General features: G+C 37.0%; 8 protein-coding genes and 1 pseudogene across 13 annotated transcripts; 6 read left to right on the forward strand and 3 right to left on the reverse strand.

The window, feature by feature from the left end:
- Positions 1–3017: 3017 nt before the first annotated feature.
- Positions 3018–16322, reverse strand: ralba (v-ral simian leukemia viral oncogene homolog Ba (ras related)). 3 transcript variants are annotated; one of them, XM_079427017.1, is made up of 6 exons: positions 16172–16262; positions 7843–8069; positions 5990–6159; positions 5628–5836; positions 5317–5494; positions 3026–4698 (listed from the first exon to the last, which is right to left on the reverse strand). In XM_079427017.1, exons 3-6 carry the CDS (start codon positions 6101–6103, stop codon positions 4576–4578), a joined length of 624 nt encoding a protein of 207 aa, XP_079283143.1. In that variant the 5' UTR covers positions 6104–6159; positions 7843–8069; positions 16172–16262; the 3' UTR covers positions 3026–4575. The 3 variants fall into 3 exon arrangements, with proteins under 3 accessions (XP_079283141.1, XP_079283143.1, XP_079283142.1); XM_079427015.1 differs by lacking the exon at positions 7843–8069 and having other exon boundaries at positions 3018–4698; positions 16172–16322; XM_079427016.1 differs by lacking the exon at positions 7843–8069 and having other exon boundaries at positions 15902–16198.
- A 2308-nt stretch (positions 16323–18630) lies between these two features.
- On the forward strand, positions 18631–24232 carry LOC306876550 (uncharacterized protein). Of its 2 annotated transcripts, XM_079427832.1 has the most exons (9): positions 18811–18842; positions 18944–19041; positions 20391–20586; positions 20706–20788; positions 21078–21156; positions 21773–21819; positions 21895–22015; positions 22170–22350; positions 23317–24232. In XM_079427832.1, exons 2-9 carry the CDS (start codon positions 19009–19011, stop codon positions 23909–23911), a joined length of 1335 nt encoding a protein of 444 aa, XP_079283958.1. In that variant the 5' UTR covers positions 18811–18842; positions 18944–19008; the 3' UTR covers positions 23912–24232. The 2 variants fall into 2 exon arrangements, with proteins under 2 accessions (XP_079283959.1, XP_079283958.1); XM_079427833.1 differs by lacking the exon at positions 18944–19041 and having other exon boundaries at positions 18631–18842.
- Positions 24233–26554: 2322 nt separating this feature from the next.
- On the forward strand, positions 26555–33999 carry inhbb (inhibin subunit beta B). Of its 2 annotated transcripts, XM_079426989.1 has the most exons (3): positions 26555–26984; positions 27089–27412; positions 31708–33999. In XM_079426989.1, exons 2-3 carry the CDS (start codon positions 27175–27177, stop codon positions 32487–32489), a joined length of 1020 nt encoding a protein of 339 aa, XP_079283115.1. In that variant the 5' UTR covers positions 26555–26984; positions 27089–27174; the 3' UTR covers positions 32490–33999. The 2 variants fall into 2 exon arrangements, with proteins under 2 accessions (XP_079283115.1, XP_079283114.1); XM_079426988.1 differs by having other exon boundaries at positions 26555–27412.
- Positions 34000–106311: 72312 nt separating this feature from the next.
- LOC306876259 (zinc finger protein GLI2-like) lies at positions 106312–187028 on the forward strand. Its single transcript, XM_079427281.1, has 14 exons — positions 106312–106707; positions 119997–120118; positions 153870–153972; positions 159852–160054; positions 163028–163204; positions 172621–172822; positions 172930–173128; positions 174614–174724; positions 178070–178198; positions 180841–180990; positions 182001–182165; positions 182290–182571; positions 183341–183677; positions 183775–187028. Exons 2-14 carry the CDS (start codon positions 120004–120006, stop codon positions 185913–185915), a joined length of 4314 nt encoding a protein of 1437 aa, XP_079283407.1. The 5' UTR covers positions 106312–106707; positions 119997–120003; the 3' UTR covers positions 185916–187028.
- A 7625-nt stretch (positions 187029–194653) lies between these two features.
- On the forward strand, positions 194654–205665 carry slc15a2 (solute carrier family 15 member 2). The gene is made up of 23 exons (XM_079427371.1): positions 194654–195103; positions 195565–195611; positions 195994–196081; positions 196180–196321; positions 196521–196613; positions 196745–196844; positions 197258–197348; positions 197476–197553; positions 198064–198146; positions 198254–198337; positions 198433–198522; positions 198817–198861; positions 199259–199294; positions 199880–199968; positions 200296–200377; positions 200489–200614; positions 202045–202212; positions 202325–202371; positions 202551–202658; positions 202825–202921; positions 203484–203627; positions 203700–203804; positions 203887–205665. Exons 1-23 carry the CDS (start codon positions 195088–195090, stop codon positions 204091–204093), a joined length of 2166 nt encoding a protein of 721 aa, XP_079283497.1. The 5' UTR covers positions 194654–195087; the 3' UTR covers positions 204094–205665.
- A 15-nt stretch (positions 205666–205680) lies between these two features.
- LOC306876297 (HSPB1-associated protein 1 homolog) lies at positions 205681–214040 on the reverse strand (annotated as a pseudogene). Its single transcript, XR_013785848.1, has 7 exons — positions 213860–214040; positions 212923–213107; positions 211833–211969; positions 209920–210110; positions 208142–208225; positions 207924–208034; positions 205681–206207 (listed from the first exon to the last, which is right to left on the reverse strand). The product of XR_013785848.1 is annotated as an HSPB1-associated protein 1 homolog (transcript).
- Positions 214041–214552: 512 nt separating this feature from the next.
- LOC306876298 (solute carrier family 49 member 4-like) lies at positions 214553–253212 on the forward strand. Its single transcript, XM_079427372.1, has 9 exons — positions 214553–215018; positions 217553–217646; positions 223976–224238; positions 226879–227008; positions 232219–232327; positions 237896–237963; positions 242049–242176; positions 244256–244438; positions 251445–253212. The coding sequence occupies exons 1-9, from the start codon at positions 214724–214726 to the stop codon at positions 251558–251560; spliced, it is 1386 nt and encodes a 461-aa protein (XP_079283498.1). The 5' UTR covers positions 214553–214723; the 3' UTR covers positions 251561–253212.
- Positions 253213–264616: 11404 nt separating this feature from the next.
- On the reverse strand, positions 264617–398796 carry LOC306875752 (semaphorin-5B-like). The gene is made up of 23 exons (XM_079426471.1): positions 398677–398796; positions 377944–378015; positions 345610–345855; positions 327538–327637; positions 327130–327175; positions 310528–310590; positions 308467–308565; positions 308168–308381; positions 303411–303696; positions 296622–296757; positions 296140–296347; positions 295783–295990; positions 286063–286180; positions 285622–285803; positions 285076–285219; positions 283304–283451; positions 281628–281853; positions 280242–280454; positions 278182–278352; positions 275459–275593; positions 273673–273717; positions 272639–272844; positions 264617–267401 (listed from the first exon to the last, which is right to left on the reverse strand). Exons 3-23 carry the CDS (start codon positions 345794–345796, stop codon positions 267234–267236), a joined length of 3303 nt encoding a protein of 1100 aa, XP_079282597.1. The 5' UTR covers positions 345797–345855; positions 377944–378015; positions 398677–398796; the 3' UTR covers positions 264617–267233.
- A 2395-nt stretch (positions 398797–401191) lies between these two features.
- LOC306875754 (protein disulfide-isomerase A5-like) lies at positions 401192–452870 on the forward strand. The gene is made up of 17 exons (XM_079426473.1): positions 401192–401305; positions 410330–410456; positions 414035–414122; positions 417106–417189; positions 417315–417360; positions 418773–418865; positions 419535–419595; positions 420736–420803; positions 423459–423550; positions 425781–425852; positions 429970–430106; positions 432122–432192; positions 434229–434392; positions 438385–438515; positions 443351–443421; positions 448985–449119; positions 450882–452870. Exons 1-17 carry the CDS (start codon positions 401201–401203, stop codon positions 450960–450962), a joined length of 1626 nt encoding a protein of 541 aa, XP_079282599.1. The 5' UTR covers positions 401192–401200; the 3' UTR covers positions 450963–452870.
- The last annotated feature ends 2470 nt before the right edge of the window (positions 452871–455340 follow it).

The following is a 455340-nucleotide window of genomic DNA, read 5'->3' on the forward strand; positions in this document are numbered from 1 at the left end:
AATAAGAGTCTAATACAAACACTCAAGTGAGTGAATATTAAGAGCAGCGCTACAGATCCGCACAGCGATGGTGTGATCGTGTGTGATAGTATCAGGGAAAATGTCATGCGCCTTATTAGTGTCTACCTGCAGATAGATGAGAATCGGCAGCTGACCTCTTTGCTTTCCTGCAACTCAAATTTAGTCAGAAATCATTAGAGAAAAAGGCATGATCAATCACAGAAATATACTTTCAGAAGACAGAAGCAAGAGGAAAAAATCAGGATGCTTTAGTGCTGAATATGACGAGGAGGAGAAAAATATCCTCTCTCTTATTTTTAAAGGTTCATTGGCTTTGGGAGTCATCATAATGATATGAGTGCATAAACTCACAGAAACCTATACAAATGGCCAGAGGGAGACTTCTTGAGACATTTGGTTGAAATGGGAGGTCTTGGAAAACAAAATTCTTCTGCCTCTGAACTGTAACCACAAACACAAATGTTCCCCAAGATTGTCTTAAAATGAAAGCAATATCAGTGCAGTTTTCAGATCTTACTTTTGTTGTTATGGTTGCTTTAACAGAAAGCTCTTATAAAAATGAAGACCTCTCCTGTTGATTAAGGTAGTTTGATGACCTCAATCATGTACCACTGCAAGGTTTATGAATACTCAGTGCAAAGGACATCTGAAAGAAGCCTTTTTAACAAATCAATATGAAATATTTTCAAACTCACCCATTACGACTTCCATTATTATAACATTCTAACATATTTTGTAGTTCTGTATGGGTTTGTACTCAATAATTCCACAGCAGAAATAATAGGAAGCAGAGACCTTGTCTAAAGCATAATAAATGATCTTTCATCACACTGATAGAAAAATAGATAAGTAAATAAATACAACCAATCAAATTCTCCTTTACAATGCAAATTTTGCAGATGACAGTCCATAACCCTTTATTATTTTGCAACTTCTTATTCTGCCTCATGTAAAGGTTTTCGCTTTACTCTTTTAAATATAAAGAGAAAAAACAAATGAAAAACCACTTTTAAATACACTATATTGCCAAAAGTATTGGGTCACTCCCTTCTAATGAACATGTTTGACTACTTTAGTAATTGTGAGTACAAATCTTAATGTTTAAGCATATAATGATATTCTGGGGAATTGTGTGCTTCTAATTTTATAGCAACAGTTTGGACAGAACCCTTTTCTATTCTAACATGACAGTGCCTCTGTGTATAAAGCCCGGCTCACACTGTGCGATTTTGGCCACGATTTGTTCGTCTGAGACAAATTTTGAAAATCCTAAAAGATTCCTATAATCCTAGGCTAAAATCGGTTGTCTAGATCGCTGGTTTGACATGTTCACCGACAGCCGATTAATGGCCGTTGCGATCATTTTTTTCCTCCGATTAAATTCTGGCAGCGTCAGAAGATTTCAGACACTTTCCTCAAGTTTTTCCTGCAGTGTGACATCTCCTACGACGACCGTCAAACCAAGAACCAATAGGAGCACTGAACTTGATGACGCAATTAGCGCGACAACTTCAAACCATTCATTATTTGTAAAAACAATACATGTACAAGGTAAAGTTTACTTAAAGTTTATTTATTAAGGGGCAGGATGTTTAAACTCGAATAACAAAATTACCTCAAGTTCGCTCTGTAGAACTGGAAGTCCATAAAGTCCTCTTTTGCCCAGCCATGACTTGCTCCACACACGTCGTCTTTTTCGTTTTTTTTTTTTTTTTTTTTTTTTAACATCAAGGCATGTAATTAATAAAACTAACGCTACACGTTGCTGTTGTTTGCTTGCTACCATTATAGCGAGAGAACGCGGGTCACGTATTGATGACGTAAAACTCCGGACAAGTCTTCTTGAGTACGTCCGTTTTTATCGCGTCTTGACTGTCGTACAGTCTGACATTAAGACAACTGAGATCCTACAGTCTGACATGGGGATCATGTTCGTACAGTGTGACAAGCAACAATCGTAAAAGACTTTTAAAAATCGCACAGTGTGAGCCCGGCTTAAGGCACGGTTCAAAAAGACATGATTGATTGAGTCAGTGTGGAAGAACTTGACTGGTCTGCAGAAAGCCAAGTCCTGATCCCAGCTGAACACCTCTGGTGTGACTTTAAATGCAGACCTTGAGCCAAAAACTCATCACCAAACTATAAATATAAGATTGTTTGTTAATGGATAAAGTTAATACCATATATTGTGTCGCTGATGCCACTCTAATGGCTTTAGAGAAGATGTATAAACAAATTCAACACATGGAAAAGCATGGAAGGTTTCTTACTGCTAATGGCAAGAGGTTGATTTCAGTGCAAAATGCTTGGTCTCAAAACTTAATGTTTCTTAATTACAGAAGCAAACCCGAACATAGTGTATAATCATGCATAACCTTGCCTAATTGTAGTCACCATTAAAGTACTTATTGGCCAGTGTTACTAAATGGCATGTACTTGTAACAAATGGCATGCATTAGAAACCACTGATTCTGATCAATACATCCAGAAACAGCTCCATGTTGCAGCAAGCAGCACTGAATCTGTGTATGTGGAAACACCATGACTGCCATCCAGTGGTACACTGAGGTTTACCAGCACTACTGATTTAACAGACGGCTCTTTGTTCATATGCTGCTGTCAGTAGAACAGAATATTCAGGATGCAGCAGAAACAAAAAAATAAACAGTACTAACCTGATCATTACTTTGTGGTGAAATGTTAATATTCTCTCCCTCTCTGATTTTTTTATACATTTGCAAGGAAGACAGAAACTACCTACTGATGAATTTGAGACCCAACACTAATAGAAACAAGTAAATGAGCTAGTCTTAATTCATTAAAAACTTATCTAAATATAAATCTGTATGGTAATTAAAATAATAAATATTATTGTTAATAAGAATAATAAAGCAATGATAAAAAATAAAACTATATACTATAGTATATTTGGATATATACTATAAAACTAGACTAATAAATAATAATAAAACAAATAATTAAATTACAAGCGTTTTAAATTATTTTTTAAAAATACAAAAAAATTAAATTATAATTGTTGTTGATCATAACAAGCGATAAAATAAACAAAATACACCGTTTTATTAATAATGATAATACAATAATAACAATATGGATAACAGAAAATTACATATTTAAAAAAAGGTATTGTTCTTTATAAACAAAAATATATCATGCTTATTGTTAATAATTATATATTAAAACAACAATGATGAAAATGTTAAACAAAAAAAACTTGATGAAAACAACTATTATTAAAATTACATAATTTGTTTAATATACAACAATCTATACGTTGTTATTATTTATAACAATAATACCAATTGTTAACTATAAATAACTGTAAAACTGTAAAGTTATAATAGCAGTACCACAGTCTATTACCCTAAGAAAACACTATAGTTATTAACCTAATAAGGGTTTGGCAAATTCTTATGACCTTTCCTTTTCGCTTCATAAGGATCTTATGACAAACATTTGAAAGAAATTGCTAGCATTCTAGAAATTGATTTCCATGTTAGGTACCAATTGTTCAAATTCAATGAATCCTAGAAGTGAAAAACAAGTGATACAAAGGAAGAAAAAAAAAAGTTTATTTGGCAACATACTTTGAAGTTTTTCTTCTAATAGCCAGTGGGAAAACTACAATACAAATTGCAGTTTGGTTAGGTGATATTTGTATAAAAGAGCAGTTTTACCACAGCTCCGAGCTCAGAGTGCAAAACAAACACTAAAGAAAATGTGTTTTATTTGTTCAATCTGAAAATGCAGCGAAGCGCTTTTAGTCATGATGCTTGTTGGCACATTTTCACACAGAATACATTCTTCTCATAAGACAGTGGTGGAAATGTAACAAGTCCTACAAAAATATTTCAATAAAACACAAAAGCATAAAGGCAGATCAGCTCACAGAGGTTAGGAACTTGCAGTTAGGCATGAGGACTTCCTGAAAAGGTATTTATGAACCACCAAGTGGCACTATTAGTCCATGCTTCGGCACTCTGTCCTCAATAACACGTGTGCTTTTCAATGGCATCAATTCATAGAGTCTAAAAACCACAATACTATCAACATTACATCTTGATCTGCAAAAACATTTCTTGCTATCTATGCACTGATGGTGTCAACAGTTGTTGAAATAAAATGGTTAGATTTTAAAAAACCTAACACAAATACTCAAAAAGGCGTGCAATAAAAAAAAGAGATCACTTTGCCTACTGTAATAAAGACAATTTCTACTTAAAACTGTCAGTAATAAAGTTAGTGTTGGGCACATGTTGGCCAAGTACATTTCACAAAGTCCTAAAGTGCCACAGTCATCAACCAGTAGCCATACAGTGGTCATCTTCTGTTAAAAAGTATGCATACCATTCAGTCTTGGCCTAGTCTAGTTATCTGAAATGAACTAAGGGAATGAAAGATTGTGGTAAAGGCCTACCTTGACCAGTACAAAACCTTACTAATCAACTTTTGATTTTAATAAAGAAAAAGGGCTCTGATGGAGTTTCCCACAGAGTTGCAAGTAGATTTGGTGGGGAAAAGTCCAAGTGTAGTTCAAAGTAAACAGCATCGCTCTTTGAAGCTCTTCTTATTCTTCTTATTTTTTCCCTTTCCGTTTTTGTCCTTATTTTCTGACATCTTTTTAGCACGGACTTCCCTCATTAGATCAAAAAATACCTTTGGAGACACAAAGGGTTCATTATTGCGCAGTACGACACTGTTGTTAAAATTAATGAATAAAAACAAATGAACAGTGCAAAAAATAAAAATAATAATAATAATAAAATAAGCTAAATTAAAGAGAAACACTTTCTTTTTGTCGTTTCCCTTCCCAGTACAAATTTCCCTTAAAATAAATAAGTTGACAAATGAATACTAGCGGCAAAAAAATCATACTAGCAGTGACTTTGCAATTGAACAAAACAGGAAAGCGCAACTCCATTGTGATATAAAAACAAACAGGTAGAATAAAAATGAAAAATATGCACTTTTTTATTGTTTGCTGAACAGCCTCTCTATACCTGTAATTTTGTGGCACTAGAGTACCTACATATTGATCAAATACTTCCATCAGAAACTGCATTACACAGAAGATGTTCCAAAACTGGATTCTGCTACATTTAATAAGCTGTAGCCAAGGCATCTATAATTCCACAAAGACGAGATGCATTTTATAAATATAATTAAAAAACAACTTTATAAACCAGAAAAAAATGAACCTGAGACAGATAGACAGGCTCTATCAAGATTCCATCTAAAATCTATATTGAAAAAAAAAAAAGACACAAATATTACCTTGTCCACATTGGCCCTTGTCTTGGCAGAAGTCTCTACATACTGCACACCCCACTCTTCTGCTTTTCCTCTGGCCTCGTCCACTGAAACCTGCCTCCGATCCTCAAGGTCCGACTTGTTTCCAACCAAAAGCAGTGGAATCTTATCCTCCTCAGCTTTAACCCGCAGGATCTGCTCCCTGTAACACACATGGATACGTTTAATGTTGAGTGATCCAATTTTCCAACCATACTAGGTCACGACGGGAGATCCAATTTTCCGATTGTACTAGCGTATGCTTCAAGTAGCTAAAATGGTGCAATACCACTGACCTGAATTCTGCTGTGGCCGTGAAAGACTCGTGCTCGGTTATGGAGAACACCAACAGGAAACCCTCTCCGCTACGGAAATAGTTGTCTCGGATAGCCGCATAGTCTTCCTGCCCAGCTGTGTCCAAAATGTCAATCTGCACCTCTTCTCCATCCAACACCACTTTCTTCCTGTAACTGTCGGCCTTTGTGGGCTCATAATCTTCAACAAACTGAGGGACAGAAAATAGCAATAATCACTACTGTTAAATAAACCAAGGCAATGCATCTTGAAGACATTTTTTGACACTAGTGTCTACAAAAAAAAAAAAAAAAAAAAAAAAAAAAAAAAACTGTATCTGCCAGATTTTGGTCTGTTGACTTACCTCATCATACATAAACTGAAGGGTAAGAGCAGACTTTCCTACGCCTCCACTGCCCACCATGATAACCTTGTGCAGGGCGAGGGAGCTCTGACCCTTACTCTTATTGGCTGCCATATCTAATTGCCTTCCTCAGGTACACCACAAGACGCCCACAGACAATCTGGCACCACCTGTGGAGAAACAAAACCATTATGGAGAGGCTCAATCTTCAACAAATGTTCAGGTGTGCAGCTGAACATTCATTTGGATTCATGGTTCTTAAATCATACAATAAAATAAATTGCTGGATCATGCTGGATCCAAACATTTTACTTTAAGAATTAACAATTTATACATTTTAAAAACATTAATTTGTAATTGTAATCCATATGGCATGTTTCTTAATAAATTCACCCCAAGTCACCATAAATAGATGCTCAATGAGAACACAAAGAACCTGTTAGATAAAAATGGTTAATTGCTTAGCACTAAGAGGTACATCATGTCATGCAAGCGTATTTCAATTTGCATTATTTGCATCCTCTTCTGGGAAAACACTTATCTATGAAAGTAAAATCTTGTTGGTGAAAAGCCCTGTAATTATTGTTATAAGCAGAACTGGTCATTTCCCCATCTACAACATCTAAAGCAGAGTGCACCTTAAAAAAAAACACCATACCACAATCTGGTTTCACCTAATGTGGGTGAACAGTCCACTAAAATAGCATTTTATAAATATGCAAAACGTGTACTAATGACGCTTGCTAATTATGCTGAATTTGCATGTTTCAAATAAATATGATTGTACCATCTTCTTTGGAGAACCATAGCTGATTAATGAGGATAATACTTAATTAGGCTTAATTGAGTCTGAAATACAAACAGCTGGGCTAATTCTGCATCCTGCTATGATTCATAAGACCATCCATATGAGAATAAGGAGAAGACCACTGGAGAACGTTCATACTAACCTTCTTAAGCAGAGGAAAGGAGAACATGACCCTCTGCTTCCAGCTATTGTTCCTGGTGTTCCCTCAAAAAAATGCCTAAATAGGAAACTGGGGCACTGTGCAGGAAGGCGTAAGAATCTACTAACGAAGGCTTATTTAAAAGATGTCAATTTAAAATGCTTGGTGTCTCGTAACTATAAGTCATGTTGGGAGTAGACAGTATGTATATAATCAAGTAGCCTGATTGGTAAAACTTTTTTTTACCATGGTAAAAACCAGAGTATGATAATAGCATGATGATTATTTTTGAAAGAAATCACTCAAACTTATCACCGCTGCTGAACTTATTTGATCACAAATACTATTACAATTTAAAATAACTGTTTTGAATATATTTTAAAATGTAGTTTATGCCTCTGATACCAAAAGTGAATTTTCAGCAGGCACTACTTTAGTTTAAGTGTCACATCATCCTTCAGAAATCATTATAATATGCCGATTTAGTGTTCAAGTAACATTTCTTCTTATTATTAAATAGTAAAAACAGTTATGATGATTAATATTTTTGTGGAGACCATTTTTCCCCTGAGAGTTTAAAGGAGCAACATTTATTTGATATAGAAATCTTCTGTAACAGTGCAAGTCTGCCACTTTTGATCGACTGAATCAATGCATCCTTGCTAAAATGTTAATTTCTTTCTTCAAATAAATAACTAAATAAATTAAAATTTCTGACCCCAAACTTTTAAATATTAAAAAAAAAGGTTGTAGATGTGGTAAAAGATTTAACTGGTGAAATCCAAATGACAAGGCAGTGCAACACAGTGGCATACATGCACTGTGTCGTCGCCGTTACAGAAAATGCCAGTTAAACAGGGTTAAACAGGGGCTGGGCATGCTAAAATGATGGCAGATATGACCTACATATGCACACTTCTCAAGTACGACCGGATGGCGACCAGCTTCTGAAATATTAATGATGGCCCTCCTCCTTCCCCGGCTGGTGGAATTCATTAGTATTCCCTCAGTACTGTCCACATTCTGCTACACTCGTTCATCACCAAACCCCTGTGAGCAGGGCCTATGGAGCTGCCGTGCCACTAAAAGCAATGAGCGCTCTTCAGCAGTGTCACCGGTGAACCTCTCTACACCTGAGAGAGAAGCGCAGAGATCAGTGATGACTCTATTCCCATGCAGCACAGATTCTCTCATTTTTAGCTGTTTACATGGATGCCAGTTTAGAAGAGGGTCACTGATTTCATGTACAAGAGAGGGTGATGCCCTCTGCTTGAGTGGAGTGGCGAGCTGACCTATTCGGCCTCACCCTCTCTGATTGCAGGCCTGCTGGGGACAATCATGGCACACGTCAGGAGCTCAGGCATTGATAAAGAAGAGGCCACAGAAAAGCAGAGTAGGTGACAGTGCCAGCATTAGTTCATATGGCACACTTCATCCACTGATAAAGCTTTCAGAGAATAACCATAAGACAGAATGAACAAGCTCAATTATCACCATCGTCGGTCTTTAACTATTAAGATGATCTGGTATGAGTTGCACAAGAATAAAAACTGAAAATTAGTGTGTAATACCTACTGCACTAATAGTTCACATAGACATACATAAATACTAATGATTTTATCAGCATTTATTCCCTTTCTGTGTAGTTCCTTTTTTTTTTTTTAGATTGTACAATCTTCTCTAAAGGAAGTGATTCTTCCACTTAATTGTGTTTGCCACTTTGACAGCGGTTCCGTAACTCAGCTGTAACTCAACTGTATATCTTTGGTTAATTACCCAGGTAACACACTTACTGATAAATACACACAGCTTTGTTGCATTAAATATTAAACCTATATGGGCTTAACTTAGATTGAACTTTTTGCGCTTGCAAGTAAGCATTTACAAAACTGAGCCAGAACCTGGGGTTTATATAAATATTAGGGCTGTACAAATTCATGCCAAAATTAAATGTCTAAATGTTTATGAAAGAAGTCTCTTATGCTCACCGTGGCTGTATCTATTTGATCAAAAACACAGTAAAACAGGCAGTAAATATTGAGAAATCAAAATAATGGTTTCCATGTTATTACCACTGTAAAATATAATTGAATCTTGTTATAAAGATGAATTTTGAACAGCCATTACTCCAATCTTCATTGTCACATGAGCCTTTAGAAATATGTTTATTTGGTGCTCAAGTATAAATTTTAAAAACAGTTGTGCTGCTTAATAGTTTTGTGGAAACCGTGATAGATTTCTTTTCAGGTTTATTTATTTTATGAATAGAACATTCAAAACAACAGAATTTATTTGAAAGATTTTTGTAACAATGTAAAAGTTTAATTCAAAGCATCTTTGCTGAATGTAGGGCCCTGTAAAATCTGTTTTATTTTTTCCCAAATTCTGTTTTATTTTTTTCTAAATTCTGTTTTTTCCGTTTAATTTTCTGGATTCCATTTTTTCCCGTTTTAATTTTTCTGGACTCCTCTTTAAATGGTATCAATCAAAAAGCATGTCTAATTAATTCAAATCATGAAATTTATACAATTTAACATTAATTTATTAAAAGTGTAACAAAAAATGACAATGAGCCGTATGAGATGTTTTATTTTTTTCCTCACCTTATGTTTTGTTACCAAATTCTGTGTTTTAGCATGTCTAATTATTTGAATGCATACAAACTATTTTTATTTCTTATTACAGTAGCCTTATTAAATGTTAAATGTAATATTTACAGATACTAGTCCATATCTCGATTTGATTTAAGTGCAATGACCTACTTTTAATTAATTCATGCAAACTTTGACAAATTCCGTGACATTCCGCGTTTTCAGCATCGCAGAAATCATAGGGCCCTAGATTTGTTATTTATTTCAAATTTAAAAAAAATAAAAAAAAAGTATTGACCCCAAACTTTTTAAAAGGTAGCCTAGTGTACAATGTTTTAATTTTTTTATTCTTAAAAAAAAAAAAAAAAAAAAAAATCATCATGCTCAAGACTAACAAACTCATCTCAAACTTCAGTGTAAATTTTGTAGTACTAAAGCCAAACTGTCTTGCAGAAGAAATATTGGAAAAATAAGCTATAAATGAGTTTAGGATGAAGCCTTAAATCTGAAATGGATTCTACAAACAAACACACACAAATCCATATACATAGTTTGACATACTGTGCGAGACGAAAATCCTGACCTACAGGAAACCAGATGACTTTTCGCTAAGCTAGGCTTATTTGGAACTTCCTGCCAGATTAATGGGAAAAACAATGGAAAAAAACTAGGCCAAAGCCTGATATGGCTACAAAAATCCCCTCTCTCCCCTTCCAAATCATACTCTTACTTCCCTTCATACTTTCCCTGTACACTCTCATACCCTTGAGACCAGTGCCAGCTGGGAACAGACAGCAGAGATAAACTCTCATCTGCAACAGAGACTTAAGCCTAGAGTACTGCAAAAGGAATGTACAGCGGGGGAACAAATACAGTATAAATGAATAATATGAGCCAGTGCAGACAGGTTATAAGCCTCGATTCTGCAGGGATGCACTGACTAGCGAAGAATGGGTACACAATGTGTTTTATTTCTTCTATATACACATAAGAGAGGCAGAAAGTGCTCTCTTCAGATTCTTCTGGTGAGTGCGAGTAGACACATACCTCAAAATAAAACAAAAGGTATGATACATTGCAGGAAGTGCAATAGCAGTAAACTGCCATAAGAGGATTTAAAAAAAAGATAATACACTAGTAACAGAGCAATGACAAACCAGTCAGAAAAAACCTGACATAACTGTTTACGGATATGAGCCACTCCTCTGATATTTTCATGGAATTTTCATGGGAGTTAGGTTTAGGATAGAATTTAATGTAGATGGTACATTACTTTCAAATGTGATAAGAGCATTAACCTTTTAGCACAACTTACTGGTCATTAAATTTTAGACCTGCTGCGATAAATACAAAAACCAACAAAAAAGTGGCCAGATTCACATTCATTTTTTGTTGTGAAATGTGTAAAAAGCATTCGTTTTGAAGAAATTTTGCCACAGCTTTTTCCAATGATCCCAGGTTGGTATATGAACAGATATGGGTGGTGTGTTATAAAAAGTTTTAATTTCATAACACCATTGCGCCAAACATGCCTGCCCAGATATTACAGATGTGAAAAGACCTGCACACTAAGGATGAAAAACAAAAAAGTGACTCCTCAACGGCTAAGAACCATGTGTTGAAAGCTGTATTGACATTGCATTGACAGCTTCCACTCTTACCGTTCATAATTTTGGTTTCAGAATCAAACCTACATCTCCTGAATGAGAACCACATGTAAGCATATTTAGGGAAAAGCTTGAGCTCTTTTTTAATCAGTAATGGATAAAAGTAAGCCAGAGAAAATAATATTTTTACGAGTCTCAGCTTACCTGGACTTCAGGGTCTTCTTTGATTCTAAAAATAAAATGATAGAAAAGCAAGCCATATTTCTTGCCATGAAAGAGCTAAATAAAAGAGCATTTTAAGAACTACAGTGGCTCCAAAAGCTCATGTGGACAGTTATACTCTCCTTCAAGCATTCATCATGTCTAAAATAATGTTTCTTTTCGGAGGTACAGACATAAAGAAATTTCTCATACAAGATTGGTGATATGAAATGCCAGATTTGATCAGTTATGAATAAACTACATAAACGTGCTTAATCTGTACAAGAAAGCAAAGGATCTGTCATCTGAGGATCTTGTTTCTCCTTCAAACTCAAGGTGAGCATCTCTGCTGAATACTAACCATCTAGAGCTGGGACACAGAGGCTTCATTCAGATATATAAAGGCAGTGGTGATGAACAGGGACCATAGCCATGCTGTTATCCAAACCGGGCATGGAGAGAAGTTAAGCTCTTCCATTGGACAATCTCTTTACACACAGCTACTGAAGAGTATTTTGAATAAACAAGTGAAAGTAACCATGATATTCTCCATCTAAAAAGCAGCAAAAATTTTAACATTTTATATCTTATGTATATTTTCCCGCATATCAAATCATTTCCAACAAGCTGCTACTCTGCTCTGTGGGAAAGGTGGAATTGATTTCAACAGCACTGCAAAAACATTCTCCAGAGCAAGTGAAATAAATTCTCAAGTACCTCTTCATTTCATTTACAAGGAGGGAAAACAATCTCTGTGTTAGGCAGACATAAAGAATTTTTCATTCAAATAAATTACAGATAAAACCTTATGCAACCCACCTGCGAAAAGGAATTTTTAGAAAACGGTGACAATTGATAAATGAATGTTATACTAGGCATTGTTAATGAGCAAACGCTGAAAGACATTCAGTGGTAATTGAGAAAATACATTACTGGTCGACCTCTTATAAGCAATAATATAAAGTTTAAAGAAAGCAGCACAGTTTTTTACAAGAAACCACTGGCAAATACCTTCATATAGAGCTCATTTACAAAATATTCTACCCCATCACACATCCCATAAAAGATGGATTTAACCTCACTGTTTATCTCAAACCCTTTTAATCACATACCCAGAGACACAGACTCCACTGGGCTCTCAAGGGGTATCCAGGGCAAGAGAAACATCCCATGTGGGAGTGTTTAGGAGCACAAAGTCAAAACCAAGAAATAAATTACTGAACTTCTGGCTCCACATTCCCCACTGGTATGACTAGTTCATGACCCTCTATAATCCAGATTACATAAGAATAATGAATTATAAAGTGAATGATGACAGAAAAATTAAGAATATCAGAGCATTATGCCAGAATAAAAAGTGTTTCATTAAGGGAAAAAAAAGTGTTGCTGAATCTCCAGAAATGCACATTTTGCTGATCTGAATTTGCTATGTTGTTGGGTGGGGCATGTAGAACATGCGCAGCCTAATGACACTATATGAGATGGCCTGTAATAAAAAGCAGAACTTGCTTTTTATTCAAGGGTTGGGTTTTTTTTTCAGTTAGATCACAAGGCCTGGCAAAAGAGAAACCAATCTAAGGGAAACTGTTGCCATTCATAAACTTGGCTGGGTTGATATGCGCGTTTCTTCAAAAAAGTACCCTTATTCACCTAAGAGTGCAATGACTAGCACAGGTGAGATTTTTCAGGGGAAAATCACAGGTCTAAAACATTAAAGTGTGAGCTTTACACATGAATCATGCAGAAATTAATACTGCTACTGACAAATATACACTGAAGTTTGGAGTCAGTGTTTGTTTTTTTCATTTTTATTTATTACAAAATTTATTTTTAAAATAAATTCATTTATTTTTTTTTTATCCTGAAAAAGTATCCCTGTTTCCAAAAAATAATATATATTAATCAGCATTACCGTTTTCAAAACTCATTTCACGATATCACTGTATTTTTGATTAAAGGGATACTCCGCCACAAAATGAAAATTGTCATTAATCACTTACCCCCATGTCATTCCAAACCCGCAACACCCTTCGTTCGTGTTTAGAACACAATTTAAAAAAAAATTATAGATTTTTATTACAGAAAACAAACCCAAGATATTTTGGATGAAAATTGTGAGGCTTGTGACCGTCCCATTGACTGCATAGTAAAATGCACTGTCATGCAGGGCTGTCACTTCGTGCATGTGTACTGAATATTAGTAATAATAACAATGTGTACCATGCTGATTTGTACAGAGGCTCAATAAATTTGCACTTAAGCCTAAACAGACAACGAATATGAGAGAGAGAGAGAGAGAGATTCAGGCTGAGTCATGTATATTTGTGAAAACAGGTTGTCATGTTCAAGGAAAGCAAAATCTGTCTTAGCATCGACGCATTTGAGCCTTTAAAAGCGGCGTTCAAAGTTAAAATGATTTCAACAGTGTGTTTCATTACATCTCTCTTTGAATGAATCGGTGCTTTTGAACGTGTTGTTGAAAATAAAAGTATGAAAAGCATCGTCAGAATAGTCCATCTGCCATCAGCCTTGATTAGCATAAATTTTCAAAAACAAACAAAAAAAATCTTACCAACCACAAACTCTTGAACGGTATAGCATATTGTGAGGTATTTCACAACACACTGCCCTATAGACGTGCAAACAGGGTATTTCAATAACAATGAAAGAATGTATGGCACATACAATAAAAAAGACAGGCATAAAATGAATGGTTCAACATTTCTGCCCATATTTTCCCAGTAATTTGTTGAAACTCTACACCAACAGGGTCAGCATAGTTACATCTGGAGCATTTTATTACTAAGATATTGGGAATTTTTGCTCAGTTTTCTAGAATTAGGTTTAATCCTATTAAGTTTAAAACTTAATCCTATAATAAACTGAGTGGAGACACAAGACTTCACTGTTATAGCTGGATATTTTGTTGAAGAACACTGAAAAAGCATCTGACTACTGCATCAGATTACTGACAAAACAATGAATATTCAGCATGTATGCGTATTCTACAGCCATTCTCAAACTCTAATCTCCCAACCTTTCTTGCCTAACCTAACCCTAATCCTAGCTAACTTGAACCAATGTCAGTTCAAACGTCCAAGTCACTAAAGTGACTTGTGTGTCTGAAACAGAGTACAGCAAACAAATTAAATGGTACAAGCTTCAGACAGGTCATTAGCATGTTGAACCCAGAGGCCTGCTTGTTTCCGTGATACAGACAATTCAAGTGCAAGCCACCTAAAAGATAAACAAAAACCTGTTGCACAGTGAAATTGTTATTTCAATGTATTGCACTGCACAAGGATTTTCACATGATCCTTTGAAAATATGGTACTGCATATAATGTGCGCATTGTAGCTTTCCCGCTAAAAATCTAAGTACTATTAATCAAGGTATTAAAACGTAAAAAACCATTAAAAAAATACAATTCGAACAGTTACCATAAGGAGTTTATCAAATATGCATATTTTTGCAATAATATGTAAAAAAAAATGAGATAACTGTGCCTTTACTTCACAACCATTCTGAAGATGATAAGGGCACAGCCACTACTGGCAGTGAGGTTACACCCAAACACCCTAGAGACAAAGAGGGGAAAAAAGTGACCACTCAAGAGTATGAAATAAAAACAAACCAAAGTACTGACATAACAGATTCTGCTCGAGATGCAGGCCTGCTTTCAAGGTTAATATGCATGCTGGATACAAGGACATCTGAATCCATATTTCAAACTAATAAAGAGATAGAAAAGTACTTCTTTACAAACTCGGTCAAAAACAAGATGGATTACTAAATATAAACTGAAATGGGTTGCAAAAGTAAAGAGATTTCAAAGCTGGATTGTATTGCGTAAATATAATGGGAAACAGTTGAGATGTATGGTAAAAAAGAAGCATACACAGTGCCTTAAAGTGCTCCATTTTTACCCATAAGTAATTTAAAATTACATGTTATTAGGTGAATATAGGAAGTAAGGCTCAGAAGTTCCTGAAGGATGAGTATAAAAGTAAAATGAACAACTGTTCCCTCACAAATGGAAGAAAAGTGACACATATCAGGAATACAGTACACTTTGGTGTCCCAAAAAATATATAATATATTCTCCAAAACAAAAAACAATTGTCCCACATCCAACAGGAAGTAAAAACCCACAAATCAACATTTAACTAAGCAATCATGCTGCATACAGTTCTCTTTATTTTATACGAAATTTATCAATTCGGTCACAAAAATCAGGCACCTACTGAATCACAGCTTCATTTAGCATTATTTTCTTTAGAATAAATAAAGGTTTTCACACTTTTATTTTCATTATATGGGTATTTAGTGTTTAAATGGCACTTAGGCATGCCCCAATTCTCCTAACAGAAACTGAACAGAAAATAAGGTCACATAGGCTAATATTTAATTGACCCAGTGAGGTTAATGACCAATATTTCCTGAAGTATTAACACTTAAATTTCACCTTATTTGATGAAAAAGCTAAACAATTCAAGGGATGCTGCAAGTTAGTCTATTCATTAAAAGTGGCTAATATCTCTGATTCATATACGTAACGTTACATGCCATAAGCAGCACATCCACGTTGGAGCTCCACATCAACCAAGCACGCGCAACATCCGCAGAAACGCCCGTCTCTCGCGATCAGCCGTCCGCTGGGTCAAACTAACCCATACAGCGAAATAATTATAACGGTTGTAAGTAAAATACGCCCACAGGGACTTGTAATAACTGCCTGTCGACCAGTAACAAAAGCTCGAGCTGGAAGGGATCATTTTTAAAATGCATGAACAAACAAAAGAATGAATAAACAGGGCATATATAAAGACACGTTACCTCTCGGTGACTTCGTCCTCCACAGTCTCTTATGCTATCTTGTGGACCGCATTAATCGCCTGTTCCGACTCACTGTACACCCTGTAGTTTCTCTGAAGCTGTGGTTGCTGCCATATACCCCACCCTCAGAACATGCAAATGAACAGGATATGACCTGACCATCACCCGTAGAGCGGATATGATGTCATGAACAGATCATATGGTATGCTGCTGGAGATACCGGACATAAATATTTTATGATGTATTATGTTTATGATGACCCTAAAGAAAAAAATTCTGTATTCATAAGAGCAAATTCTTACCATACAATGTTTGCAATCGTCATGCATGATTTACATCAGCGTTAACATTTAAGACTAGGCTACAAAGTAACAGAAACAACAAAAACTCCCGGGGGGGGGGGGGGGGGGGGGGGGGGGGGGGGTGCGTAAACATTCTTACAATGTTCAAGAACAACAAGTGTGAAAACGAACTCCAGTTTGGCAGGGACACCTGTTTTTTCCTCAAATATTGTATTATATTTTATTATCTATGTTATTCTTAATGAATTCATACACACACACACATACATACATATGGAAATATTTAAGCCGTTATTGTTAAAGTTTCCAAAGACTTGAACGGTAAACTTGGCCTCTCTCTGTAAATGGTGGCCCCATTGTGGCCCCTGCTTCTAAAAAATCCTAGATCCGCCCCTGGCTATGAGGTTTGCTCATGGAGACTAACTGCTTGGAGTCTGTTAGTCAGGAAGTCGTGGATCCAGTTACAAAGTGTGGTATTAAGCCCACATATGGAACATTTTCTAGTGAGTGTCTGAAGTATAATGTTGTTGAATTAAGAACTGAAATCAGTGAACAGCATTATGACATAAGTGTCTATTATGCAAGAGCGAGAGGGCCAGGTAGATGAGAAAAAGAAAAGGCCTTTCCACACATGAAAAAAGAAATCCACATTGGAGTGGCTCTCTAGGCATCATGTATAAGCAAGAAAACATCTGCATTTTAGCCAAGGCCTCTTAGTTGTTGAGTAATTGTGTTGCTACATCACCATCTTCTTACTGAAATAAGTGAGTGAGTGAAGTGACATTCAGCCAAGTATGGTGATCCATACTCGGAATTCGTGCTCTGCATTTAACCCATCCAACGTGCACACACACAGCAGTGAACACACACACACCGTGAACATACACCCGGAGCAGTGGGCAGCCATTTTATGCTGCGGCGAAATACCATGTGAAACACACAATACTCATCTAGGTCCTCATGGTTTCAACATGTTTGTATTCCCTTTTCAGCATGTTCTCTCATTTCTGGAGTAACTGCTATACAAGGACTCTATATGTATTCTGCTTTGGTGTAGACATAACCTAAAACATATAGATCTAACATAAACATAGCCTAAAACATTGTTTCCTCTTGCAGGGCCAAAGCCGTGATAGAAGTTTAGTAGCACTTTCTTCACTCTGGTGGTTAAAGTAACTATTTTGAAAAATCCCTCAGGCTGAAAACAGACATAATGAAGTTCACTGACTGCAATGTCAGACATAATACTTTTAGTCAACACTTACAAAGTGAAGTGAATTAGGAATGTATCCTGTTTAAAAGTCATGCCATTGTACATTCAGAGTCTTATGAAGCACTGTATTAAATACCTCCAACATACAGTAAGTGCTGATAACATACCATCGTTTTCAGCAATTTTACAAGATAAAAGCTTCTGCTAAATGAATAAATTATATGCGAAATATAAATAATATAGGCCTATAATATCAACAGAGCTGGGTAGTACAATCAGATTCCAAGTACTTGTAATTAGATTAAATTACATTTTAAAATCAGACTACAGATAGCCTACTTTTTTACTGATTACTTAAATAAATATATTCACACAATAGCAAGTAATTATTCATAAACAATTAATTGAATCTAGCTAATTATTTTTTTATATTTAAAATTTTCCTTTCTAAAATGCCTACATGACATGCAGGTAAACAAAATGTTATTTTTTTTTTTTAGTAAATATTTTATTTTGATTAATGTTATTCTTATTTGAATTTGACATTTTTACGATTATGACACAAATGCCTTGCAAGTCCTTCACAAACCCAAGTTTGGGAAACCTTGAATTAGCCTAATGCAATGCTTTATTCACTTTATGTTGTTAATAACATAACAATACTATATATTATTATAGCTATATGAAATATATTATATATAATATTAATAACATAATAATAATATAATTTCTTTGCATTTTAATATCAATATCCTATTTAAATCAATGTGATAAATGAGTTAGATTAACATCTAAAAAGTAGTCTGATTATACCTAAAATGTGTTATGTAACAGATTACATTACTACGATTTTTAATCATGTACGTTAATTTGGAATCAGTAACGGACTGAAATTTGTAAGTAATCTACCCAGCTTTGAATGATTTAAACGTGCTTAGTGTTCCGTGCTGGCTAGTTTTGTTTTAAAAGTAGGAGTGCGTTTGTGTTGTGTTCAGTTACAGTCAGAGACCCTCTTGAGAGAGAAGCAAAGCCACAGAGGATCCTTCTTCGCCCCTCCTTCTCGTGTACTGGCATTGGCAGCTATATACTTCTCATAATCGCTTATCTTTTCAATGAAGATCGAGGGAGGGCAGACGTTCAACGACAGTTTTGAGCGGTAAGGAGTTTTAACGCTACATTTACTAACAACGCAATCTAACCGGTTACATTACAGTCAGCAAAAATAACTTCTGTTTGAGGACCTCTATCCACCGTTAGTTGCTTTCAAGATTTGAAGTAGTTCTTCCTCGCGGTCATGTGACACTTTCGGGACTTTCTTCAACATGAAAGTCACATATAAACTTCTTATGATGCAAGTAAGTAGCCTACTCATCGACCGCCGTAAAGAGGTTATGTAACAATGTTTCTTAGTTATATTAATAAAACCATTACAAATGCGAATAATATGTTCTCTGGGCGTTTACGTTAAAAATCATACTGTGGTGAGCGATATGAAACTAATATGTCACATTTTGGTTGTGTATTTGAGGTGTGACGTGTTGGAAGGGATTTATTTTCAAAATATTTTTTTTTTTTGTTAAAAAAAAATCGTGTAATGCTGAAAAAGAAAATAAGCTATTAAAACATAACCAACCACATTCCGATTTCAACATTAACACGCTGTATTACAGGTATACCACAAACTTTTTTGGTGTCTGTAAACAACAGGATATAACATTTGTGTCCCAGTCAGTTGGTAAACAACAAGAAATGAGTACACAATTTAATTCAACAAATGTATAATATCCTCCATAATGTCTAATACATACTGGTCTGACCCTTCTTGGCACTGAGTGTAGGACACACATCTGTCCTGTTTAACGATGACCTTCTTAAATGACCTGGTCTTTAATGGAGTGTACTGCTACTCGTCTACAGAATCCCACACAGGTGCTCAACAGTGTTAAGATTGGGTGAAATACATGTTTACTGAAAGATTTTCACCATTGGATAATGCAAAGTGAATTATAATTATTATGTTATTATTATTATGAAAAAATGCCCAGCAAGTCAGTAGGTAGCATCTTCTGTTTCAAGTTTTTGTATTACATCACACACACAGTGGTGTGAATTTCCAGTGTGGACGACAACCATACACGTCACTTCTGCAGGCTGCATCTTACGCTGTGAGATAAACAGTCAGTCTTTTTATAGCTTTTGCCAGACTCTAAAACACTGGATTGGTATTTCTTCTGCTCATTCTCTATAAAAAAAATCCATGGTTTTTTTATTTCTGTGTCGCTTTTGCTATATTCAATGGCGGCACATAATATCCGCATTCTGAGTGCTCAGATCGCCCGTCAAACAAGCTCCCTGCGTACAGTCAATTGGTGAATTTGTTTTTGTTTGTTTTGACTTTTGGGGATATAGACAAAATAGCAATATTCTGTCTAAATGTAGGATTTTCTGTAATAACTTGTTTATTGAACTGTATAAAAGCCATTTTAATTAAATGGTCCAAAATCTGCAGTGTTGTTTACTAGAAATACTTGCTTTCTAGTCAAATATTTGCACCGCTTTTATCTAATATATTACTTAACTCCATAATAAAAATTCCTTTCACTGCAATATTCTTGTTCTGCTGTTTCTGTACTATTCTAGGAAGTAATGTTAACATGACTTCATTAGCTGTCCCTGTGTATTTCACGCTTTCTTTTCTTCACAGAGATTAACCCATGAGACTCTCAAGAGCCCGAGCATGAACCAGGGGAGCGGAGCTTGTTTGTGGACCTCAGTGCCTCAGCACTGCCCCGCACCATGTGATCGTTACAAGCATGCGTCTTGTGCCCACAGAGGCCATGTTTACGTACTAGGTGGTAGAGAAAGATGCTTACTGAGAGATTTCTGGAAATATAATGTGGGTAAGTCATTGTCATTTATATGTGGCTGCCTGCTTCTTTGTACACTTGTTCTCATTATTGCATAATGTATGGTTCCTGTTGCACTGATGATAATTTATGGAAAATGTATATATTTTTAGTCTGTGACAAGTGGGTCGAGCTTCCCTGTGATTGTGAAGAAGCACCTGAAGAACTGGAGGAGCACGCAATGGTAGCATATCAGGTAATTGCAATAGACTCAAAATTTATTCATTCAGTGAATGAATGAAAAACTCACAATTGAGCATAAGGGGTTCACAAGTTATGAGAAACAATATGACATTGTAGACCGTCAATTTATCACATTTTCACCTTTATTAAAGGCAGTCCATGTGAATCATACACTGCATTCTGCATAAAAATTCCTAAAAGGGTCATATCAGGCAGTATACTTGATTATTTCCACATATTACTTTAGTAAAAAATATTTGCACTAACAAGAGTAAATGAATTTACCTTCTTTTTTTTCTTAGGGATTTCTGTATGTCTTTGGAGGAATGCAAGATTCATCATATACTAACTCAAAAATGCCTCTTTGGGTGTTTGACACAGGTATTTTTCATTCAGTGCATGATCAGTGGGGCTCCAAAATGTCTGAGTCAACTAGAACATTTGTGTTGTTGTATGTGTGTGTGTGTGTGTGTGTGTGTGTTTTTGTGACATATGAGGACACAAATTTGTATAATGACATGGGTATGACATAGGTATTACAAGGAAATGGTGACTTATGAGGACATTACCCCATGTCCCCATTTTTCAATAGGCTTATAAATCATACAGAATGAGTTTTGATAAAGTAAAAATGCACAAAGTTTCCTGTAAGGGGTAGGTTTAGGTGTAAGGTTGGTTTAGGGCGATAGAAAATACGGTTTGTACAGTATAAAACCATTACGCCTATAGGATGTCCCCACAATTCACAAAAACAAACGTGTGTATGTGTGAATGTCTGTGTTTTGTATGAACAAAGTACCGGTACTTTCATTTAATTGGAATTTAAGTTAAAAACTTGAGTGGGAAAAAATTAATACAGCTTTCTGAATTTTTGTAGTATTTCTTTTGTCTTGCTTTAATGACACTAGCACTTGTGCTGCATGAACGCAGATTGTGTTTTACCACACAGTAATATGCAACTTTGTCATTCACATCTTCAGTTTTATATTCTTTGCAGTAAATGAATGCTGGATTAACTGGAAAACAGAGAGTGAAACTTTACAGGTAAACATCTTTTTTTTTAATAAGAACTACAACTGAAACATGTGATCCTTTTATTATTGTAAACTGTTTTTGTAGGGAGTGACACCAGCAAACAGAAAAGGGCACAGTGCTGTCATTTTTGGGTCATCTATGTATGTCTACGGTGGATACATTGATATAAGAGGATCAACAAAGGAATTCTGGAAATTTGATTTTGGTGAGTGTTATCACATAGCATTGGATTTATGGTTTTTATAAAGCATCTTCTAAGACTAAACATTTATTTGAATAGTGTGACTGTTATCCACCTCAGGTATGATTTTCATATTGCTAAATGACCTTACCAAATAATGATATTTTCTACATGTTAGATTCCAGGGTGTGGTCGCTCCTAAGCAGTGTACAAGGTGGGCCTGGTCCCAGACATGGTCACTCAGCTATGACATACCAGGACTCTATGTACCTTTACGGTGGCCTGCAGGGCCTGAGGGAACAGAAGGACCTGTGGAGCTGGAGTCCTGCCAGCCAAACCTGGAGCTGCATCAATTTCCAGTGAGCTTCTTTATTAACATCTATCTATCCATCCCATAAACCCTGATAGCCATATAAGTAATCAATAGATTTGGCGCAACTTTGGAAAGTTTATAGCTACAAACCTTTGAAAGATATTCAGAGTTTTGTTTAACATAATTAGTAGGAAGCAAACTACATATTCCCAAGCAGAACAGAATATTCACACAGCTGTTAACTGTGCCAATCTATTGTTGTAGTATCATATATTTCTGATGAACTCATCTCTGTAGCATTACATCACTTGCTCACCAGTGGATCCTCTGCAGTGAATGGGTGCCGTCAGAATGAGAGTGCAAACTGTTGATAAAAACATCACAATAATCCACAAATAATCCACACCACTCCAGTCTATCTTTTAATGTTTTGTGAAGTGAAAAGTTGCATGTTTATAAGAAACAAATCTTTCAATGGCACTTCCTCCAGTGACAACGTCCACTCCCTGTTGTCCTCTCACATCAAAATCCACCAGTATATTTGTTTAGAACTGTTTTGGACTGTAAATGGTGCTTGATTTGTGCATATTTCTCTCCTGATTCAGATAAGATGACTTTTCTTTGGAGAAATATTGTGGATAGAGGACCCATAATTTTGTCAGAAGCAGCGGTTTGAAGTTAAAAGCATCTTAATGATGGATTTGTTTCTTACGAATACACAGTTTGTGGATTACATACAATATTTGTGTATTATTGCAATGTTTTTATCAGCTGAACGCTCATTCTGACAGCACCCATTCATTGGCGAGCAAGTGATGTAACGCTAAATTTCTCCAAACCTGTTCTGATTAACAAACAAACTCATCTGCATTATAGATGGGCTGAGAGTGGGAACATTTTCGGCAAATGTTATTTTTTGAGAGAATTATTCGTTTAATTTTTATACATTGCTTTTTTTCCCCCTTCAGACACGAACTTAACACTAACACTTCTATGATCTCTTACTCTGCAGTTCAGGTCCTTCCAGGCTGGTTGGTCACTCTGCTGTATTGTTTAAGGACAGCATGCTCATCTTTGGTGGTGGGGAAACCCAGAGCTCTCCTCAGAGCAGCTTGTGGAGGTTCAGCCTGACAACAAAAACTTGGAAGAAGCTAGCATTGTTGCCTGGATCCCCCTCTCTGTGCCGGATCCATCACTGCAGCATTGGCATAGGCCAGAGTTTCCAGCCAACATCACCAAACGGCATTTATTTAAGGAAAATACCCAACTCTCACAACATCAATAACAAGCTAAGACTATTTAAGAACAAGTGCCAACCATCCCGCCCCACTTTGCAAGAGCCCTGTATTGAGCTCCAGACTTTCCACATGGACAAAAAGAAGTATTTACCAGATTTAAGTATTGCAGTGAAAGACACTAAGCTGAAAGGAAGCTGTCTCACCTTTGAGAACCAGGAGGCTATTAGCGAGAAGCAGAAAAGTGGTGACCTGGCAGAGGAAACCGAGGATGCCATGTTTCTCCATATGCCTGACTTGCTGTTAGTCCTGGGTGGTAAACCTCTACAAGGACAGCATGTGATTTCAATGTGGCATATGACAATGGCATAAATCTGTTGTTTTTAGTGCATTCTACTTTCTCTGTGAGAAATTAATGGGCCTTAGCAACAATACCTATATCCTGTGGGAGAACAGTTGAATTCAGTCATGTACAAACTTTTTACAGAGTCTGTAATTATTACCTCGGAGAAATCACGATTACTCTGAAAACCACCAACTAGGGCTTTTCTCTTCCACAAAATATGTCATATTATTTTACTATGTATCAAAATGTTATATTAAAGAATCTCCACTAAATGTGAAATAATGGTCAAAATTTGAATTTTATTACATGCTAGGAATCAATCCAAACATTGTCACACTTTGTAATTTGCTTTGTGTGTGTTATTTTAGATCCATGTATATTGCTGTCAGAACACATTCATTTTCCTGCCTTCACATTGTTTCAGGATAACTGCACTCAAATGATTTAATAAGTAATGCATTACATGAGTAATGTGTAATCCATTTGCAACAATCAAAAATGTGTTGCAGCGCTAATGTTAAAACCAACACTAGTCTGTATTCATTTTTGGATTAAACAGTTTAAAAACAGATATTGCTAGAAAACTACATTTGTAGCATATTTGTATTAAATTTACAATACATTTAGTCATTTAGCAGACACTTTTATCCGAAATGGCTAACAAATAAGGACAAAAGAAGTTATCAAAACAAACAAGCCAACCTAATATGTAATTGCTGTGAGAAGTCTTGGTTAGTGTAACGCAGTAAACATAGCAAGAAAACAAGTAGATAGAATACAGAGTGCAAGGGTGAATTTTTTTTTTCAATGAATAAAAGGAATAAATAGATAAACATTGTACTAAATATAACTATAGCTAGAAAATGCTACAATAATATAACATACAACTAATTAAAAAAAGGAATTAACTGCGTGCAGTCACTAATTGTTTAACACTGACCTGTAGGGCTGGGTATTGTGACCAATTCTGCGATTCGATTCGATTCTTATTTTTATGGTTTCGATTCGATATCGATTAGCTATCAATATTTCATTTAAAATGTTAGTTTTGCAGACATGGGATCCATATTTTCATATAAATGCTGGTAACTGAAACTCTCCTACTTAAGTTTATTACTGAAATACACATCTACATTAATAATAGGGTGCACACAGTTGTTTTTTTTAGTGGAGCAATTCGAAAGATGGTGACACCTTCAGGACGAGAGGTGAATATTCATATCCTCTTACGTGAAACGCGCATTAAGAATCGATTCGGGGATTTCCCGAATCGATATCGTTGCGTTAAACTGAAGATCGATTAAAATCGGAGAATCGATATTTTTTACCCAGCCCTACTGACCTGTACTTACATTTCGACATGCATGTAGTGTTTATTACCACTGAAGGGCGACAGACTTCGCAAGCATAATCCAACCATCGCCTTGACACATTTGGGATAATCTACACATTATTTATTTATTTTTATATTGAAACAAAAGACAGAAAAACACAATTCACATCTGTAGGCTAAACAGATACATACCATCATCAGTATCCTTTATCCTCAATATTAATGGATAATATATGAATTAAAATGTGACATAAATCCAAGGGATTTTCTCATGGCAAGTGACATCCAAGTCGCAGAAGTGACAGAAGAACTGATCATGATACAAAGTGTCCTTTTAAACGCCACTGAACTGCATTCTGTAGCTAATCAACTGGAAAAAACACACATATATAGCTAAAAAGTGTTTATATATACTGATAATCTGTCTGAAGCCGCAGTTTGTTCTCTTTAGACTGCAAAGCTGGTATCTTGAGAAAAGTGGCACATACTCTCCTCAGAAGGTGCTTTCTTACCCAGTCTGTTTAATGCTGCAGAGAGGTGGCATGAATACACAAGAGCTACAACTGCAAAAATAATATTAAATTAATGTTTTAAATATTTTCATTTATGAATACAGAAACCAACCCCATTCAAATATGAAGTTGTATATTATAATTGAATAGTCTCAGATCATATTCATGATGATATCAATGAATATTCCAGATATTATAAAACCAAATTATTAAAGAATTTCCATGAGAAAGAAAGAATCCCAAAATGAAAATGCAAAGTAAAATGTGCCCCTCGAGATAGATGTGTTCATAGAAGATTCCCAGAAAATGTAGCGTGTATTTATTTTATTGAAGCGATAGAGGGCACCATCTCACTTCAGAAAAAGTTGGAAATGCAATCCTCCTATCCGCAGCAGAAAAACTCGACTGAAATAAACTGGCAAACAAAGCAACACTTGAGGGAATTTCTTAAAGCGCGTGCATTATTTAATTAATTATTACAGAAACTGATCTGTAAAGAGTGACTATATCATTCTCATGAAACCATAAAGGTTTTGCTTTGTTAGTTAAATAATAATAATAACTCGATGTGTAAAAACTAGTGCTGGCCATTTATATTATGTTTCAATATTTTCTAATGCTTCTTGACAGAAACAGATTTTTGTTGCGTTTATGAAAGCCCTGTAGTCTTGTATTATCACAATGAAAAGTTGATGTGAATGGCTCTTTTTGGACTGATGCGGCTCTGGGAGCGTCACCTGTTTTAGCGCATAATCTCTCGCTCGCAGTTGGTCGAGCGTCCCACGTGGTTTGAAGTATAAAAAAGTTTCAGCGCGAGGTGCTTTAGTGTCGTGATTACACGAGAGAAAAGACCAAAGGACAACATCCCTCCCGAGGCTGAAGAAATACGCAAGAACTAAGACTGAGAGAAGAGGAGCGCGAGCTATTGATATGCAGTGGAAAGACAAAGAGTGCAGTTTTGACTACACTGACCTTTAAAGGAATACAAGATTAGTAACCGGTTTCTTTTGATTCTTCAGGCAAGTCAATTTGTCAGTTCCCTTGGAGATGAGGAGACATTTTCCCGCTTTTAACTAGCGTCAATTAAGACTGACATTGTCTCGGCTAGCCCTCATTATAACTCGATGTGTTTACCTGCCGATAAAACACACTTTCTGTGAAAAGTGACCGCGAGCGTGATGATGAATGGACATCTGTCAAAGGAGGTTGTTGGAAGTACAACTCTGTCCTGTTTATAGGTCAAATTGTTTAACGGTAGGAATCCATGAACTGATTTGTTTGTTGTATGGACACGCTATTTAACAAAATGAGTATTCCCATCCTCTCTGTAACCTGTTTAATGGCTTGCATACTCTCAGTTCAGTGTAGTCTGGGAGCTGAGACTGTGTCTCAGGAGTCTCAGTGTGCCTCTTGTGGACTCGGGCATCCGGATGATTCGGGGCGAATGGACACAGACTTTCTGGAGGCGGTTAAAAGGCACATATTGAACCGACTGCAGATGAGAGAGAGACCAAATATCACTCATCCCATTCCCAAAGCTGCCATGGTAACGGCGCTGCGCAAACTTCACGCGGGTAAAGTTCGGGAGGACGGGAGGGTTGAAATTCCCAATTTGGATGGACATGCTGCCCACAACGAGGTGCAAGAAGAAACGTCGGAAATAATCAGTTTCGCCGAGTCAGGTGTGTACAAGATCAAGAGCATTCCAGAAGTGTTGACATTTTATTAAGTAAAAAAAGAGGTTTATTTAACCTGCGTAATGTCACTACAGTTTTAAGTGTATAAGTACAGATTATTTACATTTCTTGGCTTTAACTTAAATTTAGGGAGTATGTTTATTAATGGGGGGTGTATTTATCACAAAACATGTTTGGAATTTACAGAATGTACAAATATTGCAAGTCAAATATTTAATTTACAGGTCAAATACTTTGTAAACGATCACTACCTTGTGTGACTGTAGTAATCTGTGACATACAGTGGGTCTGTTCCAAAACCTATTAAGATGCTACTGCCTTCATAGGCAGCATCCGAACAGAGAGGGACTTCATAAATGACTGGTTTGAAAAGCTTTACATATTATCCAGTTCCACGTTTTGCACTATTTATGCATATCTTTAGATCTGATTAATATAAAGGCAAAGTTCTTGCTGCAGATGTGACAGTTAATTACAGTACAGAATATTACTGAATTGCTTTCAACAAGTGTTGCAGTTTTGCTACAGTGGGTCTTTGAGGATTAATGAGACATGCATCCTTGATCTGATATTTGTATTATGTAACGGGAGCAATTAGAACACATGACCCTCTCTTAACATATAATTAGATATGCTGACAGAAAATAATAAGCCATTTGTCAAATTGTGACCTTTGCTAGGTGGGTGTTGAGGCCATTAAAATCCCAGAACTTCCCCGGGAACGCCAAGAGAGCATCAAAAACATGGCAATCAAAGTATTACAGATAATTTGTTAATAAGAGGGCAAGAACATTATCACGACCTTTTAACAGACAATACAGCCATAAAATCTTTTGTTAAAACCAATAAAAATGATTGCCTTTCATTGAAGTATACATTTCTTTGAAGTGACTACAAGTTTCCCATGGCCACAAACAAACTGGAAATATGAGGTCTGAAAAAAGTAATAGAAATATAATGAATGTAAATGGTGTTTTTTTTTGTTTGTTTTTTACAATACTTATGCAGCAACCCCCGAACGCTGGAGTAAGTTATGAAAATACATTGGTCAAAAAAGGAAGCGATGAAGCTCTGGGTTTCATTTTATTAATCAGTTCATCAATTATAAATCTATGGTACAGTTAAATTTGCAGGAGAACGTATTGAAATAAACATGGATAACATTCTGCACGTTTTTAAGGATGTCATTAAGCAATCAATGTTAGTTTGAATGAGCAAAATGACATTAATAAAATAAATACATCTAGAATATGGATCTAGAATTTGGTCATGCAGAATAAGATATTAATATGTGCTATTAAGCAACTAGTTATCAGTGAATAGTGTTTCTTAATCCAGATTTTTATATAGACAGTCATAATCTATCAGAATTGTCAGGAAGGATATGCAAACATTTTCATTGCTTTTTTATAGAATTTTATAGAATTTGCCAATATCGCAGTTTGACACCCATTTAAGCTTGTAAAACTGGCTTTAATCTTCTAGTCTCGCACACTGTGCAGCACAATTAGCTTGGACATTATCCGAACTTCTTGCTCCACTAAGAATGATCTGAACGCACTCATGACGGAGCAACAAAAGGCAGCAATTATTGAGAGAGTACTGTGCGTTCTTGCTAAACCCAATATGTCAACATTGGGAACAAAAACAACAATAGAAAACAAAAGAAATCACTCAGAATAATGCATGAGATATTTGAGTCGTTGTGGGTAACAGAGTGGCTGGGGTGGGAGGATGGCCTTCTTATATCCTACTCTGAAAATGCATTTCAAATATCAAAGCTCGATCAGGCCTCTTTGCAGTGTCCCCTATTATTCACGACACCTTTGAACCAGTGAGCAGCAATGCATGATGAAACTGGCTCTCCGAACCCCCATCTGCCTCAAGCCCAGCTGGCGCTAACCCCTCAAGTAAGTAAAGGCTGCCAGCCAGGGCATAGCATTAGGACAACCCTAGATCCATTCTGCTCAGATGTACAAAAAGAGGAATTTGTGAGGTATGCAATGTGCAAATCACTGCAGCTGCAGGCAATTGGGTTGCCTCACGTGTTGCATGCTCTTCCCTGCTGTTATGCGGTATGACCGTAAGTCAGAAGGTGGCTCCTATCTCGCTCCATGCTTTAGGAGAGCAATGAGAAGAGGGCTGCCAAGGTACAGGAGAGGACAGCTGCCAATTTCAGGTCTCTATTGACACTGTCCTATGGGCCATTTCAGAAGTATTTGGTGTCCCGTAGCCACAGGAGCGGAGCGGTAGATGCTCGCTTCTCATTTGTCAGCATAACCATTCGGACTCGCTGAACTCTTCAGGACCAGTTCAGCACGGGGTATTAAGACTTCATTATTAGACATTATTCAGCGTGGCACAGTGTCCATAAGGTCAAAGAGCCAAATTGATCTCTTTAGAAAATCTTTGTTTTTGGACATTCGATCCAAGCAAGGAAATTAGAGCCTGTAGTGCTACCTGATTGGCAGACAGTCAAAATCTAATCAGGCAGCATGCCATGGTCTTGATCTTATTGATCTTCGACAAGCAGTTCACATTAAGCATTTAAAGCATGAGAGCAATCTACAGAACCAAAGCTAATGCCCGTTTTGTCAAAAGTGCATTTGCCCATGCTCTGTTTGACAGGATAACAAAATAAACATTTCAGCAAACTAAAAATACCTAGACTGTATGCATGGCTGAAATGAATATTTGTCAGGTTGCATACCTTTGCACAGAGGAGAAGTTAAAAGTTAAACAGCCACAGGATGCAGGAGAAGCAAGCAAGCTAAACAAACTCCAATTAGTCAGATATAAAATTGCATAAGATTTTAAAGTGTTCCACAAATAATTTATTATTATGCAAATATGTTGAAAGAATTCTGATGTCGGTAAGTGTTGATATTTATGGGGATAAAGTATGCCACAGCACTGACAACATCTCCTCTACCTGTTCGCACAGCCTTGGAATATGCGGAGTGGGCAAAGCCTTGTTTTACTAGATTCACTTTAAGCAGGAGCTGTTGAGACAGGTTCTGAAACACTTTAGCACATGGCCATACAAGTATATTTGTATCCAGGGGGCATATAAAGGCAGGTAACGAGGTAAAATGTTGGAGTAATCAGTTCAGGGAACGTGTTCCCTATCATCATAGGACATACTTGTTCACACCTGACACCTCTCCAGGGCTTGATTCTCTGTCATTGATGAACTTTGACTGTGTCTGCACTGTGGGATATAAAGGGCTGGTTTCCCAGCAAAACGAGTCTTGACAGCCATGTTTAAAAAAAAACAGCACTGCTTGTCACCAGCATATGTGTGTGAATGGTGGTCTCAACTAGGTATCTTGACTAGCATAACCAGATTTTTTTGTCAAACACCTTCACCACAAAAGTTATGTAGATGGACTCACTAGCTAACAATATTATACAGCTAGAATAACTATAACAACATTTAAAAAATTTACAGCATACTGTATGATGCAGATTTCACTGATTGATTTGTAGCTTTGAACATGCTTTCAAGTCTAGAGAGAGTGCACATGTGACTGCTACTGTATGTGAGGTCAGGCTGTCAACTGAAGAAGCCACCCTTTGTGCCAAGTTGTTGACATTAAACCAAACTAATCTGTTGGCAAACATGGTTTTACTATTTCAAACCTTGCCAATATTAAACAGCTCTGGCATTCCAGTCAGGATTACGGTGAATATGATTCATGTGCAACTTTCAGGATCACAAGTCAATTTCTCTTATTTTCTGGGTGGTCAAAAAATCTTCACAATCAAATTACAACAGCAAAAAAGCTCTGTATCTTGGACTTTCTAAATACAATTGTATTTAGAAAGTGGCCAGTGTGATGTAAATGTCTTATCATGCGTTTCATTTGAAGGGCACACGCTCAATGCTAGGCTGTGCCACAGCAGTCTCCTAATACCTCTTGCAATGCATTGTGTTGTCAGTCTTTCGGCTCCAGAAGCTCTGGGCTTTCACAGTACTCCCTGTGAACTCAATGAACCCCCTGGGGCAAGCCCCACGTACGACCCCCCCCCCCCCCCCCCCGTTCCACCCGGCCCAGCATTTTCAGCCCAAACCATGAGTCCAACTGGACTTGGGCCCAGAACTGTGGCATCTAGTCTATCTGGAAAAGTTAAGTGGTTTATGTCAATGAATGTGGCCAAGGAGGGGTAGCCGTCAGCAGAATCACAACCTGTTTGTGCTGAGAAAAGACATAAACAGGCTTATTTTGTAAGAAAGAGTCACTATTTGAGAATTAACAAACTTGTTTGGTCTCTTACAGACGATGTGACTCCGTCAAAGTCCAGCCTCTACTTCCTGATTTCCAATGAGGGGAATCAGAACCTCTACGTGTTGCAGGCAAACCTGTGGCTGTACTTCAAGCTGTTGCCAGGTACTCAGGAGAAAGGACTGCGGCGGAAGGTGACGGTGAGGGTGCACTCCTATGAGCCCGGTGGGCAGAACGTGCACTGGCCCATGATGGAAAAGCGTGTGGAGTTGAAACGCAGTGGCTGGCACACCTTCCCCGTGTCTGAGGCCGTGCGAGAAATGCTTGCAAAAGGGGGTCGCCGACAAGACCTCGACATTCACTGCGAGGGCTGCGAGGCCGCCAATGTTCTGCCCATCCTGGTGGACCCAAGCGATCCCTCACACCGTCCATTCCTAGTGGTCCACGCCCAGCAAGCAGACGGCAAGCACCGCATCCGAAAGCGAGGCCTGGAGTGCGACGGCACCAATGGCGGTTTGTGCTGCCGACAGCAGTTTTACATTGACTTCCGGCTCATTGGCTGGAACGACTGGATCATCGCGCCAGCAGGGTACTACGGGAACTACTGTGAAGGCAGCTGCCCAGCTTACATGGCAGGGGTTCCAGGCTCTGCCTCATCATTTCACACGGCAGTAGTTAACCAGTACCGCATGAGAGGCATGAGTCCTGGTTCGGTCAACTCCTGCTGCATACCCACCAAACTCAGCACCATGTCCATGCTCTATTTCGATGACGAGTACAACATCGTCAAGCGTGACGTGCCTAACATGATCGTGGAGGAGTGTGGCTGTGCCTGAGAAAAGTCCACATTAGGACATAATACAAAAGCAGTGACAGTCATATTTATGGTCTTTCTGAACCACATGCATATAGATTGTGTTAATATTTGTGCACTCATAAAGTACAATCACACACACGTTTGTGTGTGTGTGTGCATCAAGCAGTAGATCATCAGATGTATGACAGGTGGGTCCTTCTAATGAACAAAAAGGCTTTGGGATGATAAGGGAAAGGGAACACCAAATGGTTTAGCTCTAGTTTGCCATTTCTAGACTTAAAAAAAATGGCCCAATACTTTCCTCTCCAACAGCAAAAAGGAGACAAACTGGTGTCACCCTTTGGCATAAGTACTTAAGAGACTGTTGTACCAGCACTGACATATCTCCTACTTCAGAACACCAGCACTTCAACAGCTTGTTTAAGACAATATGACAAATCATTCCAGCTGATGTGGAGATTTCCAAATCAGTGTGTGTCATCTTCCCAGTCGTTCCCAGAGGCATTCCCACAGCAATGACTCCAGTTGTCTGCGGCATTGTTAAATCCGTTGTGAGGCTTCTACTCAAACTGTAAGCACCTCTGGACAAGAACATCTTGAAACTAAAACCACTTCTGCCGTTCTACTAATTTGTGCACGTCTTGACTGCAGCAGACTGCATAACTAGATATTGAGGTCTAACCTGTACAGCGCAAACTTCACCGCTTCCTTCATCTGCACACTTCAGTGGCTGACAAACGCTCACAGTGGTGTGCATTCCGCGGAGCTGCTTCTATTCTGTCCAGCTGGTTTACAGGGAGTACAGCACTTGCAAAAACTCGCGAAATGCACAATTTAAAGCACTTGCATATTGCAAAGCCTTCAAAAGGGTACATAGAGGTGGACCTACCCTTGCCCATAATCCTTTTAATATAAAGTGCCGCACGAACTATGCAATGTATAATAATCCTGAACTATGTCAAACAAACTGAATTCTTCTTTCTGCTTGTCTTTAACTTTTTATCAATACTTGAAATGTGATCTTTCGCTTCCTTTCCAAAGCGGATGATTGTTACGATGTTTGCACTGAAAAGTTGCGGGATTAGTTAAAAGACAAAAAAAAAAAAACTGCCATTGAAAATGTTATTTTTGTAGTAAAACTGAATTTTGTGAAAAAATGCATTGTACCTAATTAATTGTACCAAAGAGGCCAATATTTTAGCTATTATAATAAGGTGGCAAGGCCATTCCAATATTTGTAAAATAATTATTGATACTTCTCAAGAGGCCTAATAATCAGGGTACAACATTATGGATTCCATTTGTAGCTCTGTCTAATTTTTTTTATACTATGTACAGCAAACCGATGAAACAATCTCTTCCTGTCTTTAATTTTCCAGTCTTCTATTTAATAAGAGTTATTTCTTAGCTTGTTACAAAGTCATTTAGTTAAACAGATGTCATCTCTCTGTACAGATTATGTAAAATAAAAATATTCTTTCTTAAATATTTTGTAACTTTAAAATAAATTCTTACTTTGCATCCTTGTGAACAAGTTGCTTTTAAAAGTGTCAAAACTATAACAGAATGTTCACTGACAGTCCCACTCTTGCATACATTTAAAATCCCAATTTGCTGCTTATTAATAGTTATTAATGCAGTTCTTAAATTTAAGTATTGTGCAGGATTAGGTATGTAGAATATGGTCATGCAGAATATGTGCTTTATAAGTACTAATAAATAGCCAATATGCTAATAGCAGACATTCTAATAAGCAACTAGTTAAGAGTGAGAATCGGTCCCTATACTAAAGTGTTACCCAAGTTAGTCTGTATATGATTACAAGACAGAGGAAGCAGGCCTGTAACCGCGGCAGTTCTATGCAGTGTTCTGCAAAGCCTGCAAAAGTGCTTGGTTAAGACAATACCTGCAACCTCACACAGAGATATCGATAAGCAAACTGAGATAGCATCAGAATATATTTATATATACACCAGGTAACATGCACATAAATGTAATGACTGCACTCCATGGTTTCAATATTTGTCATTCTTAGTACATTCTTGGCTTGGAGGCAAGAGGGCTCTCACTGCACAACATGTAGGCACAGAGACTGATTACATCAGAGTGGGTCCCCTAGAAGCACTATCAACATGTACTGCCTTTTCTGAGCCCTAGAGGTATAGATGCAAAACAGTAAGATCCCTCAGGCAAACAGAGAGCCAGGCCAGCACACCTACCAACAGTCAGGGCGTTTCAGCCGAATCCTAGTACAACACTGCAAAACAAGTGCTTTTCAAAACATACCACATAACACAGATAATTACCTGAAGTGTTCCTGTCTTGCATCTGTCAAGAAAGGCAGATAAAGTGGTGTGAAAAATGACATGTTTGTAGATGTCTTCTTTAAATGACAGCACAAGAATGATATGAGTCAGAAGTGACACCCCCATGTGTAACAAAAATAAATATTCCGGTTTTAGTTTCGTAGTTATTGAGGTTGGTATGTGTATATGTATTTGTTTGTGTAGGTGGGTGTTTGGGTGTGAGAACGAGAGACAAGAGAAAGAAAGTGCAGCAGGTAGAGAGGTACAGGCAGAGCTGTCTCGTCATGTAGCGGAGTGTTAACGGTGCTGCCATGACTGCTGGAATGTTAATGACACCATACCTACGCTGCAGGCGAACTCGTGAAGCCACACACACAAGTTAAGAAAACACCTCAAAACATCTCACATGACAAAACGCATACAATACAATCTGTACACACCATCTGAGGTTAACAGGTGTCAAAAGACTTATGGTGACTACATCGAATGTAAAACAACTTATAGACACATACCTGGCATAATTCGTCATTAAAACGGCCATTATTATAGTCAAGAATTACTTATAATTTCATAAGCCCACATATGGTTCTACTTGGTTCACATGCACTTGAAATCTAGGCTTCTTAGCAAGTACAACAGAACACACATAGTTTCTATGCTAATATATAGCAAAAATGTATATTTAACACCATATTTCTTTAAAGAAATTAATACTTTTATTAAGCAATGGTGCATTAAAATGATCAAATTACAGTAAAGGCTTTTACATTGTAGCAAAAAATTACAGTTTCCACAATTGTTTTTCAGCATTAAAAATACAACCTGAATTCCAGAAATGTTGGGGTGTTTTAAAATTTTGAATAAAATGAAAACTAAAAGACTTTCAAATCACATGAGCCAATATTTTATTCACAATAGAACATAGATAACATAAATGTTTAAACAGAGAAATTTTACAATTTTATGCACAAAATTAGCTCATTTCAAATTTGATGCCTGCTACAGGTCTCAAAATAGTGATGGTGTAGCATCTCCTCTTCTTTTCAAAACAGTTTGAAGACGTCTGGGCATCAAGGTTATGAGTTTCTGGAGTTTTGGTGTTGGAATTTGGTTCCATTCTTGCCTGATATAGGTTTCCAGCTGCTGAAGATTTTGTGGTTGTCTTTGCCATATTTTTCGTTTAATGATGCACCAAATGTTCTCTATAGGTGAAAGATCTGGACCGCAGGCAGGCCAATTCAGCACCCTGACTCTTCTTCTATGAAGCCATGCTGTTGTAATAGCTGCAGTATGTGGTTTTGCATTGTCCTGCTGAAATACACATTGTCTGAAGGGGAGCATATGTTGCTCTAAAACCTTTATATACCATTCAGCAATCATAGTGCCTTCCAAAACATGCAAGCTGCCCATACCGTATGCACTTATGCACCTCCATACCAGCAGAGATGCTGGCTTTTGAACTGAATGCTGATAACACGCTGGAAGGTCTCCCTCCTCTTTAGCCCATAGCACACAGCATCTGTGATTTCCAACAAGAATATCAAATTTGGTCTCGTCTGACCATAGAACCCTTTTTTACACTTTGAAACAGTCCATTTTAAACAGAGCACGGGGTGGTTCTGGACCATGTTCACATATGGCTTCCTTTTTGCATGATAGAGATTTAGTTGGCATCTGCAGATGGCACGGCGGATTGTGTTTACCGACAGTGGTTTCTGGAAGTATTACTGGGCCCATTTAGTAATGTCAATGACAGAGTTATGCTGATGAGTGATGCAGTGTCATCACAGGGCCCAAAGACCATGGGCATCCAACAAAGGTCTTCGGCCTTGTTCGGCCTTCTACGCACAGAGATTTCTCCAGGATCTCTTAAACTTTTGATGATTTTATGCTCTGCAGATCATGAGATTTGCAAAGCCTTTGCAATTTGACATTGAGGAATGTTGTTTTTAAAGTATTCCACAATCTTTTTATGCACTCTTTCACAGATTGGAGAGCCTCTGCCTATCTTTACTTTTGAGCGATTCTGCCTCTTTAAGACATCCCTTTTATGTTACAGACCTGATGTCAATTAACTTAATTAGTTGCTAGATGTTCTCCCAGCTGAATCTTTTCAAAATCTCTTGCTTTTTCAGCCCTTTGTTGCCCCTGTGCCAACTTTTTTGAGACTTGTAGCAGGCATCAAATTTGAAATGAGCTCATTTAGTGGATAAAAGTGTAAAATTTCTCAGTTTAAACATTTATGTTATCTATGTTCTATTGTGAATAAAATATTGGCTCATGTGATTTGAAAGTCTTTTAGTTTTCATTTTATTCAAATTTAAAAAACATCCCAACATTTCCAGAATTCGGCTTGTAATAAGAAATGTTTCTTGAGCATGCAGTTTTAGAAGGATTTCTGATTCTGAAGGATCATGTGATACTGAAGACTGGAGTAATAGCTGCTGAAAATTCATCTTTGCTATCACAGGAATAAATTACATTTTAAAATATATTAAAACAGAAAACAAATTTCACAATATTGCTGCCTTTACGGTGTTTTTGATCAAATAAATGCAGTCTTAAGAGATTTATCAAAAATAATAAAAACTGTACCACCCTCAAACTTTAAAAGCTAGTGTATATTTTTAAAATACTTTTTATTATTCTGAAAATGTGAAAAATATGCCATTTATTATCACAGAAACTGCACTTACAGAGGAGCAGCATTCAGACTTTGAACGCATGTGAGACAAAAAGTATGCAGGCTTGAGAGAATCTAAACAAAACTAAAACTGATCGTTCTTCCCCCTTTTTACATCAGGTTTAAATGCTGGTTTAAATTTTGAGCCTAGAATTGACCTGCACAAGGCCTGTGAACTCTCAGAGGGGGATTACAGGCCCGGGTAAAAAGACTTGGGAACATGAAAGCATGCTTGAGTGGCCCAATGAGCAGAAAGTTCATTATTCTGGCAATCCTCCAACGTCTGCACACCTATGCTTTTACAGACTAAAAAAAAAAAAAACCTAAATAGATTTTGATTTGGCCTTTAAAGCTCAAACCTGAATCTAAAATGGATAATTAAACAAAAAGATTATTCCCAACAGTCACGGTCGAAGGAAACACATTTTACTCCACAGAGAAACAGCCTAAGATTTGTCACTCTCCACCTCCCTCCTCCCCTCCACATTGACCCCTTGACTCCTTGAGCACTAGCGTACATTCAAGCCCACAAAGCTCCCATTTGTGCCATGGTTCTACCTAGTACCGGCTGGGGGATCAGGGATCAACGAGGGTCACCTCTATAGGGAACCTAGGAGAGAGTCGCCACTGTGAAAGAGCTGATATTACAGTGTAAGGCATGAAAAGGGCACACAGTCAATCACCCCTTACCCTCTGTCTGGCAACCAAAACTCATTTCATATCCATCACAGCCAAACACGATGTTGACGTTGGCTTTGCTCTGGCCATTGGCTGAGCTAAACGAGGCTGCTTTGTGGCAGCATTCTGAAGGATGGGATTATTTTAACCTTTGGAGAACGGAAGAAAGACAGAAAGACAACTTGTACTTGGGGAGTAATTCCCCATGCATACGCCGCAGTTAAAAGTGGAGCCAAGAGCAAACAGCTGGCCTTTTGTTCAGCCAGGCAGAGTTTCTCCTCGCATTCATGTGACGTGGTGCATGCAAGGAATGAAACTGCTGACGGTGATAGTGACAATGATGAGCACAAGTGAAACTGCAGCACGGCTCTGCCTTCAAGTTCACAGACAAAGGCCTGCGACTCTCTGATCTCACAACACAAGGAAAATATGGGGAAAAATAAGGGCATATTTGGATCGCTGAGCACACTGTGTGTTTGTGAGAGGGGGAATTCCATTGGAGGGGATTTCAGGTGTGGTTGTACATTCATTGCAGGCCACTTAAAAGCCAGCCATCATGCCTGCGTGGCTCATCACGGCTGACTGATGGCTCATTATTTAGCAGGTGCCTCATTGTTTTCCATTGTTCGGCTTTGGGGGAATTTTATGATTCGACCAAAACAGTGATGCTGAGTGTGGGTGTCTCAAGATGCTGCCGTCTCCATCATGTATTGAAGAAAGAAGACCTTTGTGAGGAGAAACTGATGTCGGAAGAGACGTGTAAGAGAGAAGGGCAGTGGAAAGAGTAGCGGAATGTCGCTCTTGGGTGACACGCCTATTGGTTAAAAGGAAGCTAGAAACAAAGACACAAAGAGAGAAGGCAACCTGATCAGATGAAAAGATACACACACAGGCTTGACATGCTCTTCTATGCAAATGGATGTGGACCGAGTCGATATACAAGATACATACTGAGGGAATGTTCCATATGGAAGGGAATATTAGGCATTGTGTCATCAAAATGTGTCCCGAGACATATATAAGCCTGCATATTTGACAGGTCAACTATACGCACTTTCTTTCCCATGGATGAAGCCTCATTAATAAAGGCCTGAGCTGTGAATTATAAATGAAGCGTTGACTGACCTAAACTGAATGAATCCCTGAATCCTTGGCTGAACCTCTCACATAGGACAGGTTACAGTGCCTCCAAGATTATCCTTCAGTATGTTACATTGTACACTGAGACTGCATGAATTTCATTATTAATTTGTCAGGTCTGTGCGTCACTATAAATCTTAATTCTATAGATACTGTTAGCAACAAGGGAGATAATTAACCTTGGCTGCCATAATTACATATTCATTATAAGTAAAATGTAAGAAATATTTGAACAATTTGGCTATTTTTATTAAGAAAAACATGCAGTATCTTTTTATTTATTTTTTGCACTTCAAACAAAGCTAAAAACATGATTGTTTGTTCATATGCATATGAAAAAGAAGTCAAAGATAAGCATACAATGTGTGAAGATAATGTACATCTAAACATGGGCATGTCTGCAGCATCTATATCACAGACAAAAATAAATAAATATTAAAATTGATGTGTGTGTCACAAAATAACTGCAACAAAAATCAAAATACAGATAATAGTTTAAACAGAATGCAGAACACTCATATCTGAGACAAACATGACTTCAAATGCACTTTTTAAATGTCTCGACAAAACTTCACTCAGTTGATGTAAAGATTTTTTTAATATTTTAAATCAGTTTACTTCTTTATTTGAAGTGTGAGAAATTGCAACAGGTTTTCAGGCTGTTTATCATTGTAAAAAGTACAATTCATTAGATATTTAATTAGGGTAAACGTACCTATAAAGCACACTTAAATTTTTGAGCTCAGATTATAAAAATAAAAAATTATTTATTATCCTACTTGATGTCTTAACCAATTGATGTGTTTGTTACTATATACCTCCTGTAAGTTCAAGTCAGTCAGATCATTGCACGCTGAGATATGAGTCTCCATGTGTTCACGCTGTTTTGAAAGCTGTCTAAAAACGTTCACCAAAACAGAAGCCCTTTAAATGTGCATTTTTGTTTGATGATTACGCCTTTATTTTGGGTAAATTTCACTACTTACTATAAAATTAAGAGATTAATGTTTAGACTTTTGCATATTATAACCTGAAACTTGGATGTGGGAAATAATTACATTAGATCCAAAAGATAGTTTTAACAGCATAGCGCAGATACTACAGAACAGTGAGATGACTAGCTGTACAAGATTGTGTGCTACACTAACATATTACTTCACAGGCATTACTGGCTTGTACTTTTACATTCAAAATATTAAAAATTGACAGTTTATTGCTGGTCTGTGGTGTTACACTTCTGTAATTTTGAAAAATTTCATATTATTTTAAGATGAGCTTGAACTTCAAGTTCAAGTTCAAGTTGAGCTGTATTGTCATTACAGTGACATACAGTGGAACGAAATGTCGTGCCTTGCAGGACCACGGTGCTACATAAATACAGATATACAACAACGAAGTAAAAAAAACATTATAAATCTATACACAACAGATTTTAACTATAAGTATACTATATATAAATATTTACCCTATACAAACTAGAAAATAGAAGATAAAAAATACAAACTCAGTGTGACATCAATAAGAAAAAGTATAATTTCATAGATATTGTCAATAATAGTTTTTCATATTAAAATATGTATGAACTTAATACATGAACTAGATTATTTATTTAACAAAATCTTGTCATTTTAATAAATATTACATGAAATGTATTAAAAATTGCTGCTGCTCCAATTAAGCTGTGTGCTCTCTTTAAGCTCTTCCACATTAACCATCTATGTAAATACTTCATAAACAGACTTTAAATATTAACTGATGGTTATCACTTTAAGTTAATCTTTATAAAAATGTCTAATAACTTATTTTAACAGCTTTAAGATGACAAAATCGAGACATAACTATAGTTTATGCCCAAAGATGAAAGAGGCATGTCGTCCATCAGAAACCTGTCGTATCTGTCCAGGAAAAAAGCAACTAAAGGCTGGAATAAGTTACATGACTTTTAAAATGTGAACAAATTTTGAAAACAACAGGCATCATACACTTAACAACTTTGTAAATGGTCACAAAGGCAAACTGGCCATCAAACACTAAATGACTGAGGGTCACACACTAGCAGATTTGAAATTCCTTCCGATCACAACAAACTCACATAGAAATGTGCGCATTGTTTCTGTGTTCATCCCCATGAATTAAATGTTTTATTGGTGTGTTTTATTAAATTTTTGAATGTGTGTTATTTAGCTGAACGTGGACTAGTCTTGATGTTGCAGTGTTCTTAAATGACACTTCACTATGAATATATAACAGATCAAATTGAATGCCCTGTTGCTTGATTTGAGTGTTTTTTGATTGACTTTGTACCTTCAAATAAAACATTTTTCATTTTTTTTTAAAAATAAACAAGAATTTTTAATAAAACCTGATGTGAGCTTATTGGGAACAGGGGTGTGCTTAAAGGGTACACAAATGTACCCATTAAGCACAGCCAGACTTTTTGAATTTAATGATGTATCTTAATCAAAATTATTTTGTCATTTAAAATAAAATGAAATATTTTTATGTGAGAGATTAATATTTTATTTTAACATAACGTTTTGTACCGAAAACCAATATCTTGTGCACTAAAAAGTCTCAATGTAGATTTTGGTGAGCTTAATAGGTACGTTTACCCTACCTCATAGGACATAGGATGGTAACAGACCTACATTTTAAACCATGCTAATAGATGATGCATTGCAAAATGTATCGATGAAAAAAACACATCTGAAAATAGCGGAAAAGTACAAGTCTCAAGTGGCCAAACATAAATATGCTTTGCAGTAAGTGCGTCCAACAAACTCGCAGTTAAACGCAACATTCCTTGTATTTTGAGAGATTTGCTGTTTTAATAGGTTTGAAACATGTTTTCCACAGCACCGAACATTCTGTGACTATATCTGTAAATGTTTGAAATCCACATGTGTATTTACTTTTTGCGTCTGTTGTTCAGGCAACAACCGACAAATGAAAAACCAACAAACTTCACTGCATGAGCGTGAGGGTGAATACGAACAAACATCTTCGATACACAATAATTTTGACTGCAATATTGATTTAGCTAAGGCTTTTCCTTGGTTGCTGCTTTATATAATCAACAATAATCATTAGTTGCATCCCTACTAGCAAGGCATTAGCAAAGCCGTATCGTGACTGTTGACACGTAGGAAGCACGAGGAACATTTACTGCCAGTTGGAGATATGAACAATGTTAAAAGAATGTTTATTTTCTGCCATTTTCGGATTCAACACACAAAACGATAAAACCAAAAAGATGTTTATTGGACAGGAGCGAGCGACCCAAGGACAGTACGGCATCAAAGAACGGAGAGCTAGACCTCTGCGGGACTAGATATCTGTCAGACTTTGGGCTGTCCCTCGGGCAACATAAATCAAAGGCTACGGTTATCACCCGATTCAAATAAAATTCACAGAGTGCTGAGTCAAAGAGAGAATGAGAACCACACACAGCGTGCGGTTCCCTGATGCCTCTGATGATGATGCCTTGGCTCGAGATACCATCTTAAGTTTTTCCACTCTCAAAGGCTGCTCTATGTGAGATTGGAAGCTTGCCCGTAATCTACCACCAGGCAAGTCAACCCAACAAAAGCCTCTGTTTTAATATGGATCCCATTGTGTTATTTAATGTAAATACTTTGATTGATGACATTTTCAGGTGCATACTGAACATTCCAGAGGCCCGTGGCAGAACCACACCACAGGTAACTATTTAATGGGGGGAAAACAGAAACAGGAATGTTGTAAAGAGGGCATACGTGCAACAAAACAAGAGAACAGTTTCTGTTTAGGAAATGTTTACCTTTGAATGTTACATTCTTGTTCGTTGTGCGGCCTGTCCCGGTTTATTCATTAATAAGGTGAGGCATAATAACACAGTGATTCGGATTGTTTTCTTCTCACTCTACAGCAACCAAAGCTCAACAACTGCCAGAGCTCAAAACCACCTTACAAAGCACATGTCGATGCTCAATGCTGTTTTTTCCAATTCCACAATGATGACATGATCCATTTGCCCAAAAAAGGTGGCATTGGGCGTGGATTGCTCAAGTGCGCCTGACTGAGGTAATGACCATGGATTCCACACATCTTACCTAATGCACTTAAGCACTGAATAATCCCTCAGTTATCTCAGCCACTTCCTCATGTTGACCACAGTTATCAGCTGATGTGGGGGCCAGTGGTCAGGCGGCCGAGGACCAGGCCAGAGTCAAGATTAGATTGGGAAGTTGGACAGCTGTTTGCATCCTGAGAGCCAGTGAGAAAGATATGCAGTGTGTGCTAGGAGAGCAGCAGGCCTTTTCCTGTACTATCGGTGCTGACATATAGACACTCGCAGAAAGAGCAGACAACACCTCCAAATGCTAAGTTCATGCTGCTGTAATGTGTGTGAGTGTGAGAGGAGCCATACATGGTATCTATCTGATGCAATGTTATGTTAAGGGTGGAGTGAGCCTTTGGGATATTTGGATTGCAGGTAGGGTAACCACTTGAATGTCCTTTTAAAAATAGCAACTGTAATAACTCCGTACACTCATGCTTTTGCTTGTTAATTAGTGATGAACAACATGTAAGGTATTTTCTTGTACAGAGTACAGTGACAACATGTCCCAGGACTGAATCAGAACTAAATTAAGAATGTCTTTTAATTATAATTCAGTTCCGGAATTCCTAAATTTAAATCATGGTAGTACAATGAATCCATTATTTCATTCGAATTAAAAAATAATGGGAAAAAGCAATTAAAAGCAATTCAAATGCAAAGAAATTCATATTCAATTGCAATTTGAAACTAGAAATGCAAAACTGAAGACATTTTGAATGTTGGTTTAACAAAACAGTTTAAAATTTTAAAAAGCATTGCCGTTCTTATGGATGGATGGATGGATGGAAGGATAGACGGACAGATGGAGGGAGGAAGGGAGGGATGAACGGATGGAAAAAGAAAGAAAGAAAAAACCCAAACTCATGGATTGTAAAAGAGCCAGTTCTTCAAAGTGGAATTTTGCGCAACCTTGTGTATTATAATATGACATAGGCCTAAATAATGTTATTGACTGACTATAAAAATCCAGTCAGCCTAATACAGAGCAATTTACTAAACAAATATAAACCTCCAAAATCTATGCTTTAGCTTCTAGCCAAATCATCACATCATCAACAAAATCAATCAAAAAAAAAAAAAACGTAAAAGTTTGTATCCACTAATATAAAACATATAACTCTCTGTTTTGCTTTCTGAAGCCAGTCACTCAGACCGTGATAGGAAACCTCTGAGTGAGTGAGTCGGTCTCACAGAGAAGGGTGGAGGACTCGTCACAACAGATGTTCAGCTGTCCAGTTGTAAACATGAAGACTCTGGCAACAACAACGGAGATAAGGGAAGGAATGGAGCTTTCCGCAAAGTCCCATGACTCACCAACAGGATTTACTCATGCCTGCGCCAGCATACCATAGACAGTGCCTGTGAAGAACTCTAACCACTAACTGACCATAGCAACCAAGGCTTCCACATTGGATGTATGCCTTCATTACAGCTTACTTGGAAGATTATATCATGCTATCCCTGAATATGGAACATTATGGCTTCTTTTTACTTTCAGTAAACAAACAGGAAGATGTACAGAACAAATGCAGTCACTCTGCTCCAGGACGGAATGTCAGGTTTACAGCAGGGATAAATCACATTTATGACTAATGACATTTTAAAGGCAGAAACAGTAAGACACAAGTAAACAAATCACCATGTTTTTGAGACAAATCTTGCAGACATTTTTATGAAAATATGGACAAGCTCACAAGACTTAAAAACAAGATTCCAGACAAAAATAATGACGAAAGAGGCACTGGCTCATAAAATAAAACATTTAGGAGCAGTTTTTTTTTTTTTTTTTTGTGAGTAGAAAAAACTGACAAAATCGCTCAAGGGATGATACATTTAATAAAATTGTCACTCACCACTCTGTCATACACTAAAAAATTATGTTCTTATTTAAGTTGTAAATGAAACAAAGATTTCTGGAGTACTGTTTTCTACTTTCACACTTAATTCAATGTGTTACTTGCTGTATAATTTCCTTGAAATTATTTGTGGAATTTACTAGCAATTTCTGATATAAACTGTTTCTATACCCTTTTTTCAGTGCATGGACAACCTTTCAGTACATAGATCATTGTAAGTGTCACAAACCTGAAGAACAGTTCATTCTGAATTGGACATCATTAAAAAAAATGACTGGTGGATGAGGGAGTCAGTTGTAAACTCAATTACAGCTCTGATCAAATCACTGACTGAGTTTCTGATTCAAATTGCAAATAAATTTGCATGTTTAATGTTGTTTGTGAATCTTTCTACCATCTCATTAAAAGAACCGATTCTTAAGAATAATTTGTTCACAAATCAAAGAACACAATGTTCGTTTTTCATTTGCATGAAAAAAAAAACAAAAAACACTGGCATGGAATCTGAAATGATTTTGGATTAAATTTAAATAGTTAAATAACACTCCACTGTCTGGTTGATCATTTTAGAACATTGTCTTACCTAAAAGTCGTGCCATGGCTAAGATAATGTCTTTAACTCAAACTAATAACATTTTAACATCAAAAGAGTTCCATAATATTTCTGACTTGTTGACTTTTTGATTTTGATGACCATATAAGCACAACTTCACATTACATCTCCAGTCATCTTGGTACATAGTGCTCATCAAACTTCTAGCTTGTTTACTTATATGGTGAGGGCCTGTAAAGAAGAAAGTGAAGGCTGGAATTTGCTCCAGCACCTGAAGATTAGCTCAGCATTCCTGACAGGGGCTGATGCTGGAATGGTGCAGCCATCCTGCCCTGATCCGTAAAAAAAAAAAGAAAAAAAGAAAAAAGGCTCAGACAGGACCCTGTGCCTGCTGTTGCATGTTCACTTCAGGTATGGTGAAGGGCAGAGCGTACGGCACTTCTCGGGGTCAAGGCCCCTGTGTGCATTTGACTAATCTCTTGGTATGAGTGATTCCATCAGTCAAGAAGGCAGCCGTCCGGGCCCACTGCACTTTATATACACGTTTGTTTGATTTCTCCGAGGTCACATTCCTTTGAAATTCTTCAGTAAGTCCATTTCGTAGCTAAGAATGTTGGCTGTGAAAGGATGCCGTTTTCTGGCTCTAAACAATGGCATGAATGAAAAGATTAAACCAGCAGCTGTAGATCTTATTTTCAATGAATGGAGTAAATATTACCTACTGTGGTATGCCTTTACTGCACCACAAAGTAATCGATACTTCAAGAACTATTTGACAACTTTGTAAACCAAATCAACAGCTCTCAGATCCTCAATATAATTTCACCGATTTAGATTGTCCCGTTTTATAAAACATGCAGTTTGAGAAGTTATTTTTTTTTTATTCCAAAAAAAAGTTTCAAATCCAACAATACTGAGACAATCTACACAAGATGAAGGCATCACTTTTCATGTTATAGATAAGATAGATAGAGTGGGGCAATAAGTATTTGATACACTGACGATTTTTCGAGTTTTCCCACTTACAAAGAATGGAGAGCTCTATAATTTTCATCGTAGGTACACCTCAACTGTGAGAGACAGAATATTTTTTTTTTAAAATCCAGAAAATCACATTGTATGATTTTTAAATAATTAACTTCCATTTTATTGCATGAAATAAGTATTTGATCACCTACCAACCAGCAAGAATTCTGATTCTCACAGACCTGTTAGTTTGTCTTTAAGAAGCTCTCCTATCCTCCACTCATTACCTGTATTAATTGCACCTATTTGAACTCGTTACTTAAAAGACACCTGTTCACACACTCAATCAATCAGACTCTAACCTCTCCACTATGGGCCGCTAGACCAAAGAGCTGTCTAAGGACACTAGGGACAAAATTGTAGACCCGCACAAGGCTGGGATGGGCTACATGACAAAAGGCAAACAGCTTGGTGAGAAGGCAGCAACTGTTGGAGCAATAAATAGAAAATAGAAGAAATTCAAGATGACTGTCAATCTCCCTCGGACTGGGGCTCCATGCAAGATCTCGCCTCGTGGAGTATCAATGATACTGAGAAAGGTGAGGGATCAGCCTAGAACTACACGGGAGGTCAATGACCTGAAGAGAGCCGGGACCAGTCTCAACAGTTACCATTAGTAACACACTACACCTTCATGGATTAAAATCCTGCAGTGCGAGCAAGGTCCCCCTGCTCAAGCCAGCACATGTCCAGGCCCGTCTGAAGTTTGCCAAAGACCATCTGGATGATCCAGAGGAGGCATGGGAGAAGGTTATGTGGTCAGATGAGTCCAAAATATAACTTTTTGGTATAAACTCCACTCGCCGTGTTTGGAGGAAGAAGGATGAGTACAATCCCAAGAACACCATCCCAACCATGAAGCATGGGGGTGGAAACCTCATGCTTTGGGGGTGCTTTTCTGCAAAGGGGACTGGACGACTGCACCGTATTGAGGGGAGGATGGATGGGGCCATGTATCGCAAGATTTTGGGCAACAACCTCCTTCCCTCAGTAAGCGCATTGAAGATGGGCCGTGGCTGGGTCTTCCAGCATGACAATGACCCCAAACACACAGCAAGGAAAACTAAGGAGTGGCTCCGTAAGAAGCATTTCAAGGTCCTGGAGTGGCCTAGCCAGTCTCCAGACCTGAACCCAATAGAAAATCTATGGAGGGAGCTGAAACTCCGTGTTGCCCAGCGACAGCCCCAAACCCTGAAAGATCTGGAGAAGACCTGTATGGAGGAGTGGGCCAAAATCCCTGCTGCAATGTGTGCAAACCTGGTCAAGAACTACAGGAAACATCTGACCTCTGTAACTGTAAACAAAGGTTTCTGTACCAAATATTAAGTTCTATTTTTCTATTGTATCAAATACTTATTTCATGCAATAAACTGGAAATTAATTATTCAAAAATCATACAATGTGATTTTCTGTTTTTTTTTATATATATATATATTCTGTCTCACAGTTGAGGTGTACCTACGATGAAAATTACAGATCTCTCCATTCTTTGTAAGTGTGAAAACTTGAAAAATCGTCACTGTATCAAATACTTATTTGCCCCACTGTAGATAGATAGAGAGAGCCAGAGACAGACAAACAGACATTGAATGATTGATATAAACCAATAAAACTTTGTTTTTGAAAGTCTCTTATGGCCACCAAAGCTGCATTTATTTGATCGAAAATACAGTAGAAATATTACTATTGTAAAATATTATTCAAGTTCAGAATGACAGATTTCTATATTTATACATTTTAAAATGACATTTATTCCTGTGATGACAAAGCTGCATTTTCAGCAGCTATTACTCCAGTCTCCAGAAATCATTTTAATAATCTGATTTGGTGCTCAAGAATCATTTATTATAATTATCAATTCTGAAAACAGTTGCTTAATACAATATTTTTTCTTATTATCCATGTTGAAAACATTTGTGTAATATTTTTATGGAAACTGATATATTTTTTCAGGATTCTCTGATGAATAAGAACATTTATTTGAACTAATTATAATGTTTACTGTCACTTTTTATCAATTTAATGCATCCTTGCTGAATAAGCTATGACCTTTTAAACAGTATTAAACAGATCCATTTTAACTTTGTTAGTTGTCTATAATTTGGCTGCCTTCATCACTTTCAAGCTGAATCAGCGTCAGTGGCTGAATGTGTTGACACTTTCCAGGGTCAGGGTCTAGATATCTCAGACAAATAAACAAACACAGAGCAGACCCTCCACAGCTGATGTCAGACAGGGTACTTCCTCTGTAAATGTCTCTCCATTTCATCCCTCCTCACTAACTGTTGTTGTCTCCCAGCAGCAAACAATAACTCAGCCAAACCAAAAACACAATTAGAAGATAAGACACACACAGTATCAGATCTACATCAAAGTGTGACATGCATACTAAGACCATGAAAGAGTAATGAAACAATGCCATAACAACAATCAATGACATGATAGCAAGTCTTTGTCAGATTTGCCATGACATTATACCACAGGTATGCATACAAATTCTGCTAAAGCAAACCATACACAAAACTGCCTTCATTGGACTGTTGATAATATCTAACTCAGGGCAAACCTACAACACTCACACTTTACAGTTTTACAGCCAGAAATGAATCGGTTCTCCAAATAATTTTAAATATAAAACAACTTATATTTGCTTAACTAATATTTGCTGAAAAGAGATGTAAAAGCATTAGTAAACTTCTGTATCTCTATCTTTAGGTCAAGCACCAACTGACAATCAATATCTGTCAATACACAGTGCTCGGGATTCCCAGAAGCCTTCCATTACAATCCCTTACACTTCACTGACTCAAAAAACATAGCCATAATTGATAGGTTTTGCTTTTCTCGGTTAAGAGGTTGTCCCATCTGTGTCAAACAGTGCTTTTCTGTCAAATGAGTGAAAAGGGAGGGCAAGTTAGGACCAAACAAAGTGTAATTTAGGTACAACGCAAGATGGCGTGGGTAAAAAAATGCATGTACACAAACCTAAATGTGAGCTTGTGTAGAAAGAACAGTGCAACTTAAGAGAAAGCCTGTGAAGTTTGGTAAATTGAATGTGAGGGGGGAAAAGGGAGAAGTTGAATTGAACACCGGTCCTAAAAGGCCATCCTTCAGAGGCTGGAGCGTGCTGCGAGGGGAATACCAAGCTCTGTGAACAATGACTACAGGTCAGGGTCAGCTCAGCCAGGCTTTCAGAGTGGTCCACACTAGTGTAGAGGAGAACAGAGACCGCCAAGGCAGACTGAATAATAGCTCTGACCTGAAACGACAGTACTTCTAAGAGAAATGACATTCAGTCGTCTATTGCGTTCCAAAATCTATGTACTTTATTGATTGCACAAACAACATCGAGAATAAATATATAAGCAATTCTGCTTGTCTCTCATATTTTTCAAATTATATACTTGATATAGGCTACTAAACACAAAGTGTGCAGCCAGCAGAATTGAAAAAAAAGAATGACTGTTACCAAACAGGTTTTTCAAGCACTCCACCTAACTACCATCGACTCTACTACGATTATTCTGTGTCAGATAGCATGTGAATGAACTACCAAATATGCAGGGTAAAAAAAGACATGAGAGGACCAGGAAGTTTAACCAAAACATTAACACAAAAAACATGTGACATCTTTTCACAGGTACTGTTGCAAGTTGACTGGAATGCTGTAATCCATTGTGCTGTTTTATTTGTAATCGTTTTCTGTCATTTCCCTACTGCGTATCTATTTACTAGGAAATATACCATTACATATATTAATAGTTCAAATTAATCTCTATATGATGAGAAAACTCTTCTCACCTTTTATTGGTGTTTATAAATATAGTAAATAAATAGAAATATAAATTTATATCTCACTACATAAATACATGTAAGGTCTGTTTTTGGTTCTGTTTTTGGTTCTGTTTCATGTTCTTGTTTTCATGTCTTTTATTTTGAAGTTTAGTTATGGTTCCTGTTTGTTTCATGCTTCCCTTGCCCTCATGTCTCTTTACTATTGGTTCCCTTGTTCTATGTTTCATGTTCTGATTGGTTGTCCAGGTCATGTTTCTTGTTTCCCATTGGTTTGTTCTTGTCATGTGACCCGCTCTGTTTGCTATAAGTAGCAATGTCCTTGCCTTTCTTTCTTGTCGTGTATTGATGTTGTAAACCTGCTGTCGGTGAGTTTAGTCTGTTCATGCCATGCTAAGTCTGTCTCTGGTCAAGTCGTCTATTTGGATTTTGGATTTCACTTTGTAGATAACCTGCACTTCGGTTCTTCACTACACTCGCCTTCAGTGGACTCCTTACAATATAGTGAGATTGTAGCTAGTAATAGCACTTTATTTAAAACCATGTTAATATATGACATGATAATTTAATTGCATATTTTTATTTTATAATTTCTTTAATTTAAACGTCAGAAATATTTGTTGTCCAAAATAATGGTCTTATTTTTCATGGTTGTTTGTTTTATGAATTGTTTGCTGAAAAGACTATAGTAATATGCATGTAATGTCGTGACCGCTTCCCCCATATAGTGTGACAGTATGCCTCCTTTTGAATTGATCAGTTTACACCGCACACTGTCTGCAAGGGATGTTTGTAACAACTTAATAGAAATGTTCCTCCTTTCCCCCCAACCCTGTCCAGTCTCTGTTTTCCTCCTCTCTCACTGTAAACACATGCTTGAGCAACGCTCCCTTTAATTTGTTTAGCCCCAAACTCTTTGAACGGATGAGAGACCCTTGAGCCTAGCTTTATATTTACTCTTCCGCAAAAAGAACTTTGTATTTAGATGCAGGCCCCTTTATCGTCAATCTTTTTTTTTTTTTTTTTTAAGCTTGCGGTTTCTCCTCAAAGCCTCTGCAGAGATCCAAGAGTTGTAAAGCTTGTTCTTAATTACAGTAATTACTTTACAACATTAAAATCGTATGGTCTCTTAAGCAATAAGAAAAAAAAAATGTATTGTTAGAAGTACCTTTTGATCTTGACACTTTTAAAAACCAGAACCTCTCTAATGTTGACAAAAGAGTCACTATAAGGCCTTTCTCTGGTATGGCAGCAAACCAGAATGAGAGGACTTGAGTGCATCACTGTGGGTTTTTCGTGTTAGTTTCCCTTCCTGTTTGGATGGGGTTTAGATGATGGATGCCAAAATAATTAGGTGCTGAAGAAACAAACAGAATTGCATTTGATCCTTGTTTTATCTTATAAACCGGCAGTGTCTCACATTATATGGAAAACTTCACACACAGTGTGAAACCAAACCATGAGTAATGAAAAAATAAAGGCTCCAAAAGGGAGTTTTCACAGCAATGCCTTAGAATAACCCTTTCCCAACAAAACTTTCAGTAAGAAATTCTTAAAATAACCTTTTTTAATTTAAGAATATTTCACTGAGACTAACCTTTCAGATTTTAATAATCTGAAGGACACTTTTCCACTATGCAGAACGCTGTGCAATGGAAAAATTCCATGATGAAGACCTTTTATTGAAATTGAACCGTTTAATATGCCTAAATTCCACTTCTGCAACTTCGGTTAGATGGCATATGAGGTGGATTGTCTTAAAAATGATCAACTAAAGACATTGTATCAGAAATGTATAAATGCATAACAGCTATATGCATTAGTGATGAAAATTAGATTAAAGTTTGTAAATAATAAATCACCTCAACATCTAAGTAAAGGAAGCAAATAATAAAAGTACTATTTAACAAATTTTCTGATGGATCAGATCAACAAGAACATTTCAGAAACCGATACTTTCATACATGTTTTCTGGTTCTGTAAGGAAGTAATATAATTTTGGGAAAATATACAGACGGTTCGTTCAATCAATAGTAAAAATTACTTTTGAAATGACACCATGCATATATTAAGTAAATGTAACATGTTATCGGAGTTTGGCAAAAACAAAGGAATTGTATCGACCATCATTCCTTATTGTGCAAGAAAACGCAAACAAAAAAAATTATGGCACAAAATATGAACAAAACAAAGATACAGAGAATTTGGGATATCGTAAATCTGAGTTTCACAATTTCCTCTTTTATAGTCTAATGTGTATACACAAAAACTATACTTTAAATCCTAGAAATCACTTCACATACTGTATAGGACAATCAAGGATAAACTGGACCAATCAAATGAACCCAAAACATTATAGGAGGAATAGTCCACTCTTTTTCTACAACAATGCCAGTTGATTAATTTCCATTTCCAAGTACCCACCAGAGACCAATCTGTGTTTGGCCCAGCCAAGGAGATATCACTGGCTAAAAATAATTCATGCAGTATTCTGTCATGCTCTTTTCTCCCCTCAGGGTAATTTTTCAACAATCAGCTCTCCTGTGAATAACAGAACCTCCTTTGTGGTATGGCTCCTGGGAGGGCCCAATTTCTGCCAAGTCAAACAACGGCTCAGTGCTCAGGGCTGGTAAAACGGAGCGAGGGCCTCAAAAGACACTGGGGCTGCATAGCACACAGCAGGTACCTGGTTACACACAGCCCGACCGTGGTAATCAAGACATCAATCAATATAGCGCACAGATAAAACAAAGAACCATTACTTCAAATCAAAATGAATCAGTTATAGACTTACACAGCTATCATCATGTAATCATTTGCTCATACCTATGTTGAGCCAAACCTGTATGACTTGTATTTTTCATTGTTGAATATTAAGACGTTTATCAAAAGCTCCTCTTTTCAATACAATGAAAGCGGATGGGGACTAGAGACTGTCAAACAAAAATAAACAAGTCTATAAAACTTGAGCATAATGTTCAGTCTTAAAGGAACACTTCACTATTTTTGAAAATAGGCTCATTTCCAACTCTCAGTTGAGTTTTACCATTTTTGCAATATTTTTGGGTACCATGGGTGCAGCAGGCACAATGATATTACGCAGCGCCTTGAAGTAGTCCCCAGCTAGGTAACTAGTTATGATATAGCTGGGGAATATTTTCAGGCGCTGCGTAATATCATTGTGCCTGCTGCACCCATGGTACGGCAGCAAAGTTCCTTGATTATTACGCCGGAATGAGACTATGGTTCCTAGCCATATCGGCCTAGAAAATCGCAACTTTTCATTTTCTGTCAGTCTTGGTACACGATGTAACTACAGAAGAGTCAAGTTTTAAATAGGAAAAATATCGAAACTCTTTGGTCATTTTTGAGCGAGATGCTAACGGTCTAAACGGATTCAATTATCTATGCTAAGCTACACTAAAAGTGCTACCGCCAGACCCGGAGATTGGCTGAATGGATTAGAAAACGGTAAAACTCAACTGTTTAACTCTTGGGGAGTTGAAAATGAGCCCATTTTAAAAAAATAGTGGAGTGTTCCTTTAAGCTCCTTGAAATTTCGAGTCCGAAATTTCCATATGCATTTTTTTTTTTTTTCATATTCGTCATCCTTTCCTATCAAAATGCTTGCTACGGATGCGAAAACGCAAAAAATCGAACCTGTTCTGAATTTGTTTTTATTACGGATGAAAGCTTCATAGCCAGTGTTGTGTAGGTCGTATTTATTTTTTAACGTGCAAACATTTCAGACAATAATTTTGGATTCCGTGTCCGAGAACTTTTACTCTAATTTTAGTATTATTTGTATATTATTATAGTATTTATTCATATATTCAATTTAAAGTTTTTACACACATTTTAGTAGTTTGTTAGCTTTTTTTTTTTTTTTTTTTTTTATATATTTCTATTTAGCTTTAATTTTTATTGCAGTTTTAATTTTAGAACTTTTATTACTTAAAACGTATTTCAGTTAGTTGTTCAGTAAATTATTTTTTTTTTCATTTAGGTATTTGGATCAATTGTTATTTCAGCTTTATTTCAATTATTAAAAGATTTTTTGATAATTGAAGTCAACTGCTTTAAAAGTTTTTCAGTAAATACATGTCAGTCATCTTTAGTCACAACTGTGGTCACCATTCACTTTCATTGTATAGAGAGCGGCTTAGTCATTTTGCATGACAAATAACAAGTTTTACAATTTTGGATTATTTTTGTTTTTTAGAATTCAAAATAGATCAATAACCATTCTGTTGTCTGTATTTTCTGTACTTTTTTAACAGTGAGGCCTGTGCGAATTCACACACACAGCTCATTTTCATTGACACAGCAGGTAGCTGAGAAACTCAAGAACGAGCCTCTTTAAACCAACGATTCACTGTGTGCTTATTTCTGCATTCGCCTGTAAAGATCAACAGGGACTGTGTCAACACTTTCCACTGTTCTAATGTGGTGAGCTTTACAAGCTCATTTTATGCCATTTTGCACCATTTGCCTTAATAGCAAACCCTCAGCTGGAAACAACAGCAAATCCTTCAAATTAATCACCCTGGTGCTGCAGGGCGGCAGTCAAAGGCTTTTTATTAGAAAGTTTTTTTGTTAATGCATCTGGAACATGGCCTTCAGCAACAGGGCACATTCTTCCAAGTGCCCTCTGACACAGCCTTGACCATATCAGGGGTCACACATCCCTGGACATGCTTGTCCACACAGGTCAATGACAAGCACAAAGCGAGTGTCAATAAGTGAGCCTTATCAGCATTAGTCCTGAGAGTTCCTGACAGGGTTCATGATCCATGTTGTTTGGAGATCATTCTAATTCGTCTCTTTGAGAATCTATTAAAAAGATTGAACATAATCTTGGTCAACAAACCAATAACCTTGAATTGATGTGCTCCGTAAGTTAGGTCTTGATAAGATCACTACCAAAAGATTTGCTCTAAGCTAAAACGATATTTCTTGACGCATATCTCATGTGACAGCCGAGTGAAAGGATTTCCAAGAATTCTAGCATAATATCCCTGAGCTGAAATATTTCATGAAACCGCACATTCAGCTGTTATCAAATAATCTACATAAGCTCCCGCTCATTTTATGAACTCTGACCTGAGTGTCACAGTCTGTGCTTAGGTCAACACTAGACAGTAGATTTAGTAATATGACCTCTATGACCAAACAATGAATTCTGTGAGGGAACGTAAAGTTTGACAGGTCTAAAATGCCATGGGCAAATCAAATCTGCATGCTAAAATAATTACCAACTCTGTGACAAATGTCTACATAATATTGTTTAATTTTACTACTGAAATGTGTAGTTTGGTTTTTAATTCTTTTAATTATTTTTAGTAATTTTACAGAATACATATTTGGGAAAATGCAATGATATATTTAAAACATAAAAAAAACATTTCTTGCAAAAGGTGTATTTCCACAGACCGTCTATGCAATGAATTTCTTTTCAGAAATGCCATAAATGCAATCCAATAAATAGCTATATAACGATAACTATATCTTAACAAAACAAAAATGGTGGTATGATATTAAATTCATTCATTAATATTTATAAACTACTACTGACAAAACGTCTTTAATTACACATCATAGTCATCCTGCATGAACAACCACTCCACAAATTTGTTATTTGCGTGTGGGAGATTAACTAAAAAGAAAAAATCATAAGAACAAATTATCGCGACAAGATAAGTCAAATCTTTATTTATTCGGGTTTAAAGCCAGATTTTGCTCCAAAGTGAAATTTGTAGCAACCAGACCAAATTTTCCTTAACAAAATAAATATCTTATTAGAAAAATGTATTTCTTAGTTTCTGAATGTTCTATTGAGTGATATTGTTTCAAATCAAGAAACCAGTTTGTGTTCCCTCATCATTTTTCTATAAGATATTTATTTTGTTAGGAAAAATTAAGTTTGGTTTATACAACTTTAACTTTGAAGTAAAAACCTGGCTTTAAAATAAAAATACACACACATATTTCCCTCAATGGTGACGAATTTGCACCAAACTGGATACACTGCCTTGGGCATCTAAAACAAAATACATTGACTTCTTTTCCCCGTAATTTTAAAGTTTTAGAATCATTTTGCCAATCTTAACAAGTTGCAGTATTGCGATGTTTGATAGAGTATGGATCCACTGAATATCCATATATATCCAATAAAGCATGGGAAAATATCACCATCTATATTTTAAAAAGCCAAAACTGAACGGTCTTTCCTGAAAAAAAGACTTCTTTAGTCGTGGTTTTGTCAAGACACACTTCTTAATAGGACCTGAAAGCTCCCCACGAGGGCCTGTTTAGCTTCATGGTCTTTTATTCTGATGTAAGGAGCAGAAAACATAATAATGACAGGCTTATATATGATGCCCTTTTATTAGAGGACGACAATGTCATAAATAGTCTTAAAAGTCTGCTGCTGGAGCCTTGCATCCTGCTTTATGTAAGGCCTACTGTATCATGGTTAACCACATGTGATACAATAGCCAAACCACATGTGAGGGAGCATGTCAATAAAAGATGCATTAATCAAATGCTACAGCTCTGTGTTGTGTTTGCTGAGGTTTTCAGCATCTAAATGAGAGATGCAAGGAATATAGGTGAGGTTTGGTAGAAAGAGACATATGACACGGAGAACTTCTGTAAAACACTCCCATAAGTCATCTTTATGATCTTTCATAGCAAAGACGGTGAAGAAGTGTTTCATTAATGATTGAAGAGGAAATGACGCTGCATTTTAGGTTCCTAAAACAACCCACTTCTCTTACAATGAAGACTTGTGCGAAGAAGTTAGATACTTCTAAGGCACATGTGGTCTTGACCATGCAGACTTTTGACCATAAACTCTCCCTTGATCTTTCCATAATGATGTGGATCCTGGGGGTGCTAACAAACCCAGGTGTGATTATGAGGGACTGATTGAATAGATGCAGAAAATAGCCCTCATGGCCCACATACAACTGGCTTTGAGGTAGCCAACACCTGGTTCATCTGTCCTCTATGGATATGCTTGCTGTGACCCAGCTTTGAACTCTGCAACCTGCCCAACACCACTGATCTCCTAGTTGTTTATGAAAGTTGGTCTCTTCATTGTAAAGCCTGGCAGGCGAGCAAATGGAGATTTTCATCATAGGAACGATATGATGGGTCTTGAAAAGAACAAACGTTTTACACCTGGCATGATGGGAAGATGACACATTTATTTGCTAGAAGAAATGTTCCAACCTCTCCTTAAAAATGTCTTACCACAACTGTTTCTCATTAACAGTAATATGACTAAATTGAGATCAAATTCTACAGAATTTTGTACTGATTTTTTTTTTTAAATGTACGTCATCTTTCGACATAACCTATGCTCATTCTCACCCTCCCGGCTATCTGCAATGGTTTCATCTTCGCTTCCTCCCCCTAAACAGTTAGCATCTGCCCTTGTCTTCCAGGCCAGCCCGTACCACCCCTTCTGCTCCTTGGCTGTCTGATGTTCTCCACGAATATCGTTCTAAGCTCAGGGCTGCTGAAAGGGTGTGGCACAAATCAAAATATCCTGCTGACCTTAATGTGTATCAGTCACTCCTCTCTTCCTTTTCTGCTAATTTCTCCACTACTAAAAGGACATGCTATCATAACAAAATTAACAATTCGCCTAACTCTCGCATGCTCTTTAACCTGTTAACCTTCGCCCCCCATTTTGGGCCTCACAGGTGAAAATAACCTACCTAAATTAAAACGGTAACGTTCCTGACAAAGTGTGCTACACAAACAAATTAGGTATCTTTGGAAAGAAGACACTCTAGGCTTTACTATCCATCATCCAGAGTTGATGATTCTCAAAAAGATAAAAAGTTATAGACACTGACGTGCCTTGAAAAATATTTTTCCACACTGAATGTTTTTTTTTTTCATATACATGAAATAAGTCCTGGAGCAATCCAGAAAAGTAATGGATTGAAAGCCACGTGTCTCATGAGTTTATATTTCAAATTTGAAGAAGATACCATGAAAAATGTGATTCCTGCTATATTTTTTCTGAAACCATTTATAGTCCTCCCACCCCCCCACCCCCGTTTGAGGAAAAATAACCACCAAATGTATTGCAGAATTATACAAACTATTTTAGTCATTATACATATTCCTGCATAATTTTTAAATTATAAAATAATAGACAGAATTTTAGACACGTTTTTTTTTTTTTTTATTTGAGCACTAAAAAATACAAAAATAATTATTTGAGTAATAAAGGAAAATAGAGAAAAATTGCTTTGTATATAGTATGTATATTGAAGTGATATTGGCAGACATGGTCATATAGTCAGTAATCACACGCTGATGTGCGTCCATACAGATGATGATCAAACAGATGGGCCATATAATCAATAATAGCTGATCATTGAATCACAATGATAGCCGTCATAGAGTCGGTAATAAACACACTGATGTGCATCCATACAGATGATAATCATGCAGATACGGCCACATTCCCCACACAATACACACACACACACACACACACACGTATATAAAAAATGAAGACATTTTTTTATGGAAAAAGCAGATCGCTAAGTTACACCCCGCTCAGATGACAGCTGCGTCATTCTCTGACTCAGGAGAGAGCGCCAAATTCAAATAAACTAACTATATTCCGCTTTTCTGAGACTTTTTTTTTTCTCTCCGTGGACGATCTCATTCTGTTTGTAAAACTGTATGCTACAACACCGTGTTGTTTTTTTACAACCAAGACGCTGTTTTTGAGCGTAATTTATTCCATAACAGACGCGAACAATAACTCTCCCGAAGAAATGAAATGTAAACAAAGGAATAGTCATCCTTATTACAACATTATTGTTTCGCTGGACTAAAAGTGCTCTATGGGATGTTGTTCTGTGGACCCTTACCTCTCTAACTAAACTGGGATTTCAGCAGTGGACGCGTTTGTGGCTGGTTATTACAATGATAAAGGTACGTAACGTACTGCTTTTTTATTCTGCATGTTTTGATGTGTACTGCTTACACAAATGTAGCAAATACATTCCTTATAAGCTTTCCATCGAAAAACAGCGATCTGTCGTCGATGCTTGAGGCTTAGACCCTCAGAATGATATATAGTTTGTCAAGATTAACTTTGTCCCGTTTCATTTATTCTATTAGAAAACAAGGACACATGCAAACAGAGCGTTCAGTGCGCCGTCGCTCTGGCAAAGGTTAACAGGTTAAAACATTTTCCTCACTACTTTGTCCTCTTCCCTCCCCTCCTTCATCAACTCTAACAGCTGACGACTTTGCCACGTTCTTCATTAATAAAATTAAAACCATCAGCGCACACTTTTCCACACCGCAATCTGTCAAGCACATCTTACCAGCAAACATACACTTTCACATCCTTCTCTTCACTCTCTGAGGCAGAAGTCTCCAAACTCATCCTTTCTAATCATCGTACTACTTGTCCGCTTGATCCTATTCCATCGCATCTCCTTCAAGCCATTTCTCCTGCAGTTGTACCTGCACTCACATCATTAACACATCCCTTCACACTGGTGTTTTTCCCTCAGCATTTAGACGAGCTCATATAACCCCACTGCTTAAGAAACCTACCCTTAACCCATCTCTTTTAGGGAACTACAGGTATATACTACCGGTTTCCCTTGTTCCTTTCATTGCTAAAACACTTGAACGAACTGTGAAACAAGTCACTCCCTTTCTCACACAGAACAACCTCCTCGACAGCAACCAATCTGGTTTCAGAAGTGGACATTCAACCGAGACTACCTTGCTCTCAGTTGTTGAAGCCTTAAGACTTGCAAGAGCGGATTCCAAATCTTCAATACTTACTAGTGTTACTAGTGTAAGCTTACACTTTTCTTTTTCTCTGTGTGTAAACAAACACATTTAACTGCTTATCAAACAGAAGAAAAAAAAAACTAGATAGATGGATTCGTTATTTCAAATGTAGACACGCGGCTAGCACACACACTGCACACTTCTGCGCCGCATTATGGCTCTGACAAGGTTTTGTTTCGTCCTCCATGCCATAGGTGCAGATTTATGTTTCTGCCGGTCGGTGCTCAAATGTTCACACTGCATAACGTGCACTTGTAATATCTGAGAGAGAGGGAGAGCTTCCAGTTTTGTTCACATAAAACTGGATGCACCGGCGGCGCTCTCTCTCACTTATATAGTGAGGGAAATCCACCTGCGATCTGAGCTGTATTATATAATACAGCAGTAAAGTTAACACAGTGGCTAGAAATCGGTTTATCCTTCGGTTCCTCGTGCTTCCCCATCTTCATAGAGAACGCGGTTCATGGAACTTGCTCCAAGTCAGAGCACTTTTTGAAATAACCTGGAAGTGGCGCGGCTGTGATTTCCATGCATTTATAGACACTGTGAACAGGGAAATCTATTTACAGCACCTTATTGTATTAATTAAAATATCGATATTTGGCGCCAGATATCGATTCTTGTATCCCATGGAGAAGGATTGCGATATATCGCCATATCGATCTATTGTCCCACCCCTACTATCCGCTGCTTTTGACATTAACCACCAGATCCTCCTGTCAACCCTATTGGTAAAGGGCATCTCAGGAACCACACTCCACTGGTTTGAGTCTTGCCTCTCAGATAGGTCCTTCAAGGTATCTTGCAGAGGTGAGGTATCTAAGTTGCAACATCTAACTACTGGGGTGCCTCAGGGCTCAGTTCTTGGACCACTTCTCTTCTCTGTCTACATGGCACTAGGTTCTGTCATTCAGAAACATGACTTTTCATATCACTACTATTTTGATGACACTCAACTCTACGTCTCATTCCATCCTGATGATCCAACAATAGCTGCTCGCATCTCAGCTTGTCTAACAGACATTTCTTGCTGGATGAAGAATCCTCACCTTCAACTCAACCTTGCCAAGACAGAACTGCTTGTGGTTCCAGCAAACCCATCGTTTCATCAATTTCACCATCCAGTTAGGCACATCCAACCATAACTCCTTCAAAAACAGCCAGAAACCTTGGAGTTATGATTGATTGATCAGCTGACTTTCTCAGACCACATTGCTAAAACTGCCCGGTCCTGCAGATTTGCTTTTTATTCAGCATCAAGAAGATCAGGCCCTTTCTTTCGGAACATGCTTCACAACTCCTTGTTCAAGCTCTTGTTCTGTCCAAGCTGGACTATTGCAATGCTTTCTTGGAAAGGAAAGGAAAGGAAAGGAAAGGAAAGAAGATGTGGCCAAGGCAGCCAATGCTGCAGCACCCGGGGAGCAGTTGGGGGCTCAGTGTCTTGCTCAAGGGTCTCACCTCAGTCATGGTATTGATTCATTTACATTCACTCCCCCCACCTACAATCCCTGCCGGACTTGAGACTCAAACCCACAACCTTTGGGTTACAAGTCTAACTCCATCCAGAATGCAGCAGCAAGATTAATTTTTAATGATCCAAAAAGAATGCACTCTGTATATCAATTTGCACTGGCTACCAATAGCCACTCGCATAAAATTTAAGGCATTAATATTTGCCACCACTAGCTCTGCACCCCTTTACCTAAATTCATTACTTCAGACTTTTGTGCCCTCTAGAAGCTTACGTTCTGCAAGTGAACGTCCCTTTATTGTGCCATCCCAAAGAGGCACAAAATCACTTTCATGGACTTTAAAATTAAATGTTCCCTCCTGGTGGAATGACCTGCCCAACTCAATCTGAGCAGCTGAGTCCTTAGCCATCTTCAAGAATCGGCTAAAAACACATCTCTTGAATCTTTAACCTTAACTCTAGCTCTCTATATTCTAATTCTATTCTTTAAAAAAAAAAAACTAACACCTAGCTTTTCTAATAATTTTTTGTATTCTATCTATCGGTTTTCTTTTTATTCCTTATATAATTAAAAAAAAAACCTTGCTTCGTGTACTGTTAATCTAACTGAGACTTGTTCTAGCACTTGAATATCATTGCTCTTTTCTTGTTTTTGATTTCTTCCATTGTCCTCATTTGTAAGTCACTCTGGATAAAAGCGTCTGCTAAATGACTAAATGTAAATTTTGTGCAGTTTCTAAAATCTCTACAATGTCTCACAGTGTGCTCAGAGTATTAAAAGAATTTGAGAATTCAGGATTAACTCAAACATTTCTCATCAGATTCTTACCTAATTAACTTTAGTGTGAGATCCACATTCATGCAACTCAATACTCTAACATACTGCATTTTTTTATGTATCTAAAGGAGATAAATATAAGGAGAAACATCTCAAATGAAGTGAAAGCAAAATAATTGCATTACTTTTTTCGGGGCTCACAGGACAGAAAAAAAAATTACAATGAGATCCTTTTAATATCTAATTTAATATTTTTTCACCATGACGACAATTACAATTAATGGACACTGAATGGACCCGTTTCACCTTTTTCTCCTGCAGAGCTTCAAAGTTTCATGTCTCACCTAGACTTTCAGAAAAGATCTCAACAATGTCTCGCACTTCGCTCCAATTTGCCAATATACTAAAGTGAATCAAATTTCATGGATTTCAACATGAATTCACTCACATTTCCCAAGAAGTTCTTTCTAGGCAAAGCAAGGCAATACATTTTCCTCTGGGAAATATTATTTGCTTAAGCCTCCAAATAAATTGGTTTGTTTGATTGTCGCAACTGTAATGCAGCTTCAACCAATCAGAATTAAAAATTCAGCAATGCTAAGCGTGATTTCTCAACCGCTTTAAAAATTAACTGAACCTGATTTTCTTTTCACTTCTTAATATAATGAACTCTTTTCCTGTCTTGATGTGCACTGCTGCTGAGCATTATTTTTCTGTTGCTTTATATTTTTGTTGCTCTACACTGAATTTGAACAGCTGTTTTTTTGTTCAATAAATGGAACCTTATCCGCTTTCCCTCTCTTCACTAAGACAGCATTGATTTTGTCAAACAAAACCGCTATTGTCTCATATGAGCTGAATAGACAGAGAAGCATAAAGCACAAAAGTAAACTGTCTGTTCAAAAGAGATGAAACACCACAAACACTGACATCTGGATCCTCTCAGGGTTTAATCGTATAAGGTAAATGAGCATTTTCAGACTTTAGGATTAGCACTAAATTGAGGGTCTGGATACTTTGTTGTTGCCTATCATTATATTTTCCCATTCTTTTTTTTCCTGTTTTCAGCTGAGGTGTTTATCCAGTTTATTTAGTTTGTTTAGTTATAACTTTATTTAGTTTAGCTCTACTTATGATATCAATAAACAACAAGCCATTCTCTGATGCTAATCAAACACCATGAAACAGCCATTCATAAAATAACAAATTATTTTGACCTCTTTATAAACCTTGGATTCCTGTAGTTGTGCCTCTTGCAAACTGGAGAACAAGATACAATAATTTCAGAAAATTAGAAGACTTACTTAGGAATGCTAACAGTTCAGAGCCACTTTCATTCCATTACAACTCTATAGAGAGAATGTGGCACAATTTAAAAACACAGAGGATGGGAACTGGGGAATGTTTGAGAGGAGGGAAACGGGGAGGGATATCATGAAAAACACTTTGTATGACCTTGCTGCAGTATCATAACCACAGACACATGTGGATACAAAGTGAATATGAAGAAGTTATTTTATGTACTACAGGGCTAAAGGCCCCCTGGGGTAAAGGTCTTTTGATTTCATTTTTTCTCACAGCACTAAATGGCAAGAGAATCCACTATAGCACTTTACAACACCTGCTTAATCCATGAGCTCATCACATTGCATGTCTAAAAGTACTAACATTTATTTTCACACAAATTGGGCTGCTCCGCGTGTGTGTGTGTGTGTGTGATCTTACCGATGCCAGACATTTGTACAGTATTTTTTATATATATATATATATATATATATATATATATGTCTATAATACCATCTTACATTTTAGACCAAAAAAAATTTTTTTGCTGTTGTTTTTGTTACTCCATTAGGGCAGTTAAATGTAGAGAAATGTGACCAAGTAAACTTGTCAAGCTGGTACATTAAACAACTCTGTAAGCCAGAGAGTTACTTGTGTGTAAGAAGCTGAGGCTATCCAAGCAACTATTATAAAATTACAATCCATAACACAAACACAGTGAACTACAGTAAAAACAAACATGAGGACACACAGGAGCAAGAGAGCAAGGGCTCAACACAGTTACTCCTTTATAAAGAACGAAGAAAGAAACATGACTATAAATACCATCTGACAGAATAATGTGTATATGGCAATAACTGCTTAGTTTCATGCATGCTGTCCACCCCACGCTCAAGCACACAGCAAAACAAATAATAGCTTAGAATTGTGTTCCTCTGCGTGAGCGTTTGCAGCTCTGTTTAATCAGATAAAGCACAATGCCACAGGTTAACATGTTTCACAAGCTCAAAGACTCAATCACAGCCAAAGAATGCAGCCCTAATTAGTTCTATATGTTCATCCGCTTTAGTTTCCTGAATAAATTATTCAAATGAGATTAAAATAATAAATGAATGAAATGTTGCCATTATACTGTATTATAAGGTGTACATTTTCAGGTTGCATTAAAGTAGCAGTTGCATTGCTTTTCTTAGAAATCCCTCTCAAAACTGAACTCAAAGAGTAGAAGGCAGATTACTTATCTGAAAACAGTTCTGTATTAAGAAACCTAAGATGTAGTCCACAATGAATGGATCATAGCAGTTGCACAAATGCCACTCAATTTACCTAGGAGCTCAGAGAAATGGTGTTTTATCAAACTCAACATGCCTTTAACTGACCCTCTATTGAGTTAACCTAGTGAATATCACGACCTTGGGGAATACTTAAAAAAAAAAAAAAAAAAAAAAAAAATGGAAATTGTTCATTAAAACCTGATTGTTGCACAACCCGTACAATGAATCAGCACGGAGCAGTGTATTAACCCTGATCGGAGTCATTTAAGTCAGTAGTCAAATAGACGGACAGGAGAGAAGCAAGTTGTTCTTGTACATGGTCGGTCCCCTGTTGACTGTCATGAGTGGAGTCGGAGAACATAAGCCACTCTGAAGAGAACAAAGAACATGACTGAAAGGACAAGCCATCAGCCCCTCACTCTATTCAAGACACTCCCTCTCCTTTCTCTCTACTTCGCTCTCCCTGATCCCCGATCAGACCCTCTTCCTCGCCAACATCTCCTCGTTTCAATGCATATGATGCATATGAAGTTCCTGGGGTAAACAGGGCTGTTCCTTCCATAAAACATGAAAAACAGTCAAAAAACATTTGCTTGTGAAAAGTTAATTCAATGACGATAAATAAAATTTCAAAAAGAAAACCATACTAATTAAAGTTGAAGTAATTTCTGCACCACTAGAGTGCAGAAACACAAAAATACTGATTGTTTTCAAACAGGTTTCATGTTTATCTCATATCTTCTATTAGTCAGCCAAACCAATAGTCCTGTCCACATTTTCCTGATAAGAATAGAACAGAACATAACATACTAGAATAGAATAATTCACTTCTTAATATTTATATAATATATGTGTGAATTTCTTTTTATTTATTTTTTTGCTCCCATCAGCTGCATTTATTTGATCAAAAATGCAGTAAAAACAATAATATTTTGAAATATTATTGCTACTAAAACAACTTAAAGTCTTCAATAAAACTCTTTCTCTATTTTAATATTTTAAAATATGATTTATTCTTATTTTCAATGCCAAATCTTCAGCAGCTATTACTCCAATCTTCAGTGTCACATGCTATTTCAGAAATAGTTCTATGCTGATTTGGTACTCAATTTTATTTATATCAACAGGTGTGCTGCTTAATTACATTTTTGGAAACCGTGGCACTTCTTTTGGTCCGGATTCTTTGAACAGAAAGGTTAAAAGAACATTTATTTAAATTATAAATCTTTTGAGACAAAGTGTCTTTTACAGTCATTTTTGATCAATATAATTGATCCCTGCTAAAAAAAAAAAAAAAATATCAATTTTCTGAAGAAAAAAATTACACCAAACTTTTGGATGGTATATATGTTATTTTTTTATTTTTTTTTACATTTTATGTTTTGTGTGTGTATTATGTATATGTGTTTGTTTGTGTGTGTGTGTGTGTGTGTGTGTGTGTGTGTGTGTGTATATCAATGCATTGTGTGTGTACACATACATGCATACACCCATTTGATAGTTTTCATTAAGTAGGCTACCATGTCACGTCCTATGTGATGCTGAGCTATGTTCTCAGTGTTATTTTCTGGCATGTTTAAACAAGATGTGATATAGCTGTTTATGTCAGACCTAAAAATGACTTTGTGTTGTGTATTATCATAAGAGACTTGCCTCTTTGACAGCAGGCATGTTTGAACCCCAGATCATGTATTTCAAAGGGGATTACAGATATGTTGATAGCTATAGGGCAAGATCATGTAGTCTTGTATGCCTGGTAAACCACATTGAATGAACAATGAGCTAAGTATTTGTTGTGGCGTATGCCAGGGATAACAAGTGAAGTATTACACCTTTGATATGGAAAAATAGTTCAGCTTAAATTACAGTCAAGTTCTGAACATGAACATTACTTTTTTCTCTCTCTTTAGTTAATGACTTAAAAGTACTAAAAGATAAACCATAGAATTCAAATAAAATCCATTTGCCTAACAACTGCAGTTGTGACGCAAACCATTTTTGGTCAATAGAACAGGTTTAAGGGATTCCAAGCGTTGTCACAGAGGTGTCCTGACCTTATTCAGTGACCTAATACGATGAGCTCACACTCTGTGTGTTCACTTGTGAGTTCTGCATGACTGCTGCTGCCCCAAGAGATGTAGGGAGGGAGTTTGGGTTCCGCTAGTTACCCCATCGACACTGACCTCATTCACATTATCAGTGCGGTGTGAGAGAGGTGAGCCCTCCTGGTCTAATCCCTTGACCCCCAGTGCATTAAAGTGACCGTTAGTGGACATGCAAGGTCGGTCTGTCACCCCAACCCCCTCAAAACCTGGCTAGCAGTGGGGGTGGGACCATGTAAGTTGGTGTGGAGGGGTAATATAGCATGAGCGATGTGGGAGTCTGTGATAATGCTCGTTTCGGGAGGCGTGCGTTTTGAGCAACTCGCACGCCTCCGTATCGTTTTCTGACTCCCTGTGAAAGCGAGGACCTTTCTTGCTGATTCACTTCCAGTGCATTTAGGTGATTTTGCAAGAGTATTTCATGAAAGTCTGTTATCGCCAAGGTAATAAACTAATAAAAACAGTAACTGTGACTTTTTAATCTCGCAACTCAAACTAAACTGTGACATAAAATTACAATTGTGAGATGTTAAATTACAATTGCAAGATATAAACTTACAATTCTGAGAGAAAAAAAAATGCGATTATGAACTTGCAATTGCAAGAAAATGTTTATACTGTCTCTTGCAATTCTGAATTTTCATAGTCACTTTAAGTATTTTTTATTCAGTGACCGAAACAAAAAACAGAATTGCGAGATGTAAGCACAGAATCCAGAGAACAGAATCTGAATTGAGATATAAACTCGCATTTCTGAAAAAAGTCAGAATTTTGCAATTATACATAAACTCACAATTGCGAGGAAAAAAAGGTCATATCTTGCAATTCTGACTTTTATTCTCAGAAACGATAAAGTACAAATTGTGAGACAAACTCCGAACTGAACTGGGACTTTAAAAAATGTCAAAATTGGAAGAAAGTCGCAATTACCTTTTTTATTTCTTTTAATTCCGTGGCAGAAATGGGCTACCATAGTATTTAAAGGAGAATTCAATGCACATTTATAATTTTTGTACTCCATTTCTTAGTATTTAAAGCAATAGTTCACCTGAAAAATGAAACTTCTGTCGTCATTTATTCACGTTCATGTTGTTCCAAGGAGTTTCTTTCTTTTATGGAATACAAAAGAAGATATTTTGAAGAACCGTTTTTGTCTATTTAATGATGGTCCAAAACAACATTAGACCTCATTAACTTTCAACATAAGGGTGAGTAAATGATGACATAAGTTTCATCCTTTTTCTTTTTTGATCTTCTGAAGATTGTTAGACAGTTTATGTGGTGGTAAAGTGCTCCAATAAACTGTTTTCACAATGTGAAGCTCCTTTAGCGGTGTACTCATTGTTAACAATAGTAAACAGTTGGAAGCCCCTTTCAAAGGGGATTTTATCAGGTCAGGTGCATTTGGACCTTGATTACCCTTGACATATGTTTGACCATTCTGTTACTGCTGAAGAATCAAGACTTATTATGGGCCAAGGGGGGGAAAAAAAGAGGTCATCAAGGCCAAGACGCCCCTAACATCACAAGAAAACAATCCTCCGTTTTGTCCAATGACTGCTGAGTTTGCAGCTGCACGTGAGAATTCACCCAATGCCTGCAACGATGTCTGATATCAATGTCATAATTATGATTAGTGTGAATGTGATTATTTAAATTGATGGAGATGGTGCTATCAAAAGCCTGATTATAATGATGAAAAAAATGTCAAAGCCAAAATAAATAAAAATAGTTCTTAATTAATTGTTAATTAAATGTATAGATGTAGGGACAGCCCACCCAAAATTGAAAATTCTGTCACCACTTACTCAAAAAAAAAAAAAAATTCTGAGTAGAAAAGATGATATCTTGAAGAATGTTGGTTATCAAATTGTTTAGGTAACTACTAACCTCCACTATATATGCACAAAAACAATAAGACATTTCTCAGAATATCTTCTTTCAAGTTCCACAGAAGAAAAAAAGGCATTTGGAATGACATGCCGGTGGGTGAATCATGACAATATTTATTTTTGGGTATCATTGAAAACCACTTATTAATTTCAAGTGGTAACTTAAAAATGCTTGGCTCACAAGAATGTGATTCAAAGATCTGATCTTAAGTATATAGAGCAACAACTACAACGAACGGCTCGTTTGGACTACAGTGTTGTTTTCCGGTGTTTGTGATATCACAAAGCGGTCCATTAGAATATCATTAAAATAAATCCCGCCCACAGAAATTTGAATGGTTGGCAGGTGGAGAGAACGCTTGGTGGAGCACTGCACATTTCAAAATCAAAACCCGGTGCGGGTGTTTTTATATCACTGTATTTCTGAAGGAAACCTGTCTTTAGAAAATTTTGGAATGTCTGATAAAGCAGCGTTTGTGAGCAGAGCGCTGCTTTGTGTACAGCATTACCGGGGAAACCTCGACCTCTCCCGCTCCAACAGCGGCTCCCGCTAGCAGAGAATGAATTTGCATATATATGCCGCCACAAATGGTGTAATGCTGCATTCACGTGCTATCGAAATTATCGTAAATATGAGTTTCCTAGTCGAAAATTGGCCATATAAGGCCTCTAGACATCACATTAGATCTAAGGCCGTTCAGGTCCAATTTCCAACTATATTGTATTTACGATGATTCCGATAGCACGTGAATGCAGCATAACTCTGGGGGACTATGGTCTAAATAAATTCAACTGTATAAGTTTCACTGCAATTCATGTTATAATGTTAGAATTAAAGAACAATAAACATATTACCATTGCACTTATCTGTACATAGTAAATGCAGTTATTTTTAAGCTGTTGTTGACATCCTACCTAAAACATGATATAGCCAAAAAAAAAACAACGATAACGTTACCACTTTAATATGTCTTGTAATATCCGTGCATGCAAAGGTTCTGCACGATCCTCAATATTCTCAGGGTCTGCAATAGCAATATTGACGAACTTGCTGCTTTAGCAAGGGGCGGGGCAATACTGAAACGTTGTCTAAGCTGTTCGCCAATCACAACGCACTGGGACAGCTAACCAATCACAACACATTTTGTTTTTCGGAAGACGGACCTTCATCAAACCCAGAACTAATCGAGAAGTTTGTGCAAGGCTGGGAGAAAGGTATTGTAATAATGTAAATTATGTGAAAAATAATGCGATTTTCGAACCACCAAGCATATGTTCTAGTACACCCCCAAAACAAAATCAAGACTTTGTAAAAGAGCATAATAGGACCCCTTTAATACTTTTATTCAGCAAGGATCCATTACGCAGATCAAAAGTGACAGTTAACACATTTATAAGCTTACAAAAGCTTAAAATGTATGTTTTAATAAATTGTTCTTTTAAACCAAAAAAAATGTATCTGTTTCCACCAAAAGCACAACTATTCTCAACAATGAGAGTAAGAAATATATCTTGGATGCCATATTAGCATATTAAAATGATTTCTGAAGGATCATGTGACACTGAGTAATAGCTGCTAAAAAATCAGCTTTGCATTACAGGAATAAATTGCTTTTGCTCACACTTTATATTAGGCGGCCTTAACTACTATGTACTTACAGCAAAAAATAAGTTAAATGTACTTGTTCATACTGTATTGCAAAACACTATTGCTGCTATTGAGGTGGGATACGGGTAAGGTTAGGGTGAATGGGTAGGTTTAAGGGAGGGTTAAGGTGTAAGGGATGGGTCAACAGTGTAATTATAAATGTAATTACAGAAATTAATTACAAATGTAATTACATGCATTTTAAAAATATAAGTAAGGGATGGGTCAACCGTGTAATTATAAATGTAATTACAGAAATTAATTACAGATGTAATTACATGCATTTTAAAAATATAAGTACAATGTAAAAGCATGTATGTACGCAATAAGTGCATTGTACCAAATTATTACTTTAAATGTAAGTACATAGTAGTTAAGGCCACCTAATATAAAGTGGGACCTTGCATTTTAATATAAAATGTACTGAAATGGGAAAAAATTTTTACTGTATATTTTTATCAAATAAATGCAGCCTTGGTGAGCTTAAGAGACTTTCAACAAAAACACAATATACTGACTTCAATCTTGTCTTCATTTGGCAGCTTTCCTTGGCAAATATTTATACATGTGATTCATTGTCAACACATTTGATTAATTGATCAGCACATTATGTAATTAAACACAGCCCTACTTTAAACCCAAGTGTCTGACTCAGATAAAACAGCCAGTAATTACAGAGAAGTGTTCAAGAGAAGTTTAAATGAGGGGCGAGAGGCTCAGAAAGAGTAAACCATCTGTGAGGACCTTGACATCACTTACCCAGCTGGGCCAGGTGGACTTTTATGAAGGCTTAAGACCAAACCAATGCTACAGGTGTGCCACACATTATCTCAATACAACATGAAACACCATCATACATCTCTGTGCAGATTTCTGCATTTCATTAAAGGCAGTGTTGAACACACTCAAGACTTGCAAAATGCTGGATTCTCTTGTCAGAGAAAGAGGCATCACACTTGTGTCTTATCTAAATATTCAACTGACGCAGAGACATGACATGTATTCCCATGGACTAAATTATACATTGTATCTACAGACACAAAGCTGTGAATTGTTTTCAGCTTTGTATCCATTGGTTTTTACAGCTCTATAAAGCTGTGCAAGACTATGTATTACTTCTGAGAATGACAAGATAAATGCTCCTCAAGGTCTTGTCAAGACATGGAAACTATCTAGAAAATTAGCATAATGTTTCTTCACATTAATCACAAATCAGTGAGTCACTGCTTGACATGCTGGCAAGGGCATACATAATATAAAATACTGGTGTGACCTATTTACCAAATATTATAAGAGAACATAATTGCTCAAGAAAAAGGAAACGTATTTTTCCTTTAAATCAAAAATCAAATCCAATCAAAATATATAATATATAATTTTCAAATTACTTAAAAAGGAAAAACATCCAGTATGCTTTAATTCAAAGAATGGTTGGGAGAGTTGAAGGCTAGAATCACTGTAATTCAGACCATTTTTTCCCCCCAATCCATAGCTAAAATGCTGTTAACTATGTCCATTTAAGAGAACCTCTGAACTATATCCCAATTCATCAACTAAATAAATGTCAAATTATGTATGAAATGTACTATTCATTATGGCACACATGGGACAAAATAAAAAGTGCTTCAAATGAACATTACAGGCTTTTCTTGACATTTTCAGATATGTTTGGACATCACACATGCATTTGAAACTTTCTTAGCCCTCTCCTGATTGAGAATACAACAGCCTGCATTGTGCAAAGCAGTGGAAGGGAGGGATAATTCAAAGATTTCACAAGGAAACTATAACTCTACAAGGTCAACAAAGAAGATAATTATTTGCATGCACGCACACACACACACACACACACACAAAGCACAACAACGGAGCCATCCAAGGAAAGGAATTCCCTAAAGTAACTTTGATTTTTTTTTAAATATAACTTTCTTTCTACCCAACTCCCCTTCCCAAGTGCCAGAACAATTAACTGGACGTACATCAGACTTATTTCAAAATGCTTATAACAAATATCAAAAGAACATTTGTTACTTGGTACATTTTATCAAATTAAATGCAAAAGGAAATCTCTCACACTACAGACCCAGACATCACTATTAACAAACAATACTCATTACTGCTGTATAAAGACACCTCTTGTGTTTTCAGCAGGACATTTTCCTGACTTCTTTTTAAAAGCACAGGTATTTTCCAAAAATCATAAAGACTTCAGCAAACCACCCCAAATAATTTATATGCTCCCATTTCAGCACAAAGATCTGTTCAGCAAGTCGAGTAACAAAGAAATGATGTCATGAATGGCAGTAAATGAACCGCCATGTGACCTTCTCGGAAAGAGATGTTCTAACCAGTGCACATGAAGAGAGAGGACAGTGGGCACAGTGGGGCCTGCGATTCCCGCTGTAGTCACAAGACTAATCTGGCAGGCATGTGGCAGGCAAATAATGACCGCATGCCATCAGCTCACTCATTTCTACAACGGGGCCATCCGAGGACGCAAATCCGACGCGCTTAGCTTCTGCAATCTCTGACCTGAAAGCCTGAGGATGCAGTCCAATTACAGCCTTCCGATGACATTTGATGACAGTACTGAGCTTTCCAGTATGCGGCTCATAATACAGTAAAGACATATTGCTGGTGCTGGCGCCACTACTCCGTGCCAGATTGGCCACCTCTCAAAGGGCTCAAAATCCCATAGTTCTTTATTTACCACTTTCTTTTATCTCTTGATCTTCAAGCCGTCCCCGTATATCCTTTTCCTCTAGGTGCCTCAATTCAGCCCGATTAATCCCGTGTAATGTACAGTCTCTATTGACGTGATAAATGACAACTGAAAAATGGAGGTTCTGACCCCGACTCTTTCTCTTCCTTTGGAGATGGATCGGAGCAGGGCCTCCCAAGGTGGCAGTCTTTTTTATGTCTGGTTTCATGAAGGCGTATTCAATGATAACGGCCATCAAAATGACAGGAGCCTTTATGATAAGTGCGTCCCGCCCAGCGTTGAATAGATGGACAGTGATAGCGATGCTCATTGTTAGCACGCTGGCGGAGTAGTGTATCCTATAGAGTGGGTGGAGCCTGCGAGACACGACGCTGAATAGGCGTGTAGGGTGTCCATGCCCTTTGGTGCCCTTCCAGGTGTGGGAAACACAGGGCAGAAAGCACCTGCAGGGCCTACGCGCTAAATCTCATTGTATCGCGTGCCAATATGGTGGATGATGGTGTGAGAGATTCTGAGCCCGGAAGAGTCTTGTTTCATTCATCACATTGTCCGTGAATGGACCGAGATATTCCACCTAATACGCTGACAAAGACGCGAGTGCACATCATTCAAAACCTACCTGTTCGGCGAGACAATGAGCAGGCTCCTTAGATGCACGAGATAGCGTTTACACAAAGAGCCAAATGAGAATTAATCTCTGCCACATGCCCTGAACATTAAATTGCGCCATCAATCATTTTGTTGTTTTAGGGCGCAGAGTCGGCAGCGACATTTGCTTTTCTTCGCCATTCCTAACATTCCACGAGGAATCCTAAACAGGACCGTTTGAAATGGTATCAACACTACATGGCAGCATTCCTCAAGACTTGGTCAAGTTTTAACAAATAATACAGCTAAGGTTACATAAACATCATTAGATATCCTGTAATTAGCACTTACAAGGCTTGAGCTTAAATTTAAAGGGATAGTTCAAGCAAAAATCATTATTTACTCACCCTCAAATCAGTAGGACGTTTCTACAGAACAGAAAAGAAGATACTTCGATGAACTATTTTGGCTCACACCCCCCAAAAAATCATAATTTCACCCAATTTTACCCAAAAATAATTATTTACTCATCCTCAAATCAGTAGAACGTTTTATCTTCTGCAGAACACAAAAGAAGATATTTTAATGAATGTTTTTTTAACTATTTTGGCCCATACCCCCAAAAATCATAATTTCACCCAAAATTTACCCAACAATCATTAATCATTCACCCTCAAAGCAGTAGTACATTCTATCTTCTGCAGAACACAAAAGAAGATATTTTGTTAAATTACCCAATTTCACCTAGAAACAATCATTTATCCTCCCTCAAACCAGTAGAACTTTCTTGAATAACATTTTTGAAGAACTGTTTAATCTATTTTTTCCCCATACAGTCAAAGTCAAAGGGGTCCAAAGCAACTGAAACCCCAAATTTGTTTACATGTTGTCTTTTGCATTTCGGTTTGTTTGCATTGGAAAAAAATATGACAGAATTTTTATAGTTCACACAAAAATCACTTACTCATCTCCGAACCTGTATGACTTACTTTCTTCCGCAGAACAGAAAAAATATATATATTTTGAATGCTTTAACTATTTTTGCCCATACAGTGAAAGTCAAAAGGTTCCAAAACCACCCCTCTTATTCTTTTCATGTTTGTTTGCGTGATGTTGTGTAAATGACAGAATTTTCATTTTTGGGAGAACTATCCCTTTAAGAGTCGGTACGGGAGGATTTTCTCAAACCTAAAACAGTAAAGTTGGGAGATATAGTACATACAGTGGCATTTTGTTGAAGGGGATGAGGAATCTGATCTGTTGTACATCTGACAAAGGGTCTAAGCATAAGCTTTGGTTTTGTAAGCCCTGCACAAACCACAATGCATTTGTTGTTCTAGGCCATCCGCCATGCTGTACCCTTTCTCCTTGCCACCTCTGCCCGAATTTAACCTCAAAGCAACAGAAAAGCGTCCTGTGGGGTTATTTTCCTAAATGGGACAGAGGCAATAATTGACTATGGAAGGGCAAATCAGACTCTTTCACATTTTCTGAGCTGCAGTCATGCAAAACCTGCCCAGAGAATGAACGACCATCATTAAAGAAAAAAAATTTGACGTCAGACACAATACTGAGATTACACAATACTCAGGAAAGAAATACTAAAGAGACATCTTTAAGGATTAAAATGGTTAGTAGGATGTAGTACTGTATCATTCACAGCGACATGGAGTTTTAGGCATTTAGGATTAAAGAAAATAAGTATGTCATTGCCATGACTAAGTGCTTTCCCAGAAGCGCAGACTTCCGTTCAAAACATGCAGATTTGGTATATTTATAGCTCTATGCTGAATTTCTTTTACATAACTCTTCCTGACCTATTTATCCATGAGCAAGAAAAGACTGTCAAGTATGTTGGGGATTACTGAATATCCCAAATATTGTCCCTGCATCTTTATCTCTTTTTAGACTCGATTTATTGTCGAACATTGCAGAGTGGCTGAAATATGCTACTCTCTGTAATCTGTTAATTTGTTTGGATATAAATCCAATTTAAAATGTATCTTTTGGATGTCACGTCAGGATATGATGATTTTCGAAAAGCTCTTATAAACAAACTTCCACACTCTGTAGCAAATGATGGGGGATTTGCAAAACCATCTGTTGGACAAAAGCCCTTTAAAAGCACACTAATATGGATTTAAGATATTATTTTATCCACAGGTGGGAATCCGCAGGCCTAATCGAGTAAATGAGGGACTGATATATAACAATGTTTGATTATAACAAACAATCAAACAACAACTGAGACAACACGGAATATATTCTGGGTCAGAAAAACTCCCATTTCCAATAAATCGTTGTTTAATGACCCTCCTCTCAACCAGACATAAGCAATTTGATTCCAGGAACACTAAACTTTAGAGAACAGATTGAGGCATGTCTGTTGACTAGGGTGGGTGGTATGACCAAAATGATTAATTTCATATTCAGACAGAGGTAGATACCACTATATAATTATACCAGCAGGAATTTATAAATTAATTAAATGGCCATGTGATCATTTCTATTTTTTAATAATAATCTAGTGAATTAAGTACTTTTTTTTTTTGGAACTTGATGGACACAAACCAAAAGATCTTTCATAACAAAAGAAGTCTGGCATCAGTGAAAAAACAGCTTCTTCACATTATGCAACACTTGAAAACTAACATAACTAAACAGATTCTGATGACAAGAAACTAAATCTAGAATCATCCTTTGGCTCAATATAATAATTATTGAATGAAGATTGTTCAATCCCAACTAATACATAAAATATAAAATGGAAAAAAAAAACCTTCAAACTGCAAATCTCAAAAAAAAAAAAAAAGCATACAAAATGTAATGGATTAATTCAGCTTGGTTTCCTGATGGTGCTGCTCTTGATGCTTAACAGGAGGGGAGGGAAAAAAGGCTCTTATGAGATTAATTGCCAAAACATTAAGCAATTAAAATCTTATCTTCAAATGAATCATTTAAAGAAGTCCCAGAACTTATTCATGCTCAATAAAGGGGATTAAATCCCAATTAGCAGTCTTTGCCTCCATCAGATAGGAATCAATCTGCTGTGAAGGGTCTGAGAATGCGGAGCGGCCTTACAGAACCTAAGACTCCTGCGGTTTTCCTGATTAGCTGTGTCCTCGCTAAAGCTGACGGATATCCTGCTGCCTTTCAGTAAACCACAGATCTCTACATAACCAAACTTGACAGATGCTATTTTTCTTTTGAAACCCAGAATTTTCTAAACCCACTTTCCATATACACAGGAGTCAGTTGCTTACTTTCAATTTACTGCGAAATCCTTTCAAAAAAAGCTATTTTTTTACCCCCAATGAGGACCGTCTTAGGCTTTTCATTAGCAAAATGAGATGAGGAAACATTGCACTTAAACACTGAAATTCATACTAATATTATTGTTTTCACTTTCAAAACTTTTTTTGATTGGTTAAACATTTACAGATTTGCGGAAGTTTATAGAGTAATCAGACCAAATTCAATCAATTAATATGTGTCCAAAGGCCAGATTTTTCGTTAAATTAAAAACGTCTTAGGTTACGTATGTAACCCCAGTTGCTTGAAGGAACGAGACGCTGCGTCCAGAGATGCTTCGGGGAACGCCTTCAGCGTAACCGGCTCTGAATACTAATGAAATCTGGCGAGGTGACGTAATGACCAGCTGGTATAAAAGCACGTGCGGTGAAACCGGCGTCAGCTTCTAAAATGAAGCAAGCGCTGGCAGGGATGCTGGAAGTGTGGCCTCCACACTCCTCGTGGAATGAGCCTTGACTCCCATCGGCGAGGGGAGGTCAGAGGACTCATAGGCCATATGAATGGCATCGACAATCCACCGACTGAGGGTCTGCTTTGAAGCAGGAAGACCGCTCTTAGGGGGACCATAGTAAATCAGAAATTGGTCCGCCTTTCTCCGCATGGCAGCTCTGTGGACGTATGCGTCCAGTGCTCGCACTGGACACATACGGTTAAGCTTTTGCTGGTCAGGCTCCCGAAAGGGAGGAGGACTAAAGGCCTGCAGTACGACAGGCTGTGGCGTAACTGAAGGAACTTTGGGGACATACCCTACACGAGGGTATAAAAAGGCTTTGGCCATATCAGGCACAAAGTCAAAGTAGGTAGGGGCCACTGACAGGGCCTGCAGATCCCCAACTCTCTTCAGAGATGAGATCGCCAGAAGAAACACGGTCATCAGGGTGAGGTGGCGATTTGAGATCTCCTCAGTAGGCTCAAATGGAGGCCTACGGAGAGCATTCAACACCACAGCCAGGTCCCGAGGGGGGACCCGGGACCGTACTGGAGGCCTTAGCCTCAGTGCACCACGGAGGAAACGTGTAACTAGGGGGTGTCTGCCCACTGACTGTCCATCAAGAGAGGTGTGGTAGGCCGAAATCGCCGCCACATAAACCTTCAAGGTGGAGTGGGTTAACCCTGCGGTGAGTCGAGCCTGCAGGAAGTCCAGCACTGTACCAACCGGGCAGTTAACTGGGTCGAGCTGGTGCACCATGAAGTGAAGAGTCTCCACTTCAGGGCATACAGTCTCCTTGTTGAGGGAGCTCTGGATTGGAGGATGGTCTCAACAACCTCGGTTGAGCGACCAGAAGCTATGAGCCGTGCCCCCTCAGGGGCCACACCTACAGCCTCCACAACTCCGGGCGGGGGTGCACAAGGGTGCCTCCTGCCTGTGAGAGGAGATCCCTCCTGACTGGAATCTCCCATGGAGAGCCGTCGAGGAGGGAAATCAGTTCCGAGAACCATACTCGGCCCGGCCAGAACGGGGCTACTAGTAGCAGCCGGACTCCGTCCCGGCGCACTCTCACCAGAACTCGGTGAGACCGCAGACCTCCTTGGTGTTTGATATAAGAGACCACCGCTGTGTTGTCGGTGCGAACTAACACATGGTGACCTCTTAGGTCTGGGAGAAAGTGTTTCAGAGCCTGAAACACGGCCAGCATCTCCAGCTGGTTGATGTGCTAAGCGAGATGGTGACGTCTCCACAGACCGTGGGCAGGGTGGCCACTCATGACCGCTCCCCAACCGGTGAGGGATGCGTCCGTCGCTAGCGTTGCGCGGCGACACGGAGCTCCCAGCACCGGGCCCTGGGACAAGAACCAAGGTTGTCTCCACATGTCTAAGGCACGTAGGCACCGCCGCGTGACTTTGATCATGCGAAGCGGGTGTACATGAGACCCCTTGGTCTTGAGCCACCACTGTAGGGGTCTCATGTACAGCAGGCCAATAGGTATCACGATGGACGCAGCTGCCATCAGACCCAGAAGTCTCTGAAACTGCTTGACAGTGAGTGACTGACCTTCTTAGACTCTCCTGACCTCCGTGAGGATCGACTCGATCCGAGCAGGGGACATACGTGCCTGCATGGTGGTCGAATCCCACACCACACCAAGATAAGTGGTTCTCTGTAATGGAGAAAGAACACTCTTCTTGGAGTTCAGTCTTAACCCCAACACTTTCATGAGCGAGAACAACATCTCCATGTTGAGCCGCCCTCCGCTCTGATTGAGCGAGAATCAACCAATCGTCGATGTAATTGAGTATGCGGACGCCCCATAACCGCAGCGGAGCTAACGCGGCGTCCACACACTTCGTAAAAGTGCGGGGTGAGAGTGCTAGGCCGAAGGGAAGTACCCAATATTGGTAAGCTTTGCCCCCGAAAGCAAACCTCAGGAACTTCCTGTGAGAGGAAAGGATGGAGACGTGGAAGTATGCGTCTTTTAGATCGATCGCGACAAACCAGTCCTCGGACCTGATTTGAGACGCTACCTGCTTGAGAGTAAGCATCTTGAACTTCAGTCTGCTGACTGAGCGGTTCAACTGCCGCAGATCTAAAATGGGACGCAACCCTCCATCCTTCTTTGGAACTATGAAGTACCGGCTGTAGAACCCGGACTCTCTTTCATGAGGAGGAACCACCTCGATGGACTTCCTTAAGAGAGTATCTACCTCTTGTTCCATTACCAGAGCCTGCTCGGTGCCCACTAACGTGGAATTCACCCAGTTGAATTGCGGCGGACGAGAACCGAACTGGATTCTGTAGCCTCTCTCTACAGTGCGCAGGACCCATCGAGACATATTTGGCAGTAGTTTCCACGCTGCGAAATAGTCTACTAAGGGAAACAGTCTCTCGAGACTGGCCTCTGGTGTAATCAGAGCGGCTAGTAATGGCCAAACTAGCTGCTCCAGAGACCCCGAAAGGGGTGGCGAGCATCTCAGCTCCGCTACGGTCCCGGGCGGAAGAGACTGAGATGTGTGCTCGCTGGAGACCGCTGCGCCCTGGAACACCATATGTGGCAGGGTTAGCAGATCGATCTCCTGAGTGGTCAGTGACATCAGACTAATCTGAGCTACAACGAAATGACATCATAATAATGCTGATAATAATGAGATGTCAAAATTAATCACTGGCAAAATAACTTCTATTAAGAAATATTTTCAATTAATATGCATGCAAAAAATGGATTTCATTAAAATACATGGCTAAATTTAAATGGATGTTAAAGGCGAAAAATGCATTTTGGCTGCAAAAACGTACTTTACCCAAAGAGACTAACTGGACCATGCAAACCAGTGTAGACTAAACTACAAGCCAGGACGTGACATCTAGCAAAGTAATTCCAAACTACCAGATGCTATAATTTTTTTTTTTTTTTTTTTTTTTTTTGTCAAACAAGTTTTTGAAAATTAGTATTTTATGCTCACCATGGTTGCATTTATTTGATTAAAAACACCACAAATTCATAATATTGTGGATAATTACTAAAAAAAAATTTATTTTATATTGCAATATATTTTATTGTGTAATTTACTCCTGTGATGGCAAAGCATAATTTTGTATTACTTCAGAAAGTTGCTGATTTTGTGCTTAAACATTTCTTATTGTTATTTAGGTTTAAAACAGTTGTGGTGTTTAACATTTGTGCAAAAGAACAGCATTTATGTATTTTTAAGCTCTTTCGGAAAGAACAGTTCGCCCAAAATGAAAATGTGCTTACAGTTTACTCACCCTTAGGCCATCCAAGGTGTATATGGATTACTTGTGGATTATTGTGATGTTTTATCAGCTGTTGGGACTCTCCTTCTGACGGCACCCACTGCAGAGGACTTACTGGTGAGCAAGTGATCTGTTCCAATGAAGAAACAAACTACAGTACAGCTTGAATGGCATGAGGGTGAGTACATTTTCAGCAAATTTTCATTTTTGGGTGAACTATTCCTAAACTTATAAATGGCTGTGTATCATTTTGGTTATAAAGCCCACACTTAATGATTAATTGTAATATATATGATTTGCAAATAACAGCACAATTGTGACTGATTATAATCCACATTACAATTTTTTGATACAACAGAAGCCAACCTAAATAAAATGTATGTAACAATTTTCACAATTAGTCAAATTCACATACACATAAAAATGCAAGCTCAAGTAATACAATTTTAAATCAATGTAAAAAAATGTAAAGTAATGGGAGATGAACATAGAGAAGTCCACATAAACCTGGATATTTTAGGGATGGAAACACAGCCAAGTATCTGTAAGAAGCAGAGATGGTGAACACGTGTTCTGCAGGTGTTTTTCACACTGCTCAAGCGCTGGAGAGCCAGTGTCACAATCAGGTGTTCCTACAAAGTCCATAGATAGTAACATAGTTAGTCACCTTCCAAGGCAAGAACTGATACAGTTATAAATTATATAGCCAAAGGTATGTGGACACCTGGACACCACACTCACATGTGCTTGTCGAACATGTAATTTTCCAAACCATGGGCATTAATAGAGCAATTTGTGCACACGGCTATTGTCACGCTGGAGCAGAAAGAGCCCCTTCCTCAAACTGCTGCCATAAAGTTAGAAACACACAAATCTCTAGAATGTCACTGTATGGTGTAGCATTAAGTTAAAGGGGTTGAAACAAACCTGTTAATTAGAAGGGGGTTTTGACATACTCTTGGCCATGTAGCGCACTTCAAAGACATCTTAGGTGATCCATTTGTTTTTCAACTTGACAATGACTTGAAATAAACCCCAAAGGTGTAAAGGGATGCTCTGGTGAACAAGGAACACAAAGCATTCTCCAGATGTTTTGCAAATAACCAAACAGATTGCACTTGTGAGGCTGTTAACATGTTGGAGTTTTCATTTCATCCATTTTAAGAATTTTCTAAAATAGCACTTTCTGAGAGAAAATATCTATGTCCTAAATGTACTCTGTTCCCTAGTGTCTGGTCCAAGATCCAAAAACAGAGCACCAGCCACTGCAATGCAGGGGGAAAGGACAGGGCAAGCAAACACAAGCATGCTCTCACTTGGCTTTGACTCCGATTCCAATTGTGTGAGCTGTTTTTCGGTGGTAAATAGATAATGTTCACATTGTTTGGGAAAGGCCCATCAGTCTTTCTTGAGAAACTGACTGAATAATTGCAATGCAGTAACTGAAGACGGGACAGTATCATATACTGAATTAATAGTTCTTTTGTCAGGGGGATTTTCTGAACTATTGCTCAAGCCGTTAAGAAAATATCTTAGTGTTACAAAAGGTGTGTATGTACACTAACACTACCATTCAAAAGTTTGCAGTCAGAAGTTTTTATATAAAAGGAATTGCTACTTTTATTAAACAAGGAAGGATTAAAATGCTTACAGTTTTTTACATTGTTACAAAAAAGTCCCACTTTATATTAAGTGGCCTTAACTACTATGTACTTACATAAAAAAATAAGTACAATGTAGAAAAATAATGCTAAAGAAGTAATAATAAAAGTACACTGCCAACGCTCCTAGTAAAGACTTCTATCATTTTACAGGCCCAGCTACAATTTTTTTCTTTGCCCTGCAGCCAAACAAAACACAACTCTTAAAATATAATGATTATCCTCTTCAAAGTGGGAGGGATGAACTTAGAAATATCTAAAAGTGGTTATAATGGTTGCTACGCCCCTGCGTTCTCTACATCCCAAACACACATGATGACAGAGTATCTCACGTTACCAGAAGAGTGACACTTCTCTGTTTCAAGACATGCGCAAACATGTATGAAAGTCATGAACACATGCTCGCACTTACATGCGCACACACGTATGCCCGCATGCTTTGACATGCTCCAGATGTGTCAGCATTGAATTACATCACTGAGATGTGGTGGGTGACCTTTCAGCAGACTTTGCTGCTCGAGCTGCGCTGGTTTCATCAAAATTATATGAGGAGATTCATGAAACCGGATATGGACCAACTGGACCAAAATGTGGGCACTGAGCATTACTGTCAATGGCTCATTCACCCAGCACTACACAATGTTGGGTTTTTCCATTTGCTTTTTAACAATTAGCAAACAATGAGCCATCTGGGGTGGATTGTTCTTTGTTTAAGATTTATCTAAGACTCATGAGTCAAATCAAAGATTCTGTCATCCATTCACTCACCCTCATGTTATTTCCAAAACTTTTTCCTCCTTCAGTGGAACACTAAAGAGATTGTTTGCATGATGGTGGCACTGGCTATTAATCTGCACTTTTAGACAAAGTTGTCAACAAGCGTTTAAAGAGTTCAATCAAACGTTTTCATGTGTAAAAGCACATCAGAACAAACCCACTTGGCTTTTGTTCATGCTGTTTTTACTTACTGCCTATCACAAAGACAGCATATCCACCCAAGTCCTCTGAAGCAAAAAAATCAAAGGGAAAAGTTGTTATCTGAGGTTATCAGCTCTAAAAACAGCAATAGTGCTGCAGAACAAAACACGCTACATGTGTGCACACGCATAAACACACAGCAAAACAGACACATGAAGCAAATTTTACAAAAACAAAAAACTAATTGAAAGGAATGCTAGTGTAGATAAGGAAAGTCCTTTTATGCATTTGGTCAAGAATTTTTGTTGGGTGAATGCATATAATTTTAAGGGGCCATATCATTTGCACTTTCTTTACTGTTTCTAGAACTCCATTTCATTGGTCGGCCAAAGAGATAGTCCTGTCCCCAAATCATGTCATTGGACACAATGTATACAAGTCAATCTACAAATGGCTTACTTATAGTTATCAATATTAAGCTGGGAGGAAAAAGTAAGCACTGAAAAAAAAAAACACAGGCCACTTTTTAAGAAGCTTTATGTTTTAGGCCCCTGGATTCCATTTACTGCTGTACAGCAAACACATTACATGTTTAACTGAGCAATTAGTTTCTGAAGCAGCTTATCGCGCAATCTTATCTTAAGCGCAAACAGCACAAGTGTGGGATAGTCATAATGCCATCAGTTCTAATTTGCTAACTTTAAATAAAAGGCATTGGTATAAACAGCTCATCACTATTGCTTACATATGAAATCAGCGTTAGCCGGCTTCATATTTTTCTCATTCTTTTTATCCTGAGGCTATTGTTCCTGAACTCATTCATTTCTAAACTAAACCAACCACAAAACTGACAAAACACAGGCTCCCATGATAACATCTCAATAACATAGCTAATTATAAGAAGAAAAAAATTACTGTCAGTTTAAAATATTGTTGAATTAAATTACAAAAAATGAATAAATAAACAGTTATATAACAAAGGAAATATTAGGTAAATAACAGTACATTCACTGGATAATATAATAATTTTATACTACAATTTTGTGCTATTTTGATCATGTTTTTGAAAAGTCTCTTACGCTCAAAGGCTGTATATAACCAAACATATTGTGGAATATTATTAGATTTTAAAATAACTTTTTTATTACAATATATATTTAAATATGCAATTTATTCCTGTGATTGTGAAGCTATGTTTTCACAGACACTACTTTTTCACAGAATTTTAAATCTTCTATAATGTATCACCTCAATACAGTTGTAAAATAAATTTATACAGAGTCTATTCCTCAATGTCATTTTCATCCATTTAAAATTCATTATGACGCCTGTCGTGACCAAGGTCTATTCAATTTCAGTGTCTTAATTTAAGTGCTTTTCTAAGCACTGCTGATATGCAATTCACCTGGGATGTCTCATTGTTAAGCAAAATATAGACTGATTCACTAGTAAGATTTTTCTGATTATCGTCACATTTTATATTGCATAAATGCAAGTATCCCACTGGTGGGGTAAAGGAGAGGTCGGATGTCATTTTTTTTTTTTTTTTTTACAGGGTAGCATTTGGCACTCAACAGGACCTTTTTTTGGCATGTGAGAGGGGTGTCAGACATGAAATATTTAACAGCTCTTGGGCCATTTGTGCTAGGTGTTTGATTGTGTCATAGGTCCTGACTGTGGTGAACCGCCACTCTGAGCTCCTGCCAGTGTGGGTCAGTCAGGGCTCTCCCCACAACCTCAGCAGCCACACGACACTCACCACCCCGACCCTTTGGGAATAAGCATTAAGAGCGCAGAATGAGAAGATTATGTTGACTAATTACAAATGCAGGGTCTTCTGACCCCAAAATGCCTTGCTTTGAAAAATCACTAGCTTGAGCCCAGTGCGTTCTCAACAAATGACTTACTTAAAATTGTTTCTGCGCACTAAACTGGGACAGGAGAAAGTATTTTGCCATCATAAAAATGATAAACATCACCTTCAACCGGGGAACAGGTACGGCTCAGAGTTACTGTTAAATTAAAATGGTAAATTCCCCCAGCCAATGGCATATTAATCATATCTTAACTCCACGTATTGTTAAGGGTCCAACAAGATGAAACGTGCTTGTTCTGGAGTGTTTGTTCTGTTGTTCTGCTTAGTAACCTACACCCCACACATTCACCCTGATAGACACAAGCCACAGGCTTGAAATGTCTTCAGAGATAAATTACAAACTTCTTATGCTGACTTAACGAGCCATGATAAGGTTTGACTGATCTGATTGTGACTGATGTTGATTTGATCTTTCATGAGTACATAATGCCAAAAAAATGTAATTCCTTTCAAGCTAACATCATTAATATTGTAAATGATGTGTTAAAGCAACACGTTGACATTAAACTGAATGACATATTAGAAAAACCATGAAAGGACTGTATATTATTTATTTATTTATATAATGAATACCAAACCGTGACGTTAAATATAACCGCAGAATCACAAAATCTGACATGACAGTAAAATGACCCTCTCAGAAGATATACTGTATATCAGCTCATGTGTAAATCTCAGCCGTTGACTCCACATCTGCTGTGCACTGGTTCTAGTTATGTTCCAGTTAGAGTAAGAAAAGTTGTATAGAAAGTCTTTGGGGGAAAAGAGAAAATACGTTTATTGTCAATTGAGCTTGTTAAACAGCCAAGTATACTTCCCAGCATTCCAGCATAAAAAAGCAGGCAGCAGAGAAAGGAACATCGCAATTGTGGTGTCTACAAATGGTTGAGACGTATCCGAGGCTTTGAAGTTGTTTCCTGCTCTCAGGCAGTTCCCGTTCTTAAGGGCAATTTGGGTTTCAATCCAACAGGTCCAAGCTCTCACTCCCCCTTCTCTCCTTCCTCCTTCCAAATTTCTTATTTTTCCCTCCTCAATTTACTGTAAAGTTCTCCACAATCTCTCCAAACAAGAGCAAAACCACCATCCGTTGAACCAATTTGATAAATCGTAGATATTTATAGGAATTGGCTTTCAAAAATGTGCCTTTTGTAAGCCACCGGCAACCTCACAGTCCAGTTACAGGAAACAACATGAAAGCATTTTAAGATGCTTGACCCAATTGCAGAATGCAGAGCGTAAACCATCTGGTATATTCGACTATATTCTATAAACATCTGAAACCTGCGTCTAGCCACATGCTCATTAAGATGTCATAGCAAAGTGGCATGTTTACAAGGTAATTTTCTGTTTGTTTACATGTTTAATAAAACGTTGAAAGCTGATTTCGGGCTGAGAACAGCTGCGGAGCAAATTCTGACTTCTTGATCAGCAGAAAACAATTTTATGAATGCAGGTTATCAAAACAGTTATTAAAAATATCAGACGTGGGAATGTAAATCTGCGATACAGAGACAGAATGTGCCGGAATATGATGATGATTAAAGGAATTAATATAAAATGAGGTAGTAGGGACCATGATTACACGGTAAAGCGTTTGTGGTTGCCTTTCATGGTTTTCAAATCAAGCACGTTGAACGCTATAGTTCACAGGGTGTAACAAGAGAGGAAGAACAGAACAGCACATGCTGTTCCTACAGTCGTTATTACAATTACAATCTCACTGTTAAAACAACAAAGCACATTTAATGGGCGGATGAATAACCTTTCAATTAACCAACTAGTGGCTTGTGGCTAATGAACTTGTTGTAAAGCACTTATCGTGCAGTTTTCACTTTTTAAGTGCTGTTTGAGTTACAGTTATTAACTCGGTGATTTCATGTATCGATTCGGCTGGGATTGGAATGTCTGTGGATTTTATTAAAATAGGAGTGTCTGTTGACCTTGATGTGACCACGTGCTCTGGATGCATGTGTCACGAAACCCAATGAAACAACATGAATCTATTCTCACAAAAAGTATGTAATTAAGGTGAGTATCGGCTCCTACAGAGGCCGTTCTGGATTTTTCATTTCCATTTGATTCTCCTTTACCTTCTTAAAGGTAAAGTATTGTACTAGTATTATACAATAAATAAAAAAATAAAAAAATTGCATAATGAAGTTGAAGAATAAAGAAATATTTTGGCTTGTAAGATGTTTTTAAAAGAAGGCTCTTGTGCTCACTGCATTTATTTGATTAAAAATACAGTAAAACTATGTGAAACGTTATGTTATTAATTAAAAAAAACGTATATTTTAATATATTTTAAAATGTAATTAATTCCTGTGATGACAAAGCTGAATTTTCAAAGGAATTTTCAGTGTCACACGATGCTTCAGAAATCATTCTAATATTCTGATTTGGTGCTCAAGAAACTCTTATTAATTAATTTATTCATAATATTATTAATTAAATAATTTCTTATTAACTTTCTTAGTTGTGCTGCTTCTGCTAGAAACTGTGATGCATTTTTCCAAGACTCTTTGATCAATACAAAGTTCAAAAGAAAAGTAGCCTATTTATTTGAAATAAATATTTTTTGTAACAAAAAAACGGTCACTGTCCGTTTATATTTAATGTTTATATGTGTATATGTATATATGTATATGTATGAAGAGTTAATTTGCAAAAACTGATAAAAGCCACTTTCAAAAAAAATGAGCTGATTGCCGTGCATTATTTTCCATAGAGCGATGTGAACCCTAAACACGTTTTGTCAAAAAAGCCTGTACTGTCCACTCTCAAGGCATCGCGAGGTCACGTTTTACTGCAGAAGCCGATAAGCGCCCTTGTTGTTTTTGAACAGAAGCCGATAAGTCCATTTTAGCGAATCAGCGTGCTGTATTCAGGTCAGGTGACAAGGCTACTTTCACTTTGAAAAGACGTGCTAGCTGAGAGGAGTTTCGTCAAAACTGACTAAAAGTGATCGAGGATGGATAATTTCGACGAACTTGATGAACCTGTTATATCTTCTTCAGGGCAAAAAAGGAAAATAAAAGCTGAAACGTTTTCATGGATCCTTGAAAGCCCTGTGTATTGTGTTTAATCACGTCCATAATCTATGAACGTTTGTCAGGCATCTACATTGTCATCTGAGGAGATTACAAAGATGAAACAAGTGTTTATTTTAACTCTACAACATGAAATGTGGAGCTACCTGCTTTTGCAAAAAAAAAAAACGACTGTTGGAGTAATCTGCTTTTGCTATAAAACAAACGTTTAATATGTAAAAAAAAAAAAAAACATACTTTCAATGAACTTTAATTTTGTAAATTACCTGTATTTGTTTAAGTTATTATTACTTAATCAAAACAACCCAACTGCAGTTTGTTTGATACTACCTGGAATGCGCAATAAAAATACGTGATTTCTGAAAGAAAAAAAAAATTGGGTTATCGTGTTTTGCAAATGAACTCTTCATATATATATGAAGAGTTCATTTGCAAAAACCGATAACCCTAACACTAACCCTAACACTGTAATAATAGTGATACCAGTAAAATTAAAGCCACATACATCGAAATCAGGCCTGTGAAATAACATTATATCTGTATATAAATACAAATGGTCTAATGCAATCAATCATGGCTAAAATAAAATTAAATAACCCAAAATCAATGAACAATTGTACATGGACCAAAACAAAAAATGATGAATACAAGAACGCCATGTCCACATTTACATTCAGATTTACTCATTTAGCAGATGCTTTTAATTTCCAAATGAGGAACAACACAATTTGTCATGGGAGCCAAAAATATTTGCAATAAACTGCTGCTACATCAGACAGACTAACAAACTCAACTGCAAAAAGGATTGCTGTTGGCCAGTGATATGCTTATGTCCTATTATATGAAAAAAAAACAATACATTTACCTCTATATATGTTAATTAAATCATTAGCATAACATTTAAATAAAAATTTAATCGATTGACAGTCATAATAAAAATACTCTAAAGCTTCATGTGCCACCTTAAACGATGAAAGAAGCATCAATGAAAGCTTAATGGCAGCTGCTAAAACTGATAAGAGCAGAGAGAGAAAAGGAGGGAAGCGGAGAGACTGCAGCGGGTGAGCTGGAGCCGGGCTGGCGTACGAGGGCCCCAGCTGCCCGGGTGTCAGGGTTAGTGGGACTTGGAAGCAGAGAGATAATCAGCTTTATTAGTGCTGCTAAAACCAATTTAGGAGCAGACTCAGGGGATCAGACGGGCCAGCTGTCCACACCACCCCCACTCACTTCTCATTACTACCCCGTTTCAATTCATTCAAAACACAACCCAAAACAACAGGTATTTTAATTCAATTAACAAGCATCCGTTCGTATGTTATTACAAAAATATTGCAGCAGTTATATAATGAGTAAACAAATGCAAAAATATAAATTCACAGATTTAGCATTGCCTGCATGTAGATTGGTTTAAAGAACCTAGAATGTCAACACAACATATAAAAGCACCCAGAATGTCCACACAATATATAAACGTAACGCATATATAATCAATAATGAGTGTGATGACATCACAGCATTTCCTTGACTGGCGTCTGCCTTGTAATTACACTGTGGAAAGGAAATCGCGAGAGGAAGGGGGAGGGGGTGAACTAAGAATGAGGCCGCAGTCGTCTTAGAAAGAGAGGCTGAATTTCCGAGAGTCTCGTGACGACGTGGCCCAGACAGGCAACTTTAAAAAGTCTCACCTAAATCACTTTCCAGTCGGCGAGAGAGAGAGATAAGTCTACGCCATCTCACTCTCAGCCACAACAGTCCGACTGGGAATGAGAGCACTGTCTACCTGCAAGTGGAAGTGAGGTAATTACTTAGCTTGTGAACATAAGCTTGCAAAAATTAACTGCGGTTATATACATACAGGTAGCAAGTGGTGTAATTATTTTAGTAAATTAGAATTAAGGGAAAATTAGTGTTGCTGTGTGGTTTTGCCTTCAAAGGGAAAGCATTAACCTATTGGCCTAAAAACTCTCACATGGGGTCAGACAACAGTGAGGGATAGAAGAGTGATGCACAGACAGATTAGATAATGTGCACATAACCTGTCACAGCTCTCTAGATGCAGATCAACACTGACACATTCACCCCATCACTAAAGATAGGATAAGGTGAATGTGTCAGTGTGCCGATCCTCCTCCTTTAGTCCTGCCAATATACAGTGACCCCCAAAAAGCACTTAGTACACTTAGTTGGACAAAAAATTAGCTACTTGTCATATGATAAAAGAATAGATATACTGTTTAAATGAAGACAAAGAAAACAAAAAATTACTACTTTATTCAAAACTTTCTTCTCTTCTGTGTCAGTCTTCGCCACGCGCTCACGAGCTACTAGTGTGTAGTGGTACTTTCTTGAACGAGTGTCAAAGACTAACATGAAAGAGAAGAAATTGTTGAAATTGTTTTTTTGCACAAAATCTATTCTCGTAGCTTTATAAAATTAAGGTTGAACCACTGATGTCACGTGGATTATTTTAATGATGTCCTTACTACCTTTCTGGGCCTTGAACATTTCAGTTGCATTGCTGTCTATGGAGAGACAGAAATCTCTCAGATTTCATCAAAAATATCTTAATTTGTGTTCCAAAAATGAACAAAGGTCTTATGAGTTTGGAACGACATGACAGTGAGTAATTAATGATAGAATTTTCATTTTTGCGTGAACTATCCCTTTAAACTGAATGACATTTTTTAAAAATAAAGATAGCACAAGCAAGAAATTATGTAATAATGTATTAATAGTTTTTTTTCTAAACACACAAATATGGATATATATATATATATATATATATATATATATATATATAAATGTATGTGTGTGTACACAACACAAACAACAGTCCCAGTCCCAGGCAGAACAGGATCCCAGGTATTTTGTTCAAAATTAAGAAAAAAAAAATTGTATTTGGACATGTTCTGGTTGTCAAACTTGTGTGAACTTGAGGGAAGCTGGCTTCAAATATCTATACCCTAAAAAATAATTGCTATAAAAAGAAAATCTCAGAAAAGTGAAATCACTTCTGAGAAAAGTTCTAATTTGTTTGCATGCCATTTGGATATTTGTATCTAATACCAATTATTTCTAATGATTTTTTTTTTCCTTTAGGGAAAAACAAAAGATTCTGTAATATTTCTGAATTCTGATCAGAAAATGATAAAAATGATTATTATATTCTTACAATTTGACTTAAAAATTAGATTACAACAATTAGGAAACTGTCTGAGAACAATATACGCTTGTTTCATGAGGGGAACATCCTCATTGATTGAGTGTCTCTTATCTCCCAAGCCAAACAGGATAATAAATAATAAACAGGATGCAGGTATGGATGACGCAGCAGAACACGCTAAGCATGTCGTGTGGCACCTTTCCCTGGATCCAAAGCTCCACGTGGAAGCTAAAAACCTTGGCTTTATCAATACGTGTTTGGGTGACCTGATGTAGCACATCCTGACTTTTGACACTCTAAGCTCTTGTCTACCTGCATAGTGTGTCACCCAGCACGTATGTGTGTGTGTGTGTGTAAGCATACACAGAGGGAAAACACCGCTCCCGCAAGTCCCAAATCCAACTTAATCCGCTGTTTAACAGTTGTTTAAATAACGTCTATTAACATTATCTGGGCTGCTGAATGGGGGGCATTTACCTCTCGCAAAAACAGACAGAGGGGCCTCGAGGGGCGCCTAGAGCAGCATTTAATTTGAACAAGAAAGCAGTCACTCTCCAAGCTTGTTTATCCTATTTGATTCCGATCAGCTGAGGAGATCCGATCATACCTGTCTCCACTGTTTGTTCAAGAATGTGTCATCTTAAAAATTAATGCCACAATATAAATCTGTGTGCATGTTTGCAGACTGTTCGTCTGTAAGAGAGAAAGAGAGCTGAATGTGTCCTTCTGTTCCAATAGCTGCTTTCAGAGGTAATGTGGCAGCAGGTCTGACAGCAGTGGGTTAGAGGTGTGGCACATTAACTCATAAGAGGGCAAACATGGCTAAAAAAGGCTGGCTTTCTAACAGGGCTTCAGGGGATAGAGTGATTTACTATGTCTCTGCTGCATTATAAACGCCTCTCGGCTTTAATGAGCTCCTGACAAGCAGCGTGTTTGCACAGCGTTTTCTTTTATTTTGGGAGCATGACTTTCTGATTGCTGAACATTAGGCGAGTATTCATTCTCATGCCTGAACGCAACCCTTTCAACGCTACACACATTACGAGGAGCCTATTTACAGCTCAACCACGGTTGTATAAAACAATACTTTAGTCCTGATGACTGTATAGTAAACAGTAGCATTACACAGAAATGAAGCATAGTAGACGTAACAGTCTCTTACCGTATCATTTTAAGGTGAATCAAAAAGTGCAGCTTCATTTCCAACACCTCATCCATAGTGCAACATCCGTGATGATGAATTTCATTCCCTAACAACAGCTAGATACACATACATATATCTTATGAAACAGATCTGTTTCTCTGTGACTCTACCGCAATTTGATTCAAATAACATACTGGTTCGGGCTGGATATGTACCAAGAGCTGAGGACTTTTGGAGTCTGGGCCAAGAACAAATAGGGCAGATGGCATTTGGTACAATAACATGGATGTCATCCAGGTCTGCTCATAAGGTCAAATCCTTGGGTCTGGATCCTTCGGTCACCGTACAGAGACACTGTAAGGCCACAACACTTGATTATATCATTGTATTTGGATGTCATGGTAGAAAATCATTCAAGATTCTGCTTCCCTCACACCCCTGCAGAAAACATATAAAATGAAATTGCACAGTTTTAAGCAAGTTAATATTTACAACTGCTAAAAGCTCAGCCAAAATAGCATGCGCCTGAATATTTGTCTCACACCATCTCTGCTGCCAGAGGTCATCACCGCATAATCATGTTTCTCGACTTAACACAGCCTAAAGCTGGGTGTGACACCCGCGTAAGTGTGTCACCCACATGCTGAACCAAAACAAAGCAGACTGAGCTGTAGTTTACCAGAGGTAACCGGACACCTCCTTAAAGGAGAAGAGTTAGCTTCAAAGTATTTGCCAATAGGAAGAGCATGTAAGCCTGACAAACAGTAAATAAGGCCATCAGCATGTAACTGACTGATTACAGCTTAGAGACTGGTTTTTAGGTTGAGATGTAGAGAGACAACATATCAGATTGATGAACTGCAGTGCAAGCAAAAGAATGATTTTGTGCTAAATAGGACAGCACTCAAGAAAGGCGAATTGTATATGTAAATATATACACATACATACACAGAGTGTGTTAAATTATTAATTATATACTATAAACTATACAAATCTAAAGAAATGCTTGATCCGTTGGCACGGATAGCCATTGCTCTACAGATGTCCTGAGTTCGAATCCCAGCTTGAGGATCTTTACCGATCCTGCCCCCCTCTCTCTCTCCCACTTCTCGTCCTGTCAGCTCTGATCTGTCCTATCATAATAAAGCCAAAAAATAAATTGAAATAATTTACAAGTGTTGGTTTCATTTATTTAAAAAAAAAAATAACACTATTTTAAGAAAGAAAGAGAAAACTCTAAATGCACAATTAAGGGGAAAAGTATTTTAAAATGTTTTAAAATTTAAAAAATTGTTGGCTATAAAAGATAACACATATCTGGTTAACGAAATCTGAAAAAAGCCAACATAATACTGTGGGGCACAAGTAATCCATTCACAATTTCCTAAAGATTCCTAAAACCCACTTAAGGCAAACAGGCAGACTGAATGAAGCTGTTTTGTGCAGGATCAGTGCCCACTGCCAGTGTAGTCTGACATTCAGACTAATTGTCTTTTGAATTGTAAAACAAAAATTCTTGAAATTGTCTTTTACTGCAGGCATTCCTGTGTCAGACTTCCCAGAACTCTATATAAGCACCACCCCTCCTTTTCCAGTATCTCTTGCTACTCTTGGTAAATAAATACCATGCGGATGCTCAGGAAGCAGGAAGAGGCTTTGGAAGAAGAAAAAAAAAGTAGGTAAATGATTTAACAATGTGTATGCCTTAAATCTAATGATTGTTAAAGCAATGATAAACAATAGAAAGTGGTCATTCATATTTGCAAGGTTATAAAATAATCAAGAAGATCCTGAAAGTATTTGTACCGAGGATATTACTCCTTCCTCGTGGGTGGCTGATCTGATGGAGTAGATATGTTTAGTGTTTGTTGGCTAAGCACACATCCAGTGCACCTTTCTTTTTTAGAAGGGGAAGGAAAATTACTTCAAGACAAGCCAAGAACATGTTATCCTGAAGAAACTCAAGAATGTTCTAGTCACTTAGGCCTCCAAGCCCTTCTGTCAATAAACACAAGAGATGTAGACACAATAATACACCTTATTGACTCACTATTTGTATATGCAAGCAATTCTTAAGGGATCTAATGCACACTAATATGGAATGAATCTGTCTGAAGCAATCACAAAGCATCAAAAGCATGAAAAATGCAGTTGGTTACAGCTCACATAAGTCTTTATGATTATTAGCAACACAGAGAACTAGAAACATAATTGACAATATATTTAAAAAAAAAGAAATATATACTGAAATAATGAAAGCACAATCCACAGCAAAGGCAGCAGCTACGTGAATAAATTCCACAGCTTTTTCTCACTATCAGTAACAGGGCTAATAGATATCAGGTGATGAAGAGATACAACAATGTCAACACCACAATCAGAACCAACCACTGGAATAAGAAATCACTCCAAAACTCCACTTGACAAATAAAAGTTTACTACTTGCGTCAATAGTTTGAAATGTCCAAAGGCTATGGACCAGCGCTATAGAAAGTTACTCTGCAAATGAATGTTTCATTTACACATAGTGACTAATTATGCAACTGAACAATGGCATTTTATGGAAGACAATGTTGAGGTAGTTAGTACTTTTTTGTTAAATTTTTTCCATCGGCTGATGTGCTCTCATCCAGTATCGTAGATCTTTAAGTCAATATGGAATCAAAATCAATCCTATTTCCTATTATATCCTATTATATAGTTAGAATAGTTCACCCAAAAATTCAATAATTGCTGATAACATACTCACCTTGAGGCCATCCAAAACGGTTTCTTAATTAGAGCAGATTCGACCAAATTTAGCATTGCATTACTTGCTCACCAGTGGATCCTCTGCAGTGAATGGGTGCCGTCAGAATGAGAGTTCAAACAGCTGATTAAAAGCATTATAATAATCCACACAACTCCAGTCCATCAATTAATGTCTTTTGAAAGGAAAAGCTGCATGATTGAAATAAATTCATTATTAAGACTTCAAACCAAAAATATGAATCCTCTATCCATAATATTGCTTTATCCACGGAAAAGGCTGTCTCGTCTGAATCAGGAGAGAAATATGCACAGATCAAGCACTGTTCACAAGTGAAAACCATTCTAAAAAAATATGGTAGATGGCACCCATTCTAATAGCAGTTATTCACTAAATCTTCCCAAATCTGTTCTGATGAAGAAACAAAATGATCTACAGCTTTTCAGCAAATTTTCAATAAAAAACAAACACAGCAGGTCTCTGTTGGTTAATCTTGACCAGTAACCAAAAATCTTGGCCTCTGTTATATGTACAGTAATATTATGCACATACATTTTAATTGAATGTGCCACCCAACAGTTAAGCAAAAAAGGAAATTCAGGCTTGCTCTAAAATCCTGGGGATCCTGAAACAAAAACTGCAATAATAGGGATAACTCTGCCATGCCTATTTGACTTATTGTTCTATAGATGTAATCTGCTTGTGTGTTCAGATAGGAAAACATGGTGTTCACTGTGTTTTTATTTAATCCTTTTGACTGTCTGGAACATTTCCTTCCCAACAAATCTGACTTACTGTCCAACCAACCAAAGCCCATGTCTTTGAAAAATAAAATAGAATTAACAAAAAAAGAGAAAACACAAAACACTTAAGTGAACAAACAAGCATAAATAGGGAAACCAGCTTTCTCCCTGGATTAGTTTCTAGCCTCCACTTTTTTCCCCTAGTAGATCACAGGTCATTGTCTGGCTGATGTTACGTGACCTCAGTGGGGGTTTTTGTTTCCTGGATTAAGCCTGTGCTTCTGAAACGGGGGCGGATGGAGTAAGTGTCCTGTCCCAGTGATGTTAGTTTGTGTTGTCAAGGCTGCTGTGCTCATAGAGACAGTCTAGACTCTGGTAGCGTTTTAATGAGATTTGATGTGATTAAGGTAGTGCTCATAATACAGTCAGCAAATTGACCAACCATACAGTCAAAACAACTTTAATCGCTTTTTTAAACATACAGTTATACAAGTATGCAGACAAATACAATCTAGTTTGGTCAAGCTACACAATATGCACACTGCCATTTTAAAATGAAGGCATCATAACTTTCACCACATTTGAAAGTAAGGAGGTAATTCAAGGCTTCTGCCAGGCATTGCTACAGGCCCAGGTGGACGGCAATGGTTTGAGGTGTTAAGTGACATGCAGCAATGAGAGGAATGACTGCAGCTGGTGGGGGGCTTTAAGACAAGCAAGAGGCCCCAGGACATTCTCAGATGGACTGTCCAGTTTACAGCCCATGTTTATGACAGGTATGCTAAAATACCCAGAATTCTTGGCTCTACCCTCTAGTGGATTGTAGAAACAAGCCTACAGACTTCAGACAGTGTTCAGATTGTATCAGAGACTTATGAATATGATCATTATGAGTAGTATGTCATTTTCTTAAAAAGGTAAATTTAGATTCTAAACTGCATTAAAGTATAGTTTTAGGTTGTATTCACACTTGCTTTGCTTGATTGATCTCAATCAGAGTTTGAAATCCAACTATGCTGCTTCATTTTCACAATGTACTTTTTTAGGAAATTCACAACAGAGAGAATCTCTGAAATGTTCACTTACGCACTAGCTGATCTCTACAAAAAAGCTACGGAAAATGTGCAATGCAGGTTGAGTTCACCACAAAGCGTCCAGAGATCAAGTTGCTCAGTGATCTAGCCCTGTGAGCACTGTACCGTGCAGTGTAAGTTATTCAGATAGCAGAGGATCATGGCTTGTTGGTAGACTGAGTCTGAGCCACGAGCAACATTGTAAGCCTGAGACACTTTCTTCTGTCTGATCCAAGCAGCTAAGGATCCTGCATTCCTGATGCATTCCACAGGTAGTGCAGAACTTATGTTCATTGCTTATAAAAAGCAAATTCAGCACTTAACTACTGTCAGAGAATAAGGGTTATTTGGCAGTGTTTCTTAATGTACCGTAACTCATTGGTGTGAAAGCAGTAGGAAACCACAATATATTAATACCGTATCATTCCTAGCAATCTGTAGGGACAAATTCCCTCCACATTAACATAAATGCAAAAGAAGTGTGGTCTACTGGAGAAATGCCAGTTCAGTTAGAGAAGTCACACACCAAACTACTTTGAAGGCATGGCAGGAAAATGAATGTTGATTATGGAAAACACGTATGAGATGAGAAAAGATCTTAAAAGAGAATGAAGTAGGTGGAATGTTGTACACAGAGTTGCTGGACTGTGAGAAAATGCAGCTAAGCTACATCCCTGAGAATCTCAGTGAGTGGGCAGATCGGCATGAAAATACGAAGATAACGTCAAAAGCAAACAGTCAGAACCAAGATGTTATCAACTGGTTGTTTTCACATCATGCATCTTGACTCCAAAGAGATGCAAAAGCTTTGCGGAGTAAATAACCTTTTTTTATCCAGTAAGCATGCAACTCTTTTTTTTTTAGGTATTTCCTTCGTTGTCCATCAAATGCCCACAAAACCACAGAGTTAACTTGAGAAGTTCATTAAAATTTGTGGAAGTGCTCATTTAAAAAAGGAAAAAAATAGGAACGTTTTACATAAATTTTCCTCCTCCATTCTAAATTCCCAAATGCCCAAAATCAGTCTTGATTTCAAGAGCTCTGAAATTTCATCAAGCCTACCTGCCAAAAGAACAATCGCCCTTACCCTGCGGCACAAGTACATCAAAGAAGCCACAAAGCATGTGTGCAAAGGCAAGTAGTGAAGAGTTAATTCATTCCTCTAACAGTGAAGCAATGGAAGGGTTACAAAAGCACAACAGGGCAACCTAACAACCTCTGACCTCCTCTTCCTGCGGCGCTCCCAGGAGGAATCAAGTAACTCTGATGAAGCTTATATGATCCAAAGTGATCCACACACCATTGTAGCTTAACCTTAGCTTGGGGGACTTGGTTAAGTGATCTCAATTCGTCATATGCAAAACAAAGATCTTGAACGTCAGAGAAGCTTTTACTAAAACTGTACAAATATGCACTGAATATATTGACTTAACAACACAGCTCCTGTCTATCATTATCAGGCATATCCTTTTATGGATGGCATAATGCAGAAACAGGAACGTGTCGTCAAGGGTTTGCAGAGAAACCTCACCTAAGTGACCAGCCAGCAAGAGGGTTTCCTCTTATTTGCATACGCGCATGATGCATATCTCAAACCAAACTCATATCTAGATGTGGCCTCGCCCGAGGATCCTTACAACTCTCCCTGCTGTTTGGGGCTGAAAGGGAGAAGATAGTATTCAAAGCACCATGCCCAGAGAGTGACGCACGAAGCTTCAGCATTTATCAGCACATCAGACGCATTCCTGTCAGTTGACGTTTTGACAGTACCACCAACACTGAGAAGTGAACCATGAGCATCGCGATTCATCCAACTTTAGACAACGCAACACAGAAACAATGTAGAGTTACAGCTAGATATCAGATGCCAAGAAAAGGCATGATTGAAGACATAGAAAGAAGTATCTGCAGTAAATCTTCATTACGTCAAGCATTACAACTCAAGAATAGATGCATTGTGAGGGTCACCCTCTGGAAAACCCTGTATTTTTTTTTTTTTCTTTAGGGATACGTGCTAGGTACTATATATGAGATCACAAAATTAAAAACAATATGTTTTTATTAATATATAATTAGTCATTATATCAATAAATATTGTATTTCAGAAACTATCAGATTTATATCAATCACAATAGGGGATATTCATTCCAAGGACATTTTTTTGAATAATACATTTTAATATAGAATTTAAAAAATACATTTTATGTTTATGTCCATTAATAAAATAATCTAATAACATGAGAATAAAAATAATATTTATTTATTCATTCATTTTAGTTTATTTTGTCAAATACTACAGAATTTTAATATTGGCCATTATGTGAAAATGATCAACTTATCAGAACTGGCCATAATTATTAAAATCGTTATGCATATATGAATTTCATGTTCTCCAGATCTATTTTTTGTAGAGTGAAAAGTGTAAAAATGTTCTGGAAGCGTTTTGAGAAGCAGTACCCCTGGAGTCTATTACTAATAAGTGAAACTACTTAAAGAACTTGATTATAACCAGATTTTGGTGATAAAACAACAGGATATGTCCTTGAATAGATCATACCAAAGGCTATTTCTGTGGTATCTTTTAGGATACACAGCTGCTCAAACCACCTGTTAACAACCACAGTATCAGTGGAATGTCACAGGAAAAAGCAGTTTGTGCTAAAAAGTAAGGGCTTGGTCTTTCTCTCCTTCTTGTAAAAGGGAGTAGGATACACCAGCACAAGGGACATGGCACAATTTAACACACAAAAAGTGTGGAGTTCAAGGAGAAATGGGGGTCAGAGGTGAACTCCTCCCATGACAGAAGTTCTCACATACTAGAAGGTGGGGGTTGAGGGGGTCCGGGGCATGTAATCAGGGTGGAGGAGACCATGCTATAAGTTACACACCTGTCAGGCTTGAACATGGAGAGGTGAAAGAGGGTCACCATGCAATTTGTTTGCTCACTGGATTTTCTAAAAATACTGTGGCGAAGTTGCCGGGTGATTCTTCTCAGTGTCAGCTCTTAAACAAGGTCACACGCTACGTTCAATGTGTATGAATGCATGTACGAAGAAACATACACCCATAAATATCCAAGTGCCTTCTTGGAAATACATAAGATAATATGCGGTAAACTAATCGCAGTCTTGGCATAATAAACGCACACTCAATGGCAATTTTCACAGGATGCAGTCTTGCGATTTACTGGGTTTGAGATCTTTGACCACTGTGAAATATTTCACTTGTTTTTTAACATCTCAATTTGTACGCTTCTTGAATAAAGTTATATTCAATTTCACTGTTTCCATTGCAACATAACCTCTAAAATGACTATAAATTGATGTGAAAAAAGTGGGTTTTTTTCTGAATTAAGCGTTTGAATCTAGTCTGCTTCATATTCCAGTCCCATTCCTCCTCTCTCTGCCTCTACTTCCATATCCTCACTTTAATGTCCCATCAAATAATCACAAAAAAAACAATATAAAGAATAAGCACTGACACAGCTGCACTACCCAGAAGCATTATGATTCAAAACATTTTAACATTAAGAGATTATAGGCAATTTGAATTTTTTTTAGAAATGTAATATAGCAGAACAGCACCTCACCTAGTATACAGTAAGTATGCAAAAATGTGATTTTGTATTGCATTAAGTACATAGAAAAACACCCAGCTAGAAAGCAAGTAGTTAAGTTTAAAGAAATTACAACAAGTTAAATATGTGGTAAGCAGTACATGAACAAAACTGCAATCAAAAGTTCACTGCTGTCCTCTAGTGGCCAAATCAAAAGCTTTTCATTTTCAGCTTCCCAAAGTGTGGCACTCTCTTTATCCAGGTTCTCAAAGTAGTGATTTAACATCTCTATCATTAAACCAAAAAGCAGGCCAAACCGCACAGAACCACACATTACGGGAAACCGGAGGCATTTTTCCAGGTCACCGTCCCACTTCAAAGGCCTTTAATTTTTTTCTTTCTGGAAGCGTAAGTTTGTCATTAGCAGAGAGGATATTATGTTTCGGGTCGCGTGCTCTGGCACAGGCACTGCTAGCACGACATGGAGGAAAGAGTCGTTTATGAGTCACAGATGAGTGTCGCCTGCCTGGCACAAACATATTTAGCACTAGATAGCATCTAGGGTCAGACAACAGCCATGTACGGCCCCACACTCATTTTGGCCCAAGATCAAAATCAGTGCCCTGTCAGAGAAACAATGTATAGATATTGTGCTTAAAATCAACAAGTTATTAACTGTAATCAATTAAAGGGATAGTTCACGAAAATATTGTGCAACAAAATTAATTCTTGCAGCTTCATAAAATTGTTCTTGGTACTTTTCTTGGCCTTAATCGTGGTAGGACCCTTGCTGTCTATATGGAGGGTCAGAAAGCTCAAGGATTTCATCAAAAATATCTTAATTTGTGTTCTGAAGGCAAACAAAAGTCTTATGGGTTTGGAACGACATGAGGGTGGGTAATTAATGAAAGAATTTTCATTTTTGGGTGAACTATCCCTTTAATCTATGAATAATATGTTACTTTTTATTTTTTTTAATTTGCACTAATCACTAATCACAATATCATAACTGGATCTTACAGTGAAAGACTCTCTGGACACATAAGTCAGAATTCTCCGATCATTTAGTCTTGCTTAAACTTCATCCCTACAACCTCATTCATTCATTCGCATCCCAAATATCAAAATGGAAACAACAATCAATGCACAGAACCAAGCCTTGCCATTTAACGAAATGGAAAAACGTTCCTCCGTAAAAGCAACATAAAATGACAACAAAACAACATGAGACATCACTGACTTTCTTTGAACCATTAAGAAATTTTTCAAAATATCTTCTTTTGTGCACTACAGAAAAAATTAAAGGGATAGTTCACCCAAAAATGAAAATACTGTGTTCATTTACTCACATTGTTCCAAACATGCATGGATTTCTTTCTTCTGCTGAACAAAAAAGACGACATTTTAAAGAATGTGGGTAACCAAGCAGTTGCTGGTAGCCATTAACTTCCATAGTATGGAAGTCACAATACAGATAAAATGATCTGTCACTATTTCTGTTTCATGGCAACTTTAAGTATTTATAAAAATTCAAATTTAAATGTTATTTGCCACACACAACCATACATAGTACAATGTGCAGTGAAATTATTTTTCACCTCTCCACATATTAAATTAAGAATAACTTAAAAAATAAAATACAAGAAGTCAGAACAGGCTTTATAAAAATGAACAAATAAAAAGGGTAACACTTTATACAATAAGGTTCATTAGTTAACATTAGTTATGAAGTAAGCTAACTAGCTATGAACTTTAACATGAACTAAGAATGAAAAATACTTCTACAGCATTTATTAAACTTAGTTAATTTCAGCATTTACTAATGCATTATTAAAATCACAAGTTGTGTTTGTTAACATTAGTTAATGCACTGTGAACTAACAATGAACAACTCTTTTATTAACTAACATTAACAAAGATGAATAAATAGTGTAATAAATGTACTGATCGCTGTTTTTTCATGTTAGTTAATACATTAACTAATGTTAACAAATGACATCTTATTGTAAAGTGTATTGTAAAGTGTTACCATAAAAAGAAATAGAATTTGCAACTGCTAGATAATGTTTGTTGCCACTGTAGGTCGGAGATCACAATTAGTGTCAGCAAAATAAGCTTTGAAGGGATAGCTCACTCAAAAATGAAAACTTTCACCATTTACTCACCCTTATACTAGCTTTGTGTGTATAATAAAGTCAAAGTGGCTTTTATTGTCATTCAGCCATATAAAACTGTTACAGTACACAGTAAAACAAGACAAATTGCTCCATAGAAGTAACGTAAAAAAAGACATATTTATAAATTAAATAACAACAACAAAAAGGACTTTCATTGTAACCACTGAGACGTTTGTTAAAATATTTGTGTTTTTGTTTTGTGTTTGTAATGACATGAGAGTGAGAGAATGATGAGATAATTTTCACTTTTTGGTGAGCTATCCCTTTAAAAAGAACTATTGAACCACGTAGTTACATTCATTATGGCAGTGTTTGCCTAAAATAAATGACCAGGCCACAATCTAAACCATGGGCATGAGTCAGTGGAGGGCACCGTAACCCCCCCCCCCCCCCCCCCCCCCCCCCCCCACCTCAATTTTCCTGTTCTTTGAAGTGGCAAAACTGGTCAAAAAAATAAACCTTCCCATGACAAACCAGCCCAATCACCACCTCCTGAATGGCCTTTCCGTTAGTTTCATGGAAACTTTAGCATGAAAATGTTAGACTTGCTTTGTGATAACATCGATAGGGCTGTAAAATGATGGGTATTATTTTGGGGTTCAAAGAAAGTCTAGACATGATGGGCCTCCATCTCAATAATCCACCAGCATGACCAACCTCAACATGCCATTTATTTATTGACACTAAAAAGAAAACAATGCCAATTTCTAAAATAAATTTACATTGATACAAACAAGAGCACTCCTAAATTAAATGGTTAAAAATACTACTTAAAAGGCTAATTAGTTTGAAAAGAGGTTGTTATATGAATCAGAGTCTAAGTTTTTTTAAATATTTACATGATGCTCTTTGAAAAGACAAGGGGAAGTAAATAGTTCCTGGTTAGGCCCAACCTAAATGGAAAACATGAGTTCTGATCAGTGTTCTTGGTTTGACAATAATAGTTAGTTTTAACCAAGAGCTTTCAAATACAAACACTTATCAACAATCAAAATTCAGCTAAAACACGGAAATATTTTCAGTCATCCCAGTTCAAAAAACTGAATCTTCCGAAAACGAATTGACAACAACATGCTTTAAAATAAAAGAACACAATTAAAATAGCCAGAAACTAAGGCATTTACATATTTTAAGACTTGAGTTATGAATGTAAACCTGGAGGTAGTAGAAAAAAAAACACCTGGACTGAATTTGTACCACTAGATGGCGTTATCTCCATTGGTCTTTTGTTGCTTTTACCACAGACACATATAGATAGACTGTAGTTCTCTGAGAAAAGGTGAATGTACTCCTACAGATGTAAATCAATTGCAAGCATCCAGATGGAGTCTGTCTACCTTATATTTTATATTAACATTCATTCAAAACTTCAGAAATAAATGTACAACATGCACAGGCTTTGCCTTTTGCTATACAATAATACAATATTTGATGCATGCCTGAATGACAACAGTCATGTTTAGTAAGCAAAGTGTTTGGTTTGAGGCTATGTGAGTCAGTAAACTAATGTCAACAGACATTTTAAGAAGGCTATTAAAAATAAAGGTGCTTAAAAGGTTCTTCACAGCGATGCCATAGAAGAACTATTTTTGGTTCCACAAAAATCTTTTTAAAATCTGAAGATTTTTTTGTGAAACAGAAAGGTTCTTCAGATGTGGTTCTTCAAAGGTTCTTTGGTTCTTCTTCTATGGAATTGTGAAGCACCTTTATTTTTAAGAGGGTACGGATCCCCTTTAGAGATTACATTTTGCAAAAACCAGCCTGCATGCATTTCAGAAGGCATTTTGATAAGTCTTGATAAGTTTTACAAGGCCTGTCATGGAAAGTTTAGATATAATTCAAGAAACCTGTTTGATGTAAAAGGGTTCCTCTTTATGTTAGTTAAGGAATCAACTTTTAAAAATATATATTTTCAAAGCATAGCCTCCAACCAAATGTCTTATTCAATGTCTTTTATGTAATGTACTTCATGAAAACATAAAATTATTTGCCTACAATATGTATGTTGTAAGTGTAAAAATAATATTAAATTATTTTTATTCCTTTACTTTCTATACAATGTATTTTGAGTTATCTACTCAATAAGAGTTTAACCTATATAGCAAGAGCTTAAAAATGTGTTAGTTTTTTTTTACTATTTATTCATTTTAGTAATTTTACACATTTGTAAATATTGTGTAATCCTACTAGGAAAAACCCATAATAACAACTGAACCAATCCAACATACAAACCTTCTCAGACTCTCCACTAGGTGTCGTTGTATTGTGTTAATCGTTTGGCAAAATACATTATTACTGAAAAAAATCTTAAAGCAGACTAATGGGTTTTATAGTGGTTGGAAACCAGCTGACCTACCAGATAAACCACCTGAGGTCAACATGGCTTAGTTGGGAGACCATCTTGAACCATCTAAGACCAACAAACTAGCTTAGGTTGGTTTAACCAGTTTAATTTGTTTTTCAGCTGGAATCACTGGTAGTGTGATATGCATTTTGTGATCTGCTTATACATTAATATCAATAAATTGCAATAAACACAGACACTCAAACAGTTTGAATTTTTTTTTTTTTTTTTTTAATCTGTCAATTTACAGTTCATTACACTTTTACACTATTTTTAATAATAATGAAAACAAATGATTAGGAAATTTTGAGTGGAAAAGTGAATTAGGCAGGGGAAAAAATGTTGGGATAATATTTTAAGAGTGTAAATTATGAGTTAATAACACACTAGGCTATATTTATAGTTGCCCATTTAAAAAAAAAGAAGAAAAAGAAAAACAAAAAGAAAGAAAAAAAGAGAAAAGTGTTACTTAAACCTTAAACTGCTCAAAGAGTCACTCAGAACCAAATAAAATATTCTTATGCAAAGGTTTTGCAAATCTCCAGTGAAACTTGAAAGCAAACTCCTCTTAAGCTTCCACTACCTTTGGTTTGATGAAACCCGGCCCATCTGCTGAAGAGAGTGGCCCAAAACTCAAAGAACTGGGGGGAGAAGTGGAGATAGAGGAGGGCAGATCGGATTGAAAACAAATCACGCCAACAGATCTCCCACCGCACATCACATCTGACGATTCAACAAACTTGCTTGGGGTACATTTCTGCCTTGTTGACGGCTAAATTACTTTTTAATATCCGAGTAACTACAGTTTTGTGAAGTCGCGTGCATGATGGATCGTCAAAGTTTGCGAGATGCAACTGTAGCGCTTCGTCGTCCGCCAATGATGTAGTTTTTCCTTAAACAAAACAAAATAATTCGCTGATGGAGTTTCGTGACAGAATCCAAGGCACTTTTAGCATTACTGTTTTAACTACAATTACCTTGTTTTTCGGATGCACGCTGGACAACTGATCAACTGACGAACTTTACAGCATCAAAACAGGTAAATATGTATTTTGTGTTGATTTACTCTCAAGATAGCAAACACAGTGTGCGTGCAGCTTTCATGGGAACAGAGTTACATTTCGTTTTATCTCTCAATTGTTTTAAATGTCGCGACATCAACGCTGAATGTGTCATAAGCTGCAATATAGCCAAGCTGACGAGAAAAGGACTTACTTTTCATAACTAACGGGTCCAAACACGACAATAATGTGGTTTAGAAAGTGAATCAGATTGATTAAGTAGCCTAACCGACTGATTTATAAGCTTCTAACAGTAATTTGTCCGGAAATCAAACTTCACTTGTCGCGTTGTTTGTTTTTAAATCATGAGTTATTCATTCAGGATCATACTATGATTTTGATTCACTTCAAAAGAACCGGTTCAAAAGAGTCGTTTGCAGTCAGACTTCAGTAAGCTGTGTGTAAATATCCAAGTAAGTTCCCAAAGAAGATTTTTCCAATATATTATGTATGTCTATAATTTACCAAGCACGACATTTCTTTTTTGTTTGGTTTTTCTGTTGACACACAATCTCAAGTAGCCTAACTAGTTGCCACTAACTTTCTACAAAAAAAAAAATATTGCAAAGAATTGAAGTATTATCTAAATTTCACTTTGTGTATTTAAAGGATTGGTAAAAAAGTGCGGCAAGAGTGTGCCTTGTTTTCCTGAAAAACAGAAAAGTGTGTGCATGTGTTAAATTTAATGTGATGCCCAGTTGAGAGCATTAGCATAAGAATAAAAGGTCTTAGTGAATTTCCCATTGTGTAGAATGAGAAGCGCCAGCAGTCAGAGGCAAAGCGAGTGAAAGGATTCAAAAAGAGAAAAAAATGATGGTGCATTCAGATTATTCAGCCTGGTTTGGGCTACGGTCATCAGCTTCTGAAACATGGGTCGACCGTGTCACTTTCATCTTCCCTTCCTTGCAGCTCTGCACATTTTCACACATTTCCCTCTTGTCCTGCTGCCTAAATCAGGGCTGTTCAGCCTTGGAATTCCGCGGGAGATTTTAACAAATGCTCATAAAGGGGGTCCTTGAAAGACATTGCACATGCACCAGCCAAGGATGAGACAACAAATGTGATGACGTTGAAGGAAAAAGTTGTAGAAATACCTCTACTGTTAGGATGGAAATCATCAAGGACAATTCTTTAAAGATTTATTATTATTATTTTACATTTGCTTTTTTTATTGGATTTTGAATCATTTTCTTGAATACAAATGCAGTTATTTTATTGTACATCCTCAGCAAACTAAATTAATTAATTCTCAAGTGAAAAAGGGCTCAACTCAAACCATCAGGAAATCTCAAAGAGCTGAACTAGACCTAGACTTTATATCTTGGTCAACACTGTCTCTCAGACAAGGCCTTGAATCTCTTCATCGCTAAGCAAGTGTGCCTGAAGTACACTTGTGCCTCAAAGTGAATTGATGAGACTTTAATGGCCGGTAAAAGTGCTGTGAAAGACAGCTGTGTCTCAAGTTTGTGTGCCGTGTTTCTAGAGTTGTTCTGAATTGAAGATGAGGGCAGTGTGGTGAGAAAACAGAGATGAGAGAAGTGGTAGCTGCTTACATTCATTTGCCCTCTCAAAGGCTGTTCTTTCAAACCCATCTCCTTGGCTTTGGCCCATAGGACACGGGACAATCCCTGCATTTTAGTAGCTGGTGTCGAACACCCCTCCAGACATCCGCCTCATTCTCTCACAAGTGTCTGGGGTTAATTAGGATCACATCACATCCGGTTTATGAGTGTGGATTGGGTCCTTCACGTTTTTAAAAATGTTCTCCCTTGTTCTCTCATGCAACTATCAGGGCATTAAGTCTGTACTGTTTTTACCCATGAAACCACACACAATATTATATATTTATATCTTATATGACTTTACAAAGCCATTAAATAGCATATGGCAAATCAGCGATAGGCTAGAGTTTGATTGATTGACCTCATTAGTCATTGGCAACTTTTGCCAAGCTTAAAGGAAATAAGGCCCATTACAAAGAGTCCTAGTGCCTTAGAAGAAATAGTAAGTTTTCATTATGAGGGACTACTTGATCTTTTACATATGCTTGAGACTCACCATATGTGTTATTTTTAATAATGCATCAATGCATTTTATATGAATTGCAGATCCCAATGGATTTGGAAAAAATTGTTGGTGTAATGCATGCTCATGTGTGCGGGTAAAGAAAGTATATGAGCAAGAATGCCATTCACCTTCCTCTGAGGCCTGTTAAGATGTAAACCTTCTACTTTGTTCTCCTTCACATTTTTTTTTCGCTCTCATACGTGCACTCTTTCATTTCCTTTGTGCTGTGGGCTGGCGGGCCACCGTTTAAAGAACAGCTGGAAAATGAACAGTTGAAATGTATACTGTTTACATTAAGTTATATTTGACTTGCCATAGCTGTGACTCTGTACACAGTGAACGGCTAACGTTTCCCAAACCACACATCCACCTGTGATTCATGCAAACCTCCAGACACAGTATGCGGAGGACGGACCTAAATTTATTTTATTAGCTGACCATGCATAAACATCATGCTCAACCAAAATTGCTAGTCTGTATTTGAATTTTAGATGAGGTGTAGTGACAGCTGAGTACGTTGGGATATCCTTAGAACATGAAAAAAAGCTGTGGTACTGGGAATTATATGTAGATAACGGTCAGAATGAGTTCAGTGGTTTTCAAACTGCATAGGAGTTTCCCATGACTCAATATAGTACTTTTTCACTTTGGCTTGTTTAAGTTTTTCAGTGTTTTTTCTAATGTATGATCTGTATAAAATTTTATTACAGGAGCAATCAAAGTCCATGCACCACATTGATATTCTTGCACTAAAAAAAGTTCAAAGAAAACAAATATACGTTATACTTGTTATACAGATTGTGAACATTGTATAAGTTCAATTCTCAAAAGAGTGGCTCGAATGATTTGGCTCTTGTTAGTGAATCAAAAACATGTAGTGCAACTAGTGTAGCCCAATTCTCAAGCAAGTGACTCTGAATCAATTCTTCTTAGTAAATTGTGTCAACAGTGTGGATTGATTCCCAATCAAATGACTCGTTAGTGAATCAGAAACATAGGCTGCATCCAAAAGCTCTAAAATGCTGCCTTCGGAGGCAGCATTCCAAGGCAGGAAGGCATCAAGGCACGTCCAAATCCAAATTCTGCTTCACTTCCTGTCTCCGGAGGTACCTTCTCCTGATCGAATTTTGAAGGCAGCATACATGTATCCTTGGCTGCCTTTGATATCCCACAATCCTGTGTGTTCCATACCGTGACAGTTGAGCTAAGAAATAAAGATGGCGTCTGAAAGTTGCGTTTGGTGGTCAGTTTGTGTGTAAATGTATATTTCTAACTTTTTACACTTTTGATGTAATTTCTAGTGAGAAATCACTCTTATAGTAATTAAATATTCATTTAGTTATCACCAAAACTTGTTCTATTTTGTTGTAGAGCATTAAACCATTGCGCTGCCTCCGAAGCCTGTCTGAAATTAGTTTCATGAGGTACCTTCATGCAAAAACGTTGCCTACAAAGTCATTGCCTGACAAGGCAGCGAGGCATCACGTCAGCTGCCTAGGCTTTCGAACGCAGCCATATAGTGCAGTTAGTGTAGACTGATTCCCAGAAATGAATAACTCTGAGTCAATTCTTTTTAGTGAATCAAACACACACTGCTTACTAACCAGTGTAGTTGCTGATTGGTTATTCAAATGACTAAAGTGTCATTTAAGATACACATTGTGTATTTTGTTAGTTAAATGAAATGTTTTTGCTTTTTTGTATTTGTTTAGTGTTGTTATGAAATATTCAGGCCAGTTATTAAATTATATTTGTGTTGTCTCTAAAAATTCTGAGACAACTCATTTAAAGTGTGTTTTTCAAGTACTGAAATGATCTCACTATTTATCAGTGGAATTACATTTCTGTTTTCTTAATACTTCTTGAAGCTACTAAAAGAATCATTGATGAAGCTGTTAAAGAACCGGAGCTATTAATATGAATAAAAAACCCAGAACAGGAATCGATGAATTCTTTACAAATCCCATCACCGTCTTGATTTTTTTTTTTTTTTTTGATCAAAGGTAGGACTTATCCTGAAAAGTTTGTAGAAGTTTTACTTGATATCCTTCTCAACAAGGGAGGACAGAATAGAAACCTGTGTGTGTCAGGATAGGCCTTATGTGCAGCTTACTATCAAGTCAACAGCCAGCGCTAAATCAAAGTACCATGTGACACTGTGGCCTCTGAGGGTTAGCTTTGATGTGCTAGTTAATTAATTCCTGAAGGGCTGCTGACGGGCTATCCAGATCTCCATTATGGGAACCTCTTCACAGCGGCTGCCTGTATCGTTATTACAGTTATTGTATCATCTTCACAGTCGCAGTTTACCCTCTCACTGTCACGGGCTCAAACAATAGCACACTGTTCCAAGTGTTTGTTGTCAGAGCTAATCGGATGCAGAAACTGAGTCTGAATTGCACAGGGGCCACCGGCAGTTCGCCGAGGTAGTCTTCTGTTTCCGGAGTTATTGGAAACAGAGAAGTCGATGCAAGGGAGTTGTGATTTATCGGGCGGCCTCCCAGCTCCTGACCAGACTTGCCAGGAATGGAGTGGGCAGATAGATCAGTCTCATTGCGTTCCATAGGATGAGCAGGGAGATCCAAAGAGGAGCGCTGAATCCCTGCCAGGCCACAGACTCCTTTCCAACAGACTGGAAGACGAGCTGGATGTGTTGAGCAAGGAGAAGCCATGTGGTAATCTTTAGCAATCAGCCCGCTCTGTTCCCCCGACACACATGTCCACTCCCGCTCGTGGCCTCTCCCTGAACGCCGTGCTGGCCCTCGGCCAGGCTGCGCAGCGCTCACTGTGGAATTCTCTTACTACGCTGTGCTGGATAAGGATCATGTGTGTCCCTGTCATCATCTCGCAATTCCCGGTGTAGCTTAAATATATGACTCCCCACACTGGGATCTTTAGAACAGTGAGTGTCTCGAAGATTAGAAACATTCATGAAAAGAAATGGGGAAAAAGGACATTTCTGTCATTATTTTGTGCATAACAATGTTCAGTTTTGGTCTATTCTATATTCAAAACAATAGAGTGCTGAAGCAGTCAATCTGAAAAGCTGGAAACGAATGAGCATCAATTATGGGTTATTGGTTAAATGGCTAAAAGAAAGTCTGTGGTTAACATAAGCCCAAGATATTTTCACAGTGACATAAAATACATCAGTAATGCCACGCTCAAGATTTTTATTAAGCATTTTTGTGTCTTGAAAATGGCCATCGCTAACAAGTGGATAAATGGGACTACAGAGGTTGTCTAGGATATTGTTTGTGCTTGCGCTCTTTCAAACTATTCCAACTCAAACTTTCCAGCTTGTAGATTTTAAATAAGGATCATAAGATTTGTCAGAGGCTTAGTGGTGGTAACATTGAAATCATTCGACAGTGGTGTAATTTGTTCGTAGGATAGCTTTAGCTTTTTTTTTTACATCTGGTGATTTTTATTTATTTTTTATCTTTAGGCTTCAAAATTCATAAATGTTTTTTATTTGTGAAGATTACATTGATGATCAAAACATGGAAGAATCATAAACTTGTATTGGTCACAGAGCCTATTTTCTGCAGTAATCCAAAAGCCAACAGAAAAGTCCTATTAGCTTTTTGTGAAGGGAACCAGACTTACGGAATGTCCTACACAATTTCGTCATCCTTCAAGCACTCTATTGTATGGCTTCAGGAAACCTTTGTTTGGATCATCCTTTTTGTAGTTTTGGAGCTTGACAGGTCTTGGTCTCTGTAAACTATTGTTGTTATAAGCATAATAGCTTATGAGAAAAAAAGTTTGTAGAAACATGAGGGTGAGTAAATGATTCAGAATCTGTATTTTGCCTGATATTTCAAATTGATATTTATAATAGTGCTGACAATAAACTGAGGGTCTCTAATTGGCCAGCAGGTTATCACAGCCAACTCACAGATGGACGAAGTGTCAGGGTGTAAAGCAGCTGGTAAACTTAGGAATCCACACAAACACCATCACACGTTACAGATACCAGTGTGTCTCCACCCTCCGGACCCCTGCACAGCTGACAGACCACTCACTTGCAAAACAGACAACAAAAAAAGAGCTGTAAAATAGGCTCACACATGCCGACACCATGAAGAAATAATCAGAAAGACCAAGATAACAGAGAAGCCTCACACTTTGAGCTGAGGAGATGCGTGGACCTTAGGGTTCAGGGATGACTTTATTTAGAGGAATGATGGACTGATATTTTCAAGATAGGACTGTGCATGTAGCTCATAAACCAAACAGTGAAATTAATAAATTAGATAGTTCTAGCTCTAAATTCTGATCAGACGAGCTGTGCTAATTGCTGATAAATCTATATGATCACTGCAACCATAAACGGTCTACAGTTAGGCTAATATGACTTTTTTATTATGATTACTTGCTATTACTTAAGAATTGTTTGTTCAAATTATTTATTAAAATTATACAACAAATTTCATTCAAATAATATGAATAAATAAATAATAAATTGTACATTTCTGTATTTTATAATATTGCTTTTTCTGTAATTTTATCAAAGCAAAACACACTTAATGTTAGGCAGGCACCTCAGTGATCAAACTTGTTATATATATATATATATATATTATATATATATATATATATATATATATATATATACACTTTTGTAAAAAAATAATGTATAAATAATAATATATAAATAAATTTTAAAAAATAAAGTTAGAATAAAAAAAATTAAAGTAAAGAGGAATATAAAGTTAAGAATGATCACAGGAAATAATTAATAAAGGAAAAGTAATACAAAATTAAATGTAGGACTTAATTTAGGAATGTATTTGTTTTTATGAAGTCATTTCTTTACTCATTTTAATTTCTGCAGGTTTAGGCCTCCATAGTTAATGACTTGTTACAAACAGGCAAAAACAAAGAACTGTAACAATTGTTACAATACATTGGATGTTTAAAAACACGCATAATCACAAAAACAGCCATGTGCTCGTCATGCAGTTGGCATTCATAATGTTTCTTTAGCCTAAATGATATTTACCCATAATGATACAGAACACCCTCAAGCTGCCGAGCCAAACTGTACAATAAAATACGTCCCATTCAGTAAGTTAGCTGCTAATTACTTTGAAACTACATTACACCACAACTATAATTGCCTTCACAAGCGTGTAATTAACATTTGTGTCTGTTTCTTTCTGGGAGGACAGACGGAGGGATGACAGCTGGGCCTGTAGCGAGAGAGCACTAACTACCCATTTGGTTTAGTGACCCGAGCAAATGGTGTGCAGAGAGAGCAAATTCTTTCCTGAGATCTGTGATGTGACACGCAACAGCTGCACTACACTCTGTTAAAGTATCCTCTCAGTAAGCCTCACCTTATTTATAAACACTTGTAGTATAAACACAGCTCTCATAACGATTTAATTAGGTGCACAAACATATACAACTACATTCTCAGCACACTCAACAGAGCTTCGCTTTGACCCTCGCTGAGACCCTTTCTTAAACGATAGACTTGGTTGTAAAGTCAACATCTGTTTCAGATTTTTAGGAGGACAAAGAGATCAACCACAGGATATTGCATATATGCAGGGGTTGGGGGGTGGGTAAGGTCATCCTTTGGTCTTTCAGACGTTTTTCTTGCTGGTCAGCGGGGTATATCTGCATGCCAACTCATCAGGTCTGTCAGTGGTCAGAGGAGGATGTCGTAGTTCTGCAGATATGCTCTGAAACATTTGACCTCTGTGCTCATTCATATTCCTGGTTGTTATGAAGGTCAATAGTGAGAGATTCTGATTTGCGTCATTGAGTATTGCAGCATTGTTAAAACAAGCTCATTCATACATACTTGTGAACAGTAAACATCAAAGAAAATTGAAGAAGGTATATGTGAAAATGGTTTGTTTGGCATTCAAACAGTGGAGAGCAAGAATCAAGCACATTTGTGACCCTGGGCCACAAAACCAGTCTTGAGTCGCTATGGGTCAAAATTATCGATTTTTCTTTTATGCCAAAAATCATTAAGATATTAAGTAAAAATCATGTTCCATGAAGATGTTTTGTAAATTTCTTACTGTAAATATATCAAAACTTCAATTTTGATTAGTAATATGCTTTGCTAAGAACTTCATTTGGACAACTTTAAAGGTGATTTTCTCAGTATTTAGATTTTTATTTTGCACCCTCAGATTCCAGATTTTCAAATAGTTGTATCTCGACCAAATATTGTCCTATCCTAACAAACCATACATCAATGGAAAGCTTATTTATTCAACTTATTTTATTCAATTTTGAAAATAATTGACACTTAAGACTGGTTTTGTGGTCCAGGGTCACATTTAGTTTAGAAAATAGTGAATTTAGAGTCATGCTTCAATGATAAGGCTTCATTGTGTGTTTTTAGAATGGCATAAAATATTGTTTGTAAAAAGCATTCTAACTTTAAATGACCAAGATCTACACTAGGTAAAAAAAAAAAAAAAAAATTCAGATTTTTTTTTTAAAATGTTGCATTATGTGACTTTGCAATTAAAATAAGTGTTACTGTTATCATAATAATTGAGCAACTTTATCAGTTTTTACTGTAAGATATTACTGTCTATATCAGTCATAAAAGCACAGTTATTGTTCTAATATAAAATATATTTTCATACTACCATTCAAAAGTTTGTGGTCGGTCATATTTTAAAAAAAGACATAAAAAAATGTTTTTGGAACGTCTCCGAAACTGCATTCATTTGATTCAAAAATACAGTAAAAACAGTAATACTGTGAAATATTATTACAATTTAAAATAGCTGTTTTGTATTTTAAGATATTTTCAAAATGTTATTTATTCTTGTCAGGAAAAAGCAGAGCTGAATACTCAAGAAACATTTCTTATCAATGTTAAAAACAGTTGTGCTGCTTAAGAAGTTTGTGGAAACTGATGTATTTTCAGAGCATTATTTGAGATGGAAATCATTTGTAACATTATAAATGTCTGTTACTATCACTTTTGATCAATTTAATGCATCCTTGCTAAATAAAATGATTAATTTCTTTAAAGAAAAATACATTTAAAGATGACATGATAATGGAAAGGTGTTATAGTGTGTTAGTCATCACTTAAAAGTGATGTAATGAGTGATGTAATTATAGCTCAGTGGGAGTAATTAGCAAAGTGATCCCATTATAATATAAAGCAATTAGTAATTTATTATTGATAACCATTTTAAAGTCACGTGCCTGACCCTATTGACCTCATGACATTAGATGCACTTCATGTTTGTATTGTTATCCATGTTCCTGGATAACAAGATGACACTTTCCACATGCAAACAGACACTGAACACACAATTAAGATACAAGAAACGATCTTGTTTAATCACTTAGAAATGAGAAGAAAATTCAGACTTGCATTTATGACCGCACAGAGGTCATTTATGTCCTCAGCATGGTTTAATGCAAAAGATAAGGTTCCAAAGAAGACTAGAGAGATCTTCAAATAAGAGGAAGTTTGCATTCCATTGTGTTGTGTGAGGCAAGCCGTAACACAGTTGAAAAGGAATGAGCCTCTAAACCAAACATGCTCATGTCATTAGCATACAGAAAGTGTGTATTTGTTAATTTAGCTGTTTATTTATGTATCTATCCTGTGGTTTGTTTTCCAGCTTATGATGCTATCGGAGTGTGCTTCTAGAATTGCACTCATCACTTATTGATAGAAAATTTTCAGCTGTACAAGACGGTACATGGTGTTTCTTCAGCCTCCATTTGATTGTTCAGAAGGGCCACGGGGTTTTCGCTCTCATTATCTCTGGTTTTTGTCGACCTGTCCTTTTTTTTCACCCTCCCAGTCCTGTGGGGTGGATTGTCTTTTTTTCACATCTGTTGCTTCCTTTCAGACTGATTACAGGCACTGAAAGAAGCAGTCAAAGCTGCCTGTCATGTATTCAGAAAAGTTCATGGAGCTTCCTGGAAGAAAAACACTTTTGACACTTTGGGAGTCCACATAATTGCTGGTGTTAAGTAGTCGGTGTAATTGCATTCCTCAAAATGGAGGGAAAGTTGCGTGAAGATAAAGTGGATTGTGTCCAGCTTTATTGCTTGACTTCACCTGCCTTTGTCAAACAATTGGCTAGAAGGAAATCAAATTTACAACAAGTATAAAGTGAATCAAATGTCCTCCTTCGGCTCTTCCCTTACAGCATACTTTTGTGGAATTGTTCAGTTCTAATCATTATCTGTGACGGAGAATTTGTTAAGGTGGTCTGCACGGTCAATCCGTGAGCAGGAGTGTTCAAAGGGGGGATTTTGTCAACAGTCACGACTGAACTTTCTGGCCCAGCAGTAGGTGGAGTAATGCGGTAGGGGGCGGCTATGGAGGATTAGCCCACAAGCCTGAGTGGTCTCACACCCCTCTGTCATGCGGACCTGAGATTCTGATCCTTTTCACACGCTGCATTTGTCAAAGCAGCCACGCAGAAGAACAGAGAAGCTTTCTTGTCGTTTTTCACCCTCGCCGCCACCTGTCCACTCGGTTTCACACACCTGTACTGTCAGATCTTCTCCTCAAAGGGTCAGAGATTGGCTTAGACAGACCTTGACAAGAAAAGAGTAGTATGGGGGACTTATATATTGGCTATGCAAATCAATTGGTAGAATTTTGGCCATTTTGAGATGGTTAGCCTTAGCTTTAAAACCACCAACAGCACAGCCACTGAATAGTGCACAATTTTCAAAATTTAGTTAAAAGTTGAAGAGATTTTATTTATTTATTTATTTATTTTAAGTGAAATTGCATATATACCATTCAAAAGTTTTTCTTTTTGTTTTGTTTGCTTATTTTATTTTTAAATAAATTAATACTTTTATTCAGCAATGATTCATTAAAGTGATCAAAAGTGACAGTAAAGACATTTTATAATGTTTAAAAAAATTATATTTTGTTCTTTTGAACTTTCTATTTATCGAAGAATCCTGAAAAATTAGGATTTACAGAAAATGATTAAGCAGCACAGCTGTTTTTTAACGTTGATAATAGTAAGAAATGTTACATAAGAAATACATTTTAAAATAGAAAGCATTTTGTGAATTTGGGCAAATTGTAAAAATACTTCAGTTTTACTGTATTTTTAATAAATAATTTTAATAAATGCAGCCTTGGTGAGCATAAGAGACTTCTTTCAAAAACATAAACAAAAAATATTGTACCGACCCCAAATTTTTGAATGGCATTGATGGTTTGTTTGTTTACTTATATAATCAGTTGTATATTATATTGGATTCACACTCTAGATATTGGTAACAAGAAATTTTTTGATGCATGTTATTGACATAATTATCATCTTTGACAGGTATTTATGAGTCATTGTTTCTGTATGTCGATTCCAAGGCAGATTTGACTGCAGTAATAGGTGTTACTGGCAAATGAAGGTGACCAGTGCCAGTAATAGCATGTTTGTGTTTGACTAATGTCATCAAAAGTGATTCACTTCATTTAACATTCTCTTTTAACAATCGTGCTAATGATATGGAACAAGAAAAACCTTAAGTCCTAGAAGGTGGTTTCCATAAGAGGCATATAGAAATGTCCCAGTTGTTATAATTGGCCTGTGTACATTTGATGACAACACTGACTTCACAAGCAACATTAGGAGGCCTCATTATTAATGTATAAATGAATCCTTTGACATCTACACTGTTTAGTTACATCTCCAAAGGAAAGTATGAAGAGGTGTCAGTGAGACAGGATGGCAAATGTACCCTCTTGGCTAACAAGCACTGAGACAGATGCTGGCCAACTCCAACAGTCCACCTCTAATCGGCTTACCTTGGCAAAGGGATGTTTGACTGGCACAAGGAAAGGCTGATGAATGTGGCCACAGGTACTCTTACAGGATGCTGAACATTAGAAAATTACATTTTGGATTTGCCTATAGAATCAACATTCAAAGGTCAAAAGTAATGCATCATTTAGTTTTCATGCATAATTTTCCTTTTGCAGCACACTATTATGCTAGTTATTTTACCTAATCGCTGCTTGTGATATGAAAAATGCAGGTGTTTTTTGAGGGGGGGGGGTATAAAGTGTATGACAATGTGAGTTCTTATCTCAGTTGTTTTTATTTAAAATTTTATCTTAATTTCCCCATTTTGATTTTTAATTTGTTGGGGAATGGGCTTCCAAATAGCTTGTTGATTATGGCAAAAATGTGATAATTTTGGTCAATATTGAGATCAGGATTAAATATCACGATTACTCATTGACTTGGAAATAAACAATAACAAAAATAAAACTTTCCCTGACCATTGAACTAAAAAGTAAAATAAAAAATTGAGTAAAAGTAATAAAAAAATAACAATACATAAAATAATAAATACCTATATAAATTTGAATAAGATCAGCAGTAGTGTACTTCCACAAGCTACTAAAATCTATTAAACAGTTATAGAGGTGCTGATCAATGCAACACAGAATGCTGCACAATAATCTTTTATCTCGATTATTTTGTTTTCATAATCTTCGAAATGTAAGTCTAAATCATAAATGGAACCAAAATTTGATTAATCACCCAGCTCTTCAATCTATTCAACGTTTAGTTGTTTAACTATGTTGCATAATATGTTGCAATTGTTACCTATTTTTTTTTTTCAAACTAATTCTGAGTACATCATGCATTGCAAAGCGTACATACTTGTTCAAGTACAAACAACATGGGCAGCCACAATCGGAGACTGAATGGCCTCAGTTTGGACCTCTTTTCAATCCTAAACCGCTCGCTGTTTGCTCTGAACCAAGGATAATCTTGTAGGTTACACAAAGTTAAACAAGCGGCGTGCTGCCAAGTCATCTGCCTTCAGCACAGGCACTTGAGCGCCCCGACAGAGCTGCCATAGAGGAGGTTCTCCGCACGCTCTCTGCTTTGTCTCTTCTGGTAAAATGGCATTTCTACAACGGCTCCTCTAAGCTCTCAAAATAAACAGACAAGGGCAGAGGGAAGCGAAGGATTTTTCTTTAGAATTGTAGTTTGTATAATGGAAACATTTCTGTCACACCGTCCGATTGCCATTTTGGAAGATTTCATGCATTTTTAGGACTTTGGAGGGAAGTAATAATATTATCAATGTCCAGTTGTGACGCCTCTTTTTGTCTGCTACCTATTGCTGCATGTTTCATCTGTTTGTATGACTGGCACGATTAAAGCTCAAAGAACGATAAAAATCAGTTGTTGTTTTTGTCTTTCAGGCCCATCATGGAGACCACGAGTCCCACCACCACAGAAAAGAAGGAATGCAAGGGGTCAGGCCTGGATGGCAGTAGTTTCTCAGATCTTCCCAAAAAGCCCTCACCGACCACAGCATCCCGAGGTACGGTAATCTCAAATGAAAAATTGCCCACTACTTTAGTTAACAAAACAAGGCAATGCACCTTTAAATGACTTTCTTTCCTCCCCGGGTTTATTGCGTAAGGGCCATTTATAGTTTGGCTTACAAAGTTTTTGTGGCGCTTTTTTCTGTTTAAGTTGTCTGACCAGGTTTAGCTTGTTAGCACAACTCATTTAGCTCCTGGTGGTAGATGCCGGAACTACAGCATAGGGCTGCAAACTCCATTGACAGGAGTGTTTGAGAACCTGTTTAGAACGGTGTTATTTTAGTACTATTCAATGCTGCTACAATATAATTAATATTTTTAATTAGCTTTTATTTTGATATTTTCTGTTTTAATTTTAATCTTAGTTTTGCGCATTTATCATTATATATTTGTTCTGTTTAGGTTTAATATATTTTAGATTGCCTTTATTTTGTTTTAATTTTACTGCAACCTAAACTTGACAGCATTTAGTAAGTTTTATTTAATATTTATATTTGATATTTAGTTTAACAATAACTACACTGTTTTATAAACTGTTATTATTATTCAATTTGATATGCCTAGTAGTTTAAATTGTTGTAGATATTAAAAAGATTTAAAATTATAATTAAAAGTAATTTTGACATTTTGCAAAAATAAGTTTATTTTCTATTTTCAATTAAAAAAAGTCAATTTTCGATTAAAATTAAAGGGTTAGTTCACCCAAACATTTAAATTCTGTCATTAATTACTCACCATCATGTCACTCCAAACCTGTAAGATCTTTGTTCATCTTCAGAATGAAAGAAATATTAAGATATTTTTTATGAAATCCGAAAGCCTTCTGACCCTGCATAGACAGCGACACAACTGACACATTCAAGGCCCAGAAAGGTAGTTAGGACATTAAAATAGTCCATGTGACATCAGTGGTTCAGCCTTGATTTTCTGAAGCTACGAGAATACTATTTGTGCACAAAGAAAAAAACAACAACTTTCTGAAAAGTTCTCATATTCATAGGGTTGAACCACCGATGTCACATATCTTAATGATGTCCTTACTACCTTTCTGGGCCTTGAGCGTGGTAGATCTGTTGCTGTCAATGCAGGGTCAGAAAGCTCTTGGATTTCATCAAAAATATCTTAATTTGCGTTCCGAATATGAACGAAGGTCTTACAGGTTTGGAATGACATGAGGGTGAGTAATTAATGACAGAGTTTTCATTTTTGGGTCAACCAACCCTTTAACACCTGAGATTACGATGTATTATAAAAGACATGTTCATATATTGTCTGAGATACGTAAATGTATTGGACCGGTTTGCTCATGTATGTATCACTTGTTGACTCAATGATGCGAAGGAAAGAGCGAAGAGAATGGACGAGAGGCTGTACATGTTTAAAAGATGCCAGTGAATGTGTGATGAAAACCCTTCTCTAACTAGGTTGAAAGACCTTGTTCTTACCTCCAGAGTATAAATGTTATAAATTTCTTAAAGCTTCAGGGAGAGCAGTGGACTGCGCTGTCCATCTGACAAACATGAAGACGGTGAAAGACCTTTGAAATGCTAATGACCTGCTCATATTATGGCATCTTACTGTTTAATGAGGGGTTTGGTGGCCTGCCATAAGAAAGCAATGATCATAAATTGTTTAAGACAAAAGGAGAAATAGGGCATCGGTGTGCCCAGTCTTAGTAAGGGTGTTATATTTTGTCTCGGTGTATGATGTTGTGGAATATAATGAATGTTAAAGGAGTTAATTTGCATATTTAGAATCTTGAAAAATATAATGAAAGCAAATACTCAAGAAATAGTCATTTATTTAGTGTTTTGTTGTTTATTAGTTTTTGGCTAAGGCTTTTCAATGCAAACCTCAATGATAGTGAGGGACCTTGTTCTCACCACTGGAGACCAGAAGTTATGTATTACTAATCATGGCTGTCTGAGCTTGTTAGCATCATGGTTTTTGGCCGCCGGGGTCTGTGCTGAGATGGTAATGTAGTTTTTCATTGTATGACATACTTTAATAGTGTTGGGTGACATCAATAGAATTTGTTGGCATGCCAGAGAAATAAAGATAATGATTTTTTTGAGAGTCTTCGTCTTTTTCATAATACATTCTGGTTATTGTTGACACTGCAATTCTGTGTTGCGTCATACCCATATAACATGAAAAAATCAACAAATATGTGCATTAATTATGCATACATAATTGTATGTATGTATGTATTGTCTGATAACGCCTATCAGTTGGATAATTATTACCTCTATATAGTTGGGGTTTTTTCTCTTCTTTAGTGTTACAGTTCATATGATTTTTTTTATTAAGGATAAAACAAAGTATTAAATGATTCACCAAAAAAATTAATCATTTAGTCACCATCATGTTTATTCCTAATCTGTGACTTTCTTCCTTGAAACGCAAAAGGAAGAAAAATGAAAGAATATTTGTTGCAGTGAATGGTCACTGAAGCTTTCTTCGAAATATTATAATTTAGATCATCCATACAAATCAAAAATGAGTTTGCTCACTGGAAATTGTGACACGACCTAGCTCTTCTTAACTTATCGATGCCCAATTAACGTATCGATGCCCAATTAACGTATCGATGATCAAATGATTCTTATTAGTCTGATCTTTTCAATGAGTCATTGATCCAGTACAAAACTGGTCTGAGTGATTCAAATCAACTTCACCTTTTCTTGAGTTTCTCCAACTTACTTACTCATGTACATCCTGTACATCTATGAGCATTTAACAGGCCATTTTTAAGAGCATACATTTTATTTTGAATGCAGAAGGCATGAAATATAGTACACAATATTGTACGAACAATAGTTCATGCTTTTGAGTCCTGAAAGCTCCTGTTCCCATTTTATTGTAATTTCACTGAAAAAATGACCAGTACATTCCTTAAAAAGTCTGCTTTTGTGTTCAACAGAAGAAAGTCAGTCATACAGGCTTGAAACAACATAAGGAACGAAATGACGGAAACTAACCCCTAAACTCTGAAAAGCAATTAATCAATGCAATATATGAAGAAATTCTCAGTTCTTCTGTAAAACAGTTACCCACATGCTCTCAGTCCTGTCTCTGGAGATCTGCCTCTCTGCATGATTTATTTTCAAACCCTGCCTGTGATTGCCAATGAATTTGAAGACTTGGATTCTCTGATTCAAGTGTGTTTGACTAGAGTTTGAAGATCTGAACCCTGCAGGGTGATAGATCCCCAGGAGCAGGGCTCAACTTATTTAAAGCATTTCTGAGCTATTCGATACCTTTTGTTTCATCTCACTTTTATGTCTATTTACAGCTTTTGTTCAGACTTTTATGGTGCAGAATTTCTTTTATTGAGGTCAGTTTAGTGGTTACAGGGGATCTGCAGGATTTATTAGCTGCACGGTCCAACTTTTGTTCAGTACCTCAAAACAACGTGTGCTCGGTGTAGGTACATGATACAGAGCAGGAATGAGGAAAGGTGTCAGTGTTTCAAAGGAAAATCTGCAAAGAAATTCCTCCAACCACAACACATTCTTTCCCACCAGTTCAGGCCAAATTTTAAACCGGTGATCTCAAATTTAATTTGTCCTGACATGATCCCGACACAAGTCAGTTCGCTTGGCTGCATTTATTTGATCTCAATACAACAAAAACATTAATATCATGAAAAATTTAAATAATCGTTTTCTATTTTAATGTATTTAAACTTAATTTATTCCTGTGACGACAAAGCTGAATTGTCAGAAGCTGTTACTCCAGTCTTCAGTGTCACATGATCCTTCAGAAATAATTTTTAATATGCTGATTTGGTGCTCAAGTAATATATTTTTTATTAACTGTGTAATATTTTTGTGCAAACATTGATACATTTCTTTTCAAGATGTTATCCCGCCCCCTGCTCTGTGACATTACTAGTTCCTGGTTCGATATAAGCAGGCGGAGTTGATTTATCCAGCCCAGGATCACCTTTTTTACATTAGTGAAATCACACAGAGCGGTTCTAGATTGGTCTCCAGCACCATGTCAGAAGAAAAGAGGTATTTCTTTATCCCTCCTGAGTAGGTCTCCATAGAGACGGTGAAGAATGGGTAGGGAGGCTGGGTGGGAGGAGCAGAGAGCAGTACAGCGGGCAGCCCAGGGGAGAGAGGCAATGCACTGGGGGTCAAGTCACTGGCAGAGAAAAATGTGGCTTAAAAAGCTGCTCCATCCACAGCCCACTCTAAAGGGACAGCCACTAATCTTCCTGAGAAAGGGATTTATTCTTTTTTTTTTTTTCTCTCTCTCCGCATTGCCTTTCTGTTTCTCTAAATGAGGCCCTTCCGCTGCAGTGGGTTTTCTGGTCCAGAGCAAGGGGATCTCTGACAGGATAGCATGAGCAGGGCACATTTATATTGGTGTTGTAGGTTTTTTGTCTTACATTTACCGATTTGTAATGTCTTAGAAGTATAGTAAGTTTTGTGGCTGTCCTTTTTTTTTCTGTGGAACACACAATGTGATGTTTTTTTTCTGTAAAATTCTCCAAAATGATGAAAAAATAACTTTAAAATTATTGTAAAAAGTAGTTTATACATCTTAATCAATTGTTTTTAGCTTTACGACAACTTTGTATGATCAAATTCAAGTCATTACTTTGTTCATTCCTGAAGTGAACTTTGGCCTGTATGGTGATTAGATTCCCTTTTTTGGACTGCCGCCTTGAACTTGAGAACGAAGTTGTCCAGAGTTCCGGTGCATTTTGTCCAGTGTGCAGCCGCCTTTACTCAGTGATGTCTTTATATATGCTAAAACCATTGGTGTCACGACCATTGACAATGTCACTATGCTGCCATGAACTAAACTAGTGCAAACCCTACAAATTTAGTGTATGAATCAAATAGTTACTCTTTGTATTGGTTTTGAAACTACCTCAGTCAATACTGACCCCACCATTGCCCGACACCCGAGAAGTCATGCAGGCAGCTTACAGGAAGGCCTACTGACTGAGTAATTTTTTTTTCCCGTCAGATGTATGACCGCCCACTATCTGGAACAGACTGCAGTCTTTGCAGAAGATTGATATCATTTTAGAGTGGGAAATACTTTCATTTCAGCTTCCCAAAAGGTGCCCAAAACAGTGTAAAAACACCTAGCCTCTCCTACCTTGGCAAGAAAAAGGAGATCATTTTATTGCTGTCGGTGCATAGTTTGCTTCATATTTCTTTCCACTTTGTTCGCTTCCAGTCGTGCTCTTGTACTCGCTGCTCGTTCGGTCCGTGTGGAAACAAGCTCTTTCACCAGCGGTTAAGGGGATTTGTGCAAAGTTTCCTTCATGTGGCTTTTATAAACAGTTAAGTAAATGGCTTTCCAAGATCCCCTGCTCTCCTCATCTTAAATTTCACATGGGGGACTGACCAGCCCCAAAGGGGGATTTGAAGATTAGATATGGTAAGTGAAAGCAGGGGGATGTCTTGATTTTGTTTTTTCGGAGAGTCCACAGGCATTTGATTGTGGCATAAAGTCTACTTGAAAAACATGAGATTCCGATCAAGAAGTTGAAGAAGTAGCTCCGTTCCCTTCCACACTCATTAAAGAAAGTAAAAGTCAGAGAAGTTGTGCCCTACATACGGAACGAGACTGGAAAGAGGAAGTCCAGTGCACTTTTCCCTTTTTTGAGTTTGCTTGAATTCGGTCACATGGGTTTTAGTCTATTTACTTTTCAATAGTTTGATGTTAAAAATGTCTGGTGTATTTCGAACATTAGTGCGCTTGAAAATAAAGAATAATATATGTATACTGTTAACATCTGAGTTCTGAGGAATATTTAAAGTGCTCTGAAAGTACTATTTCTTTTAAAATGCGCTCTTATGCATCGCAAACTTCGCGCGAAAGAAGATTGACTATTACAAGGGCAAAGACAAACTCATTTTGACCCATTTCTCAGATGTTGTATCTGCCAGACATAACGCGTTGACAAAGATGCAGCCGCCACACAAAGATGCAATGCATAACTGACTAAGAAATGAAAGAATGAGCTTCTGATATTATTTTAATGCTGGAAGGCTCTACCCTTTCTTCAAAGCCCCTTGTTAAAAGTCAAAAAGAGGGAGCTTTAGGCAACGTCTACGCACATAAATCTTTCCATACTGGAGACATCTATACACACGGGATCCAAAGACAACATGTTACATTCCAGGCCGTTTACAAGCAGTGGGAGACGAGTAAGGAGCAATATATGGATGCTTTGGGGGATTAGCCCACTCCCCTGCTTGTTCCCTATTGGTCTCTGCCTCCTTTTTTTTTAACAGCGTGCCATTCCCAGCATGCATCGTTTAGTCCTAACTTCAATCTCTGAGATAATTTCGTCCTTTTTATGTTTCCTTGTGTGGATTCAAAGGCTGTGGAGACTTGCTCTCACACAGGTGTTTTGGTGGCCGCTTTACTGTGATGAAAAATCAGGGTGTGTGTATATATATATATATATATATATATATATATATATATATATATATATATATATATATATATATATATATATATATATATCTGGCTTGGGCTCAGGCAGCATCCGGTGAAATGTAGTGTCCAGTGAACAGACACATCTGGACTGTCGTTAATGAAAACGGGGTGTGAACCTCTACCCACACACAATCCTGAGCCAGACCCGCAGCCCAGTGAAGCATGACAAGAAGAGAATGTCTGAAGTCTTCCAGACATCTACGCAGGATAAACAAAGACAATATTCACTTCATAACACTCCTTCATCATTTACAGTACAAAAAGAATGCGCAAGTTGTTTTTTCAGTTGCTTAATGATACAAAAAGCCCTTTTTAAGGATTTGTAAGGATGCATTATTTTTATTTAGGTTTAGATGCAGCTCATAGTACAGACATTTAGAGATGTACAAAATATTCTGTATCATATTCGTTGATATTTGATATTTAATTGTGCATAGTTATTTTCTCTATTTTTACATTAAAATACCTCATTTAAAGTTATCGTTTAACAACAAATAATTTAATAACATTGTTAACTGTAATCTTTGTAAAAAATGAGTTTTCATAATTGTGTAATGTCTGAATGCATTTGAAGTATTTTAAATTAGTCGATTTTAGTTTATTTTTATTTTTTATATATATATATATATATATATATATATATATATATATATATAAAATAGCATATTTTAATATCATATTATATTTTAATGTTTATCAGTTAATGACCAATTTATTTAATTTTTTTTTTTTACATTGCAATATTACAATGTACATTTTTAGATCATACAGTTCCTAAAAAGAACATTGAATAGTGTTATTAAATTAGTGTTATTAAAGTGTTATATAGTGTTATTAAATTTTTCTATATTATATGTTATAATGTTGAAATAAATAAATGTACTTGTAGTATGTAAAATGTTATTAATATTGATTTTGGTTCATATCATTTATATGAAAAGAGTACAGAATTTCAATATCAGGTATTTATAATTTCCCATAACATAAAAAACAAAATTTCCCTACAGGAACAGTACTATAGTGAGTATGCTCTTTAAAAAAAGAAGAAAAAAAAATCCTCTAACACTAATGTTGTAACTTGTAATTGCTGCCAGATGAGACTTCTTTCCATCAGTTGACAGTGAAAAGCTTTAGCAACGTCTTCATCAAGCAGATCAAGAAGCATTCAACTATTTTTTTCAGAATGCGCAGCACTGTAGGAGGTCTGCACAGAAATGTATGTTAAATTTAATATCTAGAAGCATATTTATTATTACAGTTAAATGCACAGCTGCAGAGCCTCTGAAATACGCTGCTTTCCAAGAAAAATTTCCCACAGATTGGCGGTTGGTGTGTCAGCAGGTTGTCCTGCGTTGAAGACAGACGGAGGGGGGCCGACAGTAGTAGTCATTACTGGACACGCTCCAAGGACAGGGCCTAGACGCGCTATAGTAAACTGTGCGACCAGCAAAATAAGCAGCGGGGGTTGACTGTGTAAATGCAGTCGGTCAAGTGATAACAAACAGAGGAATCCTCCGACCGCTGGTGGACAGACAGTCGCACAGAAGCATGATGCAGCTCCTTTCACCGTTCATTGAAGTACTGAATATCAATGGACCGTAGCTCTGTCGTACTCTTACTTTGATAGTTTGACAAGCTGATTCATGCCAGTGCTGTATCAACACAATTCTATGCTGTCTTCTGTGTGCCTTTGATATGGATGACGGTTACCTACTGATGGAGCTGGGATAGTAATGTATGATGTTCATATAACTGGATCTTGGTTGATCTTTTCCATGCAATTACAAGAAATGGTGACTGGAGCTTTCAAGCTTTAAGATGCAAAGGAACATAAAATTATGAAAAAAGTGGTCCATAACACTCATATGTGACCCTGGACCACAAAACCAGTCTTAAGTCGCTGGGGTATATTTGTAGCAACAGCCAAAAATACATTATATAGGTCAAAATTATTGATTTTTCTTTTATGCCAAAAATGATTAGGACATTAAGTAAAGATCATGTTACATGAAGATATTTTGTAAATTTCTTACTGTAAATATATCAAAACTTCCTTTTTGATTAGTAATATGCATTGCTAAGAATTTCATTTTGGACAACTTTAAAGGTGATTTTTCTCAATATTTAGATTTTTTTGCACTCTCAGATTCCAGATTTTCAAATAGTTGTATCTTGGCCAAATATTGTCCTATCCTAACAAACCATACATCAATGGACAGCTTATTTATTCAGCTTTCATATTCATATTTTTCATATTTTAGAAAATTGACACTTAAGACTGGTTTTGTGGTCCAGGGTCACATATGGTAAATTCAGAGTTGTTCTGAAATCATAATTTAGCTTTTGTTTAGAAACCAGCTGAAATTGAAAGGGTTAGATCACCAAAAAATTTAAATGCTGTTGTTAATTCAGGTCGTTTCAAACCCGTAAGACCTTCGTTCATCTTTGGAACGTGAATTAAGATATGAAATCCAAGAGCTTTCTGACCCTCCATAAACAGCAACGCAATTTACACGTTCAGTTCACAGAAAGGTATAAGGACATAGGTAAAATAGTCCATGTGACATCAGTGGTTCAACCTTAATTTTATGAAGCTACGAGAATACATTTTGTGCACAAAGAAAACAAAAACAATGACTTTGTTCGTCCATGTCAATCTTCAGTGCACGTTCATGAGTTGTGTTGCTGTCTATGCAGGGTCAAAAATATCTTCAATTGTGTTCCAAAGATAAACAAAGGTCTTACGGGTTTGGAATGACGTGAGGTTGTGTAATTTTATGACAGAATTTTAATTTTATTCACTTTATTCTGTCATTTTCTTCCCCTCCCCCCACTGAAACCATTTGAATCATTGAGCCGGTGATTTGAACTTGAGAACCATATCAGTCTGATTCATGAATAAATCACTTATACTAATCTTGTTAACCAGACCAACTGATTCACTGAAAAGATATGACTCACAAAAACAATTGGTTCACAAACCAGACAGCTATTTCTCTCTTGAACTTTCAGCTCTCAGTGAATGTGTCAAGGAGAGCTAGGGTGGATGAGAAAAAATTATGTTCTGAGTCTGGTTATAGAAGACAGAGTATAGCGTTTTTACTACTTTTATAATATTTTTAATGTGCTTTTGTATCCTTTTTGAAGAATAGTTCATCATAACTGTATGGAAAAGAGTGACCAGGTCAGTCTTGAAAATATCTTAAGTCATATGAGAGTGAATAAATGATGACCGAACCATTCCTTTTAGACTAAAACGCCAAAGAAACCAAAGTCTTTCAAAGAGAAGACTGTTTAAAAGCTAACGGAAAAATCAGAAATGTCTGCTGTGCACTTTTCTTCGTTTGTAAGAAGAAATCTGAAGCCTTACGTGAGGCTTGCCATGTTAGCTAGCTGGCTCTTTGAATTTCCGTCTTGCAGATCTGTTTGATTCACAGAACAAGTGCCCATAAACCTGCTGGTCAAAATGTCAGGGAAAATAGTGTTAAGAAAATAATACATGGATGGCTATTTGCTCAGATTTACTGAATCATTGGTCCCTGTAGGAAGTCACAGGATGTACAGTATCATATATACGGCTCACTCCTCTCCTTCTGTGTGGCCTGTGGGCAGCGAGGAAAAGCTGCCAGAGACCAAAATCTTTTGGAATTTTGAAAGCTTGTACATGGGAAATGGAATCAAAATGTTTCCTTACTCATTTGCTTCTTATAAAAGCCAGCTCGCTCTGCTGGCAGCGGCGTACAGTCTCAATCATTCTTAAAACAATTTTCCCAAAATAAGTCTGGCTGATGTTAAGAGAAGAAGTGGGGGAAAAAAGTGGAAAATGGACGCTATTTCAAAATGAAATCCATGCCATCGGAATACTTATTCGGCTGGAACCACTGCCTACACACCCAAATGGTTGAGAAAGCAGGTTTTTGGTCATGCAGAGTCCAAGTTCAAGGTCCATCTTATTCTCGAGGTATCAATCGGTGTGAATTTAAACTCCGTTGTGGCTTAGGTAATTTCCCACAATGTAAACTATGCATTCCTGGTTTGTGCTTCAAAGAGAAAAAAGGTCATCCCAAGGCACCAGCAGATACGGACTTGTTCCTGGCCCCAGTGTTCCCTCTAACCCTCCTCCTCCTGGAGCCGAGTGGTTTAACGTGGATCCAGTAGGATAGTATCTTATCTTTGACTCAGACGGCATGATGGAATAAACAAGACCTGCACTTGACATGTCGTGGCATGGAGCCATGTAGGTATCAACACAAGTATCAGATATGGTCAGATATTGTACAGTGAATTATGGAATTTAAAGGTTTGTAGAAGAGAAAGTATCTTTACGAAGAGATCAAACTTGACAGTATTTAGACTGCCCTTTTTCAAATATTTTTTTTTCCTCATCAATTTATTAATGAATTAATTAATTTTTTCATTCAATTATTTAAATTTTTTTATTTTGTTAAATTGACTTTTTTTTTATTCATCAAAGAATCCTGAAAAAAACATATCAAGGTTTCCACAGAATATTAATGACTTCTAAAAATATATATTTAAACAGGAGGGATGGCTGCGGAAAATTCAGCTTTGCATCACAGGAATAAGTTACATTTTCAAATATATGAAAATAGAAAACATTTATATTAAACTGTAATAATATTTTCCAATATTACTATTTTTATTGTATTTTTGATCAAATAAATGGAGTCTTGATGAGCATATGAGACTTTAAAAACATTAAAATATCCACTTTTTTAACGTTAAATTTTTTAATAGTTTATTTTAGTTATTGCAATCCCACAGCGTATATTTTGTCAATTCTCATCACTTAAATAAATGTTTACTAATGTTTTTGTTGACTACATTTCTCCTATACTGTAGATGAGAGAACAAAGAATATTACTTTTTTCCCATTTTGTTCCCCCTTTATGTTTCTGTAATGTTCAGTTAATTCGTTATGTTATTCATTTGCTCTACGCTGGTGTTTGGGACATACCCAATTAGCAGTCTGCTCCAGGTAACGTTTTCTTCTGTCAAGCGAGTCTCGCCCTGCTGGCAGCGACATAGAGACGTCTGGAGCCAGAGGGAGCTGTGCCAGCTCTGCCAAGAGCAGGAGGCGAAAAAGGAACATAGTTTCTCCCACACAACCCACCACTTCACAGCATAAACATCATTGCCTTTACAATACCATTGTTTGCGCAGCCACAGAATAGCTTAATGGATTGAGAGCAGTGTTGACTGAGACCTTGTCACTGACAGACTGAATTGTAGTGTTGGGCCAGAGTGTAAATATGCTCTCTCTTATCTAATTTAAGCAGTCAGCGAATACCGCAGGCATACAGACCAGGCCTCCATTGTGTCATCGCACTTGATATAATCCAGAAGTGTTTTGATTTGCCTTCAAGGCTGATGATGGATTTCTATGGGAAATTATTTAACAAAGCAAAGCAAGTTCCTGAGACTTCATTTGAACTTCATACGCCAAAGGAATGTTATCATATCTGCATATATTTATTTGTTTATTTGTTTATTTATTGCTTGCTTGCTTGCTATCAGTTGATATGGGATATAAAATAAAACAAAATTACATTATGATGGTGTAATGGCTAAATAAATTTTTAGCATTTACAATTAAAGGTTGTAGTTTTGTTTCATCAATATTAAATATAGAATTTTAATAATGGGCATTCATATTTATTCAATATTTTATAGGATTTTTCTGACTATGAGCAATAATTTTTTTTTTTATATCTAACAACAGATACCTATACAAACTTTAAATTTGTATGGCCTGAAAGGGTTCAATTTAAAGCAGTATGCTTACTGTTATCAGAGGCTATATTTGGTAACGCATGGAAAATGAATCAGAATAAGACATGTCTGAAATATGTTATTGCAGGTGTGTTCATGCTAACTGTTGAAATGGAGCCTGGATATCCCCTCTAAATAGACCTTGTGTTCTCGTCTGTTTGTGTAGCCCAGTTCTGACACCTCAAGAGGCTTATAGCTGGCAGCTTGTCAAATTCTCTGAGATGCTGTAATTGGCTATAACTGTTAATGATAATGTGCTCAGACAGAAGAATATTCAGTATTCCATATTCATCTATCTATATCTGTCTATCTGTATATCTATCTCTCTCTGTCTATCTATCGATCATTCCATCTATCGTTCTATCTGTCGTCGTTGGCTAGCTATCTATCATTCTAGCTATCTATCTACCTTTTTACCTATTGTTCTAGCTATGGTTCTCTCTATCATTCTGTCTGTCTGCCTCTCTGTCTCTGTCTGTTGCTCTATTGTTCTATCGTTCGATCTATTTTTCTGTCATTATCGTTCTCTTTATTGTTCTGTCTATCATTCATTTGTTTTGTCCATCTATTGCTTCAACACTCCATCCATCGCATTCATCTGTCATTCATTCGTTCTGTCGGTTTTCATTTCATTTCGGTCGTTCTTTCTCTAAACTTCATACCCTGTACTGTGTACCCATGTCACATCAGCTCACTGTAACTGAGACTTTAACAGTCCAGAAACAAACACCGATGCAGGAGCACCATCTGATAGTCATTGAAGGATCAGCTCGTGGATGTGAATACATCTGTGGCACATGTGTATCTTCATCAAGGCGGCGGCAACTGTTAAACTTCAATGCCCTTTGAGATTACTTTGTGAGAGAGGAGAACAGCTTTTTAATCAAATTTCTCAGTAAAGCATGGTTCTGTTTTACGCCACCGTTTCTATCACGACAGAAGGTAGAAAGCCAGATGTTTATTTTGTGTGTGTGGATGTGCTACTCTAATTGCCGTCTCGGTTTACATTTGTAAACACATTCTTCAGTGGGACATGAAAAAAGATATTGTGAGGTATGTTTTTGTTCAAACCATGAAAATCAGTGGGATCCAAAACAATTGTACCTCATTGTATGTTCCACAAAAACAGTCATATAGGTTTGGAACGACATGGCGGTTAAATGATGATTTTTGGATGAACTATACTGTTAAAACACAAAAGAAATGAAGACAAGAGTTGACACACCCTCCTTAGCAAATTCTAAATGGAAAACATTTTGAGGCACTTTGATTACTGTCTAAATATCTTTGTAAGAGAAAACTTCTGGTAGTCATTTAGATTTTTGGCCTACTGACAGAAGCTGATGCAGAACAAAAGGTTCATCAAAGACATCACGAGCGATGAATGCAAAATTTGGGTTCCACGTTTTAAGATGCATTACAAAAATGAGGCTCATGTGCTGCCCTGCAGGAAAAATCCTCAGTCGGGAGCCAGTCTCCATATGAGTCATTTTATTCTGGTAAATCACCTGGTGTTGCGTTTTGTTACTTTAGCCTACTTTAGAACAAGCAGGCCGAACCGTTTCATTGTGACTTACTGGCTGAGAGCACAGCAAACTTTTCTATCCCTTATTCTGTCATCCTTTAATGGTGTAATTTTACCTGTCACTAATTATCAAATTAAGGTGTCTAAAGTGACACCCCTCTCTATTATGTGATAATGACCTGCCTCTTAGCTCAGACAGAGTGTATTGTATTGCTCTTCCAAGCTGTGACCAGTGGCTTTTAGTCTCCACTTGTTTTAAGTATTCACAACATATATCTTGAATCTTGCCTTCTCTTTCTTTGCCTTGAGCTAATTGCTGACAATTATCAATCCTAATTTTACTCCATCATTGCTTCTATGACCACAGGTAATGAGAACTAAGTAATTCAGACAGGTCAGTGCTCTTGAGTGGGTGCAGATTTTAACAGTTAAAAGAACCTTTAACACAAAGATGTTCTGATTGTTGTGATTGTCAGTTTTATCTGTAGGTGTACGGTTTGACCATGTAGAATGAAAAGACATAGATATACAGTTTAAAGCTCTCTTATCTTTATAGGCTTATATTTGACTGTGTACAGGTGAACTCATGCAGACCTGCAACAAATCATTATGAAATTTACCACAAAATGTACCACAAAAAAAAAAAAAAATATATATATATATATGTGTATATATATATGTGTGTATATATATGTGTATATATATATGTGTGTATATATATGTATATACAATTCATTCTCATTATAGTAATGCATACAGATACAGCATTTCACTTGTTTTTAAAATATGCAAAAATGAAAGACGGTACAAAACATATATTAGTGAAATTATATTAAAATAATTCATATAATATATATATTTATTTATTTTTCATACAAAAACATCTAATTAATAAAATAATAATAAACTATATTTTTTCATTATTAATCAGTATTTTTATGTGCTTGTCATTTTTATTATTGTCTTTTTTTTTTTTTTTTTTTTTTTTTTTATATTTCTATTAGGCTTCCATTTAAATTGATTTCAGTTTTAGTACTTAAACATTTGTTTCAATTAGTTGCAACTTGCAAAAGCAACATTTCTATTTTTTTTGTCTAATTGTTTAATTTAAGTTTTTCATCTATGTACAGTGGTGTGAAAAAGTGTTGGCCCCCTTCCTGATTTTTATTTTTTTGCATGTTTGTCACACTTTAATGTTTCAGATCATCAAACTAATTTAAATATCAATCAAGCACAACATGCAGTTTTTAAATGAAGGGAAAACAAAATCCAAACCCACATGGCCCTGTGTGAAAAAGTGTTTGCCCCACCTCTGAATGGCTGAAGAAAAACAAAATGAAGACTTTGGAGTGGCCTAGTCAAAGTCCTGACCTGAATCCTATTGAGATGCTGTGGCATGACCTTAAAAAGGTGGTTCATGCTCTCAAACCCTCCAATGTGGCTGAATTACAACAATTCTGCCCAGATGAGTGGGCCAAAATTCCTCCACAGCACTGTAACAGACTCATTGCAAGTTATCGCAAACGCTTGATTGCAGTTGTTGCTGCTAAGGGTGGCCCAACCAGTTATTAGGTTTAGGGGGCAAGCACTTTTTCACACAGGGCCATGTGGGTTTGGATTTTGTTTTCCCTTCATAATAAAAAACTTCATTCAAAAACTGCATGTTGTGTTTAATAAAAAAAAATAAAAAATCAGGAAGGGGGCCAATACTTTTTCACACCACTGTATATTTTATTATATTTTAGCTTTCTTTCAATTAACAATTTTTTTCTTTATAGTTTTACTGCTACTAGTACATATAAATGTTTTGTTTTAAATATGATGTAATTGGGTTTTGTTGTTTTTGTTGTATTTATGTGAATTCTTAGCATTGTGTTAATTGGGTAGACCTTGTGGTTAATTGATATGGTGTGATTATTCATCCACTTATTATATGGCTACAAAACAAATAAGTAAATAAATGGGGAGGAGATCTTGTTGGATCAATTATTGGTTTTTACAGTCAATGACTGCAGAATGCCACGATTGACCAATCAGAATAAAGTATTTCAGACATCCATGTAGTAGTTTTGTGGGGTGAAATATGCCCTGAACAAGTTAAGACTGTAACCACTACATTAGGAGAAGCACAAGTTGTCTTAATGCTACGCTCTAATGCTGTAAATTACAGCTTCAGTAGAGTTTTGGCATTTCCCCCTGCCCCCATCCTCCCGTCCCCTATTTAGCACTGCAGGCTCTATCTTCAAACAATTGGCTGTTTGCCCGCTTTGTCTCTGTCCTAGTTAGCACCGTGCCATTGAGCTGTGAGGTCAGTCACTGGCACTTTTAAACAGTAAAGTGTTGGAGGGCCGTCTCAGACCCCTCTGAAGTGTTTACCTAGACCCTTTTCTTGTGCTTTAGCCCTCCCTGCGGCCCGCACTAAGATAAATATTGCCCTGTGTAGAGAGCTCTCTCAGAAGCAGACAGAGGCAAGCTTCTGCTCGTCTGACAATATTTACAAGAGCTCTAAGAGGAGTTAAACGAGTGTGTGAACAAAACGTAGTAGACTCACAGTTGACTTTTGTCTCGACGTTAAACACGAGGATGTTTTGAACTTTTAGCTTTGATACAAGACACCACTAAAAATGTCTCGGGGGGTGTGCACAAAAATTAGGCCAAGTTTGCTTCGAAATACAGTGAACTGCCAATGCAGATACCATTTTAAGGCATAATAGGCACACTTCAGCTGAGAAAGCCATTCCAAGAGGTAGGCAATTTATAAATTATATTTATTGAATTTATTTTATTTTCTGCATTTGAGCATTTTGCAGTCAAATTTATTTATAATGCATAATGTTCATTATGTAAATTTTAATTCATTGTAAATTATAGAATTATATAAATAAATAAAAAAAAGTATTCATTTTATATCAAAAACATTTGATCAAAATAATATAATTGAACAGTGACAATTTTATAAAATATTTGCTTACACCAAAATCTATTGAAATCACTTGGGATTTGAGTGTCTTTATTGGTGTGCTTGCTATAGAGTTTCAATTCAGTCACTTATTAGGTTCCATTGGTTAGAATAGTTGCCTATGTAGGTAGTTCACTATGTTTTGGAACAGACCCTGTGATATAGTGATATAAATTAATTAATTGGAATTTTATCACATTTTTAGGTATGTAAAACATGTAAAATTATTGTTTTATTTAATTTTATCTATTGAGAATTGCTTTAAAGAAACAGTACCCCACGCAGTAGCAACTTGTAGCTTCAGTCAGTCCAGGCAAATATTATTAGTCATTCACAATGACGAGGCAGTCTCATTAATTAGTCTTGTTTGTGTTCTTCCATTTAGACTTGAATGAGATGAGACATATAGACTAACATTTCCCTACGTCTCCCTTCTCTGACCTCCCTACCAGTGTGGGTAGGAAAAAAGCTACATGTGTTACTCATGGGTTCTTGTTTATTTAGTTTTATGCTTTCATTGCCGCCAAGTAAACATTTCAGTTGCAGTCTGTTAGAAAGTCACTTTAGCAAACTGTGGTTTCAGAGGTATGGGGGAGGCTAGCAGATTGCTCTGTGTGCTGCATTCATGAAACCCTTACATTAGAGCTGCTCTCTAGTGCCTCTTTACCTGGGTTCACCTCAGTAACCACCAAAACATAGGATTAGTTTATTTACAGTGAGATTTTTGACTGAAAACGAACAGGATTTAAAGCTGACACGTTTAAACATTCATTAAAATTTTGTCTGAAACTGTATTCATTCTGTACATGGGTATTAATGTAAAGCTCATACCAACCACTTAAATTACACGTTCAGCATCCAAGACATCTTGATCAGGTTAGGAGAAGCCAACTGGAAAAATACGCTTGCAGGATAAGGCCCTGAGTAAACATTTAGAACACTAAAAGTAGTAAACAGGTGGGCCCCCAAATTGAGAACAATGGTGGGAAAAGCATGACTTGACTGAAAGGTTTCCCACAAGAAAGGGCACTCACTGGATAGCACAGGACTACCGCAATGATTTATGGGCACCAGGCAGCATGGCACAAAGAAACACATAAGTTCCTTAAGTCTTACTCATCACTGGAAAGAACCTAAAAACTACAGGTCTGCTCTCCTCTACTTCCCCCTTCAGCCCAGTTTTTACAGCAACAGGTCTCACCCTTAATAGAGCCAACATTTTGGTGCAGTACAGCTGGGCAGTATGATGTCTTAAGGCTGATTTATACTTCTGCATCGGACCTACGCCACAGCCTTTATGGTGTAGCCTATGCGTCAGTTTTCATTTGTACTTCTGCGTTGTTGTCTGCGTCGACATGCAAACTGCTAGTCTGCAGTGTCCACGGGCATGTTGCTTGTGTAACCAACAGTTCCACGGCAAAAGCAGAAGAAGCAGCTTGCTGGAGAAGCATTATATAAATATCAAATCATTATTTAAAACTACAAAAAGGAGACAACAACGGAACGGGAGAAGATTGCATTCTTTCAATCTGCACAGTATAAAGTTATGTAGTATAATAAATTATAAGACACTTTATTTTAAATAAGAAGGTGTAACATTAAAATATATTAAAGGGCACATAAACGCACACAAAACTCAAGTACATACGGGGAAGGAGGGTTTCTAGCAGACCAATCGCAGCGCTTGCGGTCCGTGTAGAATTGATGCGCTGTTAGAATTTTGGAGAGGTGCACATCAGGCTACGGCGTAGTACACAGAGCTATGGCGTAGGTTCGATGCAGAAGTATAAATTGGGCTATATATATGCTGATGGTAAAAATGTGTCAGACAGTGCAAATTGTGCTTAATGTTGGATATTTTTAAAAACCACACAGTATAACTGGGTTGTTTTATGGATTAAATGTAATGTTTATTTATTTAGTATCGAGTCTCGAAGCTTTTAAATTGTTAAATCAAGTATACCTAATGTGACTCTTTTGTATATATAAAAGATGACTGACTTATTATTTATGAATTATCTTTTTGGTGTACATTTATCAAGTTCCAAAAATAAGTAAGTAAATAAATAAATTAATTAATTAATTAAAAAAATTAAATGACATAAAATATGTTTATAAAAAGTTAAATAAAAAAAAACTTCAAGTAATTAGTATTTATTTGTTAAAATATTGAAAGTATTTCAATTCTTGAAAGTATTGAAAAAATTTAGAAAATCTAAGTTAATTTTAATTGTCTGTATGTACAGTATATATGTGTGTGTATATAATATATTTTTAAATATTATCATTATAATATTCTTAAAGATTGTTTAACAAGTGTATATATATATATATATATATATATATATATATATATATATATATATATATATATATATATATATATATATATAAATATACACAGTACACACACATATTATGTAAACAAAAACTTTTGTTTATTGTCAACTTTTTATGTTTATAATTATGTATATAAATACACACACATGCATGTATATATTTAAGAAAAAATTAATGTTTCTATATTAAATATTTTTTATATATAACATCAATTATACAAATATAAATATATACATGTAAATATTTTTAAAATATATCCTGTACGTGTGTGTATTTATATATACATCATAAATATACACAATACACACACATATATTACATAAACAAAAACTTTTATTTTGGATGTGATTAATCGCGATCGTTTGACAGGATTAATATCAGCAAATAATATATATGTATGCATGTATGTATGTATAATATTATTATTATTATTATTATTGCTGTTTTTTTTAAGCTTGTATGATAATATGGATATAGTCTTTTACCATGATATACAAACGTACTCATACCATGATATTAGATTTTGGTCTTGTGAATGGTTTAACCTTAATACCTTACTCTTATATCGTGATATGGTATATTATGATAATTTGCTCATTACCTCCATGACCCCTTATATTCAAGGACCATCCAGAATTAGGGGCTGTTATAACCCCTCCTTCTTTGAAAAACTTTGTGAATCATGGTACAGGAGGAATGCACCCCTTTTATCTGGGCGAAAGAAGCTCTCATCCTCCCATCCCCCTTTCTCTTCTCTAATGGGAGGCCCCCATTCCAGCCTGTTAGACATTTTCCTGCACCCTCCTCCCCCCAGTACTCTGTTGCTATCCCGTAAATTGAGCTTTCCCTTTGGAGGCACTAATTAAGAGCCTAATCCTCTCATCCGCAGCAAAGAGGAGGGCTGACGGGAAACGTTTCCTTGCAGTTCATTATCTATGTGTCCAATGGCGCTGATGCTGGCAGTGCCGCTCCTGGTCGTAAACGTTGTAAAAAAATTGCAGCCTTCCATAAATCATCTCACTTGCGCAGCGTGACGGCATGAGACGCTTATCGCGAGCCAAGACACTTCTGGTTAAAGTAAAGAACACTGCCAATTTCGGCGCTGGTGGTAATGACGGGCCTCTTTGAAGCATGTAGGGTCCAAACGGCTGAGTAAAAAGCAATGGACAGCACTGAAAGCCATGAGCCACGGGGATATGGCAGCAAGAGGGGAAGTTTCATCCACGGGAAGTGATGCATTCACAATGGAAAATAATTTTAATGAGGGGGTCTTATTGTCAATGGCATTGAGGCAAAGCAATTGTGACCTGAAACTGCACAAAAAGCATGTTAAATGCTGAGTAACAGGAATGAGTGTTTTGCTATGATTGCTTACTTCATTCTAGCCTGCCAGGAAGACCACTGCCTGGGTGTAAAAGAATAACAAAAAGACCGACATGGAGAATGGACCAAAGCTTCTTTGGTTTATGAAAAGGACAAAATTGCTTAGTGTTTGTGGCCTGAGGCGTACAAGCAGAAAATGGAGGGCCCCCTAGAGAGGGCAAAGGAGAGGTACCGCAACCAGCCTGTCTGACCCCCAACTGAGGCATCCGCAAGACCAATAACAGTGTGCCTTCACAGATGTTTTCAGTTTAAGGGTTTACAACAAATTCTTTCACATAATTCCCCCAGAGCATGTTGAAGTCAGAGCCGGGGTTTGGCTAGAAAGTCAGGGCTCTGTTTTGTGTAAATGGGCTATTACCTTAACTGGGTCTTATCACACATGGAAACCTCTCTTAGAGCTTAAAAATCTTGTTGAACTAAAAATGGTTTACTCGTTCCAAACCTGTATGACTTTCTTTTTTCTACACAGCACAAAAAGAAGATATATTTGCCTTTTGTTTATACAATGAAAGTCAATGGGATCCAAAACAACAATAGATCCCAATGACTGTCATTATATGGACAAAAAAATCAATAAAAATTGAGATTTTTTTTCAAAAATAAGTTTCACAGAAAGAAAGTCATATTCCTTATATTTTGGATATCTCTTTCTATCACTCCATAAATCATGAAATACAAAAAAAAGAGATAAAAGAAAAAGAAAATCACAATTTTTTTTAAAGAAATAAGGAAATTTAATTTTTTAGGATATTATATAATCAGGCAAATTATACATGAACAAACTTTCAGACTGAGAAAAAAAAACTTATTTTGAGAACAAAGCCTTTAAAAATATGTATTGTAATTGAAGTCTCCTGAAGCAAATTTGTTATTATTAAAAGAGTAATAAGTGTAATAAACACTTATATGTGTGTGTTTTTGATATTTTCTTTCCACTAGACTGGAAGAAGGCATGTTATAGAAGCAAAATCTCCAAATTGACCATATTATGGTCAACTCTGGTTTTTCATGGTAGTGTCTAAAATTTTAGTGGGTTTTGAAATGGGTCACGGTGGGTCTTGTTTAGAAACCAATGCTTCATGCAACACTGGGGAAAACATCTCAATTTTAAGTGTTGACTTTTTCTTCTCCACTGGGTTTTTTTCCCTAAACATCCCAGATAACAAGGTCTCACCTCGGTGTGAACCCAAGCAGGGATTCCCTCTTATGAATCACTGTGGCTCTTGAGCCCCTGCTTTGTCTTGAGGTGAGAATACTTCCTCCACAGCCATCGTTCCTGTTGTAAAAGACCTTTTGGTGGACCAGTAGTGCTGAAGCAGCACTGACCACTGTTAGCATACCCATTGTGTTAATGGACATCCTTTGTATCACCCGCAGTTTAGAGGCCAAAGGGCCTCCTGAAACACCACAGAGACCAACGTTCCCAAGAGAAGATGTTCAAATGAACTCCCTTTTCCGTTTTTAGATTTGTAGAGCTTAAGGGAGTGCATAACCATGAGCCTGTATTGGAAACCCTCAATCACACTAAGCTGATGTTTTCTGGTTTTCCATGGGTAAGGAACGATAGTGTGTACTCTAAGGAGCAGTAAATCACTAATTCCAGCAAGCACCAAAGGCACAAAGTAGCTCTTAAGAGGATGTCTAAATGCCATTTTGAAAACCACAAATATCAGTGCTGTGACCCAGCAACCTCTCATCCAATGAGATCTTGAGGCATGCTATATGGATGTCAGATCTTCAGTATGATTGTTTTAATCCACCCGTTTTAAATGACTAACTTTGGTTTTGAGGGCTTTGGCACTCTGCAACCTCATAATGTATACAGCCCTGCCTGACCAATAATAGACCAAAAGTATTTACTTCATCTTGACAAGACAAATGTGTGTTTTTTTTTCTCTTATGATGCAAATATCCTTTAAATAACATGAAATATTATTGTATATTATTCTTTTATTATCTGTGTCCTTTACTGTTGCACTGTGGAGCTTCTGTCACTAAAACCTCGTATGTGTAAACATACTTGGCCAATAAAGCTCATTCTGATTCTGATTCTAAATGTACACTCAATATTTTGCCATTGAATAGTAATATTGCACTTTGGAAAAAAATTAAGCAATTATGCGTTTAATTGAGAAAAAAACAGTAGACATTTATAATGTTACAAAAGATTTCTATTTAAAATAAATGCTGTTTTTTTTTGCTGTTTCAAACAATCCTGAAAAAATGTTTCATGGTTTTCTCCAAAATATTAAGCAGCACAACTGTTTTCAATAATGGAGTACTACTTGTGCACAATGCACATTTCGTAATATGAAGCATAAAATGTGTTTAATATCACTACTGACGAGGATTGTTTGATCTTTGAATAATATCGGTCTTTAAATGCAAGATATTTAAAGTGTACCTGAAGTATACTTGCAATAGATCCACTTTAGCACAATCAAATATACTTCAGTGTATTATCTTTAGTTGGACTTCAGCAATTGTTCCAATTTAGCAGACTTTAAGTACAACTGCAGGGTATTTTGCAGTGCATATATATGTAAATGTATTATGCTTAGCACAAAATGTATTTCAAATACATTTTAGTATATTTATTTTTCACTTGGGTTGTTTCATCAGTAATTTTGCTGACAAGACTAGCGACTCTCATGATAAATCAGGTTAGTGATTAGCTTCATGTGTAATTAGTCTTACTGAGATTTTTATCATTGTCTAACTGACACTGTTACTCCAAAAGCATGCTAATGTGTAGCAAAGCACACACTCAAACATACGGCTAGCTCTATACCTTGTACTGTGATGCATTGGGGTTATTTTCTGGTGCCCCCTGCCCTGATAGCTTTTGTCCCAGGACTGAGACACAGTGGAAGTATCGAGACAATTAAGGTAACTAGTCCAGTGCCTCAGAGAGGCTTAATAAATCACATTCAGCTCTCAGGGCTTATAAGGGCCAGCAGCTTGCTGGAAATTATGTGAGTGATTGGATGGATTTGGCCAGTTGTTTGACATGGCCTTAGACTGCCAGAGAGAAGCCAGCGAGACCCTGCTTTATAAACATTAACAGGAAAGGCACATAAGGTCTGCTGAGGATCTGGGGCTACTGTATTTATGACAGAGTTTTGTAAACAAAGGTCCTGCTATGAACTAAACCGTTATTTCTTTAATCACATTAGCATAACTCCCAAACATTAAAAATGTACCTTGTATCTTGCTAACAATTTTTTAATAGCTTTAAGTAAAAAAGATTATATAATGTCTGACAGATCATTCACTTGTACCATTTTAAGGTTTGGGATCGGTAAGATTTTTTTTAGATCTTTAAATCTTTTAAAAAGTTATAACTTTTATTCAAGGACATATTCAAGTGTTCAAAATTGACAGTAAAGGGATTTATTAAGGATCTTGTGACGCTGAAGACTGGCGTAATGGCTACTAATAATTTTCATAATATTTCACAATATTGCTGTTTTTACTGTATTTTTGATCAAATAAATGTTTATTAATATTATTAATTAATAAAAATGTTATCCATTAGTGAGGTAGGGGGTAGGTTAGGAAAGGTGGAACTTTGAATAAAAAGGTCGGACTTGAAAATAACGGAACAGGTTAGATTGTGCTAGCTGAAATTTCTGTAGAAGGTCGGTGAAACTAGCGAAAGTGTTATCAGTGTAAAAATCACTGCATTTAGCCAATCCAATGCTCTGCCTCTGTACGTAGGTGTAGACTATTTTACCAGCGGGGAATAGAGGGTTGTTACTGAGAGGGCTTAACAAGGAGAAGTCCTTACGTTTGTACGTTTGTCTAAATTGAGACCATATTTTAAGTGTTGAACTTACGATTGGGTTTGAGGTATACCTACTGATGAGGGGAGAATGGTAGTTTCATTGTTATTAAGGCGGGAAGTGATGTAGAAATACAAGTATCTGCTTCTGCCTTACACCAATCTGTCTCTGGGAAATTATACCAACAGTTGACTTTTTGAAGATTTGCTGCCCAGTAATATCCCATAAAATTAGGTAAAGCTAAACCTCCTTGAGATCGCTATCTTTCCAAAAGGTCTTTATTAATTCTTGGGTTCTTCCCTTTCCAGAAAAATGATGTCATAAGCTTATTTCATTTATGAAAAAAAAGGCTTTTGGGATAAAAACTGAGAGGGACTGGAATAAGTAGGACATTAATTTTAAGACAGTTTACTCTACCTGCTAAAGACAGGTATAGTGTGTCCCATCTTTGTAGATCAGTTTTAGTTTTATTTATAAGGGGTAAAAAGTTATTTTTATATAGGCCTGAAAAAGTTTGATTAATATGTACTCCTAAGTATTTAACGCCTGCTTGGGAGATATGAAATGGGAGGAATGAAGTTTTAATTTGTAGAGCCAGAGGGTTAATGGGAAAGCATACACTTTTAGAAAAATTTAATTTATATCATGAGAAACTGCCAAAGGCAGAAAGATTTTGCACTATTTTTTGGGACATTTTCAACTGAGTTTAAAATATATAACAACAGGTCGTCTGCATATAAAGAAACTTTATGTTCTATACCCATCCTATCAATGCCCTTTATGGACTGTAGAGATTTAAGCATTATAGAAAGTGGTTCTATCGCTAATGCGAAAAGAAGGGGACTTAAAGGGCATCCTTGTCTTGTGCCTTTTACTATTAGAAAAAATTGTGAGCGCACTTTGTTTGTTATAACAGAGACTTTGGGGTAGAATAAAGCAATTGAATCCAATTTACATATTTTGGGCCAAAACCAAACCTTTTCAATATTAAAAATAAATATCCCCACTCAACTCTATCAAATGCTTTTTCTGCATCCAGGGAAACCACAACCTCTGGGCTCTCCCTGGATGCAGGAGAGTACAGGACTCCAAGGAGCTTCCGTAGATTGGTATACGAGGAACGAACTTTGACAAAAACCCGTCTGATCCGGAGAAAAAATTTCTGGTATGAGAGAATCAATTCTGAAAGCTAAAATTTTGGCAAGTATTTTCGACATTTAACAATGAAATTGGTCTATAAGAACTACACATGGATGGGTCTTTTCCTGGTTTTAAAATAAGTGTTATAAATGCCTCTGTAAGGGTTTGTGGTAATTTGACATTTTCTAAAGAATTTTCAATAGGAGTGGAGCAATTTTGTGCGCAAAGGCTTTATAAAATTCTATGGGATATCCATCCGGACCAGGCTACTTTGCATTGCATTTATTGAGTCTATGACCCCTTGTAGATTAATAGGCTGTTCTAAATTTTCTTTTTGCTCAAAATTAATTTTCGGAATGTTTAAACCATCTAGAAACATTAACATATTTGAGGTATCTTTTCTTTAAACTCAGAAGAGTACAAATTAGAGTAATATTCTTTGAAGGTGTCATTCATTTCCTTGGGGTCCATTGTTAGTTGTTGTGATCCGTTTCGAATTTGTGGAATTAGTCTAGAAGCTGACTGACATTTTATCTGATGTGCTAGTAATCGGCTTGCTTTTTCCCCATGTTCATAAAAATTCCCTTTAGACCATAACAAGTACTGTTGAGTCCTTTCAATTGAAAGTTGATCATATTGCGCTTTAAGTTCCACTCTCTTTTTGAATAACTCTCCTGAAGGAGTTAATGAGACATGGCTATCTATTTTTGCTATGGAATCAATGAGTTGTTGTAATTTTGCATTCTTTAGTTTGTTGGTATATGATGAATAAGATATGATTTCACCTTTGATGACTACTTTAAATGTTTCCCATAAAGTCGATGGTGATACCTCTTCAATTATGTTTGTAGCCAAAAAAGTATCAATTGCTGTTGATATATATTTATGAAATTTTTTGTCTGCCAACAGAGTTGGATTTAATCTCCATGTAGGGCGTTGGTTACTGCAGAGAGCAAATCGTAAATGTAGAAGTAGTGGGGCATGATCCGATATTGTAATGAAGGAAGTAGTGTTTTATCAATATATTGAAATAATCTATTCTAGAGCAAGAAGAATGAACATAAGAGAAATAGGAAAATTCTCTTTTTTGTAGAAATAAAAATCTCCATGGATCCAAACATCCTGTTTGTGCCATAAAAGTTGAGAGAGCTAAAGACCATTTAGATTGTGGCATTGGTTTTGGATTTGAACGATCTAATTTTGGATTAACAACACAAATTAAAATCTCCGCCAAATATTAATTTGTATGTATTTAAATCTGGTAGATGTGAGAATTTTATGAATGAACTTAACATCGTCCCAATTTGGGGCATAAACACATACCAGGACAACAGGGATTTGAAACCGATATCCAGTCACAATAACAAAGCGTCCTTGGGGATCAGAAACACATTTAGATGCATTAAACTGGACTTTCTTAGGAATTCTTGCAAAAACGCTATATCCGTTTTCATTTTTTTTAAATGAGCAAAAATACGCGTTCTTTTATTTGGTCCATTCATGCCCTTAACATTCCAGGTAATAAAACGAATGGAAGACACTCCTTATTTTTTAAACATGTCACATATCAGTCAATACATTTATAAGAATAGATGAATAAAAGTAAGACCATATTTCCACAGGTTCAAGTGAGTGATACAAAACAAAACAAAAATATAAACGTCCCACCCTCTCTCCCATCCCTTCCAATCAAGCACAAGAAACACTGACCTCTTCCTATATTTTTCTCAAAATCGGAGACAAATGGCAGGTCCCCATACACGTACCCCCAGTAATCCCTCAAATTACTCAGAACCGTTTCTATCAACGGGGTATCCCAATCCACTATAACATATTCTACAGCCATAACTTTTTACAGTTTACTTTTTAGTCCTTGGTGTATCAATCCACAGTCATTAAATTTTCAGAATTTTTTATTTTTTTCTCCAAAACAAGTATTTCTCAGACAAGGAAGAACATTAATATTTGAAGCAAGGATTAAATAAAACGAATGCCTTAAAGATACCTATATCTTTAACAAGTCATCCTCGTAGATAACGGGTAATGTTCTCCACTTGAAGATAAATTTAGATTAGATATTCCGGTTGGCTTTAGGCATTGACCCATTGGTCGTAGAATTGTTTCGCCTCCTCAGGTGAATTGAATATGAAAGTTTGTTCTTCGAATGTCACTCAAGCGAGCTGGGTAAAGCAGCTGGAATTGTATTCCTTTTTGGTAAAGTGATTGTTTTATGCCATTGTACAAAGCGCGTTTCTTTGACAGGGCAGCGCTGAGATCCAGATATATTCTGACTGCGTTCCCCTTGTACTGGATCTCATGACTTCTTGACCGTCGGAGTAGCCTCTCTTTGTCTTGGAACCGGTGGAAGCAAACCACAAATGGACGTGATTTTCGGCCATCTGTCGGTTTTTGACCGGGGGATTGGTGAGCTCTCTCCAGTATTGGTGGTTCATCAAAGACTTCTGCTCCCGTCACCTCCTTCAGCATTTCGGAAACGAACTTAACGGGATCTTGATTATTTTCATTCCCTTCTGAAATATTAACAATCCTCAAGTTGGATCTGCGGGATCTGTTTTCCAGGTCTTCGATGCGGTCAAGCAAGGACAAGTTTTGGGTTTGCAGAGTTTTGATAACTTTTTATGCCGCTATCAGCTTTTCAAAGTTTTCCCCAACTCGGGATTCCATCGACACCAAACAGCCTTGAAAGTCATCCACCGTTTCGTAATGCATCTATCAAACTTTGCAAAGGACCAATAAATTCTTGAATCAAACCACAAATGTCTTCTCTGATACTATTTCTTTGTTTTGTTAGTTCAGAAACTAATTGGTCCATGGAGACAGGTTCAGTAGTCTCAGTCGCGAATTGTTTCTCTGCATTAGATGAGGTAGCCATGGCTGCTAATTTACCCGCTATGCTAGCGGTTGATCTCGTGGTCGGCGGAGCTGGAGAGTGAGCTTGCTTTTGTTTAGAGTTACTCATAGTTCTGCGATGTCTTAAGTAGCTATCACTGTGATTGTTGATCTTATATGTCTTATAAATTTTGAAACTTAAAGGATGGATCGGGAGCCCCCGTTCTCTAGCTGGTGGTGATGGCGCAGTGGATAAGACACATGCCTTTGGTGTGAGAGACCCGGGTTCGAATCCACTGTGAGACACCAATGTGTCCCTGAGCAAGACACTTAACCCCTAGTTGCTCCAGAGGCGTGCGACCTCTGACATATATAGCAATTGTAAGTCGCTTTGGATAAAAGCGTCAGCTAAATGAATAAATGTAAATGTAAATGTAGCTATTCACTCCTTCATTGCTATACCGGAAGTCACTATTTCATCTCTGTGTCTGATTTGAAGCAGGCAGAATGCTAGGCTAACGAGCCATAACTTACGAAAATAACCGTCATTTTTACCCATTCGGGCAAATACTGCGCTGCAAAGAGCAAGACAAGTTTTAACTTGCCTATAACTTGGCAAATTACCAATTGACCATGGAATAAGCGGGATAATCAATGGCTAGCCGTGCATTAAAGGATTTTAATGCACTTTGCGGAGGCAACCACCCTCCGCTTTGCGTCGGGCGGTTCTTTGCAGTGTTGCCAACTGCTTTCAATTAAAAGTAGCTAAAACTGGTAGCTAAATGTCACTAGATGACATCATAATGCCAAATTCACTGATCTATATAAAGATGAATAGAGATCAGTGGGCAAGATGAGAACTTAGATAAGGTTTGTTCAAGTAGTTTCTATATTTGTCCCTAAACTTTTGAAAAAAGTCTCAAAAGGGGTGGGGAAGTATAATCTAGCTACAAAATAGCTAAATTGGCAACACTGGTTCTTTGCCTCCATGTCGTGCATTAAAATCCTTTAATGCACGGCTAGCCATTGATTATCCCTTTCGTGTCAGACTGATAATAAATTCCTATTGATTTACACTGAAGCCATATCTAGAGACCAGAATAGCATAGAGACTTGGGGTTGGGCGCTTTTGGTTTAGGCTGGTAAACAGCCATAAAGCACTAAAAAAAATACTCAGTTGGACAAATTTCCTTTTTCCATTTAACAGAAACCATGTAGCTACTCTGAAATATTCTAAATTGGCACAGGATCTACAGTTAACAAGAGGTATACCTGTTATGATTGTGGTATGGATGCCATAACTTAATCTATTTGGCCTTTGCCAGAAATCCCCTATTAATAAGAAATGTATCATTTTACAAAGCCCCTGGGGTGTTAAAAGAAAAGTCATTCACTTAATACTTCCTTTTAATGCTGGAAGCAGTTTTCGTGCTCTCCCCTAAACCCCTAATCCTTCTGCCGCCACAACTAACGCCTTGGGAAAAAACCATCAACACAGACTAAATAGGGATGTTATACAGTGTAACATTTCCCAGGTGCAGGATGGATAGAGAAGACAAGCCTCTCTTTTCTTCCCCCCCCCCCAGAGCATTTAACTGTTGCGTACTGCTGCACACACTGATGTGTGACATTAAGTCAAGAAAGGCCTCACTAGGTTGTTCAAAAATGGGAACAAATTGCATGCTACCAGGATCGGCTGACTCCACTGGTGGCTCCTGCTCGGCCTGCGGCTTCCCAGGGTTCAAGGCAGCTTAGGGATCTGGTGTAGAGCGGTTTGCATGGTGCTGTGTAGTTAGGCACCATGCCAGGCCGTTCTGCTGGAATTTCCTGTCTGAATCGACTCCCTCCTGCTCGCTCCCCTCTTGTTCCTGGAGCGAGACAGAAAAGCCTTTTTAATTACACTGCTGCTGCCTGGCCTCTCAGGATATTATTATTGTTCTTCAGTGCTTCCTCTAAAGATGAGCTACTCTCAGTACAAAGCCGCCTGTCTCTCGGCTCCGTTCGGACATGAAAAGTGAATGTTTTTCCTCTACTTTGAGTACCCGTTGATAATGTCTACCACCTGCTATTGTCTTTAAAAGGACATCAAACCACAAGCTAATCCTGACCCGCAACAGAACGTGGATGCCTGGTTTTCACCAGGTCCTGACAGGATGTTTTGTACATTTTAGGAATTATAATGTGGCACTGAAACAATAATACTTTTCGTAACCAAAACATGGTGCTTACTACTTAAAAATAGATGGATTTGTGTTTTTATTGTATTGCAATGTTATTTGTTATTATTTATGAGGGGGAGGAGGGAATTTATATAATAAAATAAATTAAACAAGTTTTATTTAAGAGTTTAATAAATGATTTTTTTGTTTTTATTGCATTATGCACTTGTTTTTTTTACTCAAAGCTTTTATACACAATTTTTTTGTTTCAGAAATATAGTTATTTTATAGCTCAAAAGTTGTTAACACTTTAGTATAGGGACCAATTCCACTATGAACTAGTTGTTTATTAGCCTGTTATCATATTGGCTTTTTATTATGCATATTCTGCATGACCATATTATACATCCCTAATCCTACATAAATTAATACCTAAACTTAACAACTACCTTATTAACTATTAATAAGCAGCAATTAGGAGTTTATTGAGGCAAAAGTTATAGTTAATGGTTTGTTTATAGCGAGAATTGGACCTTAAAATAATGTGTGTCCCAAAAGTCTACATTTATGAATTTACTAGTAATTTTTAATGTAAAGATATTAACTGTAGAATGCATAAAGGGGCCCATTTTGACCCCACATGTTGTGATTTTTACATATATATATATATATATATATATATATATATATATATATATATATATATATATATATATATATATATATATATATATAATATTTATAAAATAAAATAATCTGGTTTACTTAAATCCATCTATTTAACATGTTTTTTGGTTTGTTATGGTTTGCTTCGCTTCGACTTGATTTGGTCTGTATTTTGTTTAAGATTTACCTGTGTATTAAAGTATTGAATTTGTTGTATTAGACAAGACATCGTGAATAGAAAACATTGAAGTCTGTCATTTTTTAAAGAATGAAACGTCTAAAGATTTTTTTAAGAGTTTCTATTAAAATTCTTAAACATTCTTAAATATAAAGATTTTCTGGAATACAGCTTTGGGATGAAAATGTATGCACAAGCCCCTTGACTTTTTGACCACTTGCTCAATACTGGTAGGAGCATACTATATCATGTTGTTCTTTATAGGAAACAGAGTGGGTCAAACCATATAATCACACCTGTGTAGTAGTGCGTACCCTCCTGAGTGCTGGACCTTGGCCCTCCTTTTGGCCCAAGAACAATGGAGCTGTCTGGGTGATGGAATAAGCCCCTCTCAGGCCATCCCTGCCTCTACATCCTCATGAGGCCTTGTCCACCCTCAAGTCAGAGTTACTGTATCCCAGATTATGTCTTTCAATTAATGTCTGCTCAGTTGTTGTGTTTGGAGAGGTTGCCATATGACGATTGGTCTTCTGCAGTATATTTTTATGATGTTTAATGTGAATCATTGCATTAGCTCAGTGAGAGAAAAATGAAAAACTGCTTTTAGTAACTTAATAAGCGTTTTAGCTCATATATGATTCTCCACACTTTACAGCACCAGTTCCCATCATTCTTAAACACACAGGAATCCCATGAGTTTCCAAAGGCTTACTCAAGCGCTGACATGCTGTGCACTTGGCCAAAGCATCAATGAATATGTTATGTATATGCATGCTTATCCTCCTACACGCAAACCCTCATTATTTTGGCCCCTACTCCTGGTTTGAGAAATGCCTCTCCATATCCAACTCGCCAAGGAAAGGGAGTCCACCTAATTGGCAAGGAAAAACGAACTACTACAGCCTGAAAGTATGCAGTCACTGAGCTGTTGAGATGGATTTTAAGCCATCGCACAACCAATCCCTCCCTGCATTTGCCGTTGTGAAATAGCCTGCTTACCTGTCAGTTGTAGTTTCCGCAGTGACAGTGATGAAAAGGTTGAAGAGTTGATCATTTCTCCAGGACAAATTCCACTGGAAATACCGACGTTTAAATTGAATGCAAGCTCACAAAGTACAATAACATGCACTGTTGAAATTTGCTTATTTTTGCAGCTCAGAAAAAAAAAAAAAAAAAAAAAACATATATATATATATATATATATATATATATATATATATATATATATATATATACTTTTTAAAAATTAAGTTCTTTATATATTTTATAAGAGTCATTTAGTTACTGTTTTTTTTTTTTTATCCTCATAAAACTTAATTTCCTTATTTGACAGACAACATTCCTTTATGCATACAAAAAACCTTTCTTATGATCCAAAAAACCATGACAAGTAGGCATGTTCAAACTTTTGACCATTAGTGCCCTCGTTCCCTGTTAAAATAAGCACAATTTACATAGAAACAAGTTTACCTGCTATTTGTAGGTGAATGAAGTGCAGGTTTTATGCTGAAAAAAACAACTTCCTAGTGAATTCAGCCCATATTGTTTGACATGTTCCTTAGTCTTGAATCAAAATAATGCATGCTTGAGAGCCAAGGTGATGATTGGAGTGAGAGTGGCAGCTCTGGAATGCTGACTCATACAGGTCTCCTCCTGATGGGTCCCTGAGAGGCCCCTGTGGCCCTTCCCCACACTCATCTACCCTCATCTCCTCACAGGTAGAGATAATGATCTGAGGACTTTACCCCCATAGTCTCTGTTCTCAGGTCAAGCCTGACTCACTGGTGCACGTGATGCCCAAGAATTTTAATATAGGCAAGGAATGGGCACAGACAAGCACGCACAGGAGATGGGATGAGTCCATCCAAAAATAGCCTTAGGAGCTCGTTAAGAGCAAATAATAATAATAAATTAAAGATGCAGACAGTATACGCTATTTAGTGCTTACTCAAAGATCTATAACCACCACCTTAAGTAAGTTCCACTCATTAATGAAAGCATGTTGGTTTTTTACAAGACCCCCTTAAAGCAATCAACCTTTTTATAACAGGAAGAGCATGTTTTGGCCCTCTTTTTTTAGCCCAGACATATAAAAACTCATCATGAGAAACTGTAATCTACTCATTGCACATGTAAAACCACTAATATTGAAGAACCGTTGGTAAGTTTTCAATTATCTTGGAGATAAGAGGGCCAGACTGTGGCTCAGTTATGAAATCTAGTATAAATCTAATTTGTTTTTGTGTCATACATTAGCCTGTTGCTAAGCTAACAACTCTGTACTCTAATATGCTTCAAAATTGTGAACAAGTACATTTTGAAGAAGAATTTGTTCCAAGACACTAATTTTATGTATTTCTTTTTGTTCCTTTTTCTCTTTCTGTGGTATTATTGTGTAAAATGAGTTAGCGTCTTTGCACAAAACAGCCATATATGCTGTATTATAGCCTCTGTTGACATGTTTGTCTTCTCTTCTCTCTTTGACTCCATAGCTCCTCACTTATTCTCAACCTTCCACACCCCGATACCGATCGACATGCGCCACCATGAGGGGAGGTACCATTATGAGCCACATCCTCTGCACCCCATGCATGGGTAAGTTTGTTAGCCACTTCAACATTCATTTACCTCTCTTTGCACTGATGGAATCATCGTTAATCAAGAAACAACCTGTTGAGTCATCTTCGATATGAAGCACACCGAGAGCATGCCATTGTCAGGTCTTGTCCAGTACATTTGTTTGTCTTCTGACAGAAAAATTTGTTCAGCTGTAGTTTTGCAGCACATGGAGAGCAAACATCCAAGTAGTGAGAAACAAATGCCAAAGATTCAGTCAGTTTCTTATCACAGACAAAATGAGTGTTTATTACAAAGCTGATGGCATGTTAGCATCTCATCCTTGTAGTATTTTGTAGTTTTGGACAACAACTGTAAGTCTGACATTTACTGAAACGGCTTTGGCAGGTTTTGTCTGTTAAACCTGGAAATAATAAGAAAGCCCTAGGATGTAAAAATAAAAAACTACACAAAGTGAAAGAGGCAAGCCAAATAATAAGAAATTCTGAAATTAAAGGTATGTTTTGTCAGTTATGTTGATTATGTTTGTAATAGGAAAAATATAAATATTATTTTAATATTAAATGTGAAATAAAAAATATGATCATTTTCATATATACAATGACTAACATCAGTGCAACTGTGCATTTGCATTTAAAATCACTGATTGGATAGCGATATACTGCGAGCCCAGCGACACTAGAACAATTTATCACAAGAGCCGAAACAGTCCGAAAAAGAGAATTCCTGCCGTCTCTCTATGTGTACTCTGGCTCCTTTGATTAATGTGACTTGGCCTTGACAGAGGCCCCCTAATTCATCAAGACCTTGATTTAGCTGTCCTTTTCACTGCCTGTGTCCAATTCACCTAATTACATGTATATTGCACAGCAAATTAAGCACAGTGTTATCTTTTGGAGGTGTATGGCAAGGGTCTGATTTAAGGATTGGACCCTATAGAATGATTCATGATGCATAAGTTTCATGTTACCACTTAGGATAGACATCTTTGCTACATGTAAAAGGGGTTGTAAGAGGTTTTCATTGGTAAATATTTGCAAAAATACCTCTGCATCGGTGGTAGTGTTTTTTCAGCGTTTCTTTCGGTGTGTTACATCACTATGACAGTAGGTAGCGACTCACTTTAGGAGTCATTCATTCAACCCTTTCGTTCAAACACACTGACTCATTCAGGACAAAGCAAGTGAATATCTTAAAAAGTAATTGAGTGATTCTCTTAACTAATTTGTTCAAACAAACCGATTGACTGAAGACAGAAACAAGTGACCGTCTTAAAGAGTGATTAATTGAATTATTTTCTTAACTGATACGATTATTGCAATGTGTTGCTTGGAGACGTAGGTGGAACACAAATACAGTGCTAGGATTTTTTTCTAAAATTACCTTCATAATTGATTGAATTGTCGTATAACAGTGGCAATTGTTTGACTTGTGAACTGCAGATTAAAATAGCGGTTTCTGTATATTCAAATATGCTCAAACACATTTGCCAAAGAAACTTCCTTAGCAATCAAACCTCTCTCCACAAGCATAAATAGGAAAGAGTTAACACATCTTGAAGATGAATGTCTAAATGTTTGTAGAGTATTTCAGCATGTAAACAGAGCAATTAGCATCTAGAATTTAGCTTTCCTTTCCCAGAACCTCAATGACAGCAGAGTGAATGAGAAAAACACATCCTCCCTTATTCACTCACTAGCATTTTTCTTTTTAGAAAACAGTTTCAGATTGCAGTGGTATCAAGAACCACCCAACATTTCTTTCAAACCAATGTACTAACAGACGTTGTCCAACTTAATTAGTGTTTCTGTTGTGAGGGGAATTTTTGCACATATCTTTTGGTTTATGTTATGGTAATTCAGATTTTACTCTCATGCTTGGTTCAAAGGTTTGCATATTTAAGTTAATACATGTTTGTAATGTTTGGACATTAGTGTACTGACTGGAGCCATGCTCTCCAGCAGTACTGACTGGAGAGCATGCCTCAAGTTCGGAAAAGTTTCCCACGACTCCCAGTGGCAGTTAACTGCAGTCTCTCTGGGATATGATGTGATTCATCTAAATCAAAACACCTGACCAGGAAACACTGTTAAAATGTGTTATACTGATATTCTCTCTGGAGTCAGTAGGGAATATGCGTATTCTGGATATTTCCACAGAAACTGCTTAATGAAAGCACATATTAAAAGAATTTCAAATGGAGTTATTGTGTTGTGTTACTATGGGCAGGTACCACCCATGGTACAACGATGGAAGACTGCTAAAATGACAGGTAGCTATTAAGAAGAAGCTTTCTAAATGCACCATGACATACCCTGTCTATGACTAAGGTCTCTTTAACCGTTCAAGTACCGTCTTGTCAGAGAGAGGGCGTAACAACAAGACCTCAGTTATCATTCTTGTCAGTAGGGGCCCTCTTTTTTCTTATCCCTTGACAGGTAAAGTTGTAAATAATGGCTTATTATTGAGGGTTCAAACACCCTGAGCAGTTTTCCTGATTTATTTATACGTTGACATGTTGTCTTGTCAATTGTGACTGTCTGGCAATCACTGAGAAATGTGGGAATTTACCCAAAACTGGGTTAATTATGTTTTTGTATATTTAGGAGTTGTCTCTTGCTGTTGTTGACATACTTTCCCATAGTAGTACAATTATGGTGGGAAATGCTTCAAAACCATTGTAAATATTACTGCATTATAAATGTATGTTTTGTTTTTAGTTAACAGTTTTTAATTGACATCTGTTGATCTTCAGATTGGGACACTGAAACCAGTGGTCACTATAATTACAACCGTGTTGACATTTTCTGTGGAGATGCCATCTGTTGTGATACTCTTATCAATGGTCAAGATGGCCGCAGATAACACATCTTTGCTGGCAGTTTGCAAAATCATAGCACTATTGCAGGCGAATATTAATTTTGAGCACTTGCTCCAGCACCCCCCCCCCCCCCCCTTCCACAAATGGGGGGGGAGGATTTGGTGGTTTGTGTATGGCGAGTCTGTTTTCTTTCAGTTCCTCAAGAACAGAGACGTCTTTATGGCTATCCTTTCAAGGAGGCTGATGGCAGAAAGTTGGCAACAGGACAAGCCTGGTAGTCTGCAGGCGTTTACTGGAAACTGAGCACGACTCAGGCTGCGTGCAGGTTGGCCTCCGAACAGAGATGGTATAAATGAGAGACTGAGATGAAGCCAGACTGTGCCAAGCATAATGCATCTGATACCCACCATTCAGATCATCACTGTAGGCTTTGCTCACATCTCATTAAAGGTACAAAAAACAGTTTATCCATTTTTGAAAAATGCATGTGTTAAAGCAATGGTTTCAAATTCTGTCATCATTTACTCAGCCTCATGTCATTTTAAACCTGTATTCTTTCTTCTGTGCAATTGCAAAAGGAGATGCTAAGCAGAAAGTGAATGTAATCAGGGCTGTAAAACTACAAACATGACAAAAAACACTAAGGCAATAACTTCTCTTCAGAGTCTCTTCAGAATTGCTTTGTGTGATAAACGGGCACAAATTTAAGTTACTTACTAAAAAAAACCCCGCAAAATAACCAATGACGTTATGCATCATCACCGTCAACCTAGTATATTTGAAAATTCTGTTCCTCACACAAAGCTATTGCACAGCTACAGTCATTCTAACTACTTTTATTATACTTAAATGGTGCTTTTAATCCATTTTTGCAGCTGGTCACCATTTACTTTCATTGCACGCCAAACAGCAAGATTCAACTTTCTGCTAAACATCTTGGTTTGGAAAAAACATGACGGTGAGTGGATGATGACAGAACTGTTACCTTAAGTATTTGGCACATGACTAAATACATTTTGATGGAGGCAATCTGTAATCCTCTTCATTCACATGTCAAACAAATCTAAATAACATACACTTTCTTAAAAGAAACATCCCCCTTTCATTGAGGCAAAAGCTTTTTTTCCTTTCCCGTTGAGTACTGTCTAATTTTCCTTGAAACAAAATGAATGTGTAGCTATAGTTGTAGCCTGCTTGGCATCAAATCCCCAGAAGAACCGACCATCCCCCCGCAATTTGCAGCCTGTGCAGAGAACACACCCTTGTGGAACGCAGGCTCTGATTCATACGCATGGTCATTTCCTCTCCCAGTGGAAAGTAAAGTAGTATGGGGACATAGACGGGTCTGCTTTATTTAACACTGTCTGACATATCCCTTCTGTTCAAGAGCACTCCATTTAGGGACTCAACTGCAACAAAAGAGCTCTCTGGGATGCTGGGTTATGATTTGTCAGTCACAGCATTAGCCAATCAGAATCAGTTTGACGTCATGGTCCAGATCACATTTTTTGGGTTTATTTTACAATAATTACTTTTTCTTTAAAGGACCTTTGTGTAACTCTAAGGTTATGGTGATAGCAATGCCATGGTCATGGGTTCGATTCTCATGGAATGAATAAATTGAACAATTTTACAGCTTGAATGCAATATAAGTTGCTTTGGCTAAAAGCATCTGCCAAATGCGTAAATGTAAAAGAACAACATCAGATTCTGATCTTGCTCTCGTCCAGGTGTTCAACCATTGTACACTAACATGAAGGTCATGGGTTCGATTCCCAAGGAGTTCATGAATTATAAGAATGGTATAGCTTGAATTGCATTGGATAAAAGCGACTGCCAAATGCGTACATGTACTACTAGGACATCAGATTCTGATCTTGCTCTCGTCCAGGTGTTCAACCACTATACATTAACATTTAGTTGAGGGAACCACACACAAACATCTCTTCAAACATCTCTCTGATTCAGAAGATCAGACTGTGTGCTCTACTTTCAGGAAATGTTAGACTTACAGCTGCCTCCTGGCTGGTGTTTTTTGGACTAGCGTACGGGCGGCGTAGGTACCTGCCAAGACGTGACACATTTATATCCTCACCACAACCTGTGGGCTATCTGTGAACTTCTGCCCCACTATCTTGTTTTACACATCAGTTTCTTCAAACACCGTCTGAAAAATGGAGGGGAAGTATTAAGCAGTCTCATCATAACACTTCAGGCTTGTGTGTCTTCAGAGGTGTCCATCCCACGCAGACATTACAACGACCATGTACTACAGCGTTCTCAGTCTCGACTTGTTCAAGACCTCAGGCGTAAAGGGAGGAGTAACTTGTCTACATTTGGGAGTCATGAAAAGAACATGATCACTTTCACAGTTCACATTGTCAACTGGACCTGACCTGAACCTAAAATTGTTTGCCAGCAACTTGTTCTGTCAAGAATATAGAACTTAGCAAATTTTCTTATTTTAATTTATCTATAAATTTGGTTCTCAGATATACTTTTGATTTGAGATTTAGACATTTTGTATGGAAAACAAGACAAAAATATTGAAGTGTCTTGATTTACCTTTGCAGTTTTTGATACATTTTATATATATTTTTACTTTAATATGCAACATATTTCTAAATGAAACTGGTTAAACTTGGGAAAAAAATAGAGGGTGAAATTTGATTTTATTAATCACAAATTGAAATAATTTTGGAAAGAAGGCGTTACATACAAGAAGGGAGCCAGACGACTGTAGGAGACATGGGATGAAAAATTAAGGGAGATTTGTGGCGCTGTCTAAAAAGGAAACTCAATGAATCATGCACCATAAAATCAGGACTATGCATTGAGGAAATAAAAAGTAATTTTTGATTTCCTGATCACTATAATAATAAGTTGTGAGCTTGTTTTAAGTGAAATAATTAAGGTCTGTCTTTGACACCGTGAAAAAGACATTAAGTATTTTTATGTAGCCTCAAGACATGGATTTACACAGGGTCCGTAATTACGCTACACTTAAGCACTTAAACTATGTGGCAGCTTGTCTTTTTGTAAGAAAGTAATTGAGGTCTTCTTTGTCTTTTGCCAGACCGCATGGATTAGCTGGCAGTCCAGTTATCTCTGATATCCCTCTTATCCGACTATCGCCTCATGCTGCAACTACCGGAGAATCACCCTTCAACCCACCTCACCCGTATGTCAACCAACATATGGAGCACTACCTGCGATCAGTCCACAGCAGCCCCACGCTCTCCATGATCTCTGCAGCACGTGGACTGAGCCCAGCTGACGGTGAGTCTCATATTGTTCCCCATGTACCGGGGTGCTATTGTCATTGACAAATACACTAACTTGCAATAATTGTGCTCTGTGCTGCTATTTTTAAAGATTCCGGAGTAAATAAATCACAATATCCACAAAAATATTAAGCAGCTTAGTCGTTTTAAACACTGATAAAAATAAATGTTTTTTGAGCACCAAATCAGACGATCAGAATGATTTCTGAAGGATCATGTGACAGTGAAGACTGGAGTAATGGTTGTTAGAAATACAGCTTTGTATAAAATGTAAATAATATTTTATAATATTAATGTTTTATTGTATTTTTAATCAAGTAAATGTAGCCTTGTTCCATATAACGTATTTCAAAAACATTTTAACGTCTTACCAAACCCAATCATTTGAACAGTTGTGTATGTTCAGCCAAAAATGTCAAAATTTCATTTACATTTCATGTCTTTTCACAAAAGCAAATGTTTCAAAAATGACTAAAAGCACCATAAGTAATCTAAGTGTGAGGAAAGACAGAAATGAAGCACTTTAACAATACTTTGATGTTTTGGGTTCTTGACAGCCCCTAGAAACCATTCGGTTTCATTTTATGGAGCGAACATCCTATGTAGTATCTTATTTCATGCTTGAAAAAAAAAAAGAAAGTCACAGGTTTAGAATGTCATGAGGGTGAGTGAATTATAACATCCGGGACAGCCAAGGTATTTCTACAATGGCTTACTAAAAACATGCTTTTTTGTGATGCTACCTCCATGCTGTTAGATGCCAGTAGAAATCCTAGAGCACTTTTGAATCACCCGTTATACCGGCTGAAAGTGGGTTTTATGTTTGTGGGGGTATGTCTGGGAAAAGGAATAAAACCATTGGTCAGTGAAGAAAGAAAGCTAATGGTTCCACTCCTCCACAAACTGAAAAACAACAGAAGCTCTCTACCATTGTTTATCTCCTTTAATGTGTCAACGATTTGGACATTAAGCATGCTAAAAAACATTACTGTAACCCGGTTCTTATTTATGTAGGCCTGAATATCTAAATAGATGATAGTCAGAAAGAAAACCGTTTGCTGAATATTATCTACCTTGCCAAAAGCCTGGTCCTTTCAGCCTTGTTACTATAACAAGTTGGGACGAGAGATAAGTCACCAAGCAAAAAGTGTTGGCAGTAGTGGCTCTGCTTTCACACTTAAATAAGCAATGTGGAATAGATTGTGTTGGTGATTAAATGGCGGTAGAGATAAAGGAAGGAGTTGAGCTAGTCTTTACAACTTAGTTATTAGTCTAGTTATTAGTCTTAGTCTTTGAGTTAGTCTTAATAACAACTAAAAAGCCTATTTCCCACCATTTCATATAAACCTTGTTCCCAGCAGCTGACCAACATCTTCAAAGGTCTCGCAATAAAAGGCGTACAAGTGATTAATTCAATGATTTGCATAAAATTCCTCATCAATCTGAGTCAAAGATTTTTTTCCTCCTGCATTATACAGTCAACTAATTTAATGACAGATCTTCAGTTGTGCAGAAGTCAATCATGTTCTCATGTTTAACAGAAGTTCCATAAAGAAAACTGATGAAGATCGCTGGAGATGTCCCCTGCCCCAGAGCAGTGTTCTGACTGCTGATCTGCCTTCATCAGTCCACCGCCTCAGGGCTTTTTCAGCTCTGGCCTCTGCCGCACCCCTCCTCACTTCGTTTCTGAGCCCCTCTAGGGACGCAGTTATACGATCCGGCGAGCGTGGAGAAAATAAACGGCCTTTTTCTGCCATGAATCCAGCACAAACACACGCCTGTTCTTTTTTAACCTCGCTAGGGCTTAATTGTTCCTGATAGAGCTGTTATGGTATGAATGGCCAAGCAGCAAGAATGAGGTGGACCCCCCCCCCCCCCCCCCCTCCTCCTCCTCAATCCTGAGTGTCCCATAACTTAAGCAGCATGGACGTGAACTGCTGTTATTTTTTTCGTTGTAGGCGAGTGTTACGGAAATGACATAGGAGGCACTAATGGTTGTCTGACCTAGGCTGAAAGAAAAATAAATATATCCTTTGCATGTATTGCTTTTGACACCTTTAGTCTGGGGTGCTTTACTAGGTGCGGGTGTTAACAAATTTACCCAAGTTTAGGCAAGGAGAGAACACCACTTTTTACTTGTAAACATACTTCAAGATATCTGCTATAAACTATAAATCTATATAATAGATTTTTTTTAAACAGACTTTTATTTTTTGTTCAGCAAGGTCAAAAAAGTTGATTAAATATTTGAATTGGTACTAAAGATATCTATTTTAAATAAATGCACTTATTTAAACTTTCTATTCATCAAAGAATCCGGGAAAAAATGATCATAGCACCAGATAAGCATTTTAGAATAATATCTGAGGGCTCATGGCTGCTGCAAATTCAACTTTGCCATCACAGGAATAATATACATAAACATTTGTATTATATATTCAAAAAGAATATAGTTATTTTAAATTGTAATATTTCATAATATTTTTCTATTCTATCTTTTACTGTATGTGTACAGACTTTGCTTATTATATTATGTAAATAATTTATAAAATAAATTAAAAGGGAGTCATATTAAAGTTCATATTTTAGTATTAATATTTAATATTTTCAATGTCGTGAAACAATTTTTAACATTACACAGCATTTATAATAATATTTCCTATTTGAAGGTGACACTTACGGTCAGTATTAGTTCAGCCTACTTACAAAATACTTCATTTAATAATTAATGGCTAATCATTAGCTATTTAAATACTTTTATTCATTTGAATTTTTAAGGTATTTACCATTTTTTTATGCTAAAAACAGAATCAGAAAATGTCTAGCAGCTGTATAAGATGTCTTAATACTGTTATGGCCATGTGACAAAACATTGTGCAGGGGACAGTGCGTCTAACTTCACCCTCCGCTACCCATATGTGTGTATGAATCCTGAAATACTAAACTCTTCTCTTCTCTGTCTGAGCAGTGACCCACGAACACCTGAAGGAGTGGAGCTTGTTTGGGCTACCCCCTCCCCCGCCAGGGGCCAACCCCTCAGAGTACTATCACCTCATCGCCAGTCACCGCAGCCCTTATGGAGACCTGCTCATGCCGACAGCGGCCGCAGCTGCTCATTTCCCTGACTACATGAGCCCAGTGGACAGTGAGTTACACACCCTGAGTACTGCACTGACCAGTATACTACATCCATACTGTCAAAGGTCAAATGTGAGATTTGTTGTTTTTGTGCTGAAATGCTTTCTCCTGATCCACATGGGAAGAGACAGCTATAAGTAAGCCACTAGTTCCCAGGGTCCCAAGCTGCAAATAAAATTGTTGCAAATGTTGATAAAATATAAATTTGCAACAATAATGTCAAATATAATCAATATTAGCCACTGAGGGGAGAACTTTGTGTCAGTTTGTTGCCGAGTCAGATTTTGTCTGGTGGGGAGGTATCCGTTGAAACTAATATAACTCTAAATTTATGCTAGGCTTATGCTACTATCTGTTATATAGCAACCCATGAGAAAGCAAGACGTACTTGCGACATTTCGGAATGCACTGACAAATCTGAATTAGCGCAGCCAGAATCGCTTACGTTCACATATTTTCGTTGAGAATCTCTCTGCATTTAAATCAGATGTAATACTGACTTCATATGGCAGCATGCAATTAAAGCTATGTTTTTTAATACTCTGAATGATATTCTTTCTAATATAAAAAAACAAACACTATTATGCTAATTCAATTTGCCAGCAAAAAAAGGCTTGTGAAAGTTTAATTCTATGAGTCAGTGGCTCCCATACGGCTCAGTTTTTGAATTTGGATCCCTGCTTCTCCAAGAATGTAAAAACTGTGGCTTTGTGGTGATTTCAAAACATTGCTCTGTTGGTTTGAGTGGGCCAACATGTCAACTTCTAGCTCATCCAGTGGTGTTCTGAGCAGGGCTACCTGTTTTCAAGCAGAAGCTGTATGGAAAACCTGTTTGGAAATAATCTGTATTCTGTTTAGTCTCACTGAAACTTCAGATTAATCTTAAAAAAAAAGAAAAAAAAAAGCAATAATTTAAGCAAAAGTATCTAACTCAAAAGGACCCAGAGTAGACACAGACAGTACCTGTGTTACTTTAGTATAATTGATATACAATTATAGTTTGTGTTAATATTTTCAAGATATTTTCAGTTTCCACATTAATTTTAGTTCATTTTAGTAATTTTTTTGTGTGTGAATTAATGATTTTAAATGTACTTTTAGTTAACGAAAATAACTTGGCAGTACAAATAGCTAACTAATTTGCTACGCTCTGCAAAAAATTGTGTTAAAAATCAATAGATACAAGCTTTTGACATCAAAGAACAAGCCTTTCGATCTTCACCTGTGTATAAAACATGACTCGCATGGAAAACGGCTATAAACATGAGCCATCTCAAGAATTTATGAGGCGTTTCTGTTAGGGCCTCTAATTCAGATTGGGCTGCAGGTGTGATGCATTATTATTATAAGTAACAATCGACTTCCCTCAAACCTCACCTTAAAAGGGAAATACAATGTTTAGAGAGAGACATTTTTTTTTTGCCGTGGCTGTAATGCTAGGTCTTTCATCTCTGCTTTTTGTTTTCAAAGATGTGTTATGGCAGCTATGTAATGTGATCCAATTAGTCATGTAATGGACGGGTGTATGCTCTTGATCTTGTAAGGTCCCGATTATGCCTGGCTTAATAATGTGGCTTTGTTAAAAGATGCCCAGAGGGTCGCTATTGCATGTCGTTGCGTAATCTATAGGGGTAAACCAGGGCGAGCAGGTTGCAGGTCTTGCGGTGCCAAGCAGATTTTCGGCTCTCATCCAGAGTTTCGAGGAGAAATACAGTGTTGTGAATGGGTAACACTGTGAGAGAGGATGAAGGGGAAGTCAGTGTAGGGTGTCTGCTCAGGAAACTTGCGATTGTAAATAATCAAACTGGCACGAACTCTTGCTTTGATCCAATCCAGCCACCCACAATAACTCTTAGTGCCACAAATCCACGCACCCTCTCACATCGCATGTCCCAATTACTTCCAATCACTTATCAAACACGAACCTCTGCGTTTTTATGACCGTAATGAGTCGGCCATGAGAGTTTCTGCATCTCTGACCACTAACGCTGGCTGCCGCAGAGTTGCCCACAGTTTGTGTAGTGAGGCTTGTTAGCTCAACAGCGCAGGGCTTTCTCCTTCCCGGCTCGAGTCTTTGGCCTTCTCCTCCGCCTAGCTTGATGTGGTCTCACTCTGGGCACTCAGGTGTTCACAGTTCTCCACACCAACCCACAGACACAGGGCTTTCATTGATGGCCGGTGTCAGCTCATGGTGTGGTGGCATAAAGCAAGCCCTTCAGTAGAGCGAATCCCTGATAAATATGCATTGCAGGGCTTCGCGTTTGTCTTGGAATGGTGTGGCAATAAAATTCGTATGCGTATTTAAAAATCAATTTATGTTCTAATAAATTCAGCAGACCCACCACAAGAGTCAGTGTTCAGCATGCACAAAGTGGCCCTCTTGTTTTTCCCTTCATGATTCCCATTTGCCCATTAGCTGACTTGGAGAGAGAAGGTTCGGGTTTTCCTGTAAATGGTGATCGTTGTTGTAAAAAAATTAGAAATGTGCACATGGAAAATCTCTCCGGCTTGTCATTAGAGCCAGCATGTGCAGTACTGTAAATTTATTTGGACATTCGGCAGTTTTACACTCACTACTGGGTCAAACCGAGACGTTAACTGGAGTCATTCGACATTGAATAGGTTGTTACAGACTTCAGTGTACGAAAAAATCAGCATTCTGACATTTCATATAGCTGTAAAGGTCACGATTACTACAAACTCCACTTCGCAAAAGCCACCTATAAGACCTCATTATTTATATTTATTTATTTATATATATATATATATATATATATATATATATATATATATATATATATATATATATATATATATATATATATGAAGAGTTTATTTGCAAAAAGCTAATCAAAAATCAAGTAAAAATCAAATCAAGTTTTTTATTATGTTATCATATTTTCATTGTTTTATTGTTAGTTAGCTGTATTTTTTAATTATTTTTATTTAATCAAAAGAACCCAAATGCAGTTTGATTGAGATTAATTGGAATGCACAATGAAAAAACATGATTTTTGAAAATAGTTAAAAACTGTAGTTATCTGTCTATACATATACATGTGTGTGTGTGTGTGTGTGTGTGTTTATGTGTGTATGTATATATATATGTGTGCATGTATGCATGCATGCATGCATGCATGCATACACACACACATATATGTATAGACAGATAACTACAGTTTTTAACTATTTTCAAAAATTGTGTGTGTGTATGTATGCAAACACACATGAATTGTAACTACAAGTGAAAATTAAAAATGTATCAAATCTCAGCATTTGTTACACTAAGTGTTTTATTAAGTTATTTTATTGTTTGTATTTTTATTTTGCAATTATTTTTATGATTGTTATTATATTCATTTATCGTTGAAATATAATAAAATAATTATAAAATCATATTTTAAACTTATTATAGATAGATAGATAGATTTGTATTTTTATTTATTATGTTTTAATAAACCATTACAGTGTGTGTATATATATATATATATATATATATATATATATATATATATATATATATATATATAATGAAGTGAATGCTGATATTTTTCACTCATGCAGTAGCTCACATGCACAGACTTTGGTGCTGATAGCAGTAATTAAAACAAATCTCTCATCATTAAATATGCTTAACACGTAACCCCACATCAGTCATCCATGACTATAAAAGTAAGAGTAAACTCTTAAGACGTAAGAATGATGGATCATCACCCCGTCTTGAATTTTAACCCCAAAAGCTTTGAATACATGTGGCTCACTCCTGCGGATCACTGCTCCTCCTGCCAGCGATGTGAACGCCAAGCGCATTTGCCCGAACAGGCCCCAAAATAACAAATAGCAGCAAACAATGAAAGGAGTCGGCGTCGTCTATGAGTGCACGTCTTGCTTAAACGCTCCATTGCTGTGCCAAGTGCATGTGCATGCCAATGCCGTGCACTTAACACGTTAATTATGATCTCCGCCTGACAGGGCGACACGCCGATTGAAAGCACAGTCGCCACTAAAAACAACACAGCCGCATTTCCCCATCACACCCAGACGGGATTTTACTCAATGGGCACGTTCCTTAGGCCCTCTTTGTGTACTTAAAGTGAATCTATTGCGCGTGCAATGTTATGAGAAGTCTCACTCAATGCTTCTCAATGGGTGTGATGGGAAATTCTGGCCTTACGCCCTCTGGATGGATGAACATGTGAATAAATAAATCACCACAGCCTCCGGCTCACAGCCAGACTCTGCCTGATACCCAAAACAGCAGGATAATAGGTTGAACAGACCTCTGTTTCAATGCAGCTCTGCTTCTGCTCTCTGTGTTGAAGTGAAGAGGTCTGCAGCTTCTAATTGAGTTGCTTACACAAGAATGCTTTAAGATTATGAATGGAAAGAGGAGGAAAACAAATGCTGAACTCATTTGTGTGGCATAGCCAGCGGGGAACTGTTTAAGGTCCCATGATAATAGCTGCTGCCAAAGCAAACATCTGCTGTCCGACTACAGGCAGGACTGTTTGGGAGCAGAGGTTTTTTTGGTGTAAAGGGAGGGAGTCTTGTCACCACTCAGCTCAGGCCAACATGCTCACACATACACAACAGACACTACACAGGCGCTGATGTTTCTCTCTCATTGTGAATGCCTGGTGCTTGAAGTGCACATATATCATTTATTTTATTTATTTATTTATAACATATATACTATTTAGTATATATATACAGTGCTGCTTGAAAGTTTGTGAACCCTTTAGAATGTTCTATATTTCTGCATAAATATGACCCAAAACATCATCAGATTTTTATATAAGTCCTGAAAGTAGACAAAGAGAACCCAATCAAACAAGTGAGAGAAAAATATTTTGAATGATCCAGTGTTACATATCTGTGCGTTGCACAAGTATGTGAATTTTTGCTTTCAGTGACTTTTCAGAAACCAATAAGCTCTATTTTGGTTTCATCCATCCATTAAACCTTTCTCCAATAGTCCTCTAGCTTGTCCACATGATGTTTAGCAAGCAATTTTCTTTTTGGAGAACAGTGGCATTCTTCTTGCAACTCTGCCATGCACACCATGGTTGGCTGCTCAGTGTTCTCCTGATGGTGGGCTCATGAACATTAATATTAATATTAATGTGAGAGAGGCCTTTAGTTGCTTAGAAGTTACCCTGGGAAATTTTGCAACCTCGCAGACTATTACACGTTCTGCTTTGGAGTGATCTTTGTTGGTCGACCACTTCTTGAGAAGGTAACAGTGGTCTTGAATTTCCTCCGTTTGTACACAATCTGTCTGACTGTGGATTTGTGGAGTCCAAACTCTTTAGAGATGCTTTTGTAAACTTTTCTAGCCTGATGTGCAACATCAACTCTTTTTCCGAGGTCCTCAGTAATCTATTTTGTTCGTGACATGATTCACTTCCACAAACATGATCAGACTTTGATAGATCCCTGTTCTTTGAATAAAACAGGTCACGTACTGACATTTGATAGTCATTGCATTGACTCTGCACAGATGGACTCTAATTTCACCTTTAAATTAACTGCTAGCCCAAGAGATTCACATACTTGTGGAAAGTCGTGGCCTAATGGTTAGAGAGCTGGACTTGTAATCCAAAGGTTACGGGTTCGAGTCTCCGGCTGGCAGGAATTGTAGGTGGGGGGAGTGAATGTCCAGCGCTCTCTCCACCCTCAATACCACGACTGAGGTGCCCTTGAGCAAGACACCGAACCCCCAACTGCTCCCCGGGCGCCGCAGCATAAAATGGCTGCCCACTGCTCCGGGTGTATGTTCACGGTGTGTGTGTGTGTGTGTGTGTGTGTGTGTGTGTGTGTTCACTGCTGTGTGTGTGCACGTTGGATGGGTTAAATGCAGAGCACGAATTCCGAGTATGGGTCACCATACTTGGCTGAATGTCACTTCACTTCACTGAATGTCACTTCACTTCACTTTACTTTTGCAAGGCACAGATATGTAACACTGGATCATTTTTCTCAATAAATAAATGACAAAGAAAATATTTTTTCTCTCACTTGTTTGATTGGGTTCTCTTTGTCTACTTTCAGGACTTATGTGAAAATCTGGTGATGTTTTAGGTCATATTTATGCAGAAATATAGAAAATTCTAAAGGGTTCACAAATTTTCAAGCAGCACTTTATATATATATGTGTGTGTGTGTTTTAAAGAAATTAATACTTTTCATTATTTTAATAAGCAGACTTTATAAAATATTTATTTTTGTACACACTACTATTCAAAAGTTGTAGAATCTTTTATTTAGATTCTATTTCAAATAAATGCATCAGAGAATCCTGAAAAAAAATGCTATATCATGTTTTCCCCAAAATATTAAGCAGCACAACTGTTTTCAACATTAATAATAATAGTAAATGTTTCTTGAGCACTAAATCAGCATATTAGAATGATTTCTGAAGGATCATGTGGCACTGATTCTACTGTAATGGCTGCTGAAAATTTAGGTTTGCCATTACAGCAATAAATGACATTTTAAAATGTATTTAAATAGAAAACAGTCGTTAAACTGTAATCATATTTCACAATATTACTAGTTCACTAAAGGGCATAAGAGAGGCTTCTTTCAAAAACATAAAAAAAATCTTACCAACCCCAAACTGTTGAACTGTAGTATATTGCATAATTGAAATATTTATTGCATAATATTTTTCCAATACTTTATTATTTGCACATATTGATTAAAGAAGAGAAGGAACATAAGAATAACACATTCCAAATACATTTTTCTGGCATCCCAATAAAAACATCAGAGCAGATGCCTAATATAATTGCCCCTTTTGTAAGCGCTTGTAATTATAAAGCCATATATCAGGCCAGATCCTCAATTAGAAGCACCTCCTCCTACCCACCATTTCCCATCCCACAGGGTTGACAGGACTGCCTGAGCCAGCCTCTGCCACCACCACCTCACAGCACTGCACATCTGGTTTAGAGCTCTCCCAGGAACCTGTGCACCCCTAAATTAGAGGCACTGCCTATAAAAACAGACCTTTGCAGAGTGTGTGGGACTCGGCAGCTGAGGGCAGGCCAGACACTGCTACCCCCTGCTGTTGTCTTCACTCTGTGGGCAGTGGCCTTCTAAGTGCTGCCACACGCCGTCCCATCAACGTGGCAGTCACTTAGCAAACTCTGCACGTTCTTTGATGAAATCTGTTAGGGTTTTAATTGAGGTTATTAGGTATAGCTCTATTGGGATGCATTCTGTGTGAGTGTGTGGAAAACCAAAATTTAAGTTACTTGTCTTCTGTCATCCTGTGGTTTGCTCTCTGACCCCAGGCACGCAAACTATTGCTGCTCCTCTCCAACCAAAGCCTACCTCCTATTCTTAAAAACACTAAATGAAACAATTTTTTATTATGTGGCTGGAACAAAAACAAAAAACAGAATTGGGAGATATAAACTCAAAATTGCAAGATTTAAACTTAGAATTTCAAAATAGAGTTTATATCTTACAGTTTTGACTTTTATCCTAAGAATTGCTAATTAATATTTTCCAATTATGAGTTGATATCTCACAGTTGTGACATTTTTGTCTCAGAATTATGAGAACTAAATAATTGTGAGATCTAAACCCAGAATTGTGAGGAAAAAGTCATATTTGTGAGATAAAATGTTGCTGTTGCTGTGGCAGAAACTGGCTTCAATACAAAGCTGATGTGTGTAATTTTTGGGTTGTTAAAATACTTTCTCCTCCCAGCTTAATATGCAGAGACATCTATAAGCAAGCTACAGTATTCAAAGGTTGGTTTTTTGAGGAAAATGTTAAAGATCCCATCACATACTTCTTGTTCATGCATCAATCATCAATGTTAGTTAATGGTGTTGCATTATGGTTGTTGTGTATTTTTCATGCTCATTTTAACAAATGTAGTTGGTGTTTTGAATATCCCACACATACAGGAAATTTGCATACTGTATAGTAAACTTGCTATAAACTTAGTATGTAGTATATATACTGTATACTACATGCTATTTTGAACATAGCCAGTCATTTTTTTATTTTATTTTTTTGATGTAGAGGTGCAGAAATTACACATTTAATGCTCTTAAAATGATTCCGACATGTGTTGTTTATTACATGTTGAGTTATTTTTAAATGAAGCACTGAATGTGCATACGTGCATTTGAATCAAATGTCAAAATCTCACTTTGTTTATATATATATTTAGCTTAACAACCTATAATAGTTGCTGTTTGCAGGGTACATCAAAACGATTGCTTAAAGAATGGCAGGGGAGTAATTAACTGGTTGGAGGTTGTAGATTTGTGAGAGTTTGACAGGCGTCTGTTTGAAATGTCAGTGGAGGATTTTTTGTGAGGTGCTTGTGTTTGTGTGTAGTTTAATGGACCCATTACATGTTTCCTGTTGTAGCACCTTTGCTGATGCCCCCCTGGAGGGCAAAAAGCCTCCTTGCTCGACTGCTGTTCTCTGTGCTCTTACACCAGGCCTAATGCACAGCACCTGTTTATTACAGCCCTGGGCACATGGAAACATGGCCTTTGAATATACACTCACTTGAAACTGAAATGCAGTTCTGTTCTACAGTTTATACATTTTTTGGAAGTTTAATATTTCCCTTTAAAAGGTTAGTCAAGATTTCTACCTCCAAAATGTCATAATGTGGTATTTTTGGGGAGGTAATTTTGTAAAAAAAAAAAAAAAAAAAACCTTTTTAACCCCTAAAATTACCAGGTGTGAATGTAGGTATGATTGTCATCAGAGGTCATTTTGACATTTTCTACCCATTTTCACCCTTAAAATTATCAGATGTGAATGTAGATATGGTTGTGATCATTTGTAACTTACTTTCAATAAATTTATATAAATGTCTGCATAGAACATTAAACTCTTCACTTTTATTTCAAGTGGTTGTGAATAAATTTTCTATATATTACTGATTTTCCGGTATTTAAAAAAAAAAAAAAAAAAAAAATACAGAACAAAAAAATTCTTGGGACTTTAATAAACTAATATATATATATATATATATATATATATATATATATATATATATATATATATATATATATATATATATATATATATATATATATATATATATATATATATATATATATACACACTATAATTACCAGAGGAAAGCCATACCTAAAGCATCTTACTCAAATTTCTAAGTAAAATATAGACTTTTCAGCATTCTACTCTTTATTTGCTTGCTTATTTGCCTTATTTTACTTTCAGATCAATGTTGTTAAACAGTATCTGTTTGGCATTCTGCTGAACAACCCATTGGGTGAGATTGGTATGATAAACTGATAAATTATTCATAGCGAGTTGTATGCAAGCCAGCATAATAGTGATGCTGGAGATTAAGAGAATTGAATGTCCCACACAGACTTTTTTAAGGTGAGAGGTAAAAAAAGTGTCTTTTCTCTGCAGTGTCCCGTTTCCCCAGTCCCAGACTGACGCCGAGGGTGAGCAGGAAGCGAGCGCTGTCCATCTCTCCAGTCTCGGATGCCAGCATCGACCTGCAGACCATGATCCGCACCTCGCCCAACTCTCTGGTGGCCTACATCAATAACTCCCGCTCCAGCTCGGCTGCCAGCAGCTCTTACGGCCACCTCTCCGTTGGGGCCATCAGGTACAGGAATCTCCCATATGTGTTGATTTTTCTTGTAAATGTTTTTGCAGGTTGCCCATTGTTTGAGCTAACACATAATGTGACTTTTTTCCTTCTTTACGTCTCAGTCCCTCCTTTACGTTCCCACATCCTATCACACCGGTTGCATACCACCAGCTGCTGTCCCAACAGAGAGGTCTAAATGCGTTTGGACACACTCCCCCTCTCCTACAGCCTTCTCCATCCCTCAGCACCAGACAGACACTGGTGGCAGCAGCTGCTCTGACCAACAACAACAGCGCCGATACAAACACAGAGTCCAGCCAGGTGATTTTACTGAGATTTATGGTTTCTATACATGCTATATACATTCTATACATCTAGACTCAAGGTTCCTAAGGTATTGAGAAACCTGGAAATTGTATAAAATAGTTTATTATTCAAGTTTAAAGTACAAGTTTGTTTGTTTGTTTTAAGGAAATTAATATTTTTTTATTTAGCAAGGATGTATTACATTGAGTAAAATTGGCAGTAATCATGCATATTGTTTCACAAGAAAATTAAGCAGCACAACTGTTTTCAATATTGAAAATAGTAATTGTTATTATTAATAATAATAAGTTTCTTGAGCACCAAATCAGCATATTAGAATGATTTCTGAAGGATCATGTGACCTTTAAAACTGGAGTAAAATTCAACTTTGCCATCACAGGAATAAATGACATTTTAAAATATATTAACATTGAAAACAGTTATTTCAAATTTTAATAATTTCACAATATTACTGTTTTGACTGTATTTTCGTTCAAATAAATGCAACCTTGGTGAACATAAGAAACACCTTTCAAAAATATTTAAAACACATACCATCCCCATTCATTTGAACAGTATTATATAATGTTTAAGGATGCGTAAATAAATAATTATTATTTCTGATACAGATAGACTGATTATTTTCATGTTATGGCCAATAACCAATAATTGCCAAAATTATAATTTTATATTAGTTTTTCAAAATAAATAAAAAATTAAATTCTGTATTCATGTTGAGATTTTCAAAAGATTGAATTGTTTTTTTGTTTGTTTTTTTAAGAATAGGTGTTAAATGGTGGCAAAGATGAATAGCTTGGCTATAGTGGTCCAACAGCACTAACCAGCAACCTACCCTTTTTAAACCTAAAAATTCATGCTAATCTGAACTGATCTTTTCATTCATCCCCATTTTTCCCCAACTCCGCTTTTATAGAAGTCTGTGTAATGCTCATCGACCAAGAGCTCCTGTCACTCCCATGTAAACAGAGTGGCCATCCAGAATATAAACTTCCTCTGACCTACTCTGTCGGTCCAGACACTCACCAAATCAGTTTTTATTCCAGCTTTATTGCTGATCTCCAAAACATATACACACACTATAGTTATGAGAAACACATTTCCCACAATTTTGAGCAAACCATGTCAGGGTTATTGAGTTATAGAAAACATGGGCCTCTGCCATACTGTAGTGGTTGGGAGGAAAGGCACCACTTTAACGCAGAGCCTGCGTGTTCAGAGAGATTGTCTGTTAAATTATGAATCCATCTGAGGATCAAAGTCTGTAGCTGCTCTCTGGGCGTAATAATTTCTTCCTTTTCATATTTCCATCTGACAGATGCTCATAGTGCAGTCTAAACTGTTTAGTCTCTGCGGCGAGTTGCTTTGTGAAATATGGCATCTGGAGCATAGTGCCTTTTGTAGGCGTGAAATCACCACTCATGCCAGCAGCCAAACCGTCGACATGATGGCTCTAATGTCTCTTCCCTTGTTCTCTTGCAGAATGCTGGTGGAGACCCAGCTGTCAGCAGCACGGTCAACCCTATGATCTTCAAGAGGTCAAAGGTGAAGACTGAAGCAGATGGACCCCACCCCATCTCACCTGGTTCTCAGGTTTGTGGAATCTTATTTACTGTCACTTTAGGTCACAATAAGGTTTTTCAGCTTCAAAATGGACTCAAGAGAACCATTAAAGTGTCATAGAAATGGTCTATATGATTTTTACTCTATACCTAGAAAAATCATAAAATTATATAAAGTCATACGATAGCTACAGTGCTGCTCATTAATACTGGCACCCTTGATAAACATGAGCAAAGACAGCTGTGAAAATAAATCTGCGTCATTTATCTTTTTGATCTTTCATTCAAAAAATGCACAAAATTCTAAACGTTCATTTAAGTAAAACAATTTAAAGTTCACATTAAAACTCACATTATGAAATAAATGTTTTTCTCCAATGCATGTTAGCTACCATTATTGGCACCCCTAGACATTCTTACGAGTAAAATATCTCTGAAGTATTTTCCTATTCATATTTACATTTTTTTAGTGCGTTTGGTAAATTTTTTTAGGGTGATTATGAACACGAAATTGTCCAGCCATGACTTCCTGATCCACAGAATTATAAATATGAGGAACACAAAGTCCAAATTCCCTTAATCATCCATCACAAGGAGTAAAACCAAAGAATATAGCTCTGATGGACAGAACAAGATTGTTGAGCTTCACAAAATAGAAAGTGGCTGTAAGAAAAGAGCTAAAACATTCAAAATCCCCATTTCCACCATCAGGGCAATAATTAAGAGGATCCAATCGACTAAAGATGTTACAAATCTGCCTGGAAGATGACATGTGTCTATATCGTCGTAATACACGCTGAGGATGAGACTGTGAGTGGCTAAAGACTCTCCAAGGATCAGGATTGCAGAAAATAGTTGAGTCTTGGGGTCAGAAAGCCTTAAAAATATATATCAAACAGATGTTGTTCAAATGGGGTTCGAGAAAAAAACTCCTGGCTCATCCAAAAACATACTCCAGCATATTCAGAATAGGACTGTCAGAAAGGACTGGAACTTCAAATGGCACTGGCCTCTATGGTCAGATGAAACTAAAAAATAACTTTTTGGCAGCAAACCCACCAGATGGGTTTGGTGCAAACAGGGATAAAAAGTACCCCATGTCCACGTTTAAATATACTACTGTTGTGGGCCTGTTTTTCTCCCGGAGCTCCTGGACATCTTGTTCAGATGCATGGCATCATGGATTCTATCAAATACCAACAGATAAAAATCTGAACCTGACTGCCTCTGTTAGAAATCTTATAATGGACCATGTTTGGATCTTCCAATGATCCAAAACAAAAAGCAAAATCAACACAAAAATGTGTCACTGAGTACAAAATGAAGCTTCTGCAATGGATGTCTCAGTTCCCTGACCTGAACCCTATAGAATTTGAGTGGGATGAACTGAAGAGAACAACATGGAGCTGGTATTCTGAAGGATCTGGAGAGATTCTGTATAAAGGAATTGTCTCTGATGTCTTATCAGGTGTTCTCCAAACTCATCGGGCATTATAGGAGAAAACTCAGAGCTGTTATTTAGGGAAAAGGACATTGCAATAATTGGGTGCCAATAACTCTGCCTAATGTGAACTACAGAAAAACATTTATTTCATAATGTGAGTTTCCCCCAGTATCCATTGTTTTTCTTCAATGAAAGGTTAGAATTTTGTAAAAAGAAAAATTTTATCAAAGATCAAAAGGATAAACAATACAGATTTATTTTCACAGCCACCTTTGCTCGTATTTACCAAGGGTGCCAATATTAGTGAGAAGCACTGTATGTGTTAGAACACACCTAAATTTAAGATGTTGTTCACTGAAAATGTCCATAGCGCATTCATCAGAAAAGTAGCAATGTCCCATGAAAAAAATTGAGTCTTTTTTTTTTTTTTTTTTCAATGAATCGTTGAGATTTCTGACCAGTGTTGTTATTGTTCAATATATTATCAAATTTGTTCATTGAAATAAAGCAAAAAAATTAATCAGATTTAAAAAATAAATAAAATATTTAAAAAAATACATTTAAATAAAAGTTAATTGGCAACTAACCAAGATAAATTAGTACTAAAATTACTCAAATTTAATAATAAAAAAGAAATTACTGCTAAATAGAAATATAAAAAAAAAAGCTAAGTCAAGATATTAATAAATGCTGAAATAGTATATAAATAATACTAAAATAACAGAAGTCAGAGTTATGAGGTGGGCATCTGTCATAACTTCATAAAGCCCCAGATGGCTATATATACAGATGTGGCCAATGAAAATGCCCGCTTAGAGGTAAAGGATCAAGTGTGACCACGATGTGGCTCACAGGACCACAGGGAAGACATGATCAGTAGGGGGCATTCATGTAACAAACTACTCAAGCGGCAGAGCACTTTAAACACGGGCGAGCTGTAGTCTACTGAAGTTTATTGCATGCACTGCAATCGATAGTATTATCATGTAATAGTATTTATCATGACAGTTTGATCACTGAAAACTCATCTCAAAAATATTTCTCTACAGTACCACGAGAGTGGCTTAGTTACTAAGTACAGGTTATCGTTAATGCGTAGCCTTTGACGTGAGCGACATACATACATATCTGTTAATCTCTTATTTTCAATTTTTAAGTCTCTTATGCCCAATTTTCGACTCATTTCCAGTTCTGTGACAGTGTGTTGATATGATACATGAGGTACAGAGTGTGCTTGGGGCAGATGTGAATTAATGAGCACACAGTAGTGGGACGGATATAAACATGCTGTAGTCAGCATGGACCTCTTTCAAAACCCTTCATATTTGAGGTTGATTTTCCACACTTGGAATGATAAAAACCAAACTCTGAATGGTTTCAAAGAAACTATTATCAGTTGTTGCTTTAGTGCTCTTAACAACACAGCGCTCGCTGGTAAACATACCCTTGACTTTGACTGGATATCACACAAATTAGCCTGTGGGAGGTGACATTAGATGTGGCCGTGAAGCATTCCGTTCTCTCACCACATTTGAGGGGTTTTGAACCGTTTAAATTTTAAGTTCATTAAAGCTCAAAAGCATTCTTAGCATTCCCAGACCTTAAGAGAAACGAGGGTAGCATTATTGTGCTGGAAATCGACCTGACCGCCAACAATAGTTCCCATATGATTCTCAATAACTCAAGACCAGGATCAACTCCCATAAGAAATAAAAAAAAAAAACACTAATGAGATCTCTTTTTTTAATAGCTACATTTTTCACTAAACCACAGTGAGATTAGTGTGTCTCTTCCAGAGTGTCAAACAACTATATCTCAGACTTGCCAAGATAACAAAGTCAGAGATCTCAATATGACTCTTACTATATTCTTGACTGATATGTATGACATAAAATGTGCAAAGAAACTTTACCAGTACTGTTTCCTTTACAGGATCACATGGAGTTGCGAGAGGAACTTGACAAAGATGAATGCAAGCAAGAGCCGGAGGCCGTGTATGAGACCAACTGCCACTGGGAAGGATGTTCCAAAGAGTACGACACCCAGGACCAGCTAGTTCATGTCAGTCACTACTTGTTTCTCCTTTCTTATAAAATGTCTCCTAACTTTAAGCAATGATCATTTCCATGACGCAAGGCTCTTTTTCAAAAACGTGTGAGCTGACATTGCTGTCTCCTCCCAATTTATATGGCATTTATAATTGATATGGAACCTCAGTGGTGTCTCTATATGCACAAAAGTTTGGTGTCAGTAAGATTTTTGTTTTTGAAAGTCTCTTATGCTCACCACGGCTGCATTTATTGGTTCAAAAATACAGTAAAAACAGTGACACTGTGAAGCAGTTTTACAATTTAAAATATCTGTTTTCAGATTTATTATATTTTAAAATGTAATTTATTCATGTTATGGTAAACTGAATTTTCCAAACTTAAGTGTCACATGATCCTTTATTGTCTTCACTGTCACTTTTGATCAGTTTAATGCATTCTTGCTTGATTCAAGTATTAATTGCTTTAAAACAATCGTACTTGCACCAAACGTTTGAATGATAGAACCAACAGAGCTTTGGATTAGCATGTTGCTAAACCAACAGTTTAAAATCTAAAAAGCATAAATATGCATACCACAAACAAATATTGTAGTAAAGTATTTTTATGAATTAGATTTAGATGTTTTAACAAAAAAAAATAGTATTGAATCAGGAATTAGTATTTTTACATTTGTAGCTTGTTTTTTTTTTAGCTTAGATTATTTTTATTCACTGAGTTTTTTTTTTTGGTACTTTTTACATTTTGGACTAAATAGTGCATCTATTTTAGAATAATCTTAGAAAGCATCTTAATTAATTATTTCCTTGGGAAAGAGGCTTTGTGTTGGGGGTGTGCATGTGACAGCCTTAAATGCTATCTAGCTAGGCAGCTCACTAGGTTTTGGAACAGCTATTGTCTTGAAATAGTCATTGTGACTAAATTGAAACAAACACCAATTGCAAACAGCTTCCCTGCCTTTTTAAAGCAGAAACAACTGTAAATAATTAGAAACACTGCACATGTTGGACAAGTTTCTCATCGTCAGCTTTAGCCAGACTTGTAACTGATCCTTTCCTGTCACTGACACGTGTAGGGTTAATGAGCATGTTGATACCCGCAGAGGTGCCGAACATGTTCACTTGAGCACATACTCTCATATGTATGGCTCCCATCTCTGTGCACCCTCTGACCTTTTACCTTCCCTGAGGCCATGCAGTAAATCCGTCGTCATGCCAGCAGCTCTGGAGTGGCCCTCTCCACCTCTGACACCTCAGCCGCTCTGCTGGGCGTTATTAACAATCTGCGAACCACAATGTGACGGATACACTTGGGCCCAGAGTCAGACTCACTGCCCTGACAGGAACACGCCGAGCCAGTCTGGCTCCTCATGAGACCTAGACCTGGAGCCCGGGAATCCTTTGGGGTTATGGATCAGTGGAATTGGGCTCCTGCCATTCTCCAATTCCAGAACAAGCCCAAACCAGTCTTAGCTGAGTCTAGCATGTGTTTTATGTTCTAAAACCCACACTAGACTAAAATTGAAAGCACAAACAAACATATGGTCTTAAGTAGTTGCAAGTGAATTGTTGTTGGGGATTACAAGATTGCTGTCCGTCATTAGTCAGATTTCTGAGAAACCTGATAAAATGGTTTTGGAAAGCAAGACCGAATGTAAGGTATAATTACAGCCAGAGAAGACAAGAAAGAAAAATCAGTAGTGGAAACAAAGGGATGTTTAGAGACCAGACCAACACTGAGGGCCCGGACTTCCTCCCTACACACCCTTCTTGGTCCTCAGGCTATAGTCTGTGCTCTCTGCTTGCAGTCTAAATTATATACCCCAAGAAAGAAAATAATGGCATGGTGTTTGATTTTATTTCATGAGTTCTTCCCTGAAGAACTTCATTCAGGGTTATTTTAGGTGCTTTAGAGGAGTACAAAGCAAGTACCTTTCAATATAGACAGAATACAGTTATTTATTATATTATTTTGTATAATTTTATATATATATACACACACACACACCATTCAAACATGTGTGCGCGTGTGTGTGTGTGTGTGTGTGTGTGTATGTGTGTGCATGTTTATGTGGTTTATGAGGACACAAAGTTGTATAATGACATGGGTATGACAGAGGTATTACAATATGAAGGTGGTTTATGAGGACACTGCCTATGTCACTGTAATTCAAAAGGCTTAAAAAAAACATACTAAATGGTGTTTTTTTTGAAAATCTAAAAATGCACAAAGTCTCCTGTGAGGGCTAAGTTTAGGTGTAGGGTTGGTGTAGGGCAATAGCACACACAGTTTGTTCAGTATAAAAACCACCAAATCAGCATATTAGATTGATTTCTAAAGGATCATGTGACACTGAAGACTGGAGTAATGCCTGCTGAAAATTCAGCTTTACAATTACAGAAATAAATTACATTTTAACATATACTAAACTAGAAAAGAGTCATTTTAACTTGCTGTTACATTTCACAATATTTGTTTTTACTGTATTATTGATCAAAAAATGCAGCCTTGGTGAGCATTTCACAAAAAAAAAACAAAGTACAAATATTACTAAAACCTTTTTATTACAAAAACTATATTAGACATTCATTGCATGATGGGTGAAAAATTAAGGAATTAGTTGTTTTTCATAATACCACTTTTCTCTACCTGTAGCATATCAATAATGACCACATCCATGGGGAGAAGAAGGAGTTTGTGTGTCGATGGGAGGAGTGCTCACGAGAACAGAAGCCTTTCAAGGCCCAGTACATGCTAGTGGTCCACATGCGCCGACACACTGGGGAGAAGCCCCATAAGTGCACAGTAAGTGATGCACCACTGCTCCTCAGGCCTTCGTTTCATTCTAAAATGCATGTATTACCTCACCCCTCCCTGTTTAAAACGTATACCTACTGTACCTTTAATTGCAAGAATAGACGCATCTATTTCTGTACCCACAAGTAGAGCAAGCAATTGCTGTACAGAAATAGGCTTATTGTTTCTTATTTCAAAAGAACACCTGATTTTAAACAGGACACATTTTCACATTTTTCATCTCGGCTACTTTTACTCTCCTTAGTAAATGATGAAGGCACACTGATCTGCTGTCTTGCGTTTTCAGCCTCGACGTAAATTTTAGTTGCTTGAGATCCTATTAAAAAGTGAACTTCTGAGCGTGCTGATTGACAGGATGAAGACATAATTAAAGTCTGAGGAGAGGAAGGCGCCATGGGTCTATATTAAATTTTAGTGAAGTTTCCACACACCTTCATATATGTGTATATATATATATATATACAAGACCTATAAGACACAAGAAAAGGCATCTATGCCTTTAAGCAGTTTTTTGCTTATCTAATGTGATCTCCTTTTACACCATTGGCTTATTATTAATGCAGAGGCTTAACTTTTATGAATAAGAAAGCAAAGGATTCCATAACACAGAAGATGAATCATAATAATTTATGATGGCATGGTCTGAACAAGCAAAATTTTCAAAGCTATCACAATTTAAAAGAAAAAAAAAAAGTATTTTCGTTGGAAAATGTTTTTTTTTTTTTTTTTTTTTTTCATTATGGTAATGAGGATTGTGTATAAAATATGCTTTATTGTCATTAAAATATTGCCAAATATTTGAATGGTCCCAAAAAAGTTTCCATTGTGTTTAAGGTAAAATAAAATTGTGTACTTTACCTTTAAATTATGGATCAAATATAACCCAGAAGGGTTCTTGACAGGTTTTATGAGATTCACTCATAAAGTTGTTTGATTATAGGTTCAGATTGATGATGGCTGATGTAATGGCTTGCTTTTCTCTCACTCTCTCTGTCAAGTTTGAAGGTTGCTCGAAGGCTTACTCTCGACTGGAAAACCTCAAAACTCACTTGAGGTCTCACACAGGGGAGAAACCTTATGTATGTGACCATGAGGGTTGTAACAAGGCGTTTTCCAATGCTTCAGACCGAGCCAAGCACCAGAACCGCACGCACTCGAATGAGGTTCGAGCTTCCAACATCCGTTTCATTATGTGCATTTTGTTTCCCATCTCAAGACTAAGACCATGAGATTTGATTCAAGTCAGATTTGATTGCACTCTGAAAGCTATCTGTTACTCCTTTGCAGAAACCATATGTGTGTAAGATCCCAGGTTGCACAAAACGCTATACAGACCCCAGTTCTCTCAGGAAACATGTGAAGACCGTTCATGGTCCAGACGCACATGTCACTAAGAAGCAGCGTGGTGATGCACCACCTAAACCTCACCCTCCTAAAGGGAATGGAGAAAATGAGGCACACACAAAGCATGCAAGGGGAAAAACAGACGGGTCAGGGGAGGCCAACAGCACCACCCGAGGAGTGGAGGATTGCCAGCATGTCAAATCTATCAAGACGGAAAAAACAGTGGTAAGAAAAGTCTGTTTTGTTCTTAATAAATTATTACATCGCTGATGAGATCTTCTTTCAATGTTTTTGACTAAAAGCAGTTTTACAGTGTACAATAACCACAAGTTCCCAGTTATTTTTTCATTGGGAGAGAAGCAGCACAAGAAAAACTTTTTTTTTTTGTTACTGTGGTGTGTCATTGAATTTATGTGGTCAAAAAAACAACATGGAAGACAAAAATGCCTGTTGATGCTGGTCCTGTTCAAGATGGTGTCTAATCTATTTTACAAAGGAGTAAATGACATAACTAGTTACTTTTGTTGCCTTATCGTTTTGCATGTAAAATAGGCACTATTTACACTAATCACTTCATGTAGAGATATAGCATTTTCATATCTTGCTGTTTACCATGTACTGTGTGAAATGCTTTTAATGCAGAAATCAAACTAATGTACTAACCATTGCTTCATCTAATATACTAACCATTTCCTTTCCTCTTAACTAACTTGCTTCTCTTTGAAAATAATGGACAGACTGTACTCAGGTGAGCACTGCAGCGATGTCTTTTTATGCATGGCAATATCGATACTTTTTCAAAACCCAACTTCAGTTATGTTCGGTATAGTTGTGCTGTCCAAATCTTTAATAAAAAAATCTATTCAGTTTACTGCAGACTATCAGTAGAACAATTCCAATTTAGAACAACTTATTTAATTCCACAAACTTTACTGAGATTCTGTGACAAAAATATCAGTGGAACCGATCTTTGCTCATTACTGTTTCATTGTAGATGTATCAGTCCAGCCCTGGTGGTCAGTCATCATGTAGCAGTGAGCCATCGCCACTTGGCAGTGCCACCAACAATGACAGTGGAGTAGAAATGGCTATGCACAGTGGAGGCAGTTTGGGGGACCTGAGTGCTTTAGATGATGCGCCTGTAGTAGATTCTACCGGTTCTCCGGGTACTTCTGGAGGAGTGGGTCTCCAGCTGCGTAAAAACAGGGGAGGACTACTACATCTTGAGAACATCAAGAAGGAAAAACTAAAAACTGTAAGAGACCCCTGCTCCTGGGCGAATGCATCACCTCAAGTCCGAAATACCAAGCTGCCTCCAATACCCTCTATTGGTAAGTACTGCAGCCAAAAAATGGGTTTATTTATTACTTTGTTCCCACTTTATGCTTTTTGAGAACGTAACATCATTCTCATAACTCTGTTCTTTAGACTCACTGCTGGAGACTCCAAATATGGGCAGTCAGATGCTTGGACCTCCAACCCAACGTTTAGGAGACTTGTCTTCGTATGAGATGACAATGCTAAATCAGCTGCAAGAGCGCAGAGACAGCTCCACTAGCACAATGAGCTCAGCATACACGCTAAGCCGTCGGTCCTCTGGTATTTCACCCTGCTACTCCAGTCGTCGCTCTAGCGAAGCTTCGCAATTTGGTATCCGCAACAACAACGTCAGCTCAGCAGACTCCTATGACCCCATCTCCACAGATCTGTCGCGGCGTTCCAGTGAAGCTAGCCAAAGTGGTGGCGCAGGTGGACTCACAAGTTTACTAAATCTCACACCGGCTCAACACTACCGTCTCAAAGCGAAATACGCTGCAGCCACAGGGGGTGCGCCACCAACACCTCTACCGAACATAGATCGCATGAGTCTTAGAACTAGAATGGCCCTGTACAATGACTCGCAGGAAAGTTCGGCATATATGCACCATTCCCAAGGTGTAGTCAACTCAAGACGCTGTAGTGACACTGGCTACGGCGCCCCTGGCATGATGCCTCACGAAGCTCCGGCCAATCTTCCACGACGAGCAAGCGATCCTGTTCGTCGTACAGCTATTGACCCACTCTCCTTGCCGAGGGTTCAGCGATTCAACAGCATCAGCAACATGACCCTGTCACGTCTGCCTGCAATAGATCGACGTGCTTTCAACTTGCAGAGCAACACCTGGTCTGATGGCAGCTTGCATCGCCATTCTTTCAGCCAGAGGCCACCTAGTATTTCAGAGAACGTTTTAATGGAGAATATGGCCACTGATGGAGGTGATCAGCATGAAGATGATATGGTGCTACCAGATGACATGGTACAGTACCTCAACTCCCAGAATGGTAGCTCAAATCAGGACCCAGGGATTTCTGTCAACGGTGGTCATGCTCTAGACTTCCATGGTAATATGATCTCCCAACAACAGTTCTACGGACAGCGGCGAATGGGCATGACAAGCAACAACGGAAGCCAGGTAGAGCCTGTTTGCTCAGGTCCAGAGCAATTGGCCGATCCGCAAGGCATAAACAAGAACAACATGCCAGTGCAATGGAACGAGGTCAGTTCTGGTTCTGTGGATACAACTGCAAGGCTTCCAAAGCAGCAGCAACTCCGAGGGAACTTGACAGTGGTTCAGCAGAAGCAGAACGTTGGCTCTTACCAAGGCTTTGGCACTAATCAGCAGATTGTACCAATGAGCCAGAATCTGGCTAGCCTGCAACAGGGTTATCTACAGAGGGCCACCCAAAGGATGAACTCTGTCCAGCAGTATCGACAATCTGTTTCCAATCCGTGTCAGAATCTCGGCGAGCAAGTAAACCCTCAACCGGGATATCGGCAGGACCTCAATTACAACTCCAGTCACCGCCTAACATGCAACGGCATGGGTCCACCCAATGGGAGAGCGGTGCAAAACCAGGAGATGCAGAATTACCGATCAAACGTTTTACATATGAATAACATCAACCAACAAAATTATGTCCCCCTTACTCAGTCAGCCGTTCAAAATGCAGGCAGAGGGCTGATACAGCCCAGACCTCCGTCCGAGCCCAAACCTTTAAATAGACAACACTCAGGTTCAGCAATGATTCAGCAAAATGGTTGCTCCCTGTCCAACGTCAACTCCTCAGAAGCTAGCCCAAAGAGACCAGGTGACTTTGGTCAACACACCAGTGGTAATGGCACTATGTACTATTCAGGAGAGATCCATATGTTGGACAGTAGTGTGGATTATGGTTCTCCCATGTCTCCATGCGCAAACCAAGCCCCTGTTGCTTCAGTGTCTACAATGGCATCTCCTGGGGTTAACCAAGTTACCAGCACAGTGGACTCCACTCAAACCCTCGCGCACACTCAAATAGACTTTGATGCCATTTTGAATGACGGAGACCATTCGAGCCTAATGTCTGGCACATTAAGTCCGGGCCTTCTGCAGAGTCTTTCACAGAATTCCTCACGGCTCACCACCCCGCGTAACTCTGTTACGCTAGCCTCGATACCAGCAGGTATTGGCAACATGGCCATTGGTGACATGAGCTCAATGTTAACAGCCCTTGCAGAGGAAAGCAAATTCTTAAACATGATGGCTTGAGAATTAATCAGGGGTTGCTTTTTAATGTAAAGACATTGAACAATTAAATGAAACCGAACACAATAAACTGTTTAAGAACACTAATTCATGCTCTAAGGGGAGAAAAAACATGTTTATGCATTTTTCACATGAGCAAAGGCACGGAAATACAATTTCTGATGAGTTAAACTTACAGAATTTCAGGTGAACAGTCAATTAGATTATCAGACATTTGCTAACACAACTGTTGTATGCAACTAGGCTGGCAAAGACCTCAACATGTTTCACAAGCCATATGTTCGATGTAAGTATGTTTGTTAATGCATATTAGTGTACATCAGGGTAATGGTTATTGGGCTTGTATAAGTCTGATTTTCCCTTTCTCAACAGTGCACTGAAATTCACTAAGTGCCTCACTTAAAAGAACATAAGTATGTTTTTAAACTCATATAATGCTATGTAATCTGGTATGTAGCTATACTAATAGATTTATGGATATTTTTATTGCATTTTGCTCTTTGTTTATAGTTATTCCATATCCTTCATGCTTTAAATTATGTGTAATGCATATTAACTGCACAAGCTTGTTCAGTGTGCACAGTGCTCAGATGTACCCCCTTGTCACTTCTGTGGGGTATTATAAAAAATTGGTGGAAAATGAATTTCTGCTCAATTCCTCAAAGATGGTCAATTTCATCTATATTGACGGATTCCCTTGAAGCACGCTCCAGGAGTTGCAGATCTCTGTAGTTGCATCTGATCCGGCTGTGTGATAGTGAAGGACAGCATTACGTCTCTGAGCTTCAGTCTGCGGAGGCCTGTCAACCCGTGCGTCCTTTGAGATGTCTTAAAAGGAATATGCAAGTACTCTGTGTGCTCTCAGCGGAGATCGCATCCCAATTAACAGGTTCATCACCCTCTTGAGCTTGCGATGAACCACAGGCGCATACTAAAATGACTTCTGCCTTTGATTTAGTACTGTTACAAGAAATTTCCACCAAGGACAGAGCGATTTTGAAGGTCTGAACTCTCTGAGTTCTTTTTGGGGTTTTTTTGTGATGTCATTTGCAAAACTCAACATATGTATAGCTTTTGTACATTTTCAATACAGCATCTTCATTTCTGTTTAAACACTGGGTTTGTTTTGTCTCTTTTTCATCTGCTAGATATTGTTACAGAAGCTCTGTAGTTGAATTTAAGAAATAAGAGTGGGAAAAGTGTGCATATTCATTAAAATGCAGTAGCAAAAAGTATTAAATAATATCAGCATGAGCTTATCATAATAGCTAGATTCTTGATAATCCATTTCAACAAGTCATGTGTATTATAAGAGGTCAGTACACTCAGTTAACTGCCTGAACAAAAGAAAATTCCATACTGTGCACTTCCCATAGTTAGTTTGACTGTAGTTGAATGGGAGCGAATCAAGGGACTGACTGATGCGTATAGGGAGCAAATGATTTGATTCCAGACTTACAAAAATTTTTGCTGTGGATTTATTTGATCCACATCCAAATTATTTCTCTTGCCTTGTAATTCTTTATTCTCTCAGAGAAATGGAGGAAAAATAGCCCCAGGGTAAATCTCAGAAGCGCAAAGAACAGGAGGATAGCATGAAAGTGGAGTTGACTAGCAACTGATAAGGCACCACTGACAATTCCAGAAATGTTGCTCGGAATTAGATCCTAAACCATTGGATTCTAGAATATAAGTTTGTCCAATAGTACCATGACATTTTCTGTCATATAATGCATCGGAAATCATTTGATTTGGTGTTAAAGAAACATTTTTTACTATTATCAATGTTGAAAACAGTTATGCTGCTTAATATTTTTATGGAAACTGATTTCTTTCAGGATCCTCTGATGCATAAAAAAACCAAAAGAACAGCATTAATTGAAACATAAATCTTTTAACAATGTATTAGTCTTTTAATAATAAGTATATTCATTTCTTACAACAAAAAAAAAGAGAAACAAAACTCCTCACCCCAAACTTTTAAATGGTAAATGTTTGTGCACTAAAATGTTCAATAGAAGGGTACACTCTTCCAAAAGAAGGGCAGTTACCAAATAAGGGTGAACTCTGGATATCTTTGGAAGTCCCAAGGACATTGTGCTACAGTCCCATCTTAGGAAGACATCAAACAGCTGAGAAAAGATCAGTTGTCCGGTCAAGGGGCTTAATTTTTAGGCCAAGCCCCAAAAATATTTAAGGGACGAATAAACGTTTGCTCTAGGAACATCCTAGCCTCTTGCTTTTACATTATATAGCACCTGTAACCAGCTTCTATGATTTCAAATTTTAAAACATGTATGTTCATACAGTATATGCATATATCTCTGCATCATCTTTTCCACCAAAGGCTTCCAGTATTTCAGGGTATTAAAAAAGTGTGCCTCAATTTCACCTCTGACCCTCAGAAGCAGATCATCACATTAAATTGCATCACTTTACTACAGCCTCTCCTCTGTTCTTTCTTTGAGTCGGTTAAGACTTTCCATCAAAGGATGCTTGCGAGGAACACAGGCTCTGCGATCAAAGAGATCTGACCGGGTCAGGGTTTGGGGCACAAATGCACCCTCCTCTCCTTACCCAGCAATGCTTTGGCTTAAAAGACATGCATGCATGAATGGTGACATTGTGGCTGTAGTGTGAGCTGAACAATGAGAGCCCTCACTTTGATCTGTGAATTTAAGCACAGAGCACTGCACCCGGCAAGTGAATCTGTGGTCCATTTTAGGCCTGCTAATAAAAAAAGTACTTTTTAATTCAGTATTCAACTTGTGTCAATGTCAGTAAAGCTCTTCTCTGAAATAAGATACATTTAAGATAGAAAGAAAAAGGCCTGAAATATGGATAAATCTCCAACATGCCACCACTGACTAAGAAAATTAGGTAAGTATAGGTAAGTATCACATTTGCAGCTTAAATTCAACCACAAAACGATCCCTTGACTCTGCAAACTCAACTAACTGGGAATTATGGTGGGTATTAACATGGTGGGTCTGCTGCTGAATTAAAAGGCAAAAAGACTATTTTCACAATTAGGAATGCTTAAATTACTTTACACTCCTAAAATAACAGTTCTTTATTGACATCTGTGGTTCAATGATTTTGTTAACATCCATGGAAACAATCAACTGCACAGTGCACAAAAATGTCTTCAAACCATTTTGTAACCATTATTTTTAAGACTACGCTACCAGAAGTCAGGCACAATGTAAGAAATTAGGCCTACATGAGAACTAGGTGTGATCACAATATTAAATATGTATAGATATTTAATATCTAATTCCAAAATGTTAGTGCAACATATTTTAGCTCATTTTATAAAATATTGCATTTAAAGAATTTCATTTGAAAAAAAATTAAATAGTGTTGCATTTAATAAATAAATAAAATGCAAAATTGAAGCAAATGCCTTAAAAAAGGTACATGCCTGAGTGGTCTCACAGGTATCATATATTCCCCCGAGACAACAAATGGAATAAAGCACAAAAGAACCCCTGTTTTCCAAAATACACAATAGTTCACTAACACTGCAATGGCCAGCACTGTTGTACTAGTGCAGAGATAAAGTCTAGTTGAAGATTTGATTCTTGTGTAAAAACTGCACTGGCTTTAGACTGTAAGTGCAGAGCACTGTGTAAACAGGATAGTTATTGTAGTTCTAGACTAAAATGTGAACATGCATTTATTTATCTCAATTGCAAGTAAAGCAGAAAAGGTCATTCAATGCATTATATAAAAAGTAAGAAATTAGTTACAATATTGTAATGCATTAATTTTAAAAGTAATTTCCCCCAACACTGGACATCTCTACCTCATCCAAGGGTCACATGTCGATGTTAATATTCATGTGATTGTTCTTGTCTATTATCAAACAAGATCATTTCAATTTCTGATCATCATATCGCGCTTTCAAAGTTCCAGATGGCTATTAACCTAGTCCATCTGATATCCATCATTACACAGCCAACTCTTTCCTCACGATTCACCCTGGACTTAATCCACAGCCTGACAAGGAAAAGTATGTTCATTAGTGTGCTGAGATTTTGGAAACCATTTACTTTTTCTTTTTTTTAAAGTGTGGTGTTTGAACAGGATCTCAGGGGGGCAAAAGATTCTCTTGTGTAGAGCCAGTAAAGAGGAAAAGATCTTTGAAAAACAAGGGAGGGGGTCAGAAGAAATTAGGCTTTTTATTTAAACTTGATCCAAAAGAAGTTTAAAAGTCTGAGGAATGCATAGATCACAAAAAGAAAAAGAAAATGCTTCTGTCAATAGTGCCATATATATTATAGTGTTAAAATCAAAAACAACAACTTTGACAAAGGTTTTTACTGGCTTAAAGCCACTGTTAAAGAAAGAAAGAAGACATTTTAAAAAAAAAAATGATTTATATAGTATTTGGCCACAGTTGTTATTGAGGAAATCCCCAGTTAGTAGTCTCAAATATCTTTCAGATCACAGTTGTCTTTAACAAAGCTCTTTGTAACATTTTACCGAGTCTGATCACTTTCCTTAAAACAATAAGCATTTCACATGATCATAGAAAGATAAAACCATCAGAAAATGGCTCTTTCAGACAGATTCTGATGTTTGTTGAATTTGGCAGTTTCTTCTTTTGTTAAATATAGTAATTTCGTGGACAAATAAACAGCATGGAAGGGGCCGCGGGCCAGTGTGGCCATTTCGAGGTCTTTAATGACCCAGGAGGTCATGGGCTGAGAAGATGTAATAACCGATCAGAGTGAGCATGGGGCAAGCAGCCAGAACAAGCCCAATAAATCTGCTCTGCTCTGAGAACTCATCTTTTGTTTCAATTTGAATTCAAACAAATCACAATACTCACATTGTGTACCACAGCAGTTCCAGCTATAAGGGTTTAATTCAAGAGCATGTTGGCAAAAAGGAAGAGAAGGCAGAGAGCACTCATTTATGTTTTATGACCAGATACTTATCCTCTCTCTCTTAACACTCACGTGGAGGAAGTAATCTTCTGTTGTGTGGTAGCTAAATGCCAGCATCTGCAAGAGTAAACATCCACAAGACAATAAATATTTATTTTAAATATTTTATACTTAAAATAATGCTTTTTTAAACATTCAAGCCACTCTAATTTTGCCCTGATCTTTAATTAATTTCTTATTTTCTGATTTAGGCCTATTCTGAGCAGAATAAAACATTTTAACAACATATAAACAAAATTGCTGTTCACTCATAGGCGGATATGTAATAGTGGTTAAGAAAGGAAAATTGTTGAAATACATTTATTAGTACTCCAGTATTGGCGATTTGTCAGATAACGCAGCCAAATACAAATCCCATAACGCCCTCTAGTGGACGAAATACCGATGACAACTAGACATTTATTTAAAGCGGTCATTTTCTTACATTAAAGGGACAGTTCACCCAAAAATGAAAATTCTGTCATCGTTTACTCACCCTCAAGTAGTTCCAAACCTGTATGAATGTCTTTGTTCTGCTGAACACAAAGGAAGATATTCTGAAGAATGTGGGAAACACAGCAGTTCTGGGCACCATTGACTTCCATAGTATTTTTTTTTTCTACTATGGAACTCAATGGTGTCCCAAAACAGCCTGCTTACAAACTTTCTTCAAAATATCTTCCTTTGTGTTCAGCAGAACAAAGACATTCATGCAGGGTTGGAACTACTTGAGGGTGAGTAAACAATGACATAATTTTCATTTTTGGGTGTACTATCCCTTTAAAATACTTTCTTCTCCTATCCTAGTGTTGCAGAACACAAGGTTTTCACGTTTTTCATTGAATTGCCATGCCTTTTCCAATCAATTTTTTACATTTCCATAACGTTAGATTCAGAAGTATTTTTACTTTACTCAAGTAAATTTAAAAAGTATCTCTTATCAGTGTTTTTCTTTGGAAAACTTTTACTTCACTACAAAGCATAATATCACACTTTTTACTGCACTACATTTTATAAATAAAAAGTTGTTGGTTTTTTTTTACCTTTAATACGTAATAAGAACATAAAAAATGTAGTACTTTCTTGTACTCAAGTAAATATTTGAATTACTTTTACTTGAGTAAAAGTAAGAAAGTACTAGATTTCTAAAGTAATTAAGTATTAAATGATGTTTAATATGAAACGTAATGCAGTAAAAAGTAAAATAGAGACACTTTAGTACTTCACTGTAAGTAAGAAAGACACTTTAGTACTTCACTGCTGTCCGCCTCTGATTATATTTACTTTAAAATTTCCATTTTAAAATGGAATGGACTCTCCAGGCATTCAAATCACAATTTTACAGTATAGGCTCACACAATTTTATATTCTTTTATATTTTCTTTCTTTCTTTCTTTCATTCTTATTTTATTTTTATTTTTTTCCACCTCCATCACGGGTTGAAACATCATATGTTCTTTGTTTTAGCCTGGTCATCCCAAACGCCTCCCCATGGAGATTGGGAGATGCTGCTCCATGACTGGTTTAAGGTACTAAGAGTAGAGTCTAGATTTGCAAAAAAATAAAAAATTTTATCCTATTAAAATAAACTGTTCTAAATGTAATATGTTTAGGTAGACAACACTGATTTACGTTTTTGTTTCAGGTCATGGAGTAAGACCTTATGGTCCCTGAGAAACATGGAGAAAAACAACTCTCTGTCATGGTCAGCTTTGCATTTGTTGGGCTGACATGAGTGGCCTTTCCTTCCTTACACTTAGACTTTAGCACCTTGCTAAGAAATTTGTAATTTGTAAGATATTTGTAAGACATTTTTAGGAAAATTTACCAAATTTGTTGGAAAATGTATAAGAAAATCTATAATTTATACATAAGAAATTATTTAGAAAATGTATAGGAATAGTTTCATGTTGTATAAGAAACTTTAAGAAATGTACAATTAATTTATTTATAATTTGCATAGGTAATTTATTAAGGTAGGTCATTTCTTTTTATATTGCATATTGTTTCCTTGTGGAGTTTTCCCCCTTTTTTTATGCAAACTGTTAAATCAGAATTCAGAATTCAAAACGGCTTGCCATATGAGTCAACATTTCTTCCATTCTCTATCAGGACATCTTTGACATACCACTGTCTCCATCTGCTGCCCAGTCTTCATACAGTAGCATTCAGATGGATGGATGTTTTAATGAATACAACAAACAACTGATACATAAATAACAATCAGAAAAGTTCAACACAAACAGAAAAATATTGCTCACACAAAGCTATCATAGAGCTTCACAAGACTTCACGAGTTACATGGACTACTTTTTGTACTTTGGTGATTTTTGGTTATTTTGGAGCTTGACAGCGCCAGTTCTTAATCAGTTTTAAATTATTCTTTGGAATAAGGGAGTTTTTATTCCTCTGTAAAAACTTTTGACTCTAATATGTCAATAAAATGAAATAAGAATTTTGAAACCAACTTCATCCAGTGTTTAGATTTTTGTTCTAGATATGTATGCAAATTAGCGTATATTTCATTAAATAATGCCTCATTTGCATATTTAAACCTAACATTTTAGAAAGCTTGTAATACAAAAAATGTATGCAATTATCAATGTAATCAATCAAAGGTAAGTAAGGTCGGTGATAACTATTAGTTATTTTTTTTACCCTATTCACCCGCAGTGTCTCGTTTTTGCTGTTCTGGAATATATTTTTTTTATGGATCGTTTATTTATTTATTAGTGGTGCTTGCTTGCTGAGGCAAACTCCCAACCATGATCAACAGACACAAACATATTTGTTTTAGAAATAGTTACAGTGTGTGTTTCCTACAGAGGGCACACGCGTACATCTTTGAATGTGGTCATTGCACAGTTTGAAATGGACTTTTGGCTTTAAAAGGCATCTATTACAAGCCATTTGCATCTTGCCTCTCTCTTTCGCTCTCTCTTTCTCTCAGACACATTAAATCTCTATAGAAAATAACCAGAGGACCTTTAAACTTTACAACCTTCTTCATAGCAACCTGCTTTTCAAATATCTTTACAGTTATCTTTATATGGCTTTGATTGCTTTTATGATACTAAAAAAATAAATAAAAATGCATTTATGCATTAAATACATAATATATTTATATATTACTCTTTTTTGAGGTCATTTTGGAATTTTGGCTTATAGGCTTACAGCCTAAACAGAAAAAATTATTGCAATTTTAAACCATTTTTTTCTGTTTAATTTTAAACATATGTGACCCTGGACCACAAAACCAGTTTTGAGTGTCAATTTTTCTAAATTGAGATTTATACATCATATTACAGATACAACTATTTAAAAAATCTGGAATCTGAGGGTGCAAAAAAATCCAAATATTGAGAAAATTGCCTTTAAAGTTGTCCAAACGAGGTTCTTAGCAATGCATATTACTAATCAAAAATGAAGTTTTGATATATTTGCGGTAAGAAATGTACACAATATCTTCATGGAACATGATCTCTAATATCCTAATGATTTTTTGGCATAAAAGTAAAATCTATAATTTTGACCCATACAATGTATTTTTGGCTATTGCTACAAATATACCAGTTTAATGCATCCTTGCTGAATAATAAATAAAAAAATGCAAAAAAATGTTACTCTATTTTTTTATATAGCCTACTTAATATTTATAATTTTCCCACTTATATTTACTCAAAATTACTTTAATATAACTCTCACTTACTAACTATGATTCGTTATTTATTTGGAGAACATTTATAACTAAAGAACAATTCAAAAAGTTCTTGTTCACTGTGTCTGACTGACCGCTAGTAGTCCTTTAGATGCTGAAATGGCTCCGCCTGTTACAGAAAGAAGTGGGAGCTGCACTGAAGAGGGCACAAGGGCACATGTACAGTACCACAGCCTAAAATAAAACTCGAGGAAAGACACTGTATTGTAACAATGCTTAGTTCGTTAAATTTGCAGCGTTCGTTTATAGGCCTATATTAAGGTTTAGGAGTGTGTAGCTCCCGCATTATAAACCACATAATCTGATGCATGTGTTGGGTCTCGTGTGGATCATCGACCCGCCCGGTTCGGAGTTAGGGATTCTTTGTCATAAAGTAGAACATTAACCCACGAAGGTTAAACAGCTTTAACAGCAGCGCGAGGCGGATGGGTTTTCACTCTCTGTGGAGGGACGGACTTGGACTCGTGCTCAGGAATCCACTAGACGTTTAGTGTCCAAATACACACTTGGATTCATTGAAGAAATGGGGGGAAAGAAGGGTAACGTGGACTGTTTTTAAATTCGAACGCTTTCAGATGCTTTTAATAAATGTCTTCGATGTGACAGTTTAAAAAATTGCTGCGAGAAGTCCTTGGTTTTTGTTATTTAGTTTATTTATTTATTTTTGCAAATTGGCGTGGTTGAACATTTTTGCAACTTTTAGAGTTAAAAGTAGTTGTACAGTTTAATATTTCCTTATAAACCAACTTTGCGACATGCATATATCACGTATTTGCGAAGGCCAATGCGAAAATAAGATGCACCTTCAAATAATCGATGACGGGAATGTTGAATGCAACAGTGGCGCCCGTGGGAAACACAATGTTGAGTTACTAGTACAGACTTGCAAGCAGTGGAAATGTGCGTGACTTATGTGGCTTTATCAAATGCATTCAAGTGCACTGCAGGATCTGGATCACACTTATACTACCTGATGTTTGCCTTATCTTTTCTGCTCTAGACAAAGATGTTGATGCAGAGGACCATGGAAAAGTACAGCGCTCATCGGTGAGAGTTATTTCACTTTTTTTTTTTTTTTTTTTTGTTACTGATTGGGAAATGTCATTTTAGTTAACAACTCAACAAAACTTGCCTCTCATAGTGGAAATACTGGTATCTGATGGTATCTGAGCAGGGTACAGTATTGTGAAATATTCCAAATGTTAGATGACATAAAACAAAGGAATTCAATATGGGGGAATTTTTGTCAAGTTCTGTCATTTTTGCCTTGATCCCTGGTTAATTTTTCACCCCTGCTATCATTTTATTCTGATAAATGAAATAAAAGATTTAATTTATGGTTCGGATATTGTTAACTATCTTTTATTTTATTTCAGTGTAAATGTGACAAGCCTGTTTGTTATCAAATGCTTCTTTGTTTTGCTCTCAGAAATTATGTGGCACTAACTACCCAGTTAGCATTGCCTTCATTGTGGTCAATGAGTTCTGTGAAAGATTCTCTTACTATGGAATGAAAGGTAATTCAATTGAAAAATGTTGCACATTTAAAGACAATTTGATATCTGATATCACTTTTCTAATGATGTATTAATTATTATGCATCTTATTTATAAAGCGGTGCTCACGCTTTACTTCATCCACTACCTACACTGGGACAAGAATCTGTCTACAGCTGTGTACCATGCTTTCTCAAGCCTGTGTTACTTCACTCCGCTTCTGGGGGCCGTGATAGCCGACTCATGGTTGGGGAAGTTCAAGTAAGTCAGACTGTGTTGAGAAACATCCTAACTTAGAGTCTTATCCTATCTGCTTCGTAATGCTTATTGTATTGTAATTGTATATAAGATTTCAAAAAGTTCTCTTTCTTAAGAATTAGGATAAGTTTCTGAAATACAGCCTGTAGTATTGCACTTAATACTCAATAGATGAATTATAGGATTTTTTCTCTGTTCACAGAACCATCATATATCTGTCTATAGTCTATGTGATTGGTCATGTGGTGAAGTCTGTCGGTGCCATTCCTGATGTGGGGGACAGCACTCTTCATGTGTAAGTTTCTTCTGATGCAGGGTGTAGCATGCTACTGTGAGGCCATACAGTAAATCTGTTTCAAGTGAAGTAAATATTTATTTTATGGAAGAGGAAGGAAGGACAAATACCATTTTGTTCTTTCCTTGTAGAGTTTTGTCAATGCTTGGTCTGGTCCTCATAGCTTTTGGGACAGGAGGGATCAAACCATGTGTTGCAGCATTTGGTGGTGACCAGTTTGATGAAGAGCATGTAAGTCAGAATTATTTCAGTTACTGTGGCCCCGTTTATGCCTATAATTCCATAAATTTTAACATTTGCTGATTTAATATAAAAAAAAAAAAAACATTTTAATAAACCACAGTAAAGTGTGAGTTTGAGCCAAAGTGTTGTACAGTAAAATTACAGGGGGGGAAATTACATAACCTAATATAAAATAACAAATAATACACTAGTTCACATTCAGAAATATTTAATGTTTTTTTATATTATAATTACAATATTTAAAAATCTAAAAGTGTGATTTTGTTTTTTAGGAGTATAAGTGTTTTAGGAATACTGTCATTTTGTTTTTTTATATCTAATTGACATGGGCTAAAAGATACACCTTTTGATTTGATTGTGTCTTTAATATATCTAACTTATTTTAACCCGTTTGTATTCAGACAGAAGAGAGGAGAAAATTCTTCTCCATCTTTTACATGTCAATCAATGCTGGAAGTGTCCTATCCACCATTGTCACACCAATACTAAGAGGTCAGTCTTAAGATAAGCTTCACTGATAAGGCTACAATTATTCTTTTAAAGAAGTATATGGCAGTCATAAAGATTATCATGCCAATTAGAGAAACCTTAGTTCATCATTACACTCAAAACTCCACAGGTGATGTGAAGTGCTTTGGAGGAGATTGCTACGCCCTGGCCTTTGGCGTTCCTGCAGTTTTAATGGTCATTGCCTTAGGTGAGGGTCCTCTCAATTTTTGAGTTTGGGGTGGAAGAATGGAAGGAATTTGGGAAAAATTGGTAATCCCAGTGTATTGTATTTGTGAAACGAACACTTCACAGTAGGCATGTATATTTAACTATGGGCCATTTATTCAGAACTCCCAGTATGTTATGATAGCACATTAGCAAACCCCATTCACTGTGCCATGAATCCTTTATAGAAAGAGAAGGGATTTGTCTGGAAACTGTATGGGCCATATACACATACAGTGGATATTTATATATAAAATTTATTTTAGTGTGGCTGAAGTGCCAAAGACATTTTGGGGCCTCTGTATGTTGGTTCTTGCTTTAGAAAATATAATTTTTGCCAATGCATTACGGCTTATATGCCTGTATGAACTAATATTGGATTATTACTGCACTCTAGAGAAAAGCATGCTATTTCTAGGTCACTGCTAGAGTCCCTTTATCTACCTCATTTAACTCATTAGGCATGTAATTAACTTTGCATCTATTGACATAGTGGTATTTATCGCTGGAAGTGGGCTATATAAGAAAGGTCCTCCGGAAGGAAATGTCCTGGTGCGTGTCTGCAAATGTATTGGGGTAAGTAAATGTTGTCAACAGCTCAACAGCTTTCTTTAATGTGTTGCTGAAGGATCTGTAGCATTAAAAAAAAGGCTAACGGTCATCTTTTACTTTGTTTTTACCAGTTTGCTATACGCAATCGATGGACGAATTCCAAAAAGAACCCAAAAAGGAGTCATTGGCTGGATTGGGCAGAAGAGAAGTACCCGGTATGTTTCAGTTGCTTTACAAGCCAAATCTAGTAAACTGAAATCATGTGTCGCTCCATCTATCGAATTATGTCACAATTTTGATGTTTTTACAGAAGCGGCTCATTCAGGAAATTAAAATGGTGTTCAGGGTGCTGGTTCTCTATATTCCATTGCCCATGTTTTGGGCTCTCTTTGACCAGCAGGTAAAAGGTTATATTCGGTTGATATCCTTTGTATTTTCTAGCGCTCAAATTGTATTCACAGTATTTCATTTAAAGGGACAGTACACAAATTAAAATTCTGTTATTTAAGGAATAAGGAAAGCCTTGTGTTCTTTGTGAATTCCTTGAATATTAAAAAAATGTCTGCTGGACATGATGTAAGAAACCAGTGGAAATTGCTCCTCTGATCACAGCACTTTATAAGGATCAGAGAATAATCAAATGAGAATTGTAATAATAAGTTAATTAAGAATAGCTCTCTTTGTTCTATGCCAGGGTTCACGTTGGACTCTGCAAGCCACTCGAATGAACATGGATTTTGTAAGTCCTTTCTTGTATGACCTCCAATATAAAGACATTGATACTTTATTGGAATCAGATTATCACTCCCCATTTCGTAATATTATTTTCTTATTCTAAGTAATTGAGCAATATGGCAAGTAAGATAACATGATGCCCTTGATGTGATCTGATGATATTTTCTTTGATAACAATATACAGGCTTTGACATCGTCACTATAGAATCCAAAGGTTATAAATGTCTAACATTTTATTGTAGTTCTTGTTGTAGAAATTCAAATGCACATTTTTATTTTTGCTTTTAGCCTATGCATATCAGTTTTGAAGAAGACCGTAATATAATTTACTCCTGAATGATAACAAAATGGTCACATTTCCTCTTCAAAATCAGAATAATGGGGTCCTAATTTTTTTACAGGGTGGAGGCTTCATATTAAAGCCTGATCAAATGCAGGTGAGACAAACAAACAGAAAGATCATCATATAGATGCATACATATTAGATTGCATGATTTGGATTTTTAATTATATTATTTTTGCTTAAAGACTGGCATAAAGAGTACATTTATTTTAATGAAATCAAACAATACATAACACTTTTTTTTCATCTTTTAATGTTTTTCATAAAACAAAGTTTAACTTTGATACTTTCATATTTTATACAATTTTCATATTTTAAAAAATCCCAGATTTTCAGTTTGGTCTCAGACTTTTGGACCCTACTGAACACTTAGCTTTGTATATACAAAATAAATCATTACATTTATTATTGATTATAGTAACTGAAATGTTAAACATGTTCATTTGACAAAAACGAAGCTCTAAATTCTTCTAAAGAGCTTTTATTGAAGCTCTAAATTCTAAACATTTACTGCTTCCTGCTCTGTTGTACCGTCGTATAAAAATTACCAGTCAGTTTATGACAGGTTGTAAAAACCTAAGCAACAAAATGTTATTGTTATCACCTTTATAATCAATGTCTTCTCTGCAGGTTATGGTAATAGTGTCATTTAGTGGGTGTGTGTTTCTGTGTTGTTAAGATGCTGAATGCTTTGCTGATTCTGGTGTTTATTCCGATCTTCGACATGGGCATATACCCGCTGATAGGGCTGTGTCGGATCAAACTCACGTGAGTGCTGTATAAATGCACAATCATATAAAAAAGACATATTTCAATACCTATCTATCTACCAATACCAGTCTACATATATACACACACTAAGTACCTTCTTAAAGGGATGTTTCTTGATTCAACATTTGTGAGATTGTACACACAATAATAAATAATAAAATAAATAAACAATTCACAAAATTTTGTTTACAGTGATGCATTTTTGATTGAAATCAAATGTTATAGTATAACCTACCATAAGATATAAACATTATTTGTGTTAACATGACACTTACTGACCTTGTCTGTGTTAAGTTCTATCCAATTTTTCTTGTTTATTTTCAGTCCATTAAGAAAAATGGCTGCAGGCATGATTCTTGCTGCACTTGCATTCTGTGCTGCAACTGTCGTAGAAATCAACGTCATTGTATGTACAATTTCAAATATTAGATCTAAAGAGCTTCTGTGGAACCTCTAAACACAGTCAATTAAAGCTTGTAAACACTAACTGAAAGTTACATTTCATCTCTCTGGCCAGAAAACTGTTGTGGAGCCACCTCCTGCCAAAGAAAGCCTTGTTCAGGTTTACAATCTTATGGACTCTGAGGTCACCGTGCAGTTTCCAGGACACACTGTCCTCTCAGATCCACTTAAATCACATGAGGTAACGTCACTACAGACAAACACTGATTGCATTTTATGATGTCTGTACTTAGCATGCTTATAATGTCTTTTCTGTGTATATTACCATAATACACTACTATTTAAAAAGTTTGGTTAAACCAGTACTTATAGTCATCAAGGATGCTTTAAATTTATTAAAAGTGACGGAAAAGTGTAAATGATTAATCGCGTCCAAAGTTTTTTTACACAATATGAGTGTGTTCTGTGTATATTTATTATGTAAATATAAATACAAAAACATCCATGTATATATTCAAGAAAAACTTTGTTTATTTATTAAATATATTTATATATAATATAATAATATAAATATGTAAATGTAAATATTTTCAAAATATATACTGAATGTTTGTGTATTTATATATGCATAATAAATAAACACAGTAGACATACAAATATTATGTAAACAAAAACTTTTATTTTGGATGCAATTAATCGCGATTAATCGTTTGACAGCACTAATTTTTACATTTTAAAACAAAAACAGTTCTGGACTTTCATAAAAATAAGTATCACTGTTTTATAAAGTATACACTTTATTCAGAAACTTTAAAAATCTTACAAACCTCAAACTTTTAAAGGTGCCATAGAATGAAAAACTGTCTTTACCTTGGCATAGTTAAATAATTACAGTTCTGTACATAGAAATGACATACAGTGAGCCTCAAACACCATAGTTTCCTCCTCCTTATGTAAATCAATCTTGATTAAAAAAGACCACTGAAAAACAGGCGAATCAGAACAGAACACCGACTGTTACGCAAGAGTCGGGATCACTACGCCCCCAATATTTGCATAAACCCACCTTCTAGGCCAGCCGCCAGCTGAACCATCAGAAGTTCTGCAGGTATTGTGAAGAAACAAGCGAGGACAACAGCGAAAATGGCAGACCATGGAATTAAATGTTATGTTCCAGGCTGTGCAGGGGATGTGAAGCGCAGGGATGGGTTGGTGTCTTTATTCAGAAATGCACGGAAAGCAAATAACGTGTTCTAGTAAAATAACGCGAGCTACTAAAGGGACATGGTTAGCTCCTTTGCTAGCTGTAGCCTGTTACAGTACATACAATTTCACTTACCACATAAACAGAGTAAGGAGAGATGAGGATGATGGTGAATGATTTACAGATCCTGAGCACCACTGACAAGCATCTGATCCTGTAAAATGTGTGGCAAGTGCTGCTGCTCCATAATATAAACATAGTTCATGCAATCGCCTTTCTTGAAAACTTATAGTATAATGCGATCCACAGATCGTTCAAAAGCGGTTTCAGTGCCTCGTATTTTAATAACAGCTCCCTGATGCCCGCGTTTTATATACAGTATACTTACCCAACGATATAACTGCGAGAGAATGTATTTACATATATAGAGAGAGAGAGCCATGATTGAAGACATTCTTGTCATGCAGGATCCTTCGGGATACACAAGTCTCCCACTTACTGGTGAATCCCAGCTCTTCACAGTTACTGTCACTCACAAAGGGGCCGAATACCAGTGCGGACTCACATTCACTGAACGGACTGCCTACAGTCTCTTCCTGCACACTGCACAACCTGGTGACACTGTATGCAAACTGGTGAGTGTCTGGTTGTGAAATTTATTTCAGATTTCATCAGCAAAGATTGTACCAGCATATACATTAAAATACTTTATTTGAATAATTTGTATCATTATTGAACTAAATACAGGAGAAAGATCACATCACCAAATCTGAAACCGGGGCTGCGTATCTAAGGTAAATTAATCCTAGCAGATCACTGTTTTATATTGTTTCAAGTTACTGTTTAACAGCTTTGTTAAACTTTAGTGTTTGCCACAATTATCCTACCTTCAAGCTAACCATTGACAAAACAACTGGCATTATCTGAAATCATTTTCAGTGCTCTGTTGTCTTAGAATATTTGACTTTTGCAGGTTTATCAACACTCACACAGAGAATATCAACATAACTGTTGGCACTGATGAATTGTATGCGGCTGCTAATCATGGGATTTCTCAAAATATTAGTGTACCTAGGGGAGAGTGAGTATTTTAAGTCTACATCTATTTTGTTATCCATATAGTTTCAAGTTACCCCACCAACCCCACCACCCCACGTTGCCCTGTACCTTACATGTGCAATGACAATAAAGTTGAATCTAATCTAATCTAATCTAAACTGACCACAGTTCATTTACTCTCTTTTCAGATACAATGGAGTTGTTTGCAAAACAAACTCTGACCAATATCACATCGACCTGGGACTTCTTGATTTTGGTGCCATCTATACCGTCATACTCTCAAAGGTGGGGGATAGAGTTCAGTTTCTAGTTAATGTTTTTCTGTAAGTTTTACTTTACTGCAAAGTTTAAGGTATAGGTTACTGTGTACTTTATAAGGGCTGAAGTCAGGAAGAATTTGACTGAAGTTTTTATAGGCTATTTTTGCTGATTTATGAGATTTTCACCTACAAAATATTTTCTTCATGTAACATTCAGTTTTGCAGCTTCAAGTTATTTAAATGTTTTTGTGCCACATGCATCACCAAATAGACAATAATGACTGTTTAAGCACCTTTCCTGAACGATACCCCCTCTGCTCACTTGTTTACAACCAGTTTTTATTTTAATGAAATTAATTTAGGACGATTTTTAAAAATAATTTAATGCTTTTATTCATAAAGGATGCATTAAATTGATCAAAAGTGACAGTAAATACTTTATACTAAATAAATAAATACATGTTGTTATTTTGATCTAATCTATTCATCTTGAAAAAATGTCACTGTTCTTCACCGTACCTGTGCTAATAATGTTTAAAAAATGCATTGCCTTTATGGATCAACATGCATATGGTTAATTTCCACAGGAAAGTAATGGTCTAACATTCAAAAAGATGGAGGATATCCAAGCCAACAATATTCACATCGCTTGGCAGGTTCCACAGTATGTCTTCATCACTGCGGGAGAAGTCATGTTCTCCATCACCGGTTTGGAGTTCTCCTACTCACAGGTAAGTCCATCAAATGTCTTGTACTTTAAGCTCGTGTCCATAAATTTCTCATTCTTATGCTTTTGTGTATAGGCACCGGCAAGCATGAAGTCTGTTCTCCAGGCTGGATGGCTTATGACTGTGGCATTTGGAAATGTCATTGTGCTGATTGTGGCAGAGGGGGCCGGGATGGAACAGGTAGGCAGCGGGCTTTCTTATAAACACCTTTATGGTTTTAATGAATAAATTCTGTACTGACAAACTGCTTTTGAATCTACAGTGGACAGAGTTCATCCTTTTTGCTGGCCTTTTGCTGGCTGTCAGCATTATCTTCTCCATCATGGCCTATTTCTATACTTATGTGGATCCAGACCAGCTGGACAAGATTTTCGGAGAGGACACAGACAATGAGAAAGTGGAAAGATCTGATAATAAGAAAAATGAGGATGTTTCCTTGACTGACATGGCGAAGCAAACCAAGATGTAGCAAAATGACTGAGCTTTGTTATGAACAATTCAAATCCATTAATTGCCAATAAGCTAATTAACTTCTTTCACATCAGACTGTTTTAGCTGTTAACACAGATTATTTTGTTCCAGAGCCTTTATGTGGCATTATGCTGATTTAAGCTGAATTAAGAGAAATTTACTACACTGAAAGAATTATTGTTATGCTATTACTTTACATGGTACCATACAAAAAGAAATCGGATTCTTTTTTTGGAGTTACACAATGCAATGCAGAATATGATGAACAATACCTTTCAAAAGTTTGAGATCTGTGATATTTTTGTTTTTGAAGTCTCTAATACTCAACTAAGGCTGTATTTATTTGATCAAAAATACAGGATAAACTGTGAAATATTACGATTTAAATAACTTTTTTCTATTTTAATATATAATTTATTATGCCTGCCATGGCCAAGCTGAAGATTTAGCAGCAATTACTCCAGTCTTCAGTGTCACATGATCCTTCAAAAATCATGCCAATATACTAGTTTGGTGCTCTAGAAACATTTCTTATTATCAATGCTGAAAGCAATTGCTCAATATTTCTGTGGAAACACATTTTTCGGGATTCTTTGGTAGATAGAAAGCTCAAAAGAACAGTGCTTATTAGAAACTTTTTTTTCTTTGTAAAATGTACAAGGAAAAGAACATTTAATCAGATTTTGCTGAATAAAAGTATGAATTTCTTTAAAAATCAAGTGTAGTTGTAAGTTGAAAAAGTCTTACTGATCCCAAAATGTTAGTGAATAAACTTCAATAATATCAGTGTCTAATGCCATTTGCACATTTCAGCTCACATTTGTATATAATGTTTGTCATTCTTGCACTTTTCCCATTAAATTAGTCTCTAAATAAGTTATTAACACAGGAACCCTTGTAATTCCATGTACTAATTTGAACAGGATTGGGAACTCTGTTGTTACGTGTATGTGCGAGTCATGTGATATAATTATAATATTATGCATACAATTACACTAGATAGGGTTTAAGCATGATGATCCACCAACTGCTATTTTACCCAGAAATATGGAATCAAAAAAATCAATAATTATGATGGAAAAACAAGATACATTTTGCCTTTAAAGTATTTGATGAATTAAGGAAATGCATTGTTTAAATTATAAACTAGTCAGACATTCCCCTCCAACAGGATTAGATTTCTACTTCCGATTTGGCTGAAAAATCATTTTCATTCGCCATGTACTTTTTACAGAAGTTGTGTGAGAAAAACAGAGATTGTTCAATTCAAATGGGATTACAATCACTAGCAAGTTAATTTTTATGAAACATAAATTTACCCAACCTCATTAGGGAATAACTGTCTGTCTGAATAGGGCCTTTGTTATAATGACCATTCAGGTGGTGCATACAAAATACATGCAAATGTAATACATGCAAAATGTGACCGTATCTAGTCTTTGTTTTACATAGATTATTTTGGGTATGGAAAACAAATGAGTATTAAACATTGTTGACTACTAATGTGTACAAAAGGAGTGATGGATTCAAAAAATAATTAGCATAGGATCTTTTATTTATAAAAATACTGTTCATCTAATACAAATTAAGAGTGAAGTTCTCTTTGTCGACACATGATTAGCCTTGTAACTAGAGTGATGACATCAGGGTGTACCAGGAACTGGAGCATGTCATTGGTGGATATGTGCAAACCAGCACCTCTTCCTGAGGTTCCTGGACTTTCTGCATCCTGATGTTCATGCTGATCTGATCTTTGATGAAGTTCATTGTCACATTGTTCATTGTCAAAGTTCATTAACACTCATCTTCATCCTGGGATGTTCTTTGGCACCGTGATGTCTCATTGTACCTGTACCAAGATGTGTCCTTTGGGCAGGTGCATTTGGGTTTGTGAGCCAAATGAACAGGAATGAGATGAGGTCCGAAGGGAACCACGAAGGAGAGAGACGCTGGAGTCTTTAACAGTCCGCTGGAGTCACGTTTACCCAGCTCTGCTCTGGGCTGGTCTGCAAGTGAGGCTGTGCCTTCAGTATCATCTCTCCTCTTGTCCATACAAGCCTTTACTGCTAGGTTCAAATACTGCATGTTTTCATCATGTGAAGAAACTCCATCCTAAGAAACAACAATCAAGATGATACACTGTACTGTACGGTTAAGCACTTTCACACAAACATTTCAATTCTGTTGGCATTCCAAACCCATTTCTACATGTTTCTCATACAAATAATCTCTCAGCATATGGCTTCAGAAGACCTGAAATGCACAAATCATATCACCGTTTGCAGAGATACTTCAAAATGTCTCCTTTTTGTCATGTAACAGCACATGGATTTAAAATGACATGGTGGTAAGCAAATATGACATCTTCATCCATTGCATAAATATTCCCATATGCTATTCATGTAAAAAACTAATTATAGATAACAAGCACATTATTTATTAGGAAACATGGCACTGAGTCACTCTGCACAACATATGAAGAGTTTATTTGCAAAATCAGATAACTTTTTTTTTATATTTTCAAAAATCATGTTTTTTATTATGTTATGTTTTTATTGAGTTAGTTAGCTGTATTTTTTAGTTATTTTTTTAACCTAGTCAAATAACCCAACTGCAGTTTGATTGCGATTAATTGGAATGCACAATGAAAAAAACATGATTTTTGAAAATTGTTAATTTATTTGTTACAATTGTTGCAGTTTTCGCAAATGAACTTCATATATTGTCCTAAAATTGTATTATTCTTCAGTATTAAATGCATGTATATACTAGTCTAAAGATAATATAATTTATCTGTCATCACTTGCAGTACTATACACTCCCCTGAGTACCAACATGAAAACCAGAGATCTGAGAGAAGCGGGAAAATCAATCAGAGTCATTGCACACACAGTGGTTTTCATGTTGGTTACACCCCTTAACTATAAATGCAGTTTGAACAGGCAAAACCCAAATCTGAAACTGATCGTAGACATTCAGTGCTAATTATTAATTGAATAATCATTGTGATAGGACACACCTGGGCAACAAAATACACCTGTCAGTCACATGTTCCAATACTTTTGCTCACATGAAAAATGGGTGGGTTCAAACAAAAGGTGATATCTTCTAAGTTGTGTGCCAGATCCAGATATAAATACCTGGAAATAAAAGCCGGCATGTAAATCTCGTCTGATATTCATCTTTTGATGTTAAACCCAAATGTTTTCAGTCTACAGCAAAAATAAAGGAATTGGCCTCACTGTCCCAATACTTTTGGAGGGGAGTGTGTATTCACTTTTTGTGAGTTCAGACCTGGAATATGTATACTTTTTAAAAATGGATTTGTCTATGCATAAACTACAAAAACCTTAAAAGTAAAACTCCCTAAATGAAATGGTTGCCAGTTCACCAGTACACTACCATTCGAAATTTGGGGTCTGTAAGATTTTTTTTATTATTTTGAAAGTCTCTTATGCTCACCAAGACTGCATTTATTCATTTATTTAAATAAAAAAAAAAAGAGTAATATTGTGAAATATTGTTACAATTTAAATATATTTTATTATTAGTTTAAAATGTTATAAAGTTATTCTGTAGAAGTTAGTTTAAAGTTATTCTGTAATAGCAAAGCTGATTCTCAGCAGACATTACTCTAGTCTTCAGTGTCACATGATCCTTCAGAAATCATTCTAATATGCTGATATGCTGCTCAAGAAACATTTCCTAGTGCTTACAATGTTTGTGGATACTGATATTTTCAGGATTCTTTCAGGAATAAAAAATGAACAGCATTTATTTAAAATAAAAATCTTTTGTATCAGTGTCTGCATGTGCTGGAGTGAATACCTCAGTAGGATTGAGCCAGTGGTCGTTGTTGTCTAAGCTGGGGGCCCTTTTCAGGGCACACACAATAGTCTTAGTGAGAGCTTCTCCTACTCTGGCCTCATCATCCATGTCCTGCGGCACGACGAGAAATACAGACTGGTGATTTCAGCATCTCATTTTGATGAAAAAGCAATGATATTTTATAAGAAATAATCCAGCAGAGACATAAAGTGTCTTACCATCTCAATCCAGGAGTTCACACTGACAGTCACCGGATCCACTGACTCCACATAGTGCCGCCAATGTCTGGGGACAAACAGAACCTGATGAAAGACAACAGCAGTCAGTCAAAACTCTGAAGATATTAACAGCACGTCAAACAATGACCTGTTGTGCGTACTTATATGAAATTAATGTACAGTAGGGGTGCACTGTAGTGACCGCTGTTGAAAATTAATTTTTGGTTTATCTGTGAAAAGTTAAATGATTAACTTGAATTTCAGATGCTCTTAGTACTTTGTTCCTCTTTTGTTTTGACAGCAGCACTCCAGCTGCATGAACTACAAAATCTATAAAACCCGATGATCGCATTCTGCAGAATGATCCAAAAATGTGCATATTGTAATAGTATGTACCACCAGGTGGCAGCTGTGCTCTGTATAACGTCACATCATTTGGGTCATAAAAAAAAAATCAATATCCTAGCAATATTTATGAAACTAGATGGGGTCAATCGATTTTCACATACAGTGGTTTTTAATCCAAGTAAAGTCTCTATAATAACAACAAAGGAGTAAACAAACGTAGCCAAATGTCAGAAAAATATCCATGGATGGAGACAATGCAGACAAAATTGCTCATGGAACAGATTGACATGGAAACATAATTTAAAGTGGGCACTCACTTAATGTATTACTTTATTCAAAGAATAAAATTAGAGCGGGTTTATTATTTAGAAAGTATTTATTAATAATCTGAGTTTTGATTTTTTTTTGCTTTGTTTTGTTTTTAAATCATTGTTAACATTTATTTAGCTTTAAATTATTTTTATTTCAGTTTTAGTCATTTTATTTTAGAATTCATTTTACTTTATTTCAGCTTTATGTCAATTAACAAAAACTATTTTATGTCATTTTAATTTTAGCTAAAAATAACAAAACTGGTTTCCTAAGACTGTAAAACGAGAGTCATATACACAACCGTCTTTCAGAATATTAGAAATCGGTAAATATGCTTGAGGCACTGAATGTAAATCACATCCTGAATGATTCAAAACACACGCATCAGAGGGTTATAACCATTTCCTTTTACCGCTAACATTCCAGAACTCAAGGTACATTGTAAATACAAAAGTTCTTCTGGTGATTTTTTCCCCTGTATTTGCAGTGAGAGGCAGTGAAGCAGTATTAGCTCTCTCAGAGAATGGAAGTTTGTGTCTCTCTTCTTCATTAGTATGCTGTGAAAAGTGTGAGTGCTCCTGGAGAGTACACTCGCTGTGTTGGACTGCCGCTAATTGCCTTGCCACCATCTCGCCTCTCAAAGAGCTTGATCAGAGAGGTTTCACACACGCTGCTGGAATCTGAAGGAGGGGGTTGTGCTACAAAATACACACAGCTTTATTCTGCTGCTGTCTGATTCATCTACGAGCCGCTAAAATTCACACGATTGTTGTGATACAGGATCCAAACACACTCAGGGAATGCTATATTGAATGTTTTGGAAGCGTACCATCATTGACTTCACTCTACAATAATTTATGGACAAATCTTGACTGATTTTGCATTTGTTATGATTCAAACAAGCCCTTCTTTATTTGCAAACAACTTGTGACTACACATTTGAAATGAGCTTTGTGGATAATTGTGATTTTAATGAAATAATTTAAGTTTGAGATATTTTGTTTTGTGTTTTTATCATTTTTAAGATATCATTCTAGGATGCACTGGATACACCGAATTAGTAGGTATGTCCGAAACTCTTGACAGGAAGTGTTTTAGAAAATGTCATATTGGCCTACCTGACCAGGCTGCAGAGTGACGGTGTGGACTCGAGCTCTTCTGAACGCTGGGAACTTGTTCCGGTCTGGCTGGATGACACCGACCTGGCTGGATGACACCGACCTGGCTGAACACGCTGGACTCCTCGTAAGGTATACATGTTGGGTAGAGGCAGTGTGTGTCATCGGGAGGAAAGAGATGCCATCGTTTTCTGGAGAAAGAATGACTATTGAAATACCATTGGATTTTGTGGCCAAATAAATATATCAGTCACAAATATGTGATTATGTTATAGGAACGTTTATCAGCGCCAAAGTTTTTGGATGGCTTGTAAAAAGCGTGAAATGGATTTATATTTTTCCCTGTCTGCTGCGCTAGCCAAACAACTGCCAGAACGTCAGTTTCTAGACGAATTAGCTTTAATTGAATTAGTAAAGAAAAATGTTGTGTGAAACATTTATAGCATGCAGGTTATGTATTTACTTAAGGTGCCAACCAAGCAACTGCCACTGATATGAATGGGAATGCTTATAGATTTCTCAAAGTATCATGGACCTCCTCACAGGAGATATTATACAATAACATTTCTGTGGCAGGCTATCTTGACACGAGAAATCCCAATAAGCAATTACAGAGACAAGACATGCTCCAGAGAGAGATAAGATGGAGGAGAGGGTTCTTCATTGTCAGGTTATGCTTCCCTCAATGGAGCAAATAACATATCTCAATAGCTGTTCACATCACCGCACTTTCCGTTTCTCGTTCGCTCTTTTGAATGCAGAGGAAAAATAGCTTTCTTTCAACAGCTCAGGATTGGATCAGGAACCCTAACATAAGACGAGATAGAGCTCTTGTCAATATTTGAAGGAATCACATGGTGTGGCTGTAAACCATGTTCATAGAATAAGCCAAATTGGCAGTTTTGCCTGGGGCTTATCTTGTTCAGGAGTCTATTGACTGTCGGTCATCAAAAACTAGTTTCATCTAGTCAAGAGTTCATACTGGTGCACAGAAATACAATAAAGTAGCAGTGTTATGGGTTCTTGTTTATTAAACGGTGACATTCACCTCCTAAAATTGATTTTCAGGGGCATTTATGAGGGCATATTGTTTCTAACATATGTCAAATACTTCAATTGAATCTACTACCTACTACATGACAGATTTCACTGAATCAGGCGTCTTGAGAAATCAACTGTCTCTGTGACAGGTCTAGGAACTCTAACATTCTCTAGCTGTCTTTTACACAACATGGATTGGTGAGATGTCTTCACTAAAATAAACTAAAACCATTAAAAACTGCTTTTGTTACTTAAAAAAGCTGCAATAAAAATATAACGTTATGTAAATAAATTTAAATGTTTTACGTGAAAATGGTACCTTTTTAAGTTAAAGTTATAAAATTGCTAAAACTAAAGGAAATAAAAATAAATGAAAGCTAAATAGAAATATAAAAAATGAATAAAATGACAAAGGCACATAATAAAAAGACTAAAGCTTTAACTAAAAATAAATGAAAACTAAAAACATAAAATAAAAACCAGTTGAAAGTATGGATAAATGCAATAACAAAATATAAATTTGACAAGAAAACCTTTAAAATCTTGCCTGTAAAAGTCATTTAAATAAATGACTAAGTAATCAAATTATTAAAACTAAAATGAAATAAAAAAGAAAGCTAAATAAAAATATCAAAAAACCTAAACTAAAATTAAACTGAAAACTCCATATCTAAAAATAAAAGCTAATTCAAAATATGAATAAATACAATAAAAATACATAAATGTTACTAAAGTAACACCGAAATGGAATAATGTTAGCAAACTGAATAATTGGAAATGGAATAACTGCTAATACCTCTGGCCTGTTTGTCCCTTTTGGTGGAGTTTTTGCCCCAAAACTTGTGTAAACCTTGTCTAAACCTGGTTCATACCTGCCTTGGATCTGGAAGACAAGATTGCAACCATAAGAGTCAAGGTGACAAGGAGTGTTAGCACCCTGTGTCCCAATCCAAAGTGTGCTGTCTCGTCCATCTCGGCCGGAAAAGCCAAAGTCCGACCACACCACATCCTGCAGTTATAATGTTTGTGGTTACAAATAACAGAAAATAATTTGATCGCCTACTGATGTCAATTCTTTTCAATACAACAAACAAGAACCACTCAGAGATGCTGCCCTTGAAGGTAGATAATGAAACCATTACCATGTCCAGGGGACTGTAAATGAGATGGTATGTAATCAAGCCATCAGCAATGTTCAAACTACCCTATTCATCATTTAAGAGAGGCCCTTGTCTGCTCTCGATGCCCTGGCTGGCAGGGAGAATATTGGCACCTCATAAGCATTTATTATGATTTACAAAAACTGAAAGCTAGACATTAGGTTATTGTTCCCTTGGTTGGGAAAAACAAAACAAAATAAATTTGCACAAAATATCACTAAATGTCCACAGAATGACAATGATGTGCCATAGGATATGTTTTACTGAAATAATAAAACAGCAAGAATTGATTAATTGCTCTTCATATCTGTTATTTCTGGTGCTGTGATAAATTTTCATGAGATGTTGTAACAACTGTAGGCTAATAAACAGTTTCAGAGTGCTCATAAAATAAAGGTAAGCATCCTCGGGAGACAAGGCAATAAATACTAATGAATATTCGACTGTGTTTATTGATCAAAGCTGATGTCATTGACGTGCCCCGTGTGCTGTAGAGCGCCACTTCATGAAAAATTGGTCGCCCTCAAGCATAACTGGCATGCGGAAAAAGGCAAATGGGTTAATGTGGTGCTTGATGAGGTCTGAGAGTATGATTGATGGTGGGAGAAAATAAAAAGAGTAGTGTCTTATCCATTTATTTTAGCAGTCATAAATACTCTAGAATGTGCAATGGCAAAATATAGAATTTAATAAAATACAGGAATATATATTAAAATACAACATACTGCTTAATAATAATAATAAATATTTGAAAAATAGAAATATTTCTTTAAAGTAATGGATGGGAATTGGCACGGTTTACCTGAAACATAGCAGGTTTATCCTGAAAAAGCTGGGCAAGGTACTTGTAATCTGCATAAGCCCAGAATTCTTTGCAGTGATAGTCAGAAAATGGCCCAACAAGTGATTCATCTTCATTGGCAGTCCAGGACAGAAACTCTTTAATGGTTGCTTCAATGTAGAAACACTCCGTTTCAAAAAGAGGTGCTGGTGCAAACAAAGCAAAAAGTAATTAATGAATAGATTATTTCAAGAGGGTTTATTCAAAATGGACACACTGGAAAAATCCTTGGATAATTTTAAATGATTTTCGGCAAATTAACTTTATTTTGTAACAGGCTACTTAAATATTGAAATGGCTTATTTTTCATTTTTACTAAATCACCATCTCAGTAGGCTTGATTTGAAGTCATAAAAACGAGTTTTTAATTATTACAGAAAATTGTTGTTTAAAATTTAGAAGCACAGTTTTGTCACAGTTCTGATACTGCTTGACATCTCATGTTCACATTTCACTTCAGTAAAATTTCTAACAGTTGCGATGGACTGTTAGATGTCTCCAGTGGTTTTCCATAGCTATTTGCCAGAAGTGCCAAGCCTCCACTGGTAGCAAAGGTTTCTGCAAGGCTTCACACTTGTGGCAATTATTTGTGTCAGACTGCTCCATTTGCTGCAAATGTATCACAAATTAACTTCAAAATAAAGTTAAATTACACATTGCGATAGAGGACATCTAATAACAGAAATAATTGTGTTTTCTGTTGACACTGTAGGGGAAAAGTTACTCAAACCATTCTAAGAAAATCTTCCACCATTCAGTACACCACCTTGAGAAAGTATTCACACCCATAACTACCTGTCAATTCAATTTAAAAATGAATGTCCTGGGCAAATGGAGTTCTTCTACTCTGATGATCTTGTTAATACCCAAGAGAGGCTGTGTGATGTTTGTGGCTTACCCAAATCCTCAGTCCTTTTCCCAATACGGAATCGAAGCCTCTTTGTAAGGCAAGTTGACAGATGCTCCACAGTCCAGTGTAATGCTGGCCAGTCTGTAGTCATGTTCAGGAACACAGCAGGTTTCTGTAGAAACTGGACAATTCTCCTCGCCTCTTCTGGGGTGAAGGGTTTTGAAGCCATTCTACATGAAAATAATGAGATAAGGATGATTAAGATGAGTGGATTTTGTCTTGTACAACACAAATCCTATCTTTCAGATAAACTGTAGGAGCTTCACTTTAAAGTACTCAGATAAACACACCACAATCCCTCAAGTGAATCACAAAGTCAAAACCATATCTAGGTCAAATCAGCTAATAAGTGACAACTATCAATAGAACTGGAAACTTCATATTAAAATGTTAAAACACATAGTCTGTGCATGTGCAGCCTCTACATAAACATAATATTACTGCAAATATTTACATTTTTGAATCTACACACATGCAAGCACACCTAAAATCCATTTTCCAGCTAGTAAACAAAACTCACGTGAGACTTGCCGCTGTTTTTTCTCTCTCAACACACGGGAAACGAAACAACGGCCATGTTGGCTCAACAAAAGAGCTGAAGTCTCCTTTAAGTTAAGACATAGTTGATCCAACATGGAGAACAAAGACTTTGGGTTTCACACGTTACGTCAATTCCGTCTCGACGTAACGCATGCGCATTAAAGTTTGGAGCATAGCTGAGCGTGTCATCGGTTGTTTTTGTTTCGATGGACAGCTGACAATTGAACGACTGCCCTAGTTTTTAATGCGGCATGTTATAGACGTTGCCGGATAGCATAAAGGCATTTTAAAACGCGATCCCACATCTGTTCAATGGGTGCCGTGGAAAGCACCGAAGGGGAAAGGGAGCCTTTACTGGTTCCATCCCAGCCGGCGATAAACACACAGCCCGGATTGAGCAGGGTGTACGGGAGAAGATGGGTTGTTCTCACCATGTTTTCATTGTTGGGTTTTATGCAAGGACTTGTGTGGAACACCTGGGGCCCGATCCAGATCTCCGCCAAACACGTGTTCGAGTTCTCCTCGACAGATATCGCTGTGCTGGTTATGTGGGGTCCAGTGGGTTACCTGCCCTGGATGTTGTTTATCTGGTTGATGGATAAGAAAGGTGAGTTGTTTGGTTTTAGTTTTATCATGGCAACCACAAACAAATGATAATCGATACATCTGCCAATATTCAGACAGATTTGTTGATTGTGTGTGATATCACTAACTTAGTTACACATAACTCATTTCAATGTGTAATGTGTGTACAAATTCATTTTATTAACAAAATTTAGCTCTGTATCATTAGGCGATCATGTCTCTTTTATACATGTTGTTCACTACAACAGAGGGCTTTCAAACTATTTTAAAGACACATCTATCATTTGTATTTACCATGGACCCTTAAGCATAATTCTATACAACAGTCCTATTTAAATAACATTGTGTTTTTTATAAAAACAGGTTATATTTCTGACAAAAGTGAGTAGTTTGTTTTTAAAGTTCGAGTTTCTGCTCCTATGCATACATCCAGAAATATTCTCATGGAGTAAAGATTTTCATTATGGATTCTGGACATAAACTCTTGTTTTGTCACAAATCATGTTTAATTCTTTTTGATGGTTGAAAAAAATTAACCATTCCCATTTGATTTCCTAGTCCTAATATCTTCCTGATAGTCGTGCATAATTTGCTGGTATCTTGGGGATAGATCTACATCAACAACTAATCTCATCAGTTAATCAAAGCTTACAAGATATACCTTTTTGAATATCTACTTGGATTACATTCATGTGGCCAGATGTGTGACTCTCTCAAAGTACATCATTTTGGAAAAAAATTGGGAATAATTATGTTTGATACAATGCTTTATGTTGGTTAGATGAACCACAATCTGCACAGAAGGACTCCTTATGTCAGGTGAAATAAAAGGGTAGCTCATCACATGCCAGGCCACAAAACCAGTTCCCTAACATCATATGACACATGTCTTGATGTAAGCCTGGCGTCAGAGGATGCCATACTTGTCTTAACAATTTAATGAGCCTTGGAGACCTTGAATATAATGTAAAATGGAAATTAATTGTAATTTTATCTTCCCCTGGCTGGAGAGAAAGAACTTTCAATTTGTGCAATATGCTGTCACTTAGCTGATTTCAATACTTTGTATATGTTATATTATTTACTTTTCCTATTTCATAAAGTTGACATGACAATTTGGCTGCACTGTTTGCCAGTACTGATATAAGAGAAATGTTTAACCTAAATTTCTATTATTTGTATTTAAATTGTGGATTCTGTACCAATGCTTAAGGTGGTCTGGAACCATTTAAAGGACCACAAAGTATCTGTGTAATAAATACATTGCTGGAGCTCACCCAAAATTATACGTTCTAGTGATGCACAAATATTTAACTGAAACTGAACATTTTCATCAACCAAAAACCAAAAATAAAGTTGGGTAATTGAACTTGGTATGATGTGTCGTGTTCACACTGTAGTGAAGTAAAGCCATCTGTCGTTATTCAGCAAAACAAATTTTACACATTGCTACTCTATCGTCCTTACTGTGGGGGTTAGTCCTTGCTGATGACATGCTGTTTTAACTTACCATGCTGTGTGCACAGACACAGCCGAAACGCTTCACTAGAGAAGCACTAACTGTTCGGTCAATGTTTTTGGCTATTAATGACTTTGATTTCAGTCTTTTCCTAACTCGGCGCTATCGTATGTCTTCAGATTATATATAGATGACGTTTTTAGTGTTTATTACATGGTCAATATGAATTGTTCTAGTATGGTAAAATAACAGCATTTCAGTTTGGGAGGACATGAGGGTGAGAGAGAATAGTGATTAAGTGAACTGTCCCTAGATTAGAGTATCTTGTGAGGAATCTGTTTTGAGCCTCGAAAATGACATTTTCACTCACATGGTTTGTATTTGGACGGAATGCTTTTGTTTTTCATTTTCCCCACTACTTTTCACATTATCTTGCCTGAAAATAAGGCATTTTCAGCTATCTCTTAGACTTGAAAATGTCAAATAAATGTCTTCAGTTTCCACATTTTTACTGCTTTTTATATTCGCTTATACAGCTAGTCGACACTCCAGTTCTGTTTATCACATTAGTGCACTTTATTTGATAGCTTTGCTAAGAAAGGCCATGCTCTTTTGTAAATGTTTAAGCAAAATGCTTCCAACAATGTTTTTTGCTCTTTATCTTGAATGAGAGCATTTCACCTTCCCTTTTGTTCTCAACACGAAAGCGATTGCCACAGGCTGTGAAAGCCACGTCTGCCAAAAACCACAGGCCAGAGTTTCTATATTAAACTCAAAAATGTTTTTAAAGTTCGAGTTTCTGCTCCTATGCATACATCCAGAAATATTCTCATGGAGTAAAGATTTTCATTATGGCTTCTGGACATAAACTGTTGTTTTGTCACAAATCATGTTTAATTCTTTTTGATAGTTGAAAAAAATTAACCATTCCCATTTGATTTCCTAGTCCTAATATCTTCCTGATAGTCGTGCATAATTTGCTGGTATCTTGGGAATAGATCTACATCAACAACTAATCTCATCAGTTAATCAAAGCTTACAAGATATTACATCTCTCTGATATATCTTCTTTCCTTCCTCTCTGTCTTGTGCCAAAGGTTTGCGAGCTTCTCTGCTGCTTTCAGCATTCTTCATGGTGCTGGGCGCAGCGTTACGAAGTGTTCCCCTCAAAGACCTATACTACAGACGCTGGTAAGACTCTGTTGCACAATGTCATGCATCATTTATTCAACAAAAACTCCACTTAGCCAAACTAGCTTTCATTAAATTCTGGTTCTTTTTCACTTGCATAATTATGCAATTCCTCAATTTCCCAATGTGATAATTGATGAGAAGATCAGAGATTGCTCTCCAAATGTCTCATGTTGCCCAACATTGTAAGTGCACTCATTACATGCTGCCTCACTTTGTATGAAATGTTGCTGTGGAGCGAAAGTGTATAGGCATATTAAAAATATTAAATAACTTGATCTTCCGGTGAAACTCCAGACATCTTTCTAGTAACATATGCAGGATTTCTCTTGTCGTTTCTGCTTCCAACCAATCAACAACCGATGGATAGAACCTAGGATATAAGTCACAAAACAGAAAAATAACTTCTGTTGCTTTGTGACGTTAATGGTATTTCCAAACAAATTCTGCTCTAGTACTTTATGCTGTGCAGACAGTGTTGTCATCAGTCTTTTCCTGATACATATTCTTTAGGTTGGTGGCACATTTATTTAGTCATTTGAATATTTTATACAGTTTGAGGTCTAAACTTGCACATCCAGAGAAATATTGTTGATGGCAAATATTTTATTGTTTGGCTTTCGTAGCTCTATTTGTGATTAGATGTAGTTTTTGGCTGCTATCTAGAGAGCAGGTTGGACAGTATATCATAATACAATTTTATGATAAATGACATCGAACACTTATTTTCTGAATATTTATGCTGACTTAAAATTCACTGCAACATATGATAAGAAAAAGTGTGTTATGCTTTGGCAAAGTTACATGGTACTGCTGCAAGTTAAACGTGACTTTTTAATTTACTTAAATACACTTTAACAGGATGACTGCGTTCTGTTTGCTTTAGATTAGGATTCTCTTACCTGTAAAATTGAATGTTCCTGTCCTCTTCTGTGCTTTGTGTCCTCTCTCCATTTTCTCTCGCTCCTTCCTATCTCTTTAAGGTTTCTCATTCACACATGGTTAACATCAGCACATAAAGAAATAAAATAACTAAAGCAGATTTCTCATTGCAGTTGTGAGAAAAGGAAACAAACCTTTTCTATTACTTTTTTTGACAAAGAGCTAACTACGCCACCGATGAACATTTAAACAAGGTTATCTAAATGACATTAGAAGCATGTAGCTTTGTTGAAGTCAGTTGACAATATAAAACTAAAATAGAGCATCAGTGAGCATAAATCATATTTTATTTTTAAGGCAGGAAGAAAATTGTTGGTTCATTGAATTTAGAGAACGTGTGTCTGGTCGTGAACTGCTGAGAGTACCATATAATTCATGCAGATTGGCATACTTATCTGTATCATTATGATGTTATTTCCATCTGTATTAAAACATTGTATAAGCGTGTGTAAGGGCCAATTCTACACAAGTACATGACCACCTTTAACACAATTTTATAGTTTTTTTTCTCTCAGCATTGAGATGTAAAACATTAATATAAACATTTAATTTTACTCTGTTTTAGGGATTTTATTTATTATTATTTATTTATTTAAATAAGGCTACATAGCTTCACAGTTTCACAGCTCCCACGATCGTAGAACTCAGTGACACATTGGCCTTCTCAGTTATATAATCTAAAATTGTGCATTTGCTTGATATATAACAGGAAAAGCTTTTTAGGACTGTTGAGAGACAGCAGAGGTTATGTTTGTTTTATATATTTATATATTACACTACAAGCACATTTAAACACAAAGATACATTGCAAGCAGCTATTGCCTGCAGTGACTGTTAATGTAATGGCTGATTTCAACACGGGGGCACTTAATGTGTCGAGTCTATTGATTCATATAAAGTGATTCAACTCTGTACAGCTATGTACCCCAGTACAGCTTATGATGTATTGTTTAAGTACATTTACACCAGCAGCAGACATTGTTCAACAGACTGTGTTCTCTCTATCTATAGATCTCTCAGCTTTATTGAAATTAGCAGGGGCTAGAAAGTACATTAGTACATTACTGGTGGTTTGCTTAGGACTTATTCACAGACCCCATGACTCACACTGGTTCAGTTTAACACTGCCTATGTCATGAGATGCATGTGTTGCAACTATAAATCTCAGGTTTATGGAGAGCTACTGAAATCCTTAAGCTTAGATCACAGAGGAAGTAGGAGACATGCCCGTCTTGCATCATGATCTGCTGACTTGAGCTGTGAGTTGAGCTACCACTAGGTGTCAGCACTTGCATTAATAAAGTGTAAAAAGCTGTTCATTGAAAAGGTAATGACCATCTTACATATCAAGTGATCCAGCATGTGACTGGTGGTAATTGTTGATATGCCACACAAGAAAGAGTCCTTCTGATCTGAATATGCCGTTTTGTTTAAGAGTTCACAGTGTAAGGCTAAATTGGACAACATCAGACGTCAGTTAGCTCAGTTTAGATGGCTTTGATGTAATCATTATATGAATGGTGGTTGTATGAAAAAGAGCAGTGTACTGTGGGGAAAACAACAGCATATGTGTTCGGAACAATGTAAAGAATGGTAAATACAGACATAATTTCAATTTCTGGGTGAACTGTTTCTGTAATCACCCCTATTATTTTTTTTTTTCCTTTAGATTTTCAGTTACTTTTATTATTGAGAAGCTTGGGTTTGGTGGCAGAATGACTGAGATTCAATCATGGTAGAATGCAGCAGCAATAAAAAATATTTTTTTTTACAATGCCTTTTGATTACAAATCCCAATGTTTAGTCTCAAATCAACAGCGATTGTGGTCGCAGCAGATTGTGCCGTTGTGCGTTTGTCAATTTTTGAATGTTTTGTTGGCGATGAGGAGTCACTTGGTTGGTCTTGCAAGCCAAACTGAACAGAAGTTTCAGGCATTCTTTTCCATCTGTAGCTTAACATAAGGATACAAATATATAATGTCTTCATTGGCTGTGATTTTAAGGCTGGCACTGTGTTTTCGATTCTTCCAGGTCTGTTTTATTCTGGCTTTGATGTTTAGTTTGAATATTTTGCGGTACCATTATTGTTTTGGTCAGTATGAAGCAGTCCATTTATAACATACTCGGGTTATAAAATTTGCATTCAAATTCTGTTAGCCCAACAGTTTCATTAGAAAGCAGAGAATCCTCCCTGACATTGTTCGTGCCGGATCAGAATCATCTAAGGCTAAATTACCACTCCTCCACTGCCCTTACATTTCTCCATGCGTGAGACTCATTTCTCCCTTTTCATCTCTTACTTTGATTCAAATTCAAGATTTAGTGGATTGTCACCTGAAGAAAGATCATATGACAGTGATTCTCAACATATTTTCCTTCAGGACATCAAGTAGTGATCTAATATAATACTAACATAAATGGTAAATAATAGCATAAGTAAAACATTTTGGGTGAACTGTTTCTGCAAGCAGCCCTGTTCGTGGATTTCTTAGATTTCTCTTACTTTTATTTACGCAAATCTTTACTTAGAAGCTTGGTGTCAGAATGACTGAAGCAGCAATAAAATGCATGTTTTGGAAAGCCGTTTGGTTACAAGTGCCAATGGTTGTTCTCAAATCAACATCAATCATGGTCACAGCAGATTGTACCATTGTGCCTTTGTCACAATTGAGTTTTTTTGTTTTCTTGATTGTTGTCTTGTGGTGAGGAGTGTTACTATGTGCCTTGCAAGCCAAACTAAACAGAAGTCCGGCAGTCTTTTGACTGAAAACTATTACTTCAACATGGGTTGAGTAGGAAAGCTGACAATTTTGGTTCCTAGTAGTAAATTTATCAGATTTTTTTTTTTTTTTTTTTTTTTTTTTATGATTATTTTCATGCTCATTGAAGCCAGTAATTCACAGCAGAAAAGAATGTTTGGTACAAACAATGTTTTACTTGATATAGTTTTGGTCATTTTGTTTTGCTGGCATCTGAATAATTTGAGTTGCTTCTACCAAGTGACAGATTTGTTTGTACCAAAATAATGTAGTGTTTGATTGGATACATCAAAAATCAAAAATGTGGAATTATTTCTCCTCTACTAGCTGAAGCTTAGTTATGTTGCTGTCCTAACTATGCATGATTATATGATTAGTTGCAATATATGGTAACACTTTAGTATAGGGAGCAGTTCTCAGTATTAACTAGTTGCTTATTAACATGCCTCTTATTAACATATTGGCTGTTTATTGGTACTTATAAAGAAAATATTCTGCATGACCATATTCTACATCCCTAATACCTACACTTTAGAACTACTTTACTAACTATTAATAAGCAGCAAATTAGGAGTTTATTGAGGCAAAATCATAGTTAATGGTTTGATAATAGCGAGAATTAGACCTTAAAATAAAGTGTGACCTATTATATTATTTACACTTAGCGTTAATTTTAGTTTAGACCTACCAGTTAACGGTCACTGACAAAGAAAGTCCAACATTTGCAAGTTTTTACACAAACTTAATATTATAAAACAGATCATTTATGTCCTGGATGGTGATTGGTCTATACAGTGTTACAGCCGTATACAAAAATACATAATGTAGTTAATAGTTATAATGCGAAACGCTCAGTTGCATGATTTATTATTTTGCAGCACCCATAAAGGCCAAATATTAACCTTCGTTTGCATGTCAAGGTCTGAATCATCTAGTGGAAAGACGGCACTTCGTGAATTTGCCTAATAAAACATTTGTGCATAATTTTTATGTAGTAGCTGTTTGAAATAATCTATGACTCTCTCAAGGCTGTGCTTTATTTTCCATATAGCCATGGCTGAAAGGGTTAAAGGCACTCTGCTGAGCATTGTGCGTAACACTGACCTGTATTTTATTATAATCACACTATAGTACAGCCTCTTACACTTTATTGCTCAATTAAAATGGCCTAACAGAATCAATTCAGACTGGAATTCATTGGCCTTGATATAGTAGGCAATATCTGTAGTCAATCTTTGTACCAGAATTGCCAATTTTGCATTGTTTCCAACCATAATTGACAAACGTGAAGTCATAATGATCCGCTCAAGGTGTAGGATTTAGAATCATCTACGATCCAATTATGAGCTACGTGAGGGGTATCACAATGATTGCAATCAATGCAAATGCAGGCTGCTGCTTCTTATTTAGAGAAAAAATCTCACAGTGCATTCTAGCTCATTTCATTAGAAGCAAAATCACCCAGGCTTTAGCATGAATATAGTGTCACAGGGGCTGATGTCCAGTCATGAAACATGCAGTAGGAATGCATAAGCACCTTTCAGATGTCAACATGCTGGAACGAAAGCGAAAGGAATAGTAGAGAGAGAGAGCTTTCACACTGTATTAGATTAGGAATTGAGGAGAGCATTGCATGATCGATGACTGAACCAAAGTCTTTTGCAGACTGTAAGTTTCAAGAACCTATAAAGGGCTGTTTGAATGTTGTGTATGGTGTGCACTGACCAAACCAAATGCACTTATGAGCTAGTTTTAAATCCAGGGCAAGTATACTATCAATCCTCCGCTTAGTACATCTTCAAAGGTTTTTTTGCTGTCCCTCAGACGCTCTGTGACAAGCCGCAGTAAAGAACTTCACAACTTCATGAACACAGGAATAGACCTTAAAACATTTTGTTCAGTTTGTGACAATTGCTAGGAAGAAACTAGAAAAAGCTTGACACAAAAAGCCTCTTGATCTTTATGACCGTGATTACCATGAAGCAAAAAAGACAATTTCGGTCTGATTCGGTGTGCGTCTGGACTGTAGAAAATGGAAAAGTGTTTCCGTCACTCTCTATCTTCACCAATGCTGAAGATCTATTCTGGGGACAAGCACTGCAGCGTTTATTCAGGCAGTTAGGCTATCACAAGTCTCCCTGCTGGGACTCAGTCATCCTGTCTCACAGATAAAGCTCTTTTGTTTCCCCTGCTATCAAACGTCACCTCTGATAGATATGCAGGAGAGCATCAATTGGTGTTTAGAAACCAACAAAAAGGTAATTGCGTTTAGACCAGTTTTAGACCAATGTTTTAATGTGAATAGTTAATTATTGGATGTTTGTCTTGCCTGACTTGTCTGCGTGTATATAAGACTAAAAATATCATAGATACTTGAGCAGCCTTATGTGACCACCCAAAACACCTTAGCAACTGCATAGCAACATGATGAAAAGATTCACATCACTTTATCAGCTATATAACAATGCCCTGCAAAGCCAGCAACATTGTGCAACATAGTATTGTGATGGTGGTTTTTACAGGAAAAAGCTCACTCGTATTTTATTTACTTTAAAATGTTAAATATACTTTAAATATATATATTTGTCTTTTCATTATAGTTTTTTCCCCTTTTTTTCAAATCTGCAGGATGATTCATGGAGGTCAACTTCTGAATGGTTTAGCTGGTCCTACCATTATGAGTGCCGGTCCTCTGCTCTCTACTACTTGGTTTGCTCCTGATCAGAGAGCTACAGCCACCGCTATTGCATCACTTATCGGCTACCTGGGGTCAGCCTGTGCCTTTCTGATTGGTCCATTGGTTGTCCCTGCACCCAATGGCACTGTGGGAAGCACCGTTTACTGGAACCAAAACCACATAGGAGACAGGATACAGTTTGTTCTTTATGCAGGTACGGTATTGTCTGCTGACAATCCAGCAACAGCATTCATTCTGAATCAATATTAAATTATTTTAAGCATTTGCCATACAGAAAAGCAATCACAAGAAAGCCATCCATGGTGGCTCTCCAAATACCACAATCAAACGTCTTAACATGGTTTGCGTTTACCTCACTATAAAGATTGCCTCACATTGTTCTGCTTAACTGATTCAGAAAATTAAAACATTTTGAGAGAGAGAGAAATCTTGCCAATAATAGATTGATATTCTGCCCCTGTTTAAGTTGAAAGATGTTGCCGTTACTTTCGTACACAGGAAAGACATCGATTTGCTAGTAGTTTAGAGGTCATTGCGACACTTACTGCAATATTGGGCATCAAGATGCCGCCACATGCACTGGATTTTTACACGCTCCTTGAAGACAAGAAACTTGAACAGATGCAGTGATCTGTCCAGTCTAATAAAACCTTAGAGAGGGGCCAAGTCTTTAGAGAAGGCTGGTGTAACAGTAGGCACCTATATACTGTGTGACAGTAAAATCTGTCAACTGGCAGATATGTTGCTGTACCGTTTGCTGAACCAGATTTTAAACCTTATTGAAGTAGTTCCCATCTATGTTCCTACTGATGCCACTGCACTGAGACCTATTTTTTTTATTTCCAAAAATAAGCATGCCACATGATTAATTAATATAAAAATCTATTTAAATGAATTTCCAGCAATTACACAACCATTCTAAGGTTTAGGGTTGGTAAGATTTTAATTGATTTTTGTTTTTTAAATATCTTACTGTATTCTTGCTAAGACTGGATTTCTTTGCTAAAACACAGTAAAAACAGCAATATTCTAAAATATTATTACATATTTATATATTAAAGGGTTAGTTCACGCAAAAATGAATTCTGTCATTAATTACTCACCCTCATGTCGTTCCAAACCTGTAAGACCTTCGTTCATCATCTGAACATAAATTAAGATATTTTTGATGAAATCTGAGAGCTCTCTGACTTTCCATAGACAGCAAGGATATTACCATGATCAACGCACAGAAACGTAGCAAGGACATCGGTAAAATAGTCCATGTGACATCAGGGGTTCAACCGCAATTTTACAAACCTACGAGAATACGTTTTGTGTGCAAAGAAAACAATAATAACATAATTTATTCAACAATTATTCTCCCTGAGTCACTGTCTTCTGCCATTTTGGAGAGTACCCCAGAATGTAATCAACGTAATCGGCGTTGTTTACGTTCAGCATGCGCGCGCTGTCTACTGAATGGAAACAACGCTGATTTTGTTCAGCGTAAGAGTGGGCATGCTGAACAGAAACAATGCACAAAAAGCATTCTCGTAGCTTTATAAAATTGCGGTTGAACCCCTGATGTCACATTGACTATTTTACAGATATACTTGTTACATTTCTGTGCGTTGATCATGATAATATCCTTGTTGTCTATGGAGAGTCAGAGAGCTCTTGCGTTCCGAAGGTTTGGAATGACATGAGGGTGAGTAATTAATGACAGAATTCATTTTTGGGTGAACTATCCCTTTAAATATATTAAAATGTAATTTATTCCTGTGATGTCAGTTTTCAGCAGAAATCACTTCAGTCACATGATCCTTCAGAAATTAATTTAATATGCTGATCAAGAAACATTTCTGCTCAAGAAACATTTCTTATTATTATCAATATAGATTATTAAAACTATTGTGCTGCTCAGTGTTTTTGTTGAAACAGTGATAGAATTTTTCAGGATTCTTTAGTGAATATAAAGTTCAAAAGAACAGCATTTATTTGAAATAGAAATCTTTTGTAACATTATAAATGACTCAATGTCACTTTTGATCGAATTAATGTATCCTTGCTAAATTTTTCATTAAATCTTACTGACCCCAAACCTTTGTGCAGTAATGTATATCTTGAGATGTACTATTATTGCGATGGTAAAATTATTCATTTGTGATATAGGATTTTTATCATATCGCCCACCTGTACCCAAGCCTGCTTTATAAGTCTGTATGACAGAAAAGGCAGATTTATAGAAACGATACTGTAAAAGTTAACTAGCTGAATAAAAATGGGATCTGTCCAAGGAAACTACACTTATTTTATCATGTGGACAGCGCCCAGGAGGGACGCAAAATTTAGGAACTCAACCTGAAGACTGTGTTGGCAGTGTCAGTGCATCTGGTTTTGAGATACTGTGTGCCAACAGGTATTTTTTGTGCTTGGCTACAGCAATGCTCCATTATGAATTTTGTAGCACCGTCACAAATTCCAGCACTGGATGAGCACGTTTGAAAGCAGGAGCTTTTTGTGGGTTAGGGTTAATGAGCTGATCAGTTGTTTCATTGTGCATTTCCTCCCTCTACAGGATTGTAATAAATCTGCTAGATTCATGGTTAACGCTAGATTAATGTGAGCCATCTAATGACCGTTAATGATATTGGTTTGGATACCACTCTCTCTCGCTCTCTCTCATTAATTTGAATTTAGTATCTGAAAATTGCAGTGAAATGGCAGGCACGTTAAGCTCTTTTTCTAATTAACAGAGATAGATTAAGTCTGAATCCGTAAAATCTTTGTGAAATTTGATGTTGACACCAAGGCTGCATGATAAATGTTGTGCATTTTTGTTAACTTGCAGAGGTTGGGATAATTGCAGCACTTTTCGTGGCTGTGCTGTTCTACTTCCCCTCCAGGCCGCCCATCCCTCCCAGCGTGGCAGCAGCTAGCCAACGTCTCAGCTACAGAAGCAGCATCTGCAGACTGCTGAGGTATAACCACAGTCCTCCCTTACCAGACTGCTCTAACTGTTTTGAACAGAGAATGAAAGAACGGAGGTCAGGAAGTAGGAATAGTTCAATTGAAAAAAGTTAAGTTCTGTATTTCTGTATAAGGGAAACTCCATCCAAAAAGAATATTCTCTAATCATTTACTGACCTTTATGTTATCCCAAATGTATCTGACTTTCTTATCATCTGTAGCAGACAGATTTTTAGTAAAATAATCAGTCTTATAAAATGTGAGTGGATGGGTCTCTCAAAGTTGACCCTTCAAAAACTATATAAAACTAACACAAAAGTAATCCATATAACCCCAATTGATGAATCAATGTCTTCTGAAGTGAAACGATACAAGCCATTACTTCCAGCCAACTGTCAGCACACAATGCACATCTGTACATTGTGAAAAAAGCTTTAGTAAGGGTTCAAATGTGCTATTTTTTTTTTATTTTGGGACCAGTAAGATTTTTAAAATGTTTTTGAAAGAAGTCTCTTTTGCTGAATTTTCAGCAGCCATTACTCTAGTCTTTAGAGTCACGTGATCCTTCAAATTATCATTCCAACATGCTGATTTGGTGCTCAATAAACATTTCTTGTTATTATCAATGTTGTAGAAATGTGATGCTGAATAATAGAATGAAAAAAAAAAAATCAAATTAATCCCAGATTTTTGGAATGGTAGTGTATATTGCATAAATCATATTGAATATTTTACATTTTCTTTTTGGTGCTTGAATCACTTACTGTTGAATAGGGTTGTGCAATTAATTGAATGCGATTTATCATGTGCATCTCTTCAGTAAAGCCGCTTTCGTAAATCGTCATCACCTGCTTTCAGATGTAGCGGCATTTACTACACAGTGCCGTAGTTCACTGACAAGCTAGGCAATATTGTGTTCATAATCACAGACGAATCTCTTTCAATTATGAACGTGATATTGCCTAGCTTGTCAGTGAACTACGACACTGTGTAGTAAATGCCGCTCCATCTGAAAGCAGGTGATGGCGATTTACTACATAAAGCGGCTTTCGTGAAGTGACATACTGCCAAGCATGGTGACCCATACTCGGAATTCGTGCTCTGCATTTAATCCATCCAACGTGCACACACACAGCAGTGAACACACACACACACACACACACCGTGAACACGCACCCGGAGCAGTGGGCAGCCATTTATGCTGCAGCGCCCGGGGAGCAGTTGGGGTTTTTTCAAGGTGCCTTGCTCAAGGGCACCTCAGTCGTGGTATTGAGGGTGGAGAGAGCGCTGGACATTCACTCCCCCCACCTACAATCCCTGCCGGCCCAAGACTCGAACTCGGATTACGAGTCCGACTCTCTAACCATTAGGCCACGACTTCCCCTTACTGACTAGATGCGCATGATAATCTAATTATATTAATTGCACAGCTCTAAATATCTGCTTTTGTGTTCTTCTGAGGACAAATTATCCATCTGATAATTCAAATTGATTCGGAACGGCATTGGAATGAATAGATGATAACAAAAATCTCCTGTCCCTGTAAAATCCTTGTGCAAGGATTTCAAACCTTGAAAAAACCGGAGCACAATACTTATTCTAGTTAAAAATAAATATATAATGTGAATATCTGTGTTCTTCATTGGCATTCACAAGAGATTTTGCATTGGGTACATGTGCACATGGATGCAACAATGGACATCTGTTATTTCAGGCCTTTTGTAACTTCCACATTCTGTCTCCCTGATCCCAGCATGGTCTCTGAAGTTATATCATTGCTTTTACAAAAGAGAATCTTAATGAACAGGGTCTTGTCATTCCGCCACTCACCATATGCTGCGGCTGTCATTTAATACACATCAAAGACAAGATCCTCTCCCTGCAGATTAATTACCAAGCCTTATGATGGCACATGCTGACCATCCTTAATAAATAGAACATCTTGATCTATACATATAGTAGCCCACTAATAGTAAGTCCACGAATGCCAGTGTTACCACAGCGGCACATTTTTACAGCTAGTCGGAACTCTCTTGATGTAGTCGCACCCGCAACGCTTGGGGTAGTTGTGATATTCACAGATCAGAGGAAGCCAGCCCTGCTTTGAATGCGTTCTCACATCAACACTAGAGGAGTTGGCTGAAATCTGTGAACTGGAAAAAGACTGTTGCGCTTCCACTGTTGTAGAGAGTCTGCAGTTCGACCCCCTCTGAGGAACGCCAGAACTTTCCCACTCACAGAAGAGCTGAAAGCAAAAAGAAGAACAAACATGAATGGACGAAGTCACCCCATTGAGACTGTAATGCTGTCTGGAGTCCCACAGATAGGCAGAGTTCCAGTAGCCGTCTCACATTTATATCTGAATGGAGGAGTGGATTGGTAGAGCTTTGTAAAACAGCTAGTCTACAGGGACAGTTAATTGGATACGGACTGGGGTCGTGCGATCATGATTACGTTTCACCACCAGTCTCTGAACTCTTTGTCTGCAACAAACAAGCCAGGCTCAAAAAAAAACTTTCACTAAGTTTCACCAAGTTAGGTGAGGCAAGGACCTGACTTGGTGAAACTTGGTGAAAGTTTTTTTTTTTTTGAGCCTGGCTTGTTTGTTGCAGAGAGCATCATTATTTCATTGTTCCTTTATGGGAACTATTATACAGCATTTGATAACTGCACTAACAGTGATGACAGAATAGTATTAGTATTGATGGACTCTGTTTTAAAAATGGCCATGGCTTGCAAAATCTTCAGATTAGATCCCAACAGGGCCTCCCAAGGACAAATGGCACTTAGCTGATGATCCTTCTGGCTTGATGGCTGCCCCAAATTTGTCAAAAAAAGGAAAAAAGGCTTTCTCATATCCCATAATCTAAATAAGCTCTTGGTGGGAAAAAAGTGCATAGATATCAATCTCCCCCAGCTGTGAGGTTAATGAAACGGGTACAGTTGGGTGAAAGGGTCCTCCGTCAACACCTTTTTTTGTGATTACCTTCTTCAAGGCCACTGTAAAATTCATTGAAACCATGCTTGGCTCTCACACTTTCCTGTTAATAGACTGGATGTTCCTTCACACCCAGTGCTTCATATCTGGAGGTAATTATGGGTAGTGTGACATGAAATGTCGAATTTAGTAACTATGGATGCATTAATTTGATATCCGATTCATTTGTGAACTTATAATTAGCATCTTTGCCTGGCCACCTGGTCACATTATTATAACAGCTTTTCTCTGAGAAAAATTGCCTTTTCGAAGCAGCTTGTGTTCTTAGAATCTCACTGAAGCAATTCCTGATTTTGAAATTAAATCACAAACAAGGTCCAGAATCGCAATTTAAATTTGCAATTTTGAAAGGAAGTACAATTTAAACCAAATTGAACTGCACAAAATCTACTTTCTACTTTCTGCAGTTCCAAACCAAGTTCCAGTTCAGCCTCCTGTTGGGTGTTGCAAATTCAATTCAAATTTCATTCATTTAAAAGGAAACAATTCCTTAAATCTATATTTTGTGGAAACCTGGAAAAGTCTAATCTGTGCAGTTGCTGCTTCATGCCTTTACGGGAACCATGTGCAGCGTTTGATTACTGCGGCAAAAGTGATGATAGAATAGTATTAGTATCGATGGACTTGGTGCTAAAAATTGCAGTATCTTGCACAATCTTCATCTTGGGGCATTAGATTCCATCACAGCCGGCAAAGGACAAATGGCACTTAGCTGATAATACTTCTGGCTTGATGGCTCAAAACAATCTGGGGCTGGAGGAGGGTGGTACAATCAAACAACTTCTTCCTTTCAATCGAATCAAGTGTGAGAGACTCAAATAACAAGAACCAAACTGCAACAAGTAAATTCCATACAGCACACGTTTCAAAAGATAAACAAAGCATCTTTGGAGAGCCCTCGTGATTGGTTTCAGATGTTTTGTTGTTTTATGTGGGGAACGTTTCCTCTTGGGTAAGTTGGGGAGACACTGTTTGGGACACTTGAGGGAAAATAGGTAGAGAAGTGAGTGAGAAGGGTGGGTGATTTTAATTGGGTTGGGATTGATTGGAGGCCTGCCAGAAGCCACACATAAAGACTGATTTCACGAAGGGATTCTCGACCTGTTTCAGTCTTGACTACAGCAATCCTGCGACTGGATAGATGCTCATAAAAATGCTAATACATGAAGACAAAACATCCCTCATAGCAAGGGATTTTTGTATCAGGGCAGGATTACCACAGAATTGACAGTACACTAAACCGTGCACTGTGCTTGTACTAATGATATCTACATAGTAACTTTGTTGTTGCTTCGCTTCAAGAAGGATGTGTTGGCAAATAATGCTTGTTAGAGAGTCTCGTAGATAATGTTATTATAGAGTAAACGTATTTTGGCTGTGCCCTACAGATATATGATTTATTAAAAACATGCAGATACTGATATTATGCATAGCTTTGCCCAGTCGGTCAGTTAGATTTAATTAGATGTTCAAAACAATTCCTGCTTGGCTAAACTCTTGATATCAAGGTCTATATTAACTGAAGAAAGCTGTCTGTTAGCTTTGCATATTCTCAAAGGCAATTTTTCATTTGCTGCAGGACCTCAATAATTAAAAAAATAACCCCTAATCATTATTTTCATCATAGCTTTATTTTATTTTTTTTGTCAATATTTTATCATGTCATATTCATTAATTTAGTCAGTTTGACTTTTACTAAAATGGCAAATGGATTAGAATGTAAATTTCTACATCTCTGGTGCATTTGAGTCATTTTGTTGTAATATTAAAGTTGTAATATTACATTGACCCTTTGCTTGATAATGTGCAGTGTCCTATTAAGAATCATATTTTGTTGAGGAAGCTAAATCCATGTAAGACAAAGCTCTGCTTCTGGGCATGTTTTTAATCTAGCATTATGCTTCCCTGATATCTGCGTCTGCTATTAGTTTTATGTATTTTTTTGTATTCAGGAGACTTTTATCTGTCTGTCACTGGGCTGCTAGGTAGGATAAATGTTTGGTGACAGGCTGTAAAGTATAGGAAAGAAACTCTACAATCTTTGACTCTTTGTGAGATGCGCAAGCTTTGATGTTCAGCTTCATGACAGCTCTGAAAGATCTGTTACTCTTTCAGAAATGGACGTCATACAGTCAAAATGCAGCCTAGTGCCTTAAAGTGCTTTCATACTGTTCTATTGTGAAAAGTTTTCATCAGTCCTCATCTTTGCTTTTGCTTTTTCAGCAACATGCGTTTCCTGATGATAGCACTCGCCTACTCCGTGCCCACAGGGGTTGTTGCCGGCTGGGCCGGAGTGTTGGACATGATTTTAACACCTGCTAAAGTCAGCCAGGTAAGATATGTTCCATGCTGGGCCCATTTAGATGATACATTATAGGTAATTATAAGGTTTTCAGGAAAATAATTATGTCTAGTTTATGCTTCGATGGTTAAATGCTTAATAAAACAATTGGATGTTATGAATTAATCCAAATATTGAAAGATCTGATTACTTTCTCCTGTGTGTTTCAGTATGCTTTGTGTCTGAAGTAAGTTGCATTTATCAGATGTACAAATCATTTTCACCTTCTATGAGTTTAATTATGATTAAAATGAAATGTAATTTCCCTGGATTAAATGGTTATCGACTCATAATTAACCCTGGGAGTACAAACACACACACTGAAGTTTTGACTGGAAACTCTGACCGAAAAACTGTTTGCCTTTCTATACTTTCTCATTAAAAAGCTGACAGGCCTGAATGGGTGGACTTCAAAACAAGCTGTTATAAACATCTAATTATAGTTTTGAAAATCCAGAGCTATCCATATGAAGATAGCCCCCTCCACTCTTTCCCTCTCCAGACAGAGCTCATCAGAATCTAATCAAACATACATGCTCAAGACGCTTTTATTTGCATACTCACAAAAGTACTCCATCTTTGATGGGCCAACCTCAGCTTAATGAGATGAGCTCTCCACCTCAGAGTTTCTGATTCTCTCCAGCCTCCTCACATTTGCATCTGAAATGTGAGAGTTATGGGCCAAAGCAATCATGTAACATTCTAGGCCCAGCTGAATTATGGGCTTGCGGAGACAAAGATGATGTCTTGTAGTTTCTTTTTCAGGTAAACTAGGTGGTCTTTGAACTGGCATTGGAAAGAAAACCATGCAAGTTGAAGATAGAAGGCCTTTTTCCTTTTTCCCCAATATGTATCTGCTGCCAAAGCCATTGTGAGACTAATTTGAATTTTCCGTCTTCTCATTCAAGTCTTGAGTTCTTTTTTTAACAACAATTGAAAGCGTACGCCGCAAGCATTTCCTTCTCCAGTTTTAATATTTCACTATTGTTGAGAAGGTCTTTTTTTTAAGTCATTTAAATTTGGTTGAAGAGAAATAAGTGTTATCAGACAAACTGAAATTATATATAGATTTCTTGGAGCCCATTGTGTAAAAATTTTTTTTTTTTTTAAGTTGCTCACAAGACAGCAGTGTATTGATATTCCTCAGACATTCTGGTTAGGGATTTGTTTCAAACCTCAAACTCAGTATTAAACTTCAACAATTAATTCAGCCTGGACCACTTCGGAAACCTGGCATTGAAAAACTAATTTTAGAATTACTGCAGAAACTTTGTTACACATGTTAACTTGTGTATTCAGTATAACATTCATTCTATCTAACGCTCATTGTTTTTTCTTAATACCTAATCCATTGATTACTGGGACTTTTTTGTAAAGTGTTAGAAATTTACTTTAGTCTGAATGATTTCTCTGTTGTCTTTGATGGAAAGCAATGCAAAGCATCCAGTTGTCGTATGAAATGTAATTTGCAAATGAGCTTAGAAGCCTTTGAAAATTTATATTCTGAGGCTTTTATTTAAGTTGTGTTTTGATCAGTGTCGGAAGTCAACAACAAATACGTTTCCACATTCACACATAGTAATTTGCAAATGGAACGGTAGAACCCTGAGGCAGTAAGCATGTAGAGTTGTACAACAATAATTAGCATCATTTAAGTGCATGGTCCTCCGCTACATTAATCAGCCTTGTCGAAATGCTTCATTAATGGTGAATGGCCATTTAAGCCTGCGCACAATGGCTGTGCACTGATTAGACAGACACCTTTTGCCCTTGGAAAGTCATCATCAAACAGAATATGCATTGCTGGGTTTGAGAAACATTAAAAATGACTGTCTTATCAGAGCTGCCTCAAACTGTTCAAAACTAGGGCTTGGTTTTGTGGTGTGAGTGTGCAGGACTCTTTGGCTTTGATTAAAACTATAGGTGTAGCAGTGTGTTTTTCTGATTTAAAACCCATTTCAGTGAGTGATGCCATGTTTTTTGCCCCTGAGGTTTCCAGTATAAACGTTAGTGAGCAAGGAGGTCTAGAATACCTGGAAAAAGCATTCAGAGAAGAATGTGATTTGTGTGATATTAGTTTATACTGACACCAGATAATGTATGATGTCTTTGTTTGTTTGGGACGGATTTAGCGTTGGTGCCTAGTTGGGCCTTGCCAGCCCTACATTCTCTATTGAATCTATTCATAATTTAGTTCAGTGTTATCAGATTTGCTGTTATTATTAGTCTACTGGATCTCAAGTGATGACCAAAGCATTTCCTAAACTGTATAGACCGCATATAACGTAATTTTAATAGTGGCATCCACCGTATCATTCTCCTCCTTGTCCTGAGTCCTAACAATTCCAGTGCACTAGGCTGCATAACAGAAAAATTAGAATTTGAAATAATGGTTTGAACACACATGAGTTTTGCCAAAGGAAATAGCATAGTGTATGATCTCTCTTTCATTTCCTGGGGGAAATAGCAATGTTACAGCAGTAGACATAAATCACAGAATGGAAATAGCAATTAATACATCCAGGGGCACCGGAACCAGGGGGCCAAACATCTCTGCCACCCCCCACTCCCCCAAACTTTTAGCACGCATCTCCATCGACTGATATTAAATTATGTAGTCTACCTCAGTTGGCTCGCATTAAAAGCACATGATATATTGCATTCTGATTATGTGCTATGATTTACTGTATGTTTTAGCACTTGATGTTTATTTCAAATAGATAAAGATGTCTTACCCCTGCAGTTTGACATTTCATCAGCACATGCATCCTCAGACCGTATAAATTCTTAGAGCAGTGGTGCCTTACTGCCGGTTACTGAGAATGTGAAGTGAAGTGACATTCAGCCAGGTATGGTGACCCATACTCGGAATTCGTGCTCTGCATTTAACCCATCCAACGTGCACACACACAGCAGTGAACACACACACACCGTGAACACACACCTGGAGCAGTGGGCAGCCATTTTATGCTGCAGCGCCCGGGGAGCAGTTGGGGGTTCGGTGCCTTGCTCAAGGGCACCTCAGTCGTGGTATTGAGGGTGGAGAGAGCGCTGGACATTCACTCCCCCACCTACAATTCCTGCAGGCCGGGGACTCGAACCCGCAACCTTTGGATTACAAGTCCGACTCTCTAACCATTAGGCCACGACTTCCCCATGTGCTTGTTCAGAAAGAAACATTGGCAGTGTTAAGTAGATGGTGAAATCTGAAAATGTGCAGTACTGAATCTCCACACATAAGTAAAATAAGCATTACTTTCAAGTTTGTGTATTCTAGTAGAATGAAGCTGTCAAATAAATGTCACATGTTCTATTGTGCACAAATTGAGCAGCACACAAATCACACTTTACAAGACATAGTGTGTTATTGACCACTTTAAAGTGATGAAAATGATTTTTTGATCATGCCTTGATGTTAAATATTTAATTTCATCTCAGAGGTAAGCTCTACCACACATCCCAAAACAACATGGAATTTGTATATTAGCATGAACCATGAATATTTATGAGGTACTGTGACACTCTGGCCTAGGAAGATTATCTAACAATGAGTAAATTAATATTCATGAGCTCAAGGTTCTCTAAATAGTGACATTACAATCCACCCAAAAACATAATGAGATTCAGTTCAGGGTACAGTTGTACATCCTGATAGCCGCAGGTTGGAAGGACCTTAAGGAAATGTTCTGTCGTGGGATCAGTGTTTTGCTGAAGGTGCCTTCCTGTGCAGTGGGTGAGAGATGTTCCAGGTGCTGGAGAGCTTAGCCATCTCTCTCCATCTCTCCATCCCCGTCCCAAGGGAATGGAGGCCGATGCCCAGACAGAGCCAGCTTTTCTAATCACTCTGTTAGCCTCGCTAGCTATCAAATCAGCCAAATCAAAGACTGATGCTGTTACTTTTTCCAACCAGAATTATTATTCTACTTATGTGGTGTGTTATAGAGCAGTTTATTCAATTTCTCTAATCTGAGTGGGCAAGAGGCATGTGTGTTTGCTTTTCCAATGTGTTTTGGAACGTTTTTTGCTGGCTGAGAAGACAAAAAAAAAAAAAAAGGGTTACAAAGCTATTATCTCACTCCGTTAAGTTGTTTTACTAAATACTTTTAGCATTGCATCTATCTGTCTGTCTGTAAAATCAGTAAGTCAGTATAAGACTAATTTATTTTTCAGCAAGGATGCATTAAATTGATCAAAAGTGACAGTATAAAATAGTTTATAATGTTACAAAAGATTTATATTTTGAATAAATGCTGTTCTGTTTGAACTTTCTATTCTATCAAAGAATTCAGAAAAAAAGTATCACAGTTTCTGTAAAAATATATAGCTTTACAACTGTTTTCAACACTGATAAGATGATAGATGAAGAAATGTTTCTTGCTCACAAAGTCAGCAAATTAGAATGATTTCTAAACGATCATGTGATGCTGAAGACTGAGAATTATGCTGCGTTCATGCGATATTGTAATTACTGTAATTCCGAGATGACGACAAGTGATGTTCAACCCGGTGCTGTTCACATCCTCGGACTGGGGATTATCCGTTTCTGTAGTGACAATCAACAAAATGAACCCACGTGAAAGAATGTTGAGAACAACAACAAAATAATAACAGTGTGAACGATATGCTTTTTATTATAGTACATTATAGTATCTATAAATATGAATCTATTTTCCTTTTTTTTTTTTTAAAGAGTAGTAATATAGCTTTGAAAGCATTGGCATTTTTCGCTGGTTTCGCGTGAGGTGCAGCGTTCATGTGGTAAAAGCAGGGTACAAGCCGTAGCTTTCAGAAAGCTTCCAGTTCACAAGCTCTACGAGGACGTGAACACTTTTTACAAGTTGATATCTCGTAATTACGATATAGCGTGAACACACCTTTAAACGGGAATAAATTACTTCTTAAAAATATATGAAAAATAATTGGCGCCGTTGACCTTGTGGGCAGTGCGCCAGTATGCACTGTAGTGCTGTTGTGCTTCGGGTGTCCCGAGTTCGAGGCCTGGCTCGTGGACCTTTCACGATCTCACCAACTTGGCTGTTTTTCTAATAGACTGTATTGCCTTTAAAACATTCTGACTTTAATCTTTTAATCTCAACTATTTTAAACTGCTAAATATTTCAAACTGAAAAGCGTCAAACTTTTAAAACTTTTGAAGACTTAAAAATTATGTCCTGGCTTTCTCAAGCCAACTTCAAAGTAAAAAAAAATGACCCAAAACTTTTGAACAGTAGTGTGTGTGTCAAAATAACAGATAACTAAGTTTAAACATTTAATTTAGTCCTCATAGAGATACTTTTGGTCTTCCTGCTTTTATCAATACTGTGGTTGACCTCAGCCATGCCTGATATAGACCATCTGTTTTATGAAGTCTGCTGTTGAACCAGACTGTTCATCAAAGACATGTTCGTGGACAGCATGATGTCTGGCAGTTTATTCTTCTCTCTGATTGACACTGCAGATGCCCCTGGCTCACTATCCATCTAGCTGCTCCACAAGTGATGTCCAGCATTACAAGCAGTGAATAATCTCAGCTGATCACATCTTTCTCTGCTCTCACAGGTGGACGCGGGCTGGATCGGGTTCTGGTCCATAGTTGGAGGCTGTGTGGTTGGTGTGGCCATGGCGAGGTGAGTAATGGCCCCATGCATGAGAAACGATGGTGGTGTTGTCATACATTAGCATTTGTTATCATTTACTTTACATGTATTGTCAGGTGAAGTGAAAACCAAAAGCAGCAGACGCTAAAACATTAGTCACACATCAGCATGCCTTCCTTCTCAAAGAAATCAGGGCTCAGTTTTATTGGCTTAATTTAGTAAGGTCGAATCGTGAGGGGATTTTTTTGCAGTGCTGCTTTTAAGGGGCTGAATTAAGAAGAAAAAAAAAAATTTTTAGGGAGCATTTTAGCATGCTGACAGCGTGTTGTGGCTGTTGGGACTGTCAGCATGCTAAATCTCTCTCTAGATTCATCCTCTTTAAAGCACCGCAGTTACAGCCATCAAAGCATCGCTTTTGAAACAAATTGACAAAACAGTTCTAAACAATTATCATTCAACTCTATTTTAATTATTGATCTGCATTCATGCTGGCATCTATAGTTATTGCATTGTCTCAGTGGGTTCTATAGGTGTTAAAAATAGTATTAAACTTTTTTTTAAAAGCATCTCAAGATCACTGTGTTCTGTTCTGCGTTCTGTTTTACAACACAAGCAGAAATTCTGCGTGAATGCACATTACGGTTCCAAACGCCATCAAAGAATTAACAGCAACAAAAGCAGACTGGTGTCACCTTACGTTACCTGCATCTGGGCCAAAAAGATCCACTTTAACAAACTGAAAAGACTACAACCAACAACCAATGAGCACGTACATTCTGCGCATACGTGAGAAGAATTAACTCTCCATTACTCCAGAATCATCCCAGATGAGATGCAGATAATGTGTGTGCCCTCTGTGTGCCCTCTTGACTTTTTGCCGATCAAATGTTTGCTTGCTTTCGTCACTTCTGTTTTTCCAATTGTGCACTCGTTCACTAAGCTGAACAGCCAGTCAGAGTGGTCACTCTAGCGATGCGCTACGGGCATCCCAAGTTCGAATCCCAGCTCGAGGACATTTCCTGATCCCGCCCCCTTCTCTCTCCCACTTCACGTCCTGTCTCCTCAACATTGTCCTATATTAATAAGGTCCAAAAAAAAAAATCCATAAGAAAAGTGTCTGATCGGTGTCTGGAAGACACAACCCCAATCAAGTGCAATGATGCAAGGCTAACTAAAGACTAACTAGCCATTCAGGCAGCACACTGGCTACTCAATTTCAAAAATACGTAGTTTTGCAAATGCCTGAACTGTCGCCTTACTGTTATAAATATTAAAATTAGTCTCCCACACTTTTTTAGAAGGTAATCATTATATTTTTTTGGTTTTGTTTGACAGTCGTGCAAAGGAAAAAATGTAGACAGCTGGTAAAGTTATTACTTTTTTGAGACCAGCACTGGATCACTATAGGAGTGGGCTGAATGGCAGGTGGTCATCCTACAGTGGCTACCAAATTCCACTTTACAGTAAATCAATTAGGGCAAACGTCACATAAAATAATGCATATTTATGGTATAACCCACGCCAGGCACAGTTTGTGTGCTGAGCCACTGACAGAAAGAAAAACTTCCTGAGGAGAGAAGATACAAACTACAGAAGAAAATATGCATTTTTATACTTGTCACAACAGTGTTTTAGGCCTAATTATTAAAGTTTCATGACAAATATGCTAGAATGCTGACAGTACTAGAAACTTTCTAAGGTGTTTTTTTTTTTTTTTTTTTAAATGGTCTCATATGAGTGTATCCGTGGCAACTAGGCATATAAACCAGTGTCAAACTTGTGTCATACTTTTCAGGTCGTTCCTACGCTCCTGCTGGAAAGACATTTATTTAGTCTCTGTTAGGCTTCTTTTTTTTTTTTTCCAGGCTGTTTTGGATCCTCCCAGATCCCAAAGCTAATTTATTCTCTTCCTGCTAATTTATTAAAATCAGCTTTTGTTATGAACAGTGGGTGAAAATGCTAATGAAATGGTCACGTCGCACAGACTGATTAAGACACTGGCGTAGAGAAGAGAGAAAGAGCAAACTGTTGTCTGCAAAAAACGAGATTTGTCTGTCCCTGATGACTAAATGTTTACAGAAGGGTCCCAATCAGCACATCCAGCCAGGTTCTGCATTTTGAAAACCTTTTGATTAGGCAAACTCTGCATTCAATCAATTGTCACATTGCTGCATTGGATTTTGGGTTGGTACTAGAAATGCCGTTAAGATAGGGAGGGACAAAGAGGGTTAAAACATCAATGAAAACCTGTGATCTGCCTTCCTTGTGTGTGTTATTCAAATGAGTTGTGAGCTACAAGCCGAATGGGGATTCATAAAGCTGATAAAAGAATGCACACCCCGCCGGTTGCTTTGGCACTTTTACGCATTTGCTTTTTTCTCACTTCGGCTGTTCATTTGGGACAGGTTGCAGAGAGAAGCAACAGATGCCCCACTAAGTCTCCACGGCAGCCTTGTCCTATTATCGGTCGTTTGGCGAGTGATCTCTCGTTAATGGGCCCCTGTGAGTTGCGGGGTCCAGCGCCCTCCCTGTGCCACGAATCTTGCAGCAAATGCGTTAACATGAGTTATTATACGCCACCAGCTCTCTGCCGCAGAGCTCAGCCCTTTGGGTCAAGTCCATGCTTTAGAAAAATGGATGCATTAAAATTGAGCTGCAGGGGTGATAGCTGCATATTCTAATTGATGCGAGTCCGGAGGCGGATATAATAGCCGCAAGTCCTCGTCAAATTCATCCTCGTTCACCATTACGGTAGAGTTAGACAAGACGGGTGAATCATAAGGGGCTGTCTCCGCAGGTCAATTAACGGTTTGTGGTGTGAGGTATGCTGAGCAGTTGGGCAAACACTGGGATGCCTGACAAACCACCAGGCTTTAATTGTCAGACAGCAGTTGGGAGGTAGGGGTGACATTGCTTTTTTTTTTTTGCATTGTGGGGTCAAGAACGTGTGATCGACAGCAGATTAAAGTTAATGCTTGAAATTTAAAGGGATAGTTCACCCAAAAATGAAAATGCTGTTCATTATTTATGTTATCCCAACATTTGACATGTGTGTGTATATATATATATATATATATATATATATATATATATATATATATATATATATATATATATATAATAATAATAATACACATGCATGTATATATGTTTGTATATGAAAAATGTTATGTTTGTATATTAAATATATAAAATAAATATATGCATGTAAATAGTTTCAAAATATATACTGAATTTGTGTGTATTTACATACACATTACACCCACATATATTACATAAACAAAAACTTTTATTTTGGATGTGATTAATCATTTGACAGCACTAAAAAATGTAAAATAAATATTTTTAAATGATAAAAGTCAAAATTAACAAATGAATAAGAATATCAAGAAATATACCTGTTTACCTGCATGCCATGTGACCATGTGAATAGCATCATGTATTCAATAAAAAGTAACAAGTAATATAATCTAATTACAGTTACATGTAATCAGTTACTACCCAGCATTGTTCATAACCTGATAACTTTCTCCATTAGTGCACACCAAATATAGAAACTCACGAACATGGGGGTTTGATGACAGAACTTTCATTTTGAGGTGAATAATTACTTTATAATGCATTAAAAGCCCATAAGCCATCATTAATGATGAGTCTTGCCACCTCGACACAACAGCTAACTCCTCCATAAAGTGTTTTTACGATGGCTTTCATATCTGTTGTGAAGAAAGGTGATGAAGAACATGCCCTAGAGATATTGCTAAGTATCTCCATCATGTTAGAGGTGCTAAAATGTGTCTGATGAGTGCAAATGTTGTGGAAAACTTTGTCAGAAATGATAAAGTTAGTGTGGATCAAATATACAAGACTATGTGAGGATTTGCTTTGAGTCATCTCCAGTAGGCAAGTCTTTGAGGGACAAGATTTTCCGCATGCATCTCTGACGTGGGTGCCAAAAATAACATCTGTGAAAAAGTTTCACCTGTGCCTGCCTGTAATTTGCTTCCTCTGTACATTTTTTTGTCTTTTTCTGTCACCTTTGAGCGATGACTCGAGATTCAAGTTTCTCTCTCATCCTCCTCCTCCTCTCTTTTGTTTTCTGTTTTTACCCTCAGGTTTGCTGACTATATTCGAGGAATGCTGAAGCTAATTTTGGTGCTGATGTTTGCCGGAGCATCCTTGGCGGCCACCTGGTTCACTCTCACCTGCCTGACCAGGCTTACTCACCTGCCCTCCACTAAAGGTATACTGTGCCGAAAAGGGCAGTATGTTCTGCCTTGTGCACATCCACAAAACCGTCGCCCCGCAGGGAGTTTGGTAGGCGAATGCTGGCATAGGCAAGCTGCAATTGTATCGGTGAGAGGGAGCCAGAGGAACTCATTAAGTCCAGATCAGTGAAGGGAAAAGGGAGTGGGGCTCTAGAGAAGCCGGCCTGAAACAAACATATGCCCTATAGATCAGCCAGCTCAAATATTACCATCAATTATCATTTTATGGTTGGCACCTGCCCTTTTTTTTTTATCTGCTGTCTCCCAGAATTCCTGGCAGACAGAGCTCATAGACTCATGGGCCATCACTCCATCTGGCAAGATTTTATCGCACACACGTGTCCCATTGCCATTCGTGGCTTTCCATGCCTCTCGCAATTCATCTTTCATGCTAATGAACACAAGCCTATGTTGTGGCAACATCAATTCATCAGAATCTATTCTAGCTGGAATCGTTACGCAAGGAATAATTGACTATGGACCTTTGCCTACCATGTCCATGTAATTTAACAGTGCCGTTGTCATTTCCTTCACTTATACTATAGTTACCACATGGATACCAGTGCTTCCTTGCATCAGTGTATCAAATTAACTCCCGTCACGAGCCAAATGTGGGTATTTTTTTCGTAGTGATGAGGTAATTTTGCTTCTCTTCCGGTCACTGCGACCTGTAAGATTTTTCTGAATGACTTTCAACAAGACATGCCATTGCTTAGAAGCAACAATGCATGCTTGAATAAACCCATTTGATTGTAAATGTAACCACAGCGCAAGTGTTCCTAAAACGCACGTAAAGAGTAATGTTTTATTGCTTCATTTCAGTAGGTTGCAGAGCAGTTTGAAAAAGATTTGTCTTGTATCTGAATGTTGTAAATATTATTCAAATAATAATATTCATTATATAACATAATATGGTGCCTTTGTTAGTTAGTTCTTTCACTTCTACCATGATTGCCACATGTGTAAAACATTTTTCTGGATTTGTTTAGAACTAAATTACATTTTAAAAGTTGGGCATCATTATGAATTTTTTATGTTTTTGAAAGCATTTGATGCTGTTGTTCACCATGGTTGCATTAAATTGGTAAAAAATTACTCAAATTTTTAAATAAGGGAACTAATACATAATAGTATTTTTGATCAAATAAATGCAGCCTTAGTTAACATAAGAGACATCTTTCAAAAATATTAAAGTTACCGAACCTAGTGTGCATTAAAGCAATTTATAATGTTTCAAATGACTATTTTAAAATAATTGCAGTATTCAAGGTGTCGTTTTAATACAACATTTCCCATAGGTCCCATAGGTTCCCATAAGTCTTGTTCACATAGGAACCCAACATCTCAAGTGTTGAGTAATTCATCTATAATACTGTTTGTTTTTTTATCATTTACTTTACAGTCTTCTTTTAGCCCATTTTTTGAAACTACTGTTTGCCCTATACTTTCAATGACACAGCTGAGGGATCTGTTTCTCAAACTGGAGACTCTGATGTGCTTGTCCTCTTGTTGTGCATTGGGCTGTCCATTTATCTCTCTGCCCTGGTTAGAACCAGTATGCGATGTTCTTTTAAAACTGAACTGCACATTCACACATGGAGCAGATTCTCATTTAAAATGACAATAGACTCAAGCGTTTCTAAAGTAGAGTGTTTCTTTTTGGCAATTTTTTAAATAAAATTGAATTTTGGAAATTAATTTGTATTTAATACTGAAAAAAAAACATTGTCTTTCCAACATTTGCAAAAATAACAAAATGGAATTTCCACACTTCATTAAACTCCGAGCTGTGCTAAGATAAAAAGAAAGGTTTTTGTAGTACAAACTTAGCACATAATAATCATTACTTAAGAATGAGGTGTAACAGTGTTTTCTTAGTCGATTAGAGTAATATCCGCTGAAATGGGGTTTGCCAGCACAGGAAAATTGAGTTAGAAAGCTTTTCCCCCTCAAATACTCATTTGCAAGGTTGGCTTTCTTTTCTGTGTAAAGAAGGGGGTATTCTAGAAATGTATTTGAGATACAGCCCTCTCTTTCTCTCTCTGCTCCTTTAGCCACTCTCTACACCTCCTGCATCCTGGTGGGTATCTTCATCAACAGCAGTGTGCCCATCTTCTTGGAGCTGTTCATTGAGACGGTTTACCCTGTTCCTGAAGGCATCACCTGCGGAGTGGTCACCTTTCTCAGCAACCTCTTCACTGGACTTTTGCTGTTTTGCCTCACCTTTTACTTTACAGGTACCTTGATATTTTAACTCTTGACAGGCATGGCAGGATTTACAGCAAAGAAAACGTAGCTTTCCCTCAGCCCAAGCAAACGGAACAGATATGGACTTACGCTTAGTAAATGTCATTGTCCTTCTCCTGAATGATGATTAACTTTCAGTGTAGGGATGTTGGCATGAAAAAATGTGCAGGGAGATTGACTCGTCTGCCCTATCTTGCAGTGTAAATGGTAGCTTCAAGCTGAATATTCATGACTTACTTCTGACAGGTGTCATTGGATTGACAGGTAGTCTGTGATGGTTTTAATTCTGCTGTTGGTGGACAACACTGTATGTTTTCCTTTCAAAAACAGCATATCACAAGGCATTGTTTTGATGTGCCTACATAACACATACATAATATATATACATATACATATACATATACATATACATATACATACACATACACATACACACACACAAATAACACGCATGATTTTAATAATTATTAAGTATTAATAATGTTGCGAATGGGTGAAATCTCCCAAAACCTGTCCAGGAAAAGTCACATTTAACCTCAAAAGAAAAACAAAAAGAAAAAAAATTCTTAAAGAAAATGTAATCTATTTAGGTTGTGATTTTTATTTTCAGGCTAATTAAGCACATTTATCCCACAGTTCTTCATAATAGGCCTGGTATTGGTATTTAACGATTCTCATTACTGTAACACAATAGTTGTACTGTAAAAATAGTGTTTTTCAAATTAAAATCAATTTAAAATTCATTTGTAAATTAAAGGTAGTAAAGCAAATGCTACTAAGATAAAAAAAAATTATAATAGCAGACTTTATTTACATTATGCTTTATAGACGTTTATTAAACCTGAGCCAAATATAGGAATCGGAATGCAATGCAAATTCTTTTTTTTTTTTTTTTTACTTAACTTTTAGCAACCACTTACTAACTTACTACTACGGTACTTACCAACACTAAGAACATCGTAGAAACAACCTAGAGCATCTCTAAAACTTCATAGCTATGCCTGGCAAACCACCCACGACACTTGTGGGTGCAGGCAAGCACCATTCACATTTTCTTCAGAAATTAGCATATGTTATAAATTATGGAGCTGTCAACCTCTGTTCACACTGACCGCTGTCAAGTCCAGATCCCCGCTGTGATACACTCATATCCCCATTCTGTCATTGGCCTTGACTGACTGGCTGACGGGTGTCCTGTTTTATGAGGTGGCAGGTTGCTGGATGGCTCCCAGGCTGCGAAAACTCCTCAGTCTTCCTGCTGATCCCTGGAGAAGATTAAATTGAGATGAGTGAGCTTAACTGGCTCATCCTTTCAAATCTGATTGGGTTATCGGTCCCAAATGAAGCCATGAGATTCGTTCTGCCTTTTGTGTGGCTGTCAGAGCAGCAGTGGCCTGCCAACACCATGCCACAGCTGAAAATAACGTCGAAACATTGAGGTCTCTATATATAGAAGGTTATTGCGTTGGCATTGCTATTGAGTTTTGAACACTTTGTTTCTGTTTAGGCCAACCGGTGAGTAGGCGCTGAAGAGATGATAGATGGATTTCTGTTTGTTTCATCAGAACCATCCTGCAACCTCTCGCTGTTTCCACTGGCAGAAAGCCCTTCTTGACATCATAAGCTCTCTGTTAACTAAACTGCATAAAATCCACCTCTTAAAGGTGTAGTTCCACTTAAAATTCGACACCTAGGGAAACAAATAACACTTTGCACAGCCATTGATGTTATTTTTTTTTATCCTATTCTGCTGTTTTTTAAATTGACATTTTCCATGTTCATTGGCCAGTTCTTGGAGGGAACGACCTAACTGTGAGTTTCTATCTAGTGGACCCAAAAGTTAGTGCAGTCAATTCTAGGCAAAGGCACAGATGACATAAAACTGAACTATATTTTTTTCTCAAGGGCACTTACAATTTAGGGAAAGCTCTGACTCATCGTTCTAATCATGAAGACAAAAACATATTTCCTATTAAGTTACATTTACATTTGAGAGTTTGGGTCAGTAAGATTTATTTTTAAAATAAATTAATGCTTCTATTCCACAAAGATGCACTAAAGTGACAATATAGTAATTTATAATTTTACAAAAAAACTATAATTGCTGTTCTTTTGAACTTTGTTCATCAAAGAATCCTGAAAATAAATGACTCATGGTTTCCACAAAACATATTAAGCAGCACAAGGGTTTTCATCATTGATTGAAATGTTTCTTGAGCAGCATATCAGTATGCTTTCTGAAGGACTGGAGTAATAGGTGCTGAAAATTCAGCTTTCAGCCATCACAGGAATAAATTACATGTATAAAAAAATATAGATATATAGAGATAGATAGATATAGATAGATAGATAGATAGATATAGATGATTTTAAATTGTAGTAATATTTTATAATATCACTGTTTTGCTGTATTTTTGATCAAATAAATGCAGCCTCAGTGAGCATAAGAGACTTCGAGATCATTTTAAAATCTTACTGACCATGAACTTTTGAGTGTTTCATATTGCATTGCAGTGTCCTTCTATCTCTTTGTTAAAGACCTTCGAATCCTTATTGAGACAGAGTTCTGTTGTTTACCCTCTTGTAATTACCCTGTTTCTTTCCATTCGGTTGCTAATATAAATCTGAACTACGGTGTAGATTAGGTTTTCAGTGTGCATTGAATATCGCCTGTTTCCTCCTATATTGAGCCTGCCTCAGAGATGTTCTTTTATTTTCCAGATGCTCTTTTTTTCAGGCTCCCAAGGTTGAATTGATGTGCTTTCAGGAATCGCTCCTGCCTGTGACCAATGATACATTCACAAATGTCTTGCACTTTCTTTGTATTCACTTTAAAGTGAAGTGAAAGGGATGTGCTTCACTGAGTTACCGTTGCTGTCCTTCCCAGCTGGCCATTTAACTAAACTGCATAAAATCCACCTCTTAAAGGTGTAGTTCCACTTAAAATTCGACACCTAGGGAAACAAATAACACTTTGCACAGCCATTGATGTTATTTTTTTTTTATCCTATTCTGCTGTTTTTTAAATTGACATTTTCCATGTTCATTGGCCAGTTCTTGGAGGGAACGACCTAACTGTGAGTTTCTATCTAGTGGACCCAAAAGTTAGCGCAGTCAATTCTAGGCAAAGGCACAGATGACATAAAACTGAACTATATTTTTTTCTCAAGGGCACTTACAATTTAGGGAAAGCTCTGACTCATCGTTCTAATCATGAAGACAAAAACATATTTCCTATTAAGTTACATTTACATTTGAGATGTTACTCAGAGATGTTCTTTTATTTTCCAGATGCTCTTTTTTTCAGGCTCCCAAGGTTGAATTGATGTGCTTTCAGGAATCGCTCCTGCCTGTGACCAATGATACATTCACAAATGTCTTGCACTTTCTTTGTATTCACTTTAAAGTGAAGTGAAAGGGATGTGCTTCACTGAGTTACCGTTGGTTCATTCGCCCTTAATCTGAAAGCATGTGAATAGCTGGTAAAGATTGAACATTCAGCCTTTTTGATTATGTGGCTTAGTAAAAGCCATGTCACCTAGTGTCTGAGGGTGGCCCTTATGTCAAATGCCAATAATAAAATTAAGGGTCCAGTAACCTTTTGCAGAGACCCAGAGTGTGCACTTCCTGCTTTAAACTCTTTTTGCAGCATTCGATTTAGCAAATGTTCAATTGCCTGTGAAGGTAAACCTTCAGTAAAATCAAGTTTCCTAGCTTTTCACACCATGCTTAACCCTGTGTTAAAGCTGACGTGTGTCATTTGTTCAATGAAGTACTTTATAATAGGAATGAAATATATGGTTTATTATTGGATATTGATGTAAAAAATATTAATTGTACATTGCCCATTTCCTCTATTTTAGATTTAGACTAGTGATGTCAAATGATTAATTGCATCCAAAATTATTTTTTTTTGTGTACAAATGTATGGGTGTGTAAATGCACACATACAGTATATATTTTGAAAATATTTACATGTATATATTTATATTCATATAATTTATATTGTATATAAATATATTTAATGTATAAACATGTTTCTTAAATGTATACATGCATGTGTGTGTATTTGTATATACATAATAAATATGCACAGTACACACACATATTATGCAAACAAAATCTTTTATTTTGGATGTGATTAATTGCGATTTAATTGTTTGACCGCACTAATTTAGACATTGTTGTCATCAAATGCTCACGTAAGGCTATTCTTTAAATAATTTTAAAACATTTTTAATTGTAATATTTACATTTTTCAGCTTTGCATTTTAATATTTTGATGCATAAATTTGCATGTAAAAGTTAAATAATAATTTGAGATGTTATTGTTTTTTAGTCAAAATAGCTTTTTTATTATTATCAGCCATTTATTTCTTATCACCCATAACATGAAAATAATTGACTATTGTATCAACCAGAATTTTTATATACTATATCAAATGTACCTTTTAAAAAAAATAAACGTAATAAAAATGTTAAATTATAATTCAGAATATATTTTAATAAATTACTGACCCCCCCCATTTTTTTTTTTTTTTTTTTCTTGTCATGCCAAACCAGGTAAACAAATCAAATTCAGAGGTGCAAAATATAGGTGTGATTTAATCTCATAAGGAGAAAACGGAGCCTACAAACTGTCAGTCAGCCTCTCTCGATGCTGCTTGGGGCCAGAGTGAGACATTAAACCGAGCTGAAATATACCATCAGTCTGCCAGCTGAATGGGTACCGATTAAGAATAATTACAGCAATAAGAGGACCATCTCCGACGCCTTAGCTCGCCTGACAGGAAGTGAGGAGCCCTGTGGGTGACTGCGACGACATCGGGCTGCTTGGTCACGACGTGTGAGAGTGACTGTTGGAGGTTTCATCGCATCCCTTCTCCCTTGTCCTCACTTTTGTCCCAGCGCTCCTCGTGTAAGAGATTGTGGGTGTCTCGGTGAGTCGCCTGTTAACGCTGTCATTCCGCTGTGGCCTTTTCAGAGCATTACAGCCCTCGAGACGATGCCAGAAAAGAGACAGGCTAAATTGCACCCTTAATAACAACATCTCTGCATTCTGCCGTCAGGTATTAAGAGGAAGAAAACACGACATAACAGTTTGACTGCTGCGTAAACTGACAGACAGGATATAATTGCTGTGCTCCCATTATTGCGAGAGAAGATGGGAGAAATCGAATCCTTTAACCCAGCTTCTTTTGTATTCTCCATAGCAGCGCTGTGGATGGGTGCTGTGTCTGGAGTTCTGTCTTCCATTAGCGCTGGAAAGGTGACTGTTGACGACTCACAGATTTTTGGGGGTCTTCTGATTGGATTACCTGAGCCGAGCCGCTCTCTTCATTAACATTCGGCGCAGATGCTACCTCTCTCTTTTAAATTGATGAGGCTGGGGCAGGCATGCGGCACAGACATAATAGCCAGATAAACACAAATCCATTAACCTGCCTCTATACCAGGCGCTGCTGAAGGGATAGTAAGGCCTGATTAATGAGGGGGCTTTTGGAAAGAATCCCCGCTTCCCGTTTCTTCAAGTCGACACGGCCTCCGCCGTACCTGCGTGTGTTGACTCTGCTGCATGGCTAAATCATATCATTTAGCCCAAATGGGCTCAGCAGCTGACCCAGCATGCATTTCACCTTCTGCCATCGATTGCAGCTCTCACTTCAGGGGCATTTGATCAACCTGTTATCTGGATATGGGACGCCTCGAAATTGAAATCCACTTCTCTATTAAATTAAGTTGCGCTCTTTCCTTTGTCCTCGAGGGTCTGTGTGTTTGACCTGTTTTATGATCTATTCAACCCGGCACTCTATCGGAGCCACAGCAGCTGGTGTGAGGCTTTCATCCATTGAATCGCTGCTGTATATGTCAACTCTGAATGTGCTTGCACAGCTCTCGCATGCTGTTTTTAGTGTCACCTTTTAAAGGGAATCTTAGTATTCATGTGCAGAGTGTGTGAAATTATTCTATTGCTGGTTTAACCTTCAGCCTTAATGTAAAACCTCTCGTATCTTTAACTGCACAATGAAAGGAATACAGCGGCTGTGGGAAACCGTGTGTCCTAAAGTACTTCAGACAGTTATATTGTTTCTCTGGTCTGTTTGCCTTTGGTTATTGGAGCATGAACATGCATATGGTCAGAAGTGCCAACTGCATTTAGTCAATGTGAATTGCTGTTTGTAGCCACCTTTAGTTCTGTAATGTAGGGAAATGAAAAAATACATGTGAGCCGTTATTTCTATTATTGTATAAAAGACTTAATTTTTTTCCTATCATGAATTGATTGGATTGTGAAAAATGTATTTTACATGGCAAAATTAACTGCTAAAACAGAACAATAGAAAAAATTAGATTTATTCATTAATTTATTAATTTTGTTTTTCCAATCTTGCTATTTAAAAAAATAGAAATTGTATTTGTATTAAGCTGCAAAACGTCTGTTTTACTTTGAATCCTGCATGTTCTGTGTGTCTTTGTGTAAATGAATGGTGCAGACACGCGGTTCCGTTTACTACATGCATACTGAAGTGTGCATTTTCAGCCTCTGCCGCCATAATGTAGGGGTACATGAACACAAGAACATGATCTTCAGAGCTGCTCTGAGAGTCACTTCATGCACAGTTTACCATTTCATTTGAGAAAACTTTCGTCTTATCATATGCAAACAGAAAGGTCTTCACTACAACCCATTAAAATAAAAGTTTGGTTTAACTTGAAGAAACGGTGACACAAATGCCTATGATGTTATGGTGTAAGTTTTTTAATGGATGCTGAGATGTGATACCCCCCCACTAATTTAAGCTTTATATATTTTTTTTTGTATAGTTTAACAAAAAAAAGCAAGAACCCTTAGTCCATACATTTGTTTTCTGTATGCTTGGAGTTATAAGAATATGATAAACACATTTCTGTTCTATCATGCATTAAGGTACATAGCATCTGGTGCTCCAAAAGCTGTTATCGCTAACCTCAGTCAACCTCGCTCTTGTTTTTCAGAGCTGTCCTGGTTAAACTGGTGTCTGACAGGCTCGTGCATCTTCAGTCTCCTGCTCCTCCTCTTCTTCAGGGAATCGTACGACCGTCTGTATTTGGACGTCTTTGTCTCTGTCTGAGCACACCACGTGAACTTTTTTTCAGCTGAAGACCGACGGCTTGTCTTTTTATGGGCACTATATTCCAGCAGAGTGCAGATAAAGGGCACACAGCATGTTGCTCACTTTTATGGATCTGTGTTTTTTTCAAAAATGTTGTAATTGTGAAATATATGACCAGCATTGGTGGCAGTGCATTGTGTTAGCATCATAACTAACAGCGGGAACTGAGACCTGACTAAGGAGGAAAGAAGTTTAGACATTGACCTTTCTACTTGACATTTTGCCTCCTGGATTTTTTTTTTTTTATAAACATGATTAATGGAAATTATTTGTTTACATACTGGCACAATATAAGAGACTTTTATTGCATAGAGAGTCACAAGCAGATCTACTTACGGATTTGGCAGTGCCCCATGATGATAACTCCTCTAGTGCTCTCACCACATCTAATAGGAGTGTAATGGATAATTATAGACAAGCTCAATTAGCCGCCTGGCGAGAGCTACGGCCGTCTGTGGACCGGGGACCTCTTAGAGTCTCTGTAGTGTCACTTGTGAATAGCCTGTGGGATCCAAGCTTTAATTGACCTGTGATAGGACTGTCAATAAGTGGCATACGCTGTGGTCTTCTTGTTTTCCTTATCAACCCATATTATGCAAAAGATAATTCCCTCCGCTGTGTGGTTTTGCTAATCACCTTGCAGCCATTAGTCAAATTCTGGGTCATGTTACCTCAAGGCGTCTGAGGTCATAATTTATGTGATGAGGGATCTATAGTATTCATGTTTAGGTAGCCGTTTGTGTTTGTCCCTTTCTCATGCGACGGCTTGGTTTATAGCTGTAGCATGCGCACAGTGGGTGTCTGTTGCACAAGTCTTTTAGAATTTTATGCAATTGATCATGCATTTAACTGTAATTTATTAACTCATTTTAGGGATTAATACACTAATATTGACAGTAAGGGATTGTTAATGGTTTTTATGTCTGAGTACTGTTGCAGAAGAGCATTTAAACATGGCATTATGGAGTGCTGGAACAGTACAACACTATTCACCAGCAATAACAGCATGTTTGTTAGCCTTTCGTGATTTGTGGCATAACCTAATGCAAAAACGAGTGCAATACTCCATGTCGAGTTTAAAATAACATGATTCTCTCCTACATTTTTGAGCAATACCATCAAAATGGAGCCCATTTGAATCTGGTTTGCCGCTTTCACTTTGCTGTGAAAGGTGAAATCTGGCGGCTTGATACTTAAACGAATCTCTGTCTGCTGTTGGATTTAGTGTTGACTTCAGTGGAACTGATTGACGGGGAAGGAAAAGCATTTTATGGACACGCCGAATCCCACGTTTCCACAGATTTCTTTGGACACACTCACACGATTCTGTTTTTCTCTGGGAAAAGCCTGCATGTGAATCACTTTTCGTGTCTTTGTACAGAACGGTTCTCTATTTTACCTGTCATTAAAGTTGCCTTAATTAACAGTGACCTTTGTTCTGTCCTCCTCTTCACTGTGATGTGCGTGCCGTGCTGCAGTCGGTGCTTGTGCTCTGTTTTGTCACTGTAATGTTAATTGTAAGTGGCAATGGAGAGGCGTACGTGCCCCTGTCCATGTGCAGATACATGTCAAAGATTTTTAGCACCTTATTAAATTTTTTTTAAAAAGGAATCGTGTTTTATTTTCGTCTCTGTCATTAAACTGTTAATCCAGCTTGAAGTGCGTAATGAGAAACCAAGAAAATAGCACGTAGTTCTGACTCTGAAATATGCCATGTACAAAGCCATCTTAAAATATTACATTGATTGAAATGTTGATATAGTGTGAAACGGCCTTTAGAGAACATGTGCCTGACCTTCGAGGAAACAACGTTTCGTTTCCAGTAAAGCTGGTATCATGGGTGTCTATAAGATGAGCTCATGTTTTGGAGTTTGCACACACACCATGATGCCCCACACCCTTCAAAGCATGAGATCATAGATGACGTCAGGATTGAAACTGGGCGTCCACGGCCAGTATGTGTACTCAGGAGTTAACATATTGTGTGGTACACCAGCCAAAAAACCTGTGGTTTACATGCAAGCCTATACATTAATGTTCTCATAGATTTCCTCTTTTCTCTTTGAATTTTGCCTATGTTTTTGTTGTCAGTTAATTTAATTGTGTGCTGTTCATGTCACTTTTAGTATGAGAAGTTATTCATGTTTACATTGAATAGTTCCATATGAGTTCTTTTTAGGCTTAACAGTAATATTTTAAATATATTAAAAAACCAATAATGACAATGTAATAATATAGAGAGATGTTCAATATTTTATTTGTATTGTGCATATATAAAAATATTTTTTTCATTTAATTCTTGGTATATTTTCCATTCAAACTGTTGTGAATAATGTAATATAAGTGTAATTATTTACATTTATTGAATACCAGACTTAGTGAAGTTTGTGTATATATTCTTTATTCTGCTATTCATCTCCGTATCTGTCACTGTATTGTTAGGTTTTATTAAAACTAACATTAATTTTCAGTTTTGTGAATGTTAAATAGAATAACTTTGCATTCATCCTTTTGCATTAAAATCAATCTAATGATTTTAAAGTGGACTAGCAATCCACGACACAGAAACCGTAACACATTTTCAAGGTTTTTTTTTTTTAATTCCCTTTACTTTTTAAAAAAGTCTTACTTTTTCACTTTCTCCCCTTTCAAAGAATGAAGTATTGAAGTTTAAGTTCTTTTTTTTTCACTGTACTGCTGTCAGAGCATTGAAAGAACATTGATCCCTTTCTTCATCCCACCATAGCTGAATAACAAAAAGGAGCATTTAAACTTGTCGCGTCAACTTTTCAGCACATAAAAAAGCCTCAGATTCAAGTGTTGCATTTCAGTTTTGACAACAGCAGCAACAGGCATCCTGGGGGAAGATCGTCTTAAACAGGTGTTTTCATTCAGTGGCAAGCAATTTCATAAAATCCATTTGGCTTTGTTCCTCATCCATGGGCATTGTTCTGCCATGGTTCCTGTTCTTGAGCACATGACGCACGCTCTGTAGTAAACAGAGCTCACTGTCAATCTAGGTGACACTTTTATAGCCATTGATTTGTTTTCTGTTGCAGCTTTCAGTCCTCACATGCTCTGCATGCCCTTTCATGTTTCCGGCAAGATGTTTCCCAGCGGACTTCTTCTGCGACAGATGAACAGATAAAAAACTGCAAAAATACAAATACATCGAAAAAAAATATATATAGCATGGTTTCACCAGTTACAGTTGTGTGCTTTTAAATTTACACACCCCTCGCAGAAACACAAGATTCTTATATTTAGTATATATAAGATTCATGTTCATGCTGAGTAAATTTACTTATCAAATAAATATCTTGGCCTTTTTTTATGTGCCCATTTTTACAGTGCTCTTAACCAAAAATGTAATCATCTTATGCTAGTTTACACATGCCTATTTTTGATAAGCTGTAGAGCTTTCTCTGTGCATTGCAGTTTCTTTAATGATACATGATTGCAATAAGCACCAGATGGCTGGCAGGGATGTGCGCAACATGGTCACAGAGGCATTAGCAGGAATCTCGCTCCAGCCCTGACTGTGATAGCCCGCTGAATAAGAAGGTAAGCATGGAACCCACACTTTAAGCAAATCATTAGCAAAGTCCAATAAAACATAATGGAGCTTGATGATAATCAGGGAGCATGTTTGGATGAGGACTCTGCTTGGCTGAATCTCATCAAGGTAAGTCAATTTCGTTCCAAGAACAGACGGAAGATGGAATGAGCAGACGACATGTTTGGATTCAGTTGTGCGGCTCTAATGTGCGGCGATGTGGCTAAACCAAAGCAGCATGTCTCAAGACTTCAAGCAATTAAGAGATCCAGGCAAGCGGAAACACAGCAGTCAGGAGAGTGATGGACACTTAGATCAGGCACTCATCTCATTTTAATCCCACAACACCTCTGCTCCCACAGCCATGCTCTGCTAATGAAGGAAGCTGGCTACAATGGCATAAACCAAACAAAATATGTACTAGGGGTTGGACAAAATAATGTGAACACCAATATTTCTTTATTAAGGTATTTCACCACCATGTGGATTTAATACAGCTTCCTACCTTCTTAGAATAGATACATACAGCTTGTGAAAAGTCTCCAGTATTAGATTAGATTACTATTAGAACATCTGCCATTTGCTTCAGAGATATCGAAGGAGGGTTTCTCACTCTTCTTTCCAAAACCAGCCACAGATAATATCCCAGATAGCACACGTACGTCTGCAAGATGTCTATAAAAGATCGCTTGATCTGGAAAGCATCTGCTGTGTACAAACATCTGACAGACGTCTGTAAGATGTCAGTTTTACATACATTCTAAATCTTAAACATCTTAAAGACGTCTAATAAACATATTTGACATCTGAGAGGAAACGTCCTATGTATTGCAGATACAGCAAACAATCTTAAAAATACATCAAATAGACGTCTCCGTGATGTACGTGTGCTATCAGAGATTCAAGTCAGATTTGTCTGGCCATGGCAGATGTTGAAGTTCATCTTTATGCTCCAACTCGATGGACTTGAACTTGAAAAATGGTGCGTAGTGGCGGTGAAAAGTGGTGACATATTTCCACGTTTGAAACAAGACACCTTCTGATGTTCATTCATGTTTATTTTGTGGTATTTCGAGGCACAACACTAAAGACCCACAAAACGGTATTTACTTTTTGAATTTCATTCGAAATTCAGCTGAGACTTTGTTTCATACCAGAAGTAACCTGCTCTGTCTTGTCTGTCAGAGCCTTGTCAGTTTCCTCTTTGCTTCATGATGTATAATTCACTGCATGAGAACATGATGTGTGGTGTGAGAGCGGCATGGGTTGTCAGACGAAGCAACAGTAATGAAGGGGGCGGGTCTTTCCATACGATGCTGGGGTAACGCTTATTCGCTATAACTTTTCCCTTAATAAATTCCTAATTTGCTGCTTATTCATCGTAGGGGTGCCCCCGAATAGTCCACGATTCAATGCTTCTATAGGAGGAGCCTGATTCGACTCCCAGTCTCACAGTCGAATATTCGCGGAGTGTTATGATCATGCCTTTTTGGATAAATGGGGGTGCTCAAATGTTTGATTTCACATAAAACTACCAGTTTTCTCCCAATAAGTTAATAGGCTAATATACAGCCTATTAAAATAATGCTGTAAATAGCTAAAGTAGTTGTTAAGTTTAGGTATTGGGTTAGGATTAGGGATGTAGAATAAGGTCTTGTAGAAAAAGGCATTAATGTGCTTAATTAGTACTAATAAATGGCTAATATTCTAGTAATATGCATGATAATAAGCAACTAGTTAAGAGACCCTAAAATAAAGTGTTACCGATGTTGGTTTTGTAAAGTTCCATTTGTTTGGTTTTTGAGGAATCAGGGTGAATATTGAGGTTTGTTGTCACTTCCCTGTGGTTGTTCCCACTATTCTTCTTCTCTGATGAAGTCTTGCCATGCTTTGTGTACACAGTCATAATCATAAAGACTGTTGTTCTTATAACACCAAACAATTGGGCTGTTAAGATTACAGACGCTTCTGCTAAATGGGCTGATTTGTCTTTTTTGGACGTCTGACAAGTCACCCATTTCACAGACCACTTGTACTAAACACTGCTGAATACAATTTATACTGCACTAATATACACACCAGCAAATATAGACAATGAAAACATAAATAAAAGTTAAATCGCAGCAGTTTTTTCACTGTAGCCTACACAAATGATATTAGCCCCATGTCCGCATTATTTTGTTCAACCCCTGTATATTATGTTCCAATTCAACTGGTAGCACAAAGAGGTTCAATACCCATTAAGCACATGCTGATGGAATATATAAACTAATCTTCTGTGTCTGTATATGTCAAGGGTGACTAATGGACATCTGGATTATTCTTTCGTTCCCTCAAACGTGAGAGAGCAGCTAGCAGAAAGCCAACTTGTGCTGTTAACATGGGCTCGATGGAGAAAGACAGGTCAGGAGTTATGACTTTGATCTGTTCGATCATAAGAGTGCTGAATGGAAATGGCCAGTGTCAGAGGTCAGTAGCTCACTTAACCTGTCCTTGCAGCAAGTTGGGGCAGAATTGCATAAGTGGTGCTGCCACAACAGCTGCTGCAGGTGCTCACCTGTCAGGTTGAAGCACCTCTGAGCTGCTAATTAATAGTTAATCATGTAGCTCATTATTCAAAATGACTTACTGTACATGAATCGCAACCCTGCAAGCTTTCAGTTACCAGGCCAGATCACCACACCGCTTTAACAGAAAGTGAGAAAGAATGGGTGGTTTTAGTCTCATGGATGTAATAAAGAAATTAAAAACGGTTTATTTTTTATTATACATAATGTTTTATATTGTTACTTTAAATCATTGTTTAAATGACATGGCTAGAGATTTATGTGCAACACCTACAGAAATGACTAAATTATAGCACAACATCTTGTATGTGATCACTTTTTCTGAAGGTACTTGGACAAAGACATTGCTTCATTTAGTGAATATACTTTAAAAAGTGACTGGCAGTGTTATCTCTTTAAAACTTTTCCTCTTTGTTTTAAAGTTTCTGAGTTGCTTGTTCTTAGTTTTCTGAGTCTTACAAAAGGTTCTGAGCAATTTCTGTTTCACGGGGCAAAAAGAAAGGCTTGCAGTATGTTTTCTGATGGTAAGTTGTAGCGCTATAAAAATTCAGTTCTGTCACTTGTTCCTCATTTGCACTGCAGTGTTAGTATGTGTAAAAATAACTTTCTCAAACAATTTTATTAACAAACCACTCAATTAAGTTTTGCTTTAAAATGACATTGTTAGACTTTCCTGTGTAGACATGAAAGAACTTTCTGTGGAAAACTTTTTTCTTGCAAAATTAGTGCCAGAGATATATTCCAGTCAAGGACAATGTTGTCCTTTGTTTGGTTCGGCGCATGTTTTAGCTTTTATGAAATCAGGCAGTAGATTGAATAAAACAGTTAAGTTTTGTTAAATAAATGCCCCCAATAACCTGAGGAACGGTCAAATGAATTTTTTTTTTTAAATCTCTGTCTGATTTTTGTTCTATTCATTTTCTCTGTGCAGAATATATATTAGAAGCTCCATTTACCTCCAAACCGTATTGGCTTAGTGAGGTAATTTAACATCATTTGGCCTGCTCCTGCTTTCATTGATGTGAATACTATGGAGGCAAAAGGACCCTTTATCACTGACCAATTATGTCCACCCACCCATTCTTTAATGTCACATCCAAAAAAATGGTAAACACTGCTCGGTCATAAATGACTTTGAGAGAAGTCAGTAGGAGCAGAAAGCTGTGAGCACTGGATGTGTTCCTTGTGTTTGACTTTGGAAGAGAGTTCAGCACATTTTCTACATTATGCATGACTCATCTTTGTTCGCTATTTCGCTACTGTTAATTCCAGTGCCCAGAGTAATAAAGCACAAAGAAAATGAATGAAGAAAATTCTATGCAAATACGTAATACACTTGCACAAAACGTCACTGTTTTCACAAATTCACGTTTTTTTTTTAGTATACAGAGACAATCTCAAAAACTTTGTAACACATTTTCAAAAATGAGCATTTTCAGGTCCCCAAAAAATAAACGCCCAGAACAGCTTTTCTGTTTTTAGTTGAAAATGTTGTCGTATAAATGCCTCCTACAGATGTGTGAAAGCTTCACACAAATTCCTAGAGCACAACAGTGGGGTTTCAGAAATAAAAACACTAAAATCTGTTGTGAGCTCCGAGGTTGTTAATCAATTGTGTATTTTCTTGAAACCAACATTTACATTTAATTTTTTTTTAATAAATATAATTAAAAAATCATATTTTTAAAACAAAAAGGTAAAATCTAAACTAAAATAAGGTCCATTTTTTTTAAGCAAAATAATTTTTCTTTTATTCTATTGATGTCAGTGTGAAATATGACAGGTTTTGTGAAATCATTCTAGTGTAGGTTCCTTGTATACGGAAGAGATCCGATCAATGACATCTGGTTGCAGATGATTTCAAAGCATCTGTTATTTCACAGCGCAGAGCGACTCTTTTCCTCGGAGAATAAAGGCGATATTCTGTGCGTAAAGGAGCTGTTTATGGTTCTGAGACCCTCTCAAACTGTCTGGTTTGTTAAGCATGCAAACAGTCTCTCTCAGTCTCCCTGTGGAGCCCAAACACCAAAACAATTTCAGCTTTGTTCACAAACATCATGAAAGAATGATGTTTATCTGATGTGCCCCACTGTGTTGCTCTTAGAGATCATTGGTTATATAGTGACAATAACGGCAGGGCATAGATGCATTGAGTCCAGATGCAAACCAATTTCTGGATTAAGTCGCCTAATCTGATTACTGATTTCACCTGACTAATTAACTCAGACTTTTTCTAGTCCAATAAATGCATAATGAAATAGACCCAATGAATCTGTTGAACTGCATAAATAATTAGATACCCTTCTTCTTGAATGTTTCCAATTTCTACTTTAAATTGAATTTCGATCATTTTTGTGGGCCACGAAGTCAAGGTGGTATAACCACCCTGAAACTGAAACACAGTATTTCAATAAACACTGAAACTCTTGAGAAAAAGAAAAAAAAAGATCTGGTAACATTTTACAGTAAGCTTACATTTGTTAACATTAGTTAACTCCACTGTGGACTAACAATAAAATACTTCTAAAGCATTTATTATTTTTAATGTTAATTTTCTGATCTAATTTCTGACCTGAACAAACATGAACAAGCAAATAAATATGAATTAAATTGAACTAACAATAAAACTTATTTTTACATTCTTTGACAGATATTAATACTGAAACAAATGTATTGCTCATTGTTAATGCATTAACTCTTAGGATATAATATTTATATACAATTTTATATTTTTGTATTTTTGGATATTTTTGTTTTTTTAATGCCCAGAAAAAGAATGCCCAGTAGACCATCACAACAATACTGTTTACTTGACATTTACTTGTTTTAAAATGTTTGACTATTTTTCTTCTTCCCAAGTAACTTATTAAGCAAGCATGACTCCAAAGCTTATTATCTTTTTCGTCACCGTTCAGACTCCATGTGAGACTAGGAGAAGATTACTCTTCATACCTGGTGTGTTAAGGAAGTTGCAGTCTAGTCCTGGTGAAGACGCATAACTCTGCAGTCCTAACCTCTGTGCTGACAGCAGCACAAATTGATTCCACAAGGTTTGCAGAACCAGCCACAAAAGCATCTGTCTTGCTCCTCGCCACCGCTCTTCCCTGATGGGCCGCAGATTCGGCCCCTACCTTCAGCATACGGTGCTCTCCTGGCATGACGCCAGCTGGCCACTCAGGGGAGGACAGCGGTGGTCATCTGTCAGTGCCAGTCTGTCAGCAGATAGCGGGTGATGGATGGAGCCTTGTGCTCATCAATAAAACCCACTTTGAAATGATTGCAGTGCTGTGCAGATACCAGGCCCTCCCGCTGGAGCGCAGCGGGGCCTGGCCTTCACCCTCCGTCTCTAAGCATTGCCCTGTTGGACTCAGAGGGGTAGATTGAGATAAGTTTGGCTTTTATGCTGAGGAACAGTAGGTTTATGTATTGTTTACGACGGGAAGATGACATCATTCACTCTGAGCTTGGAAAAACATCTCATAGTTCACCCAAAAATGTACAGCCATCATTTACTCACCCTAATGTCATTCCAAACACAAATTCAAAACTTTTTAATGGATAGTTCTTAGAAAAGGACTTGAATTGGTCATTCGACCAAATGGGGAATGGAGCTTTCAAACTTCAAAAAGGATGCAAAAGCATCATGAAAATGCTTCATGCTATATCTGGAGCCGCATAATAGCTCTGTATTGACCAAAAGTCAACTGAAAATCTTTGACATTCCTGGGCACAAACAAAAAAAAATCAATGTTTAATTAGTGAATAAAACAGTATTTTGAGTCAGATCTTTTCAATGACAAGTTTGATCCAGTTCTCAAAACTTAAAAATTATTGATTGCATTCAACTCAAGGACTTTGACACTGGAGGTGAATATTTTCACTGAATTACAGTTTAAAGTTTATTCTTTCTTGCAAAAAGACTAGGAATATAGCACATGAGTTGAATGGACTACGTTTAAGACACTTTTCTTATGAATTTGTGCAATATTTGAAACTTGAAAGCTTCGGTTCCCATTCATTGCAACTGCATGGGCAAGAGCGGCCTGTAGTGTAATTAAAATACTTTTTCTCCTTTTGTGTTCCAGAGAAGAAAGTAAGACAGACAGATTTGAAACGACATGAGGGTGATAATGACAGAATTTTGGTTTTTGAGTAAACTATTCCTTTGACTGAATGGAGCAACAGCAATACCCTTAAAAATGTGTCCAGACATTTGACTAGTACTGCATATAAACAAAAGACAGAGACTGTTTCCAGCTAATTTATTAACATGTGATCAATATCAAAAGCAGCAGGCTGGCCATGAGCAGCTTAAGTACTACATTGCATTTCATCAATGAACACAATGTTCATATAGTCACATGTAGTTTGGCACTGCAGGACAACCAGCTGTCCTTCCTGTCTCCCTGTAGCACTCACTGTCTTAGCTGTCTTAAATTACAAAAGATGGCTTTCCTAAAGACAAAAGTAGAAAAACTATTATTTAACTATTATTTAAATTAATGCACAATATTTAAAAATAATACTATTATTGTTTAATACATCAGTACATGTTGGAATTAACATTAGACAAGCATAAGTGATGAAAAATATTTTCCGTTATCTTTTGTTAACTAATGCAGTTAACTGTTACACTATACAACATTCAGGTTAACAGTATACATTTTTATAATGTGTTACTCACTGCATTTATCTGCTGAAAAGACAGCTAGACAACTAATGAGAACTCATTTAATTATAGCCCACATAACGCTTGCAATAAAACGGAGATAAAAGCTTGGCCTTTTTCACGAAACAAAAATCAAAATGATAGGCGCATATGTAAACAATGACGAAAACACAATGCTACATCATACTTGAAGAGTTAACGTAACTAAAGGGGGGGGGGGAGTGGTGTGTGGCCAAGTATGGGGAAATTTGCGGAATTTGTGCTCTGCATTTAACCGATCCAAGTGTACACACACAGTAGTGAACATACACCCGGAGCAGTGGGCAGCGCCCGGGGAGCAGTTGGGGGTTTGATGGTCTCCCCTCAGTTGTGGTATTGAGGGTGGAGAGAGTGTTGGTTATTCACTCCCCTCACCTACAATCCCTGCCAGACCTGAGACTCGAGCCCACAACTTTTGGGTTACAAGTCCAACTCTCTATCCATTAGGCCACAACCATACATACATACAACCATACAATCATACAACCATACATACATACAACCATACATACATACAACCATACAACCATGCATACATACAACCATACAACCATACAATCATACAACCATACATACATACATACATACAACCATACATACATACAACCATACAACCATGCATACATACAACCATACAACCATACATACAACCATACGTACAACCATACATACAACCATACATACAACCATACATACATACAACCATACATACAACCATACAACCATACATACAACCATACATACAACCATACATACAACCATACATACATACAACCATACGTACAACCATACAACCATACGTACAACCATACAACCATACGTACAACCATACAACCATACATACAACCATACATACAACCAACCATACAACCATACATACAACCATACAACCATACATACAACCATACATACAACCATACAACCATACATACATACAACCAACCATACAACCATACATACAACCATACAACCATACATACAACCATACATACAACCATACATACATACAACCATACATACAACCATACAACCATACATACAACCATACATACAACCATACATACAACCATACATACATACAACCATACGTACAACCATACAACCATACGTACAACCATACAACCATACGTACAACCATACAACCATACATACAACCAACCATACAACCATACATACAACCATACAACCATACATACAACCATACATACAACCATACAACCATACATACATACAACCAACCATACAACCATACATACAACCATACAACCATACATACAACCATACAACCATACATACAACCATACAACCATACATACAACCATACAACCATACGTACAACCATACAACCATACGTACAACCATACAACCATACATACAACCATACGTACAACCATACAACCATACATACAACCATACATACATACATAGAATCAAATGGAAAAAACCACAAACTTGTCCTTACTACACCTTAGTGGCTATTCTGCTTCTAGCTTCACTGCTGCAATCCAGGCGCGTTTCTCGGAAATCTAAACCCTTTAATTCCCCATTATTTATAAATTAATGTTAGTTCCAGCCTAGAGGGAGCACCCAACCACTGAGCAACAAGGATCTCATTTTAATTTTGACATTTTAAACAGCAGGATTAAATAAATTAATCGCAATCGCACTGTGCATCAAGTGCCTGTGCTCAAACACTAACCAGAAACGTCCTAGGAACAAATACGTCACTTCCTTATACTGCCGAACATCCGTTGAAATGGTCTATAGACTCTCTTTAAAACTCTAGACTGTCTTTAAAAATGAGAGAGACTTGCAGTGAATAAACTCCCCACGCTCACTGGGTAAATTTTGTATAGCGATGCCAACTTCAATATTTATGCCATCAGGTCTTGAGTGAAAAGGGCAAACAGTGTATCATGTCAAAGACCAACATCCATTTTTCTCTCTGAGGAGGGATTGTGTGAAGGGAAACGGTGAGTGCGTGTTGTCAGCATTTAGGTCCAATTTCCCTCAGCCTGCCAAACAAATCCCTCCACATAGAAATGAGAGTGTATGATAGCCAACCTGACATTGGATTGAAAAACATGACAATTTGAAAACGCTTACCTTTCACTCTGCGGGAGACAGCGGGGTGACCTAGATTGATGTAGTGTGAGTAGTTGGGAAAGGACGAAACAGCTCATGTTAGACCACGTTGGCATCAAGGTTTATTATCTTTTACAATGTACAATATACAAAAATATAGAGTACCAAAAATTCACAGTGTCTAAAAGGCAGTGATTACAGTCTACATCGCATATCTAACCACCAGGTCAGTTGCATAGAAGGGCACCAAGCCTTGCAGGGATGGAGCGCCTCATTGCGTCGTCCGGCTTTATGCGTGTTCAATAGCAGAGATACTCCTTTCAAAAAAGAGCAGCCGCACTTGACCAACATATATTGTCTGGGCAGGCACACAGGAGCAAATGTGGGGATTTCAGTTTGACCTTTAACTTTGAATATGAGCTTAGAGCTTTTGCCTATTCTTGTATTTCTTTTCATCCGTACCATGGAGTTTAAAAACCTTTGAAAAACATTTAAAATCTGGTATTTACTTCAGGTAAAATTGGAAATTTAACATTTTAGAAAAAAAAATTGATTAAACTTTTCACTCAAAATATGTTGATAATATAATCTGCAATTTAAAAAAAAATATTAATAAAATTTTCTGGACTTTTTTACAGTGAAAAGGGCTTTGTATGTGAGCATATCTTTAATATAATTTACAATAAAAATGTAATTAATAAAAATGCAAAATAGGAACATTTTCAGTAATGCTCTCAGATTTTTGGACTGCAGATTTTTTTGCAAGCATCTTGAAGATGCAAAAAAAAATAATCCCCATTAAACAATTTGAACAGGATCCAACAGCATCAAAATAATTAAAGACTGTATTTGAGTATGATATTGAAGCAACTTAATTCATGTTAATTTTGTGCAAATCTATTCATATGAATTATGAACAGATGAATAAAAATACAAACACTCTCTAATAATTTTGTAGGGACTTTGTAATAATCTTCGTAGTTATTGATCAGGGTCGGTCCACAAGATGGTCTCTCTCTAGCAATCAATCTCTGAACACTGACAGGCTCCATCCCCACACAATCCCTACGGTTGGTATATTTACACAGCTGCTGCACATATTATTTTACAACTATAAGGCGTTTAAAAACAGTGTTAGCTTTACAATATACATGTACATTATACTAACCTTTGCGTGGCATTACCTTTTTTTTCGCGGTGGGGCATCACTTATTTACAACCCATGTACTCATGCTTAGCTGAAAGCATGGTTGGCTTAGCATTCATTAAACGAGCATGATAAAATAGCTTAGTTTAGTTTTCAATGCCCTTTAGAAACCAAGCAATACCATAAATACTATATCCCGATGAGAATTTCCGTTCCTGAATCGCTTTTATCGATAACTGTTGAGTTGCATCTGGAATGTGGGCGTGATGCTGCTGGGAAGCATGTCAACACATGGGCAAAATAAAATCTGAGTTGAGCACATAGTGCTGCACAAAGATTCATTTTTTAGATATTGTTCGATGTGACAAAGACAGTGATCCATTGATCATTTCTGTGTTAGTTGACATTCATGAATATATGATGCTCATATAACGGTGTACGCTTCACTCGTATCTCTGATGAATGTGATGATGGTTAGCAATATACCATCTGGAAACAATAATAAAAAATAATATATGAAATGTTCAGTACAGCTCCATCGATGTTTGAACTCATTTCTTAAATAAACTCTATTGTCCATCTATCCTACAACTGCTGAATAATTCCCTCTTTACAATAACCATATAAAACAAGTGCCAAGCTATCAGTATTTCCTAAATTTTTTCATAATAAAATATAGTCCGTCTCAGTTTGAACCCAGTCATATTTAATATGACCACCGGGACTTACAGTAAGGGAGTAGAACATGTTTGCTTCAGATCTAAGCATATTCCATGTTGGTGCAACATTCCTTAATTCCCATGCATTCGCAAGTAAGAATGACGTTTCGACTTTTCAGGGAAATAATGACGCATTCTTCTGGCCTTTTAACGTGCTAAAAATCTATATTTCGGTTCTGATAAGAGTCCGTTCTGAATAGCATCCTATTTTAAGCTGTTCTTTTTTCTGCAGCTTGGCTGCTAACTCATATCTGAAGAGTTCACCCAGGAGATGCATTGATCCTGCAACCCATCCTCTTTTGTCAGAGATTTGCCCCTCAAAGGTCGGAAGTCAGAGGGACGTCCTTACAGTTGCATCCAAAGGTAACACAATTCCGCCATTCTAACCAAACCTAATAATGTCACCATTGATTGCTCTCTTTTGTTTGGTGTCCGTCTATTCTTCTTCTGTAGTTTCAAAAAGAACTGCCACAGTGCAGCAGATTGCATTTCCCGTAATGGATATTGTTGGAGTGGTACGGGATGCCAGCGCAATTTTGTCTTCCCAACTTGAGCTTCAGCAAAACCTCTTTCCAGTAACGGAAGTTCTGCAGCGATCAATCAAGACATCAGTTTATCAAAGTCAGTGTAGCTACACAATCTTTAAAAAGTGCTGTTTGAATCACTGGACATTTCCCCCGTCGGACACCGTAAGGCATGACTTAGGTGACGCGGTCCTCAGGGAAGAGATTTTAGGGGAAAAATCGGCTGGAATGTTGGAATAAGCACCTCATCAGGTGCAGAGTGTGTGGGTGGGGAAAGTGGAGGTTTTTAGGAGATGGCGATAAAGCGATGGATGGGACACGTGTCTCAGCTGTGGTTATAGGTTCTGCAAGGAGACGGCGAGGAGTCTGGTCGGTAGTCATATTTGCCCAGCGCTGTGGGGTAGTATGTGGTGGTGTACACGTTCGTCTGCTGAAGCGGTGATGGGAAGTAGTTGGTCCTCTCATCTGGCAGCAAATTGTTCTTATTCAGAGTCTGTGGAGAAAAACAAATAAAGGAGTGTTAGATGAGCTGAGAGAGGCAAACAACTTTCCATCAGCCTCTGAGATGAAACACCACTGATCTCACAGTCTGCAAACCTCTTGTGCCCTTGAGAACTAAAAAGAACAGAATATGTGAATGCTAAAAGCACACAGCAAGATCTCACACCTTCAGGAAACACTTCAGCTTAACACATGTAAACTCTTATCCAGCTAGTTCTTTGAAGGTACAGGATGTAATATCTGCACCACTAGCATGTTTGAGCAGTTCTGCACCACTAGCATGTTTGAGAAAATACTGGGTGTAATAATTGCACCACTAGCATGTTTGAGCAAATATTGTCTCGACTCTCGACCAATGGCATGAGTTTGTAGATCGCAGTCTTATAATGAAGGAGAGACCAGAGCCACATCTAAGGACCAGAATAAGATAGAACTTCGAATGAGGTCTTTTGACTTGAACAATATAGCGACTGCAAAACCACTCAGAATACTCTAGCAACCACACAACAACATGCTTAAAACAACTGAAGAATAACATAATGTGCTAAAAATCACTCAGATTACTGTAGAAACTACACAGCAACATGTAAAAAAACCCCACCCAGAACACTTTAGCAACCACATAGCAAGATGCCAAAAATTAGTGACTAAAAAGCACACTAACCGCATACTGTAACTCTGCAAAAGCCAAATAGTGACATGTTAAAACCACTTAGAACTTTCCAGCAACTGCAAAATGGTAAAAACCATGCAAATCATCCAAGCATGGCAACATGCTAAAGAACACAACAATGACAGCAACCACACAGAAAGATTTTAACCATTTAGCGCACCTTAGCCACCACAGAGCAACATGCTAAAACCACTGAAGAACATCCTATCACTCAGAACACTCCAGAAACTGTATGGCAAAATGTTAAAACAACATACAACTCCCCAGCAACTGGATGGCAACATGTTAAAAAAAAACACCCAGAGCACCTTAGCAACTTCACGGCAGTGTGTTACAAACAACCCAGAACATAGCAGCAGCTGCATAGCAATGCTAAAAACAATGCAGAACACCCCGGCCATCACAAAGCAACATGCTAATTGCTAAACCAAAATTGCTAAAATATATATATAAAAAACCATGGTTATTATTATTGTGGTTAAACCACAAATTAACCATGGTTTTGCTACACTAACCATAGTTTAACTATGGTACCTATAGCAAAATTGTGGTTACAGATAGTAATCAATCAGCCAAAAAAAAAAACAGGGTTACTACACTTTTAGTATAATAAGCTGCATTAAGCTAACTGAGCTTATGATGCCAGCCTATGATGTTAAAAATCCACACCAATAAATAAAACCAATAAATCATGAACAGTCTCTCCAAACGAGCTGTTTCAGATTCTCCCTCTGTTCATGTCATTGAGGGGAAAAAGTCACGCCCATTTGTGACGCTCTTTGCCCTATTAGCATAAACACAGCCCTGAGTGAGAAGCTGCAGTCCGCCATTACTTGAGATATACAATGTCAACACCAAAGAGGCATTACAAGCATTGTGTTTTGGTATGCACTAATGAACACAGGAGTCGCCATAAACTCCCCCTATCTGAGCCGAGGACATGGTGGTTAAATTTAATTTTCGAATATATCCCGGAAAAAATCTTTAAAGTCCCCTAAATGTTTAGGAATCAATACCAACGTTTCGTGCGCGAATGTCAGCTCCAGACAAAGTAAGTATCACGCGTTTGTTTCTAAATTGCCTTTCTGAAGGCTAAGGCTAATTGCTAAAGCTATCATTGTCTCTGTCTGTTTTCACTGATGTTGCCTTCAAGTGCTATCAGAATGATCGTGAATAGGAATGTGATAGTTAAAAGTTGCATATGAAAGCAATGTGAGTCGATCGCTTGAAGTTGTTGAGCTCAAAATCAGAAGTGGGACTTATAAAGTTTGTAATAGCATGAGACCAGCTATGTTGTTATTTTTATCCCACCGTTCTCCCCGTCTGTGTGATTCATAAATGTGAAAATTTATTATGCACAGTATAATCAGATGACTGACTTTGAAACAGAGTATGTTTTCTGTAAAGATAATAGGCTTGTACTAATAGTGGAATGTTTATTTGCAAAGGCTAGCACTGCTAATGCCAGAGCTTGAGCTCTTGAAGCTCCGCCCTCTTCTCTAGGAGCAACAGCTCATTTGCATTTAAAGCAACATACTCAAAAACAGCACGTTTTGACTCATACCCTAAAAGTGGCAATTTTAACAAGCTATAAAAATTTATCTGTGGGGTATTTTGAGCTAAAACTTAACATATACGCTCTGGGGACATCTGAGGCTTATTATACATCTTGTAAAAAGGGGCATAATAGATCCCCGTTAAAAAAAACATTCTGACCACCCTAGCGACCTTATAGCAACACGTTAAAAACATGCAGAACACCCTAGCAAAATGCTAATATTTTCTCTGAACACTCTAGTAAATGCATATCAACTTGTTAAAACCACTTAGAACTCCACAGCAACATTTTAAACACCTTTCAGAGCACCCTAGCAACCGCACAGGAACCCTATCGCAACAATATGACGAGCTCGAGAAATCAGGATATTTTTTGCGATTCTGTTTGGTGGTACTAGTGGAGCAGAAATGACACACCGCACCTTTAAATATGTAAGGCACTTTTGAATGGAGTCCACAGCCGATAAGCTGGATAATTTAAAAATGGTGAACGGGGGGGTCATGGATGAAAGTAATGTGTGTGTATGAAATGTAGAGCTCTCAGGAAATATCTTTTGTCTAGCTCTAAAAAAGCTGCAGCTCAGTTACTGGGGAAGTGAAGCTATGAAACATACAAGATTGATTTGAGTGACTCACCGTAGCCGAGAACTGCTGTGCAACAATTATAGTTTTCAATACCTGGCAAACAATAGCTGTACAAAGAGGCTGAGATCTCCATTTTCAGTATGAACAAGACAGATGAAATTGAAAAGAGTCAATGAGTGACAAGCGAAGGGAATGTTTGCTGCTATTATGATACCAAATTATGTCTTCCTGGCTGTGGTATCTTTAGCAGGCTTTCGACAAACCCTTCCCTGTGCGAAATCTGTATATTCATCCTGATTTACGTCGTGGCTCTCAACGGATGCTTATTCAAACACCCATCAATCAGAGATCCTCCGTGTCACACGGTTAATATCACACAGCCATCTGCGCACCGACATGCCCTGGGAATGCGTGGACAGAGGCCTGAGCGACGGCCTTTTGCAATGGCCGCTTCTTTCTCAATCCACTCGTATTGGCCAAGTCTCATAATGAGTTTCGAGTGAGTAGTGGTCACGCAGAAGATCGATGGAAAAAGTGGCAAAAGGCTCGAGCAGGTGTCACAGCAAGGACACGAGGTGGAGGGAGAGCAAGCCGAGCCAAACTAATTGGATGAGCTCGACGATCAGTCACAACCAGCTGTGGGAGTCCACTGAGCGGCTGCTGCTTAAACAGCCTAATGGAGCCCATTAATAAAGACGGAGTGTGTGCCAGGAACCGCGTGCAGCCAGAAGAGGCGGCTAAACAAGCGGCCGTGGGGAGAGTGAAACCAGCGGTAATCTCCAAACTATCAGTTATCTAGTGATGCTCATTTCGGACAAAACAAACGAGGACTTCGGTTCTACGATAGAGTTCGGTTACTTGGCTGCTCGCAACTTTTCCTGATAGCTCATCTGTGGGGAAATGTAAAAGTAAAATATGCATAGAGTAAATAAAAGGCATTTGTGGACGCATTCCCATGAAAACGGTAAACTCTGTGTCTCTGTGGTGCTATGGAAACATTGATCTGTTTGATGGAGCATCCTGATGAGCCTAACATCTGCGAGAGAAATTTGAACATGGTAAAATGTGTAAAAAGGAAATGTTAAACACACTTTTAAGCAGCTGAGAAGATTCTGAAAGTTGCCAAAATACATAAATACAAACAGGATCTGCAATCTGCCAAAGTCCGCTGAGCTTTATGTGGAATTCTAAGGCCACAGATTCCAAGTTGGCATATATTAGAAACTTATCTTCAGGCTCACACAGAATCTCTGCAGAATTACAATGACCAAGAGCTCTAAAAATCCTTGCCTTTTGAGTGTTCATTAAAATATATATATTTTTAAATTTGAGTATACATTCAACTACAGTATCAATGAGAGTGCAGTATTATTGTAGCACATTTTACCATGTTTTTTTCAGGATTCTTTGATGAATAAAAAGTTTAAGAGAACAGCATTTATTTGAAAAATAAATCTTTTGTGACATTATAATGGCTGCAAAGTGCATTTGGGAAGTAGTGCAAGAAGTAGTCTTTATCCCTCCATCTTAATTTTAGCAACTACATTGCAAACTACTATAATTCATTGTATATCTGAATTTTGCACACTATGAAGTAGGGATACACCAAAATTTCGGCCACTGAAAATTATCCACCGAAAATGACATTTTCGGTTTTTGTCCGAAAGAGAAAAACGACTGAAAATATATGGTGCGCTGCACCGCCCAGCAGTGTTTAACGGTTTTGCAGGTTTTGTGTGACGCTCCACTCAATATTCTGCTCTACGAATGTGTGTTCCATTGAGTTGCTCATGGCCCATGCAAACGCTCCACTAAAAAGTGTGGTTATTTTATTGGCTTGTATTTTTTTTTATTCAGTATCATTAAAATTATTAGTTAAGAGTTTAATTAAAAAGTCTTAAAAATTATTTTACATTATTTAATAAAAATAATGAATAATTCTTAAAAAGCATTTTCAGTTTCAGTTTTCGTTAAAGTGCATCCAGAAATGTTGGTTTCCATTTCGGCCCAGAATTTTAATTTCTGTGCATCCCTAAATAAATGTGTGCATGATTTTAGCAAACAGCCACTTAGAACTTCTATATGACTTTGCACCTCATCACAATTTCTGAAATGAAAACATCAACTAAATAAACCAAAAAATCCCCCCTTATCATGCACAACATTTCACACAATGTAGACATACAAATTTTGAACTTCTTCCATTTAGACTCATTCAAGAGAGTCTTTGTTTTTTTTAATAACTTCAAGTCAACAGAATCAGAGGTCATTACTTGAGAAGAGCCAAGAACTATGCATACAACTGACATGAAAGTGCAGCAGCATGATCAACAACAACATGCTAAACCCATTTTACAACCCTTTTTAAAGCATTATGAGAATTATATTCTTCTGACTATGGTGTCAACACTGACCTTGAACTCCATGGGTGTGTATTTCTCATTCTTTGGTGTGGTGTTGCCCTTGTAGTTGAGGTGGTTGGGAGTGGTGGGATGGATGACGGCAGACTCCTGCGAGGGCTTGTGGAAACGCTGACAGTACACATACACCAGGAAGGACAGCAGACCGGCACCCAGGAAGCACGACACACCTGTAGCTATCAGGTGAAGTATAGTGAACCCTGGGAAAACAAGAGAAAGCAATATTGAGGTAACCATTTGTCTGCAAATAACTGTAATATGTTGGCATTTTCATCCAGACCTTTGACTAAATATGCTTTTTCAAATAATGAGACAATATAGTCATCCTTGTCAGTAGATTTGGAGCGATATGGCACCATTGCATCCCTCATCATTAACGCTACATGTCCGTAGCCATCAACCAGCGGTAGGCAGGTGCTTCAAAGCGTCTGGCTGAATGATGCAGTACCGAGGGCAAGTGCTGTGATTAGCCAGTCGATGTGACGGACCGGGCATCCTGCCGGTCTGACCCATAATGAGTGCGAAATGTGAATGAGGAGAGCGAACGCCATACCCCGCCATGAACTGCTCTAATTGGACAACGATCACTCAGGAGAGCACCACTGCTGGAGCATGATGGGTAATATGTGCTGCCACCTGGAGAAACACCAAATTGGCACTGCAGTGCCAACTCTGAGGGCAGCCATTGCCAGATGTGGCCTGGATCCGCAACCTAAAAAGCACCGCTGTGCCCCCTCATGTATTTTTCATCTGGTGCATGCACTGGAAAGGCAGCACCTCTGCATGGGAGAGCCACAAGAGCCGTGGAACACGACATGGAAAACTGAAAATCAGCAGTGTGAATTATGAAGTTCACTCACTTAAACCTGCCTAGCGATTCCATTTCTGCCTGAGTTCAGGATGAAAAGGAGCTGACATGAAACATGACACACAAGCAGCACATTGGTACATGTCACGAGACCGTGCATGCATAAGCACATACTAACATGCGGTGAACACCATACAAACATATCTGTCAAAGCACTTACCCCCACACTGCTGGTCCTTCTCATAGCTAGATGCCGGGAGAATGGCTGTGTAGATAAAGAGATGTATAGTTAGTGGTTGTTCACACAGGATGAGCTCTTGCAAGGGTCTTGAGCTCTTTCTGAACATCTTGAACTGATGCCAAACATCTTTCAAATTGACAAGGCATCTTAAAAACACAATGATTGTGGCATCGGAACAGTCCCAGACATCCATCTTGAGCAGTAGCTGTCAAGTAGTTTTGCTTCAGAATCGAAATTCGTGTAGCTCAACCAGTAGAGCATATCGGCAGCAATGCCAGTGTCATAGGTTTGCCTTCCTGGGACCGCATGAATGTATACCCAGAATTCAATGCAAGTCTCTTTGGATAAAATAGTCAAAACTGTTGAAATGTCAGATGCTTGTAAATGTAAATTTCACTTTAGACATGAAGTGCTGACTAAAAATAATACCAGATTTTTAAAAATATAATATAAAAGCAAAGAAAAATGGTCAAATATTTAAAACTGTCAATATTCCATGAAATGCATAGACCCAACAATATGCAAAATTATTCATATCTTTATAAAATGGATGTGCAGCCTTGATGTCAACATCAAAAGACATGAAACATCCTTTTAAAAGCTAATAAGCTTATTTTCCTATTGTAACTATGCATGGTTAGTCACATTTTATTTTTTTAATGCATTTTGTGCACTTTTTTGGTCTGTTCTGTTGCTCAATTTTGGGTTGTGACCAACACTTTTGGGCTGTGACCAACAATCTAACCATAAACCAACAATTTAAGAATGAAGCAGGCTCGTGCAAGAAAAAGTCCTGTGAGCAGGACACGCTCTCTTGTTTTGCCTCCCTTTGCTGATTTACAGCCAAAACGTCAATCATTCCCCATCTTATCCCACTTCACTTTCTCCTTTCAAAAGCATCCTTCCTGGAAGTGGGGCGATTCAAAGAGCTATAGATCTGAGTGGTGAGGAAGTCTCCTGTTTTATACCTGAGGGATAAGCAGGTCTGCAGTGATGAAGTACAGGAAATCACATCAAAGCCTGTCAGTCGGTTCGCATAAAAGTGATGAAATTATTATGCTTCCATTTCACATTACGTTACTCAAATATTGCATGTATTTGAGAATGAATAACCAATGTCAGAAAAAAACAGTTGCAAGCTATTTTGCTGAATAAAACTTTAAATGCTCATTTAGAGTAATTATTAAATTTTGGTTGAAGTAATGAGGTGCACTTCGATGGAAACAGTATTTTTCACTGCTGCGATAGAGTCTGAGGTTCTCTATTACCACCCAGAGTCATGCTTTTCAAGCTGTATCTGAAATCTCCACAAAGAGCAGAGATGGGTATCGGGGGGGATGTTTTGATTGAGATGCACAATTCTCCTTGATCTCCTCACCGTCTAAGACACCTCAGGATTTGGAACCCGTTTCCCAAAATTGGAGAGAAATTGGATGTAAGGCTGCCTTGTGGCATAACATTAATATTAATTAGAGTGCCTGATTCACTTGGTATTCCGCTCTGATAACTCGTGTTCTCGCAGGCTGGGTGTGTTCAGTTCTTCACTTTGAGCACTTCCACTCCACCAGCCAGAGTAATGAATAAGCGCAAGTAAACATAATACATCTAATCTATTAAAAACAACAGCGAGTTTGACAGGGTTTAAAAGTGTATGTTTATTTAATAAGAGTAACACTGCAATTGGGAAAAGCTTTGCTTCATAATGGGATAGTCAGACGCCGTGTGAATATATATGTGTGTGTGTGTTTATATAGCTCTCTCTCACCTGGGATCTCATTGCAGTCTCGTTGCTGGGAGCTGTTTCCCACACATGTTGTGGATTGAGCCCCGCACACTCGACTGCGCAGCTGCAGGCCCGAGTCATCGCACTCAGACCACACCGACCAAGCCATCCACCCACCTGCACAAAGACACAGGCATAAACACAGGATTTAAAGATACAGTTCACCTAAAAATGAGCAATCTGTCATCAGTTACTCACCCTCATGTAATTCCAAAACCTGTGTGACTTTCCTCTGTCAAGCACCAAAATTGTATGTATATATATTATGTATATATATATATATATATATATATATATATAGTATGCATAAATGTTTAATAAAGTGGTCCAAATGACTTGCACTATATTCTAAGTCAAGATTTCCCAAACGGGGATAAAAAAATAAAATTTAATGCAAAATTAAAATAGATAAATAGGGCTGCACAATTAATCAAAATTAAATAGCAATTACGATATAGCTTTGAGCAATTATCAAATCAAAGGCTATAATTTAAATAATTATATTATATGATATAATAATATAATTAGTAAATGCTGTTTCTCACGCACTCAATCATTGCATGTGAACCAGGTTAAATGTGCATGTGGGAACGCAGTGTGTGCTAGGTTCTCTTCATGTACATTTGTATAATTTACTAAATGTTTATGAGAGAAATGTACAGCATTTCAGGAGTATTCCACCAAATTAAGGATTTTAAATGTTACGTTTGCACATTTTGTGACCATTAACCGTCATCAGAGAACCATGAATATGCAAATTTATTGTTAAATTATTGAAATATTAACTTAAATCTATTAAATTAAGTCCCCATTTATAGTAATTGCAAAGAAAAGATAAATCAGTAAATTATTTAAAATTGCACCTTTTGTTGGTGCAAAGAAGAATGAAAATCATAGGTTTGGAAGAACATTTTTTGGGTGAACTCTTCCTTTAAATGGAGCGTCCCAATTTTGGCCATCCTCACAGTTCAGAGGCAATCTAACCAAAGCGCTGCCAACTCAGCGGCCCACCAACGCACATGAAACAAACACCGCCAGAGTCACACGAGGAGGCAAAAATAATCACAGTCTGAGGCAACACTTTCACAGCAAGTGTACCAAGAACTTTACTTAGACGAAACTTTGATTTAAAATGTATTTGTTTGCTGGGAAAATCCAATCTGTAAATAGACACATTCCTTTCATGTTTTAGCTTTTCAGATGCTTGTCTAGACCATGCGCAGTCTTATAACTCTCCCAGAGCCTAACAAATTTGTCATTCATGAAGGGGGCCAACAGGGGCCAAATGTTTGAATCAAGGATCCAAAAGACTTTAAGATCAGTAGCAACTAGTCCCAGTGAATATCGTAGCATTTCAGAAAATGCAGATCCACAGTTAACAATGATAAAAGGCAGCCCCGATAACTGCTACATCAATCTTCATTATTTTCCTTAAGCAAACAATACGTCATGAAGAATTTTCAAAGCAGATTCCTAACTGTAATGGAACCTCATGGGTGACCAATATCTGATTGATAATTAAACACATGATCTTTCATTAAAAGCATGGATTTGAGGTGTTAATTAGAGAGTCAAAGGCAATACAAAGATAGTATAGCATTTTTTTAAAGCTAAAGGACTTTACATAATTCAATCTTCATAAATATTTCAGTTTTGTCTTAAAGGGACAGCTGGACATTTTGAAAAAAAGGGGGCATTTTTAAAGTGATGGCAGCAGAATGTGACAACAGAGCTTTGCACTGCCACAGTCTGCTTGCACACAGCACACTTCTATATGCATGCAGGTCACATATGGCACCATCTGTAGCCTGGAGGACCCCAGAAGTGTTACTGGTGATTGAAAGGTCTGAAATCATTCCTTCAATGCAATGATAATCAGTTGGTCATAAACTATACAATTAAAAAGACCAGCATATGTTGTGCTGTGGATGCTGGTGTGCTCACACATTTTCTTAAAGGGATAGTTCACCTGAAAAATTGAAATTCAGTCATCATTCATGAACCCTCTATCACTGACTTTCTGCAGATCACAAAATAAAATATTTCACTGTATGGAGACAAATGCTGAGACAAAATATTTTCTTCTTTTTCCATACAGTTATACAGGTTTAGCATGATGTGAGGGAGTAAATGATGCCAGAATTGTCATTTGTTGAGTGAATTATCCATTTAAATAGCTCAACCAGCACAATTTCCTCAGTTGACCATCCTCATCAGTTAAGATTTGCTGGTGAATACAATTCCAATGTTGATCAACCATGCTAATCGAAGCTGAAAAAAGTTGTAATTACCTTTTAATTAAACAACAACAAAAAAAAACTTAACAGGAAATTAACAAAATTAAACAGGAAAACGAAATGAAAAAGAATTTGATATATTTTAGATATAAGATATAAACTCTCAACTCAAGTCAGAATTGTGAGACAATTGTGAAAAAAAATTGTAAGTTAAAAAAATACAAAACAAAACAAACTTACCTTTTATATTTTTATTCCATGGTGGAAATAAGCCTCCATAGAAACTGTATGTTTTTAAAAGGTGATAATAATGGGTGTTGATGGACAGATGACACATTGAAAACCAAATGTATCTTGTGCTTACAGACAGAGGTAGAGCTCAATTTGGAGAGCCTTGATTTTTTTGTAGCACATTTCACTTAAAGCTTTTTTATCTCATTTGTGGTTCTGGAATAGAACTGATCTTACCATCACAGGTGTGCGTGTTGCAAAGAGCCTCCTCTGTGTGCAAACCGATGCAGATATCCCCTCCATTGGCAGGGGCAGGGCTGGTGCATGTGCGCGTTCGTTGATAGTGCCCACCTCCACAGGGCACCGAACACTGCGACCATGATGACCAGCAAGACCAGGCACCATTAACTGCACAGACCAAACACATACAAAACAAATACAACATACAAAGACAAACACAAAACAATCAGGCAAGGAGGGGGACACAAACATCCAAGCATCAGATAAGGACGCAAATGCAGCGCAAACAAGAAAGACGGAGCAGAGGATGCAAACACAATGTACCGAACACAAACATAAAAAAGCATCAATCAAACAGGCAAACACAAAACAATCCAAAAAAATGGACATGGTTGGAAATTCCCACAAGGCGGACAAGGCAAGCAGACATCTGTTATGGGATGTGATGGTGATCCAGACATTCAAAGTTCAGAGCAGAATGTCGCTCTTGGAGGTTCAAACAACTTTATTTGACCCACAAAGGTCCTCACCAAACACTTGAGACTTGTTACAATGAACACCAGCTGTTCACCTCCATATCATTGTTTATCCTGTTGGAAAATCCAGATTAAGGTGGTGACTGATATCTAGCTGGTCCAAGCTGTTCACCATAAACCAGACTGACCACCTAAAGCTGGTATAACCAACTTGTTTGTAGATTATATACTAGCTAGAAACCAGCTATCATGTTCCAAATCACAGCTACCACTATAAACTAGATTTTCCAGCACTGACCAGGATAGAAGCTCTACTGTTATGCAGTTTCTTCTCACTTTAACAGACCCTGCCACCATCCTCTTGACGCCTCATCAAACTGATGGAGGAGAAGGTTAGGGGTAGCTCCTTCTCTCTGCACTAGAAAGCATTGTTTAACTTCAGTGGATTAGCATGCGTGTACTGGGGCACGACTGAAGTGTGAAGGCAGACCGATTGCAATCACAGTAAGTCCAGCAATCTCGCACACTGAGGGAGAAGCTGGGCTTGGGTTGGAGTGCATGTCTGAGGTCAAAACAATGATTAAAATGGTTGGTTGATGTCAGTAATGTGTTAAAATCCATGTGCCCTACCCCCTTCCCTTCCGCTTTGTTATTTCAATCCCATTTTCCCTTTCTGCCTGAGTGGAAAACAGCATAGCAAATACTTTGGGCGCCGTGCATTTGTCACACTCAGAGAGAGTTTAGAGTGGACAATGCATTGGCAAGTAGCTGTCAATACGTCTAAAGAAACACACAAAACCATCTGTTCGGAACTTCCAGGGTGATTGGTCAGATAATTTGCACTGTGAAGGACCACAGGTGAAGTATTAGCACTTTCGAAACATGGCTCTGTTTGTGTGAGCCAAAGAGGACTGTTAAACCTGGAGAAAAATTTATTTTAACACCTTTAAACTGTCTATCAGCATGCCCAAATTGTCTGTTAGCAGCCTTGAAATGTCTGTTAGCACCATTTAACATTTCATTAGCATTTCTAAACTGTTAGCACTGTATGTTACCAAACTGTTTTTTATCATTCTTAATTAAACTGTCCATTAGCATCCCCAAACATGCTAGCAATCGCATACTATAGCAATATGCTAAAAACATCTTAGCAACCAAAGAGCAACTCCCTCTGTTCTACTTATTATTTACTTATTTTTACAATTCAGTTTGATGACATTTTGTTGCACACTTCACCTTTAAAGTTCTGGTGCTAACTGGTGCTAACTTTGTCTGATTTTTAAATCAGAAAATATTATTAAATATTATCCTTGAGTTCATGTCTATTTGGAATTATGGTGAAACCTCTTAATTTGACCACAGCAGGTCCCTACGGGGCTTCTGGTTTCCATTAGCTAATGAAATCAGTAATACACTTCACACACTCTAATGGAAGCTGAGGCTTTTCCAGCACAATGAGCAACTACCTTGATTATGAGCATATGTGGGAGTCTATTTATATGTGCATTTGTGTGCACATATGCAAATGTAAATTTGGAGTGTGCTTGTGTTTACATGCATGTTTCTGTGCATGTGTATTACCTGGACAGGGCTGAGGATTGCAGTCCTGAAATTCTACTGGAGATCCCCGGCAGGCAGTGGGAATACTTTTGCCCTCTGCGCTGGTGCAGGTGCGTTTGCGAGTGCGGTAGCCTTTGGCACACTCCTGAGTGCAAGCTGACCACATCTCCCACGATGACCAGCCAGAGCCTGTCAGTCGTACACCAGGCGTCTTGAGAAGCTCCTCAACGAGAGCTGTAAAACATTCATAGCAAGTTTGCCAGTTTTTGTCAGTATTTTTCTATCCCGTTGAATGTTTTCCCAGCCTACTGACACTGTTATGATGATAGAGAATCCACCTGACTAATATAGTTATGTAAATTATTAGTTGTCTTTGCAGTTATTGTTCTTGGTGTGAACAGTCATTTAATTGTTTTACTTAAAGAGCACTGCAGGGATGATTTATTTTTGTAGGTCAAAACCAGGAGAAAAGCATTTTAGCATTCAAGAAATGCTAAATGGTGTATCTTGTAGGTCAAGATACTGTATTAACCTCTTGTTAATATTATTAAATATGATATTTAAAGTTTTACTTGTCTTGAAACAGATGTTTGCTAACAAGTGGCTAAATGGGACTACAGAAGTTGTTGGGAACATTAAATGTCTTCACGGTGAACTAGAAAGTACTTGATTTACTAGTCCGCTTTTACAGACTCATATTTATAACTGCATAGTTTATAATGAACTATTCTAACTCAAATGTTTAGGGAAAATGCTTTGAAAATAAATACTGAAAGAGCAAGTTTTTGGAAGCTTAATGGGCTTATAGTTTGTTTATAGCTTATGTTTAGCTCTTTATTTCTGGCTATTGCATTTAGGCTTCAGAATTGTTGTATTAATTTGTGAAGATTATCATGATGAACAAAATATTAAAGAATCATAAACTTTTGTTTGCTCACAAAGCTTATTTTCCGCAAGAATTCAAAAATCCAATGGAAAAATCCTATTGGGTTTTTGTCGAGAGAACCAGGGTGACTTCCAGGTTGGCCTAATAAATATGTCATCACTGCAGCACTCTCTGAGTGTGTGGTTTTTTTTTTTAAGGAGTGGCCTTTTACTGTTTAATTAAAGGTTACTAAAAAAACTACCAATGTCATGCTGTGTTTTACAGCATCTCTGACAAAAGAACATTCTGGTCACAGCAACCTGCACAAGGTGAATTCTGACACTCCCTTGCCTCTAATGCATTCCATGTGCACCTCAAGTGGTTGACCTCCCCCGAGTTCAGACAGCAAGATACGGTTAATCAATGTGGCGCTCGACATGTGCAAAGTGGGCAAGAGCTGAACTGTGACCCTGAACTGTCATCGAGCCAGCGGTATCGGTGTGGTGTGGGTGTACATTACAAAAAAGGATCTATACACTCACAGTCTGTTTCGCAGGTTACCGTCCCGTCATTGGGGCAGAAGCGTGTCTCCACCTTACGCTTGCCCAGTTGAAGCTCATGAGGGTCAGCCAGTTGAGCCCGGCAGATGTAGCGTACTCTTTGCTCCTGCCGTGCTCCTCCCTGGGTTATGTTCACTGCGACCCAAGGGGTCCATGGGGTGTTTCGGCGCACCTCCGGACAGGACTCCAGATTACATGCCTGGTACTCCTGCAATGGGGAAGATTGACAAAAAATGACATCATCCAGTTGCTCATTCCTCATACACAGGCGACATTACTTCACCTCTTAAGATGCACGTGAAGCTCATTCTTGTGCCATCACTGTGAACAGTTAATAAAATTTAATGGCTCCTTGCTAGAAACCCAAGGGGGTGTTACAGTTCTTTACAAGGAACGTTAATTTGAGTCCTAATTAAGTTGATTAAATTAAATTAATTGCAGCTCTTAACAGAGTTGGAGAGCAAAGAAAACTGTCCGATTTAAAATGCAAGAGCAAAAGAGCATTTTAGCAAACTGAATGCTATTTTGATTTGTCTTGATTTTTTGTGTTGTATAGAAAGATGCATTTCAGCATATAACCACACAAAATACCACAAAATGTTTTGTTGTGATGTGATGTTATTTGTTGACAACATAAAATAAACCCTAAAATCATTTAGTGTATTTTTGTCCTGTGTAACATTATTTTTGTCCTGTGTAAATTCATGTCAGTTTTTATATGGCTTCCCTAGTGAAAAATAAACATGCCAAAATGTATTAGAAATATATTTATTTAAAGCTAAGTATACTACAAATACATTTACATATTTATGTACTTAATAAAAATTCCCTGCAACTGTAGGGTTTAGCGTACTAAACTGGTATACTTAAAGTCTGCTAAATTGGAACAAGTAATTTTGTACTTTTGTTAAGATATACTGAAATATATTTGACTGTGCTTAAGTGGAAATATTGCAAGTATGCTTCAGGTACACTTTAAATATCTTGCATTTAAAGACCGATATTATTCAAAGATCATACAATCCTCATCAATAGTGACATTAAAGCACATTTTAGGCTTAATATTAAGAAATATGCATCGTGCACAAGTAGTACTACATATAAAGTTTAATTATAATTTTTATATCAGTAAGTCTCGAGCGATATGTAAGTAAATATGTTAATAACTGAACTATACTTAGTTTGAAACTAATATTTAAAATACATTACTTTTTTACATTATATCACAATTTAAAAAAAAAAATAGAAACAGTATATCAAAGCAGAAACTGTGGCAAGTATTCATACATTTATCCAATGAATATTTCTCTGAGTAGGTTTATTTTAAGTCTATCTCTTCAAATGCATGTTTTATTTCTTTTTCATTTTGAAGGTGATGAATGTAAATAACTACAAGGCCATTGGCAGGCCGTGTGGACGATCAGCTTAATGTAAGTGACAGTCTCAGAACTGCATAAATCTTCAACATGAAACAGTGTGCGGCGTATATTAGATTTGACTAGTCCACTCAGTCTCTCCTGAATCACAAATGAGCTCCACTTTTACAGTACATCACACATATCTTTCTGGGAGGAGAGCTGCTTGGTTATCACAGTCGAGCAGGAGGCGTCAAGGCTAAAGCGTGTGTGTAAGTGTGTGTGCACTTCAGGTGTACGTACCAGCGCACATCCTGGACAGCTATTTCCATTCTCACAGTTCCTGGAGCGAGAGTGCACCCCTCCTCCACACTCTGAGCTGCACTTGGACCAGGGCGACCATGATGACCAGAGGATGGGCTGAGGACATGACACCTTCTCATTGCAGAATCTGGTGAGCATAAAAAATGTGTTTTACTCGTTTTTATCATGGGTTTAAGTCAGGCCTGCTCCGAGTTGATAAAACTCAAGAGAAATATTTAAAGGGGTCATATTATAAGAAAAATTGCCACAGGTTTGACAACATTGCATTTGGTTATGAGATACTTGTAAACCTGGCATTTGATGTTACTGAAGTCCAACCTACACTACAGGCATCACATTTGACAGCTTCAGTAGAGGGGAAGATTATCGGATTATAATGCTTTTAAATTAAACTTGCACTTAAAATGCACTTAGTATCATTAATTTTTTTTAAACATTTTGGATTAATATTTATTTTTATATTTTCTGTTTTCATTTTAATTTTACTTGTTTTTTGTTGTGTTTTTCTAATTTTAATTTTTTTTACACACACACACACACACACACACACACACACACACACACACACTCACAGTTTGTATTTTTATTTCAGTTTTTGTTTTACTTATATTACTGCAACAAGTTAAACTAATTTAAAATGACAAATATTGCCTTGTCAACTAGCTAAAATAAAAACGTTTGGTAACAATTTACTTAAAGCCTTTATACAGTATATAATGCATTATAAAAGTAGCCTTAATGCATTAATTATGCCTTGTAATGCACTTTATAATGTATTGTACAATATCATTAATAATTGTAACCACAGTTAATACATTATAAAACTTATCAATTTATTGTTACACTATGCATTTTAAATTTGGTTATAAATTTCGGTTACGTTTACGACAAGATATAATGTATTTCAACACATATTATGAATAATTATAATGCATTATACCCTTTAATAACCTTTTATAATGCACTGTACATAAAGGATGTAAGTGAAGTGTTACCAAAGTTTTTTATATTTTATTTCAGGTAACGTTCATTTTATTTATTAAGTAACAAAAACGTTGTTTATTTTATTATTACGGTTTTCGTTTTAGATTTCCGTTTTAGTTGTAGTTAACTATATAACGCAGACACAGCAAACACAAAAAAAATTATTGCAAAAATGTAAATAAATGAATCTATAAATAATAAATTCTAAATTCTTCTTGCATAAATCAATCTATTCATCATACAGAATTGTCATATGGCTTCAGAAAACTTGAAATATATTCATATGGACTACTTTTATTGTGTTTTCGTCCTTGGTCGGCCCGTGGTCACTATGAACTTTTAGTGAAAAAGTAATAGCATATAGTTTGGAGCAACTGAGAAAATTATGTCAGACGTTTCATTTTGGAGTGTACTATTCCTCTAAGGCACAAGAGCAAATAAAAGCAGATTTAATTACAAGGATCACTGAGTAAAAATGGTAATATAAAACTAAATAATGACTATTTTTGGTGTAAAGACTCTGAAAAACATTACAAGTGGACCCAAGGGGGTCCATTTAATAAATCATGTATGATAAGACCCCTTTTCAAAGAAACCGACTAAGGAAGATTAATCTTTCTCGTAGGAAAGTGAATCAAATCTAATTTGAGGCTCCTTAATTACATTATCTAATCTTTATTAAATAAATAATGAATATCTAAATATAATTATGATATGGTCTTGATTTTTACATTTAGATGTGCAAGAAATAAAAACTCTCTTCTTACCTCTGTTCCCTGCTTTGCCCCACACACACTCGGCCGCCATGCCTGGGCGAAGGATTGTTACATGATCGCTGGCGGACTTCAAACCCAATCTCACAGCTTGTGCTACACTGGCCCCAGGATGACCAGGGTGTCCAACCTCCATTCCTGCAGAAAAAGCAAAGAAAGAAAAAAAAGTGAGCATCAGTGAACCTTGGCAAGAAGTGATGGCTACAAGCCCATTTTCTCATTTGGGATATAGAAATACTTTTTTTCCAGCAGCACTGCTGCATTTGATAAGGATAATGTGACGTGATGGAAGAGAAAGAGGACAGGTTCTGTAAGGAATTTTGATCGGGAAACATTCTCAATTTGCTAAAGTGCTTGGTTCCTGCAGCGCATCTCGTGTGATGAGAGAACTGCCACTTCTGCTAAAAACACAATTCAGTTTCAGCACCTTAGATGCAGGATGGCAGCAAACGAAAAAAAAAAAAACAGACTGTAGAAACGCTATAACTGAATTTTAATTATTGGCTGAACTATTGCTTCAAGGAAAATCTTTTTACTTGCCTTGAGCAGTTGGACACCTCAATGGTGGGACCCTCGCAGTTTTTACCTCCGCAGCGAGGGAGTGGACTATCGCAAGCCCGTGATCGGCAAAGACACGTGCTGGTGCCTTCACCGTCATTGTGGCTACAGGGTTGCCATGGAGCCCAGGGCCCGTATGCGCCATCTGTGGTTTGGTTCCTCAGCTGGAATAAATGAGAAAAAAAACGTGTGAATTTGAAGGTTGGGTGCGTGCAGAATCTCAGTCCTAAAAAATAATGACCACAAAGCAGCTGCCTCAAGTGATGTTATCAATCATGCGGCATAGCACCTTTCACGCAACACAGATTTCAAAGCTGCAGAGGGAGACTGTCTGAGCGCTATGGAGACGGTGGACATGTGTCGAAGCATCAGTCATGCATGAGGCAGTGTGTGAGGTGGACTCTTTAAATGGCTGGTCCTTACCGGACAGGCAGTGATGTTCTGGAACCACTGGCTCATGTTAGAGCTGTCCTCTATGGTGGTGCAACGGCGCTGCTTTCGGTCCCAACCACAGTAAGGGTCTCTAGCATCCAAACACATCCTAAAATAGAAATTTTAAAAAAAGAGTCCAGAAAAAAGAGAAACGGAGAGAGAAAAGAAATACGCATGGGCTTAGTGCATGAAGAGTATTGGTACATTATAGTCGAAATTAAATTTGAACTGACCTCATTTATTTATAAATGCATGTTCCTAGTCTTATTATGTAATTAATTCCAAAGACATAAAATTCTTTTTTGCCATCTTTAATCATACTGTAAAAATCTTTTTTTTTTATTTTTATTCTTTTATTCTGAAAAGATGTATTTAATCAAAAGTAACAGTAAAGACGTGTAATGTTAAAAAGATTTCTATTTCAAATGAATGCTGTTTTTAAATGTCTATTTATCAAAGAATCTTGATGAAACTGCATCATAGTTTTCGAAAAAAAAAAAAATTAAGCAGCACAACTGTTTTCAAAATTGGTAATAAAAAGAAATATTTCTTGAGCACCAAATCAGCGTATTCTGAATTATGTGAAACCGAAGGCCGGAATAATGAAAATTAATATTTACCACGACAATAATAAATTACATTTTAAAATCAATTAAAATAGAAAACACACACGTCATATAAATTAATCAGCATGTCATCTAAATCTAAATTATATAAATTATAAATGATAGTATTTATTTATTATATTATTATTATTTAATTAACTATTATATATAATTAAATATATGAATATATACATATGAATCAAAACTTTTCTGCTGACATCACTCGGTCCATGAAGGCTATTGGATAATGTCAAATAGCTATGCATTGTTTTCAATGCATAGCTATTTAACACCCACTTTTCACGATCCAATAAATTCTCAGAAAATAACTGGATAAAGTCAAGTTGAACATCCTGCTGCATTCATAAAGAGGTAGTGAAAGAAAAATGGGTTGCAAACGGCAATTCACATTGACTTTTAAACTGAAGAAACATCCAACATCTGCTTCCCTTGCCCAACATCGTAGATTAAAAAGCTTGCACATTAACTGACAGCAGCCCTAGGCGCTACAGTTCCCTGATACAAATCTAAACCACGCCTGGGAGAATTTCCCATCCTTTCTACAAAACCCTTGCTACGCAACACCTCGAAATTGATTAAATATTTGTAAGCTTCTAAAAAAAAAGAGGCCTAATGAGGTGTAATTAAATCTAAACCCACTAATGAAGTTAAGCCATGAGTGCTGATTCAAGGGCTCAGGAATTTGGGGCGGTGTGTTAGTAAAGAACCAGCAGCCTCACAACCTTCCCTTTAGCTTGAACGGCTTGTTTTTGGCACAAGTGTATCAGTTTGTTTGCGCTGGCCCTCTGGCGTTCCAGCCTCAAGGTTGAGGAAACACACAGAGTGCTGATACAGTGCAGAGTGCCAAGACTGAATCCTGCCGAGAAGGGAGCTCGAACTGGGTTGAGTGCTAAACCACTCCAACGCTTCAACTCTGTCAGGAACATCAAGGCAAAAGGAAAATATCATCCTTCAACAATTTAATTTACATAGATTCTGGACGACCCTCTTTTTAAATGCCAAAAAGTGAATGTTTTGTCATCATGTGTGCAGTGTTGTTTAAAATCTATACGATTTCACTTTTTCAGTGGAACTAGGGTTGTCATAATACCAAAAAATCCATTAAGCAGATACCAGGGAAATTTCATTACCAGTGATTTAAAAAATAAATCACTGGTAATTATTTACGCTTTATTTAAAAAGTGAAATCAGAGTACTAGTATAGGAACTCAAGAGCAATGGTAGGTTACTCTTTGTGTAACTTTGCTTATTTTACGAGTAAATCAATTAATCATTATTCATCTGATTCGTTCAAATTCTGAAAATCTGATTCAGAAAGGAACAAAACAAGTGACTGTCTTTATGAAGGAATCATTGAATTATTACAGCAACCAGTGGTTCAAAACACTGAATCAAATAAATAAAATACATTTTTATTTATAGTAAATATATTGTTACAACCTGTAGCTCCAAACATACCCCTGGTCCCGGAGAGCTCCCGGTTTCAAATCCCGGACGAGCCCCCATTTGTTAAAAACTGTGGCTCCAAAAGGCCCAAACAATGGAACGGACATATGCAGACATCAAAAGTAACTCAATAATTATTAATACAATAGAAAACGAAACAAACGAGTGTTAATGTAACCATCAGTAAAGTCAGTGATGTAGAGTATATCCATGTAGAGACATATCCATGATATGTAATGGACTGTAGCCCAGATTGAGTGGGGTTGTGTAACGCACACTGGATCGTCACAATATGTATATATTACCCAATTACACTCTTAAATATTTAAATATTATATTTATTAAAAAAATAATAATTGTTATATTGACTATATACTATATAATTACAATATATTATACAAGTACATAATCTTTCCTATCATGACAGCAATTTAAGGTTGAATTACCACGTTCATGTTTGTTGAGTTCACAATTGTTTACTAAAGTAAACAAGCATTTGCAATTAATTATCTATAGGAGCTGAGTGGCAGGCTCATGTGCGGGATTGTGGGATTGACAGTCCTAAGACTTTTTCAGAAATGGGTGCATGTAGTGTGAATTCTGCATCCTGTCAATATGAGTATACAAATATGCACCAATTCCATCAGACTTGAGGTGCATGAAACAGGCCTGATTATCATCTCCTTGTTAGTTTCTGAATATAACAGCAGCTATAATGAAACAGGAATAAACAACAGCAAATTAGCTGAAGCATCCATAGAGTTATACAGTTAGTGCACAATTGAACACATAAAATTAAAAGGATGTGAGGATGGAGAGAATAACGATATCTTCCTCGCGCACATCTAAGGGCTAATTACCCCCCATTACAGAGGGCAGAAACACAAGCCCTCAGGGTGCTGACCTGCGAGAACTACCCATTTAAACAAAAACTTTTGCCGTGATTTCATTAATTACATTGGAAAGATCCACTCCTGCGAACCAAAGTGAAAGCCAGCCGTCCATGTAATCTCTTAAGACTATGAAAATGTGCCGGCGTGGAAGGAATGCTGATTTGACATTCCGGTTGGCATACAGCAGTAGCCTGTTTTACTGATGAGCACAGGAGACATGAACACGGCCCTGGGGCACTGCCAGGACTCGGCTGCTCTCAGGATTGTGCCAGCTGACCTAGTGAGGAAAAAACCTCAATTAATGGCCTCCTGAAGGTGATTTTATCCCTCCCGAGTTCTGCAACTTACACTCCGTAAAGAGAGATTTTCACAGGCTGACCATCGTCTCCAAAGGAAAAGAACAAGCGCAGCAGAAAAACTGCCGTCTAGCCTTGCAACCATTCTCACTTTTTTTTTTTAAATAGACTGCTGGAAAAAAATAAGTTAGTCCACTTGAGGGGCAATTCAAAGAATTGCACCTTAATTCAAGGTTCCTTGCGCATGGAAGAAGTCCTAGAACAAATGAACACGAACCGACAAGAATCACACTGCTGTATAATTTAACACGGTTTCCTTGCAGCACACCGCTTCAGCAGCAAAGCCAGAAGACATTGCTTGTAAAATTTTAAATAGTGCAAAAAATAAAGTTACACATAAAACAATGTGGCAAGACAGTGGACAGAAGACTATCAATCTTTCTTTCTCCTTGTTGGTTTAACAGACGTTTTAAAGTCATTGGGAGGGCTATAAAAAATACTGTCTATTTTATAGGTCTTTAAAAAAGATGAACAAAATCAAATAGTTATTGCTATTGTTTTAATAGCAATTCATGACCTTTTTGTTGTAAACAAGGGCTGAGGTTTTATTTTTTATGGATGCACTATGCTAAGAATCAATAAAACCAGCTTCATGTTTTCTAGCTAACCAAGTTTTGTCACACACATTTTTGTATATAAAAAACTATGTTTATCAATTAAATTATCTTTATGTTAGATACAGTACTATTAATGTATTCCAGTGAAATAGTAAAGAAAAATTCTCTCAAATTAGAAAAAAAAAAAGATTTTCTCCATATGACCCCCCATTGATATTTAGTTTTTTTAGGAAACCGCCAGAGCCAAATATGTCCCATAAATTTCAGCTTGAGAGATTTTCACACACACCAATCACTGACAGCTTAGCGCAGACAGAGATAAGATGGTCAGATGCTTTAATGGCTTCATCTCAGGAGAAGAAGAAAAGATGCTATTTGTCAGAAGTTCAGGACAGCAGGGTTTGAGACATTGCCTGTCTTAATCAAGAATGGGAGAAAGCGCATGAGAAAAATGGCTTCAATTTTGAGACTCTGCCAGTGGAAAGTCAGTTAAAAGCCAGTGGTAATAAATGCTCTCACCTTCTGATTACTTTCTTTCCCTGCCTTTCCTCTCTCTGCAGCTCCTCCAGTTGCTCAAGTGCTGGGCAGCGTGCTCAAACAAGCTGTGAGCTCTCAAACCCGGTGTTTTTTAGCACCCTGTTGACAAGCTGGCGGCAACAGGAGCTGTAAATTGTTTGGGTCAGACGGGGCCTCTGAAATGAGAATTTCTTACAGGCTGGCTATAAGGCTTAGCCACAGGTAAAGGACAAAGTGCCTTCAGGAAATATATTTATCACCACATGACCATGGAATTTGATGATGTTACCATAGCAAAGCACAGTAAATATGTGCTGTTCAAATTACAGTAATTATGAGTTTTTGACTGAAAAAAAAAACAAAAAAACATTTAAAGTCGCACTTACAAGTTGAAAACTGCATGAAAACTTCTTCAACGATTAAATGTACTAAGTTACATCTATATATATATTTCTCTTTTTTACAACCTGCTGCAGTTTCTTAGTTCTTATTTTAAAAAGCATATAAAGGTGAATTAAAGTAGTGATTAAATATTTTGCTGTCATCAACACAACCACATATGGAACCTTTTTGGCCTTATGAGGGTTGCCGTGGAAACAAATAATTTGAGGATGTGCTCAGAGTAGAATCTCAGGTTGTCAGCTCGTAATTGCACTAATTTTAAAACAACATGAATGCAGCATTATTGCAGAGACAATTATGCTGGTGCAACCTAAGGTTAAGCACACAATAGTCGTAGATCACGATTCCATCCCTGCGAAGATCAAACCAACAATTTTCCTTAAATCGTGAGAGCTAAGACTTTCATTAGATTAGTTTCACAATGCTTCTTTGACTTGTGAGTCATTAAATATTCCTGTTTATTATTATGTCTTGTTATATTGGTCTATATACACTGCCATTCAAAAGTTTGGGGTCGGTAAGTTTTTAAAAATGAAACATTTTTGAAAGTCTTATGTTTACCAAGGTTGCATTACTTTGATAGAAATACAGTAAAACATTAATATTGTGAAATATTATTATTACTACTTAAAATAACTGTTTTATATTTGTATATAGTCTTTAAAAAATGTATTCCTATTCCTAAATGTATTTCATGTGTCCTTGCTTAAAAAGTTCATTAATAACATTTTTACTTGTGTTCATATATTTAAAAAATGCCTTCATTATTTTTAACTAGATTTTTACTGTTTTAGTTTTTACATTAAACAATTTAAATGTACTTGACTGTAACAGTTCTGATGATAAAAAAAAATATCCTTTTAAGTAGCTTCATAGCATATGCAAAAATAATAAAAAATACATAAAATATTGTCACAAGGTTTAGAAATATAAAAATAAACATTCAGGTCCAGCTCTACACCCCACCATCCATTAAGCAAGAGAGGTCTAAAAAACTGCAACATGTAGTGACTGCTACAGCAAAAATCCCCCATAAATGGACGCCATCATCCAAAATTACATCCTAAATAGTGACCAAGCATCTCTGTAGACATGGGAACATGGGTTTTGCCACATCAGAAGAAGCAGGAAAGTAAAGCTGTAACAACATATTTGCGGTTTTCTAAGCAAAGCGTGTGGTTTGGGTTGTTTGCTGTATGCTCTGTTTGCTATAGATGTTTGAAACCTCAAACCCACATTCCTAACAGCGCTCCAAGCCTTCATCATCTTACATCATCACATCATCATAACTGTCAGCACTAACTGCGCTGCTGTCTCTAATTAGGCTGTTGAATGTAAAATACTTCATCAATAACAGACCTAAGTCAGGGTAGGCGCCATAATTAATTTGATGAAAATGAAGCTGTTAGGAGTAGTCATGATCCCAGGTCAATTTGTATTTTCACAACCTATTTTTGTTCATTGGAAAACATTTGGAAGACTGTATGTTGTTGGCTGAATCAGGGACTAGTGAACCCAAAGACAGCCTAATTATTCAGTACTTCCCCAAGACCAATTAGTCAAGCAGTCGTTTTTGAAAATATACCATTTACTGTAAGGTCCATTGCCACATATGTGTAAATGCTTAATATCAGAAGTAATTTTATCTCAGCCACACCAACAATACTCTGTGTTTTGCTGTCACTGGTAGTCTCGCTAAGAACCCAGCCCATCAGCTTCCACATTTGTTTTGTCCTTGATTAGGAATCGCCGTCTTTAAGATTATCGATCTGGCCTAGCCGGTTGGTCCCTTTAGATCCCGTCAAACACTCAGCTGGCTGATCAGAGTAAATTAGTTTTGCAAATCAGAGGCGAGAGGCTAAGGTCCATGAGCATGAGTAGAAAAGAGAGTTTCGAGGGATCAAACTTAATTATCGCACTGCTTTCAAGCCAGAGCCACCAACAATGTAGATTAAGTCATTAATAAACACTTCTCCAAAGGCAAGACCGGCGAGACTTCGGGAGCGTTCTCTTTGTCTCTTTTCATCTGTAAAGGAAAATAGCGGCACAAGGGCAGCAACTATGAACAGAAGCAGAATGATTTTAAAGTAATTATACGCCGAGCCATTACATTTTGAAAGCCTGCTATTATTTTTGGTCTGTTTTGTTTGCATTGATTTGATTTGTTTCCTTGCAACAAGGGAAACACAGAATTTGTCTCTCACATCACTGATGCAATCTTACATGCCTTATTTGCATCTGACCTACAGAAACTTTCTTTAGATTGCTTTGGTCCAAAAACGATTTGCTAAACAACAATGTGTCTGGTGCTACAATATGGGGTGTCAATATAAAACCTTGAAAAAAAGGGCAATTTTTTTTGTCAGATTTAACAAAAAAGTAATCAGATTTTCATTAAGCGTATAAGGTATTATTAGACATAAATTGTTGCACTACTTGACATATCAGAGAGTCATTGTGACATGTTTCTGCGACAGCTCTAGGCTCTGAAAAAACAAAAAAGAATCATCTCTTTCCTCTGAGGAACACAAAAGGAGAAATTACGAAGACTGGTGGTTACTTATTCCAAAAAAAAAGACACTAACCAGGTTAGCCTGGTTCATTTTACTTGTGTGGTCATTTTGTGTTCCATGATAAAAAAAAATAATGGCTGAAATAAAGGTTTATTATTTCATGTACCACTAAGACATAAAATGTTGGTATAGTACTATATAAAAAAAGAGTTTTTTGATAATTCTGGTAACATTGAGCTGTTATATGCTAAAATATTATTTATTTGTAATTGTGGTAAAAATATGGTCAAATTTAGGGATAAATATGGTACAACTGGGATCTATGCAAAAAGAGTTTCAAATTTTTAAATATAGCAAAATTGGGCTGTTATATGCTAATATATTTAATAAAATTTTAAATAAATATATAAAAAATGGGCTATTCTATGCTAAATGTGTTGGGTTATTTTTGAAATATGCTTGAAATATGTTTTACAAATCTGCTAAATGTCTTAGCTATATCTAAATCCAGCGGATTTATATCATTGATAGATGATATCGCCCAGCCCAAAAAATTGCTCTGTATTAAAGCACTGGAAAAATAGTAGTATGACTTTGTAAAGATACTTTGAAGCAATGTGTTTTGTGGAAAGTGCTATACAAATAAATATGCCTTGACTTGACATTCAACACTCCATAATATAATCGATACAGTCTCTAGAAGCAGCTATCCACCTTATCCTCCATAACATGATTATTCGTTTCAGTCAAAGCTCAAGGAGAGGAAGCTGACTGGTGCAGCAGGAAATGAATAAAAACCTCATATGCTGCCATGTCACACCTCTATGACGTTTCATATGCGAGTAATGTCAAAGCTGCGCTGCTGTATTGTGTTCAAAGGTGAATGTGCTCAGGATGTGGCAGAAATCAAAGGGAAATTACGGATTAAGGATTAAGGACTCTCTTCTCTGGCCTGCCCTTGGAACCCAGTGTGATTGTTCCTCCCTGCTAGGTTTTAAATAGAGCCAGCAAAGTTCGCTTCCGCTCCATCTCTCACATCTCACCTACACCTTGCTTAGTATTCAACACTCTCAGCCTTCACCACATAGCCTTGTGTGTGTTTCCGTGCATGGTAGAGAGTGTGCACAGATATTGAGAAGTGAAATCAAAGTGCTGACTAATCACCAGCTCGCAGTCAAATATGTTTGCCCTCACAGAAAACCCTTCACTCGAGACAGCACCCTTCCTCTTTCTTTTGAACCCTCCTAGCTTTCTTTATCTCTTCCTCATTCATCCAAACCCACACTCGATCTTTCACCTTCATGCACGGGGCGCAGGGAGAGCGGACAGAGCGCTCTATGTGCTCCTCTGGCAAATTGAGCCTGACTGTTGTCCCCACCCTGCATTTGGAGTGGGAAGTTGATGGAAAGCGTTGATAGAATACACGCGGGCTGTCAAACGGCGCTCCTCATACTGCTTCAGTCACCCGTGAGGAGGAATTTCTTTTCCATTGACAGATCAAGGGTATAATTCCACAGAGGTGAGTAACAAGAGCTCTTATCAATGTGAAAGGAGCCATTCATGTACATCAACCTGGGTCTGCTGTCACCCAACACCTACAGTCTAATGAGAAAGCATGTATTGTCCCCAAAATCTAAAAGGCCCAAAATGCATGCATCAAGTTGTCTAAATACTAGGAATGGGTCATACTGGTTGACTTGTGAAGTTGACTGGTTTATATTGGTACACGCACGCACACTCAGACATTTCCATGTTCATATTAATGCAATATTCATATATTGAAAATATTAATATAATTAAATATGTAGTGATGTTAATAATTATCTATATATATATATATATATATATATATATATATATATATATATATATATATATATATATATATATATATATATATATTTATTTTATTTTATTCTCCAAAAAGTAAAGTAAATCAGAAGTGTAAATAAAATACATTTAAATTAAATACAAATTTTTTAAAGATTGAAGTGCTTTGCTAAATACTTGCATGGTACTTAAATACTTAATACCTGCATGGTAAAATTCATCCATTTAAATGCATTCAGACCAATGTATTTTGGTGATGTGTTTCACCATGAGAGTTGTGTCTTTAAGACAGCATGTCAGGTTATAGTCAAAACCTTCAAAAACCCCTGCATTCTGTTCCATTCTGTCGCTGTTTAGCTGTTTTTGAACCCAAGAACAACCTTATGTCAGCATCCCCTAAAAACACATCTAAGCAGGTCATCGGTGAACCTAAAACCAGAACAATTATGTAAATCATCAATCAACATTACAAGGGGACCTCAGAGAACAGTACAAAATAATAAAAAAGGCAGTTCATGACCCCTTTAAAGCTGTTTGCTGCACAAAACACACAGATGAAAAATGGCACTCACAATTCTGTTTTGTAGCTGGAGCACCTCGCCAGAGGGATCTTCAGCACTTTGGCATTCAGGCCCACAAAAAGAGTCCTGTCGCCATGGAGAATCTGAAGGCTCAGGATTGGCTCCCGCAGACCAGGAGGGAAGAGTTGCATCTCCTCCAAGTAGCAACCTTGCAGGCTCTTATTAGTGGTTGCCAGGGCCTTAAGAATAGTTCCATACTCTGATAAGTCAGAACAGAAGGCAAAGCATAATTACACAAGGCTGCATACCTAATTCTAACTAATACTATTTATATAAGGATTTGGTGGTAAACTTTTAGCAGACGTGACTGCAAAACAGAAGTGACTAAATTTTATTTTGATTAGTTACCTGTGCCTATGTACATAACGTGGTGCAAAGTATCTTGCCCCTGTACAATGTCAACAACCAACTTAGAGAACCGCACATCATCCTGCCAAACCAGCGGATCCACAGAAACAGGCTGAACCACGTCATTCATGAGGTAGAGCCGCTGAGCGTCCTGCAGACTGCGTTCAGTCAGTCCTTCATTAGGCCCTTCTTCCTCTATGGTCCCACACTGGTAAGTGTCATTAGGGTTAGACTCATTAGTTAGTGTAGAGGTCAAGCAGGACAATGCAAATATAAACTCACAAAAAACTTTCAAACTTCTCACCATGTCATTTTATAGGAAAGTAGACAATAACTGAATTACCATGCATGCAGGTACACCCAGCAGGTATTGAGCAATTACTCTCACAGTGCCAGGCTGATAGAATTTATTTATTGGCTTTTTGTTTCAGACACACACACAGAGAACAAAATGTAAAAGACATTCAGGGGGAATGATGCACCTGGAAGTTAGGGATGGGGTTCGTGGTGGGCAGCCACGTGGAGCGCGGGTTCTCCTGGGAGCGGAAGGGCCCGTTGAAAGCCTGCGTGATTGCGCTGAGGTTGTATGCGCAAACTGCAGAGGCAGCAATGCTGTTCCTGGATCACAAGACAGAAAGATGATTACAATTTAGTACTATGAAAACATGCAATATGTTATTATATATAATATAAATACTGGTGATCTAGTTTCAGGTAAATATACAGTATGTGTGTGTGTGTGTGTGTGTGTGTGTGTGCATGGTCTTTTATATACTTAATATAAATGGTATATAATACAATATTAAAGATATTCACAATGTTTAGTCATTGGTTCTTTAATATTGTGTTAAAGGTTATAATATTGGCTATAATATTTAATATTGGGATAAATGTCATTTACCTTAAACCCCATTACAGTGAGAATATTACACTTTTATGTAATATATAGTAGAATACACTATATATTAATTCATAATTATATACGATTTAAAATTGTATAATATAATATATTTTTTAAAATATTATTTTAAACTTTAATAAAATAAAATGTTTATAGAAATTATAAATACCAGTTTTTATATATCTTATAAATAGTTTTTGTTCTATAACCTAACAATTATTTTGTCAAAAAGCAAAAATAAAACAAAAAATCAGTTCTGAATAATGATTAACAACAACAAAAAAGTATCAGTACCATCATAAAAAGAATTGTTGATCTCTAAAATAATATGATAGCATGTATTTTTCCACACACAGCATACAGTTGTTAGACCTTTACACTTCATGGCCTCAAGGCTGCACAGACAGTTACACAAATCTATAATCTCGAGACAAACATAAAAGTTAATAATCGGTTCAGCCAGGCAGATCTTGTCAGCTTCTTCTGGCATGAAACATTCTCAAATGCATCGTGACTTAATTAACTCTATCGATTTGAGTGACAGGTGGCCCAGAGACCCAAGTAAGCTGTCAGGAGCAGGGATGAGCTCCACAGTGAATGGATTTGGTGGTTATTCTTGTTACCAGATTCACACAGAATTTTGTACAGATGACAGTACAGTTTCAGAAGCTGTTGAAGTGACAAAGAAAGGACAGAGTTTTGTCTTGTTACCCTGAGAAATGTCTCCTGAGCTTTCAGTATGTCCAGAATTTAGAGGGATGCCAGAGCTATTATAGTCACAGCAGGTGACTATGAAGGTTACAGAATATTATATAGATATTTAGATGTCACAGGTTACACTCATGTAAAAAAAACCAAAAAAACAAATTGCATGGGATCATTAGAGGTCAACTAAGAGGATCACTAAAAAGGGGAAGTTATTCTTGTTACCAGATTCATTGTTGTGTGCTGTTGAAACTGCACATAAATGAACAGCAATAATAGTGTTGGTAACACCGAAGCCACAGACAGATGGGCCCACGGGCAGAGCTCCAGGAGGGGGACTCGGCCTGCCAGACGCTGCTATCTGGCTCGAGCTCTTGCTATGTGGCCTGGTGAGGCATGGACTTGAAGAAGATTCAAGCCTTGTTCTGTAGCTTGACCCTGGGGACTATATATGAGGGGTTTGACATGGAAAGTTTGCATGGTAAAACGAGAGGCTCTTGGCAGTGCAGCTCAAAAAGCTGGTGTGCAGATGAAACATGGGCCATAAACCGGTCAGCCCTAGAATATGAGGACCGAGCCGGCTCTGACAGGACAGCCAGTTATCTCAAGCTATTTCTCCTCTTTCAATCTAGCATTCAAAAGCAAGACTCTGAAACTTTATGAGAAACTACAAGAGTTTGTTTTTTTGAGATTTTACCTCTATAGAGATAGGAAAGTGATAGTGAGCTGCTTCCCCGCTAACTGCCTATAGGCAGCTGCCTTCTTCACGCAGCAGCAGAATACAGTTGCCAGTCTTGTTTTTTTTTTTTTTACTTCTAAATACATTTACATTTATGCATAGTTTGATTATATATAAAAGTGACACCACATTCTAAAACCAGAATAACTCAGGACTCAAACCCGCTAGTTGTCTGCCACATCATATAGTCCAGTCTTCCAAAGATTCAGTTGCTTACTCTCTTATTCAGTCACTGTAAGGCCAGTTCACACCAAGGTCGATAACTATAAGAATAACAATAACGCTTTAATAATCACTCTAATTCCTTGAGAATAGAGACAACTACACCTGCTATTTCAATTCAAATTACAATTCAGCTTCTTGTGGGATGTGACCAATATAATTCAAATTCATTCTAAAATTCATAATTGTAAGTGAGCCAAATCTACTTCAATTCAGAATTTTGCAAACACTTGTGACTAGTCATAGTCACATTATGAGATAAAAGTTTTTCTCCAATACACGGTGGCCACATTTATTAGCAACCCTGAAAAATTCTTATGAATAAAATATCTGTGAAGCATATTCCCATTCATATTCCCATATTTTAGCACACCAAGGTGACTATGAACATAAATTTGTCCAGCCATGACTTATGAATTTCTTTTCTTAGGAGTATAAATAGGAGGGAACACAAAAGTAAAATATCCTTAATCATCCATAACAATAAGAATATAGTTCTGATGTGCAGCAAAATGTGGTTGTATTAGCTAAAGCATTGAAATTTCCCATTTCCACCATCAGGGCAAGAATTAAGATGTTCCAATCAAATCAAATCTGCCTGGAAGAGGATGTGTGCCTATATCATCCAACACAAGTGGAGGAGGACAGTTTTAGTAGCTAAAGAGTCCACAAATATCACACCTGGAATAGTGCAGAAATTAGTTGAGTCTGGGTTAGAAAATATAATATAAAATTAAATTTAAAAAAATTAAATAATTTCAAGAAAAATAAATCCCCTACTCATATTCAGTTGCCAGCACTACTGGAACTTCAAACTGGACCAGGTTGAGTTCTATGGTCAGACAAAAAAAAAAGAAGAAAAAAAGAGCTTTTTGCCACACATGAGATGAGTTTTAAGGGGATACACAGGGCTAAAAAAAGTACCCCATGCCCACGGTTAAATACTGTATGCTGCTGGATCTTTAATATTGTGAGCCTGTTTTTCTGACGGAGGTCCTGGACATCTTGTTCAGATACATGGCATTGTGGATTTTATCAAATACTAACAGATAAATAAAAATCAAAACCTGACTGCCTCTGCTGGAAATCTTGTAATGTGCAGCAGCTGGATCTTCCATCAGGACAATGATCCAAAAAAAGCATAAAAATAAACACAGATTTGGATAACTGAGCACAAACTTATGGTTCTCCCATGGTCATCTCAGTCTCCTGAACTGAACCCTATAGAAAATAAGTGGTGTGAACTGAAGAGGTGAGTGTACCAACATGGACCTGGGATGGACCTCTTCCTCTGTATGGAAGAGTTAGATTTTTGTGATTTATTTTGAATGAAAAGATTTATTTCCCAAACTTCTTTGCTCATATTTACCAAGGGGGCTAATAATTCTGACCTCAACTGTACGTTGTCTATGTGCGAACATGGTCTATAAATACTATTCAAAATCTCACTAAAATCAGGAGCTAAAAATTCACTTGAGTATGACAGCGAGAACAGCGTTTGCATGTTTGAGCAAGGTTTATAGTATACATACATAAAAATGCATAAATGCACTGTCTGGTCAAATGATGCATACCTCAGCTAAGTCACGGTGGAGTTTATTGAATTTATGCTTGTGCAGATGTGACTTTCAGACAGATGATGGTGCAGTCTTAAAGGCTGTTGAAGTGTGTAAAAAGTAAAGTACAGAGTTTGGTCTATAACCCTTTGGAAAGTCACCTACTCTAGCAAATCCCATGACACGCTCAGTATAACATGCAACATATGGGAATGAAGTCTTCTCACTGTGAGAGCAGATGACTTCGGAGTTTTCCAAGCGACACATACAGTAGATCACATGCTTATTTAGATGAAGTCATGTTGAGTTATGATGACAGAATAGACAATATGTCAAAAAGCACAGGGTCATTTGAGGTCATCCGAGAGGTCCATAAAGTTGATTTAGACATAAAGTAGGACAGCACTCAAGGGGAAAAAGGGGAGAAAAAAGAAAACGCATTACTTCAGTGTTTCAACTTCAGTGAATACCTGCATCGCAGCAAAAAAAAACAAAGAGCCAACTCAGCAACCTTCCACAGCCAGGACTGAGGCAAGATTATTAATAAATATTTTTACAGCATAACAATATCTGCCCTTGTAGAAAAACGTGCACTCAAGCATTTGTTTAAAAAGAGTACTAATTATCAAAATCATATCATAGATCATCTGCGTGTACGTAATTTATTATTTTTAAACAATACATAGTAACTATAATGCCAATATTGCAAATTTAGTCAACATCTGTAAACTTCAGCATATTCTATAGCACTTTTATATTTAAATGCAATATTTATATTAAATATTATTATTAAATATTTATATTATGTTAAATATTTAAATGTAAGTATATTATAAAATGTTTTTATTTAAAGTATGCTGTTTGGTGTACCGATTTTACAATGCTGTAGTATGACACGACTGATGAAAAACAACAAAGAGCAGAATCCCTTAATACCATCACCTCCATACATCTACATGAAAGAAATATGCATGGAATAAACTCGAAGCGAAGATTCCTGCGATGGGTACAAAAAAACTCATTTCAAGGTGGATTTTGTCATGCTGCATCACAGCGAGTGAAGAGATGCACTTGGCTGTTATTCTGTATTTGTTGTAATTCAGGCATGAAAGTGTGTGTATTCATGATACACGTATTCATTCACACCCGCAGATCTATTTTCCAGAGGGGTTGTCTGTCATCATATTAACTGCCAAGAGGTCTGTTCCACCCAGTTAACCTGCAGGTGATTGACAGAAATGAGGATGATAGCTGTTCCTTCAAAGAGATAATTAAAAAGGTAGAAAATTATAAAAAAGAAACCACTTCAAAATAATTTGAAATGAGTTTCCATAAACATTTCCTTCATCATACCAAAATGTATGAATACGGGGAAAATGTCCCATTATATTGTAAAATAAAGCTATAAAGGGGGTCTGTAAAGATCAAAAAGACAGCTGAGTGACAAGTGAAACATGAAATTAGCAAACGATTTGACCACCATATGCAGTGACTGACCAATCGGAATCAAGAGAGACATGTAGTTTTATAAAAGCAATAAAAGAAAGAAAAACAGTAATTTTAGCTATTGCAGAAAACCAATTTACAAAAATGAGGTAAAATCACTGCAAAGTGCAACCTCTCATGACTTATTGCTTTTTTTAAATGCAGAAACAGCAATTTAATGAAACATTCCAATGTTCAAGTTAAATTTATGAATAATAATAATCATAAAACAGCCAAGGAGCCCATGCCAACCACGGAAAAGCTTATATATCCACATATCCAACACAGAAAGGAAAAGAAAAGGTCTGTATGTAATATTTTTTAAAAATGCATCCATTAACTTAGGTTGCTTTACACAATACATCTAATATGGCTGTTACTGACTGTAAGCTCAGTATGAGGACATATACTGCTTTGACACCTTCAGCTCAATGAAAATACACACTCACACTGCCAACACCACGGGACAAACTACTACCAACACTTTCCGGCATTTTTTGGCTGCTCTCTTGCATTCTCTCACTCCTCTCCTCCCATGCCCGCCCTCCCTGTTTTGCAGCCCCAAACCCCAGGGAGCATTGCTTAAGGTGTTCAATTTACCACAGACAGATGGAGACTCTGTTGTTCTGATTGCATTACCATATTCCGTTCCTACTGGGGCAGTGAGTGAAAGGGGACAGGAAAAGAGACAAAAAAAGAAAGAGATAAAATGAGTGAAAACGAGAGAGAGATAGGGAGAAATATAGGGAAGGAAAGCAAGAGAAGGAGAGTATATAACGCCATACTACTTGCTATTTGAAATGTTGTTTGTAGTATGCATACTGTCAAGTAGTGATAAAAAGTGATAGATAAAAAATGCTGGTCCACCACTAGCAGACATAATGCATATTTTCTGGAATATCTCAACAAAAATGTTGCTTTCCATTTATTTAATCAAATGTAATGCATAAGTGATTCATCCTATAGGACACAATCTCCAAGAGATGTTGCACTACCAAGTTGGCTAGAAGTGATTTTGTTGCATACTGCGTGACGAATCAACTGCTACATTAAATAATATGCAGTAAACAGCATGCAGTATATATAGCAAGAACACAGCAAGATATGAATATAATGTGAAACAAGCACTTGGTGATGGTCAGGAAGAGTAGAGATTTCATTAAAAAGATTGATTAAGAAAAGTCTGTGACAGCTACCAAAGGAATAACATAATTCCTAATGTTATTAGATTCGTATTCTTAGCAAATACTTTGTTAGCAAAGTGACTTGCAATTAAGGGCAAAAATATACTTGTTAATCTAGTGCTAATTTATTTTCTTGTTCTAAGTTGTTACAGAGGTGGATGTGATGCAGCATATTCATGTACTACTCTCTAAGGCCTTCTCACATTTCTTGAACACACTGAAACAGACTTAACCTGTTAACTTAAGGTGCAATTCAAATTGATGCATGGGTTTCCTACACATTCGCTTACCAAGTGTGTATATATGGACATAATGTATCCATCAGGATATAAGTTTTACCATTTTTACACCAGTATGAGCAGTGCTTGATTTGTAAATATGAAGGGAACTCAAAGGGTATAGCTTCTGTATAGGTCCCAGAACGTGCATAGAACATGTGTATATATATTGCAGACATTGTGTTTGATGACTTGACTTACACGTTGGTGGTGAAGATGCCATAGATGAGATCCTGTTCAGGCAGGTAGAAGGTGCTCTGTAGCTCATTGTAGTAGAACGGGATTTCTCCCGACCGTGAGCAGTTGAGTCGGGCCTTTGTGAAGGTGGTCCATGTGTCTTCCAGCAAGAAGCGGCCTCCTATGTCGTTCTTGCACACCCGCGCCACCCGCGAGTACACTGTCTTACCGCAGTCATGTTCCACTGCGTTTTCCCTCAAGAAGAAGAAGGTGAAAAGACCCACGTCATAAGCCGAGATGAAGTGAGGCTCTGAAGGAGAATGAAAAAAAGCGTGGCTAAACACCTTACAGACACAACAAGCATTTCAAATGGGTACATCTATAGCAGGACTCTCAGTAATGCAGCATAAAGTGGTTTAAACGCCAAAACAACGACTTTACTTCCATAGCAAACTGGCCTGAATCCCTGTTCCACTCTTTCTTAATATCTGTTTATGCCTGCCTAGAACTGGAGCAGGAAACTGTGTGCATGTGACATGCAAAAATTATTCTGAATACAAAAAGCTGTCCCGTTGGTCCAGATGGCACTGGTCTGGATTGCATTACTCAGAGTTAATATCGCACACTCTGAATAATGTCTTAACCCCAAGACCTGTTTATTCCCCAGCCTATCCAGTAATGCATACCACAGATATTCACCTGTAAATAGGCATGACTATAATCACTGCTGGGGCCATCACAGCAGTTTACGAGAATGAGATTACTGTTACGCTGTGAAGCCCAGGAGAGGCATCAATAGCCTTAACTGCTTTTGATTCAATTTTAAACACAATAAATACCAAATCTCAGTGGACACAGTCTCAGAAACAGCCCAGATAAGTCTTTGCATACTGCAAACGATTTGCAAATGATACTGCTCTATCTGCAAAAACTGACTGCAACAGAATTACATGGTCAAAACTGGACTGGAACTTTGTGCACTGTACCAATGTGTTGGTCCAAAAATCACAATAAGACAACATCAGCATAGCCCATATGAATTTGTGCTATATTCAGCGCTTTCATGTGAAACCAGAGAAAAGCTTTTGAGTGAGAAACAGGCAGAACATTTGTTCTTCACTGACAAAAAACACTAAATTATACTTTATTTCAGGCTCATATCATGCTTTTTGGTGGGCAATGGAAATAATCTGGCATTTTAATTTGTATCATGGCATATATCAAATACAATGGTATTAATGCTTGATCCAATGACTGTAACATGGTGAGTAAATGAAGAAAATTAATTTGGGTTACTAATAAAAGTACCATGGCATTACCATGTTTTTTTACCGTATCATGGTAAAGACAGGGTTTAGACATGTACTAAGGCAGCATCATGGTTTTTGGACGCATATTTAAAGTACATTGAAGCACCATGTAAATACAGTGGTATATGAATGTGTACCAATTTACACTACTGTGTACGTTTGGGGTCAACAAAAGTTTAAATCAGTTTTTATTTGATTTGATTTTAATATAAAGGAATTAATATTAAAGTCACAGCAAAGACTTATTCATTATTTCAAATAAATGCTGTTTCTTTGAATTTTCTATTCATCAAAGCATCCTGAAAAAATATCACAGTTTCCACATAATATTAAGCAACACAACTGTTTTCAACATTGATAGTAAGAATAAATATTTCTTGAGCACCAAATCAGCATGAATGAATAATTCTGTCTTACTATATAATAAATGCAGCCTTAGACAGTATAACATTACATTTTTACTGACCCTATACTTTTTAACAGTACTGTATATGATACCATGGTATTAACATTTGATTCCATCCCTGTATTTTAAATGTGAATAAATGATTACTGATGATTAATTTTTCTTAATAAAAAGTACCAAGAAGTACTATGGCACTATTTTATTTTGGATATGTAATCATGCTGGCACATCTTTTTGGACCATTTACAGTAGTCTTATGCTTATTTGGTTGGCATTTTAAGTATCTGGTACCAGGAAAATACACTAGTAAATGAATATTTATCATAGAATACAGTACAGAAGTTATATGCCAATGCTTCACTGTACCATGGTACATTTAGTAAGCAGTGAGTGAACCTTAAAAAAAGAATACATTCTCTATCCAGATGCATTAACTGAGGATTGTTGTGAACAAACAATTCTGCTTTCAGTTTCAATTAGACATCATAACTACACTTCCACACAGATCAAGGTGAAAAAAGTGATCAGAGAGGCACAGTGAATATCAATACTGATCCTTTAAACACTAGAACAATCACTTCCCAGTGGCTGCATGAATTCATCAGGTTTTTTGCTAAGCTGAAATGGGCAGGGTGTGAGTGTACTGATTTTGTGTTGAACGTAAATGCTGCCTCATTTCCACACCACCACTCCATCAGGGTGTGTGTTTATCTGCAAGCCGCAGTCAGGGAAAAACACTAAGCTGGGAAGTGAATTATGAGTCCCAATAAGCACCAAAGGAGAGAGGCATGTGCTAATAGCCACGCTGCAGGCGATGATGATATTTCTCATTGAATCAGAGCTGTGCGAAAACAATATCACATCTCACTTCGGGTACGACCCCACATGGGCTCAGTGTTAAAAAAAACATTCAGTCAGCACCTGGCACAACCAATATAATAACAGTCCGGTTGGATTCGATTGTAGACCCTTGAGGTTCATGCCGTTCTTCACTGACCGCCAGTTGAGAAATAAGTTTTTAATTCACACTTCATCTCTATCGAGTCCACATCCCGATACCACACATGATTGGAAAGGTTATCGATTTTACTTTGGCTAAACTGGAAAAAGCTATTTTTAAAGAGATTCAGTTGTGCAACTATTAGCAAACCACTCAACAACGTTGATACTCATTAGCCAAATAGCTACTTTAGCTACAAGAGCTTTTTTACTTTCATGTTTTACTTTGGCTAAACTGAAAAAGGCATATTTGAAGAGAAATGTTATTCAGTTGTGCAACTATTAGCAAACAACTTAATAATGTTGCTATCCATTAGCCAAATAGCTACTTTAGTTACAAATAGTGCTTATTCGCAGTGGATAAGTCATTTTTCTTGTTCTCTTTCACTCTGAATTGTCATATTATGGAAGTAAAATAGCAATAGAGACTAACTTTATGCTTTCTTGTGCTGATTTTATTCAAATATGGTCAATATATGTGTTACCGCAGGTAAATGCGTAAGCTTCAATAATCTTGCTTCCCTCTTTTTGTCTTTCTCTCTCCTCAAGTGTGAACCTACAGTGGAACTACAGGCCGACTGAGTGACATGAAGCGTTGCAGCTGCAATTTCACCCTCTCTCGGTCATGAGGAATAATTACACTGCTGGATGCATGAACGTTCATCTCCTCCGCCCAATCCTAACTCTCCAACCCTTGTCTATGTCCTTCTCCTTTCACCTCAACTACCCTCTAACATCTCCTCGGTGGAGCCTCACTGTATGACTTACAGCTCTGGCATCAGAACTTTCTGCTTATTCCATTTTGACTGACGTTGGATGAATTTTCTATGGGAAAAGGAACAGTGTCAGCAGCTGCGAGATTATTGACACCTTTTGACTTTGTGCAGGAAGTGTGCTGAGTTTCGTTTGTCTCTATCTTTGACTGGTTGCTCCCTTGACAGGCCAGGGCTGCTCTAAAAAACTGCCTTCGACACAAAAGGTACAATTGTGAGAGTGCAGCTTTGCTTTTCTCACTTTTTTCTAGGTATCATATAGGAACTTGTACTATATGTACTTACAGCACCTCAGAGCAAACACTTTAAGGTAGGTTACTAATTTGAAAAAAACAATATAGATCTCAAAATATTAACAAAATATATCAGTGATACTAAAAGAACACTGACATGGACAGCACCTGCAGAATAAAATTGTGTTGTATCTTTAATATACTATTATAGTTTTTATTAATATTTTGAATTACTTTTTATTTATAGAATTTCAGTTTTCATCTTAATTTCAGTTAACATTTTAGTACTTTTGCTGTGTTTTTTGTCATTTTATAGTTTTTATAGGTGTATACAGTTCTTATTAATTTAATTGTTTTGTTTGTTTGTTTGTTTTGGTAAAGTTAAACTAAAAGAAACTGAGAAATGATGCCTTGGCAAGTGGCTAAATTTTAAGCTTATTTTTTCATATTTTTTTATTTCAGGTAATGTTTATTTTATTTCAAGTAATATTTTTTATGGTTTAATTTTATAATTTTAGTTTTAGTTGATAATAACCCTGCTCAGATCTTTCTCATAAAGTCTGTGCAAAAGACACAAATGAGACAATACAGTAAGAGTATACAGAAAGTATAAAATACACAGATAGCAGAGCTGAGATCATCTAATGAGAAATGTTTGATGAGACATGTTTGAAATCCAATAGAAATTTTTTGATCAGAGACTGTGACATTTTTTAGATCTATACTGAAACGAGGAGATTATTGTGGGGGTTTTTATAAAAAAAAAAAAATTGTGAAGCATGAGACTTAAGTCAAATAAAAGCTTGATTTCCATTTAATTGTGTTATCTAGGGGAAACAACTTTTCTGTCCTATGGAGATTGCTATTAGCATAAACAAAATTAAATAAAGACTCATCAACAATTTTCTTTTGAAGAACAACATTCAGAAAGTTGGCTGCATATTAGCAGGACAAAAAAAGGAAGGGCATCAAGAGAAATTTTCAAATCAAATCAAGAGAAGTTTTCAGACGATCCCTGGAATATGAGACTATCAGACATGAGATGATGAGATTAATCTACCATTAAGCCATTTGGAGTTGTACTGGGCAGTCCGCAGAGGCGGCATTCCTCCTAGGCTGCGGTAGATGACAGGGTCCCGGCCGGAGAAATCGATGACCGTGGCAGCGTACAGCTCTCCGCTTTCGGTCACAACAGCCGTCGAATTATGACGGGGGTCATAGGGGCAGCGGGCCACTCCGTTCACCCTCTCCAACACTCTGCTCATGTTCCCTGCCTGAGAGGAGGATACGGTATGGATTACACACACAGTTTGATAAAAGCTCCAGTTTAGGCAGCTCATTTAACTGATAGATGCTTACCTCTCTGGTGATGCAAAGGGGCTGGAAGGCATTGGTACCGCAGGTGATCACCTCTGTCTTGTTGACAAGCAACACCCGGATGTAGTTTTGACACTCCACCTGCAGGAGCAGATCCACTTGACAGTATGACAATAGCAGTGGCATGTTCAAAATACTATGGTACTGCAAACTATTTAAAATATGTAATTAAAAATGTATGCAAATAGCAGTATGCTACATTGCTGTGACAGAAATACACTGCGATCCATGTTTAATTCATGTTTAATTTTGTGAATATGTCTTCTGTGAAATGAACTTTTTATTGCCCCATCAAATAATAAGGTGAGAAAGATTTCAAGAAAAATTAAATTTCAGCAGACATTGCTTCATGCATCATAGTGAAAATAGAAAATATATATATATACATTCAAAAGCTTGGAGTTGGAAAAAAATCTCTTATGCTCACCCAGGCTGCATTTTGTTAACCAAAAATTACAATAGGATTATGAAATATCAAGAAAATACAGTAATACAAAATATTATTGTAGTTTAGCAGTTTTATATTTTATTTATAAATATACATTTACAAAGCTGAATTTTCAGCCTACAGAAATCATTGCAATTTGCTTATTTGGTGCTCTAGAAACATTTCATACTATCAATGTTGAAAACTATAAATTTATTTTTGTAGAGACCATGAAACCATTTTAATTATTATTTGATGAAGAGAAAGTTCATAATAACAGCATTTATTTAAAATACAGTTTTTGTAATAATGTAAGTGTCTTTACTGTCACCTTTTATCAATTTAATGCATAGAAAGAAAATAGAAATTTTTACTTTCTTTAAAAATATATTACTGACCCCAAACATTTGAACAGTATTGTGAATTTGGTCCCACTTTATATTAGGTGGCCTTAACTACTACGTACTTACATTTAAATTAATAATTTGATACAATGTACTTATTGTGCACATACATGTATTTACATTGTACTTATATTTTTAAAAATACCTATATGTAGTTACATCTGTAATTAATTTCTGTAATTACATTTATAATTACACTGTTGACCCACCCCTTACACCTTAACCCACCCTTAAACCTACCCATACCTCCAAACCTGTGCCTAACCTTACCCATATCCCACCTCAATAGCAGCAAAAGTGTTTTGCAATACAATAAGTACATTGTACTTACATCAAAAAGTAAGTACATAGTAGTTAAGGCCACCTAATATAAAGTGTGACCGTGAATTTAATAAAAAAATTCAGTTCACCCAGAGGGAATTGTTGTACGATTCTTGCCCAATCCTTTTGGGACTGTTTCAAAATTATTACACAAATTATTAACATTAATTCTGAACATATACACAGTTTCCTGTGAGAGCACTTACGCTTCACCAAAGAGTGAGATTACCTCAGCTTTCATTTGTACTACTACAAGCCAAAAATAATCCCGTCTAACACTGGATCAGCGAGTCACAGCATCAATTTTTTGTGCAGCTGACTGTAAAAGTGACAGCATTTCAAACAGGAAGGGTTGTGATAAGCACCCTAATGCTACTGAGGCATAAAGCCATGTGTCTTAAATGAACAGCTAAGGGAAAAAAACTGTGATTTGTACTGTCTATTCAAGACTGCCACCATGTTCATCATTTACTGAGAAAGTGAGCAGCAGATCAGTCGAAGCAGAAGATGTGCATCATTCTGGGAAATAAGGAAATAATGCTTTTGTTAATGACAAAAATTATAATAATAAGATACATAGGGGAAAAAAGTCAAACTAAGTTTTAATGTTGGTTAAAAGAACCTGGCTTTAGATCCATTTTAAAAAGCTAAGCTTTTTTCTGGCAATGCTTTAATCTGCTAGTGGATATTTCATTTTGCCTTTCACATTCAGTGAATGATACGCTCAAGAAAGAAAATACTGACCTCTGGGCTTTAAAACATTGAATAAGTAAGCTCAACATATTGCCCTCCCACAAACCTCAACAATACCCGACCCCTCTGGCCAATGAGCTGTCAGCGTTTTAAAAGAAATGTGCCTATTCAAAAGAGAACCTGGGGGTTTAAAGTTACCTCCGTCTTCCCTTTGCTTTGACAGGACCTCCTGGTGTCTTCGTCTGGGCCCCATTCCGTTGCCTAGGAAACCAAAATAAACCCTGAAAAAGTGACTTGCCTTGATTCTCAGTTGCCCGGCAGCTGTTTGCAATAAAGCAGGAGCCAGGTTACATCAGATGCATCAAAAGACATTAACCTTATTGTGATGTTTATTGTGTAAACAGCATGATAAGTGGGCCAGCGGCTTAAAAGGGTGAGGTAACTAGACAGTTGGAAGACCAGATGCAATTTGCATGTAAATACCATCCCCTAGTCTCATTCAAGCACAGAGACCTCGTCGTCTTCTCTCTTTTTTTTTCCACCAGCGCAAGCTACTCCATTTTCCTCTGCCCAATTATGCCCTTTTAGAGCTGCGTGTCCAGCCAACAATAATAGAGGCAGCACTTAAAAACTGCAGTCCTGCTGTCTTAAGTTGGGCATGTGCACAATCACATGCACACTTTCACAAATTATTCAGATAGAAGCACAAAGATACCACCTTTGTCTCTCAGCTTGAGGTCCCATTGGTTTCAGATCTTGACTGAAGCTCTAAATATAGTCCATTTGTTTATATGGCCCACTAAGGTTCAAAGGAAATATTAGGAACATAAGAAACAGTTCAATGTGGAAAAGCAGATAAAGCTGATGGTAATTGGTTTAGTGTATTAATAGCGCAATTTCCTCTTTCGTGACCTGTCATGCTGTGGCTCAAGTGAGCTCTGACTGATGGGACTGAATCATAATTATTGTGAACATTTGAACCTAGAGGAATTTTAGATGGCAAAGCAAGCAGGAAGAGAAATAGACAACGTCATTGCATTGAGATCTTCTCGGTTCATTTTTCCCACATGCCAATTAAATACAGCAAATATAGCCCACAATGTTGTATTTGGATTTGATTAAGTTGAGCATGTTCATGCAGATTGGATAAGTGAGACCAAGAATGACGGCAAAGTCAAGACAGAATTAAGAGCGAAATCAAAAACCGATTAACTATTAAGCCCAAAGTGAAATAGCATTCGTCTCAATGAATGAAAGGACATTTTGATAGGTGATACAATGCACCTTTCAGATTATATCTTATTGGCTGGTGAGTTGATGTAACTGGACAAAGAAAAATACATCGATCAACAAGGCGAAAATTCAAAAAGACTTTGTCCTACACCACAGTTCTCAAATGTCATTTGTATTTCTAAATAGGATAAACACAAGAGCATTTTGTCATCATTGACATTGATATGTCTTGACACAACATGTGAATAAGATTTGAGAACTATTGCAGAGGCCAATATTTTTTCATCATATTAGGAGCTCACCAGCAATCACTTGGTGAAAAAGAATCAAAAGTTTTCATAAGGGCTTAAAACTACATAAGGATCAGTAAATAATGGTAAAACGTCCATTTGTAGGTGAACTGACAATTTAATACTGAGAAACTGCCAGGATTTTTAATGGTTGCATGTATAGATTTAGCTACTTCCTTCTTGCCAGTCAAAGCAGTTAACAGCACCAAAGTTGTCAGGTACAACAAGATCTGGTGCTCTTTTGTTTGTGTTTGCATTCATGTGTGTTTCAGGACTGAGACATGTTTATGATGGATGCCTAAGCGGTGAGTCATCGTTCAGGTCATTAACATCTTGCCTGTGAGCCCCTGTTTTCTGGAAGAATCCGTCAGCTTAACCCTGACCTTAGCCACGGCAGTCCCTCTCTTCACACCACACTGGAATAATGCCAGCCCTCCAATGCTATTCCCAAAGAGCATTCTGAAGAGGCAGGCTGTGAAAAGCACACTGTATGCCATGTTTGGCGAAGGCTTGAATGTGAAGTTGGAAACCCTGCCACCGATGGGGGGCCAGAATCAACCAGGGTGGGGTGCATGGTGATGGGAGAGCTTTTCACTGGTGGGAGGTGTGAACCTTTGAATGATAAATCACTTTTGACAAGCGTTATGCCAAAGAGGATGAGGTAATATATAGATTAAAAGCATGCAGAGGCAATGACGTAACTGTTTGTTCATTAAGCCCGGGTTTTTCAACCTTCTTTGTCTTATACCCCCATAACCCCATAAGTACGGTTCAAGTACCCTGTCATAAACACCAGCAAGAAATGTGGTCTTACAATGGATTTCATTTAGCTTTAGAAAATAAAATAAAATAAGTTTGGTTATTATTTATGGTTATTATTTGGTTATTAAATATGGTTATTATTATTGGTTATACTACCACAAGCACTACTACTACTACTACAACTAATAATAATTTGAATATTTTTCTAAAAAATGTATTATACTGGATTTAATTTAGCATGATTAGTATCATAAAATAAAATAAAATGAAGGTTAATAATAATAATAATAATTATTATTAATTTTATTACTATTACTACACTTTAATCTTTTTGCATTATCAATAAAATAAAATAATAAAATAAACTAATATAAAATAATAAAACAAAACAAAACATAATAACAAAACAAAACAACAAAATATTGTTTGTTGAATAGAAAAACAAAAAAAAACATTTTTGCAAATAATTTAAAACATCTTGGCTGTCGCTGTAATATTAATTTATTTACATTAATTTATTATTAAAATAAAATAATATAATGTTGTTATTATTAAATAAATAAAATAATGGTTATTAATAATAATAATAATTATTATTATTATTATTACTTTTATTCTTATTAGAATTATTTCAAAAACAAATAATAAATAAAATAATTAAAAATAGCTACAATGATTCACTTTCAAATAAAAACTGTCAATGCTGATTGTGAAAAATAGACTCACAGTAGCTTCCTCTTAAACTGGAGCGGTTTGAGAAAAAAATAGAGACATATGCTAAGAAAGATAAACGACAGTTTCACATCCCTACAATGCTTGAATAACAAACGATGCACCATAAAGTAGTCCAAAATGCCTTTTTTTTCACTGGGAATAGCTGTAAAACTCCCTAAAGGGTATAAAAGACGTTGAAATCACAGATGAGCATCCGTTTCGCCTACAAAGCTGTCAAAGGGAAAATCACAGTGAGGCATGTGTGCTGAGACTGTGCAGTCTAATGTGGCTCTGCAATTGGATCTCGCTGGTCTAATGAGGCCACCGCACCGTGTATGTGCACTAGCTCAGAAATCACACTCGGCACCACTATTTGTGGCATAATTACTCAAACTTCATCTGTTCTAATAACGGTGGCGGCACCAAGCACCCTGCCCCTGGCATCCTCATGAAATAGTATCATGAATTTTTCATGGAGGGATAAAATAGTTGGGATTTATTTATACATAAATTAGTGAGGCACAGAAACAACGCTGAGCTAGAAAATGCATTCCATTCACATAAAGTATTGAGAAAATGCTAATACGAGCACAAGATAGGGCAGGATGGTGGAGAATTACATAGTTTGCAAGCTGTGTGCTTCCGTTGATAAGGCTATTGTCTCGCTTGCACATTACAAGTGTTATAACTGAAAAGCATATCATGGGACACTGCACCTGTCCTCAGGCCACCTCCAAGCACTTGTTACTCGTCATTAAGAAGACACCATTTTAAATCAGTCTTCCCACAACATGTTGACAAATTAATTTTTTTTAAAGAAAAATTGTCCTAAAATATATCTTTATCCTAAAAGGTCATAAAACTGCATGCATAATATAACCTTTTTTGTTAATGAATTATATAATATGAATAATTTAATCATACAATGTTGACATGCACATATTAAAGCAAAGAAAAAAAATACAGGTTTGGCTCAAACTAAACTTTCCTGGCTAAAGTACAGGCCTCTGGACACTGATAGCACTTTTTAAAATTTAATGTAAACTTTGTATATGAATTTTCCTGTAGATAGTGTTTTACACATAATCCTTGCCTTCTGTTTTCCAACAGTCTCATGTAGGAAGCTAAAGCATCAGCAAAATAAAGAAAAGAAAAGAAAAGAAAAGAAAAGAAAAGAAAAGAAAAGAAAAGAAAAGAAAAGAAAAGAAAAGAAAAGAAAAGAAACAAAAAAACACCAAAGCCAGTGAGTTGCTTTGTCAAAAGTGTCACGGTTTGGTTTCTGTTTAGTTCCTGTTTGTCCTTATTTGGTCGGTTTCCTGTCATTAGTTAATCATCGTTTATTCCATTCACCTGTCTTGTATTAATAATTTTGTTTCCTCATTAGTTTGTGTTCTTTATAAGCCTTGAGTTCAGTAGTCGTCTTCGTCGTGTCTTAAAGTTATGTTTATGCCTTATTCTGTTATTGAATACGTTTGCACCATTAAAGTACCTGATTACTCTGAATCCCTCGTCTTCCTGCCTTCCTTGAAGGAGCGTCTCGTAACAAAAAGTACTTTTACACATGATTTCTTAGGATATACACACTGTGCAAAAATTTCATTTTAAACATTTTAAACTGCAAAAACGTCTTAATCATTATTGTTTTTAATTACATATAGAATCTGTATGAGATGTTTCATTTTTGGATTTTTTTTTTATTTTTTATCTTAAATTAAGATAAATTTACTTGTGATACTTGATATAATGACAAGTTGTTGTTTTTTTATCCGCCTCGCAAACAATTGTTTTAAATAAATATTCTCTTCTTACACCATTTTACTTCTCTTGTAAATTTATTTTTAAAAAAGTTTAGATATTTTACCAGAAAACAAGTCAAAAATACCACTGACTAATACTTGAAGTGAAGGGCTTGAGTTTGCATGAGCACTCCCTTCCCTCCAAAACTTGACTGGTTTGGGATGAAAACGTAATTTGCATACTCATTAAGGAGGTCCCTGATTAAAGTGTGATGGCTCCGCCCCCATCTAGCCAGCTGGAGCAGCGAGGCTATCCGTCTCATTGGTGGATCTTCAAGGTCCGTGTGCTTCTATAAGAAAGCCGAGGCACCGCCCTGTTTTGTCCTTTCACAGAGTGTCCTATTCAAGCAGCCCCATCCCCATTTACCGCTGCCCTCAAAGATGTGACATGACTCTCAATACCCTCGCCTCATTGTCTAAGAACGCTGAACCTTACACAAGAGGGCGCAGATATGCTCTCTAGCATCTCTTCCTTCCCCCATGGCATTGCCTGAGCTGTCTCTCTCTCACTTCACATTCCAGCACCATATTCACCATCAGAAAAATAGAAGCAGTGTAGCATCGGCGTGAACACCCCGCTCTGTAGGCCTGAATAAGGGTCCTGCCTGGTTTTGTCTAGAGACGTGTGTGTGCCCAGGACATGCAAATAGTGAGCCCTTTGAAGGTTCACAGCTGTGCCATCTGAACGCATTTACTTGGGGCTGGAAAAACAGGATGAGAAATGAAGCAACAGGTCAGTGTCTAATGCACAGCTCTAACAATGCGGTTGCACTACAACAACAGGATAAAAGCATCATCGCACACATAGTAAAGGCGTATGTGTGGACTTGAGTGATGGCTTTAATTTAAGAATGCCATTTAGATTGAACCCAACTGCCTCAGCAAGTTACAAAACTCCCAAGCAAAAGGGCAATGATGTGAGAGACTGAGGCACCACGATGCCCCAGTACGTTTGAGCAGCTTTTTAAGCATAAATCACAATAAATTTGGTTCAGTTTATTCTTAAAAGAAGAAATATCTTTTGATTCCATAAGGGAAAGTAAAAAATATTAATTATGCATACAGTACTCTAAAAAAAGTCATCATATCCAAATTTTTAAACATTAAAATGTTTCATTTTACTGGAAAGCAAAACAAACAAAAAAATCTTAAGATGTTTAAATACTTGCCATCTGTTGTCCAATAATAGTCATATATTTGAAGCTACAGCATTTTCTTCTATCTGCTAAACATAAAAAGAGGGATGAGTATAATAAAAATAAAAATTAATAAAATTAAAGCAAAGCCTGAGAATTGCTTTCATTGTTTCATTTTACCCCATGCCAAATGTACTTGTGACACAAACTTGCATAGGATATAGAATCGGTTTCATTTAAAAAAAAGTTCTTTATTCATTGTGTTTTATCTTTAAAATGTAAAAAATAACATACATTTACTTTAGAAATGTACTTGAATAAGATATTAAGACTTATTTTCAGTAAATAGTTTTCTTCCCCAACTGTCATATATTCTTAATAAATATAAAAAAATATTCCCAGAGAATAACAAAGTCTTACAATATATATTTTTAAAAGTTATATCTTATTATCTGTAAATTTATTTTTAAGAAGTTTAGACATTTTACCAAGTCAAAAATACTGATTTTTATTTATTTAAAAAAAAAATCTGATTACGGTATTATTTAATTTAATTTAATTTAAAAAAATTTATTATTATTATTTTTAATTATTTTATTTATTTTTGTAGTATTGGACATTTGACAAAAATATCTTTAAAATGTAACAATGGCGTTAATAACAATGTAATTTTCTACTTCTACTTTTTATCCAAAGGCAAACTGACAAATGACAAATTAAAAAATCTTTTATGATTAAACATTTTTGCAAGTAATTTTGTTAACAAGACAAGCAGTGGGTACAAATGCCTGCTGCAAGTCAGGTGAAATATTTTTTTCTTTAAAAGGGCATTTCCCATTGGGTTTCATTGTCTCCTTCCATTGTCTTTATGTCACAAATTAGCCCACCAGTGGCAAAGACTGCATCAATAATTCAATCTGGGCAAATTGCAGAGGGAAATTTATCATGAGTGGGTAGGATGAAATCAGTCCAGATTCATCAAACTCTGAGGTCAGAGAGTTGAAATTTGCACCTTGGGCGACGACTGAGTGATCATATCAAAAAGACGACGCTTAGCATTGCTTTTCCTCATTTTGATCTGCAGTCTGGAGCATCCTTTTCCTAAGGCCTCAGCCGTCCCACGAGAGCCAGAATATGAAAAATGTAGCACGCCGCATAGCTGCCGCTGTGATCCTGAGAGCCTCTGTCAGATGATTAGAATAAATGAGAGCAGCAGCCACCATTGTGCTCATGCATTTCCATCTGTTGAGCCGGATGCTGTTTCATAATCACCGCAGAGTATTTGTGAACACTGAACATATTTCTCTAACCAAAACAACACCAGAGAAGAATCTAAACAGCTCTTGTTCCCAGCTGCTATTTGCTCACATTGGGTACTTCCTGTTTTATTGGTTACAGCTGAAGGGGGCAGTCACCTCTTGACCACAGGGGTCGCCGTCCAAAGCAGCTGTAACAATGTCTACTGAATGCATTCGGCACACAGTGCTCTCACGCCATTGTCTGTTGACAGAGAGCAGAGACCTCTGTCTTGTCAATGCAGAGACTGACGTCTCGGATGTTTGAATTTTGGAAAAAGACTGACCAGTGTACCTTTCAGAGCAAATGTGTGGGAATTCTGTGAGTAGAGTGAAGTATTATTGACCTCTTTTTCAGGCTATTGTACAAACACAGAGAGGATGGGAAAGATGGGGAGAATTTATGATCAGCCATATTTTCATATGTCTTGTCCAATAGACATTTCCGTTTTGATCATTGTATAGACAAATACAGTGATGTCGGTTGGCTTCATCATTTGGAGAAAAGCATCTGATTGGGTTCTTCATTGTGCTTTGTGCTCTGAAATGGATCAGGACCTTCAAAAGATTCCTTATTCTTTACACAGCCTTTACAGGTCTTGACAGCCACATGAAAACATTGTGAAATGGCAATAGAAAAAAATCAGGCATGACTATTTTGAGGAAATTCTTAAGGTGGCACACTGTAGAGCCGCACAATGAAAGGTTAATCTTAAATGCTCTTATCTTGGCCATGCCAAATACTCTAAAATTACACCAGAAGGAAAGCTGTGACAGCCGTACTAATCTCTCAGTTTATGTTTACCTGTATTGCTTTTCATTTATTTATTCTACGCTGAGCACTGATTTATTACCCCAAATCCCATTTTCAGAGGCCATATCCAATTGCATGCAGAGTACATGAACTTGCACCTCAGAACTATTAACCGAATCAGACTGAGCAGTTCTTATCCTTTTAGTGTACTTTATGTACTTGTATGACATAAAAACAAAAATCAACAAAGACAGAAGGGGGAGTTGTGACAGAGATTCCACTGAGAGATGGAGGTACGATGCCGTTATGAGGATGTGGTCGCACGCAAGCAAGAAGAGAGATGATGCAGACTTGAGATAGACTGAGAAAGATTCCACAAACTAACTTATTTATTCATGCATGACCCATCTGTTTACATTCCAGTCTTGTCACTGTGTAAACTGTGGGCTTTATCTCATTCCTGACTCCTTAGTAAAGAGAATGCTCCTCTCCCATAGCTCTTCATCCTCATTCATAACATCACATCACTCTTCAGTGATCCTGAGGTCAAGCGTCTGGTCTGGTTCCATCTCGAGAGGTTCTGAGCCTCTGATGTGTCAGATCTAAGCTTCTCTACATTCTGAGACAATTCGGTATACCAGTCAAGATGTTTGGATACACCGATTAGTTGTTTATTTTTACTATTTCCCACATGTTAAAGGTACAGTAAAAGCATCAAGACTATAAAATTACACAAATGCATGTATAGGAATTATGCATTGCTAAATATTATACATAAATTAAAACTTATTATGTTTTAGTTGGCTAAAGTAGCTTTACATACTCTAGCCGTTCCCTCAACCAACTTTATAAGGGTGCATCCTGGTGCATGTGTGCTAAACGCATGAAAAATAAATAAATAAATCAAACTGTGCCTTTCTACAAAAAATACAATGTACATAAATCCAATTTATATTTGTCTACAAAACATATCAAGAATGTAAGCATAGGCCTTTAGACCAAAGATCATTATAAACTCATTCAAGTGTGTACAAACTTCTGTCTAGTAGCGTAAATCCTAGGAAAATCATGCTCTAATATATCTGTCGAACTACATCTACATCTTTGCGAATGGAGAAATTATTCCACCTCATTTTGCAAAAAGCATTTAGATGATGACTGAACTTTTGTTTTTCGGAACAGCATGGTGCACGAACATCTATTTTCACATTAGATACAGCCATAATGTAAATTAATAGCCATGAGCACATAAATAGAATAATGCAGGCTCTGAGAATGAACTGTCATTATCTTATTTCTCCTGAGCAATTGCATTAGTCAGATACGACAGATTCAATAATGTCTATGGAGGCTGTGACTGGCTATATTCTGTTGCCTCAATTGTGAGAGAGGAAGTTCATCCCACATTGTAAACTGATCTAAGCAAATCTGGTCCATTTGCACAAATGCGTACCAAAGGGATGGGATCAAGAGAACAGAGTAGGAAAGAGAAGCTGACAGAAGCTGTGTTCTGAGTTAGAACCTACTAACAGCATGAAAGAGTCTCAGGGAGGCTCGGAAGGAGCACAGTATGTGGGTGGGTCTCAATCTCAGTACCTTGAGCTCCCCCATTGTGCCAACGAAGTGATGCCAACATCATCAGATGTTCCTGATCCCATGAGACGGCTGGTCCCCCGTGAGGCGGAAGCAGTGGAATCCTGCTGCCTCATGTATCCGTTTAGATCTTGGGAAACAGCAGCAGCAACACTGTGGTGTGCTCAGACAGCACGCACTGATCTCACCGAAAAAACACTGTCTCTGAATGCTTTGACAATGGTGGTAGTTACAAAAAAAGGGTGCAGATAAATGATCTTCACTTATAAATAAATTCTGTGCCTGGGTTGATTCATTAAGCAGTTGTTGAAAATGAAATTGCTGGTGTGCAAAGCGTCTAGTTACAATACCAGTCAAATGGTTTCCGAATTAAAATTTCGGAACTGCAATGGAAGTATGAGAGTTAAAGAAATATTAAAATATTAAAAAACTATTTAACTATATGGTCCAAAAAGTTTTTTAATCTATATCAATAAACGTAACTAAAACATATAAATAAATTTAAGAATTTTAAATAATAATAACCATAATACATACAACACACAATAATATAATAATATTTATGTTTTATTTATATATTTGGTAACACTTTATTTTAAGGTGTCCTTTACACATATTACATGTACTTACTATTATAACAGGGGTGTCCAAACTACGGCCCGCGGGCCATCTGCGGCCCGCTATCACTCCTGTGGCGGCCCGCGAGGGATTTAAAAAAAAATGATAAGAATCTGCATGGGTGGGCAAACTACGGGCGTTTTCATCCAGTCCGTGATGCAGTTGTTCCAATATGCAGTATCAGTAAAATCCAATAGATGGCGCTGTAGCCTGTATTGCAGTATATAACGCCTGATTTACACCATCCCGCCGCTCCAGTCGATCCGCTTCAGAAGCGGCTCTCCGCGCGGCTTCACTAAAGACAGGCGCCGCGTCTATTTTTGACGGACGCCGCGTTCAAGCCGCACAGCGAATACAAAATAAAAAGTCAAAATTGCTATATACACTACAAAACTGGCACAATCGTAAATAAGTTACATGTTTTAAAAATGTGAAAGTGTTCATTTGTTTTGAAAAATGCCTTGTATTGGAACTGTTTTAAAAATGATTAAAAGACTATCCAGTATCAGAACAAATGCCAGATTTATCCTCCTGCTCACGGGTGCTGTCATTTGGGGAAAACATGGAAATAATTTGTCGTTTTATCTTGCAAAGATATGATTTCTTCTTCTGTTTCCCACACACATTTTTATGAAAATGGATATAGTACAGTTTTTTCTGGATTACAAATCGCGTTTTTTATCTGAAACGTGCTGTAATTTCCAAGGTGACTTATATAAAGCAATCAAGGTCAAGCGCAAAGCGCGCACATCAGGGTTGGTGATGAATGAGAAAAGGCAAGTGAGTTTAAATTGTGCATATTCCAGCAACCACGCCGCCGTTTCGCTTTAAATATTTAAGGCTGGGCGTTTATAATATATGTTTATGGTGAATGCCACTATAATTTGTTTGTTTTTTACTTATGTTTTCGTTCTTTTTTCTATTCTGAACACTGCTAAATTTACAGGACTTTTTGTGGAGTGTAGGGAATATAAAAACTTGTTTCTAATGTTTGTAAACGTTTCGTTTATTTTACATTATTTCTGAATGAAATGATAAAATGTGTCTTATACATAGACTTGTACACCAATGCAACTTATCTGTGTGTCATAAAGTGCTCATAAAAATAGGTAGAGATGGTACAAGAATATAATTGCCAAGTATACATAGTACAGTAGTAAGTGAGTGTCAATTTAGAATAAAAAAATAAATAAAAAATCAAAGCTTCATTTGTCATAAACATATTATGCAGCCCCTCAATTAATGTGGAAAATTTGATGTGGCCCTCGAGTCAAAAAGTTTGCCCACCCCTGTATTATAATAACAATTAATTGTGCATAATTGCATGTCAGTAACCCCAAGCCAAACCCTCATTCTAACCCTAACCATATAGTAAGTACATGTAGTTAATTAATATTACTCAGTACTTAAGTGTATAAATCACACTGTAACAAAATAAAATAAAGTGTAACCATATATTTTATATGTACATACACACTACAGACCAAATATTTGTTATTAGTTTGTCAAGGTTTTTTTTTTATATATATATATATTTGCTCTTATGCTGTCACACTTCTCAGGAAGCACGGAACAAGGAGACGAGGAATTCACAAACGAGTCTTTAATAATCCAACTGGGAGCATGGGAGGCACAGGAAACACTAGGTATGACGTTCAAGATCTGACAAACACTAACCGAAAGGACTGGGGCTTATAAACATTGGGGAAAACGATGAGACACGCCTGGAGCAAATTAACACAATCAGACATGGGGAGAAACTGGGTCACAGTGAACACATGAGCAAAAACACAACAAAACAGTCCAGGATCCTGACATATCCCCCCCCCTCCCGGAAGGTGCATCCTCGTACCGTTGAAACATCCAAAGGGGAGGGGCGAGTGGGAACTAGGGAGGCGGCTCAGGAGAAGGACGGACACCTGTGAGGGGGCCAGCAGACAGAGACCAAGGAGGCGACGAAGGAGCCAGGGAAGAGACAGGAGGGACCCGGAGCAGGAGGCGCACAGCTGGACCCAGGCCACAGCCGTGAAGGTGGCCCACGGTGGAGCCGACGGAGGGAGGAGCCATGGAGGAGAGATGGCCGCCGACTCCAGGGGGCCGGCCAACGGTGGCGGAGCAGGTGGTGGAGGAGCCCGAGGCGGAGACAGAGAGCCAACGCGCCAGGGGGATGGCGAGGATCCAGGGGGCCAGGGTGGAGCCGAGGGCTCTGGCGACCGAGACGGAGACCCAGAGATCCGCGGCGGAGCCGGAGCGACTGAGGACCCAGGTGGAGCTGAAGGGAGGAAGGAGCCCAACGGAGCCGGTGGGACGGAGCGACGAGGCGCAGCCAGAGGAGAGGAATCCTGAGGCGATGGCGGGTCCACGCCCGACCAAGGCGGAGCCGGAGGGACGAGGGAGCCCGGTGGAGCTGGTGAATCGAGGGGTGACGGTGGAGGCGAAGGAGCTAGGAACCGAGGTGGAGCCACTGGGTCTACGGGCCGAGGCAGAGTCCGGGCCTCGGAGGCTGGAGGCGGAGGTGAGGGATACTCCAGCCCCTCGCACCGTACAGATTGGGGGCTGAGGGCGAGCGGGGGGGCTGCCAGACGACAGCGGTGGTGGAGGCAGGAGCGAGTGGGAGGGTGGGCATTTTCGAGGAGGGGGCACAGGAGAGCATTTTCGAGGAGCGGCCACTGGAGAACACTTTCGAAGAGCGGGCACTGGGGGGCACATTCGAGGAGCAGGCACTGGAGGATCGGACGCCCCCTCTCTGTCCAGCAGTCCCAGATCTATCCTCAGCTCACCCTCAGCCGCGGTGCAGGGGGCGGAGCTCCACTCCGCACTCACACCGTCCACGGCTTGCTCCCTTGTGATGGGCACTGTCGCCGGCTCTCGCACCTGGTCTGACAGGTTGGGCTCAACTTCCGGGGCGATCATCCGCTCAGTCGCTCGGCTTCGCGCTGGCTTGCAGATCGTGGCGGGAAATGGCTCTCCGTCATCGGTGGGCTCGGGCTGGTGCTCCGCACCGTGGGGAGATGGTGGGCTGGGCTCTGGGTCTGGAGTGGATCTGGCGAGATCATCCTCAGGGGAGACTGTGAGGGGCGATTAGTTTCTCACCAGAGTCCACTCCACGAAGGCGGTGAAATCCTCTCGAGGACCATCTTCGGACGACAGCGCTCTGCACGCGGTGTTTAGGCTTCCATTATAGAATGAGCAGAGCGCATCGTCCTGGTAGCTGGTGGTGTTAGCTAACATCAGGAACAGTCGCGTATGGTCCTCTAGAGATCGGTCCCCCTGCTCCAGGAGGAGGAGGAGGAATTCGGGCCAGACAAAGGGATCCATGGGGCACCATGGAAATAAAAACACTGAGGGAAAAAACGGAAGACAAAACGGAGGGTAGACGCAGGGGTAACTGTTTTTGGTCGGATCTTCTGTCACACTTCTCAGGAAGCACGGAACAAGGAGACGAGGAATTCACAAACAAGTCTTTAATAATCCAACTGGGAGCATGGGAGGCACAGGAAAACACTAGGTATGACGTTCAAGATCCGACAAACACTAACTGAAAGGACTGGGGCTTATAAACAGGGTAATTGGGGAAGACGATGAGACACACCTAGCTGGAGCAAATGAACACAATCAGACTGGGGAGAAACTGGGTCACAGTGAACACATGAGCAAAAACACAACAAAACAGTCCAGGATCCTGACATATGCTCACCAAGGCTGCATTTATTTGATCAAAATTCTGTAAATATACAGTAATATTGTGAAATATTATTACAATACCAGCTTCAACATTAATAATAATAAATGTTTCTTAAGCACCAAATTAGGATATTACAATGATTTCTAAAGGATTGTGTGACACTGTGTAATGCTGAAAATTTAGCTATCAATATTAAATAAATATAAATAATAATATAAAAAATATATTTTAAAATCTCTCAAAGAGTTGTAATAAATTGTAATAATTGTAATAACATTTCAGAATAGTGTTTTTACTGTATTTTTGATCAAATAAATGCATAAATAAATCCCTGGTGAGCATAAGATATTTCAGAAACTTAAAAAAATTATTACACATTTTTGACCGGTAGTATATATGTGCATACTGTATGTATGGTGTTTTGTAACATATGTATATGTGTATACATGCAGTATGTATATATGTTTTATATGCATGCATTTATATATGTACATGACATACATAATTCCAACAACAAGCATTTAAAAATCACTTAAGAAACTAAACCTTAGTCAAGTGTGTCCAATTTTTGACTGGTAGCGTACGTTATACGAGGCCATGGCAAATTTCCCTTATTCATAGTTTCACGGAAATGAGGACAGCAGGTGCGTACCCATGGGTCAGCGCAGTGAATAATTCAAAGGGTAAGAATCAGCTTTTTTCACCCTATCCCAGTCTGGGTAAAGTTGAAAAGGCTCGTCTGAGCTGTTGCTCTCCCCTGCCAACAGCTGCATGTTTGGCACCAAGACATACATTTCTGAGATGAGCTGGCTTTCTGTCAGCCCCATTACACTCCTGGCAGAAAGATGCAGGATAGCTCTAATGGTGTGGGGAGAAGGACAAAAGGAGACTGAGAGAGGTGGCACGCAAAGTGTGGAAGTGTGGACAAAAGTACAGCGAGCAGGATGAAAAGATGAAGAATGTGTGAATATGATAGGAAAGAATGAATAAGAGGATACTATACAGACATCAATGTGCTCAGTAACAATGGCTTATTCTAAGAATAAAATGAAAGCATATAATAGAATCGCTAGCTACAAGGTGATATATAGGTGTTGAAACTCTTAACAAAAATGTCCATGGTTGCACCTGCCAAAATACTAGTTGGTTACAGCAGTTTTTGTTACTAAATTATAATTATACAAAATTTCAATGAAGTATATAAAAGCTCAAGAGAAATCTATAATGGAATCAATTATTTTCTCATTAGATAATAACAATAAAAATTAAATCAACACTAAAAATCTCTTTAATATTTCTATTATATCACTGTTCAAAAGTTTCAGGTTGGAAAGATTTTTTATGTTTTTGAAAGACATCTCTTAAGCTCATAAAGTTTGCATACATAGTAAAAAATCTAAAGTTGAGAAAACTCAAAAGTTTAAGGCAACCAGATTCAGCAGATTGTTGCGTTTTCTCAACTTGTTATTTTCAGTTTATGCAACAAAAGGTTGAGAAAACCCAAAAATCTCCAACAAAGACTGGTTCTGCTGAAGCTGGTTGCCTTCAATTTTTAAGTTTTCTCAACTTGTTATTTTTTTACAGTGTATATTTGATCAGAAATACATCACAAACAGTACTATTATTACAATTTTAACCAACTGTTTTCTATTTGAATTTATTTTCAAATGTAGTTTATTCCTGTGAAGGCAGAGGTGAATTTTCAGCAGCCATTACTCTAGTTTTTTGCAAGATTCTTTGATTAATCGACAGTTCGAAAGACCAGCACAATGTAAAAATATTTTCTGTCATTTTTGATCAATTTCCTTGCTGAATAAAAGTATTCCTTTTTTCAAAAATATCTTATTGACCCTAAACTTTTGAAGGATAGTGTAAACTCAAAAGTTTTTTTTTGTATTTTCCATTTAATGGCTTTACTGTAGCAACACTAAATGTGTTAATTATGGTGCTTTGTGAATTGGCTACAATTCAGGAAGCCATACTTAGTGTTGTCAGGTCAATTCTGTCACCAATGTCTCATTCTTCATCCTTTAACATCTGCCCATTTTAATTTTCTCCCTCTGTGTGCAGTTTAGGCAAAGATGCTCTCAAAAGCTGGCAAAATGCTGCTCATCGATTTGGACCCTGCCTCCACTTGTGATGCTCCAGTTAGTCGAAATGAAGAAAGATCGGCCTTGTTTATTCACAGTTTGGAATTGCCCAGGAGAGATACAAAGGCGAAGGTGAGATGGAGGAAAATGAAATTGCACCTAATCCTCTCCACTGGGACAGCGGAGAAAACTGCTGCAAATTTAGTAACGTCATTGAAACAAAACACTAGACGCAGACATGGGAATATGTGAATGGAGTGGCTTATTTAGCTCCTATTTGTTGTGCATTCAGATGTGTGCTGGGTATCTAAGGTGAGAGAGAATGAAACTGACCGATACTCAGATTTTATTCAGTCTTCAACCAAAAGCTGCTTCATGCATGAAACATTATGAGTGGTCTGAGAGTGAGAGCATTCAAAAAATGTCTGGTACATCTACCAGACACGGCACAGAGATTACTGGGGGAATAAAAGAGATATATGCAACCGCAGCAACAGGTGAGAAAGCCACCACAGTCTCATTTCACTGCTTTATTTAGACCTCAGACAGTCCTGGCTGACCTTCTGAGAGGTTTTAGCTACGAGCCAGACTAGAAACTTGGTACTTTTGCTAAGGACGCCCCTCGCTCTCTATGTCTGCAATGCTGCTTCCTTTGAAGTCTGTCCAGGCAGTTTTGGGTACTGACCCATTCATTTCAATATCAATAATCAAAAGCCAGCCCTCTCTAACACCCAAAGGCCTGACAGACAGCCCTAGACAAGGCCACATCAAACAGGAATCCTCATCTAGTAGATAATGCTGAACATTAATAAGCACTGTAGGTCTGTCTCTCACCTGAATTAACGAAATGTTGTTTAGATTCAGTCTGAAGAGGTAGTTTCTGCAGATAAAATAAGAGAGAGATTGAAAAATGTTACATTTATATGATTTATCTACTGGAGATGCAATAAAAATGTACCCTTAATATGCCAAGGGAAATGAAAAATAAAGTGGGGTCCAAAAGTCTGAGACCTCTTGTGAAAATGCTTCTGTTTTACACTTTTATCGCTGAATAAAATGACTTTAAATAAATTTGAAATATATTTTTATATAATATTAATTATACACATTATATACAATGTACATTAAAAATTATAAATTATAATATAAACATTTAATATAGAAATATATAAACTGTGTATTTGTATTGATCTTATTCATGCATCAATCCAAACTTTGGTCAGATATTATATAAGTTTTTACCTTGCTCCCACTATAAGTTCATTCCTGGTGAGGTCAAGGGTCAGTTGAGAGTAGTCCCTTACACCAGGAAGGGAGAAACTGGAGATCAAAGGACTTAGAGCTGAAAGACCAAAAAAAAGTGGATTTATTAGTGATACAGAAGCGAAGTGGCTGCATCTGACAAACCTTGAAAGTTCAAAGCGTATAACATTAAAATCCATTAAAGAACTCCTGGTTTAGGGTAACATATGGATTAAGCTTTACAAAAACGAGTTCCGCAATAGAGGTCACTAATCCAAGAAAATTAATGTAGTTTCTTCCCATGAGTCCCCAAGAACATGTGAGGAGGCGCAGAGAGCTATGCTCAGAGGTAACTGGGCCTCTTCAAGGATACTGATCCTAATTCAACATGACACTTAGTCAAAACTCTGCTTACCCAAGGAATCTCAGAACATAAAAGCACTGTTTGATACAAAGTTTCGCACATCAAAACAATTTGCTCTGGAACACACTTACAGCACAGACTGGCCCTATTGAAGTGGGAATTACATGAGATAGAAAGGGCATTATGTAAATACAAAAACCACTTGATCTATTGTTGACCGTAATGTGGCTTAGTAAATGGGATTTCCCTGTAAAAGGAACCAATAAAAAGATTTGTTATCCTTCCATGCAAAATAGGATCTCTCAGCAGCATTCTGGACATGTCTAGCTAAAACACAGAAATCCTTGCCTAATATTGCATAATGTAGTTTTCAAATGTTGTTTGCGGTACAAGATCCTATTAAATGCACAAATGTACAATATACTCAAGATTCACTTTCCTAAGAAGCGAAAAAGCCTTTATGATAAATGGATAGTTTAGAGTTACAAAAACAACTCAAATTCCAATGTAGGCCTACTTTACAAAATTAATCTTAAAAAAATAAAATAAATAAATCATAGTTTTGTCAAGAACTAACAAAAATTTATATACGCTGATTGCAAATATAAGTCACTTTGAATTAAAAAAAAAGTACAAATTTAATTGTATCGCAGGCTACATCTGTATAATTGCATTTCAGGTTGCTAGAAAGATTTTTACAAGATTTTGTATAATAAAATAATTGTGTATTTAATATTATTTGTATTATTAATCTAAAAAAAATTATATATCATATTACATACTGTAATTTCTCTTTTAGGCACAATATAAAAAAAAATAATAATAATTTGATCACAGCAAAATGCTATGTGAATACAGTCGCAAAAACAGCTGCAGCTTTCTCGCACCACAGGTCAAAGCAGCGGTGAAACTGGTCTCTATTAACAAGACATCCACAAATACCACTTCATACAGTCCGAATCGGTCCTGGCAGATGGAGTCATCCAGATGCTGGGGTCATCCAAAACAATCTGTCATTCACACGGGAACACGAATTGAATAAATGTGGGGATCTATCTGCATAGAATTTACAGGAAAAAAAGCTTCTGCAATACCGCCGAATTAATATATTAACAAACTGAATGATTGGGACCATATGGCTGCATTATTCAGGCGTTATTTATGGAAAAATAATGACAGGGACACAAACACAATCTGTACTAGAAGCCTACCTCTTCCACAAGCATCCATCTCACCCGTGTTAAAATGTGGTTATGGCCTTTGATGACTCTGATAAAATGTGTTCAGAAAGAATCATAGAAAATCTTATTGGATATCATACATCAAGAACAGCTGTCTTACAGACAGTGATTAATGACTGAGAAGGATAAGAGAGAGTCTTTTTCTTTAAATATATATATATATATATATATATATATATATATATATATAAAAATTGTAGCACAAGCTTGAAGCTTATGGAGTTTATTGATCCATTACTGTAGGTCAAAAGTGAGACCGCTCACAGTCTATAATATAATGCAGAGGTTTCCAACCTCTTATGTCAGCAAACCACTATGACCCATTTACTTGGAAAAACTAAATAAAAAGGATGATAACATTTTTCTTTGATGTAAAAAAGTTTAAAAATAAATATGGTCTCACTTCATTGAATTGTTTGGCTAGTATATATATATATATATATATATATATATATATATAAATAAATATAACTGATGCAAACTACTCTAGTTAGCATAAATACTGTTCCTCGAATAAGACAGGTGCTGGTCACCAGAATACAGTATGTTGTACTTTGGATCCACAGAACCAGGCTTCTTAATTAGCTTAACCAGATAAACCTCAGTCAATCAGTTTCATCAGAAAAGCCAAATTATTTGACCAGAATTTTGGCAGTTAGACCAGTACTAAACCAGCAATGATCTGTATAGCATTGCTTTGACCACAATTAAAATCTATGCTTGTTTACTGTATGCGTGCCTTTTAGTCTGGTCCCAAATGCTTCATGCACTGACAAAATCGCTTAGATGGTGCAGGTTGAGGGACTGTGATGATAACCTCAGAGTTACCCAAACCACACCGGAGTTAAATGTCAGACACAGCATGAAAAAGCTGATCTTTGCAGAAACAAACAGACTCAGCTGTTCAGCTGTAAGTCCTGCAGGGCTCAGATCCTTCACCTACTAAACTCTCATAACAAACCACTCCAATTCCCCTTTATAGTCATTTTAAAATAACCAACAAAATGTGTTTGCATCAGTGCAGTAAGCGTTGAGTTTATCTGAATGTTTGTTTACAGGAGTTGATCATAAACTGCCCTTTCTAACGGACTTCTAAGCCTCGATGACATAAACGGTGGTTTTATATGCACGGACAGCTCCCACACATCATTAAGCCTGCCTGGCGTCCAGCAATCCATATGCAATAAAAAAGGATAAATATGAGGGCCGGACCAGAAAAGGGTTGATGGACGATTATTGCATTTTCCTCACCAAACATGCAGCGGAAGTGATTAATGCGCTAGCCAGCAGATCCGAGGGACAAGAACAGATTCAACAGTCTGCATCCAAGATGCTCCCGAGGACATAAATCATAATCATTGTTTTTTTGTTCTCAAAAATTTACAGCTGTGGTTTTGGGTATGCTGCTGCAGGTATTGATTGCAAGACTGCCATTGTTAAGCTACAAATCACACAAAGTAACCAGGCCCGGATTGAACCTGCAGACTTTCTTTGCCTATACCAGGGGAAAATGTGGTAAATGGATTTAAATGTGGATTTAAGCAGGGCTGAGGGTATTACACTCTTACTGGCAGCTGAAAGCATAATCAAATTTGCCAAAATATTTAATTAATGAACACGCAAGGGAGGATGTGTAGATTTGAGAATAATGTAGTACAGATTTAACAGAAATCTGCCAAATTTTCTACAGTCTGAGAGTTCACAGTTCACATGCACAATCTTACACCAATTATGATTAATAATCTGACAATGTGTAAGGTCATAGAAACACATTATACAGTGTTGTTTTGATCGGGTGAAGGTCAGAATTTGTTTAAGGATTGTGCACCTGGATTTCTGCCCAGTTATTATTAAAAACCATTAAAAACTCCTTTAGAAGCATTCTGACAGTTTTTCAATGCATGAATGTTTGTTTACATTTTAATATGAGAAAAAAAAATGTCATGTCAACATATTTTCTTTAATTATCAGGTTTTGAAAATAAGCAGATTTGAATAGTCATCACTGTTGTGCATGTAAACATAGTCAATGTAAGATTTACTGTAAATGAGTACCACCAATTTTCATATTACTAGCATATTGGCTGTTTATTAGTACTTATAAACTACATATTAATGCCTTATTCTGACCATATTCTACATCCCTTAATCCTATGAAGCCTACCTTGCTACTTTTACTACCTTTTACTACCTTGCTAAATCTTTATAAACAGCAAATTAGTTTACAAAAGTCATAGTTAAAAGTCAGAATTGGTCCCCAAACTAAAGTGACCAAATGTTTTATTTATTTATTTATTTTAAATCTGACTTCAAGATGTCATAAAATGTAAAAACACCTCCAAGTAAAAAGTTCAGTAATCATTAGTGGCATGCATCTAAAAAATGCAGATGATTAAAATTATTCAAACAAGGATCACAAAACTACAACATTATGCAAATGAAAAGCTATTAACCCTAATCCACAAACAGCAAGATTATGGGTTTTAACATTGCCCTAATGTTTCTTTTTAATCATTAAGTAAAAAAATAAATAAAGCATAATTTCCCTCTATGTTTATTGAATTCATTGCTTTAAGTTTATCACTAAATACAGACATAATTAAACAATAATAATCCTAAATGCGGTTAGGGAGTAGATTAGGGAATATTTTATGCAGTGTGAGGCAGAAAAATGTATCAATGAGAAATAGTTTTAAAAGGAATCAAGGTGAAACTAATCCAATTGCACAAGAGCAACAGTCCTCTCTGGGATCAATATGAGAGAGTGAATACGGATCACCATTGACCGCTGTAGGCCCAGCAGCCTCATGCCTCTGTAGCGTTACTTTTGATAATAAATAAAGCATATTGGTTCCCAAAGCACATCATGTAAGCACTAGCCCTGTTCTGCGAGAGACACAGTCATCTCGTCTGTATTTTGCATCTCTCCGCTCCAAAGACTGGCCCATCTCTCATCTGAGCTCAGAGAATCTTATCAGAAGATGCAGGCCGGAGCTTATCTGAGCACAGTCCGAATTTGCTTTTGTTTTGTCTTCTGGTCTCCTTCCCCACGCCTGCCGTGTGATTTCCCTGCTGTTGCATCCCCTGTTGTCACTGCATGACTGGAGAGAGCCACAGAAATCTAAATCCTCTTACGCAGACTGCACTCTGATTATAGAAATAGGAAGACAATGAGCGCCCCAAGAAATGCCACGGCACAACAGAGGAGAGGACAGGCGGGGTAAGGGCACTCTGGGGATCAGGCCGTAAATCGAGGGCCGGTTCAAGTCAGGCAAAGATCTGAAAGAGCACCTTTCACAAAGCCAATGAGAGAAACCTGTGTTGGCAATTTCAAACGGTCATTGAAGCGTAACACGTCAGCATTTACAATAGACAGGAAAGGCCAAGCAGAAGCATAAGGGCTGCTGCTATCATTTCAAACCACTTACCAAGTTCCATTCCATTCACAGTTAGCAAACGTAAACCTTGCACTCCAAGGTTGCGAACACCTCCAACAACCTCTACTTTCTATGTCTGTGGTGACAGAGGGTCCAACAACATGACAGAACATTCAGGCATCAGTGCCTCTGAAATCACGGACCAATTAGGTGGAGGGAGACACACCGGTAACGGCCTGAAGTTAAAGAACAACACTGTTTTTCTATTTTTTCTTCTCAAGGTCTCCTTAAATGGGACCGGTGGTTAAACAACAGCACTATTACCCACTAGAGATTGGTTTCTGAACATGTTCTACAGACGAGACAAACAATCTCAAGACAATTACAATGGCTGGGTGAGTGGAAGGTAGACAATGGCTCTGTGGCACCACTCCTCTCGGGACAGATTACTGTAATTCCAGCCTAACAGGTTAGGACTTTGCATTAGGTTCTCAGCATTGGACATGCAGGGACACACCATACCTGACATTAGCTCTTAAATTGTGCTGTTTTCAGTGTCGACGTGGCCTATAAAAGTCCAAGATCCAAATCTGGTAACTATAGATGCTGGTTTTATACAACAATAGGTGGAATTTACTAAGGGGCCATTCACACAGAACAAGTTTTTGCTTTAAAAACATGAGATGCAGGGCAGTGAGTATTTTGTTTTGTTTTTTAAAGTTGAACCTAAAAGCCATGTTTTAAGGACAGCGTGTTATTCAAGAGATGCTGCAAAAGTACGCAAGTGCAACAGACATCTGCATATAGAGCAACAATATATCAGCAGCATGTTTGTGTTAATGGCCCCTGAAAAAAATTATGTCCCAACACCCGTGAGGACCTCAGATGATGCCAACTTTGAATAAATATCCAAAACTGCCAAATTTTCCTTATACTCTATTGTAATCATTATGATCACAACACGATTGCCTGAATTGTGTTCATTGTTTCTGCTTGAATACACTTGATTAGCTAACTGCATAATTTATATGATTTCTGCTATATGGACATTACTTTGATATCACCAACAAATTACTTTTAATTTGTAATGCAGAAACAATGAATGATGAATGTGATGCTTGCATTTAGTTTTACAATATAAGATTATTGTATTTAATTTTTCATGTTTATTTTATACATCATTTATAAATAATAGTAAATACAAATAGAGCTGATAATAATGCTAATTCATTTTAAAATTCACAACGCAGTAAAATTTCTACACATTTTGCAGCTCGTTTCACTGGACTGAATACAGAACAGGTTTTTGCTGAAACGCTGAATGTGTGAATTCGCCTCAATGTTTGTTGAATGCATCTCCAAAAACCTAGTAATTCTCAGCATACATGTGTTTGCAGTGAAACGTTGATATGCTTGTAGATAGACTAGGCATGCAGGTGTGATTGTGCAAGCTTAGCTAGGAAAAAAAATAAAAACAGAATAAATACCTACACCCCCACAAAAAAAATCCATCCAAATTACATTCCCAGATATATAAACTTATCTGAGACTCCTTGTAGTACCAGCATGCTATTGCTGTTGCTGGTTCCTAGATATGCTGGCAATGATTTTAGAGGGGATTTTCACATATAACATGCAATATCACAAAAAAAAAGGATTTTCTCTGAAGGAAATAAGTATAAGGTTGCTCTCAATATGGTATTATATAACGTCAGAGCAACAGCTTTGGGTTTCTTAAACCGGTAGCCATATCATGAAATCAAGAGTCTGCCAAATTTTCCTTATACTCTATTGTAATCATTATGATCACAACACGATTGCCTGAATTGTGTTCATTGTTTCTGCTTGAATACACTTGATTAGCTAACTGCATAATTTATATGATTTCTGCTATATGGACATTACTTTGATATCACCAACAAATTACTTTTAATTTGTAATGCAGAAACAATGAATGATGAATGTGATGCTTGCATTTAGTTTTACAATATAAGATTATTGTATTTAATTTTTCATGTTTATTTTATACATCATTTATAAATAATAGTAAATACAAATAGAGCTGATAATAATGCTAATTCATTTTAAAATTCACAACGCAGTAAAATTTCTACACATTTTGCAGCTCGTTTCACTGGACTGAATACAGAACAGGTTTTTGCTGAAACGCTGAATGTGTGAATTCGCCTCAATGTTTGTTGAATGCATCTCCAAAAACCTAGTAATTCTCAGCATACATGTGTTTGCAGTGAAACGTTGATATGCTTGTAGATAGACTAGGCATGCAGGTGTGATTGTGCAAGCTTAGCTAGGAAAAAAAATAAAAACAGAATAAATACCTACACCCCCACAAAAAAAATCCATCCAAATTACATTCCCAGATATATAAACTTATCTGAGACTCCTTGTAGTACCAGCATGCTATTGCTGTTGCTGGTTCCTAGATATGCTGGCAATGATTTTAGAGGGGATTTTCACATATAACATGCAATATCACAAAAAAAAAGGATTTTCTCTGAAGGAAATAAGTATAAGGTTGCTCTCAATATGGTATTATATAACGTCAGAGCAACAGCTTTGGGTTTCTTAAACCGGTAGCCATATCATGAAATCAAGAGTCTTTGATCGCTTGAAATAAAAGGGTTCGATGTAAACACGCTCAGAGTTTTAAAACTTTTCTAAGCCAAACAGACCACCTATTGAAAGGAAGCTGCAAAAACTTTTCTTTCCGTACTTCCTCAAATTTCTGAAGTCACATTGACACTTGACTGCCCGCATTTGCACATCAATGATGCCTAATCGGCGGTCGGCAACTTGGACCGGCCAGTCGTGGTGAAGTAATATGGAGGAGGTAGAAAAGAAACTGTTATTATTCCAGTTGGCATATAACAAAAAAGGTATGGAGGTGTCTGATTATTTCAGTCTGACCTAAACTGTCTGTGAGTCACATTTCAGTGAGAATTGTTTTATGAACCTGCCACAATCTAATCCAGCCTTTGCAAAGAGGTTGCTATTGAGGGTCAGGGCAGCAACAACTATATTGGACCAAACAGCAAACCTTGAACAGAATTTAAAGCTACAGCAGCAATGATCATGCCAACACCTGTGAGGACCTCAGATGATGCCAACTTTAAATAAATATACTGTACAAAACTGCCAAATTTTCCTTATATTGTAATCATTATGATAACAACATGATTGCCTTCATTGTGTTCATTGTTTCTGCTTGAATACACGTCATTAGCTAACTGCATTATTTATATTATCGTAGAAATGCATATTTCTGCTATATGGACATTACTTGATATCACCAAAAAATTACTCTTAATTTGTAATGCAGAAACATGCATCTCCTGTAAAGCTGCTTTGAATGTGATGCCTGCATTAAAAATGTGTAATATTCTCCTGTAAAGCTGCTTTGAAACAACATGTATCAGGAAAAGCGTTATACAAATAAAACAGCAAAAACAACCTATTGGTCAGAGGGTAGAAATATTCACGTAAAAAATTTTTTTTAATTTTTTTTTAGATATGCAGCACAACATTCTCCTAGTTTCTATATTATGTGCAATTTTAAAACAAATAATGCATTTAAGTATTTGTCAAATTTTCCTATTATAATATCAAAATAATAATAATAATAATAACAAATGAAACGCTGGGGCATATTTTTAGCAATAGCCAAAAATACATTGTATGGGTCAAAATTATTGATTTTTATTTTTTTTGCCAAAAATCATTAGGATATTAAGTAAAGATCATGTTCCATTAAGATATTTTGTAAATTTCCTACCGTAAATATATCAAAACTCAATTTGTGATTAGTAATATGCATCGCTAAGAACTTCATTTGAACAACTTTAAAGGTGATTTTCTCAATATTTTGATTTTTATGCACCCTCAGATTCCAGATTTTCAAATAGTTGTATCTCAGGCCAAATATTGTCTGATCCTAACAAACCATACATCAATGGAAAGCTTATTTATTCACGGTTCAGATGATATATAAATCTAAATTTCGAAAAAATTGACTCTTATGACTGGTTTTGTGGTCCAGGGTCACACATATTTATTTACTTACACCACACTGGATAAGACATGAAGACTATCTTGAATTGGTGTATTAATTTGAAGTATATTTTGTTACTGCACTGCCAGATTGTTTCCACTTGTTAGGGCCCAAGCCAGTAAGGCGCAGGGCCCTATTGTTTTTCTAAGGATTATTATTAGGGCCCAAGCCAGTAAGGCGCAGGGCCCTATTGTTCTTCTAAGGATTATTATTTTTTTTTTTATTATTTTTTATTTCGACTATCCGGGTACTTTTGGGGGCCTTAACGTGCCCGAAAACTCTTGAAAATTGGCACGCACGTTGGAACCTGCGGCCATTAGGACGCCGCTGAGGCTGGGACCCGGGCGGGGCACAGGGGCTCTACGGCGCCCCCTGGAAAATTGTCAGAAAGCTTGATGTATAGCTCACACATACTTGCACGTATTCATATGAAACTCGGTACACATATAGAACTCATTGAGCCGAACAACTTCCGTGCAGCATTTCATAGGCTCCGCCCAACAGGAAGTCGGCTATTCAGGGCTGTTTAAAAAGCGCATGTTCTGGAATTTGATATACTCCTCTGAGGATTTCCATACGATTGCCACCAAACTCGGTGAACATGATCTCAAGACATTGGGGATGCTAAATTGCGAAGATATTTTTGATATGTCGAACGGTTTGCCCGTGGCGAGGCGATGAAGTTATGGCGAAAAATGAGACCCAGGAAATGCCTAATAACGTCCACATACATTGTATGATGTAGATCAAACTCCAGTGATTTGTTCGTTGTATGATGCCGATCGGATAGATGTGACTATTATGACTGAAAGTTATAGCGCCACCAACTGGCTGCAGGAAGTGTGTCGTTTTCAAAATGCTTTGAATTCAGCATCTTATTTTTACTCGATTTGCTTCAAACTTCACCAGAATAATGTCAAAACACGGCCGATGTAAAACTGTGAAGGGAATATTGATATCTAAAATTATGTTGCCATGGCAACGTGTCAAAGTTGAAAATTCGTTTCTGGTGATTTTGAGGCAGATAACATGTTTAGAATGTCATGAAACTCAACACACATATCAGTATTAATGATAGTTAGACACTGGAAAAAGCTCATAAACGGGCGTGGAAGAGGCACTCTATAGCGCCACCTTTTGTCAAAAATGAGGGGGTTAGTTTTAGCTACAGACCCCAAACTCGGTACATAAATTGTTCTAATTAATCCGGACAACTTTATAATTTACAGTCATTAGCTACGACCAACAGGAAGTCGGCTATATTTATTTTAATGTGGGTTTTTTTTAAAAACGGGCTGTAAACAAATTAATACTCCTCCAAGCAGAAACACGGAAATCACACCAAACATTTTTTATCATGATGCCAAAATACTGAAGATGCTAAATTGCGGACGGATTTAGGATATCTTGAACGATGATTTAATGGCAATTTATTAAAGTTACAGTAAAAAAGATAATTTTTTTTTTTTTTTTATCTTTTAAGAGCAGCTTCCAAACACTTCATAAAAAATTACATACACAGAACAATACAGTCTGAGGATATGTGATTAATTTCATGAATTTACAATACACTATGCAGAGGAGAAAATTAAAAAACTATCAGAGCTGCTTTTGAGTTAGAGCTCCCTGCCAGCCTGCCTCTGAGTGAGAGGTCCTGTCAGCCTGCAGCTGAGTGAGGGGTGGGGGTGGGGTGTGAGTGACTGTGTGAGTGACTGTGTGGATTGAGGCAGTGGGTGAGAGAGAGAAAGAGAGAGAGGGTCTGTTTTTTAAAATCTTTAAAAAATGCTTATAAATCATTAAAGATTTTGATAACACTTTATAATAAGGTCTCAATTCTTAACATTAGGAAATGCATTAATTAACGTGAACTAACAATGAAAAATATATTTTTACAGCATGTTAATTCTTCCATGATAGTATGAACTAACAAAGAACAATTTTTTTAAAGCATTTATTAATCTTTTTAATGTTAGAAAAATAGTCATGTTCAAAAGATAAACTTTAAAATTTAATAATATATAAACACATTTTGGATTAATATTGATCAACATTAAATGGTATATAATTATTAATGATTATATATATATATAATGATAGCTACAGACACCAAACTCGGTACATAAATTGTTCTTATTAATCCGGACAACTTTCTAATTTACAGTCATTAGCTACGACCAACAGGAAATCGGCTATTTTTTTTTAATGCGTTTTTTTTTTTTTTAAACGGGCTGTAAACAAATTCATACTCCTTCAAGCAGAAACCAAAAATTCACACCAAACATTTTTTCACATGCTTCCAAGATACTGAAGATGCTTCATTGCGGACCGATTTAGGATATCTTGAACGGTGATTTAATGGCAATTTATTAAAGTTACAGTAAAAAAGAACACTTTTTTTTTTTTTATCTTTAAAGAGCAGCTTCCAAACACTTCATAAAAAATTACATACACAGAACAAGACCGTCTGAGGATATGTGATTAATTTCATGAATTTACAATACACTATGGAGAGCAGAAAATTAAAACTATCAGAGATCTCCTGTCACTGCGCTCCTAATGTGTGCGGTGGGTGACTGACTGTGTGAGTTCAGTGAGTGTGGAGGGGGAGAGAGAGAGAGAGAGAGAGAAAGAGAGAGAGAGAGAGAGAGAGGGTCTGTTTAAACTTCTCAATAAAATCCTTAAAAAATGCTTATAAAGCATTAAAGGTTTTGATAACACTTTATAATTAAGTCTCATTTGTTAACAGTAGGGAATGCATTAATTAACATGAACTAACAATGAAAGATATATTTTTTACAGCATGTTAATTCTTCATTGATAGTATGAACTTACAATGAACTAACAATGAACAAAATATTTTTAATATTAGAAAAATAGTCATGTTCAAAAGATAAAACTTTAAAATGTAATAATATATTAACACATTTTGGAATTGATTTTGATCAACATTAAATGGTATATATTTATTAATGATGTTAACTAACAACAGTTAAATAATGTTGTTTTTTAACATTGGTGAATGCACAAATAACATTAAATATTAACAATATATTTTTTACTTTATTCATTTGTGTTAGAAAAAATTATTCATGTTAGTTAATGGAAAAATAAATCATTAAAACCTTTGGTAACTATAATAATTTCTCATTTGTTAGCATTAGTAAATGCATTAACTAACATCAACTACCAATGAAAAATATATTTTCACAGAATTTAAAGTTTTATATGTTGTTCTGTGTGTGTGTGTTTCACAGAGTTGATGGTTTGGATTAACCCTTTAATTGCCGTATCCCTTAAAACCAAACTGCCAGAGGGTTACTGTGATGCTTGTGCTCGCTGGGCACCGTTTTATCGATGCCACCGGGGTGGCGTATGCTGACGGCTTGGGCCCGTCATCGCTGCTCGCAGCTATATTTTTTATTATTTTTTTTATTTTTTATTTCGACTATCCGGGTACTTTTGGGGGCCTTAACGTGCCCGAAAACTCTTGAAAATTGGCACGCACATTGGAACCTGCGGCCATTAGGACGCCGCTGAGGCTGGGACCCGGTCGTGGCACAGGGGCTCTACGGCGCCCCCTGGAAAATTGTCAGAAAGCTTGATGTATAGCTCACACATACTTGCACGTATTCATATGAAACTCGGTACACATATAGAACTCATTGAGCCGAACAACTTCCGCGCAGCATGTCATAGGCTCCGCCCAACAGGAAGTCGGCTATTCAGGGCTGTTTGAAAAGCGCATGCTCTGGAATTTGATATACTCCTCTGAGGATTTCCATACAATTGCCACCAAACTCGGTGAACATGATCTCAAGACATTGGGGACGCTAAATTGCGAAGATATTTTTGATATGTCGAACGGTTTGCCCGTGGCGAGGCGATGAAGTTATGGCGAAAAATGAGACCCAGGAAATGCCTAATAACGTCCACATACATTGTATGATGTAGATCAAACTTCAGTGATTTGTTCGTTGCATGATGCCGATCGGATAGATGTGACTATAATGACTGAAAGTTATAGCGCCACCAACTGGCTGCAGGAAGTGTGTCGTTTTCAAAATGCTTTGAATTCAGCATCTTATTTTTACTCGATTTGCTTCAAACTTCACCAGAATAATGTCAAAACACGGCCGATGTAAAACTGTGAAGGGAATATTGATATCTAAAATTATGTTGCCATGGCAACGTGTCAAAGTTGAAAATTCGTTTCTGGTGATTTTGAGGCAGATAACATGTTTAGAATGTCATGAAACTCAACACACATATCAGTATTAATGATAGTTAGACACTGGAAAAAGCTCATAAACGGGCGTGGAAGAGGCACTCTATAGCGCCACCTTTTGTCAAAAATGGGGGGGTTAGTTTTAGCTACAGACACCAAACTCGGTACATAAATTGGTCTTATTAATCCGGACAACTTTCTAATTAACCGTCATTAGCTACGACCAACAGGAAGTCGGCTATATTTATTTTAATGTGGGTTTTTTTTAAAAACAGGCTGTAAACAAATTCATACTCCTCCAAACAGAAACACGGAAATCACACCAAACATTTTTTCTCATGATGCCAAAATACTGAAGATGCTAAATTGCGGACGGATTTAGGATATCTTGAAAGATGATTTAATGGCAATTTATTAAAGTTACAGTAAAAAAGAGAATTATTATTATTATTTTTTTTCTTTTAAGAGCAGCTTCCAAACACTTCATAAAAAATTACATACACAGAACAATACAGTCTGAGGATATGTGATTAATTTCATGAATTTACAATACACTATGCAGAGGAGAAAATTAAAAAACTATCAGAGCTGCTTCTGAGTGAGAGCTCCCTGTCACTGCTTCTGAGTGAGGGGTGGGGGTGAGTGACTGTGTGAGTGACTGTGTGGATTGAGGCAGTGGGTGAGAGTGAGAAAGAGAGAGAGGGGGTCTGTTTTTTAAAATCTTAAAAAAATGCTTATAAATCATTAAAGATTTTGATAACACTTTATAATAAGGTCTCATTTCTTAACATTAGGAAATGCATTAATTAACGTGAACTAACAATGACAAATATATTTTTACAGCATGTTAATTCTTCCATGATAGTATGAACTAACAAAGAACAATTTTTTTTAAAGCATTTATTAATCTTTTTAATGTTAGAAAAATAGTCATGTTCAAAAGATAAACTTTAAAATTTAATAATATATTAACACATTTTGGAATTAATATTTATCAACATTAAATGGTATATAATTATTAATGTTTTTATATATATAATGATAGCTACAGACACCAAACTCGGTACATAAATTTTCTTATTAATCCGGACAAATTTCTAATTTACAGTCATTAGCTACGACCAACAGGAAGTCGGCTATATTTATTTTAATGTGGGTTTTTTTTAAAAACGTGCTGTAAACAAATTCATACTCCTCCAAACAGAAACACAGAAATCACACCAAACATTTTTTCTCATGATGCCAAAATACTGAAGATGCTAAATTGCGGACGGATTTAGGATATCTTGAACGGTGTTTTAATGGCAATTTATTAAAGTTACAGAAAAAAGAGAAAACGTTTTTTTTTTATCTTTTAAGAGCAGCTTCCAAACACTTCATAAAAAATTACATACACAGAACAAGACAGTCTGAGGATATGTGATTAATTTCATGAATTTACAATACACTATGCAGAGGAGAAAATTTAAAAACTATCAGAGTTCTCCTGTCACTGTGCTTCTAATGTGTGCGGTGGGTGACTGGGTGGGTGACTGACTGTGTGAGTTCAGTGAGTGTGGAGGGGGAGAGAGAGAGAGAGAGAGAGAAAGAGAGAGAGAGAGAGAGTCTGTTTAAACTTCTCAATAAAATCCTTAAAAAATGCTTATAAAGCATTAAAGGTTTTGATAACACTTTATAATTAAGTCTCATTTGTTAACAGTAGGGAATGCATTAATTAACATGAACTGACAATGAAAAATATATTTTTTACAGCATGTTAATTCTTCATTGATAGTATGAACTTACAATGAACTAACAATGAACAAAATATTTTTAATATTAGAAAAATAGTCATGTTCAAAAGATAAAACTTTAAATTTTAATAATATATTAACACATTTTGGAATTAATATTGATCAACATTAAATGGTATATATTTATTAATGATGTAAATTAACAACAGTTAAATAATGTTGTTTTTTAACATTGGTTAATTCACAAATAACATTAAATATTAACAATATATTTTTTACTTTATTAATTTGTGTTAGAAAAAAAATTATTCATGTTAGTTAATGGAAAAATAAATCATTAAAAAATTAAAACCTTTGGTAACTATAATAATTTCTCATTTGTTAGCATTAGTAAATGCATTAACTAACATCAACTACCAATGAAAAATATATTTTCACAGAATTTAAAGTTTTATATGTTGTTCTGTGTGTGTGTGTGTTTCACAGAGTTGATGGTTTGGATTAACCCTTTAATTGCCGTATCCCTTAAAACCAAACTGCCAGAGGGTTACTGTAATGCGTGTGCTCGCTGGGCACCGTTTTATCGATGCCACCGGGGTGGCATATGCTGACGGCTTGGGCCCGTCATCGCTGCTTGCAGCTATATTTTAATTTATTCTTATTATAAAATAAGTAAAAAAAAGATACATTGTCTGAAAATAAGTCTTAATGTAATGTTGCATGAGTAAATCCATCTTTTTACATCGTTTAACTTCATTTTTAATGGAAAACAAGTCAAAAAACTAATTAAAAACTCATTAGGAAGTAATTCCTTGAAGTGTAAAGACTAATTCTTAAGGTTGTAAGTCCCATTCAGGAAGAACCCTGGTGGTCATGCTCTACCATGCTAAATCATCTTAGTAGTATGGTTTAGAATAGTTCAAAGGCATGTGTGAATCTACAGACCTTGTCAGAGATCAGAGATAGAGGCCCCCAATACGCCTCAGGTGACTCCACTGAGCAGCCGCCAGAAGGCGTCAATTAAAAAACGTTCTTCCATGAAAGAACCTAATCTCAAGTTCGGCCAACACTTCCATTGTAGCAGGGATTCCATACCACTGCTTCAACATAAAAGAAGGCATTAAGGTGTGCTGTGGGACTTCCATACCATTGAGAACACATAAAGAGTGATTTTGAGGTGTGCTATTGCTTACAGTGCAAAGCTAATTGTTCAGGAGCTCTTATCGTGAATGCTACGCCACAGTGCCTTTGCTTCAATGAGCTAAAATGATGAAAGGGAATAGAATACCATAACAACAGAAACAAAAAAATGAGAAAAACAAAGACAGTACTTTGGTTATCTGGCTTTACGATTTACTGCTTGTTTGCAAATTGTAGTGTTTTCTAACTCAGTGAACAAGGCCGTTTGTAATTGCAGTCTATTTCAAGACTATGAAAAGAAAAAATGGCAAAGCATAAAATGATGGCAAAGCATAAAATGACAAATCAAAATGCAACCTGAGTTTTTTTCGGAAGCAATAAACGGAGCTGGCCGCAGGCAATGTCTATATGAGCCATGGCTGCCCTAACGTCCAAGTAGGTTTCATATATTATATAGAGCCCCCCCAGATATCAATTCTTTTTGTTTCCCATGAAGCATTATTCTGCCATTTTTGTAATGTCCCTCAAAAAACATGCTGCTCGTACTCCATGGGTTAGCAATCGTCGACAGATCATATTCACTACAAACACACTCTGTTGTCTAAATAAATATGTTCTTGGTATAGAAAACACCTTTGTTCCAAGGGTATGGAGAAGATTTTCTAAACGATATCAAGGTATGGCTGCACATTCTGTTTTCTTTGTGTGCTAGGACACAGGAGGATAGGAATCTTGACGAAATGAAAGACGTTTATCTCTAGCTATCTTCAGCATGCTCTATCACTGTCTGAAATGTGTGGATAACCCAATGAATAAGATAAACTAAACAAAAAATGTAGATCTACATTCTGAGCCTATGTAATACACAGGAACAGTGGAAAAACAACCAGACTCACTAGGCTGGGCGCTACATTCCCAAACACTTTGAATTCCAGCAGTGGTCTTTTGTGTATAAAATTGTGTATAACGGTGGAGAACATGCCTGGCCACATATTTCAACAAAAGACTAAGAATTGCTGTTTTTATCCGCAATTAAAGCTGACTACATTCTGTGCCCTTAAAGCATGCTTTGTCAGTTTTTGTGTTTCGCTTTTAGCCAACAAAAATATTGCCAATGTTTAGTCATTTACTATTTTCTGTAGTACGATTACAGCAGCTTTTTTCAAAATAGTACAGCTCCATCAAGCATTTTTCCAGTTATTGGACATTCTTTCATATATAGAGTTGGTTAAATAAGATTCATGACACTGATTTGATTCATTTCAGTGGATTAGTGAATCAATTTAAAACTTAGTAAACATGTTTGTGAACTGATTCTTTTTAGTAAATGACTGACTGGTCAAATAATTCATAAAATGATTTGAGTCCATGCAGTATTCTTTTTTTCCATCCAAATATTTAGTTAAATGCTGTATTATGTGCAATTACATAAAGGTTTTGTATTTTTTACTTTTATAACATTGCAGTTTTCTACATTTTGGTAGTAGCTTGTAGTCTAGCAAACTGCACTTTGACTGAAGTGTATCTTAGCATTACCAATTGTAAACAGGTTTCTAAAACATTCAGCATGATTGGTCGGAAAATCAAATATTCCAGCAACAAAATCACACCATTGGTTGAGCCAGTGTTGCTACATTTTTCTGGTTGGGATGGTCAAACCAATTAGTGTTTTAATATTGCCACTGAGATTTTTTTTTTATGTTTTTTACACTTACAGCTCTCTCTGAATATTAAAGTGGGATAGGAAAAAATATTCTAAGATTGACACCTTCAACAACTTCAAAATTACACTATCTTTTATTTGGCATGCTAGAATTTCAAAGTAGCTCCTCCAACGCATGAACTGTCTGCAAGAGATTCCAAGAGAGAAGAGAAACATTGATGTAATATCCCAGGAGTGAGAGCGAGAGACATCAGTGCTCACCTTGAATAGAGATGACGGGGTGCTCTAGGCGGGTACACTCCGGCCTTGTGTGGGGTGCTGGGGTTGTGGAGGGTTCTGTGGGGAGAGGGGGCCTCTGGGATAGTATAGCAGGAAATGGAAGAGTGATGACACAGAGGATAAGGCCGGGCACAGCCAGGGAAGCCACGGCCCGTGGCAACACTGTCATGGTGACGGAGGCCGACCTCTCCTTTCCTCTAGCTGCCAAGGTGGGCCTTTAGAATGCACCTGTTGAGAGGGGAGAAAAAGATTCATGGTAAACATACTTATCGTAGTTTATTTTTTGCTGTTTCTTTAAGGTTTCCATTTTTTGCAGTTCACATGCATCTTTACTGTCATAGGAGTTGAACAGTTTGGCAATATTGTACTTTATGGTTATGTCAAAGTTTTGTTGACTTTAGAGCAAAGGTGATTAGTCCTTACGACAACAGTTTAAATGTATATGAACATAAAGTGGCAATGAAAAATAAAAACAAATTTTCTATTTGTTTTGAATTACTGATATCTTCAAAAAAGTAGGGAGGTTGATTAAAGAAATAATGCTGATAAATTACTGTAGGCATTTCTGTAGCGCAAACAAAAGATCATGGGTTCAGTTTGTGTCTGCCAAATACATAAATTACAATGTAAATATATTACAAGCATTTCAATGTAATAATGGAAAATGAGGCACAAAGAACATGCCTTAATTCATAACACTGAATTAATACAAAATAAAATGTATTTTTAAACAATATTTACGCGAAACAGAAAAAACTGATTACAGAAAATAGAAAAAAATAAATCACAAATTTTCTGAAAATGGTAAAATATTAGCAATTAATTTTTTTTGCCTGGCTGATTACAAATGTGCACATTCTTACAAGCAAAAAAACTAATTTTCCCCAGCAAAATTACACCACAAAAAGCTACTAATATTCCAGTTGCTAACTAATAATATGAGTAATTTAGAAGTTGTGCTGTTCCTGGCTGTGTATTTGCACCTGCGGCATTGCAAAATCCTTCTCCAGAATCCGAACATTTTGTAAAGAGTGGCTGAAGTGTGTTTTTAACAAGGTCCCTGATCTTTTCAGTCCAGCCTGAACAGTTTGTGCAGAACAGTTCAGCCATGAATGTTTTGTGATTGGGTCGCAATGCAATGCAGGCATTGCAAAGAGATAGAATGATTGAGGCAACTACATTGGACCCCACAGGAAACCTCAACAAAAACATGTAACACTTCAAAAGCAGCAAGCCAGAACTTTCAGCTTCTGGATAACAACAATTACATTAATATAATATAGAGGTAAAAAATATATATATATCCAAAATTCACATGCAATAATGGTGATGGCTGGTGCAGGGGAACTGGGGTAGGAAGCAGAAGTGGTGGGTGGTGTTGTTAAAAGTTTCTGGCAGTAAGTGGTGGCCCAGCTTGATCAGCATAAAACCCCTTAAGCGCCCAGGCACTTCCGTCTCCTTCATATGCGGAGGAGTTTTAATATCATGGATGATCTTATTAGAGGTGAGGCATGACATCTCCATCTCTATTCAGAGCAGCTCCAGTGCAGTCATATTACAACACACAGCAGTTACCTCAATCACTGCACTCAGCTGCCCGTCAGTCTCCTCACACACCGCGTCATATGCTAACTTCTCTAATCATAATGTGTCACACTTCTGTGACCAAGCCTATGGACCTAGGAGACCAAGGTTTAATTGAACACCCACATTGCCCTAAGCTGGAACCTAGTATCCTTAAGGAACCCGTTAGCAAAAATAAGCCCAATTTTCCTTATGGTAACAAATTCAGAAGGAAAGGTGAATTTAAACTATATCTATATCACACCTAATGCAATGTAATATAATATAATATAATATAATATAATATAATATAAGCCTATTGTCAGTTTTGGGTGCTCCTGTTAAGGGTCGCCACAGTAAACCTTCTGCATACTGTATACACACAGAACACAAAACAAAACAAAAAACAAATAAGCGAACATAGTGTATATAACATGTTTTATACAAAACAAAACAAAACAAATAAAAATAAAATAAAGTAAAAATTGCATTATACCGTACCAATTTATAGTTCATATTTTAGATTTACATATATTTACTAAGTTATCCTTAACCTCACAGCAACTATTGAATGGCTGAAAGATGCTTTGCAAAACCATCATCTTGTTGTTACAGCATCTACCAGCAGGGGCTAACTGGACTAACCAGCAAAACTTTGACCTACTAAAACTTTGTGGTAAACTAGTTAAGAAGCCATTTCAGGGACATGCACACCAGTATTGCATGCTGTGGACAAATGCGGTTAAAAGTTGTGCACCACCAACATTAATGCTATTTCACTTTAGACCTGATATATGGAGTTTATAGCCAGAGAGAAAATGGCAGCACATCACCATCTTTCATGCAGGGCCATCTTATGGCACATAATATTATTTGAGTGTTTAAAAAACAAGAGTGAATTCATGCAATCCACTGAGATGCACCAGGGGCTAATTTACAGTTTCACCATTGGATGAGGCAATCAATAATAAATTATTAGCTTGGTTATGTTGCAAATTACCATGATGCCTTCTCAATTATCCCTCTCTCAACAGCGGGTAACTAATCAGGCAAATTAACGTGGCAACTGGCTTGCTATACAGTCAACCATCTGCATGAGACAGGACTATTCACAACACATTACATCTCTAGACTGAAAAAGATTGCAACAGAGTGAACTAAATTCTTGTTGACTTGTCAAGTTGGTTAAAACCTTAGCAGAGCATGTGCAAGTGCAAAGGCAACTATCTAGAATGCAAACGCTACAGAAAACAGACACATCCGTTTTTGCATCCTGTAGCACTTGGGTCAGGACTGCTCATTAAGGGTTATGTAATAAAGTATGGCTGGGTGGGTGTATTGGCGCATGTGTAAAAGAAGAGTTTTAGCCTAGTTAGTATGCAGGAGAAATGAGAAACAGGACAGAACCTCTGATGGGAAAATGACTACTTGACCTTATGTTAATATTTCAAATGTGTATGCTCAGAAAGAGATAATGGGGTAATAACATAATCATCATTGCTGAATTCTCCTTAATGTTTTTAAAATAAAATAGCTTAAGATCAGTGGTCGAGCAATGTGGGCAGATGTTGATATCTATGGAGCAGATGAATTATAAATAATTTAATCAGGACTAAGATAATATTCCTTAATTTGAATAAAATATACTGAATTAATATTTCAAACCATTCACCAACTTTTATTTTACCATTTATTAGCATTTTTACACAATATTTAGTCAAAATTCACAAAATCACACTTAATTCAATTCATTCTCAAAAACAGTGCAGTGATGGCTATTTGTGTTATTCAGTGAAGTAATAAGGAAGAAGAATGGATACTATCATTTCTAAACGCCAGGAGGAGGAAATCTAATAAAATACACATTTCCAATGATGCCACTATCATGAACTAGAAAAAGTGCATCCTTTCATTTCGACAGAATCAAGAACATGTTCATCTCAGATTATGCTAGGGCAACACCAATTTATGAAGAAACATCTATTCAGGGAGGTCATGTACACACTTCTAGCTTGGGATCTGAAATTTGTGGCTGGGGATATGTGCCTTACTCAGCTGGTTGCTGAAGTGCTGTTGTGATGGGAAAGAGGTCAGTCTGAACCAGCTGCATTAAGCCCAAGAGACAAGGAAAAAAACAAGAATTAAGAAATAAAAAGCAAATCCACACACGCAAGCAAGCACATGTGAAGTTCAAAAGCAGTTGTTAACAACTTGCATCCCAACAGTGAGTCAACAGCTGTGAGCTAATTAAACCCAATGCCAAATAGCGAAGGCGTTAAGGATCTACACAGACGTGCCCGAGCACAAGCACCACCTACACTAACAAATTAAGGCTCAAAACAGCTGGTGGCACTTCTAAACTGGCCTTAGAGAGTGCGCCGAGCTGGCAGTACTTCTGAATGCGGTGTACTCATCAAAGTGGTAGAAGAAAGATCAAGCCAAAGAAAGCACTCAAGACTCCTTCCCTCTGGGATACTTGCAAAATGGCCCATTGCACTTTATGGCTGTCTAGCTATTTTAGCGTGTGGGAAAATGATACTTCGCTAGATTTCGCAGGAGTAGTGGACCGTGTGCACTTGGCTTAAGGAACTTCCCTGGATTAGACTAATGAATGCAGTGCTTCTGTCAATAGCACCCAGATCAGCCAGGATAACATGTGCCCAGCAGGCTACCCTGCATATTTCCATGGAAACAGACCTGACTAATGAACATGTCGTTAATGCTGTCGGACAATTGCGAAAGACGGCGTAGGTTTGTTCGCCACCTTACAGGCAAGACAGGCCCCTCGTGAGACAAGAGAGCAGGTATAGCCAAAGAGCAAACACAATCTCTCCTAATGAGCACCGCTTCTTCATTTAACACCTCATCAAATGACAGTGATGTCAGACGGGGCCATCAAGATCTGTCAGCGAGAGGGAATCGCACTAAGCCTGGTGCCTGGATGGAGGCAGATTGTAAGACGTCAACAGCCGTTTCTCATGTGCCTCCTGCGCTGCCCATCTGACAGTAAGATGAACAACAGAACATAATCAGTTCTGAGCACACGCAGAGTAGTAACGCTGAGCTGTTGCTCCAGACAAAACCCATGAAAAACCATCATCAATTATTAAATCATTAATTTAAATATTATAAATGTATTACCATTAAAAAGTTTGGGGTCAGTAAGATTTTTTTTAAAAAGAAACATCCTTGCTGAATACTTTTATTCAGCAAGGATGCATGAAGTTGATCAAAAGTGATAGGAAAGTCATTTATTTAGTTTAAAAAAAACTATATTTAAAATAAATCCCATTTTGAATTTGTTATTCTTTAAAGAATCCTGAAAAACAAATTTGTATAAATTTTCAAAAAATATTAATCAGCGTAACCATTTTCAACACTGACCATATAAAAAAAAATTTTTTCAGCACAAAATCAGCTTATCAGAATGATTTCTGAAGGATCATGTGACACTGAAGACTGGAGTACTGAATGGCTGGAGTAAATATAATAATATTTTGCAATATTACCTTTTTTTGCCATATTACTGTTATTTTACTGTATTTTTTAACAAATAACTGCAGCTAGGCTTCTTTTGAAAACATTTTTTAAATCCCACTGATCCCAAACAATAATGTATGTATGTGTGTATGTATGTACATTAAATGTAATTACAGTTTTTCTCGATTGCTTAAACACATTTCTTGCAAATTATGCCTCTAAACATGAATCATAACTCCTAACGCAATTCCCCAAACTTCCTATATTTAAGTCAAAATGAAGCTCTCCACTCAAAACAACTCAATATTGCTGAAAAACCAAACTTTGCTCTCAGACATGACACACAGTCAAAACCACACACACTACAACACAGTTTTACACACTGATGAGATAAATAAAAAAAATACTACAAAAACCAGTAACAAGTGTCGTACTCCCCAAATGTTTTGTTCCTCAATTTAATGCATTTTAGTGTACAATACAATACAGCAAACAACAACAAAAATAATTATTCTGCCCCAGTATCCCGTCTTTGGTCTGGGACAGGCCAAAAAACCTCTTCATCATCACAGGCTATGTGGGCCCTGGCCAGGCAGTGGGGGTAAAATCCTCTTGCATGCCTGATGTCCTTGTGTCATTGTCCAGAAACAAGGCAAAATGCTTAGTCATGTTGTCAATATAACACTGCACTCTGTTAGTATTACCTGATGTAAATATGACAACAGTTTGGATGACAGAGGTTGGAGGTTGAACAAGTAGTTTTGATAATTTCATTTCTGATCTGAGAAATGCACCAAAGTCACTGAGAAAAACTGTGAGCTGACTTTGGCCCTTTCATCTCCATTGAAGATTCTGATTGGTGTGTGATAAATTTTGACTCCTAGTGTTTCCACTTGGGTAATTGTGTGCTAATTGAGCTCAACTTGAGTGAACAATATTGAATGCTAGTGCTTTCTAAATGACCACATGGTGTAAGCACTGAGAAATTAAGGGATTTGTGTGTAAAGTTTTGCAGTAACAGTTCACCAAATCTGACTCATGTGTTAAAGCAGGGGAATAGTGTTTATAGTTTAGGGAAATGGGTGTGCTTTTTGAAAAATGGCATTATGGTTTTGAAATTTTAGTTTTTATATTCATTAAAAAATATTAAACGTGATAAATATAAATAAATAAAAAACTTTTGCTAATTAAGGAAAGATTTCTGGGCTGATAGTATGTGCAAGGGCTAGAGTTTAAATTCCCATTTGTTCTGAAATAATAATAAAAATGGATATTTCTCTGTATTTCTTTTTCATTGAGGGGACTGCAGATTGAAATATTAATGCTACTTGCATCACACAAAGCACGGTTTGTGGATTACTTGTTTTTATTGCGGATTTCGATGTAAAAAAAACTATTGAATTAAATATAATGGCTGTTGCTGGTATTGTGCTTCCTAAGAATCATTCCCTATCATTCATGATGCAACAGGTCTCTAAGCAGAGCAATAAAAAGGACATAGGCTAGTGCATTCCAGCATTCCCTTCCATTGGTCCCAAATAAAAAAAGAATAGGTTTATGAATTACTTTATTTCCACTCTTCTTCATCAGCACAGAGCTCCTATTACACCATCTTTTGGCCTGTGAGCGGGTTATAAACTTGGTAAGCAGGGTCATAGTCTGCCAGAAATGTATCCAATAAGTACATATCGATCCCTCCAAAAGTCAAACTTAAAAGGAGAGTCTTCCACATTATAAGGGCTGTTGGGCTGCCAGCTGTGTTGATCTCTCTGGCTGTAAGTTATACAGCTTTGGCAGCAGTAAACCCTCAACCACCCCTGTGCTAAGACCTCTCCTCACAGCACGAGGCCTCCCATAGCCTAATCACACAACTTTCTGCAATTCCTAACTCGAAAAAAAAAAAAACATGTCCTACTGCCTATATTTCGTTGATCCAGAAAAATAAATAGTTTAAAAATGCAATGCATGTCATGTCATTTGATTGTTTTCGTCTTTTGTTTAGAAATTAAAAGCTAAAATAGATAGTTTTGACTCTATATTTTGATGGGATAGGCCACATTCAAGCCGTTGTAAAATATATACACACATACTGAATGTACTGTATATTAATCACATTAACATGTATGCATTTATTAATTGTATTGTTTCAATGTAACACTGCATTACAATTATATAAATTCATTATATACTAGTTATTTAATTAAATTAATCAGATTATTCTAATTCTATACTGATGCAGCAAGTAACAATGCTGTTTAGCAACCGCAAACAACTAAACAGTCCCAGTCTTGCTAGGTACTTCATGTAAATATTTACAACAGATGGCGAAAAAAAAAAAAATCTAAAATGTTAACAGTAATTTAGGTGACGCCATGTCTCACGTCTCCAGTAATTTCTGTTAGTCCAGACAAAGTTGATTACCTCTTATAATATTCTCTAGGTTTAGCATCTTGTGTGCACTCATAAGTCCTCATAAATACTAAATGTATGAGAAATCAGTCATTTAGGTGGCACATTATGCCGAGGTTGCCTTGTCATTAGCTCCAACACCGCAGGAATGCTGATGAGGGGCAGTAGAGCACACAAAGCTATTTAGGCACCCACCAGCTCAGATCCTGGGAGGTCTCATTTGCAGCGGAGGGTTAAGAAACACCTGTTTCTCAATTAGAATAAATATACAAAAGGAGATCTGCAAAGTAAATGGCACACCGTCAGTTTATTGTCTCTAAATTAAATGGGTTTCTGGGAAGACAAATACAATTGTAAGGGTTTCACACTTGTCATTTTCTCTTTACATCATTTTTAAGGTCCAATTGAAGGAAAATGGAAAACAAATGAAAAAACATTCTCAGTTTAAATGCTTAATATGTTTGTGGAAGTGTTCAATAAAATCTCTTTTGGGGATTCAGTGGAGTCAAATCATGTGTAAAGCCATCTCTAAAACCCTGTTTCCACCTGGTATGCATTTGGATGATTGGATCACAGGTAGACAAGGGAGATACATTTCCGTTTACACTTGGTTTTTAATCCGTTTCTTTCGTACACTTTCATGATGTCTTTGAGGGCAGGGTTTATAGTGTATTTATGGGCGTTTTCTGATCTTTCTATCTAATACTGCAAAATAAGCTCACACAATTTACATGAGAATGCAAAAGGAGACCATGGAAAATGATACGGAGAGCAGCAGCTTTCATTTGTACTCTGATAGCCACAAAACTATGCAGATCGCTGTGGGTTGTGTTACAATTAGGACTGGTAAGAAAACACTGCGTTTTTTGTGACGTTTCACCTTCAAACATTATGATTTCAGATGGCAAAGTTTAAATCCCATCTGGGTAGTTTGCTTCAACTACACATCCCGTAAAGTTTAAGAATTAGGTTAGTAGGCAGTGAATTTTGTGGCTGTTTGAATGCATTTTCGTCTGGAAGTGGTCGAGACAAGCTCAAAATGTATTTTACACCTGTATTTCCCGTTGTCCACCTGTGATCGATAAAAGCACATCTTAATACTAGATGTAAACCAGTGGTCTTGAGCGGTATTTTGTAATGAGGAGGCAAAGTCCTCACAGTTTTTCTTTTTTTTTTTTTAATCAAATGTAAATTCATGTCCTAGTCACATTTTCTTAGTTAAATAAACATTACTTGCATCAGAATTTTACATTTATTCCAAAATACTAACTCAAGGCAGTACAAATTTACAGAATAAATTTTATTTGTGAACTTCTGTTCAGCTTTTCTTTTTAATAGTTAACTTTGAACTATTTTTGAATTTTTTAGATCATCAGTCATCAAAGCTTGGTAAATATTGATCACAGATAGTTTTCCTTTAATTACACCAAGCTAAAAAACTCCCTACAGGCTATGTTTTCAGGTCATTTCTAGTCTTTTTTTGACACACCAAAGTGGTTATTTCTAAGTGTGTGAGTTGTTTACTTTTTTAATTATACTTACTATACATACTTATTTTTCATTTTTTAACGATTTAATCATCTGATTTGCGAACACAGAATATGCAGGAACACAAGAGGTGGGATTTATGGCATGAACCAATCATAACCAGTCATATCCAATCATATTTTGATGGAGGCATTGCGTCCTCTCACGTGAAAGGAAGGAAATGCCCCTGATGTAAACAGGGCCTAAAAAGGCTAACCATCAGCTCAGCTTCAAAAGTTGCAGCTCAGTTCACCCCATACCCCAGATCTAGGCTCAGGTCAGTCAGGGTTACATTAAGCATGTCTAATTCTTCAAAGCCTAAGTCACACCAAATCTCTTTAATGTCTGCTCCAGTGTGCCCTACCAGAGCCATTAGAAGGACAAAGGGGGCCCTGAAGGCAGGGGAATGGAGGTCTGCACGGTTAATGGAGGAATGACTGAATTCAGAGCGAAATGGAAAAGAGCTTCATAAAGGACCCTTTTGGTACGAGGGTGAGGGGCGGGTCACGGCAATCACAGAGCGAAGTCACTAGTCTCACGCATGAGCATGCCTGGTAATTCGCCGGGAGGCCGTCCTCCTTGCTAGCCTTACGAGCGGCACAGAAAGGACAATCAGACTCGGTCGATAGGCCGATACTTCAGGCATGTCCTGGAATGTATCTGATAACGTATCAAAGCTCCATTCATGGAAAAGGACACATCAGAAAGAGTTTTCATGGCTTCGGGGCAGGTTGGCATCTGTAACGATGCAATTTCACACTTATCTGGGATTCTCGCACAAAGAGCCGAGCTACTGTCGAGAGCGTAGGTAGGTGTTTGGAGAGCGTATCAGCTTTTTTGACCGAATCTCTGAGCTTCTACATGTGTAGGAGTAGTACTTCAGAAACAACGCACTAAAGCTTGTTGGCTGCGTGTCAATGTACGCACGACAAAATTAGGTTGCAACAATGGCAGAATACGGAGTTCGCAACTTTACGTGAGAGCTCCATCTAAGTTCTAACAAGGGTCTTGACCATTCAGCTGAGTGGTTCTTTTTCGCTGTTCTGGCTCCAGATACGAAGTCACATACACACACACACGCATATACACAATACACATCATTTGTCATAGCTGTGAGACAGTTTCATTTGGTGAGGGCCAATTGGGCTAGTGGTGTCTGGCAGAGTGAGAGTGTAATCTGCACAAGCTGAGGAGAGCAGCGAAGCGACGCTGGTCGTGATCAGCTCAGCCATTTCGCCCCTGAAGTGCCTCTTCAAAAGAGCCTGAAAAGAGCAAAACCTCAACAGTCCTCAGAGCACCAAAAACTCCATTAAAAGCACAGCTTGATTGCAAGTGCCAGCATTTAATTTCAAACTCCAGCACTGACAGAATGCAAAAATGTGTTTATCAAGTTATTGTATCTGTTTGTGACAGACCAGATTAAGGAAAGACACACTAGACTTTGATTCGCCAGGTTTTGTTAGTTTGCTGCTTGATGGAAGGGTCATGGTGAGATGTTGGTTAAGAAAAGAAGTACCTTACATTAAGTTCAGCAATTACGGCGTACCGATAGCCTCTCAAGGGTGTAATCAAGCCTGTTCATAGGAGGTCTTCTGCATTTGACGTGCATTAGGTTACGAATGTTATTTAGCACAGTCTGTGGTGACAATCTCTTTAGCTTTCAGATGGAACGCAAGCCAGAAGATCACAGAACCCAATCTAACAGGGTGGAGATACTCACCAAAACACAACAGAAATAAAAATAAGCAAAATGCCTTTGCTAGTGCACATCACTAGTAAAGGTTGGTTAGGAAAAAATTCAAAGTAGGAACATGAGGGTTAGTCAAATATAAGTCAAATATTTAGAATAAAAAAAAAATGCATAACTGACCGTGTGCACAAATAAAATAACATAATAACATAACATAAACCAGGTGTAGAACCTTTGCATACCCCCTCATACAATCAATCCTGGTTTCTTTCACTCTGGCTACCCACGCTGGAGACCCGTGTGGGTGGTCAAACCTAATCCGAGAAGGCGGCAAAAGGGCCATCCTCCAATCTGAATTTGTGTCAGCCTATATCATGTCCTCACAGTCTAGCCAAGTCCAGCCATATCCAGTAACGCACCTTTCTCCAATTGCCCACCAGCCTGTAATACTGTATGTGTCTATCACAGATAGCCTGGGGTTACACATCATCTCAACACTCTGTGCTCACTGACACGATCAGATTGCATACAGAGCTCACGTCAACTCTTTGTAGTTCAAGGTATGTTATGTTAGATGGTGATTCATTGGTTCAGTATTCAATAGGCTGAAAGAGGTCTGGAACTGAACCAATGATTTCAAAGCATGAGCAATTTGATAGGTGAGATGTCAAGTCACCTCCTCTCTGTTGTATACTGTACATGTACTACAATGCAATTTTTATTTTTTAAATAACATTTTTTGTCTTGTTCTTCAGTAACAACATCCATTGGTTTATTCTTCAACATAAATCCACTAACTTTAGATTGAAACACTAGAACCAAGAATTTATTTGATCAAAAACACACAAAAAAAAATAATATTGTGCAGTAATTTTACAATTTAAAATATTTTTTCCTTTTTTAATATATTTTGAAAATTAATATATTTTGCGATGGAAAAGCTGAATTTTCAGAAGCCATTGCTCCAGTCTTCAGTTCCACATGGTCCTTCAGAAATTATTCCAATATGCTGATTTGGTGCTGAATAAATATACTATCAATGTTTGAAAAAAATTTTGCAGAACAGCAGTAAAAATATTTTACAATATTACTAAATTTTTACTGTATATTTAATGAGACCTAGTGAGGCAAGGCAAGTTTATTTATATAGCACATTTCATACACAAAGGTAATTCAACATAATTTACATAAAAAGGGATTAAAATAATAATAATAATAATATATGCATAAGAAATAACAATAGAGAATAAAAATGATTCAAATGTATAAGTAAGAGGTTACATAAATGATTTTGACTCTGAAACAAGTCTTACTAATACATTCGGTTTTACATACGAGAGTTATAACGGTGTTTAATTAATTAAAAAGGAAAACCTGACAAAAACAATTTTGTCTGGTAAAATGGACTGTGATGTTGTCTCAATGTCTTGCTGGCACTATTAAGCTATTAACCGTGTTTGTGAGATAGGGAGTAGATAATATTTATTTTTTGGCCTTTTGGACTGTCTTTTGGACAGATGACAATATTTTGGGAAATGGGATCAGGAAACAGCATGAGCCAGCTCATGCGCTAACCACCCGGCTACAGCTCCGACAGCTAGGACTCCTAAATCGATAATAAAAGAAATAAAATAATGAGGGAAAAAATGACAGAATTATTGATGCAAGGAAACATAGTTCCTTCTTACACGCACACAGACATTAACTCGCTGGGTGGGATGAGGGGGCGGCCTTTCCGTTCCACCACAAAAATTAGCCGTAAAATTGTGTGACTGTATTCCACTGAGTGTGCTGGAAGTCTTTAAAAAAATCATTTACATAATGCATTAAACCCCTGCAGGAATCCAAAAGGATATTGCTGTAATTTCCACCTATTTTTAAAGGAACAGTTAACTCAAAAATGTATTCAAAATTCGTTTAAAAGTCATTTACTCACACTAATGACTTATTTTCTTCAATAGGTGAATTTTTGAAGCATATTCTGAGCAATATAATAAATGTGATTTAAGTGAATGACAAAAAGAACTCTAAAAGTATTATAAAAGTAATCTGTAATAATCATGCATTTATATTTCAATGTAGTCTACAGTCATACAATTTGCAAGAGGAACAACCTGAAATTTATCATTTGTACAAAACTAGTTTTATGGTGTTTTCCATTCTTTTTGAAGCATGAAAGTTTATTGTAATTTATTGTAATTCTACATTCTTTCAAAATCTCTCCTTTTGCGTATAGACGAAAGTCAGTCAGGTTATGTATGACATAAGTGAGAAAATGATGACAGAATTTACATTATTTGGGTGAACGGTCCCTTTAAGAGCATGAAGTGAGCTGCAGTACTGGATGCTGGAAAGGTGTTATAAATCACAAGATGATAATAGTGCAGTAGTGATGACCTCTAGAGTCAGAGTTCAGGGGGCAGAGAAACATCTGCAGCATTTTCCAGGGACAATGAAATGATAGACAGGGATCTGCGTAAGCATAAAAGCCAGGGCTGGGACTTCTGATGTGCTTGCACAAAAGTGCCATCCTTCGCTCCACACCGGTGTATCTATTAATAAAGTGCAACCCCTTAGCAAAATGACTTGGGTCAAGAGGTCAGAAACTGATGGCTGCGGTACAGAGAGTAGGATGAAACTATTTCACAGCTTAGTGGACAAAACGGAGCTAAAAAATAAAAGAGACAAAAGCTTTTAGTGGTCTGTTATAAACCCTGATTAAAGAAGAATGTTTATTATATGCTGCTGCTCTGTTGAAAGTGCCATACATTTCACACAATCTCTCTGACCCTTTCATTCTTTTGATTGTTGTAACTTGTTTAAAGTTCATTTAAAGTAGCAAAACCCATTACTACATGAGCCTGTTAGTGTAAAGTGGCACTCTGCAGGAATCAAACCCATTTCTACAGCATCAGTGTTGACAATTTACTCGACTGAACTGCTATCACAATAACAACACATTTAACTCGTCAGAAACTAAACAAACCCTGACAGCGACCCTGGACAATTTAATTGATAATTAAATTGACTGCAAGTGACTAGAGAGATCTAGCCAACAGGGCATTGATACAATGTCAAATAGAGTACAGTCACACACCAGGACACAACAGACCTCACAAGTATACAACAACATACTGTACACAACAGCAATGCTCAAAATCATAGCTCGGTTGTGGTAAAATGGGAAATATGCACTACTAAATATCTTAACACCATTAAACTCAGTTGAAACATAACTCCATTTATAATCAAAATATTTATGGAATATTTAGGAGTACATTGTGAACCACCTAGTCTCACTACCTACTATGACAGTCAGGATTCAACACACACACACACAAAAAAATTGACAAATATAAATTAGAATGCCAATTCTAATAGAGTACTGTATTAGTTTACATATGCAAATATACTAATCATGTTATTTCACGATTATTAATGGATCGTAATTCAATGGAAAGGCCAAAGAACCACAAGCCACAAGATATAATGACCTGCTGTTTGCAACATTGGAGGTTTCTTATTGATTACATTAAGGTCACATTAATCAACTCCACTCTCAAATTATGATGATAAAGGTCATACTATTCGACTATTTACTTACAACCTATTATAAGCCTTGCCTTAAAGGAACAGTTCACCCAAAAATGTAAATTCTGTCATCATTTACTCATATTTTGAAGAAAGTTGATAATCAAACAGTCATGGTTCCCATTGACTTTCACTGGGATTGTTGCTCATACAATTGAAGTCAATGGAAACCGAAACTGTTGATTTACCAACATTCTTCAAAATATTTTATTGTGTGTTCCACAAATGAAAGAAATGCATACAAGTTTGGAAATACACGAGGGCGAATAAATGATTAAAAATTGTATTTCTGGGTGGACTACAGTAGTCTACATTTGAAGTGGCTCAAAACCTTTCATCAAGTTGTCCTAAAACCAAAATGCATTCTTGTCTTACAACTTTTTTGATCCACTTCAAATGTTGACTACTGTATACCTTTACAAAAGAAACAACCAAATTAATAACAGTTAGCTACAAACTCTAGTCTCTAGGGTTAAATTTACATCCCAATCCCAGAAAAACTGATGCAACCATGCTCTTTTGCCCCCACCAAGATCATTAACTAGGTTAACCGGCAAGACATGCTTAGTCAAGCTTCACCAAAAATGCTGGTCACATTAAAGTTTAGCACCAAACTGGCTTAAACCAGCCTGGATCTTCATTTAAATGCAAGCAGACTCATTCTGTCTAAATGGCTATTTAAAAAAATAATCATGTATTCCTTGTTGAATGCAATTGCTTCCTTGTTTCCATCAATGTTCTGCTTCAAGTAACACGCACACGTGTCTCATAACTTATCTGATTGTTTATAGCTAATTATCTGAGGGTGCTGAAGGTGAGAAGCAATAACGGATTTAGCGCCACCCTGACAGTCCAGGTTCTGTGTGTTATTAATAAGACACCGCCGCAGTCCTGATCCCATCAGCTGAAGGTGGACCAGGGCATTCGCGTCCGCAGGGGAATTAGAACCCCTTCTGTCAGCCTGGGGTCACCAGAACGTGAAGGGCCAGACTGGATTCAATCAGGAACCCTGCCTAAATCACTCCAACACAAACAAACACACACACGCACATAAAACATCTTTCACTATCAATAAATCGGTAGCAGAAAACAAACAATACTAAGAAATATCTTGTAATGTGGACCCTACGCCACCACAGTGCTCTTATAATCAATCCTCCCAAGAATCTGGAAGTTGTACCATTGATGTTTTTGGGATAAATAGCTTGAGGCACCAATAAATAAATCCTCCATGCAGTTCATCTCCAGAGAGAGTAACCTATGGGCTAATAGATGTGACAAAGCAATATGAAGTGATGCTTCAGTCTGGAGCTAATGGATGTGTCTTAGTCTGGCGTTTCAATCTTGGAGTGAGGTTTTATCACAGGTGGAGACTGACAATCACAACAATACAGGTACTTGTACATCATGTGCACGCTTCTGAGACATTAGATGGCAGTACTTGAGACTGTATGTGTGTGAATGGGCGTCTTGCCTTTGGCTCTAGTGTCTGGATGGACTTTTATTGCCGGAAGGTTTGCTGAGAGTTGTCACTTTGAATGAAAATCCTGAAGAAATATACTGCCACATTCATCTTTATTCTAGAAAATTTTAGCATTTGATTGATTTTAGCATGTAGTTTTAGTGATCCAGTCACAAGTGGTCACTCATCACTTGTTTGACTAAATAAATTTTTTAATTTTTAGACCAATAAAAAATAAAAAGTTTTATGCTTTCCCATCAATGCATGGCTTACAGTGGATATTCCAAGTATTAAGACCCACTGATGCCTGTGCAATGTCTTTGTACTGTTATTTAAAACCAAGGGACAAGTACACATTTTGTGCAGTTTTCTCAACATTCCACATACATTATATTGCTGTTTACCTGGAATATACCTTTAAAGCTGTACCTAGAAGGCAAGGCTTAAAACCTTTGTTTTGGAACAATGGTTTCACGTTACGTGACTTTGGTGTTGTCTGAGATGCATCAGGACACAATAGTGTTTACACAACAAATACAATGTACCATATGTACGTAAGCCCCAAGAGACCATGTGTTATTTTCTTGTTTTGTTGTGACCATGACTTAACACGCTATCAAGATTTAACTGTTGTTTTCTTAAGCTACTCAATTGTCAACATATCAACATATCTAGATCTTCTTCTTGAGATCTAGACTTCACTTTCTTGACATAACAAATGTTATGAATTAAATTAAAATTAAAAATTACAGGACACCTACAGTGAATCTGTCTTTTTTAACTAAACGCACCCCATTGTCCAACACAATTTTAAATATATTTCCTCCATCATTTCTGCTATAATTATGACAAAGCTGCTTGTTTTTAATCTTTTTTTTATGTTAAACAAACAGAAACAATAGTTATTGAGGGAAAAAAAAAAAAAAGAAATATTGATTTTATGCATTTTTAGCATTAATTTGTTAACAATTATATTAATATTATTACTAACAATTAATTGAGTAATTTTAAGCTATCCTGTAGTCCCATTGAAAGTTTGCTGGGGTCCCCTTGTCAAGAACCACTAATCCACATGCTTATAGAATATAAAAAATAAAAAAAAGTTTACGAGAGAAATTGTGAGCAGAATACAAATTACATTATTTTAATATGTTAATATCATGAGAAAACTCATGAGACAAAAAAAAAAGATAATGCATCGCCTTTTAGGGCTTTTGTATATACCTGATCGTTGAATCTTATTTACATTGGTTAAATAGTCTGGTCGATGCTAATATCAGGTATAAATGAGACCTTACTGAAAGACACAGATTAAAAATGACAAAGTGAACACCCTTTTTAAAGCAGAATGATCATTAAGTGCAGTCAAACTAAATTTCAAAACTGCAAACGACTTCAAACTGATTTTAGATCAGCTTGAATTATTCTTTAGTATATGAAAACACGATGGAACTGAGAAGAACCAGTTAATTCAATTATAAATGGTCACTTACCGTAGAGAGCTAGAGGAGGAAATGGATCACCGGTGCAGATGAAAAATTGCGGGGAAGTAAATGGAGCAAGGTTACTCAGATTTTTATAATCACACATACACGCTTTGCAGTTCTGTGATAAACCGCTATGAAAGCCTGGGTGGATCTTCACTGCTTCTAGACAGGAAGTTTTTAGTATGACGAGGTTGCTCAGAATAAAAACAATGACTCTCTAGGAGAGGTTCAAATATCTAGATTAGATCCATTGCAAACAAAACAGCAAGAAATTGAGTTCAGGATCTCACTGCGGGAAAAGAATGATCGAAACATGGCTCAGTAATTAGCTGACGGGGAGCTAATGGGCAAAGCTACGAATAGTCACACAAGACTCGTTCCTGTCTCTATCACAGCTGCTTGTTGATACTTCTAATACCCTTACTACTGAGACATCACAGTTGGAAAAAAAATCTCCTTAAAGTCCAAGTGAAACACTAACAGAAGACAGATTCTAATATTTTTCAAAGCAATGAATCAAAAGTGAAAACCTCACTGACAGCAGCATGCTATGTGAATTTTTTCAGTGTTCACAAGGAATCGAACCCACAAACATATTGTTAGCACCATACTCTACAAACTAATCTAAAATATCTTGATTTTGACATTACGATAAAGCATGGACGCTTGTCTTTGCGAGGTTCTTTGTCAGGCTACATTGATCAGGAATGAGCATGCAGAGGCTCCAAACCTCAGCCTCTCAAGCCTGCTTATTTCATTTAGTCTAAGAGCTTTCATTAGTCATCACCATCCGCTTTAATAACATTTCCCTCCAGATGGTAGAAGAGAAGGCGGTGCCACCAAAGTGAGCCTTTCATTTGTTGGTGAATGGTAAAAGTGAAAATCTATTGTGGAAATCACTTGCAAGTTCTGAATTAAATGAAGACAAAGTGATGTTAATAAAACGGGTTTTAGTACAGTCTGCCACAAAAGGAAGGCCTACAACATCTCACCATATGCCATAAATCAGTAGTTCACAGTGGATCATGACCTAAAAATGAGCCATCTGGGGAAATAAATGCTACAAAAAAAAAACAAAAAAAAAATTAAACTAATTGTACACGTGCAGTAAGCAAGGCAAATCAAATAGACTTATCATTTACATGATTTAAAAAATATACTACAGCTCAAAGGTTAGAGGTCAGTATTTTTTTTTTTTATTAAATACACTTATTGAGCAAGGATGCGTTAAATTGATCAAAAGTGTCTATAAATTCATTTATATTGATATCTGTTCATGCAATTTTCCATTCATCAAAGAATCCTTTTTCCACAACTGTTTTCAGCACTGATAATAATAAGAAATGTTACTTGAGCACCAAATCAGCATATTAGAATGATGTCATTTAAATATATATATTTTAATTTGCTATAATATTTAACTATATTAATTTGCATAAAAAAAATTTAATTTTAAAAAATATTTTGTACAATAATTTTTAAATTTAAAAAAAAGGCACAAAAAACTAGTTCGGCTGAGCCACCACTTGATGCCCAACGTAAAATCTGGGTCCTGAAGCGAAAGCACTGTCCAATACATTACTTTGAAAGAGTTATATATTCATCATTTTGCATCAGCTGGGAGCATGAGAAATGCTGGAGGGGATTATAATGTTTCCTGCCGAGTGGAAACATTTAATCTGTCTTTCCCAAAAGTCTGCAAACCACTTACTCATTCTAAACATCAAAGTAAGAAGATGTGCAGAGTACTGAAAATATGATGAAAGACAAACACTGTCCAAATAATTAATCAAGATCTGCAAACATGCTGACCAGTCCTACTGAAAAGATGATTTATGCTGGCTAGATGCTATTCTAGCAGGTGGACCATGCTTTTCAATAGCTGGTTGAGCAAAAAAAGTCTTGCTAGTTCAATTAACTGACCCAAAAGTGCTACCAACTGCATCAATATAGCACAGTATTAAACTATTGTGTTTTTATCACAAGCCATTTTCCAATGGCTTGTGATATAAAACTGCTCATACTGTGATTTAAGATTCATTTCACACACAGTGTTCTTGCCTCTGTAATATGCATTAAAAATCAGGCCCTTGGGGCTAAAAGGATCACTTTTATGGCCCATGAACTTTCCAAAGGTGATCAGCTAATTACTCTGGCTTTTTGAAAGCATAGTGGATTTCAGAAAGATAGATAAACTTAGTGAGCAGGCTTCTCCATCAGTAGCTATGGCTGCCGTGCCTCCTTTTCTGACCCTCCTCTATGCTCCCATCATTTCTAAGAAGCCGCTGTCTGAGAGCGCAAGGCTCTTTGAGAACCTCCACCTTCTAAGAATGTTCTGGCTCCTTTCATTTCTTCCTTCAGAAGCCCACAGTCTTTTTTTGGTCTTTCGCTCTCTGGCTTTCTTCTTGTCCCCTCCTGGTCCCTGCTGAGGAACAGTGAATTGATCTGCAGCTCTAAGCTAAGTATACATCCACAAGCACAAACGCACACACACACACACACACACACACTCTTCCTGTGGTTTGCCAGTGATTGTATTCACACGCACACAGAGCAATCTTCAAAATGAAAACTGTAACAGGATTACTCAGAGACACCGCATTGTGTGACAGACATTGGACAAACTAAAAAATATTGCATTTCCTGATATTTCTCGTTTTCGGAGCAATGCTGCCAATCTTATTGGTAAAATAACAACGCGGGATGTCAAAAGAACTCTGAAATAAGTACAATACTCAGAAGATGGAAGAGTTTGTTTCAGTTCATTTTGATGTAATGAAAATGATGGCAACAGACTTACCAACATGACCTATGAAAACTACATTCCCAAATTTCTGTCAGCCTCTGTTTATTATTGTTATTTCTTTTAAGCCATAGTTCACCCTTAAAAAATCTGTCATGAATTACTCACCCATGTCGTACTAATCCCATACGCTATTATTTTGTTCTGTGCTCAACAAAGGAATATTAAAGAACCATAAATGTGGTTCGTACTCGTGTGCTACATTCCAAAGATCTAGCTTTCCATGAGGAAAAGACTGGCAGGTCATGATTTACTGATAATGTTTCTCCATTTCACATATTCAAACTGTCATGTTTGGTTGTGGCAGATGTGAGAACCAATGGCGTTCGGCATCACTGAGTATTTTTTGATTGATTTTCATATAATGACTTAAATTACTTGGTCTATTCCTCACAAAAAGCTATTGCGTGACTTCATAAGACCCTAAATATAGAGTACAATAGACTATATTTTTGGCGTTTCTTTTAAGAGAATAACAGACATGGTTATTATGAATGTCACTGTGTCAGTGTGTAATGATTCTTTAAAAAAATATTTTTTTGTTACCCAGAAAGAAATTTAATAGCATACAGGTTTTATAAAATCATGAGGGAATATGTAATAATAATGACGTGGTGAAGTATGCTTTTTTATATTGAAGTATTACTTATAGCCTACTTAAGAGTCAATGAGTGAACGGAGCATATGTTTAACAGTGCACTGTGAAAATCCCAACTGGTTGAAAAAACATTTAACCAAGCATAAAAACATTTTTACTTCATCTTTTCAATGGAACTTTTGTTCTTGTTTCCCCTGCACTTACAGGCATAGTTCTTCATAGACAGTTTGAGGTCCACCACTAACCACTGACACCTGAAAAGCTCCACTCAATGTCGAAATCTCAGTGAAGAGGGGCTAAAACACTTTAGGTGAACAACAGCTCTCCCAGGCAGGGTAATATTTTACGTGGCTGTTCAATCAAAACAGTCAGACGGATATATTGTCAGAGGATTTATATAGTCTGGACAGGTCTCTTCTGCTCAGCCAAATGAAAGAATGCAAAAGAAAGAGACAGGCGGCATGAAAACATATGGGTGGAATAATTAATAGTGAGGTTGTTGTTTTTTTTTAATAGCGAGCAAGTAATTTGTGGAGAACCACCCAGCTATGTGGTTAATTCATCCGTGAAGAACATTTGGAATCTTTATCTGTGTTTAGCAGCTGTCATTTACAAACTCTACATATACGTCTGACAACCCAACCGACTGCTGTAGTCCATCAAAGGCATAAGTGTCATTATGGTATGGTCCTTGGGGGGTTTTATGTAATTTTGCTGGAAAAATGACAAATTAGTGAAGTTGTCAGTTTGTTAGGAGCATCTTAATTATCTGTCATTTCACTCAGCAATGCCAAAAGAAATATGAACAGCACTTTGAGAATCAATTATTCTTTGGAGGCTGCATATCATGCAAGGCTTGTCATTTATGGCATATTTTACAGTGAGAACAAAGGAGAATTAATTTTACAAGGAATAAGATCTGTCTTAATGGCGGCTGCTACCATAACTTGGATGGAAAGTACATCACAATAATTTACAAGAGTTCAGTTTAATTAGGAGGAAAAATGAATCCTCTGAATTCCCTTTTAATTGGTATACAACTTCACAACATGATTTCTTGTTACCAAAGTCCCGAAGCATGACTGGGCTTTGTACCAGGAAATGAAAAGCAGCTGATAATCATAACAGACTCTAAATAGAATAACAGAACTCATATTGGATAAGCTTGTTAGAATTATCATTAAATCTTTCCCTTTGTAAGATAAAAATACAAGCAGCAGTAGACTTCATTTCAGGTTTGTTTTTAAATCTGAACTCTGATTTTTATTATTACTTTGAATTCTGATTCTTAGTCACTGAATCGGAAGATCTCATTCTCTGCACTTGTCATATTAAGTTTTGTCACATTTTTAATTTGAAATGAACGACTCATTGGTGCATGTTTATTCAAAAAAAAAAAAAAAAAATCAAATCTCAAGATGTAGTAACTTGTCCCTTTCTGGAAAATTGTTGAATAGTAATAATGTTAGCCAATAGTTAGGCATTGTTTTAGCAAACCTGGTCTGGCATAATTCTCATACAATATGGTAAGTGATGCCCACTGTTCATAAACCATACTGCTAATTCTAGTGAATTAAATCAATTCCATCCCTTTACGATATGCGTATACACACCCACACACACACACACACACACATACACAAAGTGTGTTTACAGTATGTAAAGATAAAATCAGTATATACTTGAAAATCTAATTCAACACATGTTCACTTTGTCAAACAACATTTTTGCTAAGTCACATTCATACATAGAAGCACGGATACAGGATTTGAACAAATGACTGCAGGATTTATCTAAACTAAGATATACATTATAGATGAACAAGGAGTGAAGTGGAAAATAGAAAAACTAAATGCAGGGTTGTTCTTGTTTACAATGTTCTGACCTACTCTTCCAGACATGCTTTTTTATGAGCATTATCATGTAGACTGCTTTTTACGTTTATCTTCAATTGGTGTTTTTTTTTTTTTTTTTTTTTTAAAGAGTTGCTTTGTTTTGGCTGTATCTTGTTTTTCATTGCAATCGAATTGCGAGAAAGTTTCAACACACAATTCAACTACTTCAACACACAAGACCCCTGAAAGAAACTCAGTTTGGTTTGTCAAACAACATTCTACCTAGCTGGATAACTGATTTAACAAACGTCACTCAAATCAGTCTTTAAATCCTGGTAGTTCACAACTAACCCTCATGACCTTGGACTGGACTTTGGGAGTTGAACAGTCTGTGAAGATGGTCTCAATTAGGATTTATAGACATTCATGAAAAGCTAAAGAGCCACTGTGACATTTGAATAAAGATCTGGTAAATGAGGACTATGATCTTGTCCATTTTTAAAATAAACTAAGGTTAAAGACATCTTTTCTGTCTGTTGTCTTCACTGGAGTTAAAGCCTAGTATAGCTTTTTAACTGGCTAAAAACCAACCCAATCTTTTAACCTCCAACCCACACAGAAATTAGAACTGCTAAAATAAAAATGAGTTGGAAATGATGTGGTTACAAGACGCGGTGGATGACATTTCATTTGTACCATTTTATAGAATAATTAGTCCTTATTCTAAACCTTTATTATAAATAAACCTTTATTCTTATTTATTCCAAACCTCTAATCATTAAACATTTGCACTTAACTTATTTGTTGTACAGGTGTGAAAAATAACCCAATTAGTGTAGAGGTGTGGTATTATTTTTCTAAGTGATCAGATTCATATTTTCCTGGTAGACAATAAAACAGGGGAAAAAATCCCACAAACTTGAAATGAGCCACATTTACAAGCAAAATGTCATAGAGATTTGCAGGTGGGCTAATGTGCCTTGAACCAGTAATCAACCACCTAGAAACAACTCAGAACACCCTAGAAACTGCATAGCAACACAGTAATAATAATTTTAAAAACCATATAGCAATGCCCAGGCAATCAACCGCAAGCATCACAAGCAAGTCACACAACCATGCACTAGTATTCACATTTTTATAAAATGTAAAAATTAAAAAAATTTAAAAAATTTCATTTTAGAAAACTGACTGCCTTGAACCATTAAAGTTTATAAAAGTATTTCTTAATATTACATAGGAAAACCATTTAAATATTTAAACCATTAAAATTAGAAACTTTATCAACTATATCACTGCTTTGGCATATGCAGTTATTGCTTTTCAATAAAACAGCGTGCAGCATGTATTAGTCTTAGTGTCTCATACCTTTTTTCTGTTAAGTGCAATGAACTTGCTATAATATTCAAGTGAAATTTAACTTGTTTCATTGTTTCAAATGAACAATTTCACTGTTAAGTTTTACAATGCATACAATTCTTTGGTCGAAGTTAGTTTTTAATTTTAGTGAAATGGAGAAGGAAACATCTTTATGACTGCAAAGCAAATTAAAGCTCTTCAGTTTCCAAAAAAAAAGTATTTTGGCACTTGAATGCAGTCAGATGCATTGCATTCATTGTTTCAGAGTATAAAAGATCTGCTTGTGTATGCCGCACTTCAAGAACAAACGGAAGAAATGCCCTCAGATCGCATCGTCTCAGTGAATCTTTTAAGACTTCCCTCCTATTTGTGCTCAACTCACTTCACAGAGATAGACATGTCCTATCTGTTTGCAGTGTGTGAGGCTGACTACTTCAAAAAGCTCCTAATAAAAATAGATTTGGGGAAGACAATCTGTATTAGAAGCCTTCGCTTCGACTAATGGGGCTTTGCGACAGCCGGTGGGATTATTCATTATCATTCCAATTTCTGAAAGCAATGCCTCAATGAGCCCCTATCATACCAAGTGTGAGCTCTACAGGTGAACAAGGTAAAAATATTCCATTTCCCCCCGCTGCGGTGAATATGGGGCTGTGACTGAATGCATGTAGAGGCAGTGTTAATCAGAGCCATTGTGCTTCAGGTGTACTAGAGAGAGAGACACAAATCATGAAGTGGACTATAAATGAGGAGCATAATTCACTTATTTAAATTCCAATCCTTTTCTCTTATCTGACATTAAAAGGGATCTTTAGTGGCATTTTCATTAGTATACTAAAATAACAGGATACAGCCCATTGTCTCCTGCTGCTTCCTTCTTTTTTCATCTTGATCAAAGAGAGTGAACGCAAGCCGCTGGACGCCTTCCAAAAGAAGGATCACAGTGTAGAGGAGAGGCCAGGTCTATAATTGGGTAAAGGACCGACTGGTTGCTCTAATCCACCTCCTGAATCATTAAGGAGAAAAACACAATGGTGCGAGTAATTGATGGCTAGTTTCGGTCTGTTTTTCCCACATTTTCCAAGAACTGTGCATGGGGTTTCCTGAGAGTAGCATAGCACACAATTAATAGCACACGCTATTAATCCTGCCGAAAAGACCAACATAGATGTAGAAACATACAATGAGTTTTGATTGCTTGTGTTCAGACTTCTTAGGTCAACCAAGACTATGCTGCTTTACAAGCCATCACATTAGTGAAATTTGGGCGAAAAGTCTATTGTCAATTGTCAAAAGTGTAGCAATGTATGAAGCACAGTTCACACAGAAGTCACTTTTAAACCAAGAAGATTTATGTTAGTCAACATGGCGTATTCACATGATCTGCTTAAAATGAAAATCGTGTAATTCCCTATTTAAATGCCTGTTTTGATCCGTAAAAATTTGCAGAACAAAGGTAAATGTGACCACACATTAGTACACTACAATAAAACAATATTATACTACTAGAACTACTACAATACTAGAAATGAATAAAAAATACTTAAATACTTAAATCTCTAATGAAAAAAATAAAACACAGCAATAGATAACACTCCAGGCAAATAGATAAAAAAGTCCTTAACATGAATTGTTTGACTGGGGCCTGTGCATGGTGCTGACCATTTCAAAAGTGTTTTATTTAAATCAACTTTCCTCAAAATGGGAGTCATACAACGCTGGCCAACAATTTTAACAATGGAATGTCAAGTTAACAGTTTTTGAACTCCAAAAAAAAAACACCCCACTGCCTCGGACTGAAAGTCACCATGTGTAGTGTAGATGACAATAGCTGTGTGACAAATTATACCATAAGTCACCGCTGAAAAGATCGAAGACACCAAGGGTAGCAATACTTCACAAAACAATAACATCAAAATGTGTTCAGTACTGTAACTCCAAACTGCTGTTGAGCAGATAATATGTTGAAAAGTTAAAATAAATTGTGTATGTTCTGTAAAACTCAAAAGAAAATATTTTCCAGTAGGATTTTACTTATTTAAAAAAGATCCCACTGACTTTCATTGCATGGATAAAAAAATACATTCAATATTTTTAATAAAATAGCTGTACAACAACTTGTCACAGGTTATTACCCTTAAAGGAATAACTCTATACTTTATGTACCTCTAAAAGGTGCATATTAGTACCTTGGAGTAGTAATATGTACCTTAAAGGTAGCCCACATTAACCTTTTGGGGTACAAAAGGTACAAAGATGTCCCTTTAAAGGTTCTGTCCCAGTGACAAGCTGTTTTTGAACATTTTTTCTGAGAGCACAGGTTTGGAACAACATGAGGGTGAGTAAATAATGACAATTTTCATTTTGGGGTGAACTATCCATTTAAGGTTGAGTAAATGTTAATATTTTTATATGTCCTGTATGGTTGAGATTTTTTTTCTTTTAAAGCAAAACGTCCTAATCCTTACCCTTAGAGCCATAAATTCTATTCAAAAGCGATTTAAAATCAACAGATCAACTGTACAATGTTCACATACTATGTAAGACGCCAAATTAATTATTTGCTGTTGTTTATAATTGCATACTAGTAAGCCTATTCACACTATACTGATAATTAATGCAACTAATCCAGGAGGAACATATTCAAATTAATTAGAGTAAAATCTCTTGACAATTTTTCTTTTGTCCTATTAATTTCCTCCTCACACTTGAGTAATTTCACACAAGTCATTTAGAGGGGGGCGCATTATGTCACACACTATGTCCACCTCTATACCACCTAGACTAAAAACATGTGGCAAGCGCAAGAGATTCTTCAGCATTAAAACAACTGCAAAAGTCTTTTAGAAAAATGTGATTTGTTAATATGATCATTTTCGAAGCCTGAATTCTTTCCCTCACAGTGTAGATCTCTCCTGAGTTTAACTTCTGAATCATGACCCAGAAAGTCAGCCACCCCCGCCCCTTCAACCCTCCACCACAGCAGCAAATCATTCCAGGAAGCTTCCACTGGAGGCCTTTCTCAATCCCTTCCCTCAGCACCACACATCCACATACATCATAGAAAACATTTCGCAACGTTTGAGTGATTTCTCCACTGGACATGGTAAAAACACGTGCGCAAACATGCTCATAAATATCACTGTCTTCAAAGTCACATTTAAGAACAACTACTCTTGCTATTCTCTGGATTAATATGCTTATCAGACACAATCATGCGCTCTACTGAATAAGAGCAGAATAATTTTATCTTTCTTATAACAGTCAACCTCAAACAAAGAAAGCAATCAACTTAATGAAGACAGATGCATAGTCTCGCACAGCCAAACTTTTGAGCATCGCCATAGAAATGGGTCCAGTTTGCAGCATATTCTGGACAACAGGCATGAAATTTGACTCATCACAGTTGTTTCACATGCTGATTAGGAACAGATCTTAAATAGATTATATAATTAAAACCAATTTAAAAAGATGATGATGGATTGAAAAAAATTACAGATTTTTATTTTTTCAGAATTTTCTCACCTTCATGTTTTCCCAAACCTGTATGAATTTCAGATTTCCAAAGTATTTAAATTTTTCCATAATATGGAGGTCAACGGCTACCAGCAACTGTTTGGTCAAAATATATTCTTTTGTGAAGAAATTCATACAGGTTTGGAACAAATTCAGGGTGAGTAAATGATGATATTTTTAGGTTAACTTTACTTTGTAATCTGAAAAAAAAACACACATTCAAAAGTTTGGGGTCTGTAACTGATGGATTATTTATTTATGATCACCAAGGTTGCATTTCTTTAAACAAAAAACACCTATTAATCTAATCTTCTGTGTTACATGATCCTTTAGAAATGATTCTATTATACTGATTTGGTGCTCTAGTAATAACGTCCGCTTATCAATGTTGAAAAAGTTGTGCTGCTTAATATTTATATAATATATTTTTTAGGAGTCTTTGAATAGGAAGTTCAAAAGACCAGCATTTTATTTTATTTGAAATATAAATCTTTTGTAACGTTATACATGTCTTTGTCCTTAACTATTAAATATAATGTGTCCTTTCTAAATAAAAAAGAATTAAATTACAATTTACAAAAAAAGTCTGGTGCCACTAACATGGAAAACATTATCATATCATGTGAAAAGTCCTCAGAAACGCACACTATATCAGCCCACTACCTTATAAACACAAGCTGGACCGGTATCTGATTTCTAGCTCTTGCCAAATTTGTGGGCAATATGCATCAGACGGTCAGCAAATGGACTTTGGTCAGTCCGTGGGCACGCCGTCTGAGGTTGAGACTGGAGACAGAGTAAATCAGATGAAAGGCATAAGGGGGAGAGAGACAGTGGGAGAAGGGCAGAGAAAGGTGAGCGCAATGAGAAAGGAACAAAAATTGGGGAGTAGATTTATGTTTCCACGGCTGCTCGAGTCCCAAGGAGCATTAGCTGAACTCATGAGCTGTAGACAGCGAATCTTTTGTTATGGGGAAATAAACACACAATGTTAGCCACCGTTTTACAGCCACTGATCCAAGGCGGATGATAAAAGATCCAGTGGGCCCAGACCACACGGCTTAATGACCCTGAGAGCAACACATAATTTATAGGCACTCGGTCCCCATCATCACTCCCTGCTACTAATTTATGTCGAGAAAGGGAGCTGGACTCAATATAAGAGAAAACAATTTTAGAGAATGACTAAAAACTGCTTTTATAACAATAGGATTCCTTATACTCTCAGACTATGCGTCCTAATATCCAATAACAAGCTTGTCTTCATCATTGTTTAGTTTGGTTGATTTATGAGACTCCGTCAAGAAGGAAAATTCCATGTAACTGTGAACGCTTGCATCCTGTCATACAAAGAAATTAGTTTGAGCACTGAATTAAGATGTATGTGATTACGCCATGCGAATGAGAGCCATTAAAAACAATGAGTTTGATTAATTGCCATAGTCCTAAAATCTTCAACAAATCAATGTGTGGTAAGAATCCACTGGGAGGCACCTAATTCTTCCCATTGTAATTGGGTCCAGCTACAATATTACACCCCTAACTTCCAAAATCCACAAAGCCGGAACCCAAAACAAGCAACGCCACCTCTTTTCTCCCACAGAGACCAAAAACATCACAAGCATGGCTATTTCTGTTAAGATATTCCAACTCTACACAGATGTTCTGCTTCTTTGCCTGGAGTGTTGTCAAATTGAACTTAATTGGTTTGCATTTGAGGAAACGGTTGTTCTGCAAGCAATACTTTAGTGAATTTTGTCATGGCTGCCTTGTGGCCGAGCTCTCTACCGTACGGCCCCTTCTGCCTGGTGTGAATGGTTCCTCTGTGTGACCAGCCAAGGATCTGCCAGGGGGACCCTCTCTTTGTTAGGTGAATGGGCACAGCTAGACCATCTTAAGGCACACTAATGTACCATGGCTGGACCACAAAGAGCGCGTAGTAATTTGCCAAGCATAATGGCACGTCTTTAATTCGGCCGAGGGGGAAACAGACCCTTAAAAGCGAGCTTACAGATGAGGAGTCCCATTCTAGTTCCTACTCTATTCATATCGTAAAAGGGCTTGTTTTCTTCCGGCTCATTATCATCCTGAACCGAATGTCAGCAAACAACGATGGGTCGAAATTACAACAACGCGGCGGCTCCTGGCCTCACTAAACAGACCCAGAACACCATAAACATAAACATAAACAAGGCACAATGATTCAGTCCAGCAGCTAAAATGATGTCATTTAGCAGGATTAGGTCACTGGTTGATTATACTTTTGGGAGAGGTGCAATGTAAAGTAAAACTACACATACAGTACAGTAGGGAGGAAGTGCAATATTTACAAAGTGCTTGGGGACAGAGAGGGTTGGAACCCCGACTGGCCCATCAGAGAACTTGGTGAGTGGGAAAATAGCCTTAGTACTCGACATCCAGCTTGCGGCCACGGTACCATGCGCTAATGTTGACAGTGGATGCATCGCAATGGCTCGTAGACACGCAGTCGTTCAAGCTTTTCAGTTTGACCCAGAATCTGATCCGGATGGAGAAGCACCGGATGAAGAAGTTGCAACTCAGCGGCTACAGCAGGACGTCTCCGAATGGTTAGTTTAAAATATTGTGTCTGGATACGGTCAGTGTTTCCCACACACAGACTTTACCTGGGCGGGCCTCAACAATATCCACCGCCCGCTGCCATCAGCTCCTGCGTCTCACACACACGAGCGCGACTTTAGAACAATATTTAGTAACTTTCAGACCTTTTAGGCGGCTTTTTTCCCATAACGGGTACATACTAACAAACCTAGTGACTTAAAAATAAAAAATAAAAAAACCTTATCATTGAGTTGGAAGATGTCTCCAGTACTGTCCCGCGAGTGCGAGGTCTGAGTCTCCCGACACAGTGTCGCCTCTCTCGGCGTCTGTTCTGAGCAGCGAGCGGCAGAGAAGCAACGCTTTCAGTTTGCCTTAAAAGCAGCAGTTTCATCAATATATCATTTACAAAACAGCGTTTCCAAGTACTTGTCGCTTACTGACTGTTTGGACTTTTAAATATGAACATAATTTGTCTGTTAATATGCGCAGTTTATTACTCAGACGCAAAACAGTGCTTCGCTCGTTTGCAAGCCATGATGTCTCTCTCGAAAAAAAAAATTGCGCTCGCCTCGCACGGTTGTAGCTAATTTTCTCATGGGCGGGCAAAGCAGAGAAAGGGGAGGTAACCTTTCCCTGTATGACGACATAAAGGGAAGATTCCAGATCGGGCCATCTGAGCTTTCATTTTCTCAAAGGCGAAGCAGGATACCCAGGGCTCGGTTTACATATATCGCCATTTTTAGCCACTGGGGGACCATAGTCAGGCTAGGGGAACTCATATTAATGTTAAAAAACCTCATAAAGTGACATTTTCATGCCATGGGACCTTTAAATAAATAGGATATGAGAAACTGTGAGGGGGCTACTTAATTCTCAATATCTCAATGCCAAAAAAATAAAAGAAAAAAGTTTAGTCTCCTTGAAGTCATGTAAAAAAAATTATGATGTATATAAATAGTAAAATATTTATGCAACACTGAACAAATTACAAACATTATAATAAATGCTATGGAATATTATTAATTTTATAAATGGAAATATAAATCTGACACTACCATTCAAAAGAAAGTAAGTTTTTTCATTGTTTTTTAAAGACGTCTCATGTTCACCAAGGCTGCATTTATTTGATCAATAATACAGTAAAAACAGTAATATTGTGCAATATTACAATTTAAAATAACTGTTTTCTATTTTAATATATTCTAAAATGCAATTTATTCCTGTGGCAAAGCAGTACTTTTCATTTTTCTTTGATAAAAAGAAAGTTCAACAGCATTTGTTTGAAATAAAAATACTTGTTAATATGTATGTTGATGCTTGCTAAATAACAGTATGAATTTCTTTAAAAGATCTCTTATCTCTTACTGGTTGGACACGTATCTTTTCTCGCCGTCTTGGAAATACATGCTTTTTTTCACGAGATTTACCCTGTTGTCACAATTATCTTGGCAAAGTCAAGTAGTCAAGAAACTACGTCCTTGCTAATGACTGCGACTGTAGACATATATTTTCAGAAATCAATTTCAGTGAGGCTTCTTCGTAGAACTTGTTACTTACACACAGTCATAGAAAACATAATTTCAGAAGAAGTCTGAAACATGAAAAAGACCCTGGTGATTTGTCAAACACATCAACATACAAGCTTTAATTAGCTTACAAACAGCCAATTAAATATGTCAGCCTCTCTTACGGTTTTCTTTTGAGGACGGGAAAAAGAGCCTCAGGCTGTGCCGCTCCACAAATGGTTGAAATGAAAGTTTCAGCCCTTTCTCTTTGCCAGAACGCTCCTTTTCAGAACACTCAATTTCTGACATAGAATAAAGGGATTTGACTTGAAAGGCTCCCTGACTTTGTCCGCGGTCACAGAGACAGAAATAGAGAGCGAGGAGCGCCGGGGTGACAAAAACAAAAGACAAAAAGAGTAAGAAAGAGAATAGGAGGAAAACCTCACGCAGATTCTCCAGGAAGACTGGAGATCTCCATTATGACTTGAGTTCTTGTTAAGGAAAGCTGTACTCAAGTATGAAGCAGATGGTAGAAGTAGAACTTTGACTAGAGTCTTCCTCAAATTCACAAAAAAACCCATCAAATGCATACTAAATAAAAAATATCTCACATCCCTTGTCCACCAAAATGGTGCCATGTTGTGTGTGTGTGCCAGAGCCTTTTTAGAAATTATAAATCACTAAAAAGTCATTATTAAACAACTAAAGAAGTGATTTATGTTAATACAACAGTTAAATGATATTTAATTAGTCATTATACGTAAAGTTTAGTCAAATCAATTATGTCTTGTTCTATGTTGCGTCTGACTGGACACTAGCTTAGAAAAGGGCACCTGCACCCTGCTGATGGAAAAGGGGCAAAAGTGAAGTATTGTGTGAAGAGTGTTTACAACAAGGAGAAACCTACTTACAGAGGCATCACGAGCATGTCATCTTTGAGGATGCAGGACTATTGTTGAAACAGGTAGCAATCCTTCTGTAGCCTTTGGAGAGAGAATCAGAGGAAGAACGTAAGTGTTTTATTTAGCGAAGCAAGAGAAGGAAAGTACGTGTTACACTACACTCATAAACAAACCACTAACCCTCTCAGTGGAATAGAAAACTCAAGCCCTGGGGCTCTGGTTAAAAGGAGATGCGAGTATGGCATGTAAGAAGGAGCACCAGCCACAGCTAGTGTACTGGGTTCCCAACCTTTTTTGTATGCTGCACCCCTATGACCTACATTATTTACTTGAAGTACCCCCTGAGATTTTAAGTAATGCATTAGCAAGCATCGCTAATGACTGTTCCCAAAGAGGATTTTCATACTTTCGTAGTGCCCTTTTTTTGCGGTTGCCAACCGTCCAATGTTCACTACCGTTCAAAAGTTAGGGGTTGGGAAGATTTTTTTATGTTTTTGAAAGAAGTCTGTTTTGCTCACCAAGGCTGCATTTATTTGATCAAAAGTATAATAAAAACAGAATTGTATTACTATTTTTAAATATTTTCAAATCTAATTTATTCCTGTGATGACAACTTAGAATTTTCAAAATACAAAAATCTTCTAATATGCTAATTTGGTGCTCAAGAAACATTCTTATTATTAGCTACGTTGACAGTTGTGCTGCTTGATATTTTTACGAATTCTTTAATGAATAGATGGTTATTTGAAACAGCAAATACATTTTAATGTTACAAAATATTTCTGACACTTTTGATCAATTTAAAGCACCCTTGCTACATAAAAGAAATAGACTTCTTTCTATACTATAAAATAAAAACATACTGACCCAAAATGTTTGAATGGACAATCTCATATTTAAAGTTGAAATGCTGCTATTTGAATACTCTCATACGTGAACTCACATAATAAAATATGGATGAAAATATGGAGTGCAAGAGACCAGATACACACATCAAGTGCATTGTCATTCAAACTTAATGGTGCATAAAATTTATGTCGAGAGTCAGAACACTTAATGCAAAATGCTTTGAAATGCAAGCAAGAATCAAAGCAAAATGCTTTGAAATGTAGACACAACTAATAATAATGATTACTGGCACATTCATTACATACTATACAATTGACTTTGTGATTGCAGATTATATGAATTAATTCTCTAAAAGGTTCACAATAAATAACATCTTTTTCTTTTTCTTGAGCTCTACTTGTTCTTATCAAACTTTGCAATTAAAAGTGCACTACAGCATCCCACAGCTTGGACAACAACCATCTCTATACTGATAAGAGCAAAGCCCAGTTGTTCAGGACTTAATTAAGATTAGGAAGAGCAAAGAGAGCGGCTGCCCCACTTCATAAGCCTCCGCCGACCAGGCACAGGGGCTTTGTGCTTTCTTCGATCTAGTAAAGGTTAGTTCAGCATTGTATAGGAGCAAAGCAGAGAGCCGGAGTGAGATACTGGGCTAGAGTAATTAAGGAGTAAATAATGAAGACTTTCAACGAACCCCTGCTCCTATGATCTGATTGACCGGCGTGCCAAGGCCGTGTTCGATAAATCAATTAAACTGAAACCGAGAAGTTTTAGCCATAGGCCAATCAACCTCAACATCCCCAGATTCCACAGGTGGTTTATCTTCTTAGGAAATTCTTTTTTTATATGACTCACAATTACACAGTTTTTTCCTGTCTGGACTTTTAAAATGAAATATCTCTTTCCATTAAATTTTTAATGTCTTTATTAAAAAACATGCAGGCTTGCAGCTGGCAGTGCTGGATTATGGATCAAGTGGCCAATGAGGCCAATGCCCTGCCACGGCCTTCAAAGCCTCGGGACATGCTGTCCGAGATTGGAAAGGGAAGCTGAACCAGACTGAATATAGTGCAAACTGAACACTAGACCTCCAGAGCTATAAATAAAGTACAATCTGGCCAAATCCGGTCAATTCTTCCATAAGATATCTTGAAAAATGTCTTGTGTTTTTTTAAATAACTTATTTTATGTTCTGTAGGAGAAAGTAAATCATACAAGGTTTGGATGGAACAAGGGTGAGTAAATGACCATTTAAATTTTGGGGAGAAATTTCATTTTAAAAAGAATATGAAAACTAACAGGACACCAGCAGGATTTTATAGTCCAATTTAAGACCTGCACAAAAAATTAATACTGCATATCCATAAAGCGGAAATTTATGTCTATGCTTTACTACTTCCAGATGCTCACTTAAAAAGATGAGAGCTAAAATATGCATTCTACAAAATATGATGATGTTTACTTTACAGTGTTTATAATTCATCAACAGTAAATCATAAGCATTCGCTTGGGATAAATGCATGATATTTATTGAATGCGAACTGCTTTGAAACTGCAAACCTGTAGAATGTGCAGCAACGCAACATTTGACTTTGAATGTGCAGCGCAGATATTAGTTTAATCACAGCTTTTTGATGTTTAATAATCACATCCGGGTGTATCGTGATTTCAGTTTTCCCATCATTAAACAGACTTTTTAAAATGATAATTAAGATGAAGTAATTATACCATTTCAAATATTTAAAACTTTTGATGGTGTGTTTACACTTGGCAGGTTTGGTTTGATTAAAATGAACTCTAGTGTGATTGCTCTGATAGTGTAGTTCATTTTAATAAGTGTGAATGCTGCCATCCAAACGGATGGTAAACAAACCAACGAGATGTCACGTGATGTGACCCTAAAATGGACAAAATGCTCAAGTGTACTTGGTTCTTCTTATCCTAAGAGCCAATGTGTCACGAATCCTGGCCATGCTCTTCCGTTAACTCGCCACCAGATGTCACTCATTCACCACATTGACTCTCACACTACACAGCACACTGGACTACAGTTCCCACAATGCATTGCACAGATCACAGCTGTCACCATTCACTCATCACACACACCTGATGCTCATTTCACAATCACGCACTCACTATTTAACCTGGGACTTCCTCTTGCTCTGGGCCGAGTATTGTTGCATTTATCACTCACCTAGCGATAGCACTTTACAGAGCCATTTTCTTAGCCTTAGTCTTGCCTTGTTTTCCTGCCGTGTCTGACCCTGCCCGTGTTTCCTGGATTTACCCCTTTGCCTTGCCGTTTGGACTGTGTTCGCTCCCCGTTTGGATTATTGCTGTTGAATCTGGATTATCTCTCTGCCTTGCCCCTTTGGATACTGTTCGCTGATCGTCGACCCACGCTTGCTCCACGGATTGCTTTGTCTTGCCCTTGCCATACCTGTTTGACCCTGCCTGTCTCACCATGTTTTATAATAAAGCTTTGCACATGGATCCGCATGTCTCACGTCTCGTCAGCCCCGTAACACAATGGAGGAATACCTGGTGCTGTTTTGACTCCTTTTGACATTTTCTAAGCTCTTCGAGAGAAACTACCATAAACATACACATACAATGAGTACATTCATCCCAGCACACAGCATTGATTTGGATGTTCGGTATGTTCACAAAGTATACAATACAAAAGCTGCCTAATCAGGTTATGACTGTATTCTTATGCATCTTAAAAATCACACTGTGAATGCTAAGCAAACCAAATAAAATGTCCGGACCAGATAAAACCAAGAGAATCAAACTATAAGCGAAACACACCAGAAATGTGATCAAACGTAATTTCAGACTTTGTAAAGACCAACGGGGACACTGAATTACATGAGAATGTTAGTCTGGAATAAAATACATTGCATTATGTGCATTTCTTTAAAGAATTTCCTTGAAACACCACTAAAGAGTTATTCCACAAACCACTAGAAATCCCTCAGGACATATGAGTAATCGTGGTTAATGATATGCGATAAGATTTGTTCAATGGTCTCTTTGGGTAATATCAAGTTTAAGGTTACAATTCATAGCTTTACCATTTAATGCTGTTTCACAGCTGGGAATAAGCCCAGGAAAAATGATTCATTAAAGGATGACTAAATGAGGCTTATGCTAATCACCATGTTGAATGCAACAAACTGCGTGCTGTGGCAGGAATATGATGTGCCGGCTCACTCTCGGCTCACAACTAAGCACGTTGTTGCTCGGGTGGGGGATGGCAGTGCACTGTGGGCGTACTCTCCAAACAGCCAGGTGTTCACTGTGGGATAAACATTTGCTAACAGGCTCCAACAAGATCCCCAGGGCCCGAGATTAAGGGAGTCTAGCGAGCTACGGATTCAGAATGCTGCTGCAGGTGGGAAAGAAGGCTATGGTTTGATCTCGGAGTTTTAATTTAGCTGTGACTGTGGCAAAATGATTGTGTCGCTTCAGCACTACTTTATGAAAAGTTGCTTCTTGCATGTCTTGTGCAACCTACTGCTGGAGGAATACATGAAAAAAGGAGAAACACAAGAGGTTGCTGTTTTTCTGGATTTGCCTGAAAACACTAAATAGCAGAGCTAACCTAAGCCAACAGTTCCCAAATGCTATATGCCTGGTATTATTTACGAATTCATTCAGCCATGGTTTTGTTGGTTAGCATGGTCCAGTTTGATCCTGCTGGTAGATGTTGGAATTACTGATTCCAGATTTTCAAATAGTTGTATCTCAGCCAAATATTATCCAATCCTAACAAACCGTACATCAATGGAAATCTGATTTATTCAGCTTTCAGATGATGTAGAAATCTCAATTTCGAAAAATTGACACTTATGACTGGTTTTGTGGTCCAGGGTCACATATAGGTGCTGGCAGGCAGTGACATACCAATGACAGATATACTAGTCATTTAAAAACATGAATATGAACAATCAAAGCAAAAAGACTGAATTTGAAGGAGAAAAAAAACCCAGAACTGAGCATTTAGACCTATAATCTGAACATAGGCATTGTCTATATCAATTGCATTTAGTCAGCAGGAGATTGGGTATGGAAGACCCACACAAAAGGCAACCAATGAAAGGCTGAGAGATGTGGTCTAAGGCGAGAGGACCTCCTGGGTCGGTGGCTCGGTGTGACTGCGATCGGAGGGACCGCAGCTGCAGTAATTACGCCTCCCACAGTGGATCTAATAATGCTCACCCTAAATCAATACAACAAGCCTGGAGTGGCACTATAAATACTGTAGCATCCACCAACTTGTCAACAGTTTGTGCTTGACATTATATAAGCTTATTACTGTCAACAACATAGATGTTATGTACTGTGTTGTATTAAATTGACTACATTCGGTATAGAATATGATGACTGATTTCTTTAATTAATGCACCATGCAGGCTGCGACATGAGGAAAACCCTTTCCTCAACTGCTATCTTAAGTCTCTCCTCAAAATTACAATTTAATGTTTTTTATTCAAAGTAAACTTCTTAACCCATTATTCTTAATGCATTATGTCTCACACAATATCGTTAAAAGTTTACGGTCAGTAAGATTTTTTTTTTATTATGTTTTTGAAAGAAGCTTCTTATGGTCAACAAGGCTGCATTTATCAAAAAATAAAACAAATATTATTACAAGTTAAAATTGAAATTTCCAATTTTAATATAAATTTTAAATTTATAATTTATTCCTGTGATGATTTTCAGCTCCCATTTCTTCAGTCGTCAGTGTCACATGATCCTTCAGAAATAATTGTAATCATTCTAAAATGCTGATGTTCCTTCTTTTTATCAACTTTGAAAATGGTTGTTGCTTTGTTTAAAGAAATCATGATACGTTTTTTAGATACTTTGATGAATAGAATGTTTAAAAAACAGCATTTATTAAATGTGGATTTTTTTGTAACACTATAAATTTCTTTACTGTTGCTTTTAATAATACATCCTTGTTGAATAAAAGTACTAATTTGTTTAAAAACAAAATACACAAAAATATTCAAATTTTGTTAATTACGTCTATGGAAAAAAGTTACTTTTGGATTAAAATAAATTCTGATGATAAAGTCTATAGATATTTCCTATACCTACAGTAGGTTCTGTGCTCACAGTGACTGTTTGACCAATACCTGAATGAATTTTTTCCACATCTGCTTATGATTATTAAGTATATTTCAAATAAATCTGCCACCCAATCAATGAGTGGCACCCAAATTATAGTTGGTCACTTTACATGTTGGTCAGATACCGTTTCTGGCCCTATTAAGCTGTGACGTGAAACAGATACAAGTAGTCATAGGTATGGCTACACAAAATCACACTCAACTTCTTGCATATTTCTGAAAAACCTTCCTTTCAGGCTTTCCAACTTGTGCTACTATTTGCTTTGCAATTAATATTGGTTTTCATGTGGGTAAATAGCAAGGCACGAACAGAACAACAGAGTCAATAACATCCTAAGGAAATGGTAATATATCACATCTGCACTGACAGCAAAATTATATACCCATATGTTTGAATTACACAAGGCATTCCTCAGTAGATAAATGCATGGACTCAAATTGAGCATGTCTTGGGAGGAAATTGAAGTAACAATGAACGGGCAATAAAATTCTGCACTGAATTGTGAACAGGAATATGACAGACAGAAGCATGCAAAAGCAGGATTTCGCATAAAGGTGCACTGGAATTGCTTGAGCTTTGCAGAGCACCTAAATGACTAAATAAAAGTCTCAATTGTAGTCTCCAGCGCCCGTCTGTGACGCTACATCAAACATCAGCGACATCAAAAGCTGAGATCACAGCAGAGCTTCTACAGCACTCAATGCCTGGTGCCATCAAAAGTTCACCTCTCTCAGTTTATGCCAAATAACTTGCTTCATCTCATTGTTGGAGTTCTAAGCTAATGAACACACTGGAACTTTTCTATAATGAAACTGAATTAAAGTCAATGGATGAAGTGCCAATCCTCTGAGTAATTACTGCCAGTCAGATGAATCACAAAGCCACAGAATGTGCTCCCTCTCCTGATGGTCAACAGGGTGATTAATGATTCAGAGTAAACCTCTCGCTTTAATTAGATCATTACCGAAAACAAATAACCCCTGGATGGGCGACCTAACTGTCTTTTTTTAAAGCATCGGGGGCACACACTTCGTTTACTAACTTAATACAAACATGTTAACCCATCTATCATTTCTCAATATGACTGTATGATCTCTTCAATTTCAAGTTTTCTTTTCTCTTTGGAGTGTTACACGCTGTTTGTGCATAGATAAGATCCCTGAAGTTGCAAAGACTAAAGTCTCAAAACCAGTTAAGAGTGGACCACGCCCACATAAAATGGCTCATTTAAACACGCACCCACATGTCTACGTCACGGTGTGGGAAGATTTGCAAAACACCGCCCAAATGTATACGAATTAATTCTGAACTATTATTCTCGCTGTAGTATTGTTGCTGCCGCCGGTGCCATGTCCTGGAGACGCTGTGTTTCGTTGTGAAAGCGAAACTACTTTGTTTGGGCTTCCAAAAGAGGACACAACTAGAAATCAGCGGTTAAGTTGTATTTACAACACTGTTCAAGAACAGTTCAACCCAAATATTAGAGTGTGTGCAGCGCATTTTACGCAGGATTATTTCCTGAACCTGGAAGAGCAGCCTACAATGCTGGCTTGTACAAAGCCTGTTTCTATAAAGTGGGACAATTCCAACTTTGCAAGGACAGTCTGGCGCTTCTGACTCACAGCCTGTAAGTATGTTTTCTTATTTAAAGAATTTGCCACTCACGATTGAAGCGCGAGTTTTGAGCTGTGTAGAGAAGCGCTTGTTGTTTCTCTGATCACAAATGCAGACATGATAATGTTTACACGGCGCGATGCAACACGACACGTAAAAAGACAGTATAAGTCATTATAATCAAAATTATGTCCCCACTGGATGCAATAAATGCCTCATTTATAATGGGTTTTATTGTTTTTGTGTTGGTGGCATGACAATATAGTAAGGGGGCATAACATTTCAGTCTCCTGTTTGGGGTAGTCAGCCAATCACAACGCACTGGATAGCTGGCCAATCAGAGCACGCCTTGCTTCTTAGAATGATAAGCTTTGTAAAAGTCAGCGTGTTTCAGAAAGGCGGGGCATAGAGGAGTAACAATAATGTACAGTATGTGGAAAATAATGTGTTTTTGAACCTTAAACCACATAAACACATTGCATTACACCAAATACACAAAATAATGTTCTTTTTAGCAACATCATTTGACCCCTTTAAATTAATTTGAGGAACATCTTGCAGCCCTAACAGACTGGTTACCCACTGAAGCCAAGCAGGATGGGAGATCTCCTGGGTAAACTAAAGTTGCTGGAAGAGGTGTTAGTGAGGCCAGCAGGGAGTGCTTTTCTTGTGAACTGTGTGGGAGCAAACAAGGCCAAATTTCCCCATGGCCCCCCATCCATCACAGCCTCTTAATAACCCTAGCTATAAATTGGCTGCATCACATTCATCTCCACCAAAAACTGGTGTGTGATGAGCATTGTGGTGCACTATGGCTGGGGACACGTCATCTAGATGGATTCTGCACACTGCTAGGGTTGATTTTCTGAAAGCTTGAAAAAATTCTAATCAGCTGAAGCAAAAATATTTATATAATGCATTCAGATACAGAGAAGTAAATGAATTCATGGAGCACAAAGTATAGTTATTCATCTGATCATGTGATCTCAACATTCTTTCATAAACATTACAAAATCTTACCAGGCTCAAACTTTTGAATTGTGGTGTGTATATGATATAATTAAACTGTATCTCTGTCATGTTGTTGAGACAGTCTCTCCCTAACAACTATATTACAATGACTTCTGGCTGCTTTCTACACCCAACATGATTGTTTTCCGTTTCTGTCCTATCACAGTGGGCTGGACGGAGCAGTATAGTGCACTCTGAATGTCACTGTGGCAGGAAACTGCAGTAGCAGAGGGAGGGACTGATCAGCAGCATCTCTATCAATGTCATAATTAAGACTTCAGAGGGCAGATGTAAAGAGGAAAGATAACTGACGTAGGATCAAACGTACACTCGCTCACAGATAAATGTCTGTGAGGTCTAGCATTCATTAGCGGCGGAGATCCAAAATAGATAAGCAACACATTTGGAGATAGTGACTGGAGGGCTGGAGGATTTGCTTTTGAACATAAGCAGTGCGAGACGAGCCACACATTCAGTTGGCACTTTTTCTTCTCCAGTTCAAATGGCAAATAACAACACCAAAGCAGCACCTGCCAGCTTCATAACATCATCATGACTAACAAAAAAAGTCCAGCATAAGATGTTACTGCATTCTGTACACATTATTTCTATGTATTTAGTATCAGAAGGATATCTACGGTTATTGGGACACGTGCTTTTCCAGTGTCTCATGGCATGAGCACCACATACTGTATGTAAGAGTTAAGTTAAAAATAGTCAAACTTTTCAGAAGTAACGCAACAAACTGAAACTGAAAACTTTACACTAGCATTCAAAACAGTAAGTTTCCACAGAAATATTAAGCATCATAACTGTTTTCAACATTGATAATAAGAAGAAATGTTTCTTGAGCACCAAATCAGCATATTAGAATGATTCTGAAAGGCCATGTGACACTGAAGAAATTCAGCTTTGCCATCACAAGAAAAATTACATATGACAACACATCGAAATAGAAAACAGTTATTTTAAATGGTAATTTTTCACATTATTACTGTTTTAGTGTATTTTTGATTTTAAAAATGCAGTGTTGGTGAGCAAAAGTGATGTTTTTCAAAAAAACAATTCATTCTGGTCTACACTTGTCTTCTCAGTAGGGAACTGCTGTCGCTTAAAAGGCAAAATAAAGAATTGATGTTGTGGCTGAAACATTTCTGACAACTGATCTGATATTCCACAGGGATTTATTTAACTGTCAACACTCCTAACATCAAATCTGGGACTGTTAACAAACATTTCCAGTATAATAAAAATAATGTTTCCATAAAGCACTCCAAATGTTTTAATTCAAGTCATTTACAGCCACATTTCTGGTTATTAAATCCATCTCTCAAAGCCTGATCCAGCCTATTAATTAAATTAAAGGTGCTCTTCAGAGATAGTTAATGATTTCTCACCAATTCAAAAACCCACATCTACTTTTCTCATGGTGACGATGTAAATCTATCTCAAAGAGACATGTGACTTAAAAAAAAAATCTGACATTGGCACTGAATTCACTTCTATTGACAGTGACACCACCTTCCAAGAAAGAGAGGAGAAGAAAAAAAAGACTAAACGCAGCATAACGGCAGCACAAATTGGCCGTCTACGCTTAACAAGCTTCTATTTTATGTCTTGTTTATTCCACTCACAGCACAGTGGCAGCAGTTCTGTCATTTTACAAACCCTAATAAATAGAAGCACGCTTTTGTAAAGTCAAAGCCCGGGCTGCCGCTACATTGTAAACTGCTGAGGGCTGCCGGGCTCAGCGCCAACTAAGAAGCAAAAAGACATGTTTACTGTTAACAGTTGGAGGGAGATGGGTATTTGGTGGGGGGGACATGTGAAGTTGGCTCATGTTGGCTCAGCATTGGATCTAAACCTCCAAGTATCAGATCTGCGTGCCTACGGGATGAGCAGACCACCCTAGGCCAGATGAAATGGAACTGGTACCATAGGGGGTAGAGAGTCTGATGAGGTGGCCCTTAAGCTTCTTTCCCACGAAGGTGTGAGAAATGGAAGACTTCAATTACATTGGTTCCATACATGTTTCCAACCGGTGGGTCGAGACCTGAAAAAGGGATTGCAGGTCTTTTCTGATTGAAGCATGGACAGCTGGGGAAATATAGGTATATGATAAAAATAATAGAATGCAACTAGCCATGTAATAATGCATAATTCAAGGTCTAGTTCACCCAAAAGTGAAAAAGATCTCAGCCTCATGTTGACTCTCTTCCGTGAAACACTAAAGAACAGTTTGTTTTGTTTTTTGTTTTTACAGTTTAAATCAGTGGGGTGAAATGTTTGGTACCCAACATTCTTCAAAATATCTTCTTTCAAGTTATACAGAAGAAAAAAGTGACTAAATTTTTGGGTGAAAAAAGTCAATTTTGTACAGTATTGGATTTGACGTCTGAAGAAGTTGAGACACACTAGTATAGAAGACCCTCTGCAAACTTCTATCATTCTCAGTTTATGAATCTAAAGCCATATATATTTATCCATAATATCAGGCTGAAGAAAGCTGGGGGACTGATTATGTAAGCAGCTCGATGTAGTTTTATTGGTGATCTGAATGCCATTCACATTCACTCACATTGATCAATGGGGTCAATATAGTCGTACCAGACAGACGAGGTACGTCTGAACTCGAAAAGTAAATAAATACAGATGGTGAAACGAATGAAAACCTTTTCATATGTGTTTGCTGCATTTCTTTTAAATCATAAAGAAAACTGAATACCACGATGGTTCCGAAGGTCCTACAATGCATTATTTACACTCACCACATTGATTTTTTTTTTTTTTAAATTGGTTGCATTGGTTGTACTCTAGGGACATATTGCCTGGATTCACTGATCGATTGAACTGGTTATCCACTGCTCTTCCAGAGGGTCTTCTATCCACCTCCATGTGTGCAGATCCGTATCCCCCTCAAACCCTTTAAAACTTTAAAAACTCCCCTCTTGGGAAGCTTTCAATGGGGCTCTTGTCCAAGGCCTAGCACTCTACTGTCAGAAGAGGAGGTCTGAAAGAAGACATATTTGCTTTAAAACATCAAACATTTTGCCTGCCTGATTTACACAAGTCTGTTAGTATGGCACTTTCTTCCTAGGATGTGTTCCTGTGCTTGCCACCTTTCCTTAAGGCAAGAAGCAAGTCAGGGTGTCAAGGCTAGTAGCACTTTAGGTTGCAATTTAGTGAGCAACAGAGAATTAACAGTAAAGGAAGAAAAAATATCTTGCTTCTCTTACATGACTGCAATGACAAGGTTGGTATTCACTAGCCTTTCATCCAGCCATCCCTGATTGTTTTGACACTGGTTATGTTCAGACTATCCATACTCTATACTGCATACTAGGAATGTTCCTGAAACTAAATACATTATGTGGAAAGTTATAAATTATGACTTCCAAATATTAGAAAATATAATGTTTAGACTGATTTTAAAACAAACAATGATAAAGTAGTATTCTTTATATATATATATATATATATATATATATATATATATATTTATGAACTATTTTCAACCGTTAACAGAACACTTTATACAATTAAGGTTATCTATCTATCAATCTATCTTCACTGCACACCCCAATACCTACTTTATAAATATAGCATATCAAAAATTATGCAGCACACAACATGACTAAAGCAAAATGTGGACTGATTGACATACATGCTAGCAGGACAAGCTGTACCAAGAAAACTGAAGGAATTTTCATATAGGTCACATGAGAATAAGCCAAATGTCTGAGGACCACTGTGAGCTGCTCTTGACTAATGGCAAAACAAGGACAAAGTCATCCATCTATGTTTATAGATTTTGAACTGAAATCCCCATTACAGGTTATCTCGAGCGAATTAAGAAAAGCCATTTAGCAGAAAACCATCCCAGCCCAAGGATAATATTCAGATCCTGACATTACTCATTACTCTACAAGGACACAAACTTGGAAGTTGGAATTGGGGACAGGGTCACCTAGTTGTGCGCCCACAATTGCGCCCAATCTCCAGCAGATCTGGTTGAGCATTAACCATTCCTCGCCATACAATGCATGTGAAATATAATTAATTATACCACAGTTACTACACTGTTGTCACGTAACCTCACCACATTGCATATTTAACTAGCGAGCGATGCCCAACTATCTTGGTAATAAAAATATATATTTCACAATCTTTATAGTATGGTCATGAGATAAGAGGAATGAGATACATTTTGAATTAGATCTTTTCGATGAATCACGTTAACAAAACCTCTGAACAATTCAGTTCACAAAACAAGTCATTTATAATCCAGTTTGAATCATTATGTTTGGATTGGAGCTTTTCAATGAATCAATTGATTCAGTTCACAAAACAAGCATAAATCATGCCTAAACCTCACTAATATGCTTAATAAAGTCACTGCCTTAAATGATTTGATCACTTAAGTAAATTGTTACTTAGAGAGTATACAAACAATGAGTGGTATTTTGTTACAGATGATAAAAATCCATGTTCATAAAATGATGTGGCAACATTTACTCCGCTAAGGGTTCTCCCTTTTTGCTATTTCCAAAATAGCAGCAAAAGCCGAGCCTTCAGATTCCCTATAGCGTTAACTCACCAGTATTACTCATAAATCTGCATAAACAAACTTGACTATTTATTGATGATGAGTGCAGGATGGGATTAGCATTACTCGTGGAGACAGGGCGGTCTCTGGATGTTCTGTGTTGATCTAGACTGGACATTAATCACTGTCGAACAAGGTTCTGTCTGTCGATGTGTTTGAGATGGACCTTTGTGCCCCAACTGAGAGCTACTTCTTATCACTATAGAAACAGCAACCAGCCACACCACATATAGGTTCGACTAGACTAGAAAAGAAGTTCTTGGTGCTAAATGCATGATAGACTATAGAATGGACAATGTTGGAGGCCAATGTTACAACCAAAATATAACTGTAGTCTTGTAGGTATGAACTTAATATAAGCCTATTTCTGTTAGAAGTCTACATCTGTGGTATGTTTAAACACTTCCTGACTCAAGATAAGGCCAAATATGACTCACTTTTCCCACGTCTATAGAAACCTAGTCTCAAAACCCCCCTCAAGGGGGCAATTTATAGACCTTTATAGGGTGTAAGACATATTGGATCAATGTCTGGAAGAAAGGCAAGGCCCCAAGAGGAAGATCACTTCAGGTCAGAGAGATAAGAGGCTTGATGCACGGCATGAATCTTGAAAGCACCTGATAAGTGACTCTGGTGGCTTTTTCCATTCTGAGGCCTTTTGTTCATCCGTCTTGCTGTATTCAAAAGAGACTGCAAGCAAAGGGCAATTAATATCTCATTTTACAGCCAGAGTTTACATGGTCTGTCATTCTGGATCTGAAAGGCATTCCTTTCAAATCTACATTTTAGAAATGTGCCGGGCTTTTGTGCCTTTTTCGAATTACCTATCAAAATTCAATATCAGAGTTCATACACCTCTGAAAATGACTGGCACCCAGAGGATGAAAGAAAGAATTGTCAAACTAAATAATAACCCGTTCTTTTATTCAGCCAAGCTGAATGAAATTGAGTTCTCTGTTTCTTTTAGAGGTTGTGATAAAAATCAGGTGTGCAAACACTGAATTAAAGATTCTCAGTGGACTGTCAGTGACAATGAGAGGGCAGAGAGGAGAAATTCTGTATCTGTACAGTGGTGGCTCTATATTTGCATTCATAATTTAAGCAATTTAAATGCATCTTGCTCTGGAAAGCACTGAAATTATAATTTACCATATGATTTAACTTTAAAACACCCCAATTTATATAATCAAACCATTTAGCAATGTTTTCTGTAATATTCCTAGACTCAATGTTTGAACCAAACGACCAGATCCACTAAATTAATTGGACCTCAAATGCTTAGAATGTTCTCCTAGAATCTCTCATATTTATTATCCCTGATTTTAAACAGTGATGTAGCATTTTGTCACACTACTTGGAAAAAACACCTTGTTACTGGAAAAGCTTCACTATTTCATGAATCTGTTTGAAATTTATTTAAGCTAGTAACAATAGTATTTTATTTACACTAATGTTGGACCATCCTCCATATGGAAGCAAATTTTTGCTTGAGAGTGAAAAAAACTTCAAAATCATGACTTTATAACTCACAATGTGATTTTATGTCTTATTTTAAACTTTATCTCACAGTTACCAGCTTTATTTTTCACTCAGAGTTGGAAATAGGCTTCAATATCTATGGGGTAACACACATCATTTGACTGCAAATTGCTCATTCACCTTTCTCCAACAGAAATAAACGAGTGGTATTATAACTAGACATTTTACCTTGTGAAAAAGACATAGGACAGAGCATGAAGATTTTAGGGGAGATAGCAAAGTGCCTCAAACCTGGGGTATTAAATCACTAGAATAGGGACAATGTTCCCACCGTGCTCCACAAAAGCACTAACACCCATCTCCCATAGTTGTGCAGGGTCACCCATTGCACTGAATGGGCCCCCTTTCTCCAGCTTTTGGGGGCTTCACCAACAACACCATCAATGGGAATAGTGTTCCTCCCCCACAATGGGCAAATCAACTGTGGGAGCATTTTGGTCTCTACCCTTTTCCCCGTCTCTTCATTGAAGCCTCCTTCGACCGAACAATGGCAAAGAAAAGATGCATGCCTTCACGTCCGCTTACATACAACTGTATCCCTCCCTTGACAGCAGGGCGGAGAAAACTAGCTTTACAAATATTAAAATGACAATCCACCGTTCATTATGACAAACGACAAACAAATAACCTGAGTTCTCAAACTGGAAGCGTTTGCATCGAAACAGATTTTCTGTTTATTAAAGACATTTCGCCACTCGTCTCTCTGGCTTCGAGAGCTGACAGGAACTCTTGAGAGAAAACTTCAGCCTGCTAAGGGACACGATTTCTCAATTGCGAAAAAGGTGGGATTAAGGAAGTATAGCGTTCATTTAATTAGAACCCACAAGAGTGAGCAATGTGTCTTGCTTGATTTGTGTAGAAACATCTCCATGACAACATAGGATGTAATTGTCGGTTGCAAGGCTTAATTGTTTGTTGTATTTCAGCTGCCGTCTGTCTGAAAGACATTCAGCAAAAAAAAACAACAAACACATTGACAAGATAAGATTCCAGACAAATTGAGCGCCTTCAATCACATCAAGTATTAATTAGGACTGCAGACAGCGAGCAGCTCAGCCGTATCACAGATCGCATTTCACAGACTGAGTAGCGCCCAGCCATCTATCCACACCAGGTTTCTGACGTTCAGAAGGACTGCGCTACGGACAGTTGCACATTTGAAAACAATATGAAGTCACGTATTATCAAAAATTAACAGACCAAGACGATAATCCATCAGCACGATTAGTTTTTTCCAGTTGAGCTCCAGTTGAACTGTTTGGGGAATACATTTAATTCAACACACCTCACCATCCCTACCCCTCGACAAACAAAAGATAGCAGGGCGTTCCTACAATATTCTTGAGAAGCAACCAAAGGCCACCAAACTCCTTCTGTTCCACCCCTTGATAGCAAGAATAATAATGAAGCAATTCATGAAAAGCAACAATTCACATCAATCATGGGATCAAAATAGAGAACAACACAAAAACCTTTATTCCCTTTCAGAGACGGCCTGGGAACGCCATAAGCTAAGTTTCCTCTTTCAGAACCAACAGCACCACAGGTTTAGGATGTGTCGCATTTCCACCTGACAAGCCACTGGGCCTAAACTATGATAATTCTTTGAATAGTCAAGTTAATTATGGCTCTGGCTTTCCCTTTCATTCTCTCTCTCTCTCTCTCTCTATATATATATTTCATAGTTTTTACTTGCGAAAAACTTTTTTTTCGGCAAAGTGGTGCAAGACATTTTTATATAATGGCAGACAGGAAACCCTATATCTTATATGAGTGTGTCACTTAATTACAGTCATTTTAAACAGCAAAAAAGAATAGTCAGATTCTTTAATTAGCCAACAGAGTGTCTTTGAGGTGCTTTCTGCCTAGCAAACATTTTGCACATATGTGGGAAGCAGAGATCTGAGAGCATAGCATTCAAAGCAAATAGTTTGACGCCCTATTGACACCCTAAGCAAATAGTTTAACGCCCTATTGATCTTTATAAGCACTTACTAGTTCATCATGTGAGAATGCATCATAGTACCTTTGTAGTCCAGGGTTTCGAAAACAGTCTGGAAAATAATATTATTAATAATAATCACAGTGATTTTGCTCAAAATCAAGAGAACGTCAACTTTTACACGGTTTATATTTATCATGTACATCAACACTCTCTACATTATGAAAACTAGTAAAACCTTAAGCGTCTTTTAAAAGCTAAAACAGAGACATGGCAGAAACAGGCTGCATTTGCAAACGTATCAGAGATTATTAAGCTTATTATGCGGCTAACATCATTTAGAGACTTTTAGAACCGCTTGTTAAAAACCTTCCTTTAAATATGGTTAAAAAAAAAACTCTAAAGTGCTTTGAAACGGAGCACTGTGCATACAAAAAGTTAGTTCCAGCTACTAGACTGACTTTACTAAACATGCCATTTCTCTCTCAAAAGCTAAAAAAAGTGATAATAAAGATGGTTTTGAAGAACCTGAATGGTGTCGACTAATGAATGGCTCCTTAACTGCTTTTACTTAGAAACTCAGGCACAGCGCGCACTCACACTTCAGCTGGAACATATTAGCAGACCAGCTCTTATGGAAGATATCATTAGGATAATTCAGAAAGATGAATTCTGGGTGCCTTGAGGAGATCTAATATTCAAAATGAAGAAGTACTATAATAGAGAAAATGCTTCTTCAGACCTTAATGAATGTTTAAAACTGTATTATGAGCATGAAGAATCTGCTGACAGCTTTTCAGAGGGAACTTTATAAATTTATGACTTCACACCTCTATGGTTCTGTCATCATTCACTCTCATTACGTTCAGAATCTGAGTGACTTTAATACTTCTGCAGAACACAAAAGATATCATAAAAATGTTGGTAACAGTTTCGTGACCATTGACTTTCATTGCATGGTAAAACACACAAAGACATCTTCGTGTATGCTCCACAGTAAAAAGAATGTCTTACAACTTTGGAAGGAAATGAGGGTGAGCAAAAAAATGAAACTTGTTTCAATTTTCAAGTTGTGACCCCAAAACAAAACAAAAGTACACTTGACAATGACGCTCTATTCCATGCAGTCATATCTACTGCCAGTCAGATCAAGTTCTTTCCCATTAAACTTTTATCCATACTGTCCCCTCTCAAATGATTGCTGCACATCAGAAATAATTCACATGGCACATCTTACGTATGCATCGCTAAAACTTTGATAAGGCTACTAAGTCATTGCTTCCCAAGTGCTAAAATTATTTATGTAGATATCAAATGCAAATGATCAGATTTCCTAACATTTTCAGGCCTCGTTTCTATGGATGTCACTCACTAACCGACGTCCAGATGAGGCTACTACTTAATCACTTACAAACTGACAAGAGATCTCATAAGATCTGAATACATGAAAACCTACTTTACATATAAAAAGACAAGGCCTCATGCACTATGAAAACATATGAATCGACTGACACATGTGGTAGTGGTGGGAGGGTGAAGCTATATGAATATTAATACTCATACACAAAAGCCTTCAGTGGACCGGTAAACAAACAGCCTCTTCGGTTAAGAGAGACGTTCAGAAGCTGCCTCAGGCACACGTAGACAAACACAATAGCGCCAGACTTCCTTCATCATATGAGTAATGACAATCTACTGTGGAGTGTCAGACCTCTGAGAGTGAGTCATACTATAAGGACCCCCTTGAGGTTTTCTCTTGAAATTGACATAGTCTGAACCTATAGAAATCCTGATCAAGCACCCAAGCAGCAAGCATCACTAATAAACAATTAAGATGCATTTTCCAAGAGACATCCATATAAACATTGCTGTGAGGGGTGTTTGGGTAAGAATAAGTGGACAGACGGTGCTTGACTAGAGTGAGTAAGCTTGGGTAAATATATCTCCAAATCCCCCTGAGGATAGTCAAGCTAAACATACTAAACCAGACCTCATTTATTTTCACTTTAAATTAAAAAAATGAAGATTTTAAATGAAAGATATTGGGGTCTCAAGGCTTAACAATGGGGAAATATCATAGGAATTTGTTCCCTCTCTACCACTATCAAGGATGAAATTGGGTCTATGAAAAAAAAAACCGCACTCATTCCCACAAGAAAGTTTTTTTTTGAGAATACTATACCTGGATCCATAATGATTTTCCAAACTAATGTGCTGATCAGTCTTACATTAAACCTTGATGTTGTCCTGGGAGAGCATGTGAGCTTGCACATCTTGATATATAAAAGCTCTTTGATTTTAGTTTAAAAGAACATCAAATGCAGCTATAATTTATCCCTACTTACAACAATGTGAAATCTAAAGCACTGGAACAGATTTGTACCGCTCAATCGTTTGCTTTTCATTAAATTAAAGCGTTTTCAACAAGGTTGTTGTTATTACGCTGGGATGAACCAAAAGACCTTGATTAGTTGCTTCAGGTATGTTTGATTGGAGTTAAAGCGCCGCAGGAAGGTAGTTTCCAAGATTTAGCGCCCCTGATTTAAATAGCTTCAAGCCAACAGGTGATTTTCCTTCTCTAGCATCGCGTTTGTGTGCAATCAGCCATCTCTTATGAGAATGTGCTTTGGCTGCAAGACTCGACACTGTCCCCTGCCGTTTTAGATCAGCTCTGCAATCTATGTTCTGTGCACCTGCTCTCCAGCTCGCGAAGATAACTTGAACATCATATGCAAAACCAAATGCAATCATTTCAGTTCAAACGACAGTGAAATGAAAAGTGGAGTTATCGAGAGAAAAATTAAATTTGAGCCATTTAGCCTAACAAAGCCTAAGAACAGATGTGAGCTCACTATAAAATGCGCGAGGCTGAAAATGGAGAAGTTAAAACTATGTGTCTTGCAGATATGACCCCACAATAATAAGTTCAGCGCCCACCTACATGTCTCAATAAACTGTCATTAGATGTGACAGGCTACTGTTTATGTAGCCTACATATTCACATTGCTGACCATAGTATAGGTTATTGGTCTTACCTCTTTTTATTGTAGTTTTCCGGCATTGGCGCCTTTGTTTGTGTTGTAATGCGAGCTTAAGTTATAGAAAGGGCTATATAAAAGAGCATTTATTGTTGCTGTTTTTACCGTATGTGCCTATGAAACAATATAAGCTGTATTAAAATGTCTTCTTTACCTTTCTGAATAACATCACCATTGCCCATCATTCACATAGCTACTGAATGATATATATGACAGGTGACTGACAGTAGCTATCATTCACAAACATAGCGACTCAAGATTGTTATTAAATAAATAATAAGCACATGCATGAATAAATACCGGTTACGCTTTTCAAATAACATAAAATAGCCTACGAATAGCTTTTCTGTTTATAAAGTTGCAGTGATTTAGCCCTGCTGTAAGTGTAGCTAAATATTTCCCTCCATCTCTTCTGAGAATTGTATTCGCAAATCCTGTGCGAAGTATGTTATTCTCGGTTAAAAGTAAAAAATATATATATATATATATATATATATATATGTCCTTCAAATGCCAAACGATGATAAAGGCGAGTGAAATACAGCGCGTTTCAATTCCAAAGCAAAATTCCTCGGATCCTGAACAGAACGTGAGCAGCGAGTAAATTCCGTGCACTGTACTGAATACTGTTTATATACAGTTTCCTTTCTTTAATAAAACTGTGAGAAGACAGTTTAAAAGACATGACATTCCCAATAAGCGTTTTGTTTTCACCATTAAGAGAGAAAATGTGCCACCAGGTTTTATTAGAAAACCACGAAGTCTTTAATAATTATAAAAAGCAACTAAATTACTAAAATTGCTACTGGTTCATGCGAACCCACTGGGAAATATTTATAAAAAAATCTTAGAGACTCGCTAAAATGCTGATCAAATGAACTCTGGACTGCAGAACTTCAGAAAGTACTTCACAGTATCATCCTACTCCAAGAAAATTAGAGGCGGGTTCTATAAATAACTGCGTTTAAAGGTGAGGTAGTGATATCTGAGAGTGTTTTTACCTTCTGATATTCTTCCTCTGGAGTAAACGTAAAAAGCAATCTCCGCTTTGCGTAGGTCTCCTGTGCAGTATCCCTTTGTCTGTGAATGACTTCCACCGATCGACCTGCAGCTGCTTTACTGCGCTGTGCTGGAAAGAGGAGGCTACTACAGAAGGGCAGCTGCAATTCAAACAAATGGGGGTGCAAACTCTGTTACGAAGCGCCACCTCACATGCATGACACAGTGGTTGCATTAGCCCTTAAAGCTCTCCTTTTACAATCTATATGCATTTTTGCAATAGAAACGTTTCTGTTAACCTGTTTCAAATGATCAATAAGACATTGTTTTTGGGATTCATCAACACCCCTGTATCATGCCCGGATAGTCTGTCCCTAGAATCAGTGAGGTACCATGGCAATTAATTAACTGTTTGGATCTCACAATGTTGCCAAAAGTGGCAATGTGTCATATAATCATGTTTTGGTGTGGTGCAATCAATAAACACACACAATGTACAATTGTACAATGGTGTACCATGATACTCAAGATGTGCCATTGTACCATGTTATATGGGAATGGCATGATACTAGCCTATATGTGTCATGGTACTGAACAATTACTATATTCACACTGTATTTTCATGGTATAGGCTTTTACAAAGCATTTCAAAGATGTTCAGAAACACAAGGGTTTACAATGATACTAAATACATGGTATTATCTTGGGGATTCTTTATTTGCCTCTAGAAATTGGACATACTTTAGTTAGAAGCACCGTCAGAATTTATGTCACTGAAAATGACAGAAAACCCCCAAATGTTTAAAATATGGGCCAAATAATTGATCAAATTGATATATTTGACATAAATAGTGTGTTTTATATGGTTAGGAAAAATACACCCACATTTAGGTAAAAAGTATGACTGAAAATCATTTCTAGATGGCAAATATAATCCCTTAAACTTGTATAAATTAAAAATTTAAATACATTTTAATTTTAAACAAACTAAAGGGCATTCCAGACAGTTTAGAAACAGATTTAGATCGAGATAAAGAGTTACAGTATATATATAAGTAAATAAGTAATATCTAATTATTAATGTGACTGCTCAATTATTTCCTCTAAATATGTCTATAGAAGGTGAATAGCATTTTTGACCTATAGCCAGCATAGGCTATATATTTAAGATTTATAGATTTAGCTTAATAAAATTAATAATAAAAAATAGGCCTATATATACATTCATAAATATTTCAGCTGTCCAACAATATTAACTTAAAATGTATGTGTTGTAAATAAATAGAAACTTAAAACTTTTGGCTTGACCCTTGAAAGTTGTTCTTCTTTTTGAAAACTGTGACAGTGCATACTGTGAAGTTGCAATATGCATTAAGCAGCTGGAGGAAGTGACTCAGTGCGATCAAGACAGTTGTGTGGGACCGCTGTCACATCCAGGTGGTGGCACTACAGTGTGTCTGACGCATAAGCACAAACATTGCAAATATGATATAATAATTGTTACTGTAGGCCTATTAATAAGTGCCTTCCTTAAGTAATGAGGCATGAAAACACAAGAAAATACTTATTAATATGGTCTACATAATGAAATAGCAACACTGAGGGACTAACTGTTTGAAAAATAAAGTTGTCAAATATAAATAAAACTGATACTTTTGACTGTCAGTTCTAATTAGGCTGATGATAAATAGCTTTACTTGGCAACCACTGACTGCAGTTATAAAAGATATTACTTGGCAAAAGAGTGGTTTATTCTGATTGATATTGAGCTGTTCATCAATTTGTAGGCCAAAACAGAAGTTTTTTGTTTGGTTTTTTTGCCAGTGGTTGAAGAATATTTATGCTTGTGTCCCAAGTTTTTCCTACACCATTTAACATTAAGAACATTTATAAAATCTTCTATGGGTTCAACAAGGTCACACGGGTTATAGTGAGCTTTATAGGCTAGTGTATATATATATATACATATATATATATATATATATATATATATATATATATATATATATTATAATTGTATAATTTTATGAAATTTTTATATAATTTTAAATAATTGTGCTTTTATTTTCTTTCACAAGTATATGGCAGCTAAATAAATGATCAGATCTTTCTTCTTCTTCTTCTTCTTCTTCTTTTATGGTCTGGCCATTTGCTTGCAAAGCCAGAAATGTTTTATATTTACAATAAACACACATCAAAATACAATAACTTTCAGTTTGACTGTGGTTCATTCCGTTCAATGAACTGAATTTTGAAACCATCCTAACTCAATTCATTCATTCACTGAACACCTCACATTAATCCAAAAGAGGCTAATTGCTTTCAGTTTTGAAGCCTGTGTTCAACAACATTTGATAGAATGAAATTTCGCCGTTTCTGCATGGCTGATAAATAATTTACATGAGCTAAAGCCATTCACATTTTAACAAATCACAAGTACCCGTTTACAGCTCCCTCAATAAACTACAATTCCGAAGAAACTACATTTCCTAAGAAGCACTGCGTTCTCCTGGGATTTGGAGGAAAATGGATTGCGCTTGCGTAGCCAGACGTGGCAGCGGCATCATGGCTTCTTGGAACCGATACGGGAGACGTTGGAGACTGGCTGAAATGTTCTTATTCTTGTCATTGGTGAGTCTTTATTAGGAATCTAATGGACCGATATAATCAATTACGTTCAATGCGCATATCGGACACGTTTTCTGTCTCACGTAAGACGAAAGCGAAAGGAAAAGGGAATGATCTTCTGTCCCTCTTGCAGCAGTAGCTCAAAGTTGACAGCAGAAGAGAGAGACAATCAGATCAGTCCGTTTCATTCATTAGTTCTCGTGTCTTGTTTTTGGTGTTTATACACATCCAGCTTTGTGCTTTACATGCATGAACATCTTATGCTCACCATGCAACTATCTAATGCCAAAACAGATCCACTAATGTTGGTGATATGTATCTGCTATGAAATGTGCATTTCACTTATGCGTATTGCTTTGATATGAATATATCATGTTAGAGGTGTTCTTGAATTATTTTAAAGGTCTTATTTAGGTCAGTGATGTAATGAGATTTTCTCATTAATTTTGTCCGGATCTATGTTGTTCAGAAAAACGTGAAAATGCATTCAGTTCTTGCACACCATGCACCTGTTCTGTGATGAACGAGTAGTCAATTTCTTAATTAAAAGTCATTTTGATATTTTTGAAGAGCTTAAAGTTTGAAACTGCTAAAGTTTAGGTGATGTGTGACTTTCTGAAAATCGTTTACAATATATATAAGTATTCGTCAAGAAAAAATATTCAGCATTTTTTTTTCAAAAACAATAAGTAGTGAAGTTATTTTGTTATAAAATATTATTATTATTGTACTATTAATATTTGAAAGTTTTGTCCATCTGATTAACAATGTAGTGTAACCAACATGCAGGAAATGCATGCATTTTGTTCTCTGTGACAAGAAAATCATAAAACATAAAATACCTTTTAGGCCCTCCATGACTGTGAGAATTCGTTTTTAATTTTAGAAACAAAAAATCAGATGTTTGACCGTTTTATTTACATCCAATGAAGAAAATGTACACTTGTGTATTTTTTTTATTTGGTAACATATATGAGTGTTTTTCAAATTATGCCAACATGAATACAAACTTGTGTTTTAAATTGCATTTTTACAAAATATGACCCATTATCTTGACCCTACTGTTTGACAGGCTCCCACATTGATGCACAATCAAAAACATATGAAGGCATTTGGAACCAACCGTTATTCCTACTTCTCTATTATGATTATATTTTATCTTTTTGTTACAGTTAGTTAGGGTGTGGTCTATATTTACAGTAGCAACATAATTTAACCTTGATCAGGGGTGTTTTTCTTTTCTGTCTTCCTTGTTCTCCTCTTGATGAACATGACAGAAATTACCTTGTAATGTTTGGAGCTAATTAAGCCACATCAACCCTGTTCCACAACTGATTTGTGAATCAATGTGGGCCATGTCCTCAACACCGAAGCCTAATAGCCACTCTGCCACGTCAGTCAACTCTCATTACACAGGAGCCTTCCTGTCTCACATCCTGTTTTGCGCCTGCCACCGCAAACAAAGGTACTCTCCTGAACTGTTGGGACTTTGTGGTGGTTGGGTTGGGTAAGAGAAACCGCTCTCTGCTATCTGTCCTTCCCTCCAGTCCTCCCGCTTGTCAGAACAATTTATAAAATCTCTTAATCTTGATTACAGGCACCCCACAGCCCGCTCTCTTCCCCATCCCACACTGCTTGGTCCAGCAAGAATGCATGCTGTGGTCCATGCTGTGTATGGAGATGGCTAGCTGTACAGTAAACTATTTCGGCTCAGTGTGTGAGAACGTTTGACTCATAGATCGACTGTTTCAGTTGTGGAGTCATTTCCTTCAGTTTGTGAATTACCTACGTCAGCTATGCAGAGCTGAAGCCCCCGTGTTGTTTGGCTCAGCAGGAAGACGGCACGTGTTTGAGGAACGACACGGTTTATGCTGAATCAGTGAGACCCTAAAAGTGAAAATGAGATTTTATTTATTAAGCAGATTTGCGACGCTGGTTGCACAGTGCATGCTTGATGACAGCTTCCACTGCTGATTAAGCAAGATGTTTTTGCATTGATGTATGACGGATCATTTTTTGTTTAAGTGTTTCCCATGCTGTGCAAAACATGTCAGCAAGGTCCACTGCTGAAACGCTGGTGTCCTTGAGCGAAGATTAATAGCAGGAGCGCTTGTATCCATAAACTACAGTCAAGTACAACATACTGGACATAATTAGATCGCTGAGGAATTTATACTAGAGCTTTGAAAACATTTTGTGCAGTTTTCTTAATTTTCTTTGGAAAGGAAGAATTGAAAATGGACAGTAATGGTCTTTGGTTGTTGAAGGGATAGTTTGACCCAAAATTAGATTTTTGTCATTGCTAAATTTCTAGGTTTTGTTAGGTAGAATGTCTGAACGTCTTTCTTTCCTGCAAGTAAAGTAGATAGTGATTTGTAAGTTTTCAGAAAATTGTCAACCTTTGCTCATCTCCAAGTTCTTCCAAACCTGTATGAATTTATTTCTTCTGCTGAACACAAAAGAAGATATTTTCAAGAATGTGGGTAACCAAACATTTGATGGTCCCTATTGACTTTCATAGTATCCCCCCCCCCCCCCCCCATACTATTGAAGTCATTGGGGACCTTTGACAACGTGAGGATGAGTAAATGATGGATTTTTTTATTTTTTTTCTGCCGTGAACTATCCATTTAAGCTAAAGTACATAAAGTAGTCAATTTAATTTGGATGCTTTTTTCTGGTATTCTGAAGCTATGTGTTGGTCATGAGATTTGAGAGTAAATAGACTATCTGTAAATAAGATACATTTTGGTCTGTTCATCACAAAAAGCTGTTGAAAGCCTTCAGAAGGCAAAAGGATTATTTTATTGTTGGTTTGCAGTTGTTGTTTTTTTAGAGAGATAGAGAGAGAAAAATAAATACTTTCAAATGCAAAGGACACTGTAAATTGATCAGAAGTGACAGTAAAAACTTTACAAAAGACAGTACAAGAGATACAGTACAAGATACATAACAAAAAATTTACAAATCAAATTCCAGAAGTGTTGGGACGTTTTTTTAAATTTGAATAAAATGAAAACTAAAATACTTTCAAATCACATGAGCCAATATTTTATTCACAATAGAACAAAGAGAACATAAATGTTTAAAGTGAGAAATATTACACTTTTATCCACAAAATTAGCTCATTTCAAATTTGATGCCTGCTGTAGGTCTCCAAAAAGTTGGCACAGGGGAAACAAAGGTCTGAAAAAGCAAGAAATTTTGAAAAGATTAAGCTGGACGAACATCTAGCAACTAATTAAGTTATTTGACATAAGGTCTGTAACATGATTAGCTATAAAAAGGATGTCTTAGAGAGGCAGTCTCTCAGAAGTAGGCTTTCCAATCTGTGAAAGTGTGCATAAAAAGGTTGTGGAATACGTAAAAAAAAACGTTCCTCAACATCAAATTGCAAAGGCTTTGCAAATCTTATCATCTACGGTGCATAACATCATCAAAACATTCAGAGAAACTGGATAAATCTCTGTGCGTAAGGGACAAAGCCGAAGACCTTTGTTGGATGCCCGTGGTCTTCGGGCCCTCAGACGACACTGCATCACTCATTGGCATGATTCTGTCATTGACATTACTAAATGGGCCCAGGAATACTTCCAGAAACCACTGTCGGTAAACACAATACGCCGTGCCATCTGCAAATGTTTCACATTTTCCCACAAAATCAGTACATATAATATGTGTGTGTGTGTGTGTGTGGGGGGGGGGGGGGGGTGTCTTGATACGAATGCAAACATGGGAGATAAGATGTTTTTATTGAGTTTAATGTACTACTATATACTTTTAACCTGCTATTAGCCTTGTCAGTTTTTATTACTTTATTATTTAGCACTTTGGAGTTTGGGATTTTTATTTGAAAAAAAAAATCACATTCTTCTGTAAATTTTCTGAATACTTTTTGGGTTAAGAGATTAATTTTGAAAGAAACTGAAAATCATGTTTCTATTTTCAGATTTTCATTCTTCTGCATGCTGCTGAAATATGTGTCATATGTGTCTGTTGAAGAATTGTTTATTCCCAAGTTAATGATTTGCAGACCATCCCTGTTGAGTTGAAGAGTCCATAAGGAGCTCCTTCAAATGCAGCAACAAAGAGATTCAGCTAGGAATATGCAAAAAGATGTTCCTCCATCACCCCATTCCTTCCCTGCATGTTCTCTTCACTCCCCTGAGGCGTAGCTGCTTATCAGATGAAATAGTGGTACACAGCATGTGTTTTTTTTCCAACCTGTTCTGTTCAATTCGCATTGATCGACGGGGCGCGATCAGGCCTGTCTCTCAAAGCTGTTCAGCGGATGATAATAACAATCACCGTCTTGTGAAAGGACGGGTGTTGTTAGGATAATGCCCACTTCGAACACCATTGCTAAGGGAAGGCCAAATGAAAGTCTTTGTAACAGGTACAGGACATGATGATTGCCAGACAGTAATGGGCCTGCTCTATTGGTCAACTGTCAGGTTTGGACAGAGCGTTTGAAGAATAGGTGGTGCACCAAATAGGGATGGAAACCTAATGGGACTAGACGTAGAACACTGACTCTTTTGTCTATGAATGGAGTTGAATGCTGCAGTTGTCTGTGTGCCGAAACTGTACATTTTAGTTTTAAAGATGGGTAATTTGAGAAACCATCAGATTTTTACAATGTGCAGACTTTTTCTGTACTATTCACAGTGCCCTTTTTGCAATACAAATACTGTCTCGATATGTTTTAAAAGGGTCATTATAATATTGTTATACTTAATATTGTTATCCATGAGTTCTAACTATAATGTTAGTCAAGGTTTATTACAGCAAGTAATAATTTTGTTTTTTAATTAACTTTACCCTCTCTCTGACCCTTAGAATTCAACAGGCCATTTTTGCTGCACTTTTGTGCATTTATTTATGTGAAGAGCACTTGCTGTCAGGTTTAATATAGTTTGCACTGCTCCATTTTTCAATAACAGGCTCTTTGCTAAGCAGAAATTAAACTGTGACATGTTCACAAACCAATTTGTGTGGAAATGTGCCAATCAGAGACTAATTCAGGGATTCTTTTTTAAGGAAATGCAGAGCTGTAGGTGCTACACCCAGCCAGAAACGACACTGATTTATAAGTTTACTGGTTTGTATTTTTGTGTTCAGAAATATATACTGCTTTCTTCTAATTGCCTTTTTATTTTTTAATGTGCAAAAATTTCGTACTCTGTGTGCAATGACCTTTACTGTATTCTACCTGACATCAGGAGGTGCAATAATTCAGAACGAGACAATTTTGAGCTTAGCTTATTGAAGAATTTCATCTTTTATGATATAACCCATTCAAAGTTAATGCTGGACTTGAGTAACTTGATGAAAGAAAGATGGTTCTTTCAAATACTTCAGTAAGTTGCTCTGACATTTCTTCATAATGCATCGCCATGTCTGCTCCCCCTGTCAGCATGGCTGATGTCAGAGGAGGTGTGATTTCTCAGGTCCCTCAGCTTTGCAGTACTTTAATTAGCCCTGACTGTCATCTTCACACACTCACTGGCTCCCAAGGTGCTGGGGCCGCTGGGATGTCACCCAGCGGCACAGGTTATCTGTTCCGCTGGACCCCATTTGCTCATACAGAGTTGATTAAATGTGAGAAGGAAGAGAACGTTGTCTCTGGTCCTTCACTCTTTATTTTTAATAAAATAAACTTTTTAGTTTTCAGTGGCAGTGGAATTGAGAAATGTATGTCCATAAATATTTAATCATATACCTATAATAATCACCATGAAACTGTATTTTGTTATTCATTATATAAAATGTTTCTAAATTAATACATTTTATTTATTTATAATAACTTGCTTATTCAATAATATCTATTAATATAAATATTTTTGTGTGACAATGGAATTATTATTATTATTATTTTTGCAATCTTTGTCTCCTATGAAATGCCCTCTCTCACAAAAGCATGAGGACACGATGCTTTCTTTTTGATGGCTTAATTCAAGTAATATTTCATACATGCTGCCACAATAAGTTCTGGAGAAATTGAAGTTGGTCAAAACACACAATTTGCGGTTTCATTTACGAGTGTCTTACTTATTCAGAACTCAGTTTTATTTATTTATATGCCAAAGCCTATTTTACTGTCATTTGGTATTTAAGTATTTCATTTCTGCACCACTAGTGGTTCTTCAATTGGAATTGTGAGAAAAATGCTTTCAAAATCGAGTTTCAAGCGTCTGCCATTGTTTAAACAAACAGGTAGTCCCAGGCCAAACTCAAACCATTGATTGAGCTAATGTTGTTACGTCTGGAACAATCAGGCTGCTCAAACATATTACAATTCCATTTGGTGCCACTAGTGGTGCAGAAAATTACCTTCTTTACCTTTAATTTTGAACCCTGCCTGCATGAGGTTTCCAGCTAAGGTCTGGGATATGATAATGCTAGACTAACAGAGACATTTTGTTTATTTAACATTTGTCCAGATGTAATGGTGTTGCTCAACAGAGTGTGCAGTGATAAATTCAGTCAGGCCACTGGCCCTTGTCTCTCTGTAGAGAATGTGCGGTGTGATTTTTAATGAAGGAGAGTATGCTTGCCTTGGTTTGTCATGTAGAAAAATGAAGGTTGTCAGTGGCTAAGGCACCTGTGTTTCTCACCAGCCCTTCCTTGTGACACTCCAATGATGATGCCGATCAATCTTCACAGACTTGTGCACTCACACACAACAGATGTACAGCTACGCTCTGGTTTTTGTATTGTGTTATATAAGGTTTTTGCCACTTTTTAGGGAGAGGAGGGAGATTGTCATGGCCTAATGGATAGAGAGTTGTACTTATAACCCGAAGGTCATGGGTTCGAGTCTCATGTCCGGCATGGATTGTAGGTGGGGGGAGTGAATAACCAACACTCTCTCCACCCTCTATACCACGACTGAGGTGAGACCCTTGAGCAAGGCATCAAACCCCCAACTGCTCCCGGGCGCTGCATCATTGGCTGCCCACTGCTCCAGGTGTATGTTCACTACTGTGTGTACACTTGGATGGGTTAAATACAGAGCACAAATTCCGAGTATGGGTCACCATACTTGGCCACACACCACTTCCCCCTTTACGCTGTTAGTAAACGGTTGTTTCTGTTTTCCAGTCATTATTTGGTTCTTAAAATGAAATTGCCTAGTTTTAATTGATGCACCTTTAAGAAATGCCACCTTTCCATATTGAATGAGCACTGTGCTAAAACAGTGCTGCAGGTTGACATATTTCCAAATAGTGTAGTTCAAAACCTCGGAAATGAGTTAGCACATCCGGATTGATCGTCCTGAAGTTCAGTATAAGGTTTTTTTGGGGTTTTGTTTTTTTTGGTAACATGGCTGGTTTGTGGTTAAAACAAGCTCATTGTATTTTCACATTTTATTCTGTGACATAATATCAGTAATACCCCAGTTTGTCTTAAAAAAAGGCTGTCAGAGACATTCAGTGTCATCATGGCAAACGGTTTAACTCGCTAGTCTGCTTTTCCAGCCTCACTGTGTTTATAATCGCACTCTTACTAACTTAAACTTTTAAGTTTGTGTATATTTGTGTAGTTCATTTTTAGCCTGCATTTAGCTTTTCAATTCTGCCAATTGTATTTAGGTTTCAAAGTTGTGTTCATTCCATTTGTCATGATGAATAAAATGTGTAAGAATCATAAGTTTTTTTTTATAGCAGAGCTTATTTTCTGCAATAATCCAAAAACCTATTGGTTTTTTGCTGGGGGAAACTGGGTGATGCTAACTTCTGGGTTGGCCTACAAAAATACACCCACCATCGTGCAGCAGTCTATGCACCACACATACTGTTAAAATCAGACTGAAATGATCAGTGGATGTGTTAAAAATTGAAATTCACTTGCTCATTTCTAATGCCAAGAAACTTTTGGAAGAAATGCAGAGGAGCAGTTGATAAATGCAGATTTCTGGTCAGCTTAGTCTCTTTTTGGCATGAGGAGGAAGTTTTGAGTTCTGAAAGTTATCGTGTTTTCAATGTACATCAAGCTCTTATCTCAAAAGGTCAAGGTTTCCTCATGATAATACCACTTTAGTTCATCACCATTAGTGCGATTATGGGCTTGATTAGGTCACATGTGGGAAAATTGTATTTACAATCATAAGGAGTGGTTCTACAAAAAAAAAAAAAACTTGTGTATTGCTATCTTTAAAAGTTTCTCTTCAATATCTGGTATGTTGAAATGGAAACTCTATAGACATTCTCAAAGACTTTCGATCAGCTATTAAACAACATCCCTACAGACCAAATGAGTTTTCTTTCAACATGTCATTTTGTAATAACATTTGATCTATCTTGTCCACTAGCGGTTGAGCATTAATTTCTGCTCATTGTGGTAGTGTCTTTTCACTTCAGGGATGTGGCATAGGGAGATGATAAGGATGTTTGATAGGCTGGGTCACTGTCTCAGTTTGTGACATGGTCTGTCTGATCTTGTCATTTTCCTCTTCTTTAGATGACAGCACCTTTATCTGTTGTCGCTTTATCGGCTCAGCTCCATCCGAACTCGGAATCGCATGCCTCTGCTGGGAAGACTGATGGAGAGTGTGGCAGAGAGAGCATGCTCTCCCACCACAGGGCAACACATTAGTCTCACATCAGAGCACAATATCAGAAGCTATTTCAGGGCACTTTTGTGAGAAACTATATTTTATTTAATATTTTTATAATTTATTTAGTTTTATTTTATTTTTTAAGGTCTTGTTTTAGAATTTTTGTAGTGCGGTTCCTATTGTGTGGCCAACACTGAATTCGCTAAACTCTTTTCCAGTTGTTTGCAATCGGTAAAGAGTGATATATGGATATATTGATGTGATGTAACTGCTTTATGGTATACTGGCTCTTGTTTGTAATGGCTGTTGTCGTTTCTCCTCTGCCATCATGGTTTGACATCTTGTTGTCATTTTGCACAAATGCCGCAATTATATCAGCGTGCAGTTGGAGATGATGTTTTGAATCGCCCGTGGTGTTTGGCCTTGACAGTGAAAAATGATGATCTCTGTTTGTCTCACCTCCTCAGGTTGCAGTGTCATCCGCTCTGCAGGCAGCAAAGGTGTCTCCGCTCATAGAGAAAGTTAATGATCACAAGGATTTCAAGAAACTTCTGAGGACCAGAACTAATGTGCTTGTCTTGTATACCAAGTCAGGTCAGTCACCACTGTTGTTTTTCAAATGCATTAAAAATGTTACAGCTTTAGCAGCCAAAAAAGGCCAAGATGTCTTAGTATGCAACTGCCAATAAATGTGTTTTAGTGATCCCTAAGGTCAAAAGGTTTTTACATTACGTACAAAAATCTGTGCTATTTAACTGAATGTTTTATTACTCGGGTTGCTACAGGGAGCAATAGTAAAGATGGTCCACTGCCCTGTAATTTAAAAAAAATGACCTGTAATTTTTCTTGAAAGCATTTTGTGAAGTAGAAGAAAAAAGAAAACAAAAAAAAAACATAAGCAATATTATAGAAAATACGCTAGCAAAAAAAAAAACAACACTACCTTTCAAAAGCTTTTTCTGAAGGAAAAACTTGAAATTTATGTAATTTTATATAAATACACTACAATAAATACATGCATTTTAAAAGTTTGGGATCAGTTTTTTAGGTAATTAATACTTTTTTGAATAAATTCATACATTTTGAACAAATTAATACACACACACATACACATATATATATATATATATATAACAGACAGTATAGATATTTATAATATTACAAAAGAATATGTTGTAAAAATGTGAAAAACCTTTGTCTTTAATAAAACTGTCTATTCATCAAAGAGCCCTGGAAAAAATTGTATCATGGCTTCCACAAGTATACTAAGCAGCATTGATAATAATAATGAGAAATGTTTCTTGAGTGTCAAATCGGCATATTAGAATGGTTTCTGAAGGAGCATGTGACACTGAAGACCAGAGTAATGGCTGCTGAAATTCAGCTTTGATTTCACAAGAATAAATGTAATTTCATATTAAAATATTAAATATATTAAAAACATTTCGCAACATTTTTGTTTTTGTTTTACTGTATTTAAATAAATGCAGCACAAGAGACATCTATAAAAATCAAATAAATAAATGAATAAAAATATATTTAAAAAATCGTATTGACCCCAAACTGTTTAACGGTAGTGTGCATTGCTAAAAATAAAACGGGGCCAGAGATAATGTTGACTGGACAAGTAATCATAATTACTGATCCAACTGGGACAGCAAGAATTTCTTACTGTTGAGCCCTGTGTTAGTTATAAACATGCTGACTTTAACTTGCTCAGCAAGATTTTCTTCAGTCTGTCGTTCCACCATGACGGTATTTAACTTGAAAGAATAGAAGCAGATACTTTATGGTTATGCAGTGTGTACATTCATTGTGATTTGCACCCTGACACATTTCGGAAGGCGTTGCTAGAAGTGTATGTGTTACACGCCCTAAGGGAAAATTAATTGAGAAGGTATGATTCTGCTATATGCTATCAGACCTGTCATGCCACAATAGGTAGGTCAGCTTTGCTTTCATTGCCAAAAGCATGTTGGCGCCTTCGGATACTTGACCTTTTGTACAGAACACTTGGAGTATTCTGTACTTACTACAATCATTAGATGTGAAAATATAAATCTTATTACCATATACAGAGTAGATAAAGAACTTCAATACTCTAAACTCCTAAACACCCTAATGCATCGCTCTCTCCCAGCTATTGTGGAAAAAAACTACCCCCTAATACTGCATATTCGTTTGTATCACTCCTGGGTGTTATTAGCAGAACCAGCAGGAAATGCGCCATATATGGGTACCGTATGGATGAACGGTCCATAAACAATCTCCCACCCACAAAGCACGGGAAAGAGCCTCTCAAGGTCTTGCTGTGCAAGATTTATTTGTTTCATAATTCACGACTCATTTCGAGCACATGAGGTCATTGGATAAGACTGTATCGAACAGTGCGTTTGATTGATGGCTGACTTGTGCTGCTCATCCTGTGAAGCATTTCCATTAAATGCATCCTGCTAACTGTGATAGTCCTTTTAGATTGCAGGAATGCATTCAAGATCAGGTGGTGCATAGGCACTTCTCACACAAAACAGTACTGGTTTCAACTTCGTTCTTTCGATTTCGAACTGAAAAACAAAATCGATGTCCTTTTGACCTTGACTGATGTGATTAATGGGAAGAAAAGCAGATTGTGGGTTCATTGGTGTAGTAGATGATCCCAGACTGTCACAAATGTGTAAATCTGGGGTGTAGTGAAACTGTCACTGTGTTTTCACACGTAGTGCTTTCACACTGTGTGCTGTTGTTTTATACCGAGGTGTGTTGGAAAATGCTTTCGTCATCAACACGAGTACTACTGGTAGAATAATATCCACTTCACCTTTTTGGATTTTATTCATTTATATTTGATCAATACTTTTAGCTCTACTACCTATGTTTTTATCACCCAGTAAACATTGTGAACATTGCGCTTGGTCTGACGACTGCTGCAATCCCTCACCACTGATTTTAAGAAAATTATGGATGTGCAATTGACCTGTCGGTAAGCCCCTTCCCTCGAACGCAGACTAGCCAATGGCAGTCGAGTATCAGTTGCACGGGGAGCGGAACTCAGACATCTTTAGGTTTCAGAGCCATAGAGAAACATTGGAAGATGCGAAGCTCGCATCGGTTTTATGGGGTTTATGCTTCAAAAATGAAAAAAAACACTATGTGCCTGGGGTACTTGTAACACTGATTCCAGGTATCCTGAGAGGATGGGCAATATAATTTATTTTATTTCCTGAATCCAAACAAAACTGTAAAATGTCCCTAAGTATTCAACCCCAATACAAATGGAGACAAAAACGTAAATTTTCTGGTTGTCATACACTCATTAAGTTACCATTTTCATATGCTCAAGCAGAACGTTAGTGTTATCTTGTGCTTTAGCAAGGTATCTCTGGCTAAAACTAGCTAACGTTAAAGTTAGTGAGTCCATTCAAATGTACAAACCTAAATAGCGGACTGTTCTCGCGTCTTGTACAGTGTAGGTCAAAAACACATAAACGAAGGACTACATTTCAGTGCCTCTCAAACTTATGTACTCATGTTTTGCCTGAAATGTTGAACTGCTTATGGAATATAGTGTTGAATTTCTTTTGAATGATTCATATTTTTTTTTGTAAAAACATGCCAATTGTAGACTTTTTTTCCATTTTTGTATGTATTCATATGTTTCCCTGCGAAGATATTTTAGCTCAGAATATCTGTTTACATGCAGTTAAATAATCCGTTATTAATCTGACTAATAGCACAGTCAGAATGAAGGCTTTCATGTAAACACCAGTCAAAACAGATTTTCTCTCACTCTTAGACACAGATATTTTGAACTAGTAATAGCTCGCTTAGTATCTTATGAGAATGCAGATCAGAAGTACTAGCTAAACAAAAAAAATATCCTTGTAAAATTATTAAAAATCATATTTTAATGGTATGTAAAATGTTCCAATATTTTCTGTAATTTCATGTGTTATAGAATGCAATGATGGGAAATTAAGCATTTTAATTGAGGCTATTTATAGCATGAGCTCTGCAGGTAACGTGCAGGCTCCATGCGGGCTACCAGGTGCTGTGAGCACAGTGTTAGAGACTACTGGCATACAATAGATACAAGCTTGTGATATTTAAAGGTGTTGCCTTTTCTACAACATGTCTCCTCTACAGTTGTCTAAATGTGTCTTTTGTGTCCTCAGCTTCGTCTGGAGATGCTCATCTAAAGCTGCTGTCTGATGTGGCTCAGGCTGTGAAAGGTCAGGGTACCATCGCCTGGGTAAATTGTGGGTGAGTACCAATCGATTTAACTCTTATAGTTTACTTTTTTGCCATTAAAGTTGAGGCAGTTGATGTCCTGATCAACTTTTTGGTGTTGGTTCATTTCTAATACTGTCTTTAAAAGGTGTGATGCAATAAATGCAGTAATAGGGTTATAGATGGTGTTTTTGGACTTGGGATGAAGTTTCTGGTCAAATAGTATGTTTATGTAGAACCTTGAACTCTATTTCAAAAAGAAAGTGGGGTTTAACCCAGGGTTAAGTGCAGTGTGAAAAACCCTTTTGATTCTTCGTAATATGATCTCCTAAGCTTCAATTATGGCTCATGTACACAGGTTGTATCTGCATCAGTGTCTGTGGTGATTACCTTGGATTATCTTGTTCCATTACATCCTTCTTCAGCTCATGCACGTCACAGCTCAGCATCTTCTGTCTGCCTCTGCTTTGAGAAAAAGATAGCACAAAAGTTGTTTTGATGTTTGTAATAATTAGCAATCAAAGCTAAGCTCTGAATCATTTCATAATGGCTAGGTGGTAATTGGTAGGATGTTGCAGGCGATGAAAACTGTATCTTGTTAGCACCTAAAGACAAAAAAGCCTAGCCAATCCTTAAAGCACCTTCTTGAGACTGGCTTGGGTACATTGGGTCCCCTATGTGAAAAACTTATATAAAGCTGGGTTTAAAAAAAGTAACTCCACACAGGCAGCAGTGTGGTATAGCAAAGCAGACATACGCCCACATGTTTTTACAGATGACAGGGACCTGAGAGATGGCCAACTGCAGTCCACTGGGGAATACCGTTAAGGAAGTAGGTCATGGACAGAGTAAGATCGGTATGAAGAAAATGGGAATGAAATAATTCTGGAATCTGAACAATTCATCTGGATTTTTAATGAAAGCTTGTTCAAATAAAACAGCTACTTTTTTCAACCTTTACTTGGTTTCAACTTCCCAATTTGTCCACTCGACTTGTTTGAAGCCAGCAATCTCACACACTAACAACTTTCAGCAATTTGACCCTTGGATATTCCTTTCAAACCCCCCACAAGCAAAACTTATTGATTTGACCCATGACTCTCATGCTTTAGAACAGCTTATGGTGCTTGAAAAGGACGACCAATTATTTTGGCGTCCCGAACAGGGTCATAGGGCTGGGGAGGGTATGAAGGTATGCATGTGTGCTCATTGCCATCTGTGATCCTGAGTCAGCTCGTTCGACACACAGCATGTCTAATTGAGTTTCCCACCTGACAGACTGAGCTCTGATCTCCACCGCACCTCTCTCAGTCCTCCCACAAAGGTGGTATGTGGGAAATGCATAACTCTAATGATGGCGTCTCATCTACCTTTAAGGAATGGAGCCGGTTGGGGGCGGATGCTGTCAGAAGCATAATTGAATTCCGTCTCTTTGAATTTCCATTAGCATGGGGCTTTAGATCGCTGCTGAGTCCTCTCTGCTCCTATTTGTCCTTATGGAATACATTTCCATGCTCATTATCGCTCAAGGGAAAGGGAGTCTTTACAAAAGAGAGATCTGGATCTCTTTGGGAGGGTGTGGGCGTATATGCGGTGACAGTGGGACCAGGTAATTGTGGGTCTTCTCTGTTCTCAGGATCTGTTGAGGTGCAAGTGTGAAGATAGAGTGCTTTGTTGCTGTTTTTATTTTATTTCATTGGCTGTATGACAAAGATGAATTTGTCTGGAACTGGAGCATTCATTTTTGTGCAATGAATTCAGAAAGCACTGATTTTTGACTCCCTCTGTGGCACTTTCTCATAAATAGGATGCAAAACAGGGCCAGAAATCCCCTAAAAACTAAGGTTTTATTTGTTTTTTCAGCAGTTGGCCAGTGAAAGTATTTTTTTAACCTTCAAAAAAATGTGTATTTGTAGTTATTTTTATTTCCCATAAATTTCTTACAATAACAAGAGTACCAGGGTTTAATAGTAGTTACCGCCCCAGTGACAGCTTTTGCATCTTTATTTCTGAGAGTGTATGATGTTTAGTTATAGCTACTTTTCACACTACATAAACTATTATTTAACATAAAATAACATAGCAAATAAAACAATAAAACGCATGGAATAAATGCTTTAAAAGAGACTTGGGATTCAAAGTGTAGCGCATTGTGGAATGTGCCCTATCTGCACAATGCCTATCACAAGTACCACATACTTGTACAAAATCCATTTAATGTGCAGGATGTTTTGAAGCATGCTATTCTGCTGCAAGGAATTGCTAAAGCGGAGCGGGACGGAAAAAAACACTTAACTCTTCTTATCTAGAGACCTGTGGCGCTGAATTAAAGCAAGCAGAGTTTATTTATAATACACTGTAGAAGCTGAATGTCTTGTCCTTTTCTTGTCCCAAAAAGAGAAGAATGACAGGGTTTGCCGAAACTTAGAAGTGGCCCTTACATTAGCTTATTGCTGTGGTCATCGTTGCTTCCCATGAGTGGTCTTGTATCGCTTTCTACAGAAATTTATTTAATGTCTTGAGACATTAATTGTATTACTTCACTTTTTGGCTGCATCAATTTGCATGACAAATGTCCTTTGAGGACTTGTGTTATAATAGAATAATGTGATTATAATATTTGTTGAGCATAACAATGACTTAATGTTTGCTTTCGCCTCTGAGTTTGCACAAAAAGTATGAAGTTAACTGATTGTGCTCGCAGACACTTGAACGAACAAGGCTACTTTAAACTTTTGCTTTCCTTGCATTTTTACCAGGGTTGTGCACCATTCATAGGTCTTTCAGAGTTTGCTAACAAAGTTAAATATTGTAAGAAATCACAGAAATGTATGTATTGTAACTCTTATTATTGTAACTGCTAATAGTTTTTAATACATATCATAATATAATCAATTATTACAACTGGAACTTTGTCTGATTTTATAAATAACATTTTTATATGCATTATTTACTGAATGTGATTCTGTTAAGGGATTGAATATTCATATGTTTTTCTGTTTGTTCCCCTCCACAGGGATTCAGAAGGACGCAAACTCTGTAAAAAAGTCAAGGTAGACCCCAGCTCGAAAACCAATGGAGTCGAGGTCTTGCATTACAAGTAAGAATAGTCTTCATTTTCTGAAATTCATGTGCTATAACAGTGGTAGTTGGAGGTCTTATAATTTATTATTACTGAGAAGCATGAGCACAGCAATTCATCTTTAAGTTTTGTGTTACTTTTAGGGATGGGACCTTCCACACAGAATATAACAGACCAGCCACATTTAAGGTAATTTCTCAGAAAATTGCATTTTGATGAAGTAATCTCTCCCACAAATCACAGCATTTGTTAAGCTTCTTTCAGAACCCTGTTCATCAATATTTCTTTGTTAGACATATGGATTGACAATCTGCATTTTCACTAAATAGCGTCAGTGCCTTTTCGGATGCGTACTCTGTCATCTGTTAGTGGATGATTCACTCTTTGTTGTTATTTACTCGCTCGATTTCCACAGTTTTCCCATTGCTGCTATTTCACAGTACTCAGCCTCAAGCACTAGAGCCAGAAGCCATTGGTTCATAAGTAGACGAATCAAACTTGTCCCCCGTTGGTTTCTCTCACCTATCTCATTCCCCACATGCCTTTCGGCTCAATTATGACCGAATGTGACGAGGCATTGATGAATGACTCTAGAATGAGGAGAGCTGTAATGTGAATATGTTAAAAATGAATGAGCTGAGCTATGCTGGATGATGAGACAGTGATGGGACATGTTCGCTGGCACCACTGGTGTAGAAAGAATGGAGAGCTCTTATTAAATGCACCTGCTGTTAAGTACCACATATTGCTCTTCATTTTCCCTTGGTACAGCAGTAAAGCCATACTTTGAGCGCTTCATGTCAAGGGAATGCTTGTATCCTAATGTCTTGCATGCATAGATTAGGAGATAAATTAGAGTAATTGCACAAGAGGACCGGTTTTAATTGGTGATCAATCTCTGCACTTTTTTATATTCAAGTTAGATCACACTTTTGGATACAAGTTTGGATACAGAACTGACTGTATTGCAGAAATATTTGCATTGTTATTTTTTTATTATTTTAGTAGCATGTTTACTTGCACTACTGTTAGAAGGTTTGTGGTCAGTAAGATTTTTTTATTTTAAAGAAAGTAATACTTTTATTCAGGATTATTTAAACTGATCAAAAGTTACAGTAAAAACTATTATAAATCGTATTCAAATAAATGCTGTTCTTTTGAATGACTTTCCATTCATCAAAGAATGCTGAAAAATGTATCACAGTTTCCACAAAAATATTAATCAGCAAAACTGTTTTTAACATTGATTATAATAATATAATCTTGAGCACCAAATCAGCATATTAGAATAATTTCTAAAGGATCATGTGACACTAAAGACTGTAGCATATTTTTTGATAATCTTTAACAATATATATGTCTTGCTGTATTTACTGTACTGTATAAGTATAAGAGACTTCATTAAAATTTAAAAAGAAAATTACAGACCCCAACCTTTTGCATGGTAGTGTATGCAAATGTTAGATCCTTACCTCTGATCTCACAATGATTCACTATTAAAATGAAATGCATACAGTGAGGTTGACTATTTTTTGACAGTGAAAGATGATTCTCTAATGGTCTCTTTTCAAAGTTTCTATCTATTCTCTCACCTCTTTTAGTCCATGGTGGCATTCCTGAAAGACCCTGCAGGTGCCCCCCTGTGGGAAGAGAACCCTGAGGCTAAAGATGTTGTTCACATCGAGTCAGAGAAGGTAAGTATCGCTCTCTAAAGCTCACTGCAGTGAAGATCGGTTTTCTGCTGAGTATTTATCAGGTGTGGGAACTTCACACAGAACAAAAGCCTTGTAGCTCAACAATCTTCAATAGAAGAACCTGTCTATTCTTCTGTCTCTAGAGGCTAAATCTGGCAGCTGGCCTGGGTGTCCAGAAACAAATGTGGTCTTAAATGCCCTAGCCTTAAATTCTTAGACCATTTGGGTATGTGAAAAAGAAAACATTTTCATGACATCTGTATCACAGTAGTGATAAACAGCATTTTTTTCCAGCAAAGTCAAACTATGAATGGCTGACATTGAAATAAATTGTGTACTTAAATTGTGTCAAGAATATGTTCAGCAATAGCCTCTTTTCAAAACAGAAAGCAACAGCTACACTTTTAATAATAAAGGCTTTGAAACATCTTTGAAGAGCTCATTAATTTCTAACATTTCTTTTTGTTTCTGTGGTTTAGAGAGTTGATTACTAGCACTGTGCTGGTTTGTGATGAAGTAATGAAGCAATATATCATGATAACGAAAGTGGCCAGAAAATCTCTGCCCTTGTTTGTTGGTTTTACTGAGATCACCTAAAATTCTTCTAAAGTTTATAGCCACTCATCCCAGAGTGTTTGACAAACTCAATTTATGCTGTTTGCTTTGCAGGACTTCCGTAAGCTGCTGAAAAGAGAGGAGCGGCCCATCCTCATGATGTTTTACGCCCCATGTGAGTCACCTCTGTCTGTAATCATCCACTACTAGACGCTTCATATGATGCAAACTGTGTGTAATCATGCAAGAAGTGCCATGTTCAAGCAAAACAAATCCTGTGGTGTGATTTGTGCGTTTCTGAATCAATGTAGGTTGTGAATGCAGTCGAGATGTCATTAAGATGTCCAGCATTTGTCAGTGTGACTTAAACAAGAGTTTAACTTCCAAAGACTTATCTCATTCATCTTAATTCCCTGTGTAGTGCTCAGAGGAACCCAAAAGCTCATTACTGCAAAAGTCTTGAAGATGAGGAATCAACCAAAATCATATTTAGATATTTAAAACCTCTGGGCAGTACCAACTCTTTCATTTTTTTTCTGCCAAGACTCCAGACATTATCCATTGAAAAGTGCTTCTTAAGGCTAAACTTAATGTGTAGCCATAGGGTTAATAAGACTAGCACTATTACCTTTTTCTCATTTCTCATTTTCTCTGGACATTTTCTCATTTGATAAAATACTTAAACTTACACTACCTTTAATAGTTTGGTTTTATATATATATATTGTAGTAAGGATGCAATAAATTGATCAAAATGGACAGTAAGGCATTATTTTTTACAATATATTAAAACAGTGATTTTAAATTGTGGAAATATTTTGTATAAATTGTATAATAGTTTTTACTGTAATTTCTGCTAAAATAAAAAGAACATTTAAAATATCTTACCGACCTCAAACTTTTGAACGGTAATGTAAGTATTAAACTTTGGTGTATAACTCATCTCACACAATTTGCACTATGAACATGGTGTCATAATACAAATATTGAGTAATATTGTGCAGCCTTTCTGTGCAAAAACATGGTGTGATCATATTTATCATTGCTTGACAAATTTTTTGCATGTGAAATCTAGTCATTTCAATAGGAATGAGTGCAATCATGAATTTCTTGTAAGGACGAAAGATTCTCACACAGATTTTGCAATGCTCCACTTTGGTCAATTGGTTTCACCACATTTACCTACAGAAAGCTGCTTGGTTTTGAAAGTGACATCTGTGTGAGCTGTGATTCATACTTTGCTACATTTGTGGCAATAGGCTCTGGACCTTTTTTCACTAATGCATCTTAAACTGTAACATCTCTTCTACATGTAGGGTGTGGCGTATGTAAAAGGATGCAGCCCATTTTCCAGCAAGCAGCAACTGAGACAAAGGGGAAATATGTAAGTACACTACTAGCATGTCAGAGTCATGGCCTATTGAGTCCTCCGTTTCCTATTTTCCCTGCTAGACTGTATCTCAATCAATTTTTCTGATTCAGTTGTTGAATTTCCTAACAGGTGGGATGTTTTTGCGAAACCATTGATGTCCCTTTTTGACAGAACGTTTAGTTCCCCCTCATTAGAGGAAGAAGCAATTTTGCTTAAAAGCCCTTCTGCTGATTTCATAGTATAGTTATAGGATATACTTCCTGCTGTTGAATTCTATGGTGAGGTATGGATTATATGCCAGCTCAGCTCAATATCTTTATGTGCACTGCTTGGAAACCCACAGTATACCTCACTACACATTTTTCTCTCTCAGTCCTTCTTAAATCTCCCTCCGTCTTTTTCCCCCGTCTCTCATCTTTGAATGTTCTCAGAAGCACAAACATAGATGCTTGAACTTTCATTCAAACTAAAATTGTCCAAATTGAAATTTTTTTAAGAAGACCCCACTGTAAATGTCAAAGCGGGAGTGTTTTCTACATGGAAGCTTGTGTAAGTCAAGAGAACATTGCTTAGTATTGTGCAGCAGAAACCATGGAAAGGTTCTTTTGTTCCTTTTATCAACTGGTAAACTCAAAAATCCTTTGCATAAACAAAAAACACTCCACAGGAGAGATTTCTTAATTACTATTTTGAAAATACTTTACAATATGTTTAAATGTGTTCACATTGATTAGAATATTAGGTATCATAACCTAACAATGACCAGTGCTTTTACATTATTTATTAATCTACTTTATTGTTAATTTATACATGCACTAGTGTTTGGGGTCAATAAGATTGTTTTAATGTTTGTAAAAAAGCTAATAAAGTCTGCATTTACTATATGATTACACATCTAGTATTGTGAAATTACTAGAATCTAAAACTCTTTTTTTTTTTTTTATATATATTACCTGTGATATCTACATTTTCAGCATCCATTCAGTCTTCAGTCCTTCAGAAGTAATTTGAATATGCTGATTTGGTGCTTAAGAAATATTTCTTATTGTTGTGTTGCTTGATACATTTTTTCAGGACTTTTTAACAGTTTAAAAAATATCTTTATCAATTTAATGTGTCCTTGCAAAATAAAACAATTAATTTCTTTAAAAAAAAAATCTCTAACCCCAAAATTGTGAACAATAGTGTATACTAATAAACTTTTACAATTTCAACTTGTACATACTGTAATTGTAATATTTGGAACAAACATTTAACAACAACAACAAACATCAATAAACACTGTAAAAATGTTCATTCTTTGTTTATGACAGCTAATGCAGTAACGGTAACACTTTTTTACGGTTACATCTATTAGTTGCTTATTAGCATGCATATTACTAGAATATTAGCCATGTATTAGTGCCAATTAAGCACATATTAATGCCTTATTGTACATGACCTTATTCTACATCCCTAATCCTAACCAATACCTAAACTTAACAACTACCTGGGGAAGTCGTGGCCTAATGGTTAGAGAGTCAGACTTGTAATCCAAAGGTTGCGGGTTCAAGTCTCCGGCCGGCAGGAATTGTAGGTGGGGGGAGTGAATGTACAGCGCTCTCTCCACCCTCAATACCACGATACCTTGAGCAAGGCACCGAACCCCCAACTGCTCCCCGGGCGCCGCAGCATAAATGGCTGCCCACTGCTCCGGGTGTATGTTCACGGTGTGTGTGTGTTCACTGCTGTGTGTGTGCACGTTGGATGGGTTAAATGCAGAGCACGAATTCCGAGTATGGGTCACCATACTTGGCTGAATGTCACTTCACTTCACTACCTAACTAACTATTAATAATTTATTGAGGGAAAAGTCGTAGTTAATAGTTAACAAGTGTTACCTATTGTAAAGTGTGACCCCAGTAACTAATGTTAATGAATTGAACCTTACTGTAAGGTATTTTCTTTTCATATGGAGGGATATTTAAGCAGTATTTTTTTCTGTAACCGCAGACTGATAAGTGAGCACTAGTAAATAAGCTGCTTGTTTGAAGATTTGCATAACGAAAGAGTAGCTTGCTGGTATGGACGCGACGTGTAGATTTGCTACCCCCATGTGTTTCTGTGTTTCCACGTACGTGTGGTGAGAAGCTGATAGCACTGCAGGAACATTGATGGATTTGGGAGGTAATCGCTGGTCAGCAGAGTTTGTCTGCATATTTTTCATTGGCCTGACGGATGCGGGTCACTGGAGACGATTTGTGACTTACTCTAGGATAATATACATTTATTTTGGAATACATCATCAAGCATAGACTGTCATAACGGTGCAGTTTGTTTGTGTTAACGGCACAAGCTATACTTTTTCAACTTAGCGATGTGACACGCTATAAAAATGGATGAAGTTCCCTCACGTTTTGATGTGTCCAAACACAGTCACTAAAAGTAAATTTCCTCCAAAACCAAAGTGAGTTGAAATTGCTTTCGGGGGCCGATTAGCATGTTAGGTCAAACCTTGCAATGTCATGAGAGAGATGGATCTTTACCTTGTGCCATGTCGCTGCATGTCATCTGTATCGACACGCTTTCTGTTTACTCTCTGATGTGGCCATTCATCTTCATTTTCCTGTATTTGAGGTGCTAGACAGGGATTGTTTGTTTCAAGTCTAATTCATTGCTTTTGTGTAGGTGTTGGCTGGGATGAACGTGCACCCGGCGGAGTTTGACGGGCTCAAACAGGAGTTCAGCGTCAAGGGCTACCCAACCTTCTGCTACTTTGAGTAAGTTTGCCTTGATTTTTGACTCGAATGCACAAAGAAAGTCACCTTTTGAAGAACCGAATATAATGGACTAAATTGCTAAGCTTTAAATCTGATTTGATATTAAAGCCCTTTTGATGTTACAGTGTAAATCTATACCAGTGTTGCCAAGTGAATTATTTTATGCCACAAAATAGGAAGGAAATTTTATGTAACTTAATTGTAGCAAACTAGATGGCCAAATAAAAAAGTCATCTCAATATTAATTTAAGATTGTTTCCAGCAAAATCATTGTATTTTGTAAGTATTTGATATATTGACTTTTTTCTTAAGCAAGTTCTGTTTTATTATGACACTATTATCATAGTGTTGTACATTCATTTAATTTGAAGAAAACTAGGAACAGAATGGTGGTACTTCTACAGTCCAATTAAGGCCTGAGACGTCAGAGCTTTTCCTAGAAGTATTCACCAGTCCTTTTTTCTCGAAAGCCCAAGTACATGAAATGTCAGCATAAGAAAATGCACCTTAGTGAACACTAGTTTTGTGGAGTGTTAAATGTATTACACCAGGGGTTTTTACTTATTTAATCTTATTACTGACAACAGTACTGTTAAATAATAGATAAAGAAGGAAAGTGCAAGAATTCTATTTAAAGGCTTTCATTATTAAGTTACTCTGTTAATCAAAGATTTAAATACATAAAATGTTAATTCTAGTAAATATTTGTTGAAATAGTTTGAGCACAAAATGTTCTTGATCACTGCACAATGTAGCATTGCATATAGAGAATTGATTTGCGTTATTTAAAAAAGTACTCGTTTCTTCCACAAAATAATCTTTCCATATTAAAAGGGTTCAAATTAATACATTTCTGAGACAGTTTTGGGGCAGCTTTATATATGTAGCATTCTAGAACTAATCGCCCCAGCAAAAGGCATGATTTATGATCTTAAATGAATCAGAGAATTTTAATGTGTATTCTCTGCCTGGTGCAATTTGTCCAGAGCATTTTCCCTGTATATATAGACTTGTGGCAGCAGTTGTGTGCATTTAGCTTCTGTTTAGTGCTCCTTTATTTCACAGCTGTTTTAATTACTCAAAGGTTAATTAAACACGGCCCTCCGCCCAAGGCCAGATCTTTACATGACTACACCACACCACCCCACCTCAGCACTGCTCTTTTGAATCTATTAATATTTCACTAATGCATTATTTGTCTTCTGATCAAAGAGAGCATAATTCTTTAGATATTATATTTTATTTTATTTTAAGCTTAAGGTCCCTTGCCATTTGAAACTCACTTGAGACTAAAACTCAGAAAATCAAGATTTTGCCTGACACTAAAGTGATAATTCTATTTGATGGACATGGGTTTTCCACTTTATTATTATATTTCTTTGTTTAGGTTGCCACAGTGCTTTTGGATTCGAACTGATTAGTGACCGTTACAAATGACAGTCCAATGCCAGCATCTCGGCTAAGCTCCCACTTGCTGCAGATTATTTTCAGTCATGGAAGGGGAGCAGATGATGGCAGATAAAACTTGAGTTTCCGACGCATGAAGCCTTCTTCCGCATGCTGCTGTGTGTTCAAAAGCATTTCTGTATACATTCCTGATCTCGTCTCCTTGTGGTTGTATGGATTAGTAAGGGCACAAAGGCTGCTAGCTGAAGTCTTTGATTATGTTAAGAGCCCTGGGCCAAATGGCTTAATTAGCTTTGAGTCAAACGCTCATTTAAAATGTTTATCTTGGACAGCAAGAAGCAAGCAGCAGTCTTGGATGCCTTGGATCTTTGTTGTGTGGTTACAAATATCCTAAGCTGTCTAGTGCAATTTATGTTGACAAAATAAGCACCCGTTTAGGATGTCCTTTCTGAAAGAAGGCAAGATTTGAAGTATACTTTTGTAGAAATCAATACTAATAGCTTTAAACATACCTTCTGTTTGTGTTTTACAAACTTTTGGCCATGTTTTTATACAGAGAGTAGAGAGAAGACAGGAAATAATGGGATCGTGATAGGAACGCGGGCCAGAATCGATCCCACATCTCTTACTTTGTGGCGAAAGCATGTGCACTAATCACTAAGCCATGGCTCCAACCTATTTTACAACCTTTTTTTTTTCTCTAAAATTGTGTCCATCTTATATTGGTGAAAATCTTTTGTTTGTTCATGATGAAATGATTTGTGTTGCTTTGGATTTTATCAACCAGTTTATGATTAATCATTTTTGTTCTTTTTCCAAAAAGGAAGGGGAAATTCTTGCATCACTATGAGAATTATGGAGCCACCTCTAAAGACATTGCTGATTGGTTGAAAAAGTGAGTAAGCCTTATTTCAACTCTCGACATACAAACATACACTGCCTCTCTTCATTCATTCTTATGCCCTTTACTATTTTAAAAGCTGTAAAGAATCACTGTGTTTGTAAGAGGTGTGACATCCTGGACGTCTGCCCGCGGTCTCTACCATTACCCAGGGAGTGTTTTACAGGAACTGTGGTGTGAAAGAAACGATGCCCACTGTAAAACAACACTCCTCTGTGCCTCCTAACAGAGATGTGATGAGGCTTTAAAATCTCTGCAGTGTCTTAACCAACTATCAAAGTGACAAAGTGAACAAAATGTACTACAGTCTACAGCACGTCTACACTCAGAGTTTAACTTCACTAGAGCTGTGCATGCAATGCAACATGTAATTTATGGAGTGCATGAATCTTCCAGTCATACAGTGGCACAATATTTTGCCTAGCAACATTAAGAGAAATAAATTTAGTCACATTGCTGATGCAGGGAAACTAGATGAACTAGACCTGATTAACAATCACTGTGTCCTGAGCAGTGTATGTATTGTTAAGTTATGTGCTTTGGCATGACACATTAGTAGTTTGTGAGTAGTATGAGAAACCTTTTTATTGGCATAAAGTCTGGTCCACTTATTCTGGTCAATAACTTCCCACTTAGACTGGAAGAGACTGTTTGATCAATATGTCACAAGACCAGCCACAGCCACAGCTTGGTTTGTATTTAATGTTGCTTAAGGGCACGTAAATCTGAGTTTGAAATGAAACCACTGTTAAAAATGGTCTGTTTTGCGAACAAGATAGAAGTAGAGTGCAAGGACCAAAAAAGACAGAAGTAAAAATATTTATAGATTATTTATATTTAATGATTGCTGGATCTATCACTTTGCGTTTGGAAAGACTGTATAGGAAAACTGGACTCAGTGTGCACTCTTCGGCTTTGAAAGAACATTTGCTCAATTAGCGTACAGCCCTCAATGCTGCAAGATCCTCATATGTCTCTTCTACTATTAAGAATTCCATTTGCAGGCCCAAATCTCTGTTTGCTATGGTCAACAAACTCACTAATCCTCCACAACATGTTATGTCTGGATCTGAGGAGCTTGTGAATAACTTTTCTCATTACTTTTCAGACAAATTGAAGTCAATCACTGAATCCATTTCCAAAGACACCCCTCATACAACTGACTCAAATGTTCATTTAATGTCAGCTGACTCTGCTCACCCAACATACTCTCTTTCTGCCTTTACTCTCACTATTTCTGCTGCCACAAGAGATCTAATTGTGAAGTCAAATTCTACATCCTGCCAGATTGATCTTACACCCTACTGTTTTGCTTAATATGTGTTCATGAGGTTGAACCTTTCATAACACATATGATTAACTGTAGTTTAGCATCTGCCATTGTTCCAGCAGAACTAAAAATGGCTGCGGTGACTCCCATACTTAAAAAAAACGTTTTTTTCTTGACCATCTAGACATGAACAATTATAGGCCAATCTCAAATTTACCATTCTTAAGTAAAATTCTTGAAAAAGTTGTGGCTTCACAATTAAGATCTTACTTAAATGCTAATGGACTTTTTGAACCTTTTCAGTCAGGATTTCGTTCATCACATAGCACTGAAACTGCTCTTCTTTGTGTGGTTAATGACATTCTTCTGTCCATGGACTCTGGGTTAATAAACATCTTGATTCTTCTCGATCTAAGCACTGCATTTGACACAGTCTGCCATGAAATACTCATCTTTCGTCTCTCTGATATCGGTATCACTGGCTCAGCTCTTTCCTGTCTCATTTCCTACATTAGCGATAGAAAATATTATATCACCATACAAGGGTATAAATCTGCCACCGCTCCAGTTTCACAGGGTGTTCCTCAAGGTTCAGTTCTTGGACTACTTCTGTTTATCATTTACACGTATCCACTTGGTGACATCATACGCAAGCATGGACTTCAATTTCATTGCTATGCTGATGACATTCAAATTTACCTATCCACCAGCTCTGATAAGTTATCACTGCCCGACTCACTTACTGCATGCATCAGGGATATCAAGCATTGGTTGTCCTTGAATTTCCTTAAGCTAAATAATAACAAAACTGAAATTTTGATGATTGGCTCTGCTACCTCAGTCAAAAGGATGGACCTCTCCTTTGAGATTGACGGGGTTCATGTTAAGCCTTCTTCATCTGTCCATAATCTTGTTGTCTTATTTGATTCATCTCTATCTTTTGCCTCTCACATTTCTTTTGTTGTTAAAACCTCTTATTCCATTCGATCTTCTCTGACTCTAGCTGATGCTGAAATCTTAATTCATGCATTAATCACATCACGTCTGGATTATTGCAATGCTCTATTTCTTGGTCTGCCTAAAAAACTTATTGCAAGGTTACAGTATGTTCAAAACTCAGCAGCACGACTTCTTACCTCCACCAGGCGTTTTGCTCATATTACTCCTCTACTGCATGATCTTCACTGGCTACCTGTGGCATCTCGTATACATTTTAAGATATTACTTCTAACATTCAAAGCATTAAATGGTCTTGTGCCTCCATATCTGTCTGACCTACTGTACTCCTACTCTCCTCCGGTCCCTCAGATCATGGGAGCTTGGTATTTTGTCCATTCCTCGTTATCGGCTGTCCACTGTAGGTGGTAGGTCATTCAGTGTCAACGCTCCGAAATTATGGAATTCGCTTACACTTCGTAACTTATCTTCTTTGTCTACCTTCAAGACTCAGCTTAAAGCGTATCTGTTTAATTTGTATTTTGAATAATGTGGCTTTATTTGGCCTATATGTTTGTATTTTCTTTTGGGTATGTAAATGTTTTGTATAGCACTATTTAAAGTGACCTTGAGCAAGGGAAAGGCCCTATATAAATAAAACTTTCTTCTTCTTTAAATGTTTCAAAGATTTAGTTAAATTATGATAAATTTTAGGGGGACTGATAAAAAAAAATGTCATCCATGACTCCTGAAAGTTGCTAACCAGTTAGTTTGGAACTAGTTATTCAATCAGCTCGCACCATTTTTGTATGAGACGGTCAATAAAGGAACTGTGGGTGGACCATAGTTTGTGAGACACAGAAAATCATTATTGTGATTCCATAAACTATATATGACCCTGGACCACAAAACCAGTCATAAGGGTCAATTTTCCGAAATTGAGATTTATACATAATATGAAAGTATTGAATAAATAAGCTTTCCATTGATATACCTGTATGGATTGTTGGGATAGGACAATATTTGGCCGAGATACAACTATTTGAACATTTGGAATCTGAGGGTGCAAAAAAATCTAAATATTGAGAAAATCACCTTTAAAGTTGTCCAAATGAAGTTCTTAGCAATGCATATTACTAATCAAAAATTAAGTTTTGATATATTTACAGTAGGAAATTTACAAAATATCTTCATGGAGCATGATCTTTACCTAATGTACTAATGAGCTTTGGCATAAAAGAAAAATCGATAATTTTGACCCATACAATGTATTTTTGGCTATTGCTACAAATATACCCCAGCGACTTAAGACTGGTTTTATGGTCCAGGGTCACATGACAGCTGGAGTTGATTGACCAGTACAAGTGCATGTTAAGAGACTTACAATTGTGACCTCCTGCTCTCAAAGAGCTTGCAGATGTATCCCTGGCTTGTCTTGTAGAATTAATTTTGAATGAAGATAGTGAGAGTTTGAATGGGAGAACATTTACTGATGCACTTTACCCACTGAATGGTTGTGTTTGCCAGTCTGTATCCCTGGCATAGTTTCCTCTGGCTGGTCTTTGTTCAGCTCACGCATTTCTAGGAGACAAGCTCTTGGCTCTATCCACTCTACGAGCCACTCATTTGGGCCACACTTATATGGGCACAGAGCCCGTGAGGAGACAGATGTGAATTGCGAGCTCAGACTAGCTTTCTTTAGTCATGTGGGTGTGACCGTTCCTCACCAGATGTAGAGCTGAAATGAGTTGTGAGATGTGAATTGGCTGTGTCCAGTTTAGAGCTTAGGTGTCTCACATTAGTCATTTGGAGGGTTTTGAGTCATGAGGTTCATAGGCTTTGAAACAACAAAAACATTTTGACTAATGGAAATGTTTTTAACTACTTGTTTAATATGTTGCACAGCCCCCAGCCACCACAGCCTAAAACTCCAGAGGTGCCCTGGTCGGAGTCCGGCTCGGCGGTCTTCCATCTGACCGATGAGTCTTTTGACACATTCCTGGAGGAGCATCCTTCAGCCCTGGTCATGTTCTACGCTCCCTGTGAGTATCAACAATACTGCTCTTGCAGGACGTAGGGCTTTCATGGCTTTCAAATTTAAAGGTAGTCAAAGGGTTACAAAATAATGTTACACTCATGTCGTTCCAAATCCATATGACTTTTATTTATTCTGTGGATGCCAAAAAGTTTTATGTCCATAAATTCAATGACATCCACTGTAGATTTGGACTCCACTGACTTTATTTATATGGACAGAAACAGTTGAAACCTTGTTACATTCTTTTGAGTTCTACAGAAAAGAGAAAGTTCTACAGGTTTGGAATGATATGAGGGTGAGTAAATGATGGCATAATTTTCATTTTCGGGTGATCCATCCCTTTAATTCTTAGGATTATGTTTGCTTGACAAGTCAGTTGTCAAAATCCCTATATTTCAATGTTTTGGGCATGTTATTATGATGACATTATTATTCTTTGCACGCGTACAAAGGCAGAACTAGTAGTACTCCTTGAAATACATTGGAGTATACTGAAGACATTCAAATACAGTATACCATGGTCGTCCATGATCCACATAGCCTACTGTCAAATATGCAATGTACTGTACAATGGTTTATATATGGTACTCCAATTACCTTGGCGAGCGAAGTCTAATTTGAACCACTGAAGAGATCAGAGAGAGACAAAAAAGCTTCTCTTTATGTTGGTTGAATTGCACTTGTGTACTGTTGATGTTTTTGTCTATCAATTTTTATTCTCAAATGTTTCTACCTGACACCGATTTGCTGATATGAGTATGGTTGGTAGTATTTCAATTTCTTGGGAGGTTGCTTTTTTTAGTGATTGAAGGAAGATGGCTGTCAGCTTTCATACATTTTTGATCAAACACTTCTGATAGAACATGTTCATTTCCTGTACGGCACAGGGTGTATCCTACAACCCACCACTGAGCATATGTGCACATACTCTCTCTCCACATTAATACACTGTCAAGGTACCGGATGACTTGTTTACATTCTCATCAACAATGTCAAATGATATATCCTTTACACACAAACATCAATTCACATGCACTCAGCTATCATAATGCCAATGACAACATCGGCTTGGCTTCTCAATGCACACTCTTGAATTTGTCAAAACAAATGCTAAAATGCTTTACCTGCATCAGATTAACTAGACAAAATGCATGCTGACACTCGTCCCCCCTCAGTGTGTAATTTCATGTGACCTGATTTTGAGTCACCCTTAATAATAATACAGTAATAAACTCTTGTACATAGTTCTTAGCAAAAATGCAAACCATTTATGAATCAGTGACGTGATTTGTTCATATTCCCATTGTGTAAATAAATACATATTAGATCCAGGCTTGACTAAGTGAGTTCTGGCTTATGAATACTGTAAAGGCTTTTATGATTATGTAACAGGTGGGGAATTGGAAAGGGATCTCTTTATTGGAAGTATAATTTCTTTTGTCCTGTTTGTTTATGATTGACATGTTGTAGTCTTTTATGGATATCAAGTTGTTGTTTTTGTCAATTATGCATGACAACCCTGTTGAGAAAAGACTTAAACTGGCCTAAGAAGGTTTGCTGTTTTATACTGGTTTGGCTAGTCTTGCTGACCTCTCAACCTGGTCAAGTTAGTGTTTAGCAGTTCAAGTATCCAAAACCCCTTTTAAAGTTGTCAAACCAGGCCAGCCATTAAACCACCTTTGGCTAGCAGGGTTTTCCAAATGTTTTGTGGTGTATATGAACTACCATTCAAAAGTTTGGGTTTGGAAAGAATACTGGAAAGATTTAAAAGAAAAAGAAAAAATGTTTATGTTCACCACAGCTGCATGTATTTAATTAAAAATAGGAAATATTATAATATTATTTTTATTTTAAATATTATTTATATTATTAATGTGAGTTTTCATTGTTATCTTAAGTGCACATCAACTTCAAAGCACTACTGTAAACATTTTGTTAAAACATTTTCACATTTTTCTCTTTTTTTCATGATGTTAAAATTAATCACATTCTAATTTTCTTCATTGTGATGGTTTTTAGGGTGTGGCCACTGTAAGAAGATGAAACCAGAGTATGATGAAGCTGCTGAGATCCTCAATAAAGAGCCAGATGTGAGTTCCTTCATTCTAATTCTCTGACATATAGGGAATGGATAATGCTCATATATTTGCTTGTCATAAAATTCTAACAGACTTTACAGAAGACAACATGGAGGCAAGAAAACACCTATGTACTTGATGAAATGGTTCTAGGTGTGTAATTGTCACTTTGAGGCATTCCTTGTAAAAAGTCTGTGTCCAATTGACTTGATTAAAATAAGCCAACTGTAATTTTCCATCATCCTAGACAATTTGATAACACCCCGCGGCAAATCCGAAAATGTTTTACTCTTTCAACCTCCGATTCAACATTTCCGTCCTTGCATGCCATGGTAATTTTTTTAGGCTTTAAATTTATTACATGAGACATATACAGTTCACAAACATCTCTGGCCATGTTTTGCGAGTGGTGTTTTTCTCATTTTCCGGGTGTGTCTGCAATGCTGGCTCTGTTCTCTCGTCCATAGTTGCAGGCCAACTGCAGTCACCAGAGCCTTATAGTTGGAGTATTTATCTCATTTTCCTTTTCCTCTGTGCCGTCCCTCTAGCCTTCAGCTTGGAGCTACTCGGAGTGATGCTCTTCCCAGAGTTCAATGATGACACGTTATGCATTATCTATTGCATGCTCTAGCCCTCACATCTTCTCCCCCGAGAGAGCTGAAGTCATTTATTTTTCTCATTCCTTGCGCTCACGGCCCTACACATGGTTTAAAAACATGTTGAGATTTTTTTTTAAAGCATTTTCAATTTGCATCTCATGGAGACTTTGGAATAAGGATGTTTAAATGTGAATATATGAATGTAAGACAGGAGTTACAAATATGCCATTTTGTAAGTGGATGGTGGAGAAGTTCAAGCGGCCACGCTTATCTCTCTCAAGTGTGTTGTTGACATGCAGTGCCGTTACTTTAATGAGATGTGTTTGTGTATTTGTAGTCAAGTGGTTTGGTTTGCATACACTTCTAATTGGCTCACAGCTCCGATAGCGGTCCATAGATTATTTGGCCCCTGCAGGGTTGGTGCCTAAACTCGAACACAAATCCTTTGTTTGTGATAATTACCAAGACTCTCATCATAAATATAAGGTATCCCTCTGACAGATGTGTGCAAATAGAGGGAGTTAATTGAGTTTAAGCTGAGGAAACATTCATAATGGCAGTCTATTTCGCAGCTTTATAATCGTGGAAACAAAGCCGTGCCAAATTGTGCTGTCATTTCATCAAAAAATCTTGCCTGTTGTCTCCAGAACTTCAACAACAAATTGATTGTGTTTAAACCGGGGATGTCAGAAATGTGTCTAAATAATAGGCCTTTGTGTAAATATAATTTTCTGCAATTTGTGTGGATGACACTTGAAATGTTTGTTTCTTTGCAACAGTGCTCTTTGTGTATAAAGATATGATATTTCTCAAATCTAAATGCGCTGGATGCACAATGCAAATAGTTTGTTTTTTCATCACATTAATTAACAGGTTAACTTTAACATTCCTAATTTAAACCAGTTAGATAAAGAGATAGACATATTCTGTCTTTATACAAAGAAAGTGGTTTTAAAATCTAAGGTTTGAACATGAATTTAAAGGAACTGATTCCTATATCCTCAATCTCCATTCCTGAGATTCAGAAATCGTTGAATAAATATGCATCTCATCTACTCCACCTACAGGAGGTCCCTTCAACCACGGAACACAATCAATATTAAAATAGCAACTTGCTCTGTTCTCAAATTGCCTCATGATTTTAATTAAGTTGTGAATAGACATTTTATACCTAATGAGTTCCATAATTGCTGAAAAGTTTTTAGTGAGTGATTTGGGTTAAAAAAATTAGCGTCTCTAATTAGCTTGGCACCTCAATCACATTTATCCTTTTGAAAAAGAGCAGTTTGCACACAGTTTAATAGACTAACAGTGTCCAACATTTAGGATCTGTTTGCACAATCTAGGTGAATCTGACCTATCAACTGTCAGATAACATACAGTATGGTGTGTTTTTAAGTTCAAAATTAAACTGTGCTTTTCTATCTTTCTATGTTCGCATTGTTTCAGAGCCCTGGTGTTTTGGCAGCAGTGGATGCCACTATTCACAAATCCATCGGAGAGCGGTTGAAAATCTCAGGCTTCCCAACAGTGAAGTACTTTGAAAAGGGGGAGGAGAAGTACACACTTCCTCAACTACGGAGCAAAGACAAGATCATCGAGTGGCTGCAGAAGTGAGTTTAACTCTGTTGTTCAGTGATTTACTGACCATCAGCATGAGAAATTAAATTATATCTATATTAATTCAGTAAGTTGTTGCAACAAGAGATATTCTGTTATTAGTAGTTTTTTTTTATTATTATTATTGTTTTAGTATTATAATATTATTGCATTTAAATTATGGTTATGCCCGTTAAATATTTGGCATATGAATAGTTTGGTCCATTTATAATAGTAGTAGTAGTACTACTACTACTACTAATAATAATAATAATAGGAATAATAATAATAATTTATTGTTAATATTTTATTACAATACTTTTATTATATTATTAATTTATGTTTATGTTTATTTCATTCATGGATATTTTTTTCCCACAAAACTTACTTCATCATCCTCATACATATAATTTATAAAACCATGATGAAAAGGAGGCAGGATGAAGAATATCTTATATTTCCTGCCCCCTCAAAAAAAAAAAAAAAAAACAACAACAAAGTCATATCCAAAAACTCAACGTTTCAAGTCCCCATCAATACATAACAATAACAAATGAACAAACTAGAAACCAAAAACATCAACCCGACACAGATTCCAAAGCAAAAGCAAACCATAATAACAACCATCATCATCAATTTATATAAGTATTCATCCAAAACAAAAGCAAACCATAATCACAACCATCATCATCATAATCATCAATTTCTATAAGTGTTCATATAAATCCATTGTTTTCTCTTTAAATCCTTTTTTAAACTGAAATATATTTTTACATTGCTTTAGTTCATTTTGCAGAGAATTCCAAACTTTCACTCCCACCACTGAAGTACACATTTGTTTTGCTGTTGTCCTTACAATTGGATACTTAAAATGTCCCTTTCTTCTCCCTTCATTTTCTATAAGAATAAACAAGTGTTGAAGGTTTGTGGGCAATATTTTATCTTTTGCTTTAAACATAACAATAAGTGTCCGTAATTCAACCAATTCTTTAAATTTTAACAATTTAGAGCCAAAAAATAAAGCATTTGTATGCTCTCTATAATCTGTTTTAAATATAATTCGTATGACTCTCTTTTGTAATAGAAAGAGTGACTTTGTGTTGCTTTGGTATGTGTTTCCCCACACCTCCACACAGTAGCTAATATAAGGCAACACCAGTGCACAATACAAGGTTCTCAAGGCCTTATAATCTAACACATGTTTTACCTTATTCAATAAAAAAATACTCTTAGATATCTTTTTTTGTATGTATGAGATATGTGGTTTCCAAGTCAACCCTTCATCTAATAGCACACCCAAAAACCTAATTTCCCTAACTTTCATTATTTTTGTTCCTGCTATTGATAATACAATACTTTCATCTTTTTTTTTATTACCAAAAATCATAAACTTTGTTTTCTTTAGATTTAATGACAACCTATTCATGTCAAACCATTCCTTCACTTTAACCATTTCTTGTTCCATACTAAGTACCAATTCATTTAAGTCATTTCCTGAGAGGTAAATGTTTGTGTCATCTGCAAATAGAACAAAATTCAATAACTTAGATACATCGCAAATATCATTAATGTACAGTATAAATAATTTTGGTCCTAAAACTGAACCTTGCGGTATACCACAATGAATTTGCATATTATTCGATTTGTTGTTATTATACTGAACATGCTGTTGTCTTTTGTTCAAATAACTACTTAACCAGTCCAATACTATTCCTCTCACACCATATAATTGTAACTTTAATAACAAGATTGAATGATCAATTGTATCAAATGCTTTCTTTAAGTCGATAAACACACCTATTGTGTGTTTCTTATTGTCAGTTGCACTTACTATGTCCTCAACTATATTCATGGTCGCAGAAGCTGTAGATCTACCTAAACGGAATCCATACTGGCTCTCGTTTAACAACTGTTTTTTTTCAATAAATTCATCTAATTTTTGCACAAAAACTTTTTCAAGGACTTTAGAAAATTGAGATAATAACGAAATTGGTCTATAATTTGTAAACATATGCTTATCACCGTCTTTGTATAGTGGGACCACCTTTGCTACCTTCATCCTATTAGGGAAGATCCCTGTTTGAAATGAAAGATTAAATATATAACTTAAGGGTTTAACAATACAATCAATGGTTTTTTTCACAATAATCATATCTAACCCATCCGTATCTGTAGATGTCTTGTTTTTTAATGCATTTACTATAGAAAGAATTTTATTTTCACTAACATCTCCAAGAAACATTGATTGAAGGACTCTACTCCCCCTTATCCCTCCATTCTGTAACCCTGAATTATGTTTTTCAATATTCTCTGCTAGCTTGGGTCCCACATTTACAAAAAAGGAGTTAAATTCATTTACTACTTCGTTTAAGTTTTCAATTTTCTTATTATCCTCGTTTATAAAATAATGTGGTGTACTGTCCTGACCTGATGTACTTTTCCCAATCAGCTTATTCAAAATATTCCATGTTCCTTTAATATCAGTTTTGTTTTTTTCCAATAAGCTCCCAAAATAATCTTTTTTCGCTTGCCTCATTATTGTTGTTAATTTATTTTTATATAGCTTATACTTCATTTCTGCTTCTTTTGACCTAAATTTGATAAAATCTCTATTAAATTTATTATTGTATTCTGCCCTCTTTCTCTACTGTCCCTATATAAAAGTGTAAAAAAAAGGCCTTGAAAATATGCTGTTTCTGCAATGCATCTCTGCAGAGGCATTAATGTACAAAACAGATAAAACACAATGGCTGTTTTTGACTGGATGTAGTTGTTTATGTAGGTGGATGGAGGTCTACATGGGTAAATGCTTGTTTTTGCTTTCATTTATTTCTTCACACTTTGTCATTTTTATTTCTGATGGAAGTGGATGTAGTGCTCAACTAAGGTCAGGTACAGGTGAGGCAGAAATTGCTTTTTGTTGTGCTGCTCTTCCCCTTTGCAGTCTCTTAACTCTATAAATAGTCAGGAAGGTCCATTATAAATACTAAAAATGTGTCCAAGTGCCCACTGATGGTCTTGTTTTTATGTTAAAGTGGTAACTGAATGTTACCTAGTTAGAACAAGTGTTAGACTTCTGAAAAAAAAAAGCGAGACTGCAGAATTGTTTGAAAGGGCCACATACATTTGACCTGGAGATGTTTTTCACGCATTACCGAACTTCACACTAAGAGGGCCACATAAATGACAGGGGTTCAGTCAATAGGAACATGCTCTCGAAAACACACACTGACTGATTCTAAAGAGCAACCTGCGTGTGGGCTGAGAGCTTGAGAATTTACTTTTACACTGCTGTCTCCCTTGACTCTTTGGGATGTGTTCAACAGAGCTTGACTACAATCAATCACTGCTAAACTGACCTCTCAGTGGAAGAGCTTGGCCTTGCTTTGATCCTAGAGCAGTCCTTCTGTGCGGGCATCAGCTATGAGTTTAAGTGGCATCTCACAGGTCCCAGAACAGCAGGGCCCAGCGTGTTGTCAGATGGCAAATACTGAGGACTTGTAGTCATGCAATACGATAATACCATGGGACATGGGATGTCAGGAGAGCCCAAGTTTGGGTTTTGTTTAGTCCTGAGGTGCAGTCATGTTTGAAATTGTTTGTTGCGTGATATGCATATAATGTAGCCTCAAAAAGCATTAGAATTGCAATAACAAAATATCAAACCATACATATACACTATTATTCAACGGTTTGGGGTCAGTAAAAAATCTCTTACGTTCACCGTGGTTGAACACCAAGAAATGAATACTTTTGTTATTATAGAAATAATTTTATGCAATTAAATTCTGGCTTAAATGTCTAAATACTTTGGCAGCCGTTATTTTCTCTGAACTCATGGGTGTAAGTCTAATTACATCGGTATTTTATTCAGTATATTGAAGTGATTATAAAAATTTTCACAGTTATTTCACAGTGACCTAACGTGGCTGAGTGTTACAGTTTCTGAGATGTCAGCCTAAGCTTACCTATTTAATCACAGGCCCTTTCTCTCTGTTTCTCTCAGTCCCCAGGCTCCACCTCCTCCAGAGAAGTCATGGGATGAGATGCCGTCCAGCGTGAGCCACCTGGGAGCCGAAGATTTCAGGGAATTTCTGAAAAAGAAGAAACACGCCTTGGTCATGTTCTATGCTCCATGTAAGCCTTCTGTTCTTTCAGAAATACTGCAGCTGTAGCTTCGGTCCCAAAGCACATATCCAGGCTTTTCATAAACCTTTTAGCGTTACAGGAAAATGAATCAAAATTCTGTTGCATTCTCCTAAAGCATGATGTGTGATTGCAATTATATGGAGCACTGAAATGTGCAGGTGGCGTAACATCTGCCAAATGACAGCATAGATATTGTAAAATATTTACAATAGGTCATAACAGTTAAATATGATGTATGTTTCTGATATGGTAAAAACCATTTTAAATGTTTAGGCTCGAGGAAGCAAAGGGAGATTAATTACTTGTGTATCTCTTCTGCCTCTGTTATTATTTGTGAAGACAAACACAGTTTAATGCACTTCATTATAATTCATCTGAGTTGTATAGTCCTTTTTACATATTCCATAGTCTTCCATAAAGAATATGTTTGACAAAAATAGTGTCTTACACAAACCCTAAGCAAGACCAAAGTGACAATGGCAAGAAAAAGAAAGACAAACAACCAAGATGGTTGAGGTTTCATATACATGTATATATGTATATGTATATGTATGTATATATACATACAGTGCCCTCCAAAAGTATTGGAACAGTAAAGTCAAAATTGCTCTGTTGGCTGTGGAGTCGAGACATTTACAAATATGATTAAAAGATGAATATGAGACAAAACTACAGAATGTCACGTTTTATTATTGAGTTATTCAACATAGATATTTTACCAGCTAAGAAGTTCAGCACTTTTAGAGTTTCATCCCTCTATCTGATGTGAGCATAAGTATTGGAACAGTTGCCTCACAGGTCTTTCTAAGTGATCAGCTGTGTCCTGTTGCATTAATTCTTCAGATATTAAAAGCAGGGAATGTGTCGTATCAGTTACATCCATTACTTCTGTATTCTGAATCTTGCATTCGATGATGACACACATTTGGATGCTAAAAGAAAAGAGGAAGTCAATTAGAGCTATAGCAAAAACAAAGGGCATGGAGAAATCAAGAGTTTGGAAACCACCAGTGACACCAGCAACCAACAACTACCTGAGAAAACAACAGTAGTTGATGACAGACAAATCATAAAATCTGTGAAAATTAACCCTAAAAGACGTGTCTGTAAAATCACCAACAACTTCCAGAAAGCTGGAATGATGCTCTGACAATCTACTGTCCTCAGGAGACTTTGACACAGAATTACAGATGCTACACAGCAAGATGTAAACCTCTGACCAGCACCAAAAATAGAAAGGCAAGATTAGAGTTTGCAAAAAAGCACAAATGTGAGCCAGAAGAGTTTTGGAACTGTGTTTATGGACCGATGAGACAAAGATGAACCTTTATCTAAGTGATGGGAAAGCAAAAATGTGGAGAAAAAAGGGAACTGCAATGATCCTAAGCATACAACCTCATCTGTAAAGCATGGTGGAGGTGGTATCATGGCATGGGCATGCATGGCTGCCTCTGGAACAGGCCCTCTCAACTTTACTGATGACTTAATGTATGATGACAGTAGCAGAATGAATTTAGAAGGGTACAAAACCATCTTGCCTACCAATATTCAAGAGAAGTGCTTCATATTGCATCAGGACAATGACTCAAAACACCCTGCCAGTTCAGTCAAGGAATTTATAAGGGCAAAGAAATGGAAAGTGTTAGATTGCCCAAGTCAATCTCCAGATTTAAATCCGATTGCACATGAATTTCTCCAGCTGGAGAGGAGAGTAAAGGTAGAAACTCCCCAAAACAAGCAACAATTGGAATTGGCTGCATTAAAGGCTGGGAAAAGTATTTCAAAGGATGAGACCAAGAGTCTGGTGATGTCTATGGGTCCCAGACTCACTGCTGTGATTGTGCGCAAGGGTTCCGCAGCTAAATAATAGCTTTTAATCTTTTATATCTGCCTTCTGTTCAACTGTCCCAATACTTATGCTCACATTAATGAGTGGGATGAACTCTAAAAGTGCTGTTCTTTTTATTTGGTAAAACATGTATGTGTTGAAACGGCTAATAATAAAATGTGACATTCTGTAGTTTTGTCTCATATTCATCTTTTAATCATATTTGCAAATGTCTTGACTCCACAGCCAACAGAGCAATTTTGTCTTTACTGTCCCAATACTTATGGAGGGCACTGTATGTATGTATGTGTGTAATATACAGTATATATATATGTATGTATATGTGTATGTATGTATGTATGTATGTATGTATGTATATATATGTATGTGTGTGTATAGATGGATGGATAGATAGATCTTAAGCATCTGCTAACTAGAGATATATAGATAGATATAGTTCATATGACAAGATGAAGCTTGTTTCTCTTGTATATTGTACATCTGCGACAAACAGCCCCAGATAGTAGCCAACTCGTTGTGACACTCTTCCAATTTGCGCAGATGCTACAATACATTTCAAACTGTTTTGAAATCTGGCCAACCATTCGTTAGGTCTGCGCATTGTCACTAGCAAGAGAGCAGCGATGAGCAACAGCCAATGAAATTGCAAGATGAGGGCTAGACAGTGGGCAGCAGGAGCCAAAAACAAAACATCAAATTGCTGCCCACGTCTCCCCCAACACGTCTCATCTTATTGGCATTCGGCTCATTTTATCCTTTTTCTTCCTTCATGTTTATTGTTGACATGTTAATGTCAAGAATGGTAGTGTTGCTATGTGCTTGGGTTTGTGTGTAAACAAATCTCAGGATCATAGGAATAGACAGGGAGACTGATCTTGTAATTTAATGCACGTTCTCTGCCGTTCGTTGAGTAAAGTTTGCACCAACATGACAAAACAATGTTTTGGATTGTACATGGCCATACTAACTCTTATTCTTGTTAAAATATATCCAGATACATTGCAGTAATGAAAAAATGTACTTAATTTCTCATAAAAATGTTACAATGTAAAAAAAAAAACCTATAATGGTCCCATTTTCTATGTGTTATTTATTTATTTTAGTATATATGAATTATGTACTTATGTAATCCATTTAATTATGTATTTTTGGATATGGATATGTTTTTCCCCCTTTAAATAACAGCTGGCTTGACTTGTGCTAAAATTTGCAACGCTCGTTGGATTTTTTCAGTCTGTGCAGCACCACTGTTGGTTGTGCACACATTTGAGAACATAATTTCATATTAATATACCCTTTTTTGTTATCATAACTGAGGCTTGTAACATACTTGCAGTATGTACTCAATGAACTCAATGAACAATGCTGTAACTATTTGGCATTAGACTGTATTGTTTCATACTCCACAACTACAGATCTCTCAGTCTCACTGGATCCTTTAATTACAGCTTCTTTTTAGGTGTAATACAAACAGAAATGACAAACGTAGCTTTTGTATTGATTATTAAAGACTGTTAATCAAAACAGTTCATTAGTGGCACAAATGATGGTGTGAATAGTGCCCATTTAAAACAAAGCTATTGAATTGAATGATTACATTAGTATTGCTTTGTTCTGGTGAACGGCACCATTCGAAGAATGTGATAGTGGGCAGCTTTCATTGCTGTGAAGTAACTTTCTACTTAATGATAGGGCAGGTCTTCGCATTTGTACGGAACTGAAGGTTTAAATATCACCTAGCTACCCTGATATTAGTGGTAACTCTCTGGAGCGAGCATGATAGTTGAAACATGTTCTTATCAGAGCAGACTCGAGGGCTTTAGTTCACACAAGCCACATCCCTTATGTCAGATGTCAATGTCAAGTCAGTACACCACCAGTGCATTCTGGGAGTGTCTGGGGAGCAAATGTTTCGGTGCACTGGAATGATTTTGACACTTGGACCGCCCTAGAAATTGTTCCCAGGGCAACAACAAGTGAAACGGACCCCAAATTTCTTCTTGCATATGATGAAAAATGATTATGTGCTGTTATTTTAAGTACAGCTTTTGCCCACGCTTTGACTTCTTGATTAGCGTATCTAGCTGGGCACCGAGACAGACTCGCATCGACCTCGCATGAGTTTGGAGGCCTGCCCAGCCTTTCTTCTCCTCATATAATGGCAACATGAGCCAAAAGGGAAGGTACACAACTTTATGCTCCATTATTTATAATGACCCTCGTGCGTCCTAAATTTAGACCCCTTGTTCCTCACACAAACAGGCCTTTGTTTGCTGCCGTGCAAATTATGACCGTGCCATTAACTGCCATTTAAAAGTCACCAGTTTCCAAAGTGAACTCACTTACTTGAAGAACTTTTGTTTAAAAATGTAAAGTGGCACAAGTGTGTGCAAATAAGATTGCGTGACAACCTAAACCAGCACAGTAATGAGACGGTTGTCCCATAGCTGTGTAGCCATGCCATTTGGCAAGTTTTTAGCTTTAGGCAGCTGTTTATTCGATGGCAGTTGTTCATTTGAAACATTTAACTCCAAATGCCATGCATAATTTATAAGAATAACACCCTTAGCATCAAAACCACCTCATAAGAACAGGATGGAAATTAAAGTTTAGGCGTTATGACTAAGGAGGGTAGAAACTCTTGCCTGTTCTTTAGTAAATTTGATAGACACATATTGCCTCAGGAAAGCCCCCGCTGGGCCGTCTATGAGAATAATAAAGTGACTTTTGACGAGCTATAAAGTTGAATTCTGTCTGATTACGTGCGTATTTGGTTGTCTTAAGTTATTGTCATGGAACTGATGTCTTTTTATTTGTAAAGAATTCAGTCATTGTGTTCTGCTCTTTTGCTTTAGTATTCATCTCTGTGTTCGTCTATTTGTGTATGCTGGGATATATCACCTCTTGCCGTGTGTTCTCGGCATTATAAGGTGAGACAGCTCGATGAATACTTATATTTTACTGTTTTCCCTAGGGTGTCCGCACTGCAAGAACGCCGTCCCTCATTTCACCACAGCAGCTGAGCTGTTCAAAGAAGACCGCAAGGTGAGGCTCAACACCATTAAGGAGATTTCCAGCCACTCTAAATAACAAACCCTTTCAAATGACTTCCAGGTTCTGTCAAGCGCAATCAAGTTCTCCCTCTCTCATTCAGACAGCCTTCACACATCCTAGAATTTAATCTCTTTTCATCTCCAGAATGTTCGCAAGGTCTTCAATGTCATAGTCACTGTGCTGTCTGATGCTGTTGACCTTCAGTCTTCTACCTCACATGTTATCCGTCTAGTGTTTCTCTGTTGATTTCTATATTATAGTGTGGAGCAGACGATGCTGCCTTGGCCATGTTTTGTCAGTTTAAGTCAAGCACTCACTACAAGACTTCTTTGCCCCTTTGAAGACTTGCGTTGGTGTGTGGATGCTCATGGCTTGTGGCGGAATTGTATTTAGATGTTTAGTCAGTTGTTCCATCTGATGTTACAAGGTTTATGGAATGTTTTTGAAAAAAGTCTATTAAGCTTTGATAAATAGTACAGTAAAAATAATAATATTCTGAAGTATTATTATGATTTAAAGTAACTGGTTTTCATTTTTATATATTTTAAAATTATTTCTGTGATGGCAAAACTGAATTTTTAGCAAACCGTTACTTCAGTCTTTAGTGTCACATAATCCTTCAAAAAGTGTATAACATTAGTATATTAGTAGTATATGTAATTATGAAAGTAAATGCAATAGAACTAAATGTTAACAAATCAAACTTTATTGTAAAGTGTCAGTTATTATTGTCGCTCCTAGCCCTTATTTATTATGCTTTTTTTTTAACAAAAATACATTTTTGAGAAAAATATTTCCATACAACATCAGATCATCAAGGACAGGTCAGATCATTATGCAGCTCTCAGATGGCGCAAGGTCAAACGTCATTGGTTCTTGCATGTCTCATGATGTCAGTTATTCTGTCTATTATTAATGTCTATTATTCCCCTCTTACATTCACTGCACGCTTAGAGTTTGCTGTGATCTGTGGCATTTTGTTGCAGACTAGATGAAGACTTAACACATGAAGGCTGACATATGCTTAACTTAATTCACACATTGCTTTCATTTTGACGAGTGCTGATATTTTGACTTTTTTCACACTTCAGACTCATCTTTCTGAGTAACACTCTATCTCAGGCTTCTACACTCTAACATTTCATCATTCTCTAAATCTTTCCTCTTTCTCCCAAAACTTCTTTGAAAGTAGCTCTCTCTTTTGGATCTTCAGAGGCCTGTAAAAACATTTCCTTTGGCTTCTTTAACAGCAGACATTTATCACTGGCCATAAGACATTGATGTTGAATTGTTATTTGCAAATGTCTACAATTCATCAGGCACAACGTCAGTCCTCTTCAATTTCCCTATTGCTCTTGAGTTTAGACTTGCGCATAATCGTTATTCAGATGGACTGCATTTGGAAATTCACTTTGCCAAGATTCCAATGGAGCCAGTTTTGTTTTTTTTTGTCTTAGATTTTGTGCTAACGCCCTTAAAGATATTATTAAAAACAGATACTGATTGTCTGAAGACTAAAAGCTCTGTTCGTGAAGCTCCATATGCTGGTTTTTCCAAACAGTGAGCCACTTCACAGCATCCTTTAATACACAGTCAGTTGTTTTTCCCACATGCGTAAACCTCTGCTCCTGTCTGTCAGTCATTGCATCTCAGTAGAACTGAATTCATGAAGCATGTGAGACCACATGAGCATCAGAAGCTTTTTATTATTTACACATTATATCACAGGGCTGTTGAATGCTTGATTCAGATTGGTTGGCAAAACATTCTAAGGCATGCAATTATTTTCCAGCTATGAAATGGTTCCTGGTCCACATTACAGTTGCATATCACTTTGCCCAAATGATTTTAGCTACTTCAAAAGTCCTTCCAGCCTAAAACAGCAAATTAACCAAAACCCACAAAGGCTGACCAAGAAAACAATTATGACAAACAATAGGATAAAAATGACAAGTTTTCCATGTTTTCCCAAATAAATTACTTTTTTTCTCTTTTTTTTTTATCTATGGAAAGCACACTTTTTTTCCTCTCTCTCTCTGTCTCTGCATGCACACACATACTAGCTTTGTTTCCATCCAAAGTTGTGAATTTAACTTATTGGAATATTGCATAAAATATTTGCAAATAAAGCACCGTTTCCATCCCACGAGTCAAAGAGAACAAACTCATCACTGGCAGTAAATTTCACTGACACTAAAATAGGAGAAGCCACTGAATACAGTAATTTTCATATATAATAAATTACTTGCACCTCAGAGCAAGCAGATGAAACAGTAAATATGGTCATTGTTTAAGGATGTGGATGCATGCTGTATGAGAGTGCAGTCATGTAAGATAGTTCTGGGAGGCAATTATATAGAAATATTTTTGCTCAGGCATTTCAGAATTACCATAGCATTTCAGATGCTGTGCAATGAGATTTGTCCGATGCTTAGTCAAGTTATGCCATCCTATTGCACAAAGTCACATGAATGTATTGTTGCATGTGTAGGAATTTATTCGCTAAATGTTTCCTTCTCCCATTATTCACATTAACTCTTTTTTGCACAAGACAAAAACCACCTCGCGAGTGTAAAATCTTTTTTGCAAAATAAGGGGGTTTTGTTTTTTTGAAATTCGCCTTTTCCATCACTCATTTCTGATGCAATACTTCAAAATGCACATAAAAACAGGGTGATGGAAGCATAGCTACTGTACAAGCACACTTTCTCACACTCACATTTGCAAGCTCTAAAATGACATCTTGAAATTAGCTACATAGGCTTGGGATGAGATGAATAAGAAATTAGTTTTATACACAAGCGTTTTGAAGCTGAACGATATCTTGGGGTGTGGTAACCGTGGTATAAGTGAAATTGATTGACTCTGGGCCATTCAATTATTGAAAAATAATGCATGGCTCCATTACAACCTGTGTGTGCATTATTTTTCAATAATTCAACAGGCCGTTGTCAATTATTCCTTAGTTCATATCCTGTATATGAAACTGCTCACTCATTCACTCATCCATTATTCACTACATAGCGAATACCATACTTCACTCTAGAGAAAGGCTGAGGGAAAATGAGTTACATATGATATCAAGGACTTCCAAGAACACTTTCAGTCTCACCTCTCATACTGAAATACATTTCCAATTTTTTTATTAATGATTTATGAACATTTTAGGATGTATACAAAGATAAAGAATACATGAATACACAGAAATAGAAATTGAAATGGTAGACTTTTGACATGCAAGCCATATGTTAGTAAATAATGTGGATGAGGGCTTTTCCAATGGAATAAAATAAGTTGCCTTGCCTTAATTCCAATACAAATCAGTGCAATAGTCGTAAAGAAAATGGCAGGGCATATGGATTAGGGACGCTCAAAAATTTCATTCAAACCACATATGGATGTAATTTGGATTGTGTTCACTAAATCAGACTACAAAGAGCTAAACAATCAGATTTAGCTTTTTTGGGATTACCCAATATGCCCATCAATTTTTATTCATTGATGCATCAAAGTAATTCTAGTGCAGTTCAGCACAAGATCAGTTGAATTTGCAAATAAATGTGACCCTGACACTCAAACAAGGAGGTTTGTTTAATTGTATCAAGGGTTTGTGTTTCTGGTTCCACTTAGAGTCCAATTATCTCCTTGTTCCTCTGTTCATCCTCTGTTCTCATTAGTGTTCATTTCCTTTATGTACAGTGCATTAGTAAACATCTTGAAAGGCCTTCTAGCAGAAAAAGGGCTTAGAACCTCATTCCTTCAATTCTTAATATAAAGCCTCTTTGCACTCTGTTGTTTATTCTTGACTATTAAACAGTTTTTTTGTAGTGAAAGATAACATATGCTGTCCAATTAAAAACAACATACTTCAATTGTGGAAAAAGGCTAATGGCTTAAAGCCTAGTCTTGGTTCAGATGTTCTTTTGTTGACCTGTTTTAACTTAATACCACCAAATGGAAATAACTTCTCTTCTGTAATATTCATGAGCTCACTGGCTATTTCATTTCCTGTGCGCAATGACCTGGGCTCTTTCTCTGTGAGGTTGATAATTACTGTCTGAGATGGATCTCTGTGCCTTTGTGAATGACTTTTTTTGTTAACCTCATCCATCTCATAAATCACCCTCTGTAAGCACAAAATCCAGAGTTTCCATGAGTCTTATGTTGCTTACATCTGCTTATTGGGGAGGTTATAGAAAGATCAGTCAAGTGCCAAGAGGGTATTCCACCAACACGAGGATCGATATTAGAATTGGCCGGCAACCAAATGAACAATCCTTTTCCTCTCCATTTTTTCCTGTCGATATAAAGACAGAATAATCAGACACATTTGTCAACCTCCAATGAAACCCTGTAATCTTGGAGGATCATGTTTGATTGGTGCACCAAGATCCCTAGCATCGCTTTTCGTGTGAGTTGTTTTTGTCTTAAGAGTGAGAATACTACATGCCAATTTCACTAGATGAATTCATTCGTATAGCGACAAACGTGGTTGCCATGAAGATAAATATTGAGTTATGCAAAGGCGGCTTTTTGTTTTCACCTTTTGAGTGATAAAATGCACTGAATACCATTTGACAGGGCTAAAATATGCCTTGACAGCATCTCTTTTTTTAGTCGAGAGATATTTATGGTTCATTTGTTTGTTTCGCTAGCTGCCGTCCTCAGATATCCTGAGCATAAATCTTTGCTCTTGTTTTAATGTTCGGGTGTTTGCTATATTATTTTATCTACGCTGCTTTGAATGGCCTTTCTTGACAGGAATGTATTACTCATTTTTCATTACCCTAGAGAAAAACAGCAGGCTAAATTCAGGACGTAGGGGTTCAGCGAGCGAAACTGTTCAGTCAGTGCCAAAGCAGCTGTGCTGTTAGATTTCACAGTTACGTTTTCACACATTAAAATATCTACTCCAAAGGGCATAGAAGTTTGATTTTAGGTGCTATTGACTATCAGCTTCAGGGTTTTTATATGTTGCTGTCATTCCTTCTTAATTGTTTTTGCCATATTAGAAGAAGGTTTATATACAAGCCAATGGTCATCAAGAAGATTCAAATGTGGTGCCATGCAGTCCTATGGATTATTGAGTAGTGTTTTACATCTCTGTAAATTGGCCCAATAGAAACTCAAAGCAATGTTCAGTTCAGTCCACACACTATGCAATACGTGTCAGTGCAGTTAGGCTGTTTGACTGAAAATGTGTTTCAAATATATAGCTTTCTCTAGGGAAAGTATATCCTCCCAGGAACTTTTGCACAAAGGGGTCCCCAAGGGGCTCAGGAGCGTAAACAATGAAACCATGATCAGACAGCATAATTCCTCACCAGCACCACTACATCGTGCACTACTCACAAACTCATGCCTTTTTTGCTGTTGAAAAACAAGTGTGCTTTTATTTTTTTATAAAAAGTCCTGATAGATGCAACCACACCCACAGCTCTGTATATATCACATTGTAATACTATTTGATACAGCATACTTAGGGGAAGTAAGGGTATTTAATCTATGACAGAACTGTTTCATGTCAAAATAATTATGCTTTAATTCCTTTCAGATTGCATATGCTGCAGTGGACTGCACAAAGGGACAAAACCATGAGGTGTGTAAACAGGAGGGAGTTGAGGGCTACCCAACATTCAACTATTACAACTATGGGAAGTTCAGCGAGAAATACAATGGGGAAAGAGGGGTAAGTGCTCTTTCATGTGATTTTGTGAGTGATTTGTATTTAATACAGTGGCCCTATTAAGAAACAAATAAAAATGTATGAATGCTATTGTATATGACAGAACATCAAAGTTGTAATTTTAGGTAAAAGAAAGCACAAGCACACTTTTCAAGCAAAATGCTTGAAGGGTTTGAAATGAAAAGGATTGGATCATGATTAAGGTTATTCTGTTTAAACTGCAGACTTTACGCTCCATCTAGTTTCAAGTACATGTGTATATTTTAACCTTTTAATTATTTTGTTTTTGTTTCCCATTTTTATTTAATTTCATGGAAGCACTAGAGAAGTGGTTCTCAACCAGGGGTCCGGGGCCCACTAGGGGGCAATTCTATATAATAATAATAATAATAATAACAACTCGAAATTACATTCTAAAAAATTGACACAAATACCGAAAATCGCTTTTATTTGGGGGCCTTCAAATATTGTGCACAATATAAAAATACAAAAATATTGTGTTGGACAGTGGGGGGCCTTTAAGAATCACTGACTTACATCATCCTGTTGTATCATATCGTGAATCCAAAGTAATTTCACATTCTTATCTAATGTGACTGCACCTTTGCTAGAACATGCCCATATTTAATGTGATGAACTACAGTACAGCTAGGACAAATAAAAAGATAACAGCAGAGACAGAAAAGATCTAGCGTAATTTATTTGCAAATGCCACCTTTATTTTGTCTTGGTTAATCTAAAGTGGTTCTCAAACCTTTTACAGCGGCATACCCCCTGGGGCATTTAACATTCTTCTGCATACCCCCTTTCTTCCACTTAGAACACAGTCACACCCTTTGACAATATTTGCCCCCTCAAATTGAGTCACAGGTGCATTTTTACCTTTATAGAGGCAAGGTTTTTCTAGTCTTATTAATTGAATGCCATGTTTTATTTCATATTCTTAAAAATGAAAAAGTTTTTAAAAAACTAATGGAACACTGCTGTAGGCTATGTTGCTTGGAGACACACACCAGCTCTATTGCAGATTTCATAGGAAATATTATTTTGTTGCAAAATATAACTAAAATATTGACTATATTGTGTTTAAAATGTACGCTACATTTAAAATGTAAAATGTTAATGTAATAAAAAAATTGTTGAACTGTTGTATAAAATCAGTCTCCATTTCCAATTTTTTGGATATTCAAGGGAAAATTACATTCTTGCTCGTATTTTAAACATGATAAACAAGAACTCGCACAGGGTATATTTCTATATTGAAGAGAGCTTCTTAAATCCATCTCTATGTACAGCCCGTGTCAATATTTATTTTTTTATGAAGTGCTAAAAACCTACTTGAAAGATACATTGAACAGCAGTGCGACTTTCTAAAGCAGCACACTCAAAAGGCATCCTATCATACGCACGTTGCTTGTGCAGATACAGTCAGTTTTGACCACAAATAAATGAGGTAATTTGATTAGATGTCATGTATTTGACATGCACATTTCCTGTTTTTATACTAAAGCGGCATTTTGCTTGTCAGAAGTGCATGCTCTGTTTTAATGGTACTTTAAGTTGGAGTAGAATTAAATGAATGCCAAAACTCTGCATTTTATTTGCGTACCCTCACGTCACGTATCCCTGGTTAGAGAACCACTGATCTAAAACAATGACATTCATTTGACATGTTTTTTAATGCATTTATATGCAAGTGTCCAAATACTTTTTGGGGCCACAGTGGTGAATGTTTTTGTTTTTTTTCACTGTCTACCCCCTACAGGAAGCTGGCTTTACTGGTTTCATGAGAAATCTCAGGGGCCGAGACCAAGAGAAAGTGGGCAAGCGGAAGGACGAGCTCTAATAGTGTGGGTGTGGGCGTGGTTCCTATAAATGGGAGGAGCCTATCATTGCACTGTGACTTGGGCAGGGACATCCCAGCACTGATGCCACAGACTTGAAACCTCAGCTAAAAAGGCTATTTTTTTATACAGCTGTGCCCTTATGTTTGTAATACCAATGTACAACCATCAAACCACTTTTTGTTTTGCGTTGTTTTAATTTCCTCTGACATTTTTGAAATTGTTTCCAAATACTGTGACTTCAGTTACTGAAATCCACACCTGAAATCTATGCAACACTGGGCCCTCACTCGCCAGGGTCCCATACGGTGTTTAATGGGGAAAACTAGTTATCGCCAGGATACATTGCTGTCACTCCCATTCCAGTGGGGAGTAATAATGTGTACAATCGTATCTGCAAATATTTTTGTAAAAAAGAAAAAAGGAAAAAATGCTGTATGACATCATGGTTTTGGGAGTAAAAAAAAAAGATGGAGAAAGTTGTTGTAGCTGAACTTTGTGGCCTTAAATGTTTGAATAACTGTCGTCCAAATATTTGACTATTTTCAAGAAATACAGTACTAGGGCCAAAATTCAAGAGCAAATACAAGGACATGTATTCAAGCAAGTCGGTTTTTCCTCATGTTTTATTGTCAGTTGTGACAAAATAAAATGACGTAACAAAACTGGAAATGCCAAAAAAAAGAAAAAAATAATAATTTTAGATTGAAACAATGTTTCAGGAGTAATTCCTGGAAGTTTAATCAATGAAAATTTCTGGGCCCTTCACATTCCATTGTAAATGAACGTTTCTGCTTATTTTAAAAGTCTTGTCTGGTTATGTAGTTTCTGATTTACTTTGCTGTTCTAGATCTAGAATACACATGGATAGTTCCTCTTCTAAGCATGGGAATGGTACAATAGGTGATGATGGGAACCATAGATAATGTCTTAATTTATGCGGGAGTGAGATGGTTTGCTTTAAGGTATGCTGAGTGATGCTCATTCAACACGTCTCGCTGGTTTAAACAGTGTAGTGCCAGAGGATCTGTTTTACTCGCTCCTTGCCAGATGTTGGCACTCTTAGTGATACCACAACCCTTACCAGTATCTCTGTGGCGACTCCACTATTGTGTGTGTGGAAAACTCCCTGCTCTAGGCAGTATACATATTTAATGATCTTGTAGCTGAACTTTTGTTGTATAATTCAGAAGGTTGGTTCGTTTCATTATGAATAAGGTTCTCAGGGATAGCGAAACACAATTGAAGAGCACTATCACTCATCATCATTTGCAATCCAGTTGGGTGTTCTCTATTCACGTCGCCGAATTATGAATTGTTTACATGTGTCTTCGGGAGATGGAACACGAAAAAAAATGTTGAACAGGAATTTAGTTTACATTTCCTTGCCAAATTTGCGGCAAGAAGTTTTGAATAAAACATGAGCCAAGGAACGTTGATGCATAGATGTCAATTATATGCAAGATAATGGCTTTAAGTTCAAAATACTGTCTGTAAGGTTAAAGCGGGATCACATGCTGAATTTGAATTTCATGTAGCTAAACGTAAAAGGGTCCTGTTGTGGGGAAGGGTACAGATAGCTTGCCAGAACATGTTCAATAATGGTCCAAAATGAGATATATTGGATGAAAGCTTGCACAGATTTGTCTCATTATGTGCAACCAATGTCGACATGGTTCGTTTGTGCATTGACATTTTCATCAATATTTGGATGGTCAGGGGCCTTCACCTGGTTCCTCTGAGTTATTCTCTTGTAGAAAGGTCTGCTTTGTCTTATCCCAAAGGTCTGTGGAATGTTGGAGCTACAACAATGCCAAGAAGTCACTGTCGCCTTTATTTTTTTGTGCCCAGCCATATGTACAGTTTGCTGCATTGATGAACACAATGCAAAATAAAAGGCATACATTTCCAAGAACCATTGTCAAAATTATTCAAATAACATTGTGAACATTACTTCTTAATTGGTAATGAACATACTGCGTTTAAAGTGCAAAAATGTTAGATTTCTTATTTTTTTCAAGATTGAAATGGAAAGTTTTAGTATTACTTTTTTTCCCAGGGCATGATGGTGAAAAAATCCATACACTTAAATTGAAGATATATCAGAGTATTTTACAGTAGAGATATATATTATCTTATAATTGAGCACAACAACATGCTAGTAATTTTACCCAGAAAATAATAATACCCACATTGCAACACTTGGCACTATACCAATTTTTTATGATGTTTTTCACAGACAGGCAAAAAAAACTGCAATTTATAAGAAAGATTTGTGAACTTTTGCTGTGGTTCTTAAACACCAAAGGACAAATGCGGACTAGTTTGCAAGACCCCTCATTTGTTTTCTGTTTGAAAGCTATAGTCTGCAATAAGGCCACACATACTTGATGTAAACACCTTTTTTTTTTTTTCCTGAAAGTAGGATAAGAATACATGCACACATGCTTATTAGATATCAACTTTTATCATACTAAATAAAGAATAGGACATCTGACCAGAAGCCTGTTCTTTTGGAGTTGTTCTTTTTCGTTTCACTTTTTGGGTAAATATGGGAAGATATGTCACTGCTTTTGAAATGAATGAGAAAATTAGTCTTCCCCTGCTGTCATTTAGCACCTCTGCTGTCATGGTGGCTACAACAGGGTACAACAAATAAATTGCCTGATGAAACTGCGAAAACAAGCACTACTGTGCTGTTCCTGAGTAATTTCTTATCAAACTTTTCTGTCAGGTGTTTCTGTTTAAGAAAGTCTTCCTGGACTAATTCTGTCATGATCTCAAACGAGCCGAGCCCTTTGCCATCTTACTGCACAGGAACCCTTGTAAGAGGCATGAGCTGTTTGCCAGATTGGAAACTCAAGGGATGAGTCACTGTTGGACATTTAAACGGCTGCCCATGGAGAAACACCTGCTGGTGAAATGCATATGTTGTCAAGTGCAATATGTGACTGTTTAATGGTTTGGAGAGAAGGATGGTTCCATCAAAATTACATGGAGGAAGCTTACTGAGGGTGCAGGCAATTACTTTTGCCTGGATGCACCCCTACATGTCAGAACCAGGGGTAAAAGGAGGACAAGAAAATGCCAGCATGATTGGAAGTTAAGAGTATAGAAGATAAAAACACATTATGCTGTGTGTTATAAACACTACACATACGTTCTCTGTATAATTGGGTGATGCCAAAAGTTAATAAGGCGTATCCCATCTTACTGACCTTAAACATCCAGGAAATCGTGAGGAGCTGTCATAATCCAGACATGGCCTGTCAACCACCTTTCTTTATCACCAGGAAATTGTTTGCCAGTCCAGACTGAATGCAGGGCAATAATTTGTATCTGTCAAATATAAGCACATAGCAACTTCATAACGCTGGCATAAAATTGTTTTCTGTTGAAACGTTTTCCTGTTTTTGGAAAGAGAAGAACCCTTTCACCACTAAAACGAATAAGCTGATAACAAAATTCAATGCGTTATGTAATTTAAATCTTTAAATTAGTATATTAAATTTACATTTTTATAACCATGACACCTGAGGCGTTCGATTAACAGGCAGAGCATGTGAGATTCTAGAAACAAATGTTATGCTGTTAAGTGGAAACGAACAACTATTATTCATAATTGCGTTGTTCCATTTGAGCAAAAGTTAGTTACGATTAACTTGCATTGTAGTTAGTTACAATTAGTGCTGTCAAACGATTAATCGCATACAAAATAAAAGATTTTGCTTATATAATATACAGTGCCCTCCATAAGTATCAGAACAGTAAAGATAAAATTGCTCTGTTGGCTGTGGAGTCAAGACATTTGCTAATATGATTAAAAGATGAATATGAGACAAAACTACAGAATGTCACATTTTATTATTAGCCGTTTCAACACATACATGTTTTACCAAATAAAAAGAACAGCACTTTTAGAGTTCATCCCACTCATTAATGTGAGCATAAGTATTGGGACAGTTGAACAGAAGGCAGATATAAAAGATTAAAAGCTATTATTTAGCTGCGGAACCCTTGCGCACAATTACAGCAGTGAGTCTGTGACCCATAGACATCACCAGACTCTTGGTCTCATCCTTTGAAATACTTTTCCCAGCCTTTAATGCAGCCAATTCCAATTGTTGCTTGTTTTGGGGAGTTTCTGCCTTTACTCTCCTCTTCAGCTGGTGAAATTCATGTGCAATCGGATTTAAATCTGGAGATTGACTTGGGCAAACTAAGACTTTCCATTTCTTTGCCCTTATAAATTCCTTGACTGAACTGGCAGGGTGTTTTTGGTCATTGTCCTGATGCAATATGAAGCACTTCTCAATGAATCTGGTGGCATTTTCTTGAATATTGGTAGGCAAGATGGTTTTGTACCCTTCCAAATTCTTT

The sequence above is a fragment of the Barbus barbus genome, assembly GCF_936440315.1.
Source record: "Barbus barbus genome assembly, chromosome: 10".
Lineage (NCBI taxonomy): Eukaryota > Metazoa > Chordata > Actinopteri > Cypriniformes > Cyprinidae > Barbus > Barbus barbus.

Excerpts from the sequence above, each read along its gene's own strand:
- ralba (XM_079427015.1), bottom strand. The coding sequence starts at position 6,103 with ATGGCAGCCAATAAGAGTAAGGGTCAGAGCTCCCTCGCCCTGCACAAG. Across the intron at positions 5,495-5,627 it reads ACGGCCACAGCAGAATTCAG|GGAGCAGATCCTGCGGGTTA; the intron begins GTCAGTGGTATT and ends TGTGTGTTACAG. Across the intron at positions 4,699-5,316 it reads CAAGGGCCAATGTGGACAAG|GTATTTTTTGATCTAATGAG; the intron begins GTAATATTTGTG and ends GTGTCTCCAAAG.
- LOC306876550 (XM_079427832.1), top strand. The coding sequence starts at position 19,009 with ATGAAAGTCACATATAAACTTCTTATGATGCAA. Across the intron at positions 21,157-21,772 it reads TCTTTGGGTGTTTGACACAG|TAAATGAATGCTGGATTAAC; the intron begins GTATTTTTCATT and ends TATTCTTTGCAG. Across the intron at positions 22,351-23,316 it reads TGGAGCTGCATCAATTTCCA|TTCAGGTCCTTCCAGGCTGG; the intron begins GTGAGCTTCTTT and ends CTTACTCTGCAG.
- inhbb (XM_079426988.1), top strand. The coding sequence starts at position 27,016 with ATGGACACGCTATTTAACAAAATGAGTATTCCCATCCTCTCTGTAACC. Across the intron at positions 27,413-31,707 it reads AATCAGTTTCGCCGAGTCAG|ACGATGTGACTCCGTCAAAG; the intron begins GTGTGTACAAGA and ends GGTCTCTTACAG.
- LOC306876259 (XM_079427281.1), top strand. The coding sequence starts at position 120,004 with ATGGAGACCACGAGTCCCACCACCACAGAAAAGAAGGAATGCAAGGGG. Across the intron at positions 172,823-172,929 it reads CTCTCCGTTGGGGCCATCAG|TCCCTCCTTTACGTTCCCAC; the intron begins GTACAGGAATCT and ends TTTACGTCTCAG. Across the intron at positions 173,129-174,613 it reads CAAACACAGAGTCCAGCCAG|AATGCTGGTGGAGACCCAGC; the intron begins GTGATTTTACTG and ends GTTCTCTTGCAG.
- slc15a2 (XM_079427371.1), top strand. Across the intron at positions 197,554-198,063 it reads TTTAATGGTCATTGCCTTAG|TGGTATTTATCGCTGGAAGT; the intron begins GTGAGGGTCCTC and ends CTATTGACATAG. Across the intron at positions 199,295-199,879 it reads TAAAGCCTGATCAAATGCAG|ATGCTGAATGCTTTGCTGAT; the intron begins GTGAGACAAACA and ends TGTGTTGTTAAG.
- LOC306876298 (XM_079427372.1), top strand. The coding sequence starts at position 214,724 with ATGGGTGCCGTGGAAAGCACCGAAGGGGAAAGGGAGCCTTTACTGGTT. Across the intron at positions 215,019-217,552 it reads CTGGTTGATGGATAAGAAAG|GTTTGCGAGCTTCTCTGCTG; the intron begins GTGAGTTGTTTG and ends CTTGTGCCAAAG. Across the intron at positions 227,009-232,218 it reads AGCATCTGCAGACTGCTGAG|CAACATGCGTTTCCTGATGA; the intron begins GTATAACCACAG and ends TTGCTTTTTCAG.
- LOC306875752 (XM_079426471.1), bottom strand. The coding sequence starts at position 345,796 with ATGACAGTGTTGCCACGGGCCGTGGCTTCCCTGGCTGTGCCCGGCCTT. Across the intron at positions 308,382-308,466 it reads CCCTTTGCATCACCAGAGAG|GCAGGGAACATGAGCAGAGT; the intron begins GTAAGCATCTAT and ends TCCTCCTCTCAG. Across the intron at positions 295,991-296,139 it reads CGTTATGTACATAGGCACAG|AGTATGGAACTATTCTTAAG; the intron begins GTAACTAATCAA and ends CTGACTTATCAG.
- LOC306875754 (XM_079426473.1), top strand. The coding sequence starts at position 401,201 with ATGGATTGCGCTTGCGTAGCCAGACGTGGCAGCGGCATCATGGCTTCT. Across the intron at positions 425,853-429,969 it reads ATTGCTGATTGGTTGAAAAA|CCCCCAGCCACCACAGCCTA; the intron begins GTGAGTAAGCCT and ends TATGTTGCACAG. Across the intron at positions 430,107-432,121 it reads GGTCATGTTCTACGCTCCCT|GGTGTGGCCACTGTAAGAAG; the intron begins GTGAGTATCAAC and ends GATGGTTTTTAG.